We start from the raw sequence: 436,918 nt of genomic DNA, 5'->3' as shown, positions 1-436,918 counted from the left end.
AATCCCAGCCCCTCCTAGCCACAGGATGGGCTCTGCGCTCCCTGGTGCCATCGTGTGCTGGCAAAAGGGAACAGCAGAGGCAGATGCGACGGCTCCCGGCTTGGCAGGAAGACTGGCTGACCTTGTTTTGGGATTGCAGCCCTTGAGATTTTGAATATCAGAGGGAGGGGGTGGCTGAGCAGGCCTGCATTCTCTTTGATGAGGTATGCGTGGGCTGCGGTGATGAACTGGGTGGGCGAGGGCTGAAACCACCTCTCCCCTCAGATTTTCTGAAGTGTCATTCCCAGCACAGGTGCAGAGGTTCAGGATGGGCCGGGCACGGTGGCTCAAGCCTGTAATCCCAGCACTTTGGGAGGCCGAGGAGGGTGGATAACGAGGTCAAGAGATCAAGACCATCCTGGTCAACATGGTGAAACCCCGTCTCTACTAAAAATACAAAAAATTAGCTGGGCATGGTGGCACGTGCATGTAGTCCCAGCTACTCAGGAGGCTGAGGCAGGAGAATTGCCTGAACCCAGGAGGCAGAGGTTGCGGTGAGCTGAGATGGTGCCATTGCACTCCAGCCTGGGTAACAAGAGCGAAACTCCGTCTCAAAAAAAAAAAAAAAAAAAGAGGTTCAGGATGCTTATGACTCCTGTTTAGAGTGTGTCCTTCATAAAACAAACAGAACAAACCCTCTGTTCTGTTCAATGTTTCTTACCTTACCCTTTTTTTCCCCACGTTATGGTTGTGACCCAGGATTTTGCCTGGGTAATGGAGTTTGCTTTGGGGACAGCAAGAAATCATTCTTCCCTCCTCTCACCACATACAAGGCTGCTGGAGAAGCGGGGCAGGGACACCAGATTGTGAGGTTTTGAATCCCACCCAAAGTCCAACCTGAGGCCTGTGAGTCCACTAAAGAGAAAACTCAAATTGTATATTGTTAAATACAGAGACCAGATTCAAGTTTGGGAGTAGACAGCTGTGTGCGTAGTGGGGGACTTAGTGGGGACCACAGAGGCAGCAGGAGGGACCAACAAGGGAGCCCCTCCCAGATGAGAGAATGGTTCGTAGCTGTAGGAGGAGGGACATTTGATATTGTTGATATGTGTGAAGTCCTCTTGTGACCTGAAAGGTTCCAGCCCTGTGCCAGAGCCTGTGATGGGAGCTGTGTCCCCTGGAGGCAGAGGGTGGTCCTGAGTCCTGGCCTCATCTCCATGGAGGGGATGAGAGCAGGGCACCAGCTCTGGAGTCAGACAGCTATGCAAGAAGATGTGAGTCCAAACCCTTTCCCCAAACACCAGAGGAAGGAGCCTTGAGAGGGCTGGCAGAGGCCCAGGCTTGTTCCTTCAGGGCAGCAGCTCTCCAGTATGGACAGCTGGGCTGCCTTTGCACTTGACTGGGCCGTCCTTGGTATGCTGGTGGTGATCTGAGGGGTTACAAGAAAACAGAGCCCTGGGTGCCCACAGGTGCATCCAAGGTGCTGCAGGAAGAAATGCAGACTGCTTGACTGTGAGGCTAGTCTGTCTTCCAAATGCCTGTGGTTAGAAATGCCCTTCAAACTGGCACACAGAGATGGTGTGTTAGTCAGCACCTACCTGCTGCAACAAAGACACTCCAATGCAGTGGCCCCTGAACACAGAAGCTGGCACCTCCCTTTCCTAACCCTCTAAAGATGAGCAGCCCGAGTTTGTGGGACTGTGCCCAGTGAGGTCACTCAGTAGCCCTGGTCCTTCCTTGTGGTTTTCCTCTCCCTGAGTACATGGTCCTGAGTCCTGGCTTCATCTCCAGAGCAGAGGAACCGAGGCAGGAAGCTTCCCTTGTAAGAACTTGAAGTGGAAGCTGCAACATCACGTCTTGAACCTAGTCACATGGTTGGCAGCCATGCTAGCTGCAAAGGGACATTGGACATGTGGTCTAGCTGGCACTGTATGCCCAGCAGAGACTTTCCTCCTAAAAAGAAGAAGTGGAAACTGGCTTCAGCAGGAACTGGCAGGAAACTCTTCTAAGGTGAGGAGGGGCCTGTTCTCTAAGCAGATTGGTCTTTGGTTTTCCAACAGACCAGTGGCTAGAGGGTCCCCACCCGTGCTGGTGCTACCTGTCCAGCAGAGCAGAGCGTGCCCAGACATAGAGCAGAAGCTGGTTCTGGACAGGCCCTGACTGCTCCGGGTCCTGCAGCCAGGCCGGCTGGGGGACTATACCCTGAAGCACACGAGCTGGGTGCTCCCACCTGTCTGCACACTCTGGCAGGGTGGGTGTGGGCCCTGAGCCCTGCTCTGCTCCTGCAGTTCATGCCCTGCCTAGTCCAATCACGTTTGGATACCAAGTACAGGCATCTCCCTTCTCAGTGCCCAACCCTACTGCCACCCCATGGTCACACAGGGGCCACCATAGCTGTGTGCCCTGCCAGGCCCTTCCCCAGCAAGCTGAGAAAATAGTCCCTCCTGGGGTGAGGGGAGCAGGAACGTTTACCTCACCACCCAAGGGGCCAGGGTGTGAGCCAGGCAGGAAATGGACAGTCTGGCTATATGAAGCACAGCAGCCCAGCCTGCCCTGCAGAGGGCACCAGGGGTGGCCAGAGAGCAGGAGAGTGGAGGTCAAGGCTGGAGTCCTGCTAACAAGTCCCAGAGGTCGTCTCCAGGGACACAAAGCAGGTGGAGGAGGGTTGGTGGGGGGTGTCTGCAGAAGCAAACAGAACGTCCAGCACAACTGCCTTGCTTCAGGAATGACTTCTAACTCAAGCTCAGCAGAGGCAGGTGCACTGCGTGCTGTCCGCTGCCCCACCACGCACTGGGGCAGGCGCCCTCTGCTGCTCACCAAAACCAAAGGCCAGGCCCTCTGCACCTACTGTCTCAGGCCGTGCCTGCCAACACCCTCCTGCTCCCGGCCAGTGGCGACAGTCCCATCCTTCTCAGGGGAGTGTTATTCTCAAACAGGATGTATGGGTGTTTAAAACTCAGAACTCGCATTTCACTGTTTGTATTTGGTGCATTATTTTATACACGTAATGCGTACATGTGGTCTAAAGAGACAAGAACTGCTAAGAGGCTCACACAAAATACCTCTGCTCTCTGAACAACCTTCCCCTTCCCCCAGGTCCCTTTCCCAGCAGCAGTGATGTTTGTCTGATTTGGTGTTTCTCATTGCTAGGGCATTGGGTGTAGCTGCCCTGGCTTCTTCCATGTGAGAGATCATCCCTGATACCTGTTGTGGGTGATGAAGACTCAGCTGTTACTCCGTGCCCTGTCTCATCCCCTAAAGCAGTTCCAGGAGAACTTCTGGTTAAATCAGTGTTGCTCACTTACATTTAATGCCTGGGCAAACATAATCCTTTCTTGTGGCTGGCTCTGCCTTACTCTCCACTTCCCCAGGGCCAGGATCCATTTCTTGCTGCCCGGGCTCTCCAGCAACACCTTATGCCTTCTCCTGGCCGGAGGGTACAGACCTGCCTGGCAGTGCCCTGGAGATCTTCATTCGTCTCTTAATCTCTTCCAGGGGGCTGGGGATCCCCATCCAAAAACCTTATCTCCATATTCCAGAGAGGACGCCTCCGCAGCGGCGCGGGAGCAAGAGCAAGGGCCTGGGGGTGGGGTGGGACTGCCTCTCCACAGCCGGTCCCATGCCCCATCATGCCCTAACAGGCTCCGATGGCATCTGTCATTCAGTTTTCAGCTCTGGCTGCCCAAGCCTCCTCTCGCTTAGGTCCCTCATCTGGCTCTGACTTCCAGAGGTCAGCTGCTGCGGTCTCCTGTCCTCATATCCTTCTGGGTCTGTGCTTTCGTGCGGCTGCAATCTGAGAGGACTTTTGGTAGATAGTATTAATAAGTTTGTTTTCGATCCACCTTCTTAACCCAGAGGTCCACATTATCTTTTATATATTTTCTTCTGTGCCATTATTATGATAATTCGTTTCTGTTTAAGGTAGTAAGACTGGTTTCCTTTTTCAGTAGTTGTAAACCAAAAAGTATCTGAGACAGGTCCAATCAATTTAAAAGTTTACTTTGCCAAGGTTAAGGACACATCTGGGAGATAGGTCTGTGCCTTTCGCCAAATGTTATTGTAAGGGCTTCAATATTTAAAGGGGAAAAGTCAGCTGGAGGGGACACAGGGGAAGGTATGGTCTCAATACTGAATCCACACAGCAAGAGAAAAGGAGCAGGTAGGGGAATGGTCAAGTATGTGTTTATCTTGTGCTCTCTATAAGATAAGGTGAATATGGAGTGAAGATCTTTAACCTTATATCTTTCACTATCTGCTTAGGAACAAAAGGAGAGACAGCTTCTTGCATGATGCAGCTTTCAGCTTAAGTTTTTCCTTTCAGTAGAGTGAATTGGGATCCCAAGTTTTTATTTTCCTTTGTAAACCAAAAATAAAATTCTAAGGCTCCCCAACCATTTGAATGTACCCTTCCTCTCCACCAGGGCATCTCAAAGTTAACCAGAAAAGCTGGTTTAGGCCATGATGGGAAGGGAGCGTCGGACATGCTTCATCATACCATCTTCCTGTTAGCAGCGGTGGCAACAGGAAGGTCCATATGGGTTTGCAGCAAACTCAGTTCTTGCCTCCTCAGGAAGAAGAATTCAGCCGAGGGGCATAAGGCAAAGGGAGAGACGGAGGCCAGTTTGGAGCAGGAGTGAAAGTTTACTAAAAGGTTTATATACCTTTTATAAAGGTTTAGAGCAGGAATGACAGGAAGTAAAGTACACTTGGAAGAGGGTAAGCAGGCGACTTGAGCAATCAAATGCACGGTTTTACCACTGACTTGGGGCTTATGTATTGGCGGGCTGCAGGAGAGTTGCATCCCTTCTCCCTTGATTCTTCCCTCGGGGCGGGCTGTCTGCATGTGCAGTGGGTGTCTGCCAGCACTTGGGAGGGGCCACAGATGCAGCGTGTTTAACTAAAACTGTGCGCATGCTCACTTGAGGTGTTCTTCCCCCACCTGTCAAGTATTTAAACTACACCGTTTTGCCTCTTGGTGCACATGCTTGAGCCACTAGCCCAACTCCTGAGACCTTAGAGGGAAGTCGCTGATCACTAGCCTCAGATTGTATCTATCTATTGGAAGCCTAACTTTTCCTGGCACTGACTGCAACCAATTATTATTTTAGAGAGACAGTTTAACAACTGCCTGACCTTCACCTGATGGTGGCCTGACATTCCCCGAGGGGGCTACTTACCTATAACATTCCCTTTTGGATTTCAGGAAAAGCTGACCAGCCTTAACATCAACGCAGACCTTAAGTGTGATAAGAAACATGTATAGTCTATTCTCTCTGAAGCCTGCTACCTGGAGGCTTCATCTGCATGTAAAAATTTTGGTCTTCACAATCCCTTATCATCATAAACCAGATATTCCTTTCTACTGATCCCAGGTCTTTAGATAATAACTCTTTCAAACAATTACCAATCAGAAAATTTTTAAATCTACCTGTAATCTGGAATCCCCTCTGTACATCTTACATGTTTTCAGTTGATGTCTCATGTCTCCCTAAAATGTGTAAAACTAGGCTGTGTCCTGACCACCTGGGGCACATGTTCTCAGGATCTCACGGGCCATTGGTCACCCATATTTGGCTCAGAATGAATCGCTTCAAATATTTTACACTTTGACTCTTTTCATTGACACCTTTCACATAGTAATATTGTTTCCATTTAAAATACATGTATTTAAGGACATATTTATAAAATGTGAGTTGATTTATAAAAATATTACCAGGTAAACAGCATAGGTGAAAAGTGACTGGAAGAAATCAGGAGTGATAGAAGTTTGGGAAACACAGCACTTAAGGAATTTTAAAGTTCCTTAGAAATTTCTGAAATTTAATGATTTTGTAACTATTAAGTAAGTAAAGAGAGATATCTAAATCTCAAAATTTGTTTAATCTGAAAAACCCACATGATCATCTTAGTAGACTCAGAAAAGGTTCTGACAAAATCCAACGCTCTTTAGATGATAAAAACTCTCGGTAAACAAGGAATAGAAAGGAATGTCCTCAACTCAACAAAGGGTGTCTGTGAAAATTCCACAGCGAATAGAACATCCAGTGACAGAAGACTGAATGCCTTCCCTGGGATTGGGAGGAAGGCAAGGGTGTCTGTTCTGGCCACTCCACTCAACATTACACTGGAGGTTCCAGCTCATGCACCCAGGCAGAAGGAAACAACCCTGTCCAGATTGGAAAGGAAGGAGTACAATTATCTTTATTTGCAGATGATAGGATCCGGTATAAAGAACAGTCTAAAGAATTCATTAGAGAAAGTACTAGAACTAATAAAACTAGCTTGGCAAGATTGCAAGATGTAAGATTAATATACAAAAATCAAGTGTACTTCTAAATACTAGCAATGAGCAATCCAAAAATGAAATTAAGAAAATTTTAATCACAAAAGCATCAAAAAGAATAAAATTTAAGTTTAACAAAAGAAGAATAAGACTTGTATCCTGAAAACTACAATATATTGCTGAGAAAACTTTTAAAAGCTCTACATAAATGGGGAGACATTCCATGTTCGCACACACTGAAATTTCATCAAGATACTCTCAAAGTGATCTATATATTCAAGGCAACCCCTATCAAAATCCCAGAACTGATGAGCTGAAGAGCTTCTTTTCACCAAAGAAGGTATATGACTGGCTGAGAAGTACCTAAAAGGCCCTTGATATTGTTGATATTAGAGAAATGAAAACTAAAAGCTCAGGGAGACACCACTGTATACTCACTAAGGCCTATTATAAAGAACTATTGCTGAGGATGTGGAAAAACTAGAAATTTCATACATAGCTAGTGGAAACATAAAATGGTTTAGCTGCTTTGGAAAATAGTCTAGCAGCATCTCAAACAGTTAAATATAAACTGACCATACAACCCAGTCTCTCTCTTCTTTCATTCCTATTTATTTATTTATGAGACAGAGTCTCAGAGTCTCACTCTGTCACCCAGGCTGGAGTGCAGTGGCATGATCTCAGCTCATGCAGCCTCTGCGTCCCAGGCTCAAGCAATTCTCCCACCTCAGCCTCCCAAGTAGCTGGGACCATGGGGACACATACCAAAGGGGTCTCACTATATTTCCCAGGCTGGTCTCCAAGCCCTGGGATCAAGCTGTCCTCCTGTCCGTCTTGGCCTCCCAAAGCACTGGGATTACAGCCCTTCCTGTATTTCTTGCAAGAGAAATGAAAACAGGAACATACAGTTTTCTGTGGTCTCTTTATCCACAGGCACAACTGCTTAAAGAAACCAGACAGCCCTGTGTTGCCAGAGTTTCAAGACCCTTCCCTGAATACCAGAGAAAGATGAGAAGGCAGAAACCCATGCAGTCCAGAGCAGGGGCCTGACTGAGGCATCCTAATGCTGAAGTCCCCGCCCCTAAAAGGAAGACAAGGCCATCAGGTGTCCCATCCCTGTGAAGCCTGAGCCCCACCCTGTGCAGGCCTCGCCCTTGCAGCACCTGCCCGCCTGGGGAGAAGCTGCTGTAGGGCAGAGCTCCACTTTCCACTTCCCAGCAGTGAGTCCCAACATCTGACTGCCTTACCAGTTGGCCAAGGTAGGGTAGGGAAGGGATGCAGTTACTGGTGGCACGTTCACAGCAGCCTTGGTAACAGCCAAACAGCAGAAACAGACCAGTCCAGCAAGTGCTGCACGGGCAAATCCAGTGTGCTATTCAGTACTCCTCCGGCTGAAATACTATTCAGCCACATAAAGGAACTCAGCACTGATCCACGCTCCAATATGCATGAACCTTGAGGACACTTTGCTCAGTGAAAAAGCCAAATACGCCGGGCGCGGTGGCTCACGCCTGTAATCCCAGCACTTTGGGAGGCCGAGGCAGGTGGATCACAAGGTCAAGAGATCGAGACCATCCTGGTCAACATGGTGAAACCCCATCTCTACTAAAAATACAAAAAATTAGCTGCGCATCATGGCGCATGCCTGTAATCCCAGCTACTCAGGAGGCTGAGGCAGGAGAATTGCCTGAGCCCAGGAGGCAGAGGTTGTGATGAGCCGAGATCGTGCCATTGCACTCCAGCCTGGATAACAAGCATGAAACTCCGTCTCAAAAAAAAAAAAAAAAGAAAAAGAGAAAAGAAAAAACCAAATACATAAAATCAACACACTTTGTGACTGCATTTGTATGAAATGTCCAGAATAGGCAAACCTTTATAGACACAAAATAGACCGCTAGCCTCCTGGGGCTGGGGTGGGAACAGGGATCTGCCAGCAAGGGGCACAAAGGTTTCCAGGGGGTGACAGAAATGTTCCAACATTTGGACGGTGGTTGACTCATACCCTGAGAACAGGGAGAATTTTATAGTATGTAAATTACACCTCAATAAATTTGTTAACATTTTTATTCAATCAAAAATTATCAGCTGGGATATAAATTTCCCTTTGCCTAGATTCAAAGGCTCACAAAGCAGGGGCAGCCATGTGCAGGTGCCTGGGGCTGAAGAGGAAGGCTGGGCACTTCCACATCTGCTGAGGAAACCATCCACCAGCTCTGTTAAAATCCTGTATTAAAGCCACACACACTCACTGGAGAGTACATATGTTGAGACACCCTAGTGCACCACCCTAAGGGGCACAGCATCCTAGTCGGACAGGGAAGCATGAGGCTTGGAGTCAGAAAAGCTCCAAGGAGACCCACTCTGCGGCCACCTGCTCTGGGTCACGCCTCGCCTCCCCGGTACCCCAGCTCCTCTGTAAAAAGAGACAGGAAGCTGGGAGAGACAAAGGAGACAGCACAGGCCAGATGCGGGTGCTGCACCTGGAGCTCAGTGACACTCAGGGACCCATGGGTGAAGGGCTGGCTGAGGAGAGGGCAGGAGGATGGGGAGGAGGAGCAGTTAGGGAGGGGTGTTTCACACCTCACTTTCCAGCTGTTCATATGCACCCACAATAGTAGTGATTATGCTGTTATGGTGGCTTTTTCCACTTACCACTGGAACATGTCCCTTTCTGCTGTTATTAAATGTTGTCCACAAACACTGATGTGTCCAGCTGGGGGAGGCTTCTTGTTAGTCCCTCCAAGGGCAGGGGCTGCAGTCACCAGGGCAGGAGGACCCTGTTTTGCAATAACACTGCCATTGTGTGCCCGGCAGCTGTTCTCCTAGGGTTAGAGGTTCTTTCTACATAATTCATTAAACTCTTTTTAACAAGTATTTGTTGAGCACCTACAAGGAGTCACGGAGTGTACCAGGAGCTGGGAATGCAGTGATGAGCAAATCAGACACAGGCCCTGGTCCCAGGCAGTGTGCAGCCTTCTGGGGGAACCAAATAACCAGGAAGGAAATTTTCTGTTGGTGGGGGCTGATTAGATAAAGAGGAGGGGACAGAGCTGCAGGCAGAGAAAGTGCAGAGCTGGCTGGCTGCACACCGGGCTGGAGAGCAGGGGGCTGGGGGTAGTTGGAAGATGGGCCTCTACCCCCCAGGGCAGGGCCTTTAGCCATGCTAGGGACTTCAGTCTGTGGCATTAGAGTACTGGTGGTCATTTACACAGGCTCAAAGTCAAGATTCACCACTACCAGCGCATGACCTTAGAGCCATTACTCTTGCCTCAGTTTCCCCGCCTGTCAAATGGGAGCAATGGTAGAGGCAGGGAGGAAGAAATGGCTGCGGAGGTACTTAGATAGTAGTTGCATACCAGGAGGCTGGGTGGGTGTTTGCTGTTCTTATGCATCCCACAAGAAACGGCATCTTTAAAAGGTTTTAAGCAGGAGAGTATCATCATCATATTTGCAGACATGGGAAGGACATATGGGAGGGAATGGACATGGTGGGGGGACTTAGGATGTAGAATTGCGACAGTCCGATGTGGAGGGGAGGCAAAGGAAATGTCAAGGACGAGCCTCTGCTGGGGCAGCATGGAGGTACTAATTGCTGAGATGCGGGTCTTAGATGTGGTATGTGCTGGAAGGTGGGGTGCCTGCTGGGAGCTATGGCCTAGATGGGTGGCTGGGGGACAACAGTGCCCGAGGAGGACTCAGGGCTGTGGAGCAGGAGGGGCTGGGGTCTCTGCCTCTGCATTGCTGGCCTTCCTGGTGTGGGGCTGCCCATGCTTCTGAGATGGTTAGCATCCCTCTGTGGTGACCAAAATGTCTCCGACATTGCCAAGTGTCCCTGGGGGAAAAATCACCACTGCAGTTGGGATGTGGTGTTCTAGGTCTCAAGGCCACCCAAGACCCAGAGGGCAGCCCTGCACTCCAAGCCTGCCCTCCCCGATACACTGGGCTGAACCCACCAGCCCCTGAGCACTGTCTTCAGAAGCCCATCCTCAAAGTGCCAGCCCACCCACAAGCCCCCAAACTACCATTCCATAATGCTCTGCCTCCCCCTGAGTGACCTCCACAGCCTCCACTCCCTAAGCCTTCTGCTCTGCACCAGGAACTGCTCTCCTGATGGGGGTGAAGGCAGCCAAACGCCCATGTCCTCACCTCATATCCCAGTGCCCTGCCCCTTGCCCTGGGCAAAGCCTGGCCTGCCCTGCCTGGTTCTGGGCAGCAGCTAAGGTATCCACACGCAAAATCAACATACAACCCAGTGCCAGGGCCCCATGATCCTCAAGTGGGCACCCCTGGAGAGCTGCACCTAGAGGAAGAGAGGCCTGGGCTGTGTCCCCCCCTGCCTAGGGCTCTGCACTTCATGCTGTGTGACCCTGGGCGGACCCTTCACCTCCTGAACCTCAGTCTTCCCAAATGGAGGCTGGGAATAAGCCATGCCTCCTGGCAGGGTTATTGTGGCGTTAAAGATGGCACACCTGCTAGATGAGTCACTGGCAATGCAGGTCAAAGGTTTGAAGGGGGAAGAGCTCTGGTGACCCCCCAACTGCCCTCAGGCAGTCCCTGTACACCTGTGCCCTCCCAGGGAATGGGCTCCAGCCCTGGCCACCTTTCCAGGTGCTCGGTCACACTGCTTCCTCTAGTGTCTCTCCCTTGTGATCTTAGCAATAGTCACGGCCACATTTCACCTTGACAAATGTACAGCAGGAACCAGCCAGAGGAGAAGGGGCTCGTGGAGGGTTCTCACCCCGCTCATACGCCCTGCTCCTCTCTGTAGGCTGGACCCAGCCCCTGCTAGATCTGGAGTTCTGTCTAGCTGTGTCCTCCCCTTTGCACACTCGGACTGCACTAACCCCAGCAGTGAAGCAGCCTTGTGTGGCACCCCTGACACTCCCCTTGCTGGTCTCCACTGGCTTGGCTCTGTGATCAGCAGCATGCCACCCTCTTCTCCATCCTCTCCCTCTCTTGTGTGTGGTGGTATCTTCTGTTCTCCCTCAAACCAAGGACTAAGGTGGGCAGTCTCTGATCACAGGCTGGCATCCTGGGTTCAGAAGACAGACTGCCTGGGTTCAAATCCCAGTCCTACCGCTTACTAACTCTGAGCTTTGGGCAAGTTTTACAAATCTGCATCTGTTTGCTGTGTGTCTCATGGAGCTGACAATTAAATACAGTACCTGCCTAAGGGAGCTGCAGTGCTGGTTAAATGAGATCCACAGAAAATGTGCCTGGCACAGAGCACAATATATCGATGCTATTGTTGATTTTAAAAGCAGTTTTCCTGGTATTTTACTATAAAACATATGGACTAGTGTGAGCCATTCTGCTATTTCCCATGATAAGAAAATGCAGGCTTTTCCTGTGGAGGGCACTCCACAGGTAAGGTATGGGAGGGCTAACCAGGCCCCTGGGGTCGGTTGCCCACTGAACAGCTTGAAGCCCAGCACTCAGGATGTTAGTGACTCTCACTGCCAGGGCTTCTCAGAAAAGGTGACAGGACTCAGGAGTGAGAAGATGGCCACTGACACACAGCTGCAAACCAAAGGGCTAGGACTCTGCTATGAAACCCAGGGCTCTGTAAGAGCAATTTATGTGAAACATGATATTTCTGGCAAGTAAACATTTGCTGAATGGAGGAAGTCACAGGAAATCCCCAATCCTGCCTTAATGAGACAAACAATCTGCTTAAGTGACAAAATGATTGTTTTTAACCCACCAGAGAGCTGAGAACGCAAACAAAAACAAAAGCAAAAACAAGGCGACTAAAATAAATCCCAGAAAGTGACAAGTCTGCTCAGAAGGAGGCCGGAAGCTGCTTTCTTCCAGGTAAAGTGCTGGAGGTGGAGGAGCCCACTGTGGATGGGGGAGGATAAACCGGCCACACTCACAACAGACCACACAGGAGTGGGTGTGTGGATCTGAATGCCCAGGAGCCCCAGCCAGGGACCCACTTGCCCTGGTTCTCCACCCACATACAGGGCAGAACAGAACTAAAAAATATCCCTCCAATGCAGTGAAGGCTGGAGGCATGCCACATGGTGAAAGGGGACCCCAGAGGCAGCACTGGAGAGCAACAAGAATGCCTGAGCAGTCCCCAGGGCCCAGGGCTGTCATTAAGGCAGAGAAAGGTCTCCTATGGTCAGATGCAGGGTACAGGCTGGAAAGCATGAAGATGGTAAGAATCTTTCCAGTGCTGAGATCCTAAGTCCTGTTGATGGGTCAGTCCTGATCACACCTTCAAGACATGTGAGGTTTATGGAGAAGAGTCTGACTAGAACTGCAAAAAAAGCCCAGCACAGCTTGGCTACATTTAGATGGACTGAGCCATCCACACTAACACGTGGGCAGAAAAGGAGAAACACTCTTTTCTGGGGTAAATGTTATTTTTTCAGCCTCTACTTCAAGCAGTGAGACTCACTAACACCCTGAGCACTGGGCTCCATGCTGTTCAACAGGCAACCAACCCCAGGACCCTGGATGACTCTCTACCTTACCTGTGGAGGGCAGAGCCTGCATTTTCTTCAGCCTGTCCTTTCATACATAATGCCTGAAGGTGCAAACTTAGGAGACATGCAAAAAAAAAAAAGAACATCTAACCCATCAAGAAGAGATAACTAACTGTTCAATAAAAGACATGGATGACCAAGGTGTTGGGCTATAGAACTCGGATAAACATGCTAAATAGTCTAAAGGAAAAGGTAGATATTATGCAAAATAGAGGGGGAATTTGAGCAGGTAAATGAAAATATTACAAAGAACCTACAGAAATGCTAGAAATGAAACACACAATTCATAAATGAAGAATTCACTTAATAGTTTTAACATAAGATTAGATGTAGCAGAAGAAATATCAGTGAACCTGAAGACAGGCCAATATATCCAAACTGAATTATAATTATCCAAAAAGAAACATGATGAAGAAAATACTGAAAATGTGAGATAAGTAGGATGGTAGGAAGTTTAACACATCTGCATCTGTAATTCTAGGAGAGACAGTATGGACAGAAGACACATTTGAAGAGGTAACAGCTGAGAGTTTTCAAAAATTGGCATAAAGACATCAACCTACAAATCCAAAAGCTCAGTAAAGCTCAAGCAGGATGAGTACAAAGAAAAATATCTATAGATACATAAGAGCCAAACTGCTGAAAATTAAAAATAATGAAAACTCTTAAGAGCAGGCAGAGAATGCGAAAAAGATACATTACATGAGAGGAAAACTAGGGTGACAGCTGATGGCTCATCAGTAACAACAGAACAACAAGATGAAGGAACTGCATCCTTAAACTGCTGAAAGGGGTGAAAAGTCAAATTAGACTTCTTTATCCAGCAGAAATAGCCTTCAAAAATGAAATAAAGGCATTTACAGATAGACAAAGCTGAGGAAATCAGTCTCTATCAGACCTGTGAGAAATGTTAAAACAAATTCTTCTGGCTGAAGCCCAAACAGATAAAACTTAGTTGAGGTGTTTTGTTTCTTGAGGATTTTTTTCCCCACTTAAAACATAAATGAAAAATGGCTTATCTTCCTACAAATCAAAATATGAAAATATGGGTCCTAGCATTGAGCCAAAAGAGATGTCTGGCCATGAGGGGAGTGGCTAGGTGGCCCAGAGAGCCATGCAGAGCGCAGCAGGGAAGCAGTATGAGGTCTGAGAGTTCCAGGAGAAGCAGGCAGATACAACAGCAACCTGCAGCATTAAGTGACTTGAAAGTAGATGGGGCAAATCCCTATTCTCCCAATAAGCCAGAGGTGCATTCTGGGACATCTGCCCAAGCTGGGGAATGACTCGAGTCCTGGCTCTTTATATTGACAATCACGACCAGAATGGACAGCAGAGAAGTTATGCCTGAGGGCTTTTTCTGAACAGCTTCAAAACCCACAGCATGGTCTTTGATCACTCTGAGACTTCAATCAGTAGAAGAAATACTAAGTGAGGATAGATCTCTGCCTTTAAATATGTATGCCTTTCAAACTTAGTGTTTATTTTTTACGGCAATTTTAATGAACAAAACATGGCAGACAAATTAAAGTCCTCAAATTACCCTTCTTTATTCAGCCATTGTTGGAACATAAGACACAAGTACAATTTATCATTATTTTGTTCTATAGTTCATAATTTTTGTATGTTATCTAATAAATCTTTGTCTACACTAAGATCATGAAGGTTTTCTTCTAGAAGTTACAAACATAACTTGGAAACATTGGGGACTTGGTTCCAGACCACTACAATAAAGTCAGTATCACAATAAAGGGAGTCACATGATTTTTTTGGGTTTCTCAATGCATATAAAAGTGATGTTTATACGATACTGTAGTCTATTAAGTGTTATGTCTAAAAAACAATGTACATAATTAAAAATACTTTCTTGCTAAAAAACGCTAATAATCATCTGAGACTTCAGCAAGTCACAATCTTTTTGCTGACAGAGGGTCTTACCTACCTCCATGTTGATGGCTGCTGTCTGATAAGGTGGTGGCTGCCAAAGACTGAGGCGGCTGTGGCAATTTCTTAAAACAAGACAATGAAAGTTGTCACGTCAACTGACTCTTTCACAAAAGGTTTCTCTGTAGCATATGATGCTGTTTGATAGCATTTTGCCCATAGTAGAACTTCTTTCAAAATTGGTGTCAATCCTCTCAAACTCTGCTGCTGCTTTATCAACTAGGTTTATAATTCTATTCTAAGTCCTGCTATTATTTAAAAAATGTTCACAGCATCTTCAGCAGGATAGATTCTATCTGAAGAAACCACATTCTTTGTTAATGCGTAAGAAGCAATTCTTCCTTCATTCAAAATTGATCATGAGATTGCAGGAATTCAGTCACATCTTCAGGCTCCACTTCAGAGTTAGTTCTCTTGCTGTTTCTACCATATCTGCAGTGACTTCCTCCACTCAAGTGTTGAATCCTTCTGAGTCATTCATGAGGGTTGGCATCAACTTCTTCTAAACTCCTGTTAATGTTTACTCTGATCTTCTCCCATGAATCATGAATGTTCTTAATGGCGTCAGAATGGTGAATCCTTTTCAGAAAGCTTTCAATATACTTTGCCCAGATCCAGCAGAGAGATCACTATCTATGGCAGCTATAACCTTATTAAATGTGTTTCTGAAATAGTAAGACTTGAAATTCAAAATTACTCCTTGATCCATGGGATCCATGGATGTTGTGTTAGCAGACATGAAAACAACATTCATCTCCTTGTACATCTCCAGGAGAGCTTTTGGGTGGCCAGGTGCATTGTCAATGAGCAGTAATTCTTTTTTTTTTTATTTTTTTGAGACAGAGTCTCACTCCGTCACCCCGGTTGGAGTGCAGTGGCGTGATCTTGGCTTACTTCAACCTCTACCTCCCAGGTTCAAGTGATTCTCCTGCCTCAACCTGAGTAGCTGGGACTATAGGCGCTCACCACCACGCCCAGATAATTTTTGTATTTTTAGTAGAGATGGAGTTTCACCATGCTGACCAGGCTGGTTTCAAACTCCTGACCTCAGATGATCCACCCATCTTGGCATCCCAAAATGTGGGGATTACAGGTGTGAGCCACTGCCTCAATGACCAGTAATATTTTGAAAGCAGTCTTTTCTCCTGAGCAGTAGGGCTCAACAGTGGGCTTGCCATAATTTTGTAAACAGATGTGCTGTCAGCCAGGCTTTATTATTGTATTTCTAGAGTACTGGCAGAGTATATTTAGCATAATTTTTAAGGGCTCTAGGATTTTCAGAATGGTAAATGAGCACTGACTTCAACTTAAAGTCACCAGCTGTATTAACAAGAGTCAACCTGTCCCTTTGAAGCTTTGAAGCCAGGCATCAGCTTCTCCTCTCTTGCTGTGAAAGTCCTAGATGGCATCTTCTCTCAATATAAGACTCTTGTGTCTACATTGAAAATCCTCTGTTTACCACCTTCATTAATAATCTTGGCTAGATCTTCTGGATAACTTGTTGCAGCTTCTCCATCAGCACTTGCTGCTTCACCTTGCACTTTTAAGTTATGGAGACAGCCTCTTTACTTAAACCTTATGAACCAACCTCAGTTGGCTTAAAATCTTTCTTCTGCAGCTTCCTCACCTTTCTTAGTCTTCATAGAATTAAAGAGTTTGGGCCTTGCTCTAGATTAGGCTTGGTTTGAGGGAATGTTGTGGCTGGCTTGATATTCTATCCAGACCACTAAAATTTTCTTCATATAGTCAATAAGGTTATTTCACTTACAGTGAACAATTCGCATGTTCACTTGTGTAGCATTTTTAACTTCCTTCACAAACTTTTCCTTTGTATTCACAATTTGGCTATCTCTTTGGCACAAGAGGCCTAACTCTCAGCCTGTCTCAGCTTCTGACATGCCTTCCTCACTGAGCCTAATCATTTCTAGCTTTTGATTTAAAGTGAGAGATGTAGAACTCTTCCTCTCCTTTCACTTGAACACTTAGAGGCCACTGTAGGGTTAACAACTGGCCTAATTTCAATATGGTTGTGTTTCAGGGAATAGGGAGCCCTGAGGAGATGAGGAGACAGAAGAATGGCTGCTTGGTGCAGCCTGAAACTCTGAACTGGGTATTGGCAAGGACAGGGAGATCTAGTTGAAGCCCTTCTACTATAGACTTGAGCAATGGGAAAAGGGCCTCCTGCTCAGAGAGAGTGGGAGAAATTCTGTTTTGCGTTTTTCTTTTCTCTGCTCATGCTTAGCTCCCAAGCAATTCCATGGCAATGAGATTGGTAGCAATAGTGGCAGGGGCCTAAAACTCAGAGGGGAACCTTATCTCTGGAATATAGGACAATGCTGTTTTTTTCCTCTGTCCTCCTGCTACTGGTCCCTTGATGTACAGAGCTGCATAAAGTGTGTGGCAGAAAGAGGTGAATAAAATCCTAGCTTTGGTGCTAGAAACACAAAAAAAGGGAGTCCCAGGGAACTAGAAAATATTAGTGAGATTGCACACAGGATGGAACTTGGGAATGCAACCTCACAAAGTTGTTTATAAATCACTAATCTCACTCAAAGCTACACACTTATGAATATGACCCTAAACAGCACACTACAGGCTTTGAGAACTGAATTGTGGGATATTTCACGTTACAGAGAGAACACTGGGTGGCAGGACACTTTGAAAATGGAACTGATATTGAAACCAATCCCACACAAAGCTAACAGGAACCTGTGGCTTGAATCCAGTCAGGTCAATTGCCTGGTAAAACAAAAATGTTAACCTTTGCTGTAAGATTTAAACAAGACCAAGAGACTTATAATATTCAAAATGTCTGGAATATAATACAAAACAAGAGCATATGAAAAAACAAGACAATCTCCATTTGTATAAGAAAGGACAATCAATATACACTAGCACTGAGATGATACAGTTGTAAAATTAATTGATGAAAATATGAAAACGGTTCTTTTTTTTAATTGCATTTTAGGTTTTGGGGTACATGTGCAGAACATGCATGATAGCTGCATAGGTACACGCGTGGCAGTGTGTTTTGCTGCCTTCCTCCCCTTCACCCACATTTGGAATTTCTCCCCATGCTATCCCTCCCCAGCTCCCCCCACACTGTCCCTCCCCTATTCCCCCCAATAGACCCCAGTGTGTAGTGCTCCCTTCCCTGTGTCCATGTGTTCTCATTGTTCATCACCCACCTATGAGTGAGAATATGGGGTGTTTCATTTTCTGTTCTTGTGTCAGTTTGCTGAGAATGATGTTCTTCAGATTTATCCATGTCCCTACAAAGGACACGAACTCATCATTTTTGATTGCTGCATAATATTCCATGGTGTATATGTGCCACATTTTCCCAGTCCAGTCTTTCATCGATGGGCATTCGTGTTGGTTCCAGGTCTTTGCTATTGTAAACAGGGCTGCAATGAACATTCATGTGCATGTGTCCTTATAGTAGATCAATTTATCGTCCTTTGGATAAATATCCAGTAATGGGATTGCTGGGTCAAATGGAATTTCTATTTCTAGGTCCTTGAGGAATTGCCACACTGTCTTCCACAACAGTTGAACTAATTTATACTCCCACCAACAGTGTAAAAGTGTTCCTATTTCTCCACATGCTCTCCAGCATCTGTTGTCTCCAGATTTTTTAATGATCGTCATTCTAACTGGTGTGAGATGGTATCTCAATGTGGTTTTGATTTGCATCTCTCTGATGACCAGTGATGATGAGCACTTTTTCATATGTTTGTTGGCCTCATGTATGTCTTCTTTTGTAAAGTGTCTGTTCATATCCTTTGCCCATTTTTGAATGGGCTTGTTTGTTTTTTTCTTGTAAATCTGTTTTAGTTCTTTGTAGATTCTGGATATCAGTCCTTTGTCAGATGGGTAAACCGCAAAAATTTTTTCCCATTCTGTTGGTTGCCGATTCACTCTAGTGACTGTTTCTTTTGCAATGCAGAAGCTGTTGAGTTTGATTAGGTCCCATTTGTCTATTTCGGCTTTTGTTGCCAATGCTTTTGATGTTTTGGTCATGAAGTTCTTGCCTACTCCTTTGTCCTGAATGGTTTTGCCTAGATTTTCTTCTAGGGTTTTTATGGTGCCAGGTCTTAAGTTTAAGTCTTTAATCCATGTGGAGTTAATTTTAGTGTAAGGTGTCAGGAAGGGATCCAGTTTCTGCTTTCTGCACATGGCTAGCCAGTTTTCCCAACACCATTTATTAAACAGAAAGTCCTTTCCCCATGGCTTGTTTTTGTCAGGTTTATCAAAGATTGTATGGTTATAGATATGTTGTGTTGCCTCTGATGCCTCTGTTCTGTTCCATTGGTCTATATATCTGTTTTGCTACCAGTACCATGCTGTTTTGATTACTGTAGCCTTGTAGTATAGTTTGAAGTCCGGTAGTGTGATGCCTCCTGCTGTGTTCTTTTTGCTTAGAATTGACTTGGCTATGTGGGCTCTCTTTTGGTTCCATATGAAGTTCAAGGTGGTTTTTTACAGTTCTGTGAAGAAAGTCAATGGTAGTTTGATGGGGATAGCATTGAGTCTGTAAATTACTTTGGGCAGTATGGCCATTTTCACAATCTTGATTCTTCCTAACCATGAACATGGAATGTTTCTCCATCTGTTTGTGTCCTCTTATTTCGTTGAGCAGTGGTTTGTAATTTTCCTTGACGAGGTCCTTTATGTTTCTTCTTAGTTGTATTCCTAGGTATTTTATTCTTTTTGTAGCAATTGTGAATGGCAGTTCGTTCTTGATTTGGCTCTCTTTAAGTCTGTTGTTGGTGTATAGGAGTGCTTGTGATTTTTGCACATTGGTTTTGTATCCTGAAACTTCGCTGAAGTTGCTTATCAGTTTCAGGAGTTTTTGGGCTGAGACAATGGGGTCTTCTAGATATACTAACATGTCATCTGCAAATAGAGACAATTTGGCTTCCACCTTTCCTATTTGAATACCCTTTATTTCTTTTTCTTGCCTGATTGCTCCGGCTAGACCTTCCAGTACTATATTGAATAGGAGTGGTGAGAGAGGGCATCCTTGTCTAGTGCCAGATTTCAAAGGGAATGCTTCCAGTTTTTGCCCATTCAGTATGATATTGGCTGATGGTTTGTCATAAATAGCTTTTATTATTTTGAGATACGTTCCATCAATACTGAGTTTATTGAGGGTTTTTAGCTTAAAGGCCTGCTGAATTTTGTCAAAGTCCTTCTCTGCATCAATTGAGATAACCATGTGGTTTTTGTTTTTGGTTCTCTTTATGTGGTGAATTATGTTTATAGACTTGTGTATGTTGAACCAACCTTGCATCCCCGGGATAAATCCTACTTGATCATGATGGATAAGGTTTTTGATGTGCTGTTGCAATCGGCTTGCTAGTATTTTATTGAAGATTTTTGCATCTATGTTCATCATGGATATTGGCCTCAAGTTTTCGTTTCTTGTTGAGTCTCTGCAGGGTTTTGGTATCAGGATGATGCTGGTCTCATAAAATGATTTGGGAAGGATTCCCTCTTTTTGGATTATTTGGAATAGTTTCAGAAAGAATGGTACCAGCTCCTCTTTGTGTGTCTGGTAGAATTTGGCTGTGAACCCATCTGGACCTGGGCTTTTTTTGTGTGGTAGGCTCTTAATTGCTGCCTGAACTTCAGACCTTGTTATTGATCTATTCATAGTTTCAGCTTCCTCCTGGTTTAGGCTTGGGAGGACACAAGTGTCCAGGAATTTATCCATTTCTTCCAGGTTTACTAGTTTATGTGCATAGAGTTGTTTGTAATATTCTCTGTTGATGGTTTGAATTTCTGTGGAATCTGTGGTGATTTCCCCTTTATTGTTTTTTATTACATCTATTTGGTTATTCTCTCTTTTCTTTTTTATCAGTCTGGCTAGTGGTCTATTTCATTGATCTTTTAAAAAAACAGCTCTTGATTTTTTGAAGGGTTTTTCGTGTCTCTATCTCCTTCAGTTCTGTTCTGATCTTAGTTATTTCTTGTCTTCTGCTAGGTTTTGAGTTTTTTTGATCTTGCTCGTCTAGCTCTTTCAATTCTGACGATAGGGTGTCAATTTTGGATCTCTCCACTCTTCTCATTTGGGCACTTATTGCTATATATTTTCCTCTAGAGACTGCTTTAAATGTGTCCCAGAGATTCTGGTATGTTGTGTCTTCATTCTCATTGGTTTCAAAGAACTTTATTTCTGCCTTCATTTCATTGTTTATTTAATTAACGTTCAGTTATTCAGTTTCCATGAAGCTGTGTGATTCTGAGTTAGTTTCTGAATTCTGAGTTCTAACTTGATTGCACTATGGTCTGAGAGACTGTTTGTTATGATTTCAGTTGCTTTGCATTTGCTGAGGAGTGCTTTACTTCCAATTATGTGGTCAATTTTAGAGTAGGTGTGATGTGGCGCTGAGAATGTATATTCTGTGGATTTGGGGTGGAGAGTTCTGTAAATGTCTATCAGGTTTGCTTGTTCCAGGTCTGAGTTCAAGCCTTGAATATCCTTGTTAATTTTCTGTCTGGTTGATCTGTCTAATATTGACAGTGGAGTGCTAAAGTCTCCCACTGTTATTGTGTGGGAGTCTAAGTGTCTTTGTAAGTCATTAAGAACTTGCCTTATATATCTGGGTGCTCCTGTATTGGGTCCATATATATTTAGGATCGTTAGCTCTTCTTGTTGTATCGATCCTTTACCATTATGTAATGTCCTTCTTTGTCTCTTTTGATCTTTGTTGCTTTAAAGTCTATTTTATCAGAGACAAGAATTGCAACTCCTGCTTTTTTTTGCTCTCCTTTTGCTTAGTAAATCTTCCTCCATCCCTTTATTTTGAGCCTTTGTGTATCCTTGCATGTGAGATGGGTTTTGGCTTATTATCCAATTTGCCAGTCTGTGTCTTTTGATTGGTGCATTTAGCCCATTTACATTTAGGGTTAATATTGTTATGTGTGAATTTGATACTGCCATTTTGATGCTAGCTGGCTGTTTTGCCCATTAGTTGATGCAGATTCTTCATTTTGTTGATGCTTTTTAGTATTTAATATGTTTTTGGAATGGCTGGTACTGGCTGTTCCTTTCTATGTGTAGTGCCTCTTTCAGGAGCTCTTGTAAAGCAGGCCTGGTGGTGACAAAATCTCTGAGTACTTGCTTGTTTGCAAAGGATTTTATTTTTCCTTCACTTCTGAAGCTCAGTTTGGCTGGATATGAAATTCTGGGTTGAAAATTCTTTTCTTTAAGGATGTTGAATATTGGCCCCCACTCTCTTCTGGCTTGTAGGGTTTCTGCTGAGAGATCTGCTATGAGTCTGATGGGCTTCCCTTTGTGGGTGACCCAACCTTTCTCTCTGGCTGCCCTTAGCATTTTCTCCTTCATTTCAACCCTGATGAATCTGAGGATTATGTGCCTTGGGGTTGCTCTTCTTGCAGAATATCTTTGTGGAGTTCTCTGTATTTCCTGGACTTGAATATTGGCCTGCCTTGGTAGGTCGGGGAAATTTTCCTGGATAATATCCTGAAGAGTATTTTCCAGCTTGGATTCATTCTCTTTGCCACATTCAGGTACACCTATCAAATGTAGATTAGGTCTCTTCACATAGTCCCACATTACTTGGAGACTTTGTTCATTCCTTTTTTGCTTTTTTCTCTAATCTTGGCTTCTCATTTTATTTCATTGAGTTGATCTTTGACTTCTGATATCCTTTCTTCTGCTTGGTCAATTTGGCTGTTGAAACTCGTGCATGCTTTGCGAAGTTCTCATGTTGTGGTTTTCAGCTCATTCAATTCACTCATATTCTTCTCTAAGTTGTCCATTCTTGTTATCATTTCCTCAAATCTTTTTTCAAGGTTCTTAGTTTATTTGCATTGATTTAGAACATGTTCTTTTAGCTCATGGAAGTTTCTCATTACCTACCTTCTGAAGTCTGATTCCATCATTTCATCACACTCATTCTCTGTCCAGCTTTGTTCCCTTGCTGGTGAGGAGTTTTGGTCCTTTGTAGGAGGTGAGGTGTTCTGGTTTCGGGTGTTTTCCTCCTTTTTGTGCTGGTTTCTTCTAATCTTTATGGATTTATCCACCTGTCTTCTGAGTGGTTGCTGATTTTCTGATTGGGTCTCTGAGTGGACGTCCAGATTGTTGATGATGAAGTATTTCTGTTTCTTAGTTTTCCTTCTAACAGTCTGACCCCACTGCTGTAGGACTGCTGAGGTCCTCTCCAGGCCCTGCTTGCCTGGGGAACTCCTATAGCAGCTGCAGAACCGTGAAGGTTGCTACCAGATTATTCTGCTATCTTTGTCCCTGAATGATGCCCACCAAATGTCAGTCTGATCAGTCCTTTGTGAGGTGACTCTTTGGATATATGGGGGTCAGGGAGCTGCTTGAGGAGATAGTCTGTACTTTATAGGAGCTCTAGTGCTGAGCTGTGAGCTCCGTTGTTCATTCAGGGCTGCTAGGCAGGTACGTTTAAGTCTGCTGCAGCAGAACTCATAAAGCCCCCCCTTTTTTTTCCTCAGGTGCTCTGTCCTGGGGAGTTAGGGCTTTATATATGAGTATCCGTTGCACCTTCCTGTCCAGTGAGGAGGCAGTCTAGTCACTGCCCGCCTGTAGTGGCTATCATGAGCTGCTGTGGGCTCTGCCCTGTTACTGTGGGCTCCGCCCTGCTGTCATGGGCTCCACCCTGCTGCCATGTGTAATTCCCTGTAGCCCTGTTTATATGGGTGTGATTAGAACTGCAGTGGTGATGGTGGCCTGCCTCTGTAGTGGCAGACTCTGTCTGTTATGGCAGGTTGCCTTAGCAACAGCAGGCTGCGTCAGCAATGGCAGCGTACCTCCATATGGGTCGTTTGCCTCAGTGGTGGTGGACGTCCCTCCCCCACCAAGCTGCACTGTCCTGGGTTCAGCTGTGCTTGCCATGAAACTCTCAACCCCTAGCATTTCCAATTACTGTTTTGTTTGTTTTTGTGGGGGTGGGACCTGATGAGCCTGATCACCTGGCTCCCTGCCTCAGAGCCCTTTTTTTTTTTTTTTAAGTTGAATGGTTGAGTCTCCCCCAGGTGTTCCAGTCACCTGCTGCAAGGGTGCTGGGATCTGTGTGATTTCCCGTGCAGCAACCCACTGCGCCAGCTCAAACCACGTTGCTGCCCGGGAATCTCATGGCCTGGCTTTCTCTTTAAGCCTTGTTTAATCAGATGAATGTGCTAATCTGCCTTCCATAATCTCCAATTGCTGGTTTAACAGGGCAACCAAACCAGTGTATTTTGTACAGAGTGTCGCTGTACTGCGGCCTCGGCCCAAACAGCCACGGCGGCCCAAACTGCCGCACTGGCAGCCCGTGGGGCTCTTACACCTGGGAATCTCCTAGTCTGTGGACTATAAAGATCCGTATGGAAATGCAGCATCCACTCACCCTCTGCAGATTAACTGGGAGCCGCAATCCTGAGTTGGTCCTAAAGCACCATTTTCCTCTCTTTTCCTCAAAAACGGTTCTTATAAAAATGTCCTTACCAGTAACAGAAAGTATTACTGAAATGAAGAAAATAATAGAAAGGCTCAGGAAAAAAAACCAAGATATAAATAACAACAAAATGAAAAATTTAGAACTGAAAAATGCAATAACCAATATTTTAAAAAGCATCAGACTCAACAGCAGAATAGAAATGACAGATTAACAAGTCTATGAACTTGAAGAAATCATCCAATCTGAACAACTGGAAGGAAAAAAATTAAACTTAATTGAGTCTCAGGGAACTCAATAATGTCTAGACTTTGTGTCATGGAGTCCCAGAATAAAAGAAAGGGTGCAGGTATGAAAATATATTTGAAGAACTAATGGCTGAAAATATCCCAATTTTGACACAGATATAAATCTAAGGATCCAAGAAACTCAGTGAACCCTAAACAGGATAAACTCAAAGAAATCTATATCTAAACACATCATGATAAAACTGCTACAAATAAAAGAAAGAGTCTTGAAAGCCACCAGAGAAAAGCAACACTTACTTATAATTCAAATTACAGCAGATTTCTCATTAGAAGCCATGAAAGCCAAAAGGAAGTGGGACCACACTTTATAACTGCTTAAAGAAAATAGGCCAGGCATAGTGGCTTACCCCTGTAATCCCAGCACTTTGGGAGGCCAAGGCAAGTGGATTACCTGAGGTCAGGAGTTCAAGACCAGTCTGGCCAATGTGGTGAAATCTTGTCTCTACAAAAAATTAAAAAATTAGCCAGGCATGGTAACATGCACCCATAGTCTCAGCTGCTCAGTAGGCTGAGGCAGGAGAATCACTTGAACCTGGGAGGCAGAGGGTACAGTAAACTGAGATGGTGCCACTGCACTCTAGCCTGGGTGACAGAATAAGACTTGGTCTCAAAAAAATAATAATTATTATTAACTCAGGTTTCTACAAACATGCTGGGATTTTTCACTGGTGTGGCATGAAATCCAAAAATCAATTTGAGGAGAAAGAAACGTCTTAATAATATAGACTTTTCCAATCCGTAAATATGGTATATCTATTTCATTCTAAAATTTCTCAGCAATGTTTTGTAGTTTGTCATATAAAGATTTGCACATATTTTGTTAAAAGTATCTCTAAGTATTTCATATTTATATGCTGTTGTACATGATATTGTAATCCTATTTTCAATTCAATATGGTTTGTTGTTAGTTCTTAGAAATACAATTGATTTTATGTATTAACTTTGTATTCTTCAACTGTTATATTCATTTGGAAGTTCTAGTAGTTATTTCCAGCATATTTCTTAGGATTTTTATGTACACAATCATGTCATCTGCAAGTAAGATCTCCTTTTCAAATCTGTGTGCTTTTAATTTATATTTCCTGTACCATTTAACTGACTAGGACCTCCCTTACAATGTTAAATAAAGAATGATAAAAGCATCCTTGCGGGTGCTCAGTCATCTTAGTCCATTAAGGATAACGTTAGTTGTACTTTTTCTGTAGACATCATTTATTTGTTTGAGGATGTTTCCTTCTAGTCCTAGTTAGCTTAGAATTCATATCATAAATGCAAACTTGAGAATAAGCGATAAACATAGTAAAAAAAATGAAAAAACAAATTTTGTCTTCTACATCTATCTAGATGACTATATTGCTTTCTTCCTTTTATTTCTAATATTATTTCATTGTACTCCTGGGATATAAACTTGGTCATGATGTATTACCCATCGTATAATTTGATTGAAGATAGAATTTTTAGAAACATTTGAGTTGACTTTCATATGTTGTATTGATATATAGTTATTTTCTCTCAAAATCTTTGTCAGTTTTTGGGTACCTCCCTCCTTCCTTCCTTCCCTCCTTCCTTTCTCTTCCTGCCTTCCTTCCTTCCCCATTCCCTCTTTTCCTTCCATTCTCTCCTTCCTTCCCCTCCTTTCCTTTCTTTGCTCCCTTCTTCCTACCTCCCTTTTCTCCCCTCCCTTCCTTTCTTCTCTCCCTTCTTCCCACCTCCCTTTCCTCCCTTCCTTTTTTCTCTCCATTCTTCCCACCTCCCTTTTTCCTTCTCTCTCTCCTTCCCTCTTTCTTACATTCCCTCTGTCCCTCCCTCTTCAGAGTGGTTACTGAATAGACTTCAGGGATGCAGTCCTCTCCATTCTGATCATACTTAAAAGCATCTTCCCCTAAAGAATCTCAACTCAGTATCATTAGAGTTAGGGGTCTTCCACATGGCAACTGTGAAATTAACTCCTTGGCATAGGCAGCAGTAGCTGGAAAGATATTTTGTAGTGTCCTAGTAAAATACCTGCTTTTAGGAGTGTGATCTTAGCATGTCACACAGCTAACTACTTCTCCACATGAACAACCAGTTGAGGAGCCCATGCATTGCACAAGGTATCAGTCTTTCCCCTGAGCACTCTATTGAACAGGGGTTATGACTGCTTAAGAATATAGCCAATGCTCACTGAGTAGGAGTCATTCCCCTGAGTCTAGCATCAGTTATACCTGAGCTTAAGATATACAATTCAATCTGAGACATACAGGTAAATCTGTACCAAGACACATGCTTCAAGGCCACTTTAAGGAATGCTCCACTCCCATACTCTGGTCCTGAATACCAATAATCAAAATTTCCAACTTGGGTCAGTTAAATCTTTAACAGAGGCTCAGCAGAACTCTGCAATGCAACACAAAACAGCACAGCTCAAAGTGCAAGCTCACCCTGCCACAGTAGTCATCATCAAGATGTCCTGTTTGTTGGCCAACTATTGGGCCAACAAGAGGGCCAACTATGTGGGACCACATCAGAGGGACAGGATGGACCTGCAGCCCAAATGCAGTTAAGTTGTCAAGAATGATGACCTCAAATACATCCCAAGAGCACATGAGAAGGTTTATTACTCACATAATGAGACTTTCTGGGAGAGCAGGGAAGACTTCCCAAGTTGATCCAAAAAAGGCTATAGAAAACAGGGAAAGAAGATTGGATTGGGGTTTTCATGGTGTTTAGTGGGTGGAGCTGGGATGGGGATTCCCATGCATGGGCTGGAACTTTCACAGTCTTAATTTCACACAAGCACCTGGGGTTTTTATCAGCTTGCCCAGATGTGGACAAAGGGATCAGGGGTTGAGATTTAAAAACGGTCAGCAAACATTAAAAATGGAGTGAGGCTCTGTTATAATTGGTGTATTTAGACCCTCTTGCCTCTTTTTGAGACAGGGTCTCACTCTGTTGCCCAGGCTGGAGTGCAGTAGTGTGAACCATGATCAAGCAATCCTCCTACCTCAGCCTCCCAAATAACTGGGACCACTGGTGTGCACCACTGTGTTCAGCCCTAATCACCTTTTTAATGACAATTAATATACTTGAATTAATATCCACCATGTTTGTAGCTGCTTTATGTTGCATTCATTATTTCTTTTAAATCCCTCTTTTCTGATTTCAACTGAACATTTTATATTGTTCTATTTTTATCTCCTCTATTTAAATATAAATTATGCTTCTTTTTGAAATTTAGTGATTGCCCTAGAGTTTCCAATATGCATTTTTAACCTTCAGTTAAAACTACACCACTTTACGTTGTCTGAGAAAATCTTTCATATTTGAAGGTTAATTTCACTGGATATGGAATCCTAGGTTGGTAGGGTTTTGCTCTAAATATTTAAAGTGTTTTGCTTTACTCTTCTTGCTTTCATGGTTTCTGGTAAGAAGCCTACTATAATTTTCATTCTTATTCCTCCATAGATAAGGTGGTTTTTCCCTCTGTTTTTTTCAAGATTTTCTTTTTAAATTCTACTGTTTGAATATGACATGCCTAGGTGCTAGGTGTAGTTTTTTGTTGTTGGGGTATTTATCCTGCCTCGTGATCCCCAAGCTTCTTAGATCTCTGGTTTGGTGTCTGTCATTAATTCTGGAGAATTCTCAGGCATTATTACTTAATATATTTCTTCTGCTCCATTCTCCTTTTCCTTCTGGTGGTTCAATGACACATATGTTACAACCTTTGAAATTCTTTCTCATTCTTGGATGATCTCTTTTTATTTCCTCATTTCTTTTTTCTCTTTGCATTTCACTTTGGGAAGTTTCTTTCAACGTGTCTTCAAGCTCACTGCTTCTTTCCCCCACTGTGCCCAGTCTACTGATGAGCCACTCAAGGCCAGCCTCATTTTCGTTATGATAGATTTGATTTCTAGCATTTCCTTTTGGTTTTCAGAATTTCCATTTCTCTGTTTATATTACACATCTGGTCTTGAATGTTCTCTACTTTTTAAAATTAGAATCCTTAACACATTTATTTTGTTGTTTTATATTCCCAATTTGCTAATCCCAACATCTGACATATCTGATTCTAGTTCTGATGCTTGCTCTGTCTCAAATGGTTTCCTGTCTTTTAGCATACCTTGTAAATTTTTGTTCAAAGCCAGACATGATGGGCTGGGTAAAATGTACTGACATAGATAGGCCTTTAGCATGTGTGATGTGTTATGTTTACAGGGCTTGGAACTGTGGGTTTTATAAGTTTTCATCTAATTTGTAAAAATTTTTTCCATTATTTCCCAAAATATTGTTCTCATGCTCTCCTGCTTCCCCTCTCTGGGATGTTAATTATATGTGTTAAACCATCTGACACTGTTTCAGAGCTCACTGACTGCGTTTTTACTTTCTAGTCTCTTCCTTCTATCCTTCATTTTGGATGGTTTCTACTGCTATGTACAAACTATGTTTTCTTCACTCATGCTTTTCTTCTACACTGTATAACCTGCTGCTGATCCTATCCAGGGAATATTAATTTTGAGTATGGGCAGGAAACAATGCAGTAGGCTTGTTTTACTCTGTTCTTGCTTATCCCTGTAGCCAGGACAAGGATCTTTGGCCAAGTCCTGAAAACTAAACTCCTGGAACATCACAGAGTTACTATTTAATGATATTCTTATTATAAAGGCCCAAAGTGGTGGGTCAAGATGAACCAGCTTATCGGTGTTTAAAGTAAATGGGAAGATTCAGGATGTGCATCTGGTACCTGGTCTGGCATCCACACCATGCTGCTCACATAGCTATGTGACCAATCCAGAACTCTGAACTCCAGGACTTGAGTGAGCTTCCCTGGGTGGAGATATATCACATGTGTTTTTTAGTTCACAGCTAGAGAGAAAACCACACCTGTATGCCTTTCAAAGAGACATGGAGGTCTTAGAAGTCTGTGTGTGACTTAACCATTGCCTGCTGTTTTGTGGTTGTTTTTGCTGTTCCTCCACTTGACTCATTGCTGTAATAATACACAGGCATGAGTATAACTTTATGTTGAGTTATGAGTCCTTTCAGCCAAGTACTAAACTACCTAATGCCTCATGAGGCCCCCTGAAAGAGATTGTAATTTTTCATCTCAGCAAGTTTGATTTGGTTCTTTTTAACATCTTCCATTTCTCTCATTATGTTTATGTTTCCATTTAAATATTTGTACATTGTTTTAATAATGGCTTTAACATCCTTGTTCATCTCATCATATCTGTCACTTCTAGGTCTGTTTCTACTCACTGATTTTTCTTCTGGCTATGGGTCACATTTTTCTGCTTCTTAGTATGTGTGTTAATTTTTTTAACCAAATATTGGACATTATGGGTGTCATATTGTTGAATGTTTTGCTGTCTTCTTTTAAAGAGTGTTAGGCTTTTTCTTGCAGGTCATTACTTTTGAATCATTTTGGTTCCATCAAGTCCTATTTTTCAATTTTATCTAGGACAGATAGCCTTCACTACAGAAAAACCCTACTATTAAGACATAACCCCTTATGAGGTCTCCACAAAATGCCTGGAGGGATCACTGAAGAATCCTCTGTGGTGGTCAGAGCTTGAACTTTTCTAGACTTTCTGAGACCTCCAATAATTATTCAACTTACAACTTCCTGTCACTTTTTGACCAACCTTCTAGAACTTCATTCTAAGGATGTGTGGTTAAGTCCTCAGCAAAGACTCAAGGGGACCCTTTTGTGGCAGATTTCTGGAGCTCTTTTCTCCACAGCTCCCACCTGTGTCCCGCCTACGACTTTCAGCTGTCTGAACCTCCCTAAACTCTAATGTCCACCATAACTCTTGAAGGCCATCAGGCTGTCTGGGTTCTCCCTTTGTTTCATGCAGAAAGTTGAGGCAACCATAGGGATCACCTCATTCATTTCCCTTCTCTCTGGGATCACAGTCTTGCAGTTTGTTGTTCCATGTCTGGGTGCAGTAATTTCATATCTCCTCCAGTTTGCTTATGGAGGAAAAATGAGTATAGTCACTGTAATTCCAGTATGGCTGGAAATGAGTGTCAATAAATATTTAATAATCTTTTGCAATAAAAGCCTAACAGGTTTCATTGTCATTCCCTGCTTAGAAGCACCGGATGGTTCTCCACTGGAAAATAAAATCAACAACTTAACAAGTATACTATTACACAAATACAGATGAAGCATGCCAAACCATGTTGTACAATAAATTAAGTTCAAAATCTTTTAACACTAGCTCATTCAGATCCACGTTTCAAGACTACAGTAACAGAAACTCATTATGGCCTCATATACCCCCAATTCTAAAAATAAGACTGAGGCAACATTCCAGCAACTAGTTTTCAAATTCTGACCAACTGCTGCCAAGACCCACTTACTAATCTCTGTTTTATAACTACCCTCTGACTAACCCTAACCTCACTAGGTACCCTTTCCTAACTCCCATTTGCAATGATACGGAGTCTTGACTCTGTCAAGGTCAAGCTCTTCCTTGCTAAGCTTAATAAACACAGCTTTGTTTGATGAAAAAGTTTACCTAGTAATCTTTGCTGCAAGCTTTGACAAAGATGCTTTAAGGAAGTTTAGCAGGAACCTGTCACAGCCACAGCTCAGGACCGCCAACTCAGAGGGCACTCCAGTAGATCCCATGGACTTCCCTGCTTGGGGTTTCCTTGTTTGCAATTATGAAGTAAGCTCAGTGTTAAGTCTGTGCTCTAATCCCCTCACTTTTTTTTTTTTCGCTGAATTTTAGAATCCATATGAGGTTTCTCTCATCTGCCCTTGGAAGAAAGTCCCCCAAGACATTTTATTTACCTGATTAGATCTGTACAGGTTTTAGTTTTCCTTGGTGAATATATTAGCTATATATATTGTTATGGAACAAATTACTCTGAAAATTAGCAGCTTAAATTGCAAATATTTATTCTTTCATGGTTTCTAAGGGTCAGCAATCTGGAGTGGCCAACTGAATGGTTCTGGTTCAAAGTCTCTCAAAAGGTTACTGTCAAGCTGCAGGCCCAGGGATGGCTTGGCTGGAATAATATTCATTCCAAGCTCATTCATGCGGACATTGGCAGACCTCAGTTTCTTGCTGACTGTTGGTTAAAGATTTCAGTTCTTCACCATATGGACTTCTCCATGGGTATCCTGAGTGTCATCAAAACCTGACAGCTACCTTCTCCCAAAACAAGTGACCTGAGTGAGTGCATGAGGGTGACCAAAACTTAAACTGCAATCTCTTCATGACCTAATCTTGGCAGAGTCTTACCATCACTCCTGCCATATGCTACTGGCCACACAGACCACCCCTGGTGTAACAAGGTAGGGACTACACAAAGGTGTGATTTCCCATTGATAGAGGTCTAACCTGGGAGCCAACTGGGAGGTTGCCTTCCATAGGGAGTCTGCAAGAGCAGCAATTTATCCACCTTCCTCCTGTCTGCCTGCCTACTGGCTGTACTGTTGAGTGTCTGCAAGAGATTTCCTTAATGGGACCCTAGTTATCATCACAGAAGCCAAGATTCTCCACCCGGTGTGCTACATTAACAACTTAATAAATGTTGCTCAATTCTTATTAGGTCTGTGAGACAGGCAATACTGTCCATACTTAATACATGAAGAACAGAAAAAGTTAAGCATTTATTCTATCACACCTCTAGTATGTCAAGAGACCAGGTGTTCCCAAGTTTATCATTCTTCAAGGCCTATAGGATCTTCCTATAACTCCCTGCTTCCTGTGAAGTAGCTCCTGGTTCTACCAACTCTTCAGCTTATTCTCCCACTAACCTCTCACTTCCCTCACACCAACTCCTCCCTCTACTTTCCATCATGCTATAGGAGTTTATGGTCTGGGTTCCTAGTTAGTCCCACAGTTGAAATCCTCTTGCCCATGCCTATATGATACTAGCCTTTTGAAATTTCTTAAGCCTAGCCTTTATGGCCTAGCGCAAGGAAAACTCCATAAATATTCCATGCATGCTTGAAATGAGTATGTTTTCATACTCATTGTTAATTCTGCTACTCAAAAATATACCTTTATTGATTTTTTTGTGTGTTTGACCTAATAAATTACTGAAATATGTATAATGGAGGGTATCAGTTTTTCCTTGCAGATCTATACACATTTTTATGTTATTAGACGCATACTAGTTTTATCTTCCAGGTAAAATTTCTCTCACCAATATATAGATACCATATTTATGCCAGGAGAGGAAAACAGTAGAAGAGGAAGAGACAAAAAGAGAGGAAAATAAAAGGGTGAGAGGAGGCCAACACAGATAGGTTTGTAAGCATCCTCCCTTCCTTGGGAAAGAAAGATAATTAGCCATTCCAATGGTCTGTCACCTGGACAGTGGTTACAAATGCTTAAGATGAATTGCTTCCTTCCCTCCACATCAGTGAGAAGACAAGGCTTCTCCGATGCCTCTCTCTGTGAGGCAGTCTGTCTTCCATTCAAGTTTCCACTGGGGTATAGCCCATTGGGCTTCCAGCTTTACACAAAGGTTTCCTATTAGAAATGCCATCTGTGCAAGCCTAAGATTTCATTTCTTTGCCCCATTCTCAGAGCAAAGTAGCAGCTGAGGGCTTCCAGCATTCTTGGTTTTGCTTCATTTGGAATTCTGAAAAAGCTGGCTGTGTGTGTGTGTGGCACTAAGCAATACAGTCACAAAATTATTAAAAATTTATCACATCAAGTATTTAAATCAAATATGTTGAAAGCATTATTCACACCCTCTCCACATTGCTTCTAATCTTTAAAATCCTTTTATGCACTGCAATTCAGCTCAAATATGGCTACTTTCAATAAACTCTGTTCAATTACCCTACCCCTGCCCCACAGCCAATAGAAATTAATAACATCTCCCTCTACTTCCTGCTGCACTGTTTCTGCCAGCAATTACCACACCATACCTTACCTTTTAGACACATTGTATTTTTTTCTCCCAAATAAAAAAGCCATTCCCATAACTAGGTCCTACATCAGTTTTCTCTGGGTTCCCAGCCCCACTCCCCCACTCCCCCACTGCTCCACTCCCTGCCTCCAGAGAGTTTAGCAAAATGCCTGTCTACAAACAGTGTCCCTAACTGTTGGCTTAATTTGTCTTTTAAGACAAATGGCTAGAAATTCCGACTCCAGCCTATCCAATTTTAAGCTAAACAGCTAGTGTGGCTCCTAAGAACGAGTGGCCTAAAAGAGTCTTGCATTGGCTACCTGTGTTGCATAATCAAGAAAATAGAGGTTTTCCATAAGTACCTTGGATAGGCTTCCATCTTCAAGGATCTCTGAGATGCTGACATGTTTGTAAATTCCAATGCAACCACTTAATATTATAATCATTTATGGAACTTGACCATTATTAAATAGGCTGTGATGGAATTATTTCACAGTTTTAAATTAGATTTCACATAATATAGTATTAAAAACTTTTGGAAATATTATTAAGATCAATGTGAAAGAGAAATTCAAGTATTTTTTTCTTACATGAGATATTTTGCTCAGTGTAGAGATATTAATTAGGGGAGAATAGCTTCAAGGTTATCACCACCAAGTAATAAGTGTGAGGGTGAAGCATGAGTCAGGGTTTTGACAGTAGGTTAAATGTGACTCAAAAAAGAAAAGAGATGACTAACCCTATACAATGTGTACAGCTTCCTGCTAACGCACATGGTCCTCTAAAGACAGCTACCCAAATGCAGCCCACAGACACTGTTCACCAGCGAGCATGTATGACTTCTAGGCCCACATGCTAGAAAACCACCACTTTATGGAGTTTCATAACTGAAAATATATTTTCATAGAAACAACAAAGCAAAGGGGATAACTGGCGATCAGAAAAGCTAATTTAGGTGAATGGTGCCACTCAAAGGTCTTTCCGAGGAAAGCTCAGTCCTCGCTTGCGAGAATCAGCCTTGGCTCACCTCGTAACAGGGCTTCGAGCTAAGGCATCAAGGAAGCAGTCCCACTGCTTCTCGCAGTCAGCGAGACCACAAGGCAGATAGATGCCTGCTGCTGTCCTGTCTCCTTGTCTACTTTCTCATCTCAGTGTCATAAGAGAGCCCTGTACTGGTCCCTGAGTAACAGAGCAGCTGTCATGAGCACAGGCTCATTTTATCTGAGAACATTTTTATCTTGGAGAGAAATGAGAATATGACAAAGAAAACTAAACAGCAGCAGGCCTAGCCTCAGCAGCCTTTCTGAGTGATGTCTAGTCCTGAGGATTTTGTGATTTCCAAAGTCATGAACACCTGTTCAAGAGGAAGAAAACAAATGCATATTTAGAAGTTAGCACTGCTTTAAGAAAACACATTCTGAATATTACATTTATGCTATTCTTTAAAATATACAAATCTGGCTAGACACAGTGGCTCATGCCTATAATCCCATCACTTTGAGAGGCCAAGATAGGCAGATCACTTGAGGTCAGGAGTTTGAGACTAGCCTGGCCAACATGGTGAAACCCCGTCTCTACTAAAAATATAAAAATTAGGCAGGCATGGTGGTGCATACCTGCAGTCCCAGCTTCTCAGGAGGCAGAGGCAGGAGAATCACTTGAACCCGGGAGGTGGAGGCTGCAGTGAGCCAAAATCATACCACTGCACTCCAGCCTGGGTAACAGAGTGAAACCCTGTCTCAAAAAAGTAAAATAAAGTAAATTAAAAATAAAATATACAAATCAGTTACTAATATGACGTCTTTCTGAAAAGTGCTTTATAATAGTTTTTCAAACTATATATAGTTTTGAAAACATCTTGTTTCCTACCTCCCCACATGTGGGGTGAATTCCAATGGTGTCATCAAGTAGCTGTTTTGTGAGCCCGCATTTCATTGCAGCTGCAAATCCTTGGGTAACCTCACCGGCATTTGGTCCAAGAATATGAAACCCTATCACCCGATTCTTTAATACAGAAACAAAACAAAGAGAATCCCAGTAGGTTAATGGTCTGAATATGAGTCCACTCCCTGCAAGTTCACAGTTAAAATACACAGCATCTACTACAGAAAAAGAACTTCAACGTCAAGTAAGCAGAGAATATTACCATGAAACTGTGAGCCACTATAAGAATCTGTTAAATGAGCCAGTAAATGCACATCCAGAGTTAATTTGCACTCAAATTTACTAGAACAAGCAATTTACCCACTGCATGGAGTTCATTAGTATGATGTAAATTTCCAAATTATGCTGAGACAATGCTCAACAACAACATAACAAATCTGAATTAAAGTCCAACACTGGAATAACCCAAAGGCAGCAGGTTTTACTGGAAATCAGAGGTTGCTGGCCCAGGAAGCAAGGCACCCTACTCCCAACATCAAGTGGAGACAAAGGAGAGGCTGGTGTAGGGCTGTCACCCAGGACTGTGTGCTGAGAGATACAGGGTGCAGGCAATGAGCAGACCCACCAAGATGGGAAGCAAAGATGTGCAGTCGCTTTCCACGGTAATAGTGCATTCTAGGCTGTCCATTTGTCAATGTTCCTTCCTCAGACTATCCTTCATTGTGATATTCAACAGTAAAAGCATACAAGAGATGAACAGAAACACTACAAAAGAGCAATGGAGGCCAGGGTCAGGAAAAATCCTTGTCCACTGAGCTTCTGGAGGAGGAAGAGCTCAGAGCAGCCACACTCATCTGCATCTGCTGTCGGGCACTCCAGAGAGGAGGCAAGCAGAGGCTGCCTGGGCTGGGGCTTCTGAGTGAGTTCCCAGGGCCCACAGAAGACTAATGCATTGAAACCTGAGGTGTTGCGTTGCTTAGCAAGCAGAAAAGGAGGGCAGCTCAGAGCAAAGTAAGGACACTTGGTGAGAATTTCCACTGATAACTGAAAATGAAGGTTCTGAGTAAAGGAAGTCTCATTCACAATACTGACCCTAGAACCAGAGTCTAGCATTTCCATTTTGTAAGTTTGAGGGTGCTACTCAAGAAACAGGCATGTGGCCAGGGTAAAGGGAAGGGGCACCTTCCCCATGGTTAGAGAGCAAGGCCAAGAGTGTGGCCTGGGGACCTGGGGAGGGGTCCAGAGGGGTAGTATGGGATAGCGCAGAGGGGCTCAGCGATGGGAAACGGGGCTGACAGCCACAGAGGTGCGGCCCACAACCCCATGAGGAGGTCAGAACTAGCATGACAGCTGCAACTCCTGCTTCAGTTGTGGCTCTCCCATCAAAGCCCACCCTCTCACTTTCAGAGGGTAACACTATATACAGTCTTTTTCTGCTCCCTTTGGAAAGGCTGCCCAAACTGCCATAAATTGACCTCAGATAACTCTGCCCCAAAGAAACAGGATGTAGTCCAGCACATGAGCACCCACCCTCGAGGGCACAGCTGCAAACCTGCCCAACCTGGAGCATTTCAGGGTTATTATGACCACCATCCCTGTCACTGCCCTTTAGCCCATGTGCAACTACTAAGGGACTAAGCCCTAGAGCTCTGGATGGCTTCACCATTCAGGCAACAGAGCACACGCTAATGGGCTACTAGCCTGGGACACCCTGTTTTCTGTTATACTGAGAATAAGGCAAATACAGAGATGTGGGAATTAAACAAGATCATGACTGCTGTTCAGTAAAGTTTTATGTAAATGCCACTTGTTCACATTTATCTATTTTTATGTTTCATCTCCCCAGACAGATGATAAACTCTTCAAGAGAAGAACCAAGTCTGAACACTGCTTTCTACATTCAGACTTCTTAATAAAGCAAAGTATAAATAAGCTGTGCTTTCAACTACACTACTGAGGAAGGCTGTGAGCCATTTTGATGCTCACCCCTCGTAACCAGGAGGAGGAAAGCCTCTGACGATAGGCTGTGGCTTTAGTGAAAGCAGCAGCAATTAGCTCAGTACGGCGAGTTTCACTTTGCGTGAACATGTCCATCTAAAGACTTTAGACACACATTCAGTCTGCTTATAAAACGCACACATACAACTTACAATTTGTTATTGGATGACCAATATTTTCACAGATCTTCTAGTTCTAAACTATCAAGCTATCAAGATGGCCCTGGTAAGAGGCAGCTTTCAGTGGTATATTTTGAGAGGACACTGATAAGGCTCAATTACAAACCATCACTGCTTAGCCTCTGTGACATGTTAACTAGATGATAACATGGAGGCACTCTGCATTGTCCTGAAAACTATCTTTAGAAAGATTATAAAAATGCAGCAGTCCCAGTTGCTCAGGGGGCTGAAGCAAGAGGATCACTTGAGGCCAGGAGTTGGAGATCAGCCTGGGCAACATGGCAAGATCCCATCTCCACACACACACACACACACACACACACACACACGCACACACACACAAAATAGATATATTTATATATAAACATTTATTTTTAATATTTGGATTTATATATATAATTTATATGTATATAAATCGAAATACTAAAAATAAAAGCTACATTTAAAAATCACAGCATTGTGGCTTCTAGTAGCATTACATACATGGTCGAATTTATTGCAGATTATCTTTGCGTAACAAGTGTTGTTCTCTCTGCCAGCTACTGTCCATTCAAGAGGCCAGAACAAAGTATGATATATCTGGAAGATAAGAGAGAGAAAAAGGGCAGGATTAATGTATATGGAAACCATACCTTGATAGGCTCTTTAATTCTATAAAGGCAATAATCTCCACAGCAGCTTTCAGAAATTTAAAGTTCAGCAACCCTACCTTTACGTATCTGTTGGGCACCTAGGCCAAGGCTCCTGAAATGCCAGCTGCATACATGTGTTGACCTTTGTTTTGCATGCTTGGCTGTTAGTCCAAACAAAAATCCGCATACAAAATTTAGTAGAGGTGAAGGCTGAGATTCTGATGTAAACAGCTGACCCTGATAACAGGGCTCACATTCCAGCAAATATGAGGAGCGGGAAGTAAAATAGCTCCAGCCATTTAGAGCTCCAGAACCTAGCGATGGGAGAGCAGGGATCATGTCTCTCATTTCTGTCCCCAAGCCCTCATGCCAGTGCCATGAGTGTACCTCTATGCCTCTTAAATCTGGCTCAGTCTTCTAAGAACCAGAACAAAATGCCATGTTCCCCTCTCCAGCTCTGGGTGGCTGTGGTCTCCCAGTCTTGCACCTCTAAATCACTCCATACACAAACGGGCAGTTAACGATGGGAGACAGAATTGGAAATGTAGTCCACAATGGATGGATTTAAATTTAAAAATACCACCCAGAAATAACCATTTTAAATGTTAGGGAAAAGCATCAATTGCTGGTGCATGCAGAGTTAAAACAAAATTTTTATGAAGGAGGTAACATATACAGTTATTTGTAGCAAAAAAAAAAAAAGACTTAACTTGTTTTTAACAGAAGAGAAAGAAACTCTTGTACCCTTTTTTTCTTTTTTGAGACAGGGTCTCACTTTGTCACCCAGGCTGGAGTACAGTGGTGCAATCATGGCTCACTGCAGCCTTGACTGCCCAGGTTACAGCGATCCTCCTGCCTTAGTCCCCAAGTAGCTGGGACTATATATGTGCATCTCCATGTCTGGCTAATTTTTGTATTTTTTGTAGAGACTGGATATCGCCATGTTGCCCAGGCTGGTCTGGAACTCTTGAGCTCAAGTGATCCACTTGCCTCAGCCTCCCAAAATGCTGGGATTACAGGTATGAGCTACCATCCCCACCACTTGTACCTATTTTAATACAAACTTTTTAATCACTGCAGCTATCAGAAACAGGAATGTTTCTTTATCTCAAGATACACTTTTCTAAAAGTACACCCCTAAGGTTAAAAAGAGATGGTAGAAACTCTTACCAGGTTTTAAGCATGATTCCTAAAACAGCAAGCTACTATTTCTGATGCGTTCTATCACTTCTGCTATGAACGAAGGAGGTGAACACTCACACTTCCTCCACCCTCCTTTCACTCTTTCACTGGTTTTGTCAAATGTGCTTTTTTCCTTCTAGCACTTTGAAGATTTTACTATATTTAAGTTTCTAACCCTCTGGTTCAAAGTGGGTGTGAAGTGTGGATCCAACTTCCAACTTTATATTTTTACTTAATAGCTATCCACTTATTCCAGCACCCTTTAATTGATGGCCTGTGCTTTCCCATGGTTTTAAAATATGGCCTGTATCATATGCTAATTCTTATGAGCATTTGAATCCATTTCTGGGTTTCACATTCTGTTCTACTGATCTTGCTGTCCATCTGTGTGCCACTGTAAGTACTGCAGCCATGTGATCAAGTTTCATATCTAATTAGGGCTCCCCTCATTACTCTTGAAGTTTTTTTTTTTTTTATCAACTTACACACAATTACAGACATAATATTCCAAGCTCTGCTATGGAAAACAGTGATCTCTGACCCCACCCATTTCAATGAACCCAGAGGCCACGACTTTCACCTCTTTTATTTAATTGTTTGGATATTTAACTCTATGTTTCTAAAGAACATGTTTATTTGCTACTGCCTGCCTTTTCTATTTCAGGCTTTATTTATTGACTTGGCTCTATGCAAGAGCAAGATAAGCTCTCTTCCCTGGCCCCTAGCACTCACTCTAGCTCCTTCCTGTCCTCCCCAATCACCATCTTCCCAATACAGTTATACTCCTAGCTATCATAATTACCAGTGTTTCCTTTACTACGTAAAAGCTATTCATGGACGACTTGAAAGCTACAAGCAAAGGATGAAGCTGCACCCTTAGCTCACAACACAGACAAACATTAACTCAAAATAGATCACAGACCTAAATGCACTCACACTTTCTCCCATCTCTACTCATGCATTGCATGTGTTGCAAAACAATGCTGGTCTACAACAACAGCATATACAACTGTGGTCCCACAACATTAAAATGGAGCTGAAAAATTCCTGCCACCTAGTAACATTGTAGCCATTGTAACACAATGGAGCAAGCAACACATTACTCACTGTTTGTGGTGATTCTGGAGTAAATAAACCTACTGCACTGCCAGTCCCTAACAGCCTAGCACATATAATCATGTACTGTATAGAATACTTGATAAGGATAATAAATGTAATATGACTATGATACTGATTTATGTATTTATTATACTATACATTCTATTATTATTTTAGAGTGTACTCCCTCAACTTATAAATTAACTGTGAAACTGCCTCAGGCAGGTCCTTCAGGAGGTATCCAGAAGAAGGCATTGTCATCATAGGAGGTGACAGTTCCCTGTGTGTTACTGCCCTGGGACAGGATGTGGTGGGAGAAGACAGTGTTATTGATGTTTCTGACCTTGTGTAGGCATAGGCTAATGTGTGTGTTTGTGTCTTCATTTTTTATAAACAAGTAAAAAAAGTTAATAGAAAAAGCTTATAGAATAAGGATATAAAGAAAGAAAATATTTTTATAGTTGTACAATGTATTTGTTTCTCTATGATAAAAACTTTAAAAAAATACTAACATCACATTTTCATTCCTGTCAAAAAATAAATCAGGTGAGTTGATCTACAGCAAACCTTGGGGAAAAGACCTTACAGCAATCCCAAAAAACTTGGGGAATTTACTTCCTAGAAAGATACTCCATTGTCAGGGGAACAGCCTTCTACATCCTTCCTGTCATGTGCCTGACATCTTTCTACCTTAATTTTTCATTAATTTCAAAAAGTTTTAAAACTAAACGTTAAATCCATGATTATTATCAATTTTCTAAGACCCAAAAGCTGACCAATGCAAACAGCATAGCTTATTATTATATTGAGTTCATTATAAACCCTGATAAAATAACGTACTCTAAAACGTAAATTTCAAAAACAACCATCTAAAATAACGTTATAAAGTTTTAATCACACATTTTCCCAGCACCAGAAATTTAAATAGGAGTTTCATAAATCCTTAAGGTATTTAACTAGGGAATATCAATTCTATGATTTAAAGAAATTCCCAATAATAAATTAAATCATACAATTAAAATGGCTTAAAAGGGAAAGGACTGTAATTTCAATTCTCTTTTACTTAAAATATCAAGTATTAATAACCCTCCAACTCTTTTCATCTCCCCCTCTCCCTCCTACATTGGGAAATGGGCAGAAAAAAGCCAATGAAACTTCCCAGCAAAATATGATGTAAGAAAATATTTTTAAGGTTATAATTGGATGGGGTTAGGGGGTAAAGGAGAGGTAGCCACAGAGGGGTGTAGAGGATGTCCTTTTGGGAATGTGAAGAGCCCACAGGCAGACAACCCTGGAACTTCACACCTGACTACCCAGAGCCATGCTGATGGGATGGGACTGGCCACTAGGCCTTGGTACATTCCTACCCCTGTATTCCCAAAAGATCTTAAAATAACTTTGAGCTTCCTTGTATAAGTTGGCTCAAATAGATTTTTTTTACTTGTAATTCAAATGTCCTGACTTATAGATTGTACTTCCCTCGTTCTCAACCATATTCTTCTTGTTTGCTAGACAGACAGGGTTTAAATTAATTGCTAATTTTCCTAAAATAGGAATATGATTTCCCACAATATAGCCATCATAGTAACTTGCAAAATGACGAAATAAAAAGTGACTTCAAAGACAAATTGTTGATTAAAAAAGAATTTTTTAAGGAAGTAATAAAACATAATCTTACTTCTAGATTCTCTTTTTTATATACTTCAATAGCCTTCTCTTCAGATAATCCACAGCAACCATACTCCAGAGGAGTAAACACTGTAGTCGGAACATTAATATAATCACACTGAAAAACAAATAAATTACATAATCTTATTTTGTGATACTTTATAGTAAAAATCTACATTACATACATTTATAAAAAGAAAATAAATGAGTCCAGTTCAGTGTAACTAATGCTTAAAATGCTAACAGCTTCAGGAAAATTGTAAGGTACATTAACAGAGACCTGGGATGGGACCCTGACTCAGGGGCAGAGACCACACACTGGCCAGCCACCAACAGATGGGATCGGCTGTCCTGGAGCACAGACTCAGAGGTCCAAAAACCCAAAGGTAAAGGTGGAGGTGGTGCCACCCAACTGCCCCTAAAGACACTCTCCAAAATGTTTTCTTTCCATGCCCATGATTCTGGGCTCTGCTCTCTTGGAGCACTTCTTCCAGGCAACCTTGAATTATGCAACTTCACTGGAAACTAAGACTACCTCTTGGCCATTTCATATTCCTTATGCCACTGAGAGGCAAGGCAAGTATGCAGCTCAACGGTGCTGAACTGGGTGTTCTTGACTATCAAAGGGGGATGGCACATGTGACTGTGTAAATATGTCTGGGGGAGTGCTAATATACCACAGGGACAAGGATGACCATAGGTCATCTCTGCAGTCCAGGGTTTAAGACAGAACCATCTCCAGAGCCTTTATCAGACTGAGTCAGAGAAGAATGGACATCACAAGAAGACTGTGCACAAGAAGACTCTGAAGCTGAAAAGCAGAGCCCCAGCAGCCCCGCAGAGAAGCAAGGTTCACAGGTGGCACTCCTGCCTAGGAGAGGCCCCAACTTGGGAGACAAGAGGGCCTCTCTGGCTGTGTGGAAAGGAGCTGGAATACTTTGTTGGTTAAACCATGAAACTATGTGCATGGAGAGAAAGCTGTGTGTAGGTGGCAGAGGTGCCTGCCCAGGCACAGCCCCTTCAAAGGACACCACCACCCATAGCACTGTATGTTCCCCAACCCCTGCCAATGGCCACAAGTGATTAGACTAGGGATAGCCATCTGACCCCACAAATACCAATACATAAGCTATGCAGAAATCTACGGAATGGCAGAAAAAGGTGAACTGAGTCAATCCAATTCTTTCTTATGTAGGAAAATTAACTAGAAGCAAAGAGAATTTTCCAGGTGGTAGAGGAATAGGAAGAAATGGACCTGCAAAGTTGTCACCAAGTTAGGCCAAGGAGGAGCACATCTGTACAAACACCCCACTATGCTGCTGGGCCCCACAGCAGCTGGGACTCTATCTCCAAATGCAGGCAGGCCCGGCCCTAGTAGAGTTCTTTTTCTAGGTTCCTCTGTGACTCTACCTGTTAATCCCAGGATTCTCACAGTAACTTCTCTCAATTTGTCTAGTTTGAGTGAGCTTCTATTCTTTGTTACCCCAAAGAAAAATAAAACACCACCAGGTAACCCCCAAATCAATGAGAGGATTTACATACAACATAGGCAAGTTCTCCATTAGCCTAGATTCCTATGCTCTCATGCCACTTCATGTTTGCCTACCAGCAAATGATGGGTGAGCCAAGCATTTATTTTCTTTTCCCAGCATGGCTGAGAAAATCACACAACTATGTGAACTGCCTGGGTATTTTCTGACTTCTGTGAGGCACTCACATGTTGCCAATCCATTTATTGACTGGCAGCTGACCCCAGATTCCATATCTTACATGGGAGTCCTCATTCTTACCAGAAGTCTTTGTTTCCTGTTTCATATCAATTAAGAAAAAATAAACAGAAATGGCTCAACTTTGCCCCTTTCTCCTAAAACCCTTCTCCACATCTTAGACCATCTCTTCTACCTGGACTTGACTCATGCTACCCTTCCCATAGGCTTCCTTTTGATCTTGTGCCTTTCATTGCTTTATGCTCCATATATATTATTCCATATTCTAATCCCTCCTCCTCACAGACACCACGATTAACTTCTTACAGTATCAGGCAACTGCTCAGCCAACATACACCCGAAAATGCTATTTGCACTTGAGATAAGTCCTTGCACATTTAGCATTCCTGGCCTCCACCCATTAATGCCAGCAGAGCCCCCTCCCCAGTCGCCCCTCATGCACCAAATGCACTCGCCCACAAGGTCTCCATGCAAGGACTCAGCAGGTACCTGGGGGATGAAGCAAAGCAGCACATAGCATTCCTCATGAAGAATCCGTGCCCAAAGCTCTTCACCTCAACACACTCATGCAAAAACATTTGGAGAAATTCACAATGTGAGACATTACACCAAAAAAAAAAAAAAAAACCTGGATTCATCAAAAAGTCAGTGTTAAGTACTGGAGCAAGACAAAGATGCTCACTTTCACCACTCTTATTCAACACAATACTAGAAGTCCTAGCCAGAGTAGTCAGGATAAGAAGAAATAAAGGGCATCCAAACAGGGAAAACAGGAAGTAAAATTGTCCCTCTTTGCAGACAATGTGATTTCATATGTAGAAAAACCGATGAGATTCCACCAAAAAGTCTTAGAACTGATAAACAAACTCAGTAAAGTTGCAGGATACAAAAATCAACAAACAAAAATCAGTAGCATTTCTATATACCAATAACAAATTAATGGAAAAACAAATCAATAAAGCAATTTCATTTACAATAGCTACAAAAAATAAAATATTTAGGAATAAATGTAATCAAGTAGGTTGAACCACTTTACAATGAAAACTGCAAAACACTTGTGAAAAAAAGTGAAGAAGACACAAAAATAAAGATATCCCATGCTCATGGATTAGAAGAATTAATATTGTTATAATGACTATCTTCCCAAAGCAATCTACAGATTCAATGCAATCTCTATTAAAATAACAATGACATTCTCCACAGTCGTAGAGAAAACAATATTAAAATTTGTATGAAACCACAAAAGATGCTGAATAGCCAAAATACTGAACAAAAAGAATCAAGCTGGAGGCATCATACTACCTGATTTTAAAATATACTACAAGTTATAGTACCCAAAACAGCATATTAATATGAAAACAGACACATAGACTATGGAACAGAACCCAGAACCCAGAAATAAAACCACATATTTACAGCCAACTAATTTTTGACAAAGGCACCAAGAACATAAACTGGAGAAAGGACATTCTCTTCAGTAAATGGTGGTGGGAAAACAGTATATGTAGAAGAATGAAACTGGACCTCTATATCTCACCACGTGAAAAAATCAATTCAAAGTGAATTAAAGACTTAAATATAAGGTCTTAGATTATAAAACTACTGGAAGAAAATAGGAGGAATGCTTCTGGGCATTGGTCTAGGCAAAGACTTTATAGGCAAGACCTCAAAAACACAGGCAACAAAATGAAAACAGACAAATGAGACTGTATCAAACTAAAAAGCTTCTGCAATCAGCAAAGAAAGCAATCAACAGAGTAGAGACAACCTGTAAAATGGGAGAAAATATTTGTAAACTATCTATTCGAGAAGTTACTAATATCCCTATATAAGGAACTCAAACAACTCAGAGAAAAAAAAAAGAATACCCTGATTTAAAAATGGGCAAAGGATCTGAATAGATGTTTTTCACAAGATATACACATGGACAAGTATATGAAAAAATGCTCAGTATCACTAATCATCAGGAAAATGCAAATCAAAGCCACAATGAGATACCATAACCTGGTCAGAATGGCTATTATCAAAAAGACAAAAAATAACAAATGCTGGTGAGGATGTGGAAAAAGGGGAACTCCTACACACTGTTAGTGAGAATGGAAGCCAGCATAGCCACTATGGAACAACAGTATGGATGGAGGGTCTCCAAAACTAAAAATAGAACCACCATATGATCCAGCAATCCCAGTACTGGGTATTTATCCAAAGGAAAGAATCAGTGTATCAAAAAGATATCTGCACACCCATATATTGCAGCACTATTCAAAATAGGAAAAAATGGAGCCAACCTAAGCATCCATAGTGGATGAATGGGTAAAGAAAACATAATATATAAACACAATGAAATACTATTCAGCCATAAAGAAGAATGAAATCCAACCATTCAGAGCAACATGAATGAGCCTGGAAGACATTATATTAAGTGAAATAAGCTGGGCACAGACAGACAAATACTGCATGTTCTCACTCATATGTGGGAGCTAAAAAAGTTGATCTTATAGAAGTAGAAAATAGAATTGTGCTTATTAGAGGCTAAGAAGGGCAGGGTAAAGGGGAGAATGGGGAGAGGTTGGTTAATGGACACAAAATTACAGCTAAACAGGAGTTAAGTCCTAGTGCTTTATAGCACTGTAGGGTACACATAATTAACAAGAATTCATTGCATATTTCCAAAAAGCTAGAAGAGAGGATATAACAGAATGTTCCCACACAAATAAATGACACGTTTGAGGTAATAGATATGCTAACTACCCTGATTTGATCATTACATGTTGTATAAGTATATCAAAATATCACTCTGTATCCCATAAATATGTACAAACATTATGTGTCAACTAAAAATAAAAGGAAAAAAGTCAGTGTCATAAGAAATAAACAAAGGCAGGGGGACTGTATCAGATTAAGAGACTTAAGCATCATAAGAGCCAAATGTACTGTGCAAATCAAAACACACACACACACACACACTCTTAAGGAACAACTTAGGAAATGAGTATTATAGTATTTTTGTTGAAATTCTCAGATATGGCAATGGAACTATATGGAGGTAAACATCCCTGTACTTAGGAGATACATGCTGAAGTGCTTAGGGACAAATGTCATTGATGTCTGCCACCTCAAAAAGTGGCAGCAAAAAACTCAGCAAAAGAAAAAAGGAATATGAACTACACATAGACATATTCAGAAAAGGAGAAACAAAGCAAAAACAGCAGAATATGAATAACTGGAGAATCTGGGTGACAGGTTCAATACAGGTAATTGTTTACTACGGTTTCTGTGTTTTGACACCTTTCTAAATAAAAAGTTGGGGGAAATAAAGGTCTCACCAGATCCCTACTGACTAGAGAAGCGCTACCAATTCCTTTTTGTGGCAAAGATTTTTTGATGATCTGGCACCATATTAGTTTTCCAGCCCCTTCCCAATTGTACTCCCCTATCGCCAACTACTCTGCCTACACACATGCTAAAATGCTCTATGCACCATGTTTGGGACAATTTTTCTTTGCATGAGATGGTACACTCAGCATTCCTGACCCCACCTACTAATGTAGCAGGCAGGGCCCTTCCCCAGTCACCCATCTCTCACCAACTCCACCACATGGCCACAGAGCTCCTGATGGAGCTGAGCAGTACTTCCCCAGCTGAGAGCTCCTGGGACACTACTCATAGTCCTTAGCACAAGCCAAGTGCTACAGGTCGCTGTGTTCTTAGCTGAGTTAACTGCTCACCTGAAAAGTCCTTTGCTTCCTCAATTTTGAATTACTCATCCTATAAAGCCCATCCCAAATATTTGCTTTAAAAATATGAAAAGTGGAAATCCTCTGTAGAAATCATCTGATTCACATCCTTGGCTTTGCAGATGATGAAACTAAGTTCCTCAAAAGTTAAACAACCTGACCATATTTATAGCCCAAGTGGGCACTGAAGCCAGGACCAGAATCGGGACTCATGTTATTACAGTGCAACAGTCTACTTATGAAGGCTTTCTCCCTCCCTGCAGCTAGAATGAACCCCTTCAGTGTCCCTAGAGCAACCTGCTGACAGCACTCTGGCACGCAACCATACTCTGTTTTCTGCTCAGTCTGTGCCTGCCTGACTCATGACCCCACCTACCTGGTAAGCCCCTGGGGCTAACCATGGCCTGTGCTTTGTGTATCACCCAGCACAACATCTTGTATACAGTGGACGCTCAAAAGTATTTATTTTAATCCATTAGTAAATAGTCTACTGCAAATCATACCCCTGAGGAACCCTTTACGTGGAAAACAAGCACACAAGTTTTACTTGCATTAGTTTTTAAAATTATGATCTTGATCAAGATATTATCTCAAAAACAGTAAGAAACTTACCTTTTCTAAAGAGGCCCCAAAAAGTCTCCGAGCTAGCAGCTTGCCTGACTGTATGGCGACAGGAGTGAGCTCCGGCTTACCCTCCAAAATATCCCCAACAGCATAGACATATGGCACATTGGTCTGTTCCACATCATTTACAGGTATTTTTCCACTTCTGGTAGTTTTTGAAAAGGGAAAAAAACAGATTACAACTCACTCAACACTGCTGGCTGACTAATACTATTAGCCAAAAGACTAAATACATAGAGAAAAGACCTCTCTTAAAACGCATGCACCTCATGATATCAATTATCTATAAGATCAATGACTTAAAGTAACAGGGGTTTCTGTAGCTCCAAAAGAAAACATCTCTGGGGAAGCCACGGACATTTCCTGGATGTCTGGGATATCTGCAGACTGCCTCCACCGTCTCACTTAGAGCTTTGTAATTTATCTCTTTGCCTGACCAAGGTCATAAAGATATGCTCTAAATCACAGACATTAGATGAATATATCTCTGCAATTATTTCTTAAAGTCGTTGTTTAATATATGAGCTTTTTAAGGCATGCAACAAGAATTACTCACTGATGAAGAAATTGATTATAAAGAGCTGGCACAGAACCTATTATAAGATAAATTAAAATATATATTTCTTAGAGGTAATCTGCAGAAACCTGTTGCTTTGTGTAGCAACAGTCCAATGATCCCAATATACTTACTTCTCATTAATTTTGACACCAATCTTCTCCAAGCCTATTTTCCTCGTGCAGGAGTCACGACCAATAGCTAACAAAACCTGCATTTGGAGAGAAATAAAAAACACAAATTATCCATATCAGGAATGAAAGAGGGAACATCACTATAGATCTTTGATACATTAAAAGGTTAATAATGGAATATTGCAAACAATCTATGCCAATAAATCCAACAGCTTAAGGTTAAATAGATTCCTTAAAAGACACAACTTACCAAACTTACACACAAAAGTCTGAAAAACTTACAGGCTAAATTATGTCCCTTCAAAATTCATATGCTAAAATTCTATCCCTAAGTAACTCTGAGGGTGGCTATATTTGGAGACAGAGCCTTTATGGAGATAATTAAGGTAAAATAGGTCACATGAGTATGCCTTAATCCAGTATGACTGGTGTCCTTATAAGAAGATGAGGACATGGGCAACACAGACCAAAGAATGACCATGTGAGGACACAAGGAGAAGACAGCCAGGTGCAAGCCTAGGAGAGAGGCCTCAGAAGAAACCAACCCTGCCAACACCTTGATCTTGAACTTCCAGCCTCCAGAACTGTGAGAAATACATTTATGTTGTTTAGGCACCGCAGTCTGTGGTACTTTTCCAGAACTGTGAGAAAATAATTGTCTGCTGTTTAAGCCACCCACTCTGTGGTATTTTGCTATGGCAGCCCTGGCAAACTAATATGCCCTATACCATCAAAGAAACTGAATTCACAATTTGTAAACCTCCCATAAATTAATTTCAGACCCTGATGGCTTCTCTAGTCTATGGAATGCTTAAGTAAGAAATAATGTTAATGGTACACAAACTCTTCCAGGAAAGAAAGAGGAAAGGGGAGTACTTCCCAACTTCTTTTTTATGAGGCCAGCATAAGCAGCTGACACCAAAATCAGATAAGGACATTAAAAGAAATCCACAAGCCAACACTCCTCATAAACATAGACATAAAATTCCTTAATGAAATGTTAGCAAATCAAATATAGCAATACATAAAAATGATGATTGTTTGTGACCAACTGAGTTTGTCCCAAAAATGGAAAATTGGTTTAACATACAAAAATCCATCAATGTAATTCATCAAATTAACAGAATAAAGGAGAAAACAATTCAATCATCTCAATAGATGCAATAAAGCATTTCACATAATTAAACACTCTTTCATAATTAAAATCTTCAGAATAAAAGAAAAGAAAATTTCCATCACCAGATAAAAGGCATGTGTAGAAAACTTACAGGTCATGTCCTGGAAATGATAAAAGACTGAATGCTGCACCCCTAACACCAGGAACAAGACAGGCATATCCATTCTCACAATTTCTAGTCAATACTGTATTAGAGGTCTTAGCCAGTGAAACAAGGCAAGAAAGAGATTAAAAGCATGGAGACTAGAAAGGAAGAAACATTGTTTTTATTTGGAGATATGAATCCTAACAAGCTACAAGGTCAACATTTATATACTATCAGCCAACCATTTAAAAATGCCATTTGTAGGCTGGGCACGGTAGCTCACGCCTGTAATCCCAGCACTTTGGGAGGCCAAGGCAGGAAGATCACCTGAGGTCAGGAGTTCAAGACCAGCCTGACCAACATGGAAAAACCCTGTCTCTACTAAAAATACAAAATTAGCCGGGGGTGGTGGCACATGCCTGTAATCCCAGCTATGCAGGAGGCTATGGCAGGAGAATCGCTTAAACCTGGAAGGTGGAGGTTGTGGTGAGCCAAGATTGTACCATTGCCCTCTAGCCTGGGCAACAAGACGGAAATGCCATCTCAAAAAATATATATATATATTATTCATATTAGCTTTAAAAACATGAAATATATTTAGCAAAACATGTAAAAGAGCTCTAGAGCCCAATGATAAAACATTGCTGAGAGAAACTAACATTGTTGCAGATGCACTGGGAATACCCAAATAAATGGAAAAACATACGAGATTCATATGTTAGAAAAATCAATATTGTTAAAAAATCAGCTCTTCCAAACTGACTATGAAAAAAAGACAGTTCTAGCCAAAATTCCCACAGGCTTTTGTTTCTAGAAATTAAAAAGCTATTTTTAAAAGTTATAATAGAAAAAAATGAAAAAATGTTATGTAGAAATACAAAGAATCTAAACAAAATTAGAATTCTAAAATCAAAATTCTACCTGATCTAAGACTTATCACAGAGCTCCAGTAATCAAAACAATGTGGTACTGGGGAAAGGACAGACAAATGGTCTATGGGACAGAATGAAGAGCACAGAAATAGACCCACAGTTAAATGGTCTTTCATCAAAGGTTCCAAAGCAATTCAATGGAGGAAGGGAAGTCTTTTGGATAAGTGGTACTGTATATCCATACGGGGGAAAAAAAAGAACTGCATAGCGAAGGTGGAAATAAAGTGTCTGCAGATCTAGGATGTGGCTGTGGAGTGCTTAGCCTTGGAACTGCAATGTGAGAAGCCAGGTTGTATGTTGGATTTGACATAGATGCAGATGCACCGGGAATATTTAATAGGATTGTGGAAGAGTCTGAATTCACACGCTGGCATGGTTCAATGTGATGTGTGCTCATTATCTAATGGAATGTCCAAGCAATTTTGAATCCTCCTTTTGGGACCAAAAATAATAAAGGGATAGACATGGCTTTTCCAAAGACTGCTTTGGAAATGGCAAGAACAGCAGTATATTCTTTACCCAAACCTTCAAACAAAGCTGCAGAATAGAAAATCAAGACAGACGTTATTGCAGAGCTTAGAGATGATTTGCCAGCGTCACATGACTTTCAGGAAAAGAAATCAATGGACAGTGAAAGGGACCTAATTCAGTTTTCTTTTCAAAAGCCTCCAAAAGCAAAAGTAGCTTAAAATCTAATTAAAATAAATTCTAATTAAAATGAATGAGAATTAAAAATATTAATTAAAGGCAGATTACAGACTTAAACATAAAAGGTAAAACTATACAACTTCAGGAAGGAAACAAAGGGATACTTTCATGACCTTTGGGTTAGCAAAGATTTCTTAAAGCACACAGAAAGCATGAACCATAAAGTAAAATATGAATAAAATTAAACTTCACCAAAATTTAAAACTACTGCTAACCCAAAGATACTTCTAAAAAGTACATAGGCAAGTCACAGATTGGAGGAAAATATTCACAATACATATATCTGAAAAAAAAAATGCCCAAGATATATAGAAGTCCTGCAATTCAAGAATAAAAATTCAAATCATATGAAAAAATGCTCATCGTCACTGGTCATCAGAGAGATGCAAATCAAAACCACATTGAGATACCATCTCACGCCAGTTAGAATGGCGATCATTAAAAAATCTGGAGACAACAGATGCTGGAGAGGATGTGGAGAAAAAGGAACACTTTTACACTGTTGGTGGGAGTGTAAATTAGTCCAACCATTGTGGAAGACAGTGTGGCGATTCCTCAAGGCCTTAGAAATAGAAATTCCATTTGACCCAGCAATCCCATTACTGGGTATATATCCAAAGGACTATAAATCGTTCTACTATAAGGACACATGCACATGAATGTTCATTGCAGCACTCTTTACAATAGCAAAGACCTGGAATCAACCCAAATGCCCATTGACGATAGACTGGATTGGGAAAATGTGGCACATATACACCATGGAATATTATGCAGCAATCAGAAATGATGAGTTAGTGTCGTTTGTAGGGACATGGATGAATCTGGAGAATATCATTCTCAGCAAACTGACACAAGAACAGAAAATGAAACACCGCATATTCTCACTCATAGGTGGGTGATGAAAAATGAGAACACATGGACACAGGGAGGGGAGTACTAAACACTGGGGTCTATTGGGGGGAAAAGGGGAGGGCCAGTGGGAGGGGGAGGTGGGGAGGGATAGCCTGGGGAGAAATGCCAAATGTGGGTGAAGGGGAGAAAGGAAGCAAAACACACTGCCATGTGTGTACCTATGCAACTGTCATGCATGTTCTGCTCATGTACCCCAAAACCTAAAATGCAATAAAAAATTAAAAAAAAATTCAAATGATCCAACAAAAAATGGTTGAGATTTAAACAAACACTTCAAAGAAAAGATACATCAGTGGCCAATAAACACATAACAATTGCTGTCCATCATTTGTCATCAGGGAGACAAGAGTGTCTGCTATTGCCATTTCTTGTCAAGACTGTACTGAAGGTCCTAACTAATGCATTTATACAAGAAAAACGGGGAAAACCAGTAAAAAGGGAGAAACAAACTGTTATTATTCACAAATAAATAAATGTGTACACAGAAAATCTGAAATAATCTAAGGTTAAATTTTTCAGTAAGAGTTTAGCAAGATTACTGAATACTAAATCAAAACACAAAAATAGCCAGCACTTTTATACACCAGAAAGTTAAAGATAATATATTTTTTAAAAAAACTATTTGTAACTACATATAAATTACATAAGTACCTAGTAATAAATCTAACAGATGTTCTTGATCCCTAAGGAGAAATGTATTAACTTTTCCGAGAATCATTGAAGAAAACCTAAATTAATGACTAGATATACCATGTTCATGGGTTGGAAGACTGAACATTGAAAAAGTCAAGGGTTTCCAAATTTTCCTATATATCCAATCCAATCCTAATCAAAATCTCAACAAGGTTGATTTGGGGGTTTTGGTTTTGTAACATGTTTTTTGGGTTTGTGGATGCTCTCTAGGTTGTATTTTTGTTAACTGAAAAAATATCTACATAAAGAGTATATAAAACATAAATGGTCAGGGCACAGTGGCTCATATCTGTAATCTCAGCACTTTGGGAGGCCAAGGTGGGTGGATCACCTGAGGTCTGGAGTTCAAGACCAGCCTGACCAACATGGGGAAACCCCATTGCTACTAAAACTAGCTAGGTGTGGTGGTGCATGACTATAACTCCAGCTACTTAGGAGGCTGAGGCAGGGGAATTATTGAACCTAGCGGGTGGAGGTTGCAGTGAACTGAGATGGCACCATTACACTCTAGCCTGGGCAACAAAAGCAAAACTCTGTCTCAAAAAAAAAAATAATAAACATAAATGTATAGTTTCTGTCAAAACTATAAACTAATTAAAAAGAATTATTGGCCTCTAAAGTATTCCATGGGTTAACATTGTTTGGTGATTTTGTACTGTTTGTTTTTGAGAAAGAAAAATAGCTTTGCTATTGTTTTTTATTATAAAATATATTCAATATTTATTGTAAAATATTCAAATTAAGAAATGTATAAAATAACTGATTCTTCAAAAGTAAACACTAATAACATCTGGATATATGTGCTTCCAAATTTTACATACAGTTGCAAACACACGTATTTTACCATGGTAATCCTCATGTATTACTGAAAACTCAAACATCAGCAGCCAAACTATCTTCCATAATAACGCTGTTACAAAGAATAAAAAAATGTTAATCCGGTATAATCTACCTGTAAGTTTCATTTCTGTTAATTTATGAGTGTGTTCAATAACTTAATGATAATAAAAACTCACTGTGTTATAGACTCCTTCAATTGTTTCTGTTCCTTCAGTGGACTTAGCCAATACTTTCAGCTTTCCAGGTGAACCTTTCTCCAACTGTTGAACCTAGTAAGAATAAAGAGTGTAATGGTGCTATCTAAATATGATAAAAGAAATGCATAAAAGGGTGTACACTGGTATGTTCGTGTACACTTGTGTGTGTGGTGCTGGTATATACAATATGTGTTAGTATAGTTAAGGTTTCTGGACAAGGCAGAAATAGAGAGAAGTGGACTGTCACAGATGCATTTTGGAGGTAGAAATGAATTAATGAATTAATTGAGATCAGAGGGAGAAAAAAAGAGAAATTAAGGGGTGTTCCTCAATACTGGCTTAATACATTGTGTTAAGTACCATTTACCAAGTACTGAGATGGACCAGAAAGATTAGCAGGAGAATATATTTAGGTAAAAAATCTAGAGTTTCATTTTTCTCTTGTTAAGTTTGAAATGCTTATGAGAGATTCAAGTGGCAATTTCCAGTAGACAGAAGTATAAATGAATGTGCAATTCAGGAGAGACTCTTAAACAGGAGATATAAATCTGAGAATCATTAGCATTTAGATGATGTTTTAAACTATGGGCCTAGAGAAGATCATCCAGGTAATACAAGTGCACAGAAGTGAAGAGGGGCCTGGAGGAAAACAAATGGGTGCTGGCGCCTATAGGTTGAGTAGACGTAGATGAGAAAACTATAGACTGTGGGACCACATAAGCCAGAAAGGAGGGTGCTTCAAACAGAAGGCCAGTTTCACCACATGCTGTCAAGAGGCCCAGTAAGATAAGGACAGAGACAGTACCACTGGATTTGACGACAGGAAATTTGCTAAAAGCCTACAATCAGTTTCAAAGAAGTAGTGGAGGTGGAAACAGCTGACAGTCAGGTAAGTGTGAAATGGAGGCAAGAAATTAGAAGCAGCATGCAGAACTTCTTTTTTTTTTTTAATAAAGGAGAAAAGAAAAATAGGGACCCAGCCATAATGGCAGTGAGGGTAAGAGAAGTCTTAATTGTTCAAGATGAGAGACAGTGATATGAATAAGGAAAAAGAATACAACTAACTAAAGATGGGACATCCTTGAAAGGTAAAACAAAGCAGGAGATTAGGGGACTCAGCCTTTGAAAAGAGCAAGGACACTTCCTATATCAGAAGAGGGGACAGGGGGGCAAATGGGGTTGGCTCTGTAGACTTGGGAGTAGAAACACTGTTTTAACATTATTTGAATACAGACTAATTTATGTAATGAAATGAAATAAGGTGGGGTAAAGTGAAAACTCAGAGAAAAGAAACTGCAAAAGCCATGCAGCCTTACCATCACAGGTATGAATTTCCATAGGAACTTCACACCATGCTGCTCCATGTAGGAACCCACTTTCTCTGCCATTTCTTGGTCAAAGCCACGGAGAAGGATTGAGCGTACCATAACTGTGACATCTAGGCCAAAGCCAGCCAGAAACCCTGCACACTCCAGGGCGACATAAGAGGCACCCACCACTAACGTTTTACCAGGGCAATAAGGCAGAGAAAAAAGGTCATCACTGAAAAAGAAAAATTAAAAAAAAAATACCTAGGCAGTAAGAATGAAATGAGTTATTCATGTTTCAATGTATAATGGTCTTGTAATGACTGAATTATAATTTAGTGTGTGAATGAAGCAACAACCTTTGAAATTTTTAATTAAGTCTGCTGTGGAGTGGAACAATAAGTATACTTCAGTTATTTCAAAATCAGATCACAAGCAAAGTTTTTTAAAAAACAAAACAGTATAGAAAATATCAGACTATATTACATGTGATGAGAAAAAAATCTGTTTGTTTTGGAGGTGTATGTATGTGCTATGTGAAGGGGTGTGTGTTTGTTTACCTGGACAAAACAATGTATTTAATTAATGTGAGTCAGCGCAAAAAAGTTTGCAAGTCATTGTACGTATGTCCTCTGTTTGACCAAGAACTCCCATTAAATCTCAGTGTTAAGAAGAGCAGTATTTTTGTCATAAGGATACTAAATCCTAGAGCTAATTGTGTTTACTTCTTTGCTTTGGCCTGCAAGAGGTTTAGAACCAAGCTCCCTACTTCTAGCAATCACCAAGATACATATGCCATATTTTTGTACATTAATTTTGCCACTGGCCTTATTTACCTGACTTTATATTCTCTGTTTCACTGCCTTTGACTGTTTAGCTTCTCGCACTGTATGTATTTTCATTTGTCTATTCGAATCTTTAGTAGAATAAGACAGGAAGTTAATAAACTGGAAACATGTCAATATGATGCAGTGTATTAACATTAAAGTCTCCTTACCTGGTAATACAGTATTCTTTATCTCCTTGGATTCCTAAATACCGCGGCCTTTCACCTGTTGCTATGACAAACTGTGCAGCAGTATAATAAGTTTCCTGTCCTTTTTTATTGGTTGCCTTGAAAAAAAAGAAGTAAACCTCACTTACTCAACAAACACTATAGAGTACCAGACACGATGGACAAAACAGTTACTACCCTCACAGAGCTTCCCATACAACAGGAACAGCAGACATGCAAAAAAGTAATAATGTGTGATAAGCACAAGCACAGAAAATAGAAATCTTTATGAAATATTAATCAAAGCCCCATGGTGAGGGTAGAGTAGTGGACTAGAAAGCCAATCAAGGATGGATTAAAGAAGGAGTGGAGATGTTCAAATGGAGATGAGAAAAGTGAAATGATGGGAGAGGAACAGAGACCTGAAAGACAGAACAATGTACACAAAAGCACATGGGCCTGGAAGGAGTTGGGTGTGTGAAGACTGGAGATCAGGGTTGTGTCAGAAGTGACATGAAACAGACAGACTAGAGCCAAGTGTAAAAGCCCTTATGTCATCCTAACAACTTAGGCTATGGGGAACCAACAAAGGTTGTTCACAATTTGTAATTATACAAATAATTCGAAAATATATTTTCATTTAAAAACATTCAGATTCAAGAACTACAAACCACTGCTCAATGAAATAAGAGAGGACACAACCCTATGGAGAAACATTCCATGTTCATGGTTAGAAAGAATCAATATTGTGAAAATGGTCATACTGCCCAAAGTAATTTACAGATTCAATGCTATCCCCATCAAGCTACCAATGACCTTCTTCACAGAACTGGAAAAAAGCCACCTTAAACTTCATATGGAACCAAAAGAGAGCCTGCATAGCCAAGTCAATTCTAAGCAAAAAAAAAAAAAACAAAGAGGGAGGCATCACACAACTGGACTTCAAACTATACTACAAGGCTACAGTAATCAAAACAGCATGGTACCGGTACCAAAACAGATATATAGACCAATGGAACAGAACAGAGGCTTCGGAGGCAACACCACACATCTACAACAATCCGATCTTTGACAAACCTGACAAAAATGAGCAATGGGGAAAGGATTCCCTGTTTAATAAACGGTGTTGGGAAAACTGGCTAGCCATGTGCAGAAAGCAGAAACTGGACTCCTTCCTGACACCTTACACTAAAATTAACTCCAGATGGATTAACGACTTAAATATAAGACCTAACTCCATAAAACTCCTAGAAGAAAATCTAGGCAAAACCATTCAGGACATAGGCATACGCAAGTACTTCATGACCAAAACACCAAAAGCATTCGCAACAAAAGCCAAAATAGACAAATGGGACCTAATCAAACTCCACAGCTTCTGCACGGCAAAAGACACAGTCATTAGAGTGAATCGGCAGCCAACAGAATGGGAAAAAATTTTTGCAGTTTACCCATCTGACAAAGGGCTGATATCCAGAATCTACAAAGAACTAAAACAGATTTACAAGAAAAAAACAAACAAGCCCATTCAAAAGTGGGCAAAGGACATGAACAGTCACTTTACAAAAGAAGACACACATGAGGCCAACAAACATATGAAAAAATGCTCATCATCACTGGTCATTAGAGAAATGCAAATCAAAACTACACTGAGATACCACCTCACACCAGTTACAATGTAGATCATTAGAAAATCTGGAGACAACAGATGCTGGAGAGGATGTGGAGAAATAGGAACACTTTTACACTGTTGGTGGGAGTGTAAATTACTTCAACCATTGTGGAAGACAGTGTGGCGATTCCTCAAGGACCTAGAAATAGAAATTCCATTTGACCCAGCAATCCCATTACTGGGTATATATCCAAAGGATTATAAATTGTTCTACTATAAGGACACATGCACATGAATGTTCACTGCAGCACTGTTTACAATAGCAAAGACCTGGAACCAACCTGAATGCCCATTGATGAAAGACTGGACAGGGAAAATGTGGCACATATATACCATGGAATACTATGCAGCCATCAAAAATGATGAGTTGGTGTCATTTGTAGGGACATGGATGAACCTGGAAACCATCATTCTCAGCAAACTGACACAAGAACAGAAAATCAAACACTACATGTTCTCACTCATTGGTGGGTGTTGAACAATAGAACACATGGACACAGGGAGGGGAGCATCACACACTGGGGTCTGTAGGGAGGAAATAGGGGAGGGACAGTGGGGAGTGGGGAGTTGGGGAGAGATAGCATGGGGAGAAATGCCAGATATAGGTGATGGGGAGGAAGGCAGCAAATCACACTGCCATGTGTGTACCTATGCGACAATCTTGCATGTTCTTCACATGTACCCCAAAACCTAAAGTGCAATAAAAAAGACTGAGGAGAAAAAAAATACATTATGAGCATATTCCCATGTCATGAAGTATCTTTTTATAATATTTTTTATTGCTATACTGGGTTCAATGCTAAGTGTGAGCACAGTATGTTTAATAAACACCAATTGTTGGGGTAAAAGAATTCAAATACTAATCAAGGTGTTTAAACAAGTAGGTTGGCACCATGAATGGGATACAGAACAGAACCTGGAGAAAGAGCCTTGCTTAGAAGGGCTCTGAAAAAGACAAGTACAGGCTGTGGGGTGAAAGGGAAACTCTGGAGCTTCTAGCCTGAGGGACTGCGAATGTACTAGCATCACTAAACAAAGAGCCACACAAGAGGCAGGTATGGCTGGGGCTTATTCAACCATCTGTGCCAGGAAATTTGAGAAATAAAACACGTATTTCTACTGTGTTTCACGTAAACAACATAATTGAAATTGGCCCATGTGAGGTTTTAAAGGGCTGGCTTTATCTTATTATTTTTTAGGAGTGAAATATATCTTTAATTGACTTTAAAACACATCATCCAAAATATAGATTATATGGCAAATGATAACAATCGTTAAAGCTAGGAAATGAGTATTTGGCTATTTACTATATTATGTTCCCAATTATTTCCTGTTGAAATAAAAATATTTAAATAAAACGTTGAAAATAAACCTTGAAGGACAGCTTTAAATGGACCATACCTCACACATTTCTGAGATAACAACTGAATACAAAATCTCGTCAAGATTATCTCTCACTGTGCTAACAAAGTACAAAAATAAACCAGATGATGAGGATAACATCTGATTGTCTGTCAAAATTCCAATTCAAACTGTGTTCCTCAACATCTCATTTTCCCTATATGTTAATCTAATAATATATAAATACTACAAAGATAAACTTACAAAACACACTAATTCTAATACTACTTTTATCAATGCTTTTATGAATAATATATATTGGAGTTCTAGTTAAGGTTTTATTTTTAGGAAGGATTCCACTAATAAAATTTTGATCTTTTTAGTCTTTTAAGTTTTGAACTGCTTAGTCTAAACATGTTCTCTTTTAATATGGCCATAAAATAAAAGGCAAATAACTTAAGGGTTCTTTAAAACACAATTTCTTCAAGGTAACCAAACATATAGAATCAACAAACAATGGGAGAAAAACACATGTACACGCATGACCGTGTGTGTGTGTGCACGCACATGCACGCCTGTTACGCTCCTTAGCATGCAACATGAAATTTTAGTCCAAGGCAAGTACAAACAATTGTAAGGAAAGAAAATGAACAGGACAAGAAACTCAAACAGTACCTTTATTTTGTGATGTTCAACAAATTCTCCGTAGGAATTGACATAGGCCACAGCCTTTTCCCTCAAAGACAACCCGTAGCCAAAGTTTAGAGAGCGGATGTGGTTCTGAATCGCTTTTGTCATAGTCTCCCAGCTGTGCTTCACTAAGAAGAAACAACCAGGGTAAAGATGTTAAGTGAATTTTACCTTTAATGATAAATTTTATGTAACTAGACATGAGCCATACTAACAGTGCTTTAAAAATCATGAAGTAGACAGAAGATAATTAACAATTTAAATCTTTTTTATGCCAGCCATAGTTTATATTCTTCCTATTTTATATTACAAAGAATGCGCAAAAAGCAAGAATTTGGAAAAGAAGAAAACTGGGGAAAAGTTCGTGGAGGAGAGAATGGGGAAACTGGCTCTCATATGGCAATGCTCACGACGACATAAGGCAGGAGGCTCACTTCTCCTTGGCAGCATCTCCTAGAACCCTTTCCCACTCCATGGGACCTACTACTTTGTTCCTTGGATGGGAAGAAGGCCTCAAGTCAGTGAGCTTAGGACACTCTCCTCAAGAGACTGACATGGTTCCATTCCCATTTGGTTCACAGCACAATGGTTTCATGACAGTGAATATCTTACGTGTCTTTACAACAAACATGGCTCATGATCACCTACCCATTCCTTTGGAAGGGGGGGCAGGATTTGGCTGCTGGAATTCTGTGTCATCTCTGTATCTTCTAGGTGGGATTTACTGCATAGTGTTCATCTTATCTACAGATGCCAGATCCTGAAGGTCACCCTGTGTAGCTCTGTGTTTATAAGATGCAGGGGCGCCCCAGCTAGGGCTTCCATCATAACTAGATGAGATTCCGGAAGACAAACCAACAACCTGAGGTCAACAGTCACATCTGGAAACTTACTCCATCTACCACTGTCAAGAAATGCCCCCCTTTTCATCCAGGGATATGGGATGTTACCATACAGGATAGGGAGACGACTAGAGGAGACAGTCAGTGCACAGAGAGGCTTAGCCAATGTCAACACACACGACCCTTTCTATGATGCCAGTGTACCACAGTCTCCTAAATTTCTGCAACCCAAAATAGTTGTTCTTGTTACCACATTACCTCATCCTCCCACTCCCTGTCATGTAGGTTATGATGATTCTCAAACCTGTCCCAGCAGAGATCATGTTGCCACAATGGTACATACACTCACATCCTAAAGATATTTCTTCCCCAACCCCCAGAAAAGCTTTTCTTCCAACCCTTAAACTGCTTATCCTAAGAATCCTGTCAGCTCAACTCATGGTTCATGTGTCCTTTTGTTTCTTGTTCTTGTTGTAAAAGGCAGTGTAGATTAGAGGCTCTCAAATATGTCATAATGGGAATCATGTTGACCTATACAAATCCTAGGACCTGCCAAAACCTATAAAATCAGGAGTGGGACCATGGAACCTATACAGTTAAAAAGCTCCTCCTGGAGTTTCTGATATGCCAAATCAATGAACTAGCACTTTGAAACCACCTGCTCTACTGTTTCACTGATGTGCTTAGTCCTGCAATAGTACAACATTTTTAAATACTGAGAAAGCTCACCTTTATACCTTCTCAAAGGTTGCCTAGCTATTTTCACATATGTATTTTTCAATACAAATTTTAAAATAATTAGTCAATCTCCAAACAGAAAAAAATGTCTCATGGAGAGCTTACCAGACTTATATAAAATTTACAAATAATTTTTGAGATAATGTCTTCACAATATTGAGACATCCTCTCTAAAATCAAAGTAAATTTCTTGTCATGCCTTTATATTCTTTCCTTATATATCCTGTACATTCCTGGTTGAATTTATTTCAAGTTATTTTCATTTTTTGTTACAATTTTCAATTATACATGTGAGTATATATATATGTATATATCAACACACCACATATACATACACATACACAATACATGCATATTTACCCATACATACACACACACGCACATAGATATTTTAAGAGACAGGGTCTCACCCTCTTGCTGAGGCCAGAGTGCCATGGCACAATTTCAGCTCACTGCAGGCTCGGCCTCCCAGATCCAAGCAATCCTCCTGCCTCAGCCTCCTGAGTAGTTGGGACTACAGGCATGCACCACCATGCCCAGCTAATCCTAGCTTGACCTAAAGCTCTCCATTGAGCTGACTGGAGAAATGTGTCCAGCATCAACCCATTATCCTGAACTCAACCCCACCCTGCCAAAGCTGCCTGTGTTTTCCATCTCAATGAATGGTATTCCACTTCCCCCAGTCCCTCTTCCCGTATTCTTTCCTCTCCCTCACTCCATCTCCTACCATGACCTGGATGGCCTGTCATAATCACCTGTCTATGGTTAGAACCAGGATCATATATGATCCTTTAAATGTGCACATTCACTGCCCACATCTACCAGATCAAAATATCTGCAAAAAGAGACAAGTGGTTTGTAATTTTTCTTAAACCCCCCAAGACATTCTGATACACAGCCAAGTCTACATCCAACTGGTCACCACGTCTGGTCAATTCTATGCCTTCAACTGCCCTCCAACCTGACTTCAGTCTTTGCTCAGGCCTCTGTCATTTCTTGCCCCCACTTCCCTATCCTTTCCTCTCTTTTCTAAGTTCCTCAGTGTCATCATAGGTGTAAAAATTGTCAAAATCAAAATGGAGTAACTTGTGTGTTTTAAAAAAAAAAAAAAAAAAAAAAACCTCTGACAAACAGAGCTGGGGAAGGCCATGAAGAAAGCGTTTTCTGGGTTTATGCCTGATAACATAATCATCACAAAGACTGCAAAGGCCACAAACTTGCCCAAAGGCCATCATAACCTTACATAAAAATACATCTTCCAGGACATCTGCCCAGCAACTGCCTGTCCACCTTGGACTTGAGTCACCCTAGTTATTGATCCTTGTAGCCAAGGATAATCATTTCAATCCTATCATCTTCATTTTTGCTTAGGAAACCCTTGTCTTCCTTTACATCCCTGAACATGCACATCGTTTACTATGGCACACATATTCCAGCTGCAGTGCCCAATTCAGAAATAAGCCTCATTTTCAATAGGGAGTTTCTCTCTGCTTGCTACTTAGCTTGACAAAAGGATCCGGAATCACAGCCCATGGCTCATCTCCTCTCCTGTTTCAACTCCCTTCATCTACTCTTCACTCCAGCTGCTCCTAACCCCCCCAAAAAAACATCATGTTTCCTCACATCTCCATAGTGTTCATCAAGCTGCTTCCTGTGTTAAAGGTCCTACTCCTCTGTGACCTTCCAGATGCAACTCAAGGGTCACCTTGTCTGAAGAGCTTTCCCTGACACTCCCCCACCACCCTCAAGGCTACATGGAGCCAATACTCTAAGCAGCACAGCTAATTTGAGTGCACTGAATGAATTTCCTTGTCTCTCTCTCTCCCACCGGACTACAGGCTATTTACAGGCAGCTCTGCTTCCTCACATCTGTATCCTCAGAGCCTGGCTAATACATGTTTACTGGATGAATTTATTTTCCACCTTTCATTAACCAAAGATACATATAACCACTGAGAAAAAAATGTAACAGATAAAATTCAAACAATAACCTTTGCTATTCTATTTTCTTTATACTTGAAAGAAATTTGAAAATAGCAATTATTTAATCTTTTACATTCTGCTAAGGGTATGGAACAGCTGCAGCTGAGACAATTCCCTCTCTAGGTGGTGAGGCCCATAAGAGTGGGACCCTCTTTGCATCCTCTATGCCTGGCTTACACAGTGGCTTCCTAATGAATGTTCATTAGATGAATTATGAACTCAACTATAAAAACATGAATAGCAAGTCTTTATCTAAAAAACTCATTTTTTTCTTTTCTCTCAATCTATACTTTATATACATTACTCACCTTGTTGATTATACTCCCAGCCAAACTTCCTTGAGTCATGTAATGCCTGCCCCAAAAGGGCAGCCTGATGCATCAATTTCTTAGGAATACAACCTACATTTACACAAGTGCCACCAAGACCTGAGAAAGAAAATAAGTTTTAATGCCTCTTCTGTGTGTGTCTAGTTTCACACATCTCCAGACATATTATATTAAAACATGTGGAAATTATAAGCTCAATGGTGGGGGGATGACACCCCACCCCAAAATAAGACACAAGGGATTACCCCAAATTTTCTGACCATGGTTCCACAGAGGAGACCCAAGGATGCCTAAAAATACAGACATTCATGTGAGAAGTTTTCTGGACACAGAGTCCAAAACTTTCACTTGAGTCTGATCCACAGTGATCAGAATGATTTGAGATTAACTAGATATGTACTACATCAAGGGTGAGAAAGGGTGAGAAACTCAGTTCCCAGCCTTGTACTCTCCATAACTCCAACTCCTCTGAGCCAGGTCATCAACTGCAAGCTGCCTGGACACATTTACTCTGAGTGCTAAACACCGCAAAATGGATCATGCAAAACAGAGTGCCCCTTTGCAGGGCAGTCTCAGATACTTTCTGACTGCAGTGTCTTCTGGCATGCCAGATAAGTAGGATGACTTCTGAATAAGAAAGGGAGAAGGGGAGGAGAAAAAGAGGAAAGAGGGCAGGGTGAGGGACAAAAAACAAGTATACATACACCACAAGAATATTATGAGAAAAATCAAGGTAGATTAGCTTTTGTATATAAAATTCTAGGCTGTAACTTTCTGAGTAAGTTTGAATTTTAAAAATTGATTTTCACAATTTATCAGACTGGTTCTGGCAGAAAAGAGAAGACACACTCAGGTTGGGTAACTGAAGGATTAACAGAGAAATTATCACAAAGGTGCAAGCAGGAATTGCAAAGAGGGATAGAATAGTTCCCTAAACTAGTGACACAGGGTGACCACTGGCAGCACCATGTGAAGGGGCAAGGAGACTGAGTGCCACCACCCATTAGGAGCCAGCCATCTAATGGAGGGGACGGCATTTTCCAGAGGAAGATGCAGGGACCCAGCAGGGAAGGAGCCAGGGGAGTAAAATCCCAACTCCACTATCTCTCTGCCCTCTTCCCATTACCCCAAAGTGGCCAAGCTATCCCAGAAGCCAGAGGGCAGAGCTGCCAACAGATCAGTCTTATGGGGCACAGAGCAGGGCAGACACAGAGGGGGACTGCATTTAAAGAATAAATGGAAACATCCAGCACAAAATCCATGTGCTCTTTTCACTGTGGAAAAACAACATGGAAAGGTGAGCACTCTAGTCTACAGGAGACAGTAGAGTCATAGGGCTGGTCATTGGTCTTCTTGTTAAGCTAAATTGTAAAGATTACATACACTCACTCCATCAGCTACTGTGCTGCTAATATAGTCAATTATGAAACTGACACAGAAACAAAGAAATGTGTTTCTTGCAAACTTATGTGACCACAACACAGTATATACACTGTGACCTCAACTACACGACATGCATGCAAAAAAATACTATGGCAGAAGTGCTGAAATACTTGGCGTCATGGAATTTTATTTTCTTTTTGCAAAATCTTCCTTACTTATGTTTACATTATCTTTCCAACATCACCACTTGTTAACTATAACCTCACTCAGTCCATTTAAAAAAATTTATTTTTATTTTTTATTTTTTTTAAATAGAGACAAGGTCTCGCTATATTATCCAGGCTAGTCTGGAACTTCTGAGCCCCACAAAGTATTGGGATTACAGTCATGAGCCTCCGGGTCTGGCCTAGCCTTGCCTGTTTTCTTATCTAAGAAACAGGTAAGTTATACCTCTTGAGATTGTGGTGAGGATTAAATGAGATTACATAAAGCAAACAACATATGTAAAGAGCATAGAGGAACAACAGAGAAAAACAGCTTACCCCAGGATGTGCCCTGAGGTGACGGGACAACAAAGTCTAGCACCATAACCTTCTTTCCCAAAATTGCAGCTTCCTACAAATGAACAATAACAACAAAATTTACATCTAAAGATCTTGTCACTTTTCTGACACTCCCTCAATTTTTGTCTTCTCTAAAAGACTCTTTTTGTGTGACACACAATCTTTTACCTTAATTACACCAGCTATTATAATAGAAGCTTAAACTGTAACATTAGTTGTTTCTTCTTTTTTAAGTATAGAAGAAATGCCTATGGCAATCACCAGGAAGACTATCCATGAATTTCATTTCTATGTTCATACCTTTGCACACGAAAGGCCACCAGAACCACCACCGATGACGATCAGATCATAATCATATGCCGAATCTTCCTGAAGGAGCTTCTGCAACGAACCACTCTGATATGCCTACAGTTTAATTACAGGAGAAAGAACACTGCAGAATTTAAAGTTTTACAACTGTTTATGTATATCCTATGTTCAATTGGTATGGATTTCTTTTATAAAAATCTTAGGAACAATCTATAATTTATCTAAGTTGGAACTGTAAATTTATCTGGATGCTATTTAAAAATAGGGTCTAACTCATTAGAACTTATACCAAAGTGTATACTTTTTTTTGAGACGGAGTTTCGCTGTTGTTACCCAGACTGGAGTGCAATGGCACGATCTCGGCTCACTGCAACCTCTGCCTCCTGGGTTCAAGCAATTCTCCTGCCTCAGCCTCCCGAGTAGCTGGGACTACAGGCATGCACCACTATGCCCAGCTAATTTTTGTATTTTTAGTAGAGACGGAGTTTCACTTTGTTGACCAGGATGATCTTGATCTCTTGACCTCGTGATCCACCCACCTCGGCCTCCCAAAGTGCTGGGATTATAGGCGTGAGCCACCAAGCCCGGCCAAGTGTACACATTTTTGTCCCTTCTGACCTATCACCTGACAGCTAGACATGTGCCAAATAACTTAGGAGGTTGTGGCCCTGGATCTACGTAAGATAAGGTCATTTTCTTGGTCTAATCATCAAAATGTTATAGTTAAGAGCAGTGGAATACCAAGTATCATTTTTCAAGATCCTTGCTCATGATGCTAGTCTTCATTTTGAAAAAATTTTTATGCATTATCAGCATATTTTATCATGACTTTTCATAAATCAATCTAACTTTTGTTACTACAACACCAACATCTCGCATTTTCTTTCAGCAAGTTATGACGCTGGCCCTGGGGTGTATCCTCTTGCTCACTTGGCCCTCCTTGTGATCAGAAGTAGTTTAGATGAGGTTAGAGGTTCAATATGTGATTTAGTAACAATTTTCTTTATGCCAAGTCAGTTGTTCGCTTCCATTATCTTGGGTTTACAAACACCATGATCAAACTAGCCCTTCCTGTGACACACAACAGATGCTTCATAACTATGCAGACTCACCAGATGCCATGTGTCCCCATGAAGAATGGGTGCCCAAAAAGGTTTTGGGAACATTCTAAAAAGGGCTCCTCTGGCCTCCTTACTTTCAGGTGCCCTTAGGGAAATCTAGCTCATCAGGATCTGCTACCCAAGAAATAGCTCTCTGTCTTAAAATAATAGAATTGCTATCTCTGCATCTGCACATTCATTCTTGGACATCATTTTCCAGGTTAAGACTGGCAAGACGAGCACTTCAGGAGGTGTTCAGGGGCCATAATTACAGGACTTACCACTATATGAACTGGGTTGTAGATTCTAGGATTAATAAAGCAGATTGTTACAGCATAAGGATGCTGATCATAGATTAACACACAATGTAGATCACCTTTTTTCCCACAAAAATGTAATTCTTAATTAAAGCCTCAAATACAACTATTTAATAAATCACTGATTACTCATATTGTATACATACACAAAGGATATGACAGAGTAGAATTTTAATAAAAGTAAATAACTAATTATAAAATAAGGACCTTATTTACTTAACATTAATTTTTATCTATTACTGCTTACCTGACAACTCCTGTTCATTTGTAGCATTCTAGGAATCAAAAAATCAAAAGCCATAGGCCTTTGCAAAGCACCCCAGGGTTAGCAGCCTTAACAGGAATTCTAATTGCCCCAGACAAAAATGTCAGAGTTGACCTCTTTTTACTGTGCAATGAGTAAAATGTTCTCTCTCTCTATCAGGAGGAAAAGACCTGGGATGTCCTCAGGGTGGCCCACCTGTTTTTCCTGGTGTCCTCACACATAAATCCTAGCTTCTGGAAAAGCTAATTTCCCTTGATGCAATCAATGTTATCTGATAATTGTCCTGTAAGATTCATTTTATAATTTCCAAAAGATGAGTGGACTCCCAAAAACCATTTTCTCCTCTTTAGATACTTTTTAAAAATGTGAACAAACAGCACTGAAGAACACACAATCCTATTATTACCTGGAAAGTTTGGTCACAGCCACCTACATGCACTTTATTCACAAAAATATTGGGCACGGTTTTCTGATTAGTGATTTCTAACAGCACTTCTTGAATCTTGGCCCCATCATCTAAAGAAGAAAAAACTATATGTAAAAACACTGAAACGAGTTCCAAATCTTTGTGAGTTAAACTAAAGTGTTACAACACTCAAACGTTCACATGTACATACCCATAATAGGTCAGTGTGTTATATAACTTTATGAAATGATAACTCGAGGGGAAAACATCCATGCTTGCCAAGAAAACCTTAAAAAATAAAGATCTACTAATTCATTTAAGATAAACCCTTCAAAATTAGATTTTGATATATTATTCAGTGACTATGCCAGGACAAACAGATAAGAGTCCTCTTTAAAGAGCAAATATCAAGATAAAATCTGCTGTAACAATAACTCAGAAAATAATTCTTACAATTACATTTTAAAATGTTTATGATCTAGTCCAAAATTTTTCTTCCACCCCTAAAAATAAAACTGGCCCATGACTACTTAAGACTACCTTATTAGTATACACTTTAGAAAGTCTCCAAGATTCAAGAGCATTTCATTCATTAAGGCAACTTGGTTAAAATGAGTCACTGAGGTTCTATGAAGGCAGAAATCAAACTTATTCTGTTCATCACCGTGTCCTCAGCCCTGAAAAGCTCCTTATGTGTAAAGTGCTCAACTAATATTAGATCTATGAATGCCAAGAATTCAAAAGCATAAAGCTAAAAACTTAATATACTCTCCCTGGTGGATGACATAGCCAGGAAATGGGAGTGGATTCTTTTCGTTTGTTACAGCTTAATCTCTTCTGCTAGAGAGCTGGGAGATACAGCTGAAATGCCTCAAGTACTTCAAAGGGAGCCACTTATACATCTTCCCCCGACTCCCTTCCCTCAAATATGGAAAATATATAAATAAAAAACCTACACCAACTTATCTGCCACATAAGGGTTCATTTTCTGCATGGCTGAATGTAGACAAAAATGCCTCATGTAACCCGGAGACAAGAATAATTTGAATTGAACAAAGCAAATGGAAAGAAGTCAATCTTGTTGGCATTTATCATAAACAACACTGTATGGTAACTGGTCTACTTACCAGCTTGATCAAGTTCCAAGACATAACATTCAACTTCCAAAGAAGAAAAGAGTTCTTTCACCTGAAACAAAAATTAAGCTAAGTTTCACTCTCACAAAAGATTCAACGGCTGTGAAATATAAACCTAGTAATGAGAGATATCAAAAATAAATGTTCTGGAGGAACAGGAGTTCTAGCCAAGGGGTGGTTTTTGTTTTTGTTTTTTTATTTTCCTTTCCTCTACATTTTCCCAGAATAATCTCAGGCCACCCCTTGTCTCCTTTTTTACTGTCTCCTTATGACTTTCAAATCTACACTTTCACCCAAATCTCTTTTTTGAATTCAAGATAGGCAGTATCTATTTTCCACCTGTGTGTTCCACAGGCATCTCATAGGCAACATACCCACAATGCGACTCTTCTCCTTCCATGTACCTTTTCCTCTTCCTGTGTTTCCTTTCAATAGTCATTAAATCATTCAACAAATTTTTATCTGTCAAACACTCTGAATGGGTCATCTACATTTCCAAGTACTCAAGAGAAAACAAGGAACAACATGCAATCTCTACCCTCTAGTAGGGGAAACAGACAAGTGACAATTTAACTTATAGCACCATCTCCAGTTGATTAAATAAGAGCAACTACAGCCTTGCTACTTACTCAAAGAGAGGAAAGAGGAACACAAAGGCCAGAAGCTTACCAGACATGCAATATCAGGACCTGCAGCAGAATCTGCACCTTAGCAACTGCAAAGCTCTAACTGGGAATCATTTTCATGCCTCCCTCTCATGCAACATCTTCCTATCCCACATGAACTCCCCAGCCATCCAGTCATTACAAAGTTTTCACAATTCTCTCTTGAACTGGTTCATTTATCTAATTCTCCATAGTTGCTATCTTAACCTGAGCCATCAACACTGACTACTGGAAATTCTCAGTAATATCCTACAAATTATTTCTATACCAGCTTTGTCCTCTCCACTTTTGAAAATTACATCCAAAGTGGTCATTTAAAAGCACTTTTCACCACATTACTTAAAAGCCTTCAGTGCCCTCAGCCCTCAAGGTAAGATCCAGAGGTTTCATTTCCAGAATGGAAGTGTGAGCAGGGAACACTGGGGAAAATTATTTAAAACAACCACTAAAAGGTATCTAGAAAGTTTCCACAGGCATTGAGCAAATGAATAAATACTTATTCAAGAAAATCTACTAAATCTCAATTAAAACAGGGAGAAGCTGTGCCATTTGTACCCTAATCTCCCCTTCCCTCCCCTGCCCTGGAGCAGCTGATGGGAGCTCCACTCCAAGTGAGTGTGGTCCAAAAAACCAGGCTCCCTAGCCCTAATCAGGAAGAAGACAATGATGCTTTTGCCACTTTTTTTTTTTTTAACTTTTAAGTTCAGGGGTACATGTGTAGGTTTGTTATATAGGTAAACGCATGCCACAGGGGTTTGTTGTACAGATTATTTTGTCACCCAGGTGTTAAGCCTAGTGCTCATTAGTTATTTTTTTCCTGATCCTCTCTCTCCTCCTACTCTGCACCCTCAGGTAGGCCCCAGTGTCTACTGTTCCTCTCTATGTGTCCATGTGTTCTCATCATTTAGCACCCACTTAAAAGTGAGAACACGTAGTATTTGGTTTTTCGTTCCAGAATTAGTTTGCTTAGGATAATAACCTCCAGTTCCATCCATGTTCTTTTTTATGGTTGCATGGTATTCTATGGTGTATATGTACCACATTTTCTTTATGCAGTCTATCATTGATGGGTGTCTGGGTTGATTCCACGTCTTTGATATTATGAAGAATGCTGCAGTGAACATGCACATATGTATGTCTTTATGACAGAATGATTTACATTCCTTTGAGCATATACCCAGTAATGAGATTTCTGGGTTTACCCTTCTATTCAAAATAGTAGTACTGGGGCTGGGCATGGTGCCTTACACCTATAATCCCAGCACTTTGGGAGGCCAAGGCAGGAGGACTGCTTGAGCCCAGAAGTTTGAGACCAGCCTTGACAACTAAGACCCCAGCTCTACAAAAAAAAAAAAAAAAAAAAATTAGCCAGGCATGGTGGCACATGCCTGTAGTCCCAGCTACTCAGGATGCTGAGGTAGGAGGATTCCTGAAGCCCAGAAGTTTGAAGCTGCGGTGAGCCATGATCACACCACTTCACAATAGCCTGGGTGACATAGCAAGACTCTGTCCCCCTAAAAAAAAAAAAGTACTAGAAGTCCCAGCCAGAGCAATAACACCAGAAAGGAAATAAAAGGCATCCAAATTGGAAAATAAGTAAAATTATCTCTGTTCACAGACAACACGATCTCATATGTGGAAAACCTAAACATTGCACAGACACACTAAAACTGTTGGAATAAAGAAATTCAGCAAAGTTGCATCGTACAAAATCTACACACAAAATCAGTTTTCTGTATACTAGCAGTGAACAATCAAAAATGGAAATTGAGGAAAAAATTCTATTTATAATAGCAAGAAGAAGAATTAAATGCTCAGGAAGAAACTTAACCAAGAAAGCAAAAGACTTGGATATTGAAAACCACAAATGTTGCTGAAAGGAATTAACTAAGAGAACAGCAAATAATGACATCCCATATTCATGAATTGGAAGATTTTGTACTGCAAAGATGTCAGTAGTACCCAAAGCAATCTGCAGATTTAATGCAATCCTTGTCAAAATCCCAATGATCTTTTCTAAGAAATAGAAAAATCCATTCTAAAATTCATATGGAATTTCAAAGGACCCTGAATAACCAGAACAATCTTGTAAAGAAGAGCAAAGTGGGAGAACTCATTCCTGATTTCAAAACTTACTACAAAGATACAGTAATCAAAACAGTGCAGTACTGTAATAAAGACAAACTTACAGACCAAGAAAGAGACTATAGAGCACAGAAATAAAGCCTTATATATTTTTTCCCTTATATTTTCACAGGGAAATGATTTTTAACAAGGGTGCCAAGATCATTCAATGGGGAAAGGATAGTATTTTCAACAAATGATGCTGAGAAAACTGGCTGTCCACTTACAAACAAAGGAATGTGGACCCTTATCTAACACCATGTACAGAAATTAAATTGAAATGGATCAAAGACCCAAACGTCAGAGCTAAAACTATAAAACTCTAAGAAAAAAACATAAGGCAAAAGTATCACAACACTGGCTTTGGCAATGATTTTATGAATATGATCCTGAAGGCACAAGCAACAAAAGAAACAACAGACAAATGGAACCTCACAAAAATCAGAAACTCTTGTGCATCAAAGGACACTATCTACTCAGGAGGCTGAGACAGGAGGATTATTGACTCCAGGAGTTCAGGGCTATAGTGCATTTTGATCACACCTGTGAACAGCCATGGCACTCCAGCCTTGGCAACACAGCAAGATACCATCTCTTAAAAAGAAAAGAGGAGATTATCACCTGAGTAAAGAGGCAACCCAAGGAACTGAAGAGGGTATTTGCAAATCACATATCTGATTAGGGATTAATATCTAGATTACATAGAGAACTCCTAAAACTCAAGAACAAAAAAGTTAAAACCCAATTTAAAAATGGGCAAAGCACTTGAATAGCTATTTCTTCAAAGAAGATATACAAATGGCCAATAAGCATATGAGTAATTGTTCATCATCACTAATCTTTAGTGAAACACAAATCAAAACCATAATGAGATAACACTTCACATCCATTAGGATAACTATTATTTTTGAAAACAGAAAATAACAAACATTGGTGAGGATGCACAGAAACTGGGACCCTTGTGCACTTTGGTGGGAATGTAAAATAGTGTTGTCACTATAAAAAACAGAATGGCAATTCCTCAAAAATTACAAATAGAAATATCTTATAATCAAGCAATTCCATTTCTAGGTATATACCAAAAGGAATTGAAAGCAGAGACTCAAATAAATATTTGTACACCCATGTTCATAGCAACATTATTCATAATAGCCAACAGGTAGGAGCAATGCAAGTGTCCACTGATAGATAAATGTATAAACAAAATGTGTTATATACATACAGTGGAATATGATTCAGTCTTGAAAGGAAATTCTGACACATGCTACAACATGGTTGAATGTTCAGGACATTATTCTAAGTGAAATAAACCAGACACAAAAAGACAAATACTGTATGATTCCACTCATATGAGATACCTAGAGCAGTCATATTCACAGAGACAGAAAATAGAACGGTGGTTGTCAGGGGCTAAGAGAAGGAGGAAAGGGAAGTAAGTGTTTAATGGGTATAGAATTTCAGTTTGGGAAGATGAAAACGTTCTGTGGATGGATGCTGCTGATGGTTGCACAACAATGTGCATATACTTAGTGCCACTGAACTCTACACTTAAAAATAGTTACAATAGTAAGTTTTATGTTATGTATATTTTATCACAATATTTTTTAAAAAGCTAACCAATGGAAATATAGATTTTTAATTCACAAATGTATAAATTCAGGACTGAGAAAACATGGCTTAAAACTAATGTGGGGAAGGTACTTCTAAAAGGGCATTTTGGTCAGTGTTTAGTTTGGGTTATTATCTTACATCTGTCCTTAAACAGTGACTTTCCAATTAGTCTAGCTGCTTCTACACTGAGTCTAGTTTCATATGATGGCTAGATTTCAAATCACAGGTCAGACCCTGCTCACAAGTGTGAGACAACTTTTCTTTGCCACATCAAGTCCACACTCATTCACAAGCATTTTAAGACCTCCTTGGCCAGGTGTAGTGGCTCACACCTGTAATCCCAGCTCTTTGGGAGGCCAGGCATGTGAATCACTTGAGCGCAGGAGCTCAAGACCAGCCTGGGCAACGTGGTGAAACACTGTCTCATAAAAAAATACAAAAATTAGCTAGATGTGGTGGCATGAGCCTGTAGTCCCCCCTATTTGGAAGGCTTATGTGGAAGGATCACTTGAGGCCAGGAGGCAGAAGTTGCAGTGAGCCAAGATCAAGCTGCTGTACTCTAGCCTGGGCAACATAGCAAGACCCCATCTCAAAAAAAAGACCTCCTTAAATCACCTTTGAAACTAAACTTCCAGCCATTTTCTTTTTTTTTTTTTTTTTGAGACGGAGTTTCGCTCTTGTTACCCAGGCTGGAGTGCAATGGCGCAATCTCGGCTCACCGCAACCTCCGCCTTCTGGGTTCAAGCAATTCTCCTGCCTCAGCCTCCCGAGTAGCTGGGATTACAGGCACGCGCCACCACGCCCAGCTAATTTTTTGTATTTTTAGTAGAGACGGGGTTTCACCATGTTGACCGGGATGGTCTCGATCTCCTGACTTCGTGATCCACCCGCCTCGGCCTCCCAAAGTGCTGGGATTACAGGCTTGAGCCACCGCGCCCGGCCTCCAGCCATTTTCTAATGAATCCTCCTGATTTCTTTCATATACCTTGTGCTCACCCATACTATTTTCCTTTTATAATTATCTATCTTTGCTGATACTAATTTCCTAATTAGATGCTCTTTCTTACCTACAGACTCTAACTTATCCCTCAAAGACCAGCTTATATGTCATTTTCTTTGTTCTGATCCTTCACAGAAGCCACTGTTTTATCTCTTATTCCCACAACTCTTATTTTTCTTATGTACTTTTTTTCTATACATGTGAGCTGATTGATTATAGCTCAATTAGACTATGAGTTTGTGGGAGGAAAAACAAAAGATTATTCATTTCTGTGTCTCTGTAACACTAAGCACCCAATAACACTTGTTGAATGCCATTAGCAGCCCAATCAAGAAACAAATCTCTCTCCTTGACTCTGCAAGGATAAGGACATGTGGAATATGGTGTCTACTTTTGAGGGATACAGTTAAGAAGTTCACAGGCCAAAGGAGAAAAAAAAACCACTGTACAATCAAGTTAGTGAGTGGCCACATGTAAAGACAGACATGTAAGAAAGCAGATTGGTCAGCCAAGCAAGAAAAACACTTAGTGAAAGTACTGGAAGATCTGCCCTCCAAGCAGAAGCAAGGTCCTTAATTCTGCCCACTGGAGCAATGCTCACCTCCAAGAACATTTCAGGGAGGCAGATTTTGCTTCACTTAAAAACATTCCAATAATCAGAGCTGTCCAAATATGTAACGGTACTCAAAGTCATGGCCACATTACTGAAAATGTTGATACACACAGGAGAGAGGATCATTTGTCCTAAGATGTTCTGTAACAGCAAGGGTTTGACTAAAATGATTTAAGATCATTCAACACATATTATGTGCTTGGCACTATTGTGTAGGCTCCAGTAACACAGCAGTAGACAGACACAGTTCTGATCTCTTTGTGTTTTTGCAAACTACAAAGGACAACTCATAAAAAATATACATAGAAAACAGACCCCAGAAATAGACCAACACACACATGAGAACCTGATTAATGATAGTGAGCATACAAGCTAGTGTGGAAAGGATGGAGACTCCAACAATTGAAACAGGAACACCTGATAAGTCACAAAGAAGAAAACAAATTGGATCCCCACTCATATTACCAATATCAATTCCAGGTAGACCTCAAGAAGGTGGGTATGAAAAGCACACTATTCAATTTTTAGGAGCTAAAACAGGAGAATATATTTATGACCTCTGAATAGAAACAGATTTCCTAAATAAGAAACCAAAAGCAAACCATAAAAGGAAAAGAATGATAAAGGCAAATACATTAAACTTACCAACTTCAGTTAACCAAAAGATCCTTGCATTAGTCTGTTCTTCTATTGCCATTAAGAAATATCAGACTGGGTAATGTGTAAAGAAAAGAGGTTTAATTGGCTTACGATTCTATGGACTCTACAGGAAGCATGATGCTGGCATCTCCTTGGCTTCTGGAAGGCCTCAGGAAACTTACAATGATGGCAAAAGGCAAAGGGGAGCCAATAATTCACACGGCAGGAGCAAGAGCAACAGAGTGGGGTAGGGAGATGCTATACACTTTTAAATGACCAGCTCTCACAAGAACTCACTATCATGAGGACAGTACCAATGGGATGATACTAAACCATTCATGAGAAATCCACCCCCATGATCCAATCACCTCCTACCAGGCCTCACCTCCACCACTGGGGATTACACTGGGGATGAGATTTGGATGGGGACCCAGATCCAAACCGTATCAATTCCACAAAAAGAGGGAAAAGGGAAGCTAAATTTGACAGATTTTCTACAGCAGCCAGGTCCTCAAATAACATTATTTCATTACAACAATGGTTAAAAAAAACTATTCCCAGCCAGGGCCACTGTCAAGTGGAGTTTGCACGTTCTTTCATGTTTTCTCCAAGTACTCCAGTTTCCTCCCATATCCCAGAGATGTGCACATTAGGCAAAGTGGTGTATCTACATTTTTCCAGCTGCAGAGAGTATGGGTATGTGTGTGAGAGTGCACCTGCAATGGGATGGTGTCCCAGCCAGGTTTGGCTCCCACCTAGCACCCTAAACTGTCAAGATAGGCTCTGGCCACTTGCAATCCTGAAATGGAGTAAATGGGTTGGAAAAGGAATGAATACGCCAATACAAGTTATTGCCAAATAAAACTTCATAAAGTAGACAATAATCTTATAGACGCAAACAATAACGAATGCAGTGGGAAAGCATTCAACAGTGCACGCTCCATATTTACAATTTTGTTTTTGAACTGCCCAGTGGCATGAGGTGGTCCTTAAAATTCTGCTTTGCAAATATTCTTGATTTCACCTACAACTGTTTGAACCCTACTGCTCCTGATTCACCAGAAATTGGTAAATAATTTTCTTCCCCGTTCTTATTAATCTCTCTTAAATGTATGCATAACTCACATTTATTTCAGTGTTTAATATTATAAGTGTTTTGGGTCTTTATTTACAAGTTTGGTGATTTTTTTTTTGTGACCAGAAATATGCCATAGAAACTTAACTCTTATTTCTATCAATTAGCCTACCATAAAACTGATTTTATTACATGTCATTTGGCTTAAGGTTGGTTTCTAAGAACCTGTTAATGTTGAGTGAGCACTTACTGTATATATAACCGAAGGATAAGCATCATAAATATGTAAAGAACACCTACAAGCCAGGACAAACAACTAAAAACCACAACATAGGAAAATAGGCAAAAGGCCTGAAAAAAGTGAAAAGCAAACTACATAATTTCATAGAAAAGGAAGCTCAAATGACCCATGAACATATTGGACTTCATCTGGGAAATGCAAAATTAAACCATAATGGAATACCATTTCAAAATTGCCAAAATGGCAAAAATTAAAAATATCAACTGTTAGCAAGGATGTAGAGCAAGATGAACTGTTATAAACTAGGAGGAGAGTAAATTGGTATAACCACTTGGAAAATCAGTCGAACATTACCTTGCTAAGATAGAAATCATGCATCCTCTATGACCCAGCAACTCAGCTTCAAGATATCGATCCTAGAGTAAGTCTTTTATAAGTGCACTGGTAGTTATGTGCAAGAATAAGCATATAGCTATACTGTTTTTAAAGAGCAAAATACTAGAAACAGCAGAATGATAAATTACGATATGATTCATTACAGGGAATAGTCGGCAATAAAAATTAATGAATCCCAGGTACAGATACTAACATGCATGAAGCTCTGAAACATAACTGTTGAGGAAGAAAACTGCAGAAGAATACATATGTATGTATGATTCTATTTATATCAAGTCCCAAAACAGGCCAAAATGAACCAAATATTAATAATCTATCTGTATTTGGTTAAAATGTAAAAAAAAAAAAGAGAAATTGTGCATAGTGGTTAATCCTGAGGGAGGGAGGAGACAGCCAAGGAAGCTTCTACAGTAACTAGTGTCACTTTATTATTCTTAAAAATGCATTTGCATAATATACATGTTTTAAGAAACTATACACATAAACTTCAAATATATTTGAAAAACACATCCGATAATTTTATGAACTCAACCCAATAGTTTATGCTTTCGCATAGGGTCTTCCACATATCATTATTGAAACTTTCTGTAAAACGAAGTAAATTCTTAAATGTTTAAAGTCCCTACCTTACATACAGGTTGTCACCCAAAGGCTCGTTTCTAAGTGAAGTATTTTTAAATTCAGAAGACAACTGTCCTTAGAAATAATGCTGGATTCCTAGCCCGCCCCAAAAAGTTAAGGCAGTGTGCAATGAAGCTGAAATTAAGCTCAGTCATCCTCGCAACCTTCCCGTACCTTCGTTTCACAAGACGGCGGAACCGAGGCTCGGCATAGGGTCCTAACCCGGGTCGAGGTCACGCAATTAGGAGTATTTCTATTTCAATAAACTGTCACAAGCCCACCTCAGGGGAAGCCCGGGGAGAGGAAAGGAGGGGTGACTCACACCATTGCCCCAGCCCGAGACCCGCGGGCCGCGGGCGCCCCGGTCCAGACCCTCCCTGCCCAGGGTGGCGTCCGCTTGGCGGGCCGGGTGGCGCCTACCCGCGTGCTGTGGGGACAGTAGCTCTTGCTGAAAATCACCACCCGGCTGCGCTCGATGAGGCCCAGAAGGCGGCGGCGCAGCTCCTCGCGGGCCTCGGAAGAGCTGCTGGGCCTGGGGGACGCCAGGCGTGCGCGGCGCCCAGGCGGCGACTCCACGCGCGCCCCGAGGATGTGGCCCGGTCTGCGGTTGGGGGCATCGCCTGCCTTTCCTGGCCCCGGCGACTTCGGCGACTGCTCCAGGATCTCGCTCTCGCTCCCGGCCAAGCCGGGCCCGCTCACAAACGGAAACGCAGAAGGTGGCGGCACCAGGACCGGGCTGAGGTGTGGCGAACGCTGCCCTTGCTGCCCACGCTCCACACCCGCACGAATCCGCGAGGCTGCTGCTCGCCCCGCCCCTGCCCCCAGCTCCGCCCCCGCCCCCGGCACCGCCCCGCGCATGCGAACTGGGCTGCCCACCGCGTAGGTGTCCTGTCACCTGCCCTTCGCAAAGGGGCGGGTACCAAGCGCGAGCCTCTATCTCCAGGTTGTGCGCGCGTCCAGACATCACTCAGTCTTGGCGATGCTGCTCGGAGATGGCCTCTGTGCAATGTCGTTTACTCCTAATAATCCCCAACAGCCCCTTTAAACCACCTTAAAATACACATTCTTCATTTTTTATTGGAAGTGTGAATATGAAAGATTGATATTTTTAAAAGTTTAGATCACACAAACTAAATATATATATATATTGCGTTTGCTATTGCAATGCAGCTTTAAGATGAGTTTCCTAGGTTGCTACCAGTCAGTTCCCTTCTAACATAGAATTCCGGAGCCTCCTCTAACAAAGGGACCCTGAAACCACAAGAACAGGAATCTTCTGTCCATTTCGGTGGGTGGGTGGGAGATCTCGGAGCTGAACCTGCCTGCAGTGACTTACAGCCCCCTTCACCACAGTGGGCGAATAAAACCCCAAGAAAAAGAGACACCCAAGCACAGGACCAGCAGGTGTGAGCCAGTTCCTGCCTACCTCTAGGCTGTCATCCCCTGACAAAGTGTGCCTCGGGTTCACTCTGCTTCAGCTACTCGGGCTTTCTCCCTGTGCCTCAGATGCATCCAAACCATTCCTGCCTTAGGTTCTTTACATCTTTAGTTTTATCAGTCTAGGATGCTGTCTCCTGCAGTGGACTGAATGTTTGTATCACCCAGATTTCATATGTTGAAACTCTCAACCTAATGTAATGATATTTGAAAGTTAAGACTTTTAGGAGGTAATTAGGTCATGAGGGTGGGTCTTTGAGAGTGGGAATCGTACCAGTAATTAGTATCACTAAGAAGAGGCGAGAGAGCTAGCTCACTCTCCACCATGTGAGAACACAGTGAGACCTTCAGCTAGAATTGGCAAGCGGACCCTCATCAGAAGCAACATGCTGACACCCTGATCTCAGACTTCCAGCATCCAGAACTCTGAGAGATAAAATTTTATTGTTAATAAGACACCCTGTCTATGGCACTTTGTTATATCAATCCCAATAGACTAACACCTGCTCCAGCAAGTCTGGCTCCTTGTTGCCAACTATTGGCTAAAAAGTTACCTCCTTAGAGTACCTTTTGCTGTGTACCCAAAATGAAGTAGCCCCTAATTTCCATCATTTCACACATGTTCTAGTCCATTCATGACACATGTACTATTTTCAACAACCTCTTATAATTTCTGGTTTCCTTGCTCGCTGCCTGCCCTACCCCTGCCTCCATCACCTTGACTGGAATGTGAGTTCCATGAGAAAGGGGTCCACAGCTGTAGCCCCAGAGCTTACCACAGTGCCTGGCTAATAGGAGGCACACAATATAGTTTTACTGAGTGAATGAACGAGTGATTCACAACATACCAAAACATATATTACTGTAATTTGCTTCTCCTCTTGTCCTCATATGACAGGCTGGGATCTCAAATTCCTCTTCTTCCTACTCTGCTCATCCAGGGAGCCACAAGTCCAGGAGGTGGAGTACAGACCACGATGTTCAGGGACTGCCTCCTCCCACTCTTCTTTCCCTGGGCCCACGTAGCCTATTTCGTGCCTTGGCTCCACAAGCACTTCCTTAACACCTCAATCTGTGCTAAGTGTTAGAGAATAAGCACAGGAAAGACAGTACTTATCCTCAGGAGATCAGAGCCCTTCGAGGAGAGTCGTCAAACATAAGGAATGCAAATTGGCAAGTAGTTCTAAAGAGAGGAATAATACTAGAGCTGGAACTGAAGAATCGTTGGCCCAGATGATAAGCACTAGAAGAGGGTATCGGAGGGAGGCAGCCCAGCTGAACCACAGAAACAAGGGGAAGGCTGATGCATTTGGGGGGAATGCTGGAGGATCCAAAAATGAGCAGAGGTGAAGAGAAATGAGTGCTGTTGAAGTGAGCAGGGCCAGGTGGCTGTGGTCTAGTCGATGCTGTCTAGAAGATCTCTAAGAAGGAAAAGGGAACATGAGACAATGACTTCAGGCAGCAGAAACATGACTTTTCTACTAGCCCGAGCAAAACTCAGAGTTTGTAAGAACTGAAAAAGAAAGGAAACACAACAAGAAAAATGTCCCCTTTATCCTTTTATTTTTATTCTTTTAGACAGTCTTCTATTGGGACTCTGGACTCCCTGGCAGAGATCGAAGACAGTGTGGTCAGCTTGGCCTACCTTCTGGGAGGGCTAGCTCTGATGTGGGGGAGGGAGACAGTCTCCAGAGCACAGGAATGCCTTCCCTGGGCTCCTATCCTTGCAGGGGGTAGCTGGCCATCCTCCCCTCAGAGCCTCCTTCACTGCAGCCCAAGGTGGGGGCAAGTGACCTGGAGGATCCGTGCTCCAAGGGGCAAACCTCTGAGCTTTGGCTTAGCCACACCATGGGGAAACACTCACAGCCCCTCCGGAGAGAGCTCTGCTGCAGGAAGACTCTAGGGCAGGGCCCAGATGCAATGGTCTAGATTATCCTGCAAGTCAAAGGAAGCCTGCACATAAGGGGCTTTCAACATTTGCCCTCACAATTACAGAAAAGGTACAGTTGCAGAATGTTATTGAAATTAATGCTTTCTTCCTGAGGCCATGCTTCTCCTTCCTGGAGAACATAACTCAGCCACACCTTTGTGCAAAGGAATGTGAGGCACTTTTTCTACAGAGTCTAAAGATTAAAGGAGTCCCGGTGATTCAGGATGCACACTAGAGGAGTGTAGGCTGAAGACGACTGGTTACCATCTGAAAAGGGAGACAGAGGAGGAAAAAGGCATTTTTTTCTCTCTCTCCAGAGTCTGATGGTCAAAGGGTCCCAGTGATTCCGGATGCACTCACCTACGTGCCACCTAAGCCTCCCACTGTCAGTAACCTCTCAGTTCCCTAGACCTCATCTATGCCATGGATGTGAGCATGACCTCCACTCATTAAGCGGGAGGGCCTAATTGGCAGGAATTAGTCATGCTTACCTGCACTCTGCCCCTCGACTTTTGCTGTCATCTGCCTCTGGGTCCCTTAGAGCTAGTTTTCCTTTCTAGGGCTTCAAACCAAAGCATGGGACAAAAAGGTGCCTCAGGAGGGTGTATGAATCCATTAAATTAGTCCCAGGTGGCCCTCACCAAATTGCAGACAGCAACTGGAAGGGCAGCCCCTCTGCTGCTTCTCTACCATAAACAGGTGAAACTGTGGGACCAGGTCCTCCTCAAACAAAGGAGATAAAGGGAGTTCTGGGAACTGGCGACTTGGCCTAACAAGGTGCTTCCCAAGAGGAAAAAAATCAATGGAAATGCTCCCTGTATTTGCAGGACTTTAGTGACTCCTGACTTGGTGGAGGAAAGAGAAAACAACAACAAGATAAATGCAGAGGACGGGAAGGTGCCTGCGGAAAAAGCCCCTTGCCCTGTGCATGTGGGTTTTCTCAACAGGGGAAAGAAAACTCTCAGCAGTTAGATCTTCCTTGCTTCTAAGAATAGGCAGATACAACTTTCTTCGGATTTACACTCCTGATGACTAAGCCAAATGCTCATTCTACCCTGTAATATTTTTGTCTCTGGTTTGCAACAACACCCTTAACATTGTGTATAAAGTAGAAGGTTGCAGTTGGGGCAGTTGTGAAAGAAAAGTGTGATAGGTAAGACTGGGGGTCCTAGTGCCCACACTCTAATGGGCAGTTAGGAACTGGAGTTAGTCCAGGAGCCTTTGGATAGCATGGAGGTGTGGCCTCAGCTAGATACCCTCCATTGCCCCAGGACTTCCTTCCAATCCCACACAATGGCTAGACCTCTGTGAAGGGAAATTGAATTGGAACATTGCCAACATCCGAGGGTGACGGGAGATTGAAGTATCCTCCCCAGCAAGCCGGTCCACTGCGTCTTAAGTCTGGTAGCTATGCTAATTGCTTTTACCCGGCCATCAGAGGCTCCACGTTTTTCTTTCATTTTGGATATTGTGGAACTTAGGGACTCTGATAAAAGGACAAAAAGTAGAAAGTCTGCTTTTACTCACCCTTCCCAGATGAGCCCCCTCAAAGTGTCACAGGATCCTTTTCCAGCTGGAAACCTTTGTGGCTGTCCACGCCTTTGCCCAAGTTTTGCTCAGCCTACTGGACTCATTCCACACCCTCAGCCCAGCAGGCTGCACTCAACTCACACCACCAGCCCAGATTCCACACCTGGCAAGAGTGAGCCAGGGTTGGAGTGGTGAGGGGCACGTGAGTGAGCACATGTGGGGTCTGGCCACTGCATACAGCCAGATAGACCGGCTGCTGTGGTGGGCATACAGCTCCAGGCACCAGCTCTGGGCAAGGCTGTGGCTGGATCAGATTACTACAAGTGGCTTCTTTTGCGGGCACCTGCATCTGTACAAGGGGAACGCTGTGGCACCCAGAAGTTTGGAGATGCCTGGAACTGCAGAACCCCAAAGAGATTATCACAGGCCTGGCTTAGGGAGCCCCTACATCTGGGCTCCCCAAAGGGCAGCAGCTCTTCTCTCCTTCTTATTGCCCACAATGTGGTGAGTAGGAGCATGTATTTCAGCCCTATTTGTGTTACAAATCTTTCAGTCCTGCCATTCAGTGGTTCCCAAGATCTTGTCCTATGTCCAGGAAGAATGAGGTACATGGACAAGCAGGGAGTGAGCAAGGCAGAGAGGAGCTTTATGAGTGACAGAACAGCTCTCAGGAAGCAAAGTGGGCAGCTCCTTCCTGCAGGCAGGTTGTCCCAGTGAGTGTCCAGCTCTCAGCAGAGAGGAGACCCATAGTGGGTAGCTCCTTTCCACAGGCAGGTCCAGGCCTGGCTGAGTCTCCGAGGCTGGCTGAGGCTGGGGTTTTTATGGGATCAGAAGGGAGGAAGTGCATGCTGATTGGTCCATAGGTGGCCACAGGCAGGCCTGGAAAAAGCACCATAATTTCTCACTCCGGGCCGGACTTCACCCAGATCTGGCAGCCTGGCTCCCAGGCATCAGGCCACCCTTGGCTTGAAGGTGGGGTTTCCCTGGGGATCCATCCCTTCCTGCCCAGGAATTTGTTTTCCATTAACATGCCATTCATGGCACCCAGGCTGTCTGCAGCAAGAGGTGCCCACAGGTCTGTGCCAAGCCACCCTCTGCCCCCCTCCTATGCTTGTTGGTGCCCAAAGTCTGGAGGGGGCCAAGGTGGCTGGGGGTTGGTATGTCAGTGCTGCCCTTAGCACATGCATATCTGACCAGGTTGTGACAGTACCCAGGCTGGGCCACAACTTTGCTCCACCCTGGAGTGGGCACCAGGAGTGGGGAGAGGCCAGGGAGTGGGAGCAGATACTTTCAAGCCTGCCAGGGCATGAGGCCTCCTGGGCCCCCAGGAACACAGGAATACTGGGGACAGGTGCCACTGCTGGGCTGTTGCAGCTGCACCGGGGAGCACAGGCTCCTGCCCTGCCAACTAGGTAGGGGGCAGAGCTCTTGCCTGCCTCCCACTGGCTCTGCACAGCACGCAGCCCCAGCCACACCTTCCCTGCTGCAGGCAGCATCCTCAAAGCTGCCACTCCAGATGGGCTGTCATTGCCATCATAAGTATAACTTACCTTTCAATGGATTGTCTATTTTCCGCCACATTCTGTGAACCAGTTAGTCACAGGCCAGCTTAGATACAAGGGGTGAGAAATACATTCTGCATCTTTATGGGAGTTACCACACAGTCACAGGCTGAGAACACAGATGCAAGGAGGGCTGCAAAATCATGGCTGCTTTTGGAACCAACCTACTGTGGGGATAGAAAAGAAGGAATTTTTAAAGTTAGCAAAAAGTTACTTCTCTTCCCATTTAGAAGCTCTTTTCCTTTCTTTCCTTTCTTTTTGTTCAAGATAGAGTCTCACTCTGTTGTCCAGGCTGGAGGGCAGCGATGCAATCATAGCTCATAGCTGCTTCAAACTCCGGGGCTCAAGCCATTTTCCCACCTCAAACTTCTGTGTAGCTAGGAAGCTACATGGATTGATTTTCATGGTTTCTTATCTTTTCTGTCATTTTTAAAAACTTTTTACCTTATCATCCCATACTGTGGGAAATTTTATTAGACATACAGACATAGATATATGTGCACACATTTGTATAAAAATAAATGCATATATGTATTTTTCAAATATTACTATTAATATTGCAAGTAACAGAAAAATGCAATGTAAGATGCTTTATTTACACACACACACACACACATGCTCCTAGGTCTTTGCTGCCTCAAACTCCTGGGCTGAAGCAATCTTCCCACCTCAGCCTTCCGTGTAGTTCCTGTAGGAACTACAGGTACATGCCACTGCACCTGCCTGATTTTTCTTTTTTTCTAGACACGAGGTCTTACTATGTTGCCTAGGCTGGTCTAGAACCCCTGGCCTCAAGCCATCCTTCTGTCTCAGCCTCCCAAAGCACTGGAATTACAAGTGCGAGCCACTGCACCCAGTGCAGTGACTCGGGCAGAAATGGACCATTGCCTAGAGGAGAAATCTAGACTTCTGTGTAGTGCAGACATTGCTGTGTTCATTTCCCCATATTCGATACATAAGGAAGTCTCTGGATGGTCCTAGTGTGGCCATCAGACTGGAATTCAGTCCATCACTGGAGCAGAGCACTGAAGAGGAGACTCTCCCACTGCAGCACATGGTGGCAGCCGAGGGCTCTGACTGAGGCTGTCAAGGGAAAGAAGAGCCAGCCCCTCACCCATGCCCACTTCCTTGCTGAAGTTGATCTTTCCAGAAACCAAGCATGGAGGTTCTGAGGGTAATGGAAGTGCCTGCTCAGGCGGAAACTTAGAATTATACCAGCTGCTCCCTCGTCTGCAAATGGAGACCTTAAGTCACCTTGGAACAGACTCGCCTTATTATCTCTGGAATCTCCTTAAGTTGTATAAATGCAAGGCAGGCTGGCACTGCTTGTTTTGAGAAAGGGTGCAGATGGACCCTCTCTTTCTCTGACTTAGAAATGCCTGCCCTTCCAGAGTCCTTAATATACAACTCCAGGGAGAAGGGAGCAGCAAATTCATCCAAAGGTCAAGAGCCTGCCAGGAAAAAGAGGTTTGGAACTCTGCTCCCTTCTTTTATTGGAGCCAGAGGCTTTCAGAGAAGTCCCCAGAGGGAAGGGCGGCAGGCCCCAGAGGGTACCTCTCTGTATGAAAAGGACCCAGTCTGGCTGGGGGTGGCCTGAGCAGCCATGCGGCCTCGGGTTCTTACACAGGGTGGGGCAGAGGCTCGGGCCCTGTGAGCAGCGAGACGTTGCTCACAACAACGTCTCACTCTAAGAGCTGTCGGCTTAGAGCCCCCGGGAAACACCTGCCCCTGGGCTTCTTGAACAACCTGCACGGCCGGGAAGCTTGCACGCCCAAGATGCAAGATGCCTGTCAAACAGGCAGACAAAAGGAAACCCTGGGGCAGGAGATGGGCCCCTCTGTGTGCGCGGCTGCACTCGGCCCTTTGCTCGGATCCCAGCACTCAGGACAGCTGGCCTCAGGCGGAGGTCCTCTGGTTGGCCTCTGCCTCTCCGATTCCTCCACCCCTTAGAGCTAAGGCCACAGGCACCCCTCTCCACGACCCCACGGTCCTCTCTCTGAGCCCCCATCCCAGGACACAGGGCCTGCCTGGCAAGTAGAGGATTCTTGAGCGAATTGGTGCACGCCAAAGCATCCTGCAGAACCCGTTTCCACTTTCAGTAGCGTGGGCCCGGCAGGGACGCGCTCTTCCTCGCCGGCTAGGCAGGCAGCCAGCCCGCTGGGCTGGACGCAGGTACCTCCCCGCGGGGCTTCTCGCCAGGTCGCAGCATGCACTTCTGAAGGCGGCCGCGAGGTGGCACTGCGGCTTCTTGGGAAGCACACAATGCGAGGTCTTTCAGAGGGTCTGGCCCGGGCTGCCCACTGACCCGCGCGGGCGACGGGGACGTGGGAGGTACCTCCCGCTGTCGGCCACCCACTGGGACCCAGCACCGGCAGGGCCAGGCAGCCCTGCCCAGAGCGGCTCCCAGGGGAGCTGTGTTTCAGCTTGGTCTCCACCTCCAGGTCTTGGTTTCCTGTTAAAATGAAAAGGATGACACAGATTCCCAGGGAATGAATAAGAACACACGCTGTGAACTCTAAAGCCGGGCAGAAATGCCTGCTGTGGATGCAGGGATGAAGAGGGAGAGATGAAGCCAACGCTGCTCTTCACCAGTGTCCTGAGAGCACGACTGAGATCCATCATGCCGGCCGAAGGCAGGCTGAGGCTCCTGAAGTGAGAGAGGCTCATCTTCCTAAACGGGGACCATAGAAACTAACAACGCTAAGTGCTTTGCAGCTGGAACTCATCGAAGCTTCACATCTGCCTCTGATTCTCTGTAGATGCTCTACCTTAATTATCCCCATTTTACAGACAAGGAAACTGAGACCAAGGAAAGCTGTGACCTGGGGGAGCCCTTCTCGTTAGTGAGTGGTCAGGAGGGATGCAGAACTGGAAGTGGGGAGAGACACTGGAGGGAGATGGGATGAAGTGAGAGAGGGCAGGAGAGTGATGAGAAGGATACCTGCTGGAGGGAAGGGGGACAGTGTGGGGCCCCTCAGCAGACCACAGCTCCTTCCCTTCTCCCCTCCCAGGATCTCCACAATGGCCCCGTAAAATTGGAGCCAGCAGGTTGGCCTCTTAGATTTGGTTCCTATTCACTTGCAGAAATCACTTCACCTACAAGAACATATTTTATTCCTCCACGGCAGAGGTATTGTCTGCTGGCAAAAGATGCAGAGTAATAGTTATTGGAGGTGCAGCTGGTTTCTACAAGTTCTGGTATCTGGAGACAGATCAGAAACTGGGAGTCACTGGGAGAAGAGTAACTTGATTATTCCGCTCCATGTGCTTTCAATTATACATTTATTTATCTCGCAGCGTTATTTGTGCTTCTCATCCTTCAACTGTGATGTGTGGAGCAGCTGAGAATTTTCTGAGATCTGAGTATGCTGCTTCCTGCCTTTGCCTTCCTTCTTTTTTAACAAATACAAGAATTAGTGTCTAAATAAAATTGGCCCACAGGATAGATGCATACGACTGCCTCATGAATTGACAGATGACAGTAACAGGCAGCAAGCCCATGGACTGGAAAACCTATCAGACAGGCTCAGAGTGTCTCTTTTGTCAGGTTATGACGGAGGACATCTATAGGCTCAGGAAAGAAAACTCAGCAGCCAGGGAGTGTGGGTGAATTTCTTAGGTCTGGCAGACAAGATGTTTATGTCACACACAGGACTGAAATTCCAAGCCGCAAAGATATCAAAGCTGGGCTTGGAGGAAGATCTGGAGTTTTCTTCATTTACAAAGTCTGTGAATCCTGGATTATCCTGCACTTATCCAAGTCACAGGGAAGCAAAAGACACAAGGCTTTTCTTATGAAAAGCAGAACAAGGGAGACTTGGGAGTCCAACAAGTGAGGTTCCAAGACTCAGCCTGCAGGAGTAGGGCTAGAGTTGGAAGTTGTTGCCCATCCTACCAAGACTTTTAGGCCAACCCAGTGAGTCCATAGTCTCAGTGGCTCAGCAAGGTCAGCTGTGAGCAGTCAACACCCTCCATGGGAACCACCTGGGACAGACTGGCTCCGCAACCCTCCATGCTCACTTGCGTTCATGCTGCTTCTCCACCAAGGCTGGGTCTTCCCTTTTCAGCCACACCTGCACCTTGGATTGGCTGATTTATCATATTTTCTTGGCTCAACCCTTGGCACAGTCAAGGGATTTCTACATTTCCTGGCTTGCTGCTGCTTTCTCCCTGCTTCCCTGCCCCCTGCCACCAGGTAGGATACTTCAGCCTAGCTTTGCCTCTCAAGAACTCACCAGCTAACCCCTCCCTAATGGGGCCCAACAAAGCAACCTGTAAAGGAAGGTTCAATGGGTTACTATTTTGAAGCAGTGGGAAGAGGTGCCAAGAACAGAAAAGAGAAAGAAGGGTGGACGGAAAGAGGCATGTTGGGACCAGAAGCTGCACTCTTCTTCCCAGACACAGCTAAAGTGAACACCTTTCATCAGTTGCCACTTGGGCAAATCCATGAGATGACTTGAGAACCTGAGTGTGAGTTATTAGAAGGTCTTTCCACCACGTTCTGTAAATACTGACATTATGAAAGAAAGATACCCAATTCATTCAACAACAATAAAACGTGTACCTGGGGAATCAGATTTAACAGAGAAACAGAACAGGAATTTTGAATAATTAATAACTTCAGAGAGGTGCCAAAGAATATTTCCTTCATAAAAAAAAAGCCAAGCATGGTTGCTCATGCCTATAATCACAAGACTTTGGGAGGCCAAGGTCGGAGGATTGCAATAACCATCGAATAAGAGGCTAGAAAGAGAGAATAATGAAACTGGAAGGGAAGAAATTTTCTAAAACATAATACAGAAAACTCTCTTCAACCTGAAGAAATGCACAAATGCCAAGATTGCCAGGGACCCCTCAAGAGATGAACGTGATAATAGAACAATAGCTTCAAAGTTCTCAGTGGAAATCACGTTGAACCTATAATTATACATTTTGCTTATTCTAAAGTTATCATTCATTGTGAGGACAAAGTAAAGACATTTTCAGGTTTGAAAGAAGCCAAACATTATACTTTGTGTAAATGTGTGTGCCACAGGCACTTTCTAAAGTAAATAAATAATAGAAGATGCACTCCAGTGAAGAAAAATGGAGACCTGCAAAATAAATGGGATGTAAGAGGCAACGGTGACCAAATAAAATAGTAAAAGCCATTTTTGAAGATTAAAAAAATGTTGATTGTTTATGAAATTAAAAATAACACTGTGGGTACACTATTTGGAAAACTGACAGTATCCATAAATGTCCTGGGTATGTATCCAAAGGGAATGCATAGATATCTGTACCCAAATGATAGGTACTAGAATATTCATAGCAGCATTATTCACACATCCCTAAACTAGTAGCAACCCAGATGTCTATCAATAGTAGAAGAGATAACCTGTGAAATAGTCATAGAATGTGATATTATACAACACAAGAAAAGTGCTACTGTTGTGGGCCTTGGTGTGGATTAGTCTCAGAGGCATAGGGCCGATCAAAAGAAGCCAGACAGAAGGGAATGGATACAACAAGTTCATGAGGATAAGGCTGAGAAGCAGGACACATGGATTTATAGTGATAGAAATGAGAATCTTGGTTTACCTTGGGCAGAGAAGGGACTGAAGGAGACTAGGGCAGGCTTCTCTTGCATCATGGATGCGTGCACTTCGGAAACATGTGCTGGGCTGTAGACTTAAGACCTGGGCATGCTACTGTGTGTATACCTTAAAATAATCACAGAACAAAAAATTTAGGAAATTGATAAAATGCAGCAGAGGGAAGTAAAAGTGTGTTTGACTTGTGGGGGCAACATAACTACAGATCATGTTTTAAATTTAAGTTTAATTACATATTTTTACAAGGTTAAAATAACAAAATTTGTATAACAAAATGTAAGAAAAAGAGGAACTAGATGACGAAAAAGCATTGCAAATGGAAAATAAAAAATGGTATAAACAGTTATACTATCATGCATCACAATAGATGTGAAGGGGTTAAACTCATTAATTAAAAGAAAAAACTGGTTGGATAAAAATACAAACTCCATCTGTATGCTCTTTAAGTAAGACACATCTAAAAGAAACAATCCAGAAAGAAATTCATGGGAAAAATGGAAATGCTAATAAAAACAAAGAAAGATAGTAATATTCAGATGAAATGGAATTCAAGGTCAAATCATTTAATAAGACAAAGAGAGGGATATGTCATATTTAAGAAATGAACAATAGGTAACAAATATTAATCCTTTTTTTGTTGCACTTAAATCTTAGCTTCAAAATACACAGGGCAGACACCTGACAGGGAAAAACCTAGATCCTCAATACCTTGGTAGGTGGTTTTCACAAAGTTCTCACAGAACAGAAATAAATAAAAAGAGGATTTTAAAAAAATAATAAGCTTAATCTAATCTCTCTCTCTCTCTCTCTCTCTCGCTCTCGCTCTCGCTCTCTCTCTCGCTCTCTCTCTCTCTCTCTCTCACACACACACACACACACACACACCTCTGCCTTTCTGGTCAACTAACAGAGATTACATATTCCTTTAACCGCAAATGGAATATTCTGAAAACACTGACAATGCACAAGGCAAGAAAGAAAATCTTAATAAATTCCAGAAAGCTGCTACTATTTAGGCCATATTCCCTGATTGAAATGCAATGAAACTGGAAATTTACAAAAACATTTTAATACTTCTTTAAGAGAAAATTTAAAAATATAATGCACAAATTACATCTGAATATAAATAGTTCAGGGGCACCATATCACCAAATCTGTGTTTTTTAAGCCAAAATAGTACTCAAAGGAAAAAGTGTGGTTTACATGCATTTGTTAGAAAATAAATAAGGCCTGGGTGCAGTGGCTTATGCCTGTAATCCCAACACTTTGGGAGGCCAAGGTGTGTGGATCACCTGAGATCAGGAGTTCAAGAGCAGCCTGGCCAACATGGCAAAACCCTGTCTCTACTAAAAATACAAAAATTAGCTGGCATAGTGGCACATGCCTGTAATCTCAGCTACTCAGGAGGCTGAGGCAGGAGAATTGCTTGAACCCAGGAGGCAGAGATTGCAGTAAGCTGAGATCCTGTCATTGCACTTCAGTGTGGTGACAGAGAGGAAAATAAAAGAAAAAAGATTGATAATAAATTAATTAAAATTTCAACCAAAAAAACTGTTAAAAATGTTTTTAAGTAGAATGGAAAGATTAATCTGAAAGCAGGAACTAATGAAGAAAAACAATGCAGTTGATCAATGAAGTAGATCTTTCAAGAAACAAAACTTCAATGTAACTAAGAAATTGAACTAACAGGGAAACTCAAATAGAGATATATAACAATCTTTTAAAATGTATGGACAAAATTATATATAATAAATATCAATAAATTCAAAGACCTGGAAAAAATTGACAATTTTAAAGAAACCTATAAATTCCTAAATTTGGTTCAAGAAGAAATAGTGTGATGATCACAGAAGACAGTCAAAAGGTACTCAGATATCTTCCCTCCAGAGAGACAGTAGTCCAATTTTACAGGGGATTTCCACCAAAACTTCATTTGTGTTATTGTTTCAGGACAGAGAAAAAGATCAGAAACTTCTCAACTCATTTTACAGAGATAATATACCCGGAAACTTAAAACTAGAGAAGACAGCTCAGAAAAATAAAGCAATATGCTAATCTTCCTCATACACATAGATACAAAACTTGTAAATAAGACGCCAAACAGAACAGGGCCTGAAGGGCCATTCAAAGGACAGGGATGTTGGCCCACAAGGTGACTTTCTGCTAAGAATCATTTTATGTATTTTTCCGTCTCAATTAATTCTTTTTTCTTTTTATGTGCCTTTCTCTTCTGGCTGTATCTCTATATGTTGATTTGTGAGTATCTTGGCCTTTTCTTCTCTAATATTTTTTCTTAGGTTTTACATTTCTTTCTTTTTTTTTTTTTTTGACGAAGTCTTGCACTGTTGCCCCCAGCTGGAGTGCAGTGGCACGATCTTGGCTCACTGCAACCTCTGCCTCCTGGGTTCAAGCAATTCTTCTGCCTCAGCCTCCTGAGTAGCTGGGATTACAGGCACATATCACCATGTCCAGCTAATTTTTATTTTTATTTTTTTGTATTTTTAGTAGAGACAGGGTTTCACTATCTTGGCCAGACTGATCTTGAACTCCTGACTTTGTGATCCACCTGACTCGGCCTCCCAAAGTGCTGGGATTACAGGTGTGAGCCATCACTCCCGGCCACATTTCAGTTTCTTTACATCTAGATTTTTCTATGAAAGTGTCTTTTTTCCACTTTTTGTTTTTATCTTTTTTTTTTGTCTCTATTTCTCTTCCAAGTAAGGTAAAAATGTGGAAAATAAGTAGATTTTATGATTTTATGAATTGAACATGTTCCTTGTTCTTATTTTTAAATTAAGATGTACAGACCATTTTATAGTACAGTATTGTCTTTTGAAATTGTTTATTGATTTTTTTATTTTTTAAGAGTTAGCAAATTTAATTCAGCTGTATATTGAAAAATATTGAAAGCATCACATATGAAACACATATTTGCATTAGGAATACAAATATGTGTTAAATTTTAGAAAAGTCTACCAATTTAAATTATTGCTTTCCTAGAGAAGAAGAAAACCCACATAATTTCCATGGAGAACAAAAACACCTTTGAAAATATTCAACATACATACTTCAATGTTTTTAAAAATCAAAGCTTCTAAACAACGAGATACCACTGCACACCTGTTAGAATAGCCAAAACACTGACACCACCAAATGTTGGAGAGAATGTGGAGCAACAGGAACTCTCATTCATTGCTGTGGGAAGGCACAATGGCACAACTTCTTTGGATGGCAATCTCTTATAAGACTAAATACACTCTTCCTACACAATGCAGGAATTAGGCTCCTTAATATTTACCCAAAGGAGCTGAAAACTCATGTCCACACAAAAGCAATGACACATATTTACAGCAGCTTTATTCATAATTGCAAAAACTTGGAAGCAACCAAGATGCCCTTGTGTAGGTGGGTGGATAAACTGTAGTACATCCAGGCAATGGAATATTATTAAGCACTAAAAAGGTGAACTGTCTTTCATGAAAAGACACGGAGAAAACTTACATGCATATTACTCAGTGAAAGAAGCCAGTCTGAAAAGGCCACATACTGGCTGATTCCAACTCTATGATATTCTGGGAAAGGCAAAACTATGGAGACAGTAAAAAAAGCAGTGGTTGCCAGGGGTTAATGGGGAGGGAGGGAAGGGCAGGCAGAGCAGAGGATTTTTAGGGCAGTGAAACCACTCTGTGTGCTACTGCAGTGATGGATGCAAGTCATTACAGATTTGTTGGAATCCATAGAATGTTCAGCACCAAGAATGAATCTTCATGCAAACTAGGGCTCTGAGTGATAATGTGTCAATGCAGGTTCATTGTTTGTATCAAATGTTCCACTCTAGTGGGGATGTCGATAGTGAGGGAGGCTGTGTATGTGTGGGGCAGGGGTACATGGGAAATCCCTGTGTCTTCCACTCAATTTTGCTGTGAACCTGAAACTGCTCTAAAAATAAAGTTTACTTTTTTTAAGTGGGGGAAAAAAAGCCTCTAACAAATTAGGTCCTGTCTTGGTATAATAAAGGACATCTGAATGCTATGGTAATCATCATACTTGAGAATGCAATAAAAGGAAATAATATTACTATTATTGTTTTATTCAGTGTTTTAGAGATTCTAGCCAATAGCATAACACACAGGGAAAACAGTATTAATATTCAAAAAAAGGGACCATATTGAGATTACGTACAGACCAGACAATTATCTGCCTGGAAAACTCTCCAGAGAAATCAGCTGAGGAACCAGTAGGAGAGTCAGGCAGAGCAGCCAGGTATCAAATCTGCACAGAAAAATCAATACTGTAATGGCATGCTAATAAACACCAACTCAAAAAGAAAATGAACAATGAACTCATTCTTTTCTTCTTCTTAGAGAGACAGTCTCACTCTGCCACCGAGGCTGGAGTGCAGTGGTGCGATCTCTGCTCACTGCGGTCTTGAACTCCCAGGCTCAAGTGATCCTCCTGCCTCAGCCTTCCAAGTAGCTAGGACTACAGGGATGCACCACTATACCCAGCTAAATTTTTTAATTTTTGGTAGAAATGATGTCTCATTATATTGCCTAGGCTGGTCTCAAACTCCAGGGCTCAAGTGATCCTTCTACCCTGGCCTCCCAAAGTGCTGGGATTACAGGCGTGAACCAACACATCTGGTCCTTATTCTTAAAAACAACAAATTCGATGCACTATATAGCAAAAATACTAATAAAAACGTCTAAGAACTATATTGAAAATCAACCAAAGTTTACTGAATGGCCTTCAGTTGAGTGAGATATGTCAATTCTCCCATACATTGATCTATGAAATCAGTGGAATCCCAATTCCATGGTACCAGTCCATGGCCTGTTAGGGATGGGGCAGCATAGCAGGAGGTGAGTGGTGGGTGGTGAGCATTACTGCCTGAGCCCTGCCTCCTGTCCCATCAGCCGAGGCATTAGATTCTCATAGGAGTGTGAACCTTACTGCAAACTGCAGATGCCAGGGATCTAGTTTGCACACTCTACGAGAATCCGATGCCCGATGATCTGAGGTGGAACATTTTTATCCCGAAACCAACGCCTCTTCCACCCTCCCCACCCCATCTGTCTGTGAAAAAACTGACTCCCACAAAATGAGTTCTTGGAGCCAAAAAGTTTGAGGACCACAGCAACTGAAAGCCAAGTAAGACTGTTAATGGTATATGGCCAGATGATTTTGTTCCCCTGGAAGGGAAACTTCTAGAGATAGCCCAGTAAATCTGAAGAACGATAAACAAGAGGTCAATTTCCTTATCAGATGTCCAAATGTCTTATCAACTTATAGCAGGTAAATCAGTGATGAATTATAGAAATATCCAAAGAACAGAGAAAAAAAAACCAGAAACAAATGGTGCACATATAGACAAATAGTTTATCACAAAGTCAATTTTTGAAATTCAGTAACAAAACAATAAAATAATAAATCACTGGGGAGAAGCAATTGGCCTTCTCTATGAAATAAATCCCATTAAGCACAAGCCCATAGCATAATTAAAATAAATCACAAATGGCTTTAAAAGGCCAACATTAAAAGAAAACGTTTTATAATCTCAGGCGGTACTTCCTTATTGAGACATAAACATCTGGCTGGGCGCGGTGGCTCACGCCTGTAATCCCAGCACTTTGGGAGGCCGAGGCGGGTGGATCACAAGGTCAATAGATCGAGAACATCCTAGTCAACATGGTGAAGCCCCGTCTCTACTAAAAATAGAAAAAATTAGCTGGGCATGGTGGCGCGTGCCTGTAATCCCAGCTACTCAGGAGGCTGAGGTAGGAGAATTGCCTGAACCCAGGAGGCGGAGGTTGCGGTGAGCCGAGATCATGCCATTGCACTCCAGCCTGGGTAACACGAGCAAAACTCTGTCTCAAAAAAAAAAAAAAAAAAAAAAAAAGGCATAAACATCTACAAGCAAAAAAATTTATGATTTAGAGATCGAATAATATAAAACTTGTTTGTCAAAAAACAACATTACAAATGCATAATGTACAAGTGTGAGATTGGGAGAAAGTTATTATAGCATCTAAAAAAGATGAGCAACACCCAGAACATGTAAAGAGACCCACAAATCAATGCTGAAAAGAGCAAATTTAAAACAATAATAGAAAGATCAAATAAATATATAATAAAAGATCAAATACATAAAGACAGCAAAAGGTAATTCACAGGTGAAATAAAGATAAATAACCAAGAAGAAAAGGTAAAAGATGCTTAATTTTAGATATGATACTCAGGGGACTGCAATTAAAATTAAAGAAAAAATATTTTTCTCTACCGCACTGGCCAAAGGCAAATAGCAACCCCTCTGGCACAGGTGTGGGAATGAGCATCCCTGTACGTTATTGGCAGGCAGCAGCACTGCCACAGTTTTGTCAAAGGACTCACGAGTGTCTATGGGAACTTTGAAAGTGCTTGTGGTTCAAACCAGCAATTCCACTGCTAGAAATCTATTATTCAGAAACACGTGTACTGGTGCACAAAGACATATGCACACCACGGTTTGTATTTATGGTAGTGATCCATCAGAAGGATAGTGGGAAGGCAGTAGTGGGGGTATATCCAGGCCAGATCCGCCTCCCCCAACAGGTGTGGCATCAGGAGGCTGTTCACACACCTGGAGGGTGGCATGTCCTGCCAGGTCAGAGGAAAGTTTCTCCTAGCTCTGTCTGGGTCCCACTGATTATAGTTGCATGCTGTGGGCAGGTTAGTTTCTTCCTACACAAGGGATATCATCCTGGAGATGGGAACAATAATAACAACAAAAACAATGATAACACTTCATCAGATTGTTGCAAGAATTAAATGCAACAGCCAGACCGTGTTCAAACATTCCCCTATCTTCTTCCTAGGTCCAGATCAGAAAAACCAGGGAAATGATCCCTCTGGTCAGGTGGGATGCTCCTTGGAGCTCAGGTTGATGGGAGGAGAGTTAAGCCAGCTCAGCCTGCATCATCACAAAGACTGCTCCTTTCACTTTACCATTACCACAGCCAGTCCGAGTACCATAAGGAGCCAGTAAGAGGCCCAGCTTCACCTCAGCCTCAGATCCACCCAGAAGATATCACATAGCCTTCAATTCTGCATCCTGGCTGGTGGGCTCTTCTCCAGCCCCACCATCTCCCACCCCTGCTGAGGGATCAGTCTAGCATGTGCCTCTTCACCCTCTGGAGGCCATCTCTTCGAGACTCTTCCTCAGCCCCTTTGGGACCCCTGGTCCTCCAGAGACCACTCTTGCTGCAGCATCACCACCTGCATGGCGCTGTCTGCACATCACCCTGTCTCTCAGCAAATGCTGACCCTCCCTTTTGTGTTCCAGGCTCTGACATGCATAGCATGTGGATTTAAATTTCAGGAATCCATAGCTAAGGTTTTTTTGTTTTTTTTTTTTGGAAGGGCCACTGGCAAGACTCAGATGCAAACCAGTACAAAATTGTGCCAGCACCATGGTGGTTTGTGGGGGGCTTGGGACACCCAGTCTTCTAGCTCGATTTGCAATGCAAACACAAGGTTTCTACCTAGAGGGTATTGTTTAGTGGGGCTGATACAGTTACAGGAGGAAGGGTAAAAGTCCCACAGCCGCCAACTGGGGTGGTCCCTGCTCTGAGGCAGGACTCTGATAATGACCTTGAATACAGAGGAAGTGACCCTCTCCTTGCTTCCCACCCTGGTCATCTGCTCCAACAGCTACTCAAAGTGCATGGGGTATACAGAGGTCTTTCCTCAACAATCTGTGCCATTTGGCCAAGTAGGTGACTAGAATGACCACTGAAAATTTGCCAATTTGTAGCTCTCACCACAATGTAATGACATTACAGTGTAATGTTATTTCCTAGAAAGTTTGTGCACACATTTAATGAACTCATAAAACTTAAACTATCAGAGTCTTGTGGCAAGGAGGCCAGTATAGCCCTGTAACTTCACATTCTAGCAGCTCTGGGTTGAAGCCACCCCTGCAGAGCTGGGAGCTAGGGGCAGGTGTGGAAGTGGCTCCCCTAGGGGGGTCCTCCCAGGCCAGGTGCCCAGATAGTTTCCCCATCTGGGCTCAGGACCTGGGCTAGCAGGGTGCCAAGCCTCCCCAAGAGGAGACTCTTTTCCCTCCTCACCCACACCCCTTCCTGAGCCTCAGGCTCTGAGTACCATGGTCAGGTGGGCCGCTAACCAGACTGCCTCCATTTCAGCTCCACGTCCCACACCCAAGGGTCTGGCGGGCCATGCTCCATGGGGCATGACAAGGCCATGTGGGGCCCTGGAAAAAGCTTCATTTTCTGAGCCATGTGGACCTGGTTTCAAATCTTGACTCTGTCTCCTTCTAGCTGTGTGACCTCAGGCAAGTCACATGTACCTTCTGAGCCTCAGTATCTTCATAAGTAAGATGGAAATAGTCCAACTTGCCAGGTTCCTTGGAATGCCCTGTGGCATAGTAATAACCATTGATACTTGAGTGTTTCTGTGGCTGGCCAGGTCCAGGCTCATTCTACTCATTGCAGTATATCAATCACTGTGACAAAGTTTGCAAAAGAGATTTATTCCCCCCAAGGGCACCAAGCGAGGAGAAAGGAGAACAGCTCTAAAATCCTGCTGGAAGATAAGGTTTGGGGGCATTTATAGGTTAGGGGAGTGAAGTGCTCTAAGGCATGGGGAAAGGTGACTGGCAGTGCAGAAATGAAGCAACACATTCATTCTGCACAAGTGCATTTGGGGTTCATGGCATTTCATAGCACAGTAGACAGAAAACGGCGGTGGTAGCATGACCTGAGGGGAGAGGTTTTGGCTCTTTGATGTCAAAAAGCCACCTCTCAGGCATTTGTGCAGGCCCAGTTGAAGGGTCAGTGGTCTCAGCTGATTTGAACTGGACAGGAGCTGCCCCAAGTTCCTGAAAAACAATGGAAGTGACTGTGACCTTTGTGACTGGTGAGTGTGATCTATAAAGTATAGCTTATAAAGTGAAGCTTGAGTTTCAGCATTCAGTGGGGAGGCTGTCAGCTACCACGGACTTCAGCTTCATGGAAGAAGGAAAAAAAATTATAAAAAGTGAGTGGCCAAAAGCAAGCAGGCCAGGTAGCCCTGATCAAATTAACCCCTTGGTTTCATTTCCTCTTTGCCAGGTATTGTTCTAAGTCCATTGCATGTATCAACTCATACAATCCCATGTCAATCCTATAAGCAAGTACTGTTCTTAGCCCTATGTTACAGATGGTGAAACTGAGTCATGCAGAGATTAAAATACATATATATTATATATTACACACAGATTACATGTATAGTGTATACATATGTATATATTACACATATATTACATACATGTGTAATAGATATGTAATATATGAGATTAAAATACATATATATTTTATGTATAACAGAGATTAAAATACATATATATTACAGAGATTAAAATACATGTATATTATATATTACACATATATTACTAATATAGAGATTAAAATACATATATATTACAAATCTATTGTGTATATATAATACACATACACATATTATATATACACAATATATTACATAATGTAATATAAATAATATGTAATAATGTAATATATTACATAATATATATTAAATGTTTATATTATACATGTAATACATAACACATATATGTGATATATATATATATCAAGCTTTCCTTGATGTCCTCTCTGCTCTGAACAGGGCCAATGCCTTGCCCAGCCTCAGCCTCTGCCTTTGTTAGGCCCTGTGAGCTCTGATGGTGCTCTGGGCTGCTCCAGAGCTCAGGCTGTGAGCTTTTGCCTGACTGTGGCTGCCCACACCTGGACTAGCTCTGAGTGTACTGCAGAGCCCCAGGGCTCCAAGCAGACAGCTCCTGGGAGCGGGAACAAGCCTTCATTTGAAATGCACCAGGAAGCCCAACCTCTACCTGAGTCTGGGCTGCCTTTCAGATCACAGCTTTACGTGCAGGTGTGTGTGTGTGTGTGTGTGTGTGTGTGTGTGTGTGTAGGAAGACTAGTGAGAGGAAATGGGATGCAGGCTGAACAAGCTGTGCTCTGAGCAACCCTCAGCTACCCTCACTGAGAGTTCTGTGGCCCATTTGGCTTTGCTGCACCAAATGCTCTCTTTTTCACCCTGCAATCCTTGGCCATCCATGTCCACTGCCTCTCCCACTCCAGCCAGTTCCACTCAGGAGAGCTGTGATAAGGGAGGACCTTCTTGTGGCACAGCCCCAGGGGAAGCTGCTGGGGTGCAGAGAATCCCAGCTGGCCCTGGGCTGTTTGGCCAGCTAAGCAGCCATCCGTTCGGCTGAATGGTTAAATCCAGGGCTAAAGCTGAAGCTTAAAACTCTGAAAAGCCAAAAAAAAAAAAAAGGACACTGGGGCCAAGGAGGCTGATCCTGACTTTCTGCTTGAGCCATTTATGCTTTTCAGCTGATTCATTCCATCTGGAGGCTTTGTTCACATGAGGAATTTCCTGGATGGAGGGAGAGCAGGTGGGAACCAAGCATGGGGACTGGGAACAATGGACGAAGTAGCTTCGTTGTCTGGACTCACTCTCTCCCTTTCTGCAATTCACACACCACACACACACACACACACACTTTGTTCACACTGATGAACTGCACACACATACCCCCTGTCTCAGATGCAGCACACTCACACTGCACATGCAGCAGCCCTGCCACAGCCTGGTCCTGGCAGGAAACAGATGGCTGCTCAAATCTTGGAAGGGCTTAGATAAAGGTGTGGGCAGGGCTGGTGTTGTCAGGCAGTGCGTCCAGCCCAGAGAACAAGTTGCTGTGGTCTAAAGCAAACACAGCCATTCTGTGCCCTCTGCCAGGGCCTGGCCTAAGGGTGTCTGTGTGACCCACAACTGCCCAATGTCACTCCTGAAGACTGTTGGAGGCTTCCAGGAAACATTTCCTTTGTTCAGAGAAAGAGGGCAACATGAGGACAGAGCCCTTTTTGCACAGAAGAGGGAACAAGCCATAAGTCTCTATGGCCTTCATTGGTGTTAAGTCTCAGGTGTCCAGAAGGCAAAAGTAGTGGAGGCTTGGCACCTTTGACCTAGATTTCAGAGGATGCACCAGAAATCCTGAGTGCCCAGGTAGAAGCCTGTCACAGAGGTGGAGCCCCCACAGAGAGACTCTGTTTAGGCAGTGCCCAGTGGACATGTGGGATTGGAACCCCTGCACAGAGGCTCTATGGGGCACTGCCTAGTGGAGCTGTGGGAGCAGAGCCACCATCCTCCAGACAGCAGAATGGTATAGCCACTGGGTGCATGCAACTCCAGCCTGGAACAACCACAGGCATTTAACTCCCCACCCATGTGGCTTTGCTGGGCAGAGCCCACATGGCTGCCCAAGGCCTTAGGAGCCCACCCTTTACACCAGTATGCCCAGAATGTGAGACATGGAGGCAAGGGAGAGCATTCTGGAGCTTTAAGACTGAATGTCTGCCCTGCTGAGTTTCAGACTTGCGTGGGGACTGTTACCCCTTTCTTTTGGCCAACTTCTCCCTTTTGGAATGGAGAATGTTTACCCAATGCCTGTGTGGGAAGTAAAAAAGTTCCTCTTTAAAGTTTCCTTTCTTGTTAAAGAATAAATCATAAGTGTGCTAATAATACTTTGTTAAGCCCTATCCTATGTAGCTGTTAGACATGCCATGGTTACAGGCACATAGTACATTCTATGTCCTTGTACTTCCACCAAGATATCTGTGTTGGATGTACTCACAGGCATGTCCCAGCTCTCCATTGCTTTTACCTCTTTAAAAAAATTTTAAGCTGTTAGCCAATTGGGTTTTAGTTTAGATTGTAAGATCTGGCTCCAGCCAATGGAGATCAGACATAGCAGTAAGGATGACCCCAAATGCGTAAGGGATAAATTTGTCTGTTTTTCCTTTGTTCATTGTACTCTTGTGGCAAAATGGCTAGTGAGAGTACCCTTCCTGCAGTCCAGAAAGTAAAAATTATGTTGCTGAAAGATCCTTCATCTCAGTGCTAATTTTTCTTTGAGGCACCAAACATCTATTTCCAACAGCCTGTATCACCATTGTATCTTGGAAACAAATAACTTGTTTTTAATTTTACCAGCTCACAGCTGTAAGGAACTTGCCTTGAGCCTAAAATGAGACTTTGGATCTTGGACTTTTGAGTTGGTGCTGGAACAAGTTAAGAATTTTGGGGACTATTAAAAATAGATGATTGTATTTTGCAGTGTGAGAAGGATATGAGATTTGGAGGACCAGGGAAGGAATGTTATAGTTGGATGTTTGACCCTCTAAATCTTATGGTGAAATCTGATTCCAAATGTTGGAGGTGGGGCTTAATGGGAGGCATTTGGGTCCTGGGGGTGGATTCCTCATGAATAGATTAATGTCCTCCCTGGGGAAGAATGCATGAATTCTCACTCTACTACCTCCTGAGAGTTCCCCTGAGAGCTGGTTGTTAAAAAGACCCTGGACCCTCCCCCTCTCTTTCTTGCTTCCTTTCTAACCATGTGATCTCTGCACATGCGGGCTCCCCTTCACCTTCCTTTAAAAGTGGAAGCAAGCCAGGTGCAGTGGCTCACGCCTGTAATCCCAGCACTTTGGGAGGCCATGGTGGGCAGATCACGAGGTCGAGATCGAGACCATCCTGGCCAACATGGTGAAACCCTGTCTCTACTGAAAAATACAAAAAAAAATTGGTTGGGCATGGTGGCTCTTGGGAGGCTGAGGCAGGAGAATCACTTCAACCTGGGAGGCGGAGATTGCAGTGAGCCGAGATGGCGTCACTGTACTCCAACCTGATGACAGAGGGAGACTCTGTCTCAAAAAACATAAAAATAAAAACAAATAAATAAAAGTGGAACCAGCTTGAGTCCTCATCAGGAGCAGATACTAGTGCCATGCTTCTTGTACAGCCTACAGATCCATTAGCCAAATGGACCGACCTCTTTTCTTTATCAATTACCCAGCCTTGGGTATTCCTTTATAACAACACAAATGGACTAAGGCCACATCATTCATCAACTGTCTCCAGGGCTGCTCCAAAGTCCGTTTGCTCCCTAAAGCACAGATTGGACCAGATCCCTCCTCTGCTCCACAAATCGGCTTCCCCACTGCCTGCCTTAGGGGTCAGGCTTTGTATCTGGTTTTCAAGACCACTATTTTCATGATGCAACCACACTCTCCATTATCTTTCCCACATCTCATGTTCCTAGCACTCTTGGCCCTGTCACATCCTCCCCTAGGTCCCCCATCTCCTTTACCCCATTAGTCCACTGTTCTCTACAAAGGGGTTCTTGACAATGGTCCAGGGATAATTTGGGGAAGTCCATTTAGGCCTAATCCAACTCAAAAGCACTGATGACTCAGGCAAACCTTTTATTGAAGATTACGTAGAGATGAAAGAGGGGGTTGTATTAGTCCTTTGTGCTCCTATAAAGGAATACCTGAGACGGGGTAATTTATAAAGAAAAGAGGCTTATTTGGCTTATGGTTATGCAGTCTGTACAAAAAAGCATAGCACCAGTATCTGCTTCTGGGGAGGCCTCGGGAAGCTTCCACTCATGGCTGAGGCAAAGGAAAGCAGATGTCACATAGCAAGAGAGGAAGCATAAGAGAGAGGAAGAGGTACCCAACTCTTTTGAATGACCAGCTCTTGCATGAATCAATAGAGTAAGAACATTTTACCACAGGGAGGGTACCAAGCCCTTCATGAGGGATCTGTCCCCATGACCCAAACACCCCCCACCAGGCCCCACTTCAACACTAGGAGTCACATTTCTTCTTAAATTTTTTATTTACTTAGGCTATTGGGGAACAGGTGGTGTTTGGTTACATGAGTAAGTTCTTTAGTGGTGATTCGTGAGGTTTTGGTACACCCATCACCTGAGCAGTATACCTGCACACAATTTGTAGTCTTTTATCCCTCACCTCCTTCCCACCATTTCCCCGAGTCCTCAAAGTCCATTATGTCATTCTTATGCCTTTGCATCCTCATAGCTTAGCTCCCACTTGTGAGTGAGAACATATGATGTTTGGTTTTCCATTCCTGAGTTACTTTACTTAGAATAATAGTCTCCAATCTCATCCAGGTCTCTGTGAATGCCATTAATTCATTCCTTTTTATGGCTGAATAGTATTCCATTATATATATATGTAATATATATGTGTACATATACACACATACATGCCTACATACCACAGTTTCTTTATACACTCATTGATTGATGGGCATTTGGGTTGGTTCCACATTTTTGCAATTGTGAATTGTGCTGCAATAGACATGCATATGCAAGTATCTTTTTCATATAATGACTTCTTTTCCTCTGGGTAGATACCCAGTAGTGGGACTGCTGGATCAATAGTAGTTCTACTCTTAGTTCTTTAAGGAATCTCCATGCTGTTTTCCATAGTGGCTGTACTAGTTTACATTCCTATAGCAGTGTACAAGTGTTTCCCCATGCCAACATCTATTATATTTTGATTTTTTGATTATGGCCATTCTTGCAGGGGTAAGGTGGTATCACATGGTGGTTTTGATTTGCATTTTCTTGATCATTAGTGATGTGGAGCATTTTTTCATATGTTTATTGGCCATTTGTATATCTTCTCTTGAGAATTGTCTGTTCATGTCCTTAGCACCACTTTGATAGTTTTTTTTTTCCTTGTTAAGTTGTTTGAGTTTGTTGTAGATTCTGGATATTAGTCTTTTGTCAGATGTATAGATTGTGAAGATTTTCTCCCACTCTGTGGGTTGTCTGTTTACTCTGCTGACTGTTCCTTTTGCCATGCAAGAGCTCTTTAGTTTAATTAAGTCACAGCTATTTATCTTTGTTTTTCTTGCATTTGCTTTTGGGTTCTTGATCATGAAATCCTCACTTAAGCCAATGTCTAAAAGGTTTTTCCAATGTCATTGTCCAGAATTTTTAGTTTCAGGTCTTAAGATTTAAGTCCTTAGCCAGGCACGGTGGCTCACACCTGTAATCTCAGCACTTTGGGAGGCTGAGGTGGGTGGATCACCTGAGGTCAGGAGTTCCAGACCAGCCTGACCAAAATGAAGAAACTCTGTCTCTACTAAAAATACAAAAATAGCTGGGTGTGGTGGTGCATACCTGTAATCCCAGCTACTCAGGAGGCTGAGGCAGGAGAATTGCTTGAATCTGGGAGGCAGAGGTTGCATTGAGCCAAGATCATGCCATCGCACTCCAGCCTGGGCAAAAAGAGCGAAACTCCATCTCAAAAAATAAAAAATATTTAAGCCCTTGATCCATTTTGAGTTGATTTTTACATAAGGTGAGAGACAAGGATCCAGTTTCATTTTCCTACATGTGGCTTGCCAATTATCCCAGAACCATTTGTTGAATAAGGTATCCTTTCCCCATTTTATGTTTTTGTTTGCTTTGTTGAAGATCAGCTGGCTCTAAGTATTTGGGCTTGTTTCTGGGTTCTCTATTCTGTTCCATTGGTCTATATGCCTATTTTTATACCAATACCATGCTGTTTTGGTGACTATGGCCTTATAGTATAGTTTGAAATCAGGTAATGTGATGCCTCCAGATTTGTTCCTTTCACTTAGTCTTGCTTTGGCTATGCAGGCTCTTTTTTGGTTCCATATGAATTTTAGGAGCCAGTATGTTTTTCTTATAGGGATCGTCTCAGAAAACAATAAGGGATCAATTAGGTATTTTCATTAGCTGTATGTGATGTTACTAGTGCTTATGAGTTGGTTTCCTCTTTCTTTCTACTGAGGGAAGACAGCACCTCTCAGCCTTGCAGTTGCGTGGGGCCATGTGGCCAGCACTGGCCAGGGGAATGTAGAGGGAAGTGGTGGGTCATCCAGACTGGAAAAGCTGACACTCAGAACTGCAGTCTGGGAGGCTCACTCTACCCTACTGACCTGCCCTCGGAAGCCACATGTTCCAGGCGGTACAGTTCAAGCACAGTGGAGCCTCCATTAGCCAGGATTTCCCAGCCCCTCCATCCGCATTTTTCCTGAGTGAGAAATAAAACCTGACGGTGTCAAATCCCCAATTTTTTTCTTTTTGAGACAGAGTCTCACTCTGTCACCCAGGCTGGAGTTGTAGTGGCATGATCTTGGCTTGCTGCAACCTCTGCCTCCCGGGTTCAAGTGATTCTCCTGCCTCAGCCTCCTGAGTAGCTGGGACTACAGGCATGAGCCACCATGCCCAGCTAATTTTTGTACTTTTAGCAGAGATGGGGTTTCACTATGTTGGCCAGATGGTCTTGATCTCTTGACCTTGTGATCTGCCTGCCTCGGTCTCCCAAAGTGCTGGGATTATAGGCATGAGCCACTGCACCCGGCCCCAAAAATGTTTTATACATTTCTCCCCACCATTTTCTTTTAAGAGATAGGGCCATGCTCTGTTGTCCAGGCTGGTGTACAGTGGTGCAATCACAGCTACTGCAGCCTTGATCTCCTAGGCTCAAGTGACCTTTCCACCTCAGCCTCTCAATAGCTGGGATTGCCGGTGTGAAGCCACCATACCTGTCTAATATTTTAATGTTTTTAGTTTTTTAAGTGTTATTTTAGATTCAGGAGGTACATGGGCAGATTTGTTAAAAGGATATACCACATGATGCTGAGGTTTGGGCTTCTCTTGATACCATCACGCAGATAATGAACATGGTCCCAATAAGGAGTTTTCCAGTCCTTGTGGTGTCCCCGGTGTCTACTGTTCCCATCTTTACGTCTGTTTGTACCTGATGTTCAGCACCCACTTATAAGTGAGAATATATGATATTTGGTTTTCTGTTTCTGCATTAATTTGGTTAGGATAATGGCCTCCAGCTGCATCCACGTTGCTGCAAAGGGCATGATTTCATTCTTTTTTTTATGGCTCTGTAGTATTCCATGGTGTATATACTGCACATTTTCTTTATCCAATCTGCTGTTGATGGGCACCTGGGTTGATTCCATGTATTTGCTACTGTGATTAGTGCTACAATAAACATATGAGTGCAATTGTCTTTTTGGTAGAACAATTTATATTCCCTTGGGTATATACCCAATAATGGGGATGCCGATTCGAATGGTATTTCTATTTTTAGTTCACTGAGGAATCTCCAAACTGCTCTCCAGAGGGGCTGATCTAAATTTACATTCACACTTGCCGTGTGTAAGAATTCCCTTTTCTCCACAACCTCCCCAACATCTGTTCTTTTTTGACTTTTAAATAGTAGCCATTCTGACTGGTGTGAGATGGTATCTCACTGTGGCTTTTCTCTGATAGTTACGTTGAACATTTTTTCATATACTTGTTGGCTGCAGGTATGTCTTTTGAGAAGTGTCTGTTCACATCCTTTGCCCACATTTTAATAGGGTTATTTTTTTTCTCCATTTTTAAAGTTCCTTACAGATTCTGGATATCAGTCCTTTGTTGAATGCATAATTTGCAAATATTTTTTTCCATTCTGTAGGTTGTCAGTTTACTCTGTTGATAGTTTCTTTTGCTGTGCAGAAGCTCTTTAATTAGGTCCCAATTGTCAAATTGTTTTTGTTGCATTTGCTTTTGAGGACTTAGTCATAAATTCTTTGCCTAGGTTGATGTCCAGAAGAGTATTTTCTATATTTTATTCTAGGATTTTGATAGTTCAAGGTCTTATATGTAAGTTTTTAATCCATTTTGAGTTAATTTTTGTATGTGGTTGACAGGTAGGGTCCAGTTTCATTCTCTTGCATACAGTTCTCCCAGTTTCACAGTTTTCCCAGCACTATTTATTTACTAGAGAGTCCTTTCCCCATTGTTTACTTTTGCTGATTTTGTTGAAAATCAGCTGATTGTGGTGTGCAGCTTTATTTCAGAGTTCTCTCTTTTGCTCTATTGGTCTGTGTGTCTTTTTAATTAAAAGAAATTTTTTTGTAGAGATTAGGTCTTGCTATGTTGCCCAGGCTGGTATTGACAAAATATATAGATGCTAAGTGTACAGCTTGAAGAGTATTGATAAATGTAGGCACCATAGCTACTACCCTAATCAGAATAGGGAACATTTTCATCCCTCACAAACATCCCTCAAGTCACTTTTCCTGTCAATTTCCATCCCCCTGCCCAGGCAGCAGTGTTTTTAGTTTTCAGGGAACAAATCTTGTACTTCTTTGGTTAAATTCTTTTTGAAGCTATTGTAAGGGGAAGCTTCCCAATTTCATTTTTTGATTGCTCATTGCTAGTGCATAAAATAAAACTGATTTTTGTTTCTCATACCCTCAACCTTGCTCCGCTTGGTTATTAGCAGTACTAAAATGTGTGTGTGTGTGTGTGTGTGTGTGTGTGTATATCTCTTGAGAATCTTCTACATACAAGATCATGTCATCTGCAAGTACAGATAGTTTTACCTCTTCCATTTCAATCTGGAAGACTTTTATTTCACTTTCTCGTCTAACTGTCCTGGCTAGAACCTCCAGTGCAATGTTGAATATAAGTGGAGAGGCAGACACTCCTGTTTCTGATCTTGTAAGGAAAGCTCCCCATTGGCTTTTTTTTTTTCTTTTTTGTGAGATGGACTCTTAATCTGTCATCTAGTCTGGAGTGCAGTGGTGGATCTAAACTCATTGCAACCCCTGTCTTCTGGATTCAAGCAATTCTCCTGTCTCAGCCTCCTGAGTAGCTGGAACTATAGGCATCCACCATCATGCCTGGCTAGTTTTCGTATTTTTAGTAGAAATGGGATTTTCCATGTTGGCCAGGCTAGTCTCAAACTCCTGACCTCAAGTGATTCATCACCTTGGCCTCCCAAAGTGCTGGTATTACAGGCGTAAGTCACCGCACCCTGCCCCTTTTGGCTTTTAACATGGACAAAGCAAATTACTTTTCTACTCCACCAGCCCTTTACTTCTTGTTTGCTTCTGAAGAACCCTTTTTAAGACAAGGCACCTTGGCCAGGTGTAGTGGTTCTTGCCTGTAGTCCCAGCACTTTGGAAGGCCTAGGCGGGTGGATCGCGAGGTCAGGAGATTGAGACCATCCGGCCAACATGGTGAAACCACATCTCTACTAAAAATACAAATAATAGCTGGACGTGGTGGTGTATGCCTGTAGTCCCAGCTACTCAGGAGGCTGAGGCAGGAGAATCGCTTGAACTTGGGAGGCAGAGGTTGCAGTGAGCCAAGATTGTGCCACTGCACTCCAGCCTGGGTGACAGAGGGAGACTCTGTCTTAAAAAAAAAAACAAGGCACCTCACATAACTCCCCACCCAAAACATCCTCCGTACTGGTGGCCAAAGTATTTGTTCCAAAAACAAAGCCTTTGAATAATAACAGCTGTTGCTAAATGAGATCCCTTGGTACCAAGCTCTCTGGACAAGTACTTCAGGTAATGTTGGCACCATTCTCACATCCTTCAGAAAACTGAGGCACAGAGAGATTCCATGAATTGCCTGGTGGAGGGGGCCAGTCTAGAAAGAAACAGAGCTCAGCCTTGCACCCCATCCCGTGTCAGCACTGTGCTGTTATGCTTAAGAGCTGGGTCATATGGTCACTTCCAGCTTTGAGGAAGGCTTTTTTTTCCCTCCTCTTTTTTGTTCTGAAAATTTTCAAATGCATAGAAACAGTGAAGGAATAATATAGGGGACTCGAAGATATATGTCACTTACAGTCACCTAATATTAACATTTCTTTTCCAAACCGTTTGAGTGTAAGGTGTAAACATTATGGCACGCCACTCCTAAATATTTCAGCGTGCATTTCCCAAGAACAAGAAGATGAACATTAATTCCACAGTATCATCTAGGACACTATCCCATATGCACAGCATTCCCCAAAAACCTAAGTATCTTTTGATAGCTTTGCTGTTGTTGCTTTCGTTCAGCATCCAATCAGGATTCACTACTGCATTTCAGTGCTATGCTTCCTTCATTTCTTTTTAAAATTGTTTTATTATTTTATTTTATTTTTTAGAGACAGGGTCTCACTCTGTCACCCAGCCTGGAGTGCAGTGGTGCAATCATGGCTCACTGCAGCCTTGACTTCCTGGGCTCAAGGCCTTCTCCCACCTCAGCTTCTTGAGTAGCTGCGAGTACAGGCACACACCACCACACCCAGCTAATTAAAAAATATTTTTTTCCACCCAATGGCTTTAGTATCCTTTGATGATTTTTGCCTCATTCAGTTAATTCTCTGAGGATTTCAAAATGGCAATTTAAAAAATCTCAAATTCCAGTTGTGTTGGTTAGCTGGCATTCTCTTTTTGTAAAGAAGAATCTCCTTTCCCATTCTCTCTGTCACTCTCTCCCTCTCTTCCTCCCTTTTACTAGAATAGACTAATACATTTAAAACCATTAAATGTGCTATAAGCCATTTTTTTTAGAGATGGGATCTTGCTACATTGCCCAGGCTAGTCTTGAACTCCTGGCCTCAAGTGATTCTGCCACCTCAGCCTCCCAAAATTTGGAATTACAAGTGTGAGCCACCTCACCTGGCTTTGCCTTTTTAAAGCCACATTTTTTTTTGTTTTACTTTCTATGACATTGACCTTTTGGAAGAGTCCAGGCCAGTTGTTTCCTAGGATGTTTCTGGGTTTGTCTGACTATGTCCTCACCATTAGATTCAGGTTACACTTTTGACGAGAATACTGCACTGGAGAGGTTATGTGTGTTCCTAATTGTATCACTTGGGGAGGGACATTGTGTCAGATGGTCCCAGTATTTGTGATGCTAAATTGGGTAATTGGTTAAGGTAGTGACTGCCACATGTCATCATTGTAATATGGTTTTCCCTTCTTAATAAATAAATCTGTGGCGAGGTGGCAGGGAAGGTGTTGTGACAGTTTCACTCATGGCTGCCTAGCACCGAGTTCCCCCTTCCCTGCAACAGAAACCCAATTTCCTTTGGTGCAGGAAAAAATAAGCACAGATGTCTTGGTGGCCCTCTGAATACTCCGTGGCTGTTGGGCCCTGTGGCTAGGTATGGTGGCTCATGCCTGTCATCCCAACGCTTTGGGAGGCCAAGGTAATCCCAGCACATTGGGTGAATAGCCTGTTCCCCAACAGTTTTTCCACCCAACGGCTTTAGTAGCCTTTGATGATTTTTGCCTCATTCAGTTAGTTAATCCTCTGAGGATTGCAAAATGGCAGTTTAAAAAGTCTCAAATTCCAGTTGTACTGGTTAGCTGGCATTTTTTTTTTGTAAGGAAGAATCTCCCTACCCTCTTTCTCATTCTCTCTGACACTCTCTCCCTCTCTTCCTCTGTTTCACTAGAATAGACTAATACATTTAAAACCACTAAATGTGCTATAAGCCATTACTCTTTCTATTCTTCTTGATGTTCAAATTGCCCCACATTTGGCCACTGGGAGCCTAGGAGGCAATTTTTTCTAATCAGGCACATGCCTGCACCTCAGGAAATTGGGGTTCTGTTGCTGGGAAGGGGAAAGTGGGTGCCAGGGGAAGGGGAAAGTGGGTGACAAGCAGACCCGTGACAGCACCTTCCCTCCCCAGGGCCTTAGTTTTCTGGGCCTTAGAAAGGGGTAATAAAACTCCAGGATGATTTTGAGGATGAAATGAATTGGTTCTGGATTAACTACATGAAAATCATGTGTGCTTGTGTCCTGGAGCCTGGCACAAAAAAGGTGCTCAAAAAGCTCTCCTTTCTGCTCCTTTCCTCTGCTTCCCTTGCCACTGCCTTTATCCTCCTCCTACTTTAGATCAATAATATTGCATTATCTTCACCTGCTTGCTCCTCGGTTTTCTCATCTGTGAAGCGGGGATACAGAACACACTGGGTTGTCATGAGGCTTACCTATGCTGCTGTAAGTCTATGGAATTCCAAGACTCCCCAGGGATTCTTCATAGTGGGAGTGAGACCACACAGAGTCTCACGGTCACCCTTGGCTCTCTTTTGTTGAATTAGTTCAGCACAGATATCTTGGTGGCCTCTGAATACTTGGTGGCGGTTGGGCTTTGTGGCCAGGTGTAGTGGCTCACACCTGCAATCTCAGCATTTTGGGAGGCCAAGGTGGGAGGTTTGCCTGAGCCCAGGAGTTTGAGACCAGCCTGGGCAACATAGGGAGAACCCCATCTCTACTATATATATAAATTAGCCAGGTGTGGTGGCGTGTGGCTATAGTCCTGAGAGGCAAGATTGCATGAACCCAGGAGGTCAAAGCTGCTGTGAGCCATGTTGGTGCCACTGCACTCCAGCATAGGCAACAGAGTGAGACCATGTCTCAAAAAAAATTTAATTGACAAAGATTATATATATTTAAGGTATACAATGTGATGGTTTGATATATGTATACATTGTGTAATGCTTATCACAATGAAATTAACAAATCCCTCACCATTCATGCTGTGCTTTTGATTCTCAGAATTTATTCATTCTTTTTTTTTTTTCAGTTGGAGTCTTGCTCTGCTGCCAGGGCTGAAGGGTGGTGATGAGATCCACTCACTGCAACCTCCACCTCCTGAGTTCAAGAGAATCTCCTGCCTCAGCCGCTGAGTAGCTGGGATTACAGGCACCTGCCACCATACCCAGCGATTTTTTTTTTTTTTTGTATTTTTAGTAGAGACAGGGTTTTACCATGTTGGTCAGGCTGGTCTCAAACTCCTGACCTCAAATAATCCATCCTTCTTTGTCTCCCAAAGTGCTGGGATTACAAGCATGAGCCACCACACCTGGTCAGAACTTGTTAATCTTATAACTAAAGTTTGTACCGTTTGACCATTTCTCCATTGCTCCCACTTCCTAGTCCCTAGTATCAAATGTTCTATTCTGCTTCTATGAGTTCAACGTTTTCAACGTTTTTAGATTCCACACATAAGTGAGATCAAACAGTATTAGTCTTTCTGTGCCTGGCTTATTTCACTTAGCATAATGTCCTCCAGGTTCATCCATATTTTCATAAATGGCAGGATTTCTTTCTTTTTTATGGCTGAATAAAACACATGTGTGTGAAAACATTTTATCTGTTCATCTGTTGATAGACACAGCTCATTTCCATGTTTTGGGTATTTTGAATAATACTGCAATGGACATGTGGGAGCAGATATATTGCCAAGATTTCATTTTATTTAGATATATAAAAGAGAAACTTGAGACTGATTAAATTTAAGAGTTTAATTGAGTGAAGGACAAGTTACAAATCAAGGAGCCCCCAAATCAGAATAGGTTCAAAGAGACTTCAGTGCTGCCAGTGGGGTTGCAGAGGATTTATGGACAGGAAGAGGAAATTGACATACAGAAAATGGATGTGAGATACAGAAATTGCAAGACTGGTTATAGCTGGGTTACAGACTTATTTAAATACTGAGCAGTTGGCCACTTGTGAATAAAGTAGATTTTCTGTGATTGGCTGAGACATGGCTACCTGTTACAAGAGTAGTTTATAGTCTGTTTATACATTCAGTTAGGTAACAACTCACTATTTATGGGGAAACCTTTAGGCTGAACTTACAAGGAAGCAGCTTTAGGCTAAAGTTAACTACACAGAAATAGGATTACTAGATTGTATTTACTTTTGGGGGAATTGCCATACTTTCTCCCATAATGGCTCTACAAATTTACATTCCCACTAGCAGTGTACAGGATTCTCTTTTCACCAACACTTCTCTTGTCTTCATTATAATACCCATCCTCAGAAGTGTGAGGTAATCCTCACCATGGTTTTAATTTGCATTTTTCTGATAATTAGTGATGCTGAGCACTCTTCATATGCCTGTTAGCTATTTACATTTCTTCTTTGGAAAAATGTTTATTCAAGTCCTTTGCCCATTTTTAAATCAGGTTTTTATTTATTTTTGCTATTGAGTATTGTGAGTTCCTTATATAGTATATTTGGATATTAACCACTTATCAGATACATGGCACACAAATATCTTCTCCCAGTCTGTAGGTTGCCTTTTCAGTTTGCTGATTGTTTCCTTTGCTGTGGAGAAGCTTTTTAGTTTGATGTAGTACCATTTGTTTATTTTTACTTTTGTTGTTTGTGCTTTTGGTGTTATGGCCTAAAAATTATCATCAAGACCAATGGAAAGCTTTCTGCCTATGTTTTCTTCTAGGTGTTTTGGGATTTCAGATCTCACATTTAAGTCTTCAATTCATTTTGAAAGGATTTTCGTGTATAGTGTAATACAAGGGTCCAATTTTCTTCTTTTGAATGTGGTTATCCAGTATATCCAGCTCCAATTATTGAAGAGACTTGTCTTTCCCCATAGTGTGCATATTCTTGGCACCATTGTCAAAGATTAGTAGAAATATATGCATGGGATTATTTCTGGGCTGTCTGTTTTTCTGCATTGATTGATGTGTCTGTTTTTATGCTAGTATCATACTCTTTTGATTACCATGGCTTTGTAATATAGTTTGAAATCACTAAGTATAATGCCTTCAGCTTTTTGCTTCTTTCTCAAGATTGCTTTGGCTATTTGGGGTCTTTTGTGGTTTCAGATGAAATGTTAAAATTGTTTTTTTCTATTTCTGTGAAAAATTCCATTAGAATTTTGATGATTATATTGAATGTGTAGATCACTTTGGGTAGTATAGCCATTTTAACAATATTAATTCTTCTGATCTATGAACATGGGCTATCTTTCTACTTATTTATGTCTCCTACAATATCTTTCAATAGTGTCTTACAATTTTTAGTATACAATTTTTTTGTGTAAATCTTTCTTTCACTTCCTTGATTAAATGTATTCATATTTTATTCTTTTTGCTGTTATTGTAAGTGGGATTGTTTTCTTAATTTCTTTTTGAATAATTTGTCAGAAATCAATAATAGGAAGATTCTGGAAAATTCAGACATGTGTGGAAATTAAACAACACACTTTTGAGCAGCCAATGAGCCAAAGAAGAAATAAAAAGTGAAATAAACAAGTATCTTAAGACAAATGAAAATGAAAATACAAGGTACAACTTATAGGATGCAACAGAAACATTTTTAGGAGGGAAGCTTATAGTGAGAAATACCTGCATTACGAAAAAAGAAAGACATAAAACAACCTAATTTTATATTTCAAGGAACTAGAAGAGGAACAAAGTAAGCCCAAAAGTCAGCAGACTGAAGGAAATAAAAAAGATGAGAGCAGAAATAGAAACTAGAAAAACAACAGAAAAGATCAACAATAAAGATCAATAAAATTAATAAACCTTTAGCTAGACTAACCAAGAAAGAAGAGAATTCACATTAACAAAAGTATAAATGAAAGAGGAAACATTACAACTGATACAACAGAAATACAAAAGATCATCAACTACTATGAATAAATATACACCAAGAAACTAGATAACTTAGGAGGAGAAATGGATAAATTCACGGAAGCATACCATCTATCAAAACTGAGACTTGAAGAAACAGGAAATCTGAGCAGACCAATAACTAGTAAGGAGATTGAATCGGTAATCATAAACCTCCAAGGAAAGTAGACAAAGGAAAGCCCAGGGCCAGACCTGACCACATCTTTACTGAGTTTTCCCTGTGCCCTCCACCCCTTACCCCTCTTAGCCTGTCTCCCTCACTTCCTTTATTCTGAGGTACTCCCCCAGGAAACCACTTGCACCAGAATCCCCTACACTGGCTCTGCTTATAGGGAAGAAGTGGAGGACAGAGGGGGTGGAGTGGGGCGTGCCAATTAAGTATTTTGAATGAAACTAGCAGATACTTTTGTTCCTAAAGATTCTCTGATCACACCATCTCTGGGATGTTTACTGGCTTCTTCACCTTGCACTGAGCTATTTTCAGTCTCAGAACCTTACTGCTCTTTCTCATTCATCCTTTCCTCCTCACCCCTTTCTTTCCAAGTTGCCAAAAGGAGCTCCATCTAGTGTTGCCCAGCTCGGTTTCAGGCACACTTTTGCAAATCAAAGCCATTCAGCATCTCAGAGGGACAAAAAGGGGCTTAGTTGAAGGTAGCAGTGTCTATGAATGGCAACCGTCTGCGTGCTCCCTTACACATAGGGTCCTGTGTAAGAAGCCTACACACAGTGCCTGGGACACTGCACTCCACACATGGTATGTACACTCCTTGGGCAATGCCTCCTAAATGCTTAGGACCATTCCCTGTCCTCCCACGACATTTAGAATAAAACCCACACACAGACCCTGCCTCACAAGACCCGACATGATTTGGGTCCTTACTGCTCCTCTGCCCTCTTCTCATTTTCCAGTCATGGGATGGACGCTCTTTCTCTTTTCCTTCTTGAGAGTCCCAGAAAATGTCTTCCCCTCCCTTTTCCTGTATAAATCCTACTCTCCCTCGGGCTCAGTTCAAAGCTTCTTCAGATATTGCTCTGGTCACTGAAATTAAAATAGGCCTCCTTCTGTTCATTTCACTAGTGGCATCACCATGCAGTTTTCTGTGTACTGTTAGTGTACATGGATGCATGTTTGGTTTTTCACTTGTTTCCTCCCTTACACTGTAAACCTCACAAGGGTGGGACACTCGCTGTCTTGAAGGGTGCTGTAATGCGAGGCCCTGGTCCTTGCTCGCCTGGTGCTCAGCCCCTGCTGCTCTACACGTGTTTGCTGAATGAATGGAGTGATGAACCCTCAGAAATTTGCCTCCAGATGAGCGCCTTGGCCGTCTCAGCGTCTACCAGCTGAACATCACCCTCGGCTTTCCCTCAAGGGTGAACTCCCAAAGCGAGAATGTGTCCCTGTCCTTGGTACCTATCCTTGGCCTCACTCTAACGCACTTCTGCAGGCGCAGACCGCCACGCCCCCGCCCCCCCAAACGGAAGGACTACAACCCCCAAAAGGCACCGCGACTCCGAGCCATCCGACTGGTGGAGCCTCCGACGGCGGCCAATAGAACGTGATTTTGTTGGCGGGTGCAGCGGCCGCACGAGTCCTGGAAAGCGTTGTTGGCCTGGTTGCTCCGGAGCCGGGTCTCAGGTCGGGTGGCTGCCCGCTCGCTTGCAGCTCGCCATGGGGAGTACGGAAAGCAGCGAGAGCCGTAGGGTGTCCTTCGGAGTGGACGAGGAGGAGCGGGTCCGGGTGCTGCAGGGCGTCCGGGTGAGCAGCGCCGCCTGGGCCGGGGCGGGCACGCTGGCGGGGGAGGTGCGGGGCGGAGCGCTGGGACAGGGCTCGCGCCACGCGTGAGGGGCGTGGGACTTGGGAGACGCCGGGGGCTCAGGCCAGGACGAAGCTACGCCGGTACGCGAGCCCGAGGCTGGCAGCCTTGGAGCTTCTTGACACCGGCTTCAGGGAAGGAGTGGATAGCGGGACAAGGTGCGAGGCCGCCAGGACACGAGAGACGCCCGGGCCACGTCCCCTCTCCGGTCGGCTTAGTTTTTACTTCTCTTGAATTTGCGCCCAGCCTGGCAGCCCCGTGGCCCCCCAGGTGCGCGCCTCCGGTTCTGGGTACGCAGTGCCTCCCACCTGGGCTTTGCCTGGGGACTCCGCTCTCCCCTGCCGGTCTGTTCTCCACAGCACAGCTGCGGGGTCTGGAAGAATCTTAGCTCAGATCCGATCCCCTTCCCTGCCTAAAATCCTCCGGTGGGTTCCTAGCGCGCTTGGATGATGCCTTCCCTGGTTCCAAAGCTGGCTGGTGCCCGCCGACCTCTGGGACCGCATCTCTATTTCCCTTTCGTGGCACTTCGCACCTCGTCGCCAGCTCAGGACCGCCGTGTTTTCCTGGAGGCTGCTGCTGGCCCAGTATAGGGTCTGTGCGCCGGCTGTTCTCTCTCCTTCAGCTCTCCTTGCATCCTGCTTGCTCTTGTAATTCTTGTGTAGCCTAGATATCACCTGAGCATCCTTCCCTGACCACCCAATCTGAAGTAACCTTCTACCCTGTCACAGATTTATTATTTTCATAGCACTCATTACAATGTGAAGCTTCTATTGGTAATTGTTTACTTGTTTATTGCGCTTCCCGCTAGAGTGTAAGCTTCTTGAGGCGGAGGTTTCTGTCTGATTGAAGACTGTACCAGAACCCAGAAGAATAAAAGCAGCTCTTATTCCAGTGTAGGGGTCATGCGTTGGACTAAACCCTTTATAAGGAACTGATTTAATTTTCAACAGCCCTATGAGAGCAACAGAATTCTGTTAGCTCATTATTATACATTAAGGAGAACTGAGGCACTGAGAGGTGAAGGAACTGATACAAGGTCATGTAAATAGCAAATGGGAGAGCTGGGATTGAAACAAGCCCACTCCAGGGCATATTGCTGTGCTCTGCCTCCTCCTACACCTGTGTCTACACTTGTGGATGCTTTGTAAGTAACTGTGGAGAGATGAAATGAAGGGACCAGGTTTAAATGAAATGCACAGATCTGGGTGTAGGTGAATTAGTTAATTAAGGAGGAATTAGGGAGGTGGCTCAGAAGGACTTCAGGAGGTCTGGTAGGTGCTCATTAGCTGTGTGACCTTGGGTGAAAAACTCTTGAGCTTCAGTAGCTACATTATAAAAAAATGGATGTGTTTGTATCCTAGGTACTACCTAGGATAAGATGATGTCTGTGAAAGTGTTAAGGAAACAGAGCGCTTTGTGGGGGCCTCTGTTCTTAGCCTAGCAGAGTACTTGGCACATTTGGTGCTTGCTAGGTGTCATATAGTTTTGTTGACTTCACTTGTGGCAAGGATTAAATGGGGAGGAGATGGCTTGTGTTGGAAGGCTTAGAGGGAGGAACCCGAATTGGAATTTAGAAAGATATGCTTGCGTCTCTTTGGGTGTTCTCACCCTTGTGATTTGGTCTCTTGTTATGGGAAACGTTGGAAAGTTGAGTTGGAGTCTTCAGAGGTTCAGGGGAGTGCCTTTGTGGGGGTACCTTCTTCCAAGTTGATTGGAAACTTCATCTTTTTTGAGTATTATATAAGACAAGTACGTTTTATTTCTAGTTATCTTAAATACTTTTGCAAAATATAAATTCTCTTTATTTAAAGATGGAGAATCAGGCTTAGAGAGGTTAAGGAATTTGCCCAATGTGTTAACCTGAGTAACATCTGGGACTTTAATCCAGATTTTTGGGTGCAAAAAACTTTTTCCACCACTCCCCGCTCCCCATGATGTATATATTAAGGCAGCCTGAACATTTTGTGACAATACCTGTACCTGTCCTGACAGGATGCTGGTGCCCCACTTAGTTTTATCAGACTAGTAAAACTAGAAGGAACTTTGGTGACTACTTCCTTTTCCAGCTGGGCAAACTAATCCGAGAGGCTATGTGACTTGTCCAGAAGTGCACAGTGAGGTGCACAGCCCCATGTTATGAGAGCCACATCCTTCCCTCTGCTTGGGTTTGAAAGAGGAAGACTGAACAAAGGAGGTGATGGTAATGAAGTGTTATGGTGCGGGGGCTTTTTCTGTTAGCAAAGTTACTCGAGGGTTGAGGAATTCACCTTGTCTTTAGGGAAGGGAGTGAAAAAGATTGCCACATCAACAAAACAGTTGCCAAAGTGAACAAATCGGTTAATTTAATGGGAGGTGGATGCCAAAGAAGATCTGCCCCAGCTTCTTTAGATCAAGTTGAGTATTCGTAATGACCATTTGTATTTAATTCCTGAGGCCTGGTTCTAGATAGTGTTCTAGTCCCTTTAAGATTAAGTGTTAGTGGCCGTGTATGGTGGCTCATGCCTTTTTTGTTAGCACTTTGGGAGGCCGAAGTGGGCAGATCACCTGAGGTCAGGAGTTCAAGACCAGTCTGACCAACATGGTGAAACCCTGTCTCTACCAAAAATAAAAAAGTTAGCTGGGTGTGGTGGCATGCACCTGTATAATCCAGCTACTTGGGAGGCTGAGGCAGGAGAATCCTTGTACCCAGAAGGCAGAGGTTGCAATGAGCTGAGATTGCGCCAGTGCCCTCCGCCTGGGTGACAGAGCGAGACTCTGTCTCAAAAAAAAAAAAAAAAAAAAAAGTGCTATATCTTGCTAGTTTACACACTTATTTGCATAAATTCACAAAGTGTGTTCAAACCATAATTCCATGGATGGTAAAAGAAATTTAATTAATGCAAAATGCTGCAGTTATATTCAACTCCAGTTTTCAGAGAAAACGTGTGAAATAGGTAAAGATTTTGTTTCAACCAGTACATTTAACCTCATCCTCCAGTGAGAGAAGGCACACATGGAAGTCATTTCCTGTGTGTGTCTGTTTTCCCTCTCCTCCATTCCACATGAGCCACTCTCTGGTGATTTAGCTGATGTTGGTTGCTTCACTGTTCACCAGCCTTTTCCCCTTTCCCACCACTGAGCCCATTCCTGCTCCAATCACTCCAGACTCATTACCCTCTCCAGGCTTGATTGACTTTACCATCATGCATTGCTCCCATGAAGCTGATTCTGGACCACGGTGGAGGGGAAGATCAGGAAGGATGTAGTCAGACACATAAGTGAGTCCCCTAACGTGCTAGTGCCAGAGAGGCCGTGTGCCAGAGCACTGCACCTGCAGCCGTCAATTATTTTTTACCTCAGTGAATGTTCAGTGGCTTCATGTTACTGGTCTTGGCCTTGCTAAGACAATGAGGGACAAAGCCGAGGACTCTGCCCAGTAGAGAGAACTGACCAGAAAGGAAGAAACAGGCAAAGGACTCAAAGAGCTTCAAGAGCTAAGGAGGAAACAAAAAGGGTGCAAAGGCTACTGGGGCTGCCTACTTGAGGTGGGATGGCCAGGCAGTGCCTCTCAGGAGGAGACGTTGACTGTGGCCTGAGCCAGCCCTGTGAAGAGTGTCCGTATTCACTGTGCTATGCACTGTGCCCGCTGTATTCAGAGCATCACCCCAGAAATTCCACATGCTCACCTGTGAGAGGTCATTATCCCCATCTCAGAAGTGAGGAAACATGTTCAGTGAGGCCAAGTAACCCAAGATCACAGAGCTAGAACCTCAGGGTTTCTGACACCAAAGCCCACATGCTTGGCAGCCACAAGGAGGGTAGGATGCTTGAGGATGTGGCAGGGGCGAGGCCAGACTCAGGGCCTGAATGCCAGGCAGGACTGTGAACATGTTATTCTGGAGGCCACACTGCAGTTCTCTAGTCAGGAGCAGAGCTTTGGAAAGCTTTTATCTGGTGACGCTGATTTTTCTTTAAAATCAGAAAAACAGGTTTAAGCCACTTGCAGTGGTGTGTTCCTGTTTCTCCACAATCCTAGTTCCAGCTACGCAGGAGGCTGAGGCAGAGGATCCCCTGAGCCTGGTGGTTTGAGTCCAATATAGCAAGACCCCATCTCTTAAAAAAACAAAAAAAAAAGTTATTGAAATGCACTTTATATATTATAAAATTCACCCATTTCAATGCTTTTTAGTAACTTTACAGAATTGGGCAACTGTCACCACAATCTAATTGTAGAACATTTACAAGACCTAAAAAAAAGATGCCTTGATCTGTTTGCAGTCACTCCCCATTCCCACTCCCAGTCCCAGGTAACCATTAATCCTCTTTCTCTACAAATTTACTTTTTCTGGACATTTCATTTAGTTGCCCCTCGGTATCCATGGGTCATTGGTTCCAGGACCCCCATGGATACCAAAATCCTTGGATGCTTAAGTCCCTTCTGGAAAATGGTGTATTTGCCTATAAACTACACATATTCTCCTTTATACTTTAAAGTATCTCCAGATTACTTATAATACATTAACATTGTGTAAATAGTTGTTACACTGTTTTTAAAGATTTATATTTTTATTGGCATATTATTTATTGTTTTTTTTCCCCAAATATTTTCCACTGGACCCATGGATACAGAGGGCTGACTGTAAATGATTCATGCATCTTTTACGTCTGGCTTCTTTCACTGAGCAAGTGTTTTTGGTTGGTTCACTGATGATGTAGTATGTATCAGTAGTTCATCATTTTTATTTCTGAATGGTATCCTGTTTTATATATATTCTGCATTTGACTTATTCAGTCACCAGTTGAGGGCATTTGAATTGTTTCTACTTCTTGGCCATTATGAGTAATGCTGCTATGAACATTTATGTATTATACATTTTTTTTTGAAGACGTATGTTTTTAGTTCTCATGGATAGACACCTGAGAGTAGATTTGCTGGTTCATTCAGTTTATGAATTTGATGAATTGTCAGGTTTAATTTTTAAAGAAACTGCTGAACTGTGTACCGAAGACACTGTACCATTTGAGACTTCTACCAGCAATATATGGGGTTCCAGTTTCTTCATGTCTTTACCAACATCTGTTATTATCTTTGATTCTAGCAATTCTAGTGGCTGTGAAATCGTATCTCATGGTGGTTTGAATTTGCATTTCTCTAATAACTAATGATGTTGAGTGTCTCTTCATGTGCCTATCTGTATATTTTCTTAGGTGAAAAGTATATGCAGATCTTTTGCCCATTTTTAGTTTAACTATTTGTCTTTTTATTATTGAGCTATAAGATATCTTTGTGCATAGTAGGTGTGGATAGGTTATATGCATATACTATGCCATTTTATAGAAGGAGCTTGAGCATTCTCAGATATTGGTATCCACAGACGTCCTGACACCAATCCTCCATGGATACCAAAGGATGACTTTTCTGAATTCTGCCATTGTAGGGGAAAAACAATATGTTTAAGTGAATGGTTTTGACTGTGTTCCAATAAAACTTTATTTACAAAATCAAGTGGTGGGTTGGATTTGGCTCAAGCACCAGAGTTTGCTGAATCCTGATCGAAATTGATGTTTGCTTCATGAGGCATCTTATTTCTCCAGACTGTTGAAAAGATTATTCTTTCCCCATTGAATTACCTTGTGAAAATCCACTGAATGAAATGTAAGGGTTTATTTCTGGACTCTTCAGTTCTATTCCATTGATTTTTATGTCTGTCCTTATGCCGATACAATGCTGTCATGCTGATTATTGTAGCTTTCAAAACTGGGATGTGTAAGTCCTCTAACTTTGTTATTTTTCAAGATTGTTTAATCTGTTCTGGGTCCTTTGTATTTCTGTATACATTTTAGGATAAGTGTCAACTTCTGCAAAAAAAGCTGACAGGGATTTTGATAGGATTTGTGTTGAATTACTTTCAGGAGAATTGCTATTTTAGTGATATGGAATCTGCCAATTAGTGAATATGAAATATCTCTCCAGTCATTAGATCTTTCTGAAGTTTTCTCAGCAGTGTTTTGTACTTTCAGTGTAGAAGTCTTGTACTTCTTAAATGCCTTTCCCTCTCTTGGAAGGGGTTGCTCCTGCTCTCCATGGTGGTACTGGTGTCCAGCATCGATGTCCATCTCTGCCCTTCCCGTGTCTGGTAGGAGCTTCCCACCATTCCCAAGCCTGTTGTCCCTTCTGCGCCCTGTCCCTGGCCATTCTCTTTCGTCCTCATTCATGCACCGATGACTTCCAGATTTTAAATATCCAACCCAGAGCTTTCCAGATGCCCCTGCCAGAGCCCCATGCATGTCCCATGCGTACATTTAATTGACTATGTCCAAATGGAGCTCACCCGCATTTTTCCTCTAACCCCTTAAAGATGACCCTTGTCTCTTATGTTGTGAGTAGCTCTGCTACCCAGTCCCTCGTCCAGAAAGCTGGTGGTCATCCACATTCCTCTCTTTCTCTACATTCATAACAAGTCTTGAACTTTACCTTCCATCAGTTTCTCAGTTTTGTCCTCTCGTCTTTGTCCTTCCTGCTCTCAGTTCAGGCCCACACTGTCTTCCCCTTGACCAACTGACAAATTGTTCTTTCTTAGCTTGCTTCCCACAAATCTATATTTTCTGGCTACCAGTGTAATTTTTTTTAAAAGGTGAATTTTACTTTTGAACAGGTTTCCAGCAGATGGTCATTAAATGCAGACAGTTAAAAGGAGATGGCAGGAGAAAAGCCCATCTTCCTTGTGCTGTGTTTCGTCAGTCTTGCTCCTAGAGGCAGCCTGTGACCAGCTTCTTGTGTCTGTTCAGAGTTGAGGGACTGTTCACAGTTGAGGCTAATTGTGTTGCATCCTTTCATATCTCCCCTTTGCCTCTCAGTTAAAGACACATTTTTAGGCCTGGCTCACGAGGTTCTCCATGTATGGGTGCCGCTTTCTGCCTTCACTGCACCTCCCTGCAGGGACACTTGCCCCTGTGTGACCCTAAGCTGTTTCATGCATGTGTGCCTGTGATTCTCCTCCCTTCCTTTGGCTGGCCAAGTGCAAGAGTTGCCTTCAGAAGGAGCCTTCGGTGGTGTCCCCTGCAGACTATGTGCTCCCCTCCAAGGGCTTACTGCCCTGGGCCGAAATGATCTATTCCATGCTTACTCCCAGTGAACAGGGACCACATCTTCTTCATCTCTCTGTCTCCACACCTAAGCCAGAGATTGGTACAAGTCAGTCAAATACTTGTAGTACAAAGTTTTAAGGCACTGGATTAGGTTTTCTTGTCTCAAACTACGAGTCCAGAAACATAATGATATTCATCGATTTTAAGTAATTGCCACCATTTAAAAGTTTGGAGGCTTTACATAAATTTGATTTTTAGCTTTTTTGGGGAAGAAACAGGAAGTGTGCCATTCTCATGTGGCAATGCTTTGTTGGGGTTGCAAGATGGCTGTGCTCTTCAGGTGGCTGGCACGCTTATCACGGTTACACCATGGTATCCTTGCATGGTGCTTTCTACATTTTATTTTAAAAAATCAGACCTGTTTTATCTGTTTCCACCACCTGTCCGAATCCTGTGGGCATTTGTGTGTGCCATGCTTGGTGTAGGGGGTCTCTGAGGGCTCTTCTTATTCTGCCTTTCTGGGATTGACATCTGTGGTGAGCAGCCGGTACATCTAATTTCAGCTCATAGAAAACCGAAGAGCTAGGGAACAAAATCTCCAAGGCAACAGCTTTAGGCAAAGGGGGTAATCTTTTTCAGATTACAGGGTTGGGCAGCACCTCTACAGAGATTGGGGTGTCGGGCATCAGGGTGTTGGGACCAGGAGCCGACAGGCCTAGCTTCCTAGAAGCTTGTTATTCTGGAACTGGCTGCATCGGCACTGCCCTGGTGCTAGGCCTGCCCTAGCCCACTCTGCCTGCCTGTTGTAGGCTTGGGCTGATTTGATCTCTTCCTCGTTTTCTGGTGCCAGACACCCAGCAGGCCCTCAGAAAACACTGCGTTGAGTGGATGGAGCATGGCCATGTAGGCCTGTCTTGGTTGCTGACCCACTGTGTAACTTTGGGAAGTCACTTTCTGCACCTCACTTTCTTCGTCCTCAGAGTGAGGATGATGACACCACTCCTGACTGTGATGCCTTGCTTTTTGAAGTCTGTGAACTTTCAATGCAAAAATAATACTGAAAATGCTTCCCCACTGCTCTTTCCCAGATGTGCCTAGGTAGTTACATTTTTAAGGCTAAAAACATGCTCATTTTCAGCTTGACATTCCCCTAAATTTTAAAGTGGGTTGTCTGTTTTGTGAGTATATGGATGCTCCTCCTGTCTGTCTCCTGGTGGCTCCAGAAAGCACTGTCAATGGGGAAGGGGGAACTGCAAATCATTCTATTGTTTCCCAGTCATCCCTTCTATGAGAAGAGTTACTTGTCGCCTCAGAGCAGCTCCATGTTACTGCCTTTACTTGTGCAGAGGTCCCTATTAAGTGTCTGGGGTTTAGATTTGAGTCTTGGCCTTAGCACTTCCCATGTTCCACCTCCCTGGCTGTAGTTTCTTCATCTGTAAAATGGTGATCGCTGCAAAGGGACTGCCCTTACCTGGAGCCTGGAATATGGAGTGTGCTCTAGGAACAGCAAGTCAGAGTTGTTTTTGCTATTAGTCTTAAGTAGGCACCCATACCATCACTCTTGGGTTGCAGTCTTCTTTTCTATCTGTGAGCTTTGTTGCCCACTTCTGGAGTGTGGGGAAATTACATTCTTACTCTGGTCTGCCCATAGGCTCTCTTATGCTGGGGATTCCCCAACATCTTTCTAGAGAGGCAGCCTCTTGCAACTTCTTGTACAACCTGTTTGCCTGTGGAACCGAGCTGCTTGGATGGACTTGAAACATGACACACACACACAGCTGCATAATGTGGCTCAATGACAATGCCTACCACTTTCCGGTGAGCTAGACTCAGGGCCTTGCTATCAGTTTTCCCTCACGCCTGTTACTTCAGGCGTTTTTCTTCTTGCAGAATGCATCTTATTTTTAAATGCCAGCTGGTCACAATTTCTCATGAACCCTTGCAGAATTTTCCAAGGCCATGGATACAAGTGTTCTCTTTCCCTTCTGTGAGTACAAATGAGATTACCCAGTTCCATCCATTCCCTTTTCCTCTCACACGTGCATTCAGTCAGGTGGTCTGAAGTAGTCTCACTTCCTTGGTGTCTTTTGTCTCTGTTCCCTCCCCTCCCATCACTGCCGCAGCTGTCACACTTCTCACTGCCCTTCCTCCTGATTTGCACTGTTGTGGTGGTGTCCCTGCCACCAGCCCCTTCATGATCTCAGTCCTGCCTCCTGCTTTGCCAGACCTTCCTGTACAAAGAGAAGACCCTGTCCATGTCCCTGCTTATTGCCTCCATTGACTCCCATTTCCAGCTTCCTTGACTTGCCACCCAAGGCCCACAGCAGGTGGCACTCCAGCAGCCCCTCACACCTGATGTTTTCACGTCCCTGCCAGACTAAGCCATGGCGTTCCTTGGTGCTCCCTCCCTTCTGTGCTTTGGCTCATGCTGCGCCTCTCTCTGAAACACCATCCCCTGCTCACACCCCTTCTCCGCCATCATCCCTTCAGGCCTGATTCAGGCCGTCTCCCTTCCAGCTGAAACTCTGGCTTCTGTTGTTGAATCTCCTGGGCCCTTAGCAGGGCTGCTCGTGTCTACTGCTCAGGGGCTTGTCTCCTCTCCATGTGTGCCTGTCTGTTCCACCCTGCTTGACGGTGAGCTCTTTGAGTAGCAGAGTCATGGGTGTTGTATCTTCACATAATCCATCGCACTAGGGCCGTGTTATGGACTCAGGCCTCTAATAAATATTTAATTCATGTGGTTCACAAACATTTGAGTGTCTCCAGTGTGCTAGACACTGAAGATACAGAAGGAGCCCCATGGAATCCCTGTGCCTATGGAGCTGCTGTGCTGGTGAAGTGAAGATAAAGAAGTGCTTGGGGTCTGTTGTGCCAGGTGATCATAGTGCTGTGAAGAAAGCAAAACAGAGTAAGGGTAGGGGCGGTGCTGGCAGAGGTGGGGTGGATGGGGGGCTGGTTCCAGACGGGAGTTGGGGAAATGCTTGCAGTCCCCTTTGAGGCTGAGCCTGCTGGGAGTTGGTTGGTTCCCTGGCCTTTCCACAGCAATCGTGGCCCCTCTGCTTTTTATCGCTTTAGCTTCTGTGGTGGTCGTCCCTTCTAGGGCCTGTTCTAGGTAGTTAGTGCTGCTTAGCAGATGCATCTCCCCTTGCTTTTGCTGTTGGGGTGACAGCCTGCTGCCCCCAGAGCAGAGCAGCACAGCAGTTAAACACGCAGGCCTAGGGTCCTGTGACCTTCCCTGCAGTCAGGCTTTGGTCCTGTGGCTTCATGGGCTGGGCAAATTCTTTAACCTCTCTCTGCCTTGGTTCCCTCATGTAGAAGGTGGTTGTGGCATTGTGAGGATTAGTGAGGTGGTCTGTGCACAGTGAGTGCTGGATGAATGTTAACCAGTAGGTAGGCAGCGTTAGGTGGCGCAACTCAGTTGCAATCATAACTTGCATCTTCATGACCCCTTATATTGGGTCAGCTGTACACTGCTCACTCCTGTCCTTGTTCATTCAGTTGTTGGTAATACCTACTTGAGTTTTTTAGGATGGCACCCTTCCCCTTCCAACCTTTTAGTCGTGGGGTGGCCATGTGACTTACTCCATGTTACTTACCTGTATGGTTACTTACCTATATGGTTTAATAAAGAAACCCATATGGTGGCATGCACCTATAGTCCTGGCTACTCAGGAAGCTGAGGAAGGAGAATCTCTGGGGCCCAGGATTTTGAGACCAACTTGGGCAACATAGCAAGCCCTTATCTCTAAAAAATAAAAAAAGAAACCTGCAGCCCTTTGGGAACTTGACTCTTAAGTTCACAGTTGCTCTCGGGTGAGGGTGGCATTTTGGTTAGGGTCAAATTTTGGTTTCTTCCTTGGAAGGAAGTGGGATCTGGGTTCCAAATGCATTTGTTAAGGTGGAAGTGCTGAGGGTGTGTGTGTGTGTGTGTGTGTGTGTGTCTGTGTGTGTGTCTGTGTGTGTGTGGCTTAGATTGAAGCTTGAGCCTCTCCCTGACCTGGCCTTGCATCTGACTCGGACTGTCTGCGGGCCTTCCCCAGTCTGCATGCCTTCCCCACCTTCAGCCATGGAGCTTGTAGGGCAAAGACTATGGGCTGGAGAGGGGAGGAGAGAGAGAGTCTCTTCCTAGACTACACTTTGTCATCAGAGACTTGTGGAGGTACCAGCCAAATGTGCCATGGTAGTGGCAGGGAAGAGGCCCCCTCCTTGGTATCCCCCTATTACTCCAGGGTGACGGCAGATTCAGGTTTGAGCCACAGGATGTCAGATCTGGAGGGCACTTTAAAAACAATCTGCCCACTTTAATTTTGTACACAAGATGGACAAGGTGAGAATAGACTTGCTCAAGGTTGCAAAGCTACATGGAGAGCACTTAGAACAGTGCTGATGGTCTGTGGCAAATGCTAACTGTTGTTATTATTGATCAACTCGTATATTTTTATGTACCCATTATGTGCGTGGTATGAATTATAATTAATATTTGTATAGCACGTTGTAGTTTCACTTAATAGCTAATATCAGTTGTTTACTTTGTACCACCTGCTTTCTGTAGATTGCTTCATTTAATCCTGGAGATCACTGTAGCGTCTGTACCATTAATTATTTCCATCTCACAGATGAGGAAACTGACTTAGAGCCAGGAAGTCCCCTGGCCAAGGTCACACAGCTGATATGCAGCTTAGCTGGATTCAAACCCCGGGCCGGTCTGACTGCAAAGCACTGAGTTCCTGAGCTGTGCTGCAGCTAGGCCAGCCTTGAGGGAGGCTCCATTTCCTAGGTGAGGATTGTGAAGCTCAGAGAAGCTAAAGGATTGGGGCAGTGCCACACAGCTGGAGGGTGGGCGGAGCTCCTCCTCCCCTGCATTGCTCTAGATTAGCCCTCTGTCCACTGACCACACAGGGCCTCCCGGCAAGCTCTGATGGCACCGTGACCAGTGGGCTGTGGCACTGAGCACCCAGCTCCGTTTGGCTCTGGAGGCCTCCCCTCTGGTTCTGTTGGTGCGGGGAGCACTGCCCAGATGGTGTTTATTCTCACATGACTGCTGTGTGTGTATGTATATTTGTTGATTAAAAATATTACTTGCTGTATTTTGTGGCAACATAAAAAAGTTACAAATCTCTCACTGCCAACAAGAATCTTGCCAATGTTTTCATTAACCTCTTACAAACTGAGCTGCGTGCTTCCATTCCCGTCCCCCAGGGCTGCAACTGGCAAATCTGAGCCTGCTGCTCACCTGCGCAGAACCCCTGCAGTGGCATTCTTGTGCCCTCGGATCAGATGTGAATGCCTTACCCTGGTCAGCCAGGGCTCACACAGTCTGGCCTTTGCCTACCCCTCTGGCCTGATTGTCTGGTCCCCTTCTTTTCATTCACTGTCCTCCAGCCTGCCGACCTTCTGTGGGGCCCTCAGACATGCCAGACTTGGTCCTTCTGAGAGACTGCACTTCTCCTGTGTGTTGGAACTAGGTTTCAGGATATACATGTGGTTGGGCACCTCATCTCTGGGCGGGCGTCTTAACATGAATATCACAGCTGAGCAGACTTCCCTGGTGCGTGCGGCCTCCTGCACCACTGCCCTGCATTCTGCCCTCACTTTGTAATCACTGTTTCTTCATTCGTAGAGAGCACTGATCACTAGTGGACCTCACTGGTTCTTCAGCATATGTTTAAGCATTTCTGAAGCGGCGATGTTGTGTATGATAGGAGAAATGCTAGTTTCACGAGGGTGTTTTGTCTTTCATCAGGCCATGTAAAATAATGATGTGATTTACAGTTACTGGTATCCTGGCTTAGGTGAGGAAGGACCTAGCGTATTTACTGTGTGTTTTCTCTCACCTGCCATCCGAATGTGAGCTCCGGGAACCCAGGGACTGTGTCACTCCCTTTCACTGCTGTTGCCCACTGCCTCTAGCACATTGCCATCACAGTGGGCGCCCCATGAAGAGGGACAGTGGGTCATGGCTATGGCATCCTTGTCTGTTTGCCTCTGGCCAGGCTGCTTCCTCTGGTCCTTGCCTGGGCTGCAGTACCAGAGTCATCTTTTTTTTTTTTTTTTTTTGAGACGGAGTTTCACTCTTGTTACTCAGACTGGAGTGCAGTGGCGTGATCTCAGCTCACCACAACCTCCACCTCTTGGGTTCAAATGATGCTCCTGAGTAGCTGGGATTACAGGTGCCTGCTATTTTTTGTATTTTTAGTAGAGACTGGGTTTTGCCATGTTGACCAGGCTGGTCTTGAACACCTGACCTCAGGTGATCTGCCCGCCTTGGCCTCCCAAAGTGCTGGGATTAAGGTGTGAGCCACCATGCCTGGCCAAGAGTCTTTTGCATATCAGGGCCTGCTTTTTCCAGTATCGCAAGCTTTTTCCATGGTATGGATTAGGACATCGTCAACTGCAACTGCCACTGTCATGTAGACACTGCCACTGTCATGCACAACACAAGTGCAACCACATGTGTTATGGTTGCCTTGTGCTCACCCACAGAGATCCCAGGATCCCTGGAGGTTCAGTCCTCAGTGCTGATCTTACTCAGGACACTCATCTGGGTCTTCAATCCCTCAGGGGCCTGGTGTGTTCTCACAGGGTCCACTCTATGATGTGGGGTGCTGTCCAGTTGTGTGCTGGTAAATTTCTAATAACTGGCTCTGCTCCTGACCCCTCTCAAAGGGCCTGGTTTGTAGCATTGGCCGGTTTCTGTGGTGGATATTACCACTGTGGCTAATTTCAAGCTGCTGTCATGAAGTCAACCAGCACATTTCCTGAAAATTTAAAAATGAGCCTTAGCCGGTTTCAGCCACCATTTGGGTGCCCAAATCTTTTCATTTAGCCTGTGTTCTTTGAAGTGCTGGCTTCAGGAACTTTCCCGAAGTGTTCCCTCTTGAGTGCCTGTTCCGTGTTTCCACCTCCTGGGAAGGAAGTTCCACGTTGCTCCTGCTGTCACCTTGCACCCAGCCAGGTGTCCTGTTTCCACCCTGAGCCTGTGACTGACCCCAGTAAGCACTGGGGACTTGGGCTCTTGATGTTTCTCTTCAGTCTCCCGTACAGTGACGCTCAGGGTCTCAGTTGCTACAGTACAAAAAAAGAGCAGATGGGCAGACTTGGGAAGGCTTCTCCCTTTTATCATATGGGAATTTTGTATTTACCTACAATCAAACAGATCTGCTGCCTTCTTAGAATAATTTTCTTGATTCCCCCCACCTTTTTTTGTCATTATCACACAAGTTATTCCACGAACTTGAGATCAAAACTCCTTTTTTTTCAACTCTGTGCTCTCGTTTATTCCCTGTAGTCAGGGTAGCCACCAGAGGAGCCTTTCATTCTACCTCCCACGTAGGCTGTCATGATGTTTCCTTGCTCACAACTATCAGCATCTCCTCGGGATGGTTCGACCCCTCCCTCTGCCTGATTCCAAGCTTCCTTCTGTGCCAGCTTTATCCAAGTCCTTCCACCCCAAGCCTTCCGAAGTGAACCTGCGGCGGCAGGCACAGTCTCTTCCTGTCTGTTCCTCTTCCCCTGTGCTTTACCCTGAGCTGTGAGGCTTCTGCCTTTCCGAAGACACCGCCACCCTGCCCTTGCGATGGAGCTTGTCCGCTAAGTCTGCTCCTGCCGTAGGGAGCCCATCCCTCTCTTGGCTGCTTCCAGCAGCTGGAATCGCTCCTTGTGCTGTTCTCAGTGACCTCCTGTCTGGGCTGTTCCTCTGTTTTTTGTGTTCTCTCCCTTTTTATTTGTAACAGCTTTATTGATATGTTTTTCACATGCTGTACAATTCACTTATTTAAAGCATGTGATCGAATAGTTTTTAGTGTATTCACGGATATGTGTGACCATTGCCATAATCATTTTTAGAACATTTTCATCACTCCCACCCCCTGCACTCCCCACCAAATCCTACCTACTCTGTAGCTGTCAGCCCCCAGTCCCTGTGTTTCCCCAAGCCTAAGGCAATCACGAATCTACTTTTGTGTCTAGAGATTTGCCTGTTGTGAAGGTATTCTATAATACGTTGCACAGTGTGGTCTTTTGGGTCTGACTCCTTTCACTTAGCTTTCAAGGTTCCTCCATGTTGTAACATGTCAGTAGTTCATTCCCTTTTATGGCTAAATAATACTCCATTGTATAGATTCCACTTCATTTTACTTATCCATTCATTGGTTGATGAACATTTGGGTCCTTTCCACTTTTTAGCTATTATAGATATGCTGATATGAATACATGTTTTCATTTGTCTTTGGTATATAGTGAGGAGTGGAATTGCCGTACCATGTGTAACTCTCATCCTGGCAAATGCTTGTTATGGTTTGACTTTTAAAATTAACTTATTTGGAGACAGGCTCTCACCTGTTGTCTAGGCTGGAGTGCAGTGGCACAATCATAGCTCACTGTAACCCTGACTTCCTGGGCTCAAGTGATCCTTTTGTCTCAGCCTCCAGAGAAGCTAGGACTGCAGGCACATGGCACCATACCTGGTTAATTAAAGACAAATTTTTTTAGAGAAAGGACCTACTATGTTACCCAGGCTGGTCTCAAACTCCTCGTTTCAAGTTATCCTCTTGCCTTGGCCTTCCAAAATGCTAATATTACAGATGTGAGCCACTATGGCTGACCCTTACAAGTTCACCTTTTAATTATAGCCATCCTCATGGTGTGATGTGGTATCTTATTGTTGTTTAAACCCATGTTTCTCTTGGGAGTAATGATGTTGAGTATATTGTCGTGTGCTTATTGATCATTTGATATCTTTGGAAAAATTTCTATTCAGATCCTTTGGCCATTTTAAAATACGATTTTTTTTCATTTTCTTATTCAGTTGTGGGAGGTGTTTATATATTTTAGATAAAAATCCCTTAGCAGGTATATGATTTGTAAATACTTTCTCCCATTCTGTGGGTTGTCTTTTCAGTTGCCCTAGGGTGCCATCTGGTATTCAGAACTTTAAAATTTTGAAGAAGTCCAATGTATCTATTTTCTTTTTCATTGCTCATACTTTTGGTGTCATCTCTAAGAATGTATTGCCAAAGCCAAGGTCATAATGATTTATCCCTGTGTTTTCTATTAAGAGTTTATAGTTTTAGCTCTTAATGTTTAGATCTCGGATCTGTTTTGTATTAATTTTTGTATATGGTGTAAGGTAGATGTGCAACTGTATTCTTTTGCAAGGGATATCCAGTTGTCCCAACACCCCTGGTTGAAGAGACTGCTCTTTTCCCCCACTGAACCATCTTGGCACCCTTGTTGAAATCAACTGACCATAGATATATAGGTTTCTTTATGGCCTCCTTATTCCCTTCCATTGATATGTTTGGTCTTCTCTTGTCATATGTCATTAGCTATTAGATTTGTATATATCTTAAATACTACAGGGACTCTATTACTATTATTGCAATCTTTTGTGACTAAGTGAATATTCATGGTAAAAAATTAAGACACAAAAGTGCCAAAAGTGAAAATCCTGCCCCAGCTGCTCCTGCTCCGACTTGTGGGACCTCGTCCTCTGAATGCTCTGCTAAGCAGCTTTGTAGATTTCTCCTCAGAGCAGACCTGCATATGTGTCTTATGTGCATGCATGTGAGATCCAAATGCAATTTGCACTTGTGTGTACATGGATATGCATATATTCAAATTCAGCAATATTTATATTTGTATGTCTGCATTTTATTTTTATAAAATTGAGATGTACAAAAAACTTCTATGACTTTTTAAACAATCAGCTATATATCTCATGTGTCTTCCATGACAGTGTATATGTATTTTACCTCATTCTTAATGATTCCATAAAATTCCATAGGGTGTATATGCCAAGATTTCCTCAATCAGTTCCCTGTCGGTTCTTTATGTAGTTTCCTTTTCTTTTTTCCCTTTTTCCTCTGGTGTTGCAGTGAACATCCTTCCACGTGCCTTTGTGTACATGGGGGAGTACTTTTCTCAGTGAGATATCTGGAAGTGGAGTTGCTGATCATGTCTTTTGTCTTAAAGTAATTTTTAATGTCTTTTCCTCAGCTGTGCTTTATGATGCCTTGCACATACTAGTCACTTAATAAATATTTACTAAAGTGAACTCTTAAGGGTTTTTATCCTGGATTGATCCCCAGCTTGCTGTTTCATCTCAGCAAACTGTTTTATGACACCCTTAGGCCTATTTCACTTCCTCTAGAATGAATGAGAGTTTTGGTTCTCCAGTGTTCATTAGGGGAACTGAGGTGAAATGAGTCAAGCAGTATTTTGATTATCTACTCTATGTGTGGCACTGGAGGTGTACAGAGATGAGTGAGTTGCAGCCTTAGCCCTCGAGGTATTTAAAAACCATCAGGGTAGGCAGGCGGAAGGTGTAGTGCTTCTCCAAGAAGCACACGTGTGTTGTCGGGGGTGCTCAGAAGAAGGGAAGAAGTATTACTGGCACACCTCAGAGGTGGTGCGGGCATGGCTCCAGATACCACAGTACAGCTGATGTCAAAATAAAGCAAATCATGAACTTTCTGGTTTTCTAGTGTATAAAAGAGTTGCATTTACACTATACTGTAGTCTCAAGTGTACACTAGCATTATATCTAAAAAATATATATACCTTAATTAAAAATGCTTTATTGCCAAAATATGCTAATGATCGTCTGAGCCTTTAGTGAGTCATGAACTTTTTGGTGGTCGAGGCGGGTCTTACCTCCGTGTTGATGGCTGCTGACAAATCAGGATGGTAGTTGCTGATGGTTGGGTTGGCAGTGGCAGTTTTATAAAATAAGACAATGAAGTTTGCCACGTTGTTCAACTTTTCCTTTTACAAAAGATTTCTCTGTAGCATATGATGCTATTTGATAGTATTTAACCCACAGTAGAACTTCTTTCAAAATCAGTTTTCTAAAACCCTGCTGCTGCTTTATCAAGTAAGTTTATGATTCTATTCCAAATCCTTTGTTGTCATTTCTGCAGTGGTCACAGCATCTTCACTGGTAGATTCCATCTCAAGAAACCACTTTCTTTCCTCATCCATAAGAAGCAACTCCTCATCTGTTCAAATTTGATCATGAGACTATAGCAATTCAGTCACATCCTCAGGCTCCACTTCTAATTCCAGCTTTCTTGCTATTTCTACAACATCTGCAGTGACTTCTCCATTGAAATATTGAACCCTTCACAGTCATCCATGAAGGTTAGAATTTACTTTTAAGCTCCTATTAATATTGATACTTTTGCTCTCCTCCCATGAATCATGAATGTTCTTAATGGCATCAGAATGGTTAGTCCTTTCCTGAGAGTTCTCAATTTACTTTTCCCAGGTCCATCAGAGGAGTTACTGTTTACGGCAGCTCTAAGCTTATGAAATGGATTTTTTAAATAATAAGACTTCAAAGTCAAAATTAGTCCTCGATCCATGGGCTGCAGAGTGAATGCAGTGTTAGGAGGCATGAAACCAACACTCATCTTGTACATGTCCATCAGAGCTTTTGGGTAACCAGGCTCATTGTCAACGAGCAGTAATATTTTGACTGAATTCTTTTTCCTGAGCAGGTCTCAACAGTGGGCTTAAAGTATTTGGTAAAACATGTAGTAAACAGATGGCCTGTCATCTAGACTGTGTTGTTCCATTTCTAGAGCACTGGCAGAGTAGATTGAATATCATTCTTAAAGGCCCTAGAGTTTTCATAATGATAAATGAGTGTTGGCTTCCATTTAAAGTCACCAGCTGCACTGGCTCCTAAAGAGAGTCAGCCGGTCCTTTGAAGGTTTGAAGCCAGGCATTGATTTCTCCTCTCTAGCTATGAAAGTCCTGGATGGCATCTTCTCCCAGTAGAAGGCTGTTTTGTCTACACTGAAAATCTGCCGTGTAGTTTCGCCACCTTTATCAATGATCTTACCTAGATCTTCTGGATAACTTGCTGCAGGTTCTCCAACAGCACTTCTTGCTTTACCTTACACTTTTATGTTATGTTATGTCCATAATATAAAAGTATTCTTTACTTAAGTCTTATGAACCAAACTCTGCTCTCTTCACTGTTTTTTTCTGCAGCTTCCTCACCCCTCTCAGCCTTCACTGAATTGAAAAGAGATAGAGCCTTGGGTTTGATTAGGCTTTTGCCTAAGGGAGTACTGTGGCTGGTTTGATCTTCTGTCCAGACCACTAAACCTTTTTCCGTATCAGCAATGAGTCCGTTTCACTTTGCCATTCATGTGTTCACAGGAGTAGCACATTTAACTTCTTTCAACAATTTTTCCTTTGCATTCACAACTCGGCTGTTAGGTACAACAGACCTAGCTCTTGGCCTGTCTTGACTTTCGACATGCCTTCCTCACTAAGCTTAATCATTTGTAGTTTTTGATTTAAAGTGAGAGACATGCGGCTCTTCCTTTCATTTGAACACTTAGAGGCCATTGCAGGGTAATTAATTGGCCTAATTTCATTGTGTCTCAGGGGACAGGGAGGCCTGAGGAGAGGGAGAGAGATGATGGGGAATGGCTGGTCGCTGGAGCAGTCAGAGCACAACAGCATTTATCAGTTAAGTTCACCATCTTACAGGGACAATGTTCGCAGTGTCCCGAAACAGTTACAAGAGTAACACGAAATGTGACCGATCACAGATCACCATAACAGGTATAATAATAATGAAAAAGCTTGAAGTATCGTGAGAATTATCAAAACATGACACAGAGACCCAAAGTTCATGCTGTTGGAAAGACAGCGCTGATAGACTTCCTGATGCAGGCTTGCCACAAACCTTCAACTTGTAAAAACTGTGTTATTTGCAAAGTGGAATAAAGTGAAATGTGATGGAAGGAGGTACGCCTTTGCTTCGCTTGGATGCTGTTGGGGAGTAGCCTTCCCTGGAGAAGGGGATATTGAGGTACCCCCAAAAGAAGGATATGATTTGTACAGGTGGAGATGTCCAGGGTGTAGGGGAAAGGTGGCAGGCTGCGAGTGGTTCAGAGGGAAGAGCGTGCCTGAATTCAGAGGAGGTGAGAAAAGTGAGAAGTCAGGTTCCCCTGAGGACCAGGAGTTTGGAGGGGAGTGGTGGGGGTGAAGCCACAAAGCCAGCAGGGGACATAACGGTGGTAGACTTGGGATTCCAGATGGGCTCAGCAGGGACCTGGTAGGCACCGGGCCACCACAAGAGGAGTTTTAGTAGAATTGCCTTGTTGGAGCTGGTCTTGAGGAAACAGTGTACACATTTGGTAAATCTGAGGCCTGAATAAAGAGGAGACTTTGCTTCCAGGCACTTCTGTGACATAACTTTTTCTTGCCCCTCCTTTCTGCTTCTGTAGCTGTCTGAAAATGTGGTGAACCGCATGAAGGAGCCCAGCTCTCCACCCTCCGCTCCTGCGTCTTCTATGTTTGGCCTGCCAGATGGCAACTTGAGAGCCCCTCACAAAGGTATGGGGGTTGTGACAGTTCTGTGGAGGGTAGAGAGATGGTAAAAGGATTGATGGGTGCTCCTCTGAGCCCACTTGATGGCGCAGGGCTCAAGTTGGCTTCTGGATGACGTAAGCAGCTCCATCCGGTATGGGCTTTCCGGGAGAGTGTGGCCTTCTGGGAGTGATGGATGCTGTTGCCAGAGCTGCTGGGATTCGGACTGACCCGCTTTTCCTCTGTCTGACTTTCTCCATGTGGGAACTGAGGCAGAAGAATCTGGGTTGACAGCTGAGGAAAGAAGTTGCATTTAAGGCCTCTCAGAAGCAGCACAGCCATGACTCAGTTTCAGCCACTCAAGCCCAAAGCCCGTCAAAGAATGATGTGGATTCATGCAAATGGGGCCAAAAAAGGGAGAGTTCCATCAGTGACTTAGGCGCCTGCCCACAGCGGCCCTTGCCTGACACTCAGGTCGAGAGCTCCTGTCCTGGCCCCTGGAATGGTCCCCCGTGGACTTCTAGGAGGGGGTCCTAAGAGTTCCTCTTCGTGGCCTACTGTGAAGCTGGTGCCCAAGCCAGAATTAAAGCTGATTCGTTCCCTACTCTATTGTGCCTATTGCAAATGAATAAATGTGTACTTTCCCCCAAATAATGACTTGTAGCAAACATAAGGAAAGTGTTTTAAGAAAAAAAGCTGTAAGACATACAAATGTTAAAATATTACAAAATAAAAAATTCCTTAGAGTAACTGCTCAAAACATACTAGTTTTTGAGAACTTGGGTCTGTCTATCAGACTCAGTAACTCGATTAAAAAAAAAATAATTGGCTGGAGGTGCCATGCCACCACAGAGGTTCACATGGAGAACCTCTTACCACCCACTAGATTGTTCGTCTCGGGCCTGGCCCCGTGTTTCACTTGCCTTTTCTGCTCATCTTCCCTGTTGGGTTGTAAGAGTTTAGAAGATGAGAGCTGTATCCTGCTGACTTAGTGTTTACTGAAGGCCACCTGGGACCAGGTCCTGTACCCTGTGCCAGGACACAGTGATAGGTGGGCAGGGACCCTCTTTCGTGGCACACCCGGCTCTGGTTATGGAGCCAGATGTCAGCCCTGATGGGTTATGTGTTATATTGTGATGCAACAATAGAATCCATCCCAGGCTCAGGGAAGAGGAGGGACTGTGAGAGGCAGGAGGAATGGTGGCAGGTGGGCACTGGGGGTAGGTGGTTAGCAGGAGCAGAAGTCTGGAGGCGGAGTGCAGCCTGGCATGCCTGGGGATCTAGAAGTATTGCTGTCTCTGGAATATGAGGTACAAGGGAAGGGAAGATGTTGGGGTGGCCCTCGGGAGCCAGGACATGGAGACCTCCCATGGTGGCCAGAGCGCTCTGGCTTCATCCTCAAGGGATGCCCGCCAGATGTCCCGACACCTCCAACCCTGTGCTGTCTGGCCAGGAGCCAGTCAGTCCCTGGATTCAGATTTACCCCAGGGTCTTTCTACCTACCAGTAAAGGGACTGTGTAAGATTCCTGAAAATCCCTGAAGAAGCCCTTGTCCTTTTCTAATAGGGCTCACTTACTCCCCATGGTGGTTCTAGCTGACTGATGAGAAGGGCTTAAGAGGGGTCTAACTTGACCCAATGCATTTTAACAAACTGGATTAACTTGAAAGCGGGAGAAAGTGATGGTACAAGTGAAAATTGCCATAATGTATAATACTAACATCAGTTTCAGCTTTGAAGAAATAAGCAATTGCTTCAGTTTGGTAAGTTTCAGCAGTTTAGAAAGCAAGAATAGTAGTTCTTTTGTCACTTGGAGTTAGTTACAACAAAATACTTTGCTGTTTAAATGCTAGGTGCAAGTTTGGTCTCTGAATATTAAAGAGGAGTCACCATCAATGGACTGTCTTGAAGTTAACAACGTTTAAGATATTTGTACTTTTAAAACCAGTGTTTGCTTTATTTTACTGATGGAACAAAGTTAGAAAAAGAGGTTAAAATTAAATCCCTCTTATACCATACCCCCCTAAAATGTCAGAGGAAGTAAAAGTTGGAAATGTATGACTAGAAGCCATAAAAGTACAAGAGAGCGTAGATTTTCTACACACCATATTAAATGAAACCTTAAGAAAAGTAGGAAATGTGAATATAAGAAATTAGAGACAATTTAGGAAAGAGGTAACAGGAATGGGTAAGTTAGGGAAAATATAACATTGGACATAGTCCTGGTAATCTTAATATGTGGTGATCTTTAAGAAAGGCAGCTCAGTAGGAAATGTGCACAGATAGCCATACTCACGGCAGGATCTCCACATCGCTAATACTGGAAGAAATGCATATTCAACAATGTGCACTCCAAGGGAGTGGGGGACAGGCAGAAGGGGGAGAGAGGATGAGTGCCACATGCTCTACATTGGCAGGCCTGTTATTTTTGTAGTGAAAAAATGGAAAATGATATTAAAAACAAGATTAATGTCTTGTTTTAGCCCAGACATTAATGTCTTTAATGTCTTGTTAATGCCCAGACATTAAACCTCAGTAAAGCTTTTCAGGCAAATAAGCGTGGGGAGCACTGGTGTGGAGATGAAACCCCACAGCAGCCTCCCGTGTTCACCGCAGTCGAGAACCTGGCATGTTGCTGAGCAGCGTGGGAGTGCCCTCCTCTTGTGACGGGGTTTGAAAGGGCAAGTTACAGCCAACCACTTTCCGAAGTGCCCGCTGAAGGGTCCCTGATGGCTCGGGGTGGAGTCGTATACCCTCATTGGGCGCTTCCCACAGCCTGGTTCTTGTGTTATATTCTGTGCGCTTCTGGCTGCCGCTGCATAGAACCCTGTGGTGGAGTGAGGTGTGGAACATCAGAGAAGGCCAAGAAATTTGGTGAGCTTTGGCTGACAGAGAGCTTTGGAAGGGTGAAGGCTGGGGACAGGAGTAGGACAAAACCTTCAGTGTCAGCAAGTGGTGGGGAGAGTGAATTGAATTTGCTCAGAAATCCCCAAATTTGTGATAATCAAAAGGGATCTGCTGTAACAACAGAAAGAGCCCAGTAATACTAGAGGCAATAGGGGTTAGCTAGAATTAGGTTTAATATGGAGCATTTGCCACACTCAGGATTGTGCAGACTCAGGTGGTTACTAAGGGAAACAAGATTTAAAAAGCTCCCACCCCTTCCCTTCCCTATGTCAAAACCTCTTCCTTGGAGGCTGTCCTCATGAAGCAAAGCAGTGATTCCTTCAACCACTCCTGGCGTGTGCTTAGGAGATGACCTGGATTCCAAATAATTGTCAATAGAGTAGGGATGGGTTTGGAACACTGCACTCAAGGGGTTCTGTCTGCAGGCTGCCCAGTGTTGTAGGCATCCTGGTGCAGAGACCCCTTCAGGATAAGAGGTGGCTTGGATCATCTGGCTTTCCAAACAGCTTGAATCAAGGGTGTGTTTCTTGTCTGCCCTTGCGGACGCTCCTTTGTGGGGACGCATCTGTGGCGCTGCCTTCAAGGGACACGTTCACTCATGGGGGTCGTTCCTTTCTGGGTGACATCGTGTCTTCATGAACTCTGGGGTGCCACTGACAGGCCTTTTCTTCTCTTTCTTTTGCAGAATCCACAATGCCCAGGTCAGGGAGCAGTGGTGGCCAGCAGCCCTCAGGGACGAAGGAGGGTGTCAAGAGGTGAGCCCAAGAGCCCACTTGCTCCTGGCACTGTGCTCTGCCTAAAAGCCTCTTTCCTCACTGGGTACCCCTCTCCTTGCCTGAAGCCCTAGAGGGTTTGTCTCACATAATTAATCTCAGTTGCACTGAAGGACAACCCTATGGTATAGGTGTCACTAGTCCTAGTTTAAAGATGAAGAAACAACAAAAGGGCTATATGGGAGTTGATTGCTAATGTTCCTCATGCCCAGTAGTTTGAGAGGCCAGGGCAGGAAGATTGTTTAAGGCCAGGAGTTTGAGAACAGCCTGGACAACATAGCAAGACCCGGTCTCTAAAAGATAAAAAATTGGCTGGGTGTGGTGGTGTGTGCCTGTCTAGTCCCAGTTACTCGGGAGGCTGAGGTGGAAGGATCACTTGAGCCCAGGAAGTCGAGGCTTCAGGGATCTATGATTGCACCACTGAACTCCAGCCTGGGTGACCCTGTCTCTGGAAAAAAAAAAAAGAATCATTTAAAAAATCTAGGACTAAACAGTTGAGAGCCTGGACCTTCTGCATGTGTGTGTGCATGCAGGCGTGTTTTTAGAGAGATGAGGAAGTGGAGCCCTCCCAGTTCTAACTGTGGTTGTCCAGATGAACTGGTTCCAAGATGTTGGTGACTTTCTGTCAGGACAGGCCACAACTCCAAGAGCTGGCCATGCCCCTGAAATGGTACCTGCTTCCTGTCACCAGAGAAGTTTTAGCAAAGTGATTAAGTCACAGAGGCCCCAGTGGAGCACAGGGTGGCATCTTGATCCTGCAACTTACTAGTTAGATGAACTTGAAAAATCACTGCATCTAAGAAGGGCTAAGAAGAGTACTTCTTTAATTGGGATCTGTCATGGTTAAATATGTTAATGTATATCATGCACCTGGGCACAGTGCCTGGCCTACAGAGTTCTCATTGGATGCTCATAGTAGTTGTTACTGATTGACCTCTTCAGGATTCCTGAGGAAATTGGCCTCAGTATGGTCAGAGGACCCAGTAGGTCAGCTTAGGGGGCCCAGTGTCAGCTACAGTTGGGCGTTTGCCCTCTAGTAGTTCAGCCATGTTGGGTCTGTTGCATAGCCATGGGTGAAGACACACACTGTAAGAATTTACCCTCCCTAGGAAGTCTCAGCAAAAATAACTGACCTGGCTGGGTGTGGTAGCTCAATCCTATAATCCCAGTGAATTTAGGAGACTATGAAGGAGGATTTCTTGAACTCAGGAGTTTGAGCCCAGCCTGGGCAACGAAGTGAGACCCTGTCTTGACAAAAAAAAAAAAAAAATTAAAAACATTAACTGGGGGTAGTAACACAAGCCTGTAGTCCCGGATGCTCAGGAGGCTGAGGTAGGAGTATGGCTTGAGCCTGGGAGTTGGAGTTTACAATGAGTTATGATTGCATCACTGCACTCTGGCCTGGGCCACATTATGAGACCCAAAACCAAAAGAAAAGGAAAAGCTAACCACAACCTGAACCCTGCTTTTAAACATTTTAAACATGATAAAGTAATACATTCTAATGAAAGATTTAGAAAATATATAAAGTGAAAAAATCATCCCTAGACTCATCATCTCAACACAACTATTGTTAATATTTTGAAGTATTTCAAGTTCTTTTCCACCTTGCCCCCCACCAGCCCCCCCTGTTTAGGGTTATTTTTGAAAGTCATAGATAATTTCATATCTTGCTATTTTCACTTAGTATTATAATTTTTCATTAGTTTCATCTGCTTTATAAATTGTTTTATTGCTAAAAGCATCATTTATTGGTTCTCAGTTTTTAGATTCAATCTATAGACAAATCAAAGACTATATTTTCTAGTGGTGATGTCATAGCTCATTATATGATCACACCATATTTTCTGTAGCTTGACCTTGATTTGAGGACATTTAGGTTGGTTGCATTTTTTTCACTATAATAAATAATACTGTTAGAGCCTCTCAGCGCTAATAACTTTTTTCCTCTCTATAGGATTATTTTACTAGGCAGAATGCCCAGAAATATGTCAAAGGGTAGGAACAAGAGTTAAATGTTCCAAACAGAGGACTATTACTATCTCAAATCTTCGAGCTCTGGAGCGGAGGCAGTCCTTGGATTGAACCCCTCCCTGAGACCCTCACTGGGCATGGGGCTGCCTAACGTGGCCAGGGCTCCTGTTCCTGAGCTGTGTTGTCCTGGCTCAGTGTCATTGTCATTGTCTCCCCTTGTCTGGGGAGCTGTCATTGATGCCTGAGCTCAGGCGGGGAATGATGGGGTGTGCGGTTCCACAGCACTCTCTCCTTTCCTGTCTGGCTACTGGCTGGTCTCAGTGCTTCCCTGGCGGCTGAAGTGAGTGCGCAGACTTTGTCTTGACTATGGGACTGCCTGTCACGCCATCTGCATCTATTTCTCCTCATCTTTCTTCTGCACAGGTATGAACAGGAACATGCTGCTGTCCAGGATAAACTCTTCCAGGTGGCACAGAAGGAAAGAGAGGCTGCCACCAAGCACTCCAAGGTATCCCTGCCCACAGGTGAAAGCAGCATCAGTCATGAGGAGCAGAAGTCAGTCCGGTTGGTGAGTGCATATTTTCCTCGAACTGGCCTCCCAAGCTGGGCAGCACCCTGGGAAAGAGGGGGCAGGCCTTGGCACCTGGTTTGTCTGATGCCCTGCTGGCTCAGGCTGCCCCTAGGATATGCTCAGCTGTACCTCTGTGGAAAAGGGTCTTTTGGGAGCCAGGAACTTGGGTTCTTCTAGCCCTGGCTCTGTCAGTGATTTGCTTTGGTGCCAGTGTCATGTTTTTGCAATCTCCGTGGCCTAAGGTCTACACGGTAAGGGACTAGAACACTTGACAACCTCATTCAGCTCTGAAACTTCACAGGTGTCAGGGCTGCAGTGGTATGTGTGTCAGGAGGGTGTGAGGGGAGAGGACTGGAGGCCTGGAGCCATGTAATATATGAGAGGGAGGGTATAATCTTTAGAGTTAGGCAGGCTGGGCGCAAATCCTGGACACACTGTCTGTGAGCCTTGCTCAAAGATCATGATGTTCACCCACAGGAGTGCCCAGGGAATCGGAGGAGATAGTATTTGTCCAGGACTTAGCACATGCCAGCAGATCATGGAAGTGCACTATTGTTATTACTACTGTCACTAATACATTTAAGTGATGGGCGGCTATTAGGATCTTTTTGCTTAAGTGCAGCATTTATTTTGCAACATGAGAAGTCTAGAAGTGCCCCCAGGGTTGACTAATTCAGTGGTTCACTGGCATCATCAGGGACCTGGTGCTTCTCTTCCTGCCCTCTGCCATCCACAGTGTGCGAGTGCATCCTAGGCAGGCTTTCCCCATGGTTAACGAAGGCTGTTACTGCCCTGCAAATCACAGTAAAACCCTCAGTAGAAGAGAGGCTCTGCTGGCCCTTGTGTCTCTATCACAAAGAAGCTCCTGGCAGAATTCCTCTTACATCACATTGGCTTGAATGGTAACAAGTGCCCATGGCTAAGCCAGTCCTCAGCAGAGGGGATACAGAGGGCTCCACTGACTGCAGCTAGGGATCTTTTCTAGTCCCTTTAGAGAGGGTACACATCCAGCTAGAATTAGGACTGACAGCAAGGAAGGTGGGGAGGGAAGCATGACTGTGGGCCGCATCTTACAACATCTGCTGGAGGCCATGAAGTTTGAGACTAGGAACAGCCTTTCCCTACTTTAGGTGGGTAGCCTGGTACACATGATGCTGTGTAGAAGCGGGTTGAACACGATGTGGGAGCATATTTGGGATTGTGCTCTCTTGGTGGGGAAGGCAGACTTGCTGGCTAGGAACAGGCCTTAGCTTACCAATTTGATGACTACACAAAGGTTTGAAGCCTGCAGTAGGCACAGAAATGCAGGTTCAATCAGGCCCTCTGGGAGGATCCTAGCCCTCAGGAATTTTTAGCCTGTGGAGAAGACAAACTTAAACTAAGAAGTTTGAAAAAGACCAGGTTGGTTGCAGTAGGTGTTAAATGGGGGAAAAGATAATATGATTTGGAAATGCAAAGGTATAAGCTGCTGGTGGATCGGAGTTGGCATTTAACTTCAGCCTTAAAGGATGAGGGGCAGCTGGGCTGAGACAGGTGGGTGTTGAGGAGGTGATCTGATCTAGTGAGAAGAGTGAGGTTTGAAGCCTGATCTAGAAGGCCTTGGATGCCCTGAGGAGTTAATCCACAAAGTAGCCCTCAGTGATCCTGAAACAGTTGACAGTTCTTGAAGTTTGTGAGGATGGGAGTGATGGGATCTGACTTGTGCTTTTAGAACCCCGTGATATCCTGGTGAGAAGTCAGTTGATACAGTGAGAAATGGGGGCCAGGGCATGCCTTCAGAGGCTCTTGCAGTCAGTCCCTGAGAGGCAGATCACCCCTCTGCAGGTGGCCTGACAACCAAGTAAGAAGGACCCTTATCCTGGAGATGAAGCGTTAATCAGTATGGCATGAGCAGGGAAAGTTGACCGTCTCTAGAGATGGAAGATCATAACCTACAGGTGTGCTGTCTCTTCATTCTCACCTGGAATGTGTTAATTACAGTGAAAGAGAATTCACAGCTTCCCTTTCTTCCTTCTACAAAGGAAGTTAGCTCCGCTTTCTCAGGACTGTCCCTTGGGGAAGAACTTCCTTGATTTTTTCCCCCTGCAGGTCTCTAGGTGGATAATAATTCCCTTTTCTGAGCCAGAATTCCTAGGGAATAGTGATGCAATTTTAGTCCTTCATTTTAAATAGTTCTTCATTTAAAAAATATTTACTTTTGTGGGCATTCGTGGTTTTTGACTGCTCAGCATTCATTTCTCCATGCAATTAGCGGTCCAGTTTTCTTCTGTGAGCGTTCCTGTTTCCTGCTATGTATAGACTTTTTATGATTGTAATTCCAATGCCCAGCTTCCTCTGTGAGAGCTGGATCTGGACACAGTGCGAGCTCAGCCAGCTTGCACCTTGTGCCCAAGGACCTTCAGTTTTGAGTGAGTACAGAGGAATTGCAGGAGGCTAGGATGGGAGTTCTTCATTGTCACTCAGGTGTTGTGATCAGGCTCTTCATGCTCTGATGTTGTAACTTTTGCCATCTCCTACATTCTCAGGGTACCATTGGTTTCTCTCTGGTCCTCCTGCCTTCTTGAAGTTTGGATCATCCACTGATGACCTACCAATCAACTCTCCTTTGCTTAAGTAAGCCAGAGTTGGCTTCTATTACTTGATGCTATTAGAAATGCATCTCCTGTAGGAGGTGTTATGGAAAATGGTGTTGAAGGCGTACAACCATATTCAGTACTCAGTACAAACAGAGGAGAAGGGAAGATGGTGCCAGGCATTGTCCCGAAAGTTAACAGAGACCCAGGGCAGTCAACTAAATGCTGAGCAGATGCTATGGCCATCATTTCTGAAGGAGGGGGCTCCCTTTGGGTTGGTATGGTTGGGGAGTGCTTTTAGTGGAGATAAAACTATATTTCCAAAACTATATTCCAAAACTATATTTTGGAAGATTTAAAGAAGAGGAGAAAGATGGAGAAAAGAACCTAACAAAAGCAGGGAAATCTTTCTTTCCTCTCCGGAGTCTTCCACATGCAAGGATTGAAGAAGGTGGCCAGTTGGCAACTTGCTTTGTGGAGTGCTGAAGGACCTGGTGGTGTGGCAGTGTGGATCACAGCACATCCTCCTAGCCCTCCAGAAGGATTGGACCCTGAGATGGACCTTGCATGGTCACCGGCAGAATGACCTGTCTGCCCACTCCTAGGTGCCTTCTCAGCTACCCTTGTAGCCCTCCACATGAACCTGTGGCCTCATCTGGAGGATTTCCTATTATACTGAGTGCTACTTAACATGTAATGTGCTCTTCCCCCCTGTTCATTTGCCGCTCACTTTTTCCTATATTGACTTTTAAATCTTCTTCTGCATAAGGGATTGGTTCAGCTTATTATTGGAAAAGTTTATAAAACTAATGAAAAGGAAAGGTAATAATTTTTCTAATCTACATCTGATGACAGAAGTGTTCCTCTTTCCCACCTAGTGCAGCAGTGATGAAATGTTCTGTGTGCGTTGATGCATATTTTGATGCATATTTGTTGTCACTGATGGTGCCCCGGTTCTGGTCTGAGTGAAGGCCATGGGTGTCACTGGATCCTGTGAGTGGTGTTTCTCCCTCTGAGTTGATGGAGAATTTAGGAGTCCAAACATTCTGAGAAGAAACAAAAAGATTAGTGCTGTTGATTGGAGTCTTCAGATGGGTGCAGTCGTAAAAATCCAGTGGTTGGAGTAATCAAGTCCTGGCCAATGGTTTACTTTAGGGAAGAATGAGATTTACAACTGTGCCTGTTGCATTCATGGCACATATTATTAGGTATATAAGAATGCAGTACACCTGATAGAAAGCAAAAACTATCTTAGCTGGGCATGGTGACTCACACCTGTAACCCAGCACTTTGGGAGGCCGAGGTGGGTGGATCACTTGAGGTCCGGAGTTTGAGACCAGCCTGACCAACATGGTGAAACCCCATCTCCACTAAAAATACAAAATTAGCCAGGTGTGGTGGTGCATGCCTGTAATCCCAGCTACTCAGGAGGCTGAGACAGGAGAATTGCTTGAACCCAGGAAGTGGAGGTTGCAGTGAGTCAAGATTGTGCCATTGCACTCCAGCCTGGGCAACAGGAGCAAAAGTTGTCCCAAAAATAAATAAATAACTTTAGCAAAAACTTTCTTTTCTTTGTTACTGAGCAATTATTTTATGTGTGTGCGTAAAACACACCACACATGCACATACTCTGTATTCCCGTTAAGTTAGGCACTGGATTAGTTAACTAAAAAATGGAAATGAATAAGATACAGCTTCTGACCTTGAGAAGATGTGTTTATTAGGAGAGTTAAACATTCTCAGAAGTGACCACACAGTGTTGCAAGGGTCATCCTAGAGGGACAGGAAGATACTCGAGGAGCAAGGTGGCGGAACCACCTGACACTACCTGCTAGGGTGGGAAGGAATTCTAAGAGGAGGTCACCAGTGAGCTGGATCTTGGAGAATGAATAGGATTTGCCAGGTGGAGAGGAGGGAGGAGTGATGCTGCAGATAGAGGGCACTCTTGAGCAAAGACCATGTGTTGGGAGAAGATGAAGTCTTTGGATTATAGGAAATAGCAAGGTGTGGTGAAAGGGAGACTAGAGGGCTCAGTGTAGGCGCTGTTGTGGAATGGCATCCTGGAAGTCTGATGGGGAGCTCTGTGGAGCGGTTTTCTGAATCTCAAAGAGGTAAATAGGAGACAGCTGGTCATTGATCACTACGAAAATACTTCAGTTGCAAATCAAGAAGCTAAGGCCAAATCTTCACATTGAAGATTTGGTAATAAAAGTGCTTCCGTCCCTGAACGTGCCCCTCTAACCTATGGATTCCACCAGAAGAGTAGCTGTCCTATCCTGCTCTCCCAGTGGCAGAGGACTTTTGATCTCTTACTGCTTCATTCTCTTCAATGCTCAGATGCTCCAGGTAGCTGCCACCCTAGCTATGTGAACTGGATACAGTTGGCTCTCCCTGTCCACGAGTTTCGGTATCTGCAGATTCAACTAATTGTGGATCGAAGTCCATGGATACAGAGGGCTTACTGTACTATGTCATTTTATGTAAGAGGCTGGAGCATCCACAGATTCTGGCATCTGTGGAGGGTCCTGGAACCAATACCCTGTGGATACAGAGGGCCGACTATATCATGATTTTAAGATGTTCAAAGTTTTTGAATTGCAATTTTCTAAAATTATGAGGGAGATGGAGGATTGGTTCTGGTTTTACCATAGCTGTAGCCTTTCTTCCTAACATTCCTCTCCTACATTTTTATCATCTTGTTCCTCAGATTATAAACTCCTTGAGAATAAGAACTGTGATGCGATCATTTTGGTCTTTGTAGTGCTGAGCAAATTATAGACAGGCAGTGAATGTGATTAAACGGCAGATCTTGAGTGGGTGAGGGTGTGGAGGTGCTACTGCTTTGAAGCCCGTCATGCAGTTGTCCGTTACCTTTCCTTTGTGGTCCCATCGCGGTGCCCCATTGCTAATAGTTGGAAGCAAGCACCCATCACAGCCTTCTGTAGAATGGGTGACAGTTCAAAGGTCTGACCCTTTTCAAGCAATAAAACAAAACAGAGTTTCAAAAGGCTTTCATTATAATGATATCTGGGAGTGAACTAAAAAGTTGTTTGTGTCCTAGTCAGAGCCTTACAGACTTTAGGTTTAGCTTGCTTGGAACAAGGAAGAGAGTGGGCTTTGGGAACTCTGGTCTGAGGTTATGAAGTATACTATCTGACATTCAGTCAAGGCAGTCTTGATATCTGGGTCAAGCTGTTTGTCATGGCTGTTTTAGAAGTTTAGTGACCTGGGGACTCTGGTGACCCTGTCGCTTATACCTCCTCCAGTATGAGCTTTACATGGAGATCTGAATCCCGTGGAGATCTGCACTGCCTGTGCTCAGATGACCAGTAAAAGGCATAAACTGGGAGATTTTACTTTTTCTTCTTTCTTTTGTCTACTGAGCTTAGTCTCTTGATTAGATCAGAGGTTGACACACGTTTTCTGTAAAGAGCCAGATAGTAAATACTCTTTGCGGTCACATGTGGTCTTTGTTGTTGTTGTTGTTGTTACAACCCTAAAAAAATTTGATCTGAATATGTGTCCCCTTCAAAACTCATGTTGAAGTTTAATCCCCATGTGGCAGTATTGAGAGGTGGAGCCTTTAAGAGGTGATTGAGTCATGAGGGCTCTGCTGTGATGAATGGATTAAATCCGGTTGTGGATTCATTAGTTAATGGATTAAGGAGTTACCATGGGAGTGGGACTGGCGGCTTTGTAGGAAGAGAAAGTGAGAACTGAGATAGCACACTCAGCCCCCTCACCACATGATCCCATGTACCACCTTGGGACTTCACAGAGAGTCCCTGCTAGCAAGGAGGCTCCCACCAGGTACAGCCTCATGACCTTGGACTTCTCAGTGCCTAGAATTATGAGAAATAAATTCATTTTCTTTATCAGTTACCCAGTTTCAGATACTGTCATAAGCAAGAGAAAATGGACTAAGATACTTGGGGTGAAATCTTGTTTTTCCCTCAACTGTTTCATACATTTTTAACCACCAGATAGGGGGTGGTTACCCTGGTTATAGTGGGGAGAAAGACCAGGGGAAGATGTGGGGTTGGGCGGTGCCGGGGGGGAGGGTGTTCTTCAGGACAAGCTGGGCAGTGTAGTGTCATTGAGCAAGGAGAAGGTGAAAGATAGTCTCTAGCTGTTTTGAACCCTATGCGGAGCTTGTAGACTCCTTCTCTTTAAAGAAAGCTGTTTCTTTGTGGACTGCTCAGATTCAAGTGTGGGAATTTCAGAATCTTACTGTTCTAGAATGGCCCTGCTGTGGGAAGGGGGAGCCCAACATTTTTTGAATAGTAGGAGATGTGTGTGTATTCTTTAAGAAGCTGGAATGATACGTGGGTTTTGTAACCTGGGGTTATTTGGATTTTGTGGCACCTCCCCCGTCACTAAATCATGGGTCTGCAGATGCCTTCAGTTTTCTTTTCTCTGGCCATGGTGCCTGGCTCAGGTGACCTCTGCTGTGTGCTGACAGAAGCTGGACATCCTCATTAGTTGCTAACTTTGTTAGGCAAATGGCTGATTGCGGTTCCATTCCTGGTGTCACTGCTTCTAATTAGCAGATCACATGTCTCTGAAAATGTCTGTTAGCATCAGGGATGAGCTAAAGAGGCTGACAGCTGGGGCTGGGGGCTGGAGAGAACTGTGCAGAAGTGTTTTCTTTATAGCCTCTTGAGGGTCCAGGCTGCTGACCTCAGCCAGGCTCCTTGGCCTCTGAGTGCCCACTGGAGCCCAAGGGAACAGAGCAACAGGCTTCCTTGAAAATTGCACCAACTGGGAGGGGTGATCTGAGCCATCTGAGAGTGGCATCAGAACAGCAGGTGACACCCTCCCTGACTTCCTGTTTTGTTCTTGAGAGAAGCCCAGGCCAGTCTGAGCGTTTTGGGCTTTCATTTTTTGAGCAGAGGTCTTACGTGGTCATGTGTGAACCTAAAACTGTAGGGAAACCTGATCAGATCAGGGCCATCCCTCCTGGCTAGCGTCAGATGGTGTACGCTGGCAGCAAGGGCACAGGCAGTCAGAGGAAGCAGCGCTGCCCCTCCTGCTGCTGTCCATCTCTGTACCCGCTCCTCTACCTTCTGGGCAGTGCCTACCAGCCCTGCCACTCTTCTGTGTGTGGATCAAGTGGGGCAGCCCTTACAGCCCTCGGATAACCTGACAGCAGTCTATTTTCCTTTTTTCTCCTGCTGAATTAAAATTGGCCTGGTGCCTTCACACTTCTATGCATGCCTCTAGGATGCCAGCATGGCTGGGGAGAGGGGAGTGTCTTGGTTTATTTTAAATCTATTTATGCAATTTATTCACATGGTTTTTGGGGAGCTACCATTCTGCTTTTTCCTTTTTGTGGAAAAATGTTTTCAATTTGTCAATGAAGCAGATTGTGTTTGCCCTCTTGGGGAGATGCCATCGCTGGCTGCTGGCAAGGTAAAGAATCGAAAGGGTAATTTGGCTGAGAAACATCAACAAGTGTTTTCAGGAGGAAAGTTCCAGATTCATTCCCTTACCTTTTGTCTACTCAGTGGGTGAGCCAGGGCCCTATCTCCTGTGTGTTGGCTCCAAGTTGAGTCCTCTTAGGTAGACCAACACATGCACCAGCTAGGAGGAGGCTTGGCTGTGAGTGATGGAGGCCCAGTTGGCAGTGGCTTAAAGTGGAAGTATATTCTTCCCATGAACAAGACACCAGGGGTAGCCATCCCAGGTGGTTATGGTAACTTCATGCCTCAGAGGGATCCAGTCACCTCCTGTCCTTTTGTTCCCCGACTGAGATGGAGTCTTACTCTGTTGCCCAGGCTGTAGTGCAATGGTGTGATCTCAGCTCACTGCAACCTCCGCCTCCTGGGGTCAAGTGATTCTCCTGTCTCAGCCTCCCTAGTAGCTGGGACCACAGGCATGAGCCTCCATGCCTGGCTAATTTTTATATTTTTCGCAGAGACCGGATTTCACTGTGTTGGCCAGGTTGGACCTCCTGTCCTTTTGACTGGCTGTCCTCAGTGCAGCTCTCCTCATGGCGGCAGAGGGCTGCTGTGCCTTCAGCCTTCACACCAGTTTTCCAGCCAGGAAGAAGGAAGGGCTTGAGAGCCTTGTTCTAGTGAAGTTACATTCTTTTATGTGGGTGTGGGAGGGACACTCTTCCCTGGGATTCTTATTGGCAGAACTGTGTTGCAGGGCCAGCTCTGGCTGCAAAAGGAGGGCTGGGATAGTGAGCAATTTTACTTGGACCTGTGACTTCCCCAGATAAAATCAGGACTATGTTATTAAAGAAGAAGGACTGCATGTTGGTCAGGTGGCAAGGGCACTTTCCATAGTCTCATAGCTTAGAAGGAGCCCAGCATCTGGACCCTGTTACACCTTGGTTCAGATTCCCCGGGTACTGTCTCTGTGACCCTGGACCTGTTATTTAACCAAGCCTCAGTTTCCTCACATGTCAAATGGCACACCTCTTCTAGAGCTTTTAGTTTGCCTTACTAATATGTGACCAAAGCTTTCAGCACATGGTATGGCATTTGGAAGGTGGTCAATGCATTCTTTTCTTTACATTATGCCAAACTCCCCCAAAATGCACTAGGAGAGGAGCTGCACAGGTGACTAATAGCAGTCTAAAGGATGGAAATGGGTAGTGATTTTCCACTATGGCAAAGAAGGGACAGTGAACGGAGTGCTTTTGAGTGCAGGAACGATGGCTGTTACTGGATTGCTAATGTTCTAACCTTCTACCTGAGGTGGCTTCAGGCATTGGAAGCTTCTGAATATATTCCTCCCTTCCAGGTAACCTTAATTCTAAAACAGACCTTTCAGATCCCACTAGTGGTTCTCTCCTAACTCCCAAGGTTAATTTGTACTTAGGAAATACAGCCGCTCAGGGCTGCTGTCTCTGGGCTTGCATTCTTGCTGATGCCAAGATTGGCTTGTTTCACTGATCTTGGGCTCATGAGGCTGAGTGGATAGGGAGCCCTGGATGCTTTGCTCCCTGCCCACTTGGGTGTGTTCTTAGGAGAGTCAAGGCGCTCCCACTCCCTACACTTGGTGGCATCTGCTCTCTCCTTGTCAAATCTTGGCGAGGCTTCTCTGGAGATTTCTAGTGCTCTGTTCTTGCCTAGGACTTGGTGGCTGGGCAGGACGGCTACGGGGTATTCCCGAGGAGAGTAGAGGTATGTGGTAAAGCCTTTTGCATGACACACATCAAGCAACAAAGCTCTGATGCTGCTGGAACTAGACACTGGGAATGACAGTCTCTGTAGAGTGGCTTCTACTGGAAGCCTTTGCCCCTGCGCCTGTGCCTACAGGGGAGGGAGTACCTGTACATCAGCCTCTCATAGCAGCATGGCCTGGGCAGCCCCGCTGGGAAAGTCATGACTTTCCTCCTCTTGATGCTGACTCCCTGCTCTTTCTCCTCTTCCCCTGTTGATTGAGTGCCTTCCCTAACGCACACATCTTCTGGGGGTTTTTCTCCTTGTGTGTAATGGTTCCCAGGAGCCCCAGCAGCCCTGCCCTGCCTTTGCCTGCTCCTTCTCCACACCTCCTTTGGAGGTGTGCATCCAGGGCAGGATCTGCCCAAGTGCCTCTGTTCTTGGGGCTCCCAGGTGTCAGACAATGTTCAACACGGGGCCCATTCTATAGCTGACTGGTCCGACATGATGTCGGCACCTTATCTTCGTGCTGACACACACTGGACATTAATAGAAATACACTGCCGTGTCACACGTGTGGAATTTCAAGCAGCTGCGAGGCTGGTGCTTTGGATAGCCTATTGTGTGTTTAACCTCTTCCAAAGAGGTTTTTGATGAGAAATGAGTAGGGCTGTTAACTCCAGGCAGCCTGGCATGTGGCAGGTGTTTTTTTGGTTTTTTGTTTTTCCCTTTCCTCTTCTTGATTCTTTGCAGTGCTTCCTTAATCTTTACTCTGGAGGAGTGGGCTTTGCTGCTTCAGGACATTTTATTTAATCGGCAGCTGTCCAGGCAGCACTCTGCTGGCACCAAGGACTGGGGTGCTGTGGGGCCATGAGGTGGCCTGGGAGTACTGGGGGAGCCTCTCCTCAGCCTGAGTTATCTGGCTCTGGGTTTCTTGACCCAGTCTCAGCTTTCATGGCTGCATACAGGGCTTTTGGAACTACTGGCTGCTTCTCTTCTGAGATAGCCTAAGCTTTTAGAGCTGTTTTTGTTTTTCCCTTCATCTTGTCTCCTTTCTCCCTCTCAGGAGCTGCCGGTGATGCCTCAGTTTCTCTAATTGAGGTCCAAAGCCCAGGAAAAGATCGTTACTCAGATGCTCTGGGTCTTGATGTGGTCTTTGTCATCATGTACAACTCTGCAGTTAGCATAAGAGAGATTTGTCTTTGAAGCTCATTTCTGCTGCTTATCTGGGTTATCTCCATACATGCTTACTTTTCCCAGCTGTGAAGTGAGATGATAATGCAATTCATAAGGTTAGTATGGGGTTTCAGTGAGATAAAATTAAGTGCCTAGGAGAATGTCTAGACTGCAGTAGGCTCTCAACAGAAATTATACCTAAACATTTTCTTGGTGAGGCCTAAAGGTGAAAAGCATTTATGGCCACTGGCTTCTGAATCACGTTTCTCAGTCTTCCTAATAGTAAGGCTGGTCTTTATAACCTTATTCTAATTGTCATTTTCCTTCTGATGGCACTTCGTATATCAGAACTCTGCTTTACCTCCATCTTGGATTTCATCATGACTCAATCCTCATGGCCCATCAGGTCTTGTGACCTGACGCGTCTCCCTGCCCACAGGGTCTTACTGACAGCTGGATATAGCCAACATTCGCCTTCCCTTCATTTCCAGGGATGACTTCTATTCCCACGTTGCTGGATTCTAGCCTTCGGTGAACCCAAAAAGGCCGTGGCAGTCTGGATAGATGGGTTTTTGTGCAGTTCATGCTCTCTGACCTTCTGTGCATTACCCTCTCTGCTGCTGCTTTACCTTCCTCTTGCTGTGCTCCAGCAGCACCCTCCTGTGCCCTCCCCACACCCACTTATGAGCTTTCTCCATCTTTGCCTCACCGCCCTCTCCTTCTTGCTTCCCTCCTCCTAAAAGGTCCCCTGTCTGCCAGTGCCTGGATCCTGGATCTAGTCCCTCCCCTTCTTTTAGAGCCTGCTCTGTTACTTCACCGCTTTCTGCTCAGATCTCCTTGTCTAAAACCAATATCCCTTTCCCAAGCAGCAGCTCTGGTTGCCTCCTGGCTCTTCCCTTTCCTTGCCATAGGGTGTCTTGGAATCACAGTGGTAAAGTCATAAATTTTCTTCTCAAACTCATTACAGTTTGCCTTGATCTCAGAAATTACCATGATCAGCTGGGCGTGGTGGCTCATGCCTATAATCCCAGCACTTTGGGAGACTGAGGTGGGCAGATCATCTGAGGTCAGGAGTTCAAGACCAGCCTGGGCAACAGGGTGAAACCCTGTCTCTACTAAAAATACAAAAAATTAGCTGGGCGTGGTGGTGTGTGCCTAAATACCAGCTACTTGGGAGGCAGAAGCAGGAGAATTGCTTGAACCCGGAGGCAGAGGTTACAGTTAGCTGAGATTGCACCACTGCACTCCAGCCTGGACAACAGAATGAGACTCCATCTCAAAAAGAAAAAGAAAAAGAAATTACCATGATCATCTTTCTAACAAATCTGATAACTTTCCTTATTCACATTTCCTTCAAAGGGCATTTATCACCAAGGAGCTAGCCTTTCTTTAAATGAACCTTCTGTGAGCCTCTGTGCCTTAGCTGTCCTGCCCCCTTTCGGTGTGCTTCATCCATTTATTCAACACATGTTCCCTGAGCAGGGGCTGTGACCTGGGTTGGGCTGGCCATCCAGAAGTGACCTGGTCCTGACACTACTGGAGCCCCTGGTCCAGTTGGAGAAATAGATGTCAAAGAAGTACTACTACTAGCTGAGATAAGCATGCTGCGGTAGAGAGAGAGAGAGAGAGAGTGATGGTGGTGCCCTAGTTTAGATTGAGGTCAGCTAATGTTTCTCTAAGGAGTGGACATTTGAGCTTCGACCTAGAGGGTAAGTGGGAATGAGACAAAGAGTGAAGAGAGGGAGCTCTACAGTTTGTGGGGAGTGCGCCCTGGCCCAGATGACAGAGAGCTCAGTGAGTGAAAGCAGCTGCCAGCAAGGAGGTTGTGAACATTGGGCAGGGCTCACGCGCATGGCGGGAAGCTGGGTTTGAGAGGCAGCAGGGAGTGTGTGAAAGGTTTTCAGAGAGGTTCTGAGGAGGATGGCAGAGTGGGCAAGAACAGAGGCAGGGAGGTCAACAGGACTCCCGAGAGCCCTGCAGAGAGGTCATGGTGACCCAGACAAAGGGCACTGACAGTGCCTGGGGGAAGAATTATGTGGAAAAAGAATTGATGCATTTGGTGAGGGGTGAGGGCTGCAGGGTGAGGAAGAAGGAAATGTTGAGAATGGCTCTTGGGTTTCTGGCCTGAGCCAGATGCCCTTTTTTGATGAGGAGATACCTAGATGACTCTCTGGCTTCCCTACCTCTGGGTCCTTGTATCAGTTATGGTCTAGCTTGAGCTGCTGTAGCAGAGAGGCCCCCAGATACAGTGGCATAAATAAGAAAGACATGTGTTTCTCTTTCATGGAATTGTCTAAAGGTAGTCCAGGGCTGGTGGGAGCTCTGCCAGCCTCAGCAGCCTTGGGTGCAAAGTGGTTGCTCCACTTCTCCCCAGTTGCTGGCCAGTGCAAAGGGGACATAGGACATGTGAGTGCATACCCATTTGCATCTTTTATGGACAAGACCAGAACTGGACTCCATCATTTCTGAGCATATCTTATTGGCCAGAAGATAGTTACATGATCACTGCTAGTGACAGGTTGTCTAGGAAACATCTAAATGGTGTAGCTGGTTGCCCAGCCAAAGCTCCATACCAAAGGAGGAGGAAAGAATGGCCACTGGGGACAATTGGAAATCCACTATTGTTTGTTGCCTCCTCGTTACCTCTTAAACTCCCACCTTGGCCCAACATCTGTTCAAGTCTTCTCTTCTCCAGATGCTGGTTTTTCACACCTCCTGGTGCCTTCAGGACCTCAGACTGAGGATGTCCAGGACAGAACCTGTCTTCTCTCCACCTGGGCTTGAATCATTTGCAAAATATTGCGCAATTGGGATAACTGCTCAGTTCTCCATATTTAGCAGTGGAGGGGCCCTTGAGAAGGCACAATATTGTCAACTCTGCCTAGACATTAATGGGGGGTGTTTCTGAGCAGCAAGCAGGGAATATCCCACAGAGTTGAGTTGTCTTTGACTATTTCCTTCTAGAGCTCACCTGCCCTTCCAGGCAGCTGACCTCAGGGCTTCCGCTGAGACCCCAGATGTGCATGTCTCTGTTTGGAAGATGATCTGTTGAGATGCCACCCATGGCAAAGCACACAGCTCTTCCCCTGGCTGGCTGTGGAAAGTATGGCCCTTGCCAGACCTGAGAGAGGCACAGTATTTTCCACCAGATCAGACAGAATCAGAGAGAAGTGCTCTAGAGTTGGCGACTCCCTCCTGGGAGCTGCTTCAGGATGAGGACTGAGATGGAGGTTGAGCCAGCATGGCCTTTGGTGCTGGAGGCTCTGCTAAGGGCTGGCCCTGGTTGGGCATGGCTGCCTCTAGGCCTGAGTCTTCAGCTCCTGGACACTCCTGGCATGTGAGGCGAGTTCCCAGAGCTTTCTCCCATGCCTCCCTATAAATGAGCAGGCCCACCTAGCTTTAATGTGAATTCCTTTTGCAATGAGCCTGAACTTCCTTGTTTCCCAGTTAAAGCCAGCCTATTAACACTGCCCCATCTGTCACCATAAATGGAAAGTTCTTATAACAGGTGGGCAGGCAGTTCTCCCATGCTAATGAGGAATCAATAAAATTCCTCCAGGGACTGACATCATGGCTGTGGGCCCTCCCTTTGCTGTCTCCACAAGAAGGCACAGCCGAATAAGGGCAGTTGGTGCCCCGTGATGACCCTAGCATAACCGTCTTGACCTCTCAAGGCTCTGGAAGGGCAGGAGAGAGAGAGGAACGGTGGTCTAAGGCTTCTCATCTTTCTTGGCCTCTGGCTTTCCCTGGAGTCACCACCGGTAGGGCTGAAAAGGAATGTGTGTTTTTCTTTCGTGTCCAGGCCTTGCAGGGCCTCTAGGGAACTGTTTTTTTCCTCTGGGCCTCTAGTCGCACTTCTTTGAAGTCAGTTCTTTTCTCACTGATAAGAATTTGCCACCGGGTATGATAGCTCATGCCTGTAATTCCAGCATTTTGGGAGGCAGAGGTGGATCGATTGCTTGAGGCCAGAAGTTTGAGACCAGCCTGGGCAACATGGCAAAACCCCATCTCTACAAAAAATACAGGTGTGATGGTACAACACACCTGTGGTCCCAGATACTGGGGAGGCTGAGGCAAGAGAATTGCTTGAGCCTTGGAGTTCGAGGCTGCAGTGAGCCAAGAACCACTGCACTCCAGCCTGGGTGACAGAATGAGACCCTGTCTCAAAAGTGCCTACATTGCCCTAGCTCCCTAACTTGATTTTTGTCTGCTCCCCCAGGGTAGCCAGATTTTGCTCCTTTGCTGGGGCCTCTAGCCAGAGCAGACCTGGGTTTTTAGGGTTTAGAGTGGGATGTTTTTATTTATTCTTCTTCTGTTAAGCTAGAATTGGAGGCCACAGTGTGGTGTGAATTCAGGAGCCAGGTTGCCCGGGTCAAATCCTGCTTCCCAGTTGTGCTCCCTGAGGAGGGCACTGTCTCTCTGTTGTCCCTGCTGGTGATCCTGCCTCCTCCCCCTGGGTGGTCGTAAGACTTCTTGAGATAGGGGACAAGCTTAGAGAAGCATCCGGTGCACAGCACATGGAATGTGCAATTTCTGCCCTCTGAGGTTTACCAGTCATGCCCCTCCAAGGCGTCGTACCATGCCCACCTCCAGGACACCTCCTCATGCATAGTAAAATTCGCTCATCTGATGGCCATGTAAACATCACAGCTTTTAGGACAGAGTCTTAGGCTGAGGCCGGAGCCTAGAACCTGTGTGTGGGGTTAGGGGCACTCTGGGTCTAGCATTTTGGAATTGGCATTCCTGTTCCATACATTTCCTGTGCTTAACTGGGGACAGGCTCTGGGTGCAGGAGCTGTTTGAGCTTAGAAAAGGTGGGGAAGAAGGCTGGGCTCTGAGAATGTAGCTCACTCCTTCCCATTTTTCATTTGTCACTGGTCCCCGGGAAACGGTTTTCTCCAACGATTTTGGTTGTTGCCACAGCCAGTGAGAACCCCGCTGTGCCTTGCGAATGAAGTCCTGGAACTCTTGGCAGGACTGGTCACAGCAGCAGCTCTTCTGGGATCAGGTCTCTTCCCGTTGCGTGTGAGCAGAGCCCACTAGGTGGCAGGCCTGGGCCACTCGTTGGCTGGAAGGACAGGATTGCTGGGAGAAGGCCCCTTCCCCTGATGTCATTCTCTGAGGGTCTGTGACCTGGTAACTTTGAGACTGAGGAGGCCGAAAGGCCCTTTACCCAAGGCCTGATCTTTCACCTCCCATCTGTACTTTGTGTTGAGAGACCTGGCTTTTTGGTGTTGTCTGACCTCCCTTTGTTGTGGCTGCCCTGGGGGAGGGGCGGGTGCAGATGACCAGGTTTGTGCTGCCCTGTGGGAACTTAGCGTCCTGTTTTCCCTGCCCCTTTAGTGTGGCTTGCTGAGGAGGGCTCCCTTTTATCTTTCCGTGTTCTCCTCATTCAGAGATCTACTGATGGCTTGGCTTGGGTCTGGAAAAATGTAGAGACAGAGCAGTTGGGATTAGATGAGGAAGGAAAAATATTGGGATTTTATCATGGGCTGGGCTGCGGCATTGACCCCTCAACCCCGGTTACTTCGTTCCTAGACCTGGTAAGTCACATTGTTTGTCACTGCCAAGGACCCAAGGTTGAGGCCAAATTAAGAGCTGTGTCTGAGGACTGCTTCCCCAGCTGGCAGAGGGGCAGGGGATAGGAGGATTCCTCACGCAAGCCCTTCTCTTGGTAGCTGGTGGCGCCCTTCAGAAGCCTTTTCCTTGGCTGCCTATTGCAAAACAAGCAGATTCTGACTTTTGTGGGCGGATGGACTGCCACGGTTTGGGCAGCCAAAGGGATTTTTTCAGGGCCCAGGGAAGGGACATGGAGCAAATAGCTAACAGCAGTGGCTTGGACTTCCATGGCAAGCAGCTGTTGCATGAAGGAACCTCAAGTTGGCGCCCAGATATGGCCATGCTTGCTCATTTCTGTGGAGAAGCCAAGATCTGGCAGCAGCAGTTGTGCTGTCCTTTTGCCCACCTGGAGGCTGAGGAGGAGGGGCACTCAGGTACTCATAGCTGGGTGCAGATCATTCTGAAGACATTCCGGGAGCATGCTGCAGCTCGCCTGCATGCCTGCCATAGCTCCAGCTTGCAGACCGGCCTCGGGGTGGAGTTCTCTGTAAACATTGGATGAGACCTCTGTAGAAGAGGCTTCAGCAGAGAGTTTGTCTCAATCTTACTGGGACCTTGGCTGGCATTCTCTTCCCAAATAAAGATCAGTGCACTCTTGCCTCTCTTTTTGCCTTCTCTTCATCTGCCCTTGCCCCCATCTCTCTCTGGTGTACAGGCACATTGCTCAGAGCTTTGTGGGCTGCCTTTCTGCAGCAGTGAGTGAAGAGAGGGCCCATGAGCGTGGCTTCCTCCTGCTCTTTGGGCTGCAGTGCTCCAGCATGAATCTGGGTGGCAGTGGGCACCAAGGGTTGTGGTAGGCACATGCTGAACCTTGCTGAAAGTGGTACCACCTGAGAGGTACCAGCATACGGCCTGGAGAAGCGCAGTAGTACCTGCTTTTCCTGAGATGGGTGGAGAAGAAAAGGATTGCCAGGCTTGAGTGTTTTTTGGGAAGACACTCTTTTGAAGGTGGTGTACAAATTCCACATGGAGGTGGGGGATCCTGTTAGAATTATCCATATGCTTCGACATCCATGTGACCCTGATCTGTAATCTCTGGTTTGTCCACATTAGTCCATAAAATAGTCATAGCAGTTAGAGCTACAGTTATTTGACTCATAGTCTCAACTGCCTTAAGTGGAAGTAGCAGGTAGTAGAAAAGGTTAAAAGAATCTCTTCTGTGTTACTGAAACAAATTTCGTGGCCTTTTTATGTGTCTCTGGACATCAGTTTCTCCATCTGTAACACAGGGACAGCAAAACTGACTTCACAGGGTTGTTGCAAGGATCGAGTGTAAACACCCTGAGAATGCCTAGCTCAGGGCTTCACCTGCCATAGGTCCTAGAAAGCAGTCGTTCCCTCCAGGAATGATTCCCTCCAAATCATCCTGTGCACATCTGTGCCAGGACACCCAGTGACATCCCTCGTGGTGGAGCTCTTTCTAAGGTGCCGGCTGTTGGCAGAGGAGCCAGCTGGGGTAAGGAGGCAAGCCTGTCCAGGAACATTCTTTTTTTTCCTCTCCAAAGCAGGCTGCTTCTAACAGCTCAGCTTCCAAAGTGAAAATCCTGTGTGCTCCTCCTAATTGGTTTTCAGCGGAGATTGATTTTTGCCAGTGTAACTGCTGCTAGGAACCCTGACATCTCTCTCCTTAGGGATCATGTCCCTCCAGATGAATTTTGTTTTTAGCCACCATTGAATCCACCTGACACCTTTCCAGAAGGACCTGTTTAGGAGCCCTGGAGTTGAAATGGTAGGCACCTTTGGTGCTTTGGCCATGGAGGACGTCCCTCAGAATGTCTCCAGGCTAAGAAGCCAATGGGCAGGAAGGGCAGTGGCCGCAGGAGGGAATGTGGCTGCTGCCAGTCTCCTGGGTCTGGCATCTTCCCAGTGGGGGCAATGAGTTGTCATGCTCTAAAATCTTGGGGGAAGTGGGGAGTATGGAGAGAATCCAAGCTCCTGGAGTACCTAAAGGACAGTGACCTGGAAAAGAGGAGGCCAGCTGTCTTCTGGCTCTAGTGAGGGCAGAGGAAGGTGGATTGGGCTTAAGTAGTGCCAGACAAGAATCTGAGGAAGAGAAAGGGTTCAAAGAAATCAGAGTTGAGAACTCTCCTCAGGGCCTGAACTCTCCTCTTCTTGTGCACAGGGAGATTTGCATGATCCCAGAGGAGTGAGTACATGGCTTAGGGGCTGAAAGGCAGCATGTGCTGAAACAGCCAGCTGCTGGCACCATCTCCTGGAGGGAATGACTACTTTCTAGGATCTATGGCAGGTGAGCACTCTGAGGATGTTTACACTCGATCCTTGCAACAACCCTGTGAAGTCAGTATTGTGGTCCCTGTATTACAGATGGAGAAACTGATGTCCAGAGACATATTCTGGAGGGCAGGCAGCAGCTCTGTCTTCAGTCAGGAGGAGAGGTACCAGAAGCAATCATCAGCTGGGAGTGGGTTTTTGCGGTTTCTGAATCCATCTAGCTTAGCTCTGTCACTGTACAGGGCAGCCTGAGGCTCAGGGTGAGGCTAGGTGGCCTGTCCAAGAACCCGAGTGAATTTCCACGACTGCGAGTCTCTGGGCATGTATCTTGGGGTGCTGGGTAACATCCCTGGCTGGAGGGTCATCTTTGAGGCTCTGCAGCACAGCAGGCATGAGGAAGTGTCTTCCACAGTGTTTCTTAAAATCCTGTCATTTCACTGGGCTCCCCAGAGAGTCTGCAATATATCTGCATTTCAGTCACTGTAGCTCTCTTTTTGGCAGCCCGATTATTTAGGCCTGACAGGTAGGCACAACTGTCTCATTAAATGCAGATATATTTGTGTGACTTAAAAAAAGTGGAACATTCCATTAGTCTAAAAAAAGATACCAATAGCTCCCCTTTTATTCATAAACTCAATGTATCAAAATTTGTGGTTATTAAATTTATGAGATGGGAATGAAGTCATTGCTTGTACCGTCTTATTGTGAAATATTCAGGTGTTGGTGGTGCAGTTGTCTGTGTTTGTGTGTGTGTGTTTGTGTGTGTGTGTGTGTAGACACAGCCATTCCTTTTGCCTGGTCCTGGATCAGGTGCTTTGTGTAGGTTTTCTCATTTGATTCTCACAGTGCCCCTGTTAGGTAGAGGCAGCACTGCCCCTTTTTGCAGATGACTCTGAGGCTCTGGGAGGTTAGTAAACTGTCCAGGGCTGTGCAGTGGGTCTGTGCAGGGCTCGGAGAGAATCCCTGTTGCAGCAGCTGGTCTGTCTGTAGGTACTGGTGCTAGAGAGCCCAATGGACATTGCAGCTAGAACACAGGACAGTTTGCTCCACTGTGGTCGTGATTCTTCACCAACCTCTTTGCCCACCTCTACCCTGGAGCCATAGCTTAGAATCTGGGACTGGAGAAAGTAGAGAGAGGAAACAGAGATTGCAGAAGCCTCTTGGGTGATTCTGTTAAATACACCCACTATTGAGAATGTAGTCTTTGTAAAAGGAGAAAGATGAACATTATTAAAGTGCTTCTTCTCTGTCTCCAATAAAGCTGCCTGGGGAGCCACAGGCTGCTGGAGAGCCTGGCATCCTAAAGGAAGGGTGTCCGCTTGTTTCTCACCCCAGCTGGACCATGGAGGGCTTTTTCCATTTTGATATAGACGCCGTATGCTGTAAGACATTTGGGGAAGTGGAATGTGTAGCTCACTAGTTTTTCAGGATTGCCTCCCTTTATAAATCCAGCTCTTCCTACTCTGTCATACCCACACCATAGGCTGGTGATCCTGGATAACCTTGAACAAATTACCAACCCTCTGTGGCCTCACTTTCCTTAGCTGTAGTTTCAAGCAGCCTCACAGGGCATGAGGACTAAATAGGAAATCATTCATTTACCTGTTCATTCAACAGGTATTTATTGAGGATTCTGTGTACCATGCTCTGTTCCAGACACTGGGGATACAGCAGAACAGAACAAAGCTCTTAACCTTTAGTGCTTGCGTACTAGTTGTATGGGATGTAAGGATGGGGAAATAGTAGACAAGTAGATAATAGGTCAGTGTTAAATATGAGTGATTAACCTTAGTCTGGTTATCTACTTGTGTCTTGTTAAGGCAAGAATCATGCCATATATGTTTGTTTTCACCTGTATCCTTGTGCATCTGTAAATTAACTGGTGTTATTACAGATTTCTGTGTCTTCCTCCCTTCTTTTTTAGCATGGGGAAGAAAGCCTGAGCAACCACCTGCATGTAGCCTTTTCTTCATAAAATTACAGGTTGTACAGGTTGAGCCTCCCAAATCCAAAAATCTGTAGTCTACAATGCTCCCAAATTCAAAACTTTGCAAGTGCTGACGTAACATTGGAGCATTTTGGATTTTGCATTTTCAGATATGGGATGTTCAGCATAAGTGTAGTGCAAATATTCAAAAATCACAAAAAATTCAAAGTCTAAAATACTTTGTTCCCAAGCATTTCAGGTAAGGGAAACTGACCCTGTACTTGGGGACTTTGTCAACCTATCTGGAAAAAGTCTAGGGAAAGAAAGATCCTTAACATTACTAAAGCAGTGATGAGGTAGTGGGGGGCATCAGGGGCTGAAAAGGAAAAGGGAAAATATTACTCTGGAAAGACAACTTTAAAAGTAAAGGGCTTTGTTTATGGTGCATGGACCATTGGGAAAGGAGAGAAAGTGAACACAGACTTCTTCAGCAAACTCGAACTAGTGCCTGGAGGCATTTTGCAAAGATTGAAGAATAGGTCATTTTTGCCCAGTGCGTAGATATGTTGAGGTAGGTACCATGAGGTGGTACAGGTTAGAAATCTAAGCCAGTTTTAAGAAAACTGAATACCTTGTGGACAAGTAGGCCACAGAAATGAGGAAGAAATTGTGACAAAACACAGCAAGGATTGGTGAGCACTGCAGAGCTCTGGGAGTATGAGCCCAGGGGTGCCCAGCTGCCAATAGGCGTGTCTATGTGAATTTTTGGATTTTTAGTTGTCAGCAACTAATTCAGACTTAAAAAAGAAGAGGGAGGAGGAGGAAGAAGAAAAAGAAGGAACTGATATGATATATAAACAAAACAAATCTGAAGGCTCAATGTGGCCCAGTGCCCTACCAGGTTATAAACTGGTTTGGATGAACCCACTCTCAGGTCTTTTGGTGGGAGGCAGGTTTTTGGTAAGTTTTTGAGCTGGAATTTGAGACCAGATGAACTCTTGGGCAAGCCCTCTGTGGCCCTGTTGATAACCTTCAGTTTGCATCTGTGAAACAGGCCACAAACAGCTGCTCCATGTCTGTGGGGAGCTTTGAAATCTTGATTAAAAGGCCCCAGCTAAATAGAGAAGATGCTTCTGGCATATTGCCAATCTTTCTGTGTCCATCAGCGCCCATCAGCAGGTGCTGCCCTCAGCGTCTCTTCCAGCCTGTAACTGTGTCTGCTATTTTTAGCTCTTCTGCGACTCCATTAACCATATCCACCTCCTCATGCCACTTGTCTGTATGTTTAATTATGTAAATGGCATTACAAATCACAGTGGTGTTGAACTACATCTCATTTCTTAAAGCAAATCAAAGCATGTTACACTATGTCTTTTTGCCCATTCATTCAGTCTGAAGGTAGACACAGTAGAGGATGATTGCTTTCTTCTTGTGAAGAAGATGAGTTAGGAAAATGGAAAAAAAGTTTTGGTAAAAGGGATCTCATGAGATGCATGTGGGATTGCACTAAGCGGTTGACTTTTTCTTTTAACTTAAGATACGGGTTTTATATCTCTATTAAGTCAGTTCTTTGCTGTCCTATTTTTAGCAATTGGCTTTAATTCTCAAGCCACTCTTAAGTTTGTAGGTGAGCGAGGAGGTGTGCACAGTCTTTGAACTATAGGAGGAGGAAGAATAAGCCACTAAGACTTTCCTTTGCTAGGTCACCTGTAGGAGGGATGGCTCTGAGACCCACCCCATGTCCTCCTCTCTCATTACCTTAGTGAGAATGCATTCTTTTAGAAAGCCACCCCTTCTATCTACCCTGCCTCACTTATGTTGTAACTGAAGCTCATTTCCTTTTGATCAATGTTCAATAAAGAGTAAATGGTCAGTACCCTTCCTGGAGTAAGTCTTCACTTTTGTACTCTGCTTTGGATCGTGTCTGCGGGCCCTGTGTGCTTTCTCACTCTCCCCTGCCTCTTGCTCTCAGCTCACCAGTGTGGTCAGGTCTGCCTGTTCTCGCCAGTCCAGCCCTGCAGCCTCCTGCAGCCCTGTACCTTCTACCAGCAGCTCTCATCTCTCATTGGCTGTTCATTTGTGGTGTTTTTGTAATCTGGTGGTCAGCCTTACTCTTGTGAAATGATTCACTCAGGTGCTTTCCTGCCTTCCAAAGCCAGTGTTCTTCAGGCCTCACACTACCTGTATTATTATTGAGTCATGTAAGAGTTACTTGGAGATACTGTAATTTCATCCAAAAATACTTGAGCATGCATCTCATCTCCTTAAGAATAAGAATATTCTCCTGTCTCACCACAAGAAGATGATTGTACTCTCTACCTAGTATATAGGCTACATTCAGTTTACCTTGTTGTCCTAATCAAGTCTTTTAAAATTCCAAGATTCAGTCAAGGACGTGCATTTCTTGTAGTTGTTGTCTCTCTCTTGCATGCTTTAATCTAGTGAAACAGTTTTCTCACGTTTTGTTTAGTCTTTTGTGACATTGACATTGAAGATTCCAGCTAGTGGCTTTGTAGAGACAGTCTACAAAAAAAAGATATCAGAAGAAATCATAGATTTCTCTGATCTTTTCCTCATGATGAGGTTCAGGTTAAATGTTTTGGTCAAGCAGGTGCTGCCAGGTTCTTTTGTGCTGTCCTTACTATATCACATCAGGAGATACATGACGGCAGCTCCTTTAACTCTTGGCACCATTAAATTTGATTACTTAGTTAAGGTGGTTTATACCAGATTTTGCTATGGTAAAGGCACTATGTTAGTCTGTTCTTACATTGCTGTAATGAAACACCTGATGCTGGGTAATTTATAAAGAAGAGGTTCAATTGGCTCAGGGTTCTGAAGGCTGTACAGGAAGCACGGCACTAGCATAAGCTTTTGGAGAGGGCTCAGGAAGGTTTTACTCGTGGTGGGAAGGTGGAGCAGGTGTCTCACATGGCGAGGACAGGAGCAAGGGCTGGTGAGGTGCCACACACTTGTAAACAGCTAGATCTCATGAAAACTTGCTCACTATGGTGAGGACAGCACCAAGCCATGAGAGATCTGCCCCCATGACTCAAACGCCTCCTATCAGGCCCCACATCTAACACAGGGGATTGCATTTCAACGTAAGATTTGGGTGAGGACAAATACCCAGACTATATCAGGTGCCTGTTCCTTTTTGAAATTGATGAGTAATCTTTGGGGTGATGCTTTGCAAGTGTGTAGAATATCCTGTTTCCAAACAGATTTTCATCCAATAATTTTCTGCCCATTGATGATTCTTGATTTTTTTAAAGCTGTTCTTCTTTTGTGGTAAAATATATGTAAAGTACAATTTGCCATTTAAATCATTTTTAAGTGTTTAATTCATTGGCTTTAATTATACTCAGAATGTTGTGCAACCATCACCACTTTCCTTTTCCACAGCTTTTTCATCATTCCAACTTGAAATTGTACCCATCAAACAAAAATTCCCTATTTCCTGTATCTTCAGTCCTGTCAACTACTCCATTCTACTTTGTCTCTGTGAATTTCAGTACTCTAGGGACCTTATATAAGTGGAATCATAACAGTATTTGTCCTTTTGTAACTGGCTTATTTCACTTAACCTAATGCATTCAATATTTATCTGTGTTATAGCATGTGTCAGAATTTCTTTCCTTTTTAAAGTTAAACAATATTCCATCATATACGGGTAGACCACATTTACTCATCTGTTGATGGACACTTGGGTTGTTTCTACCTTTTGGCTGTGGTGAGTAATGCTTCTGTGAACAAGAGAGTGCAAATATCTCTTCAAGACCCTGCTTTTGATTTTTTTTTCTTTTTCCATTTGGAGGCAGGCCTTGCTCTGTCACCCAGGCTGGAGTGCAGTGGCACAATCATAGCTCATTGTAACCTTGAACTCCTGGGTTCAAGTGGTTCTCCTGCCTCAGCCTCCTGAGTAGATGGGACTATAGGTTTGCACCTGTAATAACAATCTTTATTATTTCCTTCCTTTTGCCAGCTTTGGGTTTAGTTTACTCTTTTTCTAGTTCTTCAAGTAATAAACTTAGGTTATTAGTTTGAGATCTTTCTTGTAATGTAAGCATGTATGCTATAAATTTCCCCTTGAGCCCTTCTTTCCCTCTGTCCCTTAAGTCTCGATACGTTGTTGTATTGTTTTCATCCATTTCCAATTTTATCCTAATTTCTCTGTCTGTTTTCACCTTTGATAAATTGGTTGTTGAGTATGTAATTTCCACATATTTGTGAATTTTTCAATTTTCCTTCTCACTGATTTCTAACTTCATTCCATTGTGGTTGGAGAAGATACTTCTTAGGATTTCCATCTTATGAATTTGTTGAAGCTTGTTTTGTGCCCAATATATGATCTATGTGGAGTGTTCTACATGTGTCTATTAAGTCTCATTGGTTTATAGGATTCAAGTCCTCTGTTTTCTTATTAATCTGTTGTCAAATTTTTCTGTTTATTATTGAGAGTAGGTGTTGAAATCTTGCTATTATTTAGAACTATTTATCCCTTTTATTTTGTGAATGTTTGCTTTATATACTTTGGAGCACTGTTTTTTGGTGCATATATATTTACACGTGATTTATCTTCTTGATAAATTGACCCCTTTATTAAAATATATTCTTCTTTGTTTCTTGTGAATATTTTCTAAAGTCTTATTTTTTTCCTCACATTATTATAGCCACTCAGCTGTTTTAGTAATTTTGCACACTTTTAGTTCCAACCTATGTGCCTTTGGAACTACAGTAATTCTGTTATAGACAGTTTATGTTTCTTACCCATTCTGCCAATCTCTGCCTTTTGGAGTGTTTACTCCATTTACATTTAAAGTAATTATTGAGAAGGAAGGACTTTGCCATTTTTACTATTTATTTTCTGTATGATTTATAGCTTTTTGTTGTCCTTCATTCCTTCTATTTCTGCCTTCTTTTATATGTAGTTGATTTCTCTAATGTAGTTAACCGATTTGATTCTCTTCTGCTTGCTTCCTTTCTTTTCCTTTCTCCTTTCCCCTTTCTCTTTCTCCTTTTTCTTTCCTTTCCTTATATGTAATCACTTCCCACTCACTACATTCAAAATCCTATCTTTGTGCTTCAACAGTCTGATTTTAATGTGTCTTGGTGTGGGTCTCTGAAGTTATACCACTTGGAGTTTCTTGAGCTTCTTGGATTTGTAGATTTGTGTCATCAAATTTGGTAAGTTCTTAGCCATTATTTCTTTAAATATTCTTTCTGGTTCCTTTCTCTCTCTTTTCCTTCTGAAACTTCCATATTTTGTATGTTGGTGTCCTACAAGTCTTTTAGGCTCTGCTCACTTTTCTTTCTTCTTTCTGCCCCTCAGACTCAATAATTTTAATTGTTTTATCTTCATGTTCACAAATTATTTCCAGTTTCTGTCTCCTTATTAATATATTTTGTTTATATATCATTTTCCTGATTTCTTTTTGTTCTTTGTGTTTTCCTTTAGCTTTTTGAGCATATTTAAGACAGTTATTTAAAATTATTTTTGGTTAGTAAGTCTGATGTCTGGGCTTCTTTGAGGACAGTTTTCACCAGTTATTTGTTTCCTTGAATAGGCCATAATTTCCTGTTTCTTTGTATGCTTTTTGTTGTTCTTGTCGTATGACTGGGCATCTGAATATGATAGTGGTAACTCTGGAAATCACATTCTTCCCTTTCCCCACAGTTTGCTTTTTGTTGTTTTTGTTATTTGTTTGTTTTTGATTTTTTAAGGCCATAGCAGTTTGTGTGGTTACTTTTCTAAAATGTTTTTGCAAAGACTGTATTTCTTTCTTTCTTCTTTCTTTCTTTCTTTCTTTCAGAAAGAAAGGGAAAGAGAAAGGGGGAGAGAGAACAGGATTCTTGCTCTATTGCCCAGGCTAGAATGCAATCCAAATTAGGTATTAAAAACCTCTTTTATGCTGATAATTGTGCTTAACAGCGGAGACAGGAAGGAATAAAGGAAGAAAATAAACAAACAGCCAACCAATATTTCATTTAAGTCTGTGAAATGCTATGCAAAAGCTGAAGAGTGATTTACTTCCAATTATGTGGTCACTTCCAAAATAGGTGTAATGTGATACTGAGAAAAATGTATGTTCTGTTGACCTGGGGTGAAGAATTCTCTAAATATTCACTGAGTTTACTTGTTCCAGGTCTGAGTTCAAATCATAGATGTCCCTGTTAATTTTCTATTTCGTTGATCCATCGAATATTAACAATGTGGTGTCAAAGTCTCCTGCTATTATTGTGCGGGAGTCCAAGTCTCTTTATAAGTCATTAAGAACTTGTCTTATGTATCTGGGTGTTCCTATATTGGGTGCATATATATTTATGATCATTGACTCCTGTTGTTGCATTGATCCTTTACCATTATGTAATGTCCTCCTTTGTTTCTTTTAGTCTTTGTTACTATTAAAGTCTATTTTGTCAGAGATGAACGTTACAACTCCTGTTTTCTTTGTTTGTTTGTTCTTGTTTTTGCTCTCCATTTGATTGGTAAGTCTTTGTTTTGAGTCTTTGTGTGTCCTTATGAGATGGATCTGGATACAGCATACCGATGGGTTTTGACTTTTTATTCAATTTGCCTGTCTGTGTCTTTGATTGGGGCATTTAATCCATTTAAATTTAGGATTAATATTGATATTTGTGAGTTTAATATTGTCATTTAATGCTAGCTGGCTATTTTCCCATTAGTTGCTATAGATTCTTCATTATGGAGATACTCTTTACCTTTTGGTAAGTTTTTGGGATGACTGATACTGGTTGTTCCTTTCTGTGTATAGTGCTTCTTTCAGAAGCTCTTACAAAGCAAGCCTGGTGGTGATGAAATCTCTGAGTGCTTGCTCGTTCATGAAAAATTTTATTTTTCCTTCATTTATGAAGCTTAATTTGGCTGGATATGAGATTCTGGGTTGAAAATTATTTTTTTGAGGATATTGAATATTGACCCCACTCTCTTCTAGTTTGTAGGGTTTCAGCTGAGAGATCTGCTGTGAGTCTGATAGGCTTCTCTTTATGGGTAACCTGACCTTTCTCTCTAGCTGCCCTTAAAATTTTCTTCTTTATTTCAACCCTGGTGAATCTAACGATTATGTGTCTTGGGGTTGCTCTACTTGAGGAATATCTTTGTGGTGTTCTCTGTATTAACTGGAGTTGAGTATTGTCCTGCCTTACTAGGTTAGGAAAGTTTTCCTGAATGATATCCTGAAGAATATTTTCCAGCTTGGATTCATTCTCTTTATGACATTCAGGTACACCTATCAAACGTAAATTAGGTTTTTTCACATAGTCCCATATTTCTTGGAGACTTTGCTCATTCCTTTTTACTCTTTCTTCTCTAATCTTGTCTTTTCATTTCATTTCATTAGGTTGGTCTTTGACCTCTGATATCCTTTCTTCTGCTTGATCAATTCGACTGTGAAAACCTGTGCATACTTCGTGGAGTTCTCGTATTGTATTCTTCAGTTCCATTAATTCACTTATATTCCTCTCTAGATTGTCTATTCTCATTAGGATTTCGTCAAACCTTTTTTCAAAGTTCTTAGTTTCTTTACATTGGGCTAGAACATGTTCTTTTAACTCACAGAAGTTTCTTATTATCCACCTTCTGAAGCCTAGTTCTGTTCCTGGAATGCACTCGTTCTCCATCAGTCCTTGTTCCCTTGTTTATGAGGAACCGTGATCCCCTGTAGAGGGAGAGGCATTCTGATTTGGGGTATTCTCAGCCTTTTTATGCTGGTTTCTTCCCATCATTGTAAACTTATCCACCTGTCGTCTTTGTAATTACCGACTTTCAAATTAGGTCTCTGAGTGGACGTCCAACTTGTTGATTCCCAGTGCCAAAATCTAAGCAACCCACTGTGCTGGCTAGAACAGCAGTGTTAAAATTCGTGGTGCTTTTCTGCCCAGGAATCTCCAGTCTGGCTTCCTTCTTGAGTCCCTTTTTCAATCAGCTGAATGGGCAACTCTGCCTTCCTGGAGCTCGAAACGTCGACCAAAAGGGGACCCAGTCCATTTACTCTGCACCAAGAATTGCCGTGCCGGGGCGCTGGCAGAACTGCCGTGCCGGCCACAAGAGTCGTGCTGGTGACCCGTGGGGCTCCTCCTCTGGGAATCTCCTGGTCTGTGAGCAACAAAAATTCATCCGAAAGTGTGGCGGCCTCTTGTTCTCTGCACTTTCACTGGGAGCTACAATCCTGAGCTGCTAGTAATCAACCATCTTGGATCTCTCTCCCGCAAAGACTGTATTTCTTACTGTGTGTGGTCACCAAGCTTTCTTTTTTCTTTTTAGATTGTGTTCAGTTAATGTTTTGACAGAAATTTCTTTGATGTTAGAGACTTTAAAAAAAATAAAAAATAAGGCAAAACAAGCAAACAAAAACCCAAATACTTTCTCAGTCTGCATATTGACTCTGTGCTGGGGGACTCCTTCAGCAGTTAGCCACATTGGCATTGAGAATAGAGATCACCCCAAGGTGAAGGATTAAGGTCTTCTCAGATCTTTGAGCATGTAGCTTGGCTTGTTCCTGTGTGTGGCTTTCTAAATTTTGTATACATGGGTGGTTTTAAATGTCCTTGATTTCCAAAGATTTTTTCCTGACTTTCCCTCCCATGCTTGTTAGGTGCTCTCTTTTCTGTCCAGACCATGATTTTCCCACCAGGCACCTGTGAGTTGTTAGTTTACCCAAAGCATTTTCTATTTATTTATTTTCAACATTCCAGTTCAGGGGTGCACACACATGTTTATTATATAGGTAAACTGTATGTTACAGGGGTTTGGTGTACTGATCATTTCATCACCCAGATAATAAGCATACTACCTGATGGGTATTTTTTCTGATACTCTCCCTCTTCCTACTTTCTACCCACAAGTAGGTCCCAGTGTCTGTTGTTCCCCTCCTAGTATCCAAGTGTTTTCGTTGTTTAATTCCCACTTGTAAGTGATAACATGCAGGCTTTGGTTTACTGTTCCTGTGTTAGTTTGCTTCGGATAATGGCCTTCAGCTCTATTCATGTTGCTGCAAAGAACATGATCTCATTCTTTTATGTCTGCGTAGTATTCCCTGGTGTATATGTACCATATTTTGTTTATCCAGTTTACCATTGATGAGCATTTAGGTTTATTCCATATCTTTCTTATCGCGAATAGTGCTGCAGTGAACATATGTGATATGGTTTGGATCTGTGTCCCTGCTTAAATCTCATTTCAAATTGTAATCTCCAGTGTCAGAGGTGGGTGCTAATGGGCGGTGATTGGATCATGGGGGTAGATTTCTCATGAATGGTTTAGCACCATCCCCTTGGTGCTGTTTTTGTGATAGTGAGTGAGTTCTTGTGAGATCTGTTTGTTTAAAAGTGTGTGGCACCTCCCCTCACCTCTCTCTCTTGCTCGTGCTCCCACCTTGTAAGACAGCTGTTCCCCCTTTGCCTTACATCATGATTGGAAGCTTGCTGAGGTCTCTGCAGAAGCAGAAGCCACTTGTTTCCTGTATAGTTGTGCACAGGAAGAACTTCTTTCTGTATACCTGTTCATCCTGTACAGCAGAACTGTGAGCCAGTTAAACCATTTTCTTTATAAACTACCCAGTCTCGGATATTTCTTTATAGCAGTGCAAGAACAGACTAATACAGTATGTGTACATGTGTCTTCATGGTAGAACAACTCATTCCTTTGAGTATATGTTCAACAATGAGATTGCTGGATTGAACAATAGTTCAATTTTAAGTCCTTTAAGGAATTGGCACATTGTTTTCCACAGTGGCTGAAGTAATTTACATTTCCACAACAGTGTCTAAGCATTCCCTTTCCTCCACAACTTTGCCTACATCTGTTATTTTTTGACTTTTTATTAATAGCTATTCTGACTGGTGTGAGATGGTATCTCATTTTGATTTCGATTTGCATTTCTCTAATGGTTAGTGATGTTGAGCATTTTTTCATATGCTCATTGGCTGCATGTATGTCTTGTCCACTTCTTTGTGGGGTTATTTTTTGCTTATTAATTTGCTTAAGTTTCTTATAGATTCTAGATACTAGATCCCTGTCAGATATATAGTTTGCAAATATTTTCTCTCATTCTGTAAGTTGCATGTTTACCCTGTTGATAGTTTCTTTTGCTCTGCAGAAGTTCTTTAGATCCCATTTGTCAATTTTTGTTTTTGTTGGAATTGCTTGTGGTGTCTTTGTTGTGAAATATTTTCCAGGTTCTATGTTCAGAATGGTATCTCCTAAGTTATCTTCCAGTGTTTTTATAGTTCTAGGTTTTACATTTAAATCTTTAATCTATCTCGAGTTGATTTTTGTATGTAGTTTAAGGTAGGGTTTTAGTATCACTCTTCTGCATATAACTAGCCAGTTATCACAGCACCATTTATTGAATAGGGAGTCTTTTCCTCATTGCTTGTTTCGTCAAAGATCCTATGACTGTAGATATGCAGCATTACTTCTGGGTTCTCTCTTCTGTTCCATTGGTCTGTGTGTCTGTTTTTGTACTAGCACTCTGCCATTTTGGTTACTCTAGCTCTGTAGTATAGTTCGAAATTGGGTAAAATGGTATCTCCTGCTTTGTTCTTTTTGCTTGGGATTGCCTTGGGTATTTGGGCTCTTTTTTTCCTTTCCTTTTTTGAGATTGAGTCTGGCTCTGTTGCCCAGGCTACAGTGTAGTGGTGCAATCTTATCTCACTGCAACCTCTGCCTCCCAGTTCAAACAATTCTCCTGCCTCAAGCCTCGTGAGTAGCTGGGATTAGAGGCCCATGCCACCAAGCCTGGCTAAATTTTTTTTTGTAATTTTAGTTGAGATGGGGTTTTGCCATGTTGGCCAAGCTAGTCTTGAACTCCTGACCTTAAGTGATCTGCCCACATCTGTCTCCCAAAGTGCTGGGATTACAGGCATGAGCCACCACACTTGGCCCAAGCTTTTTTTTTTTTTTTTTTTTTTTCAATATGAATTCAATATGAGTTTTAAAACAGTTTGTCCTAATTCTGTGAAGAATGTCATTGGTAATTTGATAGGAATAGCATTGAATCTGTAAATTGCCTTAGATGGTATGGCCATTTTAATGATGTTAGTTTTTCATATCCATGAGCTTAGAATGTTTTTCCATTTGTTTGTGTCATCTCTAATTTCTTTGAGCCATGTTTTGTAATTCTCATCGCAGAGATTTTTCACTCCTCTGGTTAGGTATATTCTTAGGTGTTTTATTCTTTTTGTGGCTTTCGTGAATGGGATTGTATTCTTGATTTGGTTCTTGGCTGGAATGTTGTTGGTATACAGTAATGCTACTGATTTTTTGTTTGTTTGTTTGAAATGGAGTCTTGCTCTGTTGCTCAGGCTGGAGTGCAGTGGTGTGATTTCAGCTCACTGCAACCTCCACCTCCCTGGTTCAAGCGATTCTTCTGCCTCAGCCTTCCGAATAGGTGTGACTACAGGTTCATGCCACCATGTCCGGCTAATTTTTGTATTTTTAGTAGAGACAGGATGTCACCATATTGGTTAGGTTGGTCTCGAACTCCTGACCTTGTGTTCTGCCCCTCTTGGCCTCCCAAGTACTGGGATTACAGGCATCAGCCACTGTGTCTGCCCTCAATTTTCGTATGTTGCTTTTGTATTCTGAAATTTTGCTGAAGCTGTTTATCAGATCAGGGAGCTTTGGGCAGAGACTAGATATAGAATCATGTCATCTGCAAATACGGATAATTTGACGTCCTCTTTTCCTGTTTGGATGCCATTTATTCTTTATTTTGCCTGATTGCCCTGGCCAGGATTTCCAATAATATGTTGAATAGAAGTGGTCAGAGAGTACATTCTTGTTTTGTGCCAGTTTCCAAGGGGAATGCTTCCAGCTTTTGCTCATACAGTATGATGTTGGATGTGGATTTGTCACAGATAGCTCTTATTTTCAAGTATGTTTCTTCAATGCCTAACTTACTGAAGGTTTTTAACATGAAGGGATGTTTAATCTTACAGAAAGCCTGTTCTGCATCTGTTGAGGTGATCATGTGGTTTTTAGTTCAGTGTATGGGGTGAATTACATTTATTGATATGAATATATATATATATATTTTTTTGAGATGGAATTTTGCTCTTGTTACGCAGGCTGGAGTGCAATGGCACGATCTCGGCTCACCGCAACCTCCGCCTCTTAGGTTCAAGCAATTCTTCTGCCTCAGCCTCCTGAGTAGCTGGGACTACAGGCGTGTGCCACCATGCCCAGCTAATTTTTGTATTTTTTAGTAGAGACAGGGTTTCACCATGTTGACCAGGATGGTCTTGATCTCTTGACCTCGTGATCCATCCATGATATGCATATGTTGAACCAACCTGGCATCCCAGGGATAAAGTCTTGATCATAACGGATTAGCTTTTCTATGTGCTACTGGATTCAGTTTGCTAGTATTTTGTTTATGATTTTTGCATCTGTGGTTATCAATGATATTAGACTGAAGCTTCCTTTTTTTTCTTGTGTCTCTGCCAGATTTTTGGTATCAAAATGATGCTGGCCTCATTGAATGAGTTGTGGAGGAGTCCCTCCTCCTCAATTTTTTGAAATAGTTTCAGTAGGAATGGTACCAACTCTTCTTCTTTATAAATCTGGTAGATTTCAGCTGTGAATCAATTTGGTCCTGTACTTTGTTTGGTTGGTAGGATTTTTATTACTAATTCAGTTTTGGAACTTGTTATTGGTCTGTTCAGGAATTTAATTTCTTTCTGGTTTAGTCCTGGGAGCTTGTATGTGTCCAGGAATTTATCCACTTCTAGATTTTCTAGTTTCTTTGCATAGTAGTCTCTGATGGTGGTTTTTTTTTAATTTCTGAGGGGTCAATGGTAAAGTCCCCTTTGTCATTTCTTTTTTTCTTTTTTTTTTTTGAGATGAAGTCTTGCTTTTTTGCCAGGCTGCAGTGCAGTGCCACAATCTTGGCTCACTGCAACCTCCACCTCCTAGGTTCAGGCGATTCCCCTTCCTCAGCCTCCTGAGTAGCTGAGACTACAGGCATGCACTACCATGCCTGGCTAATTTTTTATATTTTAGTAGAGATGGGGTTTCACCATGTTGGCCAGGATGGTCTCAATCTCCTGACCATGTGATCTGCATGCCTTGGTCTCCCAAAGTGCTGGGCTTACAGGCATGAACAACTGTGTCCGGCCCCCTTTGTCATTTCTTATTGTGTTTATTTGCTTCTCTCTTATTTTATTAGTCTAGCCTATTAATTTTTTCAAATAACCAACTTTTGGTTTTGTTGGTTTTTTTGTATGGTTTTTAATGTCTCAGTTTCTTTCAATTCAGCTCTGATTTTGTTTTTTTCTTGTCTTCTAGCCTCGGGGCTAGTTTGCTCTTGCTTCTCTAGTTCTTCTAGTTGTGATTTAGGTTATTAATTGGGTATCTTTCTAACTTTTTGATGTGGGTGGTTAGTGCTATAAACTGCCCTCTTAACACTGCCTTAGCTATGTTCTTAGAGATTCTGGTATGTTGTATCTTTGTTCTTACTAGTTTCAAATAATTTCGTTTTCTTCCTTAATTTCATTACTTACCCAAAAGTCATTCAGTGTGTGCCATGTGGCAATATGAAGTTGTTTTTGGGTGGAGAGTTCAGTAGATGTATATTAGATCCATTTGGTCAAGTGTTGAGTCCAGGTCCTGAGTATCTTTGCTAATTGTCTGCCTCAGTGGTCTCTCTAACACTGTGAGTGGGGTGTTGAAGTCTATCACTATTATTATATGGGAATGTAAGTCTCTTCCTAGGTCTTTAAGAGCTTTCTTTATGAATCTGGGTGCTCCTGTGTTGGGTATATATACATTTGCAATAGTTAGGTCTTCTTGTTAAATTGAACTCTTTACCATTGTTTAACACCCTTTATCTTTTTTATCTTTGTTGGTTTAAAGTCTGCTTTCTCTTAGATTAGTATTACAACTCCTGCTATTTTTTGTTTTCCATTTGCTTGGTAGATTTTTCTGTATTCCTTTATTTTGAGCCTGTGGATGTCATTGCATGTGAGATGGGTCTCTTGAAGACAGCATACCATTGAGTCTTGCTTCTTTATCCAGCTTGCCCCTCTGTGCCTTTTAATGAGGTATTTAGTCCATTTACATTCAAGGTTAGTATTGATATGCGTGAATTTGAACTTGTCATCATGTTATAAGCTGTTTATTCAGATCTGTAGATTTGTTTGGGTGTTTGCTTCATAGTGTCACTGGTCTATGTACTTTGGTGTGTTTTTTTAGTGGCCAGTAACAGTCTTTCCTTTCAATATTTAGTTCTCATTTCAGGACCTCTTGTAAGGCAAGTCTAGTGCTAAAGTATTCCCTCAGCATTTGCTTGTCTGGAAAGGATCTTATTTCTCCTTTACCTATAAAGCTTAGTTTGGCTGGATATGAAATTCTTGGTTAGACTTTGTTTTCTTAAAGAATGCTGAATATAGGGTCCCAATCTCTTTTGGCTTATAGGGTTTCTGCTGAAAGTTCTGCTGCTAGCCTGATGGGGTTCCCTTTGTAGGTGACTTGCCCCTTCTCTCTAGCTGCCTTTAACATTTTGACCTTGGAGAGTCTGATGATTATGTGACTTGAGGATGGTCTTATTGTGTAATGTCTTACAGGTGTTTTCTCCTTGCAGTATTTTCAAATAACACCTGCCCTTTTCTAGCCTTAGTTCTGAGTTAGGTGAAAGGGAAAAGTGCTTTGCATCAGTCCTTCAGGCAGCCATCAGACAGGTTAGAACAGATGTACACTATAATTTATTAATAAGACCTGCCCTGCTCCCTCTGGCACCAAGGACCAGAATCTCACATTGGGAATGTGGCTGCTACTGAGCCATGACAGGAATAGGACAAAGGCATGTAAAAAACACCAGAAAGGTTTCCTACTGTTTTCAAGTGGCCTTTTTGTTGATTCAGCACTCACTTGGTTGTTTTAAACTTTGGACTATTTTTCAGAGTTGAGAAAGTTGATTCTGACAGTTTCTGCATTTTTTTTTTTTTTTTTTTGAGATGGAATCTTGCTCTGTTGCATGGGCTGTAGTACAGTGGCATGATCTTGGCTCACTGTATCCTCTGCTTCCTGGGTTCAAGCAATCCTCCTGCCTCAGCCTCCCAAATAACTGGGACTATAGGCATATGCCACTACACTGGCTAATTTTTTGTATTTTAATAGAGACAGGGTTTCCCCATATTGCCCAGGCTGGGTGCAAATTTCTGAGCTCAGGCAGTCCGCCTACCTTAGCCTCCCAAAGTGCTGGGTTACAGGCATGAACCACCACGCCTGGCCTAAGAGAAACTATTAAAGAAGACCCAAGACAACCACAGGCACAGCCAATTCACGTTTCCCACTTCACACTCACCCCAAGGCAACACCTACTAAGGAAATGGTAGTTGTGCCAATCATCATGTCCTTGTACCTTGGATCCCAGCTCACCTTCCACACTGGTCTCTGTGATGCTGGGCCTGGCTGGCATTCAGCAAATTCCACTCCTGCTTGGCCATGTGGCTTCATGAGAGTCTCTCCAATAGGGAGCACTACAGGAAATGTAGTGCAGCACCTGCACCCTGACTGCTTCCTCTCCCATCTTGTTCTGAGGAACACCACCCCAGCAGGGCTTCTTTACCGGAACAGCAGTTCTGCCCCAGAGCAGCTGCTGATTCCAGCCTGCAGTTTTTCCAAAACCTGCAGAAGCAACTTCATCATACGCCACCCTTGAAGATAAAAGCCCCAGCCAAGAGGTGGCGCTCTGAAACTCTGAGGTCCATGGGGACTTTCTTGAACCTCTAGAGTTTTAGTAACTGCAACATCTTCCCTTTTGATTCTCCAGCCCTACAGCTGGTAGCTGCTTCTTGAGGTTGGTACCTCCATAATATTTTAGTGTTCCCTTTTTACCCTTTCAGTAACCTAGTTAACAACCTTGTACTTAGTTATTGATTTTTGATATCAGATTCTCTGCTCCAATAATCGCTGTAGTTTTTCCTGACTGGGCCTTAACTGATACAACAGATTACTCCCTACTTTCTATTTTAAATTCTCTCTCTGTCTCTCTCTGGGGACATGAAGAGGCAATTCACAAGAGAGAAAAATCAAGCCCATAAATATATGAAAAATATTCAATCTCTACTCCAAGAAACAAAAATTAATGCCACTGACACATCTTTCTGCTTGTCAGATCAACAAGATGGAGAAGGACCCAGTGTTGGCTACAGGCACTCTCAGACACTGCCGGTGGGAATATAATATATACTGGTATTATGGTCTTATGGAGGAAAAGCTGATGATAATGTGTCACAAATATTTAAAATTTAAGTCAATAAATAAGGCACTGCAGGAGTAGATTCACTTCTTCCTATTGCCTCTGTAAATGTAGCTAAAAGACCTGGACATTACATACACCAAGCAGATTTAAGAAGATTCTGAAAAGTGGATAGAAGAAGGCATTGTGGCCAAGGGCCTCAGGACCCAGAATGTCAGGCCAGTGGATTCCCTGAGTTTTCTTCTTGCCTCATTATCTCAGACTGGGTGCTGGAGGGGATGCCAATATGAATAAACCAAGAAAGCCCCCTAGAAAAGCCAGCTCTTTCCAGCCAATGGACCAGGAAAGAAGCAGCTTAGCAAGACAGGCAACTTTTAGATGGTAAAACTTTTAGATGATAACTACACTGCTCCAGCCCAACACCACAGAAATAGCTGCAGTGCCACTGCTTCCAACAAAGGCCAACTGGAGACCCTGGACTTCCACCCTCACAAAACAAAATGCCGCAACCCACCTTCCCTGCCGGGGGTGTCAGAGAAGAGTGAGTAGGGGTGGATCTCTGACTACCACCCAGGTGTGGTGAGGCCTTCCCTGTCAGTGGAGATCGCTTAGGGAGCAGTAAGCAGGTGCCCTCCCCATCCCAGCCAGGGTGATATCAGAAAGAGGCCTAGTGGGGAGCATGAAGTCCTGGTTCCAGGAATTTACAAGTCATAAAATGACACAGAACTAGACATATATAATACCAATGCCAATTTTGTGGTTTTAGTATTGTATGATATTTATACAAGCTGTAACCTTGAGGGAAATATGATGAAGGATACATGGGCCCTCTCTCTACTATCCTTACAACTTTGTGCAAATCTATAATTTACAAAAGAGGTTTTAAAAAAGCCTTTGCAAAGGGGCATAAGAGAACTTTTTGGGAAGCTAAACATGCTCTATATCTTGATTCAAATGGTTATTATATGGTTGTTACCTGTTACACTCAGCAAAGTCACAAACCTGAGCACTTAAAGTGTGAATTTTATTGTGTATACATTAATCCTCAATAAGTTATAATAACTCTTTTAAATAGAATGCCAACTAATAAATGTGGAAGACATTACAGAAACATAAAGTCGTCATTTTACAACCACTAGCAAATTGATTCAGACAGGTATCATCAAAGGAGACAAAAATGGTGGACAGGCAACTCCAAGCTCTCATCCTCCCGCAGAAACTTACAAAAACATGCAGAGGCCGGGCGTGGTGGCTCACGCCTGTAATCCCAGCACTTAGCGAGGCCGAGGTGGGTGGATTGCCTGATCTCAGGAGTTCGCCACCAGCCTGGGCAGCATGATGAAGCCCTGTCTCTACTAAAATACAAAAAATTAGCCAGGAATGGAAGCATGCACCTGTAGTCCCAGCTATTTGGGAGGCTGAGGCAGGGGAATTGCTGGAACCTGGGAGGCAAAGGTTGCAGTGAGCCAAGATTGTGCCACTGCACTCCAGCCTGGAGCAAGACTCCATCTCAAAAAAAAAAAAGTTTCCCCTTTAATAGTTTGAACATCTTGCTATAGTGCGTTTGATTTTAGTGTGAACATGGTTTTTTGTACAATATGGCTCCTAAATTATATTTTGCATATGGATGGTATCCTGGGTACTCTGCGTCTCCGCCTTCTTAGTCTCATACAGATTTGGATGTGAAGTTTTATATATGTACCTCACAGGGGAGACAGGGTTTTTCATGAGTAGTTCTGATTAGGTCTGATACTCTTTTTACTTCAGATCTGAATCCGCCTCATGTTCTCTCAGCTCAGTAAGTTGAGATTTCACTTATATTCCAGTCAAACTAGAGACCAACACCTGTGGCTGGTCCTGCACACATCCCTCTTCTGACTTCCCTGTTTGGATTGATTCTGAATTCCTAAGGACAGGGACCATATTTATCTTATGCATAGGACATTGAGGGCACTTAGTAGTTGCTCAACAAATACTTGTCAAATATTGGTAACAGCAATCATATTTACTTTATATATAATCACTTAATTCTCATATCAGCTCTAGTAGTTACTGTATTTCATCAATTCTGAGGTGAATTTTTTTCTTATTGTCTTTGAATTAGGGATACATTTTATAACTAATGACATCTTACAACTAACATCATTTTTTTTCTTAGTGGTAATGGAATGATGGTTCATCTTGTAATCAATGGTGTCGTAGATTTGGTGAAATATGGTGTTATTGTTGTAGATTTGGTGAAATACGGAGTTATTCCCATTTTATAAATCAGAAAACTGGAGCACAAAGAGGCAAAGTGACTTGCCTCAGACCACACTACTAGAAAGTGCTGGAGCTGTGGGTGAAGGCTTGGCTTCTAATTTGAGGGTCTCCCCCTTCACCGTTGCCTCCCTGCCTCCCTATGCCTTTGAGCCAGCCCAACTGTCTCAGTCTCGTCCACCTTCCATGTCTAGCTCACACCACCTGCCATACTAGCCATTCTCGTCCCATGCTTCTCTGCCAGTCAGCTGTCATTTCTTCTCTCCTCCCTTGAAACCCATAACATTTCTTTATGATACTTATTTTACCTGGTTTTGTGTTTTTATTTAATGGATTTGCCTTTTCCAAGGTATTCAGACTTCAAATCAGCTTGTAAGGTAGAAATTATACATGCTCAAAACTACTCATGCATACATTTTAGGAACGAAGACTGGTTAGGTTTGGGTTTGCGGTTCAGTACACTCAGTTTTTCCTTCTACATTAGGCAAATCACGATTTCAGCATCAGATCAGCCCCAGATCATTAGTTACCAGATCAGCAGTTATTTCGGCACCAAATCAGAATTATATGATATAGTCGCTTGAGTTTTGGGGCCATGTTATAGGAAAAATGCTAATCTGCAACACTGGGCAAGCTTGTAAAATGTAACAAGGTACCCTCTAGGAGACACAAAGAAACTGAGGTAGACTGCAGGAGACACCTCTTCTGCTTAGAAAGTGCTGCCACATTGCATCCTTCCCACGCTGGGGCTCAGCCTGAGTGGCCATAGGTGGCAGTCCTGTAGCAGGCACGTTGAGCTCCTTTTCAAGGCATTGACTCATTGAGAGGAATAGCAATTGTTCTCCATTTCAAAGCTTAAAGAAAACTGGTTTTAACAGCTTTATTAAGATATAATTCACTTACCATGTAGTTCTCTCATTCAGTGTGTCTAACTCAATTATTTAGTATATTCATAGAATTGTACAACCATCACCACAATCAGTTTTAGACCGTTTCTGTCACTCCCAAAAGAAACTCTCTACCCATTAGCAGTCACTCCCTATTTCCCATGACCCTTAGTCTCAGGCAGCACCTAATCAACCTTGTCTCTATGGGTTTTTGTGATTCTGAACATGCCATATAAATGGAATCATAGAATATATGGTCTTTGCATAGAATATATGGTCTTTGTGACTAGCTTCTCATTTAGCTTAATGTGTTCAAGATTCATCTATGCTGTAGCATGTATTAGTACTTCATTTCCTTCTATTGCCAATATTCCATTGTATGGATATATCACATTGTATATATCCATTATCCTGTTGATGAATATTTGGGCTGTTTCCACTTTTTTGGCTACTGTGAATAGTGCTGCTATAAATATTTGCCTACAAGTTTTTCTGTGGACGTTTTTATTTCTCTTGGTTATGTATTTGTAGTGGAATGGTTGGATCAAATAGTAACTCTGTGTTTAACTTTCTGAGAAATGTTCACACTGTTTTCCAAAGTGGCCTCCACCATTTTACATTCACACTAGCAATGTGTAAGGGTTCCAGCTTCTCCACATCTTCACCAGAATGTGTCTTTTTGAGTATAGACATCCTAGTGGGTGTGACATGCTATCTCATTTGGTTATGATTTGCATTTTCATAATGACTAACGATGTTGAATATCTTTTCATGTGCTTATTGGCCATTTATATATCTTTTTTGGAGAAATGTCTATTCAGATCATTTGTTCATTTTTAATTGGGTTATTTGTCTTTTTGCTATTGAGCTGAAGGAGGTTTTCTTTTTAAATATATATTCTGGATAGTAATCCTTTGACATACATAATTTACAAAAATTTTCTCACATTTCATGGGTGTCTTTTTATTTACTTGATAACGTCCTTTGAAACACAAAAACTTTCAGTGTTTTTTTCCACCTGGGCAACAGATCTAGGTGGAGTGCAGTGGTGTGATCATAGCTCACTGCATGCAGCCTTGAACTCCTGGGCTCAACCAGTCCTCCCACCTCAGCTCCTGAGTAGCTGGAACTACAGGCATGTGCAGACATTCCTGTATAGAGGTCTAAGATCAGCAGGGCCATTTCTAGCACAAGAGCTAGAAGCAGTAACACTCTGATTTGGCCTGAGGCAATATTAGCATTGAAGTGACAATACTCATTCTTGCCCTGTTTCATGCAGAAGAACTAGATCCTGAAGTTTTTTTCTTTAAGGGATTTTCCCCTGGAAGTGCATCCTCTAGGAAAACAGTTAGTTGCAATCTGCTTGCTAGAAGGCAGAGATGCCTCTGCTAGCCTCCTGCCTTGTCTGCCGTCTTGGAGTCTGAACGAGCAGCTGGGCATCAGCCGAGGGGTCAGAACTAGAGCAAGGGCTGCCTTGAGTTTGTAGAAAGATGCTGATCTGGAGAAGATGCTGTTGGTGGCCCTGCTTTCAGAGCCAGATGCCAGTGTCCTGTGCCCATGCTGAAAGGCCTGCATTTTCCTGGTACTCTACCCATTTTATCCATCTGCCTTTCATTCCTGCTCTTTCCCCCTTCTCTATCCTTGTCTTTCTCAACTTTGTTTTCCCACTCTCTCTTTTCTAGCCTCTTGGAGCTGAGATCCAGAGGCCCAAAGTCTTTGTCTTTTCTTGCAGCAAACATTAGGAAGCCCTTGTCTTTGCCAGCAGTGAAGGGGAAAAGCCGCTGCTTAGAGGGTGGAGATTAGGGGAGGGTCTGGGAGTGTCACAGGAGAAATGAGAAACAGATGTAAAATCTGTGGCTGAGCCCAGTCAGAAGAGTTGGCTGGTGGGGAGAGGGAAAAGAAGGCTGAAATTTGGTGGTGATAGTTATTCGTGTGTTTAATACTTTTGTGGCTAGTGTTCATGAAGCAAACGGCTCCCAGCAAGGCGGTGAACAACAAGCTGGTGATTAATTGCCCTTTTTAAATTGTAATTATGTCACTCACCAGAACCCCTGAACATTAATTCTCGATTTACAGAGTGAGTAATTGAATAATGAAGGGGCTGCCTGTTTGTTGTGCTCTGTTCTTACTCTTGCATTTCTATAGTGCCAGGCCCTTCTGTCTCTCCTAGTCTTTGAACGATGCCCACTTCCCTGTTAGTTTTAGTGCCTGTTCTGGCCTCTGACTGCAAGCTGTCTGACATTACATTTCATTGACGGTGAGTGAGGCCCAGGCCCATGTCATATGCTCTAGAGAAAGGGAGTCCAGCCGTTTCTTATTCCAATCTGATGCTGCCTTTCATTGAATTTCTTTAAGGAAAGCCTGTTCCACCTAACTCAAGCAAAATAATGTGAATTTACTACAAGAATACAGGGAAGCTCACAGAAGCAAAGGGAAAGTTGAAGAAGCAGGCCTTAGAAGAAGAGAGTTCGACCCAGGGTCCAGGGTAGGGGCACCAGAAGGCAGGTCCTCCCTGCAGGCACCACCCTAAAGTGAATCAGCTCCAGCGTTTCCAGTCTACCATTTCACGCTTGATTGTTTCAAATTCCTGAGCAAGCCACACCCTTGGCACTGGAGGGTAGAGCACTTTGACTGTCTTGCCCGGAATCAGGAATGCACACATTGTGGGAGGGAACAGTCATTCCTCCCCACACCGCCCAAACACACATAATCAACAGGCTTTTACCAGAAGGGAGAATGGTTGCTGGGCAGGCAGATGATTTTTGTATGATGTAAGGTAGGGGTTCAGTGTCAATCTTCTGGATATGGCGAGTCAGTTAGTCCAGCACCATTTATTGAATAGGGAGTCATTACCCCATTGATTATTAACTATAGTCACCGTTCTGTACATTAGATGTCCACAACTAAATTCATCTTACATGTAAAAGTTGTACTCTTTGACCTACCTCTCCCCTCTTCCCTACCCCATAGCCTCTGGCAGCCACCATTCCACTTTGTTTCTCTAAGTTCTACATATAAGTGAAATCATGTAATATTTATCTTTCTGTGACTGGCTCATTTCACTTAGTATAATTTCATATGATCATCTCAGCTACTGCAGAAAGCATTTGACAAACCTCAGCGTCCTTTCATGATAAAAATTGTCAGCGTTAGCTGTAGAAGGAATGTACCTTAATGTACAAAAGCTGCATATAACAAGCCCACAGCTAATGTTATGCTGAATGGTGAGACTGAAAGCTTTTTCTGTAAGATCAGAAGCAAGGGTGCCCACTCTTGCCAATTCTATTTAACATAGTACCTAGCCGGAGTATTTAGGCAAGAAAATGAAATAAAACACATCCAAATCAGAAAGGAAGAAGTTAAATTGAAAGGAAGAACTCTGTTTGCAGATGAAGTGGCCATATATATAGAAGTTCCTAAAAACTTCACCAAAAAGCTGTAGAACTACAAAGTTGCAGGATACAACATCAACATAGAAATATCAATTGCATTTCTATATACTAATAATGAACTATCTGAAAAAGAAATTAAGAACACAATTCCATTTATATAGCATCAGCTTTAGGTTTTGAGGTGTTTTTCCTTTAGTGAGGCTACTTGGTTTGGAGCCTCAGAGGACTTTTTGATCTGCAGCTGTGATCTGTAAGGTGGAGGGCTGTGTGAGAGGTGCAGCCTGCGGCCCTGATTATGTCATTTTAGGTGGTGGCAGGGGGGTCTGGTCACACTGGAATTAAACTCATGAGATTGTCCTTCTTAAGGAACTTGGATCAGAAAGAGATAAGTCATTCAATACTTTTGGGGAGGGTAAAAGGACACTTTTATATGAATAGGGGAGAATCTGTTTGAACCTTCCTTTGTATCCCTGTTGCACTCATTTTTCTGTTGACCTCTCCTGGAAGACACTATGCCTTATACATGGAGAACTCTTGACAGATGCCTGCCGGTAGCTTTCTGTGATAGTCAGTGGATGTGCTCGCCACAAGTAAGATAGACAGGAATCTATTTCACGCCCCTCACTGCCTCATGGTTTTCTTCTCCTCCGTGGTGCCCATCTTTATTCTCCATAAGAAACTCAGGCTTCTCCTCTCAAAATCTTGAACAACAAAAGTTCTCCCTGACCACAGTTCCACTGTTTTGTTCTTCCTGCTCCCTATCCTGTTGAGCTTTCTCTTTCCTTTCAATGCATTCTCAGAACTTCCCTGTTCTCACAGCCCAGCAGCCTCTTCCTGTTTCCTTTGTCTTCCTACCCAGGGCAGACCCCCTTGTCAGCCATTGTGGATTTCACTCTCCTCCTGCTAGCACTCATTATACATAATATCTGCCCCCACTGCCTTGTTGATGCTTTTTGCCCCCAAACTGTGGAGTGTGGCTGGAGAAAGCTTTGGTGCTAATTTGTAGACTACCTGCTGTACTCCACACAAAGCGGCCCAGCCTCAGTGCTGCTCAGCAACAGCACTGTCCCACCCTCACTCATGCCCCGTTGAATTTTCCCACAGAAACTTGTGACACTTTTGCCTGCCTGGGCATTCCCCCAGTGTCAGCAGATACCACTGCCTCTCAGTTCATGAAAGAAAAAAGGGACCAAATAATCTGACCCCTCCTCTCCCAGTTTCACCCTTTCACATTAGTGTCTGTCTCTTCACTCACTATTTTCCTTTCATACTTGTGATCTTCACTGGATTTTGAGAGGCTTTTTTGGACTTTATATACTAATTGTCGTTCCTTTTGCTTGTATTTTTCATTTTCCCCTCCCTATTGATTCCTTTTCCTTAGCTTATATATTTTCCCAGGATTCCCAAAGCACTTTATGTATTTATTTTTTTTACCTGCTTCTAGTGGTTTAGAAACTGTCTATTCTCCTTGTGATTATACTTATATATTTACAAAAACGTTTAATTCCCATGTTCCCTTCACCCAGTTTTTCTCCAATAATGTCATCTTGCACAGTTTGCACAGCCAGTACAGAGTTTCTCAGCCTCAGCACTGTTGACATTTTCGGCTGGATGCTCCCTTGTTTTGTGGCTGGCAGGTGGTAACTGTCCTACGCATTACAGAAAGCTTAACAGCATCCCTGGCCTCTACCCTCTAGATGCCAATAACACACTTTTAGGTGTGCCAACCAAACAATCTCCAGGTGTTTCCAAATCTCCTGTGGGCAGCAAAATCACCCTGGGTTGCAAAATCACCCTAGTTGGAAACTACTCTGTGCTAGTTTTCTATTACTGCTATAAGAAATTACCTGTTATTGGCTTAAAACACATGAACTTTTTATCTTCTAACTCTCAGAAGCCTGACGGTCGCTCTAGCTCCCATAGACAAGGAAGGGCAAACAATGGTGTGAATACCAGAAGGGAGTCTTTGGGAGCTGCTTGCCACAGATGCCGTAAATTTCTCTCTGAGCCATGTATGCTTTAGCTACAGGTCATAGTTTTTTTTTTTTTTTTTTTGTAAAATTTACATAATATAAAATTAACCATTGTAAACATTTTAAAGTCTACAATTAACTAGCATTAAGTACACTCACCATCTTTTATAGCCATATCACTATGCATTTCCATATTTTTTTGTCATCCCAAGCAGAAACTCTGTATTCATTAAATAATAACTTTCCCCAGTTAAATAAGAAATGTCCCCATTTTTCCTTCCCCCAGCCCCTGGTAACTTACACTTTCTGTTTCTTTTTCTTGTTTTTCTTTTTTCTTTTTTTGAGATGAAGTTTTACTCTTTTTGCCCAGGCTGGAGTGCAATGGCAGAGTCTTGGCTCACTGCAACCTCTGCCTCCTGGGTTCAAGTGATTCTCCTGCCTTAGCCTCCCAAGTAGCTGGGATTACAGGTATGTACCACCACACCCAGCTAATTTTTGTATTTTTAGTAGAGATGAAGTTTCACCATGTTGGCTAGGCTGGTCTCCAACTCCTGACTTCAGGTGATCCACCTTCCTCAGCCTCCCAAAGCGCTGGGATTACAGGCATGAGCCACCACGCCTGGCCTCTACTTTCTGTTTCCATCACTTTGCATATTCTAGGTACTTCATATAAGTAGAATTATGTAGTATTTGTCTATCTTTGGCTTATTTCACTAAGTATAATGTTTTCAGGGTTCATCCATGTTAAAACATGTATCAGAATTTCCTTCCTTTTGAAGGCTGAGTAATATTCCATTGTATGTATATACCAGTTTGTTTATCCATTTATTTGTTCATGGACGCTTGGGTTGCGTCTACCTTTTGGCTATTGTGAATAATACTGCTATGAATGTCGGTGTACAAATACCTGTTCGAGTTCCTGCTTTCAGTGGAGTACATCCATAGAAGTCGATTATATGGTAGTTCTGTATTTAAGCTTTTGAGAAAACAACCAACTGTTTTCCATAGCACTGCAACATTTTATATTTCTACCAGCCATGCACAGGGGTGCCAGTTTCTCCATGAAGCCAACAGACTTTTGATGTGTTATTTTATTTTAATTCAGTTCAGTATTAAAATACATCTTTTACATTTTTCTTTGAGACCCCCTCTTTGACCCATGGTTTATTTAGAACTGTATTGTTTGATTTTCCAGTTTCTGTAGAGCTCCCTGTTATTTTTCTTTCGATTTTTAATACTTTATGGTCTGATAACATATTTTACATCATTTTAATTAATTTGAATTTTTAATGTTCATTTTATCAGCTAGGAGATGGTTTGTCTTGGTGAATGCTTCATGTATGTTTGAAGATAATGTTTATTCTGTTGTTAAGTGAAGTGTTCTGTAAATGTCAGATTCAATTTTTTGTAATTGTTGTTCAGTTCTTCTATATTCTTGCTAATTTTCTGTCTAGTGGCTGTATCAATTTCTGAGAGAGTTGTGTTGAAGCCCTCAACTATAACTGTAGATTTGCCTACTTCTCTCTTCAGTTGCATTACATTTGTTCTGTGTATTTTGAAGCTCAGTCGTTTGGTGCATTCACATTAAGATTGTTACGTCTTTGCACTGAATTGACCCTTTTATCATTATGTAAAGTTTCACTTTTTTCTCTGGTAATGTTCTTTGCTCTAAAATGTCTTTGTTTGGTATTAATATGGCCCATCCAAATTTCTTTTCATTAGTATTTGCATAGTATATCTTTTTCATACTTTATTCTACCTACATAAATTTGCTTGCTAGCATATAATTGGGTCTTTTTAAAAGAATCCATTCTAATAGTCTCTTCACTGGTATGTTTATGCCATTTACATTAATGTAATTAATGATATGTTAGGATTCAAGTTTGCCATTTTACTTTTTGTTTTCTGTATGCTTCTGTTTTTAATTCCTTTGTTTCTCCTTTCCTGTCTTCCTGTGGGTTACTTGAACATTTTGTAGTATTTTGTTTTAATTAATCAAAAGTGTTTTCAAATATTCTCTTTGCTTTGTTTTTTAGTGGTTGCTCTGTGGATTGTAATATACCTACTTATCACAGTTTACTGTATCAACATTTTACCACTCCAAGTGGAATATAGACACCTTACCACCATTTACATCCCTTTACCCTCCTCCCTTAATGATATGGGGTTGTCTTAAATATTACCTACGTATATATTGAGAACCACATCAGACAGTGTCACAAATTTTTGCATTCAAATGTCAAACATATGTTTTAAAACTCAAGGGAAGCATTGTTTATTGTATTTATACTTTCCATTGTTCTTGTTTCATTCCAAACATGTTCCAAGATTTTTCATTCATGTGTCCCTCTCTCCCCTCTTCCTTTTTAAAAATTACTTCTTTGTATCTGAAGAACTTCTTTTAAAATTAGAGCAGGTCTTCTTGGAACAGATAGATTTCTTTGATTTTCCTTCACTAAGTCTTTAGTTTCTTTCCGATCCCTGAAAGATACTTCTACCAGACACAGACTGTTGGTTAACAATTGCTTTCCTTCAGATTGTGAAAAATATTTTGCCACTTTCTTCTGGCCTCCGTGGTTTCTGTTGAGAAATTCACTGTCATTTGCATCATTCTCCCACAGGTAATGTGTCATTCATCTCTTGTACTTTCAAGATATTTTCTTTGTATTCTTCAAAAATTTGATTATGATTTATTTGTCTGTGAGTAGATGTCTTTGGATTTATTCTGTATGGGGTTTGCTCAGCTTCTTGACTCTACAGGATTTCCTTTCATGACCTTTGATAAAATTTCAATCATTATTTCTGCAAGTATTTTTTCTGTATCATACTTTTCTCTTTTCCTAGGACTGTAATGGTTCTTTGCATTTTGTGTTTTTCCCCCATGTATTTGTTCCAAACTGTTTTTAGAAGTATAGTTTATATATATACATGTGTTTATGTTTATTACATTTATTTGTGTAAGTTTATATTATCCATTAAATCCAGTTTTATTTCTATTTCTTATTTTTTCAATTGGGCTCACTTCCTATTTTGCTTGAGCATTTTCTTCAGTAATCCTTTCAGAAAAAGTTTGAATATTGTAAACTTTATTTTTTCACATCTAAAAATGTCTTTCATTTTCCAGCTGGTATATAAAACTTCTAGGACTTCTAGGGCAAAATAATTTTAACTTGGTACTTTGAAAATATTCTTCTACTGGTTTCTGGTATCTGGTATTGCTGACTCTTTCCCCTTTCTGCTATTGTTGGAATTCTCATAATAGTATTACGTTAGTCCTGTTCACTCCTGGTTTCCCTGCTACAGTGTCTTGAAATCAGGGACAGTGTCTACTGTCCTTTTTAGATGCAGTCTGTAGGACAATGCTCAGTAAACTATATCAGCAAACGTTTGTTACCTTGGATTGAAATGTGGGAAACTGAGCTGTATCTGGAGAGGTGTATCAGCGGATAGATTTGGTCCTCTGGTCTTGCATATTATTGATACTGTTTTTTTTTTGAGTGAAAATATTCTCCTAGTCATTTTTAGCTATAAAGAGGTGTGCCTCTCCTGAGGGGCTGCAGGTTGCAGTGTTGTGAACATGGGGAGTGTAGTTCACCCTGCGAATGTGTCTGGGCTTGTTGCTGGGGCTGGCCATCACAGCAGAGAGCTGCCCATGTCTCCTGCCCACCAGGAGCTCATGATCTGGTAGAGACATGCAGACAGGTTGCTGAAGCACAGAAAGGCCTCAGTGTAAATCCCAGTTCTGTCATTTATAAGGTGTTTTTCCTAAAACAGAGTATTTATTCTGTTTTTACCTCAGCTTTCTCTTGCATGAAATGAGTTTAGCAATTTCCATCTTGCTTGTATGGAAAGCATTAAATAAGAAGGCATATATAAAGCACTTGGCATGTAATTGGCAATCAGTGAATTTTAGTTCTTTTTCTTTTTTCTTTTAAACTCATTTGTTAGGAAGCTGGAGAGTTTTTCTTTCTGGCTAAGAATTGGGCATAGTAAATGTGTTCATCTCCTCATAATGTTTTCCAGGGTAATGTAACTTAGAAGCAGAAGATACTGGTTAATTCTTGGAGATCCTGCTCAAACCTAGAATTCTAGGATTTTAAGATTTTATGTTTGGTTTGGCTTTTTGGAAAGGAGAGTTCTTTTTCAGTCTCTAGGTTTTCTAGGTTGGTGTCATCTTACTATATTGGCAAGGTAACTCGTGTCCCTTGAAGGTTAAATAATGATGCTCAGCATTACCTGGTGAATAGAAAAATCAGTCCAAGTTTCACTAGACCCTGCACTTCTCTCCTGACCTGCAGGCCCCTCTTCTCCATCACCCAGAGAGAACATTCTTGAGAGAAGCCAGGAGGGTTTACTTACCCTTCTACTGGGGCTCTCCATTTATGTTAGAGGTGCCTTCTTGCTTTGGGCAAGGAGAACAGGTATGTGTTGGAGGTAAGAGCTCAGGTGATAGCTTATAGTCAGTTTCACTGGTAGGGTTTGCAGGAATGGTGGTGACTGCATCTCTTCCCTGGTTTTTGTCTACAGGTGGCACTCTTACTGGCTACTAAAGTGAATATTCTTGAGCAGGTGTGGTGGCTCATGCCTGTAATCCCAGCACTTTGGGAGATTGAGGAGGAAGGGTTGCTTGAGCCCAGAAATTCAGGACCAGCCTGGGCACCATAGTGAAACCCCATCTCTACAAAACTATGAAAACAAAATTGGCCGGGTGTGGTGTGCATGCTTGTGGTCTCATCTCCTCAGGAGGCTGAGGTGGGAGGATGGCTTGAGGCTGAGAGTTCAAGGCTTCAGTGAGACAAGATCATGCCACTGCAGCCTGAGCAACAGAGCGAGAGACCTGTCAATCAATTAGTAATTCAAATCAGTGAAATCAATCAATCAAATGAAGGCCCCCCCCACCCCCTGGGGATTTCCTGCTCACCTCTTCTCGACTCAATGGAGTGCTTTGTCATCTTCTTGGGGAACCTTTATTCTTATAACTTAGGTAATTCTTCTAAGAGAAAGATTTAAATCTCTGAGAATCATCATCCTCGTCCACACCATGGAGTATCGGTGTACAATGGCTCCCAAGGCTGTACAGCTGGCCCAGATATGCCCCGGGGGAGGCCTCTGTCAGCATTGTGCTCCTGGGGTTAGGACTGTGTCTGATTTGAACAATGGAAATATCAGAGTCCTTCTGTTAGTGGGCCATGGAGATGGCACCCTGGAGAGGGTTTCTGTGTGGGGGTCAACTCCACCACACATGTATTGGGAGGGTTTTTATTTAGGCCCACTCTAAGCCTCTCTGTCCGAACTCCAGCTTCCTTGCCCTCCACTCTATCTCTGTAGTCTTCACAGCGGCCCTGAGATGTCCGGGGAGGAGTGGGGCAGCTTTGGATGCAGGGCCAGGAGTCCTTGGGTAGAACTCTGCCAGGGAAGCCTTAGGAAAGCTGGCACCCCCAGTGGCTTTTCTACCCCCGTCTTTTTTATCTTCCTTGCCTGAGGCTTAGTGTTTATCAGAAGCTTAGATGGATGAACTGCATCTGGGCTTCTTACTCCTGGAGGTGGAAGAGTGAGGAGTGGTGCCTCAGCCTCTGGCCCTCTCGTACTGTGTGTCTCTCTACAGGGGCATGCAGGAGGGGGGCTGTCTGAGGCTCTCTAGCCTGGCGAGCAGGGAAAGAGTGTCTCCACCTGGGCACGTGGAAGCATTCTGTTGTTGCTGTAGTGGTGAAACCTCATGTTCTTTTTTTTCTTCTGCTGTGAGTGCTAAGGAGAGATGGTGAGGAGACCACATAAATGGACCTGCTTAAAATGAGGGAGCAGGGCAGGCAACTAGACCTCGCATATTTGACGTTTAGCTTCCCAGGAAGTCGTTTTCCTAAAAATACTGAAAAGACCTTGAGTCTGTAATTTAAGGGAGGTAATCTCCAGATTTGTCTGTTTGCAGTTGATTGTTCCCACTTATTTGTAGATGGAAAATGCGGTGTCCCAGGTGTGAGCTGAGGCTCCGAGTCTACCGTGGGACTTCAAGGACATTTTTACTGCCTGTCATGGGACCTTGTTTTTTTCAAATGTAATTTTTTTTAATACAGTGGTGACACATGCTTGAAAAAGTTAATACATATTTGTTAAAAAACTTTAAAAAGTTTTTAGAAGAAACTTTTAGAAGAAAAGTTTAGAAGTGTTTAGAAGAAAAAGAAAGTCAGCCTCCCTCTTCTTGCCCCTGGGGCCACTCCCAGGATCCCTGTGGAGGAAGGTCAATGGGAATCCTGGACTTGTTTCTAACACGCGTGCTCCTGCAGGCTCTGCCCCAAGCTCTGCCGCTCAGGCCTCCCTGCCTCCTGATGTGGTGTGGCTGTGTGAGAAGGAAGCAGGAGAAGAGTAACAGGGCGCCTCCATGCTGGTGTCTGGCTCCAGTCATTCTTGTTGAGGGAGGGTTTGAGAATGATCTCCCCTGACTGCTTTTTCCTTCCCAGGCCTTGTGCTGTATGTGCTACACCAGATTTCCCTCTCTGTCTTTTTTAAAAGCCTGTACTTTTTGCTTCACAGTTTGAATCACGGAATTATAATGGAGGGGTGGCAGGAGGGAAAACCAAGTGGTACCCTGGAGGTTCCATGGGGGGACCAGCACAACAGGGTGACAAGGGACATGGGCCACTTGAGCTTCCAGGGCCAGGGCACATGCTGAGTAGTGAGGTCCCTGCTTCATCTCCAAAGGGGAGTTAAACAGAACTTTTGAATGTTGGTTCTTGGAGTGGCTTTTATTCGACCATCTTCTTAGAGATGGAGTGGGAGACACCTGAGCCTGCTAAAACCTTGCTGTTCTTCAAACAACAAAAGTGGTTTCAATCAGAGGATTTCTGCTGAGGTTTCTGGGATCTGTGTTGTCAGCCCACCTCCCTTGCTTTCAGGATGGGCCACAGTTTGATCTGGAAACTAAATGTGCCCTTTTCAGTGGATATGTTTCTCTTTTACGCACTGTTTTTCCTTTGAGGCGGGCCATAGTTACAGTGCGAGCATTCTCTCTGCTCCCCAACAGCAACTCGCTCTGTTACAGCAGGTTGCCCCCGCTCTGTGTGGCTGCGGAGCTGCTCCAGGACCCTCCTGCCAACCTGTGGGCTCCTTAAAGCAGCAGCTGGGCCTGAGCCACCTTCTTATCCTCCTGGACTCTTCTGGTCAGAGAGGACCTTTGACGGTCACAGATTGCAGCTGCCTAGTCACCAAGAGCAGATGTTGGTTGAAATTCACAGGAGTTGGAGCTCAGCCTGCCTTCCCTCTCACTCCATGTGGGATTCAGTGCCTGATTCATCCAGACTAAAAAGATTTGTAGTTGCTGAACATTCCAAGGCCTTTTGTGCCTTGGTCGGTTGCTCTTGTATCCTGGAATGTTCCATTTTTCTCTCTTCCCCAGGTTAACAGAAAAAGTTTCAGGATTGGCTTAAATGCACCCTCCTTCAAGAAGCTGTCTATGCCCTCTAATGCTGGCAAGGTGTTCCTTGCACGGATTCCCATGACTCCTGAACTTTTGCATTACCGGGCTTGACCCTTTGTTAACATTGTGGTTTCTTTCCCATTTCCTGGAGTGCAGCTTTCTTAAAGGCAGGGTCTGTGTTTTTGTCCTCTCAGGATCTCCAGCATTTAGCCAAGAACTTGGTGGGGACTGAAAAATAAAAAGGTGTTGAATGAATGAAGGAATCTTGTCTCTAGCTGTACTTAACAGATAGGTACCAGTAGTACAAGCTGAAAAGTGTACTTGCAAGAGACAGTTGTGTAGAAAGCCAAGGAGAAACCCAGAGGGAGTGCTTATTAGATGAGAATGGCTAAGACAGGACTTCAAGATTCCTTGACAAACTGCCGATGTATTTATTCAACACCCTTCTCATAAAATTTGTTCGTTTCTTAGTTGTCTAGTCATATTTATTTTCAGAGAAGTACTGTGACAAAACGTGGATCCATCTTACTTTAGAAAACTGAAATAGGCAGATGTTGAACAATGAGAACATGTGGACACAGGGATGGGAACATCACACACTTCGGTCAGTTGCCGGGGGCTAAGGTAGGGAGTAGGGGTTGGGGGGAGAGAACGTGGGGAAAAATACCAGTATAGGGGATGGGAGGATGAAGGCAACAAACCACCTTGCCGTGTATGTACCTATGCAATAATCCGCAAGATCTGCACATGTACCCCAGAACCTAAAGTAAAATAAAATATATATATATAAATACATATACGTATAAAACATAAGTGTACTTATGAACTTAATAAAAGTTATTTTCTTTAAAAAAAAAGAAAGGGAAAGAAAACTGAAACAGGACGTGAAGAGATGGCCGTCCAAGTGGGCTTTGTGTCAGGGCGAGAACTAGGGATGAGCCAGCTTGTCCTGACTCTGGAATCAGAGATTCTTAGAGCTCACGTCACCCCATGTTCCTGGGTGCCTCTCGTGTACCCCACTGACAGTGTCACAGCATAGTCATAGTCTGCTTGGGGGATTCCTGATCTCTTCGCCTGTTGTCCTTTTTTTCTCCTGGGTTGGGGTTAGGGGAGAAAGTCGAACATAGCAGCAAAAAGAAGAAAGAAACACCCAGAATACCATGGCCTAGAGAAAAAGAAGACTGCACCATCTTAGTCTCTGTCCTTCTAAATAATACTAGAGTTTTGGGTCACACTTCATATGCTATTTTGTAAACAGTCTTTCATTTAGCAAAACATTGTGGATATTTTTCATGTCTGTAAATACAGGTCTCCCCATCATTTTCCAAGTTTGTATAGTATTTCATAATGGATATGCATAATTTACTTAATCGATTATCTATCATTATACACTTAACTTATTTCCTGTTTTTAATGTTAAAGTCAGCACTGTGCCAGATATACATGTACATCTTTCCTTCTTTTGTTCGTTATTTTCTTAAGGTTGAATTTTTAGAAATTTAGTCAAATCATACACACATTTAGTCAAATCATGTGCATATTTAAAATTTTGATATATATTATCAGATTAGTCTCTAGGAAAGACGAAGCTCAATGACTCTAAGGATATGAGACTTGAGGGCATCTGGGCTGTGTGCTATAGAAGGCTTATTGAACATCCCCAAGCCCAACTGAAAGGAGAGTAAAGACATGGGGAGATCAAGACGATGGCAGCAAAACTGTGATAGATGGAAAAGAGATGGATGGTTGGTGGGTAATTGAGAAATCCAGAGACAGCTGGAAGCTGGGCCTGCAGTGAAGAATCACAGAAGCAGTTGGGCCACACACCAGGGTGCCCCCAAAGAGCTCCATAGTTGAAGGGACCAGACACCCCTGAAAGTGGGGTTGAGGTGGAGTAGAGAATGAAAAGATTAGGTTAAAGTCTGTGTAAGATAGTGAGATCCCCTCTCTACCTGTGTGATGTGGTAGTTTTATCTCCTTCCCGCCGGCAGACCAGTGGTTTATCCTCCAGGTTATCCCCCTGTGAGGATAAAATGGAAGGACTTTGGATGCTGGCACAGTGGGTATCACAGAAAAAAGGAGCATCATACTCAAGACAGGCTGAGACCTTCCACCCTGTGCAAGAGTTCTTCTCCACTAGACTCCAAGGACACTGATTTTTAGCCTACCCCCAACAGGAGATTAAAAGATTACTTCATGAGACATTAGACAGCCCAAGTGAAAAGCCCCATAAACATGGAAATTTGGAAGTTCTTCAGTATAGTGTTCGGACCAGATCACCCTACCAATTGACAAATCACTCTCATAGAGACAGACCTTGCAATCAGTTTGTTATAGCATCATTCTTAACTTTAAGGAGTTGACTCCATCAAGAGACATTTGATAACTTCCTCTAATGTGACCAGAATAAAAACCAATATAAATGTGAAACCAAATCACTCAGCCTCCATAGTCCAAAACCTACCCCCAACAGGAGATTAAAAGATTACATACAGAAAAAAGGAACATAGGGAACAAACAATGCAGAGGAGCAGAAGATTTTTTTTAACTTAAAAAAAAATGTTTTCTTCTGCTCCTCTGTATTTTTTTAAGTTAAAAAAAGTCTAGAAAAGAGAAACTATTGAGTTCATAAAATAAGAGCAGGGAGCTGTCAAAAAAATCACACTTAGAAAAAACTGGATGATTTGGAAATGGATAATTCAATAGAAGGGCTAGAAAGTAGAGTTGAGGAATTGTCCCAGAAATTAGAACAAAAAGACAAAGCAATAGAAAATATGAGAGAAATATTAGGAAAATTAGATACTTAGCTCAAGAGGTCAAGCATCCAAACAGTAGTAATACCAGAAAGAAGAAACTGAAGAAATTATTAATGAAATTATTTCAGAACATTTCCCAGAACTGGGGAACAAGACCTTCCAGAATGAAGGGCCCATTAGTTCCTAACCCATTAGCTTTTGAAAATACATCTTCATGGAATTTTAGAACATAAAGGATCAGAACTGATTCTCAAAGTTTTCAGAAAGATGTGTTATTATCTCTTGCTGTATAACAAATTACTTCAAAACTTAGTGGCTTAGAACATGGAGTGGTAAACTTTTTCATAGTCGTGTGAGCCACATGGTCTCTATTGCAGCTACTAGTCTTTGCCATTGTAGCACAAGAGCAGCCATAGTCAATAAGTAAGTGGCTATGAGTGTGTTCCAATATTTACGAAAACCCATGGTCAGGTCAGGCCCTATGTTTCCTGGCTTTAAACAACAATACTGTGTCTCACAGTTTCTGTGGACCTAGCTGGTTCACTTGCCCTTGGATCACTCAAACAGTTTCAGTTAAGGTGTTGGTTAGGGCAACGATCATCTGAAGGCTTGATAGGGGTTGCATCAACTTTTGCACTCATTCAGATTGTTACCAGAATGCAATTCCTTGTGGGCTGTGGGATTAAGGTTCCCTGTTCCTTGGGTCTGGGTCTCTCCATAAGGCAACCTGTAACATAGCAGCATGCCTCATCAGAGTGAAGAGAAGAGAGTGTGAACACAACAGAATTCAGTCTTTTGAAAGCTAATCTTGGAAGGGACATTTCATCACTTTAGCCATATTCTTTTGCCATATTCTGAAAGAGGGCTGTAAATCCAGCCCTTGGTATAAGGGTGTGATTACTAAGTAATGGGGATCATTGGGGTCTGTCTTAGAGGGCTGCATAACTCAAGAAAAAAAGAAAACAGGTTATGGGAAGGGACTTCAAAATGTTTGTGGAAAAATGTAATTAAAAGATAAAAATATAAACTTTGTTTTTCACCATGAGCTTTATCAAGTTCAAGATACTTTTATATACAGTGATACCCACCATTTCATCTATTTCTGAAGAACTGAAGGTCCTGGGAAATTAACCATATCAATGTAGTCTTTTTGACATTATTAACTGAAGAAAAGTGGGTGCCCTTTAAAGATTCTTTTAAGATTAAGAAACAAAAAGAAGTCAGAAGGAGCCCAATCACAACTGTTAAGTGGATACCTGAAGATTTTCTGTCAAAACTCTCCCCAAATTGCCCTCATTTGATGAGAGGAATGAGCAGGAGCATTGTCCTGGTGGAGAAGGACTTTGTGTGAAGCTTTCCTGGGCATTTTTTTTAAGCTTTGACTAATTTTCTCAAGACACTGTCATAAGAAGCAGATGTTATTGTCTACAAGCAAAATGCATTGAGCATCCTCAAAACTGTTGTCATGATCTTTAAATGGTATGCGTGTTTTTTTTTTTTTTTTAGACAGAGTCTGTCACCCAGGCTAGAGTGCAATGGCCTGACTTCAGCTCACTGCAACCTCCACCTCCTGGGTCCAAGTGATTCTCCTGCCTCAGCCTCCCAAGTAGCTGGGATTACAGGCATACACTACCACACCTGGCTAGTTTTTTGTATTTTTAGCGGAGACAGGGTTTGCTGTGTTGGCCAGGCTGGTGTGGAACTCCTGGCCTCAAGTGATCTGCCCACCTTGGTCTCCCAAAGTGCTAGGAGGCATGAGCCACCATACCTGGCCTGTGCAGTCTGCTTCTGCTTTGGTGCCCTTCTGCCTCTTGGTAGCCATTGCCTAGGTTGTGCTTGTCTTCAGGATTGTACTGGTAGAGCCATGTTTTATCTCCTTTTACAGTTTTTCAACGACATCCTCAGGATCTTGATTCCACTTGTTTAAAATTTCTCTTGTGGAAATTTTAAATTTCACTGTGTAAAATTCTGCCCTTGTCTGCAGCTGATCTGGGTGCAACAGTTTTGGCACCCATTGAGTGGAAAGTTTGCTTAACTTTAGTTTTCACTCAGAATTGTGTAAGCTGAACCAAGCTGTGGTGTCATCTCATGTTCTGCTGTTAAACATTTGTCATCTTTAATTAGGGCACAAAGAAGATGAATTTTTTCCTTGCAGATTGATGTGGATGGTGTGCTGTAGAGGGCTTTATTCTCAACATTGTCTCTTTCTTTCTAAAACGAGATATCTATATGTAAACTGCTGATTTCTTTGGGGTATTACACCCATAAATTTTGAAAAGCATTAATGCTTTTATTATTTTTCCACCTAAGTTTCACCATAAATTTGATGTTTGTTCTTGCTTCAATTTTAGCAGAATTCATATTGCTCTGGTAGGAGCTGTTTTCAAACTGATATCCTTCTTAGTGCTCAAACTAAATCCTGTTCAGACATGTTATAATAAGTTAGTACAAGTTTATTTTGGTGTCAAAAATTGAAATCCATGCATAGTTTTAAAATATGCATTTTCCATGAACTTTGTGAAGACCCCTTATATACAAAGAGTTAAGAATCAGTGTCTTCATATAACAGCAACAATGGAAGCTACAAGGCAATGGAGCAATGTCTTTAAAATCCACCAAAGAACAAAATTTAATTTCAGAGAAAACAAAGTTATACTAGAAAGGAAATACAACTAAAGTACATTACATGGCTCAGCTGTGAATAATATTTCCAGTCATACTGTAAACACTAAATATTGAACCATACACATGTTTTGGTTAAACTTGGGGCAGTAATAGGAGACAGGAGACTTGTATGGAGGAGGTATGTGTGCAAGAGTGAAATCCCTACCTGTCATAGTGGGACGTTAATAGATGGCAGAATTAGAAACATGGAGGCAAATACTTAAAGAAACAGAATAATCTAGGTTGTCTCTCAGGAAATAGGGAGAGGTAAGCCAAGCACTACAGTTTGTGGTGACAGACTCTGTGCTATTTGATGTTCATAGTCATAAACTTTAAAAAGTAATGAGATAAAAATATAGTGCGACACCTTGGATTGGATACTAGAACAAAAACAAACAGTAGAAAAACTGGTGAAAGTCAAATTGTTTCAAATTTAATACATTCGTAAAGTGGGTTTCTTAGTTGTGACAAAGGCACTACAGTAATAGAAGATGTTAACATTAGGGGAAACTGGGCGGGGAGCATGTTGGGACTCTGTATTGTCTTTACAACTATTTCGTAAATGTAGAACTATTCCAAAATGGAAAGTTTATTAGAGAAGGCTCAGGGTGGATGCTCTCACACTACCGAGTGGATGGTGGGTATTTCCTGAGCTGTGGGACACAAGAAGAACAGGTTGGGGTGGGATGGGGCACGAAGAGAGGCTGGGCTCAGTTGAAGAGAGAGACCTCTGCCTGTAGACACATGAGAATGCCTTGTAGGCAGGACTCCCAAGTTAGAGACAGAGTAATGTGCTAGCCCGTGGACAATTGGTTGGAAGCAGATGGGACGTGTCTGTGAAATGTGTGTGAAATAAGAGAGAAGAGGACTTAGGATAGAGCTCTAATGAATACCAAAACCAGTGGGGAAAAGTGCAATTTCTACTGCTTGATTTTTGTTCCTAATTGCAGTTCTTTGTGTTGATTGACTCATTTTTTATGAGACTGGTTGTTGAACCTCTAAGTCATTTAATTCTAATCAAGAGCTAACAAACTCAAATTCCTCTGGAAGCTATGCAGAATTAATTGAGTGAAACTGGCCTCGTATGTAAGTAATAGGGAATAGTGTGGACTGTGGCAAGTGTGGGTGCTCTGCCCAAGGGGTTGCTCCAGCTTCAGCTGATCACTGCCTGTGGGAATGTGGCTCTACTGTTAACAGTTTCTTATATTTCTAAATGAGAAGTCCAGGGTTTTATATAAAACATATAAAGTTTTAAGTGTTGGCAATTAATTAATTATTTTTAATGTTTGCTAACCAAAAAGAAATATTGACAAAAAGTGGCTTGCAGACCACTTGTTTATTATTTCCATTCTAATTCTTTCCTGTGAGTGTGGCCACTTTTCCGTTTTTACCCCTGCCCCAAACTGTTTTCTATACATTGAATCTACACTATTCCAGTGGACTAACAGCGAGGTGTTTGCGGAGGCTGTCGACAAACTTGGACCACTGACATATTCCTACATAGCTCTACTTATTAAATGCACATGCCCCAGAAGGCATAGGCTTAGTAATGTGAATGGAATGGAATCTTCCAGACATTTAGCTCCTTGCTCAAAGGGACTTTATCTCATAGTTTTCCCTTGTATTTGATTCCTATGTCATGGGGGACAGGGCCCAGTGTCCTACCAAGTAAGACAGTGTGCCCCTAAGACCTGTGGGGCCTATTATTCTGGCCTAGAAGATTAATCTGGGAGGATTTGTTTTCATGTAGCCATGCAGCAACATGGTAAGTTTTCCTGGCAGGTATTTGCAGATGAATTTCCATCTCCACCATGTTGCTTGTGGTAAGTAAGGGCAAGAGCGTAACTTTTACTGTAGTTACTAAAAGAGGAAAAACTCAGGTCCTCTCATGAAGTTTATCTGTAGTTTTCCTGTCTTGTCTCTTTGCAGGTCTTTTTTTTAAGTGAAAAATCATGGTGGCTCTTTTCCAAGTTGTTCAAGCAAATTATCAATCTTCCATGAAGTCTTAGAAATATGAAGTTATCCTGGAATGCATTTGGCCACTTTTCTGAGGGCCTCAGCATGTAAATTTGAAGACATAGATTTGGTTTTCCTCCCTTCCCTTCTCTGTGTAGCCTGATCAAAGTCTTTACTCCATGTGTGACTTTTAATTTGGAGAAAAAAAAGCATTACAAATATTTTTCACATGATGTTATCAACTTCATGTTAAAAATTTGGCAAGAGCATCTTTTTCTGGCTTCTAGTATAACCAAACATGTTTTCTGGTTTATGCCTTTTGAGTTGCATCTCTGTACTTTTATTTATTTTTGAGACGGAGTTTCACTTTTGTTGCCCAGGCTGGATCTTGGCTTACTACAACTTCTGCCTCTTGGATGCAAGCGATTCTTTTGCCTCATCCTCCAGAGTAGCTGGGATTACAGTCACCCACCACCATGCCTGGCTAATTTTGTTGTTGTTGTTGTTGTCGTTTTTGTATTTTAGTAGAGGCTAGGTTTTGCTACTTTGGCCAGGCTGGTTTTGAACTCTTGACCTCACATGATCTGCCTGCCTCAGCCTCCCAAAGTGCTGGGATTACAGGTGTGAGCCACCACACCTGGCCGTATCTCCATTCTTTTTTTCTTTTTCTTTTTTTTTTTTTTGAGACAGAGTCTTACTCTGTTGCCCAGGTTGGAGTGCGGTGGTGTGATCTTGGCTCACTGCAGCCTCTGCCTCCCAGGTTCAAGCGATTCTCCGGCCTCAGCCTCAGCTGGGCACCACCACACCCAGCTAATTTTTGTATTTTTAGTAGAGACAGGATTTTATCATACTGGCCAGGCTGGTCTCGAACTCCTGACCTCACAGTCCTCCTGCCTTGGCCTCCCAAAGTGCCGAGATTACAGATGTGAACTACATCTCCATTCTTGCTTTAACTTTTAGGATGCTGCCTTTTGTGAAATACGTTTCCTTTTTTTCCTTGTTGATTGGCACGTTGGGATTTTTACATGTGCCTTTGAATGTCCCAAGATATTTTGTTTCTTTATCTGGGAGGTTTCTTGCTGGAAGGGCTGGTGTTTGTGACTTATCTTCACCGCAGGAATTCTAAGCTGTCTTGGAACCTACCACGATTATGTGTATATAGTTATTGTTTTATGTATTATAAACCTGATTAAGTTCGTAAGAGTATTTTTAGGGAGTCAACATAGTGCCGTGGAAGAATATGGAATGTAAAATCAGCAAATTAGATCAGATATTTTCTGTGAAATTTTTTACCTTATATCAAGTAGAGTGGGTCAATAAATTTTAAAATTTTCAAAATTTCAAAAATTTTGAGTTCAGATCATCATTTTATCTTTTATTGGCCACAGGACCTTGGGCAAGTCATGCCCCTTTTCTGAGCCTTGTCCTTTTGTTTGTTCACTCTAGGCAACACCTTCCTGTCCCCAACATAAACCAGCTCTGTTCCTGGAAAACTGGCAAAAGGGCTAGAACTACCGCTAGTAAGGAAAGAAGCAGGTGAGGGGGGACCCTGGATGTTGCCTAGAGTGAACTTTGTCCTTTTGTTAAAAGTGACACTGTCTCAACCTTGTTGACCGTATCAGATTGTTATTCAGAATCAAATATATTATGGGTAAGGAAATTCAAAATTAATGTCAATAAATTATATTGCTGCTGTTATTTTTAAATGTACTAAGTACTTTGCTGTTTTCAGAAGACAAGAGATAAATGGTTACCTTACTTCAATGAGTTTTCCTAAAGATAGGACTACATCTCTATTATAATCTCTAGTGAGAGGAAGGACTGAAAGAAATGTATAGTTCCTGAGCATCTGCTAGGTGCTGGCCACTACTGAGGAGCTGTCACCCGCATTAGCTCCTTGAGTCATCACAAACACAATTTAGTTTTTGGAAATGAAGAAACTCAACAATGAGCAGAGGCTTTGTACGGGTACAAAGGGTGCTTGGACGCCCATCAGCCGGCCTGGAGATGGTGAATCCAGGGTCCCCCCTCACCTGCTTCTTTCCTTACTAGCGGTAGTTCTAGCCCTTTTGCCAGTTTTCCAGAAACGGAGCTGGTTTATGTTGGGGACAGGAAGGTGTTGCCTAGAGTGAACTTCAAAGCATCAGTGAATTGGAGGACACTAGTTGATTGGGGGATATGTGGGGAAGTTATTAGTTCTAGATCTTGTTGAGTTCTCATTCAGATGGGAGAAGAGTAATTTGAGGAGAGTTTAGATCCAACTCAGTATTTGTGGAGTGCAGGATGGAGCTCCCCAGAGGAACCCAGCCTTAAACATAGCTAACTTTGCTAGAATTATTGCACCAAGAATATGGGTGGGTGGCTTTCTTTGATTTTCTATTTCTGGATCAAAGTACGTTTTTCAAGGTGGATTATTGATATCAGAGGCGGTCAGAAAGGAGTAGAGGTAGGGAAGATGTCTGTACGGAGAGAACAGAGGGAAAGACACAATTTGTTTTAAAAGGGTTGGCGGTAACTCTTTGTCATCACCTCTATTTGCCTCTGTAAAATAATTTGTCTTCCTTTGCTGAAGCAGAGACAAGAAGGAGTTTATGAATATGATATTTTGAAATATTATTTGGTCTTTGTCCTCCTTTTCCTGGTTTACAACTCCTGAAATCCTTGGAGTCTCCAGAGTGATATTGATGTCTTTGTGTATGTGAATCATTGACTGATAACTTCAGCATGGGGCTGATCACCAGAAACACAGGCAGGATTGGAGGGTTGGGCCTTTAGCCCCACTCCCCAGCAGCCTAAGGTTAAGTTGATCACACAATCTCCAGTGGTTTAATCAATCATGCCTATGAAATGATGCCTCCATAAAAACCTAAGATGACAGGCTTCAAGAGCTTCCAGATAATGGAACACTTGGAAGTTCCTGGAGAGTGGTATACCTAGGGAGGGCATGGAAGCTCAGCACCCCCTCCCACATGCCTTGCCCCAAGCTTCTCTTCGTCTATATCCTTTATAGTAAGCCAGGAAATGTGTTTCCCTGAGTTTTGTGAGCCACTCTAGCAAATTAATCGAACCCGAGAGAGGGTCCTGGGAGCCCTAACCTAAAGCTCATCAGTCAGAGTTCTGGAGGCTTAGACTTGTGACTGGTGTCTGAGGTGGGGGAGGGAGAAGGCAGTTTTGGGGACAGCCCCCAACCTGTGGGATCTGACACCATTTCCAGGTAGGTAAAGTTGGAATAGAATTAGAGGATACCCAGCTAGTGTCTGCTGCAGAATTAATTGTTTACCGATGGGGAGAAATCCCTACATATTTTGGGCTCACAGAAGTCTTCTGTGTTGATTGTTGTATGGTGTGAGGCAGAGGAAAAATGGTTTGAGTTTTTCTTAACAGAATCTAACCCAAACCTGAGAGAGACTTTCAGTTTGATTATAATGAACTCTGGAGAAAACACAGAAACAAATTAACATCCTAAGCCCTTTTACTCCAGGCCTATGTTTTCAGCAAAGCTCTGTTATTATTTCCTACCTGATCCTTCCATATCAGCACTCCCCATGGACATAACCCCAGTGGACATCTCTCTGGGAGATTTCCTGTCTTCCCATGGTTCCAGCCTTCCTCTGTATGCCAGAGACTGAATTCTGCATGTCCAGATCCACACCGCAGCATGGTTGCGCACAGAATTCTCTGTCTTGTCTGCCTGATGCACTCTCCTAGTGTGCTCTCATGGATCCCAGCACCCCTCACCTCATTGTCTAAGCTGGAAACCTGGTTATCGTCCTTGACTCCTCCCTCTCTCTCATCTCCATGCCTTTGCAAGGCCTATTCACTCAACCTTGTGTTTTCCTTCTTAAATCAAGTCTCTCCTCTTTCCTTGGCTACTCTTCTAGTCTAGCCCTTGCTGTTGCTCCTGAAGGTTGTTGGCCCCTCCCTTATCTCTGTCCACAGCCCTTGCTCCCTTGAGCTACTTCTTCTGCCTACCAGCAGAATTATCCATCAGAAACACACAACTGGTTATGCCACTCCTTTGGTCTGAAGCATGCAGTGGCTTTCCTACATTTCTGTGCTCAAGTCCCCAAGTTTGTAACCTAGCAGTCAAGATGCCTAGCTGTGCCTCTGCTGGCCTCATCCTAGCTTTCCCCAAAGAAGAGATGCTCACCTCTGCTGGAGGCACAGAGCCTTCCTCCCCATTTGCAGAATACTCGCAGCTTCATCCCTCTGTGCTTTGTTTAGAATGGTCCTTCTGCTTATAAGGCGCTTTCTCCCTTCCTCTGCCTCAGGAAAGATGTCTGTTGACATCCATTCAGATACAATTTTTCTCCTCAGTTCTGATTGGCTCTTCTGCCTCCTCCAGCCACTCTTCTCTTGCTCCCTGTCCTCTGCCTCCCCCTCTGCATCTTCTTCCTCCTTCCTTCTATGTGTTCATATCCACCTCTAGACCAGGACCTTCCTGAGGTCCAAGAGAAAAAGTGCTATTGTTAATATCTCCCGCAGCATCAGTGTCAACCATGTGCTTGGAAATGTCAGGGGAATGATGGAAGCTGAGCACTGAGCCAGGCATATGGACTTGGCACTTTCTCATTGGCATTGTCATATTCGTCATGATTAAACTGAAACATAAGTAGCCACAGCCAGGTGGTTGTAGGGGCCATAGAGCCATTGTTTGGCTCTGTTTTTTGTTTTTGTGATGAACTGGCTTTCTCACAGCCCACATTTTGCTTATAGCAGGGGCGCTCAGCGCTGGACTTCTCAAGTTAGCCAGCTGTCATTGCCTGGAAAGCTTCCCTTCAGGAAGGGTGTGGCTTGCAGAGGCTGTGGACTCTTTCAGGTACCGAGTGTAGGCCCGAGGGACTGCTGCCTGAAAGCACATTAGGGATGAGGGGTAGAGAAGGTTCCCATCAGCTTGCTCTTGAATTCTGTCCAGTGAACATATGTACCTGCAGTGGTGGGGAGCGTGAATGGAGTCCTACTTCACATGCCCTGGGAACTCGTTATTTAAAGAAGCCCTGCTGTGGATTGTTTTGCAAGGGTGAGGAGGCTTCTTTGTCTTTTTTTTTTTTTTAATTTTGAGACGAAGTTTTGTTCTTAAGCCTGGAGTGCAATGGCGCGATCTCGGCTCACCACAATCTCCGCCTCCTGGGTTCAGGCAATTTTCCTGCCTCAGCCTCCGGAGTAGCTGGGATTACAGGCACGCACCACCATGCCCAGCTAATTTTTTTTTATTTTTAGTAGAGACGGGGTTTCACCATATTGACCAGGATGGTCTCGATCTCTTGACCTCGTGATCCACCCGCCTTGGCCTCCCAAAGTGCTGGGATTACAGGTTTGAGCCACCGCGCCCAGCCAGAGGCTTCCTTAACTAATTGCCTGCTGCTCTCTCTGGGCTGGGTGGATAATATCCTGTGAGTTCAGGGCCCAGTACCTCTGCAAAATGTTCTTGCCTGTCTCTTTTAATGACTGAAAGCCAGAAGCCAGCAGAGCCTTGTAGAAAGGAGGAGTGCAGTTTTGGTGTTTTCTTTTTACAATTGAGTACCTTGGGGTTTTGCCAGATAGATTTTCCTCTTGCCTTGTTTTTTTTTTTTTTAAAATGAAAAGCTTTCCTGGCAGATGTTGGAAAGCTACTTCTAGGGCATTGATAGTTACCAAAAAAAGACCTGGCTTCCTTTCCCCATCAGCTGACTGTGCATTTCCCTGCCCCACATCTGTGCTGTCATCCACAGAAGGCTGAGCCTGCAAGTGCCTGCTCTGGTGTGGCCCTGGCCTTTGCCTGCAGACCCCTTGCCCTAACCCCAGCACAAGTGTGCATGAGGGGCTGTCAGTTGCTTTCCACCTGAACTGTTCATAGCCTTGTTTTTACTCTCTGTCTGCTGAACTTGATGCAGTTCCTAGCTCCATAGGTAGCACTTGAGGCCCTTTGAGACCTGGCGCTCTCTGAACTTTACTCTTGTCCTGCATGACTTCCTGCCTCAGGCTGTCTTCTCCTCTTCTGCGCAGGACTGTGCTGTCTGTGTGTCTGCTGCTCTTTGCTGTCAGCCCTGAATGTCTTCTTCTTACCCCTTCTTTGTCCTTATTTCCTATTTGAAATTCATTCTCTCCGGGTTAGGTCACATACCATCTGGGGGCTGTAGAATGTGCCGAGGACAGTCTGAAAAGCCTGGGTTCGAATCCTGATTTGGCCACTACTCAGCTGTCTTTGAATAGTTTAGCACCTCCCTGGGAGCCTCCTTCCTCACATAGAGTGGGGTGATGGCCGTAGCCCTGCTGGGACTGCGTGAAGGGCCTGTGAAGCAAAGTCTGATGGGGGAGGTGTCACAGCGTTTTCCTCCTCCATTTTTTTAGGTAGCTCTTTCTAGTCTTCCTAATGAGAAAGGCTGTTTTCCTCCTCTTAATGTTTATGCATTTGGTAGCTGTAAATTAGGTAGAAATCATTATTTTCCACCTTTTTAATAATTATTTGCAGATGAGCTTCTCTTCTTCCTCCATAAACATACTTCAGTGGCGTCTGACTTTTGTTTCTCACAAAGCCAAGCCCAGTCCCTTGCCAGGGTTCTGTGCTCTGTAAATGCCTACAGAGTTGTGAGCATTACACCCAGAAGTTCTGAGGCGGTCTCCCAGAAGTGACTGGATCCCCTCAATGACAGGCAGCCTGCTTCTCTGCCTTTCATTTATTACCTGCACTGGTTTTGATTCTATATTAAAATGTATTTTTTAAAAGGAAATCAGCAAAGGCATATGAAGTGATGGCCTGTCCATGTGGGGCCCAGTGTTCTGTAATAGGAATCACCATGGCAACATGGTAGCCTTCACATTTCTCCAGTTAAGAAGATGAGCTCTTCTGCCCACAGATGCTGAGTGGATTGGTCACCATTATCTAGTGCTGCAAGTCTCTTTCTGAAAGGCAGTGAACCTCATTACCAAGGACCATTTCTTAGCAGGGGATGGTCAAACAGCAGTCCTGGCCCTTTGCATCTCCCCATCATATGATTTTGTTTTCTGTAAAATCTCAGTTCCTCCTGCAACAGGCCTCATGGCATTGGCAGCAAGTTTAAAGGTGGCCTGATGTGAGCAGCTGACTGAGACAGTGGCTGGTGGGGCTGTGGTCTGCACGTCTACTCCATCTGCTTCCAGGCCTACATGGAGGCTGTGGAGGGATGAGTGAATGTGTGCTAAGCAGCAGTGTAGCTGGTCAGCTTGAAGTTGCTAGTATGATAGCAGCAGCCCTGTTGTATCTTATTGGGGCCTTCCCATCCGCTGGCTGTCACCACCTCATGCATTCTGTGGGTGGCAGACACTTGCTTCCTTTCTGTAAACTAGCCTATCCTCTAAGCTCCTGCTACACTGCTTCATGATAGAAAGGTAGGGTTGTAAGCTTCTGGTTTCTGGCTGTTTCTACAGATTGTTTTGTAGCAAAATACGCTGAGACCAGGTGCAGGCGCAATAGGCCTGAATTCTGACAGCCACCCAGGAGTGCACAGCAGCTGTTCTCTGAGCCCGTCAATCCCATTTTTGTATGTGGGACTTATTGCTGGGCAGCTTGACCTTCCATGCCCACTGTCTAATATCAGAGTGCCTTGCCAGCCAGGTTACTGGATGCTTTATGAAGTTAGCATTATGGAATCTGGCAAAGCTAGATTCTTTGCAAAGAAAAAGACTTGTTCACTTCTTGGGTCCTTCCTCTGAAGAGGCTATGCATGCAGCAGTATGACAGGCCCGACTGTTCCTATCCCTCAGTGTCAGGCCACAGTTCATAGCCAGGTAGTCACTGTCATGGAGGCCTGGAAGCCAACTGGCCAAGCCTTCACAGCCCACCAGAAAACTGCTGTCCTCTCCTTAGCCCTCTCCTTAGCGTCTGTGGGTTGACTGAGATGATCAGTGGCCACACTCGGCAGAGTTACTGGGTAAATTGGTCTCTAAATGGATGTCTGGCTGCACGTCAGAGAGCATTTGTTTTTGATGGTGTGCATACAGCGGGGATTGAACCTGCATGCCCTGGAGTCATTGTGGCATACAGAACACGGAAAGGCAGCATGCCCAGGTTGAAATTCTGGCTTTCAAGTTTACAGAACCTTGCTCTGAAGGAGAGTTCTCTGCTAATAAGGAAATTTTCGGAAAAGCTGACTGAAGGAGCCTGGGAGGCTTTTGTCTGGACAGCTGTCTGGGCTTTGTTTCATTGTAGGAAACAGTGTAGCTTAGTGAGAAGCAGCAGCTGAAGAGGCAGGCCTGGGTTCAAATCTCAGCTCTGCTACTTACTATCTATGTATTCTTGATGGGGTGGGTACAACTCCAGGGTACTGCCCAGTTCTTGTTGATGCCTCTACAGGCCATAACTATCCTATCCCACGCCATGACCTATTTTTTCCAGGGAACTGCTCTTCTCCACTAGAGACACTTACTGTAATGGGAGCTGTATTTTCTTTCTTTGGCCTCTCTGGCCACAGTGGTTGGTCAACATATTCTTTTAATAAGTGTTTTATTGAGGTATAACAGTAAGTACCTAAATCTTAAGTCACCAGCTCTGCGCATCTTTACACAGGTATAATCATAACCTCTTCCCATAGGTGTGACCATGACCTGGATCAAGACATAGACCATTTCTAGAATCACATAAGGTTCCTGAGGGCCCTTGCCTAATTGGTACCCTCCAAAGAGAAGCGTTACTTGGACCTCTGCCGCCACGGATTGGTTTGCCTCTTCTTGTGCTCTGTGGACTTGGAGAGTACAGGACGGTGTTCATGGCTTTCTGGCTTTACTTTTTTTTTTTTTTTTGAGACGGAGTTTCACTCTTGTTACCCAGGCTGGAGTGCAATGGCGCGATCTCGGCTCACTGCAACCTCCACCTCCTGGGTTCAGGCAATTCTCCTGCCTCAGCCTCCTGAGTGGCTGCGATTACAGGCACGCGCCACCATGCCCCGCTAATTTTTTGTATTTTTAGTAAAGATGGGGTTTCACCATGTTGACCAGGATGGTCTCGATCTCTTGACCTCGTGATCCACCCGCCTCGGCCTCCCAAAGTGCTGGGATTACAGGTGTGAGCCACCGCGCCCGGTGGCTTTCTGGCTTTTCTAGCTCTGCATGATGCCTGTGAGATTCACCCATGTTGTATTTACAGTAGTTTGTGCTTTTCCATTGCTGTATAGTATTTCCTTGCCTGAATATACCACAGTTTATAATGCCGCAAGAATATTTTTTCTATGTGTGTTTCGATGGACATAAGCCTTCACTTTTGTTGAGAAAGTAAAGGCTCAGAAGTGTAACTGCTAAGTCTCAGAATAGGTACACTTTTAGTTTTAGTGGATACTGCTGAACATTTTTCTGAAGTGATTATATCAGTTTACTTTCCTTCCAGTAATGTATTTATTCCACATTCCTAACCACCATTTTCTGCTGTCAATTGTCTTAATGTTCACTGTTCTAGTGGAGATGCAGTATACAGTTCATTGTTTTTAGTATATTTACAGAATATACTAAAAACAGTGCACCAGTAACCATTCTCTAGTTCCACAATATCTTTACATCATTCCCCAGAACCCCATGCCTATCAGCAGTAACTCCCCCTCACCCTTCAGCCCTAGTCCATGGAAGGCATTACTATATTTTCTGTGTCTGTGAATTTGCCTATTCTGGACATTTCATGTAAATAGGATCATATAATATATGGCCTTTGTGTTTGGCTTCTTTCACTGAACATAATGTTCTCAAGGTTCATCCCTTTTGTAGCCTGTATCAGTGCTTTATTCCTTTTGATAGCCGAACAAATTCCATTGTGTAGATAAGACTTCCATTTGTCAATTGATGGACATTTGGGTTGTTCAAGAACATTTACAAATAAGTTTTTGCTGAACATTATATTTTTAATTCCCTTGCCTGGGAATTTCTCAATAGAATTACTCAAATATATGATAACTTTTAAGTTTAAATTTTTGAAGAACTGCTAGACTGCTTTCCAAAGCAGCATTTGAGGGTTCCAGTTTCTCACATCCTACCTCATGCTTATTCTTGTCTATCTGATTATAACTGTACAACAAGAGACTGTGAAGTGGTATCTCATTGTGGTTTTGATTTGTGTTTCTCTAAGGTTTGCTGAGCATCTTTTCATGTGCTTATTGGCCATTTATATGTCTTCTTTGAAGAAATATCTATTCAAACCCTTTGCCCATATTAGTTTATATGCCTTTTTATTTCTGAGTTGGAGAATTTTTTATATGTCCTGGATACAAGCTCCTTAATAAATACATAATTTGCAAATATTTTCACTCATTCTATGGGGTATCTTTTCACTTTCTTGATGGTGTGTTTTGAAGCACAAAAGTTTTAAATTTTGATGAAATTCAACTTATCTGTTTTTTCTTTGGTTGCCTGTGTTTTTAGTGTCATATCTAAAAATCCATTGCCTTTTTTTTTTTTGAGACAGAGTCTTGCTCTGTCACGCAGGCTGGAGTGCAATGGTGTGATCTCAGCTACCACAACTTCCCCCTTCTGGCTTCAAGTGATTCTTCTGCCCCAGCCTCCTGAGTAGCTAGGATTACAGGCATGCACTGCCACGCTTGGCTAATTTTGTATTTTTAGTAGAGACGGGGTTTCTTCACATTGGTCAGGCTGGTCTTGAACTCCCGACCTTAGGTGAGCTACCCGCCTCAGCCTCCCAAAGCTCTGGGATTACAGGCATGAGCCACCGTGCCTGGCCTAGTCCATTGCCCAATTTAAGGTCATGAAGATGGATTCCTGTGTTTTATAGAGTTTTATAGCTCTTAAATTTAGGTCTTTAATCCATTTTGAGTTAGTTTTTATATATGGTGTGAGGTTGGGGTCCAGTTTATTTTCTATATGGAAATTCAGTTTATTAGCATCATCTGTTGAAAAGACCAATTTTTTTCTCTCATTGTATGGAACTGGCACCTTTGTTGAAAATCAATTGAGAGTAAAAACATAAGGATTGATTATATTTATTTTTGGACTTAGAATTTCAGTCCATGTATCTCTATGTCTGCCAGTACCACACTATCTTGATTACTGGACTTTATAGTAAGTCTTGAAATCAAGAGGTCTGAGTCCTCAACTTCTGTTTATTTCCCCGACAATTTATGTTATTTGGGATTCCTTGAAATTTTCTATGGATTTTAGGATGGATTTTTCTATTTCTGGAAAAAAAAAAAAAAAAAGGCATCTGAGATTTTGATAGGGAATACATTGAATCTGTAGATCAGTTAAACCTTTCTCATTTAGGTCTCTGATCACTGTGAATTAAATTTTATGTAATATACTTGGTAGGAATATCCATTTATTAAAAAGATCATTCCTCACTGAATTGCGGGAGGACCTGTGTTATTAATCACCTTACTCTGTATGTTTTTAGATTGTGTTTAGTTCAAGTGGTCTGTGTTAGTAATACTCTTTATTAGTTATTGTAGCTTTATGGTAGTTATAATTATCTTGTGTATTAATCCTTTTTTTGTTTTGTTGAGACAAGGTCCCACTCTATCATTCAGGCTGGAATACAGTGGCATGACTGTGGCTCACTGCAGCCTCAACCTCCCAGGCTTAAGTAGTTCTCCCACATCAGCCTCTTGAGTAGCTGGGACTCCAGGCACACATCACCACACCCCACCAGATTTTGTTTTGTTTGTTTTGTTTTGTAGAAGTGGTATCTCCTTGTGTTGCCCAGGCTGGTCTCAAACTCCTGGATTCAAGGTATCGTCCCACCTCGGCCTCACAAAGTGTTGGGATAACAGGTGTGAGCCATCATACCCAGCCAATTTTGTTTTGTTTAAATCAAAACTCTCTTGTCTTTTCTAGGTCCTTTGTATTTCTATATCATTTTTGGAATCCAACTTGTCAGATTAGCATCTATAGATCAATTTGTAGAGAATTAACATTTTAGCATTCTTGAATCTTTCAGTCCATTATATCTATATTTATTTGTGTAGGGCTTCTCAACATTGTTTCATATATTTCTCTGTAGTGATCTTAGATCTTTGTTATATTTCTTCTTATTAAGGGTTTTATTTTTGGATGCTAATAAAAATACTATTGCTTTTAGTTTTTTATTTCTTAGTAGTATATAGAAATATAATTGATTTTTATATATCGACTTTGTATTTTCTGACCTTGATAAATTGACTTGATAGTTCATGTATTGTGTAGTGTTTAAGTTTTTCTACATATATAGTCATGTCATTTAAAATTCTTAGCAGTTTTACTTTTTTCTTCCATTTCAAAGGTTGGAATTTTAAGAATTCTGTTTATTTTATTACCTTGCTGTACTGGCTGGAATTCCAGTATGATTTTGAATAGAAATTATTCTAGTGTGGCCAGGCATTGTGGCTCACGCCTGTGATCCCAGCACTTTCAGAGGCCAAGGCAGAAAGATTGCTTGAGCCCAGGAGTTTGAGATCAGTTGGGCAACATAGCAACATCCTGTCTCTAAAAAAGATAAAAAAACATTATCCAGGTGTGGTGGCATGTGTCTGTAGTCCCAGCTATTGGGGGTGCTGAAGCAGGAGGTTCACATGAGCCCTGGAATTTGAGGCTGCAGTGAGCTGTAATCACCACACCGCTACATTCCAGCCTGAATGACAGAGTGAGACTTTGTTTCTAAAAAAATAAAACATAAATCATTACAGTGCAGATTTTTATCTTAATTGTGGATGTAAGGGGGAAATTTCTGTATTTCACCACTAAGTATGTTGTTAACTGTAGGTTTTTATAGATACTCTCTCAAATTTCTATTCACAAGTTGCTGAGAGTTTTATCAAATGCTTTAACAACCAACATTTGACTTTTTTTTTTTTTTTTGAGACAGTCTTACTCTGTCACCCAGGCTGGAGTGCAGTGGCATGATCTTGGCTCACTGCAACCTGTACCTCCTGGGTTCAAGCAATTCTCCTGCCTCAGACTCCGAGTTGCTGGGATTACAGATTCATGCCACCACAACTGGCTAATTTTTATACTTTTAGCAGAGTAAGGATATTGTCATGTTGGCCAGGCTGGTCTTGAACTCCTGACCTCAGGTGATCCACCCATCTTGGCCTCCCAAAGTGCTGAGATTATGGATGTGAGCCATCGTGCCCAGCCTGACTTTCTTCATTTTCTTAATTGTACGTATATTTTATATTTCATTGATTTATATCCTTTACTGTTTATTGTCTTCTATTCTCTTTGGCATTATTATGTTATTTTTTTAGCTTCTCAAGGTGGAAACTTAGATTGATTTTAAACCATTCTTCTCGAGTATAGTCTTTTAAGGCTATAATTTTTCCTTGAGGTACAGCTTTTGCTTTGTGCCACAATTTGGTATATCGTATTTTTATTATTTACCTCAAAATATTTTCTAATCTATTTTGATTTTTTTTGAATTTGTGGTATAGATTATTATATGTATGCTGCTTCCAAACATATAGGGACTTTTCTAGTTATATAGCTATCTTTCTGTTATTGATTTCTAGTTTAATTTCATGATACTCAAATAATATACTTTGTATGATTTCAGAGAAATTTGTTGGGATGCGTTTTATTATAAGGCCTTGTATATGCTCTGTTCTGGAAAATGTTCCATTGTACTTGAAAGTAATATAATTTGGTTTTTATTGTTGTCGGTTTTAGGGTTCTGTATATATCAATTCGATTGAGTTGATTAATCATGTCATTCAGATCTTCTCTTTTTCTTACTTTTTTTGGTCTGCTGTCAGTCACAGAGTATTCAATCTTCACTTATGTTTGTGTGTTTGTCTATTTCTTTCTTTACTTCTGTCAACTTTTACTTTAAATAATGTTAATAAATATGGAAATAATTATTAGATGTATATAAATCTGGAACTCTATATATTTGTGCCCAAATGATTCTTTTGTCTTTGTAAAATGTTGTTCTTTATCTCTAGTGATACTTCTTGCCTTAAACTCTACTTTAATGTGAATTTTAATAATTTAGCTTTCCTTTAGTGTTTGCATGGTGTATCATTTTCCATCCTCCTTTCACCTTCTCTTTGGAGTTAAAGGCATGTCTCTTGCAGATAGCATATAACTTGTCTTTTTCTTCTCTTCAATTTGGTCTAAAAACCTTTGTGTTACCATTACCAGAACAATGCAACACGTTTACTCTTTCCACTGCTGTTTGTTTGTTTCTAGCAGTTCTGTGCTTCCAGATGTGATCATTTTCTTCTCTCTGAAGGTCTCTCTTTAATTTTTATTTTTTGTAGTGTTGTATTTTCCCATAGGATGACTCCTTTCGTAATTCTAGGTTTTGGTAGACCTGTTAATAAGAATACCCAAGAAGTAACCTCCACAGAAACGTCCCCCTTTGTCAAATGAAGTAGGCAGGTAAAGCCTTTATTTAAATGATTCGAGGTAACACCAATACTGAGATATTCCAGAAGAGGACTTTGACTTCTCAAACAAGTGTTGGTTTTAATCTGTCTTGCATGGACATAATTTCATTGTCCAGAGCTTAGAAAGGCTGATGTGGTAGGTGGAAATACATGATCGGAGACCAGTTTATAAGTGGTGAGTTCCTTGGTGAAAGGTTTTTATGATGATGCCTTTTACTTTTGCAGTCTTATAAATGCAGGCACGTGTGGACTGTGAGTATTTGGACAACAAGGACCCAGGAGAAAGCTTTTAGCTTCATATTTGGCAATAGCAAGTACCCAGTAAGTAGAGAGAAGGGGTGTTTTCATATTCTGAAGGCTAGCTACTGGTAAGTTCTCTTTCTCATTTTGTGTGTGAGGAGACACTAATAGTCATTGCCTTGTGTTTACCTACCATTGTGTTAGGCTCCCTGTGTGTCTTATACAAGTGCATCCTTGTAATAGTGACAGAAGGAGGCATCATTCTTCCCCCGAGTTAGATGGGGAAACTGAGGCCTAGAAAGACTATCACTTATGCAGGATCATACATATATCTAATAATAAAAGTGGAGACTAGAGACCATGTCCTCTGTCTCCTAAACAGATGTTTGTCACCACATTTGTTGACAATAGGAATCTACTACCAAGGCCTCCTTTTTGGCATGACCACAAGCTTCCACATCCACAGTGTGGCCAATTTTTGCAGAACTAGGACAAAACCCAGCTGGTGACTGCAGTGGTAGTGGAAACCAAGAGTTCTCTGGTCCATAGAAAGGACATGTGGGCCTGAGGAACCAGGGAAGGATTCCAGAGGAAATGAGACCTGAGACTTGAAGAGTCAATAGGAGTTAACAGGTGAAGGATGTTTGGGGGGCCACGGGGAGGAGAGAACCAAGTAGGAGGAAGCTGTGGTGTGTCAGGAGATGAGAGCAAGAATTTGGCATGTCAAAGGATGACAAAGAAGTTGGAGGCAAGGAGGAGGAATGACACTAGAGAGGTGAGCAAGAACCAGATCCTTCAGACTCTTGAAAGCCATTGTAAGGAGGGTTGGACCTTATTCTCTGGGCATTGTGAACTGTTGAAGTCTTCGTGAAAGGAAATGACATGATCAGATGTGTGTCCTGGAAAGATGATTCTGGCTGCAGTATGAGGAGTGTTCCAGAGCAGAATGAGGCTGGAGGGATGCAAGCAGTTCCAGGCAGCCATGTGTCATCCAGGAGACAGTTAATGTGGCCTGAGCCAGAATGAATGATGGGAAATAGAAAGAATGATTGAGGAGCTGTGTAGCAGGAAAGGTCCACATGAGGTTGCTCTTGTGGAAGGAAGGATGGAGGGCCTACCTGACTGCCCACTCAGCCTTGTGCTGCAGCAGCCCTAGAGTACCTTCCAGGAGCACAGTTCCAGAGACAACTTGGTGGGACTTGCGGGTATGGGGTTAGGGCTTCATCATCTTTAACCTTTCTTGGGTTCTGACATGGAGAAGCTGTGCAGACTTCTGAGATGCCACTCTCATCTGGGATCTTCCACCATGTGCCAATCACTATTGTTGATACAAAGTTAGAGGAAAAAGGGATTTTTGAGCAAGAAAAGAAGATATGAGTGGTTGTGCTGTTAATTGAGCCTGGAAAGTAAAGAAAGAACAAGCTTTCATCTCAGCAAAGTGGGGCAGTGGTGGAGTGGAGGGAGGCTGCAGAAAATAAGCCAGAGAGCTTGTTCTCTTCTGTGTCTGGCCCAGAGCACATGCTTAGAGATGCCAAATTCTTACTCTCTTCTCATGGCACAATGCAGCATCTTCCTGCTTGACTCTCTCCTCCCTGTGCTCCTCCGACCATCCTTCACCTGGTAACTCCTAGTTACTCTTCAAGTCTCAGGTCTCATTTCCTCTGGGAAGCCTTCCCTGGTCCCCTTCTGCAACTCCTTGGTCTTGTCCCTCTCTGTCTCTTCGATGCATGCTCCTCTCCTTCCAAACATGATGATTGCGCTCCCCAGGCTTACATCCTCAGCCTCTCTCAAGACTGTGTGCTTTCCCTGGAAGTGTCATCTTACCTCGTGGTTTCAGTAATCCTCTGTAAGTTAAGGACTCTGCCTAAGCTCTACCTTATGAGTCCAGAGGTGCACTTCACATCTCTTGGATGCTTCACATGCCCCGACAACTCAAACTTGGCTGAGTCTCTTCCCACTGGCTTCAGTGCTATACTCCATGTTCCTGCCTTTCGTCCTGACTGGGGACGCCCAGGCGCCTGGTATCAGTTGGACTTCTTTGGTTGGAAACACCAGAAATCAGTTCTGGCTAACTTAAATAAAAGGGTGTATGTGAGGGGACACGGGGGGCTCCCAGAGCTGACAGACAGGTGGCGAATCAGGCCTGGACAGAGGCCACTCTGAAATCTGGGAAGCAGGGCTTCTGTGTTGCAGGCCCATCCTGTTGGACAGGACAGGAAAACCAGTGATTTATCTCTGGGGCCTCTGCTCACAACTGCCTTCAAGGGGGTCCAGGTGATCTTTGGTGAGAAGGAACATCCTGTTTTGGAGGGGGAATGGATGTTGGCATTAGAATATTTCAAGTGTTTATTTCAGTCCCCCTTCAGTCCAGGCCCTACCTGCCTTGCGAGAGAGGCCCTCCTCAAAGTCATGTTAGCAGCTCTGCTCCCAGGAGCCTGCACTATTTGTACCACTGGGAAATGCTCCCTTTGGATTCCAGCTGTTGATCATTGTATTCTCCTTTTTGTTTTGATCATTCTGGCTAGGAATTTATAAATTTGGTTGATCTTAAAGAAGCAAGTTTTGACTTCGTTGGTTTTTGTTTCCTATTGTTTGCTTTTGAGTTCATTGATTTCTGCTCCTATGTGTATTACTTCTTTTCTTCTGCTTATTTCAGGTTTAATTAGCTAGGGTTGTTTTCTAAAGCTTCTTAAAGTGAAACCATATATCATAGATTTGGCACCTTTTTTTCTAATATAGAGGTTTAAAGCTGCCAAATTCCCTCTAATGACTGTTTTTACTGCATACCACAAATTTTCCCCCACATGTATGTAGTTCAGTGATCAGCCAGAGATTTGGGCAGAGTTTCTATACAGTATGTGGAGCTCTTCTTTCTGGGGAGTTCTTCCTCACTCGCCAGATGCTACACTGTCCCCAGACTCAGATTCCTGGTTTTCTATTTGATTTCTAGGCTCCCAGTGTGGCAACAAACGAACCAATTCTTAAGTAAGACCCATAAAAACAGGAAACTCACCCGGTCCCATTTCCTACTCCCACATGTCAACTCTCCTTCAACTTCTGCTTGCTTTTGGTCATGCTCCAGGGCCTTTAGAGGGTTGTTTTTTATATTTTGTCTAGAATCTATCACTTATTTCTGCAGGAGATGTTGTGGATTGAATGTTTGTGTCCTGCCAAAATTCGTATGTTGAAGCCCTAAACCTCAATGTGAGGTACATGGAGGTGGGGCTTTGGGAGGTCATGAGGGTGGGGGGCTTCATGGTAGGATTAGTATCCTTATAGAAAGTGGAAAAAACTAGAGTTCTTTTGTTCTCTTCCTATTATATGACAATAGAGCAAGAAGGTGGCTATCTGCATATAGGAAGAGAGCCCTTACCAGACATCAAATCTGCTAGTGGCACGTTGATCTTGGACTTTTACGCCTCCAGAATTGTGATAAAATAAATGTTTGTTGACTGGGTGCCATGGCCCACACCTGTAATCCCAGCACTTTGGGAGGCTAAGGCAGGTGGATCACCTGAGATCGGGAGTTCAAGACCAGTCTGGCCACCATGGTGAAACCTAGCCTCTACTAAATATACAAAAATTAACCAGGCGTGGTGGCACACACCTGTAGCCCCAGCTACTCGGGAGGCCAAGACAGGAGAATTGCTTGAATGGGTACCACTCACTTTTGAATGGGTTTGTTTGTTTGTTTTCTTGTAAATCTGTTTTAGTTCTTTGTAGATTCTGGATATAGCCCTTTGTCAGATGGGTAGATTGCAAAAATTTTTTCCCATTCTGTTGGTTTCTGGTTCACTATAATGACTGTTTCTTTTGCTGTACAGAAGCTCTGGAATTTAATTAGATCCCATTTGTCTATTTTGGCTTTTGTTGCCAGTGCTTTTGGTGTTTTAGTCATGAAGTCCTTGCCCATGCCTATGTCCTGAATGGTATTGTCTAGGTTTTCTTCTAGGGTTTTTATGGTGTTAGGTCTTGTGTTTAAGTCTTTTATCCATCTGGGGTTAATTTTAGTGTAAGGAGTGTCAGGAAGGGGTCCACCTTCTGTTTTCTGCACGTCGCTAGCCAGTTTTCCCAACATCATTTATTAAATAGGGAATCCTTTCCCCATTGCTTATTTTTGTCAGGTTTGTCAAAGATCAGATGGTTATAGATGTGTGGCATTGCCTGCAAGGCCTCTGTTCTGTTCCATTGGTCTGTATCTCTGTTTTGGTACCAGTACCATGCTGTTTTGATTACTGTAGCCTTGTAGTATAGTTTGAAGTCAGTTAGCATGATGCCTCCAGCTTTGTTCTTTTTGCTTAGGATTGTCTTGGCTATGTGGTCTCTCTTTTGGTTCCATATGAAGTTTAAGGTGGTTTTTTTCCAGTTCTGTGAAGAGGGTCATAGGTAGCTTGATGGAATCACTTTGGGCAGTATGGTCATTTTCACAATATTGATTCTTCCTAACCAGGAGCCTGGAATGTTTTTCCATCTGTTTCTGTACTCTCCTATTTCCTTGAGCAGTGGTTCATAGTTCTCCTTGAAGAGGTCCTTTACATCCTTTGTTAGTTGTATTCCTAGATATTTTATTCTCTTTGTAGCAATTGTGAATGGGAGTTCACTCTTGATTTGGCTCTCTTTTAGTCTGTTATTGGTGTATAGGAATGTTTGTGATTTCTGCCCATTGATTTTATATCCTGAGACTTTGCTGAAGTTGCTTATCAGTTTCAGGAAATTTTAGGCTGAGACAATGGGGTCCTCTAAATATACAATCATGTCATCTGCAAATAGAGACAGTTTGACTTCCTCCTTTCCTAATTGAATACCCTTTATTTCTTTTTCTTGTCTGATCACTCTGGATAGAACTTTCAATATTATATTGAATAGGAGTGGTGAGAGAGGACATCCTTGTCTAGTGCCAGATTTCACAGGAAGGCTTCCAGCTTTTGCCCATTCAGTATGATATTGGATGTGGGTTTGTCGTAAATAGCTTTTATTATTTTGAGATACATTCCATCAATACCTAGTTTATTGAGAGTTTTAAGCATAAAGAGCTGTTGAATTTTGTTAAAGGCCTTCTCTGCATCTGTTGAGATAATCATGCAGTTTTTATCTTTGCTTCTGTTTATGTGGTGGATTATGTTTATAGACTTGTGTATGTTGAACCAGCCTTGCATCCCCAGGATGAAGCCTACTTGATCATAATGGATAAGCTTTTTGATGTGCTGTTGCAATCGGTTTGCCAGTATTTTATTGAAGATTTTTGCGTCTATGTTCATCACAGATATTGGTCTGAAGTTTTCTTTTTTTGTTGAGTCTCTGCCAGGTTTTGGTATCAGGAAGATGTTGGTCTCATAAAATGATTTGGGAAGGATTCCCTCTTTTTGGATTGTTTGGAGTAGTTTCAGAAGGAGTGGTACCAATTCCTCTTTGTACGTTTGGTAGAATTTGGCTGTGAAGCCATCTGGACCTGGGCTTTTTTTTGGTTGGTGGGCTATTAATTGCTGCCTCAACTTCAGCCGTTGTTATTGGTCTATTCATGGTTTCAACTTCTTCCTGGTTTAGGCTTGGAAGGGTGCAAGTGTCCAGGACTTTATCCATTTTTTCCAGGTTTACTGGTTTATGTGCACAGAGCTGTTTGTAGTAATCACTGATGGTAGTTTGTAGTTTTGCGGAATCGGTGGTGATCTCCTCTTTATCATTTGTTATTGCATCTATTTGATTCTTCTCTCTTTACTTTTTCATTAATCTGGCTGAAGGTCTATTTTGTTGATCTTTTCAAAAAACCAGCTCCTGGATTTATTGATTTTTTTTTAAGGGTTTTTTGTGTCTCTATCTCCTTCAGTTCTGCTTTGATCTTAGTTATTTCTTGTCTTCTGCTAGGTTTTGAGTTTTTTGATCTTGCTCCTCTAGCTCTTTCAATTTTGATGATAGGATGTTGATTTTAGATCCTTCCTTGCTTCTCATGTGGGCATTTATTGCTGTAAATTTCCCTCTAGACACTGCTTTCAATGTGTTCCCGAGATTCTGGTACATTGTGTATTCATTCTCATTGGTTTCAAAGAACATCTTTATTTCTGCCTTCACTTCATTGTTTATCCGGTCAATGTTCAAGAGCCAGTTGTTCAGTTTCCGTGTAGTTGTCTGGTTCTGAGTTAGTTTCTTAATCCTGAGTTCTAATTTGATTGCACTGTGGTCTGAGAGACTGTTATGATTTCTGTTCTTTTGCATTTGCTGAGGAGTGATTTATTTCTAATTACGTGGACAATTTTAGAGTAGGTATGATGTGCTGAGAAGAATGTATATTCTGTGGATTTGGGATGGAGAGTTCTGTAGATGTCTATTAGGTTTACTTGGTCCAGATCTGAGTTCAAGTCCCGGATATCCTTGTTAATTTTCTGTCTTGTTGATCTGTCTAATGTTGACAGTGGAGTGTTAAAGTCTCCCACTATTATTGCATTGGAATCTAAGTCTCTTTGTAGGTCATTAAGAACGTGTTTTATGTATCTGGGTGCTCCTGTATTGGGTATGTATATATTTAGGATCATTAGCTCTTCTTGTTGCATTGATCCTTTTACCATTATGTAATGTCCTTTTTTGTCTCTCTTGATCTTTGTTGGTTTAAAGTCTATTTTATCAGAGACTAGGATTGCAACTCCTGCTTTTTTTTGCTCCTCATTTGATTGGTAAATTTTCTCCCTCCCTTTATTTTGAGCCTATATGTGTCCTTGCATGTGAGATGGGTTTCCTGAATATAGCACAGCGATGGATTTTGACTTTTTATCTAATTTGCCAGTCCGTGTCTTTTGATTGGGGCATGTAGCCCATTTACATTTAACGTTAATATTGTTATGTGTGAATTTGATACTGCCATTTTGATGGTAGCTGGTTGTTTTGCCCGTTAGTTGATGCAGTTTCGTCATTGTGTCAATGCTCTTTGCCATTTGGTACAGTTTTGGAGTGGCTGATACTAGTTGTTCCTTTCTATGTTTAGTGCTTCTTTCAGGAGTTCTTGTAAAGCAGGCCTGGTAATAATGAAATCTCTGAGCAATTGCTTGTTCATAAAGGATTTTATTTCTCCTTCTCTTATGAAGCTTAATTTGGCTGGATATGAAATTCTAGATTGAAAGATTTTTCTTTAAGGATGTTGAATATTGGCCCCCACTCTCTTTCAGCTTGTAGGGTTTCTGCTGAGAGATCCCCTGAGAGTCTGAGGGGCTTCCCTTTATTGGTGACTCGACCTTTCTCTCTGGCTGCCCTTAGCATTTTTTTCTTCATTTCAACCCCGGTGAATCTGATGATTATATGCCTTGGGATTGCTCTTCTTGAGCAACATCTTTGTGGTGTTCTCTGTATTTCCTGGATTTGAATGTTATCCTGCCTTCCTAGGTTAGGGAAGTTCTCCTGGATAATATCCTGAAGAGTGTTTTCCAGCTTGGATTCATTCTCTCCGTCACATTCAGATACACCTGTCAAACACAGATTAGGTCTTTTCACATAGTCCCATATTTCTTGGAGGCTTTGCTCATTTCTTTTCACCCTTTTTTCTCTAATCTTGCCTTCTTGTTTTATTTCATTGAGTTAATCTTCAATCTCTGATATCCTTTCTTCTGCTTGGTCGATTTGGCCGTTGAAACTGTGGTTTGTGAAGTTCTTGTGTTGTGTTTTTCAGCTCCATCAGGTCATTTATATTCTTCTCTAAGCTATTTATTCTCATTAGCATTTTGTCTAACCTTTTTTCAAGGTTCTTAATTTCTTTGCATTGGATTAGAACATGTTTTTTTTTAGCTCAGAGAAGTTTGTTACTACCCACCTTCTGAAGCCTGTTTCTGTCAATTCATCAGACTCATTCTCCATCCAGCTTTGTTACCTTGTTGGTGAGGAGTTGTGATCCCTTGGAGGAGGAGAGGTGTTCTGGTTTTTGGTATTTTCATCTTTTTTGTGCTGGTTTCTTCCAATCTTCATTGATTTACCTACCTGTGGTCTTTGTAGTTGGTGACTTTCAGATAGGGTCTCTGAGTGGACATCCTTTTTGTTGATGTTGAAGTTATTTCCTTCTGTTTTTTAGTTTTCCTTCTAACAGGCCCCTTTGCTGTAGGACTGCTGGATGTCCACTTCAAACCCTGCTTGCCTGGGGATCACCTGCGGCAGCTGCAGAACAGCAAGGGTTGCTGCCAGGTTCTTCTTCTGTTATCTTCATCCCAGAAGGGGACCCCTCAGATGTCAGCCTAAGCTCTCCTTTATGGGGTGTGTCTTTGGATATATGGGGTTTGGGGAGCTGCTTGAGGAGATAGTCTGTCCCTTACAGAAGCTCATGTGTTTAGCTGGGAGCTCCGTTTTTCCATTCAGAGCTACTGAGCAGGTACGTTTAAGTCTACTGCAGCAAAACTCATAACTGCCTTTTTTCCCAGGTGCTCTGTCCTGGGAAAGTGAGGCTTTATTTATAAGTTCCTGACATGCTGCAGCCCTTTTTCAGAGATAACCTGCCCAGCAAGGAGGTAGTCTAGTCACAGTCTGTCAGCAGAGGCATTGCTGAGCTGCTATGGGCTCTGCCCAGCTGCTGTGTGAACTTCCCTGCACATTTGTTTACAGAGGTACAGTTAGGACTGCCTTGGCAATGGTGATTGGCCTTGGTAGTGGCAAACTGCCTCAGTAATGGTGGACTGCCTCAGTAATGTCAGACTGCCTCGCTCTTGGTAAACTGCCTTGGTAATGGCTGACGCCCTTTCCCCCACTGAGCTGGACTGTCTCGGGTCCAGCCGTGCTTGCTCAAAACTCTCAATCCAGAGCATTTCAGATTTCTGGTCTTTGTGGTGGTGGGACTCGCTGAGCCAGATCACCTGGCTCCCTGTTTTAGCCTCCTTTTTTTCAATTGAATGGGCAACTCTGTCTCCCAGGTGTGCCAGGTGCCAGTTGAAATGGACGCCCAGATTTGTGTGAGTTTTTGTGCGGAGACCCGCGGCATCAGCTGTGCTGGAAACTCATGGCACTTTTCAGCCCAGGAATCACCTGGTCTGTAGCAGTAAAAACTCATTTGGAAATGCGGTATTCACTCACCCTCTGTGCTTTTCTTGCTGGGAACTGCACTCCAGAGCTGTTCCTATTTGGCCATCTTGGATCTGCAATCTACTCTTAACATGGACAGAGACTGACTGTTGGAAGAAGCAGTGCTGGGTCATCATGTTCTTCAGTGAAACTCCTAGTTCACCTCCATTACTCAGAGGACAGCATCCAGATTCCTGACCTGATGTTTGGGGTCCTATGGGCATTGGCTCACCTGCCTTTTCTGGCCTCATTCCCTGTCACTCCTCACTTAACTCTGGGCTCCAGTAAAGCAGCAGTATAGCTGCTCACAGGACAATGCCTAAATGCACCTGGGCCTGCTTGGGGGCCACATCCTGTGTGCACTGCCCATTTCTCTCCTGGGCAGCCCTGCCAGTCTTAACTAGCATGCTGCCTCCTCTCCAGGCCTCACTCAATCCTGCTAAGGCAGTGTTGGGCAAGCTTGCCTCTTCAGCCACCTCTGTGATGATATTTTAAGTACTGTATTGCAATTATTTTATGTCTCTCTCCCTAATGTAAGTGATGAGTGGAGACCTTGTTTCATATGTCTCAGTGCCTGCAACATCTCATACACAGCAGGGCTCAGCAGAACATGCTTAAATTAACAGGTCTCTCCTGAGGCTGTTGGTCGTCAGTCCTGGGCTGAATCTGTTCCTGTCGAAAATGCGGGTGCTTACTGTTGGACTCAGAATTTGGGCCTTGTGTCCCCCAAGCTGGGAAATGGGCTCATATTCAATATATGTGCTTCAGAATCGTTCTAAATATCCGTGCAAAAGGGGAGACTCTGCCGTTACTGAAGAAGGGAAAATTCAAGCCATCTTTTGCAAAAACCTGACTTCTGCCATCAGGAAGAAGAGTGTGTTTGGTTTAATGTCCAGATGAGAAGATGCTCTTGGTCTCAGATGAGCAATGGGCATGTAATCTGCGTGCTGAGTGAGGAGTGCCAGAGGCTCACTCAGTGAGTGTAGCAGCTGTCACTCTATTGGGATCTTTCTGCAGCAAGGGATAAAAAGGTGGGATAAATGCTTTTCAAATGTGTCTAAAAGTATTTGGCCAACAGCTGTTGATTAAAGAAGAGGGGAAAAAAGGACTTAATGATTATTGAGCTCTTATGAGGTGCCAGGAGCTTTTCACATTTAATGTTGTTAGTTCTTTCCCCAGTATAGACGGAGAAACTGAGGCTCAAAGAGGCAAGGTGACTGCCAGGGCCACACACTTAGCAAGGTTCAGAACTGGTATTCAAAATGAGGTCTTTCTGGCTCTAAGTATCTAATGAAATATTTGATGTATATGATGGCTTATCTAGGACTTATTGTCGACTGTTGAATGCACATCTCCTGTCTCTTCCTCTCTCTAGAACCTTACTGCTTTTCCTTATTCTAGTGTTAGCCTCATCCAGGATTAGTGTCCTTGGTTCAGCAATGGTAGAGCACCTTCATCTGCAGGCTTGGTGTGCGCCGTCTCTAGCATCTCCATAACATCCACTCAGTGCCAGTTATCCAGTAGCTACTTTTGAATATTTGTGGGATAGGTGATGGAAGCTGGCAGGATCCTTCCTGCAAATGTGTGCTGCTTGTTTCCTGCTTAAACCTCTCAGATTCTGAGCCGTGAAGTCCTCAGGGCCTGCTTTACAAAGGAAGAATGCTACTCTTTCTTGCCTTTGCCAGGAGGAAGATACAGGAAGACTGGAGAGCCTTTTGGTTCTTAAAATTGCTGCCATCTTCATACATCATTGTACTTTATTTACTCTTTCCACTTTGTGGAATAGGACTTAAGCAGTGCCTCCTGGTAGTCTGACCCAGAGAAAGGGGGCGGGCTGGTGTGGGACCAGAAATGATTAGAGCCAGCTGAGTTAGGGCCACCACACCCCTTCTCAGAGGGAAAAGGGACCACAAGAGGGGAATTTCTTCCCTGGCCAAGGTCTACAGATATGGAAAGTATGGGGAGGACCTCACATTAGCCTCTTGCCTTCACAGTCATCACTTTGGCTCATGCACTTTGCAGATACAGCCCTCATATTGTGCTAGATGCTACCTAAGGGGCTAAGAAAGTTACTGAGAGGGACGAGGCACATAGTGACACAGTACTCATAGGCAATGGGAATTAGTCCCTTGCATGTGTGCATGTCTGTGCCCAAATTGCACACACATACACACACGTACATGTGCATGTGCACATGCTCATACATATGTCTCTCAGAACTCAAAGCAGAGTAAAAACCCTGTACTCCAAGGACTTGTTAGTTAAGGAGCCATACTAGACAGACAGTTTCCTCCTGAGGTTGGGGGCACATTTCATACTCTGGGGCTGGCTCTGCCCCCTTGAGGACACCTTGTCTCCTTCCTTGGCATGAGTACACTCAGCTCTTTCCAGAAACTCAATACCTTTCTGAAAGACAGAAGGTTTCCCACTACTAAAGATCTGCATAAATGTGTTAAATTTGAAAACAGTTTCTAAACAATATTGTGAACAACAGTGGCTTTGTTAGAATCATTCACACAGTGCCTTGCATGTGATATATCTTTTTTTTTAATTTTACTTTAGGTGCATACCATATCTGGCATTTGTCCCCACGTTTTCCCTTCCTACCCTCCCCTATCCCCCCAACTGCCCCCAGTGTGTGATGCTCCCCTCCCTGAGTCCACATGTTCTTATTGTTCAACACCCACCTATGAGTGAGAACATGTGGTATTTAGCTTTGTGTTTTTGTGTCAGTTTGCTGAGAATCATGGTTTCCAGATTCATCCAAGTCCCTACAAAGGACACGAACTCATCCTTTTTTATGGCTGCATAGTATTCCATGCTGTATATGTAATGCATTTTCTTTGTCCAGTCTATCATTGATGGGCATTTTGGTTGGTTCCAGGTCTTTGCTCTAGTACACAGTGCTGCAATGAACAAACGTGTGCATGTGTCTTTGTAGTAGAACTATTTATAGTTCTTTGGGTATATACCCAGTAATGGGATTGCTGGGCCAAATGGAATTTCTATTTCTAGATCCTTGAGAAATCGCCACACTGTCTTCCACAATGGTTGAACTAACTTACACTCCCACCAGCTGTGTAAGAGTGTTCCTATTTCTCCACATCCTCTCCAGCATCTGTTGCCTCCAGATTTTTTAATGATCACCATTCTAACTGGCGTGAGATGGTATCTCAATGTGGTTTTGATTTGCCTTTCTCTGATGATCAGTGATGATGAGCATTTTTTCATATGTTTGTCAGCTTCATACATGTCTTCGTTTGTGAAGTGTCTGTTCATATCTTTCACCCACTTTTGAATGGGTTTTTTTTTTTGTTGTATATCTGTTTTAGTATTTTGTGATTCTGGATATTAGCCCTTTGTCAGATGGGTAGATTGCAAAAATTTTTTCCCATTCTCTTGGTTGCTGGTTCGCTCTAATGATGGTTTCTTTTGCTGTACAGAAGCTCTGAATTTTAATTAGATCCCATGTGTCTATCTTGGCTTTTATTGCCATGGCTTTTGGTGTTTTAGTCATGAAGCCCTTGCCTATGCCTATGTCCTGGATGGTTTTGCATACGTTTTCTTCTAGTGTTTTTATGGTGTTAGGTTTTATGTTTAAATCTTTAATCCAGCTGGAGTTAATTTTAGTGTAAGGGCTCCAGTTTCTGCTTTCTGCACATGGCTAGCCAGTTTGCCAACACAATTTGTTAAACATGGAATCCTTTCCCCATTACTTATTTTTGTCAGGTTTGTCAAAGATCAGATGGTTGTAGATGTGTGGTGTTGCTTCTGGGTTCTCTGTTCTGTTCCACTGGTCTATGTTTTGGTATCAGTACCATGCTGTTTTGATTACTGTAGCCTTGTAGTATAGTTTGAAGTCTGGCATTGTGATGACTCTGGCTTTGATCTTTTTGCTTAGGATTGTCTTGGTTCTTTGGGCTCTCTTGTGATTCCATATGAAGTTCAAAGTGTTTTTTTCCAGTTCTGTGAAGAAGGTCATTGGTAGCTTGATGGGGATAGTGTTGAATCTATAGATTACTTTGGGCAGTATGGCCATTTACATGATATTAAAAATTCTTCCTAACCAGGAGCATGGAATGTTTTTCCATCTGTTTGTGTCCTCTCTCATTTCATTGAGCAGTGGTTTGTAGTTCTCCTTGAAGAAGTCCTTTACATCCTTTGTTAGTTGTATTCCTAGGTGTTTTATTATTTTTGTAGCAATTGTGAATGGGAGTTCACTCTTGATTTGGCTCTCTTTTAGTCTGTTATTGGTATATAGGAATGCTTGGGATTTCTGCCAATTGATTTTGTATCCTGAGACTTTGCTGAAGTTGCTTATCAGTTTGAGAAGACTTTGGGCTGAGACAATGGGGTCTTCTAGATATATTAATCATGTCATCTGCAAATAGAGACAATTTGACTTCTTCCTTTCCTGATTGAATATGCTTTATTTCTTTTTCTTGTCTGATTGCTCTGGCTAGAACTTGCAATACTATATTGAATAGGAGTGGTGAGAGAGGGCATCCTTGTCTAGTGCCTAATTTCAAAGGGAATTCTTCCAGCTTTTGCTCATTCAGTATGATATTGGCTGTAGTTTGTCATATATAGCTTTTATCATTTTATGATACATTCCATTGACACCTAGTTTATTGAGAGTTTTTAGCAGAAGGGCTGCTGAATTCTGTCAAAGGCCTTCTCTATATCTATTGAGATAATCATGCAGTTTTTGTCTTTGCTTCTGTTTATGTGATGGATTATGTTTATGGATTTGCATGTGCTGAACCAGCCTTGCATCCCCGGGATGAAGCCTACTTGATCTTGATGGATAAGCTTCTTGATGTGGTGTTGCAGTGTGTCTGCTAGTATTTTACTGAAGATTTTTGCATCTCTGTTCATCATGGATATTGGCCTGAAGTTTTCTTTTTTTTTGTTGAGTCTCTGCCAGGTTTTGATATCAGGATGATATCGGTCTCATAAAATTAGGGAGGATTCCCTCCTTTTATATTGTTTGGTACAGTTTCAGAGGGAATGAAACCAGCTCCTCTTTGTACATCTGGTAGAATTCGGCTGTGAACCCATCTGGACCTGGACTTTTTTTGGTTGGTAGGCTATCGATAGCTGCCTCTACTTCAGCCCTTGTTATTGGTCTATTCAGGGTTTCAGCTTCCTCCTGCTTCAGTCTTCGTAGAGTACAAGTGTCTAGGAATTTATCCATTTCTTTGTGGTTTACTGGTTTATGTGCATAGAGTTGTTTGTAGTAATCTCTAATGGCGGTTTGTATTTCTGTAGGTTCAGTGGTGATATCCCCTTTATCGTTTTGCTCTTTCATCACTTTTTTTTCAGGCTTTTATTCTTTTTATTTTCTAATGACCAAAACAAAACTACATCTTCTGCAAGAACCACTTTTTCTAGCCTGTCTTGTATATCTCCTCAAACTTGACCTTGGCCTCTTGTCGGGCCTTGCGTTTAAGGGCAGGATCTCTGAAGACATCCTTATTGATGACAGTTTTGTCCAAGGGGATATTCACAGAGTACCTTGTGGGCATTAGGTGGTTCTAGTTATAAACTTTCACAAAAGACTTGATCTTTGACCTCTTGGCGATCTTCTTCTTGCCCATGGCAGCTGTCAGTTTGCGGAGATAGTAGTCAATTCCAGCCACCAGAGCATGGCTGGAGGGGCGATCTGAGGTGCCATCATCAATGCTCTTCATGATGACGGCTTTGTGTCCAGAGTAGTGTCCAGCCAGGACAAGCACCACCTTCACAGGTTTCATGAACTTGCCCATCTTGGCAGCAACCACTTGGGCCTACAGCAAAAAGGAAAGAAGAACACTTTCGCTAACCTTTCACCCTGGGGAGGAGTAGCATGCGGTATGTCTTTGATGGAGACCTATTGAAAAGCAGTGTGGTGAGTGGGAAGCATGTGGGTTTCGCAACTCTGTAGACCTACGCCAAGACCAGCCTTGCTGTCTGATAGCTATGCCATCTTGAGTTCAGGGCCCTTGTCCAGCATCCACTCAATACTTAGTGGTATAATAACGATGAGTCCTTGGAGAATAAATTTACAACCTCTCAACAAGATTGTTGAAAATTATAGCACTGTATTAGGTGGCCTGTGTTTTGCTTTTCCTCGAATTACCAATAATGTTACTTAATAATTCATCATATGCATGAAATATGAATGCATCTTTTGAATGTGTAAATTCTGTTCAACATACATTTATGCATCATGTGCCTACCGGGTTTCATGCCAGGCATAGGGACACCAACAGAAGTAACTCAGGGTTGCTGCTTGCATGAAGCTCCTATATTTTCAGGGGGATCAATAGCTTTAGACCAATTAGTATAACAATAATTAGAATAATTATAGGATATATTTAAGTGCTGTGAGAGTATAGATAGGCGATACAGTTCTGTTTGGTTGGAGAGAGAAGAAAAAATAAGCCATTCAGGGATTTTGATTATAGCCATAGAAACTAGCTCTGGCTATCATAAGCAAAGAGGGAATTAATTGGAATGAATTAATTGGGGCTCACCTGTGGGCATTAAGCTGGAGGGCCAGGCCTGGGGAATGGGCCAGAAGCAGGGGAACTTCTACGTCATGAAGCCCTACCAGTTGCATCATTGTACTCTTGCTGCTGTTTCTGTGGTCTCTGTCAAGCCAGTCTCCATCAGTCCCTCCTTTCTGTGTCATTTATTTATTCAGGGTTCAGTTTTGTGTGATGATGACTGACTGAGCCTAAGTGGGGTGCCTACCCCTGGCTGCTTCAGGACAGAGAAAGCACACATATTTGATCTCCACTTTGATATAGGACAGCCTCCTATTTGGAAATTGGACAGAACCTCCCCAAGACTCCAACACAGAATTTAATAGGGTGCTGCAGGAAGCATTGACCGGATCCTTGACAGTTGGCAACAGCAGAGCACTTGGGCAGGCAGAGTATAGAAGGAGAGATGTTTCTGGCAAAGAACAGTAGGAGCCAGAAGCACGGGCCCTGGAAGCCCTGGTGTGTCTGAAGCGATGAGAGCTCCATTGTGCCATGGGCAGTATTTGTAGCTTGTTGAGACTAGGTCAAAGAAAAGCATTTCTTCAGTTTCTAATATTCATTCTCTAGAGAAGTAGCCTAGGTGGGGATCCTAGATGGATCTACAAGCAGTTGGAACAGGTTTTTGGCCAGCTTCTGAGGCCCCTGAAGGACAGTTTACCTGACAGAGATGGCCCAGTGAGCCCCCACCAGCTGCAAGTTCCCTATTCTCTGCATTGTTCTCTTAGCCCAGGTGTAGTACCAACAGCAGAGGCAGGACGTTGCTGCCCACAGAGGATCCCTCCCTCCAGTAGGTATGGGGCAACTGCCTACTTGCCTGACATAGTTACGGGCTGAGCATGTGACTATGGCCAGGCAGCCTGTTACCTGGTCAGGTAGGGGCCACTTCTCTGACTCTGTTAACCTCACGGCTCTCTAGAGAACCTTTCTGACTCATCAACATACAAACCCTGAGGTCTGAAGTGCTGTCAGAGTGGGGCAGGGCTTACTGGGGTTGCTCTGAGCTTGAAGACCACACACACCTGGCTGGCTCTGCTCAGTTCATGAATTTCCCACCTGGAGCCTGGGACGTTCATCGCTCTTGTTCTCTGTAAAAAACTATAGTTCTATTGCTGGTCATGTTTGAGCAACTTCTCTGAACTCTTACTGTTTGGAGCTTCAGTAAGAAGCAGCAGGCAGCAGAGCTGAATCACTGACTCCTTTTCTCCCTTCCCATCTCTCTCTTTTCAGCCTGCAGATTTAGAAGCATGAGTAAGCTCTGCTTTACCCAACTCTTGCTTATTTCAAGCAGCATGCTGTTACCCTGTACCTAAAGACAGCCCCTGCCTCCCTCACAGGCAGAGATTCTATTCTCCAGCATTACTTTTTAAAAGGTGTTCAGCTAGAAAATCGCATATTATTTCCTCTGTAAAGGTTTCTCCTTGCCACCTTTGCGCAGCTACAGCTGTCACAACTGCAGTTAATATTTTGTGTGCCTGTGAATGCAAGGGCATGGTGTGGGAAGGGAGATAATCAGGCTGTCCTCTTGGGCAGCAGCCTTACAGTTCAGCTTTTATGAGCTAGATTTAAAAAATAAATAAATAGATCATATCGCTCTCTTGCTCAGAGCTCTCCAGTGGCTCTCCATGCTCATAGATGGCAGTGTACCACCTCACCAGAGCTGCAGGGCCCTGCACCATCAGGCCTCAGCCTGTTTTGCACGCTGTCTCTCGCCACTCCCCCACTCCACTCCCAGGTATTTGTTACAGTGTTCGTTATGTCCCTCGAACATGTCACGTTTGTTCCCACTCAGAGGCCTTTGCATTGGTTTTCTCAGCTAGGAATGAACTTCTCCAAGATTGTCATGGCCTTCTATTCTGTCATGCCGCTCTCAGCTTGAATGTCACCTCCTGAGAGGGACCTTCTCTGGTCACCCCCTGTGAATAAGTCCTCACCCCCACCTCTCTGGACTGCCACTCTGTTCTTCACAGCCCTTCATTACCGTCTGATATCGCATTTGCTCATTAATTTATGCTCATCTGTCCATTCCCTCCTGTGTGCCTCACTCATCGCAGGATCCCAGTCTCTGAGAACAGTCCTGTGTGCACAAGCATTCAGTACAATTTTGGTACTGATGTCAGTGCAAACAAGAGTGAAACAGCAGTGGGGACATCGACCGGGAGAGGCAAAGTGCCATAGCAAAGATTGTGTGGAGACACTGAGAGGAGAGAGGGCATCTCCAGGGATGCGGAGGTGCTGTCTGAGCTAGGTGTGCCTGTGTAGATCAGGGCTTAGCTGTTCTGCCTGGGCCAGCCTGGCTTCATTCTGGAGGAACAAAATTCATGGCCAGGCCAAGGAAGGCAGCATGCTGAGGATGCCGACAGGTAAGGACTGTTGGATGCCAGGAGCAGGTGCAGGGGAGGGGCCCACTGTCCTGCTCTTCCTGAGGAGAAATGGACATCGCTTTGGGCTTTCAATGGCACAAGCTCCCATGTGGTTAATTGTTGTTGCTTTGTGCAAATCTGGGATTCCTCCCAGCCCTCCACTAAAGGGAATTGTGCACCAGAGTGGTTCTACATTTCATTTCCGACCTTATCATCTCTGTGCCCTAGAACTTTATTAGACATTGAAGAGATGATATCGTGATTTCTTAAGATAGCCTTGCTTGGAAAATTATACCAGGTAGGATCTTATTAAACCGGGAAATGAAGCCCATTACTTTAAAACTTAGCCTCTGCCATGTATTAATTGTGCAGCCCTGGGTGACTTCATTACTCTATGCCTCATTTTTCTTGCCTTTAAAATGGGTTTAGGCCAGGTGCAATGGCTCATATCTGTAATTCCAGCACTTTAAGAGGCCAAAGCGGGAAGATTGCTTGAGCCCAGGAGTTCAAGACCAGCCTGGGTAACATAGTGAGACCCCCATCTCCCCAAAATTTAAAAAATTAGCCAGGGATGGTGTGCTTATAGTTCAAGCTACTCAGGAGGCTGAAGTGGGAGGATGGCTTACGCCCAGGAGGTCGAGGCTGCAGTGAGCCAAGATTGTGCTATTGCACTTTAGCCTGGGTGACAGAGCAAGACACGGTCTCATTCATGCATGCATACATACATACATACATACATACATACATAGTAATATGTATGTATGCATTAGATATGCATTTAATAATACATATCTATTTCACTAGGTTATTGTATAAGTTAATGGAGCACTTAAGGAATTATTTATTAATTGGTAATAAATGGTAACTGTTAGTCTTATAGAGTCGTTCCTGATTGTTTCGTGAGATGTCACTGATCCTTGTTTTGTCATGACCACGATTATACTTTTGCGCTGACCAATATCTAGGTGTTGCAAAGAGGAAGGACGCTGCAGAGAATGTGGTACTTACTGGATAAAATGTGTCAGACATACACAGAGTTAACTGTTCCTGAGCATTTCCATTGTCTCCTTCCCTGCTGTCTTGTTCTTTTCTTACTTGGGCAACATGGAGGAGAGCAGGCTCTGGTTTCCCGGGAGGCCATCTGTCCTGTGATCCCTCACACCTGAAGCCTCTGTTCCCTCATCCTCCCAGCGACAGGCACCATGTACGCAGTGCAGATGGGGTGGGGGAGCAGTCTCAACACTGCAGCCTGTGAGTGGAGATTTGGAAGGAAGCAGCATGAGCAGACACAAGACTTCAGAATGAGACCAGTTTTCCTGTGGCTTTCCCTGGTAATAAAAGGAAATGGGGGCTGTAGAGAGCCTACAGTATTTCAGCAGATGGTCTTGTAATAGAATGTTTTTTCAAAGTTTCCTTGTGAGGCATCAGTGACTCTTGGAAAATGTGTATCGTGTAATGAGGAACAAAGACGAGGCTTTGAGCATCCCTCTTCATGGTACCTTTCTGAGTTGCCTCTCCCTCCTGGCACAGGTGGTTTTGGAAAGTAAGGAAGATGACCCTAGAGAAGCAGCCTCTCTGGATTTATCTGTGCCTTCAAAGAAGCTGGGACTTGGTCCTAGGGTCAACAATGCCTGTTCATCTCTTCCCGTACCCCCTCTTCTGGGCTCTGGCCTTGGCAGGACCCATTTGATGTCAACGAAGGAAGGTCTGCATTTCTGCAGTCCCTTAATCAGCTGCATCTCCCTACTAAATTGTGCCAACCTCGTGGAATGCTGTGTACCTGTCCAAGATGGCTTATGGAAGGAAGGGAGGGCTGGGTTCTTGGTGGTAGTTTCTTCTTCAGACTCAGAAGCCCAAGCACTGCCAGGACCCCTACAGCAGGGCAAAATCACACCAAACCCTTATGGCAGCCCTATGAGGAAACTGAGGCACAGAGAAATTGCAAATAATTGTTAGAGTCAGAATTTGAACCCAAGCCTCTTAATCATCAGTGTACTGTGCTGTCTTAATGATTAGCATCTCTTCCTCCCAAAATAAACCTGTTAACATCATTCATTTTATACCTTTTTTTTTTTTTTTTTTTGAGGCAGTCTTGCTCTGTTGCTCAGGGTAGCATGCAAGGACATTATCATAGCTCACTTGTGGCTTCCATCTCCTGGGCTCAAGTGATCCTCCTGTCTCAGCCTCCTAAGTAGGTGGGACTACAGGAATGCACCACTATGCCCAGCTAATTTTTATTATTATTATTTTGAGACAGAGTTTCGCTCCCGTTACCCAGGCTGGAGTGCAATGGCACGATCTCGGCTCACCGCAGCCTCCACCTCCTGGGTTCAGGCAATTCTCCTGCCTCAGCCTCCTGAGTAGCTGGGATTACAGGCACGTGCCACCATGCTCAGCTAATTTTTTGTGTTTTTAGTAGAGACGGGGTTTCACCATGTTGACCAGGATGGTCTCGATCTCCTGACCTTGTGATCCACCCACCTCGGCCTCCCAAAGTGCTGGGATTACAGGCTTGAGCCACCATGTCTGGCCATTTTATTATTTACTCCATGTCACTGGGGATAAAGTGGTAACATAATTTAGCCTCTAGCCTCCAGGAACTTATAGTTTAGGAAGAGTACAAGCAAGTAAACAGAAAAATGAACATACAATTTATTCTTTGGACATCTCTCTGTATAAACACAAGAACATACCTATGCCAAGTTGGCATCTGGCAATAATTTGGAAATTTATGTGAGCATTTATCCACATGCTGAATACTGTATTAGCTGTGGGAATATATGTAGCTGTGTGTAGATGACATACAAGTACAAGGTACACTAATTTCATTTATCATTACAACATAAGTAGACATAGTTCTCATTTTTAGCCAGAACCTGGAGGGATCATAGTGTTTTCCTCCTTCCCTTCCCCATATGTATGATCAGTCAGTCTTCTCCTGTTGAACCCCCTCAGCCCCCAACCCAGCCTTAGTGCAGTCCTCACTGTGCTCCCCAACCTGAATTACTGCATCAGCTCTCTTACTGGTCTCCCCACCTCAGGCCTTTTTTTCTTAATATTTTGATAACTTTATTTCAATATTATTCATTTCCTTGGTAATCTTACGTATTTTTAACATTTTAATTGAGATATTCATAAACCATAAAATCGTCCATTTAAAGCACACATTTCTATGGTTTTTAGTGTATTCACTGAGTTGTGCAGCATTACCACAATTTCAGTTCAGGATGTTTTCGTCACCCAGATAGAAACCCTGCTTCCATTAATAGTCACGTCTCATCACCCCTGCCCCAGCCCCTAGTTCGTGACAAGCACTCATCTGTTTTCTATCTCTATGGGTTTACCTAATCTGGACATTTCACATCAATGGAATCACATATGATCTTTTATGTCTGTCTTCTTTCACTTAGCATAGCACTTTCAAGGTTAATTTATGTTGTAGCATGTATTAGTACTACATTCTTTTTTCTGGCTGAATGATATTCTATTGTATAGATATACCACATTTTAAAATTCTTCTGTTAGCTGATGGACATTTAGGGGCCAGGTATAGGAGAAAATGGGAACTGCCTACTATTGGACACAGAGTTTCTTTTTGGGGTGATGAAAATGTTTTAAAATGAAATAGTGGTGTTAGTTGCACAGCTTTTTGAATGTACTAAAACCCACTGCATTATAGATTTTAGAAGGGTGAGTTTTATGACATGTGAAGTATATATCAATAAAAAATCTAAAAGCACATTTTAGAAAGAACTCTGTGACATTTATTAATACCACAGATGAACATATTAAGAGGGAGGGAAGACAGGTGTAGTGAAGGAAGATGAAACACTGATACTGGAGTATAACATCCCAGAGCACCTCAGGATCAGTTGCAAGTGTGAAGATTAGCCCATATTATCTCAAAGTTATATTAGTCTTTGAGATATGCCTTTTTGTATTAAAAATATGTTATCTTATATGTATATCAAATATTTTCTGATTAAATATTTAATAACACTTTTATTATGAATATTACTTTTGGCTACCATTTATTTTGAAGAAAATTGTGGTGTACCAGTTCTTTGTTTAGTACTTTATATGTATAATCCTTTTTTTTTGAAAGAGAAAAAAAAGGAAGAAAAAGAAAGAAGAAAGAAAAAGAGAGAGAAAGAAAAGAATGAAAGAGGGAAAGAAAGAGGAAGAGAGGGAGAGAGAACAGGAGTCTTGCTCTATTGCCCAGGCTAGAATGCAGTCTAAAAATGGGTATTAAAAACCTCTTTTATGCCAATAAATGTGCTTAACAATGGAGACAGGAAGGAATAAGGGAGGAAAATAACAAACAGCCAACCAATATTTCATTTAAACCTGTGAAATGCTATGCAATTGCTGAGGAGTGATTTACTTCCAATTTTGTGGTCACTTTTAGAATAGGTATGATGTGATACTGAGAAAAATGTATGGTTTGTGGATTTGGGGTGGAGAGTTCTATAAATGTTTATTAAGTTTACTTGTTCCAGGTCTGAGTTTAAGTCCTGGATATCCTTGTTAATTTTCTGTTTCGTCTATCTGTCTAATACTGACAATGTAGTGTTAAAGTCTCCTACTATTATTATGTGGGAGTCTAAGTCTCTTTGTAAGTCATTGAAAACTTGCCTTATGTATCTGGGTGCTCCTGTATTGGGTACATATATATTTAGGATCGTTAGCTCTCCTTGTTGCATTGATCCTTTTACCATTATGTAATGTCCTTCTTTGTCTCTTTTGGTCTTTGTTGCTTTAAAGTCTATTTTATCAGAGATGAGAATTGCAACTCCTGCTTCTTTTTTTTTTTTTCTCTCCATTGGGTTGGTAAATCTTCCTCCATTCCTTTGTTTTGAGTCTTTGTGTATCCTTGCTTGTGAGGTGGGTCTGGATGCAGTATACCGATGGGTTTTGGCTTTTTATCCAATTTGCCTGTCTGTGTCTTTTGATTGGGGCATTTAGTCCATTTAAATTTGGGATTGATATTGATATATATGAGTTTGATACTGCCATTTAATGCTGGCTGGCTGTTTTGCCCATTAGTTGATGTCAATTCTTCATTATGGTGGTGCTCTTTACCTTTTGGTATGTTTTTGGAATGGCTGATACTAGTTGTTCCTTTCTGTGTGTAATGCTTCTTTCAGAAGCTCTTGTAAAGCAGACCTGATGGTGATCAAATATCTGAGTACTTGCTTGTTTGCAAAGGATTTATTTTTTCTTCACTTATGAAGCTTAGTTTGGCTGAATATGAAATTCTGGGTTGAAAGTTCTTTTCTTTAAGGATGTTGAATATTGGCCCCCACTCTCTTCCGGCTTGTAGGGTTTCTGCTGACAGATCTTCTGTGAGTCTGATAGGCTTCCCTTTGTGGGTAACCTGACCTTTTTCTCTGGCTGCCTTTAGTATTTTCTCCTTCATTTCAACCCTGGTGAATCTAACAATTATGTGCCTTGGGGTTGCTCTTCTTGAGGAATATCTTTGTGGTGTTCTCTGTATTACCTGGAGTTGAGTATTGTCCTGCCTTGCTAGGTGGGGAAAGTTTTCATGGATAATATCTTGAAGAATATTTCCCAGCTTGGATTCATTCTCTTCATCACATTCAGGTACACCTATCAAACATAGATTAGGTCTTTTCACCTAGTCCCATACTTCTTGGAGACTTTGCTCATTTTCTCTAACCTTGTCTTCTTGTTTTATTTCATTAAGTTGGTCTTCGACCTCTGATATCCTTTCTTCTGCTTGATCAATTCGACTGTTAAAACTTGTGCATACTTCACGAAGTTCTCCTATTGTGTTTTTCAGCTGTATTAATTCATTTATATTCCTCTCCAAATTGCCTATTCTCATTATCATTTTGTCAAACCTTTTTTCAAGGTTCTTAGTTTCTTTGCATTGGGTTAGAACATGTTCTTTTGGCTCACAGAAGTTTCTTATTATCCACTTTCTGAAGCCTGATTCTATCAATTCATCACACTCATTCTCCATCAGGTCTTGTTCCATTGCTGATGAGGAGCTGCAATCCCCTGTAGGAGGAGAGACATTCTGATTTCGGGTGTTTTCAGTCTTTTTTGCACTGGTTTCTTCCCATATTTGTGGATTTACCCACCTGTTGCCTTTGTAATTGCTGACTTTCCGACTGGGTCTCTGAGTGGACGTCCCACTTGTTGGTGATAAAGTTTTTTCTGTTTCTTAGTTTTCCTTCGGCAGATGCCCCTTCCCCACAGAGCTGGACCTTCTGGGGTTGCTGTGAAACTCTCAATCTTCAGCGCTTCCAATTGCTGTTTTTTTTGTGAGGGCTCTGTACTGAGAACCGCCATGCTGGGGCGCTGGCAAAACAGCCATGCCGGCCAAAAGAGTTGCGCTGGTGACCCATGGGGCTCCTCCATTGGCAATCTCCTAGTCTGTGGACAACAAAAATTCATCTGGAAGTGTGGCGTCCACTCTCTCTGCTCTTTCACTCAGAGCTACAATCCTGAGCTGCTGCTAATTGGCCATCTTAGATCTCTCTCCATGTATAATCTTATTTAACTTGACTGCAACCTCATGAAATAGAGATTGTATTAATTTATCTATTGTATGAGTTAGGAAACTGTGGCATAGAGAAGTTCTAACTTGACCACAGTCACTCAAGTAGAGAGTGACAGAGCTAGTATTCGAATTGAATTCTTTCTGAGTCTAAAGCCTGTTCCCTTAAGCCCTTACTCTTTATTATCTTTTAAAATTAGAGTGCATTATCATTAATCTAAAGTAAGGGTTGTGAGGAACACAATTTAGACCCACCATGGATCTTGCAGAGTCTTTAAGATTTCACTGTAACCATCATTTATCTTTCCATAGGCACAATCTAGTGTCTTATTACTCAAAGCAGCGTTACCCAGGCTGGACACGGTTGTGCATGCCTGTAATCCCAGCCCTTTTTTTGGAGGCCAAGGTGGTAGGATTGTTTAAGCCCAGGAGTCTGAGATCATCCCAGCAACCTAGGGAGACCCCGTCTCTCCAAAAACAAAAAAAATTTTTTTTTTTTTTTTTTTTTTTTTGAGGCGGGTTTTCGCTCTTGTTACCCAGGCTGGAGTGCAATGGCGCGATCTCGGCTCACCACAACCTCCGCCTCCTGGGTTCAGGCAATTCTCCTGCCTCAGCCTCCTGAGTAGCTGGGATTACAGGCACGCGCCACCATGCTCAGCTGATCTTTTGTATCTTTAGTAGAGACGGGGTTTCACCATGTTGACCAGGATGGTCTCGATCTCTTGACCTCGTGATCCACCCGCCTCGGCCTCCCAAAGTGCTGGGATTACAGGCTTGAGCCACCGCGCCCGGCCTAAAAATTTTTTTTAATTAGCTGGGCATGTGCCTGTGATCCCAGCTACCAGGAGACTGAGGTGGGAAGATCTCTTGAGCCTAGGAAGTTGAGGCTGCAGTGAGCTGTGATCATGCCACTAAACTTAGCTTGGGGGAAGGAGCAAGACTGTCTCAAAACAAAACCAAACAATTACTTGGGATTTTGTTGGAAATGTTTAATGTAGGCCAGGCATAATGGCTCACCCTTGTAATTCCAACACTTTGGGAGGCCTAGGTGGGAGGATCACTTGAGCCCAGGAGTTCAAGACCAGCCTTAGCAACAAAATGAGATCCCATCTCTACCAAATATAAAAATAAAAAATCAGCCAGGCATGACAGTATGTGCCTGTAGTACCAGCTACTCTGGAGGCTGAGGCAGAAGGATCATTTGAGCACAGGAGAGCAAGGCTGCAGTCAACCAAGGTCACATCACTGCACTCCAGCCTAGTGGACAGAGCAAGACTCTGTCTTTAAAAAAAGAAAAAAGGGCTGGGCACAGTGGCTCCCACCTGTAATCCCAGCACTTTGGGAGGCCAAGGCAGGTGAATCATAAGGTCAGGAGATCAAGGCCATCCTAGCCAACATGGTGAAACCCCATCTCTACTAACATTACAAAAATAATCTGGATGTGATGGCACGTGCCTATAATCCCAGCTACTTGGGAGGCTGAGGCAGGAGAATTGCTTGAACCAGGGAGGTGGAGGTTATAGTGAGCCAAGATTGCACCACTGCACTCCAGCCTGGTGACAGAGCAAGACTCTGCCTCACAAAAAAAAAAAAGAAAAAAAAAAAAGAACTGTTTAACCCATCGCTCATCCCAGATCCAAAGAACCTTGGGCCCAATTTTGATGAGTCTACACTAATCTAGAAGCTAGAATCCACCTTTTATCAAAATCCTGGGTGATTCAAATGCACTTTAAACCTTTGAGAAGCATGGTTATAATACATGTTCTTAGAGTGGTTCATTTTGATGATCCACCCATAAGTTTTATGTTGTCAAAGCACACAGCTCAGGATGGAATGACGTGGTCCCAAATGTGAGGTTGCTGACTGTGAGTCAGGAACCTGTCTTCATAGTCCTGCTCCTGTGTGATAATGTAGCAAGTCACTTAATCTGAATCCTATTTTAAAATTTGCTCAATTCTGCATTTAAGTGCATTTACCTCACAGATACCACATTAGCTGTATCACACATTTTTTAAATGTAGAACTTTCATTCTTGTAATTTTCAAATTTCTATTATTTTGTCTTATCCAAAATTATTTAAGGAGACATGTCACCACAGCTTATTTTAACTGTCCTTTTTGTTGCACTGAAATTCTTTTTTTTTTTTTTGGTGGGTGTGACCTGCTTGTTTTTAAAATGGACCATTTAACTGTAAAAGAATGTAGATACTTAATTTTGGGAGTAGAGATTCTAGATATATGTCTGTTAGATCAACCTTGTTAATTTTTTTAATCAAATCCTCTAAATCTTTTAAAACTTTTTCTCTACTGTCTCAGGGGAAGAGCCTTCAATATTACACCAATAAGCATGCTATTATATATAGATTCTTTTTGGTACATGTTCTTCATCAACTTGAGGAAACTTCCTTCTATTACTAGTTTTCTAGAAGTTTTCTCCTTGAATGGATGTCACATTTTGTCAAATGCTTTTTTTATATCTATTGAGAATGATCATACGATTGTCTTATTCTTTGTTAATGTGGTGAAGTATGTTGTTTGATTTCTGTATGTTAAGGCTTCTTTAACATACTGTATACTGCTGGCATAAACCCTAGTTGGTTATGGGTATTATCTTTTTTATGCATTGATGGAGCTGATTTGCCAATTTTTTTGTTAAGAATTTTTACATCTCTTTTCTTGAGCACTACTGGTTTGGTATCATTATAGCAGCCTCATAAAATGAGTTGGAAAGTGTTTTCTCCTCTATTGGCTGAAAGAATTTGCTTAGAAGTTGTATAATTTCTTTCTCAAATATTTGATAAAATTAATTACTGAAGCCATCTGGACTGGGAAATTCTTTGGGGTAAGACTGATGGTTTTGTAAAACAGGACAATTATGTATTTGTAAATTATCAGATATACAAGTTTGCTGTTTCTTTTACTGCATTCACCACATTGTGTATATTGTTGAGTTGGTTAGTTTAGCTTATTGGATTATGGTTTATACTTCTGAGCACATCTGGGAATTTTTTATCTATTCTTGAAGTATTCAAATATGTTTCCACTACCACTGTCCCCTCCCAAGAATTCAATTACACATATGTTAGACCACTTGATACTGAAATTGTCCCGCAGGTTCCTGAGGTAGTGTTCACTTTTTCAGCCCTTTCATCTTGAATATTATACTTTTCAGCTCTTGAAATTCCATTTGGTACCTTTCAATAGCTTTCATTTATATCATTATATTTACATTTTCTTGAAGTCCTTTGACATGCTTATGTAAGCAGTTTTAAAGTCCTCATCTGCTAATTGTATTATCTGTCATTTCCAAGTATATTTTTAAGAACAACCTTTATTTTTTTTTTTTGCTTAGGGGTCATGGGTTATTTAGTAATATGCTTATTTTCTAAACATTTGAGGATTTTCTGGGTGTCTTACAATAGTAAGGATTTTCTGGGTGTCTTACAATTTCTAATTTAATACATTTGTGATCATTGAACATACGTTGTATGATTTCATCCTTTTAAGCTTTTTAGCTCAATATGTGGTCCATTTAAGTGACTGTTCCATGTGTATTTGAGAAGCATATGTTTCCTGCTGTTCATTAGATGTAGTGTTCTATACGTGTCATTTGGGTCATGTTGGATGATAATACTGTTCAAATCTTCCGTATCCTTGTTGATTTTTTTGTCTACTTGTTCTATGAATATTTTGATAGCAGGAGATTAAAGTGTTTGACTGTGATTGTGGATTTATTTATATTCCGCTTTAGTCTCTCAGATTTGCCTTCTGTATTTAGGAGTTTCATTATAAGTACCTACACATTTAGAATTATTATTCTTAAATAATTGCTCCTTTTATGGTTATGAACTGCCCCTCTTTATATCTGGTCTTCTTTTTGTCTTGAATTCTTCTTTAATATTAATATAGCTACACCAGCTTTTTTATACTTAGCATTTGCACAATATATCTTTTTTCACAAATTTTTGTCTCTTTGTATTTAAAAGATATTTCTTATCAATAACATGTAGTTAGGCTTTGCCTTCTTGTTGGGGGAGTGTGATAGGAATAATAATGCCCCCCAAAGATGTCCACCTTCTAGTATCTGGAACCTGTTCATGTGTTCTCTCACATGGCAAAGAGGACTTTGCAGGCATGGTTAAGTTAAGAATATGTGATGGGGAGATTATCCTTTGTTATCCAGGTGGGTTCAGTGTAATCTCAACGTTCTTATAAGGGAAGAGGGAAGACAGGAGAGACAGAAGATATGATAAGGATAGCAGAGGTCAGGGTGATAGGAGGCCATAAGCCAAGGAATGGGGGTAGCCTCTAGCTGGAAGTGGAAAAGGTAAGGAAATAGATTCTTCTCTAGAGCCTCTAGAAAGGTACAGCCCTGCCAACAGCATGATTATAGTCAAACAAGACCTGTTTGAGACCTCTGACCTTTAGAATTGTAAAAGAAGACATTTATATTGCTTGAAGCCAAGTTTCTGGTAATTTCATACCATAGCAGTAGGAACTATTATAAGTGGAGGTAGTGGTTTATATTTGATGTGATTTTTGATGGACTATTTAAATCAGCCATCTTGATGTTTGATTTCTGTTTGTTCCATCTGTTCTTTGTTCCTCTTTGCTTCTTTCTTTCAGGTTTGTTTTTGGTTGGGGAGAGTGGGGATGAGTCAGTATATTTAGAATTCCATGATCTCCTCTATTGACTTTTTATTTGTGCATTTGGGTTACTTTTTTAGGGTTGCTCTAGAAATTATAATTTTTTAAAAATGGATTGCAATATATGTTCAAAAATATCCCATTACTTAAGGAATTATTTAAGAATTTTACAAAAGCATCCTACTTGTAATTTTTCTGAGCTTCTCAGATTTGTAGTCTTAGACTTAGTTGTCTTCAATCGATTCCAGAGAATTCTTGGCCATATATTTTAATTATTTTGCCCTACTTTTATGCTGGGACTCCAATTAAATGTATGCTTTAGGTATCTGATATTATTCTGTTGGTCTTGGGGGCCCTGTTCCATTTTATTTTTTCATTCTCTTGTCTCTTTGTGTTTTAATTTTGATAATTTATAATGCCTTGTTTTCAAGTTCACTGATTCTTTGTTCCATCCAGTATGCTAATAAACCCATGAATTCCTATCATATCATGCTAGAAATGGATTTCTAGTATTTCCATTTCATTCTGTTTTATAGTTTCAGGTGGTGTCAGTGAAACTGGTAGAATAAGGACCCCTAAAAATTCTCTTTCATAAAAGCAATGAAAATACTGGCAAAAGTAGTCAGAATCTATTTCTTCAGAACTCTGAAAATTGACCAAAGGCTTGTAGCAATCCAGGAGCATTTGTTCAAGAAAAAATGAAAGACTCTGAGTAAGAAAAGTGAGCTTTGTGGCATTTTAATTCATCGTGTCCCATCCATCTCTTCCCTGCAGCTCCACAGTAGCCTTGAAAACCTGTAGCTCACAGACAGTGCAGACTGCAGACCGGCAGCCTGCCAGCCACCGGAAGGGGCAGAAAAGGGTTGGACTTCCTTCAAAGCCCCAGTCCCAGAGAAATGTCATTATTTTTCCTGCTGGTGATTCCCTGGAAGAGACCCTGCTTATAAGGCTGTCTTTATATGACCTGACTCAGAATTTGCCCAGTGCCAACAGCCTTTTCCCAGAGGACATTTGTCAAAAACAAGTAGAGGCAATTGTTGAATATTATAGCTGCCTGGGGAGGTAGAGAACAATTTGGGTGAACAGTAGGGTAACTTGAAAGCTTAAAAAGAAAATCTAGGGAATGAGGTGGCCATCGTAGCCTTTGAGAAGCTTATATACCATTCCTGGGATTTTAAAAGACCAAGACTATGTATGTGGCTTTGCACAAGATTTCAAAGGGATCCACACCTAAGTACTTCACAATCAAGCTCTCAGTCAAAGAGAAGATTTTGAAATTAGCAAGAGAGAAGTGACTCATCATCTACAAGGAATCCTCTATAACATAAAAGACTTATTTCTCATTATGAACGATAGAGGCAAGATAGTTTCTGTCACTCCCTGGAAATTCTCCGTGTCTTCATACATGATATTTACCTTTTCTACTATTAGTATGTTAATCTACTATGATTAACATCTTAATCATAGTTATTTAAAGTCCCTTTGTATTCCAGTGTTTAGACCATTAATGTGTCTAGTTCCAGTAGTTTTTCTCTATAGGGAGGGTCATTATTTGTGCGTGCACGCGCGTGTGTGTGTGTGTGTGTTTGTGTATTTTTTAAGTTTTGATATAATGCTCAACATTTTGTGTAAACAAAACAAAACAGTAGACACTACACTATATATTTATGTCCAGTGAAGGATTTCTTTTTTTCTGTAAGGCCATTAGTATGGGGGCTTAGGTTTCTTGTAAGTAGCAAATTGTTAGGGTTTTTTTCCTTTCTTTTATCCAAAGTGATAATCATTTTCTTTTAAGGGTGAGATTAATCAGTTCATATCTTATATTAGTTAACAGTTATTAAGTAACAAATTACAAAATGTAGTGAATTAAACATTTATTTTCTTGTGGTCTTTGTGGCTCAGGGGTCTGGGCCTGGCTTAGCTGCGTGCCTCTGCCCTAAGTTCTTGTAGTCAAGGTGTCTGCCAGGGCTGATGTCTTATCTGAAGGCTCCACTGAGGGAGGGTCTGCTTCCAAGCTCACTCCTGTGACTGTGGGCAGGAGTGAGTTCCTTGAGGGCTGATGGATTGAGGGCCTCAGGTCCTCACTGTCTTTTGGTCAATGGCTACCCTCAGCACCTAACTATGTGACTTTGGCCTTCTGCTACCTGTCTCCTTAGTGGTAGTGGAGACAGCTCACAAAATGGAAGCTCGCTTCATCAGTGTGAACAAGGGAAAGAGTATGAGCAAGACAGAAATCACTGTCTTTTAAAACTAAATCTTGGCAGTGACATCCCATTACTCTGCCATATTCTTTTTATTAGTAGTGAGTCCCAAGTTCCAGCCCTCACTTAAGAGGAGGAAATCCCACAGGGGCATAAGGCCCAGGAGGTGGAGATCATCAGGAGCTATCCTAGATGCCCCCTTCATGTGCTTTTTGTGGTAACCAATTTATTTATACTTATTTCTATAATTCTATTAGATCTTTTCTGTTTACCATCCTCTCCCTTTCCCTTCCCTCCTCCCTCTCACTCCTCCTCACTCAACCCTCACCAGAGTCTTTCTCTCTTACCTCACCCACATCCTGTCCTCTAACCTGCCTTCTACTCTGGCTTCTGCCCTCCTTCCCCTCTTTTACCCCAACTTCTGTCTTCCTTCCCCTCTTTTACCCCCTTCTCCTCTCCTGTCCGTCCTTGATCATTTTCTGAAACAGTATATTCTGGACCATCAGTCCATCTTCCACAGTTCTTAGCTTTTACCAGACTTTTTATCTTTAGTTATTTTTTATTTTTTATTTTTAAGACAGAGTCTTACTCTGTTGCCCAGGCTGGAGTGCAGTGGTGCGATTGTAACTCAACACAGCCTCAAACTCCTGGGCACAAAAGATCCTCCTCCCAAGTAGCAGGTATGTACCACCATAGCCAGCTAACTTTTTATTTTTATTTTTTGTTGAGATGGAGTCTTGCTTTGTTGCCCAGTCTGGTCTCCAGTTCCTGGACTCAAGCCCTCCCGACTTTTTATCTTTGTCTTCCATTGCTACATTCTCGCTCAAATCTCTGTACTTCATTTTACTTTGATAATGTTTCCTTTGCTCTCCTCAGCTTAGAGTTTGTCTTATCCATTTCATTTTTTATTTTGCAGATTTTTAAATGTATCATCTTTACCTATTTGTGGGTTAGCCTATTTCAGGTTCATAATTTCTTTTTTGTAAATCAGAAGTTACTTTGTTTTATCTTTTTGAGCAACTTAAATATGCATATTTAAAATTCTTTATGATTTGGAGATTGTAATGCTGACTGGATATCTGATGATGTTAAGGAATCCGTGTTAAATTACTTTTGATGTGCAGTAGTACTACGGTTCTGTTTTGGAAAATAAAAGTCCTTATTTTTTAGAGCAGTGTATTGAAGCATATGTAGCTGAAGCGATCTGTAAGAAACTTGGGGGTGGAGAAAGTGGAGGGTAGAGATGAAAGAAGATCTCTTTAGTTTCTAATTGTTGAAGCTTGCTGATGGCTATCTGGGATTTTGTTGTATTCTTCTGTCTTCTTTAAATTTTTGCATAACAGAAATTTTTTGAATCCTTTGTCATATTGTCCTATAAAATCAATGTCATCCGGAGTGAATTGGTATTTCAGTTATTGCTTTTATTGGTAGCCTTTTTAGAAATTATATTTTGTCACATATTTGAGATTCAGTTTGCAGGTTCATTTGGAGTAGAAAGTTCAATATTTCTATCGTCATCTACACATGACCCCAGTGCGGGACCAGGTCTGATTTTGGCCTTCTGAGGCCTGTCTCTGCAGTGGTCCTAATGATATTGCAGAGCCAGGAACTGAGTCAGTAGGTATATTTGTGGTTCAGGGGCTGGATCTGTACCCTCTGGGCTTTCTAGGTTTAAGCAAACTGAAAACCCCAGCCCTCAGTGGAGGTCTTCAGACATTTTTTATATCAGCTTCTTATTTTAGGGAGATCCCTCAACTGAAGGTGGCCAGCCTGGCTTCAGGCCCCCACTTGTGTGGAGGTAGTTTATTCTGACCCTGAAGGATAAGGAGGGGTCCTGACTGCCTCTGCCTGCTCCAGACCTGGAGCCAGCAGGCCTATGCTTCAGCCCCACCCACTGCTTTGCATTTCTGTTCTGTGTTGGATACTTTAATCTTGTTTTTGAACCTGTCCATGTCTTTTTGATCATCTGTTCTGTATTTTATCTGCCAATGCTATGTGTTTAGAGTAGGGTAGAGGCACCAAAGTGTGAACTCACTGTGTCATCTTGACTGGGGAGGTCCTTGACTAAATCATGCAGATTCTCTCAATTCTCTATTCAAAGACTGTCATCTGCTAAGTACATGTTCACAATGGTGATATTTTACTTTTGTATTAGAGACAAGATTCTTAATTCCATATTTTTTTCCCCTGAAGACTTTCTCAGAAATCTCCTTAGGGAAAATAGCAACCCGTTAACCCTACAAGTGAGTCTGTCTTATGGTCTCCCTGGCACATCTCTGAAATTATTTATCTGCACACACATTTGTGTCTCCCACTGGGATCTAAGCTTCATGATAGCAGAAACTCTCTCTGGCTTTCCTGTTGTGTCCTCAGTACCTTTACGATGCTATCTGTCACATGGAGGTCTTTCATGGTGTTCTGGTAAGTGACACACTCAGACACTGAAACCACAGTTGTGTTGCATGCTGTGTGGCCTCTCATGAGTGCTAGCTAGGAAGCCACTTTGAGACTGCTGGGCAGCTGTGTGGAGTGGCGGGTGCTGCCCGATGTGCTCTTCCATACGTCACAGCCAGGTCATTGAGTACCTGCTCTGGGCCAGGCTCTGACACACAGGCGTTTGTGTCATATTCAGTTTCTACAGCCATTTTTTGTGTCACTTCCTGTCCATTGTCAGTCATTGGGATTGCATTCTAAATCTCAGAGATGAGCAGAGCTGGTGGGCAGTGCTTTGTAGTGAATGAATCAGAGGTAGTGAGCTCGCCACCCTTCTGGCTCACTTGTGACAAAGTCAAGGTGTTGGGGATATGGTGCACATAGTGGAGTTTTCATTCAAATGGGAGGCACAGCCTCATCCCTCTCTAAACAGTTCATTTCATTCTTAACTGCTCAATTGTGTTGCATTGGACATGAATAGAAAAGTAGGCCTTGATGTCCTGTTTCTTCCTGTTGTATGAACAGTCTCTAGCCTGAGGAGGTGCTGATGGTTAGGCACCTTCACCTAACACTTGAGTTCTGCCTCCCATTCCTCACGTCGACATCCTACTGGCACAGGCTCTGGAAGCTTTGGTATGAACATTCTGGTAGCCTCAGCCCAGAGGAGACATCATAGTGTGTCAGTGGGATGGTGGTGGATGTGTGGATGCACCTCCTTGTCTCTGCTGCTTTACTTGACCCTGGAGAATGGCAGGTGAAGAGCCTTATGATGGTTTTGCCTTCAGATGTCATCTTCCTGCTTGGCTGGGACTGCTGGTCAAAAAATGTCAGGTCCAGAGCCCTCAGAGACTTTCTTGTACTGGCTGCTTAATTGCATCAGACGAGCTTCTCCTCTGATGGCACCAGGGATTGGTAACAGTTAAGTGCTGGGCTGCTGAGAGGCCCAGCACAGATTAGCCGTGCTTGCATTCCTGGGACACAGCTTCAGCAGCACACTTTGAAAAGCCCTGCGAGAAATTCCTGGCATTCAGTCCCACTGTTTGTATTTAGCTTTTCTGAAGGATTGGCATTCCAGAGGCATGCCAGAAGCCTTCCTGGCATTTTTAGATCCTCTGCAGCTGCCTGGGGATCCAGGTTACTACTTCTCCCTTCTACAGGTAAAGGGAAGACAGACAAGATAGCATCTTGCTTAGGCTTCCTAGAGGCCACTCAGTGATAGAGGCCGTATTAGAACTTGACTCTCAGGGGTTAGCCAGCCACCCAGGCCCACTGGCCTGGCATGGTCCTTTCTCCTGAGTTTTTCTCCTGCTCTACACTCAGGGGCACTGCTGGGTGGTCAGCTCTTGTTACAGACTTCCCTGCTGGTGGTTCTGCAAGGTTCCATGCCAGCAGGAATAGCATTGTCAGGGAGATGGACTTTCAAAAGCATGGGTTCCTATCTTACCCTGTACTTTTGAATGATTCAAACCTATGTGCTGATACCATATTGTGGCTTAAAAGGAAAAAGCTCAGGACTTGGAAGTCGTATGAACTTAGGTTCACAGTCTAGCCTAGTCGCTGGGTAGCTTGTACTCCTGGGGGTGGTGAGGATTAAGTGCCATCAGGAGCCTAGCAGAGTGCCTGAGTACACTCAGCCCTAGCACAGGGACAGACAGCGAGCAGATGGTGTTATTCCCCTATACAGTCAAAAACGGTAGTCCTGAGCTCCCAGGCCCCTGTGACTGTGTCCACCCTGACCCTCAGTGTGAAGTTGTTCCACAGTTGGTCCGAGGAGGTAGAGGTAGGTATTGGGGCCTGGTCCTGGGAAGCCCCAGGAGACTCTGGGGACATGAGTATTCCAGTGAGGGGACTTACATTCCTGCCCTGCCATGTGCTGGTGACACCTTCTGGAGGCCTGTTGAGGTAGTGCCCATATCTGTTGGGGTTTCCTTTAACCTTCTGTATAGCTATGCATCCCTTCCAGCTTTACACATCATACCTGAGGAAGCTGGAGGTCAGGAACTTGTTCAAGGTTGCCTAGCTAGTTAAGGGTGGGCTGGGTTCAACTGCAGGTCTGCCTCAGGTCACTTGCCCTGGTGAGCTGAGCCCTCAGTCTAACTGGACCTGGAGGGAAGGACCTTGGCCCTGTGCTCCAACAGGGACTCAGCCATCCCCATCAGGCGGGTGAGGGAGCAGTGACCTTCCAGCTGACTCTGTGCCTCCCTTCCTGCAGGCATGGATCTCCGCCCATGAGGCTGTGGCATGGTGTGGTTCCAAGCATAAAGACACCAAGGCCAGCATATATGTAGCTCACGGCAGCCCACCCCGCAGCCAGGTGGGTCAATTCCCACCTGAATTGACCAAGTTTCAGTCTCCAGCATTATGAGCAGCTTCAGCGGCACACACTTTGAAAAGCCCTGCGAGACAGTTACGTAGGCCCCCAGGTGTTGTCTGGCTGTTCATATGTAATGGGGGTATCATGATGATGCCACCTGCCTTTTACAAGTGTGGTAAGGATCAAGGGAAATAACTGTAGGAGCACTGTGAACAGGACTCCCGTAATTATAAATGTTATGGTTTATCATCTGCAAAAAGGCTACCCATCTCAAAGGCTTGTTGTGAAAATTTAGCACAATATATGTGAATGATCTGGCAGATCATAAGGATTTCAACTCATTCTTGCTACTGTTCTTATTATGAATGTGAGCAGAAGTGTCATTTGCCTTCTCCCTGCAGCACCAGTCCAGCACCATTGCTGCTGGCTAATGTGGGCTTTGTTCTCTTCCAAGCAGGCCAGGGAGCTGGAGAGCAGAGAGGCAGAGCTAAGACGCCGTGACACCTTCTACAAGGAGCAGCTGGGGCGTATTGAGAAGAAGGTAAGACTGCTGCTTGGCTGCATTTCTTGGGGCCAGGTCCTAAAGGCATCTGACCAGAACACATCACCATCATTGGGGGCTGGGGCAAGAAGCCCGCAGGCCCAGTACCCATTTGCCCAAATGCCAATCACTCCTTGGACATGCCCTCCTGCATTCTGCAGCGGGCACCCAAATGGAGCCTTTCAACAAGTTGCATTCAAGAAGATAATTGGTTTTTAATTGTCTCCCCCCGCACCTTTTTTTTTTTTTTTTTTTTTTTTTATATGGCTGGCTTTACAGTAGTTCAGTTTTAGAAAAAAATTCACTTTCACCACAGGGCGATGCTGAGTCCCAGTATACCTTTTCTACTTTAGTTAAGCTGCATTTGGTAAAAATAATAATAACGTGATGTCTTGCTATACAAATACATTAAAGTTGTATTATTGATTTTCTCCTGGGAGTCGGGAAGATCAAAGTACACTCACTGCTTTTCTAAAGATAAGCCTTTGAGATAAATGAGATTTAAAGACACATCATCATGCCTTAAAAAAAAAAAAGCCTACAATGACTCTTGAAAATTCATTTGGTAACTTGCTTACTTTATTTTTTGGTTTAACTTGTGGATCATGACAGATTTTTCAAAGAAATGGCTTAAAACGTGGGAGGGGATGGTTGGGAGGTTAAAAAAGAAAATTGTTCTCCCTCCTGCCTGAGACAGCATGCCAAGCAACCTGAGCCATCAGCTATTGTAGGCAAATCTTCGCAAATCATTTGTCACGGTTTGGAGCTTTGAAATTGACAGTTTGCTTGAGGGGCCTGATTTCCACGGGGGTTTTCTCCTGTGGCATGCCACAGTGGAGCCTGGCAGAAATGTGGGTTTCTGGATTTCCAGGCAGTGTCGAAATGAGGGAGAGTCTTCCATGCTCCATGAACGCCTGCTTGTCCACCTTTGCCGGTGCTTAGGGGATGGCCGGAGTTGACGTGCCATGAACACAGAGTGCTGATGGTGACATCCCACAGTCTGAGGATCGGCAGTGCACCTCTGAACCGCTTTCTAAGTGGCCCTTAACAAGCAAATCTTTCATAGAGCAGCCTCACGCACAGGTCTGACTGTAGCTTATAATGACAAGGATTGTGATTTGAGATCCCAGAAAAGGGTAAAAAAGATTCCACCAGCCATAGCTCTAATTATCACAGTTGCCCATATGTTCATAGGCACAGGGTTTTTTAATTTTGGGGTTTTTTTTTTTGTTATTTGTGTAATTCTTTGGTCTTCTCTGTGCTCCCCATGTTTCCGTCTCTGGACTTAGCTGCTAGAGGATGGCAGGGAAAGAGTCTCACAGCATTTTTGCCTTTCTAAAATCTGTTTTCCCCTTGTCATTCTCCTCTCTCATCTCTACCCTAGTTCTCCTAGAAACCAAGTCTCTTCCTACTGAAGGAGAGGAAATTCTAGATGAGACTTCTTTCTCATCTAAGTGAAGTCCAAAGTCCTTACATATATAGGAGTGGGCTTTTTAAAAATCGAGGTTTCTTAGATGATTGTGAAGTGTTACTAAATGCTTCCAGAAGGAGGTGCAAAAGCATGATCTCCTTTCTGATTCTTAAATACAGCATTTTGCTGGTGATAATATTAAAAAAAAAAAAAAAAAAAAAAAAAAAAAAAGAGGAAAGCACCTCCAACATCTCAGGAAATGGAGATTGGTGTGGGAGATAGGAGGATTAAAGGAGAGCCGGGGGAGAGGTAGAAAGGAGGCAGAAGAATGAGGCTTAATTGTATTAGTTTTGAAAAAGGTTTTCGATCTTCTCCTCGGATAATTTTATTCCTGTAATGGCTGGGAAGACGGAAAACACAGCATCTGACAATCTTTTTTTATTAGCTGTTGCTTTTATACAATTCCACTTTCATTTGTTGAATACTTGCAGACCTTGACATTTCCAGCTTCTGTACACATGGCTCCAGGACCTTCCAGTCATCACATCCCTTTCCTTTTTCCCCCCATTTCCTTTAAGTTTACTTTGACAGTAAAAACCTGTTCGGGGGAAAGTTGGATAAGCTGCAGCATCATCGTTGACCACCCAGAACAGCTCAGAGGACAGTTCTGGGTGAGAACAGGTTGATATGGGGAGGCTGAGGGCTGGGGCTCTTGGCTGAGCCGTGGTGTATCCCAGAGGCTGGCTGGAATCCTGCTGCCGTCCACCCATGGAGGCTGGTCAGCCCCCACCTTCTACCTGTTGAGACTGGCAGGTAAGAAAAGCCTGCACAAAATCCAGACTCATTTTCAAGGAGGAAGAGAATTCTGGACCCTTTTGTCTGTACTATTTATTTCCTTAATGATTATTCTTGAGAATGGAAATCTCATTTTGTAGGGCTCCTGTGCTTTATAATATTTCTGAGTAATTGTTCCTCAAAGGCATGCTGCAAGATCTAAGCGATGAATATTGTTTCCCTTTCCCCACAGAAAGCAGTGAGCTGTTGAGGACACATGGGCCTTGTGAGGGCCTTGTACAGCACCTGAAGAAGCAGCCTGGGCATTGAGTATGGTGCAGCTGATGGAGCATGGGCACCAGGGCCCAGGAGTCTTGGCTCCCATGCAGCAATTCAGTCACTGTGCCTCCTTTCAGCTTGGTTTCTCCGTCTGTAAAATGGAGACGTTAATGCTTTCTGCCAGGAGTTAATGGGAGGACTAAGGGAAGTAATGCCTGTAAAAGTGTTGATGTGTGCTGGGCAGGTGCTGGCTCCATCCCTGGCGTACAGCAATACTGGGGTTCTATTTCATGTCATAGTGCTTCAGGTTTGGACTAATGGATGAGCATGTGTGCATACTGAGATGGATTTTTATCATCAAAGGTGACCTGACCCCAACACCTACTCTCTGGGATGGGGAAGCCTTCTCTCTGGGCTACATCAGGCTTTTCTCTGATGGTCTTGCAGTATCCAGTGGGCTGGGGCCATGCACTCCCCAGGTATTTCTGCACATCTGACAGTGTCACAGAACAAGGCCATTGTCCGTTTCTGTGGGCATCTGCCCGCAGGACCCCTATTAACTTCAGTAGGGATGGTACCATGTTTGAGAGGTCAAAGAAGAGCCCCAGACCCAGAAAATGAGACACAGGGTTTTATTAGTTACATACAGTGGCAGTTAAAAGTTACATACAGGGACAGTCCAGTGGCAGTAGAATGAACAGGAGAACCACAAGGCCCTGGGGCCGGCTGAGCCAGTGAACCACTACTCACAGAGAGCATGCAGTTTCCATGGCATTTCACTCTCCCTAACAGCTTCCACCTGGCAGCCTTCATTTAATCCAGGGGTGGCCAATCTTTTGGCTTCCCTGGGCCACACTGGAAGGAGAATTGTCTTGGGCTAACACTAATGATGGCTGATGAGATTTTTTTAAAAATCACAAAAAAAGTCTCATAATGTTTTAAGAAAGTTATGACTTTATGTTGGGCTGCATTCAAAGCCATCCCGGGCTGCATGCAGCCTGTGGCCTGTGGGTTGGACAAGCTTGATTTAACCCAAAACAAAGGGCCTCAGTGCCCTGTACAGCTATGTTCCATGGATTTTCACTTCACTACTTCACAAGGGCTGAAGGTTCAGATGTTTTTCATAGATAAGGAATGGTTCTCCGAGTTGGCCACTCCCAGATTCCTTAGCTCAGAACTCCAGACACAAATTCAGGTGCATCTGCCATATGGGCTTATGGGCCAGGAAGGTGAAACCCTTGACTGCCTGTGCTGTCGTGAGTCATGGCTGCTGAACCCTTCGCCATCTTACCTCTGCTTCCACGGCACCCCTGGCTCCAGAGCCTTTGCTCAGCTGCCACTTTGTAATTTTCTGCAGGAAGCAAAAGAACTAGGAGTGGGATTCACCCACATATTGCCTGGATTCAGCCATCATGGAGCTAAGGGTGACTTGTGCCTCTTTAGAACCAGCTCACGTTATTGTATTCTATAGAAACCTTGGGTGGCTCTGAAGGAGACCCTAAGGGCCCATGGAGTTGACCACTGTGGCTGGCCAAGGCCTTGTCTTCTGTGGTCAACCATGGGGGTGAGGAGGGTGATAGGGACAAGTAGGCTTTGGGGTCCAGTAGACCTCAGTTTAGTTCTACCGCAATCATGTAGCAGCCTTGTGACCCTGAGCATGTTGTTACATTCTCTAGCCTCAGTTTCCTTATATTTGAAATAGGGATTTAGGACTAACCTGCCAGCTGTATTGGGGTAAGTGGTGGTTTGTATAAAGCAGCCATCAGAGTACCCGACCTCAGTATCCAGTTCTCTTCCATGTTATTTCTGTCCTCTTCCTCCTCTTCAATAAATGGCTGGCCTTCATTCACGCCACATTGATTTAGATCTGCTAAATGCCAGATGCAGAGATGGTTCAGACAGCTGTGGCTCCCGCCTCATGAAATCCGCAATCAGGTTTGGGAGGGAAGGGAGGTGCCGAGGATTAGGATGCCAGATGGGAGGATGCACATATGCAGGCTTCCATGTGACTAGAGGACCTCCCAGCTCTGCAACATGATTGGTCTCACTTTTTCCAAACTCAGCAGCTATAAAGCAGAGGTCTTTTTCAGGGTAAGTGTCAAAAATTGAGTCAGGAAGAAAGGGAAGGGAGAAATGTATTCTTCCTGGACTTTGTCTCCTTTCCCCAGGATTGAAGTCTTCCTCCCTGCACCTTTCAGACGCCTCCCTGCCCTGCCTCTGAGCAGTCAGCCCTTTCCCCCCTTGTACTCCCTGCTGCCGTTTGAGCTTTCTTAAGAAAAGACCATCATCTGATCCCGATAGCCCTGCAGTTTGCTCACTGACACTGCTCAACAGACATGCCTATCCCAGGCACACTGGTCTCTGCCTTGTTTCTTGGTGTATAGGAAAACACAAGCTACACAAGATATTTAGAGGAGAAATTACATACAGGATTTCTACTTCACAAGAAAAGGTATGGTCAGCAAACATGAAAAGAGCTCAACCTCACTACTCATCAGGAAATGGCAAATTACAACCACATGATACCATTAGACACTTGGAAGAATGGCCAAAGTGGAAACGACAGCTCCAAGTGTTGACAAGGATATGGTTTAACCTAAATTCTGAGAACACCGTCGGTGGGGTGTGAGTTGGCCTAACGACTGTAGAAGATTGCTAGCCAGCATCTGTTAGAGCTGAACATGGGTATGCCCCAGGACCCAGCATTCTGCACCTAGTGCAGATGTACCCCCAGGCTCACCAGAAGAGAGGCTATAGAATGTCCATGGTAGCATCGTTCATGATAGCTCTGAAAATCAACAGGAGAGAGGGAGGTGCTGCATGAGATTGAGCAGTCCACAGCTGCAGGCGCTGCTGCTGGAACTCCAGACACACTGCTGAGCAAATGAGCCGGCTAGGGAAGAGGACCTGCAAACTGCGTGATTCCATCCATGGAAGGGGCGAAAGCAGCACAGCACATCTGTGGCATTAGCAATTGGGATGGCGGTTACCCTGTGGGGGCAGCAGTGACCAGCAGAGATCATGTGGTGGGGGGGGTAAGGGTTCCTTTCATGACCTTGGTGTTAGTTACAGGTGTGTTCAGTCACTGAGAGATCATCTGGCTCTGCACTCAGGAGAGTCAGCATGTGTGGCTTCATAGAAAGTGGGCTGTGGCTGAGGAAGGCAGGCTGGCAGGGTGTTCCACGGCCTCTGCTGCCCCTCACTGCCAGGCACTCTCATGGCCTGCAGGGCTCTGCTCAGGGCCTGCTTTCCAAAGCCCAGGGACCTTACAGGCCTTGAACATCCTTTTCCAGGTTCTCCCAGACCCTTCTGTGTGTTTGTCTCTCTCCCTTGCATAACTGGAGGACAGACCAGCAGGGAGAGGCTGCTCGCCTTATGGAGAGACACAGCCGGAGTGCGGCAAGCCCTCTGTGAGACCACATCTGTCTGCACCCAGCCTGCTGGGCTCTTGTCGCCTCTGAGTTCGGTAATTCTGAGTGCCTACTCTTCTGACCGGGTTGCTTAGGAGAGCTGCTAAAACCCTGTGTCAGGTACTGTGAGACAAGGGGCATGGGCACAGAATGGGGGCTGGGTGTGGAGCCACACCTCACTGGCATGCCCGGTAGGCACCACAGAATCGCCTGCCACTCCATCTTCTGTCTCCCGCTAAGGCTTGCTCCCTGTGCATATTCTAGCACTTGCCACACTCTGTCTTGTTAGTGCCTGTGGCTGTCTGCTCTGCATCTGCAAGCACAATCCTTGCTGATATGATTCATCAGGTGATTCATCGCCAAGGGCTGGGGATGCAGTGCCTGGCATAGAGTAGGTGCACAGTAAATGTTTGCAGGAATGAAGAAGGGAATGTATGTATGCAATCAGGAAACAGTGACGCAGCGGGGTTCCAGAGGAGGAGGAGGAGAGAGCCTTTGCCTAGAAGGCTTCTCCATGGGAGCTGTTTGCAGAGATCAGGATGTCACTGGGTCGTGTGCAGGGCTGCTCCTGGAGAAACTGGGGCTTCTGGCTGGAGAGCTCAGCCCCAGTGAGGTGCTTTGCGGGAAGGGAGGCCATAGGTGGTGCAGCTGGGAAAACACAGGCCTCAGAAAGAATAATGGTACCATTAAGAGAAAGAGAAAATTTAGGTGAGCTACTACACTTGGGGAAGGTTGTGAGTTTCATTCTAGGCATGCATTTATGAGGCAGAGATGACCAGCAGATGATTGAAAAGTGTAGGCAGTGTCCTATAGAATGACAGTCACTATAATTTTGTGAGCATATGCTACATGGCAGACCCTCTTATTTAAGTCATCGTGAATCCTTGCATCAACCCTGTAAGGTAGATTACAGTACACATGTTCTACAAATGCAAAAGCCGGGAAGCAGGCTGAAGCAGCTGCCAGAAGCCACGCATGCATCTAATAGATGAAGTCAGATCCTTGGGGCTCCAGAGCCCGCTCTTCCATTACCATGTGCTGCCTCCCACATCAGCGAGTGGAGAAGAGTCCATGATCCAGAAAGAATGTGGTCAGTGGTGCCAAATGCTGCCCATCAGAGACACTGAGGATGAAGCGAGGCCTCGCTCATGCTGGCATGAAAGCCCCGTAAGCTGTGTCAAGGGTGCTGGTCCTGGATTGTCATGGAGACTGAAGCTAGGTTCTAGGTAGGGTTCAGGTTTCCTGGTGCTGGAGAGGAGGTCTTCAGACACATGCTCACTGAGGGGTGTGTCTCACTGGAAGAGCTGCCACTTGCCTGCTGGTCACTCTGATGTGGCCAGCAGGCACTTCTGCAAGTGAGAGAGGCCTACCTTTTGTCAGGCCCAGAGTCTGCACCAGAGATTCAAAATGGACCCCACCATGAGGATGGGAGTGTGAGAGGTCTATAGAGAGAAGCTGCCAGAGCCCTGGGAATTCAGAGGGAACGGGTGACAATGACTTGTAAACAATACAGCAGGAATGCTTCCCTGGGGGAAAAGGCCCCTTTCCACTGTTATGGGGAGCACTCTCTAACCTGCTGAGTGACAAGTCTGAGCCCAGGGGACTTTTGAAGAGTTTTGAATCAAAGTTTTTCACAAGGTTGGGCTAAAGAAGGGTACCGCCAACTGATTAGCCCATTAACACCTTTTTTTAGTAATGGTGCCACCATAAAAGTTATGGTTTTATATGTTCTCAGCCTTGTAGTGAAAGTGGGAAGTGAAATAGCATATTGTTTAGAGAGGACTGCCTTTCTTAGCAAGATGAGCTTTTGTGCACTTGTCCTGGTAGGACCAGGTCCTTTGATAAATGTGATCAGTGAGAGAGGAAGATACAAAGAAATTGATAACCATTGACCCAGTCCAGTTCCTTTCACAAATGAGAAAATGGCCCAGGGCAGTTAAGTGGTTTGAGAGTTTCTTGGTATGGTGGTAAGCCTTGGGTTTTTAGATTGAGAGGGAACTGAGTTTGAATTAGGATTTTACCACTTACTGGCCTTAAGATCAAGTCACTTAAGCCCTTGAGCATTGGGGGCCTTCATATTTAACAGGAGGATACTAGAGTTGCATTTTGGTTTACATAATAAAGGACACAACCTACAGGCTAGCTGCTGTAACATATCCTTGCTACTGCTGTTGTTGTCATTGTTCCTCGAGGTCACACAGCTAATGAATAATATAGCAAGGACTCTGCCTCCTTGTATCCCTGTCCCGCAGTCCTACAGTTTTTCTCCTGTAGTGTGAGGACAGTGGTTAAGGTCATAGGCTCTGAAGTTAGGTGCTTTTAAGTCTCGGCTTCCCAACATGTATACTAACCATTAATATCCTCAACCAAGTGATTTTACTCCTTGCTGAACTTCACTTTCTTCTTCTATACAAAGTTTCTCTTCTTTGGATCATTATGAGAAGAAATAAGATAGCTCACACTAAGTGTTTATCCAGGAGTAGCTCTCAGTAAGCACTTAATAAAAATTCCCATTCCCACCCCTGCCCCTGCCACCTCCTCCACCACTACCACCATCTTATCTTCCTCATCCTCCCCCTCCTCCACCATTACCACCTCCTCCACCACCATCAACACCTCCCCCTCCTCCACCATCACCACCTCCTCCGCCGCCATCACCACCACCTCCTCCGCCATCACCTCCTCCACCATCACCTCTCCTCCACCACCATCACCTCCTCCACCAACACCTCCTCCTCCACCATCACCATATCCACCACCATTACCTCCTCATCCACCATCACCTCTTCACCACCATCACCTCCCCCTCCACCATCACCTCTCCTCCACCACCATCACCTCCTCCTCCAACACCTCCTCCTCCACCATCACCATCTCCACCACCATTACCTCCTCATCCACCATCACCTCTTCTCCACCACCATCACTTCCTCATCCACCATCACCTCTCCTCCTCCACCATCACCTCTCCTCCTCCACCATCACTTCTCCTCCTTCACCATCACTTCCTCCTCCACCATCACCTCTCCTCCACCACCACCTCTCCTCCAGCACCATCACCTCCTCCTCCACCATCACCTCTCCTCCACCCCCATCACCTCCTCTTCCACCATCACTTCCTCCTCCACCATCACCTCTCCTCCACCACCATCACCTCCCCTCCACCCCCATCACCTCCTCTTCCACCATCACTACCTCCTCCACCACCTCCACTTCTACCACCACCCTCACCTCCTCCTCCTCCTCCATCATCGTCACCTTGTCCACCTCCTACACCGCCATCACCTCCTCCTCCTCCACCCCCACCACCCTTACCTCATCTTCCTCCTTTACCATCTCCATCACCACCACCACTACCACCACTTTATCCTCCTCCTCCACCTCCACCATCATCGCATCCTCCTCCTATTCCTCCTCCTTCATCACCACCACTACCTCATCCTCCTCCTCTTTCTCCTCCTTCTCCTCCTTCATCACCACCTCCACCATCACCACTACCACCACCACTTCATCCTCCTCCCCCACCACCACCAGCTACACCATCACCACCACCTCCTCCACCATCACTACTTTCTCCTCTGTCACCATCACCTCCTCCTCCATCTTCATCCACCACCTCCTACACCACCATCATCTCGTCCTCCACCATCACTTCCTCCTCCTCTACCCCTCTCCCTCCACCATCACCACCTCCTTCTCCTCCTCAACCTTCTACCACTTCTTCTTCCACCATTACCTCCTCCTCCTCCTCCACCCCCTCTTCTTCCATCATCACCACCTCCTCCACCACCCTCTCCTCCTCCACCATCACCTCCTCCTCCATCTCCACCCTCCACCACTTCTCCCCCACTATCTCCTCCATCACTTACTCCTCCACCACCTCCACCTCCACCTGCACGTCTACAATCTCTGCTTCTCCTCTTCCTCCACCACCTCCACACCTTCACTGCCACCACCATTTTGATTGCTGCTGCTGCTCCCTCTCCCATCACTACTGCCATTATCACCTCCCTCACTGCCCCTACCTCCATGACTACCACATCATCCCCCCTTCTCTGAGTCTATTCTGCATACTGCTTCTGGTACGTTTGCTGAAGATGTGTTTCTTTACCTCAGTCTTATCTCCTACTTTGCAGAAATCCTCTCATATATCTCACACTAATCTCTGAGGTGAGGGGAAGCAGAAACTGCAACCTCTCTTGCAGGCTAGAGAGGATGTGGCCCTCCTGGGCCTTGCAGGCAGGCTTCTCTGGAGTAGATGTCTGACCCAGGAACCCTGCTGAATCAACTGCACACCTGCAGTTTGCTAAGTACAGTGCACAAACCTGCCAGTTAGGTTTCATGACAATGGGATTGGGAATGCGGGGAGAATCACAAATGAAAATGACAACACGGAGAGGTCAAGAATTGGCAGGAGCTGTTCAACCCTAGAGCCAAGATATAATCAAGTCTTTCAGACTACTTCTGTAAAATAGGAATCATAGTAGTTCTGAGGGTGGTTTTCAGAATTAAATGAATTAATGCAATATTACTAACAGACAATATCTCTCTGTCTCCAAAGCTGGTTTTCTTGGTGCCCAGTGGCTAACATTTATTGAGGGGTCCCACATGCAAAGCACTAGTCAAGCACTTCACCTGCACTAACCACTTTGACCTTCACAGTGACCCAGTGAGCCGGGTGATAACAGTAATCATCGACTTTGCCTGAGTCCTTGCTGCAAAGGTGCCTAATGCGACCTGAGTGTGTCACATGTACTAATTTGTTACAGCCTTGAACAAGCCTGTGAGGAAGGGACTCCTGTCATTCCTATTTTACAGATAAAGAAACAGCCTTAGAAATCTACACCAGTTGTCATGTGAAAGATTTGGGATTGTAGGGATTAGTCAGAATTTGCTCTCCATAGGCCTTGGCAGGCTAAATTCAGGAGATCACTTATTCACCAGTTGACCATACTCGGCCAGCTGCTCAGACTTTGAATCTGTACTAAATCACCTACAATGGTCTTACTCTAGGTGGAACAGTGCACTGAGTTTTTTTTTCCCTGTCCCCCATACTTAATGATTTTGCCACATTCGCTCATCTCTCTGCCTTTTTTCTTTTGTTCTTAAGTACTTTAAAGCAAACCCTAGTGACCATGAAGTTTCCCCCTGCACACTTCAGTATGCATCTCTAAAAACTGTGGGCATTTTCTCATGTAACTACAATGATATCACCTTGCCTCAGAGAATTGACATTAGTTTCTCTGATTTTCTCAAAAATATCATCTTCCAGGTGTTTTGGGTTTTTTGTTTGTTTTTGGTATAAGTCAGCATCCTCCAGAACCACCGCACTGCAGTGAGTTCTTAGGCATTAAGCCTGTCATCTCCGACAGCAGACCCAGCCTGGATTTCATGCCAGTGCCTTGTTGCGTACTCTTAGGTTCTCATTCTCCTGTTCTCTTTCATTGCATGGGACCTGGTCCAGAGTAGTAAAGGTCAGTGCTCCAGGAAAAGCCACATATATACCTTGTTAGGAGAGGTGAAATTGTCATGCAAGGCCAAGGGCTAATCTCATGGTTAAGTGGATGTTCACTGCTGCTGATTTATGTCATTTCCTCCATTATTGTTGCTAGCGTCCTTTTAAGCAGAGGCTGAATCCGTACCTCCTCTTGAAGTGATTCCTACACCATAGCTGGCAGCAGCTACATGAATATGCAGGATTTCCTGCTCCAGCGTTATTGTGTGTTGATATTTTCCCCTGGCACATTAAACCTCCTAAATAGGTACTTATGGGTTGAAGAGCCAGAAGTGCCTGTCCATCGTGTGTGCAGGTTACCACCTATCCCTGCTGGAAAAGACTGTTAAACAGATAATTTTAATAAAATGGGTACTCTAAGGCTTTTTCCTTTCCTTCCATCCTCTGCTCTTCCCTGTCCAGCCTTGATTAGCTTGTTTGACCAGGAGAACCCCTTTGGTATTCTCCTTTGGCCTTTGGCCCTTGGAGAGGGGGCATGCTGAGAAAGGCAATCTGATATTAGCTGTTGGCCTCTGCTATGGGTGGCTATAAAACAGATGCTCAGCCAGGCGCCTGAGATGGCCTACGCCTGTAATTCCAGCAGTTTGGGAGGCTGAGGCAGGTAGATCACCTGAGGTCAGGTGTTTGACATCAGCCTGACCAATGTGGTGAAACTCCGTCTATACTAAAAAATACAACCATTAGCTGGGCATGGTGGCACACGCCTGTAATCCCAGCTCCTAGGGGGCTGAGGCAGGAGGATCACTTGAACCTGAGAGGCAGGTGTTGCAGTGAGCTTAGATCGTACCACTGCTTTCCAGTCTGGGCAACAAAGTGAGACTCTGTCTCAAAAAGAAGAAAAACAGATCCTCATGCCACCCCCACTCCACTGGTGACCAAGTCCTGCCCATGTCATTAAACTAATGTCTCCGATGCTGTCTCTATCCTCCCTCCATGATAGTGGCCCCTTGCTAATCTCTCACTTGAACTGAAGCTAAAACCTCCACCTATGATCCAGCATTCACCTGTTGCAGGAAGACTCTATCTAGAGTTCATCAGTAGCTCTCACTGCATTCAGGAGAGAGCTGAGATTCCTTAGCTTTGCCTGCAGGGCTGTGTGATCTGGTCCCTGCCTGTGGCTCCAGGCCCTAGTCCAGTCACACCTGGCATGCTGCAGCAGCACCATCTGTCCCTGGACAGTAAGGTCACCTGGCAAGCCCTGCCTACCCTGGAAGCCTTTTCTGACCACTTTCCATTGTCTCTTCTTTGTAGGGCCACCACATGGTGGTGGCATAACCTAACTCACTTCCCCCCTGCCAGAGTCCAGCTTAGGTCCTGGTCAACACCTGAGAACCATACGGCAGCTCTGCAGTCAGGACAGATTGCATCAGAGACCAGCCAGTGGCAGAGCCTGGGCTGAGGTGGATGGATGTAGATGGAGTTCCTCTCTGAGTGTGACTGAGTGTTGCTTGGTGCCAGCAGGGGAGCCAGACCTTCTCAGTCCTAAAAACTCTGTCTTGGTACTTGGTGTCATGGGAATTACCCAACCATCTGCCTGGAGCTTAGTCATGGGCAGCATTGCTTTTAAAAAAAAAATTGTTTATACTCATGTCTTAGGTAACACATGTTCATGTAGGAAAAAAACCAACAACACAGATAATCCCAAAGAATAAAATGAAATTGGCCAAGTCAGTTCACCTGGGGAGGTAACCATTGTAAATCTCTTGGTGTATGCATGCCTAGACTGGCTTCTGCTATGGTAATATTTCTAATGTTATAATATTTGCAAAAATGGGATTGTAACCATACATGCCATTTGATAACCTTTTTAAAATGCAGTCTATTTTGAACCCTCTCTCCACATCAAATCTATTTCTAGACTTACCTTGCTTCTTGTGGTGGATGTGCCATCATTTACCCCAGCAGTTCCCTATCATAGTGCTGATAAGTTGCTTTAGGCTTTTCCTGTTAGGAAAAAACCAGATTACTCTTACAAACTTTCTGGCTGCCTGAACTTGTTTCCTTAGGAGAAACAGATGAAGAATTGAGGTTACTAGGCTGTAGACCCTGCACATCATAAGGCTTTTGGTTGCCAGGTTGCCATGTGGTAGGGGCTTCAGCAGCTCTCACTCTTCCAGTGGCATGTGACGGTGCCAGTCTTGCCTGGCTTTCATAGGCATTGGATAGTTTCCTTTCCACTTTTCAAGTTAATGACTCATATAATGCACATTTCCAAAAAATTTAAAAAGCAGTATGAAAGCATGCAAAATATGGCTCCTGATCTCCAGAACTAACCACTGGTGTGTATTCTTCCATACATTTTAAGCAACCTTATTTGTGTGAATAATACAAACATAGTTTGTTTTAACAAATAGAGTCACAGTTTATTATTTCACAGGTTAATTATGTAACTTGCACAGAGCAGTACCTCTGGGACAGCTTTGCACATCAGGTCTCTGCACACCAGTCTCCTCTGTTCCTCTTGATTGTGTGATAGGGATTACCATTATTTAATCATTTCCTGTGCATGGACATTTAAGATTATTTTTATCTTTTATAATTAATTTCAATGAATACATCCAAATTTCTCTTCAAAAATATGTCTCAACAAAAAGTGTTTTGGAGTTCCTTGCCCCACACCTATACCATCACAGCATGGTGATGGTACAGAATTTTGCATATAATTGTTAATATGGCTGAGCATCTTTTCATAAGTTTATTGGGCCTTTTTATTTCTTCTTTTGAGAGTTGCCTCTAAATATCATTTGGCCAGTTTTCTGTTAGGCAGTTTATCTTTATATGATTTCTTTATATAATATGAATTATTAACCTCTATTTATCATTATTTTCCTGATGTTGGTTTAATTTTATAGATACTACTTTTAGCATTTAGATATTTAAAATCTGAGTAATTTATCATAAGTTTAAAACCTCCCTCTTCCCTATTTTCATCATTTTTTAAGTTTGTCAATTTGATGGGCAAAAAACTGTTTTGGGTCTGTACTTATTTATTACTAAGTAAGTGATTACATTTGTTGCTTTCTGAAATCCTGTTTTACCCCTTTGAATCATTGTTGGACTCTCCCCTGTTAGAAGGCGTTTTTCAGGATGGTTTCCTGATGTCACCCCAGCTGGCGATGGCTTAGCTGCTGACTGGAAGTTCCCACGTTGGAAAAGCCCAGGCTTTGGGTTCATCCCTGGGTCTGACTCCTGTCTTTAGCACTTGCTGACTGCATTAGTTAACTTTCCTGAGCCTCAATTCCTCATTCTTAATGGACCTTCCTGGAGTGTTGCTAAGGGTTCCTTGAGATGAGATATGAACATGCCTACTAAGATGTATAGCGAGATACTCAGTCACTGCCTCCTCCTGAGGACCTGTTGCTTCTACTCCCACCCTGCGGAGTTGCCACAGCTGTTACAGAGCCACACAGCACCCACCTGCAGCTTCTTGTATGTGTGGGGGTTGGGGAGTTAAGGGCTGACTTCGGTTTTTTCCCCTAAACCATTCTCTCAGTTCAGACACTCCTTGCAGGAGGTGATCCAGTACTTCTCCTTTTGGTTTTGTCCACATCCTTCATGTCCTGGTGCCTGGGTGGGGCTGGATGGCACTGTGCTGTGCCTGCTTGTGAGGAACTGTCTTCCACGGCACACCCTGGGGCTTCCACTCCTCAGCACAGCTCCTCGGGCTGCCTTAGTGTTGCACACTGTGGGAAGCCACATTCCCACATTCTGCATATGGCTAGTGTATTCAAACCTGAGCACAGGGATTTCTATTCCCTTCGAATAGACCAAGACAAAAGGTGATGACGTGGGTCTGGCCTGACCTGTTCTCTGGTAGCCTGGGCTGGGCTGGCTTCTGGTGGCTGCATTTCTGGACCATAAAGTTCTGCCAGGGATCTACGTCCAGTTCACCAATCGGTAGTTTGCAAAGCATCTGCCTTCTCTCCCCTTTGCTGAATTGGACACTGTCTTGTCTTGGGCATCTTCTCATTTTCTCTGAATTCTCAAGAGTGCCTGCAGCGAGCAAGTCTCTTCGGTGAGTGAATTCTGCGCTGAGCTGTGATTCATCTGGGTCAGGAGATTTGGATTCATTTAGTGTGACTAGATGTTCTCTCACAATCTCTTTCCTGACGTGCATTCCAATTCCCTCATATCAGCATTTGATTCACTCTTTTCAGTCTGAAGATTGTTCTCCTTGATAGAAAATGGGAGTTTAGTGGCTCTTACTCTCTCTCATCTGTTAACTGAACACCTTTCACCCCAATATGGGCCTATCCCTTCTTGTTTCTATCACTCCTAATCCAATTTTAAAAGGTCTTTTTTTGGTCCTTAACATTTTCCAAAAGGATCAGCTTGTCTCTGCCTCGGCTCTCCCGACCCAGTTCTCATCAGCCTGGGCCACTGTGTTTTGTTGCTGGTTGGTCCCCTGCCCTTCCTGCACTCTGTTAGGCGTCCGTGCTTCTTCAAAAGCTTCCTCCACAGCCACCTTGAGGCCCTTAGGTCAGGGATTCTCAGGGGTTTCACTCCTAGAAGCACACAAAAGAAATCACCTCTGTGTTCATCAAATTGTAGGTCTCCCTCTCCTCAGGATGACGTGTTCCCCCAAGGGAGCCCTGTCCTCACCCTGTGAGTAGCGAGCCTGGCAAGGCATGATTTTTAGGCTCGTTGGAGCTGAGGATAGCTTATTCTCTTCCCCTTTTAAATATCATCCATCACTGTATTTCTCAGAAATTTGTTTCTAAAGACTCTTATCTCTTTTATGTCTTCTCCTTACGGTGTGGTGGCTCTCAACCAGGGGTACATGTGCCCTTCAAGGGCTGTTTGGCCGCATCTGGAGACATATTTGGTTGTCATGACTGAGGGAGGAATGCTGCTGGCATCTATCTACTGGGTAGGGTCTGGGATGCAGCTCTCCACCCTACAGTGCCCAGGACAGCCCCTCACAGCAAGGAATGATTCTGCACAAAATGTTGACAGTGCCAGGCACCATGGCAGCAGCATATAGACCCAGCTTCTCAAAAGGCTGTTGTGGGAAGCCTGAGCTACATTGTGAGACTCTGCTCTGTTTTATTTTTTAGGTGTCAGGATAAAGAGATCCTGTCTTGGGCAACCTTGTGTGCCTCATAATCACCTGAGGTGCTTGGTAAAAATTGTAGATTTCTACCTCAGAGTCCTAATGTAGGCTCAGGCCCAAGAATCTGCATATGGATGAGCACACACAGGTGATGCCTACATGGATGGCTTAGGGCCCACCTTTGAGAAACACTGTTGAAAGTCTTAGCTTAGAGGCTGCATTCCTTGAATTCTTTTTTTCTTGGCTGAGGGCACCACAGGCTCCAGATGTAGACCCTTCCTTTCCTTAGCTGCCAGGAGCACTGAACTCACAAGCTTGCTCTCTCCTGGGCGGGTCTCAGCTCCTGCACCTTGCTTCCCTGGAGAGCCCCAGTTTTCATCCTTATTTTTTAGAACCAAGGGGCAAAATGGAACATTCTCCAGGTGAGTGACAGTTAATGACCCTGCCCCGCTGCTCCTTTCCTTGGCTGTGGTCTGCTGAGGCAGGGACGCTGCTGATTTCCCTCGTTTCTCACTGCAGTTCTGCTCTACTGTGGTCTAAGGCAAGTTGTACTTAAGCAAGTTTCAGAGTCTCAACACGGGTATATACTTTTTGACAGGGGCTGCTGTCCCTCTACCTTCTGGTCAGCACTGTGCAAGATATCTACAGTCCTGGGACAGCTGCTCTCGGACAGCTGCTCTTGCTACTTCCTTGAACAGGACTGGTTGTAAATATCCACCGTCATGTGAACACTTGTATGTTTCCAGTAGGTGTTCCTCATCACATCGAAAATCCTGGTTTGCATTGTCTTTTGGGGTATTCAAAGAGTAAGTAGAGGCCATGTAAGCCCTGTCATCTCTCTGTATGAGAAACAGTGCTAGTGCTGCAGCTGGGAAAAGACCACAGGCCTTTTTGCTCTTCCTGTGTTGCCTGAATGAGACCTGGTGGTTGCTCAGGTGCAGTGAGTAGAAGATTGGTCTTTTTTTCCCCCTCTTTCTCCTGAAACTCGCTCGCCCTGCCTTGCTTTATTTGCTCGTTCTTTCAAGTCCATTATTCAGTGCATGCTTCACCAATATCACCAGTGGTGTTGGCAGAGTAAGAGCTGAGGAGGGAAGACTTCATTGTCTCAGGTCAGAAATACTCCAAGTGCATGAGCTTCCTTTCCTCCGTACGGCTGTTGATTCAGGATGTGAGATGCCAGTTCAGCTGAGGGTTGGTTCAGGTTGGTCAGCCAAAGAGACCTAATCCATAGGGCTGGGGCGGGCTGGAGTACCGTGATAAGAACTTCTGCGGCTTCTGTAGCCTCTGCAGCACCTGCCAGGCATCACCACTGAGCGGGCAGGATGGCGTCTCCCAGAGGTCTGTGGCCTTGACTTTCTCTTCCACCTGCATGCAGGGACCAGCCACTGCTCCCTTTTGTTGAGTGCTTATGGACCAGGCACTTCACCAGGGGCTTTGTCTCTAGTCACACACAGGTCTGGTAAGTAGATGCAGGTATTCCCACTATGCCAGTGGGAGCCTGGGCCTCAGAGAGTATGTAGCTTGCTCAAGGCCACACAGCTTGTTAAGTGGCAGAAGTGGGATATAAACCAGAGGAAGGCTGGCTTCACATCTCTACCCTTGCCTCCATTGTTGAAGCTGTGATTCGTCTTTTGAAAGAATGGAAAGATTTGCTATCAGAAATGGAGATGGCCCCGGCCCCACAGAACCCAGCTCGCTGCTCTGATTACTCTGGATCTCAGGCCAGGTTGGGTCTCCTCCAGACAGTCAGCTTCCATATCACTTATGAAGTGCTGTCCCAGGAACTCATAATGTTTCAGGACTGTCCTTCTCAAGGCTGTCCTTGGAATTCAGCTCCTCTGTGTGCCTTACCACTTACTCTAGGTGTAACACTAGTGTTTAGAAAGTGTTTCCTATAGATGTGTTCCTGCTCTTGGGACCAGTTAAGGTGTTCATGGTAAAGTGGAACCTGAAAGATGCCTTAGGAATAAGAGTGGAGCCATTAATTTAGGAGGAGAGCATTGCACGTGCTGGTGTGGAGAGCACAGGCCAGACTAGATGGAGTTGGCCAACGTCCGGGCAGGGAGAGGGCATAGGCAGCCAAGCCCGCTCAGGATTTGTACCGTGTGGCTGTGGGAGGGCACTCATTGGGCAGCTGTCTGGAGGACTCCCCATCACCTGAGGCTGCGTATAAAAACCGTCATCTTCCCCTGGAAACATGCAATGAATGGTCCCCTTTTACCCCCACAGCAGAAGACTCACGGTCTGCCAGGCTCCTTCCTCTCCCTTTCCTTGTAGTCAGTCCATTCCTGTACTTCCCCTTTTCTCTTCTCCATCCATACTGCCCCATCATCTGTTACCTGGACCTTCACGATCTCCTTGCCTTTAGTCTGACAGCCTCAATTAGTCCATATTTCTTGTTACCACACAAAAGAGACTGCCAGTTCCCTACTCAGAAGGATGGTCCGCATCCTTATGGTCTGTTCTTCACGGTCCTGTGTGTCCCAACCCCTCCTGGCTTTCCATCTGCAGCTCCCCAACCCTACCCCACATGCTCCTGCCAGCAGAATGGACCTGCTTCTGCTTTGGGGTACACTTTGTATGCCTTCAGGTCTCTGTTCCCTCTGGGGCCTTGTATTAAATGTGTTCTCCCTGCCCTGTTCTGACCAGTGTCCCCTTTAAGACTCAGCCTAGCCATTGCCCCCACCAGTAAGCCTCTCTGGATCCCACAGCCTAGCCGTTGCCCCCACCAGTAAGCCTCTCTGGGTCCCACTGCCCAGAGCTCATTGTTTCCTAGCCCCTATGTCAGCTGCAGCATCGTGAGACCGCTGTGACTCTTGCTTTAATCTGAACCCTCCAGGCTAAGGGTGATTCTTCCTCCTCATAGCACCAGAATCCAGAGTAGGAAGAGGGGAACAGGGTGCCCTGGGGGGAAGTGCTCACCCTGTGCAGATCCTGGGGAGCCAGTGTCCTGTTTGCCTATCCAGCAGGGTGCTGGCCACCACAGGCTCTGCCAGGTAAAGGGCTGCCTGCCTTCTGAAGAGCAGAGACCAGGGCCTGTCACTGGACACCTGGGACTGTTGGGGAGCACGTGGAAAGCTGGCGTGTGGAGCCTCCAGCTGGCAGGTGCTGGCGCACTGCTCATGCTACAGTGACACAGTGGTACCTCAAAGCCATGGGAGAGCTTCCCTCAGAAATTGGGAACACCAGGGGCAGAGGGGAAAGGACTGGAGAGAAGTGGGCTCAAGTGTTATAGTGTTTCAATGAAAGACTGCCAGGGCTTCTGGTGAGGGTTCTTGATGGCATCATACTTCATGCAGTTTTAAATAAACCAGTCAGTTCAGAGATGCTTCAGTGTCCTTAGAATCCTACATCCCAGGTTTAAGACTCCAACCCAGGAAGATTAGGGTATTTTCCCAAATTATACAATGTGTTAAAGGGCTTCTAAAAAACAATGCACTGTATTTTTGTTTTTTCTTGAAATGTCAGAAAAATCACATCCTGTCATAGATTGTTCCTTAGAAATATCGCCACGAAAACCTGTAGGGTTTCTGCTCTTCTCCCAAGAGGATCATGGGTCGTCTCATTGTCTCTTGTTAAAATAGTCAGACTCAGCAAATATTTTTTGATATGCTAATGACATCTAATGAGAACAGCAGCTTTCGGTGAAATAAATAGAATGTGTTGTAGAATCTGGTAATTTGCTGGTGGTTGTTGCATATTAGCCAGTGACTCTCTGGCTCAGGATAATAGCTAAAATTACTGGATACTTAACTCTGAGCACTGCTAAGTATCAGCTCATTTAGGTGGCCTCTTTGTAGCTACTCAAGCAATGTTCATTCTATGAGTTAGTGGGCAGAGATGCTCGCTGCAGAGGCCTGCTTTCTAATCACATGTTCAGGGACCCTAAGTATGCAGTGCAGGTGTTACTGGTGTGTGTGGTATTTAGAAAGAGATGTGATGAGTTCACATGATGTGGAAGTGGCAGCGAGGCACTCGGAAGAAGAGCTAACGTGAAGCTTGTTTGAGTCTGGTGAGAAGAAACTGGCCTCAATTGCCAGAACCCCAGGGATGTTTATCTGTACTTGGAAACTGTGTGTGAGTTAACAGACCATCCTGCCAGAACTGTGACAGTGTTGTGCTCTCATTCTTGGTATTTGTATTTTGTGACATTTTTTAAAGTGTGGTGAGGTAGAATTGTTAACATTTTATGTTTTATTGGCAGTGTTTTTTTGAAAATATCTCACTTTCCTCATGAACATGTGATCTTAAAAACATAGGCAGCACTTTTAAATGCGTTATAATCCTATGACCACTTTTCCCCTTGTGGGCTGGAATGCACTTCATTGGAAAATGAATGAATGTGTGAATTTCATATCACAGAAGTTCATTTTGCAAGCAGACTCTAATAGAGTACATTTATTTCATTAAGATAGACAGATCCCTTTTCTCCTGTAGACCAGTTCTCAATTATGTCAATGACTGAAGAAGAAAAAGAGTTATGAGGAAAGTCTGAAAAGAAAAACCTGGATCCATAATGTGTTAAGAGAGAAAGCAGCCAGCTGACTCAGCAGGGTGAGGAGTGTGCGCAGAGTAGAAGGAACAGGTTGCAGTGGAATCCGAGCAGCATCCAAAGCACTTTGGGTAGGAGGAGTATCTAGATCATGAAGATTTTAAGTCACCAGGCTGTGAATTAGCAACTGCTAATTGAGATTCTGAGGCCGAAATGTGCTTCTGCTAAAATAAGAGGAAAAAAGAAGTGTTTGAATTCACTTACTTTTCAGAAAGAAACTCAAGAAGGATAAACCAGGACCTAATGGAATTGTTACTTACAGTGGGGAATGGGGATGGGATGGGACTTCTTGGAGAAGAATTTTTATATATAGTTTGGCTTTTTTTTTTGAAATGCAGTCATGCTGTGTTGTCATGCCAGAGCACAGTGGTGCGATCTCAGCTCATTGCAACCTCTGTCTCCTGGGTTCAAGCGATTCCCCAGCCTCCCAAGTAGCTGGGACTGCAGGCATGTGCCTCCACGCCCAGCTAGTTTTTCGTATTTTAGTACAGATGGGGTTTCACCAGGATGGTCCTGATCTTCTGACCTCATGATCCACCCGCCTTGGCCTTCTATGTAGTTTTGCATTTGAACCATGTTGATGTTTTGTTTATTCAAAAATTATTTTGTTATTTGATTTATTCAAAAATTAAGTCAACGAAGATGATGAAAAAATGAATACAAACATTATTTAAAGGAACCTAACTCTATCAGATATCAAAACCACACAGAAGGAAAAAAGTTAGGTTAGGTGAACCAGCTTCATCGAACTAGATTTAAACAAGCACAAATGAGTGTGTAAATCTGGTGAAATCTGAATAAGATTAGTGGATTACATCAATTAGTAGATTGGTGGTTGTGATATTGTCCTATAGTTACTAGGACGTTACCACTGGGGGAAGCTGGGGGAAGGTACATGGGATCATCTGAATTATTTCTTAGCTCTGTGTGGGAATCTACAATTATCTCAAAATAAAATGTATAGTTAAAAAAGTAATATAGGTAACTTTTGAACATAGTACTCTGTACATCCTCTGTAGAGTGTATTCTAAGGAAGAAACAAAACCTTAAGCTTCACTTGGGCTTGATTTCCCTTGGTATGGTGATTACAAGCTATTTTATTTGTACTGTAGGACTGAGAAAATGAGCACCTGTGTCATTAGGAGCTAGAGTTCTCACTGTATGAGACAGAAGGTGCAAAAATGGAATGGAGGAAGAAAGACAGAGCTTTGTGGTCTTAGGTGGAACAAGTAGAATCCATATCGATTCAGGGTTTTTAAGAAGTGTATTTTCCCTAGCTTTCTTCCCTGAAAGAACACTGAAAGTGAAGACACATCAGTGGTAGTGAGCACTCCTTTGACCTAAATCTTGGTTTCTAAATGACCATTCCTAATTGAAAGAAACCAGTGTTCCCTGAAAACTGGCTGGTTCCAAGGCTACAACAGGAAATTGCCAGGGTGAGCCTAGGACATTTTATTTTATGAAAAAGAAGGATGTGTTCACAGAATGATGGCAGTATGTAAGTCCACATACCACTGAGGATCCAGCCTGAAAGGGCTCCCACGAGCCACACTTAGAATGCACAGTGAATAATGACAGAAATGGATTCAAACACATTGAATGTTTAAAAAGAGAATCTGAGTCCATTCTGATATAAAAACATACAGAAGTAACAAAGTAAGGAAAGGAAAATGGTTTTCACAAAAGAATGCCAACTAGTAAGTACAGAAAGAAGGATAAGCCGTCCTTTTTGCCACCTTTGTAACTAATTTAGGCAAAAATCATGAATTGATCTGAAGCTATTAGATGAAAGATTGTTGGGAAATAGGATAATCACAGGTGTTGTAGCATCAGCCCTCGGATTATGTGTCGTATCAGGGAAGGGATATGGTTTCAGTTTGTCTATGCCTGCATCACAAGCCACCTTTGATAGTGACATCAGGCCGCCATCCGATTACAGTGGTGGAGGCTGTGAGTCAGGAGTAGGACAAGCAGTTTGTGTCCGCTCCATAGTCTCCTGGGCCTCGTCTGGGAAGACTTGATGGCTAGGGGCTGGAATCACCTGCACCTGTCTTCACTCACACTTGTGGTAGTGGATGCTGGCTGTCAGTTGGGACCTTCGCTGGGCTCTTGGTCACAACACCTGTAAGTGGTTTCTCTGTGTGGCTCTCTAGGTATCCATATTATGTGGCAGCTGGATTCCAAGAGCATGTAGAAGCAGGAGGCATTTTACAGTCTAGCCTTGATGGTTGCATAATGCCCCTTTTGCCATATTTACCCAGCTATTGGTTGAAGCAGTCAGAGTTCCACCCAAGGTCCAGGGAGAGGATACAGACCTCACCACAGTGGGGTGGGGTGGGGTGGGATGGGACATTACATCCCATTAGAGTCAGGGCATGTGAGTTGAAAGACATTGCTATGGCCATCGCTGGAAAATATCTGCCATGGGATCTTACGATGAAGCAGTCTAGTGGTCACCACCATAATTTTCTATTACCAGCCATGGGATGCATCGAGAAGGACACTGCATTGCCTATGTCATTTTTTTTAACCAAGAATTTTTAACCTGACTCTAATAATGAGAAAACAATCATTCAAGTCCATATTGACAGTGGTTCTCCAAAACAAGTGTCTCAGACTTTTCAAAAGTATTAGTATCACAAGAGGCAAAGAAAGGCTGGAAATGCTTTAGATTAAAGGAGACTAAAGAGACATGTCAAGTGAAACCGTTGTGTGAACCTTGATTGGATTCTGAATAGGAGAGCAGCATCATTATTGGGGTAATTGGAACAATCAGATACAGACTATATTAGAAGAGCATTGTGCTGATGTGAAATATCCTGAGTGTGTGACAGTTGTTTAAGACAATATAGGAACATGTCAGAATGACCTTGTTGGTAGGAGATGGAGCTGAAGTGCTTAGAGGTGAATTGTCATGACTACTGCTATGAAGAAATGTGTAAATCTGGTGAAGCCCTAACAAGTGATGAATCTAGGTGAAGTCTATATGGGCATTTATCATATTATTCTGCAAATTTTGTTGGTTTGAAAATTTTTCAAAGTAAGAACAAATGTTGGGTAAGCCAACACCCAGACTCTCCTCTTTTGTTCCAGAAATAAGATTTCTGGGAGGATAAAGGAACAAAAAAAGATTTAAGTGTAAGGAAAAACTGCCATCAGCTGTGCTCTCTGGTTGATGAGATGCCGTTCCCATGTGCCAGTGTACTAGGTGTAATACACATGGGGTAAGAGGAGGTCAGTGTGAGTCAGCTGACAGTGCCCCTTTTAGTGATGGAAACTCACAGGAAGAAGGCCGAGTATATGATCCTCAGTGTTTTATGGAGATAAAGACTAGAGGAGAGGTTGGGGCTGAGTGATGGGCTTTATTCTAGCCCCTCCTGCAGAACAGCAGGACCCACAGCCACCAGGCTCCTCCCTGGCCCACATATACCCTAGGAGAAAGACCACATCCAGGCCTTAGATTGGGAGTGGTGGCCAAAGCCATCAGAAAACAAGATGCAAAATGCTGTGATCTCACACAGAAGAGCACCGAGTAGACACCCAAAAAGGCAGAGTCATCCTGCTGAGATTCCCACATTCCAGGCCTTTCACTCCGCCTTTTACTATAATGAATCATTAAATATAAACTCATCTGATAGCCTTCCCATCTGAGAGGCTGATTCTGAGGTATCCAGGTGATGAATAAGGATCTGAGGGAAACCCACTCACACTATATGGGGGACAAATTCTAGGCCTAGAGAGGTCAGTCATTTAAGGATGAGTAAAAGGGAAAATTTAAAAGCCCAGCAAGAGGCATGTAAAAAGTATATAGCATTAGAAGAGAGTTATAGTGCTCAAGGTAAAAACATCTTTTTTTTCATGTTTTACTAGAAAAAAAACTATGTACTCAAGGAAATTAAAGGAAGTCATGAAACAAATAGTGAAAATGATTGAAGGTTCATTGCCTCGGTTCCTGACACTGTGAGTCAGGCAGTTAAGGTGGAGGCCGGAACATGGGTCTAACATGCACAGAATTGGTCCTTGGGATTCCCAAAGAAACCCCAGAGCATGTGGGCAACAGAAATAATCATAGATGTCACAGGAGGAAAGATACCTGAGTCAGAGAGATTCCAAATGGGCAGAGCACACATTTGCAGAATTGCTGACCTGTATGGCAGGACATAGTCTGTGGCCAGGAATGCGTCCTCAAAAGGAAGTTAATGGCAGCCACGCCCACATGTGGCCTGTTTGCCCCAGGCTTAATTGTACTTTCTAACTGTCCTTGCAGGCCTCCCAGGCTTGCTCTGTACAAATGCTACTGCATGTGAAATGCAATAGGTAGAGCCTGTTTCCTTCCCTGTGGCTTTAGGCAGTGAACAGCTCTGCCCCTCCTCTGGCTGCCCCACCCCACGCTATGCCCTCTGCCTCTCTTGGGGTCCTGGTGTCTCCCCCAATCCTGAGTGGTTTCCCTCATCTGCCTTCCCACAGGGCTCTTTGCTGGACATGCTGAGCACAGGTTCTCCTGGCTACTCACCCCAAACCCAGCATGGAGCAGGCCCAGTGTGTGTTGACAGACTGGAATAAATATTGATTTAATACAAGTGTATAGCAAAACTTTGTGAGAAAAGGTATAAGAGAGATGACCCTCAGTGCCCATCATGAGAAATTAATCACTGATGCCACAGGTTGATGCATCTCAAGATTGCAAAAACATGGAATTCAGAGCTCCGAAGTGAGTGCTGAGGGGATAGAAAGGAGCTTCTTGAAGGAGTCCGCTGGAGTATTGGAAGGGTGGGCAGGGCACTGCTGTGTTTCATTGTATCTTTTTGTGTTTAACAACCATTTTAAACTATCAATTATAATAGTTATTTGATTAAAATTAAAACCAATTAAGCTTTTTAATAGATAGGTGCTCTGACAAAAGAAAGAGCGAGGTACTGTGGGAGGGCATCTGAAGGTGGGGTCTCCAGGCTCTCCTGGCAGGTGGCTCTTAGATTCGCTGCAGAAATCTGGGCCTTTATTCTCCTCCCCATTAGTCTCTTCCCTTCTGACTCTCCAGTGTCTCATGCATGGCTCTAGTGTGAAGCAGCCCTCTGTGGCAACGGCCCTGCTCCTGCAGTGTGCCCGGCTAGGCAGGAGCAGAATGAGCAGCCCCACCATGGAACATGGCTCAGATGGGAGGCTGGGGGGCCCACGGTCCACTAGAGAAAGGACAGGTGAACCCTATCCAAGCCTAGTCTGAGGATAGACCTGCCTTTGAAGATAACACCATGCTTAGAGAAGTGGGTGGCCTCGAAGTCCAGGCAGGCCTGCTCTGGCAGGTTATTGGCCAACATCACGAGAAGCATGGGTTCCATCTGATGCCAGCTTCCCTGCTGTACCAGGTACACTGCTAGATTGTACCCAACAAGAACATGTTGGGTCGAGACAGTGGGAGAGGGGGGGTTGTCACTTGGAGCAGGATGTTGTCAGAACAGAGGCAAGAGTTCATGGGGAGCTGAGGCAGCCAGGTGGAAGGAGGCAGGGAGACCAAAGCATGTCCCGACCTGTGAGGGACAGTGAGGGAGAGCAGACAAGGGGCCAGGCTGTCCATGCCCAGGGGAAAGGCTCTCAGGCAGGGTCCTTCCCCTCCTCAGACCCAGAAGCTGGGGTAAGAGGGACCTCTCCTTCTCCTACCCCAGGGGAGGACTCAGACATGGGAGCCCCTTCCACCCACTCTCGGCTGACCTTTCTCACAAGTGTGTAGTTCCTCCTGCCCCAGCCCCATCTGTGGGGCCCACCCTGTGCTGACCTCCCAGTTCCCCACACCTAAAAAGACTCTCCTTTTAATTCCCCATCAAGGCCACTCTGCTGAAAGTCACTAAAGCTTAGTGGATGAGATAACTTCCGAAGAGCATGGATGCTGGTGGTTGGATGATGACAGGAGTGGGTGCTGGGCGGCCCTCTGTGCACTCTGCTCCCAGCTGCTCCTGCCTCCAGGCTGCTTGCTGAGCAGCTGGCCTCAGAGTCAAGCTGCATTTGTTGAGGTTCTAAGGCTATGGCACACCCAGACATAATTGTCTGCCACCTCGCTACCTAAACTGCCAGTGCGATAGGCTCCTCAGGTGGTGAGGAAGGCCTGCCTGTCTGTTCCCAGACCCAGGAAGCAATTCTGCCTTTGTCAGAGAGAGCCAGGGCCCCAGCTCCCATCAGAAGTCCTAACCTGAGGTGGTGGGGTACCTGAGAAAGTGCCAGGAGGCCTGGCCAGGGCCCACCCAAGGCAAATGTGTCAGTTGGTAAAGCTGGTAATTTCTTTTCCTTCTATCCATGCCATCCACCTTCCCTCTCTTGTTATGTGCCAGGCCGGTGTGCTGCAAGCTGGAGATATAGCATTGAATAAGATTCAGAATGTACCTGCTCTGAATCGCCACTCAGGGTCTAGTGGGGGAGCCAGATGCATTACTTAGAGATGGAGAAGTGCCCTGAAAGGCATCCGGGGCAGAGGCGCCAGAGAGCCTGGGGCAATCCAGGAAGCCTTCCTGTAGGAAATGCTTGACCTGAGAAGCAGCTCATGTTTGCCACTCTGTCTAGTTAACCAGACTCTCGTTTTACTTAAGTGTGTGTATTACACATTCCTTTGGGGTAAATAGGAGCAGATGTTTTATAACCAGATATATTGACTGCATAATATATCAGGGACATCTTTTTTTTTATTTATTTTTTATTTTTTATTGGATTATAGGTTTTGGGGTACATGAGCAGAGCATGCAAGACAGTTGCGTAGGTACACACAGGGCAGTGTGCTTTGCTTTTCTTCTCCCCTTCACCCACATTTGGCATTTCTCCCCAGGCTATCCCTCCCCACCTCCCCTTTTCCCCCCAATAGACCCCAGTGTTTAGTACTCCCCTTTCTGTGTCCATGTCTTCTCATTTTTCATCACCCACCTATGAGTGAGAATATGCGGTGTTTCATTTTCTGTTCTTGTGTCAGTTTGCTGAGGATGATGTTCTCCAGATTCATCCATGTCCCTACAAACGACACGAACTCATCATTTCTGATTGCTGCATAATATTCCATGGTGTATATGTGCCACATTTTTCCAATCCAGTCTATTATCAATGGGCATTTGGGTTGATTCCAGGTCTTTGCTATTGTAAACAGTGCTGCAATGAACATTCGTGTACATGTGTCCTTATAGTAGAACAATTTATAGTCTTTTGGATATATACCCAGTAATGGGATTGCTGGGTCAAATGGAATTTCTATTTCTAAGGCTTTGAGGAATCGCCACACCGTCTTCCACAATGGTTGAACTAATTTACACTCCCACCAACAGTGTAAAAGTGTTCCTTTTTCTCCACATCCTCTCCAGCATCTGTTGTCTCCAGATTTTTTAATGATCGCCATTCTAACTGGCGTGAGATGGTATCTCAATGTGGTTTTGATTTGCATCTCTCTGATGACCAGTGACGATGAGCATTTTTTCATATGATTGTTGGCCTCATATATGTCTTCTTTCGTAAAGTATCTGTTCATATCCTTTGCCCACTTTTGAATGGGCTTGTTTGTTTTTTTCCTGTAAATCTGCTTGAGTTCTTTGTAAATTCTGGATATCAGCCCTTTGTCAGATGGGTAGACTGCGAAAATTTTTTCCCATTCTGTTGGTTGCCGATCCACTCTAGTGACTGTTTCTTTTGCTGTGCAGAAGCTGTGGAGTTTGATTAGGTCCCATTTGTCTATCTTGGCTTTTGTTGCCAATGCTTTTGGTGTTTTGTTCATGAAGTCCTTGCCTACTCCTATGTCCTGGATAGTTTTGCCTAGATTTCCTTCTAGGGTTTTTATGGTGCCAGGTCTTACGTTTAAGTCTTTAATCCATCTGGAGTTAATTTTAGTGTAAGGTGTCAGGAAGGGGTCCAGTTTCTGCTTTCTGCACATGGCTAGCCAGTTTTCCCAACACCATTTGTTAAACATGGAATCCTTTCCCCATTGCTTGTTTTTGTCAGGTTTATCAAAGATTGTATAGTTGTATGTATGTTGTGTTGCCTCCGGTGCCTCTGTTTTGTTCCATTGGTCTATATCTCTGTTTTGGTACCAGTACCATGCTGTTTTGATTACTGTAGCCTTGTAGTATAGTTTGAAATCCGGTAGTGTGATGCCCCCCGCTGTGTTCTTTTTGCTTAGAATTGACTTGGCTATGCGGGCTCTCTTTTGGTTCCATATGAAGTTCATGGTGGTTTTTTCCAGTTCTGTGAAGAAAGTCAATGGTAGCTTGATGGGAATAGCGTTGATTCTGTAAATTACTTTGGGCAGTATAGCCATTTTCACGATATTAATTCTTCCTAACCATGAACATGGAATGTTTCTCCATCTGTTTGTGTCCTCTCTGATTTCATTGAGCAGTGGTTTGTAGTTCTCCTTGAAGAGGTCCCTTACGTTCCTTGTGAGTTGTATTCCAAGGTATTTTATTCTTTTTGTAGCAATTGCGAATGGCAGTTCGCTCTTGATTTGGCTTTCTTTAAGTCTGTTATTGGTGTAGACGAATGCTTGTGATTTTTGCACATTGATTTTATATCCTGAGACTTTGCTGAAGTTGTTTATCAGTTTCAGGAGTTTTTGGGCTGAGGCAATGGGGTCTTCTAGGTATACTATCATGTCGTCTGCAAATAGAGACAATTTGGCTTCCACCTTTCCTATTTGAATACCCTTTATTTCTTTTTCTTGCCTGATTGCTCTGGCTAGAACTTCCAGTACTATATTGAATAGGAGTGGTGAGAGAGGGCATCCTTGTCTAGTGCCAGATTTCAAAGGGAATGCTTCCAGTTTTTGCCCATTCAGTATGATATTGGCTGTTGGTTTGTCATAAATAGCTTTTATTACTTTGAGATACGTTCCATCAATACCGAGTTTCTTGAGGGTTTTTAGCATAAAGGGCTGTTGAATTTTGTCAAATGCCTTCTCTGCGTCAATTGAGATAATCATGTGGTTTTTGTTTTTGGTTCTGTTTATGTGGTGAATTACGTTGATAGACTTGCGTATGTTGAACCAGCCTTGCATCCCCGGGATGAATCCTACTTGATCATGATGAATAAGTGTTTTGATTTGCTGTAGGGACATCTTTAATTGGCAGTCTGTAATGATCTATCTTTTAAAAAATCTTCATAGTGGCTCATGCCTATAATCTCAGCACTTTGGAAAACCAACTAGGAGGATCACTTGAGGCCAGGAGTTTGAGACCAGCCTGGGCAACAAAGTGAGATCCCATCTCTACCAAAAAAAAAAAAAAAAAATAGCCAGACATGGTGGTACATACCAGTAAGCCCCAGCTACCTAAGAGGCTGAGCTGGGAGGAGCTGAGGAGATTGAGGCTGAAATGAGCCAAGATCATACCACTGCACTCCAGCCTGGGCAACAGAGAAAGAGCCCATCTACTAAAAAAACAAAATTGGCCTAGTATTTTATTCTTTGTACCATAACTTACTTAGTTATCCCCTTACTGATGGGTGCTAGTTTTTTGCTACTGTAAATGCTGTAGTAAAATTCCTTTTATTTATGTCTCTATGTACCCGCTATTTCCATTTGACAAGATGTGGTCATTCAAGGTGCTGACCCACATTGCCAGCTTACCTTCTAGGAAGGCTGCACTGACTCACATGCACCCTGACAGTGTGTAAGAGGCCTGTGCTTGGCATAGCAATCCTTTTATCTTTGCCAGTCTGATAGCTAAAACACATCTCTGGTCTTATTTGCTTTTTTTCTTTTTTTGATTTGCAGTGGAGCTGAGACCCTGTTCCTGAGCTGCTAGGTCACTTGTCTGTGAGGTGGGTTCTGATGGCTGCACAGTCAGGTTTGGGGAGACGTGGTGGCAGGTGCTCTGGGAAGTAGGAGCAGCTATGTGGAGGTGGGAGGGGGAGTGGAGTGGCGTCCCCTAGAAGGGCTGTCTCCGTTATGACTGGCTGTGGTGTGCCTGAGGGAAGCAGTGGGACATCAGGCCACAGGTTCTTCCAGATCACAGGGACCCTGAGTGTGAGGCAGGACTGGGACTTTGTTCTGAATGGTGTTGGGAGCTATTCATGGCCTCTGAAGTACCTGTGTTTGGTGTTTCTCCCACTCTTACATCCCAGGGACCCCTTTGCTGTCAGTTGGTTAATTGCCCACCCACCCCAGGGAAGTAGGGGCCTGGCCATTAAGAGCCCTGCCTGCTAGGGAAGGAGAGTAGGACAGCCTCCCTGACTCTCTGTTCTTGTGCTCCTTGACATGCCAGACCCCTCTTGATTCCAGTGGGGATGGCACTGTGTCTGGGCAGCTGATGAGATACAAGGTTTATTGAGAACTTACATACTGGCCATGTCCAGGAGTGGCTGGCTGGGCAGGATGTCCACTACTATTTGTGAAAAGCATGCAGTTTATATAGCACCCTCCTTCTGGCACCTTCACCTTAAACAAGGGCCTCAGTTCCTTACATGCCCTGGGTTCCAAAGGATGGTCCAAGAGTTCAGATGTCCTTTGTAGATAAGGAATGAATCTCCGGTTGGCCACTCCCTGATTCCTTATCTCAGAACTACGAACACACATTCTTAGCCCAGAGAGTCCTTCTCAGGGTATGCTTAAGTTACTGTTGTCAGGGGCGTCTGCCATGTTACCCTCAGAGTCCCAAGCTATCCCCAGGTATTGGCAGGTAGCAGGAAGCGGTGTGGAGTAGTGGCAAGAGTTCTGCTCTTAGACTTCCACCTGGAACTCCCTCTCTGCTTTGCCTCATCCTCTCTAGTGGAGACCTCTAACCTCTCTGAGCCCGTGTTCAAGCATGGAGATGCCTGTCTCGGCGACTGTCAGGATGGAAGAAGAACTGCTATGAAAGGAAGTGCTGTGGAGATCTGGTTGTGGTGCCAAGAGACAAAAGTCTTGGTTCTCCACTGCAGAGGTTCCTCTGACCTGAACTCTCTCTGGCCTCAACTCCAATTCATTTTCTCAGATACTTAGGAATTAAACTCTTACAAATCGTCTGTTGATCATGATAATCAGGATAGCTGCAATTCATTTAACACCTGTTATTGCCAGGCCCTGTATTAGACACATATCAGAAATTACCTTTTTTACTCTTCACAGCAATCTGTGAAGGAAGCAAAGTTGCCTCCACTTCATACAAGAGCAACCTGAACCTTTCTAAGGCAATATCACACATGCAAGACTTTTGGAAGATCAAGATGCCCCTTGTACAGAGGCTTCTTGATTTCAGGAAGCCCACATGTGATACTGTGAAATATGTATTTGGTATTCTGCCCCATTTTCTGGTGTACAATTCCTAAAATCCTTAGGATCTCCAAAATGATAAGTTATCTTTGTGTGCTATGAATGACTGACAGCCGGCAGCCCCTAGGCAGCTTCAGGTTGAGGCTGCTCACTGGAATGACAGAGGCAGGATTTGAGGGTTGGGACATTCAGCCCCACCTATACTTCTGGGGAAGGGAAAGGAGCTGAAGTTAGGTTGATGGCTGATAGTTTAATCAATCATGCCTACATAATGAAGCCTCTATAAAAACCCAAACACAAATTGGCTGGAGATTGTCCAGATACTGAACACTTGGAGGTTCCTGGAGGGTGGTGCCCCAGGGAGGTCATGGAAGCTCCATGCCCCTTTTCCCCATACCTCCCTACAGGCCTCTTCGATTTGTGAACTGGTAACCTGTGTGTTTCCCTGAGTTCTGTGAGATGCTCTAATTGAACCCCAAGAGGAGGCTGTGGGAGCAGTGGTTCCAGAGGTCCTGCAACTGGTAATCTGAGGTGCAGCAATTTTAGGGACTAAGACCTCAACTTGTGTGATCTGCCACTGTCTCCAGGGAGATGGTGTTGCAGTAGAATTGGAGGACACCCAGCTGGTGTCTGCTGCAGAATTGATTGCTTGCTTGCTCTTGGGGAGAAATTCCCACATATTTTGGGTCACAGAAGTTTTCTGTGTTAACTATTGTGTGATAGGAAAGCAGAGGAAACACGATATGAGTTTTTTCCAGACATGGTGTTTTGAAGGCTGGCTGTGGGAACAGACCATCTTCTAAGGCGTACTCCAAACCTTTCCACCTGGATTACCAGCCACCACCATCGCTGCTGTCCTCACCCTGCCGCCTTTGGCAAAATTACAGGGTGTCACACAACCCCAGCACAAGCCGTGTGCCTGGGTTTCTAATTCCAAGCCTGTTTTCTTTATGTGATAATGTTTAGTATCTGTCTCTGCATACTCTAGGCTGTATTTGGGGATATGAAAATAGAACCTTTTAGAAAATACCTTTTCAAAGCCCCCAAACATCAGGCTTATGTTAAAATCTGTAGGTTTTCTTAGTACTTGTAACATTTCCTGTTTGCATTTGCACAGCTTGGAGAGCAAATATTCACTGATGGGTTACAGATTTATTTTGTCTTCTGCTCCCATTTCTGTAATGCAAGTCTTAGCTCTTCAGGGCATTCATTTTTTGGGAGTAAAATACTTACTTGAATCTGTTACTTTTCTTTATATCAAGTTTTCAACAGGATTCTTTGGTGGAGAATGGTGCAGGCGTGGGCTGGGACACAGCTGGATCTGAGTCCTAGGTCCTCCACTGGCCAGCTCCGAGCCCCAGATTCTATGTATGAAGTGGCATAGACTCTATGAAAGTACTTGGGGATGGCATACAGTAGGTGCCTATCACAGGCGAATTCTCTTTCCTGTAAATTAGTGAGCGTCCTGCAAGAAAGAAATCCATCTAGCTGAGTCTTTTACACCCCTTACTAAATATTCAGCAAGAACCATTTGTGTATTTAATATTGGTTAATTTTGGTAATAAAGGAGGGAATTATTTTAAGTAATAATTTATACTACATATACATTGAGCTACATTAGCCCCACAAATCCAGCTATCTACCATTTTGAAACTGTTCTAAAATTGGAAATGGAATTCATAGGAGTTGACAAACCATGAAAAAAAATCATCTGTGTGAAGGAAAAGAGAAACAGAAGTAGATGTGTTGTTTTCACTGAGAATTGACCGTAGGAATTGAACTTGTTTTGAATCATTTGGAGTAGTAAAGAGGGTCCATGAAAGAGGTGGGTATGGAAAAGGATAATTAGAAAGTTTGATCTAGCGGCTTTTAAAATTCTTTGTCTTTTGTTTCAACCTTCTTTCCTCCTTTGATTTTCAAGAAAGTCTCAAACTCCAAAATATCGGATAGCTGGGATGCTTAATACAGGAGACCAAATTATAGTGTCCTACTGTCATTCCACATTTTGACATAGAAAAAAATCAGATTATTGATAAGTCACCATTCTTTGGGGCATGGATCCACCCCTGTGGTGACTGCCCACATGTGTTGGGTTACCCACCATTTGTGTCGGTGGGGGTTCCTGGGAGATCCTGAATGTTTCTGCACTTCCTGACCTCCTCTTGTTTCCATTGTGTAGTAGAAGAATGCCTTAGTGAGCACCTCATCCCACTGACTTGGAGGCCAGTCCTGGCACTGGTGTCAGGGGGCAAGTGTGTAGAAAAGCAGTCTGGCGACTCCCAGGCCCAACTGGTGCCCATTCCAGGGTGAATCTTCATCTGGAAAGAGGGGCTTTGAGATCTGAAGGAGCAAGGAGTTGACAATGCTGGCCAGTCTTCCAAACACTTGGTTTCAGGCTTTGGAGGATCCACTATTCTTATCAGAATTGTGACTTTCAGATTTGGAGAACACGATATTTTTTTCTCCTTCCTTTGAATCCTGTCCTGGCCCAACTCCAGTTTCTTCCACTTCTTACCAGAGAGAACTGAGCCCTGTTTTACTAAGATTTTTGGTAGCTGCATACTGCCTGCACTCCTTTAAAGAAGCCAGCATCTCAGTGGGAATTAATTTTGAAACATGCATTTCAAAATCAGTCGAATCATGTTTGAAAAATGTTTTGTGTAAAAATTCTTGCTCAAAATGTAACTGAGTTCATATTGTAAGAGATATGAACTCTTTCAGAGAGTAACGTAAGATTAATTTGTAAAATTTCAGGAGGGCATTATATATCTAAAGAACTGTTACTCTAACTCCCAGCAGCACCTTGTCTGCTGTCAGTAGCCTCTGAAGAGTCTTGTCTCTTTGGGCAGAGGGGAAAGTGACTGTCCTGTTATTATTTGCACATAAAACAAATGTGAATTTGTTTTTCCTCTGCTGCCTTGTCACTTACTCTCTTTGGCTTCTCCAAAATGAGAAGAGGCCTCTAAGGTAGTCAAACCCTAGGAGGGATGATGCTGACAGGAGACGTGGAAGGACAGAATTCCCAGGATGAGAAGTAGAAGGACTGGTGCTGCAGAGACCAGGCCCCCAGAGGAGTCTAACTGAGCTGGAATGGGTGTCAGCGGTGGAGCAGGCCCTGCAGCCATGCTAGAAAGAAGGCCAGGGTCTTGGATGGAATGATGAGAGTCACGATGGGAGAGGCCGCTAGATTGTATCAGTTTCAGTAAAAGACTGCTGTATGAACACTGTTTAAGGACAAAACACACTTGAATTTAAACAGCATTACCAGGGCCCATTCAAGCTGAGTATCTTTCTCTTTGCAATCTATAGAGTGGGGCTGTTGATAATTCCTGCTGAATAGCATAGCTGTAAGGATTAATGACCTTGCACATGATAGGTGCTTTAAAAATGCTAACTTTCACTGTCATGATTTTTCTTTTCCTCCAGGGATGTCTTGGCTTCTTAGATTTAGTGCCATTATTTCTACCAGCTACTTCATGTTCTAGAGCTGCCTGGTGCAAGTAGGGGTTTGTGTGGGAATATCTGTCTTGGCTTTCATGCACAGGATCTGGCTTATTACCTCCAGCCCTGTGTTACGGCCCAAGAGGGCCCCAGAAAAATTCAGCTTGTAGCCCATTGTCCCCGGGATGGATTAGGGCCTGAAACCCAGGTCTTCTGACTCTGGCCACTGTTTCTCATCGGCCCTCTGTTCTGGCTTTCAGGGACTCCAGATGCAGACCAAAACATAAGCAGTGTCCCTGCTTCCTGGGGGCCTCCCAGAAACACCACACATTGGGCCACGTTGGACCAGCTGCAGCATAGGGACTGCCCAGGAAGGCAGCCAAGCAGTCTATGGTGCCCATCCAGCCGGAGCTTTTTGCTGAGTGAGAATCACGGACACAGAACATCAGGAGCCTGGCCAGATTCTGCTAGTTGCCAGCTTAAATCCACATCCACTCTTCTTTTCACTGAGATAAGAACTCCACTTTTATTTGGGGCAGAAGAGCATCCTACTAATACCCACTTCCTAGCCTCTCTGCAGCTAAGGATAGCCAAGGACCTTGTTCTGGCCATGCATATGTGAACAGGAGGCTGCTAAGGGGCCCTTGGCCAGAGTCCTCTCTCTGGCTGACTAAAGTGTGGGTGTGGGAGGGAGAGCTCTATTACCCTCTCCTCAAGGGAAGGTGACTGCACACAAGGTTGGCAGAACAGAAAGAAAAGCTGGAAGCCCTCAGGACTCTGGGGTCAGCATGCCACTAGGCCTGCCTGCATCTCAGCTTCTTCTGTAAGAGAGAAAAGCACTTCCATGTAGTTTGAGCCACTGTGACTGTAGGCTTTCTGTTATCTGTAGCTGAATCTAGTCCTAGCTGATAAAGAGCCACTTGAAATCATACTCGGTAATCTAACATCTGAGCTAAGGCACAATTAAGAATTCCCCTTCTGTTGCACTTAATTGTATTTATCCATTTAGCCACTCCTCACACAACAGCCACCAAGACACTAGCTGCCCTCCAGCTAATATCGCTAGGGTCAATAAGGGATGTTCTTCCTGCTGTGCCCCACCTGCTGCCTGCTGGGATTAAGGAGCTTCTGGAGGCCACCTAGACAGGTGATGAGAGGGTTCTGAAAATGATCAGGAGAGCCATCTGGGGCACCTGGGTTTTTACCAGGGACAGGAGGCAGGCCTCTTCTGGTGAACAGATAGGAAGGGATGGTGGAGATGAAGCATAGACCTTCTCTCTGGGTACATTCAGGGGAGTGCCTGCTCCCCAACCATGGAGCAGTGCTTGTTTTCCTGTGGCCACATTTTTGCATGGGCCTGAGCTGGGTAGCTCCTGTGAGCATGAGGAGCTGACCATGAGGTTCCTCTGGGCTTCCACTCTGGAGAGAAAGTGGGCAAGTCAGCCCCTCATGTCTGCAGTGCGCCTGATGGAGGCACATGTGTGGCACTCAGCCCCACAGCAGGACTTGCAGTCTGCTCTGTACAGGTGTGGAGATACATAAAACAGGCTTGGTCCCTTGTGTGGAGCTGGGAGCCTCAGGAGAGTGGTGGGTAAGTGACCAGCATGGGTTGGTGTGGGGAACCACAGAAATCCCCATGTGGCTGCCCAGCTCTGTTGGGTCCTTGGAGGATTCTTGAAGAAGGTGGTGTCAGGGTGGACTAGAAGGTTTAGGAATGAGGAAAGCAGCCACCATGGGTATGAGAGGTGATGTCAAGAGGGGCCCAGGGCAAGGCTGCTGAGGGCACTGAAGGGCGTGGTCTGGTAAGGCTGCTGAGGGCCTGAAGGTTGTGGCAGGAGCTGGGGCCACAGTGCCAGCTGACTGATATGTCACTGAGAAGGACTGCCCTGGAGACTGCAGACTGGCATCCTGTGCCTTCATACCTGCAGAGCATGAAGCACTGTGGAGCCCACACACCAGTGTTTTTCACAGTGTACCCCAACCCAGAAGGGGTAACATGCTATGAGCTTGGCAATTCAGGAACCTGGTGCCCTTGGTACTTGGATTCCTTAGCACTTATCAGGGCTGCACAGCCCCACCTGGCTCCCGCTGAGCCTCCGGCTGGCAAGTGGCTATGGGAGCAGACTGCCCATCAATTTGCCTCTGTGCACAGTGGCCATACTCTCCAACCACCTGGGCCTCCATGTTCCTGGCTGGCGTCACCTTTATGATACAGTGACTCTTGATGCAGGGTATTCTTGTATACCACCACTGCACATCTTTCTTTCCCTCTGCCTTTCTATACGTCCTTCCTGGCGTCTCTAGAGCTGGGGACTCCGTGAGTGTCAGGAATATCATTTATGTGAAGGAGCCTGTTGCCACAGCAACCCCAGCAGATGACCTGGTGCCTGGTATGCAGTCTCTGACTAGGTCTGCAGAACATGCTCCAGCAGGGAGGTGTGGGGGTGGCCCCTACCTCTGCGTTTGTGGTTTGTTGGTACCCAGGGTGGAGGGACCATCAAAGGGGCTGGACCAGCAGCCCTGAGCTGACAGCCTTGGCGGGCTCTTTGTCCAGGCCCAAGGCTGACCACAGTTGCCACCCTTTGTCCTGCGAGCTGCATGGCCCGTGTGGAGAGAGCTAGGTGGAGAGACTTTGGGGTGACCTCCAAGGGTTCCAGGTCACTGTCAGGGCCTTCCTGGATCGTGTGCTAGCTGCCTGGAAAGTGGGTGAGTTTCCTGTGTGGCTGAGAAGAGTCCTGCTGGAGGCAGATGAAGCCGGGAGTTGTCAGCATTTTGGAGAAATCATCGATAGCTGAACAAGGGCTGGAGCCTCGGCCACTTCCTAGGCATGCACATGCCCTCATGAGCAGATATGGCCTGGAGCCAGCTCTGGCCCCCAGTGCTGACTGCTGTGGTCCCACAAGGCTAAGTGACACAAGCACACAAGGCCCCTTAGTTTTCAGTTGGGGGGATTGTTGGGAAAGGGCTGCAGTGTCCCACCTAAAAACAGGCACGGTGGATTAGTTCCATCTGACCTACTGACAGAATTGTCCCTGTACAGCCCCAGGACTCTGTAAGACTCCTGCGGGACAGAGTCAGGAGGAGGAGATTAAGGGTGAGAATAGGGACCGGGCTCTGTGTCATGTATACAAAGCAGCAGCGCCTGCGTTTCTGTAGCTGTGGGGCTTCTGAGTGAGAGAGTCCACTTGAATAACAGCTCTTTTTTTTTTTTTTTTTTGAGACAGAGTTTTGCTCTTGTTACCCAGGCTGGAGTGCAATGGCGCCATCCCGGCTCACCGCAACCTCCGCCTCCTGGGTTCAGGCAATTCTCCTGCCTCAGCCTCCTGAGTAGCTGGGATTACAGGCACGCGCCACCGTGCCCAGCTAATTTTTTGTATTTTTAGTAGAGACGGGGTTTCACCGTGTTGACCAGGATGGTCGAATAACAGCTCTTTAGCCTAAGTTTGAAAGCCACTGTGCTGGGCATTGTTAAGTGGCTTTTCTGAGTTTGGACACATCATCTACATCCTACTAAAGCACCATTGTAAGATTTTGTGATTATTAGCATAGCTTAATAAGTAACATCTTCAGTGCCTTGGTTTTTTCCAGATGTATTTCTTTTTTTTTTGAGATGGAGTTTCACTCTTGTTACCCAGGCTGGAGTGCAATGGCACGATCTCAGCTCACCGCAACCTCCGCCTCCTGGGTTCAAGCAATTCTCCTGCCTCAGCCTCCCTAGTAGCTGGGACTACAGGCGCGCACCACCACGCCCAGCTAATTTTGGTATTTTTAGTAAAGATGGTGTTTCACCTTGTTGACCAGGATGGTCTCGATCTCTTGATCCACCCGCCTCGGCCTCCCAAAGTGCTGGGATTATAGGCGTGAGCCACCACACCCGGCCTTTCCAGATGTATTTCTGAATAGCAGTTCTCAGCCTGTTTCTGTACCTAGACCACATCAGGACTATGGCCCTTCCCTCCAAGGCACACTATCTCCCTTTGGGGTTCCCCAGGGAGCAGGGAGGGGATGATGGAGATGGGAAGGCATAGAAACTGCATGGCCCTGATTTTGTCCGTGAAGAAGGATGTGAGGGCCTTTTGAGAAGTGTTCAGTGGGATATTTGGCTGGGCGGGGGGTCGTGCGGATTGGGATGGGGTGAATTTTTAGCGCAGCTACTGTCTGGGTGCTGGGGAGTTAGCAATAAAGAAGACATTGTTTCTTCCCCAGGATGTACCCTAGTCGGGAGACAGATAGTAGACCAGCACACTGTGGAGATTGGTGGAGTGCTGCAGCCAAGTACGCCGTGTCGGCAAGGCCAGGGTTGAGGGAATAGAGTTTTGAGAAGTGCTTGGGCTTGAAATGTGTTTGGGATAACAACATCTTACTGACGGGCTTGAGGGATTAAGTAAAACAGAGCTAGATCAAGGGCAGCTTTAGGCTCCTGGCTTGGATCACTGGGTATGGGGGGTGAGAAGGAAGGCTGGTGGCAAGGGGCATGTGAGTTGGAGCTAGCCCTGTTCCAGAGCTGGGACATTGGGCCTGTGTTCTGGGGTAATGAAATCTAAGCCACCGCCATTTGGGAAGCACCTGTGCTTGTCACTGTGGTGGAGTGCCCAGGAGAAGCGTCCTATGCCGCCTGTGGCACAGACAGTGCAGGCAGATGCCAGTGACAAAGACTCACAGCCTACATGTTACATGCTTTTTCTTATGGGGGCCCAAAGCCTTGACTCTGAGCAAGACACCAGGGGGATCCTCTGTGCCTACTACAGCTCCTCCTCCTCTAGAGGATGTCATTATGGCCTTCTCAGTGCCAGCCTGGGCAGGCTCAGCTCCAGTACTGGGTCCTGTGCTTTTACAAGCCTGGAGTCTCTCTCGTGAGAGCTGGTTGTTCTTCATTTGAGGCGCTGTGACTTAAAGAGACCACAAAACCTCAAACAAAAACCATGAAAACGTCATAACCCAGCAGGGTTTCTAATCCATACACATCATCCAGCCCAGCCTCTGACTCTATCCAGAACATTCTTCCACAGCTTCCCCAATAAATGGCTCCTGACCTTGTTCTTTCCTGCCATAGGGTGCTCACAATTTCATAATGAAATTGTGAGACTTAGAGCTGTGTCAGAGTTGGGCACGCCTGAAACTCCTGCTGAATGGTTTTGCTTCTGCCTCCAGAGGCACACAGGCCCATCCCTAGCCCACATCCAGCTTTCTAGACCCTGAAGATGGCATTCATGCCACCTTCCTTCTCTGTGTAAACCCCCCTTCTCCAGACTGCTCTCCTGTACTCTCACTTCCATGTGAGACATGAGTTTAGAAACTCCTGACTACCACCCTTTTCAGGAACTGGCATACTCTGTTTCTCTTAGATTCGAGTCCTAAAAACAAATATAGCTCCTCCGCTGTAACACAGTGCATCCAGGCCTTGCCCAGCACTTCTGCCTGCCATTGTGTCTGTCTCATGTGAAAGTAGTGCTGACTGGGCATGATATCCTTTTCTCAAATAGCTCTTATTTCCTGAAAGTCTCTTTAGCTGATTCTTTTTTTTTTTGAGATGGAGTCTCTCTCTGTCACCCAGGCTGGAGTGTAGTGCTGCAGTCTCGGCTTACTGCAACCTCTGCCTCCTGGGCTCAGTTATTCTCCTGCCTCAGCCTCCCAAGTAGCTGGGATTACAGGCACCGACCACTACACACAACTAATTTTTGTGTTTTTAGTAAATAGGGGTTTCACCAGGCTGGTCTCGAACTCCAGGACTCAACTGGTCCACCCTCTCAGCTGGCTTCCCAAACTGCTGGGATTACAGGGATGAACCACTGTGCCCAGCCAGCTGATTTATTTTTAATTAATTAATCTCTAGGCTTTGAATAGAACAGTATATAATTATTTGGATTCTGAGGATAGGAGGTTTTTTTCTCTCACTCTCTGTCATTGAGGTGTCTTGTAGCCCTGAGTGACTCATGCATATTCTCTACCTTGTCTAGCCCTATGGGAATTGGCGGCCTTGCCTCTGGTGCTCTGGCCTCCTTGAATGAGGCCAAGACAGACATTGAACATGCCTAATAGTTTCCATTTCTTGCTTAGGAATTGTAATAAAAGCCATTAATCCAATGAGTCCTAGTCCTTTATTACAAAAGATAAAATGACATCAATGCAGTGATAGCAGGGCTCCAGATTCAAGGGTTGAGTCCATAGGGAAACTTGCCAATGAAAGGAACCCCCAGAGGCAGCAGAGACTACCTGCAGAGAAACACTAAACCTCCTAAGGGGAGAGAGTTTAAAGCATGGCTTGGTGGGGCCAGACCCCTTCAGCAGAGTGAAGCTGCATTGACTGTCCTAGGTGTCCTGTGCAGCCCTGCTCCTAGGCCTGAAAGAGAGGCCACCCCAAAATAGGTGCCTTAAAGCTGTGGGAGAAGCAGCCAACTCCTGGGGGATGTGCATTAGATATCCTGGTGCCCCTAACCCCAGAGGGGATGGTGATTGGCAGAGGAGGCAGCTGGGCTGAGAGATGGCCCTGCCCTAGGCCGGGGCTGTGCTGCTTAGAGGGCTCTGCCCGGAAGAGCCAGGTGCGTTTAGGAGGCTATACTTGGCTGTTACCCGGTTAGGTTTTTGTGTTTTCCTTACCTTTGTGATTGTCCTTCCTCCAGCTAGGAGGCAGCTGCGTCATGGTAATACCCCCAAACACTTCTCCTGAGATGCCCAGTGGCACACCCAATGTCCCCACCCTTGCTTGATGCCATGCATTTTTCTCAGACACAAGATGGCACTGACCAGTAAAGGCCCAAAGAAGTGACGTGCTGCCCCTTGGGGACTGGTCCTTCCTCAGCGTTTGCCAGAAACACAGAGGTCTCCGGAGGGCCCACGAGGATCTGTGGAAGTGAAGTCCGTGGTCTCTTCTGTGGAGCAGCCTCTCTGTTCCTTGAGGTCACTTGAAGCTTATGAAGGAACTCAGGCCTTTCCAAGACAAAAATGCATACATTAAACAGAGGGAGAAAGGGGCAGAGAGTGCAGGATGCTGTTGTACAGGGAACAGGATGGATGGGGGCAGCATTTGGAAGACAGGAAGAGGCAGGAAAGAGGAGTTCTGTTCCTGACCAGATGCTCCTCAGGGGCAGGGCCCATTTCTTCCTTGGTGTGGGCTCAATCCTCAGCATTGTGCAGGACACCCAACAGGCCATTCAGCCAGTGTCCACACATGCCTGTGGTGGCAGGAGGCAGATTGAGTGTGAGCACCCAGCAGATGGAGCAGGAGGCTGGTGAAGAGGTGGTGTTGGGCACATAAGGGAAGTCTGGAGGTTTCACAGACTGGGCCATACAGGTGCAGCAGGAGCAGCACTGCAGCTGTCCTTCCAGCGTGTGACAGCAGGAGAGATCTAGATGCACCACAAAGACACGTGCAATGAACTGTGCTTTCCATTCAGTTCCGTGTGTAATTTAAAGAGCCACATATGCACATGGTTAAACATTGAAGCCAATGCAAGATTGAACACCTCTTTTCTGCCAACCCCTTATCCCACTCACCAGAGAGTAGCCACTATTAACACTTTCTTATGTATCCTTTCAGAAACTTGTAATGCATATTCAAACATATACTTTACCCAAATGGAATTACACGATATTGTTCTGTGGCTTGCTTTTTTCATCTTAATAATATGTCTTGCAGTTCTTTCTCTGTTGTATATATAAACCTTTCTCATTCTTGTTAATGGTTGCATAGCTAAAATCATAGATTCTTCAAGCTGGAAGGAACCTTCAAGTCAATGTGATCTAATTGCCTCATTTTGCTAGAACTTGGAGCGGTGAGGTGACTTGCCAGAGGGCACAGTGTGTTAGCGGAAGGAAAGGATTCCTCTGAGAGCTATTTAGAAGGAGCTTCATGAGGGTCTGGGTGTGAGGTGACAGATAGGAATGACCATTATTGGCTGACTGCATTTTATCAGCAGCAGCATCTGTGTCCATCATTCTAGGCTATTTGCAGCAGGAGAAAAGAGGGAGGACTGGAGAGAGGAAGTGATAGTCTTCTCTGCACACACTGAATTTAAGTTCACAAGATACTTGGGTGAAAATGTCATTTGGGCCAGTATAAATTTGTGTTCAAGTTCCAGTGAAAGGCCCTCTGTCTTAAGCAACAGAGCCAAACGCTCATTATTTGGAGAACAAGTGTTTTCCTAGAAGTTGCTAGATTTTGTATGTGTCCCTTTGTAGTTCTTTTTAGGCAGAGAAACATAACTTGTTGCAGGAGGGTGTGACTCCTGCTGGCCCCAAACTTGTTCTGCTGTATTTGCTGACCCCATCCCCCACCTCTTCCAGTCCCTTCTGGTGTCCTGCCATGTGACTTAGATTGGTAGGAATAGGCATGAGCAAAAGCCTTCTGAAGGGCCTTAGGGCAGCAGCTGTGTGTGGCTGTCTGCTTGCCCCACAGAAGATGGGTCAGAGATGACACCTCTTGCCTCTGCCGCACCAAAGGACAGGGTGTTTGTTCATTGACAAGCCTCTGGCTCAGAGTGTGCATATGAGAGCTGGGAGGGCCCCTCGAGATGTTCTAGCTCAGCAAGTCCCACCCCAGGGTCTGTGTGCCCCCAGGAGTGCCCATTCACTTGTCAGGGTGGAAGATATGAAACCACAGCCTAGGAAGAGCACATCTTCCTGGAATGTCAGTTTTACATGAAGCTTTGAGGGGAGAGATGCTATTTTTATATTAAAGCAAACACTGATATTATGAAATAGCATGGAAAAGTCAAGTTACTTTTCAAGATAAGACAAGCAATTTCAAAGCAATTTTATCTTCCCTTGTCTTGGGCAACTTCAAGCTTTAACCCCTATACCCTGGAGGGCACATGTTCTCTCTCCTCTGCTTTTTGGGACTTTGCCAAAAAATACTTTAAATTGGGGTAGTCTCAAGAAAATGAACTTTGTCTTAAAGATGTACATATCCGGCTGGGCGCGGTGGCTCACACCTGTAATCCCAGCACTTTGGGAGGCCGAGGTGGACAGATCACAAGGTCAAGAGATCAAGACCATCCTGGCCAACATATTGAAACCCTATCTCTTCTAAAAATACAAAACTTAGTTGGGCGTGGTGGCACATGCCTGTAGTCCCAGCTACCCGGGAGGCTGAGGCAGGAGAATTGCTTGAACCCAGGAGGTGGAGGTTGCAGTGAGCCAAGATTGTGCCACTGCAATACAGCCTGGCAACAGAGCAAGACTCCGTCTCAGAAAAAAAAAAAGATATACATAGCCCAGAACTAGCAGGTGGTGGGACCCTGGGTGGCTCCTGGCCAGATCACTGCCTGCTCTGTGCTTAGCTGTATTTGCTTCCTGCTGCCCAGTCTCCACATAGCCCATCTTTGTTTTTTCTAGTCTCTTAGAGTTCCTTTCATCTTTGGTCAATCTCAGCCCCAATCCACCGCGATGACTTCCTCTCGCTTTACCTCCATTACCAACTGGCCACTCACTTCTTTGTTTATTCCCAAAGGAAATCTGCTTGGCCCACCTCCTCTTCTCACACCTGATCAACCTGACTATGGGTCTGCTACCCTGTGATCAGGTCAGCTGGAGTGAGGAGTTCAGGGCCTTCTCATATGAGACATGTTTCCCTAGATGTCAACCTCTGGAGGGGCAGGAGTGGGCTAGCAGACCCTGGAAGGGAATGTGGACTTGTGCATGATGCTGCAGTCCAGCCAGCTAGAGTACAGAGGAGATGTGGGGGCTGGAGAGGGAAACGGTGAGTGCTGGAGATGGGCCCTCACCTCCTGAGACTTCTTTCCCAGGGCCTTGCTTTCCTGCATTTTCTCTGTCCCATCCTCTCAGTCTGAATGAACACTTCCTACTGCTGTGGTCCAGGTTACCAGTGAGGACCTTAACCTGCCAGAGCACATCAGCATAGACTCCCCACATGGACCAGGTGGATGGAAGCTGAAGGGAAGGGATGAGGGGTAGAGTGTCAGTGTGGGGTCCTGATGTGTGGCCTGTGCTGTTGGGGGAGAGAGAGCCACGCTGGCAGGGATCCCCCAGCTGGCGCACACTCCCCAGGGTCCCACAGACGCTGTTACAGCAGGGCTAGCCTCTCTATTCACCAAGGCTGGCCACATTTCAGGAGCCATTAATCCTCTTTGTATCACTAAGTACTATGACCATGGACAAGGTTCTCTTCACAAGCATGCCATGGTATCAGTAGATAATGACTCTGAAAGATTTTTCTTCTTTTGGATTAATATAATGGTGATGCTGTGGGTTAATGTGCTGGAGACATGGTGTTACTCTTTTAACTAGGACATTATTAACAGAGCAAACCCGCTTTTTCATCTGATTTTATTCGGTGCATGTCCCTTACTAGCTTTTTACTGAAGGAGTTTTTTTATTCTCTATTGTCTAATGCAGAAAGTGTAGGCAGTTCATGGTTTGGGGAGTCAGACAGGCCTGGGTTTAAATCTTTCTCCACTTCTCACTGGCTCTGTGACCTTGAACAACATTCTTCATCTCTCTGAATCTGTTTTCTCAGCTATAAAAAGGAGACGATGTTCCCAGCCTTCTCTGGCTGATAGGATTTAATGAGATCGCTTGCAGTGGCACTGAGAACCTCTAGCCATTCTGACCTTTTTTCATTTTGTCCCCCTAGGGCCTTTAACTTGCCATTTGCTCTACCTGGAATGCTATTTCCTTCCCGGTCCCTTCCCTCCAGCTGCCTGGCACCTTATGGGCATGTGTACCCCAGCATAGGAGCCCTCTGTGTGTGGACAGTCCTAGGTTTTCTACCAAGTGGGATTGCAGCCCTAGATGAGTCTTTCAGCCTCGGTCTCTGCCTGTGAAGTGGGGAACATGGAAACTGTGGCATGGGGTCTCCATGACGACCACTCTGGTGTGAGGAGAGGCCCTGGAAAAGCCTGTCTCATGGGTACTGTGCTCTGCTCATTGGCAGTGGCCTCCTTTTCTGTTAGAGTTTTCACAGGCTTGAGCAGCTGTGGGTGAGGCCCCTCAGGTTCACAGGACCTAGTGCAGGATCAGCACCCTGCCACCAGCTGGGCTCTCACGCCCTGGACTGTCCTTCTCAAGTCAGGCTGGGAATGAGGTCCCCCTGCTCTGCCCCAGTAAAACTGAACATTAAAACATGGGGAAGTTTGTTTTGTTTTGCTATTTGCTTACCCTCTGGGCTTCTCTTTATTCTGTAGCTGGGAAGTCACCAGGAATAGACATGGTTACTTATTTACTGAGCACCTGAGTTGTGCCCGGTGCAGTGCTGGGCACACGTCTGGCCATCTGGGGCACAGAGGAGACGTGGGGACTGGAGTGGGAAATAGAGAGATAAGGGGTTTTGCTCTGGAATGATAAAGATATTTTTGAACTGGATAGAGGCATTGGTTGTACGTGCAGCATTGCGCATTTATGTGTTTATTTTATTTTATTGAGGTGGAGTTTTGCTCTTGTTGCCCAGGCTGAAGTGCAAATGGCACAATCTTGGCTCACTGCAACCTCTGCATCCCAGGTTCAAGTGATTCTCCAGCCTCGGCCTCCCAAGTAGCTGAGATTACAGGTACCTGCCATCATGCCTGGCTAATTTTTATATTTTTAGTAGAGATGGGGTTTCACCATGTTGGCCAGGCTGGTCTCAAACTCCTGACCTAAGGTGACTCCCACCCCCGACCTCGGCCTGCCAAAGTGCTGGGATTACAGGCGTGAGCCACCACACCCAGCCATGAATTTATTAAATGCCACTGAAATATTCACTTTAAAATGCTTAAATTTATGATATGTGAATATTACCTCAGTAAATATTAAAAGGAGGAAACTGGTAAGATGGGAAGTAGTACATCAAATGTGCATGTGTTGAGGATCTGTGGGGCACTTGGATTCTGCAGGTGGTTGGACTTAGAGGTAAGGCTCTGGGTGCCACCACTGACTCTGAGGGTATTGGGCTAACATTGTTTTCTTCAGTGACGTCTGAAAGAGTAGCCTGCGTAGCTCGGGTTTACTACAGCTGCCTTTCTGTGCAGTGTTTGGTGGGACCTGATTATGTTGTTCTGGGTCACGTGGCTAAATGTTGGGATGCTCTGCTAGTGTGATAGGTTTAATTACTGTATTGGAAAAATGCTAGGAAACACATCAATATTAACCCACAGAGTTTTCCTTATTCCTATCCTGGTCATTGTTTTTATTATGATTTAGATAATGATGAAGAAACCTACTCATCAAATTTCCAAATTTTCCAGAGCTTGGATGAATGGTGAATGTGTTGAATAACGATCAAAGGCATTTGCGGTATTGGGATGCCTGGAATCCATTTTCCTTCCTTCTGTGTCACTATCTGGATTTTTGTTCGGAAGCCTTCCTTTTCTATTCATATAGCCCATGCATTTCTGAGTGAGGTGAACCCAGTGCCAGTTCTCATGTGTTCTCCACATCACTGATGTTGATGTGCATACCCCATCCTCCTGTCTGTTGTGTTTGCTTTAGATGACAGCCCACTCAGGAGACAGACGAGGAGTTTGGGGACCTGGGAGAAATAATCCCTTGGGCCTCAGAGAGCGCAGCTCTTTTTTGTTTTTATCCATTCACCTTTCCTGATCTTGAGAGTGCCCTGCATTGGGAGGGACACTTTGTCCTCCTGCTGCAGCCCTCAGCAGTGCAGCTGAGAGGAAAACCACGTTTAGCATGAAGCTGACCTGAGGAAGGCAGAGCCGGAAGATGGAAATCACCAGATTTGTGGTGAGCTCGCCTAGACACTTGATTTGTACAGCACCACTGGATGCTGAAGTTGTGAGAGCCAATAATTCCCTTGAGCTGATCAGACCACTTTGGTTCTCGTTGTCTGTTACCTACAACCAGCAGTATCCTGAAGGTCACAGTGATAAGTCAGTCTCCCAAGATCTCACCAGATCGTATTTGTTAAACTGTATGTTTGTTAAACTTTCTGTGTTGAAATTCGACAGGAAAAAGGATTGGGCTTTTTTGCTGTGTCCCAGAAAACTTACTGTACACATAGTATGTAGCAACATGAACGGAAAAGACCTTGGCAGTTTTCCTTGACATTAAGCTCAGTGTGATATGGAGTTAGCCTTAATCCTAGCCTTTTCACTTCCTACCTCTATATCCTGGGCAGGTCTGTTGACTTTTCTGAGCCTGGCGTGCATTGTCTATAAAATGGGGTGACACCTACCTTTCCAGTGTTATGAGAATCGGAGGAAATACTGTTTGTAAGTCACTCAGCTTTCTGTGTTAGGCCATTCCCACATAATGACCCATTTCTCTAAAGAAATACCTGAGGCTGAGTAATTTATAAAGAAAAGAGGTTTAATTGGCTCACAGTTCTGCAGGCTGTACAGGAAGCACAGTGCTAGCATCTGTTTCTGGAAATACCTTAGGAAGCTTCCAATCATGGCAGAAGGCAAGTGGGGAGCAAGCATCTTACATGGCTGGAGCAGGAACAAGAGAGAGGGAAGGGAGGTGTGACACACTTTTAAACAACTGGATCTTGCCTAGACCTCACTCATCATCAAGTGAATGGCACTGAGCCATTCACGGGGGATCCACGCTCATGATGCAAACACCCCCCCCCCCCAGGCCCCACCTCCAACACTGGGGATTACATTTCAACATGAGATTTGGCAGGGACACAGATCCAAATTGCCATATCACCAGCACAGCACTTGGCACAGAGCAGGGGCTAAACCAGCTTCACAGGGGCAAGTGCTGATGCGTACTGTCAGTTTCAAGAAGCAAAAGCCTAACTCTAAGTAACTTACTGGCTAAGAAACATGTAACAGGAGACCCAGGGTGGAGCAGCCTACATGGGTGGCTTCACCCATAAACTGCTCATTTCTGTGACTGTCTCTTTCCCCCTCCTCTGATGGGAGACGCTGTCTGTGTCTCAGAATTCCCAGCAGATGTCCTAAGTTCCATTCATCCTGACTGGATCACCTTAGGTTACTCAGTCCGTGACCCGGGCACTGAAATGCACTAGTTGGCCTGACCTGAGTCAAATCCTGCCACCTGTGGGTCTGGAGTCGTAGGCCACTTACCTAGAAATACACGGACTCCCCATGGGAAGTGGGAGCTGTCAGATAGAGAGAAAAGGAATGGATGCTGAAGAGGCCACCAGCAGAAATGGACTCAAATGGAACCATCCTAATGCAGTCTAAGACTGTGTCTCTGAATGTATAATCTGTATTAGAGAAGAGGCTTCCTACTCAGACTACATCTTAGACTTATATTTCATTCTGAAGCAGAGATTAGTTGAGGCTTTTTCCAAAGAGTGCAAGCAGGATTTGGGGAACATTTGAAATGATGCCATGTGAGGAAGGGTGGTACTAATAAGGGAAGACTCAACAGCATCATGATAACTAGAGGGTCTTGGTTCTCCTATGTTACCACACGAGTGAAAGGGGTACCAGCAGCCCCTGTCACTCATTGAGTGCTTGTTGCACTGCCCTGCATTGTATTCAGCTTTCCCCCTGCATTGTCTGATCCTTTAATATTCCTCTGAGGGAGGGACCAGACCTAAGAGATAGCTACTCTTACTGCCCTCATTTGTTAGATGAGGAAACAAGAACAGGCAGGTTAAGTAATTTGTCCTAAGGCATAAAACTAGTGAGTGAAGAACCCAGGATTTAAACTCAGGTCTTCAACTCAGGTTCCCTGACCTTACAACAGTGATTCTCAATATGAGCTGCACATCAGAATCTCTTGGGGGAGCTTCTGTAAAATATTGATGCCGAGGGCCCACCCTAGACCAATAATCAGAGTCTCTGAGGTATGGGGTGGGCTCAGGCAGAACGTGTAACAGTGGCTCGAGTATTGCCAGTGCACTGCCAGGGCTGGGGAACCACTGGCGTAGAGCAGAGGACCACAGCACGGCTGCCTTCCAGAGCACAGTGGGAACTGCAGATTTATGAAGGATAGAAGGACTGTCAGGAAGAGGAGAGCAAGACCCAACCAACGGCATTCAGTTTTTAAAACTCAATTTGTGCTTGGAGACAGGACTCCTAGAGGCCTCCCTTCTGCACACCCTTGCTGCCCGGACATGTAGACCACCTGAGGGTTTGTAAAGAGCAGGTGTGGAGCAGGGTCTGAGAGATTCTCCATTTCCAACAAGCTCCCTGACCATGTTGGTGCTGCTGGCACGGAAGCCATCCTTTGAGTAGCTAGGCCGCCTTATACTGCCGTACTGCTGAAGACTGAGTGGGTAGAGATTAAGTCAGCAGTCCGCCTGGGGGTGGGCCATCTAGGAGTATTCTGAGGGGAACTGGAGCCTGCTCTCAGGAGCATGGCTGGCTGCTGCCAGGAGGGCTAAGCATCTCCAACACTGAGAAATGCTGAGTGCAGTGCCTTGTCCAGCCTTCCCTCTGCAGTCCACCTGGAAGCAGAACTCTAGGATCAGCACAAAGAGCAGAAGCATCTGTTAATGCCTCCTTGGCCCAAATGCACCGTGTCTGTAGATGTCATGCAGAGAACCACCCCCGCCCTCAGTCTGAGCAGTCGCACTGGGTCATTGGGGTATAATGTTGTCCCTTAACCCTGAAATTCCCTCCCAGCCTTGGATTTCCCAGCGTGTGGGTTGCCCTTGGATTGTTTACTCTTCTACTCTGTTGCAGAGAATCATAGCAATCCACACCCGTATAATCTTATTCAGTGGTCAGATCGCCAGTAAGTAGCAGACCTGGAATTTAAAATTCATGTCCCTTGGCTTTTAAAAAATTTTCTGTTATGCTATGCATTTTGTTTTCAAACTCTTTAGATATTCATTTAGTCAAATATGTTTTTGTAAATGTAAAAACCAACTACCCAGCAGCACCAAGGCATGCCTGGCTGCCCAGCCTTTGTGCAGATAGTGGTGCCACTCGACTGGACGGCCCTGCCTTCTCCCACACCCTGCCAGTAGAGTGATTACGGCAGTAGATTTCCTTGTCGATCCCGTTTACTCCACGCACGCTGTGGAATTCCTTCCTTGTCTGCCCTCACATGGCTTCTGTCCATCTAGGTTAAATGCTTTTCTGGACTTTGCAGCCATTGGAAGCTCTCTGCCTTCCTTTTTACTTTAACACCCTCTCCCTGGCCTCAGGCTGGCCCCAGGGGATCCCATCCTCATCTGCATCCTTGGGTCTAGGTAGGGTGAAATTTACCTTTCACATACCATAGCATATTTTTAAAAATTGTTTTTTACACATCACTTTAAATGATCTTTTGCTTTTAAGTGTTCATCAGGCATTTTTTCCATGAAGTTTCTCTTGAATAATCACATTCATCTGAACACTGTTTTTCTGGTATCTTCTTCTAAAACACAAACCCTTCTCTCATACTGTCTCCTACAGAGACAGTGCCGCAGAGCTGCTTCTCACCCCTGCTTAGCCCCTGCTTTTACAAATCACTGGGTACATTTGGCTAGCCCTGTAGTCTTCAAAAATTCCTGTGTGTGCCCTTTCCAGAAAACTATAGACTAAAGCCCCTTGTGTGTGTCTCCTCTGGGACTCCGCTGCCAAGGTCCACAAAAGAGGTGGATCATTCACACCCAAACACCTGTCTCGGCCACTCTTAGTGAGAAAGAGCTCCAGGATGATGCTCAGTACTCCCCCAAAGCCCAATAGCTGATGTTTAGTATTCAGTGTGAATCACATTGTTAAAAAGCCTATGCTAATGAACACAGCTTTACACTTATCTGTTGCTTTACTCTTAGCAAAGTCTGTGTGTGTGTATGTGTATATGTATGCATATACACACACACAACTGCACACAGCAGCAGGATACGCACACCCCAGTAGTGACTGAAATGATTGACTCAGCCACAGCCACAAAAGTGGTGTGGTCTAGAACACGCGGCTCTATGCCTCAGACTCCGCATCATGGCACCAATGAGAAAGAATGACGTAGAGGGATCTTTTCTCTGCTTTCTCACAAATGAAGTACTTCTGGGAGGGTCTCACCTAAAGCCACTGTCACTAACAGTCTAATTAACAGTTCACACTATAGCAAGGCAGTAGTGCCAAAGATGGCAGCCAGCCAGCTTTGTTAAGAAACAGGACATGGAATAGATGTCCTGGAATGAGAGGTGCCTAGAAGGGGAAGGGTAGGGTGCCCTGGAGGACAAGGGAAGGGGCTTGAGCTAGGATGCGAGGTGATGAGGCACGGGCTTTTATCTGTCCTGCTGCTTCCAGGAGACTAGGCCATGGGCAGCAGCAGTGGACTTGACTACCTTAGGCTAGAGGTGATGAGGGCAGAGCAGTCTAGAATGTGTCACATCCAGAATGAGCTGAGAAATAGCGCCTTCATTCATACTTCAAGCAGGCATCTCTCAGACCCGGGGCCGGCCAAGCATTAAGTGATCAAGGCAAAGAAATGACTCTGAGCCCAAGCAGGTCCCAGTCTAAGCCAGGGAGACAGGCATGTCAGCAGATGATTGCAGTGCACAGTGGGAAATGCTGCTGAAAAGTGTCTTGACATAGCATACTGGGAAGAGAATGATTAGTTTTGCCTAGGAGAGGAATGACATTGTTCAGCAGAGATGACCTTGTTGTTGGGTCTCAAAGCTCGAACAGGAGCTTCTCGGGTAGATGGGGAAGAATTAGCAGAGGAAGGAGCGTCTAGAATATAACGGAGGCTTAGAAACAGCAAAGGCATTGCAGGGAAATGCAGTGCCTACTGGGACAGTGCCAAGATTGCTTGCTGTAGAGGGCCGGATCTCACAAGGGCATCATGGATGCCATCCTACAGGCAGGGGCAACTGCATGTTCTCAGCTTCGAGCTGTAGAGGAGGGTTGTCCCTATAGCCGTGGGCCAGGATGCAGCAGTAGGGTGGCCAGGATGGATCTGTGTGATACGTGTCCTTGCGTTCGTCCACTCATAAGATAATAAAGACTGATTGAAAGCAGTGACAGTAAACAGAAAGGGAAGGATTCAGGTGACAAGCAGGAGATAGGGTTCTCTGAATTTAGTTGCAGCCTGAGATAGGGACTCAGAGGATAGGAAGCAGTGGTGAATGACAGTTAGCCCTCCAGGAGCTGGACAGCTAGTAGTGTTCACCACTTCAAGAACTGCAGGAAGCAGGAACATTATGTGAGAATCCAGAGACAATGGCATGTAAAGGGAGAGTTCTGGAAGCAGAATAACTGGCAGAGGGAAAGAGGAAATGTGAGTGGGATCAGATCATTGATGGAGCACAGTTCTGAGGAGGGCCAAGCCTTCCAGAATGGAAGCAGTGGCCCAGAGACATGGGTCATTCCCTGAGGGACTGTGGAACACTGTCTCCACCAGCGACAGTTCTGAATGAGACAACACCATAGGCTGGGACCCACTGAGTTTGAAAGGTAGAGGAGACACTGGGTTGGGAAGTCAAGACAGATAAGATTGCTGCATAGACACCATCATATCTGCGTCTTAGACTCCAGTCATTCCTCAGCACCTCACTCACACTCCAGCTGCTGTCTTGACTTCCCCACCCATTGTCTCCTCTACCTTTCAAACTCAGTGGGTCCCAGCCTATGGTGTTGTCTCATTCGGAACTGCAGCTGGTGGAGATAGTGTTCCACACTCCCTCAGGGAATGACCCATGTCTCTGGGCCACTGCAGCAGCCTCCAGGCTGACAGCTGCTTCCATTCTTTCTTCCCAGTTGACACCATTACACAGCAGCCAGCAGTCCTTCCAGAATGGACATCAGATGGGGTCCTTTCTCTGATTAAGCCAGTGGCTCCCTACCAACTCTGAAAACAGGCTCTGTGGTGTGAGGCCCAACCCTGCTGACCCTCCCTGCACCTGTGCTTCACGCCCTCCAACACCTTCTGACCATGTCATCTTGGTGCTTCATGCTGGGCGCAGTCTCACCCCAGACCTTTACTTACTTCTCTCGTTCACATCATTCAGACTTCTGCCCAGTGTCAGCCTGGGGTGGGGAAGCGGGAAGCCTTCCCTAACCAATCATTTAAAACAATACCCCCATCTTGTTCCTTTTCACATTATTTAGCCTGCCGTGGTTTTGTTTTTTCCCTTCCATATCCAGAGTGTTAGCTCTGTGAAGGCAAGGACTTCACCTCTCTTGGTTCCTGCTGCACTCTCAGCCTGTCTGTGTTCATTATTCATTGGGTCCTCAGCACCCATGAAAGCTAGGTAGGTGTTTTTCTCCCTGGACCAATGAAGAAGCAAGTTTAGGGAAGGGGGAAATCATCATCCATGTCACAATAGGTGTTGGAACAAAGAACCCAGATGGCTGGTGGCCATCTCTTCTGAGGGTGCAGGGGCCATGGGTGTGGGCAGAAGCATGCCTGGCGCTGGTGGAAAGTGCTGGGGGTATGTACGCCCAGCAGCAGCTGCTGTTTTCTCTCAGGTGGAAATGCGGTGATCTGACAGTGGGAATTCCAGGCCAGGGTAACAGGTATAGGCTGAGATAGCTAAGAAGGGGAATGGAAAAAGACTCCAACCTAGAGTCTTGGAATTATAAGTTGCATGGAAGGTTCAGCTGAGCTGACTGTGCATTGACTCTAGTCAGGGCAGATCTTTGAATCTCTTCAGGGTCTCCTCCACCTGGGTAGAGAAGGTGGGCAGTTTGGATAGTTGGAGAGGTCAGTGGTTTGGGATCTTGGCAGGGCAGTTGCAGTCATTGCACTTGGAAGTAGGAACTGGGGTCTGAGTGGGCTGCAATGGGAGCTACTGAAACTGGGGTCCACACTGAATAGAAAGGAAGCAAAGTTCAGAAAGAACTAAATAGGAGGCTAGGAAGGGGCTAAGCCCGGAGGCCACAGCAGGGACAGAAGCTGAAGTCAGGAACAAAGAATGTTGGAAGAGTAGAAAAATGTAGAAGCCTGCATCGTGAGGCTTGGGAGGATCACAGTCTCAGGTAGACTGCGGTCTGTGCACGCTCGTTTTGGGTAACTGAAGAGCAAGTCAGGAAAGAGGGGTCGCCCTCTCCAGATGACAGCACAGTAGGGCATAGCCAACTGGTAAGTTTGCCAAGAACCAGATGTGCAGCCACTTAACAAAATTAAAATTCTCATTCATTCATTCATTGGCTCTGTAGCTGATTGCATGTCCTGAGCTTTTCATGTTTTATATTGATTATTTGGACCTTTTTAAAAAGACTTGTGTTCATTTCTCACTCATATGTGATTTTTACCATTTTCACATCAGAAACTCTTTCTCCAAATCCTGAATATGTTAATTTTCTTCACTTCCCTTAAAATATAATGTTCCTGTGAATTTTGAGAAGCTTTGGATAATTAGGCTGGTGAATTCCAAATCTCCCCAGATGACCAGCATTTGGCCATGTTGATAGCATCTTGGCATAGGGCTCTCCTGTCTTCAATCTGTTCCTCTGATTTCTGGGATTTGCTTGCACCGTCAATCCTTGGCCCTTTTCCAGCCTGCACTAATTTTGCTGGGAATCTCTCCCCTGCCCTGGGCAGCAGGATCCTGAGCTGCACATTTTTCTACGTGGAACCATGTGCTGGCATCTGTATGGCCTTTGGTTTGTTATCTTCTTCCCAAGGGACAGCTGGGTAGAATGAAAGGCTTGACACTGTGTGGAAAGCCACCAGCCCTGTCCTCAGATCCTGCTGTTTAGTTTTGACTCCCAGAGTAGTACCCTTTGCCTTGCTAAACCTTGATTTCTTCATCTGTCTAAGGAGCAGTAATTCTTACCTTGAAATACTGCTTTCAGCTTGCCAGAAATTGACCTGTTGGAAAGATTCTGCTTCAGTGCCTAGCCTGAGGAGGGCTGTTGCAGCTTGTGAGTGGGCATATCCCTGTTTGATTGGAGTTTTGAATACACTGCTAGTGGGTGCGGAGCACAGTCAGTGCCTATTAGCTCATGCATTCTCCCAAAGCATTTGGAGAAATGTTCTCACTTCATGGGAAAGGATCCAGGTCCCTGATTCTCACTCCCTCCAGCCCCTCCTGGCCCCACCCTTGGCCTCCTCTGTGGTTTGGTTATATTCTGTGCTACCCCCCAGGTGGCTTCCACAGCAGCCTGTCAGCTCCCCTAGAGCAGGGCCTGGTACAGAGTGGGAGTAGTGGGAATCAGCAAACTTTCTTGATTGACTCTGTAAATGACTAGGTCCTGATTATCTTTTCAGATATTCTCAAGTGGAATCATCTTTTCGGATCTACTCTAGTGGTTCTGACCCCTATTTCCATTTACTCAACTTTATATTAAGAGCCTCCTGTCTGCCAGGCACTGTTACAGGCTCTGGGGATAGGTCAGTGAACAAAACAAGCTAAAGTCCCTATCTGTATGGAGTTTACATCCCCTGGGAGACCCCACTCTTTCGATACTCTCAGATGTCTCTTGCAAATATATAGTATACTTGGCTGGTTTTTATGCATTTGAGTAGGAGATGTTTAATTATTAAAACATGTATTGAATATTTACTCTGTGCAAGGCACTGTTCTAAGCATTTAAAGGTATTATCATTTGATTTCCACAAAACTGCAGAAAGGAGGTTCTGTCATTGTCATTTTACAGATAAGAAGCTGAAGAAACAGACCCAGAGGTCTTGACCCTTGCCTGTGGTTACCCACCTGAAAGAGGTGGGTCCTGACCCTGCACAGGTGGTCTGAGCACGGCGCGTACATGTCGCTGCTGCCCCGTGCTGCCGCTCTGTTCTTGGAATGCTCCTGAGGCTTTGGTTCTTTCTTTGCTATTAGATGTAAATCCAAGTGCTGTGACCCTCTTAGGCCCCTTCTCTCCCGTGGCACCCAGCACAGCCCGTGCACACCGTAGGGTGTGAATGACTGCTCTTAACCCGGGGGCTGGGTGGAGGGTGTCTTTTAGGGCTCCAGTCCAAAAGTTGCTCTCCCCAAGGTCCACAGATTAGACTCTGTTGTCTTCACATCCGTGATTGCACACGCCTTAGCGCACTGGTCCTACGCTGCTCTATACTTACAGGGGTTCACCTCAGACCTCTGGCTTTGGAGCAGGGGCTGCTGGGCAATCTCTTCTGCTCAGACGTATTTTGCCGTCTTCCCCTCCCCAGCTTCCTCACCATGCTTCCCTCACCCTCGCTTTTGATCTCGCAGATCCAGGCCCTTGGAGAAATCAGACAGTATGAAATATGAAAACTGCTTGGGAAGTAATTGAAGAAACACTGTGACTTTCAAAACCCATGGAGATAACACTCACACCTTCTTACTCACGTTATTTAATTTTTAATGGCAGATTTAATTAATGGAGGTCAGGCCTCCTGCTTTCAGATGTACATGTGAAGTGGCTGGAGGAGGAGGAAGGGCAGCTGTTTACAGGGCAGAGGAAAAGACTGCAAATTTGGGAAACTGAAGAGTCCAACGGGAAAGAAAGTCACCCAGAAATAATAGTCCCTGGTCATTGGGTGCCAGTTAATGTGTGATAATTCAGTACAGTGCACTTCAGAGAGGTTTCCCAGTGTCTCCTCAGTGGGCATCAGGGCTCCTTTACAGGCACAGCCATGCTGCCTTCCCAGGCACTGTGCTGCAGGGTTCCAGGAGCTCTCTAGAACTAACGGCCTAGCTGGGGAGAGCTGGACGATAATCATACAGACAGCTGCCAGAATGATCTTTTAAAAACACAAATCAGCTGGGCAAGATGGCTCATACCTATAATCCCAACACTTTGGGAGGCCAAGGCAGGTGGATCACTTGAGCCCAGGAGTTTAAGATCAGCCTGGCCAACATGATGAAATCCCGCCCTCTAAAAAAAAAAACAACAGAAAAATTAGCTGGGCAGTGTGGCACATGCCTGTGGTCTCAGCTACTCGGGTGGCTCTGAGGTGAAAGGATAGCTGGAGTCCAGAGGTCAAGGTTAGGGTGAGCTGTACTCACACCACTGCACTCCAGCCAGGAGTGAGGCCCTGCCTCAAAACAAAACTACGCAAATCTTCCCTGCTACTCCCTCACTGAAAAAGGAAAGCCTTCACCCTCATTGCCCATGGGGTGCAGTCCAAGCTTTTGAGCCTGCAGCTGACATGTCCACGTCTCCTCCCAGCTGTTGCCCCGTGCCTCTGCAACAGCAGTGGCATCTCTTGCCCCATGCACAGCCCTGTGGCAGCCCCCAGGCTCCTCGCACTGCTGCCTGTGTTCAGGAGACTTCTCTCTCATTTGGCTCATTTCTGCTCATCCTTTAAAATTCATTAAAATGGAAGCACCCTTTGACCCAAGAATTTGACTTCTAGAATGTTCCCTGCAGATATACTTATGCACAAAGTTCTAGATACCAAGATGTTCCTCTTAGTGTCGTTTATAGTAGTAGAAGACTAGAAACGACCTCTGTACAAGGATGGAGAGCTGAGTGCTGGTCAGCCGGAGGAGTGGGTGAGGTCTCTGAGGATCAGCGGAAAGATGAGGTGCGGCACATTGTGTCTGCTGTGGTCCAGTGAGTGTCAGGAACAAGTGGGGTACGTGTGTGTGCTTACTCACACATGTGCCCATGCACGCACAGCACCTCGCCCATGGGATGGGATACACAGAGGAGTAGGGACAGGGCTGAGTCCAGGTCAGCCCAGAGGCTCACTGTTCACCACATACCCTCTATGCATTCTACTTTTGTTTTTTAAAACCATATGTAAGTATTTTTCAAAAACATTGTTTAGTGTAAATAAATAAAAGAGATTAAGCCTCAGTTCAGGTATTGGCTCCCAGAAAGTCAGTCTGACCCATGGTTTCTGCCAGGCTATCGTTTCACACATAACCTGTGCCCCACAGCACCTGGGATGACTAGCTGAGTGTCCCATTGTAATTATGATGCCATCATCTCAGAGCTCCCCGAGGCCAGGGAGCAAGCCGCACTTGTCTCAGAACCCTCTGGTACTTGGAGGGTTCTCAGTATGCATGTTGGTAGTGCCAAGTCCTTCTAGAAGCTCTGATCTGGTGATTGGCTGAGAGTCCAACAGTGTACCCTGCCCTTCCCAGAAGAGGGAGTCCCGGTCCACTCCAGCAGCCTTGGAAAGGCTGGGTAGATGAGCAGCTTTGTGAACACAGGAAGCCGGCTCAGTACTCCAAGTTGTGGACCGGAGACCTTTGAGTGCCAAGGGAGCTGCGGTTGTGAGGACATCCGTCCCTGTAGGTCTGCTCAGGCAGATTAGATGAGGTGGGTAGGCGGGTCAAAACAGGACAGGACGGGGAATTTCTCTGAGTCATTCTGAGAAACAATAGAGGAAGCTGCAGCGGGGTAATCACCGCCACTTCTTGGCCTGTGGGTACTTCCTGTGACAAATCAAGTTGACCACATGTTCAAAGTGAGCTTGCAATCAAACCCAAGTGCTATCCAAATTCACTGGGGTCAGGCTGTTCCAGGCAGTATGGCATCTTGAGCACAGGCTCTGAGTGTCTGCTGAAGCCCACAGCAGGCTGGGCCCAGGCCAGGGAGTTGCGCTCTGAGAGGGTCAGCAACAGGTGCCTGGGCCTGCAGGACAGTGACCTGACACTCAGGAGCCCTGTGGCACAGCCACAGGAAGAGGGATTTGACTCAAAGAGAAGGTCTGAACCATGAGGTTGTTTTGTGGGAAAGGAAGTAGGCCAGGATGAATGGGGGGGTGGAGCTTAGGATGAGGCACATTTTAGCTTTGGAAAATTCAGTGGCTGTGGTGGGCTGAGGCGGGTGCTGTGTGCGAGGCTTACTCTTCACCACCTGCAAGCTGAGTGATACCCTGTGTTGCTGTTAAGAGAAGTGACTTACCCAAAAACACTGCCAGCATATGCCAAAGCGAAAATCAAAATGTGGGTCTGTGGTGCCTGCCATCTCCTTGTGAGGTCTCATGAAGGGGAGCTTCAGACGGAGCTAAACAATCCCCACCCAGGCTGTTGCAGAAGGGCATCTGCCTGGAGTGGGAGGGAGGCCAGAAGTTGTTATATCTCTGTCCCTACCCCCTTGCCCAGGATGGGCAGTGCTGGTGAATACTGGACTGGTTGAGGCAAAGACATAATCTCCCATTTGAATGTGAGGGCTCTAGAGAGAACATTGGGGCCCTCTTGCAGGGCATTTTGGCAGCGGCTGGCTATGGTGGAAGGAAAACCTGTGTTTACTTTGTGCCTGCTATGTGCCGGGAGGATTGGCATTTCCCAGCTGGCATTCCTGGTAGCCGTAGAGGGAGGCATTCGTTACCTCCTTGGCTCAGAGGTGAGGAGCGGTGAAGTGACTTGCCTAAGCCCACTGGGCAGTGGAGGGTGAAAGGCCCAGAAGTGGCCCCCAGGCCTCCCCGACTCCCCTGGCCCAGCCCAGGGCAGAATGCCAGCACCTGGTGGATCTTCCTTATCATATTAGCCAGGAGCTCTTCCCCAGGGGCTCACCTTCCATATTTGCCTCCCAATCAGCACCTCTCTGAGGCCACGGTGTAGCACGTGAGTCCTTGGGGTGAGACTGGAGCAGGTGGCTTCCATCTGGTTTCCATCTGGACCTGTCTTCCACGCCCTGTGGCCTTAGAGGCAGGGTTCTTTCCCTGCCTCAGTTACCTTCCCTGCAGAAGGCTGAGGGAGTCCATGGTGCACATGCTTTCCTTGGGTGACTCTGCCTCTGTTCACCTCTCACTTCTTCACATCTGTCCAGCTTCAGCCAGGCTAGTTGTGTGCCTAGAGGGAAGAGAGAGCTAAATGTGGGTCTGTGGTCCGTGGCATCTCCTGGTGAGGTCTCATGCAGGGGAGCTTCAGACAGAGCTAAATAATCCCCACCCAGGCTGTGGCATAAGGCCGTCTGCACGGAGTGGGAGGGAGGCCCGAAGTTGTTATGTCTCCATCTCTACCCCCTCGCCTGGGACAGGCAGTGCTGGTGAATACTGGACTGCCTGCAAATGTGTGAGGCAATGCAGCTCTGTGGCTTCTCAGTCCCTTCACTGCCACGCAGGCTTGTTTCAAGGGCTGACTGATCTGTGCCTGCAGAAGGTACCTGAGGCCTGAAGCTCCTGTTTGCTCATCTGTAGAATGGGGATAATCACGCTGCCCATATGAGGCCTTTTTTTTTTTTTTTTGAGACTGAGTTTCGCTCTTGTCACCCAGGCTGAAGTGCAGTGGCATGATCTTGGCTTACAGCAACCTCCGCCTCCTGGATTCAAGTGATTCTCATGCCTCAGCCTCCCAAGTAGATGGGATTATAGGCGCCTGCCACCACTCCCAGCTAATTTTTTTTTTTTTTCATATTTTTAGTAAAAACAGGGTTTCACCATGTTGGCCCGGCTGATCTTGAACTCCTGACCTCAGGTGATCCACCTACCTTGGCCTCCCAAAGTGTCTGTGTGAGGTTTTGAGGAGTAGATGTGGTTGGGTCTCACCTCAAGCCAACCCCCATGTGACATCTCCTGTGCCTTTCTCACCCACGCTGGGGAGGTCTGACCACAAGCCCTGTACCACCTCAGGTTGTTGCATTTCTGAAACTGCTTTCTGTGTGAGTCAGCCCAACGCTGGCCTTCTCCCTTTTGCCTACACATCCATGTGTGGGCTTCACCACTCTCCCGCCTGGAGCACAGCAGGAGGCGGCTAGCAGATGTGTTAATGCCAGTCTCCCCTTGGAACATGCGAAGGTATTGGAGCTTCGCAGAGAAAGGAGGATGTGGGCCTGGGCCTTTGTGGCCTGGAGCAGCTCACCTCTGAGCCACAGCAAAGTTCCATAACCTACCCAAAGCCACACAGTGGGGGCACCAGGGCTTAGACCCAGCTGTGTTTGGCTCCCAGGCCTGGGCTTTCCCTCCACAAACCTGGGTCTGTAGGCACACTTGTACCTGGTAATCTCAGGACAAATTACGCGTGTGCTTGTGGATGCTCCCCGTAACACTCTGGACAGATGGTTGCTGTTCTGATGAGCAGGGTGGTTGGGGTGGGCAGCAGTGTGTGTCCCAGACTGGGAATCCAAACACCTGGGTTATAGTCCTGACACTGCCCCATTGCTGTGTGACCTAGGACAAGTCACTTCACCTCTGGGAAGGAGAATCTACCTATAAAATAGGGGTTGGATCAGATCAGTACTCAGCAGTATTTTTCCTTAAAGATAGTATTTTAAGCTTTGTAGGCCATGTAATCTCTGTCACAGCTCCTCAACTCTGCCGTTGTAGCACAGAAACAGCCACAGACAATACGTGAACAAATGAGTGTGGCTGTGTGCCAGTAAAACTTTATTCACAAAAACAGGTGGCACGCTGGATTTTACTTGTGGATCGTGGTTTGCCAACCCCTGAGCTAGAGGATCTCATAATGCACTTGCAGCCATTGTTATTCTAGGATTCTGTGGCAGTGGCCATGTGTGCTGGAGCTGGAACCCAAGCTGTGGATTAATCACCAGTCAGCTTTGATGCCGGTCAAGAAATTAGCATCTGTCGATTTCTAACATGGTTGCATCCCATGAGGGAGCAGAGGGAAATTTTAGTCTTTGGTAACCAGTCCTGTTTTTCTCCTTGTAGAATGCTGAGATGTATAAACTGTCTTCACAGCAATTCCATGAGGCAGCTTCGAAGATGGAGAGAACAATAAAGTAAGAATTTGTTTATTATTCTTTGTAAACTTGGCCCGAATTTGCAAAAACTCCCACATGTGTCTTGAAACCTGCCACCACCTGCCTAATTTCAAATTTCCCTAATAACACACACAACCATCTGTTCCTCAGCTCTCTCACCTGGATCTCAGGTAGTCATTGGTCATCTGTAATTGGCCAAATTAGCACTCAGTTCGTCTCTAGCTCCTTGGCAAATTGGAGTGGGGCTGGGGTAGACTTGCAGAGTTATTTTCAGGGCCTGGTGTCCGGTGAGCAGGCGCTCCTTTCCTTGTGTGGCTAGCTGAGGAGCTGGCCGTCAGGCCCCAGAGGGAGTTGGGGCAAGGGTACTACTGGCTTCTCTGCCCTCTGACTGTAGACAAGTTTTCAGGGTAAGGTGTCCCCTCTCACTGCTCCCTGTGCCTGGTTTGGGCAGTGCACCCTGTGCACGCTTATGCTCGGAGTGGCTCACACTTCGTGCCCAGAGGAACTGAGGCCCAGAGATGCTCAGGTCACATAGTCCTAAGTACCAGTGTTCCATCCCCTGTCCGTGGTGCTCCTGTGCTGTCCATTGAGGACTCAGCTAGAACGTCACAGGAGCAGGGAGGTGCTCACAGTGTGTCCAGTACCAATGTGGCTCTGCTCGGCCAATAGTACAGTTCCCCGGAAGGTCAGAAAGTGGTCCCTGCAGGAAGGAATAGGGTCTTATGGGTTCTCTGTGTGAAGCTGGTCTCTGTGGACCTAAGAGACCTTCATAAATTAGCCAAGGGGCTACCACCAACTCTATTCACTCCCTGGGAAGGCCTCTCCCTCCCAAGAGTGAATGGGGCAATTCACCTTGCAGCCCTCAGGGCACGGAATTATAAACAGTGTGTCTGGCCTCATGAGAAAGAAGTGTCAAAGACGGGTTTGGATGATACTTATAAAAACAGCTGTGCTGAGAACTATGAAAAGCTGGAAGGACAGTGGGGCCAGATGTATAGTCAGCATAGACCCAAAGGCACAGAATAGGACAGGGAACAATGTAGGGTGGTTTTGGGGTCTTTTTTCGAGACAGGGTCTCACCGTGTGACCCAGGCTGGAGTGCAGTGGTTCAGTTGTGGCTCCCCGCAGCCTGACCTCCTGGGCTTAGGTGATCCTCCCACCTCAGCCTCCCAAGTAGCTGAGACCACAGGTATGTGCCACTCCCAACTAATTTTTATATTTTTTGTAGAAATGGGGTTTCACCATGTTGCCCAGGCGTAATGTAGGGGTTTATTCTTGACACAAAACACCTAAAGCTGATGGGGATACTACATATTGTGGCAGAGTCATTTCTGAATGGGTTTGGGTACGAAAACAATTATCTTGAAATTTGGCTGGGTGTGGTGGTTCACACCTGTTATCCCAGCATTTTGGGAGGTCGAGGCAGGCAGATCACCTGAGGTCAAGAGTTGGGGATCAGCCTGGCCAACATGGTGAAACCCCGTCTCTACTAAAAATACAAAAATTAGCCAGGCATGGTGACAGGCGCCTATAATCCCAGCTACTCTGGAGGTTGAGGCAGGAGAATCACTTGAGCCTGGGAGGCAGAGGTTGCAGTGAGCCGAGATCACACCACTGCACTTTAGCCTGGGCAACAAAGTGAGACTCCATGTCAAATGAAAAAGAAAGAAAGAAAAGAAAACCAATTATCTTGAAATTGCAAGTCCTGTAGCAATACTAGGAGCCTGGGAGGAACAGAATTTTCCAGTAGGCAGATGGAGACAAGGACAGGTGTTGAGGTAGAAGCACAGTCCTGCTGATGCTGGGACCTCCAGGGCCTGAGCAAATGAGCACCAAGGCTGCCTGCATCCAGGAGTGGAGGGTGCTACTGCCCTGCAGGGTGTGAGCCACCCTGCACACAGACACCCTGCGCTTACTGATGGCCAGCTTTTGGCCTATTTCTGAACAGCTCCCCCCAGTATGTCCTGTTCATATGGGGCTGAGAAATACTTGTTCAGAAATACAACGTTCTGAATAACAGAACATGGAGAGGGAGAGCTGTGGCGGCAGCCACATCAAAGAGGCTACTGAGTGACAGCCACAGCATGAATGTGATCCCTGGAGATGGGCCAGCCACAGCTGCTGCCCCTCCCCTTACCTGAGCGGCTTCTTTGAGGGCCAATAGCCCCTCCCTCTATACCTGGAGCCAGGACCCACCTGCCAAGGAGAAGATGCACTGGGGGAGAAGCCAGGCAGCTTTCTGTCGGTAACCGTAATGCTTGTCACCTTCCAAGTGGCCCACCATCCCTGAGGGTGGGGACTCCTGCCCCACTGGCCCCTGCTTTTGTAAATGTGGCTTTATTGTCATAGCCTTTCTCATCCTCATATCCTCTGAAGGCAAGGTGAGATGGATGTGAATGTATTTTTAATTTGAGAGAAGTGGGGTTTTTTTTGTTTACAGCATCCCTTGATATTTACTAAGCAATAAGTACTCTGCAAGGCATTTCAACTGTATAGTTACTCTTGTCAGTTTAACGTACAGGTAAAGAACTGATGCTGGAGAGGTCAAAGAACTCCTCCTTTTGTCCATGGTCACTGCTTGTTCTGTGGCAGGGCTGGGGTTGCTCTTCCTTTGTCTCTGTGTCATTTCTGTCCCTTGCAGGCCCTGCCTGGATGTAAGATGGCAGCAGGGTGGCGCTCTCAGAGCTTGCCTGAGCTTTGCACTCTAACCAGGCTCAGACCTCAGCCCCACCCCTTAGCAAGTCACTTCACTTCTACAGGCCTGTTTCCTCACCTACAAAACAAACAGGACACACTCTTTAAGTGACAATTGAGTAAGATTCCACATAGAAAGTAGACCTAAGATGTCAACAGCTGTTGTTGATATTAGTGTGACTGTTTGCTATGGAGTAAGTGTTTGTGTCTTTCCAGAATTCATATGTTGAAACCTCACTCCCAATGTGACGATATTAGGAGGTGGGGCCTTTGGAACGTGATTAGATCATGAGGGTGGAGCCTTCGTGAGTGGGGTTTGTGCCCTTATAAAAGGGACCCCAGAGAGCTCCCTTTCCTCTTCCACCATGTTGAGGACACAGAGAGAAGACACCATCTATGAATCAGAAAATGGGCCCTCACCAGACATCAGATTAGCCAGTGCCTTGATCTTAGACTTCTCAGCCTCCAGAACTGTGAGGAGGAAACATCTATTGTTTACAAGCTGCCCAGTCTGTGGTACTCTATTATAGCAGCCTGAATTGGAGAAGATACTGCTAATAACAGCAGTCATTCGAATCACTTTTTACAGCACCTAGCTGGGAACAGAGTAGAAAAGATTTGATATATAAATTGAGTTTACAAAAACAGTATTCCCAAATACAGTAAACAGGAAGCAATGTACAGTTAGAAATTATTTAACTTAAACATTGAGAGAAAAAAATCTTTGAGATATTTCTTGGATTAGCAAATATTATAAATTATATCATAAATGTCATAGAAATAAATGCCAACTGCCCATAGCAATAATATTGAGGAGTTTTCTTCCGAGGTCATAAGTATCTTTTAACAACTTTTGGGGCCGGGCGCAGTGGCTCACGCCTGTAATCCCAGCACTTTGGGAGGCCGAGGTGGGTGGATCACAAGGTCAAGTGATCGAGACCATCCTGGTCAACAAGGTGAAACCCCCGTCTCTACTAAAAATACAAAAAATGAGCTGGGCACGGTGGCGTGTGCCTGTAATCCCGGCTACTCCGGAGGCTGAGGCAGGAGAATTGCCTGAACCCAGGAGGCGGAGGTTGCGGTGAGCCGAGTTTGCGCCATTGTACTCCAGCCTGGGTAACAAGAGCGAAACTCCGTCTCAAAAAAAAAAAAAAAAAAAACAACTTTTGGCTTAGATGGTAAACTAGATGTCCATGTATTCATTCATTCATTCATTTAATACACATGTGTAGAGTGCCTGCTGTTTGCCAGAAACCATGCTAGGCCCTGGAGACACAGTGATGAACAAGACAGCTGCAGTGCCTGCCAGCAAGGAGTTTATAACATTTGAGGAATGATAAACAATGTTTTAAAATTAATTGCACAACAAGCAATTACCCAGTTAATTAATTAATTATAGCAATGAGTGAAAAGAAAGAGTTTGAATTAGAAAGAATGTCTTATGGTGGGAAAAGCATTTTAAACAGAAAGACTAGTATGTGCAAAGGCCCTGAGAAAAAAAAGCAGTTCAACTTATTGAAGGAGTTGGAAAAAGGCCAGTATGGCGGGAGAATAGTGAAAGAGAAGAGAGAAAAAGGGGAAGCTCCAAGAAGTGAGCATGAGCAGACCATGCAGAACTTTGTAACCATAGTAGGAATTTTAACTTGATACTAGGGGCAGTGAACTTACCTTTTCCAAAGCTTTATTTCTCTTCTAATGTATGCATTTAAAGCTATATACTTCTCTATAAACACAGCTTTAGCTACATCTACAAGTTTTGATGTATTATGTTTTTAGTATAAATCAGTTAAAATTTTTCCAGTTTTCTGATTTCTTCTTTACTCATCAGTTACTTCAGAGTATATTGTTTAATTCCAAACATTTAGAATTTTCTAGTTACCTTTTTTATAATTGGTTTCTGTTTAATTCCTCTGTGATTAGAAAACGTACTCTAAATTCTTTGACAATTTTTGAAACTTGATTTATGATCCAATATATGATGTGCTTTGGTAAACTGTCCATGTGCATTTAAAAAGAATGTGTATTCTGTCAGCAGATGTAGTGTTTTGTATTGCCAATTAGGTTAAGTTGGTTAGTCATGTTCAAATTTTCTATATTTTTGATGATTTACAGATTTTTTTTTTTTTTCTGACACTTCCTGACTACAGGTTTTGGGTTTTTTACTTTTCTTTTCTCTCTCTCTCTCTCTTTTTTTTTTTTTTATTTGAGACAAGGTCTTCCTCTGTCACCTGGGCTGCAGTGCAGTGCCATGATTATAGTTCACTGCAGCCTCAACCTCCTGGACTCTGGACTCAAGAGATTCTCCTGCCTCAGCCTCTTGAGTAGCCAGGACCACAGGTGCACCGCCACATTCAGCTAACTTTTTACATTTTTAGTAGAGAAAGGGTTTTACTATGTTGTCCAGGCTGGTCTTGAACTCCTGGCTTATGCTATCCTCCTGCTCCACCTCCCAAAGTGCTGGGATTTTAGGCAGGAGCCACTGCATGTGGCTGGCCTTCATTATTTTTTTTTTTTAGTGTATCTTTTCTGATAAAAGCTCTATTTTTAATTGTATGTAAATACCTTTATCCACCTTCATTTGAAAAATATAACAGTCGTTTATTAAGCTCTTTGAAGATACCCTTACATTCTCCTTTGATTTTTTTCCTTGAGAAATCAGCGGATGATATTGTTGTCATTCCTTTACTCTTTTTTTCTCTGTTTTTAAGATTTTTCTCTGTCTTTGGTTTTGCTAAGCCATGCCTAGTTATAGATTTTCTTTATTTTATTTTTTGGGGGTCTTGAAGTTTGACATCCTTTTTTCAGTTTTGGAAACCTCGGACCATCTCTTCAGATAACACTCTCCCCTATTTTATCTTTCTTCTTTTCTGAAGTTTGTTACATGCATTACTGACTCATATGCCTCTTGTTCTTTTTTCTGTTTTTCCTCCTTTTTAAAAAATTCCCATGCTGTAGTTGGAGTTCTCCCTATTGGTCTTTTAGTTCATTGATCCTCTTTATTGTGTCAAGTGTGCCTTAAATCTATTGCATTTAGAATTTCTGTTACTGAATTTTTTTAATTATAAAAGTTCCATTTGCTTTGCTTTTTTTTTTTAAGATTCCCAGTCTCTAGTGAAATTCTACCTTTTTCTTTCCATTTTCTTGCACATATTAGTTACAGTTACTTTAAAGTCATCTGAGGGTCTATTTCTGTTCCCTTTTTTTTTCTTGTGATCCTGCTTATTTATATATTTGGTAATTCTTGATTGAGTACCAGAAATTGTTTGGAAAGATGACACAGGTCATCTGTGATATGACTTTCCCCAGAGATGCCTAGGGATGTGGCTTTCCGGGGTCCCTCTTTCTTGGTGAGCTTAAACCACTAGTTTTGTTTTCTCAGCTCTCTGAGACTTTTGAAAATTCCATTTGTTCAGTGGCCTTTTTTTTAGTTAGCTTCTTGCCTGAGTAGCTCAAGAATTTGACAAATATTTTAAAAGAAGAAAACCAGTGATAACTGGCTCACTGCTGTGTAGCACTCTTCTCTCTGGAATCCTGTCTCCCTTAGTCCTAGCTGGCTGGGCAGCCTCCACAGGAGTGTTGCCTCCCTATCATCCTGTGAGACTGCCTACAGCCTCCACAGCTCTTCTTGCCTTTCAGCTGAAGCTATTTGCCTGACATTCAGCCAGTCTTCCTGAACCAAGAATTGGCAGAAACTTTGGGGGAAAAGTGGCTCTAAGAACAAACACTCACCTCTCCGCAGTTCCCTGCCCTTCATAATCTTGGACTTCAAGTTCTATTTGTGTTGGTCCTTAGATGCCTTCAGACAGATTTTTTGTATTCCAACTTAATTCTTTTCCCCCCTCAGGAGAGAAGATAGGCCCTTCACAAGCTGCTCCATTGTAGCTGGAAGCAGAGGTCCTAACTTAGTTTTTGAGGAATGATGAGAGTTTACCAAGCAGTAAAGGGCCACCCCAGGTAAAGGAAACAGTAAGATCCTAAAGCCAGATCCTATTCATTTTAGCAACCGGAGGCACTGAAGGCACGGGCGACTCCCCCAGCTTGTCTTGGGACACCAGCCTGTACCGAGGCCTGGATCAAGGCCAGTGTATGTCAAGATCTCAGAAGATTCCTGCCTCAGGGCCAACAGGGAGCTCTCCACCAAAGAGGAGTGTTGATGGCAAGGCTGACAGTCACAGGCTAGGGCCTCTTGTTTTGGAAGAATCCTATTGTTAAGGTAGAAGTGTATGTACACCCCTACCCACCCACCTCACAGCAGCACAGAAGGCAGAATTGTTCAGATTTTCTGAAGGAAGAGATTAAGACCCCAGGGAATCTCATGCATTTATTGTGTCACATCTATTTTTTATGACAACCTTCAGTCCCCTTCCCCTGGGATTCATTCAGAATCTATCTTGGCTGCTTCTTGTAAGGAAACTTGTATAGTCCTCCCTGGCCCCACAGAGAGCCAGCCCTCAAAGAGGTTACAACAATTGAGTTGAAGGAAGAAGGTTATTAACTATTTCCTGAAACTGAGCCATTGTGCTCCAAGGACTTTGATCCAGAGAGGCCTGATTAATGTGGATGTGGCAGTCTTGGGACTTGCTGGAGCGAAGCTGTTGCTGTGTGCTTTCACCTGCACTTGGAAGACAGGACTTAAACTCTGGGAGGCTTTGGGACCCACCTGAGAGCATGCATTGTTTCTAGGCACCTAAGCTTCCCCAGTTTGCATTTATTTAGTCAGCTAATGACAGATGACCTCTTAAAATAGTGGTTAGTTATTTGAACCCCAAAGAAAATGGCGTTCTAAACACTTTTTAATCCAGGTAGCGTTCATCTTAGCCTGAATTCAAAAGATGTTACTGTATCTCACTTCCCTATGTAGATAACCTTAAATGACTTTTCAAAGGAAATGTTTTCTGTGCAGAAATTTACTGACGTGTACGGCTTAAACTGATGGACCCTGCTCTTTGAGAAGTTAACAATCCAAACCTATTTAATACATTCATCTAACACATCAAAATTTAGTTAATTTCTTATTTTAAAAACACTTACTGAACATCAACATGTGCCAGCAACTGTGCTTGGCATATGTATTGTACCCTGTTCCCCATCTTCATAAGAAGCTCAGGTGACAGATGCCATTATTATTCCTATTCCGTGGATGTGGAAATGAAGGTAAGTTCATTGACCTCTCAGACTAAGTTTCCTGATCTGTGAAACAGGGATCATGGTGCTGTCTACTTCTGTCAGGTTCTTATGAACACCAGATGTGATAATCCACATTTGCTTACAGACACAACCCAGGGAGAGCAGGTGGGATTTGAACCCAGGTGTAGATGACTCTCACCTTGCTCTTTTCTGCTGTACTGAGATCTGTATCTCTCAGAATGTACAGGATGAAGGTATTCAGCTGCTTGCTGCTTACCTGACTGTTTGGCTGCCCCAGTACTGGCTGTGCCCTCCCCTGAATTCCAGCCCACCACGTGTGTGTGTGTGTGTGTATGTGTGTGTCTGTGTTTGCATTTGTGTGTGTGTGTGTGTGTGTGTGTACCCACACACTCTTGTTTGCTAAGCTGTGGCATCTTGTGCAGGCATTTACTCCCATGCCAGTACTTACAGACTTCTGCCAACTTTGTAACAAGGGAAACAAAGATGCATGGAGAGAGAGCTGACCAACAGTAATTAGTGTTCGTGTAGCATGTGGGAATGGAAAGTCAAAACAAAAGACGCTGGGTGACACTTTCTCTCAGGACCACACCCCGGCTGGTTCTGTGGGTGGTGGGGTGAGCCACCATTCCTGGTGGCGTTGTGGGTATGATAAAGAGGCTGCTTCCATCCTGTGCCCAGCAGATGTCACACATGTGTCCCAGCGGCATGTGGGGACAGCCATGTGGGGTTGGCATCCAAGGTGAAACCCATTTGACATCCCTGGGCCAGATGAGTTCTAAATATAGAGTTTTCAGTTCTGAATCTCTGTTCTCAGTCTCTGATTTCAGAACACAGAGTCTGTCAAGCTGTTTGTCTTTGTATATCCTACTTTCTGTCTAGAATGACCTCCCTCTTCTTTTCTTACAGATTACACCAACTATTTAAAATCCAACTTAAGCATCTTTTTCTGCTTACTGTTTGTCTTACCCAGAGGTCAGTCTAATATCTTATTTATCTCTGTATCCCCACCATTCCAGCCAGGACTTAGCCATGATGGATGCTCCCCAGGTCAGTGTCAGATGGGTGGATGAAGTGACACCCACTGTGGGATTTGAAAATAAGCAGTTGACTGTTTAAGCACCTACTCATGCCACAGGAGCTGAGGTTGCAGGAAAGATGGGTGCCTTTCCTTCCAGGCCTCCATCACCTGGCTTTCATTCAGGCCTGGCTCACTCACTTGCTCAGAAGCTGCTGGCCAGGTTTTTTGCGTCTGTCATTTCACGTGTTAGTGGGAAGTAATGAGAGATGAAGCTTGCAGCAGTCAGTGTAGCTATTTTGCTGTCGGATATATCCAAAGGCTCCATCAGGAATGAAGTTGAACCTTTATTGGAATAAATGAAACTTAGGAATTAGGCAGTGGTTTTCTGTTCCCCATTCTGTCCTGTCACCATGAATAATCAAGGGCTGGGCGCCTGGCACTCCATTTGGGACTGCTGTGTGGGCAGGTGGTAGACAGATTGGAGAGGCTCCAGAAGGAGAGACCAGAATGGTTAAAGGGTTGAAAAGGTAAAACACACAGTTTGGGCCTCCAGGAAAGGAGAAGGCTGACCAGAGGGTGGAATTTTCTTCCTCTGAGAAGGAAACATTGTCTGAATAGTATCAGGGCTAGGGCCTTGGACTGCAGCTATGAAAACTTAAATTAGATCTAGCAAAGAACTTCCTGACTTGCAGTGAGACATTATAATGTGACAACTGTGTAAACGTTTAAGAAAAACGAGCAATGTCATTCTGTACTAGCACTAGGAATGTGGTATACAGCCAGCCCTCTTCCTCATCTGACCACGGGCAACAGAAGGGCCATGTGCTCTGCATCAGCATCAGTTTTCTGTCTCTGTCTCCCCTGGCTTGCTGGCAGGCAGGCAGCCACCATGCTTCTCCTAGGAAGTATCCTAGTGGTTTTCTCTTGGACCCTGCTTAGAGCATGGAGGCCTTCCCCCTTTTAATAGTTTACTCCCGTAACACCTGCTCCAGCTCTGGGGGCCACCATCCATAAAAGGGAGCCACAGACAGCCCGAAGTGTATTTGCCGCATAACCTTCTTCCCTTATTTTTTTTTAAATCATCATTTCTCCTTAAAGACAGGATTAAATGATGGTGATCTAGAACTTAACCTCTGATTCAGTCCAGTCAGCCTTTCCTGAGGCTGGCTCGGTGGCAGGCTCTGTGCCAGGCAGGATGTGTCATGACAGACAAGACCATCCTGGAGGCCTTTGCCTCCACTGCAGAGCACAGATGCACTCCCAGCCACCACGCTTGCAACGTCCTCACCTCCCCACTCAGCACTCTCGTTCCTCTAGGCTTGGCTCAAATGTGTCTTTCTTTATAAAAGTAAAAGGCTCTCTAAAATTCTCCTGGCCCACTCAAGACAGAGTTAGCTCTGCCCTCTTTGCTGCCCCCAGAGAACCTGGGAGGCCCAGGGAATATACCTGGCTGCCACTTGTACGTTTGTTTTGTACTCACCCGTTCGGGTGCATTTTGTTAGACTATAGGCTCTTTGCGGACAGGAATCTTGTGTTATTCATCTTTGTATCCTTGGGGCCTAATACTTACGAACTCAGAGAATATTGAACAGAGGAAGAAACCCCCTGTTACAAAGAGTGAGTGCCACAGCTGTGCATAAGGAAAGCACCCCCACAGCAGAGAGGATGGCAGGACTAGCTTTGCTGAAGCAGTGAGGCTTCAGAGATGAACTGACCTTGTGCTGAGCCAAGGTGAAGTGAACCAGGATGGGCTCTGTGGCCAGGGGTCAGTGTGAGTAGAGACTCAGGTGGGCCTCTCTTGCTGGAGTATTAGAGGAAGGACAGGGACTGGGCAGGCTGGTCAAGAAGCAAACATCCAAGAGGGTAGAGATAAGGCTGGTGGCACAGGGCGGTTCTGATGTGAAGAACCTTTGGTGCATTCTAAAGAATTTGAGATTCATCCTCAGGCAGTGGCAAGTCATAAAAAAGCTTTTAAGTAGGGAATTAATATGATTGAATTTGTGTTTTAGAAAGCGATCTGGCAGCATTTGGGAGAAGCAAGCAGTAATGATGTTGAGAACAGAATCAAGGGCTCCCTGAAATGCTGCCAGCCAGGAATGACTCACCCATTCCACAGATACACACCGAGTGCCTCCCATGCCGGTGCAGTTCTGGGAATACAGTTTTGAACCAGCATGAGGCTTCCTGCTCTCAGGGCAGAGAGACAAATGGTCAGCAACAAAATAAGATTATTTTATACAAAGTGCTGTGAAGAGGGAACAGTCGGGTAATGTGAGAGAGGATGACCAGGACTTTGTCGGTCTTAGGACCAGGATGCTCTCTGGCATTCAAGCAGAGCTGAGTGCTGAGGAGGAACTGGGCAGATACCTGACTACTGTGAGACTCTGGCCTCTAAGCAGCAGCTGTGGCTGAGAGGAGGGCTGGGCCCAGAGGGAGGTGGCTGAGGGGCCGGCAAGGGCCCGGCAGCAGGGAGACTTCCGACCAAGGCACGGGGCATCCGCTGAGCATGAGTGCCAGGAGTGTTCCTCTGCTGCCCACCGCCGGGGCTGTGTGCAGAGCAAGGGCCCCATAACTGTCCCAGTACCCAAACGAGAGGACACAGGAAGCTGTTGGGGGATGGTGGACTCAGCAGTCCTGTTTGGTTCTAAGTACTGGAGCATGTGTAGAGGGTGTCTCGTCCAGCCAGCTCTGAAAGTGGCAGCTGCATGCTTAAGGGGAAGGGCAGCCCCTCTGTGTACAGGCTTTAGCCCAGTGCTTTCTGAGTGCTCAGAGATCCATGACTCAAAAAACTGGGCTTAGAGATGAGAATTTGTTAATCCCCTCCCCTCGACTGAGATGAAAATGGCCTTTTATTCCCAGCTCTATTAATGGACTCACTTCCGGAATAAAGCCAGTGTCCCCAAAGGCAGTGGCTGGGGTTCTTCTCCTTTTTGTCACTTTTGTTTTCTTTTGAGTGTTACATTTAGATTAGCTTCTGGGGGGATTAAATGTTATTACAGTTGAGGAATCTCTTTTCTTTTTTTAATCAGTAGAGAGGTTACCGCTTAGCATCATTGCTGTTAGATTTATTTTCTTAAGTCCTGCAGCCTCCCCTGTTTCTATTCTTAAGAGAAAGCTTTGCATTGGTTGTGTCTGGTTATCTGCACCTTGCGGGAGAAGACCTCCTCACAGGCAGCGCTTTTCCATGCAGCCAGGCAGAGCAGATGCACCCCTGCAAGGTGCCCCACATGGTGTGCACACACTGCTTTTGAGGACACAGCCCTGGGGGCGGGGGGCAAGAAGGTGTTCATGGGTAAAGTGTTTCCCTCAGATCTGGCTACGGCAGACCATAGTACTCAACCCAGGGAAGCTGCAGAGGCTCCAGGCTGCACTGACTTCCGTGAGAGCCCACCAGAGGGACTGCTGTGGCGGAGGCTGGCAAGACCCGTCTCCTGGCATCTGGTTCTTATTGGACTAGGGTGGATGTTACAGAAAGACTGATTTCTTCTGTGGCATCGTGTAAAAGCATATCCATCTTAACAGACCTCAAAGTTTAGAGGTTTAGAGACAGGTATCAGGTGATTGTGTTTCAGGATCTAACAGCCTCTAGACCACGGGAAGAAAGTCCACACTGGGGGCTGGTTGGGGTCTCCACCCACCACCATCACAGAGCCCTCTGTGTCTCTGCACATGCCAGCCAGGAGAGCCAAGCCTGAAGGGTTCACCTTCAGAGGAATTGTGTCCCCAGTGCAGGCTGGCCACATGTGACCCGTGGCACTCCATTTATACCTGCGTCATGGTGGCAGTTCCAAGCTAGAGTAAAGCCCTGTGAGACCTAGGTTGCCCCTGGCTCTTGGTCGCTGGTTTTGTTTCCAGTGTAGCCAGATCCAGGAGAGTCAAGTCCAGGATTCTGAGACTTCGTTGTGAAGTCCAGTCTCCCTGGGAAATGGGGTTCTCTGTCTACACTGAGCCATACTTTCTGAGAAAACACCAGGTGTTCCACTGTCCTCATTCCCACTGTCCCCACCACCACACACACGGATGAGGTCCTGAGTAACTGGTGGCATCCCTGAAACTGTGGGCCCCGTAGCTGGATAAACCCTCAGAGTCATCTAATCCAGTTAGATACAGGTTGGGGTCATTCATGTGTGGTCACCCTGGGAACTCTACCCACTCTGCTTGAACAAGTTCTGTTGCCAGTGCCCATTGTCACACCTCCCATTTCATCTCTGTACAGCCCTAGCTGTTAGAAAACAGTGTTCTCTGATGGAAAACAGCTCAGGGCTAGTTCTTGGGAGCTTCCTCGTTCTGCCCCCTGAGGCTTTATAGAGCACAGCAAAAGTGCCTATGCATGCAACTGGGCAGATATCTGAAGATAACTTTTGTGTCCCCTATGTCTTCCTTCAGCTTTATCCCTCTCTAAGTCATCCAATGAAGTACACGCCTGGCTTGGAGTCCCTGTCTCCTCTCCCTCTGCTCTCTTTTAGAATTGGGCTCTGGGGAGCCAGAGTAGATAAGCAGCCAGAAGGCGGTGCAGGCATCACCTCCCTTGTCTGATGGCTGAGCTCTGTTGGCAGCACGCACACTGGGTTGCAGCTCTGAACTCGCTGTGTCATCCTCTGTCTCCTTGGCTGGGCCCACTAATTATTCATAGAAAGCTTCCTGTGAACTCGTTTCCCTGCATGGCTACTGACTGCCCTATTTGGGCTTAAGTGCAGACCTTATATTTATTCTGAGTAAACTTCATTCTGATAGATTTAGTTCAGCCCGTAGACTGATTATTTGAATATGCAGATTCTGTCATCCCTCTCTTTTTTTTGGAGATAGGGTCTTTATCTGTTATGCAGGCTGGAGTGCAGTGGCACAATCTTGGCTCACTGCAACCTCTACCTCCCAAGTTCAAGAGAGTCTCCTGCCTCAGCCTCCTAAGTAGCTGGGATTACAGGTGCCTGCCACCATGCCCGGCTAATTTTTGTATTTTTAATAGAGGCAGGGTTTCACCATTTTGGCCAGATCAGTCTCACTTCCTGACCTCAAGTGATCCACCTGCCTAGGCCTCCCAAAGTGCTAGGATTACAGGCGTGAGCCACCGCACCCAGCCCCTCCCAACTCTTTTATATAAACCTGCTAAGTACGCCTTTCCCAACTAAGTCATTGATGAAAATGTTAAGTTGTACAAGACTGAGGACCTCCATTAAAGCTGACCTCATCCATCTGGCTACAGTGATCCATCTAGCTCCTAACATAACCTCCTTGGATATCCAACCCATGTTACTTCTTTCCCACTAGGCTGCATCATGAAGGATGCAGGAAGTGTCTGTGGCTGTCAGGCTGCTGCATGCCCCTAGTCTCCTAGCCAGGATCCCTGTTAGAAGGGCAGAGGAGGGAATGTGGTTTGACATGTTTCCAACACTCTTCTCTTCCTAGTGATCACCTCTTCCTTTTGCAAATACTCCAAACCAGCCTCTTTATGAAGCCATTCTACACTCCTACTTGGGCTCTGCCTTCATTTGATGGATTGTACCCTTTTGAAACTCATGACATTGAAGATTGTTCCTTTCTGGTTTTCCTGTGTTTCCCATTCTCAAGAATTCTGTAAAGGTGACCCACAGTAGTTTGGTGGTCCAGCCATAGTTCTCCTGGTGTTCCTGGGCTCAATGGAGTGGACTGAGAAAGCAGCAGTCAGGAGAAGTACCTTGGCTGTCTGTGGTCATCTTCCCTTCCACAAAGACCTTCCGCACTCTCATACTTCTTTATTAGCATTGTCTGTCTTCTGGAAGGTGGCCAGGTAGAAACAGAACACATGGGCTTTGGAACAGAAACCCTCAAGTCACGTCCCGGCTGTGCCTCTCACTTGTTGCATGGTGCTTGGTTGGTAACTCTCTCTAAGCCTGTTTTCTCCTCAGTGAAAGGGCAAGCCATACATTGCTCACAGGACCGTTGTGAGGGCTGAGTAAGGAAACCTCTGTTCATCCCTACCCTTTCCCTTCTCTCTTTGAAGTCCAAAGCTCTATCTCTTTTAGAAGCTAAACAAGAGGGGCTGTTTCAGCACCCATTCTAGCTCAACCACACCCACCACGTGCCTCCTCCCATCTGTTCCTGTCTGCCAAAGGCCCCCAGCCTGGGGTGTCTACAGTAAGGTCTTCCTGTCCGACTGCGCTCCCTACTGCTGCCCAGACTGGCTGCCCTGTCATCAGGAAGCCCTGGGGTGGCTCGCTGTCTTCCTGCTCTGTGGGGACAGGTCTTGGTGGAACAGGGCGCGGAGGGAAACACAAGGCTTTGCTTCCCGTGGCCACTGCCCAGAACCAAAGCCCTGACTGGCCACACCCCTGTGGACCGCCTCCGCCTGCCTTCCCATGGAAAGAGAGTTGAGGCCTTTGTGGAGTCAGCCTTGGATTTCCCAGGGACCAGGGGCAGGGAGTGCCCTATTGCTTCTGCTGGTTTAGTTGAGGTACAGCACATGGAGGTGGAATTCACGACAGGCCTTTCCTTTTCCTCCTGGGCCCAGCACAGGCTGCAGGACACGCTTGCTGGGCTGCCTGCTTCTGCAGAGCCAACCCAGCCTCATCCGCCAGTCCCTGATCTTGGTGAGGCGGCTGCAGAGGCCTGCTCCCTGTTACAGCCCTGTTTACACAGTCTATGCTCCTCACAGTGTGGCCTGCGCCTGACGTGGAGCCCAGGGCAGCTTGAGGAGCTGGTGAACTGCGACTGCAGGTTCTTTCACCTCAGGCAGCCACCTGAGTCTGTCCCCCAGGTCATTTCAGGTAAACCTGCCAAACACTCCCCTTTCTTCTTAACGCCTTTGACATGCATAGCCCCCAATTACCCACCTTGGGACCTTTCTAAGCTCCCCTCCTCAGTCCTCTGTTCCAAGCTGATTCCAGTAGAATCGGGATCTAAGTCAATAATGTTTATGCTAAAATACCAGCTTACAGGCTCCTGATATATTCTGTGCTTGAAAAGAGGGGCTAGGATAAACTGTTCACCACAGAAAGGCTTGTCGTATCTCATCTCACTTAAACCCACCTGGAACGGGAGTTCTCACCCCATTTTTGTGATGAGGAAGTGAGGCTCAGCTAGGCTGACACGCCTAAGGTTGCTGGGCTGGAAGCAGCAGAGCCAGGATTCCAGGGCTGGCCTTTCTTGTCGTCAGCCAGGCACAGGTTTCATCCTGCAGGCACCTGAAGATCAGGATCACTGAGGCAGATGTTTAAGAGCATGGAGGCTCTTAAACGTGTTAGATGCGGTGCATTCCTCTTGTTGTCTTCCTTTAGAGGAGAGAGGGGCTTCAGAGCCTTCACCATGCCCTTCTGCCCATAGAGCCTCTCAGTATCCTGATAACACCATGCTCCGCAGATCTGCCTGTGCCAGTATGCCATGACCCTGGTTTTTGGTGGCCTATAGACCACTTGCCTCAGAATCATGGAATAGAGTCCCAGGCTCCCGCCCCAAGTGAGGCCCTTGGAATCTACCTTGTAAACAAACTCCCAAGTGATTGCTGAGTCCTGGAGTTTAGATCAACTGCCAAAGTGAATGTATTCCAGCCAGCAAATTAATTACTTCCCCAGGAAATCCCCCCAGGGAAGGCCTGTAAATCCATCCTGACTTCTGAACTGCCTCAAAGAGATGTGTTGCTTTTTCCTATGGTGAGGAGGCCTTCTCCCACCCCATTTCTTCCTAGAGTTAGGGCCCAAAGAACGTCATCCTGAGTCTTGAGTCCGGAGAGCCTGCAGTGGGCAACCAGTAGCCCCACAGAGAGCCTAAGCCCTTCCTGCAGGAAAGAGGGCTGTCCTCGGGGCTTGAGGGTTGGTGCTGGCACTGGCTTCTCAGACTGGCACATGCCTTCTTGCTGTCTTGCTGGCATGGCAGAGTGGCACATATGCCCAGGGACCAGATCAGGCTGTCACAAGTAGGTGCACTCAGTGCATGGGTGCAGGAAGGGCCCTTGGAGCCTCCTTGTCCATTTGCTGAGCTGGTCCAGGGCAGGCAGGACTTCTCTGGATGTTATTTAGCAGCAGTCCTGGCCGCTGGGCTGAGGGCCCTGGGTTGCCCTGTTTGAAGATTGTTGTTTACTGCTTCTGAAAGGAGCACAGTCCTTGTAGGGTGGGGTGAGGCTCCAGGTGACTGCCTAGGGAGCCTGGGGTCTGGGAGGGAGGGGTGTCCGGAGAGTGAGATCATGCCTGCGCTATTACTGGACTCACCCACAGTTCTGAAAAGTCACCTCGTGCTGAGAGCTTCGTCTCTTCATCTATGTCATGGCATAGTTGGACCACAGAGTCTCTAAGGCCCTTCTGGAATGGAAGCCCTACCTGCTTCCATAGGCCCTTCTTTTTGCCCCTCTGAAGCCTGGTACAGCATCCCTCTACACTTGTGCTGTAGAGGTGCTTTATTTCCCCATGCTTCTCTGGTTGCCTGGGTCCTCAACCCCCATTTCCTACCATTTTCAGGAGTGAGATGAATGGCTCAGGAAGCTTTTGGTGGAAAGTTAAATTTCATCTCAATATGCTTGTGTTATCCATTTGCATTGCTATAAAGGAATACCTGAGGCTGGGTAATTTATAAAGAAAACAGGTTTATTTGGCTCATGGTTCTGCAGGCTGTACAAGCTTGAAACCAGCAACTGCTCAGCTTCTGGGGAGGCCTCAGGAAGCTTTCAATTATGGAGGAAGGCAAAGAGGGAGCCAGTGTGTCACATGGCATAAGACAGAGCAAGAGAGATGCCAGGCTATTTTAAATAATCACCTCTCAGGTCAACCATTAAAGCAAGAATTCACTCATTACCATGCGGAGGGCACCAAGCCATTCATGAGGGACCCCAACCTCATGACCCAGACAACTCTCACCAGACCCACCTCATCACTGGGGAGTTCCGTTTCAGCATGAGATTTGGAGACTGAAATATCAAACCACATCAATTCTTCATACACAATTCATGTTTTTAAAACTTGTATGAAGGAGCGAGTAAAATTGTCTTTAGAAAACCTTGCTGTTTCTATTTGTCTTTAATACACCAGCCAGTGAAAACTGATCGCAGCATCACAATACCCCCTTCCCCACACATACTGTGTCTTGCACACATGCATGCATTCATGCACTCACACTCACTCTGCCTGTAGCCAGAGAGCTTGCTTGTTCTGTGTCGGGATTCTGTGCTGTTTTCGTCAGTCGCCTCAGCACTGAGTATTTCCCTGGGCTCAAGGTCTGAGAACCTGGATTGAGCTCACAGAAGTCAGACCACTGGAGTGCAAACATGGAAAATCCCCTGGTCCATGTGTAGACGTATTTATCTGCTGCTAGAGAGGATATATTAGGAGCCAAAGACAAACTCCTACCAGCAGACTCCTAAAGGAGGTTTGTGCTATAAAAGATGACTCTGGCTTTCTGGGTTCTTTGAATTTCACAGAGATAGATGAATTGCCTTCCAGACTTTTCTATGATAACAGTTGTCAGGAATGCCCGGGAGTTTTACTTAAGCTAACAAATGATTACCCTTCCCATTAGTTCTACAAACAGGCCCCTAATTAGTGAATTGCTAATGACAGCTGCCTCTGGGGTCATTAGTCCTGACAGACAGTGCTGGCAATGTTCCGGGCACTGTGTCACTGTCATGAAGCATGTTGTCAGGCACCACGGGACATCAGGGCTGGGGAACACTTGGAATGCGCGCCCCACCCCTTTTCCTTTTATGTCATCTCCTGGGTCACGTAAATTAACTCCTACTTCAGATAAGGATGGATTCCTAAGTATGGATTAAACATGGATTTTTAAAATAAAGGACTAAGGAAATGGTCACATCTATTCTGGACAAGAAAGCAGTTTTTATGAAACAGTTCCATTTTAAAGACATGTCTAGTTGGAGTTGGGAATCGTTTTGGAAAGAGCATCTATCTTGCCATTCATTCCAGGGTTTACTTGTGAGCACGAATCACCTGCTGTCTCCAGCCACCTGGGATGCTCAGCCAGTGCCTTTGGAAACATTTCCACCCTGAATGTCAGGTAGTGGTGAGCATGATGGCAGGGCTGGCATGAGGCAGAGGGCTCAGTGTGTCCCAGATGTGGCATTCCCTTTTGAGAGCCTCTCTCCCTCCAGATGAACAGGCATTAAGACCGGCCCCCTCTGTGTCCCTCCTGACCACTTAGGTGATCTTGAAATGTGGACCCTCCTGGGACACACAGCCTCTCCTGACCAAGCTGAGCCCCAGGATAACTAGTCTGGAAGGCCCGGACTCATGTGATAACCAGGTTAAGTCCCAAGCTGATGCTCCAGAGACAAAGACAGCATTGCATGGTTGAAGCACAGAAGAGTTCTGGGGCTGGCGAGTACAGAGCGGGATAGCTATTGTGACAGAAAGGCACTCTGCACTCAGGTTTTGTTACTATGCAGATTCCTGCTACATCAGCTCAAAAGCATGTGCGGCTTAGTCTAAATGCCTATTTAAGCAAAGGCCAAAAGTCTGTTGAAGATATAAAGGTGAAAATAGTGTTTATAATACAAAGCTTGCAGCTAGTCATGGATGTGCAATTTCCACACAGTAAAAGTGAGTAATGAAACTGCATTTAATTGTTCAAAAGTCGCAGAAATGCATCTTGAAGAATTCAGAAAAATTACAAAAAGGTGATTATACAGCGTAGCAAATCTCTAACATGGATTAAACTGAATTGTTTAGGAGATAAAATACCAGCATGAACATGCATTTTGAAAGAGGGAAGAACAATGCTGGGTTTAGGTAGGGAGCGCCCAGCTTCTGCTTTTGCTTGGGACTGATGTGGCAGGAAGTCATTGGTTCATGGCCCAGGAAATCCACAGATGGAAAGACCTTGGCTGCTCTTATGGAGCGTACATACATACTTGACCTGTGTAAAATGGATTGTACAGGATATCCCCAAACCTGACAGGTGCCTACATCAGGAAACCAGCTTGTGCTGTGAAGTTCTTAGATCAGCCTTTCCTCTCAGCCAGGGTGAACCTAGGTGTACATCCTCCTCCTGTGACTTCCTAGTCCAGATCCTGGGACAAGTGGCTCAACTGTGCTGACTCTGTTTCCTCGTCTGTGTAGAGGGTGGTGATACTGCCCTTGCAGTGTAGAGGGCAGGATAATACGAGCTCATGTTCATAGAACATTATGCCAGAGCTTGGGTCAGAAATGTTAGTCCTGGGCTACCACATCCTATCAACACTGGCCACATATGGCTATTGAAGTGTGGCTCGCCCAAATTGAGATGTGCTGTAAGTACAAAATACATACTGGATTTCCAAGACTTAGTACCAAAAAGAAGTAAAATCTCTCCTATAATTTTTTATGTTGAAAGAATATTTACCTATATTTTGTCAAATATATGATTAAAATTCATTTTAACTGTTTCTTTTTACTTTTTTTTTGAGACGGAGTCTCGCTCTGTTGCCTAGGCTACAGTGCAGTGACAGGATCTCGGCTCACTGCAGCCTTCACCTCCTGGTTCAAGCGATTATTCTACCTCAGCCTCCCAAGTAGCTAGGTTTACAGGTGTGCGCCACCATGCCCAGCTATTTTTTTTATATTTTAGTAGAGACGGAGTTTCACCATGTTGACCAGGCTGGTCTCAAACTTGTGCCTGGCCTCTTTTTACCTTTTTTTTGAAACGGAATCTTGCTCTGTCGCCAGGCTAGAGTGCTGTGACACAGTCTTGGCTTACTGCAGCCTCCATCTTCCAGGTTCAAGTGATTGTCCTGCCTCAGCCTCCTGAGTAATTGGGATTAGCCTGGCTAATTTTTGTGATTTTAATAGAAATGGGGTTTCACCACGTTGGCCAGGATGGTCTCCATCTCCCGACCTTGTGATCCACTTGCCTTGGCCTCCCAAAGTGCTGGGATTACAGGTATGAGCCGCCCCGCTCGGCCCTCTTTTTACTTGTTAAGGTGGCTACTAGAAAACTGCTAATTCCGTACTTGGCTTGCAGTCTTTTTCTGTTGGACAGCACTGTTGGTCCTTTTCCTTCTTCACCCTGCTCTGCTGCCTCCCATCTTCACATCCTTCCACCTTGCATGCAGCCTGACACTGGAGTGATTTATGTCCCTGAGGAATTTGCTCCAGGTCCTGTGGGTAGAGAACTGGGGAACCAGTGCTGTTCTGGCATAACGCCCTTTCTTTTCTCCATTTTAAACATGAGGAGCCCATAGTGAAATTAAGTGCCTTTGCCTAGGTCAGAAGCCCTTTAGTATTCAAGTGGGAACCTGAATCCCAGTGTTCTGGCTCAAGTCCATTGTGATTGCAACCATGACATATGGCCATTCATTTTATTGGCTGGAGTACAGCAGCATCTAAGCTGGCATTGAGCTTCACTTCCATGCTGACTTAGAGAGACTAAGATTCTGAGGGACCCGGAAGAAGCAGCCTGGGTGGTGAAATACAGACAGAGATTTGGATGAGAGATGAGGAGTGAGTGTTGGGAGCCAAGCCTGGTGTGTCTCTCAGGACTGTGCCTGTATGGCTTGTCTCGGAGAAGGCTGGGGAAAGATGGTGCCAGAAGGTGCTGGTCTTGGCCTGTATATGGGCTTTGGAGTCTGATGGGTGGCATGGGCCATTCTATAGATAGAATGATGTCATTCTATCTGCTTAAGCCTCAGGGTCATCATTTGTAAAATAGTTGTGTTTTCTTGCAGAGGTTTTATGAAGATTAAATCCCATGCCTTACAGATGCTCTCTGCCTGTTCATGGGCTTTCCTGTCTGCATGGATTTGCTCTGTGAGTCAGTGGTTCCTCATCAGAACCTGTCTTAGAGCATGCTGGGTGCCTCTGTAGGCTTTCCATCCTCAGGCTGGCAACAGCAGGCATGTATTGGTAAGAATCTGAGCAGAATAGAGGCATGTGAGCTTGAGAGGGCTGGAGGGTGTCAGGAGAGATAGTATTACAGATGAAGATCCCAAAGTGAGAATCCTTAGAATCCTGAGGGATGCCTTCTCTCTAAGCCACATGACTGAGAAAACAGGGGATCCCCAGGCTGTGTGTGGAGGACAAGCTACAAATTATCTTGCTGTGCAGATGGCCAGCAGCAAGTCAAAACCCCAGGAATCCTGAGAAACAGCTCTTCTTATCCAGGTCACTGTACTCATTCTCTTGATTTGTGAGAGTCCAGGCTATGACAGAATCCATTTCCATCAGGGAAATTGGCAAGGGGCCATTAGCTGTGACTGCTGGCCTGGGGACAAGGAGAGGGGAATGGGAGGATGTTCCTTGCAAGGTGGCCACATCTCTCTGGCACTGCAGCCAGAGCACCTGCTGGAGGGAACAACAGCCTGAGTTCCAGTTCCAGACCCACTGTGTGCTCATTCTGTACCACAGGGCTAGTTACAAAACCTCTCTTCATTGATTTTCTCAGCTGTAAGATGGTGATATGAGAACAAGGCTGCGTATTTAGATGCTGTGGAGTGTGTACGTGACACAGTAAGCAGACTGCCTGGCACGTAATCAGGATTCAATAAATGGTAGCTGTTCTTATTTATTATTGCTGCCGACTCTGTTAACATCCAGCATCCAGTTTAGACTCTTCCAAATTTCATTTTTTTTGTGTGCCGTCAGCCACATTAAAAGACCTGTGCCAATAAGGTTTTAAAATGAAATGCCTCTCATAACAGAGAAAGTCCCAGTAACTATAAGACATTCCAGGGCTTACTCGGGAGAACGTGCTTTCTCCTGGGGCCATGCCCTGGGGAATCACAGCCATTCCCAGCGGGAAAGGTGGCCCTGGTAGACTCCCACAGGTGCCCATGCAGGGGTCTTTCTGCATGCAGGCTGCAAGGGCCCAGGAGGCCACCACTGCTGAGAACTGTTCCTGCTACTGGCAGCGGTCTTCACCCTAAGCTCCCTGCATGTCAGGCTTGTGCTTCATTTCGGGTTGACCAGTGCCTGATTCCATTTGTTACTTGGTACTCTTTTTAGTTCTTCTGTGGACAGAAGGAGCAGTGGAAGGGGTACTTGTATTACTATCTTCCTGTGTTCAGGCAAACCTCGAAGCACTTTGGATAATCTCATTTATTACTCTGTTTTTATAGACAATTAAATTTTAAGTCAGGGAAGTGAACAGATGTGCCCAAGTCACGGAGCTGGTGAGCAGGAGAGTAAGGTTCCAGTTCAAGCAGGCTTGCCTCTAGAACCCACCCCTCCGGGGTGTGGCAAGGGAACCCAGCTGGGACAGGAGCAAGCAGTAGGGTTTTGAGTGCCAGGGGATTGGGATTCATTTTGATGCCTTAGGAAGCCATCAGAAGTGTCTGAGCTTTAAAAAGACATGATCAGGCTGGGCGCAGTGGCTCGTGCCTGTAATCCCAGCACTTTGGGAGACTGAGGTGGGCGGATCATGAGGTCAAGAGATAGAGACCATCCTGCTTAACATGGGGAAACCCCGTCTCTACTAAAATTCAAAAATTAGCTGGGTGTGGTGGCGCGCACTGTAGTCCCAGCTACTTGGGAGGCTGAGGCAGGAGAATTACTTGAACCTGGGAGGCGGAGGTTGCAGTGAGCCAAGATTGCACCACTGCACTCCAGCCTGGCTCCTGGCGACAGAGCAAGACTCTGTCTCAGGAAAAAAAAAAAGAAAAAAAAAGAAATGACATGATGAGATGTGTGTTTTAGGAAGATAACTCCAGAAGTAGTGAATTACATCTGTTAAGCCACAACTTTCTCATCCTATCCCTCTACAGTTGGTTATTTTTAAACCCAAGTGCAGGAAATGTTTATTTCTCTCTGATTTAATGTGCATTTCAGCCTATTGTTTCAGGCTGTCTTTTAGCCTGAGTGTGTTTGTGTATGTGCCTGTGTGTGCACACAGGAGGACACAATACACCAGGAGACATGGGGGGACACAGTACACCAGGAGCAAAGAAGAATGTCTTGAGATGGCGTCTGCCTTGCACCCACTGGCTTTGACACTGACTTGTGACACTGTGGAAAACAGGAATTTTATCTCTCACATACCTCTGCAGCCATGGAACAGGATGGGATACCAAAATAAAATGACTGATTATTTAACAAACACACCAGAATTTACATGTATTCCATTCACTCCATCTGATCAAATTGCTTGGGACTTCTATATTTGAATCTTAGCGATAAGGGCATTGTTTATTCTCCCCTTCTCAGTCAACAAATATTCATTGAGTTCCTACAATATACAGGCATTTTCACTCTGCATTTCTTGTCCCTCAGGCTTCATCTTCTGTGATTATTAGAAGATGATGTGTGTGTGCATATATATCATCAACATAAGAAATGGACCTTTTAAATCCCTCCTGGGACTGCGCTTAGTCCTAGAAATCTACAGTACATAGATCAGTATCCACACATTGTCTGATTTGCTGTTTACTGTAGCATCTTAAAATGAGGAGGGATCTATCTTCCAGGTTTTTCAAAAGGAAGAAGTTTCATCTTCTGATTTATAAAAATGATACATGAATACTGTAAAATGAAATCAAACAATACAGAAAATACAGAGTTTTTAAAAACCCAGAATCTCTCCCTGCTTCCGTTTGGTGACATCACTCCATGTCCATGGAGCACAGCCACACAGCTGCACATAAATGAGACCATGAGTTTGAGTTCAACACGTGGCTCAGTGTCTGCTCTTTTCCCTCATCCACTTGTCATGCACATTATTTGTGTATCAGTAAATGCAGATTTAGATCTTCATTTTAAATTATCCTATTCTTGTATGTGGTTATGGCAGAATTTATGTAACCAATCACTTACTGATGAATCCTTGGGTGTTTTTCTATATTCTATCAATATAACCAGCACTGTGACAGGCAGCCTTATTTGTGTTTGTGTGCTTATATGTTTAAATTATTCTGGAGTTTCTGGGCCAAAGGATACACACACCAAAAAAAACCATATGTCTACATGTTTATATGCTTACATTTAACCTGCTAACCCTTCAGAACAGAAAGGTACCAATTTTCACTCCAAAAATGCTAGCGAGTGTTCATTTTCCCAGGAATTCCCAAGCACAGGATATCAGCAATATTTTTTCAAAGCATCTTTACTGATAGCAAAGGACAAAAATACCTGCACTTTTAAAACTCCTTATTTTTTCGGGTATTACGTGAGGGTGAAAACCTTTTCCTATGTTACTGGCCATTCGTTTTTGTTTTTCCACGTTGCTTATTCACAGCCTTTCCCATTTTTCTCCTTACTGTTCATTTTTAATAGGTCTTCGTGTAATGGTCTTGCTAATCTTTTATCATTTTTGTTGTAACTGTTTTCTAGTTAATTTTTTGTTTAATTTTTGCTTTTTAGGAGTTGATCTGGAGATAGGAATCAAATGTGTTTTTGTTGCTCATTTTTTCTGTTTGTAACTTATGTTACAAAGACTTTTCCTTCCCAAGGAAGGTCTATAATCTTATGCACCCATATTTTTAGGACAAGTACTTCTATTATTTTATTTTCTTCCATTAAACTGTTGTTCTCAATAACCTCCCCAGGATTTACTTATGAGTAAGATGGACTGAAGTAAAAATGTGCTTTCATTTTATTTTTTCCCAAACAGAGTGTCCTTTGTCCCATTAGCACTGATGGAAAACTTCACCTAATCGTATGCTAAATTGCTTCTTACACACTTGAGTCTATTTTCAGACTCTTCTCCAGGCCATGTCTGCATGTTTTAAACATGTTTAAGGCATATTAGGAAGCTACAGTTATGTAAAATATTAAATATCTGGCTGAACAAGCTCTTCTGCCTTGATGATCTTTTTGCATTTTCTTTTTTGAGATTGAATTTAGAATCACTTTGTCAAACTTCTCCAACACCACTCCCAGCCAGGAAAAGAAAATCTAGATAGACTCTTTTTGGGGAATAAGTGCATCCTCTTGAGTACATTCAGTCCTATCAAATTGCCGTCATTGTTGGTCTATTTTGAAAGAATTTCAAACCCATAGAAAGACTGTAAGAACAAACACCACCAAGGATTCCTGCATCTCCTTAAACAAGATTCCCTGATGTTTTACATGTTACAGAATTTGCTTCATCACCTTTTCTCTCTGGATGAAAACATGATCTTTTTCTGACATGGTAACTCCTCATCCCTACATACTTCATCCACCCTGGATCTCCCAAGAATGCCTCTTCCTTGGTCACCACACACTGCTGCCGATTAGGAAATCAGCACTGACTCAAAGGGACTGTCATCCCACAGACCACACTCCACCTGCTACCCTAACATCATCGTCTTTTCCTTTCTGGTCCAGGAATCTGTCACGCACCATCAACTCCTTCGTACAGAACAGTTCCTTAGTCTTTCCTGTCTCACTCGACACGGACAGCCTTAAAGAAAGTGCAGGGCTTTCAGCCGTAGGGAGAGCCCCAGTCTGGGTCCACCTGTTGTTTCCTCATGACCAGACCCAAGCCATGCATTCTTGGCAGGAAGACCCCAAAATTGGTGCTATGTTCATTGAGGTGGATTCCATCGGGAGGCTCAAGAGGCCACCTGTCCTACCGCTAGAGACATTGACCTAGGCCTGGTTACACTGCTGTCTCCACGGTCTCCCTGCTGTGAAGGCCGCATTTTCTCTTTGTGTTTGGTTAATATTTTGTGGGGAGATACTGCAGTATTATGCCAGTATCCTGATCCTCATCTAGTTTCCACCGATCAGCCTTAGCTTCCATTGAGAACATTGTGACTATCTGTTTTCATCATTTCTTCTACATTTATGAATTGCTATTCAATTAAAGGAGGAGTTTCCCCTTCTCTTTTTAGTTATATAACCATTCATTTATTTGGTTATGTTAGTAACCAAATGTTAGAGACTCACATTTATTCATTGGGCTGTAATATGTGATTAGTTTTAGTATTCAGAATGCCGTCGATTCTGCCCTTCAAACTGACTCTCCTTCCTCTTGGCCTGTCTCTTCATTTCTAGCACAGGGTGTTCCAGGGTCATCTTGTCCTTTTTCTGCCCCAGCCCTGGACTCAGCCATTTCTCCCAGGAGCCCCATTCCTTCTGTTGGAGGATGCTACTAGAAACCACGCTCTGGGGTCTGGGCTCTGGGTGTGCTCCCTGCTACGGAGGTGTCATTGCGTCTAGGTGCTCTCAGTAAGAGGAGCTGGGAAACACAGATGTGTGCACACAGCATACATGTGTATGTAGGTGTGTGTGCATGTACATCCATGGTGCATGCATGAGGACTCCCATCTGTGTGTATAGGAGTATTTCACAAGTTCATAGTGATACTTCAGTTCTAATACCTGGATGCTCTTTGTAGGGCTCTCTCTCTCCTTTTCCATGGGTAGATCTCCCTTCTCATAGAGCAAGAGACTTGGCTGTTTTCTTCAACAGGGTATATATTTGCTCAATCAGTGAACTTCTGTCTCAGTGTAACCAATCTATCAACCATGTTGGCTGCCTTTTCACCTGCCAGGTCCCCTCCTGGACCTGGGCAGCTCCCCTCCACCAGCGGTCTCAACTGCAAGCAGGCCACTGCCACCACCTCCTGGTGACACCTCACCACCACCCTACTCCCTCCGACTTCTGCTGGGAGGGGAAAGGACAATGGAAGGACAAGCCTTTCATTCTTCATTTTTTTTCTTAAATAGCTTTAAAAAAGGATTTTTTCAAGTTGTTTTCAAACACAGACTCCAGGTGACTTTGGGTTGCTGGGAGTTTGGAAATGGGAACAGAGCATGCCTTCCCCACTGCATGGCTGTGGGATGTGTCCATGTTCCCTCTGCCCCATTTTGCCTCCTCACCTTGGGTCAGCTTGTATCAGGTGTCTTACCAGACCTCAATAGCGGTATCCGACCCTGCAGTTGTAAGGGAAGTCAGTTCTGGTTCAAAGCTAAGGTGTGACAGTAGAGATAGAGGCACATTTTCTGTGTGCTTTTTATCCTAAAAACACATGGTCCACAGTTCCCCCTTTTTCTGGGTGACATCTGAGGTATGGTGAGAGGTAAGCCCTGGAGGACCCTCTTGGCCTCCTCTAGTGTCCCTGACAGGGTGGCAAGGTAGGGCTGTCATAAGGAAGGAGGCCCGGTGACTGAGAGCTTGTCTTTGGAATACCTAGGGTTTACCATGGTGTTCCATGCAGCTCCAGTTTCTGAGTGTGCTTAGAGAAGACAGTAGAGGGAGGGGAAAGGTCATAGACCAGGGCCCAGGTCTTCCGGGAGGCCTATACCAATCTGTTCTTCCTGTTAGGTTATGAGACCCAGGAGCTGTCAGCTGATAAAACACTATCACAACTTAAAAACTGTGAGCTTCACAAAAACTAATTCAGAATGGACCATAGACCTAAATGTAAAACACAAAACCGTGAAACTCCCAGAAGATAACGTAGGAGAAAATAGATGTCCTTGGGTTTGATGATGAAAGGTGTATGAAAGGAAGAATTGGCAAGTTGGATCCACAGTGAGGATAGATGAAGGAGGTAGGTTCCAGAATTTCCATACACCTGGCAGTAGGCACTAAGCTGTGTTCAGCAGCAGGAGGGAGGAGAAGGTGATAATGCAGGATGCAGCGTGGCCCAGACAGACGTCTGTTCAGCCAGGGGCTGGGCGCATGGCTCAGGGCTTGGCCCACTAGGTTACAAAGCTCCCAGGTCAGACTGCACACATGCACATCCAGTGTGTCAGTCAAATCTGGCCTCTGCCCATAGAAGCTGGAAGAAGGTGGAGCCCCAATGACCCTTAATTATTGATGCTCTGCCTACCTCAATTTATTTATAGATATCTGCTTCCTGCTCAGTATGCTGTCAGGACCTTAGAGAAGAGGCAGTAAGCTGTGGTTCCTGGCTTCAGGCACTCCTGTCTAGTGGGGAGACAGCATGCCCCACATGACTGGGTGCAGTCTGCTTGGATAGTTTGTGTTATGGGATCCTCTCAGGTGAGCGGGCCAGGGAGGCCACAGAACAGAAGTGGCACTGAGTCCGTAATGCTTCCTCCCAGTGATAGGGGACAGAGAGGCAGGGCTGGCAGCCTGTCCATGTAGGACTATACACACACACAGCACCTTTGTGACAGCAGGAAGAAGGGCCGGTGAGCTTCGGGAGAAGTTGTGGTTAGCAGACAGACATGGGGGCAGACTGGAGGAGGAATCGAGAGTGTTTCTGAGTTCTGAGCCCCAGTGGCCCGGGTGCGGGAACAGTTGATGACAGTCAGGCAGGATGGAGACTTCCCTTCTCCTCAGGGCTGGGGCCTGGAGTGGCCTTAATGCCTCACTATGCAGCTGGCCCTGCCTCTGCGCCTTGTGGCTGTGGATGGGTGAGAGGGGTTCCTGAAGGCAGGGCAGAGGCTTCATTTTTTGTGGGTATGGGCACTTAGTAAATAGTTGTCACTTGAAGGATGGAAGGAAGGACACTCATTTAGCATAGGCCTTTACAGGGGTGTTTTAGGCCAGGATGGTCTGTGTCACGGGACCTTCTCCCCAGCCTGTAGAAAAGGCTGGGGAGAGGAGGCCAGGTGGGAGGTAGGCTCAGGGCAGCAGAGCAGGCAAGGGTGCTCTTGTGAGGAAGACTTTGGCTCACTGTGAGCTGGCCACACACTTGAGTGGAGCTGGCCAGGCCTCTGGTTCTGGGAGCCCCGACATTCGGGATGACTGAGGCCAAAGCACAGAACTGGAAGGGCAGGCCCATGGGGATGCCATCCTCTGGGGGAGCTTTGGGCCAGAGCACCCATGCCATCACCAGTCGGAAAGATCCCTCTAGTCGATGTCAGCAAGGAGCCAGGCTGGAGGGGCAGACTCGAGCAGGGAGTCTTGGGTTGGGGACACTTGATGAGGGAGACTTGAAAGTGGGGAGACTTGGGAGCAGGGAGACTCAAGGTGGGAGGCCTAGGAGAGACTTGGGAGAGGAGAGACTGGAGGAGTGAGACTCAAAGTGGGAGATTTGAGAGGGGAGACTCAGAGGACACTTGGGGGGGAAACTTGAGCGGGGAAACTCAGGAAGGGGAAGACTCAAGGGAAAAGACTTGGGGGACACTTGGGAGCCAGGAGACTCTTGGGGGAGACTCGGGAGGGGGCCTCAGGGGAGACTTGGGAGGGGAGAGAGTCAAGGAGGGAGACTTAGGAGAGAGGAAACGAGAGAGGGAGACTTGGGAAAAAGGAGGTTCGGCGGGGAGACTTGGGAGGGAGGAACCTGGGGAGAGCGAGACTCGGGAGAGGAGGTTTGGGGGGGAGACTTGGGAGGGAGGAAACTGGGGAGAGGGAGACTCAAGGCGGGAGACTTGCGGGGGCAGATTCAAGAGAGGAGACTGAGGCGAGGGATACTTGGAAGCAGGGAGACTTGGGAGTGGGGAGACTTGGTGTGGGGGAGACTTGCTGAGGGAGACTCAAGTGAGGAGACTCGAATAGAGATTTGAGGCAAGAGACGTGGGAGAGGCTTGACTGGGGAGACTAAAGGGGTAGACTACAGGGGAGACTTGATGGGGGAAGTGAATTCACCAGAAGGTGAGCAAAAGTTTCCAGGAGAGAGGCAGTGAGGACTCTTAAGATGACAGGGGGTGGGGAACAGGCAGCCGCCCACAGTCTGGAGTGCTAGGGACCCAGCTGGTGCCAGTTGGGTGACAGCTCCCTACTTTGTTGAGGACCCAGTGCTGGGGGAGGTCACATTGTAGGATTGTGCTTGGGAGCCTCCCACAGCCCCACACAGAGCAGGGTTGGGGTAACCCACTGACTTCCCTGTGTCCAGAGGCCATGGCTACAAGAGGCTTCCATGGTGAGTCTGTATTGGCAGAAAAAGTGCCAGAAAGTTCTTCAACCACAGGCAGGATGGAAGTCATCATCCCGCAGCACCAAAGGCCACCATGGCCCTGCCCTTTTCCTCCGCCTTGGTGAAGCCCAGAAAGTGCCTGCCTGGCTCCCTCTGACATCTAGTGAATGGGCGTGCAAACCCTCTTAAGGAAAGTGTGCATTCTTCATTTTTTTCCAACAAAGGAACAAAGAGAAATGGCCCTTTCTTCTTCCCGTGTGTGTGTACTCCTGTGTGTGTGAGGGAGAGAGAAGGGATAATCCCAGAGAATCCTGTCACAGGCAGCCTCTGCCTCACTAAGCAGCAGCCAGGGAACCATTTGTGTCTCAAGCCCTCCTGGGAGAGATGCACCCCCAGGCTCTCTTGCCTGCCTCGGCTCTCAAACAGGCCCCTCTCCCACCTGAGGGACAGGGCAGCTGGAGCCTAGCATCCCGCAGTTGATAGCAATCTGCGTGGCATGTTGATCGATGGCAGGACCTCTGGGTTCCACTTACCCAGGCTGAGTGGCACATCATCGATAGCAGTCAGTTAACCAAGTTCTTAGTAACCAGCTGGTCTCATGAGCGCCTCAGCCCTAGCCACGGGTTAAAGCAGAAACCCCCTCTGAACAGCTAGATTGGACCTGACGAAGATGAATGTCTAATTCACTTGGAATCTCCTTAGTGCTGCCTGTAATAAAAAGCCTGCTCCATATATTCACCCCCACTGCTGATGTTTCTCTGAAATTAAATATCAGGAGGACATATAATAGCCCAGTTCCATACCAGGCCAATATTATCAGATTGATGTCAGCAGTGATAATAGGAGAAGGATAAGTTGATGAGATTCCATTTATTAAATAAAGTGAAGAGAGCACACAGAGGATTTGGGACTGCACGTGTAAGCGGGAGCTGGGGGCGCTCTGCGGGAGAATCAACGAGGGAGAGAGAACAGCACCTGGGGTCTGGCCCCTAATCCCTCTCCTTTCCCGCTCGGGAGCTGGAGTGCCCGCTGGCGTGGGAGCAACTCAGCTGCCTACGATGTGTGTGCCCAAGATGGGAAGGTACCCCCCATGCTCCTGCCAGGCCTGCCACACATCCGCTCACTTCCGTTTGCTTTTCTTCCCACCACGTGTTGATGCTGCAGGCAGCCATGAGTTTGTGTCTTCCTCTCTCACTTTCCTCCCTGTGGCTCCTTGACTGGAAGCTTCCTGGCTGCCCATGGGGAGTTGGCAAGCTTCTGCCCCATGCAGAGCCCTGCCTAACAAGTGGTTCTGGGTGACTGTCTTGTTTTTCTGAGTACCCTTGGTGTCTCTTTCAGAATGTCTTGGCATTTTCTAAAAGCAGAGTAGAACACATATGGTGGTATAGAGAGCAAGAGCTATGGAGCTGAGCACACTCCGTTCTTCCCCTCCCGGCTCCTCCCACTGCTCTGTAACTGTGGGCCAGTCACATGAGCTCCCTGTGACTCACCAGCTCATCTGCAGAACTGGACGGGAAGGCCCAGCTCACAGGGTCGTTGTGAACTTAGAACACAGGAACCCCTGACAGGCAGAAGTTCCCAGGACCACAGACATCCACTCTCAAATGAGGCCGAATTTTCTGCCTGTTCTGTTGACTATCAGCTCCCCTCCCACGGCCTGATGCTCATCCCACATCTCTCCCAGAGCAGAAGACTTCCTGGCAGTACCTGGAAGCAGCTTTAGGAACCTGGTCATAAGCTACAGCTCCTCCCCTCTTCTGTTAGATGGGTTAGGGTGAGTCAGTTCATCTCTAAATAAGATAACACCTTACAGGGGAGGAAGGAGATTTGAGAAACCCTGGCATGGAGACCCTGGCATGGAGCCTGGCATGCAGTGAGCATTGAAGCATAGTGGCTGCTGCTGATGTGCGCCTGGGCCCAGCCACCATGCTGTGGAAAGTGCAGGCTGCACTCAGAAAGCAACCAGTGATGTATGGGTCCCCCCGTCATTCCTGCCCATTCCCACTCCCCGCTCTACTTCTGGGGAATGGGTCCAACCCCTTTGTGGCATGCCTGACGGCATGCCAGGGTCTGCACACGGTGTCTCCAATCTCCATCCTCCCCTGTAAGGTGTTATCTTTTTTTTTTGTGACAAAGTCTCGCTGTGTCTCCCAGGCTGGAGTGCAGTGGCATGATCTCAGCTTACTGCAACCTCCACCTCCTGGGTTCAAGTGATTCTCCAGCCTCAGCCTCCCAAGTAACTGGGATTACAGGCACTCACCATCATGGCTGGCTAATTTGTGTATTTTTAGTAGAGATGGGGTTTCACCATGTTGGCCAGGTGGGTCTTGAGCTCCTGACCTCAAGTGATCCACCCATCTTGGCCTCTCAAATTGCTGGGATTACAGGCATGAGCCACTGTGCCCAGCCTGCACAGGATTTTCATGGTTGGGAAGGAAAGGCTGCACAGAGGAATGTCTATGAAGTGAAGGAAAGGGCGCACAGAAACTTGTCATGGGTGGGATAGGGCAGCTGCACAGAGTTATGCTGTTGTTGGGAAGGGAATGGTGCAGAAAGCATTGTTGTTGATGGGAAGGAAAGGTTGCCTGGATTCTTGTTATGGACTGACGGGAAGGCTGCATATGTTATAGATGGGAAGGGGAGGTCGCACGGAAGCTTGTCATGGATGACACTTGATATGATTTGGCTCTGTGTCCCCGCCCAAATCTCATCTCGAATCCCCATGTGTTCAGGAAGGAAGCTGACTGGATCATGGGGATGGTTTCCCCTAGGCTGTTCTCATAATAGTGAGTTCTCACGAGACCTGATGATTTTATAAGGACCTCTTCCCCTTTCACTTCTCTCTCTCTCACCTGCCATTAAGTAAAATGTGCCTGCTTTCCCCTCCACCATGATTATAAGTTTCCCCAGACCTCCCCAGTGATGCGGAACTATAAGTCAATTAAACCTATTTTCTTTGTAAATTACCCAGTCTCGGGCAGTTCTTTACAAGAGTGTGAAAGCAGACTAATACAAAAATGAATGCTACACAGAATGTTGTCCTGTAACTAAGGGAAGACTTCATAGAAGCTTCCCATGGAAGGAAGGAAAAGTTGCAAAGAAGCTTCTCATGGATTAGAAGGGAGGTTCTCAGAGGTGTGTCATGAGTGGGAAGGGAAGGGTACAGAGGTTATGGATGGAAGGGAAGGTTGCACAGTGACTTACTATGGATAGTGGACCATGATCAGAGAGAAGGAAGAGGGAGGGAGGATTTACTGGGTCTCCAGCTAGCTATGGGTTCTTCACCAAGTGCAGTGCACTCTGGGAAGAAGTGGGAATGAGACCAGGGGCCACTCAGCCACCTGCGCGTGGGGTCAGTTCCGTCTTCCAGCTGGGGAGGGGCTGGGGACACAGACCACCTTCTCAGGACACTCAGGCTGCTGGTAGAGTTATACCAACCCTCCGACAATGGCAAGGTGACAGATCACAGTGTCAGGGTGCTTGAGGTCGCCTGAGGTCCGTGGGAGACATAGCAGGCCATTAGGTCTAGGTAAGGTCTAACTAGGTCTGAGATCTGGCCCTGCTTTTCAAATGGTGAACTCGAGCAAGTTACTGTATCACTTGGAGACATGGTGGGGGTTTTTTGGTTTTGGGGTTTTTTGTTTTTTTTTTTTTAGGGAAAAATATAGCTTCTACCTTATAGGGGCCTGCTTGGGATTAAATGAGATAATGCTTTGCACATTGTGCGGTGAGTTGTGATTTCCCAAAAAATGAGTTTTTGAATTGCCTTGGTGTTTTGGAAATCTGCAGCCTGCATTACATTCTAAAAGCATCACTGTTGGCTGGAAGTAGAGAGGACCATTGGGAGGCTATTTAATGATAGTGGAGAAAGGGATTGGGCCAGGGCTCTCCTGTAGGCTAGACTTGGGGGGTTGCTCTGTGGGAGTGAGGGCTGGAGAAGTTGGGTGCTCTGGGTGTGCAGTTGGACCAACTGGGCATTAGTGCTGCTGACACAGCTGAAATTCAGGAGGAGGGGATGCTGGGGTGAAGGCTACTCACCCCTGGTCCCTGTGGGCCTGTAGCCACCTGCTGGGCTACATGGCAGGCAGGGGACAGCAGATCTTGAGCTGGGCACCATGCTGGTGTGCTGAGGGGACAAGGACAGGGGGAACACAGGCAGAGCTTGCACACAGGCAGAAGCCCAGGGTCCAGCAGAGGAGAACCAGAGTGAGCAGCCAGAGAGGGAGTGAGTGCCAGGCAGGTACTATCAGCTAAGCAGTGAGGCTTGGCATGGGGCCCAGGGGAGTAGAGCAGGGGGAGCCCCAGCCAGCACTTCTATGAGCAAGGAGAAGGTGCTGTGGCCTTGAACTGAGACGGAGGCAAAGGGGGCTTCAATTTGAAAAGCTTTAGAGAGATGAATGTGTTTTTGGAGTGGAGTGAGGGGAATGGAGAAGGTCCAGTAGAGAAGGTCAGTGGAAGAGGCTCCCTCAGGCGCAGGGGTTGGGAAGGAACCATGCCAGACCTCTGGACTCTGCTCTGCCTGTGGTCTCAGCAGACTGGGGCAAGGGGACGCTCTGGGAGTCAGGCGGACCTCTGTGGCCCGCTTGTCAGGGACCAGGACCCATGTGCCCTGTCTTTGGCCATCACACTCTCAGGCTGGATGTGGGGTCCTCTGTGGTCCTATTTACTCATCACTGATGATTCCTTCAGAACCACACTGCGGTGCTGAGCACGTTCTGGCCAGGCTGTCTTGGGCATCACCTGCTATCCTCTCAACAGCTCTGTGGGGTGGGTTCCTCCTTCCACACCTGATGCACCAGCCACACAGTGGAAAGTGACAAAGTGACAAAGCTAGTGCCTTTCCCCAGGTTTGTCTGACCCCAGAACCTGTGTTCTTTTCACTAGACCAAGAGCCCAAGCCTCAGGCATCTGCCAGCTGCTTGTTGAAGGGACACCATGATTATGCACATACGCTAGTGCCTTAACATGCTGGAGGAGGAGGCACCACCACAGCTGGAGGAGGTCTGAACTAGGTGTCAATGTAGAGGGAGGGACCCCTTAAGTAAGGTCCCACCCTCCAAGCCGTACGTCTGCAGTTCCACCATCCCAGCATATCCTCAGTTCTTCTCTGCCAAGGGCCTCCAGTAACCCAGCCTTTCTGCAAGCGCACCCCACCTGGGGCCCTGGCCCCCCTCAGTTTCTTACACTGATGGCTAGTTTGCAATGAGAGCTGCACTTCATAGCACACACTTCTGTTCATCTCTGGGGTGAGCAGTGTTACCATTCCCATTGTACCAATGAGGAACATAAGAGCCAGTGAGACGAGTTGACTTCCTGGGCATTGCCTTTGATGCCTGTGAAAATGGACACCCTATACACCAATGCAGGTGGTGTGAACCCCTTCGAAGCCACATGACCATTAGATCTTCATCCTCCAAGTAATGTCCTCAAACAAGGGTACAGGACTCATTTCTATCCTTGGCAACTTCGTGTCTCACTTTGGATACCTTTATCTGTGCATATGAAGAGCAGCTGTTGGCAAGACTGGACATTTCTGGGCATGGGAGCTGTTTTGTATGTATTGTAAACAGGGTCGCAGTATGCCGGGGCTGGGCGGGGTTCAGGGTGAATAGAGTGTACCTACTTTTGTGAATGGCTTCACCCAAGGCCTAGCTCTGCCTTGCTTCAGAGAAAGCTTTTCATTTCCAGAGCTATGCTCTCGTGTCTTATCCCATTCAGAGCCTTTTTGTGGACAAATGGGTGAAATTTCTTCCAGTTGACATTTGCCTCCCATTCTGTCTCCTCATATTGTTGTGATAAGTCCCGGCAGAGAGAGGCCACCACAGTCCCAGAGGCGATATTGGCAAGGAGGGGATAGATTTCACCACGGCCCAGTTTCTCCTGAACTGGGAGCCCACTGGGAGTTTTGCCCTCAAAACGCAGAAGCCCTTGTCCTGGTACCTGAAACCAAAGGAGGAGAAACTAATGAGGAGGGGACACAGTCAGGCTGGCCATGGGGAGAGAGGAAAATGTGGCTGTGTCTTCCTGCGAATTACCATCCTGCAAAGCCAGTGTCAGTGTCTGTGTTGTGCGTCTATAGAGGGCAGGGCGTGGCAGGTCAGCACTCCAGCTTCATGAGGCTCCGCCGCATGACTCAGCGGGCCACTTAGCCTCTGCCCGACCTGTCCCTAGCACCTCTCTTCATACAGATCAGTAAGCCTTACAGAGTTACAGCTTAGGGCAGCTCTGCCTTTACTGAGCCTGGGGCTCCCTCTGAGCCACTCACCATGACACACAGGTCCCCTTAGTGCCTGCTGACCTCCATGATGCAGCTATGAACCAGGCTCACCAGGGCCCCATGAGGGCAGGGCGGAGTCCTACTTCAGGGGAGTGCAGCAGAGGCTGTGATGGAAGTCGTGCTCTGGGGTGTCAGACTCTAGAGGGTTAGCACGGTGAGGAGGAGCAGATGACACAGTAAGAGGCTGGTATGAGGAGATAGCAGACCCCAGGGAGACTGGCAGTGCCACTGAAGGCACCCACTGCCCTACAGATTTAACCCTGCCAGGGGAAGGGAGAGCACAGCTTTCCAAGGATGGAGAGCCGGCAAGCAGAATAGGAGGGAGGGGGGCCTCTGTGATGGAGGTGGAAAGCCAAGATCTGCCCTGTGACTTAAAGGTGCTCCTAAGCAGGTGTCAGAACAGAACTGAAGCTGTACATGCAGTCCCAGGGAGCACTTGCCTGAGATGAAATGCCACAAGGCCAGCTGTCCCCCAAGGAAGAAGCAACAACTTGACACACCCACATCAGTTCTTAAATACAAATGTGGAGCCGTTCTTAAGTACCTGGAGAGAAATCGGGGTCTGCCCCAGACACCCCAGCTGCGTTCTTGCCCCAGCTGCCTATGCGGCAGCTGACGCAGGCCAGTGAAGTGGGTCTCCATAGCTGGGCAGAGGACTGCATCCAAGGAGCTTGTCTGCCCTGCATATGCAAGAAGGAGAGGTCAATACAGATAAAAGACCCCCCATGCCCTGTCCTCTTCAAGAAATCAGAGGACCAAAAGGCTTGGCACATGCAGCGTAGACGTGCATCAGAATTGTGACCTCAAGGGCAAGGACAGAATGGAATTCAAGGACCCAGGCCGGGACTGGGCCACCCATGGCCTCCCACAGCAGGAATGGGAAGGAGCTCTCACCTTTCACATGCTTACCTCGATGTGCAAGTGTGTGAAATTGAGTGGGTTGCGCCTGTCTGGCATGGCAGCTACAGGCAGCTGCTCCCACCCCACACTCATCCCTCCCCATCTTTAATTTAGAGAGTGCTCATTTTGTTCATCCCCTGAGGATGAGTCTTGCTGGCCTTAGCTGAACATGGGACACTCACTGCCCCTGGTAGCAATGGTGTTAGGCATGGGTATGTGACCTGGTCCTAGACAGTGAGTGGAGGAGCAGCCTGGAGTGGGGTTTGACGGGAGGATTGTCCCGCCTGGTCAGATGAGACTGTAGAGAGGCCTGTTCCTCCCTGCTGCCTTTGACCTCTGCTGCAAAGAGGACTGCGCTGCCGACAGTGGCCTGAGGATGGCACGGACGAGAAGGGAAGGCCGGGCCCGGGTGGCATTGCAGTACAGAGTCAGCAGTATAGAAGTGTTCACCCCCAGGCTTCCGGAGCGAGACAGTTAAATACAGGGTCCTGTTCCCAAGCTGTCGAGCACCCTGTGCTGGTGGTTTCTAGCTGAGGAACCAGGTTCAAGTTACTGTTAGACGCTAATAGCACCAGAGACCCTGGTGGGAGAGCAACTGGCCTGCACGTCTCCGTCATGTGCCTGGAGCCGAGCTGTGGCATGTGTGACAGTGATCCTTTCTGTTGCTAAGAAACTTGAGAAATGGCTTTCTACCTTTTTACGGCTCCTTTTGGTGCCCTCAGCCCTAAGTGGTGTTGAATTTGGAAAGGCTGTCAAGTGTTACAGTGGGTCCATCTACAGCTGGGAAGGGTCCTGGCCTAAAACTCCCTTAAGAAAACAAATTGGCAGCAACCATACAACTAAAGCCATGTAAATAAGTGTGTCCCGCTCCTCCACTGTCCAGCTGCATGGCCTTAATTCTCTGAGCCTCAGCTTCTCATTTGTGGGACTAGCATGGTGAAAGATAGTATCTGCTGCCAGCGCCGTGAGGAGCAGCACTGAGCACGTGCAGCAGCCTGAGGACAGCACCTGGCCAGCATGGAGTGTGCGAATGTGCTGCTGTATCGGTGCGCGAGTGTGTGAGCGCCTGGCCAGCATAGAGTGCGCGAATGTGTGAGATCGAGTGTGTGTGCACCTGGCCAGCATGGAGTGCGCGAATGTGCTGCTGTGTCGGTGTGCGCGTGTGTGAGATTGAGTGTGTGTGCATCTGGCCAGCATGGAGTGCGCGAATGTGCTGCTGTGTCGATGTGCGAGTGTGTGAGATTGAGTGTGTGTGCGCCTGGCCAGCATGGAGTGTGCAAATGTGCTGCTGTGTTGGTGTGTGAGTGTGTGAGATTGAGTGTGTATGTGCCTGGCCAGAGTGGCGTGCACAAATGTGCTGCTGTGTCAGTGTGCAAGTGAGATTGAGTGTATATGCACCTGGCCGGCAGGGAGTGCGCAAATGTGCTGCTGTGTGTCATTGTGCGAGTGTGTGAGATGGAGTGTTTGTGTGCTTGGCCAGCAGGGAGTGTGCAAATGTGCTGTCTGTATGTGTCAGTATGCGAGTGTGTGAGATTGTGTGTGTGCCTGGCCAGCAGAGTGTGCAAATGTGCTGCTGTGTGTGTCCGTGTGTGAGTGTGTGAGATTGAGTGTGTGTGGAAGGAGACCAACCAATCGGAAATTACGCCCAGGAGGCTGGGCCGCTGACTGACTTTAGTGTCATCTGTATTTGCTCTTTTTTTCCCATAATTTTAGAAAGTGAACTTACTCACTTTTGTGAGTTATAAAACTACTTTGAAAAGGAAAGGAAAAAAATAGTAAATTGCCCCTAAAATATTACTGTGGTTACCTCTAAGAAGTGAGAAGAAGAATATTTTTCATTTCTTTAGACATTTCTATAGATTTCATCTTCCTTCCCTCACACATATTAGTTTTAAATCAGCAAAAAAAATAAGTTACATGGTTACAGCCATGGGTAAACCACAGGCAGAGGAAAGCAGCTGACCTGGGTGCAGCAGGAACGGCTACCCTCGGCGCAGCAAGGCAGGTTGTCCCAGGCATAGCAGGATGGCTGTCCTGGAGAGGAGCTACACCATCCTCATGGGGCCCTCCAGTGGGAGTCAGCTCATGGACTTTCCTGCCTCCTGGAGGTGCTCAGGCCCCAGCAAAGGAGCCCAGTGTGAAGCCCCAGACCCACAGCCCGTTTCAGTGTCTGCTGTGTTGTGAGCCTAAGCCACTGACCACAGGGCTTGACCTGCAGCTGTCCTCTCATTTCTAGAATGGGAAAGCACAGTGCTTCTCTCTGAGGGTTAAAAGGATACTGGTGGGTGTCAGGGGCTTAGCCTAGTGCCTGGCAGGTAGGTGGAGTGAATGTGAATTGTTTCTCTCCCCTGCCCACTGGCACACGAGCCCCAGGACTGCCTGCTTTTGTCTTCTGCAGGCCGCGCAGGGTGGAGCCCGTCTGCTCAGGGCTGCAGGCCCAGATCCTCCAATGCTACCGAGATCGCCTGCATGAGGTGCTGCTGTGCTCAGACCTGGTCAAGGCATACCAGCGGTGTGTGAGTACTGCCCACAAGGTAAGGCCTCACCTCCCTCCCAGGTTTCCAGGGGCTGTGGGAGGTGGAGGAGGTACCTCTATCTAGCATTGGAGATCTCTGCCTGCCTATTCCTGCTAGAGTCAGATGCTCCACCTGGAGGTCTCTGCATATACCAAGGGAGGGATTCTCGGGTCTTTGCTTTCCTCAGTCACCTCCTGGTGCACACCAGCCTGCTTCCAGGAGCGCCTTGCACATCTGCCCGGGGAGATGATCCCTGTGGAGTTTGCCCTGTTAGGCTGGACCTTCTTAGCCCTCAGCATTTAGGAGTGGGAGCATGGTGGAGGCCCAAGTGCAGAGTGGGGGTCTCAGCAAGGATGGGCCATCTGAAAATGGAGTGGGAGCCGGCGCGGCCATCAGGAGCTGCCCGCAGCCACAACCCTGCCACTGGTCTGGAGGAGCATGCTGGCTCGGTCTTCCCTGTATGTGGTCCCAGGTCTCATGTGCTCTCTGGTCACCCCCTACTCCAGTGGGCCTGCAGTACACTCCCAGCCAGCTTCTACTGTCTTCCTCCCCCACCCCCAGCTGCTCCTCTCTATCCTAGATAAATCCTTCCCCTTTCCAGGTCCCACAACGTCAGGCTGTTTCCAGTTACACCTCGCCCTTGCCCCACCCCAACAGGACAGCTCCCACTTTGGGGAGCATCATGCACTCTCAGGGCACCTGGCTTAGGCTCCCTGAGGAGTGCGGCCTGTTTGTGAAAATGTATGGGAAAAGCAATAGGATGAGGTCTTTCTTTCCACAGAAAAGCCTCTTTGGCCTGAGTAAGAAACAGGCTGCTTTAGGTACTTGAGGTGGAAAAGGCTGAGGCCAGACACCCTCTGCTCTCCAGCCATGTCTGAGCGGGTATCTCTCGCACGGAACTGAGCGGGGTCCTGCATCCCTGGGCCTGTGAGAGCTTCCTTGGGCCATGTCCTGCTGACAACCATCTGCGAAGCTGATTGTTCCACCCTGGGCTGGTCACAGCCCCATCCAGCACCACCTGACCCTTCATGGCCAGAGCACAGCCCAGAGGTAGCTCCATATAGGCTGAGTGGACGCCGGGCCTCTGTCAGCCTTCCAAGAGAGGGAAGCCCTGGCTAGGACAGGCAGCCTCCTCCTCTGTCTCAGACCATGGAAGGCTGCTTGCTCTGCTTCCACATGAGCAGGAGGCATTGGGGCACTGGGTAGGCTGGGCCGGACCAGGGCCCTTCACACCGACAAGACACTTAGCTCCCTACCCATTAGCAAGGTGAAACCCCCAGATCCTTCCCCACATCCTATCAAGGGCAGCTTTGAGTCCTGTTCATTACACACCTAACTCTTTACTGAGGGATCTGCCGCAGCCTCTTGGCTTCTTGGCAGGGCCCATCCTTCAGCGGCTAGCCCTAGACTCCATCCTCTCTCCATCCGGCCCCACCTATGTGGTAGTTTTCAGCCCCTACCCAACACCCCCAAGAGTATTTCTTTAACAAACACACCTCACCAATGTATCTTCCTTGCACCAAGGCAAAAATGTGATTACCAAGGAAGACAGATTACATTAAACTCCAGTGTGTTCCCTGAGAGAGGCTCTGGGACACTGCCAGGCCTGGCTCCCTCCTTCCCGGCCCTACCCCTGACCTGACTAGCAAAATCTGGAGACTAAGCAACGGCAGTGCCAGAGGCCTGTCTGGATCCCTTGTGCTGCCTTGGCAGCGTGTGTGCATTTGGGGACAGCATGTTCAACCCGACTCCCTCGGAGCCCCTGCACCCAGGCACTTGGGTGGCACCTGTGTGTGAGATGTGGCGAGTGCTGGAGAAACTTTCACCACCTTTCTCCCGTCTCCACCTCAGAAGGCTTCTGGCAGAGCCAGAGAGCGGGGAGTGAAGGGTCCCTAAGAGGGATTTGCTTCTGGGAGGGGCCCACATGGTCAAGGACCTAGGGTGGGGCAGCACTGCCTCTCTCCCCAGGATCTAGCATCTGCCCTGGGGCTCCTAGGGCAGCTAGGTGATGCCTAGGCCCAGAGCCTGGCGCCTGCCTGTGTGTGGATGTACAGGGTGTCTCAAACAAGGGCAGGGGCTTCGGGCTCTCCATAGCAGGGTCCTGACTGTGCAGGCCCCCGTGTCCCAGCAGACTCCCGCTGAGCTGTGAAAAATCAGAGAACAGAGGGGATGCCTTGGTGAGGGAGAGCAGAGTTTTATACTGTTCTATACTCAAGGTGCTTGTCAGAAACACTGAACGGGGGCAGGGCCTGTCTCCCACTGCTGGGGACTGTGCTCGGCTCTGGGGCACAGAGGTGAAGAGACTCAGTGCTGGGTCTCAAGGCGAGGAGGGAGACTGACTCACAGCTGCTCCCCAGGAAGCGATTGCTGTTCCAGGGCAGTCTGCATGGAGCCCTGAGGGCATGGGCAGAGTGGGCCGTGACTGAACGCTGACCTGTTCTCTTTGTAGGGCTGAGGAGCAGACATCATTCCCTGTCCTGGCAGTGACTTGGAGCCCTGAAGAAGGGACCAATCATGGGACCACAGCCCACAGAGCGCTAGGCCACAACCACCGTGCCCCGCCATGTCCTGCTGGGCCCTGAGCGGGGCTGCCATGTGTTTAGGAAACAAACTATACGCTACAGTCTGAAAACAAATAAAGCAGACGCCTTTGTTTTCCGTTGTTGACTCACTGGCAGCCAATCACTGCTGCCCACTCTGTGTCCAGCCCTCTGCTGGACACCAGTGAAGCAGGGCTGAGGAAGACGGGCTGCTTCCCTCGGGGAGTCCCTGGCCTGGCAAGGGAGATGGCCTGGGAACCCCCAGATACATCGCAGCAGCAGCAGGCTACCACAGAAGCAGGGATGAGAAGGAAGTGGGAGCAGGCCTTTCTAGGGATGGCACAGAGGGAGAGCAGGTCAGCTTCCTGCTGGGCGGGGGCGGGGGGGGGGCAGTGCTGCTTACGCCCAGGGCGGAAGGTGACCAGACGAGGGCAGGGCAGGCCAGAGACCCGGCAGAGTGGACCCCAGGTATGAGAGCAGCAGGCAGTGGAGAAGAGCAAAGGTGAGCAAGGCAGGCAGGCGGCGTGGCTACAGAAGTGGCAGGGCTGGAGTGTGCCAGGCTGAGCTGGCACTGTCTCTGAGTGACATTGCTCTGGCTCTCAGGTGGAGGGTGTCAGTGAGACAGGACTTGGCACTAGGGAGCATCACCAGTGTGAAGGGCCCTGCGCAGCTCAAGCCCAGGGAGGGTTAGCGGGGCTCACTGGAGAACTGAATCTGACTGAGTAAAGAAGATGCAGGTGACTTTGAAGTCTCTGACTTGAGTGTTGAGGGTTCTCCTAAAATAAGGAATGCAGAGATTGAGGAGAGCAGATGACAAAGTGGGTTTGGCATATGCTCTGCTTGTTGGTGTCCAAACACTGGCCTTCCAAACCTTGACCTCTGGCCGTGTCCCACAGCCAAGGTGCCCTGACCACACTCAGCCTGTGCCATGCCAGCAGGAGAATTTTGGGATAGAGCTTGGGATCTTCTAACTGCTCTGCTGGTGACCTTGGGTTTCCTGATAGAGCCCTTGGGGAGTCCCCATGCCATCTGGAGCTAAAAGCCTGTAGTCTCGACTCGGGCTTGGCAGCACAAACTTCCCTGCTCATTCCCAGATTCTTACACTCAGAGCTCAAGGGGTGGGTTGGGGCTTGGGTGTGTCCTATTGGCTTAGCATACCAGCAGCCAGGCAGACAGCTCTAGGAGACGCCCTCTCTAGGAGTCCCAGGTCAGCCTGTGGAAATGCACAGGAGGCTCCATGCAGTGTGATCAGCAGGGAGAGGTGGGATGCACAGGGCACCCTGGCCTGAGCCCTTTGGGGAGGGGCCTACTAAGAGGAGGGGTGAGGGGTCACAGGTCCAGCTTATCCACCATGCTGTTGTCACTCCCTCAGAAGCTTTTGGCTTCCCAGACTTTTTCCAACTTCAGGTCTCACAGGAATAACTTTCAGCTATCCCTCTCTTCTCCAGGCATCAGTTTAGGTGTTAGGGATGCATCTTGGGGTGGGAAACAGGGACTCCCAGGTACACAGACACCTGTGGGCTGGACGCTGCCTGAGCCTGTACCAGCTCGTTCTGTCTGGGTAACAAACCACCCCCAGACCACGTAGCTTAAAACAACACCTGCTTTATGTGGCTCATGATTCTGCTGGGTGGAGCCTGCGGCCCAGGCCCACTCAGGTCAGCCAACAGACCTGTGACCCTAAATGGCCTCCCATGTCCAGTGGCCAATGGGGCCATGGTTTCCTCTAAATGGCCCCTCCTCCTCCAGGCAAGATGGGGCTCCAGTTTTGGGCTCCACTCTCAGGCTCCCACACAGCCAGAGAGCCAGCCTCCAGGAGCAAACACTTCCTGATCCTCTGCCCGCAGCCCCGGGTCCCTTAATTCTCTGGTAGCCAGTCAGGTCAGATTGCAGTTGGCCTGAGAGGAGTGAAAAGATCTCTTTGGCCTCTGAGCTCCACAAAGCCACCTCCTGCTTTGGGAATAGGGCCAGAACGAGGTTGGCGGTAGCAGTGGCAGGTAGCAGCAACAGCCCTCTCCTCCTGGGCAGGGCCTATGCATAGGCGTCCAGGGACAGAGGCTGGCAGAGCAGCCTCATCAGATGGCACTGTTGCCCACCCGTCACTGCATAGTTGACTCAGACCAGGAGCTGACAGGGGTTTGAAGGCCAAAGGTGTGGGAGGTGTGGGGCAGGGGCCAGTAAGGCTCTGCAGGAGCTCGTGCAGAATCCAGGGCCCTTTCTGGAGGTCTCCCACTGCCTCTGGTCCCTGGCTGCCTGGGCCTGCCTACCCCTCTCCCACCTCCCCATAGTATCCTTGGCCCTGCCTAGGCTTCCCACACCCCCAAATCCACACATCTGTCCCTGCATCTTGCTGGATTTTCATAAACTTCCACTTGGTCCTGAAAATAAGACTCACACCTGACCCCTGGCCTGTCTGTCCACTTCTCACCTCCATGTCTGGCTACGGAACTCATGGCCCCTGCCTGAGACTGTAGCGTCCTCCTCCTCTTCCTCCAGGCTCTGTGCGGGAACTTCTGTTCTTCCACATTACTCAAGGGTTAAGCCCTGTGTGAGCCCTCCTCCCGGGTGCCCACCCAGCCCCAACACAGGCCTCCAACCCAAAGGCAATACAGTGTGTGCACAGCCTGCCCACTTCTCAAGACCAGCCTGATGTGGGCTCCCCTTGGCCACCTCTGTGGTCCCTGGTACAGGCAGGTAGGGAGTCATCTGGGGACCAGGGACTACTGAATGAATGAGATGAATGAGATATAAAGACCATCACCAGCTTCTTCATCGTCTGCAGGCCTGCCGGCATCTGCCTGGGGTCTGGGCCTTGGCTCCTCCCATAATGGATTCAGGCAGGAGGGGAGCCTGGTGCACACAGGAAAATCCATACACTCTGCAGACCTGGGGGCCTCAGTTTAAATCCTGACCCTGCCTCCTGTTGGCTGCCAAGAAAGGCCAGCAATTCCCTTAGGCCTGAGCCTCAGTTTCTTCTTTACAAAACAACTAAAGCAGTGCCTGTGATTTGTAGGGAACACCTGTGGCCCACTCTGCATCCACCCATCTTTTAGAAATAGCTTTTCAAGTTTTCTGAAGAACCACTCTCCCCAGCTCTATCAATGATTCCTGTTCCCCTCCTCCCACCACCTTCACCTCCACACAGGGAGAAGATTCTAGAGAGCATAGCCAGCAGAGAGACACACCAAGGGATGGACAGACTGTGCCTGGTCAAGAGCACCTGGATCCAGCCAGACCTGAAGTCAACACAAGCTAGCAAGTTTCTCTTTTTGTTTGAACTGGGCTTTTGTCATTTGGAACAGGACTTCTTTGTGAGAGAGCATTGTTCTGGGGAGCAAATGATCTGCTGTCAGCGCCTGACTTCCCTTTCCTTTCAGCCAAGTTGAGGTGGCAGGTTTGACTCTTCCCAGTCTGGGAAGGCGAGCACACTGACTCTCCCCTCAGGGCAGCTTCAGAAGCTGTCCCAGGCCCAGCTACAGACTCTGCCTTAGGGACCACGGGGCGAGACTCAGGAATGGACTTTGTTAACTGGGGAGGAGCAGACGTGCTAGTGGCAAAGTCTGAGGCGCTGATCACAGAGATGGGGGAAACTTTCTGGGGTTTCTTCAACCAGACCAGTTGGAAGTGAGGCACCCATGCATACCTTACCTGGTGTGCATCCTTAGGGGCCCAGCTCTGACTTCTACCCCTCTGTGCCCCCACCTGTGGCTGCACACCTTTAGGTAGAATCTGGAGGCTCCTGTGAGTGAGTCCCCACAGTCTTCACCCGAGGAGATGGAGGCCAGGACTGCGGGACTCCAGTGGGCGGGGCTCTACTCCCCAAACTTCAGCACTTCTGAAGGACCAGGGCCTGTTCAACCATTTCTATTAGATTCACTTTCCCTCATTGTTTTCTGGGGGCTTTGGGTTGGGGTAAGGGAATGAGTTCCTGACTGTGCACATGACATTGTGCATTCCTCTCCTTGGCTCTCAGTGTCTGTGTGGGGCAACTGTGCGAATGCATTTGCATTGATATGAACTGTGTGTCCAGGTACACAAATGTGTGTATGTGGGTCTATATGCACATGTCCATCCTGCATGCAAATCTGTGTGTGCTCATATGTGAGTGCATGATGTGCCATCACACATGTGCAAGCATGTGCATAGCTGTGCGTGTACCTGTCCGTCTGCATGTCCATCTGAGCATGTGTACTTGAGTTTGTACACAGGCAGCCAGCCATGCTCAGCACCTTTGGATGCTCACGAGCTCTTCCCAGCCTGGATACCAGCTCATTTCTCGACTTCCTCAGAGCCAAATCTTTGCCCATCCTCTGCTGGAGGCTGTGTGTGTGTCCCCAGAGCCATCTGTAACTGCGCTGGAGAGTGAATATGTGTGCTCATATGTGACCCTACATCTCAGTACCTCTGGCTGTGTGTGGTAGGTAGGAGGTCAGGTCTGAGAGAGCAATGCGTAAGTGAGGGGTGTGTCGAGCAGGGTGTGAACTTGGAGGCGGATGCTACAGGCTCGTGCCCCAGCTGAGTGACCGTTACACAGGAGTATTAATACTCAGCCCACCGATTCCAGGGGCATTCCTGGTGATGGTACTGGTTTTATCATTCAGGGTCTGACCAGGAAGGCAGCACCCTTGCTATTGAGCAGGGGGAATTGAATGCAAGGGATTGGTCACAAAAGAGATGGAGGAACTGGGAATCCAGAAGAGATAGTGTGAGAGATAACTGAGATCAGCACCCATAGGACCTCCCACCACCTGGGGCTGCAGAGACAGAGGGAAGAGGCAGGATCACCCAGTGGAAGCTGGCACCACCGGGGCCCCAGGCAGGGAAGCTGGGGCCTCTGAGGAGGCACAGCAGCTGTGAGAGGCCTGCCTGTGGTGGAAGAGGTGGAAATTCCCAGACTTCATTCTGCCCTTCGCCATAGTCAGTACCTCCCATGGCAGGAAGCTGGAGCTGAGGCAGCCAGGAGCTGCTGCTGGCCACCCTCTGCAGTAGAGGAGTGGGTCTGAGAAAAAGGCCCAGGAAGGTGCCTTAGTGTGACTGTGTGGGCTGTGTCAAGTGGGTGTGCGTGCCTGCACGTGTGCCTGTGCTCAGGTGGGTATGCGAGATGTAGCTGGAATGGCAGGTGTGTGCATATACCTGTGCACCTTTATTCCTTGTGTCAATAGACAGCCTGCCGAGAATAGTGCCGATAATCAAACTCAGCATTTATCAGACCTTTACCATGTGCCAGGTACTGTGCTGAGCCCTTTATAAATACTTACTTCGTTAAGGTTTCACACTACCTTATGAAGTAGATACTGCTGTTACTATCCTCACTTTATAGATGGGAAAACTGTGGCAGAGTGTGCGTGACTTGCCCAAGATCACACAGTCTAAGGGGCAGGGTGGGGCGTTGGAGCGGCCTGGCTCCCGAGTCCTGTGCCAGTCCCAAACTGCTCTTGCTGTTGGACACGGCCCTGGCTGTGTGCTGGTGGGACTCTGACACCCAGAGTCTTACTCTGCTCAGCTCCAAGGACCCTGCTGAGGAGCCAGTCCTTTCTCCTTGCCTCTCAAGATGGGGAAGGTTGCCCCTGGCAGAAATGGCTGGAGCGTGTTCCTTCCCACATCATTACTGGCCTGGAGAAGTCCAGTGACCCCAGGCCGGGATCCAAGCCAGGCACCACCAGCAAGGTGGCTGTGAGCCCTGGAACAACAGCCCAGGGGAGGTGGGAGAAACTGGTCCTGCCTCAGCCGCTCACCACCACTTCACCCTCCCATGGCACTGCCACCCCCACAGGTCCAGATGTGGCTGGAGATGCCCATAGTCAGGTGGCTGGGAGAGGGGAGGGAGCACCCAGGAAGGTGCAGAGCGGTCACAGTGCCGCTGCCATAGGAGGTGAATCGCTGAGACCTCCTGGGAGGACCACCCAATCGGGTGAAATGCATCAGAAGCCTTTTAGAGTGTGCAGACTCACAAAAACGAGCAGAACAAACCGCACAGCATCCCTCTATTCGATATTTACAAGAGACATCACCTTAATTATGAGAGCACAAGTTGATTGACAAGAAAGGAATAGAAAAAGATATACCTGCAACCTGTAAGAAAGCTGAAATGGTTGTATTCGTATCAGACTGAGACAGGAAGCATTATAGGCAACAAAGGGGGCATTTTGAATAACAGAAGGAACAGCTCACAGGAAGACATAGCACCCCAAAATAAAACATGCATGCACCTAACACAGAGCTTCAAAATACAGGAATCCAAACTGGCAGAATGGAAAAACCAATAGCCCGATCCGGGATCATCATTGGAGATCTGGGAATGTGCACACCGTTTGCACAGCAGTTCCAGTTCTAAGAACCAATCCTAAGGAAGGAAGTGTGTGTGCAGGTCCTGTGTCCAGGGTGCTCATCCTGATGACTGCTTACTGCCTTCCCCCTTTGTTCACACACAGCCCTGGAGTGCCCACCCTGGAGCCAGAGTATCTAAGCCTTGGGCCACTCCTAAACATCTAAGTCTGTTTTCTCATCTGTAAAGTGGGACAGGCATAGGCACTATCCCCTAAGGGAGCTTAATGCTCATGGAGTTGGGAATGTGGGGGGAGTACACCCTCCAGGAAGGCCTTGGCTGCTGAGAGCCACTTCACTAACAGCCATGCCCTTGGGGTCAGGGGCTTCATCCCTTGCCTGGTGATGGGGTGGGTATAAAGGGTGTCTTCACTGGGAGTGACTGGGAAGGGCATCCCAACTCAGGAGCTAGCCCAGCCCACCCTCTGTCCACTGTCCCCCTTCACCACGTGGGTGTGGACCCCAGCACCTCCTGAGAACCGCCCTGCAGGTTCGTCTCTGAGTTGGCTGCTCAGGGAACACACGGAACTAACACCACTCTCCCCGTTCTATCCTAGGTGATGCCAGTCCATTTCCTCATGGGCTTAGGGTCTAGCAGGAAAGGTGACATTTGCCATCAGTTTTGGTGAGGCCCCTAAGCTCGGGGCCTCAGGGCTTGGCCTAGGTCAATGGTCCCCAGCCTTTCTGATACCGGGGACAAGTTTTGTAGAAGGCGAATCTTGCATGGATGGGGTCAGGGGCAGTGGGGAATGGTTTCAGGATGAGACTGTTCCCCCTCAGGTCATTGGGCATGAGTTAGATTCTCATAAGGAGTATGCAACCTAGATCCCTCACGTGTGCAGTTTACAATAGGGTTTGCACTCCTGTGAGAATCTAATGTCACCACTGGTCTGGCAGGAGGAAGAGCTCAGGCCAGAATGCTCACCTCCCACTGCTGCCCTCCTGCTGTGCTGCCCAGTTCCTAACAGGTCAGGGGCTGGTACCGGGCCGAAGCCCGGGAGTTGGGAACCCCTGGATCAGGTGATGTGAGGTTAGAAGGCTGAGTGGTACTAGCCGGGTGAAGGCGCTACTTTGTTCATGCTTTATTCAGGAAGTGGGGACTCTTTTGTTTGTCTTTTAGAGACTGTATCGTTGTCATCCAGGCTGGACTGCAGTGGCTCCATCCTAGCTCACTGTAGCCTTGACCTCCTGGGCTTAAGTGATCCTCTTACTCATCCTCCCAAGTAGCTGGGCCTACAAGTATAGTGCCACTAGTGTTTATAATGCTGTCAAAATACTGGAAGCAACCTAAATGCCCAACAATAGGGGGTGAAATAAATGTGTACACCTCCATAAGATAGCTCTAAAGCCTCTAAGAATGGGGATACTGAGTATATTCATATGGCACTCTCTCCAGTCCATTTAAAGAAGTAGCATGCACTGTACAAACTCATTCTTTGGATGAAAAAACAACTCACCTATGAATATGTAAAAACATATAGATGCCCAGAGAAAAAGGTCAAGAGGGTTATACATTAAAATGTTACCATGCTTTTCCTCTGAGGATAGGATTATGGATGTTTTGGTTTTTGTTTTATAATTGGTGATATTTTCTGTTGTTCTAAGTTAATCCGAATTGTTTTTATTACCCTCAGGCTAGAAGCCTCCTGAATGTACATGGTGGGCATGGTCTTCCATAGTCTGGGCCTGTCGGATCGTGGCCAGGCAGGGGTCTGCTCTTCCAACACATCTGGGGTCGTCAGTGGGTGCTGCCGGGGCCTAGCTGTTCAGCCCCCAGGCCGAGCCTGGATCTCTTTGAGTAAGGTGTTTTCCCTGCCTACCAAGCAGGGAGAGGCGAGAGGATAAACTGTGTGGAGGAGGAGAAGGTGGAGGAGGGGCAAGGCAAAGGCCAGTGTTCGCCAGAGGGAGGCCCCTAAAGCCACAAGAGTGGCAGCTGCAGGAGTGAGCTCCATTGCTTATTCACCTTTTGAGTTCATCTACCGAAGATGGAGCCTGGGTAACACAGCGGGAAAAGCCCTGTCCTCTGCAGCATAGAGAAAAGTGGGGGAGACAGACCGGATCAGAAACAGGTTCTGTAGGGTGGTACGAAATGGAGAAAAAGCAGAGGGGATGGGGCAGCCCGAAGCAGACTGGGACAGGGGCTGCGGTTCCCTCTGTGCCTCCTCTCCTGGGAGACATATCCAGACACAGGCGAGCCACCTCCTCACCCTGGCCCTGGGACAGCCCAAACCAGGTTCTCCATAAGGAAAAACACTTCCCCCCTCATACGTGATAACCTGCCTCATTAAATTTAATGGGCTGGTTATTCCCGTTAAATAAACATCAACTAATTATGAAAAACATATTTGCCGAAGTTTGACTGTGAAATGGACGAACCAATTACATGCTTATTCAGCCTCAAAACACACTCAGTAATGAAGTGGGGTGCAGACCAGCAGCGGGAGGGGTGGGAGATCGCCGGTGAGCCAGAGCTTCCCTCTACCCTTTCCTAGGCTGCAGAGCTCGGGGGCCTCCAAATATCAGCATGCTGGACAGAGGCTCGGTGTCAGTCTGTTGGTCACCCCCTCCCGAACACATGACAGAACCCTCGCTGAACTGACTACCACAAAAAATGTATGGGCTTCAAAAGTTCAGGAGTGAGCTTCAGGGGAGCTGCATCGGGAGGCTTAACCACATTTACTGACACCTGGACATTCTCCTCCCAGCCCAGCTCTGTCCCCATGGTTCTGTTCCCCCCTTTCCATGTATCTGAGCTCCAGTGTAGCTTATCGGGGTCTTCTGCCAAGGGGGCTCGCCAGCCCACGATGAGGCAAGGCACCCCCTGTGTCTCCATGAGAAGCCCCAGCAATGCTCACCTTACAAGGAGAGTTTCTCTTTCCCTGAACTTATAGCTCAGGGTTAAAGGTCAGATAAAAAAAAATAACCCTAGTGCTAACAAAGTAGTATTAGAAATCCTCCAGGGAGACCAGTAAGCATGTGAAAAAAAACTGTTCCACATCATCACGACTAACCAAAGAAATGCAAACTGAAAGCACCAAGAAGCACTTCTACATCCAAGCACTGTCTGAGGTAAAAGGACAGGCCATACGCAGTGTGGGTGACAAGGAGCAACCCCCGGGGCTCACTGTGACTGTGAGGAGTGCGAAAGGATGACAGTTGCCTCAGAAATGGCTTGGCAGTTCCTTATAAAGTTAAACACCCACCTACACTGTGATGCAGCAGTCTTACTCCTGAGTTAAAATCCAAGAGAATGAATATGTATGTCCTCTAAATAGTATGCACAACAATGTTCATACAGCCTTACTCATCATAGCCACAAGGTTAAAATAACCCAAGTGCCCATGGAAAGTAGAATGGTTAAGTTATAGTTTATTCATACGATGAAATACTACAGCACCACAAAAAAGAACACACTCAAGCTCCCTGTAGCAACACGGATGGATCTCTCAGACACCTCGTGGTGAGAGAGAGAGGCAGATACAGAAGAATTCATGGCGGTGTTAGCTTTCTACTGCCTGCTAAGTAATGACCACGTACTTAGCCGCTTGCAGCAATGCATGTGCGTCCCCTCCTTTCCGTGGTCGGAGTTCTGGTGTAGCGCAGCAGGGCGCTCCAGACATGGCCAGCCTGGGCTCCTTTCTGCAGCTCAGGCTCCTAGTTCAGGCTCACCTGGATATTGGCAGAATTCATTATCTTGCTGGAGGACCTAGGGGCCATCTTTTTGCTGACTGTCAGCTTAACTAGAGGCCACCAGCCGTGCCCTGCCTGGAGACTTGCTCCCAGACCCTCCATAGCCAGCAAAGGGATCTCTTGTATGACCTGTATAACAATCATGAGAAGAGCATGCCTTCTCATTTGCCCAATCTATTGCTTAGAAGCAAGTCACGCACTTAAGGTGGGGGGCATTATAGAGATGTGACTCACAGAGGACCCGGGGTAAGTCTGCCGTGGTACTGGGTGTGTGTGTTTATATGAAGTTCAAAGACAGGCAAACTAACCCATGGTGAAGGAGTCTGGGTAGGGGTTCTCTGGGGAGTAAGGGGTGGAGTCAGAAGGGACCTTTGTTTTGTGGAGATCACAAATGTATTTGTGTGGAAGTGTAAAGATGCATTCATTGAGCTGTGTGGGTAATGATTGGGCACTTCATTGTATGTAAAGGAAATGAGGGAGGAAGAAGGGAAAGGAAAGGGGAGGACAGAGATCTATCTGAAGGTAACTCTTAGTTTGTATCTTTTTTGCAAACAGAGAGGCAGGATGTCCCTCTGTCTCTGCATGTTGGACACAGTGTACCCGTCTCTTCAAGGACACAGGAGATACCCATATCAGCTTTTGCTCTGGTGAGCTGGGGGCAGGTGTGGAGGGAGGCCAACTTCATTGTATCCTTTTATGCACTTCTTGGATTTTTTTTTTACCATGAGCATATATTTTAATAATTGAAACATCTGTTATTTTTTTTTAAGCCAGACAACTTGAAGGGTAAAGGGTACTGGGGAGGCGGTGCCTGTGATATCAGAGCAGTCGTCCCCACACCATCCACACCGTACAGTGTGAAGTTGAGAGGTGAGTGCAGCTATAAGTGAGGGGAGACTGTTAGCCTCTCTTCCACATTGGGGAGAGTCTCTTGTATTTTCCTCCTGGTGGCTGCAACAAAGGGTCAGGTAGGGACACCACACCTGGGAATGCACGCAGAGGAAGATGAAACCAAGAAATCGATGCCTGGTGACATTATGGGAGCCCCTGGATTCAGCCTTGCCTGCAGCCAGACGTCCTGTGCTTTTCTGGGAAGCACATCAGTGAATGTCCCTTGGGATGAAGCAAAGCTGGGCTTCAGCCAGGTTCCTCCGGTGCTGTTCTGCCCATGGTTTATGTCCAGTCTCTATTCTGATTGGCTGTTAAACATATACATATTTTTCAGTTTTTACAGATGGAGTCACGCTGTGTTGCCCAGGCTGGAGTTAACCTCCTGGGCTCGTGATCCTCCCACCTCAGCCTCCCAAGTAGCTGGGACTGCAGTTGTATGCCACTGTGCCTAGCTTTGGCTGTTAAATATTTTAAATGTCATTTTGGTGTTTGCTCCTTGAACCCCAAAACCTCTGCCATCTGGATGGGGTCTCCAGGCCATGGAGCTTGGAGCCGGGTGCTGTGTGTTCAAATCCAGCCCCTCCCTTTGCTGCTCTGCTGCCCCTCCTCCCTGGGCCCATGTCCCTGGGGCTGGTACCTGGCATAGCAAGTGCCCAGGATGGGCGGGCAGCCCAGCCAGCCTGGGCTTCTGAGGGCACGGGAGAACTGGGCTGGTATTGTCTGCGCATTTTGTATGGAGTGCAGACCATGCTGGCAACACTGGGCCTCAGGACACCTCTGCTTCTGACACAGGCCCATGACGGGGGGGTGACGCCCCATGGTGAGCTGCAGCTGCTCCCAACCCAGGCTGTGTGGGCGGGCTTCCCAGAAGAGGAGGCGCCTGTGCGGGGCTGGAGGAAGGTCAGCAGGGTGACCTCGGGGGAAATAAGTTGTTCCCTCTGTCTCCAGAACAGAGGAGCAGAACAAGCATTATGTGCAACGCTCGTGGTGAACCAGGAAAGCACAAAGCCCACCACCCCCCTACTCCGTCGGAGCATGGGGGTGGGGCAGGAAGAGAGGCTGGCTCAGGGAGGGCGCCTCTCTGCTTCCTCCCAGGTCCTCTGTGTCTCGGCCTGAGGACTCGTCCAGAGCAGTTGGCGAGTGTGCCCCTGGGGCCTGTTGCTTCTTCATGCCTTTGTTTCCTCATCCGAGTAAAGGGGGCAGTCACAGCCCCTCCCGGCCCCCATCGTGATGTGGAATGAGATGCCTCTGGGAACCTGGCACAGGGCTGGCCCTTCACATATCTTTGCTCTGGTTCTCACAGAGATCTCAGGGCCACGTGATTTGTCACGTGGTCCCAAAAAGGCACCGAGAGAGGGTTGGGAGGGGACCCAATGGTTGCTGCCTTCAAACCCTGTGCTTTTTCACATGAGCCCCCAGCTGCCATAGTGGCATTCCCCACCGGGCCAGGGTTGCCCCAGAGGGCTGAGGCAGAGGATGGCACCATGGTTAGAAAAGATGCCTGAACTCTCACCCTCCCTTTCTATCTCCACTCCCACCCAGGCACCAACCCATCAATAGCACAGGCAGTAGAGGCACGCTTGGGGCTAGGGGTGGATAGGGGGTTCCCAGTGGGCTCTCTGTGGCTAGGGCTGGAATCCAAGGCTGGCAGCTCAAGGCCCTGGAGGCCAGCCTGCTTCTGGCCAGGTGGCAGATTGTGTTTTCCAAAGAATGCCTCCTCTGCACACCCGTCCTGCAGGGCTTTGCAATGCACAGTGGACCTGACACCCCTGCCAGAGGTGAGGGCCATGCTCTGTTCCCTGGAGAGCCATGGGGCTTGTCACCAATCTGCCTGATGCAGCGTGGCCCAGTGGTGGTACTCTCCAAGCTTCTCAGCCCCAGACCCCCACTTCTCCTCCTCTGCCCTCCCTCTCCCTGCCCCACTGGATGGGAGTTCTGCATGGACACTAAGAAAGCCAGCTGCCCTGAAGCCACCATGCTGGAGAGGCTGTGGAGAGGCCCCAAAGAGCTAGACAGAGCTGCCAAAGAGCCCTGCCCCAGGGGAGTCTTGCCAGACAGGTAGGTGAGGAGCTGCAGCCTATGCAAGTCCTAGCTAAGGTCTTGGATACTGGGACAGAGACCAGCTTTTCCCACTGTCCTCTCTGAATTCCCCGCAGAGATCATGAGAGAGAAAAGCAGCTGCTATCTGAAGCCACTACATTTTAGGGTGACTTGTGATGCTGCAGCAGCTGATAGCTACTGCACCCCCACAGCCCCTGATGGATGCTCTGCCTGGCACTGGGCTCTCTGTCCCTGAGAAGATGGACTCCCTGGTTTGCAGAGCTGCTGTCTGAGGGGCTGGATGATAAGCAGCTGAATGGACCAGAGACTCTCAGGTCCGGGAATGGGACTGGGGTGCATTTTCCATCAGGGAATTGGGGACTCCTCTGAAGAGGTGATATGAGCTCTGAGGCCTGGAGGAGGAGATGACTCTGGGAGCAGAGGCCAGGCAGCCCCGCCCAGGATTGCTGTGATGGCCTCTGTTGGGTATGGCCCCCAGAGGCCCTCTGTGAGCTCTGTGGAGGCATACAGCGGGCTGGTTCTGCCTAAGAGGAAATGCCAGCAGTGGAGCTGGGGCTGGTATAACAGCAATAGCCAAGGTATTTTTTTTAACTTTTTATGTTGAAATAATGATAATCTGTAACAATTACAGAGTCACAGGAAGTTGGAAAGATAGTAGAGAGAGAGCCTGTGTACCCTTCATCCTGTTTCCCCCAATGATCACATTCCACATAACTACTACACATCAGAACACACTGGCACTGGCGTGACAAGGGTGTCAAGCCCTGTGTCACTTTATCACACATGGAGATCCATGTTCCTTTCCCTGTAACCAGGATACAGAACTGTTCCCTCTCCATGGAGACCCCCTGGTACTCCCCTTCACAGTGACAGTCACCCCCACCACCCCATCCCCTGGCAGCCACCAATCTCCTCTCCATCTCTATGATATTATTTCAAAAATGTTGCATAAATGGAATTATGCCATTTACGTTTTCTGTAATTACTGATATGGCTTAAGTCTGCCGTTTTATTTTTTGCTTTGTTCCTGTGTTTGTTGGTGGTGGTGTTTCTCTATTTTCTTTTTTCTGCCTTGCTGTGTGTCACTTGGACATATTTTAGCATCTATTTTGGTTTATGCACAGTATTTTTAGTGTATATATTTGTATAGCTTTCTAGTGGCTGCCATATTGCATTATACATATGTACTTATCATAGTCTACTGTCATCAACATTTTACCAGTTCAAGTGACATGTAGAAAGCTTACCTCTCTTTGTGTCCCTTTCCCGCCCCCATTTTTAATTATCTTAAACATTTTTTCTACATACATTGAGACATCCGACAATGCTATAATTTTTGCTTCAACCATCAAATGTAATTTAGGAACCTTCAGAAAAGGGGTCCATTGTATTTTCCCAGAGTTTTGCCCTTTCCATTATACTTTCTTCCTGATGTCTTAAGATTCCTCCGTTTATCACTTTGTTTCCATGAGAAGAACTTCCTTTGGCTCTCCCTTCGCAGTATGTTTGCTGGCAATGAACTTACTTTCCCTTCACCTAAGACTGTCTTGATTCCCCCTCATTCCGGGTGTAGAATTCATGGTAGACAGCTCTTTTCTTTCAGCATTTAAAAATGTTCCACTTATTTCTTGTCTCCATGCTTTCTGGTGAGAAATCCACATTGTTTGGAAGGTGGTTATGTGGCTACTTTCAAAATTGGAGTTTGTTGTTTTTGTTTACAGTTTTTGGAAATCTGACTGTGATATGTCTTAGTGTGGATTTCTTTGGGTTTATAATGTTTGGAGTTCATCCAGCTTCTTGAATCCTTAATGTTTATGCCTTTTGCCAAGTTTAGGAGAATACTTCTTTAATGTTTTTTCAGCTTTGTCCTCTTTCTCCTCTCCTTATGGCCGTTAGATGACATAAACATTAGATCTTTTGTTATCTCACAGGGAACTCTTTCTCCTCCCACCCCCAGTCTATTTTTTGTATGTTTCAGACTGCATGGTTTCTATTGCTCTATCTCCAGGTTCACTGTGTCTTTCCTTTGTCCCCTCTGTTCTGCTTTGGAGTTATCCATTAAGTTTTATTTTGATTATTGTATGTTTTAAACAGAATTCTGAAATGTCCATTTGATTCCCTTTATAACTTCTGTTTCCTTGCTGAGACATTCTTTATTTTCATTTGTTTCAAGTGTGTTCATAATTGCTCATCAAAGCACCTCTATGATCGCTGATTTAAAAATCCTTGTCAGGTAATCCTGACATTTCTTCCTATTCAACATATACCAGTGTTGGTGTATATTGATTGTATTTTCTGGTACAAGGTGACATTTCTCTGGTTCTTGCTATGACAGGTGATTTTTTTTATTGGATATTGAAAGTTTGGGGTATTGTATGTTGAGACCCTGGATTACATTTCAATCTTCTGTTTCACAGCTGGCCTCTCCTGACCCGATATGGTACACAAAGAGGGGTGCTGCCCCATTACATCAGGAATGGGGGATGGAAACCCAACTTCCCCACTTCAGCCCAGGTGTCTTTAGCACAATGAGGAAACTGGGGCTCCTTCCCTCATCTCCAGGGGAACAGGAGGCTGATCTCTTACTGCCCTGCTTTTAGGACTACAAGAGGCAAGGGCTGCTAGGCGTTACAAAGAGGGTGTCAGGGATGGCTTTTCCAGAAGTTATGGCCCTGGAGAGGGCTCCCATATTTGGGGACATGATTGGTGACCTGACTCTGACCTCCAGGGTGATAAGCAGCATTCTGGGAGTGGTAGGATGTGGACTGAGCCAGGGACTGCAAACTGGAGGCCTGCTGTCTGGGATCTTCACGCTGAAAGGTCTTGTTCACACTCTCCCAATAACGTCCATGTCTTCCAGCGCTCTCTGCTGCTGCAGCTCTCACCTGCTCCAGCATTCAGCCTGTCTCACTATTTACTTCCATCAACTATTTGGCCCCTGAAGTCATCTGAGTTTGCAGCCCCAGAAGGAGGTGGTGCCAAGTCCCCCCAGTGTTCCAGGGACTGCTTGTTTGTGTGTGGGCAGATGTGGGGCAGGGGAAGAGACTCTACTACTCTGTCTTTTGTGCAATAAAGTATTGACATTGGTTTTGTCTTCAGGCCGGAAGTGGGGTGGTGACAGGCCTGAGCCCAGAGTAGTCAAAGCTGGTACAAAGAGGGACAGGAAGCCAAGGATGGCTCCTGGGGTGGGGTGGCGGCTGCAGAGAGGCTTCGGCTGAGATGACCACAGTGCTCCACACTCATGAACCAGCACAGGGGGCACCTGCTTCATGCCAGGCCACAGGCAGAGTGACAACAAAGAGCACAAGGCCCTGACCCCATGAGCAGAGAGGACAAGGGAGGGAGCAGCAACAATAAAGGGATGACACAGGAAGTCAGAAGGAGGAGGGCCACCCAGCGTCTCCCAGGTGGGAGAATGGGTGGAAGTGCCACAGATGGAGGAGGTGGATGAACCTCATGTGCCACAGGAGAGGGAGGCTGGCATGTGTACATGGGAGGGAGAGAGGTGAGAAGCAGGTCAAGTATGTGTGCTTGCATATGTGAGTGTACGTGTGTGTGCTTGCACGTGAGTGCTTGCATGTGTATGTGCACTGGCATATGTGTGTGCGTGTGCTTGCAGGTGAGTGTGCACTTGCATCTGGGAGTGTATGCTTGCATATGCTTGCACGTGTGTGCTTGCATATGTATGTGCATGCATGTGCTTGCATGTGTATGCGCTTGCATGTGTGAGTGGATGTGCATGTGTGCTTCCACTGTGCTTGCATGTTTGAGTGTGCATGGGTGTGCTTGGTGTGTGCATACATGTGTGTTTGCATGTGTGCATGCATGTGTGTGTGCCTGCATGTCCATGCTCGCATGTGTATGTATGCTTGCATGGGTGAGTGGAGTTGCATGCGTGTGCTTGCAGGTGTATGTGCTTATATGTTTGAGAGTATGTGCGTGTGCATGCTTGTGTGTGCATGTGTGTGTGCTTGCACGTCTGTGCATATGTGTGCTTGCATGTGTATGTGTGCTCATGTGTCTGCATGGGTGTGTGTGTACTTGTGTGCATGTGTGTGTTTATATGTTTGAGTGTGTGTGTGTTCATGCACATGGCATGTGTGGAGGCATTTCTTGTGTTGAAAGATGCCATTAGAGGGGCTGAGCAGAGGGGTCCCACCCACCCTCTATCAGATCCCCATGGGCCACAGTGTGGAGAGCAGAGTTAGGAGGACTGGGCTGGCAACTAAGGGCGCCCATGTCCTCCAGGCAGGAGGTGACAGAAGCAGAGGAAGTGAGACAAGGATGGGTTAGGAATATATGGCAGTGACAGTGCCAGGTTCCAAAGTGGGCCCAGGCAGGAATCCAGATGTCCTGCTAACCAGTTTGAACCCAGTGGCCAGGGATCCAAGGGCCATCCCCCAGAGTTGGGGATGCCTGGATCCTTCCCATCCCCTTCCTCACCCACCAACAGTGGGACTGCCTCAAGGGGAAGGAGGTACTGAGTGTACTTTTGCAGAAAGCTGACTTGTACGAATGCAGAACAGTCCCCAGAGCTGCCCCAGGGGCAGGAGTATGGGAAGGGGCCAAAAGGGGCTCCTCCCCAGACCCTCCTGAAATGGAACCATGTTCCTAGGAATCTCCTGCACGGCTCTACAAACTCCCCAGCTGGGAGCTGCTGAAGGCAAACAGAAGCTAAACCCGCAGAGGAAATGCAGAGGGAAGAGCCCAGCAGCTCGCTGAGTCACTTCCTTTCTGTTTGATGTAGGGTCAGGAGCCCCAAAGCCACAGACCCCAGCTCCAATCCCAGCTCCTCCAGGGTGGCTCACCTCCAACTTCACCATCTGCATTTGGGGTGCTGCAGTCTCTTCTCAGAGGGCAGTGTCAGGACCCAGTGAGGTCATACCAGGAGCTCAGAGCTAAACAGAGGGCAGCTGTTGCCGGCCCAGACAGAACCCACAGGGGGCTCCAGAGCCTGCCTCACACAGCCTGTCTGTAGCAAGAGGCATTGGCCTCTGTCTCCCACAGAGGGCCTGTGGAGTTCTCTCCCTGCCTTTCTGTGGGGGCACAGCCTTTTCCTTGCTTACTCTTGGGAGTTCTTTATATATTCAGGATACTCATCCTTTGACAATTAGACGTGTTATAAGCCATCTTTTCCTAGATCCTGACTTGTCTCATTATTTCCTCTTTTGTAACTTTTATTGAACAAAAGTAATTCTAACATAGTCAAATTGATCTATATTTCCCTTTATTAATTTCTTTAGCATCTTATTTATGAAATCCTCCCCTAGCCCAGGGATGGGAAGCAAATCTGCTCTCTGGTCTCCTAAAAGCCTTAGAATTTTCTGTGTGGCTCTGAGACCTAGGCCACCTGGAATCCACAGTTGCTCGTGATGGGAGGCAGGGATTCTGGGCATAACAAGAGGGTCAGATAAGCAGATTCTCACTGTGATGGCTCTTGCTGCTGCTGTCTTGGGAGTGGACAGAAAGGTGTTACCAAGTAGAGCAGGCAGAGGAGAAAGGAGGTGCTCCTTCCTCAGGAGCCAGAGTAAGGGATGGAGGGAAGTGGAAAATTCTAGAATGTTTTTGGGAAGAATCCACAGAAGGCTAAGGAACGCAGGGGTTATGGGGAGCATGGAGGTTTCTGGTAGGGCAACCTTGGGGATGTGGCGCACTTCACAGAGACAGGGAAAATGGGGGGAGGTGCCTAGTTAACGAGGAGCTTGGTCCTGGCCCCCCAGAGTCCAGCAGCCCTGGACTTGCCCCAGAGGCAGCTGGAGAAAGTGGGCTGGACGTCAGAGGAGAGGCCTGGGCTCTCTTGGGACCACAGACAGAGCAGGAAGTGGCTTGAGGTGTGTCTGCCTTGGGGCAAAAGGGCAGGAACAGGCAGAGAGCAGGGACAGCCCCTGATGCTGGTGACAGGTGGCACAGACAAGAGCTGGTGAACATTCCCTGAGGTCAGCAATGGCCTCGGGACCCATTCTGGGATGCAAATATAAGAGGTTACACCCAAAGAAAAGCAGTTAAAGATGAACACAAAAATGAGGGTTGTGGCTACTTCTGGGGAGCTGTGGTCAACCACTGTCTCCCTCATCACAGCTCTGCAAGCTCTCATGTCCGTTTCACAGATGAGGAAATCAAGGCTGGGAAAGCAATCGGGACTTGCTCCACCTTCACTGGCTACAAGGATGGACTTGCGCCCACATGTGTGCCTCGGCAGTCCATGCGGAAGGAAAGCTCTCCAGTAGTCTTGTTTGTCAGGGAAGGGAGGAGAACTGCAGCCCAGTAACTGGGTCAGTACCACAGACTCGAGGAGCCAGACTCCTGGGGTGAGTCTCCCAGCCCGGCCTCCTACCTGCTGGGGGACCTTGGGCATGTCTCCAGCCTCGGTCTACCCATCTGTAGAAGGTAGGAGAGCCAGCACTGTGTTAGTACTTGGGAAATAAAATAATGTATAAAATATAAAATAAAATATAACTTTCAAGGAAGATGTTCTGCCTTATTCAGGGACATGCAAGTTAAAACCACAATGAAGCCAGGCATGGTGGCTCACGCCTGTAATCCCAGCACTTTGGGAGGTTGATGTGGGCAGATCACTTGAGGTCAGGAGTTTGAGAGCAGCCTTGCCATCATGGCAAAAACCCATCTCTACTAAAAATATAAAAATTAGCTGGGCATGGTGGCACATGCCTGTAATCCCAGTTACTCAGGAAGCTGAGGTGGGAGGATCCCCTGAACCCAGGAGGTGGAGACTCTAGTGAGATCAAGCCACTGCACTCCAGCCTGGTGACAGAGTGAGACTCCATGAGGCTGGGTGCAGCGTCTCATGCCTTTAATCACAACGCTTTGGGAGGCTGTGATGGGAGGATCACTTGAGCCCAGGAGTTGGAGACCAGCTTGGGCAACATAGAGAACCTGTGTCTTAAAAAAAAAAAAAAAGGCCTGTGGTGCCCACCTGTAGTCCCAGCTACTCAGGAGCTGAGGCAGAAGGATTGTTTGAGCTTAGGAGCTTGAGGTTACATTGAGCTATGATTGTGCCACAACACTCCAGTTTGAGTGACAGAGCAAGACCCTATCTCTAAAAGAAAAAAAAAAAGCAGACAAAACCACGTAGTGAAAAACCAAAACCAAAACCACTAGATTTGCAAAAACTAAATCGTGCCAAGTATTGGTGAGGATGTGGGACAGCCAGACCCTTCCATACTCCCGCGGAGCTGCTGGGAGTGTAAATGGAGGTTTTGCTGTAACTCCTAAAGCTAGACATATCCTATCCCGTGACCCTGCAGACCGCCCCTGGATCTAAAGATGCCCACCGAGAGGCACGCACAGCTTTGATTGCCATGGCTCCAGATAGGGACAATCCCATGTCCACCCTCAGGAGAATGGGTAAGCAGGGGCCTGTGTGGCGGAATACCACAAAACAGGCTGCGTGGACGATGCCTGCGAGCAGCCGCCCTGCACCCCTCAGAACACAGAGCAGGCGGAGCAAGCAGCACAGGCCGAGTGACCCCGTTTCTATAATGCCCAACACAAGCCACCCAAAACAGCGTCCCACTCTGGGATGCAAATGTAAGAGGTCACACCTAAAGAAAAGCAGTTAAAGATGAACATAAAAATGAGGTTTGTGGCTGCTCCTGGGGAGGAAGGAATGGGGTGAGATGGGGAGGGACTGGGCCCGTCAAAAGTCCGTTCCCTTTCTCTCTCAATCATGTGAGCTGTAGTGGGTTCCTCTTCTGTAAGGGTGACGTGATTCACACAGCAAAAACCGCACCCCTCAGGCCCCAGCCAGAACTCAGCCCTCCCACAACTGGGTTTTCCGGGCTCTTCTGCTCTTTTATAGATGCTCCTGCTGCCGGCATCCCCTTGGCCTGGTTGCCCTCCACTGGGAGGCCCTCCTGGATGCTTCCTGCCTGCGGGTGGCGGCGTGAGTACTGTCACTGAGTGCTGGGTGTCTGCCCCTCAGCCTGGCCCTTGTGGGTATTGCCTGGGCAGTTCCGGCTCGTCACCCTGGACTCCGCAGCCCCAGACCTCGCACCCTCCAGACCCGCTGCCCCAGGCTACACTCAAGAGTTCGCGTCTCGCCACGCCTCTGCCGCGGGACCCTGGCCACCTCCCCAGCCCGGAATGCGCCACCAGCCTGAGGCCTGCAGGGGGCGCCCTGGCTCCCCGCGCAGGTGCCTGCCCATCTGACAGAGCGGAACGCGCGAGGCTGAGAGCGGGGAACACCCAGCCCCGCAGGGTCTGGGAACTGCGATGGCCTCCTCCCGCCTCAGTTTCCCCTCCCGTGAAAGGAGGCCATGCTCTTAGCCCGGGCACACTGAGCCAGGCCCTGTGTCCGGGGTCGCGGGCCAGCCCGCCCGAGGGCGGGGGGCTCCCAGACGGCCCGCGCGGCCCCGGCACCAGAGACTTGAGGCGGGCAGCCCTATTGCTCTTTGAAGGCGCGCGGCGCGGGGCAGAGCGCCCTCTGGAGGCCGCCGCCGGCCCCGCCCCCGCCCCGCCCCCGGGCTCTGGGCAGCGCATGCGCGCGGCGCGGCGCTTCGCGGGCGGCGAGAGCGAGGCCGGTCCGCAGCCGCGCGGCGCTCGGCGCCCCATTCATGCTGGGCATCGGCTGCGCGGCCACGCAGCGGAGCCCCGGCGCGGCGGCGGCCTCGGCCTGGGCGGCCTGCGCGGCTTCGGTGGCCCTGCGGCAGGGCGGGTGGCGGCGGCGCAGGCGGCTGGGCGCGGCGATGGCCGGCGGCGGGGCGCGCCCCGGGGCGGCGGGTGAGTCGGGGCGCAACTTTCCCCGCGGCGCGGGACGGTGGGCGGGAGCCGGGCCGGGCGGGGGTCCCGAACCGGGCGGCCCGTGGGTGGGCGCGGGGCAGCCTCCGGCGGCAGCCCTCGCGTGCGGCGGCGTTCAGGGGGTGTGCGAGGAGACTGCGGCGCGCGTGTCCGCGGTCCGCGTGTCCCTGCGGCTCCGGCCCAGGCGTCCGCGTGTGTCCGGGCGCGGCCGCGGCGCCGACGCGGAGAGACCGCACCCCCGTGCGGCGGGGCTGGGACCGCGGCCCGGGGCCCAGAACCGCGGCCTCCCCCACCCCCCGGCCGGGCCCACCGAGCCCCGCGGCAGCTCCGGGGCGGCGGGGGGCGGGCGCTGCCCCTCCACGGAGATTGGGGAGAAAGTTTGCGGCAGCCCCGCGGGGAGGCTCCTGCCGTACCCAGGCCCGGCCGGGCCGCTGGACCTCGGTTCGGACCGCCGGCCGCGGGCGAGGACGGGATGGCCAGGCCCGGGCAGGGATCAGAGCCACCTGGCAGGGCCGCGGGGTCTGGAGGAGGTCGTGCGTGCCAAGCCCCCCGGCCGGCCCTGGGGCTGGGGTGGAAGTTGGAGCGGCTTCCCGGGACCTCAGCCGCCGCCTCCGCTGCCGCCACCCCTTCTGGCCCAGGGTAAGGGGAGGTGAGCGCTGGTTGCCGCCCGGGAGGCCGCTCCGCTTGGGCCTCCTCGGCCTCCCCCTCTCGGGGCCTCTCCAGGGTCAGCTGCTTCCCCCGGAGGCTTCCGATTGCTTCCTGGACTGTCCCGGGCCTGGTGTGCGGCGAAGCTGGAGGCGGCGGGGCCCGTCCTGGGCTGCCAGGGGAAGGGGGAGCGGGGACTCCAGGGAGGCCCCTCTGCCAGCATGAGGTCCCAGGTGCAGCCCTGGAAAGGAGGGGAGTGGCTCCAAGGGGCGCCCCGGCTGCAAGCTGCCCCGGCTCCAGTGTGGGGTGCTGGGGCCACGCCCCTTGAAAGAAAGGGGTGTGTGTGCGGGGGGGATGGGACATGGTCGAGCCTCTGTCCTCCCAGCGTGGCTCCTGTGGCTCCGGCTGCTCTGTGTTGCCCCACCTCCTTTCACACGTAGCTGGTTTTGGGGTCGGTGCGGGGATGGGGGGCACTGTCTGCTCCCCGGGCCCTTGAGGAGCTCGCCTCAGGTCATCTCAGCTCCCTGCGGCTCGGGGTTTGCGGCAGAGGCCAGGTGCCGCACCAGGGGCACTGAGACGATGCCCAGCCCTTGCAGAGCACCCAGCCCCCTGCTAGAGGCAGACATGTGAACCAGGGATTCACTGCAGGGCCAGGCTTCCATTCCTGGGGGTGGGGGGCGTCGGTGGGGCCCAGGAAGGGCGTTTTGGGCAGAGGGGACAGCATGGGCGGAGGCCTGGGTTTGTGGCCTCGGTGTGTGCTCTGGGGGTGGAAGACACATGAGGTGCCTGTGGACAAAGCAGTTAGCCCTTTGCTGGACTCCTGGCCCCCCAAGGTCATTGCCTGTGTGTTTTGAGCCCCCAGGAAGACCCCCGTGCACAGAGCAGCTTAGAGCAGCTGGCGGGGAGGAGAGGGTACCAGGGGAAGGCCCGCAAAGGTGGGCACTTTTTCTGAGGAGCAGGACTCCAACACCTTCAGATCCAGATCCCCTAGGACCGGTGGGGAGCAGGGCCACTGGGACCACCTCCCATGACTCCCATATGGGGGAGGCGGGGTGCCAGGAGCAGCTCCCTTCCCTGGGCTGCTGTTGTGAGCCACTGAGCAGGATGGCAACCCCACACCCCAACCTTCCTGAGCCACAGAAGGATCCAGTGCAGAAGGACTTGGGGGGACTGGACTCTCCATTGTGGGGAGGGCTTTGGGGGCCTTTGTTTCTCAGGGTGAGAAGGAGCTGTGGTGTTAGCCAGGCCAGGAAAGGGAAGGGAAGGAGACACTGCTGGCTTGGCATTCCACCAGGCGGCGATCCCCTCCTGTCCAGGAGTGGAGCCCCTGGGCTGGGGTTCCTGCCCGCCCACCTGCCGGCTGCTGGGCCTCTCCCCGCCTCTCTCTCCCTGCTAGCCCTGTCGGCATCCCAACGCCAGTCCAACCTCCCCCGCTCTGGCTCTGCCTCAGCCCAAACAGCTCTGGCCATGCTGAAAAGCCACAGCCGTTCTTACTGCCCCCTCCACACAGCCAGTGGTTCCCACCCCAGGCCTTTGCTCCTCCTATCCTGCCCCCCACCCCCACCACAAATGCCCACCCTCCTGCACTAGCTCTTAGGCTGCCTGGTCCTCCCAGAGCAGGTGGAAAGCCCCTGAGGCCTTTCCCAGCCACAGTGGCTGGCTTTGCTCTTCAGTAGAGCACAGCATCTGCTGGTGCTCCCCTCCCAGCCCCGGCCCAGCTTTGGAATGAATGCATTTTTTCCTGGGCAGACCCAGGCCTATGAGAGTTGAGCCCTGAAGGCTGACCAGCTGGCCCAGTCTTTGGAAGCTCAGGATTTGGGCCCTGCCCTGATGGGACTAGCTGGGTGACCTTGAGTCTGAGCCCCAAGTCTTGTGTCTGTAAGGTGGAAGAAGTGGGCCAAGCATTCTCATTGGCCTTTGTTAGATGCTGGGCATGAGGGACCCAGCCATAGGCTTGGGGCTCCTTGTTTCTTGCCCAGCAACCCAGTGCCCCCAGGCCAGTCCCTTCCCAGCAGCCTCTTTGGGGAAGTGGGGGTGAGGGTGGGGTTTGAGGTGGGGGGCCAGGGCCAGGCTGGAGTTCAGATCGTGGCTTCTTAGCCTTGTCCCTCTTGTTGAATATAAAAAGTAGGGCCCGTAATTGCATTAAGACGTGTATAATTATCCCAGAGGAGGGGAGAGCCCAGCCCCTGGTAATTGCAGGCCTGCTTTGAACTGATAAACGGTGAATGATTCATGTTTTCTTTGGAGTTCACGTGTGCTCAGCTCCCAGCCCCGGCCCCACTGCCACTGTGAGGAGCCTGTTCTCTCACTCCCGGGTCTGCCTTGAGCTCTGAGGTGGGGGCAGGAGCGGAGACTCCTCCCCTGCTGTTCTTTGGGCACTGTCCAGCCAAGGAAGCTGGCAACCTGCTGGGAGCACGCTGCAGTTCCTGCTCTGGGATTCCAGCCAAAGCTCTTTGCTTCTGAGAGTCTCAGTCTTCCCACCTGAGCAGTGGGTATGCGCTGTGCACACACTGGGCAGGGGGTGTGTGGGGAGTGAAGCCAGAGTGAGGAAGCATGGGGGCTGCCATTCCCAGGCCTGGCTGGTCCTCCATATACCCTTCATTCCTTTGCTCACTCACAGGGATTTATTGACTTCCAAGTCCCTAGCTTGGCGTGGGGATGCATTGGCAACCACCCAGAGCCAGGCCCTGCTCTCAAAGGGCAGCCATTCTGGCTGGGAGAGTGGGAGCAGTAACAGAGACCCTTCCCAAGTCCTGTGCTACAGATGAAACTAGGGTGACTGAGCAGGGCAGGGAGTGGAGACACTGGGCCCAGAGGCTTGGGGGAGGGGCAGGTAGCCCTGCACGCTGCATGTGGGCACCAGGCACAGGAGCTAATGGGACTGTAGCCAGCTCCCTGGTAGACTTGGAGAAGGCATTCATCGTCAGGCCTCAGCTTCCCCATCTGCAAAATGGAGCCAGACCATACAAGGGCTGTAGAGGGGACGGTGTGTGCAACCAGCTGGCCCAGGCCTGGACTCAGGACTCAGCCTTGCTGTGACCAGATCCAGCCAGGAGTGGGTGAGAGGCCCCAGCATATCAGGCACATCTGGGTAGCAGGCCCTAATGACACCAAGGGAGTGGCACTGCTGACTATGCCTTGTGGGCAGGTATGTCCTTTCCTCTTTCATCCATGAGAGAAGAGCTTTCATTTCCCTTTTGCAAATGGGGAAACTGAGGCTACTAAAGGAGAGTGTCCCTATCAGGGATACCTGGCTGCAGAGTAATAGGGTCTAGATTTAGCCCAGCTCCTGGCTACTAGTTGCTGGGCAGGAGGTGGTGAGACCTGTCCAGAGGCAGTGGAGGCCATGGCAGGTATAGGAACTTCTGCCAGGATTGGGACAGTGCTGACTTCATGTGCAGGTCAGAATAGTGGTCCTAGCCTCTGCGTAGGGGCCTGGCTGTAGGTGGTTGTGGGTGGAGGAAGCTGAGTGCCCTGGCAATCCGGGAAGGAGGGATGGGCCTTTTGGGGAGTTTTGGGGTTGAGTCAATGGACCTTCGTAGTGAGTGTGACCTGGAAGTGAGGGCCAATGTGGAGCAGGGTGGGAGGGGCCACACAGGTCTGGGTTGGGGTGGGGAGCTGAGGTTGGGTAACTGTGGAGGGGTGTAGTGCAGGGAGCACCTGCTCACCTTCCCTGTGGAGGAATTCCTCTTTCCTGGAGTTGGGTGTGAGGCTGGGAGCAAGAGTGATGGCTTGGTGGGAGTGCTGAGAGTCAGGGCTGGGTGGGCCAAGGAGCCTGGGAGGAGGCTGTTCAGCAGGGCACCTGTTGGCTGGTGTGGGGATGTGGGTGGGACACACTGCTTGGCTTCTAAACTACAGGTCTCAAGGTCCATCATGGGGCTTGGGGTCCCACAGAGAGCAGCCCAGGCTGCCACCTGCCCACAGTGAGAACTGCCACCTGCATGGCCTGGGCCTCCATGTCCTCAGCACTGCCTGTGCTGTGGACTCTCAGGGCATGTGCAGGGGAGAGGCAGGGCTCTGGAAGTGGGAGTGAGCACTAAAGCCCATCTGTATCAAGCTTCTGTAGGGGATGGTGGGCAGGGAGCTGGTGCCCACCCTGGAAGTATGGAGCTGTAGGGAGGATCCTGCTCCCCAGGGCATAGGGAAGCTCTGGGTGAGGGATGCTTTCTAGGTCCCATTTTACAGATGAGATATCAGCTGTGGTCCCAGTCTAGACCTCAGGCTCTTGTCACCCACCTCCCTGTTCCTGGCCTCTGCCAGTGATGGCAGGGCACAGGTGCCGATGGGGTGTCCTCATGCCAAATATCCTGGGGACACCTGGTGTACCCCACAGCTCACAGGGCCTCAGGCTGGGGAGGTGCCCCGGTTCACCCCTGGCTCCTCCTGGTGGGTCACATCCTGCCTCCTGGAGATGGAGTCGGCAGGCCTAGCACAGGAAAGGCTCACACTAGAAGATCATGGGATGGGGTGTGCACGCCTACACGAGTGTTCAGGTGTGTGCTTGCTGGTGGTGGGGGCCGTGCCTGCATTCACATGTCCTTTCCTGCCCCTTCCCCAGGGCTGAAGCTCCCGGCGCCATGAAGCTTGCCCCAGCAGGACCGGAGCACCGAGGCCGGAGGCCCCAGCCTGCCATGCTGCTACCACCACGGAACCTGCAGGTGCTCCTGCTGCTGCTGCTACCGCTGCCAGGCATGTGGGCTGAGGCAGGCTCGCCCAGGGCGGGCAGGGGTCTGCAGCCCCACTTCCGCACCTTCTCAGCCAGCGACTGGGGCCTCACACACCTAGTGGTGCACGAGCAGACAGGCGAGGTATACGTAGGTGCGGTGAACCGTATCTATAAGCTGTCGGGGAACCTGACGCTGCTGCGAGCCCATGTCACAGGCCCTGTGGAGGACAACGAGAAGTGCTACCCGCCGCCCAGCGTGCAGTCCTGCCCCCACGGCCTGGGCAGCACGGACAACGTCAACAAGCTGTTGCTGCTAGACTATGCCGCTAACCGCCTGCTGGCCTGTGGCAGCGCCTCCCAAGGCATCTGCCAGTTCCTGCGACTGGACGACCTCTTCAAGCTGGGCGAGCCACACCACCGCAAGGAGCACTACCTGTCCAGTGTGCGGGAGGCAGGCAGCATGGCGGGCGTGCTCATTGCCGGGCCACCAGGCCAGGGCCAGGCCAAGCTCTTTGTGGGCACTCCCATTGATGGCAAGTCCGAGTACTTCCCCACACTGTCCAGCCGCCGGCTCATGGCCAACGAGGAGGATGCTGACATGTTCGGCTTCGTGTACCAGGATGAGTTTGTGTCATCGCAGCTCAAGATCCCGTCGGACACGCTGTCCAAGTTCCCAGCCTTTGACATCTACTACGTGTACAGCTTCCGCAGCGAGCAGTTTGTCTACTACCTCACGCTGCAGCTGGACACGCAGCTGACCTCGCCTGACGCTGCCGGCGAGCACTTCTTCACCTCCAAGATCGTGCGGCTCTGCGTGGACGACCCCAAGTTCTATTCATACGTGGAGTTCCCCATAGGCTGCGAGCAGGCAGGCGTGGAGTACCGCCTGGTGCAGGACGCCTTCCTGAGCCGGCCAGGCCGTGCCCTGGCCCGCCAGCTGGGCCTGGCCGAGGATGAGGATGTTCTGTTCACCGTGTTTGCCCAGGGCCAGAAGAACCGCGTGAAGCCGCCCAAGGAGTCAGCCCTGTGCCTGTTCACACTCAGGGCCATCAAGGAGAAGATCAAGGAGCGCATCCAGTCCTGCTACCGTGGAGAAGGCAAGCTCTCCCTGCCGTGGCTGCTCAACAAGGAGCTGGGCTGCATCAACTCGGTGAGTGCGGCAGGGGCACCCCTCCTCCCAGGCCCCATCCCCCGTCCCCGCACCCCCACCCCCCGCCGGGACAATAGTATCAGTATCATACACACTCCCAGTGGTGCCTGCTGCATGCCAGGGCTGGCTTTTGGCTTGGCCATGCCCAAGACCCAGCTAGGTGGGGCTGCCCTTTTCCATCCCCCAGAGAATGGGTTTGGACCCAGTGTACTGGCCCCAAAGGCTGCTCCCAGCCATGATGGTGTCTGGTGCCTCAGAAGATGGGGGTGACGAGGCCCTGCTGGCATAGTCCACAGCCCCTGTGGGACACCAGACAGAGTGTTGGCCATGTACCTGGTCCCACGATGGGTGCTTCCTGCTCTATCTTGTCCCCATCCTACAGATGAGGTGACAGGATCAGAGAGATGGGGGGTAACTTGCCTTAGGTCACACAACCAGTGAGAGGCAGAGCTGGGGCCAGACCCTATCAATCAGGTGAGCCCATACACCATCTCCATGGAGCGCTTGTGTCCCCCACATGCCCCTGGTGGCACCTGCCCGCTGGGCCTCTGCCTTTGCCCAGCAATGGGAGCTGATAGTGCCCTGGTGCAGGCGGCATTCCATACCTTGCAGAGAAAGTGACCCTGACTCCAAGGAGCCACTGCACCCAGCACCCATCCCAAGGCTGGGCCTCTATCCTGCTGCCTTTTAGGCAGCATCTTGTTCACACTCCTGGGCAGGCTTGCTCAGGGTGGAAAGTGAAGGGACTGGGAATTAGCCCAGACCTGGGACCCCTGAGGCCAGGCCCTCTGTGCTTGCTGCTGGGTGTCACTGGCCAGCCTAGGGGAAGGCCTGCCCCTCTCTGGCTGCAGCCTCCCATCTCTGACCTGGAGGTGACCCTGGTTTTGTCCTCTGGGCAGAGTGGGACCGCAAGGGCCCCTTAGCCCTTCCATCTCACACTCACCGTTTGTGTGAGGCAGGGCCCATGTGTGCTTGGCAGATGTGGTTGTCCACCCTCCCCTTGGCTTTTCAAGACACATGTTTTCTCTGTACCATACAGATGGAGACACTGAGGCTTGGAGGGGCAGAGACTGGGTGAAGCCCCACCACACTCTCTCTTTGTGTTCTGTCCCAAAGCTGGGGCCAGTTCTTTTCCTCCCTGGGGACGGTCCCCACTGCCCTCTCCCACCTGTTCATTCCATGTGGCCCAGTCCTGGCCCAGCCTCCCGTGCCCCTTCCTCCTGGCCCCCCAACAAACCGGCTGCAGACAGGGACCATCTGCCCCACTTCTTCCCACATCCCTTCCCCACCTGCCCTGCCCTCTCCTTGGGCCTGGTGGTGGAGCAGCACCCTTCCACGCTGCCCCAGCTGCTCCCGAACCTCATGCTATTGATTGCTTTCTCAGGCTGTTAGCTGGGAGCCAGCCCTTTGCCTTTCACGTGTGACCTGCTCCCTCTTGTCTTAAATAAACCCTCTCAGTGTACACATTTTCTCTGGGGGCTACCCTCAACCTCTCTAGAAAGACAACCACACTCCCAGCCCTATCCAGGGAGGCCCAGCCCTCCGGGAGAAGGCGCCTGGGGAGTGGCTCTCACCCTGCCCCTTCCACAGCCCCTGCAGATTGACGACGACTTCTGCGGCCAGGACTTCAACCAGCCCCTGGGGGGCACAGTCACCATTGAGGGGACGCCGCTGTTCGTGGACAAGGACGATGGCCTGACCGCCGTGGCTGCCTATGACTACCGGGGCCGCACTGTGGTATTCGCTGGCACGCGAAGTGGCCGCATCCGCAAGGTCAGGCCTGGGTGGGCTGGGCGAGGAGGGGCTTGGGAGGCAGTTCCTGCCTGGGACAGGAGCAGAGGCTTGAGGCCCTCCAAGGTGGTGGCAGGGACAATGCTTCTCTGTGTTGTGGGAGGCTAGATCTGGCATATGTGGGGGCAGGAGGAGTGTGCCTTACACTGGGCCCAGTGACCTTAAAGGGCCCCACTCCTCTCTGTGCCTCTGACCATTACTGGCCCCAGGACCACTAAGCAAGGATACTTTGAGACCACGCAGGAGCCTGTGCAGGGCCCTGGGATGCTGAGGCAGGGGCCGGCTCTCCAAGGGCACTCTCTGACCTCTGAGGGATGCTGCTATGTGTGGGTGGTGAGGGCAGGCCCACATGACCCCTCCCCTCTGGGCCCTGCTCCCGAGCTGGGAGATCCAGTGTCTGCTGCCTCAGCATTCTGCTGGGCTGGAGACCTTGGCCCTGCCTCCCCCAAGCCCCTCTGCTGGGCCAAGGGCAGGGCAAGGGTAGTGCCCCCGCCCGTCTTTGGCTGGTGCTAGAGGAGCTCTGGGCCACAGGCTTGAGCTGGCCCCACGGTGGCAGGGTGAGGGCAGGGTGCTGCAGGAATGGCTGTCTGCTCTTCGAGGTTCTCCTTTCCTTCCCCAGAATGGTGGACTGGACAAAGTCCGTGCAGAGCTTCCTGGAGGGCGTGGGTGGAGGGGAGCTACCTGGGCTAGGGTGGGCACCAGGCTGGCCAGTGTGGAGGAAGCTCCCAGAAAGACTGAAGGGTAGGGGTGCCTGGGTACCCCAGAGACCCAGTGGGCAGGAGTGGGCCCTGGGGGTGCATAACAGGCACCAGAGGCCGGTGCTGATGCAGCTTCCCCAAGCCCATGTGCATCTGCAGGTGGGGCTGGGCCTAGGGCTGGCCAGGGCTGGCAGCTCTCAGCCCCATGCCTGGTGTTGGAAGGGGCCTCCCATCTCTGCCTTGTTAGTTGCCCTGGGAATGGTGGGGAGTCCTGCCCCTCCTTGGCTCTGTGATCTCTGGGACGGGATCTGCTGCAGCCTCAGCATTTCCTCTGTGAAATGAGCCAGATGTCCAGGCTCTGGGTTGGTGGGGTTGCTGGTGGTATAGGGTTAGGGGGGCCCAGCTGCTGACTGCAGGCCCCCCAGGGTAGGGATGCCCCTGGGTCCTGTTGGTTCTGTTATCAGTGGCTGTGAGGCTGAAGCTGATGGGGGAAGTCCTGTGACCCCTGAGTCAGGTCCTCTGCTGTGACCTCCCTCTTGGCCCCCATGTGGGGTGCCACCCTGTGGCTCTGGTATGAGGCCCCTCCCGTCCTCCCAGCCTGTACTCCGTCTCCTCATACTGGGAGGCACACAGGGCTCTCAAGCACATGGGTGGGTGTTGGGGTGGGTTTTGCCAGGCAGAGGGCTGTGCTTATGTGGAAGCCCAGTGCAGCAGCTTGCAGACATTTCGTGGGGCACCCCAGAGCCTGTTACCCCAGAGCCTAGTCACACCCAGAGCCAGTGACCAGGTTCCTCCAGCCCTACCCTGTTCCTGCTGCCCGGTACTCATTCTCTTGTGTCCCAGGGGCATCATTTGGGTTGGAGCCTTGCTAGGGGAGCAGTGGGACACAGCTATTCATCTGGGTGCCAGTTGGCCTGTCTCCCCTGTCTCCTCACCCCAGTCCCACAGAGGGAAACTGAGGCACGGAGCATGGAACTTTGGAATTGGGCTTGGGCCCATCTATGGAAAGAGGCTTCTTCTGGGATGAGATTCTATCAACTCTTCCCCTTCCTCCTTTCCCCACTCCTTCTCCCCATTTCCCCCTCCCACCCCTAGTCCCAAGAAGGGCCATTCTCAGGGCAGTAGGTAGGGGTGGAGCCTGTCCTCTGCTCCCTGGGCCGGGTGCCTCAAGCCTGGCTGTGTGGGCAGCTGGGAAGGTGGAGGCTGCATCCTCGTGGCCTGACACGGCTAGCCACCCTTCAGAGCCCTGAGTTCTCCTCAGAGCCTCTAGGTGCCCATACCTGCCTCCCAGTGCCCATCCTGGGTACCGCCTCCCTCCACTCCCAAATAAGTCTAGACTGGGTGCCGTGGGCTGCGTATGAGTGGATGGTACCCTTTGCGGGCATCTGGGGTCAGCTGTGCCAGGGGTTGCTGGCCTGGCAGAGTCTGCAGTTGGGGACTTGGGTCTCAGTTTTGTTCAGAGCCCCCCCAGGTGAGGTGCACCCCTGCTTTGTCCTCCTGGACACAGACACAGTCATATCAGTGAAGAACCTGCCACCTGCATCCTTTCACCCAAATCTACTTGTTCTTAAACCAGCTAGCAGCTGGGCACATCCTGAGCAGGGTTTTTGAACCCCAGTGCCATGCAGATGGGTACACGTCAGCATGGGTCCCAGCCCTCTCCCATCCACCGTCTGGCCCTGAGCAATCCGTGCTCCTGCTGTCTGGGGTGTGTGGTGAGTGCTGACTGTGCACCAGCACCCCACAGAGGCCTCAGAGCAGCCTGTCATCCATTTGACAGGTGGGGAAACTGAGTGCTTGAGGCAAGTGCTCAGGGCTGCTGGCTCTTGCCTCCCTTTCTGCGGTTGCTTGAAGGAGGTTGGGCAGAGTTCTCAAGAGTTAGGCCCCTTCCTCAGTGACCTCCTCTCTGAGGAGTCCCTCTTTACCCACTCAGACCTGGCTGGGGCTCTCCTGCTGTGGGTGTGTTTTGGGGTGGGTGCCTGTTTGATCCTCTCTGCCTCTCCTATTCCCTAGTCACTGTGGGCGCCTCAGGCCTGATTTCCCACCACAGGCCACATGGGTGGAGGATGCCCTGGGTTTGGGGCAAGGGGCCAGGAGGAGATCTAACCTCACTTGTTCTGGGGCCTGGGTTCGAGTCCCACTCTGCCTGCCTAGGCTCTGTAATGTCCTGCAGGCTCCAGTGAGAGGCCTCTGGCCTTGCTCCACTGTGAAGGATGCTTGCTCCCTGCCGGCGCATACAGGCCTCTTGGTCTGGCCCTGGGCAGCAGAACTTCACTTCTCATCTCTCCTTGTCATCCTGACCCAGCCTGGGTGTGGGGCTGGCTGTAGTCCAGGATCCTGAGCCAGGGTGAGGAGGGCTGCGCCGAGCCCCTCCCCCTGGGCTGCCCCTCCTCCTTGCTCTCAGGGTCTTGGGGAGGGGCTGGGCCTGGGGCTCCCTCCTGCCTGTTCACACAGGGCTCCTCCTCCCCTGAGGCAGCTTGGCCTGGCTGTGCTCTTGGAGCTCAGGGCCCCGCCTCCTGCCCTCTCCACTTGGCCTGCTGGAGCCAGGCCCTGGGGACCCCCCAGCCCACGCCTGACCCAGGGGCAGGCCTGCCAGGCCGACCACTCCCAGTCTTTCCCAGGCCGGTCCTTTCTGGGCTTTAAAAAGCATCTGGGGAGCCCCAGGGACTTGGCTGGCCCCTTGCCAGCCCCTGCCAAACTGTTGTGTAAAATTGTAGCTGATTAATTTAAGACCTGCCAACTTCAGCTGTGGGGCCGACTGGGGGTGCCCCTGCCCCCTCTCCTTTCCCCAGAGCCCTGCCCGACACCTGCCCTGCCCCCACAGAGGCAGCCTCTCCCATTGGGGTGCCTCTCTCACTGGGGTGCTTCTTGGTGCACTTCCTGGGCCCTGCTCTCAGCTCCTCCTGTGCCCTCTGGGGACCCCAGCCATGTCAGGAGCTCCCAGGGGCAGCCCCTGGTTCAAGTCCTTTAGCATCAGCCCAGATACCTCCATGGGAGGGGAGAGCACAGGCCCCAGCCTCCTGCAGAGCCGGTGCTGTTCCCCCTATAGAGTGAAGCTCGAGAGAGCCTGGCCCTATGGGCCCGCTGAGGGCACCCGAGGCCAGCCCTGCTCTGGTCCTGCTGCCACTGTGGGGCAAAAGGAGCCTGCCTCTGTCTGAGGCCCATCCTGCCCATGCTGGGAATGTAGGCCTGACTACCTGGGCACCTGGTTTTTCAAGAGATTCTGGAAATCTGTATTTTCTGTGAGATCTCTTGATTATTAAATGTTGGCAACTAATCCATGTTTTGAGAAAGTATAACAGGGCCAACTCAAGCATTGCTTTGGGCCACCATTTGTGGCCCAGGGACATGCCCTGTGGCCTTGAGCAGCTCAGAGAAGCCACCCACCTGGGCTGTGGGGTGCACCCGGGCTTAGTTGGAGCTTGCCCTGGCAAAAGCCCCATCCTCTGGGGCCTTGGTTTCCTTCCCCGATGTTGGCTGCATCTTGGCGTATCCCAGGAAGGCTTGGGGCTTGAAGTTCCTTCTGGAGCTGGCCCCGATGAGCCGTCATAGCATCTCCCTTCAGAGGTCCCTGCACAGGGGCTATAGCTGCAGCACCATGTGTGCGGCCTGGCGTGGCTGGCCCCTGTCCCTTGCTCATGGGCCCTCAGGACTCATGCTGCGGCACATCCTGCACCTTGACTGGTCCACACCGCTCCTCGGCACTCCTAGGAGTTTGCAGTGGCGGGACTTGCAGCTGCTGGGTCTCTGAAGTGCCTAGGAGGCCTGTGGCATTAGTTCCTGTCCATGAGCCCCAGGAATGGTGACCTGCAGGGCCTGGAGCTTCAGCGAAGCCCCTGGAGCCCTGGACAGTGTCGGAGGTGCCCTCCACCCAGCGGACTTCCCCTCTGCAGACAGCTCAGCACATGCTGTGCTCCTGGGCTGCCTGGAGACAAGGAACACCTGCCCCCTAGAGGCCCCGCTGCTCTAGAAGCTTTCAGCATGCTTCAGAGGCCTCTGCACTCCCACCATACCCCCTGAACCCCAGGCAGGATTTTGGAATTTGTGAGTTCTGGAAGTTGAGTGTCATCTCAGAGCCCACGGAAGTGCAAGGAAGTTGGTGGCCGGTGCCCAATTCAGCTTGAGCCTGTTCAAGTCTGGGTTGGCAGCTTGAGCCTGTTCAAGTCTGCAGTGAGCCTCCCTGTCCAGGGTCTGTGCCAGTGATGTGGTAGGAGGGGGTGTGTCACGGGAGAGCACAGGTACCCACCATCCCTCCCAGTCCTTCCCTCTCCAGGGTGACTGCCCTGGCTGGCCTTCGACGCCGTGTACTGCTATGTGGGTTCTGGGGTTGAGTCGTCATCTTGTGCTTGGCGTCAGCGTCCTTGCTGAGACTCCTCCTTACCGGAGGCAGCTGCAGTGTGTGCCGTGTCCTCATGTTTTGTGTTCCAAGCACACACGCCTATGTATCCTGCCCACTCTGGAGGGCCGTGGTGTCATCAGTCCTTGCGGGCTTGTTATAAGCACAGTTTTGTGTGGATTCTGGTGGCAGAAGGATTCCAGAAGGTTTCAGCCTGGGAGCCAGGCTATGGAGCCTCTGTTGTCATTCTACCCTTCCTCTCCAGGACTGCCTCTGCTGCTGCTGGAGGACTCGGTGGGGGCCTGTGGCAGTGCCTGGCAGCATGTAATGGGTGCTCCTGGGCAGTCTGCTGGGTCCGTCTATGCTGTGCCCCCACCAGTGTCTTCTTGGGATGGGGTGGAGCCAGCTGCCTGTGGTGGCCACTGCTCTCTGTGAGGCCTGAGTGTGTACTGCCACTGCTCACCTAGGCCAGCAGCCCCAGGCCCCTTGGGGGAACCTTGCATGGTGACGTGCCGACCTCTGTGCTTCCTGGCGAGCATGTGCCGCCTCCTTTCTGCCTCTCCTGTGTGTGGTTGGCCACTGTGGGCCGAGCCATGAGGAATCAGGGAGGGATCTCCTATTTGCCCTGTGGGCATAATAAGTACTGTACCAGAGTTGCTGGCAAATGAGGGTGGTTCACGAGCATTGCTTCTGCTTCCCCGCAGCCAGTAGGGCCACCCATGGGGTACACACAGAGGGCCCTGCCAGTCAGGCCTAAGCCTGGGCATGGACCCCACAACATCTTTGATAATGTGGAGGCAGGCCCCTTCCCCCACAGGCAGACAGACTCAACCATAGCAAGAACCACAGTGTAGGAGCGGCTAGCAGCCTGCAGTGGCTATGGAGGCTGGAACAACCCAGGGGGCTGGGTGGTCTGCTGGAAAGGTATTCTGGGGACAAGGAACAGGAGGGCCAAAACTCAGAGGTGCCCCAGTGCATGCTGGGAATCGCACTGTGCCTTTTGGGGTTTCAGGGGCTGCCTTGGGGACAGTGTGCTTGTGAGGTGGGTCACTTCACCGGAGAAGGTGGGAGGACCAGCTGGATAGGGGGTGTGGGTCTTTGAGGGCCCAGGGCCCTGGGATGGCACTAGGGTCAGGGCTAGAGGTGGCATTGAGGTTACAGGATGGAGGAGAGAGGGCATCAGGTGGCTGGTGGGTTTGAGAGAAGACATTGGGGCAGATGGTCCCTGCTGCCTGTGCCCCCGAAGGACCCATGCTGGTGACAGCCTGGCTGTGGCAGGACCCTGGCCAAGCCCCAGTGTGTGACTGAGGTGGTGCAGTCTATGGTGGCTCATGGTGGCCCTGCCAGGTGTGGCCTTGCCAGCAGGGCGCTAGGTTCCCCAGGCAGCTATGCACATCTGCCCTGCCACAGGGCCAAGCAAACATGCCTGCCTTCCCCTCTGGAACCATGAGCTCCTGATTCTCACACAGCTCTGTGAGGTGGATGTTAGCAGATGAGACCAGGGGTCAGGCAGGTCCACTCCTTGCTGAGTGGTTGCTGCTGGGGCAGGCTGAAGCCTGTCTAAGGCAGCCCTGGCTGTCCTCCACCTGCCAGGACCCTGACCTCGGTCCCTACTCTTCCCTGTGTGCTGAGGGTTGGGGGTGAAAAGATGGGATTCCTGGGACACCCTCTCCCCCAACAGGTGTGTCTGGCGGGATTCCAGCTCTCAGGCTTCCTGCAAATCCTGTTTTAATTACCCAATTACTGCCAAGAGGAAATCACTAATTGCTTTTCCAGTATCAAATTCCTCCTGGCCTTTCTGAGAGTGATGGGGACCCAGGAAGGAGGCCTAGAACTTATCCCCAGCTGGAGGAAGAGGCAGTCCTGTGAGGGGTGACGAGGGTCCAGGAGTGGGTCCACTGGGGCCTGCCTCAGCTGTGCAGTCCTGGCCGGGAAGCGGAGAGGCAGGTAGGCTCTGTGCCCTGTGGGGGATCCTGAGAAGAGAGGGCAGCAGAGGCTCCTGCCCGTGGAGCAGCCCTTCCTGGGACCACCTCACACTAAGAACAGGTTTGGCAGCTGCCTCTGCAGAAAGGCTGAGAGGCGTGTGAGGCCTCTGCGTGTGGCTGCCTCCCTAGCTGCTGCCCTTGGTCTGCCTGTCCCCACCTCATCCTGTCCTTCCCCCAGCCCTGGAGCCAGACAGCAGCTCCACAGGTGCACAGGCAGGGGGAGAGCCAGGCCCCTGGCTGCCATTGTGGATTGGGCAGAACTGGGCAACTCCTCTTGCCAGGTCAGGGCCAAGCCAGGCAGCCCCCTGCCTCCTGGCGGCTGGGGCGCGTGCCGGCCCTGGCACATAGCCTGGGTGGCCCAGACATCCTCCCAGCACCCCCGCATGCCCTCAGCCTGGAGAATGGGTCCTTTGTTGACTCTGGGCGGGATGGACAGCTGACCTGGCCGGGCCCTCAGCTGCCCGCCTGCAGCAGTTGGCCAGGGCTGTGGCAGTGATGGGAGTGGATACAGTCAGCAGGGCCAGCCTGGGGCCTGCAGTGAGCCCTGCCTGCTGTGCCTTGGGGCAAAGGGATAAAACTGCTCCCTCCTCTGTGGGGAGGGTCAGGCGAGCCCTGTGGCAGTGGGAGGTGCTCAGTCCACAAGTGAGGGCTGCGCCTGGCCTGGCCCTGGCACTGAGAGGCCTGGGGACCTGGTGCCTCGGGACTGCACTGCAGTCTCAGCTCCAAGGCCAGGGTCAACTCGCCTATGTGCATGTAGGACAGGGACCCCAGGGTTAGATGGTCTAGGCAGAAGTGGGTGGGGTTACCCGTGTCCCCCCAGCCAGGGTTGGGTGGGGGCCTGGTGCAGCCAAGGGACATGTCCAGGGAGGCTGATGGCCTTGCTGAAGCCCCTTGGGTAAAGGGGAGGGTCCTCTCAGGCATGGGGGCATGCATGGGCATCGCCAGCTCCTGTTTAGTGCTGGGAGGTGGGAGGTTGGGCTGTTGGGGCCAGTCATGGAAGGTTCGGGTAGTCTTTGGGGAAAGATTTGCAGAGCAAGAAGGTGACAGCTAGGGGAGGATTCCAGGGCATGCCTGTGCCCCAGCCCCATGGCCAGGATGCATCAAGCCTCTGGTTTGCTCTGCCAGCTGCCCAGCTGCTGTGGGAAGGGCTTTGGGTCCAGCTACCTTGAGGGTGGGCTGCCTCCAAGTGGGTGGTCTGCCTCCAAGTGGGTGGCCCACAAGTGGACAGCTGTGGCCAGGGTGTGAACGTTGGCACGTGGGCTCCAGGCCGGCGTGTGCCCTGCTGTCCTGCCAGCCACTCTGGCCTCAGGCCCGCCTGCCGTCTGTACCCCTACACTCTTTGATTCTCCTGGAACACCCTCCTTCTGGGTGCTGGCTCCCCCTTCCCACTTTGTGAGCAGCTTCTGTGCTCCCCCCAGGTGCAGTTGCGGGTCCAAGGCCCTGGGTTCCCCTGGCAGGTGCTGTGTGAGCCTCAGTTTACCTCCTGTCTGTGTGGTCTGATGAAGCTGGCTTGGTTGCACAGGCCCTTCACCCTGAATGCTGTCTGGGATACAGGCACACATCCTGGGGACCACTGTCCTAGCTGGATGCCCCTCAGAACATGTGTGCGCACACAGGGGCCTGCTGAGCCAGGACTGTGGTGCCTCAGTGAACAGTGTGCAGCCTGCTCTGCATGCCCTCCATCCTCTGGCCTGGTGTGCTAGGCCATGGCCTCCCCAGTGTCTCACTCACACTACCCTCTGGCCATGCCATGGCCTCTCCTGGGGCCCTGTCTTCCTGGGCCCAGCCTGTGTGTGTGAAGGGGTGGGGGTAAGCCAGTGCGGGACAGGTGGGTGGACAGATGGGTACATGGCAGATGGACAGCTGGACGCATGTGCTCCCGGCTGCAGCTGTTGGAGCCACCTGTCCAGTCGGCATGCTGCCAGGTGGAGCGGGGCGTGCCTGGGGCCCAGCCTGTGGCTCCTACAGCTTCTTTCCTCCCCAGGACCCTTCATTGCACCCCTTGCCCACCGTTCCTTGCCTTGGAGCTGGTGTGCCCCCTGGACCTGCCCTTCCCTGACCCATTTCCTCTACCCCTTGGTGTGACATCTGTGCCCCCAACCCTGAGTGGGCGGATGCTTAGCAGGCCAGGCCAGGGTCAGACCCCAGCGTCAAGTGGCCCTGGCCTTTGTGAGGCAGGAGGCTTGTCCCTCTCTGGTCCTGTTCCTGTTCAGACCCCTCTCAAGTGCTCCCTGCATGCTGGGCCAGGTTCTATCAGCTCAGGCCAAAGAGGCCCTGCTGCCAGGGGCAAGAGGGGCCAGGCCTGGGGGGGGGTAGGGAGGAGCTATAGACCTGGTGCTGGTGGGGGAGGGAAGCTGGGCCTGGGCTTCACAGTGGGAAGCCACTGGGGATCTCTGAAGGGCTGTGGGGATGGAGGAGATGAGAGGTATCGCAGTCCCTAACCTGGGTTTTCCAGGTTGGAGCCCCAGGTCTGCACACTGGGCACCCCTGCCCCAGCCTCCACCCAGGCAGTGTCCTGCCCTCATCTTCCTGCCCTCCTTGTCTTCCTGTCCCCACTGCCTGGCGACTGTCATAAGCCACTGACCTGGCTGTGTGGTTGGCTGCTGAGATGCAGTGATTGCTTTGGGCCTGGCCTCCCTGGGTCCTCCCTGTTACCACCTGGCACACCTGGCCTGGTCCTCATGTAAACATCAAAACAGCTCTGTCAAAGGGAGGGGTGTCTGTCATCCCCATTTTACAGGTAGGGAAATGGAGGCAGAGAGAGGTTTGGACCCAGGCAGTAAGGCCCAGAGGCTGGTCCTGGCTGGCATCCACCTGGGTCTGAGTACCTGCCCTCTGGCTACTGGCCCAGAGTAAGGCAGGGGGTTTGTGGTGCTGGCACCTAAGCTCCCACCCGGCTGGCCTTGGGCCACTGGTCATTTTGAACAAGGACTCCCATTCCTGCTGTAGCCGCAGGACAGGCAGGCGCAAGTGCACTGGGATCATGTGTGGGTGCAGTCTAGACCCCACCGGCAGGGGCACTGGGTAGCTGTGGCCTGGCTGTGCCTGGGCCACCCGCTGTCCCTGCGTCCTTTCTCCCAGCGGCCATGGGCCATGGTTGCAGATGGGCCGTCCTGGCCGCCTCCTCCCCTGCCCAGCTCTGGGCTCCACTCTTCCTGGTCTGGTTTGACTTAAGCCTGCTTGGAGGCGAGGCAGCTGAGCGGATGTGGGGGGTGGCCGCCGGCGCTCAGGAATGCAGCCCTCCCCCTCTCCCAGCCGACAGCCTCTTTGGCCCAGAAACATAGCGCCCCGCCCTGGCTGGCTGCCCTTGGCCCAGGCCTGATGGATCGGGCTCCAACCAGGGGCTTTTGCCGGGCCCTACTGCCCTGGACCTGCCCTGCCTGCCCTGTCACCATGAGGTCACAGAGGAGGGGGTACTGAGTCTGGGCTCAGGCCCCTGCCCTCAGGTAGAGGTGGAGAGGTTGGCTACCCCTGGGGAATGGGAACCAGTCAGGCTGGTGGAAGCAGGCCACAGCCCACAGCGTGAGAGCCTGCCCTGGACTCATAGCTGGGCAGACACGCCCCAGGAGTCCCATCTCTGGAAAGCCCCATGGGTCTTTCTGTTAATTAAATACATTTGTTTGGTAAAAGCAACTAAAAATACTTGCAGCATCGAAAGCTTCGGAGGAGAAGAGCTGGCTAATTAACGCCTGGTTTGTTTGGGATCTGGAATACATTTTCATGCCGATGAGACTCCCACCCTCCTCCACTGCCTTCTTGCTGGGATGCCCCCACCCCCAGGACACCCCATCCTGGAGTCTCCTGGTCCCAGCCACCCTAGACTCCCTGTGAGCCCCAGCCTCTGCCACCAACAACCAACACCCCTCCTTCAGAAGCCCAGCCTGGCTCCAGGGATGGCTGGGCACCCATGGGACTCCTGCAGCCTTCTCCCTGGGTGTGGCCGAGCTGCTCCATGGTGAGCGCTGGGCTGTGGTTGTCTCCAGGCCCCAGTGCCCTCTAGCCTCTGCTGACTGATAAAGGGGCTGGGTCCCAGACTGGCCTGTTGGGATCTGAGTTTGCCCTGCACTGGGGCTGGGGCTGGGGATGTAGAGAGCGAGTGTGGCTGGCCCTGGCTCTCTCTGCTCATGCATGTCTGGGCAGCTCAGGGAGGGGCTTTCGACCCCTGACCTTCGGTGGGGGAAGGGCTGGGTCAAGGAGGTGTCAGCACAGCCCCAGTTAGGGACCCTTGCTGCTGCAGATCCTGGTGGACCTCTCGAACCCCGGCGGCCGGCCTGCCCTGGCCTATGAGAGCGTGGTGGCCCAGGAGGGCAACCCCATACTTCGAGACCTCGTCCTCAGCCCCAACCACCAGTACCTCTATGCCATGACTGAGAAGCAGGTGGGTGCTGCACCAGTCAGATGGTGTGGGCTGAAGATGGGGGGCCTCCTGCCAGGAACTCTAGTCACCGAGCAGTGGGAGTGGGGCCACATCGCAAGTCAGGTACTCATGGCTCCTGGTGAAAGTGGTTTCAAGCTGGTCTGTGCTCTGCCTACCTGCAGACTCATGGGCCTGGCTGGGTCTGTGGGGAACCAGCCTGGGCACCAGGGGACCCACAACATCACTGCTGCCTCCATGTTCTCCTGAGCTGGGTTTGGAATTCTCACCCCTCCCCTATAGACTTCCTGACCACGGAAACAGATATGTGAAGGAGAGTGATTTCAGAGGACAGGTGTCACTGAAGGGTTTGGGGTGGGCAGGGCCCCTGAGTCCTCAGGCCTAGGGCTGGGTCTCTATCCAGTGGGTCTGCTTGTGGGGCCTATGGCTGGCCTGGTGCCTGGCCCAGCTCTGTAAGGCCATGGACTTGAGTCCCTGGCCTGACTTGCCTAGAGTTCACCTTTGCCCTTTGGCCCAACCTAGTGGCCTGTGGCTGTTGGAGGGTCGGCAGATGGGGCAGGTGGGGCCAGGCTGGGCACACCAGCTGAAGCCAGGCCTCTCTCCCCTTACGGCTGGCTCTTGCTTCTCCCCTGCCCCTCCTGGGTGCAGTAGGGTTCTGCCTTCCTGGGGACCTCAGGGACGTGCCTCCATTGGCACTAGGATGATGGGCTGAGCCAGGGAGTCTAGAGTGAGCTGTAGGGGAGTCGCCTGGCTCTCACACGGGTGCCTGGCCCTCTGAGCATTGTCTGGGGCTGCCTTGGAGCTTAGGATTGGGGCTCGCCAAGCCCATTGATCCCTGGGGAAACTCAGCTGGGAGGGAGTCCAGACAGATGGAGAGGAACTCTGGCTGGAGCTTCAGGTGCTTCTCTGATGGGCTCACCCCATATGGACTCTTCCCTCTGGCTGCTGCCTCCAGGGTTTCCAGAGCAGAAGCCTGACCTATGTTACCTAGCTTGGCTAGGGCAGGGTCACCAGACCCTGTAGGCACCCCTGTGTAGACTGAGAACAAGTGCAGGGCCTCGCCAGGCCTAACAAGAGCAGAGTAGGGAGTTGGAGGTGAGGATGGCTGGGATGCCTGGCGTGGGACTGGAGGGGCCTGACACCTCCCCCACCCCAGGTGACGCGGGTGCCTGTGGAGAGCTGTGTGCAGTACACGTCCTGTGAGCTGTGTCTGGGGTCACGGGACCCCCACTGTGGCTGGTGTGTCCTGCACAGCATGTGAGTATGGACAGGTGGGGATGGCCATGGTGGTCTCGAAGTGGGGAGGGGTAGCCTGGTACAGGGTAATCCACCCCAAGTTCTCCACCCCGTCTAGGGGGTGGGCCCTATAGGTCTCCCCACCCACTCAGCCTCAGCCCCTCTGACTTCAGCTGCTCGAGGCGGGACGCCTGTGAGCGGGCAGACGAGCCCCAGCGCTTTGCAGCAGACCTGCTACAGTGCGTGCAGCTGACTGTGCAGCCACGCAACGTATCTGTCACCATGTCCCAGGTCCCAGTAAGTGTGGTGCCCCAGGTGGTAGGGGGTGGGGGGCAGCCATGGGGACCCTGCTCACCACACCTCTTGCTGCGTGCCCAGCTCGTGCTGCAGGCCTGGAATGTGCCTGACCTCTCAGCTGGTGTCAACTGCTCCTTTGAGGACTTCACGGAATCTGAGAGCATCCTGGAGGACGGCCGGATCCACTGCCGCTCGCCCTCTGCCCGGGAAGTGGCGCCCATCACGAGGGGCCAGGGTGAGTGGCCCAACACAGTGGTGCCTGCTGCCTGCCCAGGGCTGCCATCCAGTCACCGCCTGTTTATCGCCTCCCTTGTTCAGTTCCAAGGGCATGTTGGTAACACTCTGACAGCTGATACAGAGGGGGTCTCACCACCTGCTGGTCTGAGAGCGGAGGAAACACTCCAGGCATGCAGCCAGAGAAAGAGCCCTCCTGCCAGGGAGGTGGACAGTGGATAAATCCTTCTTAGGACTTATCTATGGGCTCACCATATAGACATAGACACACGAACATACTTCACCTCCACTACCATAATTATTGCTGTCCCTACTGGCATTCAGGTCTTTAGGTGTCCCGTGGTGACCGAGGGTGGAAAAGCAGGGCAGAGTAGGCGAGATGAAGGGACCACACATGGAGACCTGGGGTCTTGGGGGGTTTGCAGGCTGGAAGTGGGAGTAGGTGAGGGGTGGGCCACGTGGGGCACAGGTTGGGTGGGGGACAATCTCATGGGATTTGGGGTACAGGACCCCACTGGCTGCCACAGCCCATTGGGCAGTCGCTCTGCAGGCCCTTCCTCAGGAGCAGGCAGCCTGTGGGCATGGGGAGGGCCTCACGGTTCCCAGCCCCTTACACTACTGAGCAGGAGGCAAGCAGAGCAGATCCCAGGCCCCAGTCACCTGGGGGCCGAAGGGGATGGAGGCACATTTGATGCGACTGTCGGTGGCAGCTCAGAGGGTCCCTGGGCAAGTTGTTCCCCTGTCTGGGCTTGCCCTGGATCCTGGTGACTTGGCCGTGCTGCTCCTGCAGGAGACCAGCGGGTGGTGAAACTCTACTTGAAGTCCAAGGAAACGGGGAAGAAGTTTGCATCTGTGGACTTTGTCTTCTACAACTGCAGCGTCCACCAGTCGTGAGTGTCCTTGGGCCCCTCCACCCACCTGGTCCTGGGCTACTTGCCATACCCCCGTCCCTGTGGTCCAACTGTGCTTGCTGTTTGCCGACATGCCCTTGTGTGGCCAGGCAGCAGATGGTGATTCCATGGCTGGGACTCCCGAGGCTGGGTGGTGAGGGAGGCAAGAGAGCCACTGTGAGAGCAGCTTGCAGGTAGAGGAGCCAGCCAGGGCAAGGCCACCAATGAGGAGGGTGCCTGAGGCCAGGGCAGGTGCACCAGGGAGCAGCAGTCAGAGTGGGCGGCAGTGCCTATCCCACAGGGATGGCGTAGGGCCCCAGGCAGCCGTGTATGGCTTCGAGGGCACAGTGGTATGGACAGTGGCCCTTGGACACTGGTGTGGAGGGCTGAGGGCTGCTTTGAGGGCCTGGGCAGGGGCCCAGAGATGGCCCTTGGGTGCCTGCTGCTTCTGGTGTGTGGTAGGCTGCTGCCAGACAATGCAGCGTCCAGGTCCCCTCTGGTGGGTGCTTGTCACTATGCAGGCCCCTAGGTTGGTGCTGGCCACTATGCAGGTCCCCAGGGATTGTGGCTAGGAGGCAGCTGCTATGCCTGCTGCCCATTTTGGCTGTGAGCACCCCCAGCCTCAGAAGAAGGATGGGAGGAGCTGGGGGCCTCCTGTGAGTCCCACTGTGAGCCCAGAGGAGAGCCCCCACTCCTTCCCTGACCCAGAGGGCCCAGGCTGAGGCAGTGGAGTTTAGCCTCAGAGACAGGAGGTGCCTGACTTTTCAGGCATGCCTTTGTTGACTGACTCACACATGGACTCTGTCACAGCTTTTGTAGAGCAACTGCTGTGAGCTAGGCAGGCTTTTGATTTCAAGGATGCAACATGTCTCGACCCAGGTGGGGTGGGGGATCTCTGGAGGGGGCCAAGGGCTGCAGGAGAAGCAGAGTGGTTGGGGGAGCTGGCAGGTCAGAAGATACTGGAGAGTAGATGGAGGTGGCGTCTTCCTGGAGGTTGTTGAGATGGCAAGGTGTCAGCCCTGTGCAAGGCTGCATTGTGGGCAGAGCACCTGCAGTGGCCAGCCTGGCAGACCCTGGGGCACATCAGAGGGAAACAGGCAAGCTCCTGTCCCAGCGAGCCTGTGTTCTGGCCAGGGAGGTGGTGTGCATGGCCCTGTCCAGCTCTGTGGCAGCACATGCTGTTACAGTTAAAATCTAAGTTTGTTAAAAGGAGTCAAGACTTAAAATGAAGTTCCCTAGTTGCACTGACACATTTCTGGTGCAAGTAGCCACACCTGGCTGGCAGTCAGGTTGTGATCAAGGCTCTGGAGGAAAAAGCAGCGAAGAAGAAAGAGAGGTTGGCTTTGGAGGGTGGGCAGGCAAGACCAGCTGTCGGGGAGGCCTGAGGAGACAGAGGGGCAGCTGCCTTCACGTTTGGGGGAAGAACTTTCCAGGCCAGGAGCAGTCAATGCAAAGTCCCTGAGATGGCATTATGAAGACCAGCGGGGGCGGCATGGTATCCTTGTGATCACAGGGGACCCTGCGTGGTTGCGGGTCCCCAGGCTTCAGCACCCAACCTCTCCTTGCAGCTGCCTGTCCTGTGTCAACGGCTCCTTTCCCTGCCACTGGTGCAAATACCGCCATGTGTGCACACACAACGCAGCTGACTGCGCCTTTCTGGAGGGTCGTGTCAATGTGTCTGAGGTAAGGCTGGGTGAGGGTAGGGCTCAGGTTTTCGGAGGTGGAGCAGAACTGGATTGAGACAGTCCATCTGGGTGTCACCCAAGGCCTGGCCTGGGGAGCGCCTGTGGGTGACTGGGATGTTGGCATGTGGTGCCAGCACCACCAGCCTGGGTCAGCGAGGGGACCCCGAATGCCAGCTGGGAGGCCTGTGGGATCACTGTCTTGGCCTGAAACCAGGCCTGTGGTATTTGTTGGTGGCCCCGGGGCATCCTCCTTGACCCTCAGGAAAGGGGAGAAGCCTCAGACAAGTTCTGCCCCTGGGCCTATGTGGGGGCTGCAGACGCGGGCTCCTGGGTACAACGTGGGGCACTGTCAGGCTGCAGAGCAGGTGCGGGCAGAGCCTGGGGTGCAGGAGCCTAGCGGGGCAGGGGACCTTGCTGGCGTAGCATGCCTGTAGGCTGGTGGGTTCTGGAGTCTCCGGGCGCTGAGTGGTAATTGCTAGTAATTAGGTAGTAATTATTCCGGGCTGGGCAAGGCACTGGCTTTATGAATGGCAGACTGTTCCTTCTGGAACCTGAGGCACTTAGTACCGGGACAGGCAGGACCCAGGGCCCACGGGTGCTGAGTGGTAGAAGCTGAGGCTGGAGCTGTGGCTCCAGGTCCGGCTGTGGGTGTGGAGCCGGGACTTGCAGCCAGGTCCCCTTTCATTTGCTGTGGACACTACACCCTTTGGCTGGAGGGGGCAGGTTCTGTTTGCCAGGGAGACCTTGGTGCCTACAGCTGGGCACCAAGCTTTCCTGCTGAGCTAGGGGCTGAGGAAGTGGCATGGTGGCCCTCTCTCCTCTGGGTGCCTTTTCACAGAGGCCCCCTGACCCCCAGGGTCACCCTCTGGACTGGACTTTTCTGCTCCCTGGAATGACATCAAGAGGCAGGACGGCAGTGGAGGGTAGCCCAGAGCATCAGGGACTCCAGTGCTTGTGTCAGGGTGACTGCCTGTGACAGTGGGTGTGCAGGAGCCAGGGACACAGTGGGGGTCTTTCCTGGGTATGCAGCCTGCCCAAGGTGCTGGGCCAGGGTGTCCTGGGGTGTGGGCAGAGCCCATGGTAGAGTCTCAAGGGGGAGCTGGCCTGGGGCCTCTCAGGCCAGGGAGAGCTGGGTGTGAGTCACTGTGGGAATGACGTGCAGATGCACTTGCTCCAGTGCTGTGCACAGCCCAGGGGCGGGCGAAGGGGCAGCACAGTGGTCGTCAGGGGTGGTGGCAGGGCCCTGGGCAGCTTGGGGTGGTTTTGGGACTGATATAGCCCAGTTTCTCAGGGGCAGCCTTCCCTGAGCCCTCCCCCATCCATGCCATGAACTTTGGAGCACCCTTGGGGAGTGGAGGAAGTGGGCCCTGGAGTAGTGGCCCTGGGAGCTCAGAGAGTGGGGAGGCAGAGCAGGCAGGGCTGGGCTGGAGGCACGTGTGGGGTTGAGGGGCTGTATGGGGAATGTATTCTCTCCACAAATACTTATGCTTTTTTTTTTTGAGATGGAGTTTCGCTCTTGTTACCCAGGCTGGAGTGCAATGGCGCAATCTTGGCTCACCGAAACCTCCGCCTCCTGGGTTCAGGCAATTCTCCTGCCTCAGCCTCCTGAGTAGCTGGGATTACAGGCACGTGCCACCGTGCCCAGCTAATTTTTTGTATTTTTAGTAGAGACGGGGTTTCACCATGTTGACCAGGATGGTCTCAATCTCTTGACCTCGTGAATACTTATTCTTTTCTTTAGCTTGAGTCCTAGATTTTTATGTAGCCGTTCCTAAGGGGTGTGATATGAGTCCTCCCAGACTTGGGGCAATGGCCAGTGCAGTCCCCTCCCTTGCAAGCCCTCTTCCTGTCCCTGTTCTGGTGAGTTCCTTGGGCAACCTCCTGAGACAGGAGCGTAATAAGTCCAGGTTCTTGCTGAAACAGCATGATCTAACCCCCAAGGCTGCCGCCTGTCCCCTGCCCCTATGCTGGGAGGGGTCTCTGTAGCCTCTTGTGCCTGCCTGCGTGCTGGGGTTTGTGTGTTTGTCTGAAGATGGAGTAGCCTGTGTGTGTTGATGGGAAGGGCCGCTGGGCTGGGGCTGTGGAGGCAGCTGGTGCTGTGTGCCAGGGCCTGAGGGCTCCTGCATGGAGCCCCCACTGAAGCAGAGCTCATGAGACACTCTCAGAAGTCGGGACTTTGTCTTAGGAATGCCTGTTTCTGGACTCTGCAAAAAAGGAAGGGTGTGGTTGGCATCTCCACATAACAGTTGTGTGCCCAGCCATTCAGTTCTCAGACCTGAGCAAGTCTTAGTAGACCCCCTTGCACGAAGGGGAGGCCTGGGTCCCTTGAGGAAGTAGGCTGGTACACTGGCAAAATGCACCTTGTTAATCTTCCCCCAGTGTTTCCCAGGGGGACTTCCAGCCTTTTACCAGGGAGACTATGCACTGGGGAAAAGGCTGTAATCAGAGCCTTTGGGGACAACTGGACCTGGCTCTGAACTGTCATTGATCCCAGGAGACCCATGCCACTGTGGCCCTCCTGTCAGATTCGGGCCAGCTGGAGTCAGGTGATCACTGGAGTTTCAGCACAGGCCTGACTCAGTGGGCCGCATGGGTCCAGAGCTTCCCGGGTTCTCACCCAGCTGGGTGTTGGGGAGGAGATGGGGTGGGGATGCAGGGAATACCTGAGAGGACAGGGTGTGGCCCAGGTAGCCAGTCAGCTTCCTCGATGGGCATGCAGAGGGCAGGGGTGGCGAGGGGACAGGCCAGCCTCAGCATGGTGGGGCGGGCAGGTAGGGGCCAGCCACATTGGCCTCGATGCCTAACGGGCCCACACACTCACACTGGTGTTGGGGTAGGTGGTGGTGTTCCCTGGCTGGGTCCTGGGTTCCAGGAATGGTCCCTGACTGAGACCTTACTCTGCATGAGCCAGCTCCATGTCTCCTGCTACTGGCCAAGAGATTTTCTGGACTTAGGAGCCTCGAAGAAGCCCAGGCCTCGCCATAGTTGCTTTCTGGCTTGCTGCAGGCTGAGCCGCCTGGGCTCCTCTGGGCATTTTCTGGTTGGGTGCATGGCGGGGCAGCTCACCTGGTCTCAGACCAGCCGTTCCAGGGGGCTCAAGGGCAGCCTAGCTTGGACTGAAAAGTCTCAGTGCCCTGAGCCACCCATTTCCATGACTGGGGCCCTCCAGTAACAGAGTGGCCCATGTCACAGTGAGACTCCAGCCTGAGCCTCGGCGTGCAGAGTCAGTAAATGTACCTCAGCCTGCCAGGGAGGTGAGGCATAGGTATGGCCACTGTGTGTGCCAGCGCCTTCCTGCTGTGGCTGTGGTCTCAACACACGACTGCAAATGCAGCCCCCAAGTTGGGGCCAGTGGCCCTAACTGCAAACTGCCACCACCTGCCTCTCCCCAGTGGACACAGGAGCATCCCTGCAGACTCAGAGATCAGCTTGCCTAGCTGGGCCTTGTTAACTCTGCTTCCTTGGAGCTCCTGAGGGGCCAGGCCAGAGTCCCTCTAGGACCCTCCTGGGTCCTAGAAAATCTCTGCAGACCTGGGCCCAGGCCTGCCCGCCTTGGGGACTGTTGCAGGGCTTGGGGATTACAGCCTGTTTTCAGCATCCCTATTTAAAGCCCAGCTTAGTGGCACTCCCAAGGGGCCATCTCCTGAGGCCATTAGCAGCCATGCTGCAAGGAAGCTGGGCCATTGCATCAGTTATTGTTGCCGAAATGCTGGCCCCGGAGGCCAGGCCTGTTTTTCTACTGGGCTCTGGCTATTTTTACATACTCCCTGGGCACCCAGCACAGAGCCTGCAGAGCCCCACTCTTTTCTGCTTCTAGCACCTTTTCAGCTACCAGCCAGATGGTGCTCCTTTGGTCTATGGAATGGTGGGGGGTCCTAGAACATGGGGCAGGGCATTCAGGGGCCAGAGGTAACAGAGCTTGTCTGGGTCACAGTATGTAGCTACTGTCCCAGCCAGCTGTCTCTGTGGTCCTCATTTTGCCAGTGCATAAAATGGGCACAGTGGTGCTTGGCTTGAGCAGCATAGACCCAGTGCACATCCGGGGTGCAGTGGGGTGCATCTTGCTCACTGGTCTCCACTCCTGGGCTCAGCCAAACTCATCTTGTCCCCAGGACTGCCCACAGATCCTGCCCTCCACCCAGATCTATGTGCCAGTAGGAGTGGTAAAACCCATCACCCTGTCTGCTCGGAACCTGCCGCAGCCACAGTCAGGCCAGCGTGGTTATGAGTGCCTCTTCCACATCCCGGGCAGCCCGGCCCGCGTCACTGCCCTGCGCTTCAACAGCTCCAGCCTGCAGTGCCAGAACTCTTCGGTAAGGCAGCCGGGGCAGGGGCTGGGGCTGTGAGCTGGAATGGGCCAGTTACCCTCACAGCCCTGGGTCCTGGGGTTTGTGTTTGTTCACAAAGGGCAGTGCACATGCTCATGTGTATCTCTGATGAGTCAGAAGCCACTCCTGGTTTCCCCTGGCCACTGCCAGGCCCCTTAGGTGTGCCTGGGTCATGCGGACCAGTGGGCCGCAGGGGGCCCGTGCTGTCTCAGTAGCTGTTGAGAGCCCCCAGATTTGTGTTGGGAGCAGCCTGAGGGTGGCTGCAGGTCAGCCCTGAGGGTCACTCCTGGCCACCACAGCTATCTGGAGTTCCTTCTGCTGTCCAGCCTTTCCAGACATTTCTGCTCTATCACCAACTCTTTGTCTGTCCTGCACCTTCCACCTGCATCTTCCTCCCCATCCTCCCTTCTCACCAAGCCCACATTAATCTTCCCTTCAGCTGTGTTTAAAGGGAAGAGGGTGTATCAGGGAATTTGATAGGATCCAATTAAATTCCTACAGATAAAATAATGATGAATTGCCAGGCTGCCCCTTGGAGACGCTGGGCTCCCTGCACCGCCCCAGCACAGGAACAGAGTTGAGGTCATCCACAGCAGAAAGTGGGACACAGCTGGAACCCCTGGCCAAGCTCCCCGGGAGGGGCAGTTCCCATGGGCCCAGCCCCGCTTTGTGGGGGAGGGGATAGGGGACAGGGCTGCACCTGACAGTGATCCTGCCTTTCTCTACCCCAGTCCAGGGACACAGATCTCCCACCTCAAGGCAGGGCAGTCCAGGCCCATTCAGCAAAGATACTGAGGTTCACAGAGCATGCTGATGCATGTTCTAGGGCCAGCTTGGAGTCCTGGTTTCCAACCTGCAGGGAGTGGTCACAGGCTGCCTGTGGTTGGAGGTGGTCTCCAAGGGGGTCCACAGAGGTGACCGTGGGGAGCACAGAGGTTCCCCTGGAAGGGCACCTCATATGGTTGCTAGGCTGGAGAGAGGGGGCTCTGGAGCCGGGAAGGAAGCCCTGTGTAGGGTGAGGGTGAAGAGGGAGGTTTTGTGGCTGCAGAAACTTCCCCCTGAGCTGGCCATGCTGGTGGCTTGGTGGGTGTCAGGCTTTGGCCTGAAGGCCGCTTAGCTGGGGAGCCTGACCTCGCCACCACCCCACAGTACTCCTACGAGGGGAACGACATCAGCGACCTGCCAGTGAACCTGTCGGTCGTGTGGAACGGCAACTTCATCATTGACAACCCACAGAACATCCAGGGTGAGTGGACGCCTGGGTGGGGTGGGTGGTGGGCAGGCCTGAGCTGACCACACCCCCCCCCGCAGCGCACCTCTACAAGTGCCCGGCCCTGCGGGAGAGCTGTGGACTCTGCCTTAAGGCTGACCCACGCTTCGAGTGTGGATGGTGCGTGGCTGAGCGCCGCTGCTCCCTGCGACACCACTGCACAGCCGACACACCTGCGTCCTGGATGCACGCGCGTCATGGCAGCAGTCGCTGTGCCGACCCCAAGATCCTCAAGGTAGGGCCCCTAGCCCTGCCCCACACCCCACGTCCTGCCCCACTCTGCCCCACATCCTATGCCCTGTGGGATGCCTGCACCCTAGCCTTTGCCTCCCGCAGCTGTCCCCTGAGACGGGCCCGAGACAGGGCGGCACACGGCTCACCATCACGGGGGAGAACCTGGGCCTGAGGTTCGAGGACGTGCGTCTGGGCGTGCGCGTGGGCAAGGTGCTGTGTAGCCCTGTAGAAAGCGAGTACATCAGTGCCGAGCAGTGAGTGCAGCCTGGGGCGTGCATGGGGTGGGACAGGGTGGGGTTCCTGCAGCCCCTGAGGCCTGCCTGCCCACAGGATCGTCTGTGAGATCGGGGATGCCAGCTCTGTGCGGGCCCACGACGCCCTGGTGGAGGTGTGCATTCGGGACTGCTCACCGCACTACCGTGCTCTGTCACCCAAGCGCTTCACCTTTGTAGTGAGTCTGCTGCCCTCCCTCTGCCCCTATTCCCTGCTACTCTGAGAGGGTGTCCGGCAGGGGCAACTGAGTGCTCCTCTACCTCCCCACGGCCCCTTGTCTGGCCGTGCATTGCCGATGCTCTTCCATGGCCTGGGTGCTGCCCCTCCCTTCCTGTGTCTGGGCCAGCTCCAGAGCTCCTGGCCCACCTTGGGCTGTGCCTGAGAAGCCCAGGAGTACTGGCTCTGGAGTGCAGCTCCCGGGCCATGAAGTGCAGACTTCCGGTCTGGGGAATTGTCTGAAGCTATAAGCAGGCCAAGTGAGGCCTGCCCCCATGTGACCCAAGGGGGAGTTCCCTGAGAGTTCCAGCAAGTTCCCTCTTCCTGCAGACACCAACCTTCTACCGTGTGAGCCCCTCCCGAGGGCCTCTGTCAGGGGGCACCTGGATTGGCATCGAGGGAAGCCACCTGAACGCAGGCAGTGATGTGGCTGTGTCGGTTGGCGGCCGGCCCTGCTCCTTCTCCTGGTACGGGGTGCAGGTGGGGTGGGGCCTGGCTGCCCCTCCTCCTGGTTCAGATGGTTGCATGACCCCTCTTGTTGCCTGGGCAACAGGGCTATGGAGAGCCTGGCTAGGGTGATCACTGTGAAACCCAGAGGCGGAGAAGATTACCATGGAAACGGCTACCTCCGGAGTGGAAGGACTGGGCGGTGACAGGGGCGGGGCCTGCCTCTGGGGGCGGGGCAACCTGGCTGCCTCTGCCCTGGTTCTTCCCTATTGGGGAGATCCCTTGGGTACAAAATCAGAAGTATCTAAAAAATATTTTAAGAGGGAAAACAGAAATCTTAACAAAAGCCCTGAGGCTTGAAGTGGATAATTTTAGATTAGGGATGATAATGGAACGTCCCTTTAAATATTTTCCTGTGGTAATTACCCGTTATCAGACTAATCATTGGTGTCTGCAGCTGAGGAGGCCTGGTGGCTGTGGTGCTCCTGGCAGTGGTGGAAGAGCTGAGGGTCTGGACCCAGGTGTGGGCCCTGCCCAGCTGCCTGCCCAGTGACCCCCACCCCAGGCCAGCTCATCTAGTCTCCTCATAGCCCCCAGGATGCAGGGATAGGGCCAGCTTTTCCCAGTGGGACAGGTGCCAAGAGGGAAGGTGTCTGCCTGGCCCAGGGTAGTAGGAATGGATGCCGGGCTCCCGGTTGAGTGACCACAGGTTGAGTGAGGGTGGTGCTAGGACAGGCAGGGAAGGTTGGGGCCAGGACTTAGTCTCACTGACCCTCCCAGGGACAAAGGGAGACCAGCGTGAGGCCACGTTCCAGCCTGGCATGTGTGGGGTGGGCCTGCTGCCTACTGTTTCTAGGGAGGCAGAGGCCCAGTGGGTGTGGAGCCCTGGCTAGGGTCATCTGGAGGGGGTGTGGGTGACAGGGAGGGTGTGATGAAAGCAGACCTGGGGAGGTGACAGTGGGGGCCTAAGGGGGCTGGGGCGAGGGTAGGACAGATATACATAGCCCTGGGAAGGAAAGTGGCGGTGACAGTACACAGCCACCCAAGGCAACACCTGTGACAGATGGCACCCCGTCCCTCAATGCATCTGCATTCCACATGCCTGGGTCCCGCCTGTGTGTTCCTCACTACCCTACTTGGGTCTCTCCAGGAGGAACTCCCGTGAGATCCGGTGTCTGACGCCACCCGGGCAGAGCCCTGGCAGTGCTCCCATCATCATCAACATCAACCGTGCCCAGCTCACCAACCCTGAGGTGAAGTACAACTACACCGAGGACCCCACCATCCTGAGGATTGACCCGGAGTGGAGCATCAGCAGGTGGGGCCCAGCAATGCCCCTTCCCTGTCCTCAGCCGCTGAGAGCAGCGCCGAGCTGGGAGCTCTTCCAACAGGCACTTGGCGGTGGCCCTCCTGCATGTGTGTGCTGTCCTGCCGGGAAGCACTCCCTGCCAAGAACTTTTACCTGTTTCCTGTCTTTGGGGAAGGCAGGTTTTGCCTGACTGAGCTGTGGACCATGTTTCCAGCTCACTGGGCCCCAGCATCATCTGGTGACCCCCTACTCCTGTCCTCTTCCAGCGGTGGGACCCTCCTAACAGTCACGGGCACAAACCTGGCCACTGTTCGTGAACCCCGAATCCGGGCCAAGTACGGAGGCATTGAGAGGGAGAATGTGAGTGCCTACCCTCAGCTGCCCACCTTGGTCTAGGCCTTCACCTGGGCTGGGGCTTCTGCTAGGAATGCCCCTCCCCCTGGGCCTGCCTCTCCCCAGCTTGTATTAACCTTGGCTGTGTCTGGAGGCCCTTGGGGAGGCACTTGTCCTGCCTGGTGGGTTTAAAGTCTGACTCTGGTCTGCTGGCCTCTTCTAGGCCACATGCCCCTAGTCCATGTGGGGTGGGTGGCCCAGGACCTGCCCTTCTGGTGCCTGGCGTCATCCGTGTAGGGAACAGGTGGCTCCAGGCCAGGGGCTCTATTACGGGGAGCTGTTGGGCCACTGGGGGAGGTCCGCCCAGCATCCCCACCGTGTGTCTCCAGGGCTGTCTGGTATACAATGACACCACCATGGTGTGCCGCGCCCCGTCTGTGGCCAATCCTGTGCGCAGCCCACCAGAGCTCGGGGAGCGGCCAGACGAGCTGGGCTTCGTCATGGACAATGTGCGTTCCCTGCTTGTGCTCAACTCCTCCTCCTTCCTCTACTACCCCGACCCAGTACTGGAGCCACTCAGCCCCACTGGCCTGCTGGAGCTGAAGCCCAGCTCCCCACTCATCCTCAAGGTGGGTCACCTTTGCTCGTAGGCTAGGGAAGAGGCCCCTCATCCTGGGCTCTGGCTCACCCCCGCCTCCTACAGGGCCGGAACCTCCTGCCGCCTGCGCCCGGCAACTCCCGACTCAACTACACGGTTCTCATTGGCTCCACACCCTGTACCCTCACCGTGTCGGAGACGCAGCTGCTGTGTGAGGCGCCCAACCTCACAGGGCAGCACAAGGTCACGGTGCGTCTTCCCACCTGGGTGCAGAGCTGGGAGAGCCATGCCCCACATGTGGACCCTGCCCTGCTAGGACAGCCCCAGCTCTGACCTTGCCCCAGACTCACCCCTAGCTCAGAGGGCACCTAGCTACAGTGCAGGCCTACCTTAGCCCTTAGCCCGCCGCCTCCTTAAGCCCACCAGACTGCCTGCCCACCCTGAGCTCTTGCCATGCCAGTGCATTCCTGGCTGGTTGGGCACCTGTCCTGGGTCCCCGTGTCCCTGCCCTGCTGACCACTCTGTGCCCATCGGTGGGACCTTGCCCACGGGTGGGGGGTCTCACCCATCGGAAGGGACTCCCAAGATTTGTGAAAAGATGGGTGGCTCCTGAGCAGCCTTCACCCACCGGCAGGTGCGGGCTGGCAGCTTCGAGTTCTCGCCAGGGACACTGCAGGTGTACTCGGACAGCCTGCTGACACTGCCTGCCATTGTGGGCATTGGCGGGGGCGGAGGTCTTCTGCTGCTGGTCATCGTGGCTGTGCTCATCGCCTACAAGCGCAAGTCACGAGACGCCGACCGCACGCTCAAGCGGCTGCAGCTCCAGATGGACAACCTGGAGTCCCGCGTGGCCCTCGAGTGCAAGGAAGGTCTGTTGGGGCTGGGGCTCACTGGGGCGGCTGCCACCTTCAAGCCAAACCCTGGCCCATCCCCACACCTACCCTCAAGCCCCCCACCCCGCTTCAGCTCAGTTTACAACGTTCCTGATAGCCTTGCTGTGCCAGGCCTGGTCCCAGGGCAGTGGGCAGGTGTCTGACCAGGACCTGGCCCTGCAGTAGGTACCACTTCCTTGGGGTGCTGCTTGAGACACAGAACCCAGGACAAGACTGCATTTGTATCCCAGCTGGGCTGTAAGGCTGAGGGTGGCCACTTACCCTTCTGTGCCTCAGTCTGTAGAGGGCCTCATCTGTAGAGTGGACGTGGTGACAGTGCCTACTTTCCTGGGTGCTGGGAGTTGTGGTAGGTTGGCACTTCCCACAGAGTGGCAGAGAGAGGTGCTTCTGCCATACAGCAGTCCCTGGGCACGTGCAGATTTTAGCCTGAGCTGACCTTCATCCTTGAGGAGATGTCTATAGTGGGAGTCAGGCCACACCATCCTCCTAATCCAGGGCAGGTGTGAGTGACAGAAATCTGTTCCATGCTGGACGAGATTTTGAGCATTTGCAGATAGTAACTCACACATGTTCACGGCTCTAGGGGCAGATACTAGGAGCACTCCTGCTGCAGGGTAGGACCTCAGGCTTGTGGCTCCAGCATGCAGTTGTCATGCACTCCACCGGGACTGCACTGGGATGGGGTGTGTGTTTGTACAGGACTCAGCCAGTCTCAAAATGCAAAGTCCTGCATCCCGGGAGCCCACTCAGTCCCAGACTAACAAGCGGCCCGTGGTGGGCTTAGGCTCTCTCCACCTCCTGCGCAGTCCTGGTGGGACCAGAGGCAGGTGTGTGTTGGGGCCGGGTGGGAGGCAGGTGGCCTGGGCTCCCTGGTGCTCCAGCCTGCTAAGGCTGGCTGTCCAGTGAGGCCAGCATATGTGGCTTCGGTGGTTGGTGGCTGCTCCAGGCCAGCCAGGTGCAGATAACCAGACGCCTGGCAGTGGTCCCCAGGAGATGAAGGCCCCAGCTCTTAAGTAAACCTGTCGGATGTCCCCCAGAACCTGCCTGGCACTCCTCTGGCTCCTGATCAGATAGCTTGATCCTCGGGCTGCCTCAGGGCTGACACCTCACAGCTCTGGAATGTTCTGTCAGGGCCTGCTTCACTGCCCTGCCTGCTTTTGTTCCTGATAGAGGCAGAGCTGGCTCTGAGCAGGGTGGGCCACACTTAGGGTGCACCAGACCTGAGATGTGCATGCAGTGGTTTTTGGGGCTTGGGGATAGCCTGCAGCTCTGAGACCTCTCCCCTACCCCTCACAGTGGGTGGAAGGATGCCAAACTCCATAGCTGCTCTATGCTTAACTGCCAGTGTCTGAGATGCAGGAGGCCCTGCCCAGCCTGCCTCTGGTGCCGATGCTGTCTCTGCTCCTGTCTTGTTTGATCCTGTGGGAACCTGGCAGGGGAGAGTTATTATCCCTGTGCTAGGACTGGGGAAGCTGGGACACCGAGACTCACAGTAGTTTCCTTAAGATCATGAAACCAGTGAGTGTCCGATGTAGGCCCCAAGAGTGGGAAGGGTTGGGGCATGGAGCTGGACAGCGAAGGGCTACCAGGGCATGCTGCCCCTGATGCTGCATCTGGCCACAGCCTTTGCAGAGCTGCAGACAGACATCCATGAGCTGACTAATGACCTGGACGGTGCAGGCATCCCCTTCCTCGACTACCGGACATATGCCATGCGGGTGCTCTTTCCTGGGATCGAGGACCACCCTGTGCTCAAGGAGATGGAGGTAGGATGGCTGGTCCTGGTGTCACACGCACTCAGAGGCAGCTGCTGTCTTCTGCCTTTGGTGCTCCTTGGGTACTGATGGATGGTATGGGGCAGGCTGTGCAGCCTGGGGGAGGGTCCAGGTCTGTAGGATACTGGGCTCAGCCAAGTGGGGAGCAGGTGCTGGGAGTCAGAACAAAGGCCAGGCCAGCACAGTGGGGCCCTGAGCCCTGGGGCTGGGGCACAGGCATGGCCAGTGTGGCTCTGCTCCATGAAGTGCCTCCAGTGGGCAAGAGGAGAGTCTGGCCCCAAGGGCCTGTGTGGGATGCCAGGCCTCATCCCAGTAAACCACCTTTCAGCCTAGGTTTCTGGTACCTCCCCAGTCTCGGGCCTGCCTCTGTAGGGGCCCCACCTGTGGCTTCCCTGGCCTGGTCTTCTGGGTGTTTCTGCATACCAAGTCTGTTATGGCAGTTTGGGATGGGAGCGTGTGGCTGGCATATTACCAGGGCCTCAGAGAGTCGGGCTTTGCCCCGTAGACATTGGCAGCAAGTGAGCAAGGGAAAAGAGGGCTGGCCCCCATGTCCCCAAAGTGCCCCCAGAAGCAGGCAGGCCAGGAGCCAGTCCCCGGCGAGCCACAGCCAGGAGCTCGGCAGGTTAGCTCGGTCACTCTTCAGCAGAGGGTGCCCCCTCAACCATGTGCCTTGGATGTTGGGGAGCCCACGTCCCCTGGGGTGGCTCTGTTGGTGGAAAGTCCCTCTTGAGCTGAAACTGAGCAGGCCTTCCTGCCTTGGGCCCGAGGCTGCCTATGGCTGAGTGCTGCCATCCTGTTCCTGGGCTTGCTGCCACGAGGGGCTCCACAGTCTCCCCAGCTTGTGTCTCTCAGTGCCTCCATTTGCTGTGTCTGTCAGACTGTCTCTCTCAGCCATGACTGTGTTCTGCCTGGGCTGTTACCTGTCTGCCTAATACCTGTTGGCCTTGGCTGGGAGCCTGGTATCACTGGTGGCCTCTGGACACTGCCTAGTAGGAAACATCTTGCCCTGACAAACCTTAGTATGAGCAAGAGAGAGAGTAGGGGCCCTGGAGCCAGCCATGCCTGCACTCTACTCCTTTTTCCTACCTCCAGTGTGGACTTAATCAAACCTCTTCCATTCTCCAAACTTGTGTCCTCATCCATGAGATGCAGAGACTGGCTATGCATTGGTTATTACTGTTCAGGCAGAGGGAGATGGTAGGCATGCACTCCTGGTACCCAGTGGATGGGGGCATTGAGTTGGGCTTCCTTTGAGCTGCTGCAGGCAGCAGGGGTTGCTGTTAAAAGGGCCCAAGGACGGAGAGGGTGGTGGGAACAGCACCTTTCATTCTACACCCAGCTGTGCTGGTAACACCTTTGTCAGATCTGCTTGCAGTGGGCTTCTCAGGCTGCCACAGGGGCTCTGTGGCCAGGGCTGCCCTGATGGCAGCGGGCAGTGGTGGCAGGTTAAGTCCATTTTGCTAAGGACAGGTGGAGCTTGGGAATGGCCTGTGGAGCTGAGGAGTCAGGGCAGCTTGTCACTTGCCTTCCAGGCCTGTCCTCTGGCTGGGCCCTGCCGTACCCACCAGGCCTGGATAGCTCTCATTGGCCAGCTGTGGGGGCTGGGGCTGGGTCCTCCTCTGTGGTCCCAAGCCCCATATGCTCCCATAGGTGCAGGCCAATGTGGAGAAGTCATTGACACTGTTCGGGCAGCTGCTGACCAAGAAGCACTTCCTGCTGACCTTCATCCGCACACTGGAGGCACAGCGTAGCTTCTCCATGCGCGACCGTGGGAATGTGGCCTCGCTCATCATGACGGCCCTGCAGGGCGAGATGGAATATGCCACCGGTGTGCTCAAGCAGCTGCTGTCGGACCTCATCGAGAAGAACCTGGAGAGCAAGAACCACCCCAAGCTACTGCTGCGCCGGTGAGCCTGGGGGGCACTGGGGTGAAAGGGGGCAGTCCCATTCCTCCAGCTTTGAACAGGCCACTGGTCTCACAGGTCCAGAGACGCTGGGGTAGTGGGGACTCACCTGGCCTCTGAGGCTCAGCTGCCACCTCCCCAGGTACTAATAGTGAGGACCCAGGCCTGAGTTTCCATACTCACAGGCCTGGGCTCTGGGTGAAGGGCTGGGGTCTCCAAGACAGTCCCTAAAGCCCTGCTGCCCACTCATGTGGGTGCCTTTCGAGACCTGGCCTTCGGTGCTGCAGGCAATTTAGCAGGGTGGGCTGGGATCTGTGGGGTGAGGCCTGCAGGGGCCCTGTACCTGCTGGACAGCTGGAATGATGCCACTCTGCCCGTATTCTATGTCCCCTAGGACTGAGTCAGTGGCAGAGAAGATGCTGACCAACTGGTTCACCTTTCTCTTGTATAAGTTCCTCAAGGTAAGCAGAGGCTGGAGGAAGCAGGTGTCATAGGTAAGTGAATAGCGGGAGGGGAAAACAGAGTGAGCCAGAGATCAGTGGGAGGTGCTGGAGAATGGCAGCAGGTGGGGTCTCGGTCGAGTTCTGGCTCTGGCCTAGGCCCCTGGACATGCAGCTGCTGCCAGATCTTGGCTCCTGGCTCCCTCCTTCATTCTCCTTCCTTCTGAGGCTGTCCAGCCCTTGCACAGCTCACCAAGGTAGGTGTGGAAGTTCAGATACAGGCTCTCAGTGCCTGTAGCTGGGGTGGGCTCAGGAGGGTCCAGTACCTGGCCAGCCTGGGGGGGTCTGAAGGCTGTGGTCCATCATCCATCATGGGTACAGGTGACCCTACTGGACTTCCTCTGTGCTGTCCATTCAAGCCCTCCCACCCCCAGCAGAGGGGTGCTGTCATCCTCAGAATAGGAACAGGGAGTAGGCCAGAGGCTGCAGGCCAGGGCCCAGGCTAGATGGGGGTCTGGGTGGGCTTTATCGGGGCTGTAAGTAGTTGAATTGCTGTCTGCACTTCTGATGTTCAGAGTTATACAGACCTGGGTATCTGGCTTCTCTTGGAAAGTCTGAAGGCCTGGTTAGCCCACTCCTGAGATGGGAGGAGTCTGGTGTGTGTAGTGAAGTGCACGCTCCCCGCCTGGCTTCAGTGGTCCCCGTCGCTGCTCTGTGGGTGAGGGTGACTGACAATGTAGCCCAGTGGTCAAAGGTCAGGGCTGGCGCTGACTGCCTGGGTTCAATTCTCCTGGTTTCCTTATGGAATCCAGGGATGACATTTCTATCTCTGCTGGCTCATGGGGCTTTCAGTCCTCCTATAGCCAGATGCTGCTGAGCTCAGGTGATCAGCACACAGATCACTGCACAGAGCAGAGTCCTGGCTGGGTATCCTCGCTGCAGCGAGAGACAGTGGACAGGAAATACAGCAGACAGGCAACAGGGCAGGGCTGAGTAGGGAGGGTGGGATTCGAGCAGAGGTCTGAAGACTGATGGAGGGAAGAGAGTCCCGGGCAGAAGAGGCTGCTGGGGAGAAGAACCCAGGTGGATGACGGGATGGGCAGGGGTGGGCAGGACTTGTCCGTCCTGGGTTGTCTCTAGAGGTGGGACGTTTATGTGTATATAGTATTGCCTGGCACCTAACAAGTGCCCAGTAGATTGTAACATCCTTAGGCAGAACTGGAAGTGGGTAACATGGAGTTGTGCATGTCCTGTAGAAAGTGTGGTTCTATGAAGACTCAGTGTGTGTGTGCACACTGGGTTAGCTGGGCTCTGTGAACCTAAAGCAGCAGGTGCCCCAGGTGAGGAAGAAAGGGCACCTCTCCCCTGGGTTCCCATCTGATCCTGATTCTCCACACCTACAGAGACAGGGCTCAGGGCAGCAAACCCCTGTAAACATTGACACTGGGTGTGGATTCTCTTGCATGCCAGGCTATAGGGGGCCAGCCTCAGCCAGCACAGAGTGTGGCCCCACAGGGTGTCACAAGCAGAGAGGGTGGCAGCGGGGCACCAAGGGGCGTTATCCTCAGGCTGGGCCAGGTGCTCTACGGAGGGCTGGGCACATTTGGGACAGGCGCTGAGGGATGTATGGGCAGTGGAGGGAGAGAGAGTGAGGCCAGCCTTGGCCAAGGGAGCCATAGGAAGGGGACAGAGAGAGGAGAGAGGCAGGGGTGACCATTTGGGTGAGAGTGGCACAGGTACAAGGGGTGTGGGCTGTGTGTTGGAGGCCTCACAGCCCATGCCCATGACCCCAGCCCACCCTTGTTATTAGTGGGGTCCCAGTGCAGGGGACAGGCAGGGGCCAGGAGCTGTTGTCATCATTGCCCCCTCCAGTTCTAGAAGGACCCCTCACTGTGCAAGGGAGTTCATGTACTGGGCGCAAGGACATGGCCTGAGGCTCAGAGGCACAGGCATCCACGCTGGAGCTGGGCACCCCCTGGATGGGACTGAGATGGGCCCAGGGCTCTCTCCATCCACATGACTGGCCAGTGACTTTTTTTTGCCACCATATCTGAGGTTTTTTGTTTTTGCCTTTTTTAAGATAGATGTTATTGTTTAGATCAGTTTCAGATTTGAAGTAAAACTGAGCAGAAGGTACAGAGGTTTCCTATGCATCCCCTGCCCCACACATGTACCTTCTCTCCACTGTCAGCATCCCCAGAAGAGGGGTGCATTTGGTTCAGTCGATGAACCTACCTAGACACATCTTTACCACCCAGCCTCCCTGTTTCCATGTGGGCTCACTCTTGCTGCTCTGCATGCTGTGGGTTTGGATGAATGTAAGATGTTATGTATTCACTGTTATAGCATCACACAGAATAGCGTTGCTGCCCTTAAAATCCCCTGAGCTCACCTGTCATCTCTCCCGCCCCCTCAGCGCTGGCACCCGTTGATCTCATTGTCTCCATAGTTGTGCCTTTTCCAGATGTTGCACAGTGGAATCGTGTACTATTACTGTAGCCTTTCAGACTGGCTCCCCTCACTTCATAATCTGCTTTGAAGGTGCCTTTATTTATCTTCATAGCTTGATAGCTCATTTCTTTTTAGTGTGTCACAAACTTTAAAAAATTTATCATGGTAAAATACACACAACATAAAATTTATAATCTTAACCATTTTTAAGTGCACAGTTGAGTGGTATTGAGTTCACAGCAGTGTCGGCCATAGCCACCTGCTCCATGACTCTTCATCTTGTAAAACTGAAATTCTGTCCCCATTCAACACCAACTCCCTGTTCCTTCCTCCCCAGCCCCTGGAACCACCATTCAGTCTCTGTGAATCTGACAGCTCTAGAGACCTCATATGAGTGGAATCCTGCATTGTTTGTCCTTTTATAACTGGCTTATTTCATCAACTTAAAGGGGAAGCAATCCAGGTGTCCATCGACAAATGAATTAATAAGCAAAATGTGGTCTGTGCATACAAGGGGATAGTATTCTGCCTTGAAAAGGAAGGAAATTCCAACATGCTGCAACATGGATGAACTTTGAGAACACAAACTCTTTTAAACAACTCAAATCCTTTTTATTCCTTGCTGTCTTTAGAAACAAAAACTTTAACTAGAAAAGTAACCCATGCCATTTTAGCACACGTAAACAACCTGGAAGGGAGAATGGAGGGGTGAGTTCCCTGCCCCTCTGCGGTTCTGATGGTAATGACTACCACACTTTTGGTGCCTGTCCTTCCAGGCCGGGGTCTGAACTGAAGCGATTATGAATACACTATGCTTTTTCATATTAAGATGAATGTTAGTATCGAATGTTTTCTCTCATGAGAGAGTTTTAAATTTTTTTAGTACCACACATTTTCACTGTCCCTTGTTACCCCTCTGCCCTTACCTTGGACATAGTGTTAGGCCCACCTTTGCAGGTGAGCACACAGATGTTTGCCTTATCTTTTTATCAGCTGCATAGTGTTCCATGGCGTGCCTGTTCCATCATTTGTTTAACTGTGGCACTGCTGGTGGCCGGTGCTGCATAGCTTGGATTTGGATGCAGTTGTCTTTCTCACCTGGTCATGTTTAAGTTTATTTCCAGAAGAGTGAGTGCAGGTGATCAGGCATGCTCAAGTTTAATTGTAATATATGCTGCTGTATTATCCTACACAAAAGGTTGCTGATGTACCAGTTCATCATCTGAGAATCTTACCCAGGCCTGGGATAGCTCTTGTCTTATTGACCTTTTTCACCTCTGGTCATTTGAAAAGTATAGACTGGTAGGGTTGTTGCCTTAGTTGGCATTTCTTTAACAACTTGGGCATCTTTGTATGTGTTTGATTGGCTGGTTTTGTTTTTTCTTTGAAGCCAAGTTTGTAAATGTCTGTTTTTACCCTTTGCTTGTTTTTCTAGGGTCATTTCTTTTAGATTATAGGAACTTTTTGACATACACACTTCCCATCTTTTCAAGCTCGTGTGTTGCCTAGAAATGATTTTTTTATTTATGTGTGGTGTGGGGTAGGGATCTGGTTTGATCCTCCCACGTCCCCATGCCCACCACGGAGAAGTGCTTGTTGTAATGTCATGTATTGAGCTGCCTATATTATCCTTCTATTAGAAAAGTGGCACTTTTTGTTGGGCAGTTTCTGCACATTCATAACTGGGGCTGAGAGGAGTCTAAAGTCTTTTTTCCCCCCTCACAAACTTTAAAAAATTTATCATGGTAAAATACACACAACATAAAATTTATCATCTTAACCATTTTTAAGTGCACAGTTGAGTGGTATTGAGTTCACAGCAGTGTCGGCCATGGCCACTTGCTCCATGACTCTTCATCTTGTAAAACTGAAATTCTGTCCCCATTCAGCACCCACTGTGACAAGAAAAGGACTGGGCCTTCCTTTTCCCTGGCCTCTGAGCTCTTGGAACCTCCTTTGCAGCCTCCAAGCTGGCGTTGCTGAAGAGGTGGGAGGAGTGGGTCAGGGCGGGGCCTGCTGCCTGGTTGAGTGTGAATGCCTGGCTCAGCCTGAGCCTTCTCTGGGGACACCTGGCTTTTATGGGGCAGGTGCTTTGGGGTCAGATGGATCTGAGTTTAGATCTTGGCTTCTCCAGTTACTTGCTGTGTGACCTTGGACCAACAGCTGCACTCCCCTGACCTTCAGAGACTAGCTGCGCTCCTTTTACTCTCTGAGGCCAAGCCTGGGAACCCTCAGGCAGGTGTCTGACTTTGGGAAACCCCCAAAGGCTCTTGTCTTCCTGTCACATTAATGGCTGTCCATCCAGATCTGCACCGCTTGTCCTTCTTCGTGGCTAACTTAATGAAGCCAAGTTTGCAAATGAAACATAATTTCAAAGACAAGCATGTTGTTGGAAGGTCTGGATGGTCTTATCAGCTGTCTTTCTAATTACTGCAGATGCTAACGAGGTGCCTGGAGCCTCTGGTTACAGGAGCAGAGCTGCCATTTGCCAGGGCTGGGCAGGAGGCAGGGCTGCTGAGCCTGCCCCTCCATGGGGGTGCACACACACCTGAAGGCCCTTGGGCAGCCAGGGCCTGCAGCAGACCCTGTGCCCAGGCTCTAGGCGGCCCTCGCCTGCGCAGCCAACTCAGCAAGCCCACACATGAACCTTTCTCAGTGACAACTCTCCATTCACTCAATTCATCCAGCAAGTGTCTGTGGTGCCCCATGCCCAGGCTCAGCTAGTGCTGGCAGTTGGGTATAACAAGCAGGCCAGGCAGCTCCCACTCCAGAGGGGTTGGCAAGGGTGTGCAGGATCCTTCAGAGAATGGCAGATGGTGGGGGAAACATGGCAGGGTAGCAGTGGAGGGTATGTGCTCTGAGCTCCCCAAGAACCTTTCTGAAAAGGACAGATTGGGTTGTGTCCAGAAGGGCCCTTGAAGACCCAGGAGAAATTTCTGGTTGTAGAGGCAGGAGTTGCAAAGGTCCTGAGGTGGGACAGGAGGCAGCTCTTGTGACTACAGCATGGGGAACCAGAGAGTGAGGAGCAGAGGGATCAGGTGCCCCCCCGAGGGCCTAGGGCCATGCAGAGGCAGAACAGATGCCCGCTGAGGGCTGGGGGCTGTGCAGAGGTAGAGTGGATGCCCCCCGAGAGCCCAGGGCTTTGCTCCTGGCCCTGTGCCTTGTGCGTGGGTGCTGGTGAACTTCCCTGGGTGGGCAGGCCTCCCCAAGTGGGTATGTCAGCATCCATAATGCACCGTAGATGTGTCCTAAAGTAATGTGCGGGCCCAGCTGGGTGGTCCCCCACCCAGCCAGCAGATCACAGAGGCCAGATCACAGTCACATGTCACACCTGCAGTTGTGTAGTGTGGAGTTTGCTTGCGCCACAGGCGGCAGGCCATTGGTAGCTTTGTTCTAAGCACCTTTAGCTGGGAAGCAGGCCCCTGGGGGGCTGGGGCTGGGTGGGGATCCTGCTGAAACCAGGGGAGACTTCTGGGTGAAACACAAGGAGAGCCTCAGCCCTCCTTGATGTGGGCCCTGTGTGCCATGCCATGTTCCCTGACATGCTCCGGCGCCTCCTGGGTAATGTAGGGTTTTCATATGGTATTCGCAGGGTGGCGGGTATGTTGTTTCCTGATTTTCTTGCAGTGTCCACTGGGCTTTGGGACCAATGCTATACTTTCCTCCTAAAGAGTTGGGAAGCACTGCTCATTTCACCTTGCTGGCAACACTGTGGCTGGCACTGGATGGGCAGAGGGGTGGATGGGCAGGAGTCTTGGGGGTCCCGGCTGCAGCCTCATGCTGCCACCCCCGCAGGAGTGTGCCGGGGAGCCACTGTTTATGCTGTACTGCGCCATCAAGCAGCAGATGGAGAAGGGCCCCATCGATGCCATCACGGGTGAGGCACGCTACTCCCTGAGTGAGGACAAGCTCATCCGGCAGCAGATTGACTACAAGATGCTGGTGAGTGTGGCCACCCTCTATCCTGGGTGCCCTGGTGCCCCCCCCACCCCCACTCCTCAGCTGTTGGACTGACGGTGCTGTATTGCCCGCCTTCAGACCCTGAACTGTGTGAACCCTGAGAACGAGAATGCGCCTGAGGTGCCAGTGAAGGGATTGGACTGTGACACGGTCACCCAGGCCAAGGAGAAGCTGCTGGATGCTGCCTACAAGGGCGTGCCCTACTCCCAGCGGCCCAAGGCCGCGGACATGGACCTGGGTGAGTGGGTGGGGTCACAACCGTCCAGGGTGTGTGCTGGAGCAGAGGGGCAGGGCCATGACCCAATACTGAGCTTGACGAAGTCCAGGCTGGTCTGGAAGGGAGTGGAATGGCAAGTGGGCTGTCTAGTCCCCAGCAGGGTGTAGAGGGTGACTGCCCTACCCTGGGCAGAGACTCTGGGAGATGGTGGCTTCCAGTGCACTCTGGGAGGCAGTAGGCTCCTGGAGCCTAATGGGGGAGACTCAGGCTTATGAGAGGGAAGGTAGAGCCACTGAGGGTCAGAAGGGATGGGACAGGTTTAGGGTAGAGCCGGGGGTCCTGCAGCAGACGTGACTGGAGAGGCTGGGGCCTCACAGAAACTCTGGTACCAGGCTGAGGAGTTGGGGACCTAAGGCTTGGGGAATTCAGGGCAGACCCCCCCTAGGGTGGGGCTGCTGTGACAGGTTGGGGGGGCTGTAGCAGGTGTGGAGATGTGCCCCTCCTCTGTGCTGGTGCTGAGAGCTGCAGGCAGCCCCAATCACACTACACTGCTGTTATGGAAGAGGGAAGGAGGGCCCCAATGGCCCCACCCTCCAGCACCCTCCTCCCCACAGAGTGGCGCCAAGGCCGTATGGCACGCATCATCCTGCAGGATGAGGACGTCACCACCAAGATTGACAATGACTGGAAGAGGCTGAACACACTGGCTCACTACCAGGTGGCTCCCGGCCCTCTGACCCCAGCACCGGCCTTGCTCCCCTTGGGGTTCCCACAGTGCAGGCACCAGTGTTTGCAGCATGTGGGCTGGACAGCAGCTGGATCTGTCAGGGAGAGGAGGGGAGGGGGTCACATGCGTGTGTGGACCATCCCAGGCTCTGAGCTGGGCTTGTGGGATTGCCTGGTAGCCCTGGGTTGTCCTGATGGAGAGACACAGACTGAGTGAGGTGGCTGTCTGCTTCCAGGCACGGCACCAGGGTGTCACTTGGGTCTCCAGCCGGGGAGCAGGGAGCGTGGTGGTGCAGGGGTGCCCTGATGGGTTACAAGTTCCCTGGGTCTCTGCCCACAGGTGACGGATGGGTCCTCGGTGGCACTGGTGCCCAAGCAGACGTCTGCCTACAACATCTCCAACTCCTCCACCTTCACCAAGTCCCTCAGCAGATACGGTGAGGGGCCAGGCAGTGGGCAAGAGGGCAGTACGTGGGTCCCTGGCCTGGGCAGGATGTACCCTGGGCTCCCACGCTGCAGCAGCTGGACAGGAGGACCCAGGGGCCGGTGTCAATGCCTGTCACTCGTACTCTTGGCCTTGCCTTTCAACACTGGAGGCTGCGCCTCACCTGACTGTGTGTCTGCACACAATTATGCCACCTCTGTGGTGTCATCGGCTGTCCCCCAAATCCCATGTGGGTGGGGGTGCCATCCCCAGCTTTCAGAAACTGAGGACAAGGGAACTGGGGAAACTGAGGCTCAGGCAGGGGGGTGCCAGCCAGGGTGGGCGCTGACAGCCCGGTGCTGCAGAGAGCATGCTGCGCACGGCCAGCAGCCCGGACAGCCTGCGCTCGCGCACGCCCATGATCACGCCTGACTTGGAGAGTGGCACCAAGCTGTGGCACCTAGTGAAGAACCATGACCACCTGGACCAGCGCGAGGGCGATCGCGGCAGCAAGATGGTCTCGGAGATCTACCTGACGCGTCTGCTGGCCACCAAGGTGGGCCTGGCGGGCAAGTGGGGGCAGGGGACACTGGGCTGGCTGGTCTCAGAGAAAGTGCCAAACTTGGAGCAGGGCCCTCACCCCCACGCTGCTCCCTCGATCACTTGCCCAGTCACTCAGGAGGTGCAGACAGCCAGGCAGAGCCCTGGAGCTCGGTGTCCCTGCCTGCCCCCTGCAGGGCACGTTGCAGAAGTTTGTGGATGACCTGTTTGAGACCATCTTCAGCACAGCACACCGGGGCTCGGCCCTGCCACTGGCCATCAAGTATATGTTTGACTTCCTGGACGAGCAGGCCGACAAGCACCAGATTCACGACGCCGACGTGCGCCACACCTGGAAGAGCAACTGGTAACACAGGGCAGGCGGGCGGGGGGGCAGAGGGGCATCCACTGGGCCAAGCCAGATGTGCTCTCAGGACCCTCACCCTGTTCTGACCGGAGCCTGCCCTTGAAGCTTCCTGGGGTGGGGACACAACCCAGCAGGGCGTGGCAGGACAGCCCTGTGCTAACTGGCCTTCCCTTTGCCTGTGCCCCTTGACCCACGGCTCACCCTCTGCTCCAGCTGCCAAGCCCCTCCCACTGCTGCAGGAACTTCATGCAGGCGTGAGTGGGCCTGGGTGTGCACAGCTGTGCAGACATGAGTGTGGGCTGCAGTGTGAGAAACAGGGCACAGTAGACCAGCCCCAAGCCAGCTCATCGCAGTGATGAGGGCAACAGGGACTGCAAGTTCTGGTACTCCCTGCAAGTTCTTATAGCCTCCGCACTGCAGGGTGGGGTCGGGCCTGAGTCTGCTCACTGAGGTGCAGAGGCCAAGCCACTTGACATGTTCTCACGGAGCAGGTGGAGCACGGAGCAGAGCCTGCCTAGACTGTAGTGTGTGCAGCTACACCAGTGTCAGCTGGGGCTTTATGAGGCTAGGTTTGGTTATGAAGAGGCACCCCAGCCTTCAAGTGGCCTCTCTCCAGAGTGACTCCCTGGCCAGCCAGTCCCTTGCTTTCCTCTGGCCTAGTCTCCCTCTGGGACAGTGACCTGCTTCTTCACTGCTCCTGGACTGGCAGTGTTGGCTTCCTCTTTGCCCTGCAGGTAGGCCAGCCCTTGGCCTCGCTCCTTACTCAGGGTCCCCGGGCTCTGATCTGTGGCCCCCTGCCCCAGTTGGCACACCCTACCCCCTGGAGTGGGTCACTGCTGTGTATGTGGCCCCCACCCCAGCAGACAGCCCCACCCTTGCTTGCCTCAAGGGCGTCCCTCTTTGTGCACGAGGCTCCCCACCTGCATGTCCCACTTGGGGTCAGGTGGACACCTTCGCCTGTGTGACTGGACCTGGTTTCACTAGGAAGTGCCCCTCCTTACCCTGCATCCTGCCGGGGTCTCCAGCCAGTTCTGTGCACGCTCAGTGTGCATACCCTCCACTGTCTTAGCTTCCCTCTCACCTAGACTGTCCCTGCCACCTCCACCCACAGGTGGTGAGCAGCTCCCGGACCAGCAGCCACCCCCAGCCTGGCCTTCTCCGGCCCATGTGTTGCTTCCCAAACCTGGGATGCAGCCATCCACCCTGTCCCAGCTCCATCTGCTGCTCACAGTCTTGGATTGGGATGAAGTATCACGAAGCCCCTCTCCTGGGCCATGCTGGTTGGGCACAGCACGAGAGGGGGGTCTCCAGGGAAGCAGTGTTTCCAGATCAGCATGATCTGGGAGAATACTCTGCCACAGTCAAACATTCTAGACCTGTGCTGTCCAGGGTGGTGGCTCCTGAGTGTTTGAAATGGCACTGGTGTGGCTGAGGGTCTGGGTTCTTAACTTCATTTAAGTTAAGCAGCCACATGTGGCCAGTACTACCAGGTAGCCCATCTGATGGCAGTCCCTGAGGTGTTATTTGGGGCACAGAGGGGCTGGTCTCTGCAGGAATGGGTCCCCTGAGCTGCAGATCTCAGCATGGGAGCCAAGGGTGCAAGCCAGCACACAGGCCTAGGAGGGCGGTGGCTTTGTGAAATGGGCCCCCGAGGGCCTGGTCACATCTTGCCTTCACATAACCAAGTGCATTTGAGCATACCTGGCTTGTGATGCCCTGCGTGAGATGCAGGTGGTAGGGGCAGCACAGCCCTGGCCGGGTGGCAGGGGACAGTCCACACTTACCCATAGGCTCTGCACCTCTGGGCCTCATTTCCCAGTCTGCATGGAAAGCCATGCCCACTTTGGATTCTGACCCGGGAAGGCCACAAGGTCGCTCAGGAGGGAGTGGAGGGTGGAGGCCCATCTGAGCAGCGCCTGGCCTGTCGCCTGCAGCCTGCCCCTGCGCTTCTGGGTGAATGTGATCAAGAACCCGCAGTTTGTGTTCGACATTCACAAGAATAGCATCACGGATGCCTGCTTGTCGGTGGTGGCCCAGACCTTCATGGACTCCTGCTCTACTTCTGAGCACAAGCTGGGCAAGGACTCGCCCTCTAACAAGCTGCTCTATGCCAAGGACATCCCCAACTACAAGAGCTGGGTGGAGAGGTGGGTGGAGGTTGCAGGGGTCGGGGCAGGGACCTGGGGGGCAGTGCGGACCCTGCTCATATGCCCACCTGGCCACTCACCCACAGGTACTATGCAGACATCGCCAAGATGCCGGCCATCAGCGACCAGGACATGAGCGCATACCTGGCAGAGCAGTCCCGCCTGCACCTGAGCCAGTTCAACAGCATGAGCGCCTTGCATGAGATCTACTCCTATATCACCAAGTACAAGGATGAGGTGAGCACTGTGGGAGCCCGAAAGCTGGGCTGGGAGGACCCTACCAGAGCCACTGGCTCTGCCCCGCCCTGCCAGCTCCTCCCTGAATCTCTGGGCTGCCATGGGACACCTTCGCTCCTCTGTACCTGCTGGCTACCTAGTTCCTCGGGGCCAAGAGGAAGCCTGCCAGGCTGAGAAGAGAGGGCTATAGTGGAGTCACTGTATGCAGCCATGTGGGGTCAGGGATAAGGAAGATGGGATGGCAGCTTCTTCCTGAGGTGGAGGGTGGGGGTGGTAAGCAACTTCCCTGAGGGGCTCATTTCGGGGCTCTCCAGGCTGAGCCGGCGTCTCCAGGGCTGGGCATAGGCTCTTGGCAGAGCTTCCCTTTCAGTGTCTTTTCTGCTAACTTGGAGTGAGCCCTTGTCATCCACGAACGTGGAACTGGGGACAGGCTCCAGGAGGCATCCAGGAAGAAGGACTGGCTCCTGGGCTGCATGGGACAGGAGCAGGGGCCAGAAGGCAGGACAGGCTTGGCCTGTGCCAAGGCCTGAGAGCCGAGGAGGCTATGGGACTGAACCAGAGCCACCCTGGGGAAGCTGGGGCAGGTGCAGCAGAGGCAAGGAGCCTTTCCCAGGGTGCCGCAGGCAACAGAGAGGAGGCAGAGGGCCGTCCTCAGTCAGGCACCCCAGAGGAACAGAGGAGCAGCCAGAGACTGCGTGTATTGGGGTGGGGGGTGGGAACAAAAGCCTGGGGTCCTGGGGCTCACCAGGGCAAGGGGAACTGAGGCTCTCTGGGGAGGCTCCAGGTTTTCCTTGTTGGGAGGCAGGGGCAGCCACAGGAGCCCAGGCACATCTCAAATGCAGAACCACATCTCCCTGGGGAGACTCATCTGCACCCACGACAGATGGCCATGTATTAAAGGGGTGTCAGGACTGAGTGGCGACATGTCAGCAGTGTGGCCAGACAGCCAAGGGATCAGAGCCTGCTGTTTTAGGGGGCGAGGGTAGGAATGATGACGGGGTAGGGCTCATCCTCCATGATGGGGTTCTTGGGGGTCCAGGCTCACAACCAAGGTCCCTTGGCCAGGAATAGATGGGATTGAACCTCCAGCACCTGCTCCATAGGCATCCACCCTGGGCCTGCTGAGCGTATGGAGGCCGGTGGCCCAGTATGCTGACAGCTCTCCTGGCCCTGCAGATCTTGGCGGCCTTGGAGAAGGATGAGCAGGCACGGCGGCAGCGGCTGCGGAGCAAGCTGGAGCAGGTGGTAGACACGATGGCCCTGAGCAGCTGAGCCCTGGCTGTGACCGTCCAGCAGGACGCAGCACGAGGGTGGCCGAGCAGGGACCAGGGCATCCCTCGCTGCATGCGTGTGCAGTGTCTGGTGGCGCTCAAGCCGCCGCAGTGCAGCGACTGCCCAGCCCTCCCTCCCCCGTCTCGCCCGGCCGGGTCCCGGCTCTTCCTATGTGGAGGTGAAGGTACCTACCACGCCACAGCTGTGCACACAGCTGCTTGCTCAGGGGCCGGGGCAGCACTGGGTGCCCAGGCCGGCCAAGGACCTTCATTGCCTGGCAAGAGTTGCCTGGTGGCCTTCATGAGAGAAGGGCTGACCTCTAAGGGGCTGAGGGGTGAGGCCAGGACCCTCCAAGGGGGAGGGGTAGCCAGCTTGGGCTGTCCCCTTGAGACCGGGACAAGAGGCTAGGGGTGTCAGCATTCCTAGCTTCCCAAGCTGCCCCCAGCTGGCAGAGTCTGAGGGTCCAGGGGCCCAGTTGGCAGCTGGAGAAAGAAGCAAAAGCCCATGGCTGGGCAAGAGGAGCCCACGTTGGTCTGGGCCTGTTGGCACTCGCCTCCCCCATCCAGCACCCACGCCCGCTGTACCGCTGCCATCCTCAGATTCACCGCGTGCTCTGCGCGGCAGAGGCTGGAATGCCACATCCACCTCGCCCCAGAGAGGCCATGCTCCCTCCTATGGAGGGGCTGCGGGTCGGGCTGCTCAGACTCCTGGGTGGCTTCCAGATGGACCAGGTGGCCCCTCTCTGTCCTCAGGGCTGTGCCTCTGGGAGCCATTGGGCCAGGGGCCCCGGGTCACAGAGAGCACGTTCCCGTTATTTATTCCCCTTCGAGTCCTACACGGGCTGCCCTGGAAGCTGCCTTCAAGGGTAAGGCTGAGCTCCCCACTGTGGAGCCCCTGAGGGCAGCCCCTGAGCACTCCTCTCCCTCCACTCCCTGCCCCAGCGGCTTCCAGTGTGGCATCTCAGCAGTGTCCTGGCCCTTCCAGTGCAGTGGGACATCTGGGGACTGTTTTGTTTTTAGGGGAAAAAAATTCTGCTGCACTCTGCTTGGGTCTTGAGTTCTGTGGCACAGCCCCTCCAGCCCACAGTGGCCTGGATCTATCTGGGCCATGAATGACGGGCAGTGACCAGAAGGATTGGAGGCCAGTGGTGTCCACCCTTGCCCTCAGCAAGAGAGAATGCATTCTTAAAAGAAAGCTGTACATGTATATATATGCACATATATATATGTGGCTCTAGCCTCAGGCTCCAGCCCCAGTGGGGTACTGTACAGTTAACTGAAGAGGAATTTTAAAGACAATTTAGAATAAGAAAATGAAGGCAGTGGGAAAACAATGCCAAATGGTTGTGGAGAAAGTGGCCGGAGCCTCCCTGGAGCGGAGCAGCCCTGAAGCCTGTGCCCTCAACCTGCGAGCCGCTGTTTTGGTTTGATGTGACAAGGAAAGGACTTCCTGCTGACCCTGAGAGCCTCCGGGTGCCGCGGCCCCGCGGGGCATGCATGATTGTGCTAGCGTTTAGTCTGAGTTGATCTTTTTAAAACTGCAAGTGTTGAATACTAGAGGTTGTTAGACCCTTTTTTATGTTTTTTAATTAATCAGTCACTTGTAAAAGCAAACAAGCGGTCCATCCCCTTTTCAAGGTCACTTTTTTGATGGTACTGAAGATCCCACAGACTTTAAGGGACAGCTAACTGTGGCCAGACCCAGCCCCGTGTCCTTGGCCAGGCCCGAGGAGAGCACTTGGCCCCAGGGGGTGCCAGTCTTGCAGTCCACCCGTCCTGAGCAGCTTGAGCCAGATACCACCACAGAGACCTGCCCCTCTCCTGAACACGGGTCAGTGTGTAATCAGTGACTGCTGACTCAGGGAGCTCCTTGGCCCCATGGGCACTGTGCCAGGGCTGGGGCCTCCTGCTGCTATCACACCAGCTCAGGCCTGGGTCAGCTCCCACCCCCAGCCCACTGAGGGGATGGGCTCACTCACTGGGCAGACTTGGGGGCCAGAGCCGAGGCCAGTCCATATAGTGGCCAGGCTGTTTTTTCAGTAGTCCCTAGCATTGGCTGGGATTCCCATCCCTGGGTGCGCCTCCACCTCCCCTCTGATGCTTCCTGGCCATGGTGGGGTGGGAGCCTCAGTTTCCCCCAAAGTCTTCCCTGGATGCTGGCTTCAGTTTGAAGCCCCTGGTTCTTCCAGTTCCTCATGGGTCAGGTAGGGGCTCCTGCATCACCTTCAGAATCCAGTTCCAACCCTCACCCTCCTTAGGCCTTGCACCCTGCTGGGCCCTACCAGGCTGCCCTTGTCCATGTAAGTATCATGGGCGGGTGGTGGGGACAGCAGTGGTGATAAAGGGGGTGCATCCACAGGCCCCGTGTGGAGTGGTTCCCACGGGGCATGTGGCTGGGATGTGGCCACTGCAGAGCACATGGCCGTGTCTAGGTGCAAGCACTTTAGCAGTATCTGTTTACATGCGCAAGGATCAAGCCGACTCTACCCGTGCTGTCTACTGGGACAGCAGTCTCTGAGCTACTCCATACCTCCCTCTGCCAGGCCGTGGAGTTGGTGCCCAGTTCTCACTTGTCCCTGGTTCCCACTATGCTCCGAGCTATGCAGCACCCGGGAGCTCTGGCCTGGGGTCCCTGGTTGGAGCTGGGGTTTGAGTCTGCTCTGTGCCCAGCAGCGGTGAGCAGCTCCCATGGGCCCTGTGTCTGCAGGGAGCCAGGGCTGCACACAGGTGTTGTGAAACTGACACCCACCTGGCATCCTGCTGACGCCACTTGCTTTCCTCAGCACCTCCTACCCTGCTCTGTGTCCTCCCTCTTTCCGAGCCTGGCTCAGGAGTGCTAGGACAGCTCACGCCTCGGCCTGGGAGCCTGGCCTCTTGATATACCTCAAGCTTCCTCTGTGCTCCCTAGCCCCAGGACCACTGGCCCCTTGGCCTGAGGGACTGGGGGCCCCAAGACCTGCAGCGTCGAGTCTGGGGCAGGGCCCTGAGCAGCGTGTCATCCCAGCTCGGCCTTGCCAAGAGCCTCCGCCCTGGCTTTCTCCCTATTCTGGATTCAGTGGCTCGCGTTGGTGCTACACAGCTAGAATAGATATATTTAGAGAGAGATATTTTTAAGACGAAGCCCACAATTAGCTGTCCTTTAACGCTGCAGAACCCCCTCCCAGAAGAAGAGCTCCCTCCGACGGGCCGGGCGGGCACCCTCAGCCGGGGCTCCTAGCAGAAGCAGCACCGCTGACCGCGGGTCCGGCCCTCAGATGTGTACATATACAGCTATTTCCTATTTTACTGTTCTTCAGATTTAGTACTTGTAAATAAACACACACATTAAGGAGAGATTAAACATTTTTGCTAAAAGTTCTTGGCTCCAGGTTTTCCTTGCTGGGAGGCAGGGGCGGCCATGGGAGTGCAGGCACACCTGAAATATCTCCCTGGGGAGACTCAGTGGCACCCAGGACAGATGGTCCCGCTCTGTGAGCTGGGCGTGCTCCACCCAGGTGACACATTGGAGCTCTTGGCGAAGACTAAAACACCAGTGCCTGACCCCACGGGAGCCTTGGAGCTTCAGGG

General features: G+C 46.8%; 3 protein-coding genes and 1 pseudogene across 15 annotated transcripts; 2 read left to right on the top strand and 2 right to left on the bottom strand.

Annotated features, from left to right (window-relative positions):
* Positions 1 to 34,162: 34,162 nt before the first annotated feature.
* TXNRD3 (thioredoxin reductase 3) lies at positions 34,163 to 79,470 on the bottom strand. Its single transcript, XM_078352408.1, has 16 exons — positions 79,033 to 79,470; positions 69,619 to 69,679; positions 68,492 to 68,601; positions 66,395 to 66,499; positions 66,074 to 66,146; positions 64,128 to 64,247; positions 60,242 to 60,384; positions 56,560 to 56,675; positions 55,572 to 55,797; positions 54,235 to 54,327; positions 48,712 to 48,788; positions 48,010 to 48,166; positions 41,944 to 42,051; positions 37,837 to 37,932; positions 35,162 to 35,296; positions 34,163 to 34,646 (listed from the first exon to the last, which is right to left on the bottom strand). Exons 1-16 carry the CDS (start codon positions 79,468 to 79,470, stop codon positions 34,584 to 34,586), a joined length of 2,121 nt encoding a protein of 706 aa, XP_078208534.1. The 3' UTR covers positions 34,163 to 34,583.
* A 37,936-nt stretch (positions 79,471 to 117,406) lies between these two features.
* CHCHD6 (coiled-coil-helix-coiled-coil-helix domain containing 6) lies at positions 117,407 to 361,398 on the top strand. 11 transcript variants are annotated; one of them, XM_078351867.1, is made up of 10 exons: positions 117,407 to 117,579; positions 135,625 to 135,844; positions 137,953 to 138,061; positions 141,626 to 141,695; positions 144,111 to 144,255; positions 255,465 to 255,548; positions 318,493 to 318,563; positions 327,294 to 327,359; positions 358,623 to 358,758; positions 361,190 to 361,398. In XM_078351867.1, the coding sequence occupies exons 2-10, from the start codon at positions 135,839 to 135,841 to the stop codon at positions 361,193 to 361,195; spliced, it is 693 nt and encodes a 230-aa protein (XP_078207993.1). In that variant the 5' UTR covers positions 117,407 to 117,579; positions 135,625 to 135,838; the 3' UTR covers positions 361,196 to 361,398. The 11 variants fall into 11 exon arrangements, with proteins under 11 accessions (XP_078207993.1, XP_035129808.2, XP_008980520.2 ...); XM_035273917.3 differs by having other exon boundaries at positions 255,462 to 255,548; XM_008982272.6 differs by lacking the exon at positions 135,625 to 135,844.
* LOC118147702 (large ribosomal subunit protein eL27 pseudogene) lies at positions 233,361 to 233,838 on the bottom strand (annotated as a pseudogene).
* A 20,669-nt stretch (positions 361,399 to 382,067) lies between the features above and the next one.
* PLXNA1 (plexin A1) lies at positions 382,068 to 436,705 on the top strand. 3 transcript variants are annotated; one of them, XM_078351866.1, is made up of 32 exons: positions 382,068 to 382,149; positions 388,207 to 389,464; positions 391,055 to 391,237; positions 402,512 to 402,652; positions 403,806 to 403,906; positions 404,059 to 404,182; positions 404,264 to 404,417; positions 405,207 to 405,306; positions 406,875 to 406,989; positions 411,104 to 411,304; positions 412,469 to 412,565; positions 412,631 to 412,824; positions 412,926 to 413,077; positions 413,154 to 413,274; positions 413,643 to 413,779; positions 414,910 to 415,077; positions 415,335 to 415,428; positions 415,791 to 416,030; positions 416,105 to 416,248; positions 416,634 to 416,868; positions 418,516 to 418,658; positions 420,318 to 420,574; positions 420,966 to 421,032; positions 427,258 to 427,404; positions 427,501 to 427,660; positions 428,254 to 428,357; positions 428,706 to 428,802; positions 429,155 to 429,345; positions 429,527 to 429,696; positions 431,631 to 431,843; positions 431,930 to 432,080; positions 433,257 to 436,705. In XM_078351866.1, exons 2-32 carry the CDS (start codon positions 388,226 to 388,228, stop codon positions 433,350 to 433,352), a joined length of 5,736 nt encoding a protein of 1,911 aa, XP_078207992.1. In that variant the 5' UTR covers positions 382,068 to 382,149; positions 388,207 to 388,225; the 3' UTR covers positions 433,353 to 436,705. The 3 variants fall into 3 exon arrangements, with proteins under 3 accessions (XP_078207992.1, XP_035129804.1, XP_035129806.3); XM_035273913.3 differs by lacking the exon at positions 382,068 to 382,149 and adding an exon at positions 382,765 to 382,985; XM_035273915.3 differs by lacking the exon at positions 382,068 to 382,149 and adding an exon at positions 383,194 to 383,642.
* The last annotated feature ends 213 nt before the right edge of the window (positions 436,706 to 436,918 follow it).

The sequence above is a fragment of the Callithrix jacchus genome, chromosome 15 (assembly GCF_049354715.1).
Source record: "Callithrix jacchus isolate 240 chromosome 15, calJac240_pri, whole genome shotgun sequence".
Classification (NCBI taxonomy): Eukaryota; Metazoa; Chordata; class Mammalia; order Primates; family Cebidae; genus Callithrix; species Callithrix jacchus.
This window is presented reverse-complemented; position numbering and strand designations above follow the sequence as displayed.

Coding starts and splice junctions, on each gene's coding strand:
- TXNRD3 (XM_078352408.1), bottom strand. CDS start 79,470: ATGCGCGGGGCGGTGCCGGGGGCGGGGGCGGAGCTGGGGGCAGGGGCG. Junction 55,798..56,559: donor AAAGAATACTGTATTACCAG/GTAAGGAGACTT, acceptor TTTCTTTTTCAG/TGATGACCTTTTTTCTCTGC. Junction 35,297..37,836: donor TCTGCAATAAATTCGACCAT/GTATGTAATGCT, acceptor TCTGTATTAAAG/AATCGGGTGATAGGGTTTCA.
- CHCHD6 (XM_008982270.6), top strand. CDS start 117,493: ATGGGGAGTACGGAAAGCAGCGAGAGCCGTAGGGTGTCCTTCGGAGTG. Junction 138,062..141,625: donor CTTGAGAGCCCCTCACAAAG/GTATGGGGGTTG, acceptor TTTCTTTTGCAG/AATCCACAATGCCCAGGTCA. Junction 255,549..318,492: donor TGGGGCGTATTGAGAAGAAG/GTAAGACTGCTG, acceptor TTCTCCTTGTAG/AATGCTGAGATGTATAAACT.
- PLXNA1 (XM_035273915.3), top strand. CDS start 383,476: ATGGCCAGGCCCGGGCAGGGATCAGAGCCACCTGGCAGGGCCGCGGGG. Junction 412,566..412,630: donor CAACCCACAGAACATCCAGG/GTGAGTGGACGC, acceptor CCCCCCCCGCAG/CGCACCTCTACAAGTGCCCG. Junction 428,358..428,705: donor ACACACTGGCTCACTACCAG/GTGGCTCCCGGC, acceptor CTCTGCCCACAG/GTGACGGATGGGTCCTCGGT.